This window comes from Microcaecilia unicolor, chromosome 7 (genome assembly GCF_901765095.1).
Source record: "Microcaecilia unicolor chromosome 7, aMicUni1.1, whole genome shotgun sequence".
Lineage (NCBI taxonomy): Eukaryota > Metazoa > Chordata > Amphibia > Gymnophiona > Siphonopidae > Microcaecilia > Microcaecilia unicolor.
Window position 1 is genome coordinate 195,353,677 of NC_044037.1, and position 576,716 is coordinate 195,930,392.

The 576,716-nt window shown below is 42.1% G+C and overlaps 1 protein-coding gene across 1 annotated transcript; it reads left to right on the forward strand.

Annotated features, from left to right (window-relative positions):
• The first annotated feature begins 50,195 nt into the window (after nucleotides 1-50,195).
• On the forward strand, nucleotides 50,196-422,603 carry SATB2 (SATB homeobox 2). Its single transcript, XM_030210508.1, has 12 exons — nucleotides 50,196-50,338; nucleotides 51,340-51,567; nucleotides 120,215-120,391; nucleotides 210,027-210,153; nucleotides 213,475-213,598; nucleotides 238,910-239,011; nucleotides 251,519-251,528; nucleotides 274,964-275,430; nucleotides 313,573-313,785; nucleotides 334,534-334,689; nucleotides 351,047-351,244; nucleotides 422,058-422,603. Exons 2-12 carry the CDS (start codon nucleotides 51,399-51,401, stop codon nucleotides 422,517-422,519), a joined length of 2,205 nt encoding a protein of 734 aa, XP_030066368.1. The 5' UTR covers nucleotides 50,196-50,338; nucleotides 51,340-51,398; the 3' UTR covers nucleotides 422,520-422,603.
• The last annotated feature ends 154,113 nt before the right edge of the window (nucleotides 422,604-576,716 follow it).

The following is a 576,716-nucleotide window of genomic DNA, read 5'->3' on the forward strand; positions in this document are numbered from 1 at the left end:
TGAACCCCCCCCCCCCCCCGAAAATTCTGAGCATCTGTGCTTCCCTATGTTTTGGTACGATTTCTGAGTGTGCTTTTGGCAGGGATTTGCAGTAAAGCCATTCTAATTGGCACCACAACAGTGCATGTTCTGCAAAAGTTACTTCAGAAGACTGTACTTTGAATGCCTTTTTATCTGTGTGCTGTGATTTTAAATATCCAGTTATATCCTCATTTTACATGGAACAGTATAAATTTTCAGTGTGTAGTCCAAACTTATGGAATGCTCTTCCTTTAGAGTTACAACATCTTACTTCTGTATGCACCTTTAGGAAGCGTTTGAAGGTGTACTTGTTTTGCTACGCATTTTTACGCTGATGATATTTGGGCCATCAGAGTTGGAAGGTTTCTAGACTATGAGGCCCTTTTACTATTACTAATATTAATAGTTAACTGTTTGTGGGAGCAGAGGAGAGAGTGTAGAACTGAAGGCTGATCAGAGTGTAAGGAACTCAGACTGTACTCAGTAAGAGAGAAGTGGAAGCATTCATATATTTAGCAGAGTACATGGATCGCTGAGTTAAATTTACGGCTTAGAGTGATCCTTCACTTATCCAAAATAAATTAAAATTAAAACCTGAGAAGACCAAGGTAAATTGGGTACCACCTCTTGATTCTTGTCTGATTTTTAAATCAGAAGTTGAAAGTCTGGGTGTGACCCTTGATTCATCTTTAAGAATAGATGTTCAGATTACTGCTGTGGCTAGAGAGCGTTCCTCCTGTAATGCCTTGTTCAAAAGCTGTGTCTGTTTCTTTCTGCATAGTATTGAATGTCTTTGTAATTTAGCATCTATTGTATCTCTTTATATTCTGGGTCATCCCTTAGGTTATGCCATCAGCTTATCTAGACCTCAGCTACCCATCTCCTCTCAGTGGTGAGTGATCTTAGATCATATTGCTCTAGTCTTATCAAGATTGATTTAGTTACTGGTTTAAATCTCTTAGGGGGCCCTTTTACAAAGCTTTGGTAAAAAGTGGCCTTAATGCACCCTTACAAGAGTCTTTCCCATGCCCTAAGGCCACTTTGTGCCATGGCCAGAAAATGGCTGATTGTCTATTTTTGACATTAATGGCCATATGCTAATATTGCCTCTAGAGCATTTGATTAACACGTGGACCCTTACCATCATCCTTTTTGTAGGCGGTAAGGGCTCATGTGCTAACCAAATGCTAAACGGGGGCTTTTTTTTTACTAAGGCACGCCAAAAAATGGTCTGCACTGGTGTAGGCGCGTGTATTGGATACGCGCAGGTCCATTTTTCAGCACGCCTTCCAAAAAGGCCTTTTTTTTTGTGACCGAAAATGGATGTGCAGCAAAATTAAAACGAGCGTCCATTTTGGGCCTCAGACCTTACTGCCACCCGTTGACTTAGTAAGGTCTCATGCGTTAACTGGGCGGTAATCATCAGCGTGCCTACACTGCCAACTACCGCCCGGTTAGCACCATGTGGTAGAAAATAGAAAATATTTTCTGCCGTGCATTTTGGACACATATCAAAAATAGAATTACCGCCTGGGGCACGCGTCCAAATCAGTATTTTTGAAACCTATTTTTAGACGTATTTTTTTCTGAAGTCCGCCAGAAGTGCGTCCAAATCTCAAGGGGGAGTGCCAGGGGTGTGTGCAGGGCGGAACTTGGGTGTTCCTGGATGGTTTTGTTTTGTTCCATTATGGCTGAAAAACGTCTAAGACATAGACATTTTTCAGCCATAATGGAACAAAACAAAACCGTCCAGGAATAAAACATAGACGTTTTGAGTTAGACCTTTTTTTTAATTACGAATAAGGCACAACAAGGTGCCCTAAATAACCATATTACCACCGGAAGGAATCAGGAATGACATCCCCTTATTCCTCCAGTGGTCACTAACCCCCTCCCATCCCCCCAAAATGTGATGAAAATATTACTTACCAACTTCTAGCCAGCCTCAGATGTTATACTCAGGTCCATTAGAACAGCATGCAGCTCCCTGGAGTAGTCTAATGTTGGGTGCAGTGCACTGCAGACAGGTGGACCCAAGCTTCTAACTCCCCCTATCTGTTACACTTGTGGAGGAAACTGTGAGCCCTCAAACTCACCAGAAACCCACTATGCCCACATATAGGTGCACCCTACACCTGTAAGGGCTATGGTAGTGTTGTACAGTTGGGGCAGTGGGTTTTGGGGGGCTCAGCAGACAAGGTAAGGGAGCAATGGTGAGATGTGTACCTGGGAGCAGTTTATGAAGTCCACTGCAGTGCCCCCTAGGGTGCCCTATTGCTGTCCTGGGATGTCCGGGGGACCAGTCTACTAAAAATGCTGGCTCCTCCTACATCCCAATGGCTTGATTTTGTGTGTTTTGCACTTGGACGTTTTTGTTTTTTGAAAATGGACCAAAAAAAACAAAACATCCAAATCACAAAACGCTCAAAACACAAAACATCCTATGTATTTTTGAAAAAAAAAGATAGACGTTTTTCTTTTTCGAAAATGACCTCCTTCCCTATTTGGATTTTGGACGGTTTTTGAAAATGCTCCTCTATATCTGTTAAGTTTAAAATTAGTCTTACTGCTGTGTTCAGTATCAGCTGCATTTTTTTTAGATTTTTAAAAAGCAAGCTAAAAAACAGGACATTGCAATAATCCAAATGAGGTAGTACAAGCATTTGAACTAACAGAGCATAAGAAAGGCCTAACTAAATGTAACTGCCTCATTTTAAAGACTGTTGTCCTCCAAGGTTGAATAAAGAGGAATCAAGAAAAAAGCCCAACACCCTTGATTCTGTTTCATAAGTACATAAGTATTGCCACACTGGGACAGAACAAAGGTCCATCAAGTCCAGTATTCTGTTTCCACTAGTTACTCCCATCCCTAGAGATGGGAGGAACTAGTGAGGTAATTAAATTTGCTGATGACACAAAGTTATTCAAAGTCATTAAATTGCGGGAGGATTGTGATAAATTACAAGAGGACATTACGAGACTGGGAGACTGGGCATCTAAATGGCATCTAAAGTTTAATATGAGCAAGTACAAAGTGATGCATGTGGGAAAGAGGAACCCGAATTATAGCTACGTCATGCAAGGTTCCATGGTAGGAGTCAGCAAATTTAATTACCTCACTAGTTACTCCCATCTCTAGATCATTTATAAATTTGTTAAAAAGCAGCGGTCCCAGCACAGACCCCTGGGGAACCCCACTATCTACCCTTCTCCATTGAGAATACTGAACATTTAACCCTACTCTCTGTTTTCTATCCTTTAACCAGTTCTTAATCCACAATAGGACATTACCTCCTATCCCATGACTCTCCAATTTCTTCTGGAGTCTTTCATGAGGTACTTTGTCAAATGCCTTTAGAAAATTCAGATACACAATATCAACTGGCTTCAGAACTTTATCAATAGACAAAATCAAAGTGGTAGATATTTCAATACCTTGATTTCAAAACCCCAATACCTTAGTTTTTTGGGGATTCAGCTTCAATTTGTTACTTAAGGCCCAGTCCTGTAATGCATTAATCCCAACCGTGACTGTCGAAGCCCTTTCTAGCATATCCTAAACTGGATTGCTATATATGGGATGCAGACTGTACAAGTCTATCCGGCACCAGCCCTAGTTCATCAAAAGGCAAGAAAGGGTTAAGTGACTTGCCCAGAGTCACAAGGAGCTGCAGTGAGAATTGAACCCACTTCCCCTGGTTCTTAGGTCACTGCAGTAACCATTAGGCTACTCCTCCATGAGAACATTGAAAGATGGTGAGCTCAAGGTGGTCCTCTGTGAGGGCTTTATCATAGCACAATCACAGTATGGAGAGTTTGAACAATATTAATGATTTCTAGTCCTTCAAGTTGCTGTGATTGTGAGGAGCAAATAAAGGGTGGCTCATTAGCTTTAATATTCATTTTATGCAGAAAACGCCTTCTGGAAACAATTTGTATTCTACTATTTTCAGGATAATGGTAATGTTAAGGCTCCCTAGGAGCATTCACTGTAGCAGATTGTTATATTACATTACAGTAATGTTAAACAAACGGGGAAAATATCTTTTCTAATAGCTGTCAAGTTCACTTCAGCATTTCACACTGAAGGAATTTCATATATAATCTCTAGGCATTTTTCTCAGGAGTTGGCCTCCCATTAAATGTTTTTCATTTCTTTAATTCTGAAACAGAACAAAATCATCTTAAGTTGACTAGGCTATGACTATATATAGCCATCTACCTTTTCCTTCAAAGCTGCTTGCTTAAAATACTCCCAAATTGCACTCACATACCCTCTAAGCCAGAAAGATGCAATTGCTAGGGCAAATGTGTGTTGGCAGTACAAATTTTCATCCATTATTGAATAATTTGCAAATTGAAGACCTTGGGGCTCATTTTCGAAAGAGAAAAACGTCCAAAAAGTGTCATAAAGCACAATGTGGACAAAGTTTTGCTCAAAACTCCAAATAGGAATTTTTGAAACCTGTTTTGTAGATGTCTATCCATGCATTTTGTCAGCAGTGTGTTCAAATCACAAAGGGGCATGTGGGGGTGTTTTAAAAAAGACGGGATTAGGGCGGGCATAAGGCATGCCTAACACTTGGATATTTTACAGCCATAATAGAACAAAACGAAAACATCTAGGGCAAAAACTTTAATGTTTTGGTCGAGACCTCACAAAAAGGTGACCTTAATGACCATATGACCACTGGAGGGAATCAGGGATGTCCCCTCCTCACTCCTCCAGTGGTCAATGACCCTCTCCCAACACCAAAAAAATGTGAATAAAAATAATCCTCACCAGCCTCTATGACAACCTCAGATGTTACAGCCAAGTCCTTTAGAGTAGCATGCAGGTCCCCGGAGTAGTGTAATGGTGAGTACAGTGCACTGTAGACAGGTAGACCCAGGCCCATACCTCCTCCACTTGTTACAGTTGTGGTGGGAACTGTGACCCTCCAAAACTCACCAGAAACCCACTGTACCCACATATAGTGCTCCTTCACCTATAAGGGCTATTGTAGTGGTGTACAGTTGGGGGTAGTGGGTTTTAGCAGGCTCAGCAGACAAGATAAGGGTGCAGCGGTGAGATGTGTACCTGGGAGCATTTATGTGAAGTCCACAGCAGTGCCCCCTAAGGTGCTTCAGTACTCTCCTGGGATGTCTAGGGGACCAGTCTGCTAAAAAAACTGGCCCCTCCTATATCTCAATGGCTTGATTTTTACATTTTTAACTTGCATGTTTTTTTTTTCCAAAAATGGCCTGAAAAGATAAATGCAAAGAGCACAATACCTTGTTACAAATGATATTTTTGAAAAAAAAAAAAAAAAAAAGACATTTTGTGTTTTTTAAAATGGTCGTGTTTTCTATTCAGATTTTGTACGAGGCAAGTGTGGCTACCTCTTCTTCTGGAACTTTCCATAAGACCCATAAAACAGGGAAATTCCTCATCACTGATCAAGTAAGCTCAAATGATTCTGTTGTCACTTTAGTGTTGAATTCTTTGCCTGCACAGCTTGGATACTGAGAGAGTAACAATAGCTTCTTTTAACTTTCCTGATAGTGTGTCACAGATGAGGCTTCCAGAACAATAAAAAAATGTTTTGGCTCATTGGAAAGACTACACTCAACTCAACCTCTACTTTTGGTGGCAAACGATTCTTCATCAGCATAAACTGGCAATAGCCTCAGCAGAAATAATGGGCACAGCTGTTAGAAAATGCTTTATTTGGTCTCCTTTAACAAAGTATTTACAATGCTAAGATATGATTATGATTAAGGGACCTGTTTACTAAGATGCGTTGGTGTTTTTAGCGCACCTACACTTAGCGTGCACTCTAACCATGTAGGCACCTATAGGGATATTGTAGGCACGTACATGGTTAACGCTCATACATGGTTAACACGTGTTAAAAACATTAATGTGCCTATAATGCTGCTTAGTAAACAGGGCCCTAAGTATCTCTTGTATTCTTTTATTTTGTATTGTTACTTTTAAGCCATAAAAATGACACACTATAATCCCTTTTATACGTCAAGTGTTCACATTTTAATTGCCTCGGATATATTCATCTCTGTTATCGTCAACTTTATTTTATTGCTACTTTTTTGGGGTTTTGTTTTCATGCTGTATATTTCATACTGTATGTTACCTTTTTGAAAATTAATAAAATTTATTGGAAAAAAAAGAGGCTTCCAAAAGAGATTCCACTAGAAGATCTTACAAATTTAAATGGAGGAAGTTTGCCATGTGGCGTGACAGAAAAGCCCTAGACCCCTTTTCCTTTCCCAAACAAACCAGCTTGGAATACCTTCTACATTTGTCTGAGTCAGGTTTGAAGACCAACTTAGTGCAACTGGTGCTTATCACCAACATATAGAAGGAAAAGCCTTTGTTTGTTTGGTTCATCCAGGGCTTGCTTCGATCGAAGCCTACCGCATCATCATGGGATCTCAAAGTAGTATTAACTCAGCTGATAAAAGCCCACTGTGAGACACTCAGTACTTATGAATTAAAAGTAAACTATCTGATAGGTTTTATTTTTAATGATGGAGACTTTAGCATGCAGAGTAAGTGATCTCCTTCACACTAAATTCTTGAACAACAGGGTGGCACTACACACTCATCCTAAGTTTCTTCCTAACGTAGTGTCTGATTTATCTCTTGATCAGTCTCTTGTCCTGCCAACATTTTTCCCCAACCTCATACCCACAAAGGTAAAAGTGCAGTGCACACATTGAATTGCAAGAGAGCCTTGGTCTTATTTTGGAATGGACTAAAACACTGTGGGGTCCTTTTACTAAGGTGCAGGGCTTTTTTTGAGGGGGTACTTGGGGGTACTGAGTACCGGCACCTTTTTCATTGTCTGCTAAAATTGACCTATGTACCCATAAGTTTTAATGAAAGAGCTCAAGCTCTACACACCAATTCTGCCTTGTCATAGATTCTGTGACTGGTTGCAGGGGGCCTGGCTATTATGGGGTGGGTCCCTCAGTGATCACCCCACTCTTGAAGGGTGGCCAAGCATTTGAGTACCAGCACCTTTTTTGCTTGAAAAAATGCATTGCTAAGGTGCGTCGAAAAGTGGCCTGCGCTGGTGTAGACGCGTGTATTGGACGCGCGCAGGCACATTTTTCTGCGCACCTGCAAAAGAGGCCTTTTTTTGGCTGAAAATGGACGTGCGGCAAAATAAAAATTTGCATGCGTCCATTTTGGACCTGAGACCTTACCACCACTCATTGACTTAGCGGTAAGGTTTCATGCATTATTCGGGGGGGGGGGGGATCATCAGCGCGCATACAATGCTGATTATTGCCTGGATAGCACCACGTGGTACAAAATAAAAAATATTTTTTGCCACTCATATCAGATGTGCGTAAAAAAATGGAATTACCACCCGGGGCTCATGGTAGCTGGGTGGTAGTTCCAAATTGACACATGTTGGACGTGCATAGGCGCCTACGCATGTTAGTAAAAAGGACCCCTTAGAAAGTCCAAACAACTTTTTGTTTCTCTTGACCCATATAGGAAAGGGACTGATGTCAACAAACACTCACTAACTGGCTAGCAGACTGCATTTCCTTTGCTTATGCCCAAGCAGGTTTGAATCTTGAGGGTCATCTCACCGCTCATAATGTTAGAGCTATGTTGGCATCAGTAGTCCATTGCAAAGCTGTGATATAGACATCTGCTCATATATTTGTACTCCAGGCATGATTGGAGATTTGGCCAATTAGTCCTCCAGAATCTCTTTTGGGATTACAATCCAACTCCATCACATAGGTCCATTTTGTTTTCTGTTCCAGTCTGCCTTGTAAAATAAATAAATAAATTACATGCATACAGATATATAGATAGATAACCCTGGTTGTTATTTGTCTGTTGCAGTGCCTTGATATTTTCCCTTCTTTTGTGTTGAAGGCAGCCTAGGCTGTGAAGACTTGCTATCTTGCTTGTCCTCTAATGTGGCAGGTGTTCTCCATGCACAGTAGTATACAAATCCTTACATATCCACCTACTTCCCCAAGGTGTTGTATTCTATTCAGGTTGAATAATAGAGTGAGGTGGTCCCATGTGACTGTAGCAGGAGGGAAGTGGTGTCCGTGTGTAGTGTAACAACTCAAAAACATCTAGCTTTCCCATGCAGGCTCTATTGATGACATCACCCATGTTGTGAGGACTTGTATCCTGGTGACTTTAGGTATATGGGATATTGGGAATTAGAGTGGAGGAGTAGCCTAATGTCTAGAATAGCAGGCTAAGAGCCAGGAAATGCATTGCTGATCCTTGCGACCTTGGGCAAGACACTTAGGTGTTCATTTTTAAAACAGAAAAATGTCCAAAAATGGCACAACGCGGCACGTGGTTGTTTTTCCGCAAACATGTTCAAACATGTTTTGAGACTCATTTTAAAGACGGTTTTCTATGCAGTTCATCTAAATCTCAAGGCGGTATCTTGTGGGCAGGACTAGGGCAGGTTTACAATTTGGACATCTAGATGTGTTTCAATTATGACTAATAAGAGGCTCATTTTCAAAGCACTTAGATTTACAAAGTTTCATAGGTTACTAGGGAACTTTGTAAGTCTAAGTTCTTTGAAAATACTCTAGTAAGTGCCAAAAGGTGCCCAAAATAGCTAGATGATCACTGGAGGATAAAGACATGATCCCTCCTCAATCCCCCAGTTGCCATTGACCCCTTCCCACCCACCCCTAAAAGGTAAAAGTGACAGTACATACCAGGAACTATGACAGCTGCAAATAGAATGGCCATTCCTCTTAGAGCAGCAAGCAGATCCCTGGAGTAGTCTAGTGGTTGGTGCAGTGCACTGTAGAGAAGGAGACCAAGGCCCATATCCCACTCCAACTGGTGGTGGAAAGTGTGAGCACCCCCAAACCACAAAATACTGACTAAACCCACATATAGGTGAAACCGGCAGGCATAAGAGCCATTATAGTGATGTACAATTGGGTATGGTACACTTTTTTTTTTTTTCTATTCCTGGATGACTCACCATACAATATAAGGGGTTTATGATGAGATGTGTACTTGGGACCTGTTATATGAAGTTCACTGCAGTGCCCCTAGGGTGCCCCACTGCTCTTATTGAATGGTGTGTGGCCAGTTTAGTACAACTGCTGGCTTCCATACATCTCAATGGCTTGTTTTTGTGTGTTTTTCCCTTGGATGTTTTGTTGTTTGAAAATGACCTTTAAACAAAGATGCACTGAGCACAAAAACATCCAAAATGGATTTGGATGTCATATTGAAAATCCCCCTCTTAACCTTCTATTGCCTCAGTTAGACACATATGGGTCAATATTCAATGCAATTTAACCGACCAGAAATGGCTTCTGGCTGATTAAATCATCTGTTCAGGACTAACTGCTAATTTTCAGTGGCACTTACCCGGTTAGCGCTGAACTGAAAGCCAACTATTTTGGGGACATTCTGGGGCAGAATCAGCACTTGGCTGGTTAAATACCGATATTCAGCACTTAACTGGCCTGGTTAACCGCAAAACGCTAATTGTCACTGACTGAATATCGGGTTCTTAAATTATAAGCCCTCTGGGAACATGGAAATTTCTGCTGTATCTGAATATAACTCACTTTGCACTGCTCCTGGAAAGGTAAAATTAAGCTTAACCCCCCCACCCCCCAAAAAAATAAAAATAAAAAACCAGAAACCCTCAGCTCATGAAAACCATTGAATGTTTTTCAAATTGAAACTACTTTAGACCTTGGGACACACCTAGCCAATCAGGTTTTCAGGATACCCACAATGAATATGATGTGATAGATTTGCATACAGTGAAGTAAGTGCATGCAAATTTATCTCATACATATTTGTTTTTCCCCCCCCCCCAAGTATTTCAGTCTTTAAATGGTGATATGGGAATGCTGTATTGCAGAACATGGAGCAGACGGTGTTGTGGTTTGTTGTTTTAATTAGGTATGTTTTATTGCAACCCACCTAGGTAATAGGTAGGCTAGAAGTGTGAAAAAGAAAGCAAAAAAGAAAAAAAAAAGAAAGTAAGAATCCTTGCTTTAGACCATTATGGATGCGATTTGAACCAATTACCTAGACATGTCAGCTAACTGAAGCATCCTGTCCCTCTGGCTCATATTGTTGGCAGGATCTAATATTTTCCTTTAATGCTTTCATGGTGCCTTTTTAAATATACTCTATAGTGCTTTATGATAATGAAATTGTCATGCACAAATAAAACTGTGCTGTTTTAACTAGTGATGTTTTTTAAAGTGTCCGGCAGCTATAACTCATTGAGCATTATTCAATAAAGATTTTTTCCATAAGCACAGAGTAGAATAAGACCCATTGTATTTGTCTCTAGAGACAGTAGGAGCTGTAATTATTTATTTATGTAAGGTATCTTTTATAATAATGGATAGGATTATTTTGCAGGATTCTTCATTGAATTAGTCATTGTACTGGGAGATGGGTGGGGATTGTTCAGACACTAAATTCAGTCTTCAATGGTTCATTAGGGATAGCTGAGCGCCAGTAACAGCAGCCATAAAGCAAATCAGAGACACCCCACATTAACCAGTGGAAAATATTAGTAGAACCAAGACAAAAGCGAGACAGAAAACAAGACACTGAACTGCCTAGTGAGTGTTTGCTTCATTTCACACAAACTTTGTGATTCCTTTAACTTATCTGTCAGAGAGCCACACAACAAGAAGGAAAGCTAGGGGAGCGATTGGCAAATTCATCTGTAGAGTAAAAAATGACACCCAGTTAGGAAGTCAGTTGGCATAGTAGCTGGTAGAATAGGGCTGCACTGTTTTGGGATGGGTGCCCTCTCCCACACAGATGACAAACTGAGGCCTGGAGGTCCAACAATGGTACAATTGGTACAATCAATGGTACCAAGCCACCTAGACTACTGCAATGGAATCTAAGCGGGATACAAAGAAGAAATCATAAAGAAACTCCAAAATGCCCAAAACACAGCAGCCAGACTCATATATGGAAAAACAAGATTCGAAAGCGCAAAACCTCTATGAGAAAAAGTACATTGGCTCGCAATCAAAGAACGTATTGCATTCAAAATCCATGCCCTCGTTCACAAAATCATCATTGCTGAAGCCCCGGGATACATGTCAGACCTCATAGACCTCCCAATCAGAAACACAACAAGATCAACACAAACATACCTAAATCTCCACTACCCAAGCTGCAAAGGACTCAAATACAAATCAACCTACGCATCCGGCTTCTCCTATATAAGCACACAATTATGGAACGCACTACCAAATGCCGTGAAAACAACATATGACCACATAAACTTCCAGAAACTACTAAAAACATACTTGTTCAAAAAGGCATACCCTACCGACCCAACTTACATGCCTCAACTCTGCAACACAACAAAACCAAAACTCGATTGGACATAAATTACCTCTCCCACCTTATGATTCCTAAATCTGACTGTCATGCACGAACTTTACTCTATCACAACTTCACTTTGTATTTGTTCATACCGATATTGGCGATCGCCTCTACGGTACTATGTAAGCCACATTGAGCCTGCAAATAGGTGGGAAAATGTGGGGTACAAGTGTTACAAATAAATAAAATAAAATAAATAGACATTTTAGGTCTTAGTCTCTGACTGTAGAATTTATTTGAGGAATTGTGAAACTGTTTTATTAATTATACTTTTAAGTTTTATTATTTTTAATATTCATGCTTTTAGGGGTATGTTTACTAAAGTGAGTTAGTAAATGAGTTTAGCGCATGCTAATGTGGGACTTTCTCACACGCTAAGCCCATTTCTGGTGTGCCCAGGCAATACATGAATTTTCAGTATTTTCCTTTCAGGTTGTGCGCTAATATTCATATTAGCATAGGTAACCTGAAAATACATTTTTTTTTGGGGGGGGGGGGTCACTTAATGCCTCTTATTTAGGAGGCACTAAGGATTCCTATGTTATGGGTGTGCTAATCAGTTAGCACGCACTATTTGTAACAAGCTACCTGGATAGTGCATCCATGCCCATTTACCACCCAGCATGCTCTCATGCCCATTCTATGCCCCTACATTCTCTGTCCAAAAAAAGTAATATAAAAATATGAATACCTCATGCTTAGCATGTGCAAACAGGCCCACTCACTTTGCACTCAGGCCCACCCAGCAGCGGCACAGCAGTGAAGTGGCTGGCGGGGATCCCCAAGCCCCACCAGGTGAAGATTCCCGGTATGTCACCCTCCAGGAGATTGGAGAGTCACTTAACTCCACTCCCCTAACCCCTTCCTGGTACCTTTAAATACTTTAGTTCTTCACTGGAAGTGAGCAGCAACACATTTCCCCTGCTCCAGCCAGCCCAAGCCTTACCACTGATGTAACTTTCTGTTCACAGGACCAGGAAGTTGCTTCAAAGGGTAGGCTCAGAGCTGGCAGGAGCAAGGGGAATGAGTTACAGTTCGCTGTTGGTGAAAGACATGTCAGGGGCATAGAGTTGCCCCCCCCCCCCCCCCCCCGTTGCCTGGGGAGAGGAAGGGGGAGAGGGAGAGATGCCAGATTGGGGGGAATACAGGGTGAATGATTGTCATGCCCACCCACTTTGGGCTTAGGCCTGCCCAAAATTGAGTGCCCATATTTTGTGGTAAGCATTTTTGCACATGCTAAGCATGTGTTAGGGCTTAACACATTTTAGTAGGCATATTCTTAATGTTAGTGTGTAAATATTTTCTGTAATGAGTCCTCTGTGACCATTTATGACTATTTGGAGGGATATGCACTTGTTTAAAAGGGCATGGCAAAATATTAAACCATGTTATTGCATTTTCAGAATTTTTCTCTGAGGGGGGTAGCATGAGCAGATAGTGGGTGTGGAAGCAGAAGTAACAAGTGTGTTATATTTAGCAAGTGCTAACTGGCTAAAGCATAGTTAATGCAGGAGCACTTAGCACCTGCAGGGACCACATGCTAATGGTTACATTAATGCACAACCTATAATAAAAAAAATAAAATAAAGAGAATGCCCCCAAAAGGTGCTGCGTTAAATCTGGGCTTAGCTAAACAATGTGTTAAACCCAGATTGCAGTGCACTTTAGTCAAAAGGCCCCAGAGTTCACTCCTCTGAAGAGAAGGTGACCTGCAGGCTTCCACAATGATTGTGCTAAGCCCAGTCCATTTCAGTGTCTTTATGTTAGAAATAAAAATGTGCCTATGTGGAGAAGGTATAAAAATCTACCAAAAATTTGAAACATGCTGGGGAGGGGAGGGACGGGGCGGGAGGAAAAAAAGGAGATAGATTACTTTAAAAATCTGAAAAAAGTTCTAAATTATGGCAATTACTCTTTCATTAAAAAAAATGCAAAATAATGCATTTTGAATGTGAAAAACAAAAGACCAAATATCTTTCTGAAGGTAAAGAAGTAGGAATTATCAAAGAAGAAAGATATCTGGTAGTCATCATTTCTCAGAACCTCAAAACTACCGAACAGTATAATAAAACTATTGGTGAATCCTATAAGCCCCAGACAGAGAAATGTAGCTTTTAGAGTAACACTTCTCAAGCCATTCTGGTTTCCAGGATATCCACAATGTTTGCCTTTTTTCAGAAGGACCGGTAAATGGCCATGTGGTAAGCAAAATATTGCCACGTGGCCATTTACAGCCATTGAGGAGGCGGTAAGGGCACTGGCACTAACCCGGCACTAGAAAATAAAATTTTATTTTCTAGCACCAGAAGTGGCGCACGGCAAAAGTGGGAACACTATCCCTTCTGCTCTTTAGGAAAGGGCCCCAAAGATAGGATTGACTTTGATTCTAACCCAATTATGTGGTTAACCTGGTCGGTTAAGTGCTGAATATTAGCACCTAACGGGCCAAGTGCCAACCACACCCCCGGAACACCCTCAAAATAGCCGGTTTTCAGTTTGGCAGTAACCAGTGAAATGCCACTTAAAATTAGTGGTTAGCCCTGAACAGGTGATTTAATGGGTCAGGAGCTACTTCTGGCCTGTTAAATTGTTTTGCATATCAACCCTGTTATGTATAATGGGCAGCACCCCTGGAATGCACTTGGAAATGGTAATCGTGCTTGTAATCCACCAACTCCTATCAACAGGATCAAAGTGGATAATATAAAATACAGATTACCAATGAAAAAATATAAAATAAAAAAACCTAAAATCTAAAAAGAGATGAAACATAACAGAAAAAAATGTTAAAACAAATAAGTCTTCTATTGTTTCTGGAATAATAAATAAGAGGCTCTAAGAGAAGAAGACATTTCTCTGGGTAAGTGAACATTTTTTGTACTCTGTGCATTGGTGATTTAAAGGTTGCGGTTTAAAAGAGGTAAGGTAGGTAAAGACAGAATTAAAAAAAACACTTTATTAACTAGTTTCCCTACCCTTTTCCCTATAGTTTTTTAAAACTTGAACCACAGCATACAGCATTAACAGATAACCTTTAGTAGGCACAGCAGGGGAGTTTTCATTAGTTTCAATTACTTTCTGAGAAGCAAACACTAAATAAATCACACAATATACCATATAATCTTAAGGTTCTTTATATTAATCTAATATCCGTAGTACCTTAAGAAGTAATACAAAGATGCAGACAGCAATCCAGCAGCAAGAGGGGTACTATCCAGTCTTTTGCATTGAGTGTCACATGTATGATTATCTCCCAGTTGGCAAAAGTTTATATGTGTGTACTCGATGCAAAGAGCTCCTATCTCTCAAAGAACGAGCCCATCCTCTTGAGGCTAGAATAGCAGACTTGGAGGAGTTGAGGGAGACAGAGAGGTACATAGAGGAGGCCTACAGGGACATTGTAGAGAAGACCCACTTCCAGTCTGGCAGCCCCTGTGTTGCCTTGGAGGAGGGAGGTTTCCCAAAAGGCGAGCATCACCCTGGTGAAGTAGGAAGTAATCATGTAGCCAGGACCTGTCCACCAGGGGAAACAATATCCTTTTGCACTGAGGATGTGTCTCTAGTGGCTTGTGCCCAGGAGGGAAGGGTTAGGACAGCTGTTGTAGTTGGTGATTCAATCATTAGGCATGCAGATAGCTGGATGGCTGGTGGGCATGAGGATTGCAGTGGGCAGCAGGAAAGAGTGAGATTCTTTCCTGCCCTCGCAAAGGCCACAAGACCACTAGGTCCTTCAAGATAGGACCAGGGAGGGCTGAAATATGCTACTGCAGTAGCGGGCAACCAGGAGAGCCTCTGGGCCCCCTAGAGCCTCTGGGCCCTCGGGCACTGCCCAGTTGCCTGAATGATCAGTCCACCCCTGGAACTGTGTGAGCACAGTAGGCAGGCACAAACAGGCATTCTAGCTGGACCAAGTGATATCTTTCTGCCCACATCTTCTGTAATTTTATGTTAATTGTCATAAGGATATCATCATGTTCCTTGAGCTTCCTTGATTTCTCTTTGCCAAACATTCTAAAATGGAATGTGCCCTTATAACAAGGTAAATTCCAGAAAGTCAGCAATATATTCAGATCAACATTTCTGTCTCTGACAAATGAATTTCCAAATATTACTGAGAAATGCTGCTACCATTAGTTATAATGTCTATAGCATTAAATAGGACTGTAACACTGATGCAACTGGGGGAAAAATGAGACAACTACTTATAATTTAAAATGGTGACCAAATAAGGACCTAATGAGAGTTAATTAGGAGTTAAGGAATAATCATTTATTGATTCTTTCAGAGTAACTCCCTGAAAGTCCATTGATTAAAAATAACAGTTTTCCTCTGGTGTGTAAAGTTTGCCTTTCTTCACTAGACGTATCATTTCAGAAAGAGACTTACAACTTTTACCAAGATGTATGCTTTCTCTATACCGTAATCAAGTGTAAACTAAATTGCTGTAATAACTCACAGGTATGAATATAAATCCCTAAATCAGTAGAAAAATATCAATAAATAGCAGCAAAATAAAATAGAAGAATTTATCTACCTGAAATTCACAGTTTCCGTGTTGTCTTTTGTGTAGCTGTTGTCTAGGTGCTGTTCTAGCCACATGAGAGAAAATATCTTTCTCTAGAGTGTATAATTACCCTCTGTCACTCTTAGATCTCCTATGGTTTTCTCAGTTACTTTAATGAGGGTGAGCAGATAAATGGGAGTTAAAAATAAAGACCTTCCAACAATTTAGCGACCTGCACATAATGTACATGTAATGATAGTTTGATTGTGAATGCCCATTATTTCCCATTTCATGCTATTTTCTGCTGCTGTGGCAGAGCCCTTGGTTTTAGAAGGAATGTGCCATCCTGTTAGGCAGCAGCTAAATAATTCAAATGAAACGTAGCCTGAAACTAGTAGCCCCCCCCCCCCCATCCCCAAGAAAAATAAAATTCAAACCACACACACAAAAATAAGGGCCTCTTTTATCAAACTGCACTAGAAGTCCCTAGTGCAGCAATGCTGACAAGGCAAGGCCCATTCACTTTGAATGGGCTTTGTGGGCATTGCCTTGAAGGAATCGATAGCGTGGCTTGATAAAAGAGATCCTAAGTAATTTAGTTTTTCTTTGCAAAGCTGTGTTTTAGTCTATCTATTTATGTTTTAATATCTAGTTTGTGGACTTAATGACCAGGGGTAGGCCACCTTTATACACAAAGGGACGCATGAATGCCAATACTATCTCTAGCAAGATGTACAAAAAAAAATAACAAATGCGCCATATAATTCACTGCCAACAAAACTCAATGTGATGATTGAATGAACATAAAGTATTACTAGAATGGTCTGTTACTGTATAATTCTGTCTTTCCAAACAGTTGCTAACACTGTCAAACAAGTCTTGTTGTATCCTTCAACAGTTCCACTGAATTCTGATTAATGCCATTTATGTGGGACATTTTCTGTATATACTTCCCATGGTCTTCTAGGCTGCATAAAATTCAATAGCAGGTTGTCTACCCCAGTACTATACTAAGTGGTCAGTATTCAAAGCGATTTAACTGGGCAGGAGAGACTAGAGGTTGGTCTTTGTCCCCTAGACCAGTAGGGATTTTAAAGGTAGCCCTAGAGGGGGGGGGGGGACCTTAAAATGGGGGAATCCCTGTTAGGAGGAACTATGCTTTTGTGGAGGAGGGGAGAGGGATCAGAATCATGGGGTCTACTGCTCTTCTGGGGGGGGGGGGGGGGGGGAGGAAGGAGGGGGATTGGAATTGGGGAGAACTTGGCCAGATACCCTTTTCCAGTGCCTGCATATGGCCCGCCATTAACTATCTGGATTTAATTTAGCCAGCAACAGTAAACATTTAAAAAACATGCTCACTGCCACTGGCTGAATATTGACCAGTAAGTTTCAATTTGTACAGTCTGGTTCTCAGCTTCTCAGGTAACACTCCTGCATTCTTCACTCATCATGTGTTCACTTTCTCCCAGATATTCTGTACCTAATTTTGTTGTATTATCCAAAGTGACTGTAAAAAATCATGGAAGATTTTTTCCCAGACCCTGACCTGCCTACTGTTTCCATTACATCTCTGTAAAATTGACCACTGTGGACAGAATGCTCCAAAAATGTATGCATGGTTAAAAACACTTGGTTAGTCTCAGAGCTACATATCTGTACAGATTGGGTGATACATTTCTGGCTTCACACTAATTGCACGCATGAATTTGGAATTTCTGTGTCTTAAGACTTTGAAACCACAAGTGTGTGTGAGCAGTCTCAGTAAATCTAGGACTGATTCAGGCAGTCACTGCAGGCATGGATGTACATGGTCACCCTGCTTCTAGAGAAAAACATCCCCACTCATGCTGATAAGGAGGGTTTGAGACTGGCTACTTAGAGGCCCTTTTACTAAGCCATGTAAGCATCTATGCATGCCCAACGCGTGCCAAAATGGAGTTACCACCCGACTACCGCGTTGCTCTTGAGGTACTTTCATTTTTGGCGCATGTCTGATACGTGCGTCTGAAAAATATTTTTTTATTTTTGGCTGCGCTTAATGGACACGCACCAAGTAGTATTTGACACGCGCAGGTCATTACCGCCCAGATTGTTTACCGCTAGGTCACTGGTTGGCGGTAAGGTCTCAGACTCAAAATGGACGCGCGGCAATTTAGATTTTGCTGCATGCCCATTTTCGGCAAAAAAGGCCTTTTTTACAAGCGTGCTTAAAAATGGATCGGCACGCACCCAAAACCCGCGCCTGCGCTACCGCAAGCCATTTTTCAGCATGCCTTTGTAAAAGGACCACTTAGTGATGTACAGTTCTGCTGCATAGCTGTCTTCACTGCCACACTCTTCATCAGCTCTCTCAGCATTACCATGGATGATTTCTACCCCCCACTTTACTGTTCTTAAAATTAGCACCAGCTATGCCTCTATTCTTCTTGCTCCTTCCAAACAAGATTATTGGTGGTGCTGATCAAAGAGGAAGCTTTATAAAATGTACAACCCCTGAACACTTTCCACCAGAGGCGTAGCCAGACATAGTATTGTGGGTGGGCATGGGCCCAAAGTGGGTGAGCACACAATTCCCCCTCCCCCTGCGCTTTCAGCCCCCACCCCTGCCTCTGCACCATTGACTCCTAACAAATAAAATACCTGAGCTGGCAGGAATCCCCAAGCCCCCCCACCAGCAGGAAGTGTTTCTCCAGCAGCCAGAAGACGTCAATCCCCTAGTTGCTGCAATCAGTGGCACTATCCACATGCTGCTGCTGCTGATGCACATTGGGAAGAATAATTCGAATCATAGTTATGTGATGCTAGGGTCCACCTTAGGAGTGAGCGCTCAAGAAAAAGATCTAGGTGACACTGAAGATAATACGCAGAAATCTTCTGCCCGGTGTGTGGCAGTGACCAAGAAAAGCAAACAGGATGCTAGGGATTATTAGGAAAGGAATGTAAAATAAGACCAAGAATATTATATTGCATCTGTATCGCTCCATGGTACCAGTGTACCTGAATGTAACTCACCTTGAGCTACTACTGAAAATAAATAAATAAATTATATGGTGCAACCTCACCTTGAGTATTGTATTCAGTTCTGTCACCATATCTCAAAAAAGATATAGGAGAATTAGAAAAGGTTCAAACAAGAGTGACCAAAATGATAAAGGGTATGGAACTGGAAAGGATGAAGAGGTTAGGGCTCTTCAGCCTGGAAAAGCGATGGCTGAGGGGGATATGACTGAGGTCTACAAAATCCTGAGTAGTGTAGAACGGGTAGAAGTGAATCAATTTTTCACTCTTTCAAAATGTACGAGCACCAGGGGACACTCAATGAAATTACATGGAAATACTTTTAAAACAAATAGGAGGAATTTTTTTTTCACTCAAAGAATAGTTAAGCTCTGGAACTCGTTGCTGGAGGATGTGGTAACATAGTTTAGTCGGAATCAGAGTGTGACGAGGGTGGAACAAGGGTGGGATGCACACAAAGAAGGGTGTTCCCTATTTCAGAAGGGGAGTGTATGTCCATGGGCCCCGAAATCAACATTGGAAGTTAGACCTGTTCTTGGAGATGTCTATTGTGGCTGGATGTGACAGAGTCAATATCATCCACTAGATGTCATGACTGCCAGTACTGCAGCTGCACTTACTGAGGTGTCAGTACATGCAGCCACATTACCAGCAGTCTACCACCACAGGAACCCCAAAATTTGTACCACTGACATCCCCACCCCTGATGGCAGCAGTACCAACCCCAAACCCTCCCCTAAATGGCAGCAGTACCAACCCCAAACCCCCTCCCCTAAATGGCAACACAATCCCCTCACTTGCACCCTCCAGGCATCCCCAGGGCTCCTCTGGAGTAGTAACGTGGGGATGCATTGCCATTTTGACCCTGGAGCCAGATGGTGCAGGAGTGGAAGGGATTTCTTCCATCCCATCCCACTATGATGCCAGAGGTGGACCCCAGGTGAGTCTTGGCCTTGGCTGGAGGATCCGGAGGGTGGGTCATTCTGTTGCTGCCATTGGAGGGGGGGGGCGGTGGTACCACAGCCATGGGGGGGGGGGGGGGGTTGGGGGTTGGTACTCCTGCCATTGTGGGGTACAAGATTGTGGAGTTGCTGCTGCAGGTATGTAGGGATCGGCACCACAATGCCCATGGTCGAAAATCCCCACATAGACACTGGAATGCTGAACCTGAGTCTTCTATTTTGTGGGGTGGTTGACATTGATGTTATTGACATCTGCAGGTGTAAAATGAGTCCTCCCATGGGACATAGCCACTGCAGGGACATTCATGGTGGCATGTAATTTAGAATGGGGTCTATGTCAATAGCCCCTTTTCTAAAATACTTGTTAAATGGTGAATGTCCTGACCTGAATGCCTCCATTCTGGTTTGTGCATCCTTCCTAAAATGTTTCACACCAATATTAAGGCAGAGAGCAGCCTTAAGCTTGGGAATCACCCACTTCAGTACTACTTGTCGACAGAAAAAGCATTGTTGCTTACCTGTAAGGGGTATTTTCTGTAGATAGCAGGATTAATGAGGCACACAATCCCACCTAGTTCTCTGAGAATTGTTATTTTGCTGCTACAGTTTTGGAGATGAGGAGACAGCTGTGCATGGAAAGGACCAAGCATGCTCAGAACCTTACACTAAGCTCTGAACTCTGGGATAGCAGTTCTGACCTAGTGCTCTTGTATGTGTCACCCACCTGTGTGCCTTATCAATCCTGCTGTCTAAAGAAAACATCCATTACAGGCAAGCAACATTGCTTTCAGTGCTAAAGAAAAAGTGAAAAATCCCCTTCCTCCCCACTAAAACAATGGTATTTGCTCCCTGCCACCTCCCCACTCCCCTCGTTTTCTATTTCTGTTGATGGCTCTCTCATTCTCCCAGTCTCCTCAGCTCGAAACCTTGGGGTTATCTTTGACTCTTCTCTCTCCTTCTCTGCTCATATCCAGCAGACCGCCAAGACCTGTCGTTTCTTTCTTTACAACACCCGTAAAATCCGCCCCTTTCATTCTGAGCACTCTACCAAAACCCTCATCCACACCCTTGTCACCTCTCGTTTAGACTACTGCAATCTGCTTCTTGCTGGCCTTCCACTTAGTCACCTCTCTCCTCTCCAATCGGTTCAAAACTCTGTCTTCTGCCAGGGTCGCTTTACTCGTACTACCCCTCTCCTCAAGTCACTTCACTGGCTCCCTATCCGTTTTCGCATCCTGTTCAAACTTCTTCTACTAACCTATAAATGTACTCACTCTGCTGCTCCCCAGTATCTCTCCACACTCGTTTTTCCCTACACCCCTTCCCGTGCACTCCGCTCCATGGATAAATCCTTCTTATCTGTTCCCTTCTCCACTACTGCCAACTCCAGACTTCGCACCTTCTGTCCCGCTGCACCCTACGCCTGGAATAAACTTCCTGAGCCCCTACGTCTTGCCCCATCCTTGGCCACCTTTAAGTCTAGACTGAAAGCCCACCTATTTAACATTGCTTTTGACTCGTAACCACTCGCCTCCACCTACCTTCCTCTCCTCCTTCCTGTACACATTAATTGATTTGATATGCTTACTTTTTTTTTTTGTCTATTAGATTGTAAGCTCTTTGAGCAGGGACTGTCTTTCTTCTATGTTTGTGCAGCGCTGCGTACGCCTTGCAGCGCTATAGAAATGCTAAATAGTAGTAGTAGTTTTTAGAATGACTAATGAATATTTATGAGATAGAAGGGAGTGGCTAAGATGGTAGTGTGAAGCTTGTTGGCGTTAGAGTTCGCATTTACCTGCTGCTCTTACTTTCTTGTTTTATCTATTTAAGATGCCCCATACTAAACTGAAAGGGGTGTTTAGGGTTGTACCCTCGGCGGCAAAGACCTCATCCCCAATACAGCAGAATATCTCATGCTATACCACTAAGAACTTGCATCCAGGAACAAGAGGGGCTGTCCCAGCATTGTCCCTGAGTGAAGAAGAGCTCGGAACCTTTGAGCTTGATATCACTCTATCACCCTCAGTAACCAACATGCTGCCGCATCCTGCCAACCCCGGGACTGATGTGGGGTTTCCTCATATGGAAGTCGTGGACTTGGAGGTTCCAGTCAGGGATATGCAAATCTTGGAGCCAGGCAGTGAGAAAACTGACAGAGCTCAGATGGCAGTAGAGGTTGAGCTTCAGACTCCTAACAGGGTTGTCACTGGAGAGCATTTGGAGGGCTCGCCAGAAATTGGACTCCACGGTTGTTAAATCAACTAATAAAGTTTCTGTGCTTGTGAGTAAAATTGATGACTTTTCCAAATGTTTATCAAATATGAGAACTGACTTTTCTACTCACATTTTGACCATAAAAGAAGAGTTCAAAGCTTTGTAAGATTTAACAGCAGTGATGGTCACAAATAAAAATTCAATTCATGGAAAGATTGAACAACTAGAGAATTTAAATCAGAGATTAAATCTTCGCCTTCTGAACTTTCCAAGATCTCTGGCAATCTCTCCTGTTGATGCCTTTAAACAGTATTTAATTGAAATTTGTAAATTTCCACAGGAAGTTATTCCACTTTGAATAGAATTTATTTTATTTCTTCAAAGAATCATTCAGATGATCCACCAGAGACTCAGGCTTAGGAGGTTACTGCTACTAATAATCATTTTTATAGCGCTACTAGATGTACACAGTGCTGTACACGTTATATGCAGGTACTTTCTCTGTCCCTAGAGGGCTCACAATCTAAGTTTTTCTACCTGGGGCAATGGAGGGATAAGGCCCCCTTTTTCTAAGGTGCGCTCACATTTTTATCATGCGCTAAAAATGTGGGTGCGCTAAACGTTAGACACGCCCATAGGAATGCATTGTCGTCTATAATGTTTAGTGCACCTACAATTTTAGTGCGCACTAAAAACGTGAGCGCGCCTTAGTAAAAGGGGGCCTAAGTGATTTGCCCAAGGAGCTGCAGTGGGAATCGAGCCCAGGTTGCCAGGATCAAAGCCCGCTGCACTAACCCTTAGGCCACTCTATACTTAAATATAGCTGAAATGTTAGAGATGACCCTGAGAGATCTGAGATTCCTTTTTGAGGAAAGAAGGTTGTGGTATATCCTGATGTGACCAGACAGGCGCAAGATTGAAGAAAAGTCTTCCTAACTATGAGACAAGAAGTTTTGACATTGGGGGAGTCCTTTTTGTTTGCATATCCATGTAAATATATACTAAAATATCTAAGTATAAAGTATGTATGTTTCCAACCTGAACATCTAAGGGCTTTTTTGGAGCTGAAGAAGATATCGGTTGGGGGAGTCTAATTAGTTTTGTGTTGTGTAATTGAAGATTGATGCAGAGATATTTCAGGTTTAGGGCCTTTTCCTGGTTATTTGTATTTTCTCTGGAATCTTCTTATTCTTAGGGTTCCACATCTAATTATAGCAGTCTAAGTAGGCTTTTGATTTACCTTAGGGCCTCTTTTATTTTATCAAACCGCATTAGCAGTTCCCAGTGTGATAATACTGCCAAAGCCCATTCACTTTGAAAGAGCTTTGTCGGCATTGTCACACAGGAACCGCTAGCGTGATAAAAGAGGCTGTTTCTTTATTGTTTTATTTTCCCTGCATTGCTTTAGCGAGTGTTTTTGATTTGTGATGTTATACTTTAAATTAGAAATAAATAATTAAAAAATATTTATGAGATAATGTGTGTGCATACAGTGTCCATTGTATGGCGATCTCCCTCATGCATAGTCATTGGGGATATTCTGAAAATCTGATTTATTGGTGGCCCTCAATGATTATTATAATTATTTGTATATCGCTACCAGACGCACGCAGCGCTGAACAACTGACACAGAGAGACCATCCCTCCTCAATAGAGCTTACAATCTAAACAAATACAGACAGACAAGACAATTAAGGGTGAGGGAAGTACTGGGTGAGAAGGAACAAGGGGAGGGCAATTGAGTAGTGGCTAGGAGCCAAAAGCACTGCATAACAATTTAACAAACTTTGCTATATGGGAAATGCCATGTGCAGGTCATTAGCTTGCATTTACATGCAAAGTACGTTAAAATGTAAATCTTGGGTTACTGCACAAAAAATTGTTCACTTGTACCTTTGCTACATTGGAGGTAATTTTAACACTATGAAATATCAGCTCTATAAATGGCTGCATTACAGAGAGTATAGTTTAGCATTTGGTCATTTTATTATTTTTTCAGATGTAAATGGCTTTTGGTTGAGTTTTTGTTCGAGGAAGGCAGCTTATAAGTATAACATAACATAACATTATAGATAATATAATATGTTCTGTGTTAGCCACAGATTTTTATATGCTGTGTACCCACTTGATCTTTATATGATCCTGCAGTCTATTGTAATCAGTTCCATGGATTACAGTAATACCTAGCTGGGCCTGTGTATGTACTTTGATCCTTACAAGTAATTCAATATTGTGCAGTGAAATTAGTGATTGACTGATTGTGCTTTTCATGTGCATTGTGGATATCACTCCTGTTCTTAAAAACCTGAACTGACTTCCTGTATCACAGTAAAATTTAGTTTAAAGCAGGGGAGGGTAATCTTTTTATAGAGAGGGCCACATGAATGTTAGTACCACCCTTAGTGGGCCGCAACACTACGCAGTCAGAACTGGAAATGCACAGAGCTCCAAAGACCTGTGATAAATAAATAAATAATAAATACAAATGTAACTAACAATGATGGAAACAAGCCACTAGAATAAATATTTGTGAAATACAGTATTTAAAATCACTAAAACTCTGGTTGATGGCATTTTCTGTATATACTTCCCATAATCTCAGTATTCTGTAAGTTATGTACATAAATGGGAGTCCCACCCATCCACACTCCACCCATTATGGAATTTGCTACCTTTAGATTTCTGCCAAATAGACTCTCTTCAGCAATTTAGAAAGCATCTTAAAACCTATTTGTTTCAGAAAGCATACTCAGGACAGTCTATTTAATTTAACCTGGAAGGACCCTGAAGCCTGGATAAAGCTCTCATGTTGTTTTATGTAATATTTTATGGGGTATTTTATGTTGTTACTCTTAATTAATTGTGTATATTTTATTGTAACCCGCCTTGAACAGTGGAATGAGTGGAATATAAATGAAGCTCCAGATTAATGCTGGTGCTGAGTAATATGGGTCTGCTAGGAAGAATACACACCTTGCTTGTTTGTGAGGTGTACAGGAAAGATTGCTGATTGGTCCATTACCAGCCAATTGTAGCTGGGATCAGAGGTGGGCTTTTAGCTACTGCTTCTTTGTACAATGGAAGGGTGGATTTCCCACCCTTGTCCCTGTAAGGGATGTTTTAAGTTATGTAAAGTTGCAGGTTATGTTGCAGCTATTAGTGGGGGATGTGAGCCCTTTAGAGTTCCAGCTGAAAGGTAATGGGTTTTGGAATATGAACTGGGATGACATAGGTTCTCCGGCATTACCGTTGGAAACCAGTATTAGTCATTGAGTTAAAATTCAGGGGCTTGGACCTGAACTACCTGGTATCACTGCAGGAGTTTAGGATGGCCTTGATTCTGATATGAGACTTTCAGATCGACTAGGGCATGACCGTCTAGTCACTGTTCATTGATATATTGTATTGGGCTGGAAAGGACTATTTAATAATTGATTTTTTCAGTTATTTTAAACCTACTGTTATCTTAATATTGTTGGAAATAAAGCCGCAGTCTAATTGGCTGTGAATGCATGATCGTGTGTGAACCACATTCAAATGTTTAAATAAATAAATAAATGTTTATGCCTCCCTTGTATTTACACAATATGTCACTTACGTGTGCCCATCCAGAATAGAACTCTGACACCCTGCTGGCATTTTCATGGGTAAAGTTATATGTACGCGCATAAGTGCTAGTATTCTGTATATTTAACGTGTGCAAGGAGTGTATAAATATGGTTGCCCAGTTACAGAACTGCCCTTTATCCCATGGATTCTATATATGGTGCCCAAATTTGCGTGCCAAGGGTGCACACTTGAGAATCGTTTGCAAATTACAGGCCAACAAATGTGACTAGTTGGGTGCTAACAACCTATTATTGATGTTAATTGGCATTCATTAAGATTTGCATGTGTGTCTAGCTGCATGCTATTCTATAAATCAAACCCACAGTGAATGAGCACCGTCTGGGAAATGGTATCCAGATAAGTTGGCTCGTGTTTGTTTCTTTAGTTTGCAGTGGAGACTTGAGTTAGTGAAGTAACTAAAAGTTTTCTTCCTTTGTTATCAGAAGGTATCAGAACTTTGTTTTGTGCCTCCTTGAGGTTATCCAGGTTGACACCAGAACAGTAGTAGAATTCTTAATTAGGTTATTTTTTGATAGTGTTTTATTTCACACTTGCACTTATTCACTTCATTAAAAAATTGGGGGGGGGGTGATTATTTGGGAGAGTGTTCTATGATGTATAGAACTTCTCATGCAAGCTGCTTTTGTGGCGGTGTGACTCACTGAAGTAGTGCTTGGCTGTATGTACAGCCTATACTGAATTCCCTATTTCACCCCTTATAAAATTATAAAATCTAAATTTAATCATTTATTTATAATTTATTTCCGTTTTGGAAGAATTGAGATTTTCTACTACTGTTTATTTTGAATGTGTCGCCGAGTCATTATATTTTGGGGATTTACTTTTTTTGTTTGATTTATTTGTTTTTTATCTCTCCCTTGGGGGGTTTTGTATTGTTATTGATTGATTTCTGCTATTCTATAAGGCATGGTGCCTAAATCAAATAGCTTGTAACTCTATAGGGGGCGTGGCCATAGGCATGTCAAGGGCGTTCCAAAAGGTTATGTGCATTATTACAGAATGCTGCCTAACTTAGGTTCTCAGGGGAAGCCAGCTGATGGGCCGATTATAAAGATCTGTGAAGGGTGAAGTTTTTCATTGAAGAGTGAAGCCTTTTAATGATATCACCTTTAAAGCTAAGTTCACATTTTGATTTATTTAATGCACAATTAGTACTCACTACATGGGCAACAGCACTTTATATATAAAAAATCTTAAGAGTAGCCCGATGAAAGAAGTGCTATACCACTTGGCATAAACCAGTATTGCCTGAAAAAGTGGATATTTGTCTGAGGGCACTCTTTAAAATCTTTAAAATATTAAAGAACATAGTTAATATTGAATCTCAGAAGACAGTTGGATTATGCGATTGATGCCTATGTTACAGCTGATCATCCTGGTTCTAGTATATGAATTTGATTGATTGTTACCAGAGACTGTGGGATTTAATTTATTGGTTAACTTAGGTATCAGCATTTATACCAGGTTTCAGCAGGCGTAAGTCTGGTGCCTAAAGTTAGGCGTGAGAATCAGTGCAAAGTGTGATTCTATAAAGGGTACGCAGTATAGAATCATGTTTACCCCTGTATTCTATATAACATGCCTAGAGATCCGGCCTGAAATCTACACGGATTCCATAACATCACACCTAACTTAATTGCCTTAACGAGCCAATCAGCATTGTTAACAGCACTTAACAAGCAATAATAAGAACTAATTGGCAATAATTAGAATTTAGGTATGCAACTCACTAAGCATATTCTCTAATGAACTGCACCTAAATTATAAAGTGCGCAGTTCAATAGGAGCATGGTTATGGGTGGAGGATTTATGGGCACTTCCAAATTTATGCACGCTGTTATAGAATATGGCTTAGTCCGTATAAATATATATGCAGGGATTTTTGCCAAGTTTACGTTGGTGTAAATGGATGCACATAGTTTTAGGTGCTGGGGTATCAACTAACCGTATTTTATATACCACGCCTAAATCTTAGAGAATACACTTAGGCGAGAATGAGTTCCGTGCAGATTTTCCAGGTGCCATATATATAGAATCTCCTCCTTAGCGCTGAAACCTGAGCGCCATTTACTGAATCTGGCGCTATGTGGCTAGGTGGTGCCACCCCACGACACTCCCAAACCCCACCCCCTTTTAGGATGGATAATGATCTTTGCATCCCAAATTATCTGTTCAAGTGGCCCAAATTTAAAGAAAAAACAACTGAATGCAGTCAACACTGTGTGTGACTAGGCTAGACTGCACTCTTACACCCACATCCCCCCAAAGGCTGCAGAGCTGCTCATAAAGCCTTTTCAATAGATGGAGAGCAATTCGGTAAAAGTGTGGTGGATTCTCTAAACTCCCAGTACACAACCTTCAATAGATCTAAGTAGATAGGGGAGCCAGGGTAGCAGCTGGATTTCATATACAAAGCATGGCACCACAAGCTATTTGAGTACTTGCTTCTCCACTCTTCCTCCTCTCCCTTCCACATCCTCCCCTCCAACCAGCCTCAATGTTCTTAAAGGAAGTCTAATTAGATGACGATGTGGGGGAATTTTGCCACACAGCCACAGACTGTAGGAATAAATTAGATTTATCAAACTGCAGTCAGAAAATCAAAAGCATGACTTGAACACATTGAATACAGTGCAGATAAAGTTGTTATCAAACTGTAAAATCACAAATCCAGGGACTCTGGAGCAAGTCTTTGCTGAATACTCTGTGTAAATGGATCACTTTACACCTCCAGAATTTCCCTCCATTGCGCTCATGGTTTTATCTGTTGGTTAAATTTCTCTTGGTGCTGCAAATGTGGCAAAATATTGAGGAAACCACAGCACTTATTCCCTTTCTAGAAGTTAATGGGAAAACAGACCACAAAATCCTTTCTAGCTGAAGGATGAAGATGAGAGAAGCTACAGTGGAGAAAACGGAGAGGGATGTGAGTTTTCTCAGATGGCATTAAAGTGGCAGGTCTAGTTAAAATTTCTCAAAAAGGCCTTGGTTCTGTTGTTTCCTGCTAGGGTCTCAGTCCTAGGTCAGTTTTTTAAAAATCCTGTTTGGTATTTTTCCCACATACTTTGCTGTGACTTGACTTTATGAATCTACTTGCTTGGGTTTGCTCTTCAGCAGTCTCTGCTGGATTCCTGTTTAGAACGTAGCACTGTGCTGCATGGCTGGATTTAAAATTATGGTGCCCACAAGCAAAGGACCAGAGGGGAGGAGAGTCCCCCATAATTTGGAGAGTCCCCCATAGTTTTTGGGCATCTTCAGAATTTTGGTACCCTAGGCACCTACCCACATAGCCTATGCCTAGGGCTTTTCTTCTTAGGTGTTTATAAATTGCAAATTTGGGTGTTTATTGTCCAGAAAATTAGCGGTTTCTTGAGAGCATAAAAATTCAGCATTTATCGATGTTTTCATGGGACAGGTGCCATTCTTGGGTACCTTTTTCTACAGTTGGGAAGTCTTCAGCACAGGAAGTGCACAAAAACTGTGTGAAAAATCCAAAGCAAGCCAGTGGCAGGGTAAATGAACAGTAGGGGAAGTGAGTTTTTATTGATTAAAGCTCCCTAGGGTTTCTCAACCCAGTCCTTGAGAAATCCCAAGCCATTCAGGTTTTCAGGATACCCACAATGAATATGCATAAGATAGATTTCAATACAGTGAAGAGAATGCACACAGATTTAGCTCATGCATATTCGTTATGGATATTGTGACAGAGACAGTGGGTTCGCAAAATCCTCCAAATCTATAGAAAATTATGGCCCAACAAACCAGGCCAGGGAATATGATGCCCTAGAGCAAATGGGAAGTATACACAAGCCAGGGGAGGTAGAAAAAGAGTGTGAAATGTTTTCACCTTGGGGGAAGGGCAGGGGGAGAAATCCCTTTCAGGAGAGACCCAAGGAAAGCATATGGGAAGTCCCATGTAACTCAGTAAGGGGAGAGGGTAAGGCAGTTCTGGCCAATGGAAGACCAAGAAAGGGGGACCCAATCAGGGAGAAGTAAGATAGGAGGTAGAACTTTTAAGGGGCCTTTTCCTAGGTTGAAAGAATAAAGGAAGGAGCTTCTAGAAGTCTCTGAGTTGGTTTGGGAGCTGGAGAAGAAGAGGAAGAACTTATGGATATTACTGAATGGGACAACCAGGAAGAAATGGTGGTGGAGCCTTATGAAACCTAAGGTAGTTTTCCTTTTGGCTGTTTGCTGAAACTTTTTTTATAGGAAGGCCAGTTGGGGAGGCAACTGGCTGTGAAAGCAAGAGGGTGGTGGCCTTCCTCCTTTTTTTCTGGCTCATAGTATTTGAGCAGGGAAAAGGGTTTTCAGAAGTGGATTGAAGGAAATTGTGATTTTATTTTTTGTAGTGGACTTTTAAAAATAGCGACTGTTTTGGGAATCAAAGAGAACCCTCTCCCAAAGAAGTTCAAAAGTGGAAGCAAGCAGTTATAATAACAGGCTGGACAGATATTTTTTTTTTTTTTAAGCCTAAGGAACTTGGTTTTGGACTGTTAAGAGAGAAAGGGACATGGTGGTAATTTGTTTATGTGGGGAGTGGGTTTTAATTTGGCATATGCTGAAGCATGGGACCTTGTTTGCATGTATCCTTCTTTCTAATGAAAGTATTCTGCTTAATGAATTATCCATTATTTTTAAAGAGACTCTGAACTGTGCTTTTCTTTTAAAAGAGACTTTGAGTAACTGATTTGAAATTTAGTAGTTATTTCTTTTTCCTCCTCACCCAGAGTGTAAGAGCATAAGAAAAGACTGACTTGAAACCTGGTTGGGCCTGTCTGGGTTGACTAATATGGCTGGAGGAGTTCTTCCTGAATCCTCTATCCCAGGAGGGATTGGAGAGCCTCTCTTTGGGTCAAAAAGACCAGCAACCCTGGACCCTACATTTTTAGTGGAGGCTTGATAATATCCTGAAATCCTGACTGGGAGGGTGGGTGTGTCTTGAGCTTGAGAACCTCTGCTCTAAGATCGGTACAGCAGTGTCCTGACTTATAAAGATTCACTATGTGCTTAAAATAAAATAGGAAGTTTGTGAAGAATAAAGACTTAAAATACTAATATCCACTCAGGATTAAAATAAGTCAGTGATAAATGGGAATCTTAATTAGTTTTGTGTTAACAGTGAACTGATTTTCTTTCTGCTAGTGCTGCTGCTTTACAGATTTTTCTGGCTGTCTAAATACAGAAATCCCATACAGTGTTTTCAGCTCAGGACTTAATATTGTTCTGGTGCTTGTTAACCTGATTTATGTATCTGTCACAATGAGCAGCATATGGTACCACCTGTACTGTGATTGTTTGATCTTTTGGGAGTGAACCTAGTGCAGCTGTAAAGTGTTGATTGCAGTGACTCTTTCAGAGCAGGTCAGTAATAGTGCAAATGGAGTGACACCATTACAAGCCTCTATTTGGGCTAATTGCTTTGAAAACTTGTAAGAAAAAAAATTGCAAGGCATGTAGTGTGTGTAATTTCTCCTTTCAACTATATCAGCAGAGCTGTCAAGTTACTCAGTTCCAGAAGGCAAACCTTTTGGTCAGCTCTTTAATTTACATCCCAAAGCAGTGTGGGATTTGTAATCCCTGATTCTAGGGATCAAAATCAGTGCTGCAGGTCCCATGATGCATCAGGATAAGCTTGTCAGAAATCCAGAACTGGCCTAAATTCTCCATCTTGGAACTTGGTAAGTTGGCAGCTCTGGATCTTTAAGTTCGGTTTTGGGCTGGTTCCATATAGGACTAGATTCTGTGCATCAAGCCTAAGAAATCGGCACCATAATGAAATACGCCTAGGTGTACTTTATAGAATAAGCCTAAATTTCCATGCAGTTTATAGAATACACTGAGCGCCCATCCGCGTGACTAAATTTAGTTGCAGGCAGTTACGCTAAGTAAAACTTGGTGTAAATACCAATGACTAATTTACACGCGGGTGTTTTCTATAACAACGTGCATAGGTTTTAGAACCGTAAATTACTCACTCATTCCACGCCCATGGCTATGCCCCCCTTTCAACTATGCAATTTCGAATTTACGCACATCACGTTACAGAATTTGCTTAGACAGTTCTGTGCATAAATTCTAATTAATGCCAATTAGTGTCAATAATTGCTTAAGTGGCAATTATAGGCGCCAGTTGGCTTGTTAACTAATTGTGTGCACAAATCCAGATTATGACTGGATTTGCGCGTACAACTTAAGTCGCACTATATAGAATCAGGGGGATAATGCACATTTATGCACATAAGTAGGCGCTGTTTTATAACTTATGTGCATAAATCACTTAGGGATCGATATTCAAAGTGATTTAACCGTGTAGGAGAGGCTCCTGGCTAGTTCAATTGCTTGTGCAGGGCTACCCACTGATAGTCAGTGGCACCTAACTGAATGTCAGCATTAACTGCTAAACTGAAAGCTGGCAATTTCATGGGTGATCTAGGGTGGAGTCAGCACATATACAGTTAGTTACTGATATTCAGCACATAGCTACCTAAGGGGGTCTTTTATGAAGCGGCCGTAAGCCCAACATGGGCTTACCACTCTCTAGAACTGTCCCCGGGCTACTGCAGCAGCCCAGCGGTAGTTCCCACCCCCAGCATGCACCACTTCCGGTGTTTACCTGGTAGTAATCTGCCTGGTTAAGACAGGGTTAGCACGGGAGCCCTTACTGCCACCTCAATGGGTGGCAGTAAGTGCTTCCCCCCCCCCCCCCGCAATGGCCACTCGGCAAGTGGTTCATTTGCTGCACGGCCATGTCTTTTTTTAAAAAAAAAAGACAGCTTCTTACCTGCTGCAGTAAAAGGGGTCTCAGCACGCGTCAAAAACACGCGCTGACACCAGCATAGGCCCCCTTTTACTGCAGCTTGGTAAAAGGACCCCTAAGTTAACTGGAGAAATTGGACCACATGAAACAGGGACCGATGTACAAAGGTCTTCCTTGAATACAGCAGCTGGGGGTTAGCTCACCGATTTGCAAACAGTGACCATAAACAAAGGGTATAGCATGACCTTTGTGCATCAGCCCCTGGAAGTGCCTAGCACATTCGCAGAAGAGGATTGTTTCCAGGACATGGGGGGGGGGGGGGGGGGGTAGAGCTCCTGCACTCACGAAATAAGCAGATTCCTGTGGCGGTCAGAGAACCTGCATAGTTTGTAAAGACGACGGTGGGGGCTCAGGTGCGTTTTGAAGCTGAAGCTAGACCAGGAGAAATAAATGTGAACTGAGCACTGGAAGGAGGGGAGGGCTTTCTGCACCAGACCAGAGGGTGATTGGGAGGCAGAGACTGAAGGGAGAACTTGTGGGCTTTGTCAGAGATAACTTGCAGGCAGCCCAGACTAAGCAAAAGACCTGATATGATCAAAAGATCTGAAATAGAGAGTTTTATGAGGGCCAGCAGGTACTTGTTTTAGTCCCAGTTCATCAGAATAAACTTCAAGCTAATGGGAGGGATCTTACAAGGTCAAAAGGCACCTAAATGATACAAACTATGTTAAATTTGTGGACTCTCAAGACAGAAAGCAGCGTACCTTTCATGTAAATATGTTTTAAAGCCTATGCAAATTGCACAGGTATGGTGCTAGCGTGGGGAACGTACCAGAAGAGTGTCAGGATAGTGAGCCAATACCTGACCTCCTGGCAGAAACCTTACCAGAGGGATCCATGCAACAAATTGTAGTGGAAGAGCAATTAACCCCCACCCAGAAGCAGCAGTTAGAAGCCATATTGCAAAAAAGTATGCTAATGTGTTTCTAATAAGGAAAGGGGGAGTAGGAGGAGTAGGCTCTTGAACAACACTAATAGGCGACGTAGGTTAGGAACAATCTCTTTATTTAAATATACACTCGACTCAACACAGCCGTGTTTCGGCGCTACAGACGCCTTCTTCAGGAGTCTTGTGATATATAAATATACGAATATTAAGCTCAAAGAGAATGAATTGAATACGCTGAGCTTTTTTTCCTGCATCGGCAGTGGATTACAATTGTAGCAGAAGCCTTGCTTTCATTCTCTTTGAGCTTAATATTCGTATATTTATATATCACAAGACTCCTGAAGAAGGCATCTGTAGCGCCGAAACACGGCTGTGTTGAGTCGAATGTATATTCAAATAAAGAGATTGTTCCTAACCTACGTCGCCTACTAGTGTTGTTCAAGAGCCTACTCCTCCTACTCCCCCTTTCCTCAGATTCTACTTTTTGTAGAAATTTGTGTACCTCCACCCTTGTGGTGGTTTGGCTTGCGTGTTTTCTACTAAACCAGGACCTACCCATTTGGCTAATCACAATGTAAACACGGGTGGCCATGACCCGCTGAAGCAGGGTGCCTATCAAATGTCTGCTGAGTTGGAGAGGCAAATGAAGCAGGAGATTGATGAGATGCTAGCTCTAGATGTTATAAAGAAGTCTCATAGTCCCTGGGCTTCTCCTGTAGTTCTTGTTCCCAAAAAAGATGACACAACCCGTTTCTGTGTGGATTACAAGAGACTTAATGAATGCACTGTATCTGACACCTATCGATGCCTCGGATGGACGAGTTACTAGACCACTTAGCTGGGGCCCATTACCTGACTACAATGAACCTTAGTCAAGGGTACTGGCATTTATTATCCCATTTGGTCTGTATGAGTTTACTGTAATGCTTTTTGGAATGAAAAATGCCCCTGGTACATTTCAGTCTTTAGTGAATTGTCTGTTAGATGGATAGCCACCATCAGCCAAAAAACACTGACTTCTGCCACCTCTTAGTGTATAAATATGTGGAGTGTATCCATGGATGGATAATGGACAGGGCAGAGTGGGATCTCTTGGTTATGCATGTAAACTACATAAGAACATAAGTGTTGACATACTGGGACAGACCAAAGGTCCATCAAGCCCAGCATCCTGTTTCCAACATGGCCAATCTAGGACCTGGCAAGATCCCAAAACAGTAAAATAGATTTTATGCTGCTTACCCTAGAAATGAGAGGTGGATTTTCCCCAAGTCCATCTTAATAATGGCTTATGGACTTTTAAACCCCGCTAAGCTAACTGCTTTTATTACATTCTCTGGCAAAGAATTCCAGAGTTTAATCACACATTAAGTGAAGAAATATTTTCTCCAATTTGTTTTAAATTTACTACTTTGTAGCTTCAATGCATGTCCCCTAGTCTTAGTAGTTTTGGAAAGAGTAAACAAGCAATTCTCGTCTACCCATTCCACTTTACTCATTATTTTATAGACCTTTATCATATCTCTCCTCAGCCGTCATTTCTCCAAGCTGAAGAGCCCTAGGCACTTTAGCCTTTCCTCATAGGGAAGTCATCCCATCCCCTTTATCATTTTTGTTGCCCTTCTCTGTACCTTTTTAAATTCTACTATATCTTTTTTGAGATGCGATGACCAGAACTGCACACAGTATTTGAGATGCGGTCGCACCATGGAGCGATACAAAGGCATTATCACATCCTCATTTTTGTTTTCCATTCCTTACCCAATAATACCCAACATTCTATTTGCTTTCTTAGCCACCACTGCACACTGAGCAGAATAATGTAATTTACAGATCACTTGTTATACAAGTGCCAACAGTTACACTTGCAATAAACATGGCTTAATTGTTGGCACCTACATTCCAATGCCAACTTACTCTAGTATTCTATAATGGCATCTTGGCACCTAGATGCTGTTATGGAATTTGCACTCAATGCCTGGCACTGGGGAACCTAAAATCAGCTGCCAAATTATGTATGTGTAATTATTTGTAAAATGTGTATGCATTTTTAATATTTTAATATTAAAAATCAGGATGCAGTGAGAGGCAGGCTGAATAAAGACATTTACAAAAAAATGATTGTGCTTGCCTAGCCCTCTTTGCCCATTGCCCCTAAAAAGTGGAAGAAAACATACCTGAAAAAGTTTTCCAAAATATCTTCCAGTTTGAAAAGTTGCTTTTAAAAAAAAAATCATAGTTTAAGATTTACCCTGCAAAACTATCCACTTGAGACAGGTTGTGGGGAAAAAAAACCTCTGGGGTCTTTTACTAAGGCATGCTGACATTTTTAGCATGCGCTAAAAATAGGCATGCGCTAAACATTAGAGACGCCAATGCAACCTCCAGCCCCTGTGTTTGACAGGTTTGGGCTTTTCACAGCCCAGACCTGTCACACAAGTGTGGAAGGATTGTGCTGAGCGCATGCTCAGGCACAATTCTGCCACACTTCTACCCACCTGATCAGAGATAATTGCGTGCTTAAATTTGCATGCAATTATCTCTGATCATAGGTCTAATAACGCCCGCGCTGTTCCAGTGCTATTTTTTTGAGTGCTGTTTGGAACGCGCGGGGTTTTGATCATCTGTTTGAAAGTGCGATGAATTAGTGACAGAACCTTATACTAAATGGCCTTAGCGTGCAGGAAAGACCTGCAAAAGGTCATGCTAAGGTCACGTTTTACTGCTGATTAGTAAAAGGGCCCCTTAGTATCTCAATAGTGCTAAATATTATTAACAAGCAAAACCGTCCATTTTGGAACAAATGAAACGGGCTCTAGGAAGGCTGTTGTCTAAGTGTTTTCTCGTCTCTCTCCTCTGCCCTCCCCTCCATGTCGAGTGATTCTCCCCTGCCCTCTCTTCCCCTCCATGTCCAGCGATTCTTCCCTGCCCTGCCCTCCCCTCCCCTCCATGTCCGGTGATTCTCCCCTGCCCTCCCATCCAATCTCATCCATGTCCAGCGATCCTCCCCTCCACTTCATACCTGAGGTCGCAGCTATGGCAGCAGGCTCAGCTCGGCTCGCATCGCCTCCAGCCTTCCCTTGCCTTCCCTCTCAGTGTCCCACCCTCCTCTGATGTCATTTCGCCTTTCCGCGAGGGCGGGACACTGAGGGGGAAGGGAGTGCTGGAGGTGAGCTGATGTAAGCTCATTAGCATACGGTTACGAACCCAGCTAGCCAGCCATCCAGGGACGCAGATTGACTAATTATTATATAGAGAGATTACTGCCTCATGGGCCAATTGGGCTGGCTCTAAATTCAGGAACTAGAGCGACACAACAAAACTAAATAAATTTGAACTCAGCTGCATTTGCTGCTGAGTTTGTAAGTAAGCCCCAATACGCTTGTAATTGTGTGCAGGCTGGAAAAGTTCAGATAATACATAACAGAAGTGTAATAGAAATATGATGCTGTGCTGTAGCTGTGCCTTGCAGCTTCTCTTGTGCCTGGACACTGTGTGGTTCTTTAGTTGCCTGGTATTTTATTACAGATCATAACAGCAAAGTGTTGTAAAGTGATTCTGAAAGATTGGGTGATATGATGTGTGCCAAGCATGGTGAACTCCATTTCTGAAGTGCCACACACAGGTCTGGTTTTTGAAATAGCCAAACTGAATCAATATCTGTGAAAATCCTGACAATCAGTGCTGTGTGTGGCACCCGAGGAACAGAGTTCAGCACCCCCTGATCTATGACAGAGAGTGTGCCAGGAGGCCAGCTAGAATCATTTTGTTTATAAAGGTTTTCCTTTTCTATTGAACAGGTAAACTCTGGCACATTGCCAGAAATGGAAAGGGGGGGGGGGAGGGGGAGAAAAGAAAGGATAGCATTAGGCTTGATTTTGTCTTGTTAGTGTTACCTGCAGGTTTATTGAGGCTTGAACTCAACAGTGTTGCCCATGATAAACTGTCAGGGACAGAGTTCTGGAGCTGAAAAGAAAAATTGCAAAAAAAAACAAAACAAAACTGTGAAAAGAGGAAGGAGCAGATGTATTGATTAGATTGTAAGCTCCCTGGACCAAGGACTGACTCTTACATGTATCTGCACAGTGCTATGCAAATGAGGAGGCGTGGTATCTCCCATACAGCACCAATGTGAGCATGCACCCAGCCCTGCCAATCAATGCCCACGTGATCAACAGGAAAGGCTGGAATAAGCCTTGAGAGCAAAATACCCTGGCGGTAGGGATTTAAGGTGAGATTAGAAATGCAGTCTCTCCTTCTCTTGGTCTCTCTTGAAGTGACTTGGGGATACTCTGGTGTTCAGATCTGCTCCTAAGAGCAAAGCTCTCTGAGCTGCCCTCCCCGTCTGCCATTGAAAGCCGAGACTGGAGAAAATGAGTCTGGGGGGGTTAATCATCCTGACAGCTGGCCAAAAAAAGGAGCCCTTAATTGACCCCAGATTTCTGTAACCTGCGCTTCCCATTTTACTGATTTAGCAGCAAAATGCAGGTCTGTCTGATCAAATAAAACCTGGCATTTCAACAAGAGCTACATTTCAGTCCTCCTTCCCAAGGACTGGAAAGAAGTTGAAAATCAATCTCACCTGTGTCAAATGCACTAAACTCTACAATGCCAGACCAGCAACCTTCCATTGCAACTCCAGAATTGTTTTTTTTTTTCAGGAAAAAAATGTGAATGGCTTAAACAATTCTGCGTTTTCCAATTTGACCCGTGGCACGCAATCTGTTCAGAAACTGATATAAAGGTGATAACAGCACCAGAGCCAGAGAGAGACTAGGCTAATGTGTTTTTAAATGTAATCCGCTATGATGAGTCCCAAATTGTGGACTATTAGGTTAATCACGGCATATACATCGTATTAGGATGTCTCGGATACTATATCTAGCATAAGCAGAGGATTTTTCTTGCATGGAATAAGTTAAGTGAAAGCGTTACCTGCAGAGTATATGATCATCACCTGTGGGGAAATGGCCCCCAGTTGCCAGTTTTTCCCCGGGAGGAGATTGCAACCGTCTGTTGATTGAATTCTCGGGGTCTGGTCTGTACTTCCTAACCCCTTCATCCTCTCTACACTGTGTAAGAGGAGGTAAACAACTTTGGCCACCCCCCAAAACAGGATTTTTCTCTGTGTTATGGGGTTGATATTGATGGCACTAATGATGTTTTATCCTAAGCAGCTAAATCAATCGTGCCAATTAATGTTTTGTAATCAAAGTCACAAAAATCTGTCACTCTAAGGTTTCAGTGTTTACAGACCCCCTTTGCCCCTTCTTACCCCTAAGTGAAACTTTCCAGATTCCAACCTCTAGGCAAAATAAGTGTTTCATATACAAAAGAAAAAAAAACCCGAACACAAAACCACACAACCCATAGCGTAGTATTTACAGATAATTTTGAATGTCAAATAGTTGAGTGCAATGACGAAGTGCAGATATCCCCCTCCCCCAGCCTCCGAATCAGCCCCCCCCCCCCGTTGGGATCTAGTTCATGTTGCTCCTGGGGAAATTACTGTGGACAGGGGGGGACGGGATTAACAAAAAAATCGGGATTGAGTGAATGAAGTGCTCCCCACCACCCCCTCTGGTTTACAGACACCGCATTGATTTTCTCCCTGCTGTATTATCTCACTCCAGCCACACTGGAGGAAATGCAGCAAGTCCATCACTGTAGAGGAAAACAAACCCCTTTGTGTCGCCCCCCCCCCCCATTATCAAGAAGTGTTTCCCACTCTGTGCCTTCATAAATCAGATCCACCCGGAAACAGACAAACTGGGAGAACCGAACGTTCTTTAGTGCGGCTTCAGCAGGGGAGCAAGTATAGTACTACAAGGTACCACCAGGACATTAAGAGATGGCAGACCAAGGCGATTCCAAATTGCATTCGATGTAGTGGGGCTGTCATGAGTAGGAAGCAGCGCCAGCAAAACATGGACCAAGAAACAGTGCAGGCTCTCGTGTGGGTGGCCCGCTATGATCCTCCACCTTTGCAATAATGTTCCTTTCTATTCCCACTGAGATTAAAACGAATGTCCCATAAACCCTCTGAAAGAGGAAGGCCTCAAAAGTACATGGAAAGCCTTGATGGGATGGATATCTATTTAATATTGACACATTTTTGTAATACCTTAAAAGTTATTTAGTGGTCTATGTTAAAAGATATACCTGTTAAATAACATATTAAAGCCACATTAATCTATCTTTCTAGAATCAAATCTGATCACTTCTTCAAAAGGAAACACGCCAGGGGATAGTCTATAAATGTACAACTGGTCGCTTTCCACTCTTGTCACTGAGCGATTTGTGAACTGACAAGGTTGAGTTCTGTGTCTCTTTAAGACTTCCCTACCGCTTGTCGTATAACACTGTATTCTAGAACTGAAAGAAAGTCTGCTAATTGAAATGAACCTGCAGGATTGTACAGATTGTCCACACCCTGCAGAACACATTGCCACTAGACCTGAATATTTATCAAGACTGCCTTTAAACGGACTCAAAACAAAGTTCATTAGTTAAACAGCTAGGATAATTATTACCCGTCTCGGCTCAGTGACGCACTAATCAAGGTTCAAATGCTTTCAAGGCTCCCTACATTTGTTATAAATTGCAGTGTCTATGTGGTTGTAGCAAAGCGTGTAAAGCCTAATTCTGTTTGACTTTCCAAATCGAAGTGCATTGATTGGGCCCAAAGAGTTCCTTGTAAATAAAGGCTTTAATTGAACCCCTCTCGTAAACAGAGAGATCACATCCCCAGCACCAAAGACAAAGGCTTGTCTAGGGTTTGTCTTATCGGGACACAATTTGCTAGAAACAAGGATGCGGTCAAAATCAAGCCAGAAAAAAAAGTATATTTTATCTTTGAGCAAAAAGCAATCCGAGGCATATCTTGACGATATCCAAGGAAAAAAAAAATATGTATATATATACATCAGTTCTTCCACCGGCTTTTTTGAGTTGTGAGGAGTACTTAGAAAAATGAACACCCAATTTGCTAGAAATATTGAGGCTTTATCTTGCTGCTACACAGTATTACTGGAGATTGTGTTGCAGGTCTCTTGTTTTTGATCGGTGGCCTAATGTTGGTCAGATTTCCCACTACTTTTCACTCCGTGATTGTCACTCTGCAATTAGAATTTCAGCACAGGAGAATTATTTTTATTCATAAAGTAATTTTTTTTATATATTGGTATTGTAAGGATCCTTTCTCCCTGTCACTCTCCTATTTAAGTATTCCTCCAATTACAGAACTGCAGGCGCCACTGACGTTAAAAAATGCGGTTTTCATGCTTGATTACCAAAAAACGCAGAATAAACTTGATGGAAGCCTAGATGAAATAATAATAAAAAAAGTTTCCAGGACAAAATGAAACCCAATAAAATATTCTATGATCTGTTTCATGTTCCCTCCACATCTTTCTTGTTGCAGAACACAATATTAAATAAGGGGATGGGAGAAAAGGTGAGTTAGTTGAGGGAGAAATACACTGTGCATCCTGAGATGTTCTATTTAATATTCAGCAAATATGCAAAAATAGCTGAACGTTTACATAAGGAGTTGGTGATATTTTACAGAAAAGTGGTTAGTTTTAAATAGACGAATTGTTCCTTATGGATCTTTTATGTAGGTAGCAATGCACACCATATATAAAAAGGCTGTGACAGAGGAAATGGAAAAATCTCCTATGCAAGTTGCAAGCAAAAGTAATTTTCAGAAATATTAGTTTTGTTTAAATCTGAGCAGCTCAAATTCCTGGAGAAATTACCTCTAAAATCCAGTGTTCTTATTTTTCCAGGACCTGAACAGATTTCCTAGTCAGTAATGTTTACCTTTCAGCGTCTATTAGCTAAAATGAAATCTTTCGCTCTGAATTTTTTTTATATATACGAAACGTTTAATATGAAACTGGAACTTAAGAAAAGGATCATTAGTCATCAGCTGTTTCGGCCATAGTGTGTATGAATAAGATTTTGGATGTCTGCATGTCATTGGTGTGTATACATGGGTACTATTTTGTATGTGAACATATGTGATGTCTTGACATGCATATCCCTCTGTTTCCCTACTGATACCCTGGTAGGGATCAAAAGGCGGTACTAATAAATAAGTGGTACGTAAATTAATTAAACTGTATCGCAATTCGTTTCACCGCTGATCACGCAGTTCGCTCTGCTGTAATTTTCGTCCAACACAAGGAAAGTAATTTTTCTTTACGACCTGTGTCCTTATACAAAGGAAACAGAAAATTCTACCTGGCGAAAAATATCATATTTCTTAACGTTTTCTGTGCTTTATTTGAAAAACAGAATTTATCCAACAGTGGAAATAATCAAAACGTAACATAATTAAACCTTGAAGAAGGGTACAAAATATATAAATTGTATTCCGCCAGTTCGATTTAATTGTGGAATGCATGTCATTTATGTTCTATTATGACAGGTTCAGTTTGGGTTTTTTTTTTGTTTGCATACTGATTGTACAAAGTCATGGAATGAACCACGCAAATTATTATAGATGTTAAAAATACTTCTAACAATCTAGTTTAATTTTCTATTTTTAGAAAAATATTTGGTGGATATGGGGGGTCATTTTTGAACATTAAAAATGTAGATAGCGTTATCAAATACTTGGAACCCAATGTTAAAAATTTTTTTGCCTTAGATTTTGTTCAGCTTACCCTTAAAATATATTTTCATGGTATATAAAACCAGTCTTCACGCTCATCTCGCTTTACAAATCCCTTTACTGTTTTTTTTTTTTTTTAGCCTGTGTAGACAATCTCTTTAGAAATTCAGTTTTGGTATTAAAAAACTGCATTTTCTTGCAGAAAAGAAAACAGAGCCGTGCACCTTAATTAGCTTGAATTTGTATGTGTAAAAACATCTATTTATTTCAGTCACATCTTTTCTCTTTCTTGCTGGGGTAATGGAGATCATGAAACCAAGCAGAACTGATTGTGAAACAGAAAAAAAAATCGTCTGGTATTAAAGAATATTAGCTGGAACTAACTAACTTGCATTAAACGAAAAATAAGTAGTACAAACCATAATTTAAGTCTGTGGCTGCCCAGCACAGAAGGGACACGTTTTTTTGGTAATAGGACAATACTGGTAAGTAGCCTGTGGCCTTTCGGTTGTTGTATAAATGTAATAGGTCGAATCTGTGAACCTGTCCAAAATCAGTGCCTCAAGAAATGATGAAACCCACTAAATAACGATCTTTTGCTTCTTTTTTTTTTTTTTTTAATGTTATGGCTCTCAGTACTTCTGTGAAAGAAGTGGCGAACGCTGTAATAATGAACGTGTTAACGCATGAAAAAAAAATCACGTTTCATTGAATTGCAATCTTCATCCATTCTGGCAATTTTTGATTGCCACTGAGGGCAAAGACAAATGAAAGCCGTGTCTCGTCCTTTAATTCAATTTAATGACAATTATAAATATCGAAATATGTACAGTTACACATGGTAATTTCAAAGACAATTACCTTGAAGGAAAGCGATCAAGCAAGCTGCAAGCCATCCATTTGCACTAGATTTCATGTTATCACCTACATCTCTAAGGGTGCTCTTGCCCTGGCCTGATTCCTACGACTGGGTTTTTACACTCTGATGGACTGGTATTTTAGTGTATTTAACTGTAGACCAGATCGTAGATTAAGCCTCTTGTAGCGACACTCTGGGAGACCTTGCCCATCCGAGGACATGTCAAGTAGGTATCATGAGGGCAGGTATAGAGACGTACTGTGGCTTTAAATTAACGCCTTCTGGTGCCTCCATAGTTTCCAAACTTTAATTTGCCTGCTCAACACATGCCCAATCCTACTCCTTCAGCTACAGCAAAATTCTCAGGTGAACTTCATTACAAAACTTTTTTTTTTTTTTCAAAATTCGAGTATAAATGGAGTGTTACTCAGAATTCTGTCGCTGTGAGTGTGATGCAGTACTGAGTATATTTTAAACCAATTCACAAGCTTTATCTCGGTATTCACTTGCAGGTTCCAGGAATCCACTGGTGGGGTTCAGGACTATGTATATATATTTTTTGGGGAGGGGGGTGGGACTTGAACAATTGCAAAGCAGCAAAATCTAATAGAAGGGTTCTGCCCGCTTTCTTCCCTCGGTGGTTCTGTGATGTAAACCATGATTCTCTGTTTTCACACCTTTTTCAGTAGTAGCTCAAGGTGAGTTACATTCAGGTACACTGGATATTTCTCTGTCCCAGGAGGGCTCACAATCTAAGTTTGTACTTGAGGCAATGGAGGGTTAAGTGACTTGTCCAAGATCACAACGAACAGCAGCCGGATTTGAACTGGCCACCTCTGGATTGCAAGGCTCTAACCACTAGGCCACTCTTCCACTGAGTTCCTAGAGATACTGGGGTAAATTCTATGTGAGTGGATGAGTGGAAGGATAAAGAAGGGGGTAGGATTCTGTTGCCATCGAGTCCAGTATTCTTCACATATATTAAAGAATTACTAGCTAATTTATCATTAAATATTACAACACTGGTAATATATATATATAGTCGGTGCTTCAGATTTTGTTGGAGGTGACACCCTATCGCCCGAGTGCACCTCTTCCGCTTTCTTAGGTTGCCTAATAGGAAAGTGTTGAAGCTATTTTGAGAGACATCACGCAACTGAAGGATAATATTTTTGATGTAAAGTGACACGGCTTAAGACGCCAAAAGGGATGCAACGTCATGCTGTAAAGAACTGCCAGGTAATTGAAAAAGCAGGGGAAATATACCCACTGAAAAAAAAATCGTTACCCATAACGAACCTATTTATAAAGGCAGTGGATCTGGACCAAGCACGACACACAAAGAGGCAGACACCTCCGCCGGCCCCAGCTCCCCGTTTCCCAGCGTTTAAGGAAATTCCGCCAAGAGCCGGGTTTAGCCGCTTGGGAATGCAGTGCAGTTAGATTCTATGCCACACGGTGGCGCTGCCAGAGCCGCTCTCAGCAGGACAGGGGAGTTACAAGGAAGGGATGGGATCTGGCGGCCCTCGCCCTGGCCACTGGCATCACCTTCGACTGAGCCCAAAGTTGGCAGGGTGTGCAGCTCCCGGTGTTAATCAGCTTTCTCAGCCTCGAAAGCTGGACTTTTGACCAGAGATTTCTCAAAATTACCCTCATCCAGATTTCCTTTTCAATTTTCTTTTAAAATAACAGTTGTAAATAATTCAATTTTCCCTTCATACGACTCCAGATGTTGATAGACTATTAATCTTTCTTTATAAATAAAGAATGAAATTTTCCACACTGTCTGTCCTGGTTCATACAGTATTTCTGTGTGCTTTGGAGGAAGGAGGAGGATGGCGGATGAAGGGGTGAAAGAAAGAGCGCACTCATTCCTTGACAGTACATCTTTTAATGCAATTAATAACATTTTAGTTACACTATATGCAACACACAATAAACTCTCACGCTCAAAGCAGCATCTTTCGGGAACCTCTGCACCCCTTTGGAAAGACAAAGCTGGGGCCCCTATCAGCAGAAAGAAGGACCTATAGGTTATTAATTTGTGTTATTTTCCATTGTTGCTTTTTTTTTTTTTTTGCATTAGCCATTTCCAGGAGTTTATGGGTATGTGTGTGTGGATGTATAAATTAATAAATACATTTCACCCTTGACATTTGAAAGTTTTAAATATTTAAGGATTTGCCACCGCATCCATAATTCAGAGGGTCCAGGACTTCAAACTATTGGTTCTTTGCTTACAGCTTTAGGGTTGGTTATGAGCCTATTTGAATGTGTGGAAATAAGTTACGAAAACATATTACTAGACATGTATTCCCATCGAAAACACTTAAGATAAGCCTCAAACTCTGTTTTAAGTCAGTACCTCTTAATTGAGTAATTTCGTTTTAATTCTTGCCAATGGTCACATTAAATGGCTTGACGTTCTAATAATGATTTTAGTGAAAGGTAAATAGAAATAACCTCAGAGCTACACAAGTTATTTTCGAATGGTCGGGTCGTAGGGAGTGAAAAGTTTCTTAAGCACCTGAAAATATTTCACCTCTCCTATGCTTTTATTGTGCTGTGATAATTCATTATCTAATAAAGGTCAACAAAAAATATTAGACCAATCTTTGGCATAGGTTCTAAAAACAAAAATAAAATACAAACAGATCCAGCCTTCAAAAGCAGTGCCCAGGACCCAGCTCTCTTGCATCGGATCCCGATTCCCCCTGGTTTGATTGGGATTTGAAGGGCTACCCTTGCTTTTCCTTTAGTATCTGATCTCTACAAGCACAGAGCACAAGACTGAGACCCCGGAGGGTCCCAGACTGCAGAAGTTGAAAAACAAATGGCAAAAAACCCCCTAAATTTAAGCTACGTCAACAGGTGGAAGGGACAGGATAATACCTTGAAAAAAGTAGAATTACATTTAAGACTGGGGGGAAATAGCTGTTTTAAAAACCAGAAAGCGCGTTGGACTTCCTGCATACCAAAAAAGAAATAGCAATCACTATCTCTAGTCTGTTTCCTGAATTTACAGACTCCCCCTCCCCCAGAGTGTCATGTTAGGAATCACCGTGTGGAAGTGTCGCCAAAACCCCAAGAATGAAAACAAAAAACTTGTAACAACTGCTTCTGTGCCCAGATGTTTCCAAACCGATCTCACTTAATTATTAATATCTAGGAGGCGAGATGAAATATTTATAATAACTGAACAGCAAGGACCTAAGCGCGTTTTATTTACTGAAACAGTGAGAAGTACGCCTATACATTTTAATTACCAAAATGGAAAAAAATGAATGAATTGGAGTTTGCATTTATGGAGCAAAACGCGCTAAAGTTTGAGAAGTTGTAGTTCAGTTTGTCGAGTGACTGACAGAGAAGAAAACTACAGTTCCGAAAACAAAACAAGATGAAAGGAGTTGAACGACATTTCGCATCCCAGCATTTAACCACAGTTAATTTGTTCTTCGCTTTAGGAAAGTGCAACATTTGGAATTTATGATACACTAAAATACATTTAAGAAAAAAAATTTCAATTAAAAGATTGAAAAAAGTAGATACAATTTCAAAAGGCAGGTGTTAATGGATAATTTAATTGAAATAATACAATTAACATAATAATAATAATAATAATAAATTTGCATTCAGCAAAATAATCCAAAGGTGCTTTATAATTTAGGAACTGTTCTGGAGGAAGAATTTCTTTATTTGGTCTGATTGCTTCTAAAGCAGAGAATAAACCATATTATCAAGTCCAGTCACGTTATTCTCTAATTAGAATTTTAAGAATTAATAGAAGTTCATGAACTGAATATATGACAGTGTCTATATTCTAATACACTCAGTTGAAATAATTTCCCCAATAAGTCTTTTTCTTAATATAATTACAACTGTTTGATTCCTCCACAAAGGTCAAGTGGATTGCCTGATAATGTTTTTTTCTCACGCTCAGCAGTTTTGAAGTTTAAAGGATTTTTCACACATTCTAACGTTTACTGAAGCTAAAACCGTTTACAAATGGCATATTTTAACGTATTGAATTGCATATGTTATTCAAAGAGTCCTCTGACCGGTTTAATAATTTAACAATCAAAATGTTCATCTTAAAACGTAAATTATTTATACTCTATAACCAATTAACAATTCATGTTCTATTCATTATAAGAAAGAGACTAGAATAGGTGCACCATCCAGCTTGATGACCATTGTTTTACGTTTCTGATCTCGGTGGAAAAATCAGCATTCAGTATCAGTCATGAAATACACCTGAAATTTCTATTTCGCACATTACTTACATATTAGATCTATCTATCTATCTATCTATCTATCTATCTATCATCCAATCAGACATAATAATAGTGACGAATCAAGCAGGAAAGATCCAGTCTGAGCCACAGACATTTATTTATTTACATGCACGGAAATCCAATATTACCAATTCTTCTCACTCCCAGGACATTGATCTGGAGATATGCAGACTTCTGCATAAGGTAAGGACATATATATAATTCAGAAGCACATGAGATATTAGACTATGGTTTTCTTTCGGTATCTTTTCAATAAGTTTTGCAGTCACGTTTTCACTTCCTTTATTAAGCAGCCTAGCTTCAGCACTTTCTTTGCGGTTATACGTGCACTCGAAACTACGCTTTAGATTTCATCCTGTACTGGATATCTGCAGCAGAAGGTGAAGAACACCCTACTTTTATGTGAGCATAGCCGCCCCCCCCCCCCCCCCCCCGCACTACTGCATGGTTTTCCTCCTCTTCCTCTCTGTTTCTTCACTTTCAGTTTAATGAGGCACAAGATATGGTCTAGCCGAACTAGGAATGTTATGTCTTTCTGGCCAGGAACAGAGATCATCCAGCCATGCACAGCAACAGTTTGCCTACTTGGGTGACTCTAGCAAAAGAGGCTCGGGATCCAGATGCGGACTGGAAGAAGTCTGCAACTGGGAACAAATCAAAAAGCGTACAGATGATTTTTCCGGGTCTGATCTCTCTCTCCATTCTACCCGAGTCAATCGCAGCGCCCCTCTGATCTCTTTAGCTGGCAACCCTATTTCCTTTTACTATTACACCCTCCATGGGACCTTCACAGAAAAATAAACAAACAAACAAAAGCCTTAAAGAAACGTTTGCTTCCACCCGCTTCTTCATGGTAGAAAACGCTTCTAACTGATCTTTAGCAGCGTCTCGAAGCTGGCAGCCCTCCCCACCCTCCAGCGCGCCGCTTTCCCTCTATGTAAAGGGTTCGCATGTCCGCCGGGCGCCACCGTACCAGCAGCTCCTCTTAAGGAGTACCAGCTCTAATAGCTGGAGGGTTCTCGCTTGCTAACATCCTGCAAATTATCGCCAGGCGCTCAGTCACAGTCCGCCACATTTCCTCCAGATCCTTAGATCTAATTCAGCGCGATCCCTTCCGAGACTGCAGACCTGGGAGAGCAGGGGCTGTGGGTGACTGAGGGCAAAAGGATCAGGAGTGGTGGGTAAAATGACAATAAGCACGTGCGCCGGCGCCCCCGGCCGGGAGGAGCCCTGAAAAGGAACGGCGGACGCAAGTTATCCGATCCACCTTAAGCAGCAGCATTCGATCCCCGCTGGTGGTGACGCAGCGAGGGTTCCGCGGTGAGAGTTGCGTGTCTGGGGCTGGAGCCTCGCGTGCGCCTTGCGGAGGCAGCAGGGTCCGAGTGAGGGTCTGGGGTAGAAGCACGTGGGGCCGGCGCCTGGGCACATTGTCTCTCTGCAACGGCATTGCACGTGATCCTACCTTACACTCCTGTAAAACACTCAAAACAAAAATAATAATGCAAAAATAAAATAAAAATGTCCCCAAGTCCCAAACGAGGGCGACTGCTGCGTTGGCACTTTGCAAATGGTGAAGCATCAGCCTTGGAGGCGGAATCGGAGCCCTTCCAGCCCCGGGCTCCCTCCTGGAACACCGCACACGAGAAGCAAATACATCAACACACACCCACAAATTGTTGTACATCACACAGTCGCCGGGTGCGATGCGCCATCAGAGGCCACTTTCTGACACCCCCCCTCGCCCCCACTCCCGGACGATGTCTGAAAAAAAAAAAAAAAAAAAGCTTGGCAGCTCTCTCTGTCTATGCCTGGGTACCAGCGGCAGATCGCACATCACCGTCCTCGGGGTCCGGTAGGCCCGGAGAGCTGCTCCCTGTCCAACCTGTCGCACAGACACACGGCATTGAACGATAGGCAGCGGGCTCTTCCTGTACCTGACGGTGTAAAGCGCTAGGTCAACTGGGGAAAGAAAGTAATGCGCTGTCACTGCGATTATTCATTAACGAGGAGGGGGAATCAAGCCACAGCAGACAGTTACCCCTTCCCCTTTGCGAAAAAGAAAAAAAAATGCCATTTCGGAAGGGGCGAAGTGTGTTGTCCGTCTCCCGCAGTTGCGTGCAAGCCTTATTAGCGGATCATGTGGTGTTATTTTCTGTAATAAATGCCAAGCTGCCTTACAGTAATCAGCTTGATTAACTGTTCTTTGCGCCCGGGTGAGCAGGGAGAACCCCGTCCTCTGGTGCTGCTGTTCTTCTCCCTATTTCACCCCGATCCTTCTGCTGCAGCTGCTGCCACTTTGTCCCTCCCGAAGATCTTCCTTCCGCGACTCGGCGGCGCACGTTTTCCTCCCCGTCTCAGCAGTGGGACACGCGTTGATTTCTTTATTTATTTTCCTGCTCGCTTTCCTTGACCTGATGCAAGAAATCCCACGACTTTGGAAAAAAAAATAATATTCAAATGAGATCGGGACGGGAAAAGGCAGAATCGGGAATCCAAGGCCAACCCAAAAGGACTTGTTTGATGACTCAACGCAACTAATAATCATCTCTCGCTCTCTCTCTCTCTCTCTTTCTCTCTATCGTGTCAGTTACTCCTGCTGGCAGGGAGGGAGAGAGAGAGAGAGATTGGGAGTGACACATCTGTAAATCGCTTGCCGAGGAGACGAAGTCAGTTCTCTTCCTCCCATCTTCCTATCTGCCCTCCTTTCTTACTGATTTCTTTTGTCAAGGTGTGAAGAGAGTGCCCGCTCCTCCCGATTACCCTCGCCCGGACTGTGCGCGGACCACCAGCGACAGTGGCGAACAGAGAGATCGCTGTTGAGTGCTGACCTCCCACCCTGCGACTAGTCTGGAGAAAGAAGCTCATCACCAGCTTTCCAGGACAAAGACGCTTCACGAGCTGGATGAGCGCAATAATCCCCAGTCCAGTACCAGACATCATAACCATCAGAAGCAGCACTCAACCGGAGGAAGAGCGAAGGCAGGAGAGGCAGGCAGCTAGACAGCAAAGTTACTGGAGGGAACCGAAAACTTCTAACCCTGGATTCTTTACTGTTGATCCATGGACAGAGCCTTATCCCAGCTCAGCCAAGTTACAGACAAACTTTAAGTAGTAAGTACCAAAGCCACTCACTGTACATGATAAGCTTCTCATAAAATGCTGCCTGGCTGCAAAACAATCTCCTTTAGTCATTAGGCATTACTAATTGAGAAACAGCCATGTGTACTAGTTATGTTTCCCTTTCCTTGATGAAATAGAATCTGTAATTGAGATTAAAACAGAACTTGTCTCGAAATATTGAAGCACTGTGCAAAAAGCTTGTAGCTTTCAGGACTTTCCACAAAAAAAGCTTGTAGCTTTCAGGACTTTCCACTAAAACTTTGCCAGGATTGGAGGCAAGTGCATTACCGAAAATACCAAACTGGAAAGCTGGGAAGGTTTGCCATAAATTGTAACTTTTGAAAGCATAGTTAATATTTTTGCAATCATTTCTGTACTAATTAGACACAGTGGAAGGCATGCAATTTACAAATGAGGCAACCAAAAGCAGGAATATTGAAAAGGAAAATTATTCTATCTGCTCACTTGTTTCTAGTCTGTATTTTATGAAATTCTGAAAAGCTTCCAGTGAATGTTGACCTAATATTTCAGGGCACTGCAGGATATATAGATCATTTTGGGATGTCTTTGAAAAATGAGAGTGATAAGTGCTGTGTAGTTTCTCTTCAATCACATATTCATGTGTGCATGAACTGATGGGAGCTGTCAGGAGATGATGACAGGCACCACTGCCCGAGCTGTTTTAAGTTTATCAAGCGCCAGGCTGGCTTTTCTTTCCACAACTAGACCATGTAAAAGAACAAGACATAATGAAGAATTTAGAGACTAGATTTGTGCAACACCTCAAAAGCAGGACTCAGATTTACAGAGGAATGCAGATTGAACTCTGGACAGCTTATGTTAAATCTAAAATTTGTTGGGGAAATTATGTAAATTGTGAATATAGTTTTGAATAACTAAATATTTGCATTATAGGAGCTGTGAATTACTTTGTTTTGATCACTTGTTAAATATGATATTTTTTTCTTGCATTTTTTCCTCTGCTTTTTCAGGTCCTTGCCCGTTTTATTGTGAACTGCCAGGGCGAACGTTGTCTCCAAGTAAGAGCAGCATGGAGCGGAAAAGTGAGAGCCCCTCTCTGCGGGATAGTCCAGAGAGAAGGAGCAGCAGCCCTGATGTCAAGGGCCCTCCCTCAGTGAAAGTGGCCAGACTTGAACAGAATGGCAGTCCGGCAGGAGCCAGAGGGAGGTCCAATGGCTCTTTGACAAAACCAATGGGAGGTAACCATTTAGACATATTCATATATACATAATAGAGTGACAGTAGACTATGAACTGCTTGGGGTGGTGGGGTCCATGTTGATTACGTTTGCTGCTTGGGTGTAGAATTTCAGGAAGTATATTCCAGTTTGTTAACCCCCACCCCCCCACTTGCTCGCCTTCTCCCACCAGTAGCTATCAGCCGCTTTTGCATTTGCACTGTATGGTGGTTTACCCGGACAGTGGCATTTCTTGGGCAGCCTGCCACCTTGAGCTGAGGTGTTGGCAGCTTTCTGTCACAGCTTGCTAACTGGTTTTTAACTTTTCCTGGACAGCCAGGAACTGATTTTTAACAGTTTCCTTGTACTGAAGTTGTGCATCAGGGTTTTGTTTTACTCACGCCTGTATGTTAGAAAATATTCACCCATGTAAAAAGACTGGACTGCAGCCACCAGTGTACGAAGAGCATAATTTCAGTGGAAAGCAGCAACAGTGTATAAATTAGTAAACGTCAAATGATAATCTGCCATTTTTTGAAATGATAATTTAGTAGAGGCACACTGCCACATGTTAAATGCAGCGTATTATGCACAGAGGTATGTTCTTTTTCTCTATATAGCCTTTTAATAAAGTTATCATAAGAGCTGTAGGATGAAACTTTCTTTTAAATCGATTTGACTTCATTGATTGTGAATATATTTTTAAATCCACCTTCATTCTGTTAGAGGAGATCCTTTAGAAAAGAGGGTCTTAGAGCTGAATTGTGTGTGCTATTCAAAACAATTTTGCTGCATCTGTAGAACCAATCTCAGGACTTGCTAGGCCTCTTTATTTCTCCGTTTCCTTGTGTTTTTATATTTGTGTCACCTCAGCACTTGCCGTTTTAAAATCAGTTTTAATGTCATGTGCGGTTATATTTACTATTTTGCGTTCTACCTTTCCATGGAGAAAATGTTTTGTGTGATCATTTAACAAAAGGGAAAATCACACCTGCTTTTCAGACTTTTTTCCCTTTCCAAAACCATTTCTATTCAATAATTAAATCATACGTGTTTAATCCATTTTCTTAAGTGATTTAAAGAGGCCGGAGACTTTAACCTATTTCTGGTGTCTCTTGAATCCTTGCATGTGAGGTGTATGTTTGCCATCAGACTGCTAAAAAGTTCCTTTGCTGAATGTTGTTGTTGTAAGATTTATATTTACTGCCATGGATGCACAAGTTAGCAGTGCCTTTGTGTTTGTGGCAATTTGAAAGTTTACCTAAGGAAGGACAAGAGAGTATATTGTGCCTAAGGAAGGCTGGATGCACGAGGCTTGCGTTCCTGGAAAGTTGAGACCTGAAAAAAACTTCTTGTTGAACCTTGTGAGCAATGTTCAGATATGTTACAGCTTCGTTTGAATCAGGTCCCACCATTTTGCCTAGAAATCTTGGAAAGCCAGTCATAGCACTGAAATTTGTATTGCTGCAGAAAATTCAGATTATTATTACTATTTTTTAACCAGAAAGAACTGACATGGAAACTGTTGTCTCAGAAAGGGCTACTCTGTGTGTGTGGGAAAAGTTAGTTTGAAACATCTTAAAACACCTCTGTTGCTTTCTGGTTGCAGTTGTGCTTTGAACAATTAAGTTTCTAGGGGTCTCGATTTCATATTTCTGGGTCTTTGTTGGCCTGTCAAGAACCAAGAGGGTCATTAATTAATTAATGGTTGCATTGCGTTATCATCACAGGGTCCATTTTATTCCTATGGTAAACTTTAGCCTTAAAGATTTGTGGCTTGAAAATGACAACATTTTGGGAAAGCATAGCTTACTGAACAGAGTGTAACGTAGAAACATTGTGTCATGATAACAATGAATAAGGTGCTGTACAGATGTTTTAAAACTTCTGTTCCCTGTATAATCTTTCTGCTGTGAGGCTCTGAGAGTCTACTCAGTTTTCAGTTCTTGTGTGAGGCGTGTGGTCTTCTGCCCCTCGTTGTCACACACCCATTCACTTTTCACCGTCTTTAATATGGGATACAACAGCAGAGTTCATTTCATGTCACAATGATGCTATTTAAAAGGGATTTTCTTTTTCCTTTTCTTTATTTTTTATACTGTGTAAGATTTTATTGAGGAAATAAGCCTGTCGTGTCTGTGGTTTTTTTTTTTTTCCAGTTCCTAAGATTCCCTGTTTTGCACATGTTAATCCCGGCTGGATAGTTTTCAGTAGACTGAAGGACTCTATGGAGATGAAAAAAAAAATCAACTGTTACAGAACATCGATTTGTAAATTTTATTTTAAAAAGTTTTCAGTGTAGATTTGGTCTGATCAGTTAACAAAAGATTGATTTCCTAATAGGGTTTTCATTTCTTCTGGTGTAGAACAAATAGTTGTGATTTATTGTGACTGGATGTGTGTAACCTGTAATGCTTTTTATATGGAAATTTGTCTTTTGTGCCTGTTGGATAACAAAGCTTCACAGCTTCCGTAGGGAGCCATGACCTGTAGTTTACCTTATGCTATTGCTCAGGAAGGACTGGATAGAATGGAGAAATTCAGATGGTGTTAGATTCCCCCCCAAACCAATGGGACACATCACACTCCAATTTTGATACTGAACTGTGAGAGGGTTTTATACACCTTCACCAGGTGCAGTCGCAGCCGACTAGCTTAAAACCTTTGCGGTGAGCGGATTTTACTACCTACCACTTTGCCGAAGAGGTCCGAGGAGACCTGCATTTTTTTTTTCATTTTGGAACACTGCAGCACCCTGCATGAACTGTAGGGATTCATTCAGTAAATACACGGGGACAAAAGTGGCACCAATGGAATCATTCTGTTGTTTTTAAAGGGGAGAACATTGGCCAGACCTTTAATGCATGTGTCCCAGGGTTTCCTTCAAGTAGATTTTTTTTATTGGCATAAATTGAAAATTAATGTTAGAAAAACAATTTGCCAATATGATTTCTTTTATGAAAGAGTAACTGTAGGGGACATTTAGTGTAGGTATACACATATACTGAGAGTGTTTGGTTTGATAGAATATATTATAGGCATTTTATAAACAGGTGTGTACCGGGAGTGCTGTTTTTCATAGAATAAATATGATGGCAATATATTCAGATCTCTCTCTCTCTCTCTCTCTATATATATATATATATGTGTGTGTGTGTATATATATATATATATATATATATATATATATATATATATATATATATATATATATATACACTGTGTCCTGAAAAGTGAAACCCCCTAACATTTTTCCAAATAACACCAAAAGAAATAGACTACTACAAATTATAACTATTATTGACAGGCGTTACTACAAGTTGCTGTAAAATCTGGATGATACCTGTTTTCAAAATGACATAATTTAGGAAATGACCATTAAGATGTGTTTTAGCAAAATGGCGTTTAGCAAAGAAGATAAAGTTGCAATTAAATATTTGTGACAAATTAAGACATACGGTGCAAAGAGTATGCTAAGCGAGTTTCCTAATAAAGGTTGGACTAATGTATTTTCAAAGGTCATACTAAATGTTTAAACAATTGCAAAGTATTTTGAAACTATGTAAGGGGTCCCGTTTTTTTTTCCAGACACAGTGTATATAGATAGATATAGATATAGAAAAATATTTTGGAGTGTTTTCTTTGGAATAGATATTTATAGTGTTGTTACCTTCTGGCATATGTATGTAATATGAATGGTTCCTTTAGCAGAATAGCTTACTTTGCAATATTGTATTTAGGCATGCACTGGCAATGCTTCCTTTAATTCAGAGTGACTTGACTGTCTAGGTAAAATAATGATTCACGGCAAAAGGTTTTCCATGCTTTGCAGAGATGGATGAACTTGGAGAGCTGCATGAATCTATTTACTAGAGGTTGGCTGCTCTGCATGGCTCACCAACAGAGTCACAAAAGACAGGGGAATGTTGTGGCTCGTAGCTGTTGCTATTTCTCATAGCCCGGTAGAATGTGACACACGGAGATGAAGAATTTTTCAGGAAGCCTCATTCATTGATATGACAGGAGCTTGGGTCTGAGTGTCAAACATATGTGTGTGTGTGTGCGTGTGTGTGTGTGTGTATATATATATATATATATATATAATTGTTGTTTTATTTTGTTTTACTTTTTGTTTTTTCTCTGTGGAGTGCACCCAAGTGGGGTCAACACCACATAGATAAACAGTCTTAACATTCTGTAAGTTGTGTTATTATGTGACAGAAATTGGGGGAGTAATTTATGGATTATTATCTTCAGGAGAGAGCATGAAAGGAGGCAGAAATGAATTATTTTTGTCTGACACAGCTTACTCTGAGATGTTTAGGTAGGGAGTTACCTTAGCAGCCTTTCTAAAAGGACATATGCCATAAAACACATCTGCTGTCAGGTTCACATGGAGCAGGTTTGAGAGAGTGCCTGAGGAGGGGGGGGGGGGGTCGAAAAAAAGACTAATGTTCTCAAACAGCCTTGGAAGCCAGGCAGGGAGGTTAGAGCAAGCACAAGTGCTACACTGCTGACAGCTTTATATTTCTACTGGGTAACATTTACTTACCAGAATTGGCATATCCTTGCACTTTGCAATTCACTCCGTAAGAATTTTAAAAATAAAAGATGATTAACCGTTAGGAAATTCTTGTCAATGAAATCGCTGATTAGGTTGTGGAAATCTTTTCGAGGATCAGTTTCAGGATACTAGAAAGAACAATCCGCTGATGTGGAGCTATTTTTTGTTTCCTGTTCATTCACACAATGTACCTTTGAGCGGAGTCTGAGAGGAGCGAGCTGAAGAATTAGATTTTCAGTCCATGGCACATGGAAGTGGAGAGTTTGGTGGGGAGAGGGGCCACTGCAGACTGCATAGTGCTCTGAGCAGCGCCACGGGGTCCAGCCAGGGCTCTTAAGAAAAGCTCTGATCCTGCCACAAAAGCCGGATTTTTGTTAAAACCAAATTTCTGTCTCTAACAGTTGTTGATAAGAAAGGCAGCCCATACTGAACTGTAATTAACCTACACTGCGATAGTTTCAACCCCATTATTGTTCCAATGTTGCTGGGGATTTTCAGTCATTCCTAATGTTTTTGGTGCATGGCATCGATGTTGTGCATGGGTAGGTTTTACTTCACAACCAATATGGAGAAAATACTTGTGCTTAACTAATAACAAAAAAAACAAACAAAAAAAAATCAATAAAGAGCCAAGTTTATAGCAGATACTTAACTATAACCAATAACAAAAGTAAGATAGGAGGAAAAAAATATAGTGTCAATGATACACCATATTGGTTGGGTTGCAGCACTATATAATAAGTTTTCTGGACATTATTGACATGGACACTGTGAATTTAAAATTGAAAAATGTGAGAAAAGAGGTTTTTGACCCATGAAAGATACGGTTGCCCATAACATTGACAGTATATAATTTCGTGTCAAGGAGGCATCTGAGATCTTTTTCCTCCTATCTTTTTTTTTGTTATTGGTTGTAGTTCACTATCTGCTATAAACTTGGGTGGGGGGGGGGGGGTCTTTTACTAAATCTTAGCTCAAGTTATCTGCAGCAGAGCCCATAGGAATAAAATGGGCCCTGCTGCAGATACCTCAAGCTAAGCTTTAGTAAAAGACCCCCTTGGTTCTTTATAGATTTTTAGATTTCACTTCACACATATCTGTCAGCTTGTCGGAAAATAAAACACAGCCCTGAAGTATAATAAACCCAAACCATGCTTGTTACCATGAAGCATAAATTCAAATCTTCCATAATCCTAAAACGGCTTTCTCTTTTATTGGTAGCTACTTGTACAATATGGTCTAAATGTGGTTGACTGAAATCCTGGCTTTCTCAGTAGCGTTAAGTGGATTCTTTGCAGGATTTGTTGCCTATTTTTGGGCCAATGCAGGAATTCTCTGAGGCTAGTATAGACTGCTAAGGCCACATCATTTTTTTTTCAGATGCCTGTGCACAGTCTTTCCAAAAAAGACTTACCTTTCTGAAATATAAAAATTGCTTCCTAGTGCCATTGACACTGATGTATATCTATGGGCTGGTTTGTGAGCAAGTTTGTTTCCGTAGACAGAAATTGAACAGTACTTGTTCCAGCTGTTGCATGCCCCAGCCCCACTGGTAGGAACAAAAAAGAAATGAGGGCTGATACTAGCTGATTGCAGAGAGAGGCCCTTGGGTGTTCTGCTATTTAAAAGGACAGATCTTACACAGTTAGCTATACTTACAGATCCCATGGTTGAATGTTTGGCTGTTTTGGAGGTAGAGTGGGGAGCTCAATGTGGACATGCTGTCGGTTTAGAGTGTAACCTCAGTCTTTGGTCTGGTTTATCTATCTATCTATCTATCTATCTATCTATCTATCTATCTATCTATCTATCTATCTATCTATCTATCTATCTATCTATCTATCTATCTTCATAATTGTGTAAACAGAATCTTTAAATTCTGAGCTTTCAGTATGGATTAAATTGGAGACCCACGTAAACAGATGCACATTTATAGGACACATTTTCTACATGCCACATCCAGAATACATGCATGCTTTCAGCTATGAAACTTGTTATATTAAAGGAATAACTTTTGTATACCAGAAAATGGAATATTGTGTGTGTAATAATGTAGCTTTTGGTGGATATGGATTTTTTGTGTGGTGGATGATAGACTTAAGAGATTATTTCACTTCTCTCAGGCCTGGAAAATGCATTATTAATGAACGTACGGGACAGGTAATGAAAAACCACTAGTGGACCAATTCACAGTTCTGGGAGTCTGTGTCCTTCATTGCACCCTCAGTGTGCAGTTTCTCTTTGCTTTTTTTAGAGGGATAAGAAAAGGAGTTCAATTTACTGGAGGTCATTCAGGATCTCAGTTGGGTTTTTGCTGAGGTGGAAGAGTAGCCATTTTGAATGTTTTTAGCTACTTGGTCTGTTATTAAAATAAATACATCTTTGGTTAACACAAATATATACAATTGAAGCTCTGTCTTAAACAGAATGCAGTGTATCCACCCATTCAGTGACCCAGGCATAATTTAATGGTACTGTAATTTGGGAATGTTGACTTCCTTCTATAGGAACCCACTGACCAGTATCTATTTCAGACTATAAATGCACACTTTTTTTTTCAGATTGTGAGTTTTTCTTCTCCTCTCCATGCAATAGGCATAGCAACTAAAATTAATACCAGTAGGACCATTCAATGTCAGTTACATAGATGCTTAGTGGTGAAGTGTTGCCCCTTTTCTATGTCTAGAGCTGTTCTCTCCCAGGCTTATTCTGCATTATATGCGAGGAGGATCAATTGTAGTGAGAAGAGCAGCTACTGGTGTGGTGGAAGGACCTGAGTGGCTGCCTTTGTGTGGATTCCAACCATGCATGTAGCGTAAAGAGAAGGCGTCAGTACCTCGGTATTGTTTAAAGAAAGGAAATAATTTTGTCTTCTTGTTATTTCCCAAAAGGTGTTTCCCACTCCAGTTTTTCAGTGTACCATTGAACCAACGATACGTAGCCTCATTAGGTTGTATGTTGTAAAAGTCTGTGACTCGTCCTGGGTAGTTGAGGTTCACATTATTTAACTTTAAAATACTAGGTTGTAATGCTATTTTCTCAATTTTAGGAGCAAAGCATTATTTAGTTTCGGGGATTTTCCATTTGCTGTTTTTAGTGTGTGTGTGTAAAATAATTTATGACATTTGTTTGCCGGCCTATTTTTTCATCTTCTCTCATTCTCTATTGTCTGCAGCAAGTTCGAAGACCTTCCCAAGCCAAGTCCCTGGCCATTCCAACAATAGCAAAACTATGATTAGGTTCCTCATGCAACTCTGTAATTAGTTGTCTGGCCCCCTCAACTTGAGGCTTGAGAACTCATATAAAAACTTCCAGAAGGGTGTTCAAGCCTGGCTCTTTACACAGTTATTTATAGTCTGCCATTTTTATTACCATGGTTAAGAGCCTGGGGCAGCTGGTAGCTTACAGCTGGTATCTAGTGGTTTTCTCCTTGTCTTTTTGTGTCCCCTGGAATGAGCTTGCAGAATCCAGAGATGTGCAAAACTTGTGTACAGGAGTGAATCTATGTGCCAGAGCAGAATGTAGCTGGAGTTGCACAGCCAAAACACATGCCTGGATCCCAATGTCTATGTAGCTCAGTAGTTCCATAGAATTGAGGCCACCATGAATCATTTCTGGGGTGCATGTGCCTTATTTTTATGTGGTTGTACAACATGCCCTAATCACAAATTCTAAACAACAAAATGCATGGGCATGCTCTTGTAAATCTTATAAAACTGTGCATTGAGCAAAGATCAGTGGCAAACCACCTTGATGCAGTGAGGGGCCCTTTTACTAAGCCTCGTAAAGGCCTACGCGCCCCCAACGTGTGCCAGTTCTGAGTTACTGCCTGGCTATCGCGTGTGCCGGGCAGTAATTTCATTTTTGGCGCAGGTCCCCTACGTGTGCCAGAAAATAATTTTATTTGCTGGTGCATGGTGCTGCCGGACGGTAAAAGGCATTTGATGCACGTAGACCCTTACCGCCCGTTTAACGCGTGAGACCTTACCGCTAAGTCAATGGCTGGTGGTAAGGTCTCAGACCCAAAATGGACGTGCGTCAATTTTTATTTTCCCGCACATCCATTTTCGGTCAAAATGTTTAAAAAAGGCAATTTTACAGGTGCGCTAAAAAATGGATCTGCTTGTGTTCAAAACACACACTTACGCTACCGCAGGCCATTTTTCAGCACACCTTAGTAAAAGAACCCCTTGAGTATGTTAAACGTCTGATGCAAAGTTTGTCACGCAGTCACATATGTCTATGTGCCTTACCTCGAATCATGTTGCTGATTGTTTGCAGGTATTGTATATCACCTTGCTGTAACGTTGCAAATGGCGGTCAATAAAATAAATAAATACATACATACATAATTTATGTGTCTTCTGGCAGAAAAGCCATCTGTTGTTTTCACTGGTAAAACTGTGCAAGCTAGCTTAAGTTGTATCACAGCCACTTGTCTGCCATTTACCAGATAGGCAAAGGTGTTAGGAGAGAGAGAGGCAGAGATAGAAAATGCAGGTAGAACATGTCTGAACTTCCGCTTATAGCATGGACTTTAATGATTTTACTGTAGGTATTTTAGATGATCTAATAGCTTTTCAGTGAGAAAAAGAGCTTACCAGATACCCATTATAAAGGAGGCTAAAAAAACCTCACTAAACACACTGATGGATGTTTCACACTTTTGAATGTCCTGATTAATTATTGTCGTCCAAGCTGGATCCTGGATTCTGCTGTGCTTTGGCATATTGGGGTGGGGAGGAGGGCCATTATTAGCCAAATGAGACTCTGCATTTCTCTGCTGCTATTATGCTCACTCAGGGGTATTTTTACTAAACTGTGGTAAAAGGGGGGGGGGGGGGTTGCGCTAACATCAGCGCATATTTTTGATGTGTGCTTAGGCCCCCTTTTGCTGCAGTGGGTAAAAGGCTGTCTTTTTTTCTCGACAAGAAGTGGCCATGTGGTAAGTGAACTACTTACCACGTGGACATTTGGGGGGGAGGAGGAGCACTTAGCGCCACACATTGGCGCTGGCTGATTACCAGCGAGCTCCTGCAGTAGCTTGACCATGGTTCCGGATTGGCGCGTGACAAGCCCATTGCCGTGTGCCAACTTTAGTAAAAGGGCCTCTGAACTAGCAATGTATGGTTTGGGCGACCAGCACTTGGGCCTCTGCCATGTAGTCAAATTAAAAAGGGTAGCCAGCGGCAGGGGCGTAGCCAGACTTCTGCGGGAGGGGGGGGTCCAGAGCCTGAGGTGAGGGGGGCACATTTTAGCCCCCCTGGTGCCGCAGACCCCCCCTGTCACTTTGATCCCACCTCCCTCCACCACCAACCCGCCACCACCAGGTACCTTTGCTGGCAGGGGTCCCCAATCCCCGCCAGCCGAAGTCCCCTTCAGCGCGGATCTCCGAGTCCGGCGCGTTCGCATATCTGGATTCTGTTTCTCTGAGTCCTGACATCCTGCATGTTCACAGAAACAGAATCTAGATCAGCAACGCGCCAGAGACCGGCGCTGAAGAGGACTTCGGCTGGTGGGGGTTGGGGACCCCCACCAGCAAAGGTACCTGTTGGCAGCGGTGGGAGGGGGCGGGTCAAATGTGGTAGGGGAGGGTTGGTATCGGCGGCGGCGGGGGGTGAAAACAGGGGGGCCAGGGCTAAATCTGCGGGGGCCCATGCCCCCACCTAGCTACGCCCCTGGCCAGCAGTGTTAGGCAGAGGAGTTACCAGCATGATGGGGCATGTGGGCAGCGTGAAAAGGGAATGCAGGCCACTCCTGAAACCAGGAAAATGTATGGACCCTCCAGATCAAGGAGATTTTATAAGGCAGTAACAAAATAAATATGTAGGAAAGGTCAGAATGTTTTAACAACCAGGATAACTGGGAAACCACATAGAGAGAAAAAAAATGGAAATTCACAATAAGATTTTTTTTCCCATAACGCTGCTCAAGGTACAACCATAAATGAGATGATCCTACAGGGCGAGACTAAAGAAGTTTTCTTTTTTCAGTACCTTTGCTGCCGATTCCTCTGTATCTAGGTTTGAGATAAACTAAAATTTTCTGCTGGAGTAATACGGATGTTTATGCTTATGTATATTTATGTTTATTTGTCTTGATACACCACCTTTCTAGACATGCTACCAAAGCTGTTTCCAATAATAAATTCAAGAAGAAAGAAAGGGACCAAAATGTTTTCCCTGTGCAAATCACTAAAATCAGCTAGAGAAAGGGTTCTCAGATTAATGATCGTGAACTAACAAAGACAAGGAAGAAGGAAAATAGAAAGTAATATGAGGGTCTTATTTCTCCTTTGTTTCTATAGTGTAATATGTTGTCAACATAAGAAAAAAAATTAATATTTAACAAAGCACAGCCCGAGCCACTGAGAAAAAGGGAACACACAAATTTTTCTCAGTATAGTTTCAACATCTCAGTACGCAAAGAAAACTAATATATATATATTGTGGCAGTGCAGCCATAGCTCTTGTGAAAATGTAATATAGGTGGTGAGATATTCTGTGGCTGACACAGATTCTTGGTCATGCCTGTGACATTATTTTCAGTGATTTGTCGTTGCCTTCTGCAGCCCAGAGCGTTGGCTTTTTCCTGGTGGTCTCTCATCCAGGTATTAACCAGACCAAGATGTGACAAGTTTGGGCTTAATCAGAGTAGCAATGCTGGGGATAACATTGCTATAGAATTTAAAAAGTACGTTCATTCTTTATACATTTAGAGTAGAATGACAGGTGGAGGCGAGCTGATCCTACTTTTACTATATCACTTCCCAGTGTAATTTGGGGTTTCGAAGTCCAGAGCGCTTTGAAACAGGTGCATAAAAACCAAGACCCTGGTTGATGGGTGGTAATGGAATGCACTCTAAAAGAAAAGGCAGCCTGTCATTGGAATCAGCCACCAGCTGATATAAAGATGGGGGTGAATAATTGTAGGTTTGGGGAAAAAACATGGCTATTTTACATTAAATTAAACCTGGAGCTTAGCATGGTTTTATCTTGTACATAGGCACTGGTTCTTATGGTGTATGGTTTACTTAAAATTTTATATACCACCCTTCCTACGAGCATCACAGTGCAGGTTACATCAAAAATAAAATAACAAATATGAGTTTTGAAGAAAAGAATCCCAATTCAATACAGGAAAGTAACCATTCACACAACATAAGAAACATACAGGGGATTAAAGGATAGTGGGTCAGTGGATATGCAGTGCCTCGCCACTGTTAGCCAATACATCTCCAACGAGCTTCTGAAGTAAATATGCAGCTAATAGTCATTCAGGGGCCCTTTTACAAAGGTGTGCCAAAAACTGGCCTGCGGTAGCGTGGGCACATATTTTTGGCGTGTGCCAGACCCATATTATACCACATCTGGAAAAAAGGTATTATTTGAATGGCCAGAAAATGCACGTGCAGCAAAATGAAAACCAGCATGTGTCCATTTTTTGGCCTGAGACCTTACCACCAACCATTGACTTAGCGGTAAGGTCTCGTGCGCTACCCAACTGGTCAGCATGCAGCGCTCGCCAACTGCCATTTACCGCCAGGTAGGCGCCTCACGATAGAAAATCTTTTCTACTGCGTGTTTTTGACGCCTGCCAAATTTGGAATTATCAACCGGGGCATGCGGTAGCCAGGCAGTAATGCCAATTTGGCGCACGCTGATTGCATGTAGGTCCTTATGTGCCTTTGTAAAAGGGACCCTCAGGGAGCAAAGAAATCTAGGTGGGGCATACAGAATGGAATTCATTTATATGACATCACAATACTTTAGTGGTCGTTTTGTAACATTTATTCTACACTTTCTGCCCGATTCTAATATATCACACCTTAATTTCTATGTGGAAATCAAACCGTATTCTATAACAATGTGCATTACTTAATTTGTTAACTAGCCAATCAACACTGTCATTTGGATGTTAGCAAGTAATTATCAGCACTAATTGTCATTAATGAAGATTTACGGACAGAACTGGCTAAGTATATTCTGTAACGTGGTGTACATTTATTTATTTATTTATTTATTGCATTTGTATCCCACATTTTCCCACCTATTTGCAGGCTCAATGTGGCTTACATAGTACCGTAAACGGCGTTAGCCAATTCCAGTATGAACTAATACAATTACAGGGTGATATTGTGGTAGAGAGAGGTACATGCGTGGTAAATACAATTGGGGGAACATTAGAGAGGGAGAGGAAGAGTTAGGATATGTCCATTACGGTCTTTGGTTTCATTATGTCGCAGGTATCCAGGTTTTTTTTTAATGTTGGGTCAGTGGGATATGCTTTTCTGAACAGGTCTGTTTTTAGTGCTTTCCGGAAGTTTAGGTGGTAGACCGTAATTTTTATTACTTTTGGTAGTGCGTTCCATAGTTGTGCGCTTAAGTAGGAAAAGCTGGATGCATAAGTGGACTTGTATTTGAGTCCTTTGCTGCTTGGGTAGTTGAAAAGGGGGCATGACCATGGGCCGGGGCATGGGTGTTTCTAAAATCCATGTGCGTTGTTATAGAATACACCCACTCTGGGGGAGATTCTATATATGGACCCTAAAAAATCAGCGTGGAAATCAATACCGACTAAGCAGCGCCTAGTAGTTGATATCTCAAAACTTTGTGCCTCCATTAACACCAACAAAAACATGGCATAAATTCCGGCACATAAATTTAGACACACTGGACCATGTTCAATAACTACACACATAAATTTCGGAACGCCTATGAAATGCCAATTTCCCCACCCATAACCACACCTCTTTTTGCCTGCATGTGTTAGAAGTTAGGCACACTGCATTACAGAATGTGCTTAGCCAGTTGTGTGCATAGATTCTAAGTGACAATTGGTGCTCATTATTGTTTGTTAAGAGCTGTTATCAACACTGATTAGCTTGTTAAGCCAATTAAGGTACGCGCATTGTTATAGAATACACTTGGATTTTGGCGTGGATTTCTAGGCATGCTATATAGAATCCAGGGGTCTACACCTAATTTAGGCATCGGGATTTACGCCAAGTAAAACATGGCTTAAATGGCCATTACTAAATTTGGTTGCATGGAGAGTTTTTCAGCATATTCTGTATACCATATGGAAATTTAAGACTTTTCTATAAAATTTAGGCATACATTAGAGAATACACCTAGGTGTAGTTTTTTCTTCGTGGAATTTTCAGGCGCCATATATAGAATCTAGCCCTTTACCTGTTACAAGAATGTAACAGACTGGTCCAGGGAGGAGCCTGGAGAATTTGATATATGTGCAGGCCCTGAACTGGACAGTCTAATTAAGTTCAGGGTCAGTGCTTGCACAGTGTCTGGAGGAAAATCAGGGATTCTTAATGTTAGTGTCCAGCAACAGAATGTTGGATGCATTCTTATTTTTTTTTAATTTGTTGCATTTTCAAAATAATTAATATCAAGATTATTCTTGAACAGAAATGAAGTTGTCATTCTACTGTTGTATAATCATAAGGAATAACCAAAAATAAATTTGACAGCTTTATTTACACAAGTACTCAATTGATGGAGAATACAAGAGAACAAACAATATAGGGAAAAAAAAAAGAAAATTAACCCAAGGGAGGACAAATCAATATATTCTGTGAATAGTGTAATACCCAATTTAGGACTAGGATATTTGTGACCATCTCTGGGAAAAAGTGAATAAAATCTCCAGAAACAAAATTGAGTTTTTAATGAATTCTGTTAGGACAAACAATTTGTAATACAATCCAAACCCCATTCTTTTATGTGAAAAAAATTAAAAAGTTACTGAAATTCAAACTTGTAACTTTTTCAGACTGCTTATGGACCCATGACATGAAAAATCAGCCATTCTCAACATTTTGGATTCATTACTTTAGTCACCTTTCCCCAGACACAATCACATTAATCCCACAGAAGGCACAGGGATTCTACACCACGCATCTGTCGATGTTCAATGTAGAGATTTAGACTAATGACTTGATGCTCATGACTGTTTAATTTCAGAAATGTTTATGGAAAGGGTATTGACTTTGATGGTGTAGAATAGTGAAACAGACACTTCCAGAAAGAGGAGTAAAATCTAGCAAAGTGCTTTTAAAATGGAGATAGGAGATTTCTGGCATAGTCCACATGTCTCAGTGCTGTATTTTCTTCTGAGGTGTATTATTGAGGCAAACAATAAATGTTCACTATTAGAAAAATTGAACCACCTGGAATGAGCTTGCAGAATCTAGAGATGTGCAAAACTTGTGCACAGGAGTAATTCTGTGTTCCAGAACAGAATATCTCTGGAGCTGCACAGCAAAAAAAACCTGCCAAGGGCCCAATGTCTGTATGACTCAGTAGTTGTGCAGAACTGAGGCCGCCATGAATCATTTCTGGGGTGCATGTGTCTTATTTTTTTTGTTTCTGCACTATATGCCCCAATCACAAATTCTGAAGAGTGAGGAGAGCTGGGAATGCCTGGCCATGCTCTTTGTTCCACACATTATGTGTTGAGCAAAGATCAGTGGCAAACCACTTGGATGTAGGGAGTATGTTGAAAATAGAAATTCATGTTCCTCCAGGATTTCTCCAGAACATGTGACGGCAACTGGCCTTGCTGAGTTTAAAGGGGGTCTGTATAGATTCCTGAAGGAAAAGTTCATTGATCATTATTAAATTTTGGGTTTTTGCCAGGTTCTTGGGGCCTGGATTGGAGACAGAGTGCTGGGCTTGATGGACCTTTGGTCTTTTCCCAGCGTGGCAGTGCTTATGTGCTTATATACATGCAGATGTACCAGGATTATCAGTACCCACCCTTTACAGCTTAATATCTAATCTCCTGAACAGCATAAAGCACGAGGGGTATTTTAAGTCTAGATTTTGAGCCTTCGTTTTCAAATAAGGGGGGAGACAGCTTCCAGTGTAATTAGTAATTTGGACTAAGCCCCTTCCTTGAAGAGTTTACTATCAAAATGGGTGCGTCAGGCATGAGAGATAAAGTCGTTTGTCCAGTCACAAGGAATGTCAAGTGAGAGCATGAGATTTGAAGCCTGGTTTTCCTGGTTCTCAACTCATTACTGTGACACAGAGGTTGTCAACTCAGTCCTTGGGACACACCAAGCCAGTCGGTTTTTTAAGATATCTACAATTAATATGCATGAGAGAAATTTGCATGCACTTCCTCCATTGTGTGTGAATCTATCTCACGCATGTTCATTGTGGGTCTCCTGAAAACCTGTCTGGCCAGGTGTGTCCCATGGACTGGGTTGAGAACCCCTGCTCTAACCCCATACGGGGCAAGTTTAGAACTGACTGTGCTGACACTAAAAGTTAAATAGCATTTACAGCCCAGACATTATTTGTAAGACATTGTAATCTGCAACTTAATTGCCTGTCTTGTTGCTTTGATATTAAGGTGCATCAGGCAGGCTGGCTGCATAATGTAATTTCTAGAAAGAAATGATCCCTGCTCAGTCCTCTTTCTGTTTTATGTTTACCAGTGCCGAAAATGCAGGGGAAATTTGGTTGCAGAGGCTTAAAAGATTTCCTCTAGTTTCCAAAAACAATAATAGTTTTTCAAAGTCTGAAGTTTGCTGCACAGAACCATTCACTTGGAACATGTTTGCAGGCTTTCTGGAATTTTAGAAATCAGTGCAAACACTGAAAAGGTTTCCCACCAGTTTCTAATCTGCAGGGCTATTTCTAGTGCTTGGCACCAGACCCAGCTCCGTGTAATTACCGCCGCAATAGTGCTGCATACAATTACGGCCTCCTCTCCTGAAAATGTCAGGCACTAAATTTAATGCCTTGGCACACATTGATGTGAAACTGCGCTGCTTTTGCAGTCGAACTAGTAAACGAGCCCCCTGACTCTTATTTGTCAACACAACATTGCTCTGACCTTCCAGAATAATTTAATGTTAGGCATTCACCTCCTAATTCTATAAAATGCTTGCACAGTTTTGCGCTTAGTACATACAGTTGCCTGTGCAAGACTATCATCAGATATGTGCATAGCTTTTTTAAACATAAATTTTATTGGAACAAGCAAGCAAGAACAATAACAACAGCAGCAGCATGAAAGATGTTCAAAAGTTTTTTAAGATACTTACTCATCCCTTCCATCCCCCACCCACACTTCTGAAAGAAAACAAATCCACCAGACTTGGTAAACTCTTATCCAGACCCGGGGAAGAAACAGTGGGATGAACAAGACTCAAACAATTCAACAGTTCAAAAGCCAGCTTCGATGATGTGCATAACTTAATTTAGGGACCCTTTTACAAAGCTGCGGGAAGGCTAACGCACGGGTAGTGCACGCCAAATTGGCACTACTGCTGGGGTAGTGCGTGCACCTGATGGTAATTCTGAGTTTTACGCGTGCCGAATCCCGCGGTAGAAAATATTTTTCTACTTTCTACTGTGGGGGTGTTCCCGGTGGTAATTGGCAACGCACCACATTGGTGTGTGCTGCGTGGTAACCGTGCTGGTAGCACGTGATCCCTTACTGCTAAGTCAACAACTGATGGTAAGGGCTCAGGCCATAAATAGGTGCGTGCTAGTTTTAATTTTTGCACACGCCCATTTCCTGGTCCATTAAAAAATGGCCTTTTTGCCAGCTGCAGTAAAAAATGGCCGAGTGTACGCCCAAAGATGTGCCCACACTACCGCAGGCCACTTTTTACCTCAGCTTTGCAAGAGCGTCCCTTATTAAGTAGCAACCAATAATTGGTCTTAATTAGTGTTATTTGGCACTAATTTGCACTTTTGCACATAACTTCACTTAGTTGGTATTCCAAAAATTGTGCAAACAAACCCCAAGATTCTATATATGGAACTGAGATTTTGGCACTAAAATTTGTGTCCGGATCACAAATGAATTAGCTTATGAGCCAATTAATTGTTAGCTTATGAGCCAATTAATTGCAATTAATTGATTTTAACAATCCATTATTTTAGTTAATTAGTAATATTTGAAATTTGCATGCACACCTCCCTGAGCTCTATTCTATAACCCCGCGTGCCTAAATCCTCTAGCGCCTCAACCTGAAGGTTTACAGAATAACTCTCCATGCTGATTTTTCTGGCACCAAAATCTTGGTGCTTTTTGTAGAATGCCTCCCAATATCCATAACACACAACTGCAAGGGGGCGTGGACCTGATTAATATGCGCATGGGTTCTGGAATGCTAGCAGTTATGCCCTTAACAACCAACGTTTAGGCGTGAACATTTACACCAGCCATTGAGCTGGCGTAAGCATTTGCACCTAAAGTTAGGCGTGAAACAGTGGACTTACTATTCTATAACAACAATTACATATGTAATTACTGATTTAGAATTCATACTTACCCCTGGATTCTTTATAGAGGCCTATCACACTGCAGTGAAATCCAAGCTTATTCTGTAACAACGCGCGTAACTTAATTGGCTTAACAAGCCAATCAGCATTGTTAACAGCACTTAACGAGCAATGAGCACTAATTGGCAATAATTAGAATTTATACACATAACTTGCTAAGCGTATTCGGTAACGCATTGTGCCTAAATTCTAATGCACACAGACAAAAAGGGGCATGGTTGTAGGTGGGGAAATGGGCGTTTAGTGGGCATTCCAAAATTTATGCGTATTGCTATAGAATATAGCCAAATGTGCCTAAATCTACGCACTGGGATTTACATCACATTTTCGCAGGTATAAATGGAGGCGCGTAGTTTTAGGTGTTAGGATAGCAATTAAGCATATTGTATATACAGCGCCTAAATATAAGTACCCCTTATAGAATATAGAATATGTTTAGGTGGAAATTTTTTCCATGCAGATTTTCAATGCTTCATATATAGAATTTTCCCCTTAGTGCAGATCATCATGGTGTCTAACTTTAGGGAACCTTTTGAGAATTACCCTCTGCATGGTTAATTTTGTAATCACTCATATAGCTTTGAGGGACATTACCTACATAATTTTGCATCCTTTTCCAAAATTACTCCCACACAATTATACTCATTAATTTATGGAAAAGTTATGCTTGTATGCTTAAAAATCCAAAAATGTGTGAGGAAATGTACCGTAATTTTATGCATATAACACGCGTGTTAATGCAGTATTCTGCCAAAATTTTTGACCCCTGCATTATATTGTTTTTTTTTATAACTAGTTGCATGCATCACTCAAAGAACAATGGAAGCAGTTGTGTTAATAACCAAAATCCTTTATTCTCCACCTTTTAAGACACTGCCTACCTGCTGGATAGTGATGGCACAAGGAAAGCAAGTTTGGTCCAGTGAAGACTACTATCACAGGAAAAAAAAATATAAGAAACCCAATGGGCTGCATTAGGGCTTATAGCCCATTTATGTTTAAACAAAAGAGAACTGCATGAAACAAAATATTTATTTTTATTTTGACTTCTAAAACCACTTACCCCTGCAACATGTTCAAAACAGAATACAGTGCAATCTGCTTAAGTGCAAGGGTCTGGGACCAAAGAAATACATGCAGTTAACCGAAGTGTGCACTTAACCATTGTGACCCAAAGAAGCTTGACATCTGACAAACGTATGTATAGTACTGTTTATTATACGTACAGTAAACAGTCTCCGTTAACTGACGTTAGGCTTACTTGAAGTAATCAGTTATAGTCCTCTGTACACTCTTGTGTCTGTGAGTTCCATAGACTACGTCTGCCAGATGGTAAAAACTGTCATAGCACTGACATCCAGTGGTCTCCAGTCATCCACGAATTTGCATTAGCCTCGTATGACACAGGAAGTCGCTTAACATTCTTGAAGCAACGGGGCTGTTTGCTCTTTCCAATGACGAGTGGTTCCAACTTCTCACTCCCATCTATATTGCAGCAAAGGAGGATCGTCAGTCGGTCCTTCGACGTTTTACTTCCTGTAGTTTCAGCTTGTTTGAATGCAAGTGTTCCATCAGGAATCGCTCGCCAGTAGAGACCATTTTCATCAGCACTGAAAATGTCACGAGGTGCAAACTCGTTCAAGATGGTAGGGAGAACTGAAACAACCCAATTTTCAGCACCAAAGTCATCAGTGTCTTGTTTTTCACCATGTTGTTCCTCTCCTTCCATCTTTCCAACCACCCAACAGTGGCTTTGAATTCAGTTAGTCCAAGACTTTCAGCTAGCTGATTAGCTTTCTCCATAAGCAGTGGACCACTGACAGGAAACTGTCTGCTCCTGACTTGAGAAAACCACTGAAGAAGAGCATCTTCTGCATCCTCAGCTTTTCCCGCCCATTTACGTTTCCAGTGTGGATTTGTATTGTTTTGCCATTCTTCCAGAAGTTGCTCTTTCTGCTTCAAGATACGTGAAATTTGACTGGGATTGACACCATATTCTTTAGCAATAGATGCTTGACTTTGTTTGTTTTCTAATTTTTTAAGAACTTCTATTCGTTCAGCCAGTGTTAAAGTCTTACAGTTGCGCGCCGCCGCCGCCGCCGATGATGCCAGTGTATACTCTAACAACATTCTTTTGCTTATTTTGCCTGTGGCAGTTAACCAACGAGATTTCAAATTTACCGCTCCTTTATCATGTGCCAATCGTCTTCCATATTCCGTGCGTGCGCTTATGCGGAGTGTTTCCTGCAGAGGAGTGGTCTTAAACCATGCATATAAGCGAATCGTACACTTATCAGTGGTGCGCTAAACCAAGGTTTTTCCCCATAGAAATTGATGGCGCCAAAAACGGGACCGAAGTACGGCATGCAGTTAAACAGAGCATGCACTTATCCGACCTGCACTTAAATGAAGTGCACTGTAATCCATTTGTGTTCTAAAAAGTAAACTTCTACAAAACAGATGAAGATGTGATTCCATGTATCCCAATGAAAGGAGAGTTTAATTTTACTTCCATTTAATTTCAATATATTCCATCATCTTTATAACACCAGGCTTCCAAAGGCATATTACAGCAACAGTTAAGATGAACCCATCAGGAAACTGGATATCCTCACTGAAATTTGGCATCTGTATAGTATATAGTGTATTTATTTATGTAGTTTTTAGTGTAGAAAAATGAGCACAAAATATAGAGTTTAAAATTGATGTTTCTACCAGCTATAATATTTGTAAAGCTGTTTTAGTGATATTCAATTGTTATTTTATGATATCTACATATAGGAAGCTTTCAAATCAATTAAAAAGCTGTCCAATAAGTAAAACAAAAAAAAAATCTTTTGTCCTCCACCTTTTAAGGCACTACCTATCCAATTGAAACAGCTTTAGACTTGTTACAGATGGACCAACAGTAAAGAAGGACAATGTGGGTGCAGCAGCTCATAGGTTTGCTTGCTTTGTTTTGAGTGTACTAGAGATGACGGCTGCGTGGGGGGGGGGGGGGAGTGGAAACAGAGATTAACCAAATTGGCTTCTTTGATTACAGTGGACTAGATAGACTCACTTCCACTCCTGTCTATTAAACCTCCTTGGAGCCGAAGGTGCAGGAGCTAGGAAGTGTAAAAGGTCGGGGCCAGACTGGGGTTAAGGAGGCCCAGGGAAGGAAGAACCAAAGCCCCAATATGTGCCGTTATAACATATGTCTAGTGACCATGACTTGGCTGAGGGAAGCCAGATTTTGATTTGACACTTGCAAGCCTTGCTCTGACGTTTGGCTGGAGCCAGACCTGGAACTCAGAGAGACAGAGAGTGAAAGTGATGAACTTACAGGCTGTGTTTAGGGTGTGGCAGCCAGTAGCCTTAGATTGTGTTTGGGCCCTGTCAGCCACAGGCCCTGGTTAAGACTGTGTTCACTACACCAAAAGGGACTTTTAACCTTGTGTTTCTGGCCCTGTGACTTAACAGACCTCAGGTTTCTGGTTGATAAAGCACTTGTTTCAGTTTTACACCTTTGTCTGGCTGTGTTATTGTGCAGACCCACCCTCAATCCTTGCTTGCGGTACCACAGGCACATTGACAATAATTTTAAAAAATGGATTAGGGCATATGCTGGATGCAAATTACCCAACAAGTTTTTACCTTGGTTGAGCAGGGACCGTCCTTCCCCATGTTTAAACTTGTACAGCGCTGCGTAACCCTGGCAGCACTATAGAAATGCTAAGTAGTAGTAGTAGTAGTAGTAGTAGTAGCTATGAAAATCAGAATGCTGCATCAAGACTAATAGAAGGTTGTAAGCAATGTGACCACATCATACCAGTTTTACAAAAACTTCACTGGCTACCGGTACAACACAAGGCCAAATTTAAAATTCTATGCTTGATCTTCAAGGCCCTTAAAAGAAATGGCCCAGAAAAGCAGAACCTCCCTCTATACTCCTCAAAGGTCACTAAGGTCCTTCCAAGGAGTATTCCTAACCACACCCTCTTCAATGAACATCACACAATGTGACACCTGCCAGCGAGCCTTCTCTAGAGTAGCCCCCACACTCTGGAATACACTCCCCGAAAGGCTTTGCTTGACAAAAGACTCTCTTTTCTCAGGAAGAAGGTGAAAGCTTGGGTCTTCAACCAGGCCTTTAATGGAAGAAGTAACTAACATGCTAGTCACACACACACACACACACACACACACACACACACACACACACACACACACACAATGACACCGGCTGCACATCCTATAGCAGGACATGTTTATCCACTCCTACCCTAGCTAAGGTAATATTCAAGAAACTTTCTTTAAACTAGTCCCTTATTTTCCTACTCCTGTTACTTTATCTTATCTATCTATGGGGTATGTTTACAAAGGTGCATTAGCGTTTTTAATTCGACTTTAAAGTTAAGGCGCGTTAAATGCTAACTCACCTATGCATTTGTACGGGCGCATTAGCGTTTAATGTGCGTAAACCATTAACATTCATTAAAACAGCTAATGCGCCTATACAGCACCTTAGTAAACATAGGCATATATGTCCTATCTTTGCTTACACTCTATACTGTCTATTAAAACAACTTATTGTGCATTGTGTTGACATTGTAATGTAACATACTATGAGACTTATTTTCAAAAGAGAAGGATGCCCATCTTTCGACTCAAATCGGAAGATGGGCGTCCTTCTCATAGGGTCGCCCAAATCGGCATAATTGAAAAATGATTTTGAGCGTCCCCAACGGCTTTCCATTGCGGGGGCGACCAAAGTTCACGGGGGCACGTCGGAGGCATAGCGAAGGCGGGACCTGGGCGTCCTTGACCCATAATGGAAAAAAAAGGGCGTCCCTGACGAGCATTTGGACGACTTTACCTGGTCCTGTTTTTCTTACGACCAAGCCACAAAAAGGTGCCCAAACTGACCAGATGACCACTGGAGAGAATCGGGGATGACCTCCCCTTACTCCCCCAGTGGTCACTAACCCCCTCCCACCCTCAAAAAAACTCTTTAAAAATCTTTTGTGCCAGCCTGTATGCCAGCCTCAAATGTCATACTCAGGTCCATGACAGCAGTATGCAGGTCCCTGGAGCAGTTTTAGTGGGTGCAGTGCACTTCAGGCAGGTGGACCCAGGCCCATCCCCCCTACCTGTTACACTTGTGGTGGTAAATGTGAGCCCTACAAAACCCACCAGAAAACCCACTGTACCCACATCTAGGTGCCCCCCCTTCACTCGTAAGTGCTATGGTAGTGGTGTACAGTGGTGGGGAGTGGGCTTTCTGAAGTCCACTGCAGTGCCCCCTAGGGTGTCTGGTTGGTGTCCTGGCATGTAAGGGGGACCAGTGCACTATGAATGCTGGCTCCTCCCATGACCAAAGGGCTTGCATTTGGTCGTTTCTGAGATGGGCGTCCTTGGTTTCCATTATCACCGAAAATCAGGAACGACCAAGTCTAGGGATGACCATCTCTAAGGACGACCTAAATGTCAAGATTTGGGCGTCCCCAACCGTATTATTGAAATGAAAGATGGCTGTCCATCTTGTTTCGATAATACGGGTTTCCCCGCCCCTCCACCAGGACGTTTTGCGAGGACGTCCTCAGCAAAACTTGGGTGTCCCCTTTGATTATGCCCCTCCACGCCATACTTTGAATTGTTGTTTGAATAATTTTATTGCTGTAATTGTTTATTGCTTATGTTTGACTTATTCTTGCTGTACACCACCTTGACTGAATTTCTTCAAAAATGCAGTAAATAAAACCTAATAAATAAATAAAAACGTGTGCTACTGTCTGTGTAATATCTGTGTGTTTCCTGGAAGGATGTGTCAGTTATGCCCCAGATTCTATATAGTGTGACTTGAGTTGTGTGTGGAATTTGGGTTGTATTCTGTATTGCGCACACAACTTAATTATCTTAACAAGCCAATCAGCACTGATTATTGCCAATTAACAAGCAATTATTGATACTAATTGACTTTAATTAGAAGTTTTGTCCACAACTTGCTAAGTATATTCTATAAAGTGATGCACGCAAATTCTAATGCACGCTGCCGAAAAGTGGGTATGGTCATGGGCATTGAATGGGTGGATCATGGGCATATCTAAAAAGTATGTGCGCTGTTATAGAATGCACCTGCTTTGTGCCTAACCTAGTCACCGGCATTTACACTAACTGTAAATTCCCATGACTAGATTTAGTCGTGCAGATGGGCCCTAGGCATATTTTATAAACCGCATCTAAGTTTAGGTGTAGATTATAGAATATGCCTAGGCATATTTTTTTGACACCAATTTTTTATGGCGCTATATATATATAATGTAGCCCTATATGTATGGGTGTACTAGATCTTTTTTTTTTAACTTGCATATGTCATTTTCTATGTGCTGCCCCCCAGTTTCTATATATGGCGCCCAGAATTGCATGTGATTTAATTGAGCAATGAGCTGATAACTGGCAATAATTGGGCATCTTGCTAAGTGCTATTCTATAAAGATGCAACTGAAAAGGGGGCGTGGCCATGGAAGGGGCATGGGTGGTTCAAGGGCGTTCACTAAAGATGCACGTAGTATTTTAGAATTCAGGGGAGCCATGCCCAATTTACACCAGGTTTCCTTTGGTGTAAATCCTTGGGTCCCGGCACTGTGTGCCAACTCAGAGTGCCATTTTTAGAGTAGCGCTCAATGCGCATTTTTCCACTGCCAAGATTTGGGTGTCATTTACTGAATCTAGTCCTATATGCGTATTTGCATTTTATATGTGGGCAAGTTATTTCTGGGAAAATATGGGAAATCCCTCCTAAGCTTCATTCTCGGGAAAACTTCAGTAAAAGTACATGCAGGTGACCGTTGTGAAAAGCCATGTTCTCACTGTTTTACATTCAGAGGTGGGTTTGAAAATGATCCTCAGATAAAGCACAGTGCCAACAGTGATTGCAACTGATCTTTGGTGGTCAATGGCTAGCAGGACTGGCAATCAATTGCAACCATTCCAAACTTGAACTGTTGACTAAAAGTAACGTTTTCAGCTTAGCTAAGTCATAGTCGCTGGTATCATGTGGGTGCATAAATCATAGAGTAGAAAGTAATTTTTTAAACTTTAAAAGAGGAGATATTAACTGTAACATTTGGCTGCATTCTTGTCCAGTGGCCTTCAGTTACTTGCTGGGGCTAGTAATGGAGCTGTTCAGGTATGGCTGACCTCTTTGTTAGGCCCATAAGAGGTAGAATAAAGTCTTTTACCTATTTGTATGGCCCATTATAGCACCAATAACATGAAATAAATGCATTTGTAGCTCTTGCAGGAGGGTGGCACTGTGTTGCCCCTTTAGACAACTCATTCGAGCATCAGCGACCTGGGGGTGTGAAATGCTGAAATGTTGCATCACTACACGACTGACCAGCCTCCTTTACCTAATGGGCTTATTGTTACAGGGCACATTTTGTGTGATTAATGATTTCAAGGTTTTTGATTTGGGTAGGAAGCCTAGACAGATACTGTGTGCATTCTATTTCACAAGAGTGTTGTACTCTTTTCTCAAAATGGGAGCAAACAAGGTTGAAAGTTGCATTTTCTTGACTCTAGGAGCCAGAGATGAGTACAGTGAAGAGCTACCAACCTCTTTCCCTTATAGAAAGTTTGTGATAGAGTTGTTGGAAGTCCCTGCCTTCCAGTTATCTGGTGCATGATGCAGATATTCCCTTTGCAGCCAAGAGCTGATAAAGCAAATGGATGAAGAAAATCCTTGGTGGATGAAAGTAAAACGCAGGCTTTCAGAGTTCAGAATGATTTCCTTCCCATTTCCATCCACTATATCTAACAGAACAATATTGTGCATATTTATTTATTTAGGCTTGCCTTGTCTCCTTAATACTAATCAATGAAAAATGTGTTTACTAATTAGCGGAAAACAAGTTAAAATTGACAAGAAGATCAGAAGTACAGTAACTGAATTAGCAAATCCATCTTTTTTATCATCGGACTGCATTACATTTAAAAGATTTGCTTTGACAGGGATGGTGGTTCTTTGGAGGGAAGGCTGCCTCTGTTAGCATTAAAATCCCTTCTGTGTTCTGCGTATGCCGCTCCTGTCTTCAGGGTTGACATAACCAGCAGAACAGACTAGGCAGTGGCCTAGGGTGGCAGCTTCCAGCAGTGGCAAAGAGCTGTTACAGTCAAAGCAATAAATAGAACCCGATAACCACACAATCTCAAAGAACCTTGAGTGCATTCCTTTACCTGTGGCGAAGGATGAGCAAGTTTCAAATAGCCCATTTACTTGAGAAAATGACTTTTGGAAATTGCCCTATTTTAAAATAAATACATATATGCATAAACATACAAAACAATGTTTAATATTTAATAGTATGATGCCCACCTGCATATTTTCTACAGGATTGTTGTGGGGTGAACATGATTGTTGAGTTTAATTATCAGAATCTTGGTGGGTGGGGGTGGGGGAGAAGTAAGTTCTGAAACTTAATTGGGGAGGGGGTATAAAGATGAAGGTTTACCTCGGTTGCCCAATACCCTTTCATTGTCCCCAACCATCAGAAGACTTAGATTGGGCCCTGAGCAGTTTCAGCCTTTTTCATAAGGTGGTGCGGTTGCCATGTTGGATGACTTCAATGCATAGAAATAAAGATGAATAAACAAAGCTAGTATAAAGTGATGCTTTGTTTGTACCAACCTACCCCCTCAGGGTAGACTTTGGTGCCTAATATTAGGCATTAAGGGCTAGATTCTATATATATGGCACCTAAAAAATCATTGTAAAAAAGTGCTATTATATAAGCTGCACTTAAAGTTAGGCACAGTTTATAGAATATTGTGTATGCCTGGGGCTCACACCTAACTTTAGGCATGGTCATTTGCACCAACTGAAATATGGTGAAATGTACTTGCCTAAATTAGGCACATATCCCCCTCATTCTATATCATTGTGTGTAAATGTAAGGAATGCCCCTGCTTCGCCCATGACCCTCCCATTTCTGCACCTCTTTCTTTACTGCGTGTAAATTTAGGTGTGGATCCCACGCTTAAATTTACATGCGTAAGTTCCAATTAAATCTAATTAGTGCCAATAATTGCTTGAAAGTAGCCAATTATTGGCACTAATTGGCTTGTTATTCACAGTGTGTTTTTTCTAGCAAAAAAGGTGCCAGTACTCAAATGCCAGGCTACCCTTCAGGGGTGGGGTGATCACTGAGGGACCCACCGCACAATAGCCAGGCCTCCTGCAACCAGTCACAGAATCTATGACAGGGCAGAATTGGTGTGTAGAGCCTGAGCTCTTTCATTAAAACTTGGGGTCAATTTTAGCAGACAATGGAAAAGGTGCCGGTACTCAGTACCCCCAAGTACCCCCTCAAAAAAAGCCCTGGTTATTCAATGAAATTGTGCCCGTAAATTGGGCGCATGTCCAGATGTGCACGCACAATCTTTGGTGACTTTTATAGAATTAGAAAGTAAGAGGAAAATTTTCAAATGGTCACCTAAAGCTGGGTACTGGGATGCTGCATGCTAATTGCAGATTCTATAACAGCGTAAGTTTGCTTTACGCTCCTAATTGTAGGCTCAAGCACTTATGCCAGCCAAATGGCTGGTGTAAATGCTTGTGCCTAACTGTAGCCAAAAAAAGGGGAGGCACAAACCTTCCACAGTAAATGCAAAGAAACAAGGAGGGTGGAAGTGCAGTGTTCCAAGATGAATCATGCAAAAAATGATTGCATTTTACTTATTTTCGGCTCATTAGCTAATTAAGTTATGTGTCTTACTGAGTCTTCTATAAATTGCACACTCAACTTTGACGCTAGTTGGAAAGTTGGATGCACAACTTTGTAGAATTAGGGGGTAAGTGCGCCACTGGCGTAGCGAAGGGTGGGCTCAGGTGGGCCCGGGCCCACCCACTTTGGGCTCAGGCCCACCCAGTAGCAGCACACCTATGATGTAACTGGCAGGGATCCCCAAGCTCCACCAGCTGAAAACTCCCAACAACTGTCCCTCCTGCATACCTTGTAAACAGCAGATCTTCGCCTGCAGTGAGACGCAGCTGATAGATACTGCTTACTCCAGCCCCACAGCCTTCCCTCTGATATATTCCCATCTATGCGGAAACAGGAAGATGCATCAGAGGGAAGGCTTTAGGGTCTACATGAGCAATGTGTATTAGTTGCTGCTCACTGCCGGTGAAAATCTGCTATTTAAAAGGTATGCGGGAGAGGGGGGGTGTTTGATAGACCATATGGCATGCAGGCGAGAGGGGGAGAGACCAAATCACTTGTGGGACAAGGCAGAGTTCTTCTGCCCACCCATCTTAGACCAAGGCCCACCCAAAATTGGGTGTGGCTACACCCCTGAAGTGCGCACACATAGAAGAATAACTCATAGTGCATCAGAGGCACTGATAATTGGCAGTTATGCCGATAAATGCTAGGCAGCATTTTATAATGCACATGTCAAAGTTGCTTAGGAGGGAATTCTAGAAATGGTGCTCAAAGTTTGGAGCTGGAAAAAATCGACGCTAAGGGCCCGATTCTATATATGGCACTTAAAATTAACGCAAGTTAGGCAATTACGCCTGAGTGTATTCTATTTAGAATATGCTTAGGTGTAGTTCATGTGACTAAATCCACATGCATCCATTTACGCCAATGAAAAGTTGTCGTAAGCCCATGTGCATAGATTTACACGCACGGGCACATATTTTATAACAATGCGCATAGATTTTGGAATGCCCATGAAATGCCCATTTCCAAGCCCCTAAGCATGCCCCTTTTTGCCTGTGCACATTAGAATTTAGGCACAGTACATTACAGAATATGCTTAGCAATGTATGTGCGTAAATTCTAATTTTTGCCAGTTAGTGCTTATTATTGCTTGTTAAGAGCTGTTAACAATGCTTAACAGCTTGTTAAAACAATTAATCTACGTACGTAGTTATAGAAGATGCCTAGATTTACATGTAGAACCATGCATAACTCTAGGCATGCTATATGGAATCCAGGGGTAAGTGCAATTCTGTAAAGGGCACATGGCTTTCGTAGAATCATGCTTAATGCTAATTCCTGCGCCTACCTTTAGGCGCTAGACTTACACTTGCTGAAACCTGGTGTAAATGTTGGTACCCAAGTTAGGTGCGCTGAGGTCATATTCTCCAACTACATACGCAACATTTTGGACTGCCCCTGACATGCCCATGGCCACACCCCCTATTGAGTTACATGTTAGTAGAGTTAGGCACCATGCCTTATAGAATAGTGCTTAGCCAGATGCACGTGCAAATTTTAGTGAGTGAAAATTGACTTCAATAATTGGTTGATAGCACTCAATTGATGATAGTTAAGTGATTGTTAAGTGATCAGTTAATTTGTATGCACATTTTGGGTGCATGCACAAAATTTGGGGGGTTAATGCATAACTATGAGAGCGTGTACATGTGGGTGGAGCATGGGTGAGCCAGGGTCTTGTCCACCAAGTGACACGTGCAACTCATAGGATACTATCAGTTGTGCGCATTGGGCCTTATTCTGTAAAGGTTATGCTGCTAAATTTACGCTCTTAAATTTATGAGCATAATTTGTGCTCCTAAGTGTATGCTAAATCTATGAGTGTAATAGGCCCTAAATTAGGAGCATACATTTAGGAGCATAGATTATGCTCGTAATTTAGGAGCATAACTTTTGTAGAATAAGGCCCATTGTGGGGCACACTTAGGCATGCCAACTTTCACCAGCCAGTGATCTGTCATAAGTAGGCAAATTTCGGTGCACCAATGCAGCTTTGTGCTATATTCTATAATGGCTTAGGTGCCTAAGTGCCATTATACAGCTATTGCTAAGCACAACCTATTTGGACACTTAAACTTGGCATCAAGTTGTAGAATTGCCCTGTTAACTGGTATTCAGAAGTTAACGTTCTCTTTAGTATTTTGGTCTGCTTGTTCTGTTTTGACCTGAGGAAAGGACGTTAGATCCCCACAAGCCAGTCAAATAGAAAGAAGATGTCACCTTATATTTTTTGGTTTATCTATCTTTATTTGTACACTCTTTCCTTGAGCCTTTTGAAAAGAGTTTCATGATTTACTTAATATAGTTCTAGTTCCCAGCAAAACATTGATGCAGAGTACGAGAAAATCATTTTTATAAAATAAAAACTAATAACTACAAAAGCATACATTAAATCATATTTTCACATGACAAAATGAGCTATTGGATCTTACCTTGCAATGCGTAATGCCCATTGCTTGCCAGAGCACTGGAACTGCAGTATGCAAGGTCTGTCTTGTAAAGACTGGCGAGAGCTCTTGCAGTATACTGTGCATGCTGCATGTACATTAATGGGCATTTCAGACAGTTTTCATCTGTGATCAGCAAAGGCTCACTAGAGTGCCAGAAGCATAGCCAAATTTTGACATCACAGGGAGCACATCTTTTATAAAATAAATGCTGGTACAAGGCTGAAGGGCTTAGCCACATAGGCACCATTTAATTCAAAATCCATTCTGGGGAGCAGCCACTCCCCTTGTCCCCACCTAACTATTCCTCTACCTAGTACCTCTTACCGTATAAGAGGGCTTGCTGGTTCACACTGGGCAGGAGAGCACTGCAGCAGGGCAGTGAGGCAGCTGTTTGTATGGAACACTGATGCTGTCCTAAAGTAACAGGTGCCGGACCAAGCATGTCTTTAGTGAGAATGAAGCACCATCAACATTTGCACTTATAGGCTTTTAAAAAAGTACCCCAGGGAGCTCCTCTCTGCTCCTGTCAGACACACAGTGCTGCAGACCAGCTCTCATTAAACTACACTGGAAAGAGAAAGTCAGCGGAAAGCTCCAGGGGCTTGTAATCCCTTCAATAATGAGTTTTGTTCATTGAGAACTGCTCAGTTCAGTAGATTCATATCCTATAGGCTGGGATTCAGAGTACTCATTGGCTTTCCTAGAACCGTTTGTGTGTGTGTGTGTGGGGGGGGGGGGGGGGGGTGGAATTAACTATGTGACAGTGACGTAAGGTTGCGTTTCTGAAGAAATTATTGTTTTTCCCACCTAGAGTTTAATTTCTGCTGTAACTGGCATTTTTTTGGTAGTGAAGGAATAGTACAGCTTGCTGTGCTCCTGCCTGTCAGCCATGCTAACATGTCCCCTCTGCCACCCCCAACACTTGTTTCTTGTGGATGTGTATTTGGGGAAGATGTATGGTCAGCATTGCCAAAGCGTGCTTTTCTTTATGGAAGGGTGGTGATGGAGGATGAAAACTCACAATTTTCAGTGAAAAAGATAAAGATCATTCATGTGCCTATTTCAGTGGGGTTGCCTGCAGAGCGTGCCAGGATGTCAACCGGCAGTTAGAGAGAGGCTTGGATGGAGGGAAGTGTACTGTAAATTCATGTGCAAAAATGTTACCTACTCTCCCTGCTCACACCTAGAGGGTAATTTTATAGTTGGGACACCTAGTTTAAGGTGGCAAAAACACACCTATTTTATAAAGGGAAATAGGCTCCTACTTTTCTTTATAAAGTGCTAGCATAAGTGGCCAAAAACGCACCTTGATTTAAAGTGTGATCACTTACAGTAGCCCTAGAGCTGATAGCAAGAACATGCAGAGGGCTAGATTCTATGTATGCCACCTGAAAAATCTGCACAGAAAAAAATTATGCCTAGGTGTATTCTCTAAAGCAGGGGCGTAGTTAGGAGATTTAGCCCGTGCAGGACGTCAGGACTCACAGAAACAGAATCCAGATCAGCGAATGCACCAGACTCAGAGACCGGCGCTGAAGAGGACTTTGGCTGGTGGGGGTTGGGGACTCTCATGAATAATGTAAGTTACACGTATCTCTGCCCCATTTAGACACCTGGATTTACGCTCTATGGTTGATCTAACTGCGGGCACCTAAATGTTAGGCATACTGAAACCGGGTTATGGTAGCATTCGATAAAGGAATGTAAGTGCCTAGGTACCATCATAGACTAGGCTTCTAGTTTGCAGCTTTGGGGCGCCTATCTGGAGACACCCAATTATAGAATGCTGCCGTGTATCGGACGTGCAAAAATTTGAATAAAGCACTTTGGGATCCTGTTTGGTTATAGGGTATTATCCCCCTTATAAAGGATGATTTGAGATGCATGTGCAAATTTGGGTGTGCGCTCAAATTGCGCATACATCTTAATTGAATAATTACCCAATTATCCCCAGATTTTATATATGGTGCGTAGATTCCGCATGGAGATACGTGCGTACCTTAATTGGCAGAACAATGTATTCAGCATTTTTAACAGCACTTAACAAGCAATAACAAGCACTAATTGGCACTAATTACAATTTATGCACAGAAATCGCTAAGTGTATTCTATAAAGAACTGTGCCTAAATTGCAAAGCGCGCAGTTCAAAATAAACGCACGTAGCTTAAAAGGGGAGTGTTTATTGGCATATTTATGGGTGTTTCATGGGCGTTCCAAAATTTCCCCACAGAATACGGGTCAGTGTGCCTAAATCTACGTGCACGGATTTACACCAGGTTTTTATTGGTGTAAATGGGTGCATGTAGATTTAGGCGCTACGGTATTGACTAAGCATATTCTATACACCGCTCCTACATTTTATAGAATATGCTTAGTTTCATGCAGATGTTTTAGGGCGCTATATATAGAATCTGGCCCTTAGTGCCAATAATTGGCTTTTTAACAAGCACTGGTGCTAACGTGCCTACATTTTATGTGTGTCCTGAAAAAAGGGGTGTGGAAATGGGAGGGTCATGGGCAGTTTGTGGGTGTGGTTTTTGGTTATGTGCGCAATTATAGAATGAGAGGACTCGGTGCCTAAATTTATGCACAGGTATTTGCACCACATTATCTTTGGCGTGAATGGATGCGCCTAAATTTAAATGCAACCCCTGGGACTTAAGCACTATTCTATAAACTGCACCTAACTTTAGGCCCGGCTTATGGAGTAGCGCTCAGCATTTTATTTTCGGTGCTGTTTGTTATGCCATTTATAGAATTTACCCCTATATGTGTCCAAATGATTTTTTTTATCTTTCTTCTTTGAAAGTATGAATATGCCCATGTCTTTCCTCTCTTGATCTTATTCGTACTTCTCCTTTCTTTTTGTCCAAAACGCTTACTTTGTTCAGTCAGACCATTCACATGTGTTCTAATGGCCAGGCCACATACTGAGCTCCAGCTGTTTCTAATCATTGATTAGGAGAGTATTGCTTGCTTTGATGAGATGCACGCTGGCCGACACGGCTGAGTATGCAGTGCTTCCTGGAAATAGGAAAGAAGAAAGAATACGTGCGCTTGCTTTAATGCTGATTGATGCATCATAACATTTTGGTAGCACTGATGCCTGGAGTCACTTGGCCAGCCCCAGGCTGAATGGGTGCAGTGCTATGGTTTCTCTCCCTTCCCCTTTCCTCCCCAGTTCCTGTGTCTATTCCACAAACTCGCCTGCAATAGATGTGGACTGCTGTGGTGTTTAGTGTTTGTGGGAACACTAGGGGTTTGCAGGACAAAAATATTCATTCTGTGGAGCAATGATATGTGTTACAATGGGATGGGGGAAGTTTTTCTCTTTGGGATTGTGGGGATTAAGGGTATGGGTTAGTAAATTGTGGAAAAGCACTACATGTGTAAGTACATTTTGTGAATGTTGGGATCTGTTTTTGAGATTTTCCATTATGCATAATTTTCATTTTTTGTATTGTATACTTGATAAAATGATGTGGTAGTCATGTTAGTCCATTTTTTAAAGTAATGAATAGAAATACAACAGAACAAAAAAAGAAGAAAAGAAAATAAGATCATACCTTTTTTTTATTGGACTAAATACATTATTTGATTAGCTTTCAAAGGCAATACCATCTTCTTCATATTAGAAATGAGCAAATGATGACATATACCAGAATATATATAAGCATTCAAGTGACAGTCTCACAGAGAAAGGGTTGGGGGTGAGAAATAGGGGAATGGATGGGTGATCAGCGGGTGACAAGGCAGTGTAATTTTATGGTTTATAATGTGATAGGAAACCCGGATCTTTGTTAAGTCCAGTGTGGTGGGTGTCAAAATATTTCATCATTCTAACTTCCTGGATTGTTTTAAAATGTCCTTTTAATATTCTCACCATAAAGTCATTGGTGCAATGCTCTAATTTTGCAAAGTGCTGTCCTACAGAAGTGTCTACGTGTTTTGAAAATGAGCCTACAAATGAAACAAAAACTCCTACCAACCGCATGAGTAACTAAATAGAATGAATTTTATTTGGTTCAATAAATTATGAACAGATAACCACTGGAGGAATAAAGGAATGACACCTCCTTAGTCCCCCAGTGGTCACTGGTGCCCTCCCACCCCCCAAAGATGAAAAAGAAACAGTAAGTATCAGCCTCTATGACAGCCTCAGATAACATAGTAGATGACGGCAGAAAAAGACCTGCACGGTCCATCCAGTCTGCCCAACAAGATAACTCATATGTGCTACTTTTTGTGTATACCCTACTTTGATTTGTACCTGTGCTCTTCAGGGCACAGACCATATAAGATGTTATAGCCAGTCCTATTAGAGCAGCAAGCAGATCCCTGGAGTAGCCTAGTGGTTGGTGCAGTGCACTGTGGAGAAGGGGGTCCCAGGCTCATAATACATCCTAACTATTACACTTGTGGAGGAAAGTGTCAGCCCCCCAAAACCCACCAAATACCTACTGTACCCACATACAGGTGACACTAGCAGGCATGAGGGCTATTGTAGTGGTGTACAGTTGGATGCAGTAGGTTTTTGGAGCGATCACTATACAATATAAGGGAGCAATCAAGATGGCGGCGCTAACGGCTGTGTGAGTCCTGAGCTCCGCAGTTCCAGCGATCGTAGAGCCAACAGAAGTTCTCTTTCCAATTTTAAAGATGGGAAAGAGAAAGGGGAAAACACTAGCCCCTACCTCCATGGTGCCGACGTCGACTCCAATCTTGCGGCAGACGACGCTGGAGAGCTACGGAGTCGGGACCCTGGGCGAAAAGATGCCTACCTCGACGAGCTCAACCCCTTCGGGAGCCAAGCGCAGTGCTGAGGGAGTGACGCTGAGTCCTCCCGATTTCACCCCCCCCCCCCCCACAACCCGGAAGTGTGTCGACGCCGGTAGGACTGCAGTAGCTGGAGAATGCGGCCTTGCTGTTTGTGGAAGGAGGATCTATCGGTGCACAGACCCTGATGAGGGAAACGAGTCAGGGACAGACGCTGGTCGCTGTCCCTAGAACCCAGCATCTACCTTCTGTGGAAATTGGAGATATGGTAAGACCGACAAGGGTGACAATGGAGACATTGTGGGAAGCAATCCAAGGGGTGAACAAGACATTACTGCAGATGAATGTCTCTATTACTGGCGAAATTAAGGACTTAAAACAGTCTTGTCAAACCTTGACTACAGATGTTCAAGAACATAAGGGGAAAAGAGAGGTGGTTGAGAATGAAGTCAAACAATTAAAGAATTTAACGATAAACTTGATTAAAGACAAAGAAATTCAAGAGAGAAAAATAGAATACTTGGAGAATAATGGGAGGAGGAACAACCTGTGGTTCTTGAATTTTCCCAAGTCACCTCTGATTTCAGCTCTGGATATGCTTAAAAAGTACTTTAGTGAAATATTGGGGATTCCTATGGAGGGATATCCCCCTATAACGAGGACCCAATATATTTCAGGGATAGTGAAACAATCTAACGAACAACCACAGACAACTCCAAATTTAAATTTGACTGAGTTCCTTGAAAACTCTCTGGAGCTGATAACAGAGAGGACTACAATGATTGTTTCTTTTGCTCTTGAACTTGATAGAAATAATATTTTAAGACTCTATTTTCGCCATTTAAATGAAATGTTTTTGGGGCAAAAGATTCAAATTTTTCCAGATATGGCAAGAAGTACGCAGAAAAGAAGGAAAGAATTTCTATCTTATAAATCTAGAGTGGTTAAATTGGGTGCTACTTTCTTGCTAAAGTTTCCCTGTAAATGTTTTGTAACTTTTGAAATGACTAATTATATATTCTTTTCCCCTTTGAAATTGTTAGAATTCATCTCATCCAAAGAAAATGTTAAGTCACCCACTGTTTTGCCTCCCTAATTACAGCGCTGTTAACGTCGGCTGTAGGCATCTAGATAGCCCCTCCCGTTGTAAATAATTTTTGCTTGATTAAATAGCTTGTATATTTCCTAGTATCTTGATCTATATATTGGGGACAAATGTAAATCTTTTATTTTATACTTTAAACCGATTTGGTTATAAGTATATTGAATTGCCTTAATTTGATTACTGATATTTCATGTTTATGTTATTGGATGTAAACAAAACACTTATAAATAAAGAAAAAAAAACAATATAAGGGAGCAATGGTGAGATGTATACCTGGGACCTTTTATGTGACGTCCACTGCAGTGCCCCCTAGGGTGTCCCTCTGCTCTCCTGGGATGTTTGTGTGACCAGTCTACTAAGAATGCTGACTCCTCCTACACCCCAATGGCTTGATTTTATGCATTTTTCACTTGGACTTTTTTTTTTTTAAATGGACCATAAAGATAAACACACAGAGCACAAAAGCATCTAGCAAATAGCCATAAAAACAGACATTTTTCTGTTTCAAAAATGGCTATATTCCCCACTTGAATTTTGGACGTTTTGAGCAAAATATCCAAAGTTGGACTTAGACGTCATATTGAAAATGCCCTTCCACATAACTTTATAAGTCAATGTGCTTTGAAAATGAGCACATTAGTTTTTGTTTAAATTTGTTATTTCAAGGGGAGGGTAATGCTAGTACAATGCACTCATTGTGAAGAGAGCACACTATTTTCAAAAAGTATGAGCTATGTTTCAGTGCTGTGCACATATGTGTCTCGTGTGCACATGCACACATTGAAAAATAGTGCATGTTCTTCACAAATAGTGCACATTCCTCACGACCCCTGAAAACCCCGCAAATATTTGGTTGATCGTTTCAAACGACTGTATATCTCTAGCGAAAACCATCCTTTGCATCTTGTTTTTATCAGTTAGCCTCTGACTTGTTGTAGTGGTCTTTTGGGAGAATTTTGAAAGCTGGTTTTAATTAAAGAATCAATGACAGGATGCTACCCATCTATCAACTGGTCAATTTCTTCTACGCCTGCCAGGAAAGGAGAAACTGAAGTGTCACATGTGGAGGTCAGAGTTTGGAGCGCGGAGGATCACTCTTTTCATGTGCTCGATGAAAGTCTGTTCTTGCACCCTCTCACACGTTTTCAAAGTTTTCTTTTTCAATATGTGCCGTTCATTTTTAAAACAAGTAGGAAACGGAATGAGAAGACAACGTTTCAAACGTGACAGAGGGACAGAGAAGTGATAGTACATGTGTGGCAAAACAGAGGGTAGGTTTAGTTTGGCATGAGTACAATTCAAGTTGCAAAATCATTCTCTGTGTCTCGAGGTGCCTGAGACAGTTCTTGGGGGTCCTGCATATTGTACATTAACGAATCAAAAGCTTTCAGAGTTCAAAATTATCTGCAGAATTTTGGGTTGACTTTCTCATAAAGAAGCAGCAAATCCATATAACTGTAGCAGCTGTTATTGAAATACAAGCTGAAGGGGAACCTTTTTGTTCAGCAGGTTGCACAGATGTTTTTGGAAATCAAGATTGATTGACCGAACCTTTATGTTTCATTTCAGCATTCTTGCAATTGATCAGATAATAACGTTTTGGTATTTTAAGTGAACATTAGACTAGTCCCCCCTACATTTCTTTACATTTCTTGGGTCTGCAAAATTCCTCAGCAGTGTAGATGACCAGATATCTGGAAATATGTAGAACTGGGCATTTTGGCTCAGTTTAAGGGATTTTCAGCTATGTTTCCACTGAACAAAGGTGGTGGTGACTCTTGGGCACACGGAGCAAATCCAGCTTTCTACCCGAAACAGTTGCAGCAGGAAGATGGATATTATCTGCCCACTTCTCCCATTCAAAGCGGTGGTTTTAACTTTGTCTATTTATGAACTGCTTAAAAGGACACTTAAAGGATTTGACTTATAGAAGAATTATTTTGTGTGCTCCAGGGTTGCTTATTTAGACTACTCTGAGGTTCTGACCTGTTAGTGCCTGTATTCCTTGAATAGTATTTAATTGTATTGTTTCTTCCATCTTAGCAAAATAAAATAACCATGTGCACAGCTGGTGTCCCCAACTTGACTGTCTGCCTTATGAAAGTCTTTGCTCCATTCTCTGGCGTTTAGAGTGCTTGAATTTTAAGAGTATTTCACAGCAGTTTTAAAATCCCATATGTCTAGGAATCGTGTGTATCTTCTTTAAGGTTTCTCTGTCTGACAGCCAGAAAGGTGGAAAGATTGAAGAGGGTTCTTGTTGATGGACTGATACTTTCTTTTCACCAAGGTACTAAACTGCATTTATGAATAATATGTTTGTAACCCAAAAAATCTCCAGATTCTATATATTTATTAGGATTTATTTACTGCCTTTTAAAAAGAATTCACTCAAGGCGGTGTACAGTAAGAATAAATCAAACCAAAGCAATAGACAATTACAGCAGTAAAAATATTCAAATAACAATACAAAGTATGGCAATCCAGCTTATTTTCGAAACAGAAAGACACCCATATTTCGACCCAAATCGGGAGATGGGCGCCTTTCTCCCATGGGCGCCCAAATCGGTATAATCAAAAGCCGATTTTGGGCGCCTCCACCTGCAGTCTGTCGCGGGAACAAACAAAGTTGACGGGGGCGTGTTGGAGGCGTGGTGAAGGCGGGACTGGGGCGTTTTTATCGGCCAAGGAGAGATGGGCACGCTGGGCCGATAATGGAAAAAAGAAGGGCGGCAGAAGCGAGAATTTGGGCCGCTTTTTTTGGACCCTTTTTTTTCACGAACAAGTCCCCAAAAAGTGCCCCAACTGCCCAGATGACCACCGGAGGGAATCGGGGATGACCTCCTCTGACTCCCCCAGTGGTCACTAACCCCCCCCCCCCCACCAAAAAAAAAGAACTTTAAAAACTTTTTTTTGCCAGCCTGTATGCCAGCTTCAAATGTCATACCCAGCTGCATCACAGCAGTATGCAGGTCCCTGGAGCAGTTGTTAGTGGGTGCGGTGCACTTCAGGCAGGCGGACCCAGGCCCCCCCCCCCCCCCACCTGTTACACTTGTGCTGGTAAATGGGGAGCCCTCCAAACCGCCCCCAAAATCCACTGCTATGGTAATGGTGTAGAGTTGTGGGCAGTGGGTTTTGGGGTGATTTGGGGGGCTCAGCACTCAAGGTAAGGGAGCTATGGACTTGGGAGGTATTTTAATTTTTTAAAAAACTTTTTACAAGTGCCCCCTAGGGTGCCCGGTTGCTGTCCTGGCATGTGAGGGGGACCAGTGCACTATGAATCCTGGCCCTTCCCATGACCAAATGCCTTGGAGTTGTTCATTTTTGAGCTGGGCGCCTTCGGTTTCCACTATCGCTGAAAACCGATACCGCCCCGCTCAAATCCGCCCAAATCCGATGCATTTGCCTGGCACCAACCGTATTATTGAAACAAAAGATGGACGCCCATCTTTTTTGAAAATACGGTCTGTCCTGCCCCTTCGTTTATCCATCCTTGGAGATAGGCGCCCATGGAGATGGGCGTTCGTGTTCCATTATGCCCCTCATAGTATACTACTTACGTCAATACAATATGTAATAGAACATCTTACTATCTGGTGACTAAAGTTGTACATGCAAATCAGAACACATAGCTGCAATGTAGGAGGAGTGGCCTAGTGGTTAGAGCACTGGTCTTGCAATCCAGAGGTGGCTGGTTCAAATCCCACTGCTGCTCCTTGTTATCTTGGGCAAGTCACTTACCCCTCCATTGCCTCAGGTACAAACTTAGATTGTGAGCCCTCCTGGGACAGGGAAATATCCAGTGTACTTGAATGTAACTCACCTTGAGCTACTACTGAAAAAGGTGTGAGCAAAAAAAAATCTAAATAAATTGATTAATGAGCCAATCAGCATAACTCCTATAGCACATTATTTCAAGGGGCATGTTTAGGGGGCGTTCCTATGAGTTATGTGCATTTTTATGGAATCCGCTCGATCCGTGCCTAATTTAGGCGTTGGCATTTACACCTGGTTACAGCAGGCATAAATGCAGGCACCTTAAGTTAGACACGAATTAGGCACTTAGGCACTATTCTATAAAGTGCGGATCCCCTTTGTAGAATAGCGCTCGATGCATAATGTTTTTCCATGCCGATTTTTTGGCGCAGTTTACTGAATCTAGTCCAATATGCTTGAAACAGATTGAAGAATTATCATCCAGTTACAACATGTACTCAGATGATCCACCTCTGAAGGATGGAAAACTGAATTGCCCATGCCAGGAACACAGATGTTAGACAAATGCCTTAGACTGCAGAATTATCCATCCAGCATCAGTCATCCATCTGTCTGTCTTTATGCGTTTGTCTGTCTGTTTCTTTCCTTCACGGTTCCTTCTTTTTCTGCCCCTTCTGTCTTTCATCCTTCCTTCATTCCTGCCCTTCTTTTATTCTCCTCCCTCTCCCCTCATTATCTATCTTGTAGTATGCATATGTCTTTTTAGGTGGGCTGCAATTTTAAGTAGACAGGTACCCATCTACTTGTCTCTTGTCAAAGGATTCCATCCTTAAAGCTGTTTGTATTTGGGGAAGGTTTGTAGAGTTCTGCTTGGTTGCAGTGCTTCTAGTGCAATATAGAGTATTTCAGGGAGCATTTGGGCACTGTGTCCACACACTTCCAAACTGTGAGAAAAATACAAGCTGCAAAACCATTCTCCTTGTTCCTTGTAAAAAGTTTTTGGCATAGAATTAGAATCCTGTAGCTGGTAAGAGGACGGTGTAGGCTTATGTTGGATAACTAGATACCTGAACTACAACCCAGATACTTAAGCCAAACATTTATTTTAAGAAAGTTCATTTCCACTGGGTTATCTTCTGTCAGTGACCGGTGCGTGTGGTGGGAATGGAAGCCAGGTGACAGTGGACAGATGCAGTTTTGTAAATACAGTCTCCGGATTTGTTTCTTCTCAGTGCGGTGATTTAGCAATAATCCAGTATTTCATGCATGATATGATTCAGCTGCACAAATTGGGAAGAATAATCCAAATCATAGGTACTTGAATCTAGGATTCACATTAGGAGTCATCATGGACAATAGACTGAAATCTGCGGTGGCCAAAAAAGCAAACAGAATGCTAGGAATTATTAGGAAAGGAATAGAAAATAAGACAAAGAATATTATAATAACTCTATATCGCTCCGTGGTGCGACCTTACCTTGAGTATTGTGTGCAGTTCTGATCATGGTATCTCATAAAAGATATAGCGGAATTAGAAAAAGGTCAAAGAAGGGTGACCAAAACGATTAAGGGGGTGGATTTATTTTTTTTCATTTGAGGAATGACTTAAGAGGTTAGGGCTCTTTAACTTGGAGAAGAGATGGTTGAAGGGGGATATGATAGAAGTCTACAAAGTCCTGAGTAGAGTAGAATAGGTAAACGTGAATCAATTGGTTACTCTTTCAAAAAAGTACAAAGACTAGGGGACATTCTTTTAAGTTACATGATAATACTTTTAAAACACATGGTAATACTTTTAAAACAAATGGGAGAAATTATTTTTTCATTCAATGAATAGTTAAGCTCTGGGACTCATTGCTAAAGGATGTAGTAACAGGAGTTACTGTATCTGTGTTTAAAAAAAAGTTTGGACAAGTTCCTGGAGGAAAAGTCCATAATCTGCTATTATGATAGACATGGGGAAAGCCACTACTTATCCCTGGGATCAATTGCATGGAATCTTACTATTTTTTCTGGATTGGCCACTGTTGGAAACAGGATATTTAGCTTAATGGACCATCAGTCTGACTCAGTATGACTATTCGTATGTTCTTATGGGCAGTGCTAGATCTGTACTCCATCAGGATGAATGGATCCTTACTGTAAGCTGCTTGTTGGGCTAGTAATGTTGCCAGAAGGGTGGCCTTGGTTGTCATTTTCTTGATCAGGGTTTTGCTTATCAGAAAGGGACCTCTATGGAGGGCAGCATTCATCTCCTCTGTTAAGAGTGTGTGTGTGTGTGTGTGTGTGTGTGTGTGTGTGGGGGGGGGGGGGGATAGGAAACTCCCAGCTGGGGGGGGGGGGGATAACTCCCAGCTACTTCACTACACCAACTGATATGGGTGATATTTGGGGGTACATGCATTATGATAATAATGATTACACTTTAAATTAATGGAAAGGAACAGTCAAAAATCAACTGACAATTCAACTGACCGTGTTTAAATTTATGAGTGCAAGAGGTGGCGCCTCACGAAGCCCCCGGCTACACAATTTGAAAGCTCACAGGGGCTGGGCTGCTTCATCATTGGCATCCACCTCTACAAATTTTTACAAGTTTTTTCTCTTATTACTTTTCTTAGAAAATTCATTGTACATAGCACTTAGCTTAAATTCATCTGGATTCCCAAGACGCTGTATATGACCATGACCTGGTCATGGTCATATATGGTCATGGTCATATACAGCGTCTTGGGAATCCAGATGAATTTAAGCTAAGTGCTATGTACAATGAATTTTCTAAGAAAAGTAATAAGAGAAAAAACTTGTAAAAATTTGTAGAGGTGGATGCCAATGATGAAGCAGCCCAGCCCCTGTGAGCTTTCAAATTGTGTAGCCGGGGGCTTCGTGAGGCGCCACCTCTTGCACTCATAAATTTAAACACGGTCAGTTGAATTGTCAGTTGATTTTTGACTGTTCCTTTCCATTAATTTATATTGTTGTTTGAACAGAAGTATTTGGAGGGATTTACCTTCATATTTTGTTTTAAATAATGATTACACTGACACGGAGCTATGGTTGGTGACCCTCTATTGAGGACTCTTGCTGTGTCAACTGAGTTCTATGTGGAAGAGAATGGGCTCTCTTTCGGAATGGTGTTGGATTGGTGAGATTTAGAATATCCTCCACTAAACACTGCATTGCACTGTTCAGTGTTACAGTTCCTTGTACAGAGATATATTCATTTATCATTTATTTTTATTTGCTAAACTGCTCTTTATGATCACAAATCAAAGCGGGTTACATAATATAACTAATTAAGGGACTCCAGTATAAAAAAGGAAAAACCAAACATACATTCAAAAAAAATTGGAAGTTAAAAATGCAGGGAAAAATAAGGGGATTCAGGAAATTTTAAGGGAGTTTAGGAAAAACTATGAATGTCAAGAAAAGTTCAGGGAAAAGTTCTGGGGAGTTTGGGGAAGTCTGTTGTTTTTTGGGTTCACCAATGTTCATACATATCATCAGGTGATAGAAAAGGCTGGATAGAACAAGTATGCCTTGAGAGTTGCTCAGAAGTTTGACTATGAGGACTCCAATTGAAGGGTACGTGGTAGAAAAGGAGAGAGGAAAAGGAAAGCTTTGTTTCAAGTTGATTTCCATCTTGCCTGTGATGGGGACGGTAAGACAAGGTGGTGATCGTTTAATGAATGGAGGCAGTGAATTGGGGTATAGGGAATAGTGAGGGAAGCTAAGTAATCTGGTTTACTTTCATGGATAGAATTCACACAAAAGAGTTTTCTATTCACAATGTTTCTTGAAGGCAGTGGGATTGTGTTTGGGCATTTACCATCTGATTTTCAGTGATATTTAACCAGTCAGGAACAAATCCTGGACATTTAGATAGCACTTAACTGATTATCCTCAAATATTCAGCCGGAGATAGCCGATTATCTCCCACTGAATATTCAGTCAGCATGTACCCTCGAATTCTATATAGCATGCCTAGTGTTCTGCGCTGAAATCTAAGAGTATACTATACTGTAACAACGCATGTAACTTAATTGGTTTAACAAGCTAAACAGTGTTGATAACAGCACCTAACAAGCAATAATGAGCACTAATTAGCAATAATTAGAATTTACACGCACAACTGTGGTTGGGAGGCGGGGATAGTGCTGGGCAGACTTATACGGTCTGTGCCGGGGCTGGTGGTTGGGAGGCGGGGATAGTGCTGGGCAGACTTATACGGTCTGTGCCCTGAAGAACACAGGTACAAATCAAAGTAGGGTATACACAAAAATTAGCACATATGAGTTATCTTGTTGGGCAGACTGGATGGACCGTGCAGGTCTTTTTCCTGCCATCATCTACTATGTTACTATGTTAAGCGTATTCTGTAATGAACTGCACTTAAATTCTAATGTGCACAGTTCAAAAGGGGCATGGCTATGGGTAAGGAAATGGGCATTTCATGGGTGTTCCAAAATTTACGCACATAGTTATAGAATATGGCCCAGTGCGTGTAAATCTATGTGCGAAGATTTACACCACGTTTTCATTGATGAAAATTGAGGAGCATAGTTTTAGGCGCTGGGATATCAACTAAGCATATTCTATATACTGTGCCTAAATCTAGGTGCTGCTTGTAGAATACACTTAGCCGGAAATGTTTATTGTGTGGATTTTTTAGGTGCCTTTTATAGAATCTGGCCCTTAGCATCTAACCAGTTTTATCATGTGATATAACTACTACTACTAATACTACTAATAGCATTTATATAGCGCCATCAGACGCACGCAGCTAACTCTAATATTCAGTGCTTCGCAGGCTAAGTTTGGCAGCCAAATCAGACCGCTGAAATAGCAGGCCTGTCTTTGGCTGGTTTAAACTTAACCAGCCAGTGCTGAATGTTGGCTTGGCCAGTTGAGTTTAAACCGGCTAAAAATAAGCTGGACATTCAATGTTGGTCACCGGAAATGGTCAGGCATTAAATATCTGGTCTCACTGCCGACTGCGGGAGTTAGCTGGGCTGCCTCTCGCGTCTGAATAACGGCCCCTTAGAATTTAGTCATATCTTTCTCAACAGTTCAGGGTGAGTAACATTCACGTACAGTATGTATTTCCCTATCCCAGGAGGGCTTTCAGTCTAATGGAGCAATGCCATAACTTGACGTCTCCGGTTAGGCGTGCTGATGCCGTTCACTCAGTGCCAATGCCATTATAGAATACTAATGTAAAGCTGAATTGGTGAGCCTAAATTTAGGCATGATCATTTATGCCAGGTGTGGATGGGTGTTTCTAAGTGTGCCATGCAAAACATTGATGGTGATTTTATTTATTTATTTATTTTATTTATTTGTTGCATTTGTATCCCACATTTTCCCACCTATTTGTAGGCTCAATGTGGCTTACATAATACCGGAGAGGCGATTACCAACTCTGGTTTGAACAAATACAATGTGGTTTGTGGTAAGATAAAGTTCATGTGGCAGAGGCCACATTAGGAATCGTAGAGCGGAAGAGTTGAGTTATGTTCATTACGTGTTTTAATTTTCTTGTGTAGCTGAGATCAGGCATTTAAGTTGGATTTGTTGGGTATGCCTTTTTAAACAGGGTGTTTTTTTAGTATTTTCCGGACGTGAAGGTGGTCGTATGTCGTTTTCAAAGCTTTTGGTAGCGCGTTCCACAGTTGTGTGCTTATGTAGGAAAAGCCACTTCCGCCCCCCCCCCCCGTGCGACCGCCTCCACCCCCCGCCACTGCTCCCCCCCTGGCGGCGGTCCCCAAACCCCGCCAGCTAAAGCATTTGTCCCGCGCTGGTCTCACATTGCCTGGCACCCTGTCCTGTTTTTTCAGTTGTTGTGCACGCTCGTTCAGTAAAATGAGCGTGCACAGTGACTGAAAGCAGAACAGGGTGCCAGAAAATGTGAGACCAGTGTGGGACAAATGCTTTAGCTGGCGGGGTTTGGGGACCGCTGCCAGGGGGGTGGAGCAGTGGCAGGGGGCGGAGGCGGTCACGCAGGGGGGGGCGGAAGTGGCGGTGGGAGGGCGAGCCAAAATGTGCCCCCCCACCTTGGGCTCTGGACCCCCCTCCCAGCGAGGTCTGGCTACTCCCCTGGTTAACGTTATTTTAATTAAACTCATTTATAACTGCACAACTGCCAAACAGTCCAGAATATACAGCACCACCCAGGATTTACATGGCTCACTTCCCCATCATTTTACATTTTCTTCCCTCCTCTTCCCCTTTTTTGCCCACAGACAGGTGGAGTTTACTATCCCTAGCACAGTAGTTCTTATTTGTAATGATTTGCCCAGTGCAGATTATAAAGTATTTGAACTCTCTGCCCAAAGCAATTCCCTCCATTGTGGAAGAGGGAACGTGCTATGGAGCAGATGCCGGTTAGCTCTGGAGCTGAAATGGAAGTACAGTAGGTGGTATGAGGTGTAAAGTAAATGATTAAACATAAAGGGTGTGCAGCTATAATAAAATGCAAAAGCAGAACTTGCTTTGCACCACTGTTTCTAGGAACTGGCACCTGGATTTTGGTGCTTATGAAATACATTGGGTTTTTTTTTAAATCTTCAGGCATGCTGGCTGAAGAGGAGCAATGAAAGGCAGGGTAAATTATAAGGACCCCCCCCCCCCCCCCCCCCCAAGAATATAAAGCCAAGAAAACCTGAATATAAAAGGAAAGCAAACCAGGCATAAGATTGATAGAGGAAAGGAGAAAAGAAACAGGCATATTCATGTTCTGTTAAACAAATGTGGGGGTCTTGCTGGAATTATATAAATAATAAACATTACAGCACATTACTGGCACCCTGATTTTGTGGAAACTCAGGCAGGGAAGATGGAAGGATGGTTTGTGAAGGGTACCTCCTGGCACTCCAGACTCTACTGGGAAAAGTTAGAGACCTGAGACAGGCATGAACAGTGGATTCTGCCAGACCCTGAAAAGTAGCAGTGTAGATTTTTGCTACCTGTAGGCAGTGTCGGTGCCATTGTCCTTGTTCTGCCCTTTCACTGGGATGATTGGCTTGCAGTTTAAACCAGAGTATAGAACATCACTATGAGAAGACAAAGAACTCTTGAACCAAAATCTTCTTTAATGCAGTAATCAAACAAAGAAAAAAACCCTTTTGGTTCAGATGTGCTGGACAAGAGTTTTTGCCTTGCAAACTAGGAGTCTGTTCTCCCCCAGCTCTCTCTAGCAATAGAGGCTGGGAGACTGCAGCAACACCCTGAATAGTAACGTTGTTTACTTTCACACTGGTAAAATCTTGATAGCATCACAATAGCTTGAAGGAGGACATACAGCAAAATACAGCATAGGCAGTTTCCGTTCAGAGAGGAGATATGTTGCATAGTAACTCTACAGACCTGATAGAGAGATAGGAGGGGGGAATAACTTGCCCAGCATGCACAGAGAACAAGGCAAGCCAATAGAAAGAGTCCAGTAAGACACAGAGAACTGGACATGTGCTCTGAAAAAGCCTGTTACAGGGAACTACAGGATTACAGGGATTTGTAGTTCTATTGTATATCCTATCATCTGCCTCCATGCAAATTGAGAGCAGAAGAGTCCTCTCATCCCCCTTCTTTCCAGGAAGCCCATGCTGATTTCTTGGTGGTCCATCCCTTCTGTTGAGAAAGCCAAACCCACAGTCTCAAAACTAGTCCTGCTATACTCGTGTTTAATGTGGTGGTCATGAAGGGTAGTGATGGTGAGCCACTTCTGCTGCGCCATCTGCCTCCTCCTTGCTCTTCTGCTCTGCCATACTCCACAGCTACCTTTTGTTCCAATTCTGTATATAAAAAAAAAAAAAAAAATCCAAAACGCTGTAGTTGGCCATTTCCAGATGGTCATATAAAGTGGAGGGCAAGTCTATCCCTCACTGATGCATTGCAGTCCCCCTTAAGTCTGACTCTTCCAGTCTGTCCTCCCTTCATTCTACCCAATTATTCTCCCCCAGCAGCCAAATCCAGTTTCTTACAGTTCTGCTACTGTTCACTTCCTGCCTGTTCCTCCTGCTGCAAATTCTCTGAACTTTTACTCTCTTCCTCCTCCTCCTATTACTTTACAGTTTAATTCCTTCCCACTCTCTGCTGCTCTCTTATCCTTTCCGCTTTTTCCCTTTCTTCCTCTCTGCTCTTCTCCTTTGCCATCACTTCTTCCTTTTATCCTTTTTGTTGTGTCTCTCCCTTCTCTTTTCTCTCTGTTCCTTCTCTCTGCTGCAGTCTCTCATTTCCTTTCACTTCTTCCCCTTATCTTTTCCCCTTCTCTTTTTTTATTCTCCTCTCTGCTCTCCCTCCCCTCTTCTATCTCTTTGACCGTTGCCTTTTACCTCTTGACTCTGCCAACCTCCCCCTGTTCTTCCACATAGCAGCAGTATAGTTGCATCTTCAGCATGTGACTGCTTCTCTAATAGCTGATTGGTTCTCTGGAACAGAGTAAGCCAGTAAGTCACAGAAGATAGATATGCAGCATGCTCAGATGCCCTCACACTCCTGATCCTCTCTTCTCCTCCAGCTCTTTGATTCATATGACACTGTTTATAGGTGCCAACATTTCCAGGTGATTGGGGGTGCCAAGAACGATAGAGTTCACGCATTCCTGGACACAATGAAGGAACTTGCTCAATATCGACACCCACAGAGCTGGCTCCTATGACAGTGTTGCTGACTCCCAACTGTTCCCACCATGGGTAAAACTTAAAATCAGAGGTTTTATTTTAGTGATTATAATCAGCTGAAGGAGACTGCATATTTTGTGTTCTTGCCATTAGTCCATGAGAAGTGGCATTGTAGAACCTCTCCAGCTACATGTGAACTTCCAGAGCTAGGAAATACAATGTTCCTTTATCAGGACTCAGAGCTGTCTTGTCTAATGGGATTAGAGACAGGGTGATGTAACACAGATCCTCTGCAACATTTGCGACCCCTGAAACTTGGCTTCCCCCAGAATGTTGCCAATGTAGGTTTAGACCTGGTAGGCTTGTGTGGAAATCTAAGCCTGTCAGTACTTTGAGAAACCGCCATCACCTTATTTCCTGTTAGTTGGAAGTCCTGATTCCTGTCTCAGTACTGTAAGTTTTAGAGCTGTGAATGATATTTTTGTGGTACTCGTTACTGTAGGTTTTCAGTCTTTGGTTCTGCTGCTTCATACAGGCTGCATGCTTCTACCCTGGATGGTATTTTCAGCCAGCCTGCTCTAGGCACAGTAATGCGAACACACTCATGTTTGGGAGCTTGATGGCAGTAGGGGTGCTTTCTGGAAAGCTGAAACGCTGAATAGCAGAAAGGAGTTAGGAGCAATTGTAGCTCAGAACATTGTCAAACTGTTGGCAATGATTGCACTCTCATAGATTTTTTTTTTGGGGGGGGGGGGAGAGGGGGGGGGGAATGATAGTGAGGATAATTTGGTTTATATCATTAAACAGCAATTTAGCAATACTCTGGCCTGCCCTGTGGATTTCTTAGTTTTGCAGGTGGGATTATGTAACATTCTCCAAGAGTTGTATCTGAACTCAGGAATGACAGCTCTTCCTACAAGAGTTATACAGTCTGGTCTTTCAGCATGTGATGGCTTTTGGGGATTAGATTGTCTCTATTTTTCAAAGAAGATGCTCAGTGTGTTAAGTCCAGAGCAGCAGATCTCATAGGAGCCGACTCTGCGGGTGCTGTGGGTGCTTGAGCACCCCCAATATTGAGAAAATTCATGGTGTGTGTCCAAGGAAGGGTTATTTCCACTGGGCTTAGCACCCCCAATAATTTTGAAAAGTTGGCTCCTATGGCAGATCTTCTCATGTTCAGTAGCTTGCTAAGTATTTTACGAGGGTCAGGGCTTAAAGGTGCTGCCCTAGGCAACTGCCTGGTCCGCGTAGTGGTTACTGTAGCCTCGACAAGAGATTGTTCCATGTTCTTTGTGTAGTACATGGTAAATGCCCTGGTGTTAAAACTGATACATTGTAAGTGCAGTCCAGTCCCTTTGTGAGCAATATCACTTTCTACATTTTTTCCTGTCAGAACTTCCCTTTTCCACCTGTATTTTCATTTTATTAAAACTATAATCTGTACACCAGGATGATTTCCTGTGGGGGTTTAGCCCAGCATTTGATCCCAACTTTTAATCATTTTAATGGGTTTGTCTCTCAGAAGCAAACACGTTTGTGCTCTGAACTATTTCCCACTAGAAATCTGGGAAATCTTCAAGGTTGGGGTTTCTTGGTGCTGAGAACTTGGTTATTTATTAATTCTGAGCAAGGAAGACGTAGTACAGGCTGCTGAAACTGATCACACTCTTATTTGCAGTCAGTAACACACACAGTAAACAGATCCAGCTGGGACAAGTACATTTTCACCCAGTTATAAAAGAGGTTATAGTAATATGAACGAGGGCGTGCCCAGAGCCCAGGTAAGACAGCGCCACAGAGCTATTGCAGGTGAAAGGAAATACAGTTTATTAGTATAAGTGTGAGGAAGGGGTCCTGTTCCAAGGCAGTTTACAAGCTGCTTACCCCATCAGACCCTCAGTGTAAATGCCAGTATTGCTGGGAGAAGCACCAAAAATCAATCTAAGAAATCAATATAAAAATTGTGTAATAAGGGGACCTTCAGAAATACTTGCACACTCTTACACCCATCAATGGGTAGTCGATTAGGGTAGCTAAATTTCAATCACTAGCCCCTCTGTTTACTAAGCCGCGCTAGCAGATGCCACGTGGCAATGCCAAACAGCCCATTCAAAGCGAATGGGCTGGGTTGGCATTAGCGCATGGCCACCGCTAGGTAGGTCTCTAACACACCAACAGGCTTATTTTCTAAAGGGAAGGGCACCCATCTTCCGACACAAATCGGGAGATGGGCGTCCTTCTCTCAGGGTCGCCCAAATCAGCATAATCGAAAGCCGATTTTGGGCGTCCTCAACTGCTTCCCATCACGGGGATGACCAAAGTTCACAGGGGCGTGTCAGCACCGTAGCGAAGGCGGGACTGGGGCGTGATTAGGAGATGGGCGTCCTCGGTCGATAATGGAAGAAAGAAGGGCATCCCTCACGAGCACTTGGCCGACTTTACTTGGTCCATTTTTTCTTGTGACCAAGCCGTGACCAGATGACCACCGGAGGGAATTGGGGATGACCTCCCCTTACTCCCCCAGTGGTAACCAACCCCCTCCCACCTTAAAAAAAACTTAAATTTTTTATTTGCCAGCCTCTATGCGAGCCTCAAATGTCATACCCAGCTCCATGACAGCAGTATGCAGGTCCCTGGAGCAGTTTTAGTGGGTGCAGTGCACTTCAGCCAGGCGGACCCAGGCCCATCCCCTCCACCTGTTACACTTATGGTGGTAAATGTGAGCCCTCCAAATCCCACCCAAAACCCACTGTACCCACATGTAGGTGCCCCCTTCACCTCTTAGGGCTATGGTAGTTGTGTACAGTTGTGGGTAGTGGGTTTTGGGGGGGACTCAGCACACACATTAAGGGAGCTGTGCACCTGGGAGCAATTTCTGAAATCCACTGCACTGCCCCCTAGGGTGCCCGGTTGGTGTCCTGGCATGTCAAGGGGACCAGTGCACTACGAATTCTGGCTCCTCCCACGACCAAAGGGCTTGGATTTGGTCGTTTCTTAGATGGGTGTCCTCGGTTTCCATTATGCCGAAAACCGGGGACGACCATCTCTAAGGTCGACCATCTCTAAGGTCGACCTAAATGTTGAGATTTGGGCGTCCCTGACCGTATTATCGAAATGAAAGATGGGTTTTCCCGCCCCTTCGCTGGGACGTCCTTAGAGATGGGCGCCCTTAGAGATGGTCGTCCCCGTTCGATTATGCCCCTCCAAGAGGCTGATGCAGAAAGATACTGTGGGCATCAGCAGCACGTGGTTAACAAGAGTTCTGCGCACACATTACTGGCTGCACAATTCAGAAAGGGTTTTACTGCAACAGATAACTCACACAGTAGGCATGGACGCACACTATATTGAAATGAATGGTAACGAGGCCATTAGGTATTCTTTCACAATGTAAAGACATGAACAGGGAATTTTAATTTGCATATAGAATGAGAAAATTATCCCTAGGTCTGGGGCAGCATAGAAGGGTTGGTTAACAGGATTTAATGTCTGTTTTGGGGATTTAAATACCCTATTTTCTTTTTTTACTGCAACCAGATCAATGCCTGCAGCTTTAAAAGACAGGATGGGAGGTAACAGCTCTGTTTGTGTGTGTCTAAACAAAAACAAAAGTACCAACACACTTGTATGTACCAGAATGTTGTTCTGCACATAAATATCAGCCTCACAAAGATTTTGGATTAGATTCTATATATGGTGCCTAAATATTCAGTGCCAAAACATACCCTCATGAACGGTATTCTATAAATGCGCCTAAAATTTGGTGCGGTTTATAGAATACATGCTTAAGCAGAGAGTCACATGTAAATGTAGGCATGGCCATTTGCACCAGTGAAAACGTGGCACAAATTTATGTGTGCTTAACTTTATGTGCGGCGCACCATTCTGTAATTATACGTGAATCTTGAAGCTATGCCCCTGTTCTGCCTCAAAATACCCATGACCTTCCCATTTTTGTGCCCCCTTTTCTGGACTGCGTGTAAATTTTAAGCATGGATCCCGTTTCTGACTTTGCGCACTTTGGTCCCAATTAAATCTAATTAGTGCCAATAATTTTTTTATTTTATTTTATTTTCTGCATTTATATCCCACATTTTCCACTTCTTTGCAGGCTCAATGTGGCTTACAAATACCGTAGTGGCGATCGCCATTTTCGGAATAAGAAATATTGGCACTAATTGGCTTGTTATTCAATTAAATTGCACTTGTAAATTGGGAACAATTTTTGGTGACCTTTATAGAATCGAGGGCTTTATGTGCAAGACATTTTTGTGAGGCTAATATTTATGCACAGAACAGCCTTCCGGTTCTTACATAGATGTGTAGTTGCACTTTTTTTGACTTGTGCAGAGTGAAGATGCCCTTACCACAGAACCTTTGTGCACATGTGTCTGGCAGGTTTCCTCCAATTAGCACATAAGTTCTGTGCACTTGAAATTTCCCTCTTATTAGCTTACAGCTTCGCCACTTTATATTTTATCAATAATTTCAAGGTAGAAGTCACACATTCAGCCAGCAATGCACGACTTTCTGCATCAGCCTCCAAGTGTTTTAAACAACAACAAAAAAAATTATGGTGTCCCAATCCAAAATGTGGCATGAGAAAACCAAAACTAGAAGTAGTCCAAAAAATAGTTTTATTGATAATGCTACAACACTTGAGGGATTAAAAACATGTGCCCGACATAGTCATGTTTTACCTTAACCAGGGTTGCATCAAAGGCAAATGTTACTGTGAGAACCCCCCCCCCCCCCCGCTAATATTAGTAATATAATAACAACATAGAAAAGCACAGTAAAAATACAGAAAATACAATCAAATTTTAAATGAAAATGTGACTACACATTAGTAAGACTAGCATAAAACCAAAGGGTAAATGATGAATAATAAATAGAGACAGAGAAACGTAGCAAAATGAAGGCATATAAAGACCATATGGCTTATCCAGTCTGCCCATCAATGCCATCTACCAGTGGCGTTCCTAGCTTGGATGGCACCCGGGGCGGTTCGCCAATGCGCCCCCCCCCCGGGTGCAGCGTGCCCCCCGCCTGCAAAATGACACCTTCCCCCCTCCCCGGCGAAATGACACCCCCCGGGTACACGCCGCTGGGGGGGGTGCCGTGGCGCACGCCTGTGGGCTCTGACTTCACGAACTTCGCTCGTTCGCTGCAGCTCTCTCTGCCCCGGAACAGGAAGTAACCCCACCGCCCCCCCCCCCTTGGTATGCCACTGCCATCTACTCTCCCTATCACTCCCTTAGAGGTTCTATATGCTTGTCCCAAGTTTTCTTGAATTCACATTTGTCTCCACCACCTCAATAGGGAGGCCGTTCCACAAATTCACCACCCTTTCCATGAAGAAGTATTTTGCTCAGGTTGCTTCTGAGTCTGACTCCTTTCACCTTTATCCTATGCCTCTTCTTTCCAGAGATTCCTTTCAGTTGAAAGAGACTACCTTCCTGTGCATTTATGCCATGTAGATATTTAAATGTCTCTATCATATCTTCTCTCTCCTGCCTTTATTCCAAAGTATACATATTGAGATCTTTAAATCTGTTTCCATACATGGTATGACGAAGACCACTGACCATTTTAGTAGCCTCCCTCTGGACCGACTCCATCCTGTTTATATCTTTTTGAAAGTGCGGTCTCCAGAATTGTACACAATAATCTAAATGAGGTCTTACCAGAGTCTGATACAGGGACATCATCACCTTCTTTTTCCTATTGGCCATTCCTCTCCCTATGCACCCAAGCATCCAGCTTTCACCGTTGCCTTTTCTATCTGTTTGGCCACCTTAAGAGCATCACACCCAAATCCTGCTCCTCTTTAATGCACAAACGTTTTTCACCCCCAAACTGTACTGTTCTCTTGGGTTTTTGCAGCCCAAGTGCATGACCCTGCATTTTTAGCATTAAATCTTAGCTGCCAAATTCTGGACCTTTCTTTAAACTTTGCTAGGCCCTTCCTCATATTATCCACACCATCACACATCTACCCTATTGCAGATTTTGGTATCATCCACAAAGAGGCAAATTTTACCAGTCAGCCCTTCAGCAATATTGCTTACAAAAATGTTAAAGAGAACTGGCCCAAGAACCAACCATGTGGCACACCACTGGTAGCATCCGTTTCCTTAGAGTGAGGAGCTCATCAAATTTTACTAAAGCTTAGTGCACGCTGAATGCTAAGAAGCCCTGTAGCTTCTTAACATTTAGCACACACTAATTCAGTTAGCATACACTAACTTCAGTAAAAGGGCCCCGGTACAAGTAAAGCAAAACTTTTTTTAAAAAACAGCCAAATAATATAGGTGTGTGCAAAGAAATTACTGTATAAAGAGTGCCTAGAATACGCTTAATTGATATCACAGTGCTTAGAATTATGTGCATCCATTTACACCAAGGGAAACATGTCGCGAATATCAGCGCATAGATTTAAGCGCAGAGGGGCATATTCTATAACTGTGCATGTAAATTTTGGAATGCCTATTAAACATCCTTTTCTCTGCCTATAACCATGCCTGTTTTTGGCTCCACGCATTAGAATTTAGGTGCTGTGCGTTACAGAATACATTTACTAAGCTGTGTGTGTAAATTCTAATCATTGCCAATTAGTGCTCATTATTGCTTGTTAGTGCTGTTAAAAATGCTGATTGACTTGTTAAGCCAATTAAGTTACGTGCATTGTTATAGAAAACGCTTGGATTTTGGCACGGAATGCTAGGTGCAATATATAGAATCCAGCGGATAACAAGCCCACATGAATAACGCTTGCAAATTATGTGTCTGTGTAAAAATAAATAGGTATAAAGCAACCACACTTATATCTCCTGATTCTATAATGGTCACCGAGATTTGCATGTGCAAATTTAGGCATGTTCTCGATTTCACGTGATATTTAATTGAATAACAAGCCAATCAGTGCCAGTAATTGGCTTTTTAACAAGCAATTATTGGCAATAAATAGATTTAATTGGGACCAACTTGCGTACAGTTAGGCACAGGATCCGCGTCTAAAATGTATACACGGTCCAAAAAAGGGGTTCAGAAATGGGAGAGTCATGGGCATTTTGGAGCAGAATGGGGGCATGGCTTTGAGTTATGTGCATAATTACAGAATAATGGTGCTTTGCACGTAAATTTAGGCATGGAAATTTGTACCACATTTCTGTTAGTGCAAATGACCATGCCTAAATTTACACGTGACTTTCCGCTTAAATGTGTATTCTATAAACAGTTCTGAACTTTAGGCGCGTCTTATAGAATTCCGTTTATGAGGGTGTTTTGGTGGTGATTTTTTAGGTGCCATATATAGAATCTGACCCATAACATGTGCTATACCAGTTTACTTTTCGAAGACACGCTAATTGCAAAACCAACACATTTGTTTTTAAGGGGTTTTCTTTTTAGGTTCTTAGAGGCATTAATAGTGCACAAAACCTGCAAAAAAACCTAAAAAGAAAAAGCCTTAAAAACTAATACTCTAATTTTGCAATTAGCGTGTCTTAGTAAAAATGCATTCACGAATATAGCATGCAGGAGTTGTGTGCTGTTTATAAAAACATGATGTACGCTATATGATATACCTGTTTGCTGTATTTATACATTTTCTGCTAATTCTGAGGTAGTGATTTTTGATACCATTCTATAGCATTGCTTGGAAATATTTTAGGAACTCTTATACCAAGCTGCAGTAACCACTAACACATGTTAACTGTAGGTTAAAAATTTGTACTGCGGGGCACGCTGAGGCATCCAGCGATAGTTTTGGCATTTGTGAATCCTGGGGGTGTGGGGATGAAGACTGAGCATGTCAGCAGGCGATTAGCGCGTGAACATTTACTGCCTAGAAAATAGGTGTAGTTAAGGGCTCACACGCTAATTGCCGTGCACTAGTGGAAAAATTAGCGTGTGGCCATTATTGCCGATATACAAAAAGTTTCCTTTTAACCCCCGCATTAAAAGGTGGCCTCAGCATGTGGGAAACCCACATGCTAGTAATAGCACAGGCCACCTTTTAGCACAGCTTAGTAAAAGGGCCCCTTAGTGACCCTTTTTTGTAAGGTGCACTGAAATTTGGGCCTAGTGTGTGCTAACGCAGGGCTTTCCCATTCACTAACCCCAGAAAAAGATCTAGGTGTCATTGTAGACAAAACGCTGAAATCTTCTGCCCAAAGTGTGTCAGTGGCCAAACAAGCAAACAGGATGCTAGGAATTATTAGTAAAGGGATGCAAAATAAGACCAAGAATATTATAATGCCTCTGTATCGCTCCATGGTACGACCTCACCTTGAGTATTGCATTCAATTCTGGTTGCCGTATCTCAAAAAAGATTTAGTGGAATTAGAAAGGTTCAAAGAAGAGCAACCAAAATGATAAAGGGAATGGGACTCCTCCCATATGAGGAAAGGCAAAAGAGGTTAGGCTTCTTCAGCTTGGAAAAAAGATGGCTAAGAGGGGATATGATTGAGTTCTACAAAATCTTGTGTCAAGTAGAATCGATTTTTCACTGTTTCAAAAAGTACAAAGACTGGGGGACACTAAATTCAATTATATTGAAATACTTTTAAAACAAATAGAGGAAATATTTTTTCATTCAAAGAATAGTTAAGCTCTGAAAGTCGTTGCCGGAGGATGTGGTAATGACAGTTAGTGTACCTGGGGTTAAAAAAGGTTTGGAGCAACAAAACAGACTCAATACAAGCAGCAACACAATGCAGAGGTAGTTCGGAGAAGCAGCAAGCTCAAGGTTCACTACAAAACAATTTATTGGACATTGCCCAACTTGGCCAAGTTTCGGCACTTATGCCTTCATCGGAGATCTTACCAACGATTATTTCACTTTCATAGAAACACAAGTTGCACAAATGATCATGCAGGAATTGCGGCTATGCTTGAACTGCTAATGTACATGTGTACGTCAGTACTTAGCTTTTGTTTGGACTACCTTTCTAATGCAAATATATATATATATATATATATATATATATATATATATATATATATATATATATATATATATATATATATATATATATATTTTAATTTATAAAGGTCTTTTAAATATATTTTTTAAAATAGCTAACGTGCAGTTTAATGTTCACTAACTGGGAAACTACTGCAAAACACTTTAACATGTAAAAGGGTCCTTTAGTAGGAAATACAATGGGACAGACAGGATAGTGATTGAAACTGTTGCATTGTCATGTAAACTGTCAGTGACTGCTGAGTTACCAATATTTCAGTCATCCCAAGTAAAGACCAATTATACCCAATAAGAATAACAGTAGCTGTGGATGATCCTCTATCAAAAATTAGCTGCCTGACTGAAGACTGAACACAGCTCAGGACAACTATCCATAGGGTCACCGTGAGTCAACTTTGATTTGACAGCACTTAACAACAACATACCCAATACCCAGATACAAACTTTTGTGAGAATTGGGCCACTGATTCTGGAGATACAATATATTTATTTATTAATTTCAGGAGGCATTTATTAATAGAAGGTCAAAAATACCATCCTACGTTTCTGTCACATGCAAAATCCTGAGATAATAGCAGTAACCACATCATAGACCTTCAATGTTTTTCTACAAATCTTAACCCGCATCCTCAATTTTTATCTTTTTATATATGGAAGGGAAGAACTGTTGCATGGTATAAACAAGCATAAGAAAGATCACTTAGATCTGAGAAGTATGAGAGAGCATTTAACACTTATTGTAGGTTATCAACATAGTTGTTAAGTTCCCCTAGATCAGAGCTTCCTCAAATGTGGGATGGGACCATGAATGGTTCACAACACCTGTTTTGGGGGTCAGCTCTCCATAGGTACATCATTATTCTGCACCTCCAGGAGCTCACACAATTGTATTTAGCTGCAATCATGGGGGTCACAGGTACAAAAGGATTGGGACACAATGCGCTAGATCCATATACTCCATAGAATGAATTGTCTCCCACACATTTCCAATTGAAAATTGCCAACTTTCCCTTTCTCTTGTACTTTCCACCTCCAAATTATGTATGATTGAAAAGTATAACAGTTAGATATCACCTCAAGCACCTACAAGTGAAGTTCTATAGCTGGGTGGCTGCATTTACGCACCTCTTGTGAATGTAAATGTATAGAATACCAGTATGTTTGCGGCTAAGTGTATACTTAAGCACACAAATGGTAGCAAAGTGACTGATTCTGTAAGGATGTGTGTAAGTGGAATACTGCCGGATTTTATATAGCGCGCCAAGTGTTCCATGCTGAAATCTAAGCATATTTTATAACAACGCATGTAACTTAATTGACTTAACAAACTAATCATTGTTGATAACAGCACCTAACAAGCAATAATGAGCACTAATTGGCAATAATTAGAATTTATGCGCACAACTCACTAAGTGTTTCTGTAATGAACTGCGCCTAAGTTCTATTGTGTGCAATTCAAAAGGGATGTGGGTGTGGGTGTGGGCAAGGAAATGGGCATTTTGTGGGAGTTCCAAAATTTACACACATTATTTATAGAATATGACCCAGTGCATGTAAATCTATGTGCATGGATTTACACCATGTTTTCGCTGCTATAAATGGAGGCACATAGTTTTAGGCTCTGGGATATTCTATATACCGCGCCTAAATCTAGGTGCCACTTATAGAATATGCTTAGCTGGAAATGTTTACTGCACAAATTTGTAGGTGCCTTATATAGAATCTGACCCGTAGAGTGTAAATACAAGGAGAGGAGTTCAATGGGTGAAGTATACTACAGGTCCCTTGAAAACCTCCGTGTGATTTTTAGGAGTCATTCTCAGCATTTCTCTATCTATTGCACTCCAAATGTCGCTGCTGGTAAGGAAGTCTTTTTATGCTCTATGGAATAGCAACCTCTTTGATCTTTGCTGGACACCAAGGCTATCAAGAGTTTGCTTCATGCCTTGGCCTTGAATTGCCATGACTATTGCAATTCACTGTTAGCAGACATTCCTTCTTACAGTTTGATGCACCTCCAATTTGTCCAAAACACTGACATCAAATTGCTTTGTAAATGCTAACTGTAGTGATCATGTCACTCCACAGCTTTTTGAGTACCACTGGTTCACCCTTTCCTATTGCATAAAGTTTAAAATCTATACTCATATCCGTTGGGCATTCTACTCAGGATTGCCTTTTTACTTTTATTTGTTACTTATTGCATACAGACTCTTTCAATCTTTGCGGTCTTCCCAAGAGCATCTTTTAGCAGTCCTTCCTCATTCTGTAATTTGGCTAGACTCTACCCTTCAGGCTGCTTTCTATTATTTGGCTCCAACATTATGGAATTCTCTTCCCTTGGACTTGTGTATGGAAAGTTCCTTTCCAAATTTCAAAGAAAGATGAAAAATCTGGCTCTTTCACCAGATCCATCTAGATCTGATGTAATGTTTGCTGGTGGGGGGGGGGGGGGGGGGGGAGGCTGAGGGCATGAAAACATTCTAAGCTAGACAGTATCGTCTAATCACTGATGCATAATTTTTTCTTGGTTTCAGTTGTTGTATTATGACATCCCCTCATCTCTTTTTCTTGTTGCTAGCAATGTCATTGTTGACTGTGCTTCAACTGTGCAACTCCTGAAACTGTACTGCACAATGACCAATAAATAAATATGTAGGCCCACCTTTAAACTACTTGCCATGACATTTAAGCACCAGTTTATAGCTGGAATATTAGCATTTATGAATTTATGTGCTCACATATACCTATATATACTGATATTCTGGTCATTTATGTGTGTTCTTGCCGGCCAATATTCTGCAGGCGCCGGGCAGCATGCGGTCCACCCGATGTCAACATTAAACCCCGATATTGAATGCTGGGCCATTTCCGATGGTTGGCATTGAATATCTGGGGATTTTTTCGATGGCTTAAAGTTAACCGGTTATTTAATATTCAGCGCTGGGTGGTTAATATTGAGGGGCATAATCGAATGGCACCGGCCATCTATATGGCTGGCGCCGCAAAGAGCGGTCCCGAACCGTATTATCGAAAAAGATGGCCGGCCATCTTTCGTTTCGATAATACGGTTGGGGCCAGCCAAATGTCAGAGATGGCTGGGTTTGAGATGGCCGGCACGGTTTTCGCCGATAATGGAAACCGATGCTGGCAATCTCAAACCCGGTCAAATCCAAGGCATTTGGTCGTGGGAGGGGCCAGCATTTGTAGTGCACTGGTCCCCCTCACATGCCAGGACACCAACCGGGCACCCTTGGGGACACTTCTAAAAATTAAAAAAAAAATTAAAATAGCTCCCAGGTGCATAGCTCCCTTACCTTGTGTGCTGAGCCCCCCAAATCCCCCCCAAAACCCACTCCCCACAACTCTACACCATTACCATTGCCCTTATGGGTGAAGGGGGGGCACCTACATATGGGTACAGTGGGTTTTAGGGGGGTTGGAGGGCTCAACACTTACCACCACAAGTGTAACAGGTGGGGGGGGGGGGGGGGGGATGGACCTGGATCCACCTGCCTGAAGTGCACTGCATCCACTACAAACTGCTCCAGGGACCTGCATACTGCTGTCAGGGAGCTGGGTATGACATTTCAGGCTGGCATAGAGGCTGGCAAAAAAGTGATTTTTTGGGTGGGAGGGGGTTGGTGACCACTGGGGGAGTAAGGGGAGGTGATCCCTGATTCCCTCCGGTGGCCATCTGGTCAATCGGGGCACTTTTTTGAGACTTGGTCCTAAAAAAAAAATGGACCAAGTGAAGCCGGCGAAATGCTCCTCAGAGCTGGCCTTCTTTTTTCCATTATCGGCTGAAGCCGGGCATGTCTTAACAAAGCCCCCATCCCGCCTTCCATACCCTGTGGAAACACCCCCTTTAACTTTGGCCGGCTCTGCGACGGAAAGCAGTTGGAGCCGGCCAAAATTGGCTTTCGATTATACCGATTCCGCCGGCTTTAGGAGATGTTCGGCCATCTCCCGATTTGTGTCGGAAGATGGCCAGCAATCTCCTTCGAATATAAGCAGGATTGTGACCAAAGATAGGCCTGCTATATGGGCGGACCAGTTTGGCCACCAAACGTAGCTGGTGATATGCTGAATATTCACAGTTTGCTGGTTATATGATGCGATATAACCAGTTAGCTGCTATGCATTGACCATAAATATTCAGCGGGAGATAGTTGGCTATCCCTGCTGAATATTCACGGATAGCTGGTCAGTTAAATAGTGCTGAATATTGGCCTGTTGGCGCCTAAGGGGCCCTTTTACTAAGTTGCACCGAAAAATGGCTTGTGCTGGTGTAGGCACGTGTATTGGACACGTGCAGGTCCATTTTTAGGCACGCCTGCAAAAAAGGCCTCTTTTTTTGGCCAAAAATGGACGTGCGGCAAAATTAAAATTGGTGGTGTGTCCATTTTGGGCCTGACACCTTACCACCATCCATTGACTTAGCAGTAAGGTCTCATGTGTTAACCAGGCAGTAATCATCAGCACACGTACACTGCCGATTACCACCCGGTGAGCGCCATGCGGTAGAAAATAAAAAATATGTTCTGCTGCATGTATCGTATGTGCGTAAAAATTAGAATTACCGCCTGGGGCACATGGTAGCCGGGCAGTAGTTCTAATTTTATGCATGCTGTACATGCATAGGCACCTACACACCGTAGTAAAAGGGCTCCTAAATGTCGATGCCCTTTTCATAGAATTATTCCCTTAGGGCCCTGTTTACAAAGGCAGCTAGCGTTTTTAGCACGTGCTAACTGTGTAGATGCCCATAATATTCCTATGGGTGTCTACACAGTTAGTGCACACTAATTTTTAGTGCATGCTAAAAATGTTAGCACATCTTTGTAAACAGGGCCCTTAGTGTGCAGAAATCTAAAAGATTGAGGAGATATTACTGTACTTCAAAGAGGAGGGTGATTTAAAGGTCATCATTTATTTATTATAATTTCTTATATACTGTGGGCCATCAAATTGGTGTACATTCAGGAACAGTAAATATTTTTCTGTCCTTGGAGGGCTCACAGTCTGAGTTTGTACCTGAGGCAATGGTGGGTTAAAGGGTTCTTTTACAAAGCTGTGCTTACCACAGATGAAAAGGGTTTACATTGGGACGTGCTGAGGCATCTCACGGTAATTTTGCAGTGTGTGCGTGCAAACTGCACGCTAAAAACATTAAAAACTTTTTTTGCAGGGGGCGTGTCTAGGGGGCAGAGAGTGGGCATTTCTATGCTAATTAGTTAATGCATCTGCATTCCCATATAATAAATGATTACTACTAGTACTTATCATTTCTATAGCGCTACTAGACATACGCAGCGCTGTACACTTGAATATAGCATGTGATTAGCACATGAGCACTTTCCGTCTACAAAATAGGTGGTGGTATGGGCTCGCACGCTAATCTTTTTTAATAGCCATATGCTAATGGCAAAATTAGTGCATGGCCATTAATTTGGAAAATCGGCCATTTTCCAGCTGCACTAAAAATGGCTTTAGCAAATGGGAGAGACCCATGCAAGGGTGTGCTTAAGCCACTTTTTAGCGCAGCTTAGTAAAAAGACCCCTAAGTCATTTGCCCAAGATCACAAGGAGCCAATATGGGTTTTGAACCAGGCTCCCTAGGCTCCCAGCCTGCTGCTCTAATCATTAGGCTACTCCTCCATTTATACCTGATGTTCAAAGCTGCAAAACAGTTCGACATGGTTGTGACCAGAGGAATGTAACTTGCATAGGGAGAGGTAGAGTATAACCAGTTCAGAAAAGAAGGTGATAATGGTGAGACCTCATCTGGAGTATTGTCCAGGTCTGCAGGCTGTACTTCCAAGATGAACTAGCTCTGCTGTGAACTGCCTCTAATCTGCACCCAAATCCTTATGAAATAAAACTCAAGGAGCTAAATCTGTACAGTATCCTAATTTCTAAAACTGGGTGCCCTGGGCATTTAAACGCATAAATTATATAGAATAATTACATTTTTGTGGCAGTGTGTAAGTGGCAGCAAATCACCTTAGTGCATTAATGCATTTGTGTGTGGTAATGCAGTAGTGCTTTTTAGTAAATGTACATCTTAAAATTTGTAGTCACATGTGCTGCATTAATGTAGGATTAATTATCTTATTTATTATACAAGAGCTGATATACTGCCATTAGCATTAATAGCATAGCAAAGCAATGTGCAATACTAAAAAGAAAAAGAAAAGAAGAAGAAAATGAAAGACTAAGATATGAGGAGGGACAAGAGAGTATGTGCACTTTTGCTTTATGGTTTATGGTTCATGGTTTATTTCAATTTGCTATATCGCCATTCCTGGAAACATCACATGACGATTTACAATCAAATGCAGTTAATTAAAATACAGTAGGAAACAGCTGCCAAAAAATCATAGGATAGTGAACAATTATTCCAAATGAAAAAAAGGGACCCTTTTACAAAGATGTGCCAAAATGTGGCCTGTGGTAGTGTGGGTACGTGTTTTGGACCCACTCTGGACCATTTCAAAGGGAGGGGGGTTGGGCCGTGAAATGGATATGCGGCAAAATTAAAACCAGCGTGCATCTATTTATAGCTTGAGCCCTTAATGCCACCCATTGACTTAGTGATAAAGGCTCACGCGTTACCCATGCAGTAATCGTCCAGTGCGCGCCAACTTCTGATTACCACCAAGAACGCTTCCATGGTAGAAAATTATTTTCTACCACACATATTGGCACGTGTCAAACTCAGAATTACCACTAGGTGTACATGATAGCTGGGCGGTAATGCCAATTTGACACACGCTGCATGTGTGTAGGCCCTTATGTGCCTGTGTAAAAGGGCCCCAAAGAGAGGTAAAAAAGAAAATAAAAAGGTCAGTGGACTCTCAGTACATTGCTACAAGTTGTTAAAATGCTGCCAAACATTTTCTGAAAAGTTGTGTTTTAAAAGCTGTGCAAAATTTGGTGTAGAATAGTTAGAGTCTCACTTGGAATGGTAAGGCATTCCATATGGATGACGCTATACAAGCAAAGCAGTCCTAGGAGATGGAATGCAGAGACGCTGATCATTCAAAGATTGAAGGCATCAACGTAGAGTATAAAGTGTAATAAGAGTTGCTAGGTAGGATGGAGTACTGTTGTGAAGAGCTTTAAATGTAAGGATCAGAATCTTAAACCAAATATGATAAATTATAGGAAGCCAATGATAATGAATGAAAAGCGGAGTTATACGTTCATAACGCCAAGAATGAGCGAGAACTTGGAGAGCTGTAGTCTATACAGTTTGCAAGTGGCGTAGCAAAGTTGCTGGGAGACCAGAATAAACAGCATTACAGTAGTCCAGTCAAGAAATAATAAAAGCATAAAGCAATGTTTTCTGTGACGTTTTATTTAAGAGTGGTTGCATAATACAAAACTGGTGGAGATAGTAGAAGGCAACCTTTGTCAGTGATGTAGTTTGTTCCTTAAACGATAATTATTGATCTAAGATGATGCTGAGATATTTTTGAGAAGAAACTAGACTAACTGGCTGACCATTATCAGGAGAGAGATCAGAACAATAATCTGCGGCCATGTATGATAATGTGTAGGTGAGCAGAACATGCAATCTTGTGCACTGCCTTGTTTTGGGAGTAGCATATCCAAGTCTAGGGATGAGTGTTATTTAGCAGTCACAGACCAGCAGGAGTAGAGGCTGACCAACAGACAAAGCCAACCCGGTAGATGATGCTGGAAAAATGTATTGATTGCTTTTACAAAGGACCTTTGTACTAGCAATCAATAAAATGTTTCCAGCACCATCTCCCGAGTTGGCTTTGTCTGTTGTTCAGCCTCTACTCCTGTTGGTTTGTTTTGCTTATCATGGAGGTTTCCCCTGTTTGCTGTTCCTGATTTAGCAGTCACAGCCCATGGCGACATTACGGTTGAGGAGCAGCAAGTGTAACCCAGTCAGTGTTGAGTTTGGACTCTTGGAACAAGTGTTGGCTTTAGAACTGTTGTTTTATTGGCTAGAGGCCACAAGGTAGTGATAATGTCCACATACATCACCTCATGCAGCCCTAGTGCCAAGGAGTAAGGTCCTTGTGTAAGAAACAGGGGGTGGAGCTCTGCACTGCAGCCCCTTCTCTCTTACCTGTGAATTGTTCTTCTTGTCATTACATCCCATTTTCACTGTAAGGGGGGAGACAGAGGGGGGTAGAGATGTACAAACAACTCAGGGCTAATGGGGATCTTGGCTTGGAAAAAGCTATTTTTCTTTTTCTTTTCTTGAGCGATCTTGTGGAAAATCTGAGGCAGATATTGATTTGAAGGGGATCCACTAGGATAGTGAAATTCACTTCCAATTTTTATCTTGTTATATGAACTCCTTCTTTTCCCACTCAGACACACCAACAAATTCAAAATCTGTTCAAATGTATGCGGCTAATTCAAATAGCTGAACATTTTCATTTACTTGCATTTTTATGGGAAATCCGAGAATTTTCTTTTAAACCTGTTTTAAAAAATGTGCACACCTATAGTTTTTTTGCTTGGAGGCTACATTGTGTAAAAATCCCTCGGTTAAAAGTACAGCTTTAACCGAAGCAACATATGTACTATATTTCAGCATAGAAAGTGGAGATTGCAGGTTTCATAAGCCATAACACTTGGTATTTTATCAGTCTGATGTATTTTGTACCTTCATTGTTGATTGATATGGAAGAAGCAAATATCAGAATGCACTTGGGATATAAGTCCAAACACCAGGAATACAGAACTTCCAAGTAATCCAGGTCCAGGAGGCAGATTTTTGCCAGCCCTGGTTTGAATCTTGCATCCCAAAACAATGTAGATTTTCTGGTCTCTGATTCTACCCATGGAAATCAGTATTGCAGGTCTCATTATATATCATGATAGGGAAAGTAACATAGAGGGGCATAATCGAACAGGGACACCCATCTATAAGGGTGGCCATCTCCGGGGATGGCGCCAGGAAGGGGCGGAGCCAACCGCATAATCGACCAAGATGGGCACCCATCTTTTGTGTCTATAATGCGGTCTGGGAGCACCCAAATCCCAACATTTAGGCCGACCTTAGAGATGGCCGCCCTCGGTTTTCCCCAATAATGGAAACTGAGGGCGGCCATCTCAAAAACGGCCAAATCCAAGGCATTTTTGTTGTGGGAGGAGCCAGCACTTGTAGTGCACTGGTCCCCCTCACATGCCAGGACACCAACCGGCACCCTAGGGGGCACTGCAATGGACTTCATAAATTGCTCCCTGGTACATAGCTCCCTTACCTTGTGTGCTGAGCCCCCCAAATCCCCCCCAAAACCCACTCCCCACAACTGTACACCACTACCATAACCCTTAGGGATGAAGGGGGGCACCTACATGTGGGTACAGTGGGTTTTGGGGGGGGGGTTGGAGGGCTCCCATTTACCACCACAAGTGTAACAGGTAGGGGGGATGGGCCTGGGTCCGCCTGCCTGAAGTGCACTGCAGTACCCACTAAAACTGCTCCAGGGACCTGCATAATGCTGTCATGGAGCTGGGTATGACATTTGAAGCTGGCAAAAATGTTTTATAATTTTTTTGGGTGGGAGGGGGTTGGTGACCACTGGGGGAGTAAGGGGAGGTCATCCCCAATTCCCTCCTTTGGTCATCTGGTCAGTTGGGGCACCTTTTTGAGGCTTGGTCATGAACAAACATGGACCAAGTGAAGTCGGCCAAATGCTCGTCAGGGATGCCCTTCTTTTTTTCCATTATCGGCCGAGGCTGACCATCTCTTAACCACGCCTCCATCCCACCTTCGATACGCTGCTGACACACCCCCGGGAACTTTGGCCGGCTCCGCGACGGGAAGCAGTTTAATGTGGCCAAAATCGGCTTTCGATTATGCCGATTTGGCCGCCTCTGAGAGAAGGGCGGCCATCTCCCGATTTGTGTCGAAAAATGGCCGCCCTTCTCTTTCGAAAATAAGCCGGATAGTAACACAGTAAGTGACGGCAGTTAAAGACCTGAATGTTCCATCCAGTCTGCCCAACAGTCACATTCATTCAACAATGAATGTGATATTATTTATTTATGAACATTTATACCCCACTTTTTTCCACATAAAGCAGACTGAAAGTGGTTTACAATGTACAGATTAATCAATTGCAATTACATTGGATAGGGGGGAAGGAACAAGGTAAGAAGGAAAAGGGAAAGGGAAGAGAGACTAAGATGGACGGTGGAAATCCAGATATGGAGATGGCCCAGAGTGGTTCATTATATACTTGAACATGGTCTTTCTTTGTTGTCTCTGGGACATAGGCCATAGAAGTCTGCCCAGCTCTGTCCTTATGTTCCAACTACTGAAGTTGCCGTCAACTCCCACTCCAGTCTATCTGAAGCAATTCAGAACTGGCCCAAAATCTCCCTCCTGGATCTGGGTATCTTGGTAGCTCTGGAAATAGCCAAGGGTTTCCTCCCAAAAACTGGGTGAACTTGTGGCCCTGTGTGGGAATAGGATGGCTGAGGCACATTCATTTTAAGAAGAATATGTTTAATGGAATTAACTTGGAATCAAGACACTGGCAATGGAACCATAATCTCCCCCTTCTAGTTTCACTCTGGCCAAATTTTGAGTTCATTTCTCGAAGCATGATGGTTTTGAGGGCTAAAATGGGACCACGTGTTTTAGAAAGAGAACAGGGTGGCTGCTCACTCTGCTGTACTTCATCAGCAGTAGAACGGTTATAAACTTTCTAAGTAAACTTTCGACTCAGTATTTGACCACTGTGGTCATCATTTTCTTCAAACACAGGTTACGTATGCCTGAATGAAATCTGGAAATCCAGTGCTGTGTTTGGATAGCAGCTGGCGCTGAATATCCAGATTCAGTGGTGATTGATGATATTATGACCGCCGTTCTGATAGCAAACCATATAATGTGATGATAGCCTTTTTATTGTCCAAACATTATCCAGATAATTGTCTGGGTTAGCACACTGAATATTACCGCTAACCGGATAACTCCTAACTCTGCCTAAGCCCTAACCCTGGATTGGCCTAGCAGTAAACGGCTGAGGTGGTCTGTAAGGATATTCAGTGATACTATCTGGAAAGTACAGCTAAATCCTGGGCAGATAGGCCTGAGTATGCCATTTATCTGGATAACTTTGAATATTGTCCCATTTGTTTTAAATTCTGCATTCCATGTGTTTTACTGATGGGAAGGATATGATTCACCGATTGACTTGTGTAGATGCTTAAATGTCCTCTCATCTCATGTGGAAGATCTGACATCACTGGGAATCATTTTAATATTTCAGGCACTTGGCTCCAGGTCTGTAGTGACTGTGTCCTCTCTCTCTCTCGCTGTCTTTCTTATGGCATGTGTTTTGTTTTGGATGCAGGGCTGATGATTCCTGTCTTCTGTGTGGTGGAGCAGCTGGAGAGCTCTGTGGACTATGACAGCCGGGAAGAACACGCTGAGTTTGTGCTGGTACGTCGTGATGTGCTCTTCAGTCAGCTGGTGGAGACGGCGCTGTTGGCTCTTGGCTACTCACATAGCTCTGCAGCGCAGGCACAAGGTATGGCAAGCTGCTCTGTGCAAGAGGATAGGGGAAGGGGGCTTTCCTTAATTGATATTTCAGTCCCACGCCTCCTGCACTAACAAGGAAGGAAGAACCACCACAGGCACTGAGATGGAGTGCGTGCTGGTCACTTCAAGCGTTAGGTGTTATGAAAATATCAATGTTTGCACTCTTGGAACAAAAACAGGGATTGTTTCCCAGCACAGCATGGCAGTCACTCAGAAGAGGAAAGAGCAGGAGGTAGACAGCCCCTGCAGACATTACTGAATAGGGCTTGCCCACGGGAGATCTTGTTCATTTTCTGAGGCCATTTCTGGTTCTAGGGAGAGCTTTGGAAAATATTCTCCTCAAACCCCCTAAAATGATAACAATTTTGAGCCTTTGCTTTGTGCCTTATTCACAAAATGAAAATGTTGCTTTTCTGACACGCAAAAAAACTAACATTATCCTATTGATTTCCCATTGTATCACTAACATATACTACTTGTTTCGTGACCATTTGCCACTGTTGCATGCAAAGAAGTAGCACTGAGCCCTGGGAGGACTGTTCTCATGGGATGATAAAGTATGGCATTTCTCTATAAAGTATTTGCTAAACTAAACATGTCTGAGCTGCGGCTGACAGTGTATTTTGTAAAATGCTGGTGCTGAATATATGTGCCGTAGGCTGACCGCCAGTGGCTGTATCGATTGTGGCGATATTCAGCCATTGCTTCTATAGATCTGAGATGGTTACTTTAAATCTGCTGAAAAACTGCCAAGGCTGTACGTGTGGAGGGAGATTTTACAAGGGGGTGCCCAGGGTAAGTGTTTGTAGGTGCCTATTTTAAGTCAGTTTTATAAAGAAAAGTAGGTGCCTGCTTGTCTTTATAAAATACTAATGTAAACGGTAGAATCACACCTAGCTTGCAGAGGCCAACATTTATACCTTCCATGAAGTAGGCGCATATATTCCTTTGTATAAATTCATGCATAGATTAGTGTATTTGATAATCTATGTGCCAGAGGCGTAGCCAGACCTCGATTGTGTGTGTGTGTGTGTGTTGGGGGGGAGGGGCTGAGCCTAAATTGGGGGGGGGGGCATTTTGCCCCACCTCCCCAGTGCTTTCCACCCCCGCTGTAACCCCACATACCTGGGCTGGCAGGGGTTCACAAGCCCCGCCAGCAGAAGTCTTCCTGTGGTGATATTTTGTGCTGCACTATCTGCCCTGATTTCCTGCTCTGGCACGCATGCTGGGTTTTAGTGAAATTCAGCTGACTTAATTTAGGCCAAACTATTTCCTTGCTTTGCCGACATGACAAAATATTCTTACAAGTTTCTGAATTTGTTAAGTAGCTGTTCTTCCAAATCGTTGCACTGACATTTTGGAGGCATTTCAGCTTTAACGCTTCCCATCCCCGCGGTAAAACTGTGATCATTATTTCTGTTACCATGGTAATACCTTGTTCTTGTGGTAATACTGTTCAGATGTCCCCATCCTCGTAGGAATTACCTTGGTTACCACAGTATTATCACTTTCCCCATTAACGTGTCTAGTGCCCAAACTCTGCCCATGTGAATGCTCACTTGCAATCTATGTGCTACTTTACAGAATAGCATATAGCCAAAATATTGATATTTGCATGCATATGTGCACATATAAACCTAATTGCCAGTAGTCAGATTATTTACGTGCCTTCTTGGTGCACTCTTTATAGAATTACCACCTAAATCAGTGTTCTTCAATGCAAGCCAATGGTGGCCCCCAGAGACCTCTGGGAGGGCCCCATTTTCTTTCTGTTTGTTTTTCTTCTACTCTGCCTTTCTACCCAGGCTCAGGACAGAAAGGGGAAAATGGATGTGGCAAGAGCCGCATCCTTGAAGGACATGGTTTTTCTCAATAAACAACAGAGAATGCGTTTGGAAATGCAGACAAACTTGAGAATACCCCTTAATGAAGTTTGAAGGTAGGCTGGTGGGGATGGATGTCATTGACACACACTGGCCAGCAGTGTTGGGGCCCCGCATGGGAAGATATTTGGTGGCTCTCCTTCAGCTCATCAGAATCCAACACGGCCCCAGTTAAAAAAATTAATGAAGACCACTGCCTTATAGGGATAGTACCAGTGGATGGAGTGATTTTTGCGTGCCCTATCCAAATAGTGTTTTGAAAATGGGAGATGTGAGGAGGGCTAAGTTTACTGATCACCAGTAAATGTACAGGGAGTAATTTGTGTGTGTAAAAGGGCTTTTATAAAAATTTTCCAAGGGTTACACACATTAAAGCACATACAGTGCCAGGAAGGTGCTTACCTTTACACTACCTGTGTATAGGCAGTTCAGGGTCAGAGTTAGGCCAGAGCAGGGGCGGAGTTGCAATTTACTTGTGTAGTTTATAAACATATATGTCCTGTTCCACGGAAGCATACATGTCCATGGCCTTACTCAAGCTGTGATTTCTGCTGGCTTATGGCTCACATTTTGTAAAGATAGAGGTGCCTATCAGGCTTATTTTCGAAAGAGAAGGGCGCCCATCTTTCGACACAAATCTGGAGATGGGCATCCTTCTTCCAGGGTCGCCCAAATCGTCATAATCGAAAGCCGATTTTGGGCGTCCTCAACTGCTTTCCGTCGCGGGGACGACCAAAGTTCATGGGGGCGTGCCTAAAACATGGGCGTCCACGACTGATAATGGAAAAAAGAAGGGCATCCCTGACGAGCACTTGGCTGACTTTACTTGGTTCATTTTTTCTTACGACCAAGCCTCAAAAAGGTGCCCGAACTGACCAGATGACCACTGGAAGGAATCGGGGATGACCTCCCCTTACTCCCCCAGTGGTCACTAACCCCCTCCCACCCTAAAAAAACTTTAAAAATATTTTTTGCCAGCCTCTATGCCCTTCAAATCCCACCAGAAACCCACTGTACCCACATGTAGGTGCCCCCCTTCACCCCTTAGGGCTACATTAGTGTTGTACAGTTGTGGGGAGTGGGTTTTTTGGTGGGGTTGGGGGGCTCAGCACCCAAGGTAAGGGAGCTATGCACCTGGGAGCAATTTCAGAAGTCCACTGCAGTGCCCCCTAGGGTGCCTGGTTGGTGTCCTGGCATGTAAGGGGGACCAATGCACTATGAATTCTGGCTTCTCCCATGACCAAATGGCTTGGATTTGGTTGTTTCTGAGATGGGCATCCTCGGTGTCCATTATTGCCGAAAATCGGGGACGACCATCTCTAATGACGACCTAAATTTCACCATTTGGGCATCGCCGACCGTATTATCGAAACGAAAGGTGGCCGCCCATCTTGTTTTGATAATACGCCTTTTGCCGGGACGTCCTGTGAGGACGTCCTCAGGAAAACTTGGGCTCCCCTTTCGATTATGCCCCTCCACGTATCTTTCTAAAATAGGCATTTGTGGCCTTTACCCCTAGGCATCCTGTTATAAATGTACTCTTATAACTCCTTTTGAAAAGTGGCCTGCTCCTTTTTGCACATATTTGTTGGTAGGAATTCCAGGAGTTAGGGAGGCAGAGGAATGTTGCCTCTGTGTTTTCAGGGGTCAGGGTGGGGAGCAATGTCTCTGTAACATTGAAGGGATGTGGGAGTGAAGTGAGAAAGAGAAGTGCCCTTCAGAGCTTCCTAAATGAAAAGTCCATAAACACTTATTAAAATGGACTTGGGAAAATCCACTGTTTAATTCTGGGATAAGCAGCATAAAATGTATTGTACTGTTTTGGGATCTTGCCAGGTACTTGTGACCTGGATTGGCCACTGTTGGAAACAGGATACTGGGCTTCATGGACCTTCGGTCTGTCCCAGTATTGCAACACTTATGTACTTATGGGTAATAGAGGAGTACCTCAACAATGCTGCAGGAGGTAACTCTACTTTGTGGGCTTGATATTCAGACCATGGGAGGTAGCTGGGCTGCCTCCCGCGTTGGCACTGATCCTGGATATTCGATGCTGGACCTTTTCCAGTGACCAGCATTGAATTTTTGGGTGTTATTTTTGGCTGGTTTAAATTTAACTGGCCAAGCTAATACTCAGTGCTGGCCTGTTAAGTTTAAACCAACCAAAGTATATCTGCTATTTTGGTGGCCTAATTTGGCCACCAAACTTAGCCGGTGATGTGCTGAATATTGGTGGATAGTGAATATTGGCGGATAGTGGAGGAGTAGCCTAGTGGTTAGTGCAGTGGACTTTGATCCTGGGGAACTGAGTTCGATTCTCACTGCAGCTCCTTGTGACTCTGGGCAAGTCACTTAACCCTCCATTGCCCCTGGTATAAAATAAGTACCTGAATATATGTAAACCGCTTTGAATGTAGTTGCAAAAACCTCAGAAAGGCGGTATATGAAGTCCCATTTCCCTTATATTGCACGATATAACCAGCTATCTGCTAAGCGCTAGCTGGGAATATTCAGCGGGAGATAGTTGTCTATCTCCTGCTGAATATTGCCGGATATCCGGTTAGGTGCTGTTTAACCGGCCAGGAGCTGTTCCTGACTGGTTAAACGGTTTTAAATATCGGGTGGTGTCTGTTCCAGGCATTTTTCATCTGAGCCTCAGCTCTTCATTAGCTCCCTTTTCCTTCATTATGCCTACAGGGAGTGAGGAAGCTGGGATAATTTGCATCAAGACAAAGGGGTCCTTTTTACTAAGCTGCGGTAGAAAGTGGCCTAAGTGTGTTCTTATGCGGATTTTTCTCTTGTGCTAAGGCTATTTTTACTGCAGCAGTAAAATGGCCAGTTTTCTGTTTTTGTATTAATGGCTATACACTAACTTGCCATTAGCACATGGCTATTAAAAACAATTACCGTGTGAGCCCTACTGCCACCCATTTTATAGGTGGTAAGGGCTCACATGGTAATACTGCACTAATTATTTATAGATGCGCTAACTGATTAGCACAGACACACCCACTCTCCACCTCCCAGACATCCCCCCTCTGCCAAAAGATTTAAAAATATATATGTTTTTTTAGTGTGCGGGTAGCACATACAAATTTGGAACTTACTGCAAGACGCCTGAGGTTTTAAGCAGTGGTACTAGTGCTTACGGCAGCTTAATAAAAAGGGCCCTTAAGTTATCAAGCATTCAGAACAAGAGAAGTGTGTGCCTTGGGAGAAAGAACATGATGAAAAGGGACTCTTTTGAAGTCTTCTTGGTTTAAAAATATTCCCTTGTCAATGTTATGCTATCACGACTGAGTTTATCTTCAAGTTTACAGACTATTGCAGTTTTAGGAGAACATATTGACTGTCCATAATGCAAATTTTTCTTACCAGAGTACCAAACTCTGGAGCTCATTCAGGGCCGCCGAGAGGGGGGAGGGCAGGGGGGCAAAATTCCCCGGGCCCGGGCCTCCAAGGGGGGCCCGGCGCCAGGGTCAGGCGCTGGCGCTGCAGTTCCCGGTCTCACCTGCCTGTCTCCTCGGCTCCGGGCCCCCTGCATTCGAAGTGGCAGTCATAGATCGCCTCCCTTCGGGCCTTCCCTCCCTGTGTCCCGCCCTCACGGAAACCAGAAGTTACATCAGACGAAGGCGGTACACAGGGAGGGAAGGCAGGTGAGACCGGGGACTGCAGCGGAAGGGGTGCAACGGGAGGCGGCAGGGGGAGCGACAGGGAGTGGCAGCGGGGGGGGGGGGGGGGGGCGCGGAGGCGGGGCGGCCTTGCCCCGGGCCCGGCCTAGTCTCTCGGCAGCCCTGAACTCATTACCCAAGTATATCAGGCACTCGGTCGATTATGGGCTCTGTTTACTAAGGTGCATTAGTGTTTTTAGCGCACCTACACTTAGCGCATGCACTAACCATATAGGCGCCTATAGGGATATTGTAGGCATGTACATGGTTAACGCGCATATATAGTTAACACACATTAAAAACGTGAACATGCCTGTAACGCTGCTTAGTAAACTGTGCCCTATATGTTGTTTAGAGATTTACTTAAAGCCTACTTTTGATCTGTGTTCAGCTAATATGAAAATGTATTTTTTTAATAGTTGTATTTTTGTATTAATATTAATTGTCTTGTAATGTTTCTTCTTAATTTGTTATGTAAGCCGCATTGAATGTGAGCTTTCCTGGGAAAATGCGGGGTAGAAATGTCATAATAAATAAATAAGTATTCATTAAAAAGCTTCATTAGAGTTTTCTTTAAAAAATAAATCTCCTGTCATTGGTGTTACATGTAAATCATTAGTTCTGCTTCTGAACCATAGCTTATCAAATTGTTTGACCCCATTTTCGTAGCCACAGACACACAAATGACCCTTGAGCCCTATCTTGCTATCTGTGCCTCTCAGTCTCTGAGGTATCCGCTCACTAGCAGGCAGTCTGTTTGGATCTGGCCTAGACAGTGTCATTACTCACCTAAACTTAATGCTATAGAGTACAGACTTCTCTTGTGAGGTCTAATATACACAGTATCCGGAAAAAACGGGACCCCTTGCAGTTTGAAAACGCTTTGTAATTGTTTAAACATTAGTATAATGGAGTTTTTTCTTAGTTAATTCAACCTTGACACATTCACAAAGTCTTTGACGCCACTGACTCAATGAATTCTGGGGTTTCATGAATTAAGAGCTCAACTGTTTTATGAGCTCGATGCGCTGTTGAAAAATATAGTACTCAGAAATGGCTCATATTCAGGCAGAAGTTTCTGCTGCAGTAGGACATTTTTGGGTTATTTGGAAAAATGTTGGAGGGGGGTGGGGGTCCCATTTTATCCAGAAACTGTGTAGTCATTTCAGTGGTGATCCTAGCCGGCATGACACCCGGGGCAAATCACCGATGCACCCCCCGGGTGCAGCGCGGCCCCCCCCCCCCCGGTGAAATGACACCCCCCTGGGTGCACGCCACTGGGAGGGGGGTGCCGTGGCGCGCGTCTGTCAGCTGAGTTCGCTGACTTCGCAGAGGGAGCTGCAGCGAAGTTAGCGAAGTCAGCGAACTCAGCTGACAGGCGCGCGCCGCGGCACCCCCGCAGCAGCGTGCACCCGGGGCGGACTGCTCCCACAGCCCCCCCTTGGTACGCCACTGAGTCATTTTCTTCCAGTTGTGCTACTTCTGCATATCACATATCTGTTACCAGTGACCAGCTGCATTTGCTGCCTTTCTGTGGGGCTTTCTTTGTTTCCTGCTGTAGGATTCACAGTGACAAGACAGAGTAGCTCACTGACTGCCATGTTCTGCGTGACCACAAGAGAAAAATGAAGTGATTGGGTCACATCTGCATCTTTGCCAGTTTTCAATGGGAAAGTATGCACCTGCAGTTCAATTTTCAGACCAGCTGTTTTTTTTTAAACCTTGTAAAGTAGCATACCTAGTTTTGAAAATGCAGTCTGTATGTGTCACAGCCTCCCCCTAACTTTACCCCCCTAGTAAAGCCTCTTTTAAATGGAAATGAATGCATTTTAGAGCACTGTGTATTCGCTTATTCATGCTGAGGAGGAACAATTTTCAGACTGCTAATATATAGCTATGAAAATTGGCCTTGTATTTATTAAAAGCACTGTAACATTCTGTTTGGATGTTGGGTGCTGCTGGTGCATGATAATAGCATTCCAGGTGATTCTGAGATTATAGACTGGTGAGGGCCAGCTTCTTGTGTCTACAGCCTTCTCTCCCTCCGTTTAAGTGGAATACCTCAAGGCATATCAGACTGAGGGCTAGATGCACTAAAGTCCTCGGAAGCGTTCCCTTACCGATTCTATAGCGAATCGTTAGGGAATGGCCATGCATCATAGAAAGGGAATGCAAATGAGCTGCTTGTTGTAGCTTAGTTGCATTCTCTATTCTCTCGGAAACCAGTCAGCCGGTCAAGCATGCGCAGAGCAGCCAAGCGTTATGTTGGCTGCTCTGCGCATGCCAAGGACCTCCTTTATGGACGTCCTTCACTAAAAAACAAACAAACAAACAAAAAAGGACATCTCTGACGAGCAAAAAAAAAAAGGACGTCGTACTCCTTAATTTTACTCTCGCTCTTCTGTTTTAAATCTTCCTTTGAGAAATTTTTCCCTTCCTCATCGACAGCTGAAGAGAGGGCTAATGGACGATTGTGAGACCCCCCCCCCCCACGGCATTTCAGCCAATCACAGCATGCTTAGCTGACACCAGTGAGAGCTAAACGCGCTGTGATTGGCTGAGAGAGACCTGGAGGAGGGTTTTTTTTTTTACAGGTGAAGGACATCCTAAAAGGACGTCCCTGATGATATTTTTTTTCTTCTGATTCTTTCCTTTGCCCCAACAAGAGGTGTAGACCTCCCGTTAGATTTTCCACGGTTAGGCAATCGGAACACGGTAGTGCATCTCATTACAATACGATTTATACACATTGGGGTACTAATTTGCTCATCTGCATTCCGTTTTTGTTAGCTGCTACCGTGATCGGAAAATGGCTCGGAGAAGCATTTAGTGCATGCCATGGTTTACTACTTGCTTGTTAATGGCACGTTAAGTTTAGTGCATCTGGCCCTCAGATGGGGAAGACATTGCTGCAAGTTGCTAAAATTTGATTCTTGGCCTCTTGCAAAGGTTTTCTTTTTAAAATTAAAAATTCGCAACAGAGAGACCTTGAGGAATTTCTATAACTGTGTGCTACAAGTTAGACATCCATATTATCCCCTGGATTCTATATATGGTGCCTAGATTCTGTGCAGAGATACACACGTAACTTAGTTGGCCTGGTGGGACTAACTAGACATATCCAGTGGCGATTAACCATACAGTGCCGCAGAAAATGCCTGGTTTGCACCTAAGTCAAAACCGGCTATTTTAGTGGTGTTCCCAGGGCAGAATTAACACAGACCTTTTAGTGTTGATATTCAGTAGTTAAATGACTAGGATAATTGCATAAATAGGACCGCATGAAACATAGTCCTGTCTTTATATGGTTCACCATAGCCACTTAAGTGCTGAATATTGCACCTAACCTGCTATGTTTTTGCTGCCTATGCATACCCAAATACTCAATGCCAGAGAGTGGACATGACCCAGCATTGAATTTCAGGGGATAACGCCAGTGATGGTCACAAAATGCCTACTGAATATCTACCCCTTTTTGATTAGATTTCAAAGGCAATACATTCAGATCAGAAATGAGCAAATGATGACAAATATCAGGATATATAAGTGAAACATAAAAGCATTCCAGTGACAGTTTCACAGGGAAAGGTAGGGGCTGGGGAGCTGATAAACAAGGAGAGATGGCTAGGTGATAGGAAACCCAGATCTTTGTTAAGTATTGTCTGTTGGGTATCAAAATATTTCATCATTTTAACGTCAAAGGTTTTATGTTCCTGGATTGTTTTAAATTGTATTTTTAGTATTCCCATCATGTCATTGATGCAGTGCTCTAGTCTTGCAAAATGTTTTCCCATAAAGTATCATCCTGGTTAGTTTTGTAGTGTTTCATATAGTGTCTGTGTAAGTTGATTCTTGTCTTTTAGCATCTGGCCTGTCTCTCCAGTATAGCATGCATCTTCACATTTTCTGTATTGAATGGTATAAGAAGAGCTTGAGTGGAATCCCCTGATGCTGAATGTTTTTTCCCCTGTGAGTGACTTTGGGGTCCTGTGATAGGTGTTGGCACAGTTTGCTGCTTGACAATCTAAAGATACTAGGAGTCACCATAGACCGTAATCTGACTTTCGACATACAAATCTCAAACACTACAAAGAAAATGTTCCACACCACGTGGAAGCTGAAATGCATTCGAATCTGCTTTCCAAGAGATGTATTCCACACTAGTCCAATCCATGTTCCTGAACCATGCTGACTACTACAGCAGAATTTATGCCGGATGCAGGGAACAATCACTAAAGAGACTACAAACAGCACAAAACACAGCAGCAAAATTAATCTCCAGAAAAAAACGATTCGATAGCGCACGGCCACTACTCCAAAACCTACATTGGCTACCAGTTAAAGCACGGATATCGTTCAAGATATGATGTCTAGCCTACTGACAAACCTAATAGAATTACCTATATGCAACGCAATCAGGGGTGCAAGAACATATCTCACCCTTCACTTCCCCAAATGTCAAGGCCTGATATACAAATCTTCATACTCAACCAACTTCACATACATGGCCCCAAGATATGGAATACTATATCGAAAGCCCTCAAATGCATGATCAACTACTTAACATTCTGAAAACATGTTAAGGCTCACTTCTTTAGAGAATTCTTCTCCGACGAACCCACCTAATCAAACGAACCTACAACCAACATACTACAATACCTGATTACTAACTGAAACTGAACTGGACAGGCACCACCTTGCAAAGACTTTGTAACATGGTTAACTGATGTGACTTGTAAGCCACATTGAACTGACTACCTGACTGGAAAATGTGGGGTACAACTGCAGAAATAAAAATAAATAAATAAATAAATATATTACAGGGATGTATGCCATTCTCTTTTTCATTTTCTATTGGAAAGTTACTGTTCACTAATTTTTGTTTCAGATTAGGTGGCTGTCGGAAGGCCAGCATTGATAGAGCTGAGAATATTTTTTTCAGTAATTCATTGTCCTGGAGTAGTGGCTTTTATGATTCTTCTCAGTTTTTCTCCCTCTGAATTGTATATCACTACAAGGGGGATTCTCTCTGTGGTTGTCTTTTCTTTGTACTTCAATAGGTTTTTCTTGGGTTTTTTAAGAGAAGAGGCAGTCGTCTTGGAGATTATTTTAGGGTTGTATCCTTTTTGTTTGAAGGATTCAGTCAGCGCTTTGAGGTGTTTATTTTTGTCCAGTGGTGTTTCTTGGTCGACCACCACCCAGGGTGGATCGCTGCTGCACACCCCCTCGGGTACAGCGTCCCCCATCCCCCCTGAGTGCAGCATGACACCCCTATGGAGCAGCGTTCCCCCCGGTGCATCACCTCCAAACTCCCCCCCCCTGGTGCATTCTTCCTACCTGCAGGGAGCAGCCGCATGGCTGTCAGGTCCGCTGGTTCCCTGCTCCCTCTGCCCCGGAACAGGAAGTAAGAGCTCCTGCCGCGTGCACCTGTGGCGGACCGCACCTACCGCCCCGCCCTCGGTACGCTTACTGTTTCTGTCTCTTGGGTAAGAGCAGATGCAGTGCTATCATGTGGTTTGGCGGTGTACAATGAACTTTTTTGTATGTGAAGGGTGGAAGCTGGAGTTGTGAAGGTAGCTACATCTGTCAGTTGGTTTTCTAGACCGTACAGGTCTTTATCTGTCGTCATTTACTATGTTACTATGTGTATAGATTTTGAATGTAGCCAATGTTGATAGAAACTGTGGAGTAGTCAATTTTGAATCTGATTGAAGGATGGGATGCATTGAAAGAACTGTAAAATACTTTGAGAGTCTCTTCTCCCTCAGTCCAAATCATAAAAATGTCATCAATATACCAGTAGTATTTTAGGGGTTTAGTCTGATATGTACTCAAAAATGTCTTCTAGTTCTGTCATGAAATGTTTTGCATATTGTGGTGCCACCCTGGTGCCCATAGGAGTGCTCATGGTTTGCAGATAGATATCATTGTTGAAGTGGAAATAGTGGTGAGTTAGAATGAATTTTTAATAGCTTTTTGTGTGAATTGGTGGCCCAGGGTAGATGTTTTTAGGAATTTATCTCATGTAGCTATGCCATCTGCATGGGGAATGTTGCTGTATAATGATTATGCTACATCCATTGTGACAAGTTAGTTCAATAAAAGGGTATCATCTCATTTTCTTTTTTTGTTCTGTTGTATTTCTATTTACTACCTTTAAAAGTGGCTCTCATCCCATTTCATCTATTTCAATGTACACACTGAAGAAGAGAGAGAGGAGACTGACCCACCTCAGGGATGGACAATAGGTCTTTGATCTTTGTTCCTGGAAATGGGGTGGGCAAAGCAGACCCATCCATTGTGGACTGGGGTGATTATACCTATTCTGAAACCTGTCCCTGCTTCTTAGGGTATAGCAATAGATTGCACATTAACTCTTCCACTGCTGGATGGAACCAATTCAGAGATTTCTTCAAACTGATTTTTTTTTCAAGTATGTGGACTTTATGGGCCATTTCTGTCCAGCGATAACACCATTGTAAACAGTGGCATTGTCTTTGGTGGCAAGCCATTTAAAATAAATAGGTTGTAAGAGAAGGGAAAACAGCCTTGAAGCCATTGATTGTGAGACAAAGATCAAAGCAGGGCAGAGAACCAAGAGCATGCTCTGAGTAGAAGCTGCAGCTTACCCGTTGCCTCTTGAATGAAGGACTGGACAAAAGACCTGTGCGTCAGGTGACTCACACAGTTCTAAAATAACATAACAAGACCATTATTTTGGGCAGTTTCTGGAAGAATAAAACAATTCTTGTTTGAAAGGCTCAGTGGAACTTTTCTGTCTGAAAAGGATTAAATTTGAGGATCAGATAAAAATTTCTTGATATGCAAGATTTTTTTTGGTTTGGGTTGTTTTAAGTTGCAGGAATACAGAGAGGCCTATGTATGCAAACTTGTGCAATTTTTTTTGTAGGGTGCATTCGCTAAAAATTCTAAGATGCCACACTGTAAATGTCACACTGTAACTTATCACTCGGGGCCCGTTTACTAAAATATGCTAGAATCTGGGATTTTATTGCTCGCTAAGCCCAGATTTAACACAGCACTTCTGGTGTTTTTTAAAGAAATATTTTATTGCAGATCATGTGCTGATATTGTCATTAGAGTGTGATACCTGCATCGAGTTAACATGGGGCCCTTTTACTAAGGTGCATCAGTGCCTACACGCATAAAACATGCGTCAAATTGAAACTACCGTCTGGCTACCGCATGTCCCGGGTGGTAATTCCATTTTTTACGCGTGTCCAAAACACGCAGTAGAAATTTTGTTACATATGGCGCTTACCTGGTGGTAATCAGCAGTGTACGTGCGCTGACGATTACCGCACGGTTAAACGTATGAGACCTTGTCGCTGCCGCACGTCTATTTTCGGCCACAAAAAAGGCCTTTTTTGCAGATGCGCTGAAAAGTGGACCTGCGTGCATCCAAAACACGTGCCTACACCAGTGCAGGCCATTTTTCGGTGCCTTAGTAAATGGGCCCCTTACTGCCTTCTGTTTAGGAGGTGCTAAGTGCTCCCATGTTAACTCGGCATTATCCAGCTAGCACGTGCTAATCATAACACGCTGGCTGGATAACGTGAAATACCCACTCTCCATCCCCTTTGAAAAATATATTTTAAAAATCAGTAATGTGTGGGTTAGTGTGCACAGACAAACAAAATATTGCAAAATGCTTTAATACGTTTCTGTGGTAGTCTGTTTGCAGGCGCTAATCACATATTAAGGGTTTAATGCCTTTTAGTAAAAGGGCCCCTTAATGCACACATTAAAAAATAACCTTCCTACCACATGTATATGTTTATAAACACGCTCACCAGCTCAAAAGACTGCCATTGTTGCCTTTCATTTTCATATCTTTCCTCCGTGAATTTGTTCTTGAATTATCTGGTTCTGACTTGATTGATATGACTAATTACAGCAAAGAAGAGCTTCAGTTTTGATTCTCCATCCTGTTCTTAGGGCTAAGCTTATACTTCTGAACTTTTGTGTGGCCCACTAATATTGCTTCCTTAGCTTTGAGATGCTTCTTGCCAGTGTCCACTGAATGGGAAAACACCCCAGGTTCATGGAAATCAAATTGTTATAAATCCAGCAGTGCTCATAAGTGCACCATAAATGTCAGTTATTCCTTAATATCTGTTCTATACAGTAGTACAGGTTACTGGTAATGAGGAGGGGGGGGGGGGAAGAATTTCAGGAGCGTTGAGGGGATAATACATCTTTAATGCTGTATCTGCATATACAACTTTTAAAGGACTCAAATACAAATCCACCTATGCTTTCAGCTTTTCCTACCTGAGCGCACAATTGTGGAACGCACTACCAAAAGTAGTAAAAACCACACTCGACCACATGAATTTCCGGAAAACACTAAAAACAGAACTGTTCAGAATGGCATACCCCACCGACCCAACATAAAAAAACCTGGACATCTGCGACACAACTTAACCAAAGATCGTAATGGACATATCCTAACTCTTCCTTTCCCTCTCTAAGTTCTCCCCAATTGTCTTTACCATACATGTATCTCATGCTACCATAATATCACCTTGATATTAATCGCAACTTGTATTTGTTCATACTGAAATCAGTTAACGCCAATTATGGTACCATGTAATCCACATTGAGCCTGCAAAAAGGTGGGAAAATGTGGGCTACAAATGTAACAAATAAATACAAATAAATAAATAAAGTAGATTTCAGTACACAGCAGGGGCATAGCTATGTGGGGTCACGGGGGCATGGGCCCCCGTAGATTTGGCCCTGGCCCCTCCGCTGCCAACCCCTTCGACCCCTTCCCACCGCCAACCCTCCCCCACCGCTGCCGCCATCGGGTACCTTTGCTGGCGGGGGTCCCCAACCCCCACCAGCCAAAGTTCTCTTCTCCGATGCGGCCGCGTTGCTGATCTGCAAGGGCAGACTTCTGTTTCTGTGAGTCTGACGTCCTACAGATAAGCAATGTGGCCGCGCAGGCTTCTGTTTCTCTGAGTCTGAAAAGATTATTATTATTATTATTTATTGCATTTGTATCCCACATTATCCCACCTCTTTGCAGGCTCAATGTGGCTTACAATTCTTCAAGGGGGATGGAGGTAGAAGAGAACATACAATTGGTTTAACAGAGGGTTTTTGGTTACATGGTGGTGAAATACATGATGATTTTAAAGCAAAAGACATTAAAGAGCATTTCTGGATATATTAGAGATAATGCAGTTATACGTGTTGATCTTTATGATATATTTTGTCAAAGAGATATGTTTTCAGTAGTTTGCGGAAGTTGGTCAATTCATAGACCGTTTTCAGGTTGCGTGGCAGCGCGTTCCAGAGCTGTGTGCTTGTATACGAAAAGGTTGATGCATGCATTGATTTGTATTTCAAGTCTTTGCACTTGGGAGGATGAAGGTTAAGGAATGTGTGAGAAGATTTTTTTGCGTTTCTGGGTGGTAGTTCTTTTAGGTCTGACATATATGCTGGGGCGTCACCATGGATGATTTTATGGACTAGGGTACAGAGTTTGAATGTGATGCGTTCTTTGAGTGGGAGCCAGTGCAGTTTTTCACGTAGGGGTTTTGCGCTTTCGTATTTTGGTTTGCCAAATATTAGTCTTGGTGCCGTGTTCTAGGCTGTCTGGAGTTTTTTAAGTATTTGCTCTTTGTATGATGGGCTGGGAGCAATTTTTGTGCCCTGGTAAGTCAGCTGTTGGCAGAAAGAAGGGTGCGCACGGTGGGTGAGGAAGGAAGCAGAGCCCCTGCTTCTCGCAGAGCTCTTGTCTGTTCTCCGTAGGCACTGTGCACTGTCCCTTCAGCTGGCAGGAAGAATTAAGCAAGTGGTGTTTCTCACCTGCTGCTTCCATCTCTGCCAGTTTTCCTCCACAGTCATAAGCACATGGGTCCCCATGTGTGAGAGTTTTAAAATTGGGGCCCACCAAAGGATTAATCCTGTCCTGTGCCTACTGCACTTAGCTGCTTGCACTTACACCAGCTCTATGGCTGGCATGAGTGCAAGCGTTTAGGTGCATGAATTCCCATTTTTGCTAATATTTATAAACAGGGGCTTAGACAGACTTTGGCGGGAGGGGGGTCCAGAGCCCGAGGTGAGGGGGAACATTTTAGCCCCCCCCCTGGTGCCACCGACTCCCCCTGCCATTGCCGACCCCCCCTGCCGCCGCCACCACCACCAACAACAACTTTGACCCCCCCTTGCTGATGACCCTCTCAACCCCCCTCCCGCTGCCAACCCTCCCCCGCCGTCACCATCACCTACCTTTGCTGGTGGGGGACCCCAACCCCCACCAGCTGAGGTCCTCTTCTTCCTTTGTTCTGTTTCTGAGTCTGATGTCCTGCATTGGCGGGTTGACGGCAGGTTGGCGGCGGGAGGGGGGTCGAGAGGGTCATTGGCAGGGGAGTCCAGGACCAAATCTACGGGGGCCCAGGCTACGCCCTTGTTTAAAAAGAATGAACGCACCTACGTTCCTGTATAGAATAGGCTCTTACATGGTGGTCTCTGGGCGTTTAATTGTAGGTGGCCTGTTATGGAATTGGCCTCCTAGCTTAAAGGTCTATTTATCAATCCACAATGTACAGTACCATTGGAACAATAGGGCAGTGCCTGAGGGCCATAGCAGTAAGGGGCCCACTCTCCCCAGCTTCCATCTGATTTGATCACTTTGGATAGGTGGTTAGGGGCCCATGGCCATTATAGCCCAAGGGCCTAGAATACAGTCAGTCCACCCCTCAGTAATACACATTATTTACCATGGCTCTCATGATTTTTGATGGAGGCTATGTAGTAATAAAACAAATTAATATGTGGTATAACATTAATAAAACATTATTGTGTATTACTTCATACCATGGGGTGATGGATTCCAATAGTGCTGAAATCTAGGAAGACGAATAGCAGGCCTAAATTCAGGTGTTAAGAACTGAAGCAACTACATGTAGAAAAAAAATATCCCAGCTGAAAACTTTGTTCCCTAAATGAAGGATTGAGCATTTTTTGAAAGCTGACTTCCAAGCAGAGCAGTTGTCCATCGCTTTAAAAGAGACTGTGGGGCTCGTTTTAAAATTACAAAGTTCCATAAGTTACTGTGTAACTGGACCTCCACCCCCCGTGTCATTGGTTTGGGGTGGGGGTTCCTGAGGGTGGGGCCTCTGCGGGGGGGGGGGGGGGTTGTATTGTGGGGAATGGGGGACCTGCTGGCATGCAAATGCATGCTGGACAGGGCTCAACATTACTCCTCAGTGGTCTGCAAACCCTAATGCCAGCTCCAAGCTGGCATAGGGTTTGCCGCGGACCACACAAATGTTTGGCGTGCTCAATGAACATTGAGGGGAGGAGCATGCAAATGCATGCTACTTGCTCTAAGAGCCCTGTTTAGCATGCATTTGTATGCTAGTTGCGTTCAGTTTGCAAGCGCATTGTTTCATTCGCTTGGGGCTCTGATCATGGGGTGGTAGCAAATGCAGACGCTAGTATGACGCTAATAGCCTGTAGCGCCTGCATTTGCTTCTGATCATCGGCTCATAAGTGCTTTGATGTGTCTCCTCCCTGCACCTTTTGAAGCCTCTCTTTCCTCTTCATAGCCCTCAACATTATTACCTAAGATGACTGAGTTGTATTCTCTATTTTGTTTTAATTTGGGCAACATTAATAAAAAGTATAAGTGTTGAGTGATCCACTTTGCTATTGCTTGCATGGTTTCCCAGAAGTTAGGTCTGTCATGCTTTGTAAATGCATAATGCACTGGAAGTCTGGTCTGGTCATTAGACTGATAAGGAAACATCATGTTATAAAAGTCAGAAGCAGGCCCCTTGTAATGTGAGGCCCTGAGCTGTAGCTTGTCTTGCTTATACATAAATCCAGACCTTCCCACTCTGAGGAATGCCTCTATTTAATGCTTTATTGCCTATTTCTGTGGGTAAACCATGGGATTTCACATAAAGCTTTGAGGGCTTGGTATGTTAAAATGAATTATTTATACTTGATTTCTTATATTCAGGGTTTATTTTTGGTCCATCACTTGCCTTCTTTTCTTTTGGGCTTCCAGCTTACTCAGAACCAATCCAGCTGATATTCAATGCTATTTAACCGGTCAGAAACGGCCGCTGACCGGTTAAATAGCGTTTTTGTGGGAAACCATGAATACTCAGTAGAAGATAACTGATTATCTCCTGCTGAATATTTGAGATTAGCGCCTACCCCGAAACTAGCTAAGTTGCGTGACTTAACTGGTTAGGCACCAATATTCAGCGCCTGACCTCTTAAAGTTAACTAGTTAAATTGGACAGCATAAATAGCAGTCCTATCTTTAACCTATCTTTAACTGGTCAACTGCTGAATATTGGCTAAACTGGTTACATAACCAGTCAGCTGCTGAATATTGACTTAATTGGTTACGTTTTTAGCTGCTGAAAACAAACACACACACACACACACACACACACACACACACGTGTGTGTATACATATATATCTCTATATATAGATAAATATATTCAGATTTAGCTCACACCTTTTCTGGTAGTAGCTCATGGTGAGTCAGATTCAAATACAAGAGGTGTCCATGAAGGGTTTACAATCTCAGTTTGTACCGGAGGCAATGGAGGGTTAAGTGACTTGCCCAAGATCACAAGATGCAGCAGTAGGATTTGAACCAGGCTTCCCTTGTCAGCCCAGTGCTCTAATCAATAGGCTACTCTCCTTTCCTACAAACTCATCTTTATTTTTATCCTTCAGTACAGTACTGTACTTGTTTGTGGAGGGGAATTGTTTTTCATGAAGTTCGGAATGATTCCAATTTTTAAAACATTCTCTTTACCTCAGTTATAAAGTGTTTGCGAAAACTCTTTAGGGGTAGAATTTAAAACCAATCATACGTGGAAGTAATAGCATTTGAGGGTTTGCATTGCAATTAGTGGAAGGTGAGTGCACATTGTCTGTCTCCTTCCCTGAAAACTCCGGGAAGAATGGTGATGATCTCAGTCTGAACGGAAGCCTTGAACTGTGTTGCTACATTCGTGGAATGGTTCTATCCTTTTTCCAGTGGCGTATTTATTCAAGGTGCATGTGTTGCGTACGCATCCCCTGTCAGATCTGGCATCCACCCCCCCCCCCCCACATGTACCTTAAAATCATCTCTGCTTCAGTTTTCGCCCGGGCAACGGCAGCAGCACTCATAAGCTGCCTGCAGCCTGCACCGGGACTTCCTCTTGAAGCATCCCGCCCCTTCTGATGCAACTTCCTGTTTTGTGAAGGGCGGTACAGTTCAGAGAAGAAGTCTCAGTGCATGCAGCAGGCAGCCTATGAGTGCCGCTGCCACTGCCTAGGCAAAGACAAGCGCAGAGACAATTTTAAGGTACCAGGGAGGGGGGCATGGGAGATGGGGGTGCACAGAAAACACACCCCCTGTAAAAAACATCCTGGCTATGCCATTGCCTTTTTCTAGCACTGTTGCCCCTAAACACAGGAGGACTCTAATCATGGTGAATACCTCCTAATCAACTGCACTGTCTGGTTGATCAAGCTTATTGTGGGAGCACCCGTAGAAATGGTGCTCTGTTGACTATACACTGGCTGCAGATGATTTATTCATTTATTAGGATTTTTTGAATATATTCCCCTTGCAAATATCTGAAAGAGAAGGGTGAACCTATTTTGACTAATTTTATACATTTCCCCCTCAAATTCTATATATGGCGCCAAAATAAGTTGTGTGTACAAATTAATTGGCTAACAAGCTCTTAATCATCAATAATTGGGTGCCAACAACCAATTATTGGTGTTAATTAGTACTCATTTGTGCACATATCTGGCTGCATGCTATTTTATAAGGCAGGGTGCCTAAATCCCATAGCGCCTATCCCAAAAGGGGGCGTGGCCACAGGAGGGGCATACCAAAAAGTTACATATGTAGTTATAAAATACCAGGTAAGTGTGTCTAAGTTGGGTGCCAGCACTTACACCAGATTTCATCAGGCTTAGTCTGATGCCCAAAGTTACGTGCCTGATCTTTACAGAATAGCGTCAATTTATTTGACACCCATTTTTCAGCGTTATTTATAGAATTCCCTCCTTTATACATTCTCCCCTTGATTCTATAAAGGTCATCAAAAATTGCACATGCAATTTAATAGAATAATGAGCCAATTAGTGCCAATAATTGACTTTTTAACAAGCTATTATTGGTACTAATTAGATTTAATTGTGACTAACATGCATGATTTAAGGCATGGGATCTGCATCTAAAATTAATGAGTGTTCCAAAAATGGGGCACGGAAACGGGAGGGTCGTGGGCATTTGGGGGAGGAACGTGGGTGTGGTTTTGAGTTACCTGCGTAATTACAGAATATGGGTGCTCTTTGCATACATTTAGGTGCGGGCATTTGCACCATGTTTTTGTTGGTGTAAATGGCAGTGCCTAAATTTATGCACAACCTCTCCACTTAAGCGTTTATTCTATAAACCATGCTTCAGCTTATAGAATACCACAAGTGGGGGTTTTTTTGGCGTCAGTTTTTTTAGGCACCATATACAGAATCTAGCTCTCTATGACTGTACTGTATTTATATATTTTTAGTTAGCAACACATGGTGGGAGCATGGGGTGACTTGGTTCAGGATAATCATAAAAGAATGGGCACAGCCCTAAAAGTTGTGCTGTGGTGTGAAGTTATTGGTCATTTTTTTTAAAGCATGCATGCATCTGTTTGGTGGAAATTGTACCATTCACATTTGATGAAATGACTTTCACTGATGAGCTGTGTTGCGGTAAAAATAGGGCCCCAGGTTTGAAATTAATTGTCTCAGGTGCAAAATTTCCTTTTGTGCTGCACTGGAAAAAGAAAGAGAAGCTGCACACTTCTTAACAGTGACGTGGTGATGTCATCGGGGGTCTGTCGGATACACCAGATGGTCGGATCAGTGAAGGTCAGATAATTGAGACTGTACTGTATAAGAGTTTTTGAAAATTGTTAAACTTGGCTATTTCACAAATTTGTAGTATTATGAACTATGTTTAATTATAAAGTGTTAATATTCTGTTTGATCTAGGGTTTGCCCTACTTTTGGTATGTAAGCCGCACCAAACTACATTCTGGTATGTGCAGCCGAAAAATATGAATTGTAATGTAATGTAACTAGCATGCACTGGTAGAATGTTGTATATGGAGAATACAGCCACAGCAGGTGAATTCTGTAGGACCACTTTGCTGAGAATTTGCAAAATCTCCTAGACAGGTAGTATATATAGCTGAATGCTATTAAAATCTAATATTTTAATAGCAATGGCAGATGGAGAGCATGTTGCCCTCCATTCTCACCTCTGCTTCTTAGCCAAAAGGAAATGCCCCTGCTTGAATATTGTGACTAGTGTATGCATTACAAAATAGTTTTTTTGCAATCTTGTACAAGGCCAGCACAAAATCAATCAATTTTGCTACTGCATTCAATCAGAATGAGTGATTTCTTTCTGACTATTTCCAATGCCTCATCTTTAGGGTTATTGAATACAGTAGATTGTTCATTTAGTATATTTGAAAATTTTAATTTGTATTATGTTCTAGTCTGTCTAGCTTTGTGTGACCAGATGGAGACAGAAATAAACAATCTGTCATCTCTTTCCTCTCCTAGTATAGTGCTAATGAAGGGTGTTAGATTTATGTAACCCTTTGCCATGTGCTGGCTTTGGAAGGCCAGAGCAATGCTACCCTGGAAATGTTTTTTCTCTCGAAACTGTTGACCTGGAAAACCAGATTAAACCAAATGCGGTATTTTTGGCTGGGTTGCAGAGGCATAGGGTCACATGGAGTCAGGAGAAGAGGAGAATCTTAAACTTGTGTGGCAAAGTTTGTCCTGAAGTACAGGCAATGTTTTAACCACTAAACCACTCCTCTTCCATTTGTGAAAACAAATGAAATACCATATGGTACTGTCTGGAGCTTTTATTTTGTTTATTTTGCTGTTTAATGTGAAATACAGCAAAAATCTGATGAGTAGGACAGAAATGCATGCTGTACAATGCCATTTTCATTTAGATTTTCCTTTGGGAAGGGGAGACAAGAGAAGCATAGCCACCCACCCCCATCCTTTTAAGGTTAACCACAAATTCTATGGTGATATAGTAATATAGTAAATGAGGGCAGAAAAAGACCAATAAGTCCATCCATTCGGGCATACCTTCCTACCTCTCATCCTCTGTTGTTTCTTTAATGATTGTCGTTTACATGTACATATCCCATTAGTTTATTGCACAAGACTTGACTCAACTAGGAATTGTGCTTTCTACTGTACAGTGCCGCACTCTTGAAACACCCTTCCTCAATCTGCCTAGAATTCTCTGATCAGAATTTTAAAACTGCTTTAAAGACCCATTTATTAAGACATTTGGGGGCCCTTTTACTAAGTTACACTAGTGCAGGCCAAAAATGACCTGCGCCAGTGTAGGCATGTGTTTTGAACGTGCACAGGTCCATTTCTCAGCGTGCCTAGAAAAAAGGTCTTTTCTTTGTGGCCAAAAATGCACATGCGGCAAAATTAAAACCAGCACACGTCCATTTTTGACCTGACTTCGCGGTAAGATCTCATGCGCTAATCGGGCAGTAAGCGTTAGCGCATGTAAACTGGCACTTACCACCGGGTAAGCACCACCTGGTAGAAACATCACATCAGAAATGGAATTACCGCCCAGGGCATGTGGTAGCCAGGCAGTAGTTCCAATTTGACGTGTGTTGGACATGCGTAGGCGCCTAGTAAAAAGGCCCCTTGGTGATTGAGTGGGGAGTAGTATGACACTAGGGGTGTGATCTCTGCCTGTCTAGTATTTTTATTTAGATTTTGCTCACACCTTTTTCAGTAGTAGCTCAAGATGAATTACATTCAGGTACACTGGATATTTCTCTGTCCCAGGATTGCTCACAATCTAAGTTTGTACCTAAGGTGATGGAGGGTTAAGTGACTTGCCCAAGATCACAAGGAGCAGCAGTGGGATTTGAACCAGCCACCTCTGGATTGCAAGACCGGTGCTCTAACCACTAGGCCACTCCTCCACTTCTTGTACAATTGCTATTGACTTGAATGACTGGTTTACTTGATTGTTGTGCTTTTGCGATGAGAGCTTTGTCTCTTTCCTTTTTCCTCTTTCCTGTTTACAACTGCATTCCCTTCTATCTGTGCTAGTCTGTATACCGCATTGCTGTGTACCCAGAAAAGGCGGTATACTAAGGAGGGAGGAGAGGAGTTAAGACGTATTATTTCACTACTAACTCATGCTATTTTAGCAAAGGTGCCGTTTTGTGCCATGAGACCTAGTTACTAATAATCTGGGTTAACAGTAAAATAACTCATCTTAATGGTAGCCTTCTTTGATAACTTCTCCCCTAAGTGTAAAAAACTGTAAACCGCTCTGTCCTGTCCACACTGGGTGGACTATATTCCTGCTGCCAGATATAGAGCATGACAGCTTCTCTTTCTCTTCTTCCTCACTTATATGCAGGGCTTTTTTTGAGGGGGTACTTGGGGGTACTGAGTACTGGCACCTTTTCCATTGTCTGCTAAAATTGACCTATGGTCTCCAAGTTTTAATGAAAGAGCACAGGCTCTATATACCAATTCTGCCTTGTCATAGATTCTGTGACTGGTTGCAGGGGGACTGGCTATTGTGGGGTGTGACCCTCAGTGATAATCCCACCCCTGAAGGGTGGCCTGGCATTTGAGTACTGGCATCTTTTTTGCTAGAAAAAACACACTGCTTATATGTTACCATCTTGGCTACGAGTACAGAATCCTATAACATGCTGTGCTCTTGCCATCCCTCTCTTCCTATGTCTAACTACAAAGAGGTCAATTTTCAAACTGCTTGTAGATGTTTGGCATTGTGCCAGACATCTAGGTGCCCCTTCATTTTCATTAGAGAGACATGTATAAACCTAAGGACCTCTTCTGAGGGGTACAAAGGTGTCCATCTGCAGACCAGACATGATGTCCCGAGAGATGTGCTGTCTGCCAGGTGCCAAAATTCAAGTTGTTACTGAGAGCTTGCTGAGACTCATCAAGCTTATTAACTATTATCCAGTGCTGCTCATCCATGTTGGCACAAATGATACTGCTAGGTACCCCTCCAAACATATCAAAAGTGACTTCATGGCTCTGGGAGAGAGGGTGAAGCAGACAGGTACACAGGTAGTGTTCTCGTCAATCTTCCCTGTTGAGGGTAAACGCCAAGGCAGAGAAGCTCGCATCCTAGAGATAAATATGTGACTGTGCAGATGGTGTTGTCATGATTATTTTGGCAATCTGGATCATGGGATGCTTTTCCAAGGGCTGCTCAGCAGAGATGGTGTCCATCTATCAAAGAAGGGAAGAAGTATTTTCAGTTGATGATTGGCTAACCTATTGAAGAGGGCTTTAAACTAGAATCATTGGGGCAGGGTAATCAAAGCCCCCAGGTAAGTGAAGCATTAATACAAATAGGGAAAAGGAGCAACATCTGGAAAGCATTATATACAAATGCCCGAAGTATGGGAAATAAGATTTTAGATCTTGAAACTGTGATGAAAGAAGCTGATTTGGATTTAGTGGTGATCACGGAGACATGGTTCACAGAGAATCATGACTGGGATATAGTTATACCGGACTATAATCTGTCTGAAAAGACAGGGTAGGAAGAAAGGGAGGGGGAGTGGCATTATATGATAAAGATAATATTAAAGCCACACAATGGCAGGACCTACAGGGAAAGGAAAAGGTACTGTGGGTCAATCTAAAAAGAGGGAATGGAAAATGTATTTACATTGGTGTGACATACAGGCCTCCTTCACAAATTGAAGAAATAGAGAGGGATTTAATTGAAGACATTCAAAATATAGCTGTGAAAGGGGAAGTACTACTAATAAGTGATTTTAATATGCCAGGTGTCGATTGGGGTATCCCTATTGTGGGGTCTTTTAGAAGCAGGGAGAACCTGGATTCTCTACTGGGGAAGGTATTCCAGCAGTTAGTTATGGAACCCATACAGGATAGAACCACACTGGATTTAGTGCTTACGAATGGGAGAACAATTCTGATGTTATAGTAGGTGATCATCTGGTAGGAGTGGTCATGCCTAAATTATAGACACATTTTTTGAGCTATTACACAAGTATTTTATAAACAGAACTGGTGCCCACTTTTCTTTATAGAATAGGCTCCATGTGGGGCCTTCCTGTTATCTAAAAATAGCTGCTCCTTTTTAGACTTGCCTATAACAAGCCTATGGGATTTGATAATCTTTATCTAGTTACCCTTTGGAAAATGTCGAGAGCAGATGATGCATCTTACTGACTTTTTTCTACTTGTTCAGCCAACACCAGAGAGTAACATCTCTTTCAGAGTTAGGTATACAAAGAGCATATTGCAAATTTATCAGCACGTTTTCCTGCAGGACACGTTAAATGCTTGTCACCCTGATATTGAAAATGTCTTTTCATCGACACAACCATTTGCTGTTGTGTGAAAAGATGAAGAGGTCCCTGGGACTAGGCCAATGACATGTATACATTACTCTCATGATTGCCAAATACACCCTCTGCTGATTTCCTCCAAGGCTGGCAATGCTTTGATTTAAATTTTCAAACTTGATGTGCATTTTTCGACAGGAGCAGCTGGTTATGCAGTATTTCAAATCATATTGAGTAAAAAAAAATTGATTAAAACTTGGTGAAAAGGTGTTTAACAAATTGCTTTTGTAATCAAGGTAATTCAGACTGCGTGTTGGGAGTAAGTCAAGTTTTCCATTGGCAGGAATGATTGGTTAGGGCACTGGTTTGTAAAGTGATTGAGTAACTGGTGGTCCTTTGGCACAAGTACAAAAGTCTTATCAAGGAAATGGACTAAGGTTGGGTAACTTGATCTTGTTGTAGAAACAGAGCTGTGAAGCTTGGAGACATAGATTCAGGTCTCACTATTTTCATTCATAGTAGTAACTGTGAAAGAGTACTTCAGTATTCCTGTGACTATATCCCCTTCCTCTTCTCTCTGTTCCTTTCTTATGTTCTTTGCATGAGGTCCTGCTCCAGTGCAACATACTAGTTGATAATTCCAGAAGTTTTTCCACCTCAAAGGTGGGTGTGTTTTTTTCTCAGTCACTTCATAATTTTAAAGTGAAAATACATCTTTACCTATTGTATAGACATTGCTTTTCTTCTGTTGTTTTTTGTCATGAAAGTGCATCACCAGAAGTATTAATATGGTTTTTCCTTTCCATTACAAAAGAAGTTTGCCATGCTTTCTTTAATTCAAAGTTAGTAGTAGAGCTGTTCCGAATATTCGTATTGGATTCGATTCGACCCCGAATAATGCCCCAAATACATTATTCATATTTCGCTGAATAGTGATTTAAATTTGAATACGAGCAATTCAGGGCTCTGCTGTGTTAAATCCTACTGAAATAAACACTGGCTAGCCAATATTTAAAACTATTTAACAGGCCAAAAAAGGCTACTGGCCAGTTAAATAGACTAAAGCTGGCTAAGCGCTAATATTCAGCACAAGATAGCCGGCTATATCAGCTGAATATTATGGCTTAGCAGCTAGCCAAGTCAAGCTATGTTGTGCAACATAGCTGATTAGCACCAATATTCATTGGCTGAACTGCTAAGTTTAGCAGACAGGTAGACACGTGTAAATAGCAGGTCTATCTTTGGCCATTATAACTTAGCTGGTCAGCTGATGAATATCAACTTAACCAGTTATGTTCTAGTGAGCAAAACCCCTCCCCTGAAATTCAGTGCTGGTCACCAGATATGGCCCTGGCATTGAAATTTCAAGTTCGCTGCCAACCACGGAAGTTAGCTGGGCTCCCTCCCACAGTCTCAATATCAGTCCTTCGATCTCTGATTTCACATAGCTTCTTTTATTATTTGTTATGTTAAAGCTCAATTCCCATTATTCACATTTGGTATTCGTATTCGGCAGAATAATATTTTTAATTATTCGTATTCAGCCAAATACGCTGTTTGGTACAACTCTACTTAGTGGTGCCTTAGATATGAAAAACAAGATACTTATCTGTTTCTCTTTTTTAAATTTTTTTCTTAAGCTTTTTCAATTGCAGTTCAAGGTACAGTAGGAATGTCCCTCTCCCCAGAGAGGTTATAATCTAAGTTGTTTGTACCTGAGGCAATAAAGGGTTAACCCTCTCATTCTCATATAAAAGAGCTAATCACTATTCTGGAAACGGTGCTCAAAGTTGGGCACCATTTATAGAATAGCACTTAGCACTGGGATCTGCACCCAATTTTAAGCGTGAGGTTTACACCAACTGAAACCTGGCGTAAATTCTCACGTCTAAATTAGGCACAGATTGGCCTTATTCTATAACACTGCACACAGATTCTAGGAATTCCTGTGACCTGCCCATGCCCCTCCCATGGCCAAACCCCGATCAGCATGTACAGTTTACATGTGCATATTTATAGAATAGCGCCCAATTGTTGCCAATTAACTGCTCATTTGTCAATTAAGTTGCACGCACAATTATGGAATATGCCCGATGTGTGCCAGATTTCAGCATGCAATTTTGGGTGCCATATATAGAATCTGGGGTAACTGTATACATTATGGAATACTAGCACCTATGCCTGCAGCTGTTACTGTTACATGCTTAAGCACAGGCTGCATACTCAGTGGTATTCTATAACTTAGCATGGAAACGCAAAGAGGCACTCATAGGGGGAGGAGCATGGGCAGGCATGGGCGTATCTACATTTACACTCATAACTTACAGAATACTGTAAGCTAAATACTAAAGTGCTGCATTTTGGTGTGTGCATTTATGCCTGCTATCGACATGGTGTAAGTTGGTTCACCTAAACATGAGCATGCTAGTATTTTATAAGAACATTGACGTGTGTAAGCGCTCTTACAGAATAGGCTCACAGCCCGCATAATGTGGACTCCTAACTTGTAGATCCAGTTATAAAATTGCCCCCTATCCCCAAATGGCACCAAATGCATGCCCAACTATAGAATAGGGCCATTTAAGTGTGCAACATAATTAGCTAGTTGGTGATAAATTGGCACTTAATTGGAAATTGGTACCAATAATTGATGTTAGCATGTGATGTGATACCCACCAATAAGCCTTCTCCAGAGTAGCCCCCTGAAAGGTTTCGCTTAACACATTCAGGAAGTAGTGAAAGCTTGGGTCTTCACCAAGGACATTAATGGAAGAAGTAACTAACTTGCAAGTCACACAAACATAAGTAGTGATACCACCTGCACATACTGTAACAGGATGTGTTTATCCACTCCTACCCTAGCTGAGATAACATTTAAGCACCTTTCTGATCTTATGTGCAACTTTCTTTAAATTAGTCCCCTTATTTTCAAACTCCTGTCACTGTATTTTATCTGTCTGTCACATGCTCCATCTTTGCTTACACCCTATGCTGTCCATTAAAATATTTTATTGTGTATTGTGTTGACATTGGAATGTAGCATATTATGGCACTCATTTTCAAAGCTAGTGGATGTCTCAAAATGCCCCTCCAAAAGTCTACCTGCCAAAAATGTTTATACTTTGATTTTCAAAGGGCAGAATTTGGATGTCCTCCAGTGCAGTTCATCCAAATAGTAAGGAGGTGTGTTGTGGACATGTGTAGGGCAAGACTATGGAGGGCCCAAATTTAGAATGTCCAATGGCAATAATTGAACGGGAAGAAACGTCCCAATCAAAAAAGAATGGTGTCCTAAGTTAGACCTATTTCAATCACATTCAGGGTATGAAAGGTGCCCTGATTGAGTAACTGACCATTGGAGGGAGTAAAGCATGACCAGTGGTTACTGTCTCCCTCCCTCACCCCTGAAAGTGACACTGCAAACATCAGGCTTTGTGGGAATTCTGAAGAAAGTAGCAAGGAAATCTGAAGGGTAGCCTAGTGGTCAATGGAGTGGACTGCAAACCAGGGGACTCTCTCCTTTTATTTTATTTTTTTACCTTTAAACTGTGAGCCCTCCAGAAACAGAGATATACACCTACTGTACCTAAATATTAAAGACAACTGCAAGCCTGAGGGCTGTTGAGATGGTGTACATTCAGTTACAGTTGGTATTTCCCTGTCTCTGGAGACCTAACCATTTAAAATAATAGAGTTGCAGTGGGATATGAACGTGGGTACCCTGGATTAAAGTCCACTGCACTGACCACTAGGCTGTCCCTCTGCTCTGCAGGGACGTCTGTGTGGCCATTTTTGATCAAATGCTGCCAGAAAGACGTCCTTGTCCCTGTTTTTTTGGCATTTATAATTTGGATATATATTTTTTTTAAATGGCTGTTCGTTCTGTGCCTTCTCACATATTTTCGAACAGGAAACCCCAACAGTTTTCCTGTTTGAAAATGGCTGTGAGATGGATAATTATTTTGGGACATTATGAATGGGACGTCCCAATTCTGACTTTGATGTTCTTTCAAAAATGCCACTCCATGCCATACCTTGTATTGTTATGTGAATATTTTTATTGTAGGAATTGTCTAGTGCCTATGTTTTGGGTTATTCTTGCTGTACATCGTCTTGAATGAATTTACACCAATGAAAACATGGCACAAATCCAAGCATATAGATTTAGACTCAGCAAGCCATATTCTATAACAGTGCATATAAATTTTGGAACGCTCACAAAACACCCATTTCCCTGCCCATAATCACACCCCTTTTTGCCTGCGCACAATTTAGGCACTTTGCATTACAGAATACACTTAGCGATTTGCACGTGTAAATTTTAATTATTGTCAATTAGTGCTCATTATTGCTTGATAAGTGCTATTAACAACGCTAATTGGCTTGTTAAGCCAATTAAGTTATATATATTGTTATAGCATATGCTTGGATTTTGGCATGGAATGCTAGGCGTGCTATATAGAATCCAGGGGATAATGTGAACGCCTAACTTGTAGGTCCAATTATAAAATTTCCCCTGTCCCCCAATGGCGCCTAATGTTGAGTGTGCAAATACACACCCAGTTATAGAATAAGGCCAGTTACATGTGTAACATGAATAGCTAATTGCAAAGGGGGGTGGCTCTGGGAGGGGTATGGGTGGGTCAGGGGCATTGCCAGAAATTAGGCATGGATCTGCCTGCTTAACTGCCATTAGTTCAGCACAAGCATTTACACCAGCTTTTGACAGGCATAAGTGCTCGTGCCAAAATATAGGTGCGGAAAGTGCACCAAGCTACTGTTCTGTAAAGGGCACTCTGTGCGGATCATACCGGCGCCTAACTTTGGGCACCATTTACTGAATCTATCCCTATGTGACTTGCTCAAGGTCTTGAAGAGCATCAGTGAGATCTGAACCCTGGCAGTCCTAATAATCCACTGGAGGAAAAAGGAAGAACCGAAAGAAATCCTACGTAGAACGTAGTCAGCTGGCAAAAGTGGGAAGTTGGAAAGGCTACAGAAAGACCAGGGACGCAGGATGATCATCAATGATAAAAACACTTCATTACTGATACAGTGTCTACAGTGTATCTTGTCAAAAGATTATTGTGATCATAAAGGTCTTTCTAAAGACCAGTCTTACATTTATTTAAGCGAATCCTCAAGTGCTTGATTCAAACGTTCTTTTGGATACAACATTTTATGGCCCCTGAGGTAGGCAGTACTGAAACACGGTGCTATGTCGGGCCTTACATGTTCTTGCATGTGTCAGCAATGTGGAGGGGCATAATTGAACGGGGACGACCATCTCTAAGGATGCCCATCTCTGAGGACATCCCCGCAAATGGGCGGGGCATCCCGTATTATCAAAACAAGATGGGCGTCCATCTTTCGTTTCGATAATACAGTCGGGGACGCCCAAATCTCAACATTTAGGTTGACCTTAGAGATGGTTGACCTAAATGTTGAGATGGTCGACCTTAGAGATGGGTGACCTCGGTTTTCGCCGATAATGGAAACCAAGGACGCCCATCTCAAAAACAACCAAATCCAAGGCATTTGGTCATGGGAGAAGCCAGCATTCTTAGTGCACTGGTCCCCCTCACATGCCAGGACACCAACCGGGCACCCTAGGGGGCACTGCAGAGGACTTTACAAATTGCTGTCAGGTTCATAGCTCCTTTACCTTCAGTGCTGAGCCCCCCCCCCCAAAACCCACTCCCCACAACTGTACACCGCTACCATAGAACTTAGCAATGAAGGGGGGCACCTACATGTGGGTACAGTGGGTTTCAGGTGGGTTTTGGAGGGCTCACATTTACCACCACAAGTGCAACAGGTGGGCACTGCACCCACTAAAAACTGCTCCAGAGACCTGCATACTGCTGTGATGGAGCTGGGTGTGACATTTGAGGCTGGCATAGAGGCTGGAAAAATGTTTAAAAATGTTTTTTTGGGTGGGAGGGGGTTGGTGACCACTGGGGGAGTAAGGGGAGGTCATCCCCGATTCCCTCTGGTGGTCATCTGGTCAGTTCAGGCACTGTTTTGAGGCAAATCCAAAACTCGTAATGGACAATATGTAACCTTTTCCCCCTTCGATCCCCACTATATCCAAAACACATGTACCTTTATCCAACTACTACATCACCTTGTACTTGTTTCTCTACTGGACTAGGCGAACGACTTCACGGTACTATGTAAGCCACATTGAGCCTGCAAATAGGTGGGAAAATGTGGGATACAAATGTAACAAACAAACAAATAAATAAATAAAAAAGGGACCAAGTAAAGTCGGCCAAATGCTCGTCAGGGACGCCCTTCTTTTTTCCATTTTTGGCCAAGGACGCCCATCTTTTAACCACGCCCTCGTCCCGCCTTCACTACGCTGCCAACATGCCCCCGTGAACTTTGGTCGTCCCCACGAGGGAAAGCAGTTGGGGACGCACAAAATTGGCTTTCGATTATACCGATTTGGGCAACCCTGAGAGAAGGATGCCCATCTCCCGATTTGTGTTGAAAGATGCTGTCCTAATAATCCACTTGATCAATGGCAACAATGATTTTTAATGTGGGATTCTTCAATGGTAAAAACTCCTTTGTCCCACTTTATCCACCTTGATATACAGTTCGATTGTTGATTATCAATACCACTTAATCCACTGTTTACTCAGTGATCTTGTATCTTAGTTTTATAATCCAAACAGCCACTCAATGTTGGAAACATTCAGCCATACTGTGCTACTTGATGCTTGGGTTATAACCATCGCTGTTCTGACGACTTTACCTGGATAACTTTAGGCCTGTTATTTTGATGGCTTGACTTAACTAAATAACATTGTCTAGGACAGCTTAATATGAGCACTGGCCAAAATTTTGATGCAACCTGTGGATGTCCCCAGTGCCGCCTCATTTTAACTCTCCACATTGTTTCCAACCAGTGAGGTTGACAGGCAAAATTTAACCATTTAACAGGGGTGATGGGTGTGTGGGGGGTGGGGCATATTTTAAAACCCAGAGATTTGTCCAGATAGCTTCCAGAGTTACCTGGACAAATCTTTGAATGTCAACGCTGCTGTTTTATGAAACTGGACAGGTAATGACTTGAGTTCTATAAACCACCTATGAGATGACTCCAGCAATTCTGGTTGGGAGAACAAAGATGCATTTTACAATCTGAGTGCATAGCTCAGTATAGTAGCTAATGATTACTTCAAACAGACCATGAAATTGTGAACAGAGAGACAAGATTATGCCTAGACCCATAAAGTGTCTCTTCAGGTCAAAGTTCAAGGAGTATTTACAAAATATTTAAGGATGAAGAGCATGTGGGGTGGAAAATAAGAAGAGAATTTCATGTACTGTGGTTAAACATCATCACTCTTTCTCTGGACTTCTAAACCAAAAGTAAAGTATTAAGGAAATGTTCACAGTCCACTGTATTAGATTACCTGCAAAGGAAATTGGCGTGTGGATGGTGAGAGTGGAAGAGATAAGCTGCAAGGTGGAAACATTGGAGGGAGGATAGTTGTGAAAGGAAGAGAAAGGCAACAAATGAGAGTGTGAAGATTGTGAATAAATACAAAGAACATGAAAGAACGAGAAAGGGAATATTAAAAAGGAAGCGAAAGGAAGAAAGCAAATAGAAAAGTGAGACAATGTATATGTAATATGTTTGCGTGCATGTGTGTGTTAGATGAAAACTGCAGAATATGGAGAATATAGAACACTCATGCACATGTATGTTTGTATGTATGGGTGTAGATTTATCTAGACAAAGATAAAGATACAGCTCATGAGAAATCAAAATACAAGCAGGAAGGAAAGCAAGAGTCACATTTTTTCACTGGCTGTTTGCAGAAATGCAATTAAATGTAGATCCAAATTGCATTTGGACTGGAGAGAGATGAGCTTCATACTCTTTTGATGTTACATTTTCTGAGTACCCCTCCTTCGCTCTGCGTTGGTAGAAGGAGAGGAGGTTCACACTGTGACCATTCTTGAAAAGAAAACAATGCTGCACATGGTTACTGAACAATGTCTTCCTGGAGACTGGGAAATGGTTTGCAGGTGCGTTTCTTCTCTTGCCCTTTCAGTGATCTCTGTAAGGAAGCGCTTGCTTTTTAGTTTAAAGCAGCAGAATCAGCAGACCATGTTTACCCCTTCCTCCCCCCATCGCTGGCTGCTAAAACAGAATCATTAAGATGCCCATTTCCCCTTCTGATTCTTATTGCAATCCTGGGATGTCAGTTCAGTAGGTTTTTGGATTGCTCATCCAAATCCCACCAGTTTGACTATAAGGACCCTTGACATGCTACCTTTCTGTCTATCATCAGAGCCAAGTGCCAATATCCCACTGATGGATGGGAAGCGAGAATACAGCACAAAAGGCCAAAAGATGGACTGCAAAAAAAAAAAAAAGGGCATAGCCATAACAAGAGGTACATGCTCTTTATTCCCTACCAAAATACAAGCATAAATAATAAAATATAATAGGATAAGAACAAGCAGGTTCTTGGAATATAAGACCAATAAAGGAAGACATTTGAGTAATCTGAACAGGACGTTTGTACAATGTCGTGTAGGAATGCATGTGTATTTGCCAGCATGTAGAGTTGTAGCATCTATTTTAACAACTTACATGAGCAGAAAAATAGTGGTATCACTCAGGCTTTACACATTGTAACCAGGTACCTCTAGGAGAGAACAATCTCCTCCAGTCACAGGCTCCTGGTACAGTCAAGGAATAAATGTCCACCTGCAACTTCAATCTTAAAGACTTTATTCCATGCAGGTTTCTAGTAGACCTGATACACAGTTCCAACAGCAGCATTCACCTTCAATCTTAAGCACATATAAGCCACCTGAAAGTGTGTGGCAAATAGTCCCCTTTAAGCAGTAGGCTATCAGCATATATCAGGATTCAATACAGGCTCACAGTCAGCTCCAGTCTGAGCTCTTTATCCAGTGCACAATAAGCAGTAGTTCAATTCCAAATAGAAGCAGTTCATTCAATTCATCATCACAGTTAAATCACAAAGCAGCAGTTTCTACCTTCTACTCTCTTTACCTTCAGGAGAGTTCAATACTTTAGGGACTCCTCATACCCAAGGGATTTCACCCTGCATCAGCTTCACTGGTAAATTCAATACTTTAGGGACCTCCCTTACCCAAGGATTTTCAGCCTGCAAATACTTTTGGGACTTCCTCCCACCCAAGGGATTTCAGCCTGCTTCAGTACTTTAGGGACTTCTCTTACCCAAGGATTTTCAGCTTGCAACTGCTTCTCTCTTTCTGCTTCTCTCCTCCCTTGGGACTTGTATTTCAGACTGAAACTGCCTTAACCCAACTATCCTGGATGTGACTCTATCACAACATGTAAGATGGATCTCTTGCTTATTTTCAGAGATTGTATGGGGGGACCATCACTTGCCAGAGTCCCTTAGATAAATGGCAAAAGCAGTTTGGTGGATCTATCACTTGCCTTAACTATCCAAATGATTGCTAGTCATTGGAAAAATGCCCTATTGGTGGTCTTCTCTGTTGATGGTGGATAAATCTGAATGTAAATATCAGTAGAATGGCAACAGTTGAAAAGATTTGGGCACCTATTTTGTGATCTGATCATGGGTTAAATTCTCCACATGGCATCGTTGTTCTTTGACATGTATGTTATGGAGATGATTTATTCTAATGCATTATCATTAATGTTCTTTTATTTTGGCTCATGGCTCTGTTATTGTAATGTATCTGATATGGCACATATTGGTTTATGGATTGGGAGCCTAATTTCTTGTAGAGTATTTGAAAATTAAATAAAAAAAATTTTTGAACGACTGTATGGTGACCAATCACGTAACTAATTTATTTGGTTGGGACCAGGGCTGGGACCAACAAATGTTAGGAGGCTGTAGGCAGTTATTTCACACACAATGCACTCTTCACTCAGGGCCTCTTTTACAAAGCCGAGCTACCAATACTTCATGAGGCAAATGAGAGAAAGCTGATTCAGTTCCTGTGGGCTTCCTCTCGTTTGCCATGTGGGAATCGCTAGCACAGCTTTGTAAAAGAAGCCCTCAGTTAATAAGTGAGCTCACTCAAAGCTGGTGTTCTGAACCAACTTGTTTACGTTAAAATCTTTTTATTGTTAAAAAAAACTAGGACAGTAACAATAGCAGAGGCAGTTTCTTTGGCAGAGGCAGTAAATAAACTATATTTACAAAGACCCTTATTTTAGAAACTTTATTAGTGTTTTGAACATGGATGACTGAATCCTGATTTAATAAATCTGGGATATGGATGTCTAAAATTGCAGTATGGACATTGTTATTGTGACCTGCTACTTGGCACATCTAAGTTACAGGAAGGTGTTCCGATTGAACAGCTAATCCTGGAGTGATTAAGGCACGACACGTCCTTAATCCCCCAGTGGTTGCTGCTCCCTCCCTCCTTCAAATGTGAAACTAGCAGGGGATTCCGAGAACTGTGACATTCATGGTATTATTTTTTTTTTATTAACTTTTTAATAAACCTCTATGTGGAGTGGAGGAGTAGCCTAATGATTAGAGCAGGGGACTGAGAAGGAAGGCTAAGAGGGACTTCGAATAAAAGATTGCGTTGGAGGCAAAAACACATAGTAAACTCTTTTTTAGGTATATTAAAAGCAGGAAGCCGGCAAAAGAATTGGTTGGACCGCTAGATGACCGAGGAGTAAAAGGGGCGATCAGGGAAGACAAAGCTGTAGCAGAGAGATTAAATGAATTCTTTGCTTCCGTCTTCACCGAGGAAGATTTGGGTGGGATACTGGTGTCAGAAATGGTATTTGAAGCTGACGAATCGGAGAAACTTAATGAATTCTCTGTAAACCTGGAGGATGTAATGGGGCAGTTCTACAAACTGAAGAGTAGCAAATCTCCTGGACCGGATGGTATTCATCCCAGAGTATTGATAGAACTGAAAAATGAACTTGCGGAGCTATTGTTAGTAATATGTAATTTATCCTTAAAATCGAACGTGGTACCGGAAGATTGGAGGGTGGTCAACATAATGCCGATTTTAAAAAAAGGTTCCAGAGGAGATCTGGGAAATTATGGACCAGTGAGTCTGACGTCAATGCCGGACAAAATGGTAGAGACTATTATTAAGAACAAAATTACAGAGCATATTCAAAAGCATGGATTAATGAGACAAAGTCAACGTGGATTTAGTGAAGGGAAATCTTGCCTCACCAATCTACTACATTTCTTTGAAGGGGTGAACAAACATGTGGATAAAGGTGAGCTGGTTGATATTATGAGGCATATTTTCAAAGCACTTTGGGAGGCTAAGTTCCATAGGTTTCTATGGAACTTTGGGAGGCTAAGTGCTTTGAAAATGAGCCTGATTGTGTATCTGGATTTTCAGAAGGCATTTGACAAAGTACCTCATGAAAGACTCCAGAGGAAATTGGAGAGTCATGGGATAGGAGGTAGTGTTTTATTGTGGATTAAAAACTGGTTAAAAGCTAGAAAACAGAGAGTAGGGTTAAATGGTCAGTATTCTCAATGGAGAAGGGTAGTTAGTGGGGTTCCCCAGGGGTCTGTGCTGGGACCGCTGCTTTTTAACATATTTATAAATGACCTAGAGATGGGAGTAACTAGTGAGGTAATTAAATTTGCTGATGACACAAAGTTATTCAAAATTGTTAAATCGCGGGAGGATTGTGAAAAATTACAAGAGGACCTCACGAGACTGGAAGACTGAGCGTCTAAATGGCAGATGACGTTTAATGTGAGCAACTGCAAAGTGATGCATGTGGGAAAGAGGAACCCGAATTATAGCTACATCATGCAAGGTTCCACGTTAGGAGTCACCTCGAATATTGTGTTCAATTCTTGTCGCCGCATCTCAAAAAAGATATAGTGGAATTAGAAAAGGTGCAGAGAAGGGCGATGAAAATGATAAAGGGGATGGGAAGACTTCCCTATGAGGAAAGGCTAAAGCGGCTGTGGCTCTTCAGCTTTGAGAAAAGGTGACTGAGGGGAGATATGATAGAGGTCTATAAAATAATGAGTGGAGTTGAATGGGTAGATGTGAGGCATCTGTTTACACTTTCCAAAAATACTAGGACTAGGGGGCATTTGATGAAGTTACAATGAAGTAAATTTAAAATGAATCGGAGAAAATGTTTCTTCACTCAACATGTAATTAAACTCTGGAATTCATTGCCAGAGAATGTTGTAAAGGCGGTTAGCTTAGCGGAGTTTAAAAAAGGTTTGGACGGCTTCCTAAAGGAAAAGTCCATAGACCATTATTAAATGGACTTGGGGAGAATCCACTATTTCTGGGATAAGCAGTATAAAATGTTTTGTACTTTTTTGGGATCTTGTCAGGTATTTGTGACCTGGATTGGCCACTGTTGGAAACAGGATGCTGGGCTTGATGGACCTTTGGTTTTTCCCAGTATGGCAATACTTATGTACTTATGTACACAGCCATTTCTTTTTTCGGGCTTTTTACCTGCTGTGGTAAAAGGGGCCCTGGCGCACAGCAAAAACGAACACCACTGCTAGCACAGGGCCCCATTTACCACAGCTTAGTAAAAGGGCCACTAAATGATTTCAGAGACTCAGGACAGTGGAAACTAAAATTTTTTTTTTTTTAAAAGGAGGCAAATAAATCTTAATAAATAAACAAAAAAAAAAACAGATAAGCTCTAAAACTTCTCCAGTAGAGAGGTGTGGTAGCCGTGTTAGTCCACTTTTAAAGGTAATCAATAGAAATAAAATAAATAAAACATGGAAAATAAAATAAGATGATACTTTTTTTTATTGGACATAATACATTTCTTGATTAGCTTTCGAAGGTTGCCCTTCTTCGTCAAAACGTCTCCAAAAGCATGCTGGCTCATATGGAAGATCAAGTACTCCAAAAATCCTGATAATAATAAAAAAAAATGTTTCAGGAAATTGCTGCAGCTATTCTTTTGGGTTACTAGAACACATAAAATGTTGCAACTACATGTGCAGCATTCATTCTTATTAAATAAATACTTGTTGTTTTACCAACTGTGCATGATAAATGAGTAATTTCTGGCTGACTTTTCTTTTCTTTTTGGTTGCAACTAAAATTATATAACATTCGCTTTTGAAATTATATCCTTCACCCTTCCTAATGGTATTTTTAAACTTCCTTTTAAATGATGTGCACTGATTTAATTAAAGCAAGTAACAACTTGGAGTTATTGATTATGTCAGTTAGAGGTGCCACTTAAGGACCATCTTCTCAACATTTGGCATAATAATGATAATGGTCTGCAAAGCAGTCAGTAGTGTGACCATCATACAGGCTTAGGGCCAATAAGCTATTCTCATGACTGGATGAAGCTACATTTTAGTGTGGCCTCTCCTTGAATGAGAGAATGATATATTGGCTCGATACATTATCTATGCATAAACTGGATCCAGGGCCTTAGTGATCCTTGAGGAGTGGAGAAGTAGCCTGACGGTTAGAGCAGTGGGATGAGAAGCCAGGGAATCAAATCTTATTGATGCACCTTGTGATCTTGGTTAAATCGCTTAACCCTCCGCTGCTTCAGGTATACATTTAGACTGTAAGCCTTCTGGGCACAGGGAAATCCCTACTGTACCTGAATGTAACTTGCCTTGACCTGCTTCCTAATAAGAATGAACTAACTCCAGCATTATTTTTTATTTTATTTTATTTATTTATTTGTTGCATTTGTATCCCACCTTATCCCACCTCTTTGCAGGCTCAAAGTGGCTTACAATACATCATGAGTAGTGGAAGAATATTGTAAATAAACATTTAGTATTACAAAGTCTTGGTCAGCATGATGATAATTAAACAAAGTTATAATATACAAGCAGATATAGTGAAACAGTTCTAAACATAGATGGGCGAGTTGTGCATATTCACATTGGTTGATCTTTGTGGTATGCTTTATTAAAGAGATGGGTCTTCAGTAATATGCGGAAGTTTGTTCTTTCGTAGATTGATTTTAAGCTGCGCAGCAGTGCGTTCCATAACTGTGTACTCAGGTAGCTAAAGTTTGATGCATGCATTATTTTGTATTTCATTCCTTTGCAGCTGGGGAAGTGCAGATCAAGGAATGTGCGGGATGATCTTTTGGCATTCCTAGGTGGTAAGTCTATCAGGTCTGACATGTAAGCTGGTGCGTCTCCATGGATAATTTTGTGAACTAGTGAGCATACTTTGAACGTGATGCGTTCCATAAGTGGGAGCCAGTGTAATTTTTCTCATAAGGGCTTGGCGCTTTCAAATTTTGGTTTGCCAAATATGAGTCTAGCTGCAGTGTTCTGGGCTGTTTGGAGTTTCTTGATTATTTGTTCTTTGCAGCCGGCATATAGTGCGTTGCAATAGTCTAGATGACTGAGCACCATTGATTGTACCAGGTTGCAGAAAACACTCCTTGGAAAGAAAGGTCTTATTCTTTTTAATTTCCACATTGAGTGGAACATCTTCTTGGTTGTGTTTTTCGCGGGGTTCTCTAGTGTTAGGTGTCGGTCAATGGTGACTCCAAGAATTTTAGGGTTTCTGAAATAGGAAGGTTTAGAGTTGGTGTGTTAATGGCGGTAAATTCTTTCTTGTTGTAATTTCATGTTTCAAAGCATTTTTTTTCTTTATAAAGCTTGTTTTCCAATAGAAAATAACAGTACAGATTCTAAAATACACGGTTAAGATGTATTTCTAAAGAAGGCATGACTTAGAGGGTAGAACGTCCATGACTAATGTAATTGAGGCTAGGAGGGCCATGGTTTACCAAAACTGAAAGTTCTGACTAGACTTGGGCCATTAATCAATGATTGCTAGAAACAGCTGCTTTTAGATGTATCGTACAGTACATGAAGGTATATAGATTTTGGTAGTTTGTCCATACTCATATTTGTGCAGTACTTTGCTTCAATGAATTTGCATAAGGTTTTATAAGAAACTATTAGGGAAGTGAGAAGCCAAAATGAGACTCTACATGTGTGGAAAAAGAATATGTGATTCTGAACAACAATTTAGAGAGCAAGATCACAAATTTAAAAAAAACCAATTTATTGAGCATGGTTATCCACATAAAGTGGTAAAACAAGCATACAAAGGAGCGTTTTAGAATAATAGAGAATTATTGTTACAGCCAGTGATCCATGTGTGATGAAGTACTACTACTACTTATCATTTCTATAGCGCTACTAGACGTACACAGCGCTGTATGAAGTATATTCAGGGCCCTGTTTACTAAGTCTCACTGTAGGCACGCTAGTGTTTTTAGTGTGCACTAAAAATTAGAATGTGCTAATGCTAGAGACACCCATATATTCCCATGGGTGTCTCTAGCATTAACGTGCACTAATTTTTAGCATACGACAAAAACGTTAGTGCACCTTAGTAAACAGGGCCCTAAATCCTCTATGCAGGTGTCAGCTATTATAAAATGACATTGGGGCATTCTTCAGACCCATGAATAATTTAAACATCAACAGTAAATGATAACTTACTTTTGAAATATAGATCTTTGTGATAAATTGAGCAAATCAGATGTTTGGACTGTGAGCTCTCAGGGAGAGAGAGAGGGCACCGAAAATTTGGTAATTGCTCAATTTGTGATGTAACCATAGAAGATTCAGCATTTGTATGGGAACTTGGTCATCAAGAAATTCAGTTGAAATATCATGCAACCTTTGATTCTAAAAATGTGATTTACATAGGGGCCCTTTTACTAAGGTGCGCTGAAAAATGGCTTGCGGTAGTGTAGGCACGGGTTTTGGGCGTGCACCGATTCAATTTTCAGTGAGCCTGTAAAAAAGGCTTTTTTAAAATGTTTGCCAAAAATGGACGTTCAGCAAAATCAAAATTGCCACATGTCCATTTTGAGTCTGTGACCTTACTGCCAGCCATTGACCTAGCAGTAAAGACTCACGTGGTAACCGGGCGGTAATGACCTATGTGCGTCAAATGCTACTTGGCGCGCGTCCGTTAAGCGTGTCTGATTTTTTCAGATGTGCGTATCGGATGCGCGCCACAAATATAATTATTGCAAGAGCCATGTGGTATCCAGGCGATAATTCCATTTTGGTGTGCGTTGGGCACGCGTAGATGCTTACGCAGTTTAGGAAAAGGGCCCCATAATTAGGTGTCCCTGTGATTTAATATTTGTGGGACAAACATTGAGGAAATTTAAAACACGAATCATAGGACATAGATACTGTGTAAACACAAGAAAGTTGGAGGCTCCGTTAGTGAAACATTGCACAAAATATAGTCATGAATTTACCCATTTACAATATATGGTGATTGATCAGATACAATTGTGTTATGTTGCAAGTGTGCATTTCTCCAGTTTATTTAAAAAAGCTTCAACTGGACTTCATAATGATATATTAATATCTCATAGAGTTAGGCCAGTTTTACATAGATTGTCTAAGTGGGAAAGAGGGCGTGTAAATCTGGACTTGCTCAATTTCTGGAATATTTTATAACAAGGCTGCCTGAATGCAGAGCCTTTTGTAAACTTTTTGCAGCATATACAGTGGGAACAGCCATTTTGGAAAGACACATGTTAAAAAAACAAAGAGTTTTGAATGTGAAAGTGACACACTTTAAATGACTAGACGCTCAAAGGGAACCAGTTAAGGAGCCAAGATGGAAAATTCTATAGTTTGGATTTTAGAGATAGTTTTGAACACAAGCGAGGTAAGCATAATTGATTCCATCTCTCCTGCAAACCCAAAGTCCAAATTGAGTAGTTAACAGACAATAGTGTGTGCTTTGGAGTAGGTGTAAATGTGACATCTAGATTTTGTAAAGTGTGCATATACTGCTGTTACAGAATCAGACATGCATGTATACTTTTCAGACTTGTAATAACCCAACACCACAAATCATTTTATCAAGGGGTAACAACACCTCCAGATCTCAGCAGTGACTTCTTTCACACAGGGACCTCACCCTGTATGTGACTCACTGAAATTGTCATTGGTCCACTTCAACTTTATTCTACAGTTATAATTTATAAACATTTTGTAGTGTATAAATATAAAAGTGCTTACTTTATTTCAAGTAGTTAACTGAACCCCCTATGGACCCTTGCCAACATGGTCCATGTTTCGACATGCTTCGTGAGGGCTTGGTCCTGCATAACACCAAATAGAAGGATTTAAAAAAAAAAACCATATCTTTCCTAAACAATAATATAACCTGGGGAACCTCCCCCAAAAAACAACAAAGCTTACCTAACAATTGCCTTGGCATCTATTTTTACTATTCATCCAACATGGCGCCCAACCTCCATCCCTGGGCTTTAAACTCCTCATCCACATCACTAGCCAATCACAAAGGAGCTTTCATTCTAGTGACCACCAATCAATTTCCAAGTTTTACCCTCAAGGGCCTGCCCACAACACATCCCCTTTAAAAACCTTGCTGCTATAGATCTATTCTTGTAATGAGTTGCTTTCTGAAATCACTATTTACCTATGTAAGGCACTTGTAAATGCTTCTGTTTACATATATAAATGCTGCATGAGCCATTTAAATGACCTCAACTGTGTATCTGTCCCTACTAAATCATATGCTCCATTTCAAAGACATTCTAATCAGTGGAGTGATGGAGTAGCCTAGCAGGTAGAGCAGAGTGCTGAGAGCAAGTGAACCCAGAGTTCAAGTCTCACCAATACTGTTCATAACCTTTGGAAAATCACTTCACCCTCCAGTTGCAAACCTAAAGGGAATGCATTAAAAAAATAATATGTGTTATTTGCCAAATAATGCAATTAATTAGCAAAAAATTGTGCTTTTTGCTTTAACTCATAATTATTTTTTAACCTGACACACATTAGCTAATTATGCAAAATTAATAATGCAGTTTGTGTTTAACCTTGTAAGCCAGTGGTTCCCAAACCTCTCCTGGGGGAAGCACCGGCCAGTCAGGTTTTCAGGAAATCCACAATAAATATTCATGATTGACATTTGTATACAGTGGAGGAGGTGTATGCAAATCTCTCTCTCATGAATATTCATATTATTGACTGACTAGGGTTTCTCCCAGCACAGGTTTGGGAACTACTGTTGTAAGCTGTGTTAGTCATAAAAAGATAAGGCTACCCAAGCATGTCATTATCTTTCCTTCCCAGGGATCATCTTTAAGGGACTAATGTTCTAAAAAACTACTCCCCACCTTCATCTACTTTTAAACAAGTATCTTCAGAGCTCATAATCTCCCACCAGCAACAATAACCCCTTTGCTCTTCTCCTCCCCCACCCCAGTAACAAGTACCACTCACCAGCTGATCCATTACCGTGGCACCTACTGATGGATATTGGAGAGGGGAGGGTGGGAATGTTGGCTGATTGCTGAGTAGCAGTTCCCAGCATTAAAATGTTCACTTTAGCCCCCTAGTGGTAGTATCACAGTATTGCTGCACAGGGGCTTAGGTGGCCATTTTGATGCTGAGAGCTACTAAAGCATCCAGGAATCACGCCTGCCCCTAGGGACTGGGGAATCAAGGATATGAGGTCATTGTGCCTGAAGGGGACTGGGGATGGGAGGAGTTATTTAAAAGGGAATTAGGGGAAATTTGTTTAAATCCTCACAGTTTAAAAGATAGTGGGCTCATCTTTGAGTGTGCTAGCTTTGCATTTCTGTGTCTAGGAACATGTGATGTTTCCCAGCTATAGCAGCACAAAGTTGAAGGAGTGATCTAGTGGTTAGAGCCCTGGTCTAGACATCCAGAGGCGGACAGTTCAAATTCCACTTCTGTACCTTTTGATCTTGCACAAGTCACTTAAGCCTCTATCGACTCCTGTGCAAACTTAGATTGTGAGCCCTCCTGGGACAGGGAACTACCTAGTATACCTGATTGTAACTCACCTTGAGCTACTACTGAAAAAGGTGTAAGCAAAATCTAAAAAAATAAATAAAAATTCAGGGATTGACATTCAAAGTGATATAAGTTGGCAGGAGAGGCTCCTGGACGTTTAAATTTTCTGTGTGGGGCTATCTGCTGACATTCAATGGTTAATACTGCTGAATATCAGCACTGACCTTTTAAGTCATAACCAGCTATTTTGTGGGTAGTCCAGGGGCAGCACTGTCATTTATGTGGTTAATTGCTAATATTCAGAACTAACCGCCTAAGTTAACTGGACAAATCAGTTGCTATAAAACTCAGGCCTACCATTATCCAGTTTCACCGAGGGGCCCTTTTACTAAGGTGCACTAAAAAATAGCCTACGCTGGTGTAGGTGCGTGTATTGGACACGCACAGGTTCAGTTTTCAGCATGCCTGCAAAAAAGGCCTTTTTTGCCGAAAATTGACGTGCTGCAAAATAAAAATCAGTGCGCATTCATTTTGGGCCTGAGACCTTAGCACCACCCATTGACTAAGCTTAAAGGTCTCACGCACTAACTGGGCGGTAATCATCAGCGTGTGTACAGTGGCGATTGCTGCCCAGTTAGTGCCACGTGGTAGAAAATAGAAATTAACACCTGGGCACATGGTAGCCGGGCGGTAATTCTAATTTGACACATGGTGTATGCACGTAGGCGCCTACGCATCTTAGTAAAAGGGCCCCTTAGGTGGTTAAGTGCTGAATATTGCACTTAACTTGCATAAGAGATAGCCGGGATAGCCAGCTGCACAAATCTGGATATTCAATACTGGGGTCCAGACCTGGCCCAACATTGAATATTGAGACATAAAGCCACTACCAGCTAAAAAGCTGCTCACTGCCCCCGGCTGAATATTTACCTTCAGTTTATTTATTTATTTATTTATTGCATTTCTACCACACATTTTCCAACCTAGTGGTAGGTTCAATGTGGCTTACAGTTAACTTAATGTAAACTGGTTACATGTTATAGAGCCGTATGGAACGATGTAAACCCTGTTCCGTTATGGAGCGACATAAACTCGGTTCCATTTAGTCCATGATCATGATTATGTAGTGTTGACCAGTTGTCTGCTTGACTGAGTACGTCGAAGAGGAATTTCGGTAGAGAATTCCAGACTTTATTACATGTGTTACTATTCTGCGGTATTGCATATTGCCACAACTCAGTAACTATCCCTCTTAGGGCACACTTTTACAAAATGACATTACCTATACTGCTGCTTTGCTGTGCGCCAGTCTGAAACTATCAGCGGGCTACTGCAGGAGCCTGGTGGTAGTGCCTGCCCCACACCAAGTGCCATTTCCGTATCAAGTTCTGTTAACTGTAGGCCACTATGTTGAAGGGCATGGTGCAGCTGCAACTAATGAAAATATTGGCTTGTGGGGAGGTGGTGCCTCTCCTGCAAGGTTAGAAAAGAAACATACTTACTTTCCTCCATTAAGTGAGATATATACCATATGCCACAAAGTTGTCATGATTACCAGTTAAGCACTTTTTTTATTCACACTGATATACAGATTATGCCATAGTAGATGACTGCAGATAAAGACCTGTATGGTCCATCCAGTCTGCCCAATATGATAAACTCATTGCATATGGTATGAAGTGATACATCATATCTACACCTAATCTTGATTTATCATTCTAATTTTTAGGGCATAGACCGTAGAAGTCTGCCCAGCACTTTGTTACTGAGCAACACTATATCATCCAAACCAAAAGACTGAAGCCACTCCTGAAAAGCCTAAAAAGTTGCCTGTATCATTGCTAAGTCAACTGGTAGGTTGGGACAGACAGAACTCATTGCCTGGCCCATTGGGAAAGGCTTCAGGAGTTGCTGTTCAGTATGCCACCACTTAGGTTTCATCAACATATCCAAGTCCAGTATCCACTAACCTCCCTGTATCAACAGAAAGACAATGTTATGCTATCTCAAACCAGAAAAGTTGACACCCCCTTGAGACTTAGAGAGCTTAAGTGTTTTAAGCACAATCCATGTTGGCTTCCCTTTCCATAAAAGTTGAACCAGTATCCTCTTTAGTGAGCTATAAAAGGTGTGTGGAAATTGTACCAGGAGCATTTGTAGTAAGTAAAGTATCCTTGAGACTACCACCATATGGAGCACAATCAACCTGCCCACAAGAACAGGTATAGAGGCGACTACTGAGAGAGTTGGTCTTTGAGGGAGGAAATCAATTTGTTTGCATTCAAAGAAATGGTGTCATCCAAGTGGGGTGTGAACCAGATCCCAGGTATTTAAGACTGTGAGGGGTCTTGCAGAATTGTTGAAACCTCACATCTATTAGATGAGTGTGCTTATTCAGTAGTAGGATCTATGATTTCTTCCACTTGATGGTATAGTGAGAAAACTCACTAAACTTCTGAATAAGGTGCATCAGTGCTGGGATGGAGTCTTGGACTAAGAATAGCAAGAGACTGTCCACATAAGCTGACAATTCACACTCAACTCCTACACAATCAATGCCCTTAACACTGGAAGAAGATTTAATAACCAACACAGTAGCTCTAGAGTCAGGTCAAAAAGCATTGGAGATGGGGGCAATCCTGTCTAGTCCCACAGGTCAAAGTAGTACTCTCGGAAATAAGACCATTAACATACAGTTGAGTCGTAAGCTTATTATACCGAGTTCGAATGTGTTGGATGAACTGAGGGCCCAGACCAAACCATTCCAGGAGAGTGAATAAAAACTGCCATTCAGCACTGTTGAATGCCTTTTTGGCATCAAGCGACAACATAGTAACATAGTAGATGGCGGCAGATAAAGACCAGTATGGTCCATCCAGTCTACCCAACAAGATAAACTCATTACATATGGTATGAAGTGATACATTATATGTATACCTGATCTTGATTTATCCTTGCATGTAACTCAAAATCACACCCTCAATCTGCCCCAAAACAGCCATGATGCTCCCATTTCCCTGCCCCCTTTTTAGACCACATATAAATTTTAGGCACAGATCCTGTGCCTAAATTTACATGTTAGTCCCAATTAAACGTGATTAGTGCCAAAAATTGCTTGTTAAAAAGCCAATTATTGGCAATAACTTGCTCATTATTTTATTAAATTGCACATGCAAATTGGGAACATGCCTAAATTTGCACGTGTAATTTTTGGTGACCTTTATAGAATCAGGGGCTATGTGGTTAAGTGCTGAATATATCCAGCTGCATATGCCTGGATATTCACTGCCAGTGCCTGGACATGGCCTGACATTGAGTATCCAGGGATAAAGCCAGTGTTGGCCAAGAAAACAATGACTGCCACTGGCTGAATATCGACCGGATTGTTATTTACTAGTAAACTGACCTGTGAAGAAGGTTCTATATTCAAAAGCTTATCAAAAAATGTATTGTCAGTCCAATAAAAAGGGTATCACCTTATTTTTATTTATATTATTTTATTTCTATAATACAGCAATCATATTACTTTATCGAAAGATTTTTCCGACACTTGTGGGTGGTCTCTGTTCCAAACTGTCACCTTTATCTTTTGCCCAGGTCAAAAGGAGTTTTTAAAATTGGTTTTGGACTGAAAGCGTTGCGGGGTCCTTTTACTCTGTAGCCTTCGGTAGACTGATGTGTGAATTTGTTGCACGCTGGGCCATTTTTTACCGTGGCTGGGAAAAAGGGCTTTTTATAAAGGTGCAGTAAATGGCCATGTGCTAAAATTAAAAGTAGCTTGCGGCTATTTACTGCCTGAGCTCTTACCGCCACCCATTGACTTAGCGGTAAGGGCTCACATGCTACTAGTGCGGTAATGTGGCCACACTGCTGATTACTGCCGGGAACACCCCTCCACAGTAGAAATTAGAAAAATATTTTCTACCACGGGAAGTAGCACGTGCTAACTTCAAAATTACTGCCGGGTGCCCGCGCTACCTGAGCGGTAGTGTCGATTTGGCATGAGCTACCCACGCATTAGCTCTATCACAGCTTAGTAAAAGGGCCTCTGTATGCTTAGTCTGACATGGCGATAAGAGATGTGGATGCCATGTATGAAAGAGGCCCTGTAGAATGTGTCAGTCCTACTGCACTTCTGAGTTATGGGCTCAAATCCTCTTCCACGTAAGGCCCCGATTACTGGAATTCCCTTTCTAAGTTTGTTCCAATAGCAAGATCGCTTAGGACAGAATTTATTTCCTAGCTCTGGCATATTTCACTCATGGCATAAACAATAATTATGACTCCTTTGAGGCCCTTAGACATTTTTATCAAGTTTGCATCCATGTGCAAACCGGAAGGTAATTTATTCCCTGAGAATGGTTTTTAGTTTTATTATACTCACTTTTGAACTTCAGCCAGTTTCATTTTGCTTAGTGCTCAGTACAAACAACGTAGTAGTGAGATGTGGTTGGTGCATTAGCAAGGTTGTTTGTGTGACACTCCCCATTTCACAGAAACTGTATCAAGTACTAGGAGCTGACCAGCTTCATTGAAAGGGGTGGAAGAGGAATCAGTATGAGCACAGGCCTAAGTGCTTTCCTCTTCAGAACTGTGCATAGAATAGACCCCAAATTACCTTAAAGGCTCAGCTAATGTGCCGTGCCTTCCCTAAAGCTGGCAGACATGCTGCCATTCCCTTCTCCTTTTCTTTTTCTAAGCTTTCACTGATTATATAACTTTAACTTTTCATGTTTTTTTCATGCTCATGGTATATAATGATAATGAGGGCCAACATTCAGCTGAGTAGCCAACACATAACTTAAAACTGATAAGTTACCCATATTCCCATGGGATTCTATGTAGCATGACTTAAGTTGCACACACAAATCCATCAGTGCCAATAATTGCCACTTAATAAGCAATTATTGCCACTAATTGGCATTAATTAGAATTTACTCTCCTTATTGTTTAACAATATTCTATAACATAATGCGGATACATTCTAAGTCGCATAGTTGAAAAGGAGGTGTGGCCATGGGCAAGGAATGGGTGGGTCGTGGGCATTTCTAAAATCTATGAGCGTGGTTACAGAATACACCTGGTCTGTGCATAATTTAGTCGTCAGAATTTACACCAAGGTATACTCGGTGTAACTGCCCACAACTAAATTTAGTCACGTGAATGGGTGCTTGGCATATTCTATAAACCGCACGGAAATGTAGCTTATTCTATAAAGTACACCTAAATTTAGGCGTACTTTATAGAATACACCTAGGCGTATTTTGTTTCAGCACCAAGGAATCCTGTGCAGAAAGAATGGATCCTCAGGAGCTTAGTCAAGATCGGGAGGCGGGGCTGGTGGTTGGGGGGCGGGGATAGTGCTGGGCAGACTTGTACGGTCTGTGCCAGAGCTGGTGGTGGGAGGCGAGACTGGTGGTTGGGAGGCGGGGATAGTGCTGGGCAGACTTATACGGTCTGTGCCAGAGCCGGTGGTGGGAGGCGGGGCTGATGGTTGGGAGGCGGGGATAGTGCTGGGCAGACTTATACGATCTGTGCCCTGAAGAACACAGATACAAATCAAAGTAGGGTATACACAAAAATTAGCACATATGAGTTATCTTGTTGGGCAGACTGGATGGACCGTGCAGGTCTTTTTCTGCCATCATCTACTATGTTACTATGTATGTTACACCAATTTTGTAGGCATTATATATACAATCTAGACCTTTATGTGGATTTTCAGCAGACCTGTGTGTTTAAGCAGTAATGCTGAAAATGCCAACATAACAAAAGGATAACCTATTTCCGTTTAAAATAATTCCTGCTATTTTTGCATTCAGTCTTGAGTGTACAGCTTGTCTGGTCAGCAGTTGACTTCCTGTTCAATACATAGCAAGGGTCATGCATGTGGGAGGAGCATGAATGAGGAATGGGTAGGGCTACCACTTATATGCATAACTTGCAGAATACTGTAAATTATGCACGACCCTGCTGCATTTATGACTAGTGGAACTGTAGGCATGTAAATGTAAGGTGTGCTAATACTGGGTTACCTTAGCATTCTATAATGGAATCTGGGTGCCCAGATGTTAATGTTTATTCCGCACTTGATATACTGCCTTTATGTGGATACAGTCAAAGCCGTGTACATATACAATTTTTTGCAAGTACTTTTCTGTCCCTAATGGGCTCACAATCTAAGGTTATTTGTACCTGGGCAACAGAGGGTTAAGGACTAGATTCTATATATCATGCCTAAAAAGATCAGTGCTAAAATGAAAAAAGCCTAATTGTATTCTATACAGTACACCTTAATTTAGGCGTACTTTATAGAATAAGCCTAAATTTCTGCGCAGTTTATAGAATACACTGAGCACCCATCAATGCGACTAAATTTAGTCATGGCCATGCACCACGTTTTACTTGGTGTAAATGCTGACGCCTAAATTATGTGCGGACCGGGTGCATTATATAACAATCTCATTGATTTTAGAAACGCCCATGACCCGCCCATTCCACGTCCCTTTTTCAACTATGCGACTTAGAATTTATGTGTATAACATTATAGAATATGCTTAGTCAGTTGTGCGGATAGATTCTAATTATTGCTAATTAGTGCCAGTAATTGCTAATTAATTGGCAATTAGCACTGATTGACTTTTAACTAATTAAGTTGCATGCGCAAATAGGGATTATGATTGGATTTCCACGTGCAACTTAAGTCACACTATATAGAATCTGGGGTTAAGTGACTTGCCAAGGGTCAGAAGGAGCTGCAATGGGAATTGACCCCAGTTCCCCAGGATCTCAACCATTGCACTAACCATTTGACTGCAGTGGGATTTGAGCCCAGTTCCCCAGGTTATCAACCCACTGCACTAACCATAACTCCTCCTGTTGTTATAGAACAGGCTCTCACCTTGGGGTCGATATTCAAAGTGATGAAACTGGCCAGAAATGGCTGCTGGCCAGTTAAATCGTTTGTTCGGTCAAGTCGGCACTCAGCCGGTTAAGTGCTGAATATCGCACTTAACAAGCTATGGTTTAGCCGGCTCCATAAACTCGGAAATTCAGTGCCGGAGCCCGGACATGGCCTGGCATTGAATTTCCGTGTATAATGCAAAACGCTGAGCGTTGCTGGCTGAAAATCGACCACTTATATGTCATCAATGGAGGAGTCCAGTTATAGAACTGATCCCTGAGTTTGGTCAGTGAGAGTTGCTGTTGCTTAATGACAGACTCCCTGACTCTGTGTTAACTAAATAGGGAATTGCTGGAGACACCAAAACATCGAACATAGAGGCTTTGCACTTAGCGTGCATTAATTAATGCTTGGAAACTACAAAATCATGCCATGCTCTTAATAAATAAGGTGCTTATCACTTCTCATGGAGGATATAGTAACAGCGGTTAACGTATCTGGGTTTGGACAAGTTCATAAGTACATAAGTATTGCCATACTGGGAAAGACCAAAGGTCCATCAAGCCCAGCATCCTGTTTCCAACAGTGGCCAATCCAGGTCACAAATACCTGGCAAGATCCCAAAAAAGTACAAAACATTTTATACTGTTTATCCCAGAAATAGTGGATTTTCCCCAAGTCCATTTAATAATGGTCTACAGACTTTTCCTTTAGGAAGCCGTCCAAACCTTTTTTAAACTCTGCTAAACTAACCGCCTTTACCACATTCTCTGGCAATGAATTCCAGAGTTTAATTACACGTTGAGTAAAGAAAAGCTTTCTCTGATTCGTTTTAAATTTACTACATTGTAGCTTCATCGCATGCCCCCTAGTCCTAGTATTTTTGGAAAGCGTAAACAGACGCTTCACATCTACACGTTCAACTCCACTCATTATTTTATAGACCTCTATCATATCTCCCCTCAGCCGCCTTTTCTCCAAGCTGAAGAGCCCTAGCCCCTTTAACCTTTCCTCATAGGGAAGTCATCCCATCTGCTTTATCATTTTTGTCGCCCTTCTCTGCACCTTTTCTAATTCCACTATATCTTTTTTGAGACGCAGCGACCAGAATTGAACACAATATTCGAGGTGCGGTTGCACCATGGAGCGATACAAAGGCATTATAACATCCTCATTTTTGTTTTCCATTCCTTTCCTAATAATACCTAACATTTTATTTGCTTTCTTAGCCGCAGCGGCACACCGAGCAGAAGGTTTCTACGAATCATCAATGACGACAGCTAGATCCCTTTCTTGGTCCGTGACTTGTAACGTGGAACCTTGCATGACGTAGCTTTAATTCAGGTTCCTCTTTCCCACATTCATCACTTTAAACTTGCTCACATTAAACGTCATCTGCCATTTAGATGCCCAGTCTCCCAGTCTTGTAAGGTCCTCTTGTAATTTTTCACAATCCTCCCGCGATTTAATGACTTTGAATAATTTTGTGTCATCAGCAAATTTAATTACCTCACTAGTTACTCCCATCTCTAGGTCATTTATAAATATGTTAAAAAGCAGCGGTCCCAGCACAGAGCCCTGGGGAACCCCACTAACTACCCTTCTCCATTGAGAACACTGACCATTTAACCCTACTCTATATTTTCTATCTTTTAACCAGTTTTTAATCCACAATAGAACACTACCTCCCACCCATGACTCTCCAATTTCCTCTGGAGTCTTTCATGAGGTACTTTGTCAAACACCTTCTGAAAATCCAGATACACAATATCAACCGGCTCCCCTTTATCCACATGTTTGGTCACCCCTTCAAAGAAATGTAGTAGATTGGTGAGGCAAGATTTCCTTTCACTAAATCCATGTTGACTTTGTCTCATTAATCCATGCAAAAAGAGCAGCTGCAATCCAAGCAAAGCAATCGATCCTGACAGCCACACAGAGTGAAAAACCATCAGTACCTCCTTTTACCCTCAGGAAGTGTGGATACTTTTCAAGTAGTTCATTTAAGGGCATAGTTACCAACATAGGCTACTGTTAAGACATTCTATTTTACCACTAACTCGTGCTATTTTAGCACTGATCCCATTTTATGCAATGAGAGCAAGTTACTTATAACTGGGGTTAATTGTAAAATAATACATCTTAGCAGTAACCCATGTTGATAACTTTTCCGCTAAATCCCCCCCCCCCCGTAGAAGAGGTTCCCTGCACAATTTTCCTCCCATGCCCCCCGTAGGCCATTCCAGGGCTACCTTCTTTGATGATCCCCTGCTCATACCAGCTCTGGGTCCAAAATAGCTGTTGCAACCCTAACGGTATTCTCACAGTACTGCTGCTAGAGGTCAAGCTGTTGTGTAAGGGCAAAATGGACATATAAAACTAGATATGCTGATATTCAAAGCCAGTTCTGCATTTAACAGCAGTCGATGGATGCATGATTGACCTGTCTGTAAATTATTTTAAAAATATGCGAATAATGTTAGACTGCTTAAATAGCCAAATGGCCAGATATTATCCATATATTTGTGGAGTGAGAATAGGCCCAAAAATGATCTGCAAAGCAGTGATACTTGTTAATATTTTGTTTAGGCCTGCTGTAAAGTAAACTGATAGTGCCAGAACAGTGACTACACTAGTCATATATTCAGTGCCCCTGCTTATAAATATAGGAACTAATTTTATAAAGGAGGATTACTTGGGGGCCTTTTTACTAAGGCATGGAAGGCCTTATGTGGGCCTGCCGTGCGGTAAAAGGGCACTACTGCGGGATGAGCTGAGGTATCCTTTGGTAGTTTGGGCAGCACACGTGCTACTTCAATGGTAAAAAATATTTTTTGCCACGGGAGGCGGGAGATGTGTCTGGAGGTAGAAAGTAAGTGTGTCTGTTCTAATCAGGTAGCATGGGCACATTACCGATTAGCATAGGAGTAGCATGGGAGCTCTTACCGCCTCCTAAATAGGTGGTGGTAAGGACTGTTGGTGATAATGGTCACACACCAATGTGGAAATTAGTGTGTGGCCAATAAAAACAGGCCAACTGTGGCCATTTTTCTGTCTCGTTAACCACAGCACCATCTACTTTCTAGTGTGCCTTAGTAAAAAGACTCCTTGGTGATTAAAAATAGAATAAAAAGCTGTTATCTTTACAGACAAAAGTGAAAAGACAAAAAAGATTTAGAAACACTTGGAAATATCTTTTTTTATTTTCTGCTCTGTCCTTGTCTGGAGATGCTTTCTTCCAGTTTTCCTGTTTTTTCACTTTCATAGTCAGGAACTTAACTGCAAGATCCCTCACAACTTCTCCTTTTTCCTTCTTATCTCCAACAATTCACCCAGCTGGCCTGTATGACATCTCAAGGTATCTCCTTATTCTAGATCTCCAATTGGTTTCCTTGAACCCAAGAGGATATCCGATGAGGTACTCTATCTCTTCTCTCTCTTCCCTCAGGTTCTTGAGCCTCTTGAGGCAATTGGATTCCTCCACCCCATGGGTTCTTTCATCAAATTCCTTTCATCCTGCAGGCCATTTGACTGCCAATATCATGAACTAGGTAGTACATACACTCTGAATCTTGAGTGCTGACCCTACTCAATCAGCCTTTTAGAAGTAGGAATTCTCTCCTCTCAAATCTAGGGGCTTCTTCCCTTTTGGCCAATCTACCACATATGAAAGAATCCTTCTATTTCTTTCCTTGACTCTTACTGGTTTGGTAATTCTAGGCCTAGTCCTTCAAGACCTGGAAATTATGACTGTCTTAGGAGGCAGAAGAGGTAAAGTACTGATGATGCCTCTGTTTTCTTTTTCCTCAACACGGAATTGGTACTTCTGGGCACACAATACATGAGGCCTGAGACTCAGACTGTTGAGCTAGATGGTAGGAAAGAGGCAAAATATAATTTTATTTCCCAAACTAATGATTCTGTAGTCTTGCCTAACATCTCGGCTGGATCTAGAGTGGGAAGCTTCAGTGGAGCTTCCCCTCTCACCACCTCAGGATCTTGAGTTGTTTTAGTGGGGGAAGAAATGTATATGGGCTTTCTCTGCTCCTCTTCAGATTAGCATGGAAGGAGATTGATTGATTTCCTGTCCCTGGTTTATGTTTGCTCTTGATCTCTCTCTTCTTCCTCTGCAGTGAGTGGTGACTTCAGTGGTGATGCTTATCACATGTTTCCCATGGCAACAACCCAGCTCACCCTACCTAATACTGGCCCTGCCTGACATCATCACATTTCCATGTCTCCTCCCATGACCATTCCTGTGGTGGAAACTATTTACATACACACTCCCACAATACAGCTACAAGGTCTAGTTGTACCCCTGCCACACATAATAACACATTACTACCAGACACAGAATTAATAACTGAGCCATAGAATATTCAGTTACTAGGATGTTTTAGTGATTCAGATCGCAATTATGAAAATAGTCATTTAAAGTTATACTCTAGTACAAGGGTGGACAACCTTGGTCCTCGAGAGCCCCAACCCAGTTGGGTTTTCAGGATTTCCCCAATGAATATGCATGAGATCTATTGCATACAATAGAGGCAGTGCATGCAAATAGATCTCATGCATATTAATTGGGGAAATCCTGAAAATCCAATTGGATTGTGGTCCTCAAGGACCAAGGTTGCATAACCCTGATCTATTAGGATTTAAAGATAAACAGTGCAAATGAAGTGATTAGAGTGCTCAGTTTTTAAATGACTTTTGTGCATTTCTTTCCATTTGCTGGGTTTCCTTGTATTTTTTTTAAAAATTGCACTATTTTCCTTACCCCAGCCAGTATTTTGGCTTCTTTTTTCCAGAAAGAATGTGAGGTTTGAAAACTAAATAGGAATTTCTGAAGATTTAGCCAAAGATTTATTTAATTTTCAGAATGTTTTCTCTGTCTTATTTTTTGTTTCACTGGGTTCTTGATTAATTTAAACTAGCTACTTAATGCGTTTCATTATCTAATCTAATAAAAGTCCTGGATAAGCATAACTTTTTCCAAATGTGCAGCCGGATGCACTCTGATGAGGCAACATTTTCTATTTGGCAAAAGATGACTGAATTGTTATGGAATTATGCAGCATCAAACAGTAAGTATTCTTTCGGTAAACTATTTAATTAGCTGGTGTAATAGGAATCCGGGAATATTTAGCACTCAAAAAATTAAAAAAAAAAACATGTCAGAGCTTGCAGCAATATATCACACTTACTTTTCATCCCGGAAAGTGCTCTGAAAGTCTGCAATTTAGCTTTATTTATAACGGTAACGACCTTTCTTTTGACCACCCCTTGCACAGATCTATAACTTAAGCATTCCTGCTATCAATTAGGAAAACAAACATAGGGAGGGAATGCTCCCTGTTATCAATTAGCAAAATGAACACCCAGATTTACTTAAACAGAACCCTTTCAGAGGCCAAACCAAAGAGATGTGGGCTGTGAAGGTCTCCCCTAGTATAATAGTTTACATTGTCTGTGTATATGGGGAGGATGTTTGTCACTCTGCTGGAGACATAGGTTATCTTGTGATGATGGGTTGATATATATCATATATTCTCCATCTCTGCTCCCCCCCTGAATTATTTATTATTTTCTCAGTGAGGTTGTTTTATTGGCATAAATAGGGGATTAGTTTTGTAGCACTTCCGAAAATTAAACCAGCAATCTGTAGCCTATTCCACTCATTTGTATCCTGTTATTGTATATGAATATAAGTACAGTAAATATACTAATGGTACGCCTCTTTTGTGATTAACGTACATCAGAAAATGGATTAACATCAACTGTAAATCATAAAGGAAGTGTCCGTCAGCCAGATGCCCTTCATATGGTGTAGACCGCTGAGGTCCTGTTTCAAAAAGTTGATGTTGTGGCATAGAGCAGGTTTACATTTTGTAACATCTTTTCTGAGAGTTGTGTCTTAAGTCACATTTCCTTATTGTGGAGCAGGCATTATAGTGCATGATACGTTCCTCTCCAGAACTGTCATCAGAAATTAAGACACAATTCTGGAGTTTTGACTCTTAACAAAAATAAAAAAGAATCCATCCAAAACAGAGCAAGTAATGTGCTGAAATATGACTGATTTTTCCTTGCAAATATGTGGAGAACAGCATAAAGGTTTTCAGTCATGCGTTCCACCTGGATTGGGAACATTTCCTTCAATCATTTTGAACACATCCCTGGGCACAGGAGGACAAGAAATAATAAGTCTGATTTTCAAAAGGGTTTAACTGGGCAGGAGAGGCTAAACCCTGCTGAGTTGGCCACCCGCCAATATTAAGTGACATTTAAGGGGGTAGTGCCACTGAATATTGCCCGTTACTGCCACAGCACTGGCCGGTTAGTGCCTCGGCAGCCCAGGGCTGAAGCTTGGGTGGAGTTGACACTTAACTGGTTAGTTGTGATACTACAGTAAGGCATACTTTTAAAGCACTTAGGCTTACAAAGTTGCATAGGGGTGCTTTTACTAAGCCGTGTAAGTGCTTACTCATGCCCACGCATGTCAATTTTGAGTTACCACCCGGCTACCATGTGGTCCGGGTGGTAATTTCATTTTTGATGTGCGTCCCCTACATGCGTCAGAAAATATTTTGATTTTCTGGTGCACGGGCGGTAATTGGCATTTGAATGCGCGTTGACCATTACTCCCCAGGTAACGCATGAGACCTTACCGCTAAGTCAATGGCTGGCAATAAGGTCTCAGACCCAAAATGGACACATGCCAATTTTTCGCCCAGAAAAGAAAAAGGCATTTTTTTACAGGAGCGCTGAAAAATGATTCTGCGTGCGGCCAAAACATGCGCCTACACTACCGCAGGCCATTTTTCAGTGCATCTTAGTAAAAGGACCCCATAGTAACCTATGGAACTTTGTAAGTCTAAGTGCTTTGAAAATGATAAAGTTAGGACAGAAGCAAGGCTGTTCTAACTTTATGCACCAAGTTAACTGGGCATCAATCTGAATATTGGCCGATGCTCGGTAAATTTCAGGTCCCCCCCCCCCCTCTGTGAACAAAACCTCCCCCCAGTGAACAGACCCTCCCCCTTCTATGATCAGGGCCCTGGGAATGACAGAAGTACTTTTATGGAGTCAATGCCGTTATAACATGTGAAGAGAGTTGCCACATTGGTGCACTGGGTCAAACATTAAAGATGAGAATAAGCCTTCATAGATGTATGATAATGTATCACAGAGAAGAGCATGGTTTCACTCCTGTGGCAGATCAGTTTTGCAGGCCAGACCATCAATGAACATATTACTTTTGAAAATGAGCATAGAAGTCCAGTGTTCAAAAAGCTGTGATTGGAATAGTATCTTACAAGATTGTTTTGATGAGATTGCCCAGTTCAAGACAAAATGTCCTTTGCACCATTCCAGGGTTCCCTTGTTCATTGATGAGCTGGAGTTACAGAAATGCTTTCTGAGAAAATGTGGGAAAGTATGGAGAAAATATCCATCAAGGGTTAATGCAACTTCTGACAAAGTGATAGAATCTGCCCCTTCTGGGTCTAATGAACTTTTTGCACTGGTTAGGAAACTTACAAGTGTGAACAAAATTAATGGTAATAATTATTTTAGTCTGACCTGCCAGGATTTTGCTCTTGGATTCTCATTAAGGGTCTCTAAGATAGCTGACCAATTTGATTCTAATAGTTTTCCTGTAGCATTGGATTGTCCTTTGTCTAGTGATGACTGTTGGTCTAAATTTGAATCGGTGTCTAACCAGCAAGTTAAACAGGTTATGTCTAGGGTAAATAATGCTCATTGTCCTTTAGATATTTGCAGTGTGTTTTTTCTAGCAAAAAAGGTGCCCGTACTCAAAAGCCAGGCTACTCTTCAGGGGTGAGGTGATCACTGAGGGATCCATCCCACAATAGCCAGGCCCCCTGCAACCAGTCACAGAATCTATGACAAGGCAGAATTGGTGTGTAGAGCCTGAGCTCTTTCATTAAAACTTGGGGACCATGGGTCAATTTTAGCAGACAATGGAAAAGGTGCCGGTACTCAGTACCCCCAAGTACCCCCTCAAAAAAAAGCCCTGGATATTTGTCATCTGAGCATTGTGAAAGCATTAAAAAGTCTAACATTGGAGGTATTTACTTGTATAATAAATAAGTCCTTTGAGGAAGGATGTTTACCCATGTCATTGAAAAGGCTGCGATGAGATTGCTGATTAAAAATCAGAATCTTGTTGAAAAATATGGACCAATATCATCCCTTCCATTTTTGGCTAAAGTCATAGAAAAGGTGGTATATGACCAATTGGTAGATTTCATAGAAATCCCCCTGATCTCTGTCTGAGTGTGATTTGAAATTTGGCTTTCCCCCCGTCCTGTTTTTTTTTTTTAATTGTAGTTCCTTTTCCATTGTGTCTTTAACTTTTAATAAGGATTGTAAACCGCTTTGATCTGTATGTCAGGTAATGCAGTATAACGAGTGCCAATAAACCATATACCATAACATACTTGATCCATACTTGATCCTAATCAATTCAGATTCAGAACTAATCACGATACTGAGGCTTTTGTAATTTCTCTGTGTGACATTGTTAGAACCGGTTTTGATTCAGGGAGATGATATGTCATGGTCACCTTAGATATATTGGCTGCTTTTCACACAGTAGATCATTATATATTGATTAACCATTTAAGGTCCATAGGCTTGACTGGGAAAGTCCTTGATTGGTTTTCACCTTTCTTTCAGATAGTTTTCTGTAATGACAGGTTTAGATTGTTCTGCTGATTTTGACAACTTTACCGGGGTTCACCAAGGATCCTGCCTTTCTGCTGTGTAGATTGCTAAACTGTTTTAATTTACAATTTTGAATATATGTTGATGACATCCAGTTTTTTGTATATGTTGAGAAATCAGTGCAGGACACTTTTGAAGTACTCGGATTATGTCTGTCGGCTATTAGCCTTTGGATGTGAGCGAATCACCTGAAGTTAAATGTGGCAAAAACTCAGATCCATTTAATGTCAGGTCATCTTTGTGATGATGTACCTTCTTCTTTTTAATATTTGGAAATGAATCTATACCAATAGTCAAAAAGATTCATAATTTAGGAGTCATTTTAGATTCCTCTTTGTCTTTGAAAATCCATATACAAAAAGTTAATTAAGGATGTGTTTTTAAAATTGAGATTGTTGAGATGTCTAAGGGACCCGTTGAGCTGCAATAATTATTGGATGGTAATCCAAAGCATCATAATGCTATGCTTTCACTGCTGTAACAGTCTACTGGTAGGGTTACCAGGGAATAGGATTTGAGCATTAAAAGTAGCGCAAAATGCTGTTGCAAGAGTGTTGGAGGGTTGTTCTCGATTTACTCATACTTCACCTAAATTCTGAAACAACTGCACCGATTGCCTGTAGAACAAAGGGTGAAGTTTAAAATTATAGCAATGGTCTTTTGAGTAACAAAGTTCCTACAATTGTTGCAAAAGGGTTACTTCTTTAACAGTCATCTAGAAATTTGAGATCTGCAAACAAGAATGTGCTGGAAGTTCCACCTTTCCATGTTGTAGAGGAGAACCATTCCTTAATATTTACTATAGCTGGTTCACAGCTGTGGAACTCTTTACCATTCAGTTTTGAGAGAAATTCAAAATTTAGAACTGTTTAAGAAGGAACTAAAAACATTCCCTTTTACCCAAATATATGGAGAAGTCTGACGCCTATGTTTACTAAGGTGCGCTATAGCCACGTTAGCATTGTTAACATGCGTTAATTGTTAATGAGCATTAAACGCTAATGATCCCATGAAAATGTATAGGCGCATTAGCGTTTAACGCGCCTTAACTTTAATGGCACTTTAAAAATGCTAACGCACCTTAGTAAATATACCCCTGATTTTGTAATATATATGTTAGTTAATATGGCTGCTTGCAGCGTTTTCTTGTGTCTAACCCTAAGAGAGTCATTAAGTGTGAGCCAAGTCTGAGCAAAATTCTTGCTACTATTTTGTTAGAATCAACAGACGTTTTCCTGTATTTATTTCTATCATTCTGTTTTATAATAATTATTTTTGACTTTGCATTGTTCGTCTTAATTTTTATTGTGTATATTGATAGTGTAATCTGCCGACAATTGTTTAGATTGTACGGAATATAAATATTTTTAAATAAATAAATACTTGAGCAATTTTTTTTACAGTTAATTTTATCTGGATGTTATATCTATGCTGCTGGAATATCTTATCTAAAGTTACCTCCACTGACTACATAAGTTGTAAGTTACCTACACTGACTATATAGTTTGTAACCTTTAGATTGTAAGCTCTCTTGAGCAGGGACTATCCTTCCCCATATTAAACTTGTACAGCGCTGCGTAACCCTGGCAGCGCTATAGAAATGCTAAGTAGTAGTAGTAGTAGTAGTAAGTTAACCAGATAAAGTTCTCTAGTTAACTTTAGCCAGAGTTACTTGGGTATCATTGCTAACCAGCCAAAAATAAGTCTTAGGAATGCCCCCAGCACTGCTACTTTTACTTGAGGAAAGTTGATTTAATTTATAGAAACAGTCCGTAATGATATTGGAGATATGTGATTGAAACGTTATATTTTCATCAATGATGACGCCAGCTATTTTTACCAAGGTTGCAAAACCAATCTGTGCACCTGCCAAGAAAATTGGGGCGCAAAGTGTAGGGCTTGGTCGATGTAATTGACATTCTAGAATACCAGCGTACGTTGACATTTCTGCACAAACATTCAGGTGTAAATGCTCGGGCCTAAATTCGGCGGTTGTGCGCATAAATGACATTTTTCTCAAAATTAGTATGAGAGTGTTAGGCACGTCCTGCCCTACCCATGCCCCTCCCACTTACACGCTCATTTTCAATTGCACATGATAGAAATTATACACTAATATTATAGAATAGTGTAAATTAGTGCCAATTAATGCCTATCAACAGCAATTACTACCAATTATTGATTGTTAGGTCTAATTATGGTCTAATAGTGTCACATGTGCAACTGCTAGTATTCTATAACACAAAATCATGCACAAGGCATGTAAATTTGTGCTTGAGATTATAGAATGAGAGGGCTAATGTGTTATCTACATACATATTTCCTCAACACCATATCTAGTTACTTCTGCAGATGGTAGCCAAATTAGGTTAGTCAGTAGAAACTTCAGCTTGCTTGTTAACCTTTTATACCTCTGTGTCCAAGCGGACTAACACAGTAACCACATGATTTTATTCACAAGGAAAGTAGAAAATAGGGCCACCCTGAGTAAGTTTCTATGGAAACACCTGAATGGATGGGCCCTTGGAGATACGCTGCCAGTTAGAGATATGCACAAGGCAACATCTTTTGGTTCATGTTTGGCTTGAGTTTTTTGGTGATAAGTTCCATTTTGAGTCATAGTTGTGCCCTGTGAGACTCGCCTACTGGCACTCTCCTGTCCACCTGCAGCCACTGTAAAACTGTGCTTGGGAATGGGCATTGGGCCACTTATTCCTCTCTTTCCTCAGTTCTTTGGGAATTCAGTAAACAGCCCTCTTTTGCATAACACTAGTTTAGTGTGGATCTTGTGCCTAACTTTGGCCACAAACCCTTACGCTTGCTGAAACCTGGTGTAAATGCTGGCATGTAACTAATGGTGGCTGGGCGCGGAAATTACAGTATTCTATAACATCACACCTAAATTCCTGGAATGTCCTGAATCACCCATGCCCCTCCCATGGCCACACCCCCCTTTGAGTTGCACACCATAAAATTTAGGCACGCATGTTATAGAATAAGGCACAGGGCAGATCCGAAGCAACTATTGATTGGTTAACAGCTCATTAACTAATTAGTTTGAACATAGATCTGAGATCTATGCTCAAAGTTGTGCACCTAATTTTGGGTGATCCATGTAGAATCCAGGGGATTAATGTCTTGTGCTTATGTGATACAGGTACAATTGCAAACACATAAAATCAAGGGAAACAAAAATCCATTCCACAAAATAACACATCAGTCAAAAATAAATAAATAAAAGGAAAAGGTACAAAACTCACATATGTGCATAATATAAAGAATACTTAAATATTGCTTTAATAAGCACGATCAAGAAATATATAAAGAGGCAGGGAGGACATCATATAGATTCAAAATAGATCATCGGACCTCTTACAGTCCAGACCATATTGTAGTTCAAATCACTTGTCACTCCCACCTCATCATACTCGAAAGAAATAATAATACTCATAAAAAACTTTAAAAAAATCTTTTGTAACAAAATAAGCAGTCACTTAGCTGACATAGGAGTACACAGCGTTGGCGTCTCCTTGTACACCCGATGCCCACTGAAACACAATGAGGTTTCGGCATTCCGCCCGCTTCCAGGGTTAGCAACTAAATTTCAAACTGCTTATACCTAAAAAAATATATATGTACTGTTATGTGTACAGCTTATGATGAGGTGGGAGTGACAAGTGATTTGAACTACAATATGGTCTGGACTGTAAGAGGTCTGATGACCTATTTGAATCTATGTGATGTCCTCCCTGCCTCTTTATATATTTCTTGATGGTGCTTATTAAAGCAATATTTAAGGATTCTTTATATTATGCACATATATAAGTTTTTTGGTTTGCCATATTCGTACCTTCTCCTTTTTTTGATTGACAGGTACACTTACACCATAGTGTTCATTATCAACATGAGAATGCTCACAGCACACTTAATCGTCATACATACATATGAGGTTTAGGTTTAAGTCTTGTATGCACTGGACAGGTTTAAAAGCTGCTCATCTACACAGGAAATAAAAGTCTTTATTCTCAGTCTCTTTTTTTTCCTTCTCTGCTTCTATCATGTCAACTGCTGCAATCTGACAAAACTTAGCGGTATATCATAATTTTAACAAACATATTATTGCTTTTGTAAAACTAACAACGTGATAGTCTGCATTTCTGCTGGGCTTATGGCATGGGATAGAATCAAAAGCACTGTTGTTAAATACTGCAGGGTGGCAGGTTTTCTTGACTTGCCCTGTGCGGAGATAGTCTCTCTGATCGGATTGGAAGCTGGAAGGCTGATTGTTTTATTTTGTTTTTTGACAAAGAGAAGCAGAAAATCATGCAGTAGGGACTCCCTTAAGAGGGCAGAATGGTGAATGCATGTCCTGGCGTCCAGTCATTTTATAAGGAGCTTTAGGAGTAATCACTGTATTATAGAAGTTTTCAGCAGCAAATAGAGGGCAAAAGGACTTAATGGCATGTTAATCTTTTGGCTTTGGCAGAGCCTCTTGGTAGCATCATGGAGTTTAGTAGCCATTGGCTCTCAGGGTTTCTGTCTCCCTTTGCTGAATTTATGTCATGCTGTTAAGGATCATTATTATAATTAGGGAAAGGGGAAGGGAAATGGGACTTGATATACCGCCTTTCTGAGGTTTTGGCAACTACATTAAAGTGGTTTACATATATTCAGGTACTTATTTTGTAGGGCTTCTGAATTTAGGTTTTGACTGATAAACACTAAAACACTGGAAAAGCACCATTTCCCTTAATGCTGTCTCATCCCTCCCTGGACCTGTCTTACTTCCTCCACCCAGTTTTCTTGCCTTTTCTGTGCTGATGACTTCTAATTGACGCAAATGTAATATTTGATTCTACTGGAAAAAGTACGTAGCAATAGTATCTTTGGCACAGAAACATCAATAAACACCGAGATTTTGTACCCTCAGAGAACTTCTAAATAGCTGGAAAATAAACATAGCAAGCAAAAGTAGAGGCTGACCAAAGACGAATCACCACTGGGGATGTGGTCCAACAGTCTTTATTGAAACAAATAAGGAAAGGTCAGCCTCTACTTTTGCTTGCTGTGACTCTTTGTCGTAGAGGGATCCCCTGCTTTGTTTTGCAAAATAAACATATGCATTTATAATATATGTACACGTAAAGGTAATTCACATTGAACCACTACTGGGAAGGTGTGAGTTCAATACAGCAAACAGATAAAATAATTTAAGGGAACATGAAAATTCTAGTTTTTTGGGAGGTGAGGAAAGTTATAGCAGAGCAACTGGAGATGCCTTTTTGATTTTCCATCACCTGCAAGGGAGATTAACAAACATAGCTATTTTATGAGCAAAACAAGGAAAAAGGTACATTTAGGTATTAGTAAAATGCAAGATGAAGCTATACATTTAACTAATCCCCTCCCGTCTCACTATCTGCCTGTTCAGCGAGGGACTTGGGTTCGGGCTCGGCTGGATCCCAGCAGTCACTCTGGACCTTTCTCCCTAGTCTCCTACCTCTTGCTGCTCTCTTTTTCTCTGTCCTATTTGATTTGGAGTTCCTTTCTAATTTAATCTTAGTATTGTACACTGCTTTGATTTTGTTTTTGCACCTCAATAAACATAAACGTAGGGGTCAATATATAAACTCCACGATCAGTGTTCATTTCAAGCGATGGCTGCCAGCATTATCCAAATTCTGGCAATATTCAGCACTGTTATCTGGAGAGTTATCCAGATAACTGAAGACAGCCTTTCTACCGCTGCTGAAAATCGCTGTGATTTGGATAAATTCTGGCTTTGCACAGACTCCATTCCTGGACTGGCCTGATGCTATTCGGATATCACTGGGGCAGTCTGCAGGGATTTTAATTAGCATTACCCAGAAAGATCTGCTGAAAATCTGGATATGGACTACTTACCCAGTTTGCATTTGCCGCTACCCCAAAAAACAAAAGAATCGGTAACCAAAAGGCACAATTGTTCAAGTAAATAAATACAAATAAACATTTGTAGGGTATGCACACAGTCTAGTTGGTGGTCACTGTCAGATGATTTTGGTGATTTCAGTTTCCTACACAGTTCCTCGAGTGCTCTAAAGATGGTTAAATCGTTAACTTGGGGTGAGAAACTTTATAAACATGCAGTTTCTACATGCTCTATGCTGGCAAGAACTGTTTCAGAGTCCTGCTTGGCCTGAACCCCTTCCTGGGCTCACATCTCATTCAGTTCACTCCCTCCTCCCAGTCTCTGAGTGCAATTTGTACAGGTTATTAGTAGCATGGATTTTTCCTTTGGAAGTCTAGCTAAGTAGTTTTGAATATTGGGCCTATAATAGTCAAGGGGATTTCTACAAATAAAAGCATCTGACCCGTGTAAATCACCAGTCTGAAAACCAGCCACCCAGTAAGTGGGGAGTGTATGCTATAGTGGAGATGTTGCGTATAGTTTTGGTCTGAAAATGTATTCCTTAGAAAGAGTAGGTGGAAGGCTCTGCTGGCTCTGCCTTTTTCTCAGACTGTTTATACTGTGAAAGCACATGTGAACTTTTACACAAGAGGATTGTGAAAAATTACAAGAGGACCTTATGAGAATGGAAGACCGGGCATCCAAATGGCAGATGACATTTAATATGAGCAAGTACAAAGTGATGCATGTGGGAAAGAGGAACCCGAACTATAGTTATGTGATGCAAGGTTCCACATTAGGAGTCACTGACCAGGAAAGGGATCTAGATGTCATCGTTGATGATACGTTGAAATCCTCAGTGCTCAGTGTCTGGCGGTGACCAAGAAAGCAAATAGAATGTTAGGTATTATTAGGAAAGGAATGGAAAACAAAAATGAGCCCATTATAATGCCTTTGTATCACTTCATGGTGAGACCGCACCTCAAATACTGTATGCAATTCTGATCACCTCATTTCAAACAAGATATAGTGGAATTAGAAAAGGTACAGAGAAGGGTGATAAAAATGATAAAGGGGATGGCATGACTTCCCTATGAGGAAAGGCTAAAGCAGCTATGGCTCTTCATTTTGGAGAAAAGATGGCTGAAGGGAGGTATGATAGAGGTCTATAAAATGTGGAACGGGTGGACATGAATCGTTTGTTTATTCTTTCCAAAAATACTAGGACTAGGGGGCACGCAATGAAGCTACAAAGTAGTGAATTTAAAACAAATTGGAGAAAATGTTCATCACTCAACTTGTAATTAAACTCTGGAATTTAATGCCTGAGAATGTGGTAAAAGCAGTTAGCTTAGTGGGGTTTAAAAAAGGTTTGGATAACTTTAAAAAAAAAGTCCACAAGACTTTATTAAGATGGACTTGGGGAAAATCCACTGCTTATTTCTAGGATAAGCAGTATAAAATGTATTGTACTGTTTTGGGATTTTGCCAGGTACTTTTAACCTGGATTGGTCACTGTTGGAAACAGGATGCTGGACTTGATGGACCTTCGTTCTGTCCCAGTATGGCAACGCTTATGTTCTTATGTACTTGAAAAACTGGATCAAAGACTATGGATGAAACTTTCCACCAGACTTTAAAATACAAGGGGCAGTTTTAAAGACCAAGACCACAAACTGAACATCAGAAAAATGTGTTAAATTTCAACATTCAGTCACAGTCTGATTACCTTAATGATTTAGAAAAATTGGAAGAGACTCTTACTTCCTTCTTTGATTCCTATCATTTCACCTTCAATGTATTATTTCCTACAAATTTGCCTTTTAAAGATGCCACTGATGCCTTTCAGCTTACCTACTGTACTGCTATAGCCTAGCAGCTGGTAAGGTTGAATCTACTCCTTCCATCATGCTATAATATTGTAGAGCTACACACCATTGACACAATACTGAAATGGGAAGTTATTTTATCAGTAATATCAGAGCATGACTTTCTTTGACATGGGCCAGACATGCTCATTTCTTTAGAAGTGATGTTAGCCCACTGCAATATCCCTCTGCTATTGCAGCCAATAAGCAGAGATAATCTCCTGTTTTCTACCTTAATGCTGTTGTACCTTTTCCAGTGGTGAGAGGGACACTTCTTTTGCTGTAGAGAAGTTGCTTTCTGTTGGTTAATTAACCCCTAAATGACCAGGTAATCACCGGAGGGAATCGTGGATGACCTCCCCTTACTCCCCCAGTGGTCACTAACCCCCTCCCACCCTCAAAAAAATTCTTTAAAAATATTTTTTGCCAGCCTTTATGCCAGCCTCAAATGTCATACTCAGGTCCATCACAGCAGTATGCAGGTCCCTGGAGCAGTTTTAGTGGGTGCAGTGCACTTCAGACAGGTGGACCCAGGCCCATCCCCCCTACCTGTTACACTTGTGGTGGTAAATGTGAGCCCTCCAAAACCCACCTGAAACCCACTGTACTCACATCTAGGTGACCCCTTCACCTATAAGGGCTATGGTAGTGGTGTACAGTTGTGGGTAGTGGGTTTTGGGGGGCTCAGCACACACAGTAAGGGAGCTATGCACCTGGGAGCAATTTCTGAAGTCCACTGCAGTGCCCCCTAGGGTGCCCGGTTGGTGTCCTGGCATGTCAGGGGGACCAGTGCACTATGAATGGTGGCTCCTCCCATGACCAAATGACTTGGATTTGGTTGGTTCTGAGATGGTCATCCTCGGTTTCCATTATTGGCAAAAATTAGGGATGACCATCTCTAAGGACGACCATCTCTAAAGTTGACCTAAATTTCATGGCTTGGGCGTTCCGACCGTATTATCGAAACGAAAGATGGGCGTCCATATTGTTTCAATAATACGGGTTTCCCCACCTCTGTCATGGGAAGTCCTGTGAGGATGCCCTCAGAAAAACTTGAGCATCCCTTTCGATTATGCCCCTCCACATGTCTGTGTGTGTAGATCTCTTTAACAACTTTTATGTTTGATGCCCTCTCCATACCAGATATTCAGAATGTGTGACATGAGGATTCTCATAGGGGTGGTTTTATTTTGGATCTGCACATATGTGCGGACCTTGGACATGCCTGCAGTTCTTGGAAAATAGACTCTATTAGGTCTGGATGGAACTTCTTGTTGTTTAAAGCAATTCTTACTTAAACTTTTCCTGAGTAAACTTGGGTGCTCTTGTGTTGAATGTCATATGAAATTGTTACAAGAAATGATTTATCTTGGGGAAAAGAGCTCGAGAGCACTCGCTACTGTTTATAATTTAAGAGCAGGCGCTGTATTTATAAGTTTTAGGATATTAATTTCTCCACCAATCACCAAAGGTGATAATTGCAATAAATTAAATAAATTAAGTATATATAAAAGATACCATATACTCAGAACTCAAAGAGACCGTATTTTTAGCTTCAAAAAGGTTGATTTAATATACAATTGCACACGAGAGATAGGTTTTAAGAGATCTTTACAGATAATCTGTGCTTAAGTAAGGCAAGGTAACATAGTAACATAGTAACATAGTAGATGACGGCAGAAAAAGACCTGCACAGTCCATCTAGTCTGCCCACGATAAACTCATATGTGTATACCTTACCTTGATTTGTACCTGTCTTTTTCAGGGCACAGACCGTATAAGTCTGTGCAGCAGTATTTCCCGCCTCCCAACCACCAGTCCCGCCTCCCATCACCGGCTCCGGCACAGACCCCGTATAAGTCTGCCCTCCCCCATCCTAGCCTCTCAACCACCAACCCCTCTTCCCCCGCCACCCAATTTCAGCTAAGCTTCTGTGGATCCATTCCTTCTGCACAGGATTCCTTTATGCCTGTCCCACGCATGCTTGAATTCCGTTACTGTTTTCATCTCCACCACCTCCCACGGGAGGGCATTCCAAGCGTTCACCACCCTCTCCGTGAAGAAATACTTCCTGACATCTTTCCTGAGTCTGGTAAGGTAGAGTAGCAGGTCTAGATCAAAAGTTATAACTTACAAAGCAGTCTGTTGCAAAAGCATTTTGTGGTCCATTGAAGAGCCATGAGGCAGGTGGACTGCAGATCAGGAGCAAGGCATCTGGATTGGTGCTGAAGAGAGAATCTCCTGGAGGGAGAGTCTTGAAGAGAGAAGAGAGAGCGCTTCTGCAGTGAGTGGATCTGAGTTGCTTGCAGTTGAAGAGAATCTGACTCTTGGGAAACAGCTTGTCCTTTTATACCTTGCAAACTGCAGGAGGATATGCCATGTGGATCTTTGTCCTGGTTTCCTGGTTTCCACACGACCCTTGGGCATTTGCAAAGCATTGTGGTATCTTGGTCTCATGTCTGCACACGACCCCTGAGCCTTGGTCTCATGTCTTATGACATCACCAGACTTGCTGTCTGGATTTTGCTGGCAAATGGTCTTTTGATGTACAGGGCTTCCTGCTCAGTCTCTGGAGCAGATACACATTACAAGTCCTTCCTTTCTACACATGTCTGAAAGCTGATGGGAGGGGCAGGTATACCTTTGACAAGCAAATGTCCTGTTTATGGTTTTCCTCTGAGTTCTTTGTTTTCAATGGGGTATTCAGGTGCCCACCTTAGTCATGCTTTTGTTAGGTGGGAGGGCAGAGGAAGCTCTTTTGTGTTTGTTAAGTGTTTGTAATTAACTATCCCTGCTATTAGAAGTTCCCAGAAAAAGGGATGGGGAGAGAGGGGCTTGAAATGAAACTATTCTCTCTGCTGCAGTGTCAAATATAAATATATTGGTGTATATATATATATATATATATATATGTATCTGATCCAACACAACATCATGCTACACATTTAATTCTGATGATTGGCTTATACCATAACAAAATCTGTGCTTATAACTAGGGGGGTGACTAAAACCTCTTTTTAAAGTTTCAGCTGAAACCAAATCTGTGACTGACACTGTCTTAACAAATGAAAGTAGCCTCCCCAGAGCCCCCTTCCCAAAGTGCCTTCCCTTCACTTGAGCCTACCTTACAATCCCTTGTGGTCCAGGGGGTACTTTGGGCAGGAACAATTCACTGCTGTCCATGCTGGCTCTGCTCTCAAAATAGCTGCTGTAAATGAGCATTTCATGACATGCCAAAGGACTGAAGATGTTCCAAAACAATCTGGTGGTCAATTGTGTTAAAGGCCACCAAAGTATCTAATAACACCAGAAAGAAATTTGGGCAGTGATTGAGGCCCTGACACACCACTTCGAGAGTAGATACCAATAACAACTTCGTCCTGTGGGCCCAACGAATCCAATACTGGAATTGTTTACTACTGAATGGTTGTGCATCAAAGCTTTTTGATCACTGAGGTCTCTTTCTCCATTGGATCAATGTCATTGCTGATTTTAACTTTGCAAGCCATGAGATATTGAACATTGCAGGGTGTCATTGTAACCCGCTCCTCTCATCCAGAAGCGGGTTCACACTCAGGAGGTGAACTCCATGAGTGAATCTTGGGGTTCAGGAGACTGGGTGTGAACCACTCACATCAGGGTCCCTCCAGGTCACATGCAGGAACCACAAAATAGCCAGTAGAGTCAAAGAAAATAACTGAACTTTATTGAGCAAGTGGAACTCTGTAACAGCGGTTATAGGAATCCTTAGCATACGACTATGGTGGTAATCAGCTTTGATCTTATAAAGTCACAAGAACAATTAGTCTTTCCTTATTGAGTTCTGCATTCATACAAAATCCCTTCGCCTGACCTACAACCAGTTGGCACTTCATAATCAACTTCTCCATTGCATCACCATCGCCAATGGAGAATTAGATCCAGCATTCACTGTCCAAGCCTTTCAGGGTTTTACCCTGAAAGGAATCACCAGCTGGGGGCAGACAGCGTCCGACCCTTAAGCCCGGTTTGTGGTGAGACCCCCCAATCTCCAGTCCACAGGTCGTCTTCTCTACACAGCTCAGGAGATTAACAGTAAAATCTTTATGGGTCCTTTTACTAAGCCGTGCTAGACTCTACACACGTGTAGCGTGTCTCCAAATAAGACTACCACCAGGCCAGCACGCCCTCCTGGCGGTAATTTCAGATTTGACATGTGCCCATAACGTGTGGATTTTTTATTTATTTATTTCCTCCTACACATACCTGTTCTGGCAGTAATCATCATTTCGTGCACGCTGACCGCTCACTGGGCGTGTGGCGCGTGAGCCTTTAGCACTAGATCAGTGGGTGGAATTAAGGGCTCAGGCCGGTTATGGGAGCGCGCTGGTTTCATTTTTACCACAGGCCCTTTTCCCGTCACATAAAAAAAGCCATTTTTTGTAGATGCGGTAAAAACTGGCCCGGCACGTGCCTAATACACACGCCTACACTACCGCAGGCCACTTTTTACTGCGACTTAGTAAAAGGGCCTCTTAATCATGCTCCTCTTTCAAGGTTTCTTAGCAGGTACTCCTCTTAGCTCCAACGGGACACTTGGTGGTGGTTAAGAACTTCTTAGATACAGGCTACCAAGGACAAGTTTCACAGCACTGCCCTTTCTTAAATAGTAATTCATCAGCTCCACCCCACACTGAGGCTCCATGAATCAAGATACCCTCCAGTGTGAGATGGACTCATGATTATTTCCATGCTGGGTTCCTCCCACACAGGGCTTCAATATAACAGTGGGTTACAACAGGTTTGTCATCTACTGACATCTCAACCTTTTGAATTCTGATATTTGTGAATTAAAAAAAATCATCTTCATTAACAGAATAATAAATTAAAAATCGTGCATCATTTTAAATCCTGTATCACTTCTGAGTTAGGGGTACATTTGGGTATGAGAACAGAGTACAATTCTGTACAGCTATTAAGACAATTTATTGTTGCATAAAAGCTAGGTTAGATTCCTGTTTGGGAGCTAAAGAAGAAAAAAGGAGAAAGAGGAAAGGAAAACCATAGGTTTATGTTATAGACATCATGAAAAATGCATCTCAAAAATTGTATTTAGATTTGTCCTGTACTGTTTCTTTTGGATTACTTTGAAAGAACCACAGAGGTCTACGGCTGTGCCTGGGAAAAACATTGACTGTTCAACAAATTCACGATTGTTCCCAAACATGGCCTGTATGGCAGGAAGGAAGGCACTGGTGAAGAAAAGCCATATGCCCCCAAATTCTAGAAATGGTGCTTAAAATTGTGCATGCAAATTTAGGCATCCATCCAATTTAATTGAATAACGAGCCAATTAGCACTGATAATTGAATGCTAATAATCAATTATCGGCACTAATTGACCTTAATTGAAATTTGTGCATGCATTTTTAGATACGTGGATCAACACATAAACTTTATGTGTAGTTCCTAAAAGGGGGCACAGCCATGGGTGGATCAAGGGTATTCTGAGAATTTATGCTCGCTATTATAGAATAAGGGGGATCCACTCCATTTATAGAATAGCATTTAGCACATAATTTTTTCGGCAACAATTCTTCTGCAGTGTTTATAGAATTTGGACCATGGTGTGCCTGCATAGTGTTTGAAAAGACACACATGCACATATATGGGAAAGGTTTTGTGTTCTGTTGAGAGCAAAGTAGAACTGTTTAGTCTCCATTTTAAACACATCAAATCACCCAGCCAATACAATTCCTACACTGAGCATGGTGCTGGAAGCATTATTTTGTGGGAATGTTTTGCAGCAGTGGGGACAGTGAGGCTTATGAAGATGGAGGGGAAGATGGATGATGCAAAGTTCAGGCAGATCCTGGAAGAAAACATATTGCAATCTGCCTTAGACGTGTGACTGGAGTCAAAATTCACCTCTCAGTAGGACAATGATCCTGAGCACAAAGCAAAAACAATGGAATGACTCAGCAAGAAGAAAATGCCATCGAGTGACCCAGACCTGCATCCAGTAGAAAATCTTTGGCAAGACTTGAAGACTGCAGTCCATAGACAATCCCCATTATTCTCGAAGGAGCTTGAGCTATTCTATCAAGAAAAATTGGCTAATCCTATATCCTTCCACTGCACAAAGTTGGTAGACATTTATAATACATGACTGCTATGTTGCAGAACGGACTTTCACTAATGGGGCTTATGCAATTACGAAAATTTGGTTTCTTTTCCTTATTTAGATTTGAAATATTTCTGAAATTGTTTATTTAAAAAACTGTAGCCCATACCATCTACAATTCTAGATGGGGTACAATGTGTAAACACATTTTTATGTTGAAAATATGGAGTCTTTTGTGTAGATCAATGAAACAAACTCCTACTTTAATGTGTTTTAAATTGTATTTTTTTAAGATAGGAGAATGTGAGAACTATACAGAAGTACGAAGACTTTTAGAAGACATTTTATTTTGAAATCCTCAACTTAGCTTGTAGCAGTGGAAAAAAAAAGGCAAACTGAATGATTCAGGAAGGAAGAGAGAACAAAACAGGGAATATTGTAATGACCTTGTACCAATCCGAGGTGCAGCCACACTCAGAGTATTGTGTGCAGTTTGGTTGCCATATCTCAAGGTGGAGGAGTAGCTTAGTGCTTAGAGCAGCAGGCCGAAAACCAAGGAAGCCAGAGTTCCTATCTTGCTTTTTCCACTGATGCTGCTTGTCACTTTGGGCAAGTCACTTCACCAGTGCATTTTGTCTAGCAAAAAAGGTGCCGGTACTCAAATGCCAGGCCAACCTTCAGGGGTGGAGTGAACATTGAGGGACCCACCCTACAATAGCCAGGACCCCTGCAACCAGTCATAGAATCTATGACAAGGCAGAATTTGTATGTAGAACCTGAGCTCTTTCATTAAAATATGAGAACCATGGGTCAAGTTTAGCAGACAGTGGAAAAGGTGCCGGTACTCAGTACCCCCAAGTACCCCCTCAAAAAAAGCCCTGCACTTCACCCTCCATTGTCTCAAGACCAGCTTAGATTGTAAGCTCTGTTGATACAAGGAAATAGCTACTGTTCTTCAATCTGTAGCTCACCTTGAGCTCAGATTTAGAAAGGCAAAAAAAAAATCTAAAATCCAAATTGAAAAATATACAGCATAACTCAAAAGGGTCAAGAGAAAGGCAACAGAAATAATGGTGTGGAATGGCTCTCTTATGAATGAAAGCTCAATAGGTTAGGGCTCTTGTACTTGGAGGAGAGGAGAGATGATAGAAGCCTATAATCATGAGGGATATGGAACAGACTGACAGGAAATGGTTATTTACTCTTTCCAATAGGACTAGAGACACTCTGAAACTAGTCAGTAGGAGATCTAAAACAAGTCCTAGAAAGTGAGTGCCATATTAGAAAAGCTGGTGAGTGGATTGCTTATCTAGATAAAATTATTCAGATAGCCTTATCTATGTATTCAGTGAATATCTAGGTTACGTTAAGTCAGTGGACCAACTTGTTTGTCGTTATCCAACTAAATATTTTAGTCTGTCCTTTTCTTCTGGGTAACTTTGAGGGGCATAATCGAACGTGGATGCCCATCTCCATGGGCGACTATCTCCGAGGACGGGTCCGCAAAGGGGCAGGACAGACTGTATGTTCGAAAAAGATGGGCGTCCATCTTTTGTTTCGATAATACGGTTGGTGCCGGGCAAATGCATCGGATTTGGGTGGATTTGAGCTGGACGGTATCGGTTTTCAGCAATAATGGAAACCGAAGCCACCCAGCTCAAAAACGAACAACTCCAAGGCATTTGGTCGTGGGAGGGGCTAGGATTCGTAGTGCAGTGGTCCCCCTCACATGCCAGGACACAAACCGGGCACCCTAGGGGGGACTTGTAAAAAGTTTTTTAAAAAATTAAAATACCTTCCAAGTCCATAGCTCCCTTACCTTGGGTGCTGAGCCCCCCAAATCCTCCCCCAAACCCACTGCCCTCAACTCTACACCATTAACATAGCACTTATGGGTGAAGAGGGGCACCTAGATGTGGGTACAGTGGGTTTTGGGGGTGGTTTGGAGGGCTCCCATTTACCAGCACAAGTGAAACAGGTAGGGGGTGGATGGGCCTGGGTCCACCTGCCTGAAGTCCACTGCACCCACTAACAACTGCTCCAGGGACCTGCATACTGCTGTGATGCAGCTGGGTATGACATTTGAGGCTGGCATACAGGCTGTCAAATAAAAAGTTTTTAAAGTTTTTTTTTTTTTGGTGGGAGGGGGTTAGTGACCACTGGGGGAGTCAGGGGAGGTCATTCCCGATTCCCTCCGGTGGTCATCTGGGCAGTTGGGGCACTTTTTAGGGACTTGTTCGTGAAAAAAAAGGGTCTAAAAAATCGGCCCAAATTCTCGCTACTGCCGCCCTTCTTTTTTCCATTATCAGCCGAGGGCGCCCATCTCTCCTCAGCTGATAAACACGCCCCAGTCCCGCCTTCACCACGCCTCCGACATGCCCCCATCAACTTTGTTCGTTCCTGCGACAGACTGCAGTTGGAGGCGCCCAAAATCGGCTTTCGATTATACCGATTTGGGCTCCCATGAGAGAAAGCGCCCATCTCCTGATTTGGGTCGAAATATGGGCATCTTTCTCTTTCGAAAATAAGCCTGTTTGTGTACACAAATAATTTGGCTAGACAAAGGTACCTGGTTGGGGGCAGGGAATGTTTGAGGGCCCAGTTTTATGTGGAGAAAAACTGATTTCACATGGATAAATCTTTTGAATATAGACCTCTACTTTTTTATTCAATCCATGTGTAACCCGAGGCCCACCCTATGTACCCTGCAGCTGGTTATGCCTTGCAGGAGATAGGCCCCGTATACCTTCAGGCTTCTAGAATTTGTTCTTGGGCTGAGGCAAGTGGCGTAGGAAGGAGGGGTGGGAGGGGCGGTCCGCCCCAGGTGCACGTGCTGGGGGTGTGTCGGCCCCACTGGTTCCCTGCTCCCTCTGCCCCAGAACAGGTTACTTCCTGTTCCGGGGCAGAGAGAGCAGTGAACCAGCGGAGCCGACGCAGCTCCGAGCGACGTGCACTCAGGGCGGATCGGCCCTCCCGCCCGTCCCCCACAAGTAAGAATTCGCTCCGGAGGGGGGGGGGGGGTGTGCCGGGGGGGGGGGGGTGCGCCGTGGAGGGGGGGTGCGTGCCGTGCTGCACCCGGGGGGGGGGGGTGCGCAGCGGCGACTTGTGCCGGGTGTCAGCCGCCCTCGCTACGGCCCTGTCTGAGCTCTCCAGGATCTGGAATCAAGTTTCTGGTACTTGTGCCTACCAAAGTGTGAATGGCTTGTATCAAAAGAGCCAGTTGCTCTCTTGAGTCCTGTGATAATCCTCCTTGCATCTCAGAATTCACAACAGAATAGACAATATTCAACAACAGTCAACTTTACAGGCATATACTTGTTAACTACATGGTACAAGGTAACATGTGATGGTATTTACAAGAAATTAAATTATCAGGATAAGCAATAAACAGACATTAGCATAAAGCATTCAAAGTAGTTTCAAACACAAGGAAACCCTAGCTAGGAAATTATTATTCCTAGGCCAAATTTACCTAAAAAAACAAACAAACAAAAGAATTAGTAGCCAAAAGGTGAAATTGTTGAAAAAAAGAGAAAATAAAACCACTCGCAGGGTATTCTAGAGGTCGTGGCAGCCATTTTCAAGAGGGGCTGTGATGGGCAGGAGTGAGTGGGCATCACTACTGTCCTTTCTCTGCTAGACCACTAGAGATTGAAAAAGTAGGCCCAGATACAGGAGGTGGGGTAATCCATGGGGGGGGGGGGGGGGGGGGGGGGGCGGAAGCTGTTCTGGGGGTGCAAGGGAGGGAGGAAAATAAGAAGGGGGGCCAGATACTGTTTCAGAGGGGAAGGGCAGAGGGGATCAGAGTCATGGGGTCAAATGCTGTTTTGGGGGTGGGTGGGAGGGAGGAGAGATCAGAATCAGGGGATGAGACGCTGTTCTAGGGGTGGGTGGAAGGGAGGGAGAGAGGGGGGATTGGATGGGGCAAGGTCAGATGCTGTTCCGGGGAGGGAGGGGATAGAAGTGATTAAGACGGGATTGGAAGGGGGGATCAAATGCTGTTCGAGGGGAATGGGAGCAAGTAAGAATGGATTGGAAAGGGGGTTCAGATGCTGTTCTGGGGGTTGCAGGGAGGGGTATTAGTTGGGCGGGGAGGGAAGGAGATCAATAGATCATTCTGGAGGGGTTAGATTCTCTTCTGGGGCAGTAGCAGGGGATTGCAATGCTTTTTGGGCAGTGGGTTGGATGGGAGGGGCAATCACTTCAGGCTGGTACCCGGAAGTTATGTGGGTGCCAGCCGATATTCGATGCCGGCACCTGCATAGCTAACTGGGCAAAGTTAGGACTACTATTTATGCAGTTCTAAATGCCTGGTTAGTTATTGGGCACTGGCAGTGAATACTGCTGGCACCCACATAATTCCCGGCTCCTTCCGAAATTCTGCCTCCAGAATGCCCCTCTCCTGTCTGGACTTGATATGGCCAGTTAGTGCCAATTTTCAGTAGCACTGCCTGGTTAAGTGCCACTGAATATCAGTAGATGGTTGTTTGAATGCAATTTAAATAGGAGCCTCTTCTGCCTGTTTAAATTGCTTTGAATATTGGGCCCTCAGTTCTTTATCAGTTTAGAACCTCTTTTTAGTGAAGCTGTCATACATAATTAAATTGTGGATTTGCTGCTAGAAAATGTGGTCAAGGCTAGTGATTTAGCTGAGTTATAAAAATATAAAGAGTTGGCCATGATTGTACAGGACAGGTTCATTTCCCATATCAAATGAATATCAAAAGCAAAGTGTATACGCCGGGAGAAAAGAGGGGGAGTAGGAGGAGCACCTTATTAATCTTTTGATTGATTGCGTACTCCATATCTGTTGATAATAGTTCTTATGTGCTGCACGGGTGCTACTTCATGGTAGCATTGGATATAGAATGTCATAGTGAACATGCAAATGGATTCCCACATTAGGAAGGCCATGGGAGGAGATATGCAATCAAATGATATCATGGATGAGTATAGAACCCAATGAGTGGGAGGAAATTTTGTTTTTCTCTCTATTTTTTCTGGCATGTTCTCAGCACAGAACTCAGGAGAGGGGATTCCTGGCCTAATGAAAGTTGGGTCCTGATGTAACAACCTGGTCTAAAGACAAAGAAAAATGAGTGGAATAGTATCCCTGCTTCCCATCCAGGTAAGGGTTGGAGCTCACAGATGGAACTGCTGGCCTTAGTAGAATGAAATACTATTGACAAGAGGCCTAACATTTGAAAATGTCCACAGAGCATGGAACAGTTGTGGTTGTTTTTGCTATGAAAACCTTCCCAAGTAAGGCCAACACTCAAGGTTTTAGTGGCTGTATATCAGGATGTGGTCCTAAGAATCAGGATGACTGATGGATTGAAGAAAATAAATTTTAAGAGCTTCTGAGATTTTTAAACAAAAGGCATATTTGCTGTCTTTGAGGGCAAATGAGGGGTTGGGGCATGGACAAGGACACAACAACAGCAATAGCAGTAGTGATAAAGACATAAACGAGATAAGAGCGGCAATGGTGAGTGGTTGGCAAGGAGGCTGGTGCTCAGAATGATAAGGCACTGGAGCATGGAGCAGCAGAAGAGGAGACAAAAGTTGTAACTGGGAAAAGCCATGAAAGCATAGAGAGGTGATTGAGGGAGTGCATCAAGATGTCTAAACTTGAAACTGTTAAAGTGGGGCAAGGGCACGGAGAATGCAATCCTCGCCTTCAGACCACTGCTGCTGGCTCATGTCACTTCCTTTTCAGATACTGATCAGTTTTTAAGGTGACTGCTAAGTGTGTGTTTGTGAATGAGTATGGGTAATGGGTGAGTTAGAAGCAGTGAGAGCAGTGACGTTGGCCTGTAGTAAGAGGTGAAACCTTCTTCAGGGGGACATTTCTCCAAATGGTTTAGATTTACGCATATTATGGCAGGAATAAATCTCACTCCTATGCCGGGGCATGTGGAGTATCAATTGTGCTGCCCTTGGTGGCCATCAATGCTGCCTCCATGATAAAACTGGGATTGTTTAACCTATACTTCAGTCTCTCTCATGAATAGTTTAATTCCCTGATAAAATGCTCAGGGCTTGTTTTACAAAGCTGTGGTAAGCTTACCGTGCTGAAAAGGCCTTACTATGGGACGCGCTGAGGCATCCCATGGTAATTTAGCAATCTGCGTGCACAAACCGTGCACTAAAAAATAAATTTTATTTTACCACAGAGGGGATGTGTCTGAGGGCTAACTGATTATTCCACAATAATCAGCACAGCTGCATTGCCACATGCTATTAGTGTGCGGGAAAGATACGTGTAAAGGTGCGCTAATGCTACTTTCTACCGCATCTTTGTAAAAAGAGCCCTCAATGTGGTATTACACGTTAGAAATGTCAAAAAAGAAATTTAGCACTAAAGCCAAAGATTTTCCAAAAAAACAAAACAAACAAAAAAAAAAATCTCTTTTTTTTGTATATTTGAATTAGCTGTGCAAGTTTGAAAAGATTTGAAGCTTGCTATTGAGTTTGATCAGACCTTTCAGACCATATGCTTAATCATTAGAATTTTGTTTTTGATCTTTGGAAGCTCCAAAGTGGATTTACTTGTATTGTGGTTGAGCTTTTGATTTTCCCCAGATCACCTGGGAAACCTCAGATGGGATTTCCTAGTGGATTTAGGGAAATTCACATTTCTTTGACGAACTGAAAAGAGGCTGAAATTAGCACTGTTCGAATTTACCTCATCATTGATTACAGATCTCTAGTTTTACCTGGTATAATAGTTTGATTTAGGATTTGCATGCAGCAGGTTAGAGATGGTCTCTTTCAGGGCCAGTCTTAGCAAGTGTGGGGCCCTGTGCAGACCAATTTGGTAGGGCCCCATCCTAGCCCCGCCCCACCCTAGCTCCACCCCCACCCTAGCTCCACCCCATTGATAAGATTATTCCATTTTTAGAAAATTTTTTTATTTATGACATTTCAAATAAAGACAAATTAAGCTAAACTTGTACAAAAAACTGATTGAAATAATAAGCACAATGTTATCATCATGAAACCTCCCTCCCCAGAAATTATTCAGTTCAAGTCCACTACAATTAGTAGTTCCAATTCTCATAACAAAGGAGAAAATAAGGAAAAATATTAAGAAAAGATCCAGCACAGTGCTACAGTGTACAAGGTATGCCAGGAATGCTTATCTGCCTATGGTTGGAGAGAGGTTGAGTGACTCGATGCGGTCTGGGTCGGAGGTCGGAGCGGAGGCACGAGGCAGAGTTGAGGCACGCTGAGCGGGGCCCCCTTAGGCGCGGGGCCCTATGCGGCCGCCTTGGTCGCCTCTGCCTAAGACCGACCCTGGTCTCTTTCATTTTAATCTGTTTTCCAGTGCATCTCAGAAGAGCAGTAAAAGGACCACCATTAAGTCAAGGAAAAGTCATAATACAAACCACCATGGAGGATATCCTAGGGAGGCTGGCAAACAGGCATTAAAACATTAAGGGTGATTAAAGGTTACCAGTACTAAAGCACTTCTTGCATGGAGGTTGGCTACCTGTAAAGCAATTTGCATGGCAATTTCACTGACTTGTTTTTGTTCTACGAATTTTTGCATTTTATTGCTTTGCTTCAATTATAGCAAAAGTTCTTTGGAAGGACAGGGGCTCTCAATCTTACAGTTTTGCAATGAATTACATTAGTAAGATCTATCCTTACAGCAGCCACACTTAAGGATAACCACCCCTCCCCAATATATCTGTGTTATTTATTTGTTTGGATTTTGCTCACACCTTTTTCAGTAGTAGCTCAAGGTGAGTTATATTCAGGTACACTGTTAAATGCCATTGCCTATAAACTAGTATCTTAGATAGTTTGCAGTTTTCAATGTGACATGTTTCATCCAGTGAGCAAATATAAAAATGAAATGCTGGAAGAAAGTAACAACAATTAATCTCCATTATGCACAGGGTGGGTCATGCTGGAAGGCAGCAATAAGGGCTTGTCTTGAGAGCTGAGGCCTGCCTTTAGAAGTAGGCAGGTGGGGGGTAGTTGAACAAAGTCAAGGATTCACAGGCAAGAGAAAGTTTAATTGCTTGGATTTTCACCTTTAGAGACAGAGACAAAAGGAAGCATTAGAAATTAAAATGTCTGTTCCTTATTTATCTTTTCTGGGGTGAGAAAATTGTATTTGTCAAGATTGTTTTTATAGTAATTGCTGAAATTGTTGGATTTGAAAGGCTCTGGTGGTGTTGTACCCAACTGTGTCATCAGCTTCCAGATTAAAATGCATGATGACACTGGGGATAGGGGATATGTTTATCAGTGCAATGCATAGCTGTGAAAAAAAATCCAAGATGAAGCCAGAAAAATATCTTGAACTTATAATATAATGCCGAATCGTGAAGACAGACATGCATTTTTATTATTACTTAGCATTGATTCTACACTGAGCTTGTGTAACTTTAAAGTATTAGCATTAATAACAATAATGCATACAGTATAAATGTACAATTGCTTTGCAATGTTTTTTTTTTTTTTTGTGTTTGTACACGGCACATTACTTTTTGAAAATAAGCAGAGAGGCAGGAATGTTTCTAATCCCAGTTTATTTATTTATTTCAAGGATTTGATATATTGCTATTTGCACAAAATATTAACATCACAGTGGTTTGCAACACCAAAGCATTATTTGAACATCATCAATCAAACAACAAAATAACAAAACCTTGAGATATATACAACATTTCCAAACAGAACAGAACAAAGCAAAACAAAAATAAGAAGGAATGAATAGAAATGCAATATGATCCCAGTGACAGCAGAACATGGAACATACATAGGGATGGGACGAGGATGGTGGTGGAAGAACCCTGCTCAACAGAACAACCAGGTTTTAATGCCTTTCTTGACTTTACTGAAGCAACTCTTGGCATGAATATGTAAAGGAAGTGAATTCCAAAGAGAGGGAGAGAGACCATTAAAAATAGCGCACAACAGCCAATTCAATTTCAGTTTCCTAGAAGAAGGCCTAAGATGAACAATAGGAATTGAGCATGGGTTGAAATATAAAGGCTGACAAGTGTAAAGGGCCTGATGAGCCAACATTAATATTTTAAACTTTATGCTACTGGTTACTGGTAGGGATCAAAAGTGGGATAACATGATCTGTGCATTTGGCATTATACAATAACTTATGGTAGTATTTTGTAACAATTGGATGCATCTCAAATTATGCGAAGGGAGACCAGCTAAAATAGAATTGCAGTGATCAGTCTGAGTTAAATATTAAGGCATGGATCAGTGTTCTGCCCTCTCACTGGGTGATTGGCATGTAGTTTAAACCAGAGTATAGAGCATCACTATGAGAAGACTCAGAACTCTTGAACCAAAATCTTCTTTAATGCACTAATCAAACAAGAAAAAATAATTTACAGTTCAGATGTACTAGACAAGAGTTTTGCCTTGCAAACTGGGAGTCTGTTCTCCACCAGCTCTCTCTCCATGCAAGAGAGAAGCTGGGAGTTATTCAACAACACGTTGAGTAATGGTGCTGTTTATTCTTTTTCACTGATAAAATCTTGATAACGTCACAGTAGCTTTAAAGGGGTTAGTCAGCAAAACACAGCATAGGCAGTTTCAATTCACAGAGGAGATATGCTGCAGACTAACTCTTACAGACCTGATGGGGGGAGAAAGGGAGGGGGCAACTTACCCAGCAAGCTTAGAGAACAAGGCAAGTCAATAGAAATAGTCCCATAAGACACAGGTAGCTGGGCATGTTCGCTGAAAGAGCCTATTACAGGGAACTACAGGAATACAGGGATCTGTAGTCTTATTATATATCCTATCATCTGCCTCCATGCAGATGGCGAGCAGAACAATCAGGGTCTTAAGATTTAAAGCGAGATACATAGAAGCAGAGTAATCTGCAATGGGAAAGACTAGTTGCCTGTAGCCTTGAATCACAGTCTTGTGCTGTAGAGGCTAGACCCACTTCTGTTACACATTAACATGGCTGTACATGAACCTTTAATTGTATACAAAGGAGGTAGAGGTGCCCCAGCCAACAGAAATGAAGACTCTGAATTGAAACCACATGGCTTTGGTCTGCTATGTAAGGCAGTCCTCATTAAAAATGTATGGGTCCAATATTCAAAGTGATTTAACCAGACAGTGCTGCTGAATGTCACCATACACTGCCCCTTTGGGGGTGGTCCATGGGAGGAACCTTGGTGGAGCATGGGAGGAGCTTTGACTTAACCAGTTAGTGGTTATATTAAGACCACCAACCGGCTAGGCAAGCAGCTAAAGATAGGACAGAAAAAGGTTTTCCTAACTTTAGCCACAGAGCTAACCAGGTATTGGTCTGAATATTGTCTGGTGCTCAGTTAGCTTCTGGGTTTTGGCAGCTAGCTGTGCTGCTGCCTCCTCCTCTGTGACCCTGATCCTCCTCCTTCCCACCTGTACATATCTTAAGGTGGCTCGAGGCACCCTCACCCACTCTCCAGCCTTATAGGCCCTCTCGGGCATACCTGTAGAAATCTGGTGTCATGCCTGTCACGGTAGCCAGTGTAAAATGGCCGCTGTGACCTCTACCGGAAGCCTCGCATTACTAGCAAAGCTCTCCTGTTTCCCCTTCTTGCTCTTCATGCTGCTTCTTTGGGACTGCGCATCTTCATGCTTCTACAAGGCCCAGCATTGCTGCCTTCTGAGAGACATTACAGAAGAAACATAAAAATTTTTTTTTTTTGAACAAGCAGTATTATGCTTTCCTGTGTTCCCCCTCAATTTGTGCCCTGACCACAGCACATCTCAACATTAAAGTTTCCTAAGTGAAGTGATTTTTGCCATTATAACCTGATTTTCTGGTCATTCTAGATACCTTATTCATCCTGGTGACCACAGACCTTGAAGAGAGAGGAGCCTTTCCACATCCACCGTTGACACTGCCTAGCTAATTCACTTCCTCATAGCCACTCTCTCCATTCTCAGCTCATTTCCTCATTTTTCATCTCCTTTGCCAGTCCCTCTGTTAGCATCTCACTCTCAGCCCTTCTCCCAGTGCCTTTCTTAGCTACCTTCGATATTCAAATCCTTTTTTTTGTATCACAGCAATTCTCTCCCCCATAACCTCTCTCTACTCTGTTAGCCCCCTCTCCTCCCCTTTCTCCTTGCAATAGCCACTCTATAGATCCTCAGTGTGCTGTGGTGGCTAAGAAAGCAAATAGAATGTTAGGTATTAGGAAAGGAATGGAAAACAAAAATGAGAACGTTATAATGCCTTTGTATCGCTCCATGGTGTGACCGCACCTCGAATATTGTGTTCAATTCTGGTCACTGCATCTCAAAAAAGATATAGTGGAATTAGAAAAGGTGCAGAGAAGGGTAACAAAAATGTTAAAGGGGATGGGACGATTTCCCTATGAGGAAAGGCTAAAGTGGCTAGGGCTCTTCAGCTTGGAGAAAAGATGGCTGGGGGAGATATGATAGAGGTCTATAAAATAATGAGTGGAGTGGAAAGGGTAGATGTGAAGCGTCTGTTTACTCTTTCCAGAAATACTAGGACTAGGGGGAATTTGATGAAGCTACAAAGTAGAAAATGTTTCTTCACTCAAGGTGTAATTAAACTCTGGAATTTGTTGCCAGAGAATGTGGTAAAGGCAGTTAGCTTAGCGGGGTTTAAAAAAAGATTTGGACAGCTTCCTAAAGGAAAAGTCCATAGACCATTATTAAAATGAACTTTAATTTTGTCTATTAGATTGTAAGCTCTTTGAGCAGGGACTGTCTTTCTTCTATGTGCAGCGCTGCGTACGCCTTGTAGTGCTATAGAAATGCTAAATAGTAGTAGTAGACCCATTCTGGGTCCAGGGCCCTCCGGGCCTGGAGTCACAACATTCCGCAGCATGGTTCCAGCTGTGAATGTGGCTTCTGTGGCAGGAAGAGGCAGGAAAATGGCCACTGGAGCTCTGGCATATGTGTGCTAGCACTCCGGAGCTCCGGGTAGGCCTCAAATGGAGCTGAGGCCTAGATTTTTGGCCTGTCCGGTAGAGTTTCACAATAAAACAAAGCTATATGCTACTGCCGCGTGGGTCATTCCAGACCTCGAAGAAGTCCAGAGACAGCCTGAAGAGGGCATAGGGGACCAGGTAAGAGGCCTCCTGGCCTTGGATGTTTAAGTATTTTAATTTTAAAAGAGGTCTTTTGAGTCTATTGTGCTTCAGGGTTCAGGGATGGATTTAAAAATTTGTTTTTGTCCCTCGTGGGTTCCAGGGGTCTTCCTGAGATGGGTTAGGTGTTGAGAATTTTAAAAAATGTCTTTATTTGGTTTTGTGACTGTTTTACGTGTGGTCAGTTTTGGGGGCTTTTTGGTGTGCGTGTTGGGCTCCCATTGCTTGTGCTCATGGCTGAGGACATGTTTTAATTTTTAAGAGTGACATGGGGGGAGCGGAGGGCTTCAGGTGGATTTTGGTTATTGTTTGTGAAAATATTTGGCAACATCTTGTACAGCATGTTATTTTAAATTTGGAAAAAAGTGTGCAGTTGATTGATGGTAAAATGGGATATTGATATAGTCAGATATGTAATGATTTTTGTGGTATTTCACTTAAAAGTTTATTTTCCCATTCTTTTCAATGGGAGTTTACACTTTCAAAATGGAGATTGCAGAATGGAAAGGTTTGCATGCAAAAATTTTAGAATGTGCAGTCTTCTGTTTGGTGCTCAGGCTCATGTGCAAACGCTCTGATGTCATCAGAGTCACTGTCACGCTGACAATGACTTGGGTGGCAGTTGCTCAGAAGAGTGAGGAAGTGCAGGTGTGTGGCTCCGTGTGATGACAGAGAATTGCCCTCAAAAATTGTATTGTTGTGATAGCCATTGCGTCACTGCTGAGTGAGAGTGACTAGCGTAACAGTTATAGTGTAAATTTTGGGAAGTAATACAGATTTCTCTTTTAAACTGAAACAGTGCTGTAAGTATGGTGTTTGAGGCTGATGATGGAACATGCTTTAGGGCATGAGGTGTTAAAAGACAGCCTACTATGGGAGAATTTTGACACTTTTAGTAGTAGTAGTACTTTAGTGTGTGCTTAGAGAAGTTCTCAACCCCCCCCCCCCCCCCCCCTGTTAAGGCTCCAGGCCTAAGTTTGTTGAGCCTATCTATTAAGACATAAGCTGAGACTTGGAAACATTGACAGCGGTGGTGAATGTGATAGCTTTGTAATTGAAAATCTAGTTTAAGTAACCAGATATCTGTGTGGATGCTGGGATGGTTGTTGCATTTGCACCAAATTAGACAGCTCTGTAGTGTAGGGCCAGTATACAGAATAGGCCTCAATAGATAGGGAATTTCATTAGTCTTTCCTTTAATGTAGTTAGAAAGACCACAAAGTCTAATAATTTAAGTCCCAGCTCAAATAATCCTGAGACCTGAAGTACTCAGGCTCTTGACTTTTTGAGTTTTAAAGTTAGGGAGGTAGCATCTTCCTGAAGGCTGCAGCCCAACAGAGTGGATATTGTGTCACTGAACTCGCTGGAGTCGCTGCAGGACCCCACTGTTCAAACAACACCAAAGTCTAGCCAAGAAAGAAGAAGCTGCCGCTATAGAGCTAAGTGATGTTTGGGCATTAAAAGAGGAGGAGAAAAGTACATTAGATTTGAGGGTTAAACACTTACCTGAGTGTCCAGAAGTTCTCCAGAATCAGAAGTGCCTACAAAACATGAATAACACAAAGAATCAATTCTTTGGAAAGGGAGGTATAAAGGTGTTAAGAAGAAAGAAACAGAGGGAGGGTGAACAAGTACTTATCTGATTTTGTTTCCTTGTTAATAGTTGATGAAATAATTTCCTGTGGCTTTATTCAATAGCTGGTGCTATTAATCTGAAAGTTTGATCAATATTTGAAATAATTCAGTTGAATTACTTAGAAAGTGCTGGGAAAACTGCTCAGAATTAAAAGGTGCTGTGCACAATCAAGTCTGAATTTCCAAATAAAATTGGTATTCTTACGTGTGACTAGTCCTTTAACAAAACATCCTGAAATTTGGCTTTATTTCCTTCACTTAATCCAGGATTATGTGGATGGGGCTAGTGATTCGTTCTGCTCTGCTCAGGCTCATGCTCCTGAGTTGGCCATGACTACAAACACTCTTTCCCAAAGGGTCTAACTTCACCTAAAACAGAGTAGGCTACACTGATCTGCATGCGCAAACCACACACTAAAAATATTTTTAATTTTATTGTGAAGGGTGTGTGTCTGGGAGCAGGGAGTGGGTATTTCTGCGCTAATTAGCGCAACAGCATTATTACACACTAACTGATTAGCACGTGAGCCCTTACCACCTACAAAATGGGTGTTGGTAAGTGCTAGTGCGCTAATATTTTTTAATGGTTGTGTGCTAATGGCAACAGTAGCACATGGCAATTAATAGAAGAAATAGAAAGTCAGCCTTTTTAGTACTGTGGTAAAAATGGCCTCAGCACATGGGAAAAACCTGCATAAGGGCACAGTAAGGCTATTTTATACTGCAGCTTAGTAAAAGGACTCCTAAGTGCCCTAGTTTTAACTGCAAGAGAGACATACACATGGGCAGAGATAAGTGTGTTTCTCAGTTACGTGTGTAGTTTATAGAGTTCTAAAAATTGCTTATCTCACTGAGCATAGTTTGGTGTGCCAGCTTATACCTGTCATTGACATGGTGTAAAAGGAAATGCCTAAACATGGGTGTGCCAATGCCGACATGCACTAATCCTATATAATAATTTGCACCTCCAACGTTCCATGTCTGACTGCCTGGGTTTGTAACATCTCCTGGCTGCCTGGGTTCATAACATCTCCTGATGTTAGCCAGACATCCAGCGTTCCATTCCCCTTCACTGTCCCGCTCTCGCTTCAAAACGTAATGATGTCAGAGGGCGGAATAGTGTGAGGGAAGGGAACGCTGGAGGCGAGCTGACGTCAGGAGGGTTGTTACGAACAGACGGAAGCCAGCGCCAGCCAGCCAGCCAGCCAGCCAGCCAGAGAACGTTCAGGTACAAATCGAGGGGAGGAGAGAATCACGGGACATCGAGGGGAGGGAGGGAGTAAGGGAGTAAGGAAGGGAAGGGAGGGCAGGGCAGGGCAGAGGAGAATTGATGGACATGGATGGGATGGGAGGACAGTAGAGGAGAGAATCGCGGGACACGGATGGGAGGGCAGGGAAGAGGAGAATCGCTGGACATGGAGGGGAGGGCAGGGAAGAATTGCTGGACATAGAGGGTAGGGCAGGGGAGAGAGAAAAAAAAAAGCTTACATGACATCCTTCCTAGGGCCCGTTTCATTGTTGAGAAATGGTTCCACTAGTATTCTATAATGGGCATGTGCCAAGATGCTGTTGTAGAATTGGCACTAACCCCGGATTCTATATAGCATGCCTAGAGTTATGTGCGGTTCCATGCATAAATATAAGTGTATTCTATAACTACACATGCTTATTAATTGTTTTAACAAGCTGTTAAGAATTAACAGTTCTTAACAAGCATAACAAGCACTCATTGGCAAAAATTTGAATTTACGTACTGTATGTATATTTGTAAGCGTATTCTTTAATGTATTGCACCTAAATTCTAATGCATGCAGGGCATGCTTAGGGGCGTGGAAATGGGTGTTTCATGGGCATTCCAAAATCTACGTGCATTGTTATAAAATATGGGCCAGTGCGCGTAAATCTACGCGCAGGGATTTACACCAGTTTTTTGTTGGTGGAAATGGATGTGCATAGATTTAGTCACATTAACTGCGCCTAAGCGTATTCTAAATACCGCACATAGATTTATATGCAGTATTTAGAATACGTTTAAGCGCAATTGCCTAATGCGTGTTAATTTTAGGTGCCATATATAGAATCAAGCCCTAAGTGCATGGCACTGAAGAACCTAAACTGAGGCGCCATTTTATAGAATTGCCTGGATTGCTTTTATTTGTTCTGTTCAATTCATTCTGGTTCTGGAGTTAGTGGACCATACTAGTTTAAAAAAAAATTTTTTTTAGATTGAATCATTAACCTGAAAAATGTTTTGAGGTTCCATTCTAGTTCTGGTTCAGTTCCGTTTGAAAACCAAACAAAGGTTTGGCTCAGGTTTTGGTTCACGTTGTAGTTTGGGTTACCTCCTTAGTACCAGAAAACAGAGGCCACTTTTCTTTTAAGTTGACGAAAATGTACCGTGAATGCTAAATTTGTGTTCTAAAGTAAATGTCCTCTCTTGTTTCTCAGTATCATCATCTTCAACTGTGCCCTTCCTCTTAGAGACCAATTCCACACTGAGAGGAATTTATGAGCATGCAGTCAGAATGTTTAGTCAACAAACAGCAAATAAATCTCTCCTATTGTATGTTCTTTTTCGCAGGCATAATCAAAGTAGGAAAGTGGAACCCCCTCCCCCTCAGTTATGTGACGGATGCTCCAGATGCGACAGTGGCCGACATGCTACAAGATGTGTACCATGTTGTGACATTGAAAATCCAATTACAAAGGTGAGTGTCTCTGAACAGCTGTCCTTCCCTATTCTCTGAGCTGCTCCGTCGATCACAGCATTACTACAGAGACTAGCGCATCCTGTCTTCATTAATTTCTGTGCGTTTGATGAAATGAAAAGGAAAATTAAGGGGAAAGGGGGAGCTATTACAATGCAGTTACCATCAACCTTCTAGCCAGTTTGTTTTCTTTGCTTTCAGAGTAGAGAAGTGGTAATATAGTGAAACTCAATCAATCATTAAAGACCTGCAGCCTTCGCAAAAGCAGCTTTACACAGCCACTAATTTAATGAGCCCTGCAGGCCCGATTCAACTGATAGGCACATTGTCTTTATAAAATAAACAGCTCAGTTTTGTCCAGTGTTTGTCTTGTATGGCTGTGGCCTCTTCGCCTGAGTGGCAAACGCAGAGAGGAAACTTGAGCAATGTAGGGTTTCTTTTGGTACCTCTTCTAGAAGATGGGGAAGCGGTATGACCTTGCAAATGATTATCTGCAGCTCAGAATTTCTTTTAACTACTGAACACTTCAGGAGTTGCTGATGATGAGTTGTTCCCCCTATTTTCTGTGACTGAGTGTATATCCTTGCACCTGTTCGCACTCACTTTATCGTATGCTTTTTCTGTACTGGTGAGATCGTGTGACAGACTACCAGATGAAACCATAACTGGAACTTGTACAGCACTATCAAATGGCTGCAAGTTTCCTGGAACAAAATCATACATTTACCGCTTTAGATATGTAGGGGTAGTTGTAAGGGTTGATGTCTTAAATCACATAGGTTGATGGGACTAAGAGGCCTTTTTATTAAGGTGTGAAGTGTTAGGTTTCTAATGCAGCAAAAATGGCCTAACACAGGATGTGCTAAAGCGTCCTGTGTTACTTTTGACATTTGCATGCGCGATGAGTGTGGTATTAAATTTTTTGTAATTTATTTGAAGGGGGCATGCCATGGATGAACAATGGGTGGACAGAAAGCATCGAAACAGTAATCAGTTAGCACGTGCACAATTAGAACATGCTAACTGGTTACTGCAGGGTTAATGCAGTAGTCTTTAGGAGGCGGTAAGGGCTTCTGCATTTTTAAATGGCTGCACTCTAATAGTATACGAACAACATTAGAAAATGGGAGAGCAAAAATATAAATATCCAGTACTATAAACAATATTTTGCTCTGAAAGATTGAGAAACGCAACTTATTAATTAGCATATATACTTAAATAATTAAGCCTCAACTGCCCCAGGGAGAGTCATGACTTTTACAATATTCAACCCAAACGGGGGCGCTCTCTCATCGGCTTAAGAGAAGACTGCACTATAAATGAAACAAATACAAAAAAGGCTTTTTTTCACAACTCTGCAAGAAACTGGTTTAGTGAGTGGGAAAGACCTTCACAAGGGGGCACTAAGGGCTAGATTCTATATATGGCACCTAAAAAAATTGGTGTCAAATAAAGCTCTATTCTGTAAGCTGCGCTTAAATTTAGGTACGATTTCTAGAACAGTGCTTATGTCTGGGACTTCTGCCTAACTTTAGGCATGGCCATTTGCACCAAATAAAAGATGGCACAAACGTACACACCTAAATTAGGCGCATATCCCTGTTATTCTATGACAACACATGGAAATGCTGGGAATGCCCCGTTCTGCCCATGGCCCTCCAATTTCCGCACCCCTTTTTTTAAAACTGACGTGTATAATATGGGCACGGATCCCACGTGTAAGTTTGCACATATAAGTTTCAAGTAAATCTAATTAGTGCCAATAATTGCTTGTTAAAAAGCAAATTATTAGCATTAATTGGCTCATTATTCAATTAGCTTGCGCATGCAAATAGGACACATGCCCAAATTTGCGCACACTTAGTTATCTATGTCAGAGGAGGGCGGGCCCAGGAAGAACAGAGAGAGACGTCGGAGGAGGCAGCAGTGATCGCTGATCAGCTGTTCCATCCCGTGCAGCGCCTTCACACAGAGGTGAGAGGCGCTGCGCGGGTCGGTAAAGCGGAGGGGGGTCCGGTACAGGGGAGGAGCGGTGGCGACGAGCTCAGGGGGCGGGGCATGGGGGCGGAGGATGCCAGGAGGCGGAGCTATGGGAGAAGGAGTACAGAGAGAGACAGGAAGGGAGGGGGACCGGGGCTGCTAAACTTTTTAGTTTTGTTATAATTTTTTATTTTATACGAGCGGAAGCGGGGAGCAGCGGCGACCTTGGGGGGGGGGGGGGCAAGGCCGTCCATACTGGACGCTTCTGATGAGCGCCTTTGCCCCCTCCCGATCCTTTTTCGATTTTGTGTTCATTTTTTATTTTATGCAGAGGGAAGTGGGGAGCCAAGTGTTTTTTTTTTTAATCTCACTTTTGTTTTTAAACATGCCAGCTTGGATTTTCATGGTGCAGGGGGAATTGGGGAGATGACAGCTCAGGCCTTAACGGAAGGTCTGAGCTGACATTAAATTTCTCACGGAAAATGATTTCTTTGCAATCGTCAGTATGGTTAGTGCATTCCAAATTGTCCACATTTCAATGATAGTTTCTTGTTTGCATTCTGTTTTCGTTAGCTGCTAGCGCCATTGGAAAATGGCCTTGAATGCATGCTATGTTTCAAATTTTCCTCGTTAGAGGGTCGTTAAAGGTCTCGTTAAAGTTTTGTGCATCTGGGCCTCAGTCCTTCGCTGGTTTAGTGGCTAAACTTGACCGCCTAAATAGCAGTTCTATCTTTGGCTGTGATAAACTTAACTGGCCAGCACTGAATATTAACTTGGCCAGTTAAGTTTTTCTCAAATATCCAGGCTCAGTGCCGATCATGGCACTTAGCTGACCTGCATCTCGTGGGATGAATATTGACCGGAATAAAAAGTAAAATGTGTGTCTTTGAATATACCTTCCATGGGAAAGGGAGGAAGTCATGTACTGTACCTGTTTCACAAAACTAATGTAAAGTAGTTTAATATCAATAAATACAGTTTGTGCATGTCTACTGATCCAGTGGAGACATCTCTTTCTTTCTTTCTTCCTCCCTTTTTTTTTTGGCCAGTCTCTGAAAACTGCTTTCTTTAGTTCCCTGAATAGCCTGTTTTAGACTGTGCTTAGCACTTCCCACCGCTCTGGAGGAAATGACTATGTGCATATGTTACATCACTTATGTACGATTAACTACTATTCCTAGCATATGCTGGTTTCCGAACATCAAAGTCCAAAAATAAAAGTTATACCTCGAAGGAAATCCTGGGAGCTGGCTGTAGAAAGATTGATGGCCAGGGAATTGGGAGAGCAGGTATCCAGGTGAACTTTCCTTCTCTTGATATGTCTGCTTTGTGTTTACACAGTTGCTCAAAGTTGGAGGACCTGCCAGCAGAGCAGTGGAACCATGCCACCGTCCGCAATGCCTTAAGGGAGCTGCTCAGAGAGATGAATCAGAGTACCCTAGCCAAAGAATGCCCTCTTTCTCAGGTCAGTCTTCCCAGCATTGACAGAAACGTCCAGGTGCATGAAAGGTTCCGTGCAGCACCAGTTTGTGAACACTTTTGCAGTAATTTCAAAACTTTCTTAAGGCAATTGGTCAGCCAAGAAGAAAAGGAGGGCGGAAGTTCTTTAGTCCATCCATACTGCATCCTGTTTAGTAGTTGATGTCCTTCAGCCCCTTTGACATGGGTATCACAGAGCGGTCAGAAAAATTTATGAAGTTATCCATTGTAGGAAAGCTTTAAAAACCTGGTTAATTCCCCACCTGGAGGCAGCCGGGGGAGGGGGTGGATGTTTAAAGAGAGGATCATATTGTAGTCAGATGGGGGAGGGGGTAAAGGGATGTAGATTTGATATACTGCCTTTCTATGGTACAATCAAAGTGGTTTACTTTGAGTACATGTAGTTATTTTTTTGTTCCTGAGTCAAGGACCTGCAGTAGGAATCAAGCCCAGTTCCCCAGGTTCTTAGCCCACTGCACTAATCATTAGGATACTCCTCCATATATAGGGTACTTTGGGCTCTACTTGTTGCTTTGTATATATAGGAAGGGGGGAGGGGTGGGTTGGGAGATAAATGGTCTATAATATTTTTTGGAAGCGTTTGGAGTGAGTGGCAATGGGAAGGGTGACTATAAATGTACACCACTTTGATAGTGATATATAAAATTATTAAATTGATTTTTTTCTGTTTGAAATCTATTTTGTTAAGACTTTGTAATTACAAAATTACAAACAACTATATATACAGCAGCTGAAAATACTTCTTCTCATTATACAGTAATCATGAGGGGGAGCCAATGCAGTGGAGGGGGGAGGGGATGCCAATAAACAAAAATTGGCTCAGGGCACCACAGTTCCTTGAGTCAGCCTTGTCCAGAACCAGTCTATAAGAAGAAACCCGAGACTGGGGTGGGTGAAGAGTGAAGTGGGAGAGAATCAAAACATTTTCTTCAGAGGCTGAGACAGCAGTGGGTTTTTAAAGCTGTTAAAGTCTAAAATTTGCCTCTTCCACTTGCTATCTCACATTGTGTCACATCCTCTTACGTTCATTGTCAGCCATCAGTGCCTAGACAGGTGCCATGGTTATGACATCAAAGGCAGAAATGAGGCAGCATACAGCAGCATTCACAAATAAAAATATTGGAATCGTGATTAGGTGGGCTCAGGACAGATCCTTGGAAGGGGGCCTCAAAGCCTGCTGTCCCTCTTTCAATGTCAGGCAGGTTTGGGGCCCCCAGTGACATGGAGGCCCAGTACAGTTGCAATGGTTACTCAACCTTAACGCCAGCCCTGACAGATGCAACTTGAATGCTTCTGCTATGGCTCACTGCAACATATGGGGTGATTCTATAAACTAGGTGCACAATTTATTTGTGTGTTGTGAAAATACGTGAATACATACACACATACATACATATATGCTAATATGCCCTCAAAGCACTATTCTGTAACAACACATGTACTGTAACTTGTATAGATCTTACTGTATTTGCAAGGTGTTGTGAGGACTTCCAGAGCAGGACAAATCTTCATTGGTAAGTTATTTGCTGGGAAATTGCTTTTAAACTTGGGAATGATAATTTCTTTATTTTTAAGTTACTCTACTTATTTAGCAATGACAGTTTAAGGAATAGGGTTTTCGTTGTTTAGCATTTAAAGTCTCTATTACAGTTCCATAGGCTAGCAATTAAGGGACCATTCTAGAGTTTACCATAGCATCAGTCTACTTGAGCAAAGCTGATACTCACAGGAAATCCCAGTTTAGAGTTTTAACTTTAGCTTTCAGCACAACTTATTTTTTCATAGTATAAAACCCTTTCCCCTACAGTTTTAAAACTTGAACTTTCTGCCACAGCCTACAACATTAACAACCTCTAGAAGGCACAGCAGGGCCTTCCTTCCCACCCACTCTCCCCAATTCCCACCTACCCTAAGCACAACTCTTCATTTATAGTCTAAATTTATAGTCAGTTATTCTAATTAGGATAATAAGGGAGGAGTCCTCTTACACAGTTTTAATTACATTTCATTACTTTCTAAGAAGCAACACTAGATAAATCACACAATATACCATGTAATCTAAAAGCTGTTTTATATTAGTCTAATATCCTTATTACCTTAGTAAATTATTAAACAACTCAATAATACTAAGATGCAGATAGCAGTGCTATCCAGTCTTTTACACTGAGTGTCACATGTATGATTATCTGCCAGTTGGTGAGAGATTATATGTGTGCGCCCAATGCAAAGAGCTCCTAGCTTGCAGAGAATGAGTCCATTCTCTTGAGGCTAGAGTAACAGACAGAGAGGTACATAGAGGATACCTACAGGGATGTTGTAGAGAAGTCTCATCTCCAGTCTGGCAGCCCCTATGCTGCCTTGGAGGAGGGCGGTCTCCTAAAAGGAGAGCATCACCCTGGTGAAGTAGGAAGTACTCCTGTAGCCAGGACCTGCCCACCAGGGTGCACTGTCCTCTCATACTGAGGATATGTCTCCAAGAACTTATTCCCAGGAAGGAAGGGTTAAGTGATTCAATCATTAGGCATGTAGATAGCTGGGTGGCTGGTGGACGTGAGTATCGCCTGGTCACTTGCCTGTCTGATGCAAAGGTGGCAGACCTCACATGTCACCAAGATATGATTTTAGATAGTGCTGGGGAGGAGCCGGCTGTCTTGGTACATGTGGGTATCAATGACATAGGAAAATATAGGAGGGATGTTCTGGAAACAAAATTTAAGTTCTTAGTTAGACAGCTAAAGTCCAGATCCTTCAGGGTAGCATTTTCAGAAATGTTCCCCATTCCATGCGCAAGACCCAAGAGGCAGGCAGAGCTCCAAGGTCTCAATGCGTGGTTGTCATGATGGTGCAGGGATGAGGGATTTAGATTTGTTATGGCAACATTCTGGGAAAGGGGGAGCCTGCACCAAAAGGATGGACTTCATCTTTAACTGGGATGGAACCAGGCTGATGATATTTACTTTTAAAAAGGAGCTAGACGATCTTTTAAACTAAAATGTTGTGTGTGTGTGTGTGTGTGGGTGTGTGTGTGTGTGTGTGTGGGGGGGGGGGGGTTAGCCAACAGTCACCCAGGAGCGCATGGTTCAGTGTGGATTATTCTTGAAGGATACTTTGAAGCATGATCTTTAGGGAATCCCAATAGAGAGGTTTGAATAATGGTGAGTGTCTAATGGGAGAACAGAGTAAAGGATGCAAATTATCCCCATCAACTTCAAAGCAGTTTGTAGATACAATTTGAAGTGCCTGTATACAAATTAGAGAATGACATGGGGACAAAGTTTGTCCCCATTCTCACCCAGTCCATGTGGGTTCTGTCTCCATCCCCACCCCATCCCCGCAGGTTCTGTCCCTGTCCCCATCCCATCCCCTTCCCCACGGGCTCTGTCCTCATGTGAAGAAGCCTTGAACACTTATGAGTTTATATTTAAATCTTTTATTAAAGTATAAAAAGGAACAATATGGTGTGCATCTGTTGTCTATAAATCACAAATAGAAAACAATAATAACAAGCAACTATAATAGTCCCACCCCCACTCCCACTTTCTACCCTTCCAACACCAACAATAGCTGACTTCTACTACCCCAAAGAACACTAATCCACCCTGTTAATATGTCCAGGAGTACAAAATGCAACCCATTCTGTATGCCCTACTAGGGGAGAAATATACCCTGTGAAGCACTGTTATGAATTTTTAATCTATAGATGAATAATAAGTCATCAACAATCTCAGGATTCAGTCTAGCTCTCCTGTCTTCCACAGTCCTTCCTGCAATAGAAAAGTCTTCTCAGAAGGTATGCTGGTAGCAGAAATGTACAGGATACCCCATTTAAATTTTGCCAGTTGAGGACAGAACTTTGCTTGTTTTTCCAAAAACTGAAAACATCATATCCTGCATCACTTGAACATAAATAACTGTCCAATTCATTAACAGCCTTCAAAGTAGAGAATGACACAGGCACACAGTTTGTCCCCATCCTCACAGGCTCTATCCCCATCCCTGCTCCTTCCGAGCAGGATCTGTCCCCGTCCCTACCCCATCCCCTCAGGCTCTGCCCTACCCCATCCATGCAGGCTCTATCCCTGTTCCTATCCCCATGGTTACCATAGGTCCCTGTCCCACTGTCATTCTCTAATACAAATGCTAGAAGCCTAAAAAATAAGATGGGAGAGTTAGAGTATATAGCACTAAATGATGAGGTAGGTATAGTAGGCATTTCAGAGACTAGGTGGAAGGAGGACAATCAATGGGTTAATATGTTAACAGGGTACATATTATATCACAATGATAGAGGGGATCAAATTGGAGGGGGTTGCTGTAAGCTCTTCTGAGCAGGGACCGTCCTTAGTTATTAATTTGTACAGCGCTGCGTAACCCTAGTAGCACTCTAGAAATGTTAAGGTAGTAGTAGTATATATGTTAAAGCGGGAATTGAGTCAAAAAAAATAAACATTCTTCATGAAACATATAGCAGCGTGGAATCATTATGGATAAAACTTCCATGCGTGAAGGGAAGGAGTTTTCTTGTAGGGCTGTACTACCATCCGCCAGGACAGAATGAATAGACAGATGAAGAAATATTTACAGAAATTAGGAAATGTGGCAAATTGGGCAACAATATAATGGGTGATTTCAGTTACTTCTGATACAAGGAATCTGTAGAATTCAAACTTCACCACAAAAAAATAACTGCTTCTACAGTAATATTCTGTGGAGTTTTTTGTGGTGATTTCAATTACCTCAATATTGACTGGATAAATGTTACATAAAGGAGTGCCAAGGAGATAAAGAATAAAATTACAGAACATATAAATAAATATGGTATAATGGGACACAGTCAGCATAGTTTCAGCCAAGGGAAGTCTTGTCTCAGCAATTTGCTTCATTTATTTGAAGATTTGAATAAACATGTGGATAAAGATGAGCTGGTTGATGTAGTAGTATATCTAGATTTTCAGAAAGCATTTGACAAAGTTCCTCATGAGAGACTCCTGAAAAAATTAAAAACCCATGGGATAGGAGGCAATTTTCTGTTGTGGATTAGTAATTGGTTATTGGACAGAAAGAAGAGGGTAGGTTTAAATGGCCATTTCTTTCAATGGATGAGGGTGAATAGTGGAGTGCCATAGGGATCTGTATTGGGACCAATGCTATATAATCTATTTTTAAATGATCTGGAAATCGGAATGAAGAATGAGGTGAGTAAATTTGAAGATGACACAAAACTATTCATGGTCGTTAAAACACATGTGGACTGTGAAAAATTGCAGGAAAACCTTAGGAAATTGGAAAACTGAGCATCCAAATGGCAGATGAAATTTAATGTGGACAAATGCAAAGTGATGCACGTAGGGAAGAATAATCTGAATCATAGTTACCTGATGTTAGGGTCCTCCTTGGGGCCTGCACCAAAGAAAAAAATCTGAGTGTTGTTATAGACAATACACTGAAATCTTATACCCAGTGTGCGGTGGTGGCCAAAACAGCAAACAGGATGCTAGGAATTATTAGGAAAGAGATGGTAAATAAGACCGAGAATGCTATAATGCCTCTGTATCTCTCCATGGTATGACCTCATCATGAGTCTTGCATTCAGTTCTGGTCGCTGTATCTCAAAAAATATGTAGTGGAATTAGAAAAGGTTCAAACAGCAACCAAAATGATAAAGAGGATGCAACTCCTCTCATATGAGGAAAGGCTAATGAGGTTAGGGCTCTTAAGCTTGGAAAAGAGACGGCTGAGGGGAGAAATGATTGTGGTCAACAAAATCTTGAGTGTTGTAGAACGGGTAGAAGTGAATCGATTTTATTTTACTCTTTCAAAGAGTACAAAGACTAGGGGATACTCAATGAAGTTACATGGAAACATAGGAGCCAGCTCTGTGGGTGCTGTGGGTGCTTCAGCACCCCCAATATTGAGAAAATTCCTTGCATGTATCCAGGGAGGGGTTATTTCTACTGGGCTTAGCACACCCAATAGTTTTGAAAAGTTGGCTCCTATGCATGATGGAAACACTTTAATAACAAATGGTAGGAAATATTTTTCCACTCAATGAACAGTTAAGCTCTGGTGGATGTAGTAACATTGGATAGCATATCTGGGTTTAAAAAGGGTTTGGACAAGTTCCTGGAGGAAAGGTCCATAGTCTGCTATTGAGACACACATGGGGAAGCCATTGCTTGCCATGGGATTGGTAGCATGGAATGTTGCTACTGTTTAGGTTTCTGCCAGGTGCTTGTGACCTGGATTGGCCATTGTTGGAAATAGGATACTGGGCTAGATGTACCACTGATCTGACCCAGTATGGCTGTTCTTATGTTCTTACAGTGGGGGAAATAAGTATTTGATCCCTTGCTGATTTTGTAAGTTTGCCCACTGACAAAGACATGAGCAGCCCATAATTGAAGGGTAGGTTATTGGTAACAGTGAGAGATAGCACATCACAAATTAAATCCGGAAAATCACATTGTGGAAAGTATATGAATTTATTTGCATTCTGCAGAGGGAAATAAGTATTTAATCCCTCTGGCAAACAAGACCTAATACTTGGTGGCAAAACCCTTGTTGGCAAGCAAAGCGGTCAGACGTCTTCTGTAGTTGATGATGAGGTTTGCACACATGTCAGGAGGAATTTTGGTCCACTCCTCTTTGCAGATCATCTCTAAATCATTAAGAGTTCTGGGCTGTCGCTTGGCAACTCGCAGCTTCAGCTCCCTCCATAAGTTTTCAATGGGATTAAGGTCTGGTGACTGGCTAGGCCACTCCATGACCCTAATGTGCTTCTTCCTGAGCCACTCCTTTGTTGCCTTGGCTGTATGTTTTGGGTCATTGTCGTGCTGGAAGACCCAGCCACGACCCATTTTTAAGGCCCTGGCGGAGGGAAGGAGGTTGTCACTCAGAATTGTACGGTACATGGCCCCATCCATTCTCCCATTGATGCGGTGAAGTAGTCCTGTGCCCTTAGCAGAGAAACACCCCCAAAACATAACATTTCCACCTCCATGCTTGACAGTGGGGACGGTGTTCTTTGGGTCATAGGCAGCATTTCTCTTCCTCCAAACACGGCGAGTTGAGTTCATGCCAAAGAGCTCAATTTTTGTCTCATCTGACCACAGCACCTTCTCCCGATCACTCTCGGCATCATCCAGGTGTTCACTGGCAAACTTCAGACGGGCCGTCACATGTGCCTTCCGGAGCAGGGGGACCTTGCGGGCACTGCAGGATTGCAATCCGTTATGTCGTAATGTGTTACCAATGGTTTTCGTGGTGACAGTGGTCCCAGCTGCCTTGAGATCATTGACAAGTTCCCCCCTTGTAGTTGTAGGCTGATTTCTAACCTTCCTCATGATCAAGGATACCCCACGAGGTGAGATTTTGCGTGGAGCCCCAGATCTTTGTCGATTGACAGTCATTTTGTACTTCTTCCATTTTCTTACTATGGCACCAACAGTTGTCTCCTTCTCGCCCAGCGTCTTACTGATGGTTTTGTAGCCCATTCCAGCCTTGTGCAGGTGTATGATCTTGTCCCTGACATCCTTAGACAGCTCCTTGCTCTTGGCCATTTTGTAGAGGTTAGAGTCTGACTGATTCACTGAGTCTGTGGACAGGTGTCTTTCATACAGGTGACCATTGCCGACAGCTGTCTGTCATGCAGGTAACGAGTTGATTTGGAGCATCTACCTGGTCTGTAGGGGCCAGATCTCTTACTGGTTGGTGGGGGATCAAATACTTATTTCCCTCTGCAGAATGCAAATAAATTCATATACTTTCCACAATGTGATTTTCCGGATTTAATTTGTGATGTGCTATCTCTCACTGTTACCAATAACCTACCCTTCAATTATGGGCTGCTCATGTCTTTGTCAGTGGGCAAACTTACAAAATCAGCAAGGGATCAAATACTTATTTCCCCCACTGTATGTACATAGGGGCAGAGCATGGATGGCACCCAAACTTTAAGTTATGGGCTCCTTGTGATCTTGGGCAAGTAACTTGATCCCCATTGCCTTAGGTAGAAAACTAGATTGCAAGCTGTCAGGGGAAAGAAAAATAGCTACTGTGCTACAAATGAAAAAGGCATGAGCAAGAATCCTTCCCTTCCCTTCCCTTTCTAAAATATTTGTGACAATGTATTAATACAGTGGTTCCCAAACTTTCTCGGTTCAAGGCACCCTTAGTGTGTCAGTAATTTTTTCTTGGTGCCCCTAAGTCAATAAAAACAGAAATGCATTTCCTTTTCTACTGAACAGAATACAAAGACATTTGCCATGCATATTTCCCAAAGGTAACATATACCGTTTAAAACATTCAAAATATAATGCTTTTTTCTACCTTTTTGGTCAGGACATTTTATTTTTCTATGATGTTGGTTCCAGTTTCTCTTTTCTGCTTTCCTGTCTGTCGTGTGCTGATTCTTCTTCATGTGGCTGCTGTCCATTTGTCTTTTCTCCTCTCTCCTGTCTGTTCCCTCATTACACCTGCCTCTGACATATTGATCATTCCTTTTCAGCTCTTTCCTATCTTTTTATTTTTTTAGTTTCTGCCTTTCTGTCAACTCTAACCCAGCATCTGCTCCCTTTTCCCCCTCCTCACTCTCGTAGCCTGGCATCTCTCTGTCCCTTCTGTCCTCCCCCATGGCCCAGCATTTCATCCTCCCTCTTCCCACACTCACAGTGTTCAGCATCTCTCCATCACTCCCTTCTACTTCTGGATCCAAGATCTCATTCTTTCTCCCCTCTCCACCTCCTATGTATCTCTCCCTCCCTCTCATCCACCCCAATGTCCAACATTTCTACCTCTATTTCACTAACCACCATCTCTCTTTCTCCCTCCCATGTGCCTGGGGTCCAATGTCTGTCTCTTCTACCCCCCACCCATGCAGCATCTCTCTCTCTTCTTCCCCTCCACCATCATGTCCTACATTTCTCTCTCTCTCCCCTATGCACCATCTATCCTTCCTCTCCACCAACATATCCTATATTTCTTCCTCTCTCCCCCGTGCACCATTTCTCCCTTGCCTCCACCCCTCTATCCAACATATCTCCCTCTCTTACCCCCTACCCTCTCCATGCAGCATCTATCCATCCCCTCCACCCGATATACAAGATTTTTCTCTTTCTCACCTCTCACCACCCCTGTGCTGCACTTCTCTCTTCCTCCACCTCCACCTCCACTCCAACAATTCTGTCCTCTATCTCCTAAGCTGCATCTCTCCTTCCCTCCCCCACAACTCTCCCTCTCACTTCAATGGGTCCCCAGCAGTGGCAGTGATTCCCACACTCTACCTGCTGCTAACCCGGAAGCCTCCTCTCTGCACCAGGTAGGGTGTGGGAATCGCTGCTGCTGCCAGTGACCTTTCTACTGAGACTCATCATCCTTCAGTGTGTGTGTGTGTTTGGGGAGTGGGCAGGATCCACTGCTTCATTTCAGCCTTCTGCCTCTCCTCAACTTCCAACGTTTGTGGGACCCGGGCTTCACTGTGGCGAGCTGTGTGCATTTCCCATCTCCCTCTGCGGCACTCCTGTGAGTTTGCTGCAGTGCACATTTTGGGAAACACTGTATTAATAAAATAGTGTAAGTTACACACATACTTGCAGCTCTTAGATGCTAACAGTAACAGCAGCTCTCCTGCTGGTGTAAGTGACTTTACTTGTAGGCACCCTGTTATAGAATTACCCCACACTGGTGACAGTATTCAAGGGCTCAGTTTTGTATTTACAAGAGAGCATGAAAAAGAGATTGCTAAGGGGTGATATGATAGAGGTCTTAAAAAAGTACAGACTAGGGAACAATCAAGGAAGTTGCATGGTAATACTCTTAAGACGAACAGGAGGAAATATTTTTTTACTCAACGAATAGTTAAGCTCTGGAACTCGTTGCCAGAGGATGTGGTATCAGTGGTTAGTGTATCTGGGTTTAAAAAAGATTTGGACAAATTCCTGGAGGGAAAGTCCATAGTCTGTTACTGAGATGGACATGAGGGAAGCCACTGCTTGCCCTGGGATTGGTAGCATGGAATCTTGCTAATATTTGGGTTTCTTCCAAGTACTTGTGACCTGAATTGGCCACTGCTGGAAGCAGAATGCTGGGCTAGATGGACCATTGGTCTGACCCAGTATGACTATTCTTATGTTCTATATTTCTTGTTGCCCTTTTCTGAGTAACATGGTGAGAATAGGGGGTAGGAGGAGCAAGAGGAAAGCATAGAGCTCTGATCTTCAGCTTAACGGTACCATCCAAAGTCCCATTTTCCAATTCATAAGTGCAAAACTGTAAGCTAGTTTTGAATCTGTGAAAAGTAATTGTGTGAAATGTTAAGACGGGGAAGGTATGAGAAGAAAATACAAGAACCATTGTGGATTGAAAGATACGTGCCACCTGCATGTTCAGTTTGTTAAAGTCCATTTCCCACTATTCCAAAATTTGTAGGGCTGTAGTGAGATGCACACAGTTCAGAAGCATCATTGCATCTGGGCTTCCTTAAGCAGGGAAAGGTGTTGCACATTTACGTTTAAAATACATGTGATAAAAATATCAATAACGCAATGAGGTGTGACAGCCCTAACTACAAAACCTTAACCTGAGTTCCATGGTAAGACAAAAACCTCCTCTTTAGAAACCAAATTTGATAAAACAGAGGAGAAAGACTCTGCCCTGTTCTCTCTCATTCAAGATTACTGCAAGTCTCCTGCACTGTAATTACTGCAGCTCTAAATATTGAACTTGCAAGGCTGGTGCTATCTAATTACTGCTTTTCATCTGCAGTTATATTTTCAATCACTTTTCAAACTTTCTCTTTTGGAATAGTAGTAATGCTTCATCCTCTCTAGTTTCAGGTCAAAGGTTTCCAGTAGGGCTTTTGGCAGTAGAGCTGTTCAAGGTGCTGCACTTTCTAATGAATATAAAGCCCGCATTTGTGTCTTTCACTATAGTTTTAACCTTTGTTATTGTTGCCCAAAAGACATACAAAAGACAGTGGTAATTTTTTTTTTCTTTGAGAGCTGCCTATTAAACAGCCTGCAAATCTATCTAATACAATTCCACCCCGCAAATCCATTTTAAAAACATCATGCCATATGTGAAATGTCATTACGTTCCCCAAGTGGTTAATATATTATTGACAGCAGCAAATTACAAAGCTGTCTCGTAGGAGCCGAACTGCCGAGTGAACGCTTCTGTTTATTAACGTGCTCACGGAGCAGCGAGTTCTTTGCCGTGCAGGGGAGGAAAGGTGCGGTCCAGGGAGCTTCTTTTCCACCATCCTTCATCCTTTATGCTGAGGAGGAGGGAGCTGTTCTCAGCCCAGATGGGAATTCTGATTGTCACTAATGGGAAAAATGCAATCATTTTGTTAGCACTAGAAGTGCTCTGTTGTTTCTGTAACATCGCTGCAGCTTAATATCCCACAGCATAAGGCTTCTCTTCAAATAAATAAACCCCAGAGAACCAAACTGGGATTATATCATTATTTTTGTCCTGGTCCTGAGACATCAGACTTCCAAGCTTCTTATACAGAGGACTCAGAAATTCATGCACGTGTCTTAACTGATTATTTAAATGAGGACTATTTTGTTCCTCCATCCAAATATTAAGTTCATTTATTCCCTGCTTGGTATCATGATTCATTCAATCAACCTGTCCTTGTATGATAATGTGGTAACAGCTAGCTTAAAACATATGCCAAAAATATGCCCAAAAAAGCACAGATTAGAGTCTTCTGTCAGTTTTCCTATGGCAGAGAGCTTGGTAGTGAACATACCTAAATCTGCACTACCCAAGCTGCAAAGGACTCAAATACAGATCAACTTACACATCCAGTCTCTCCTACATAAGCACACAACTGTGGAACGCATTACCAAATCCTTGAAAACTACATACGGCCACCTAAACTTCCGGAAAAATAACTAATCTGTTTAAAAAGGCATACCCTACCAATCCAACATAAATGCCTGATCTCTGCAACACAACAAAACTAAAGTACGTAATGGACATAACACAACTCCTCCGTTATACGATTCCCTAATGTGGCCGTGCCACATGAACTTTATCTTACCACAACATCACTTTGTATTTGTTTACACCAGAGTCTCCAAATGCCTCTCCGGTGCTATGTAAGCCACATTGAACCTACAAATAGGTAGGAAAATGTGGGATACAAATGTAACAAATAAATAAATAAAATAAATAAATAAATAAGTAGTGTGGGTCACTGATCCAGCATAGCTGAGTCCAGTCCAGGCCAAATATGCTTTGTGGAATAACTCCCTTATATTGCCTGGAAATTCGCTGTTACACAGCTGACTTTCCTTTCATTGGCTCACTAGTGCTATACACATGGTAACAGTTGTGGCTCAGGGGGTTGTGGTGCCCTGAACCAGCTGTTGCTCTGCACCTCCCCATCCTGTCCCCCCGTCCGCATCTGTCTGCCCTGCTCTGTTCCCCCCTCCCCCAGAGCAGCATTGACTCTATCTGCTCTTTTAAAGTGGCAGGATTTTATCTTTTTTCTCACAACTGTGCTCTGCTCCACACTTGACTGCCGGCATCACCCCAGGTTTAAAGATGAGAACAGGAAGTACCTGTTCTCGCATTTAAACCTACAGCTAGGTTGGTGGCCGTACAGAGAAGAGAGTTTAGTAATGGGAGCAAAACACGCTTTCACCAATATCAAGGCTGAACTGGTGATGCAGGCTTTGGCGCCTGAGCCATTTTATTTATTTATTTATTTATTTAGATTTTGCTCACACCTTTTTCGGTAGTAGCTCAAGGTGAGTTACATTCAGGTATACTGGATATTTCTCTGTCCCAGGAGGACTCACAATCTAAGTTTATATCTGAGGCAATGGAGGGTTAAGTGACTTGCCCAAGATCACAGGGCGCAGCAGTGGGAATGTCTCACCTGTCTCAGGCCTTGAGCCGCCCTAAGTGATAAGTAGTAGTAACCGTGCTTCCCATCTGTGTCCAAGAGCAGGGGTTCTCAACTCAGTCCTCAGGACACACCAAGCCAGTGACGTTTTCAGGATATCCACAATGAATATGCATGAGATAGATTTGTATACAGTCAAGGTAGTGCATGCAAATTGATCTCATGCATATTCATTGTGGATATCCTGAAAAGCAGACTGGCCTGGTGTGTCCCAAGGACTGGGTTGAGAACCTCGGTCCTAGATGTAACCCTAAGCAGCCTGGTTTTCTAGATAACCCCAATAAAGATGTGTGAAGCTGGTTTGTCTGCACTGGGGTTGCAATGAATGTGCATATATCCCATGCATACTTGTCCTTTCTGAAATTTAAGGCCTTATTAAAAGCTTACTACTTTTCGCTTGCTTGTTCTTACTTCAACTTTTCTTATGCTAACCTATTCACTGGACCTCTCAGCAGTTATCCCACTTGGATTCACTTGTCTCATGTGTCTTCTCTCCACTCCCTCCCCTCCCCTCCCATTGTTTATTACAGGCTACCATAGTTAAAATACCTTCCCCTGCCCTTATAACTATTGATTGTAACTTAGTATTCCTGCTGTGTCCCTCCCTCTTGCCCCCGCCCCCCGAAGTTTATTTATAATTACTTTTTTCTTGTAAACCGCTTAGATGTGCAGACTATTTGTGGTATATTAAGTAAAGGTGAAAAGTGAAATGTAAATCTTGAAAAGCAGACCAATTGGGTGTACCTCTGAAACAGGGCCCTGATCACCACTGTTCCATAGTTTGTAGTTCTGATTCCCTTCTTTCTTGGTGCAGCCAGTACATGATTTGCTTAAACCTGTAGGTGATATGTCAAATAGAAAAATAACATTTAGGGGTCCTTTTACAAAGCTGCGGTAAGCACCAATGCGTGCTTACCACAGCTAAAAATGGCATACCGTAGAGGCGCGCTGAGGCATCCCACAGTAATTTTGCCATATGTACACTCTACCCACACGTCAAAATTAACATTTATTTTTTGGCGGGGGGGGGGAGTATGTCTGGGGGTGGAGAGTGGGTGTGTTCTTTTCTAATCAGTTAGTGCAGCTGTGTTGCTGCACGCTAACCGATTAGCGTGTGCTTAGCATGTGAGCCCTTACCGCCTACATAATGGGTGGCAGTAAGGGCTCACGTACTAATCTGTTCTAATGGCCACACGCTAATGGCAAAAAACACACAGCAAGGCGGAAGTGGGATTGTACCAAGTAACCAAGGCTGACCACGGGTAACAAGTATCCAAAAGTTTATTTGCCAGTGGTAAAACTGACCCAATATAAAGGACCCAATGTGGGCCATGTTTCAGTTGGAGAGCCTTCCTTAATGATCAAGTCCTTCAAAATAATAACTCCGAAACACGGCCCGTGTTGGGTCCTTTTTATTGGGTCAGTTTTACCACTGGCAAATAAACTTTTGGATACTTGTTACCCATGGTCAGCCTTGGTTACTTGGTACAGTCCCGCTTCCACTTTGCTGTGTGGTTTGTTGTTTTTTTTTTTTGCTTTTTCCCTGTGGAAGGTATATGGACCCTCCCTTTTATTGGGGTTATCTTTTACATGCTAATGGCAAATTTAGCACATGTTCATTAATACAATTAGGAAATTTGGCTGATCACCCAGTGGTAAAAATGGTCTTAGAACGAAGGAATGACCTGTGTAAGGGCTTGCTAAGGCCACTTTTTACCGCTGTTTGGTAAAATGGACCCATAATGATGAGCTGTATTTTTATAAAAACAGAAGGTTGCAGGGTAATGGGCTGTGAAGAGGCACTTGCTCTGCTCTTCCCTTGTGTGGCCTGCCTCCATGCTTTCCTACCTGTAGTTCTGGGAATATATTTGGTGGTACAAGCAGTCATTGCAGCGACTTATTAAAATAATTAGCAATTAGTTATGCATCTAAGAGAAGAGCTGTTAAGCTGTTGAGACAGACCGTTCTCAGGATGTTGCTCTATTCTCAACCAAGCAAAACAAAGCATACTTTTCCTAATGCCATCCCTGGAGCTAGTGAAATTCAGACTCCCCTTACGTACTTTATGTTTGTTGAGGTTTTAAAAGTCACTTTGGACATTAAAATTATTGTGTGTTTCAAGTTTTCCTCATGAAGTGGAGGAGCAGCAGCTTTGTGAAGCAGGGAAACCCAGTTCAAATCCCACTGTGGCGCCTTGTGATCTGGGCAAGTAACTTGACCTCCATTGCCTCAGGTAGAAAACTAGATCCCAAGCTGACAGGGGACAGGGAAATAGCTACTATACCTGAATATAACTTGCCCTGATCTGTAAATGAAGAAGGCACCAACTAGATTCCTTCCCTTCCTTTTCTACAATGTTTGTGACCCTGTATTAATTTTTTTAAAAATTAGATTTTTCACTCCCATACATAAAAAGAAAATGTGTTTGGATTTGGAGAGCCCATTGTTGCAACACATCTGCATGCGCTCATGCTCTTGTCACAGGGATCTGCTTAAGACCCCTCTGGGTCAGGAGTAATGATTTGGTGGTGCAGAAGCCGAGAGTGTCTGGGCTGTGGTTGAGAATAACCACTGGAGGCAAAGCAGCCACTATGAATGCTAATCAGGAAGTGGATCTTCAGAAAACACATCATGCTGAGTTATTGTTCTTCGATCATCAATGAGGAGAAAAGGAAGAACTTTGGTTTTTAGAACCTTATTAGAATGTGGCCATGCAAACACACAATACATTAAATATGGTCCTATTTAGGGATCAGTTTTCAAATGGCATCATACCAGGGGTCCTCAGATCCAGTCCTTGAAGTCCACAACCCAGCCTAGGTTTCAGGATTTCAACAAAGAGTATGTATGAGATCTGTTTGCATTCACTGCTTTCATTGCCTGCAAATAGATCTCATACATATTCATTGTGGAAATCTGGAAAACCAGATCTTGAGGACTGGATTTGAGGGCCCCTGCATTTTATGTTCACCAACGGCTGGTGAATGTGTAACTCCTGTATCTGTGTATTTTCAGTTGCTATTTGGATAGTGGTATGCTGAAAAACATCTAACTACTCTGCCACTTTTCATACAGAGGAGGAGAGAAGTGAGGGTGGTACCCAAAAATTATCTGTACATAAGTATTGCCATACTGGGAAAGACCAAAGGTCCATTGAGCCCAGCACCCTGTTTCCAACAGTGTCCAATCCAGGTCACAGATACCTGCAAGATCCCAAAAATGTACAAAACATTTTATACTGCTTATCCCAGAAATAGTGGATTTTCCCCTAGTCCATTTAATAATGGTCTATGGACTTTTCCTTTAGGAAGCTGTCCAAACCTTTTTAAAACTCCGCTAAACTAACTGCCTTTACCACATTCTCTGGCAATGAATTCCAGAGTTTAATTACACGTTGAGTGAAGAAACATTTTCTCCAATTTGTTTTAAATTTTCTACATTGTAGCTTCATCGCATGCCCCCTAGTCGTAGTATTTTTGGAAAGCGTGAACAGACGCTTCACACCTACCCATTCAACTCCACTCATTATTTTATAGACCTCTAACATATCTCCCTTCAGCCGCCTTTTCTCCAAGCTGAAGAGCCGTAGCCGCTTTTCGAGGTGCGGTCGCACCATGGAGCGATACAAAGGCATTATAACATCCTCATTTTTGTTTTCCATTCCTTTCCTAATAATACCTAACATTCTATTTGCTTTCTTAGCCGCAGCAGCACACTGAGCAGAAGGTTTCAACGTATCATCAACGACGACACCTAGATCCCTTTCTTGGTCCGTGACTCCTAACGTGAAACCTTGCATAACATAGCTATAATTCTGGTTCCTCTTTCCCACATGCATCACTTTGCACTTGCTCACATTAAACATCATCTGCCATTTAGACGCCCAGTCTCCCAGTCTCGTAAGGTCCTCTTGTAATTTTTCACAATCCTCCTGCGATTTAACGACTTTGAATAACTTTGTGTCATCAGCAAATTTAATTACCTCACTAGTTACTCCCATCTCTAGGTCATTTATAAATATGTTAAAAAGCAGCGGTCCCAGCACAGACCCCTGGGGAACCCCACTAACTACCCTTCTCCATTGAGAATACTGACCATTTAACCCTACTCTCTCTGTTTTCTATCTTTTAACCAGTTTTGAATCCACAATAGAACACTACCTCCTACCCCATGACTCTCCAATTTCCTCTGGAGTCTTTCATGAGGTACTTTGTCAAACGTCTTTTGAAAATCCAGATACACAATATCAACTGGCTCTCCTTTATCCACATGTTTGTTCACCCCTTCAAAGAAATGTAGTAGATTGGTGAGGCAAGATTTCCCTTCTCTAAATCCATGTTGACTTTCAGTCTCATTAATCCATGCTTTTGTATATGCTCTGTAATTTTGTTCTTAATAATAGTCTGTACCATTTTGCCTGGCACCGATGTCAGACTCACCGGTCTATAATTTCCCGGATCTCCTCTGGAACCTTTTTAAAAAATCGGCGTTACATTGGCCACCCTCCAATCTTCCGGTACCATGCTTGATTTTAAGGATAAATTACATATTTCTAACAATAGCTCCACAAGCTCATTTTCAGTTCTATCAGTACTCTGTGATGAATACCATCCGGTCCAGGAGATTTGCTACTCTTCAGTTTGTAGAACTGCTCCTTTACATCCTCCAGGTTTACAGAGAATTCATTAAGTTTCTCCGACTCGTCAGCTTCAAATACCATTTCCGGCACTGGTATCCCACCCAAATCTTCCTCGGTGAAGACGGAAGCAAAGAATTCATTTAATTTCTCCGCAACGGCTTTGTCTTCCCTGATCGACCCTTTTACTCCTCGGTCATCTAGCGGTCCAACTGATTCTTTTGCTGGCTTCCTGCTTTTAATATACCTAAAAAATTTTTACTATGGGTTTTTGCATCCAACACAATCTTTTTTTTGAAGTCCCTCTTAGCTTTCCTTATCAGCGCTTTGCATTTGACTTGACATTCCTTATGCCGTTTCTTATTATTTTCAGTCGGTTCCTTCTTCCATTTTCTGAAGGATTTTTTTTTAGCTCTAATAGCTTCCTTCACCTCACTATTTAACCACACCTGCTGTCGTTTGGTCTTCCGTCCTCCTTTTTAAATACGCAGAATGTATTTGGCCTGGGCTTCCAGGATGGTGTTTTTGAACAGCATCCCCGCCTGATGTAAATTTTTGCCCTCGCAGTTGCTCCTCTAAGTTTTCTTTTCACCGTTCTTCTCATTTTATCATAGTCTCCTTTTTAAAAGTTAAACGCTAACGTATTTGATTTCCTATATATACTTACTTCAAAGCTAATATCAAATCCGATCATATTATGATCACTGTATAAGGCTAGATTCTGTATATGGTGCTGAAAAATTGGCACAGATAAAGTGCTATTCTGTAAGCCGCGCTTAAAGTTCAGCGCGGTTTATAGAGTAGAACTTACACCCGGGAATTGCACATAAGTTTAGGTGCGGCCATTTGCACCAGCTGAAACGTTGTGCAAATGAACATGTGTAAATTAGGCATGGATTCCCGTTATTCTATAACAATGTGTGTAAATTTTAGAAACACACCTGTTATGTCCATGATTTGCCCATTTCTGCACCCTCTTTTTCAGATTGTGTGTAAATTTACAAGTGTACATCCCAATTAAATCCAATTAGTGCCAATAATTGCTTGTTAAAAAGCCAATTATTGGTGATAATTAGCTTGTTATTCGATCAAATTGTGCATGCAGATTGGGCGTGTAGCCAAATTTGCACACACAATTTTTGGCAACTTTTCAAGAATTAGAGGGATACTGGTGATATGCAACCATTATTTTGATAGTTTATATACGTATATTCTGCATCACCCACTGTGAGGTAATTCTGTAAGGCAGTGTTTCCCAAGTCTGGTCCTGGAGTACTCCTTGCCAGTCAGGTTTTCCGGATATCCACAATGAATATGCATGAAAGAGGTTTGCATATAATAGAGGCACTGTATGCAAATCGAATTCATGCATATTCATTGTGGATATCCGGAAAACCTGACTGTCAAGGGGCACTCCAGGACTGGACTTGGGAAACACTGGTTTCTATTTTAGAAAAGAGGTAAAAAAAGGATCAATATAAAAAAAACTCCAATCTGGAGAAAAATTACTGGTCCCCCCAAATCCCCATCTAAATCCCAACTAACATACACAGTGGGTATATCCTGCACTGTATAAGTGGTTCTGAGGATTTCACAGTCTGCTGCAAATATTCCTCTCTTCAACGGTTCTTAAAAAACCTGTGTTAAAAGGCAGGTTTCAAATCTCTTCAGGACCGCATCACCTGAAGCTGGAACTCATAACATAACAACATAACAGTAGCCATACTGGATCAGACCAATGGTCCATCTAGCCCAGTATCCTATTTTCCAAGCAGTGGCCAAGCCAGGTCACAAGTACCTGGCAGAAACCCAATTAGCAGCAACATTCCATGCTACCAATCTTGGGGCAAGCAGTTGCTTCCCATGTCTGTCTCAATACCAGACTATGGACTTCTCCTCCAGGAATTTGTCCAAACCTTTTTTAAACCCAGATACGCTAACCACTGTTACCACATTCTCTGGCAATGAGTTCCAGAGCTTAACTATTCATTGAGTGAAAAAATATTTCCTCCTCTATTTGTTTTAAAAGTATTTCCATGTAACCCATAGGTAGTGGGTTAGATAATTCTATGAATACCCCTACTGGGAGTCTTTGTGGTTTCATTTGTTGTTTAATATCAGATATCTGACTAGCCACATAGGGTGGTACCTGGTACCAAACAAACTGGTTTACCGTTTTGCTTTATAGAACAGTGTCAGTTGTGCATGTATATTAATTTAATAATTTGGGGACCCTTTACAAAGTGGTGGTAGGGCTTCCATGCATGTAGCGCATGCCAAATCGACACTACTGCCCAGTTAGCATGCCCACCTGGCGGTAATGTTGAAGTTGGCACTTGCTATTTCCCATGGTAGAAAATATTTTTCTATTTTCTACCGCGGGGGGCATTCCTGGCGGTAATCAGCAGCATGACCACATTGGTGTGCACTGCATCAGTACCACGCATGTAGCGTATGAACCCTTACTAGTAGGTCAGTGGGTGGTGGTAAGGACTTAGGCAGTAAATAGCCATGTGCTACTTTTAATTCTAGCACACAGTCATTTACTGCCCCCCATTGAAAAAAGTCTTTTTCGCAGCCGAAGTAAAAAAATGGACCGGTGCATGCCAAAAACACATGCCCACGCTATCGTAGGACACTTTTTACCGCGGCTTAGTAAAAGGATCCCTAGATGCTAATTGGCATTAATGACTAATTGGTCTTAATTGGCACTGATTACCAGTTATGCAGATAACTGCCATTAGTCACTATTTTATAAGTGGCATGCTCGGAATCTATCATGCACAAGGGGAGGGGAGTGGACCTGGGAGGGTCATGGGCGTGTCAGAAGTGTGTCAGGCAGTTATATTATCATTTATGCATCTAACGACTTAAACTTAGGTGCGTGCATTTATACCGGCCATTGAGTTAATATAAGCGCTTGCACCTAAAGTTAGGCGTGCAAATGCAGATTCACGCTCGTATTCTGTAACAGAAATTATGCATGCATTTGCCATGATAGAATCCGCACTTCACGATCTATATAGATTTATCCCCTATGTGGCATCACTGCCTGCAACAGGTTCTGTGTTGTAATTTGCAGGACGGAATCACTGAAATGAAAACAGGGTGGGGAGGAGGCTTTAAAAGGGGGCCTGGGAAGGGAAAACACACACTATGGTTCTGTTTGTCTTCATATCTGCTAAATGGCACGGCTGATATTTTTGTGAATTTTAGGCCAGGTGCTAAGCACCCATTTCTGTAAATTGCATTAATTCCCCTTATTTGCTTAACTGTTGTACTGTAGAGGGTAGCACGAATGTTCCCAGATTCTTGGCGGTGTGGTCTTGCTGCAGTTGGAAGCAGCACAGAAACATCTGAAAAGAATTACTTGGATTAAGCATGCTGGAGCAATCTTACCTTTACAATCTGGTTGCTGAATCAGAATTGTTCTCACTTCTTGTTTCTAGCCTGTGTATCCTCCCATGCAGGACTGTGATTCTGCCTAGCCATTCCCTGGTAAGGAAACTATAGGATAACAATAAGAAATTAATATGGCAATCTACCATGAGGTGAAGAGTTAAGAATTAGGTAGCCTGTGTTTTGCAGCTCGGTTTACTTAACAGGTCCCAAAAAGCACACAGGCAAGCGGTCTGCAAAATCCAGAACAGCAAAAAGAAGGAGCAGACCCACATAGAAAAATGAATGATATTTATTCAATACAGGTACATAAGAACAGCATACAATTGTCCTCTAACCGCCCCACACGGCCATGTTTCGCCCTCACAAGGGCTGCGTCAGGGCCTTAACATAAAACCAGCAGGAACAGTCCGGTGCTTTCCCTGTCTGGTTAATGCAGGGCAGCACACTGAATAAATCTCAGTGAGTTCTCTTTTCCAAGCAGCAGCAGCCTGACATAGACGAAAATTGTATACTATGTTTATGTATCTGCAATGAATAAATATCATTTTATCATGGGTCTACTTCTCTTTTTTTGTGGTTTACTTATCATGCTTACCACCGTGTGGTGTACAGTTGGAACAGTACTGGGTGATCAGTAGATTCAAAAAAGAGCATCAAAATTAGGTGCAAAATATATGGGAGTTAAATACCAGTTCTATAACTTCAGTTTGGACATGAAATTATGGTTACAGATCCATCCATGTGCATTCCCCCTTTGCATGCTATAGCATTTAGGCACTATCCAGCTGATATCAGCTGGCTCCTGGCCGGTTAAACAGTACTAATATTCAGTGAGAGAAAGCCAGTTATGTCTGCTGAATATTCGTGGTTACCACATAGGACTAGATTCTATATATCACCCCTAAAAAGTCTGCACCAAAATGAAATACGCCTAGGCGTAATCTATAAAGTACGCCTAAATTTCCATGCGGTTTATAGAATACACTGAGTGCCCGTCTGCACAACTAAATTTAGTCACAGGCAGCTATGCCAAGTAAAACTTGGTGTAAATGCTGACACCTAAATTGTGCACGGACCGGATGTATTGTATAACAACGTGCATAGATTTTAGATATGCCTATGACCCACCTATTCCACGCCCATGGTTACGCTCCCTCTATGTGACTTAGAATATATGTGCATCACATTACATAATATGCTTAGACAGTTGTGTGTGTAAATTCTAATTAATGCCAATTAGTGTCAATAATTTCTTGTTAATTGCCAATTATTGCTACTGATTGGCTTGTTAACTAATTAAGTTGTGTGCGCAAATCCAGAAATTGACTAGGTTTGAGTGTGCAACTTAGGTTGTGCTATGGAGAGGGAATTCAAAGTACACTCAAACAAGGGTGAAAACCAAAAAGTCTTCAAGGAGCCTTCAAGAATGGGGACGTCAACTCAATATTTTATTGAACAGACCTGACACGTCTTTATGTCTGCCGCCGGCTATATTCCCAGATATTCAATACCAGGCCATATTTGGGCACCAGCATTGAATATTAATTAATTTGTATCCCACATTTTCCCACCTATTTGTAGCCTCAATGTGGCTTACATAGTACCGTGAGGCGATCGCCTTTCCGGTATGACAAATACAGAGTGATATTATGGTACTAGTAATGAAGGCCCGTTTTTGGCAGCAATGAAACGGGCGCCAGCAAGGTCCTCCGATGCCCGACATAGGCCCCGCCCATCCCGTGGACGTGCACGTCGGCCCCCCTTCAAAATCGGCAACCCCCCTCTACTACCCTCCCCTCCTCTTACCGGGGTCCCAGCCGCAGCGACAGAACTGAAGGGCAAGGTAGTTCGGAGATTCTGCTGCCTTCCGTTGTGTTTGCTATGAGCTCTGTGCCCTGACTGTCTGTTCCCACCCTCATTTCCTGTTAGGCGGGACCAGAGAGTCAGAGCACAGAGCTCATAGCGAAGACAACGGAAGGCAGCAGAATTTGAGAGCTACCTTGCCCCTCAGCTCTTGCGCCAGGACCCCAGTAAGAGGACAGGAGGGTAGCAGATGGGGGCTAGCAATTTTGGAGGGGGGTGACCGTGCACGTAAGGGGATGGGCGGGGCCTATGTTGGGGAGGGGAGGGCCGTTGCGCGGGTGGAGGCATGGCTGAGAGACAGATGGGAGTGGTTTGTCATTTTTGGAGGGGGGTGACGTGCAGGGGCATCTCTGAGAGTAAGACGGGAGGTTGGATTTTGGAGGGGGGGGCGACGCGTAGGTAGTGTCGATGTTGCTTCGTTTACACTGTATGGGAATGATGGCTGCGTTGGGGAGTGGAAAGAGAGATGACAGAATGGGCTTCCTACCTTCGTGTACTTGTGTTCATTATGACCCGCCCTCGACGTCATAACGTTGTGACGTGAGGGCGGGGCACAGATGCTTACTAAAAGTGGTTACAGAGCTTCGAACTTACGAACCCTGAAGCCACAAAGTGAGCCTTAGAACGTTCAGGTTGCTTTTTATGTGCAGATGGGGCATGGCTGAGGGTGGGTCTATGAGTGAGGGTGATAGCCTAGCCTACGAACAGTACAGGAGTTCAGTGCTTCACTGCCAGGGAGAGAGCTTCAGAACGTTTGAGGGGGGATTTGAGCTTCAGAACGTTTGAGGGGGGATTTTATTTATATAGATAATAAAGTGCATGTGTGACACACACATAAGGGAATAGAAAGGAGGAAGCGCTAAGTTCAGTCCAGTTCGAGTATTAGTATTGTTGTGTTGCAGGATTCAGGTCTATAGGGTCATTAGGGTATGCCTTGGTCATTAGGAAATATCTTGTTGTATGCTTGCTACATATGAGGTTAAGTGAAATATTAATCTACTTGAATGCATAAGATAAACTACATAAGATAGGACTGCTTTTTATGTGGCCCAATTCATGTGGTTATCTTATGCAGTTAAGGTCTGAATATCAACACTTAACTGTATAAATGCCAGTTCCTCCCCTGGAACATCCACAAGTTAGCTGATTTTGGCTCAAGCACTAACCGCAAATGTTTAGTGGCACGAAGGGCTAGATTCTATATATGGCGCCTGAAAATTCCACATGGAAAAAATACACCTTAGCCTATTGTCTAATTATGACTAAATTTTGTAAAATAGGCTTAAATTTCTGAGTGGTATATAGAATTATGCCAAGTGCTTCTCCACATGAACCAATTTAGTCATGCTCATTTATGCCATGTTTTACTTGGTGTACATCCTGACACCTAAGTTAGATGCAGACCCCTGGATTCTATATAGTGCACCTAAATATCCGCACCAAAATTGGCACAGATTCTATAACAATGCATGCAACTCAATGAGCTTAATAAGCTAATGAGCACTGATAGCAGCATTTAGCAAGCAATAATGAACACTATTCGGCACTGATTAGAATTCAGGCACACAACTCGCTAAGTGTATTCTGTAATGATGTGTGCTGAACTTCTAACGTGGGCAGGCAAAAAGGGGCATGGTTATGAGTGGGGAACGGGCATTTTGTGGGCATTTCTACTTATGGAATTTGGCCCAGTACGCCTAAATCTACGTGCCTGGATTTACACCATGCTTTCGTTGGTATAAATGGATGTGTGTAGATTTAGGTGCTGAAATATCAACTAAGCATATTCTATAATCAGCGTCTAAATCTAGGCACATCCATTTATACCAATGAAAACATGGCGTAAATCCTGGTGCATAGATTTCAGCACTGATGTTTTAGGCACCATATATAGAACCTCCCCCAGAGCAGGTGCATTCTGTAACAGTGCACATAGATTTTAGAAACTCCTACTCCCCACCCATGGCCACGCTCCCTTTTCAGCTATGCAATGTAGAATTTACGCACACCATTTTACAGAATACGCTTAGCAAGTTGTTCACGTAAATCTCAATTATTGCCAATTAGTGCTAATAATTGCTTGTTAACATCTAATTAACAGCGAGGATTAGCTAGTTAAACAATTAAGTTACGTGTATTGTTATACAATATGCTTTGATTTCCATGCGAAATTAAGGTGGGGTAACTGGTTAAGTGCCGCTGAGCATCCACGGTTAGCTATGGACAAGCAATTTAAATGGCCAGGACCTTCTCTGGGCTGTTTAAATGCTTTGAATATCAGGCATCATTTTTTATCTCCTATTACATTCATGTTGCTTGGCACAGTCCTGGATTTTTTCGCTATGGTCGGTCCGAGGCTAAAATTAATTTGGGCGAATGGAATCTTGTGTTTCATTGTTTCTTTTGAAAATAGGTGTAATTGTTTTTTCTTGTTTCTTTTCTCTCTCTGACCGTAGAGTATGATTTCATCTATTGTAAACAGCACATATTATGCCAATGTGTCAGCGACCAAATGTCAGGAGTTTGGGAGATGGTTTAAGAAGTCAAGAAGACTAAAGGTAAATCTGCTTGTGATATTCAAGGATTTTACCCTTTCTCCAGAACTTAATACACATTTCTCAGCTCCTCTGCCACTAGCCTCACCTGTTACTTTCATAGTACTTTTTCCTATATGATAGCTGTTAGTGTGGAGGCATAGGACTCGATAACTTGAAGATTGATTCGATTCTAATCCACTGAAATAAGTCCCAGGGTTAATATCATAAAGCAGATGTATTTGCCTCTGTTTATGAAAAATTGCCTCATAAATATTCATTAGGGGCATCCTGAAAACCCAACTCCTTTGGTGTGTGCCAAGGTCAGGATTGAGAACCATTATCCTAGGGATATGGTAGTTTCTATGTAGCAGAATTGGTCTGGTTTTAGTGGCCTTATATGTAAACAATTGAAACAGGAAGGCAGCCAGTATCCCACCACTTTACAAGATGTAGTTCCTGAAAAACAGTTGGCCAGTGCAAAAATGTTGATAATAATTTGAAATATGTGCCTGGAAAGACATAGATGGCCTCGTACCAATAGGAAAAAATGCACAGTCTTCTATGCAAAAATCTCAGGGGTCCATTTGCTAAGCTGCGGCAAAAAGTGGACGTGCGGTAGTGTGGGCGTGTGCTTTTGACATGCGCCGGGCCAGTTTTTACTGCATCTGTGGAAAAAGAGATTTTTTTCAATGGGCCGGGAAAAGGGCCTGTGGTAAAATTGAAACCAGTGCATGCCTATTTACGGCCTGAGCCCTTAACGCCAACCGATTGATCTAGCGGTAAAGGCTCATGTGCTACACATGCAGTGACCAGTAGGCGCACGCCAACTGCCAATTAAAACCGGAAACATTGCACATGGTAGGAAATTAAAAAAATTATTTGTCCCGGCGGTATGGGTGCGTTCCAAATCCGAAATTACCACCAGAGGGGCACACTAGCCTGGCGGTAGTCTCATTTTGGCATGCACTTCATGTGCGTAGAGCCTACTGCGCCTCTGTGAAAAGAGCCCCTCAGAGATTTAACTTGACAGAATGGCACCTTTTACCAGTGACAGTCGGTCTCAGTTTCTATGGCAGATACATCGGGAAGTTTTATTTATTTTTCCATTGATCGGTAAGTTAGAAAAGTGGCATGCCTGGCAGTGGAGGAAGAATTGACTGAGAGGCTGTGCTGAAAGTGTATGGACCATGATAGATAAATGGTATCGGTAGCACGCAGTGCCCCCGCAGCACCCCACGCAGCTTGCAAATGGTCTTGGCAGATCCATTGCAGTTTATGTACAGTCAGCAGTTTATGATGGCATAAAACTACCCGTTTGTAATCTATAAAGTAGGTGTATTATCCAGAAAAAAGTAATTCATAAAAAAAATTACATATTAAAGTATGGTGGGAAAACATCATGAAAAGACAGGAGAATTCTGCCCAAAATGGAAACAAAAATCAGTTTTTAATATGGCCCATTGTCCCTGAGAATAATGTCTTTCCTAAATTATACACTACCATGCTGGAATCTTTGTAATTTACTTTAAAGTAGAGGTCTCCCAAAATCTTGTAACTTTTTTCATACGTTTCTCTTACTCTGGAATTTTCCTTCCTTTCTTATTATATTTTGAAAAAAATTGCATAAATTTCCTCATGACACTAAAGCAATAATCGTACTCATCCACAAAGAAGCGTTAAAGAAAATCACAGAAGTTTTGAAAAACTAGTTGCCTATGTCCCAGGAGCAACAAAGAGGACAATCAGGAACAAAGCACTTTCCACTAATATCTAGTTTTCATCTTAAAATTTAACCCTCAAAACTCCCTACACACTGCCATTAGGATACTTGAACACATTTCTTGAGCTGACCTGAATCAAAGAAAACAAGAATGATAATCAAGCATTTTCATGGAAAATGTGAAAAAAAAAGAGAGGAAATGCCCCTAGTGCCAACTCCCTGGGCTTTAATAATAAACAATTCTGATGTATTTCAGTGAAAAAGTTGATTATTGCTTTTGAGCTTTTTGGGGAATTTATATAATTTCTCAAACTAATTTTTTAAAATGACTGAAGTAGAATTTACTTCTTAGTAATAGAGCGGTTGCTTACATTTGTAGAAATTAAATTCATGTTTCATCTGTTCCACCTGCCTCCTGCCCAAGGATCTTTGAACACTCTCTCTGTCCAGCCAGACCAGGGAGTGGAAAACCCAGCTGAAAATCAACCTGGTCTGTCTTTCTGGCAGTGTGTAGTACTCGGCAGGAAAACATATTAGGCGTAGCTTGATATCAGCATACATCCAACCAGGGCCGCCGAGAGACTGGGCCAGGCCCGGGACAAGGCCGCCCCCAGGGCCCCCCCACCTGACGTCGCCGGGCCCAGCCCCCCTCCACCTGTCACTGGGCCCTCTCTCCACCCCCGGGCCCTCTGCACTGACCTTAAGTGCCTCACCTTCGAAAGTGCAGCAAGCAGCGGCAGACCACTCCTTCCTTCTGTGTCCCACCCTCGCGGAAGTTACATCAGGCGAGGGCAGGACACGGAAGGAAGGAGTGGTCTGCCGCTGCTTGCTGCACTTTCGAAGGTGAGGCGCTTAAATTCAATGCCAGGGAGCAACGGAGGCTGGGCGGGCCGGACTGCGGCGGCGGTGCCAGCCCCCCCCCCCCCCCCCCCCCCGGAGGCCTGGGCCCAGGGAATTTTGTCCCCCCTGTCCCCCCCTCTCGGCGGCCCTGCATCCAACTAAAGATTCCTGTGGAAGGCTTTTTTAGGCCGAAACATGACTCGTGTCGAGTCTTGGATGTTTCAATAAAGGTGTTATTTTGGAGATCATCTGCTGTCCTTCCCGTTGTCACCCTTGTTGTAACTGTTTTGTCAGTGTGTAGTACTGCCATTTAGCCACTGGGCCAATTCACATGTGATACTATTGGATTAACTAAGTCCTTTTACTAAAGTACACTAACAGATTTAGGGGGAGATACTATATATGGTGCCTGAAAAATCTGCACGGAATAAAATTATTCCTAGGCATATTCTTTAAAGTACGCCTACATTTTTATAGAATAGGCTTAAATTTCCACACGGCATATATAATGTGCCGAATGCCTCTCCATGTCACCACATTTAGTCACGGCTATTTATGCCAAGTAAAACCTGGTGTAAATGCTGGCGTCTAAATTACACGTGGAGCACGTATAATCTATAACCTTAGCGTAGTTTATTGGAATGTCCATGACATGCCCATTTCTCCACCCATAGCCACACCCCTTGTTGGATGTGCACATTAGAATTTAGGCAGTGAGTTACAGAATATGCTTAGCAAGTTATGCACATAAATTCAAATTATTACATAAGTACATAAGTACATAAGTAATGCCACACTGGGAAAAAACCAAGGGTCCATCGAGCCCAGCATCCTGTCCACGACAGCGGCCAATCCAGGCCAAGGGCACCTGGCAAGCTTCCCAAACGTACAAACATTCTATACATGTTATTCCTGGAATTGTGGATTTTTCCCCAGTCCATTTAGTAGCGGTTTATGGACTTGTCCTTTAGGAAACCGTCCAACCCCTTTTTAAACTCTGCTATGCTAACCGCTTTCACCACTTTCTCCGGCAACGAATTCCAGAGTTTAATTATACGTTGGGTGAAGAAAGATTTTCTCCGATTTGTTTTAAATTTACTACACTGTAGTTTCATTGCATGCCCCCTAGTCCTAGTATTTTTGGAAAGCGTGAACAGACGCTTCACATCCACCTGTTCCACTCCACTCATTATTTTATATACCTCTATCATGTCTCCCCTCAACCATCTCTTCTCCAAGCTGAATAGCCCTAGCCTCCTTAATCTTTCTTCATAGGGAAGTCGTCCCATCCCCACTATCATTTTAGTCGCCCTTCGCTGCACCTTTTCCAATTCTACATCATGATTATTTTTTACCAGGCATATTTATCTTCATGTGTAGCTGTTACATCAAGCAGATCAGATTCCAAGGGCAGCTCTTCCATTAGGTGAAGTTGAAATTTTAGGGATGGCAATTAGTGCTCATAATTGCTTGGTAAGCACTGTATCATCGCTGATTGGCTTGTTAAGCCATTTAAGTTGTGCACTGTTGTTATAGAATATTGCTTGGATTTTGGCATGGAATGCTGGGCATTCTACATATAATCCAGGGGTTAGTGTGCCCTAATGATTAGTGCATTGCTAACCCCCTAATTCTGTAAATGTCACCAAAAATTGCTTGCAACAATTTGGGTTCATGCCCAATTTGCGTCACGCAATTTAATTAAATAACAAGCAATTATTGGCACTAATTAAATATAATTAATTTTACGTGTGATCTGAAAAAGTGCAGAATGGGAGGGTCATGGGTGGAATGGGGTTGTTCCTAAAATTAATGTGTGTTGTCGTAGAATAACGGGGATACACGTCCAATGTAGGCACATACATTTGAACCACATTTAGTTGGTGCAAATGGCCATATCTAAAGTTAGGCACAATTCCTGGTATAAGTTTTATTCTATAAACTGCGCCTAACTTTAACCACGGCTTATAAATAGCACTTTTTTTGGTGCTGATTTTTTTGGCACCACATATAGAATTAGCCCTAAATACTGCACAACCTATTGTATACCCATGGGCTGCATGGCACTTAACACACACTAATTCATTAGTGTGTGCTAAATCCATTAGTGCACCTTAGTACAGTGACCCCTTAATATACTTGTGACTAGCTAGAGAGAACTATGCTTGCTTCATTGAAAAGGTTGTAATTCTCGAAAGCTAGGCAAGGTTGTGTTTAATCGGTATCACTTCAGCTTATTTGTCCTTTTTTTTCGTATCTCTCAGAGTACTAATATAGCAAATGCACTGCTTTATTCATGATGTGTGTTCAATTGAAAACCGCTGTGAATTTTATGTTTACTGTGGGTTAAGACGCACGCGCAAATATTAATATTAACATGAGTAATTGGTTGTTAGAACCCAATTATTGTATCATTGAGCTTGATAAGCAATTAATTTGTGTGCACGGTCTTCGGCGCAAATCTGGGCATCGTAAATAGAATCTGGGGGATAGTGTGTAAATGCTAAGGGCTTTCACAGGGGAAGGTGCGTGATTAGGACAAGGGTGGTCCGAATGCTGCCATTTCCATGCTAAAGTGCTACTTTAGGGCATGCATGTATGCCTACTTTTACATGGTATTAGAGGGCACGCCTAAATGTTGGCAATTAAATGCCAACTTACACTAACCTGTATTTAGGAAAAATCACTAGTGAAATACAGTTGATTTTGTTATAAATATGAAAAGAAACCTAAAGAGACATACAGATTTGGGATAAATTAGATACCTATGTAGCTACTTTCATGAGAAAAGTCTGTAGACCATATTAAATTGACTTGGGGAAAATCCACTACTATTTCTGGGATAAGCAGCATAAAATGTATTGAACTTTTTCAGGATCTTGCCAGGTACTGTGACCTGGATTGGCCACTGTTGGACACAGGATGCTGGGCTTGATGGACCTTTGGTCTGTCCCAGAGTGGCAATACTTATGAACTTATGTACACTAGTATTCTATAATAGAATCTGGGTGCCCAAATGCCGGTATAGAATTTGCACTCAGTGCACTGCATTTTGCTACCTAAATTTTGGCGCACTTTATATGTTTGCCCCCTATCTCCCAGATTCTATATATCAAGCTAGCGTTCTGCGCTGAAATCTAAGCGTATTCCATAATAATGTGCATAACTTAATTGGCTTAACAAGCCAATCAGTGCTTTTAACAGCACTTAACAAGCAATGATGAGCATTGATTGACAATAACTGCAGTATTTCTAGGTTAAGGGATTTTTTTTAATTGCTCTCAAGTACCTTGTTGGCTACAAATCACAGGTACCTCTCAGAATCAAGGTTATCACATAGATTATGCTTGTTATCTGTAACAGAAGAGGATATGGGCTTCCTAGCTGTCCTGTGCCAGTTACAAAGAGATACCAAAACCCAGTAATCATCTAAATACTGGTAATACTGTATCAACACACTTATAGCTGCTTTATTGATTATTGTTGGTGTAGTACTGGTTATTGATAGTGTGTAGTTACAAAGACATGGCTAGGGCCCCTGTGCCACTACAGATGCAGTTGCTGCCAGCCTCCATGTACTTCTGCACTTGAAAAGGATTGCATTTTTGACCTGAGGAAATCAATTTGGTAGGCTTTTTTTAAGTGCCTGCTTCAATTGCTCAGCACAATAAAAAGAGTTGAGAGTCCTTGATTTCAAAGATCAGGCCAAAGATTTAAGCTAGAGTTTGCCAGGTACAGTGCACATAGGCTAGTCACAGATCACTGCTGCTGAGGTTTGATTGAGGGGGAGGACGGTTTGTGTATGTGTGAAATAGCTACAAGCTGCTATAAACTGGACAGAGTTGTGTTTATTATAAAGCAAATGGGTGGGAAGGGAAAACCAACAAGTATTGGGTTTAGCAGCATGTGTAGAAAATAATGCCCCCTCAATAGTGCATTTCATTTAAAATTTCTACGTTGAGTTTTTAAAAATTAATTAGGAACCCCAAGTATAATAATGAGAATTCCAAGTTCTTACCATGATACCCTTGCTTAAATGAAGTCAGTATTTTCTATTGCAATAAAAAGGATATAATTGAAACAATTGTGTTTTTCTTTAGACATAATGTACAAAGCAGAAACAAGAAGACTAATTCAGAATCTTTGTGTGAAATAGCAAGTAAACTCCTGGTTTCCTTAGCATAAGTAATTTTACCAATTAGAATCAGGTGCTTAAATAATTGGATAAAAATAACCCACTCTGCAGGATAAATCTGCAGGACTGAGTCTGGGCACCCTGTCCTATATAAAGTGAGTGTGAACTTATGATGTCATAATCAAAATAAATTTTAGAGAACATACAGAAAAGTAGTTAATGCTAATCTGTCTGGCAGGGTTACAAGGCCATTTCTAGAACTTTGGGTGCCATCCATTCACTGTCAGACAGTCTACAGTGGTGGAAATAAGTATTGATCCCTTGCTGATTTTGTAAGTTTGCCCACTGACAAAGACATGAGCAGCCCATAATTGAAGGGTAGGTTATGGTAACAGTGAGAGATAGCACATCACAAATTAAATCCGGAAAATCACATTGTGGAAAGTATATGAATTTATTTGCATTCTGCAGAGGGAAATAAGTATTTAATCCCTCTGGCAAACAAGACCTAATACTTGGTGGCAAAACCCTTGTTGGCAAGCACAGCGGTCAGACGTCTTCTGTAGTTGATGATGAGGTTTGCACACATGTCAGGAGGAATTTTGGTCCACTCCTCTTTGCAGATCATCTCTAAATCATTAAGAGTTCTGGGCTGTCGCTTGGCAACTCGCAGCTTCAGCTCCCTCCATAAGTTTTCAATGGGATTAAGGTCTGGTGACTGGCTAGGCCACTCCATGACCCTAATGTGCTTCTTCCTGAGCCACTCCTTTGTTGCCTTGGCTGTATGTTTTGGGTCATTGTCGTGCTGGAAGACCCAGCCACGACCCATTTTTAAGGCCCTGGCGGAGGGAAGGAGTTGTGTCACTCAGAATTGTACCGGTACATGGCCCCATCCATTCTCCCATTGATGCGGGTGAAAGTAGTCCTGTGCCCTAGCAGAGAAACACCCCCAAAACATAACATTTCCACCTCCATGCTTGACAGTGGGGACGGTGTTCTTTGGTCGAAGGCCAGCCTTCTCTTTCCTCCAAACACGGCGAGTTGAGTCATGCCAAAGAGCTCAATTTTGTCTCATCTGACCACAGCACCTTCTCCCAATCACTCTCGGCATCATCCAGGTGTTCACTGGCAAACTTCAGACGGGCCGTCACATGTGCCTTCCGGAGCAGGGGGACCTGCGGGCACTGCAGGATTGCAATCCGTTATGTCGTAATGTGTTACCAATGGTTTTCGTGGTGACATGGTCCAGCTGCCTTGAGATCATTGACAAGTTCCCCCTTGTAGTTGTAGGCTGATTTCTAACCTTCCTCATGATCAAGGTACCCCACGAGGTGAGATTTTGCGTGGAGCCCCAATCTTTGTCGATTGACAGTCATTTTGTACTTCTTCCATTTCTTACTATGGCACCAACAGTTGTCTCCTTCTCGCCCAGCGTCTTACTGAGGGTTTGTAGCCCATTCCAGCCTTGTGCAGGTGTATGACTTGTCCTGACATCCTTAGACCGCTCCTTGCTCTTGGCCATTTTGTAGAGGTTAGAGTCTGACTGATTCACGAGTCCTGTGGACAGTGTCTTTCTACAGGTACCATTGCCGACAGCTGTCTGTCATGCAGGTAACGAGTTGATTTGGAGCATCTACCTGGTCCTGTAGGGGCCAGATCTCTTACTGGTTGGTGGGGGATCAAATACTTATTTCCCTCTGCAGAATGCAAATAAATTCATATACTTTCCACAATGTGATTTTCCGGATTTAATTTGTGATGTGCTATCTCTCACTGTTACCAATAACCTACCCTTCAATTATGGGCTGCTCATGTCTTTGTCAGTGGGCAAACTTACAAAATCAGCAAGGGATCAAATACTTATTTCCACCACTGTACAAATGGAAAAAGTTGAAGACTACATGAATATACCCAGGATAAGTTATCCTGCGCTGGTCACCACCCTAGCAATCAGAAAATCATTTATGAAGACACAAAGAACCCCATATTAACATCTTTCTTGTTGGGGTGTTTTTTTCTTCAATCTATGTGTAATTAAATTCTGGAATTCATTGCCAGAGAATGTAGTAAATGCAGAAAGCTTAGCGGGGTTTAAAAAAGGTTTGGATTTCTTTCTGAAAGAAAGTCCATATGCCATTAAATGGACTTGGGAAAATCCACTGCTTATTTCTAAGATCAGGCAGCATAAGATTGTATGTACTTTTTGGGATCTCGCCAGTACTTTGTTAGGGGCTGGATTGGCACTGTGGAAAAGCATACTAGGCTTGATGGACCTTCGGTCTATCCCGGTGTGCTTATGTTCCTATGTTCTTATGTTCAAGGGGGGAGGGCTAATAATACTGTTAATTTAAAGTCTTGACACTTCTGAGATGTTAGTTCCCCCCTGTTACCACATCTTCCTACTTTAGTGCATAGACTGATATCTAGTTAAGGGGCTGGATTAGACAGAATTGCTTGTTGGTTGGCAAGCAAGAATAAGGAGGAAGTTTGATAAGTTTACCTTAATAGATCTTGGAAGTAATTCTACAAATGAACCACACTAGATGTAATACTCAGAGAAACATACCCCATAATTCTGTAAAAATCGCCAAACGTTTTATGTGCCAGAAAGATCCGTGCTAAACTCATAGGGCCTGATATTCAGTGGGCAGTGGCAGAGGTTTTACACACTATTGAGAAATAGAGAGCATATTGTTTGCAAATAGTGCACACTACTTTTGAATAGTGTGCACTATTTATGACAGGAAAGAACCTGAAATTTTAGGTTTTTTTTTTTTTGGTTGTTCTCATTTCAATCTAAAAATTACACAAAAGGTTGACGTGCAAAATGTCATTTCAAACAAATATACATCCCCTAAGCATACAGTCATGCAGTGGCGTAGGAAGGGGGGCAGTGGGGCGGTCCGCCCCGGGTGCACGCCGCTGGGGGGGTGTTGGCTCCGCTGGTTCCTGCTCCCTCTGCCCCGGAACAGGTTACTTCCTGTTCCGGGGCAGAGAGAGAGCAAGAAACCAGCGGAGCTGACGCAGCTCCCAGCGACGTGCACTCGGGGGCGGATCGGCCCTGTCGCCCGCCAATGCAAGTAAGAATGCGCTCTGGAGGGGAAAGGGTGCGCGCTGAGGGGGGGGGGGGGGCACCATGATACACCCGAGGGGGGGGGGGGTTCGCAGCGGCGACCCGCCCCGGGTGTCAGCCACCCTCGGTATGGCACTGCAGTCATGTAATGTTAAAGGGCATTATGTTAGTGTCCTAATCTACTACGGATGTTGGGTTTTATGCAGAATACAAATACAGTATTAAATTAATGAAAAACCTTACTATGTGTTAGTTAAGGGGCCCTAATGTTCAAAGTGAGCTATGCATTTGTTGGCAGGAAGTGAATTCATAACTCTTATTCGGATATTTTCAGCCCTTGCCCGGAAATAGTCAGGCCATTTAATTCAATAACTGACAGGTTTTATCTGGATAATAAAAAGGCAAGAGCCTGGGGAGGGGTAGACACAGTCCCACAAATTATCCATTTAGCAGTGATATTCAACGGCCAAACAGTTAGGGGTAAATATCGAGTCAGCGGCGCTCAGCGTTTTTTGGCCACCACCAGCAATATGTCTAGATATTCTTGGACTCCAGTCGAACGTATGTTGTCGTATGCTGATGATATTTTTGTGTTGATTACTATTAGTCATGAAGCAGATCTCATTTCTTTTGTAATCGATGACTGTATTAGGAGAATCAGAGACTGGTCCACCTTTGTACATCTCAAACTAAACGCTGACAAAACCAGAATTTTATGGTCTTAACCTATCAAATATTCCATAGTCCTATTCAAACTAGTGAAGAAATTCAACTAAATATTGAAAGGGTATCAAAGTTTTGAGGATTTTTTGGATTCCTCTTTAACTATGGAACCTCAGATCAATAGTTTGGTTAGAAAAGCCTATTTAAGATGAAGCAGCTTCGCCTACTGTGTTCCTCTTTTTAAGGGATCATTTTAGAATTATTGTGTCTCAATTGTAAGCGTTACTTGATTATGGAAACTCTCTATACTTAGGTGTAACTTCTAGGTTGATTCATAAAATTCAACTGAACTAAAACTCAGCTGCTAGACTTATTTTTTGTAAGTCTCGTGGTGACCATGTGACTCCTCTGTTGAGGGAGTTTCATTGGCTGCTGGTACAGGCTCAGAGCCATTTTAGATAGTATGCCTAGTTTTTAAAATTTTGGAAGGCAACTGCCCGGAGGGTCTGTCCCAGTTATTAAAAATTAAGTTCTACTGTGATTCCCAGGAGTTGTAATCAACTGTGTCTTGTTTTTCCAATATTAGTTCTGTTAGATTCAAAGCTTTATTTTCTCATTCTTTTTTGGTTTTGGCAGTTGTTTATGGAACAATCTTCCTTCAGAATTATGTCTGGTGAAATATTACTATTCTTTCTGTAAGCTCTGAAAATGTATATGTTTGACTTTAGTAAGATATGATTAATTTAATTTATTAGAAATGTTTTCTCATTTAGATTGTTATTTTATTTGAATGTTTTGTAATGTCCTGATGCTTTGCATGAGTTTATTGTATCTCACCTTGAATCTGAAATTGAGGGAGTTGGCGGGTGATAAGTCTGCTATAACATAACATATTCAATGCTAGGCCACCTCTGGGCACTGGTATTAAATATCCAGGTTTATGTGGCAGCTATCTCATATCCAGTTAAATATGATATTCACACATAACCTCCTCAGTAAAACTAGATAAAGATAGGACTGTGCGGTCTGATTTGTCTGATTACTTTAGGCAGTAAGTGCTGAATACTGGCACTTAACTGTATTATGTGCCCATTTCTCCCCTGTGCTGGCCACAAAGGTTTCAGCATAGGCAATAAGAGGGGATATTCAGTGGCTGTGTCCGGTTAAGTTCCGCTGATATCCCGTGATAGCCCTGTACAAGCGATTAAAGGCGAGGAGACTCTTCTGCCTAGTTAAATCATTTTGAATATTGACCCCCTAGACTTTTTCAACAACAGGCCTTAAGTACTGGAGTAGACACCATCTCTAGGTAAATTTACTGGCACTACTTAAACATATTAAAAGCAATTTTATAAGGTGCGCTTAACATAAGGCACCAATTTGTACATTAACCCTCCGATATTCAAACCTAATTAACAAGCCAGATACGGCCGCTGACCGGTTAAATAGCATATCAACACCTAACTGCAGATATTCAGTGGGAGATAACAGGTTATCTGTGGTTAGCAGCTAGCCACTAACCGGCTATATCGTACAACATATTTGGTTAGGCACAAATATTCAGCATTTAACTGGCTATGTTCAGTGGTTAAAATAAGCTGCATAAGTAGTAGGTATACCTTGAACCGCTAAAAAGTTAACCAGTTAGCGATGAATATCAGTTTAACCAGTTAACTTTTTAGCGGTTAAACCCCCCCTCCCCCAGATATTCAACGCCAGTCATCGGAAATGGTCTGCCATTGAATATCCGGGTTTAATGCCAATGGTGGACAGCAAAAGCACCACCTGAAAATCAGGCCCTAAATTTATAGAATAGCTGCACCTACTTGCATGATTTGTGCCATAAATTGGCAGTTGCATGCACAAGTGATAGGCAGTATTCTATAAACTTGGAGCAAAGGTCACTTAGGGCCAGATTCTATATAAGGTGCCTAAAAACTCCACTGGAATAAATTTCTGCCTGAGCGAATTCTGTAAGCAGCACCTATATTTAGGTGTGGTATATAGAATACACTTGTTGATATCACAGCACTTAGAATTATGCGCATCCATTTACACCAAGGGAAATGTGGCATAATCGCTGGTGTGCAGATTTAGGTGCAGAGGGGCATATTCTATAACACTGCACGTAAATTTTGGAATGCCCATTTCCCCTCCCATAACCACGCCCCTTTTTGGCTGCACACATTAGAATTTAAGTGCAGGACGTTACAGAATATGCTTAGTGAGTTGTGCGTTGTAAATTCTAATTATTGCCAATTAGTGCTCATTATTTCTTGTTAAGACCTGTTATCAACACTGATTAGCTTGTTAAGCTAATTAAGTTATGCACATTGTTATAGATCATGCTTGGATTTTGGCACGGAACACTAGGCACGATACATAGAATCCGGGGGTTAGCCTGTAATCGCAAGTGGGCCATACCCATGGGCATATTATGGGCATTCCATCTAGCAATGTGCACAACTTATCGATTACTATCATTTGTGTGCATTACATGACACAATTAGGTACACCAACTTACGTCAGTCATTGACCTGGCATAAGTGGTCGCGCCTAACTTTTGGTATAATATTCTATAACGGATTAAGGGCTAGATTCTATATATGGCACCTGGAAAATCCACGCAGAATACATTTCCAACTAAGCACATTCTATAAGCGGTGCCTAGATTTAGGCACGGTATATAGAACGTACTCAGTTGATATCTCAGCGCCTACTACACGCATCTTTTATACCAAGGGAAATGTGGCGGCGTACATACTGGTGCATAGATTTAGGAGCAGAGGGGCATATTCTACAAATTTTGGAATGCCCATGAAATGCTCATTTTCCCACCCATAACAACGCCCCTTTTTGGCATTAGAATTTAGACGCTATCCATTACAGAATATGCTTAGCAAGTTATGCACGTAAATTCTAATTATTGCCAGTGAGTGCTCATTATTGCTTGTTAGGTACTGTTAAAAACACTGATTGGCTTGTTAAGTCAATTAAGTTACACGCTTGGATTTCGGCGTGGAATGTTAGGCACATTATATAGAATCCAGCGGTAAGTGTGCCCTAATGCCATTATAGAATTGATGCTAAGAACATGCCTTTGTGGCACCTTAATTCAGGCCCCACTTCATGAAACTGCCACTATAGTACTGCTGAATATTTATACCACGTGCTTCATTTTAAATAGTGACCACTGGGGCTGAAAATTAGACTATTGCCATCTGTATGATGTGCACATACTAGGATGAGTCAACATGGCTACATTATGGACTAGATTCAGTAAATGGCGCCCAAATTTAGGCACTAAAAAAAACACAGTGCAGAGCACTATTCTAGAAACAACACTCCGAGTTGCGGGACGTTTATAGAATAGCACTTAGAAATGATTTCCATGCCAAATTTTGGGTGCAAGGATTTACACCTACTGAATCCTGTTGTAAATCCTAATGTGTAAGTTAGGCGAGGATCTCTCGTATTTAGTAATCATGTGAGCATCTTTAGTGAATGCTCCTGAACATCCCATATCCCCTTCTGAGTTGCACGCTATAAGATTTGTGCACAGATCTTTATAGAATAGCACTTAGCAAGGTGAGTGTGCAGATCCAAATTGTTGCCAATTAACCAACACTAATTGGCTGATTAACCAATTTACTTGCAGATGCACATGCATTTATGAATAGCGCACACTTTTGCATGCCATTTATAGAATTTGGGCATATATGCCCATATGAATTTCAATTTTGATTCCTCCTCCTCTTGATTTTCCTTTCCTACTGGAAGTTGTACTAGTAATACAGATTTTCTGCCCAGAAATGAGAGAGATTTTGAATCAATACTGATCATTTAAAAATCCACCTGAACACTGTTAGGTGCTTGCTTGCATTCCGACCTAGCATTTTATCTGACACTGAAAATTAGCAAGTTGTGTCTACAATTTGGTCCTCTCCCTTGTGCTGGATAACCACGTGCTTTAACTGTCTCTACTTATATATGTCTTTTAAAAAATTTTCTGTGTCAAAATTGTCCATTAAACCACCTATCTTCCTGTTAAAACTCTAATTGTTGCACTGCATACATCTAGTAGCGCTATAGAAATGATAAGTAGTAGTAGTAGCACTAATTGTTCTAAATAGGTTTAGGTCTGGGTATTTAAAAGCTTATTGTTTGTGTTCTGATGATCTGAATGATCCAGAAAAGCAGAGCAGTCTCTTGTGAGGCTGAGAATGAGTCCTGAAAGATTTAGCTAATGCCCTGGGAAAACACTCAGAGGAAATGCAACAGATCAAGCTTGGCTAGGTAATAGTTCTTCACATCTTGACTTACAATGAGAAATGCTCCTTTATCACTAAGACTCAGGTTATCTAGCTGTTTAAACACTTGGAACAAGTATTTACAGCTTTATAAGCCTGGACATCAATAGATGGCACTTTTAAAGCAAGAAATTAAGAACTAATGCTCATGGCTGAAGAACAAAAGGGAAAAAGAAGGGATTTCAAAACAACTTTATTGACATTGCAGTCTAAACAGAGTGTGCAGTGTGAAATATGGTTCCTATTATATGCTAATGTCTGTTTTAATAAAACAGTGGGAACTAAATGGTTGCTTCTTAATCAGAACCATGATTTCCTAAACATAAGCTATGGGATTCTGTTACAGACTTCCACATATAGATCTCTTAGGTCAAGCTTTTTCCTTTCTCATAGGAATAAATAAACAGTAAAATAATTATACACTTTGCTAGATCAAAGGAGATGTGACTTAAAAACCATAAGGAATAAAAGTTCACTTGAAGAAAAAGCATCAGGTTGCGGAACATATAGTTAAATGTTTAAATAGTATGAGACTTAACAAATAATAATTTGATATCATTAGCAACAGATGTAAAAACTGTACACAGAATGGGGTTGTATGAAATTTGAAATAAACATTCTCAGACTCTCTTCTCTTGAACTTACAACTAAGAGGTTTACCCTTACAGTTGAAAGGATTTTTGTTATTTTAGGTTGAGTGACCTTTTTTGTCCTTAATAAGGAGAAAGGGAGGAAGGAGTTTTGATGCACTTGTCTTCTTTGAGATCCTAAGACCTTTGGGATCCCAAAGTAGCACAGATTTCATGCCTAACTTAGGGTGCCACTTATGGCTGCCAAAACCTGGTGTAAATGCTGGTGCTCAATTTTGACAGTTGGGCGAGCAGTCAATAGTATTCTGTAACATCGCACCTAACTTCTGTGAATTCCCCCTGATCTGCCTGTGCCCCTCCCATAGCCCTGTCCTTTTGGAGATGCATATAATACATAGAGGGGCATAATTGAACGAAAACGCCTATCTCCATGGGCGTTTATCTCCGAGAACGGGTCAGTGAAGGGGCGGACCGAACCGTATTTTTGAAAAAAATAGACGCCCATGTTTTATTCAACAATGTGTGAGCTGGGCGTTTTTGTTTTTCAGCGATAATAGAAAATGAAAGCGCCCAGCTCAAAACGAATAAATCCAAGACATTTATTCGTGGGAGGGGCCAGGATTCGTAGTGCACTGGTCCCCCTCACATGCCAGGACATCAACCGGGCACCCTAGGGGGCACTTTACAAAACCAAAAAAACAGGTAAAAGAGCTCCCAGGTGCATAGCACCCTTCCCTTGTGTGTTGAGCCCCCCAAATCCCCCTCAAAACCCACTGCCCACAAGTCTACACCATTACTATAGCCCTAAGGGGTGAAGGGGGGCACCTACATGTGGGTACAGTGGGTTTGGGGGGGTTGGACGACTAATAAGCATTAAGCAGCACAATTGTAACAGGTAGGGGGGGATGGGCCTGGGTCCACCTGCCTGAAGTCCACTGCACCCCCTAACAACTCCTCCAGTGACCTGCATACTGCTGCCAGGGAGCTGGGTATGACATTTGAGGGTGAAAATGAAAATGTGTGAAACATCATTTTTTTGTGGTGGGAGGGGGTTAGTGACCACTGGGGGAGTCAGGGGAGGTCATCCCCGATTCCCTCCAGTGGTCATCTGGTCATTTAGGGCACTTTTTGGGGCCTTATTCGTGAAAAAAACAGGGTCCAGGAAAAGTGTCCTAAATTCTAGCTAAAAACGCATACTTTCTTCCCATATCGGTGAAATGCGCCCATCTTTGTTCGGCAGATAACCACGCCCCAGTTCCGCCTTCGCCACACCTCTGACACGCTCCCATAAACTTTGTCCGCATCCGCGACGGAGTGCAGTTGAAAACGCCCAAAAATCGGCTTTCGATTATACCGCTTTATTCGTTTTTGTGAGATAAACGTCCATCTCCCGATTTAGGTCGGAACTTGGGCGTTTTTCCCGTTCGATTATAAGCTGGATAGACTACCACCTAGGGCAGATGCACATGTAACTCCAAATTGCTTCCAATTAACATCAATTATTGATTGTTGACACCTCATTAACTAATGAATTTGCACACGGATCTGTGATCAGTGCCTAAATTTTCATGCCCAACTTTGAGTGGCCTATATAGAATCTAGGGACATATGATATATAACACTACAGGAGTGAACCTTCTGGAACACACTAGTGATCTTTTTCATTTAGCCTTGATTCAATCAAATGTGTCATGTTAGCACACCTGGATACACTGAAACTTAGTCAACATAATTTTTCATTGGACTATCACGTCATTTATGAAGGAGATAGTCCATTTATTTATTTAATTACTTATGACATTTCCTGGGACTGCTGCTTTTTAACATATTTATAAATGATCTAGAGATGGGAGTAACTAATGAGGTAATTAAATTTGCTAACGACACAAAGTTATTAAATTGCAAGAGGATTGTGAAAGATTATGAGAGGACCTTACAAGCCTAGGAGACTGGGCATCCAAATGGCAGATGACGTTTAATGTGAGCAAGTGCAAAGTGATGCATGTGGGAAAGAGGAACCCGAATTATAGCTATGTAATGCAAGGTTCCACATTAGGGGTCACCTCTAGGAACTTATTCAAACCTTTTTTAAAGCCAGATACGGTGGTGCCGATTTGGTGTGTGCAACCCGCACGTTAGCCCTCCCGTGCCTTTGTAAAAGGGCCCCTCAGTGCTCAGACTTGTTAGGCCTCCATTTAGTCAGGTGAAAACAGTTCCATCGTTGAAGCATGTGATTGTTGATCTATTTTCAATAACCATGAGCTTCTCTAAGGAGCTTTCTGAGCGTGTGAAAAGGAAGATAATTCACTCTTACACAGCAGGGAAAAGCTATAAAAATCTTCCAGGTAACAATTTTAACTGCCAGAAACATTACGATATTGAATTTACATGGAATTCTTGAAGCCGAGGAAAGATCTGGAAGCCCAAGAAAAATCTCTGGTAGAACTAGCTGAAAACTGATCAGATTTGTAAAACAGAACCCACAAATCACTGCTGAAATGCTGCCACAGTACAGCTTTCTTTATGCAAAAATATGGATTGGAGAGTTGCAGAAGGAAACCCTTTTTATGACCTCATCAGAAAAGTAGAGAACATTGATAAGCCTGAAACTTTTTAGAACAAAGTGATTTGGACTGATAAATTAATGGCCACAACCACATGATACATTCGAAGACAAAAGGATAAAGCTTTTGAAGAAAAGAACACTATGCCAACTATAGAACTTGGGGGTAGGGCTGGTCTATTATGCTTTGGGGTTATACAGAAGCCAGTGGCACAGGAAATATCATGTGGGTAGAAGAAAGAATGGATTCAACTAAATGTGGAAAATACAGCAGGAGGAGAAAATCCAAAATCTCACAGATGCGTAGATGCGTAGATGACAACCAAGTAGTGAGGTGACGACAACGAGGATTTCCAAAGTTTAAGGACCTGTAGTGTAGTCATAAATTCAACACATATAAGACCCAACACGGCCATGTTTCGGTGTGTGAGCCTGCCTCAGGGGTCAACAAACTTGTAAGCATATGTTGGTGTGAATACGGGTAACATATGTTGAAAAAGTGTGTCCAATATTAAATAGTTGCTGTGCACGTTTAAAGTGGGACACGTGTTCTGCTGGCTAAGACAGCTCCAGAAAGGACCAGTGATGTTCTACATGTACTGCTTACAAGTTTGCTGACCTCTGAGGCAGACTCACACACTGAAACACAGCCATGTCAGGTCTTTTATGTATTGAATTCGTGACTACATTAAACGTCCTTAAACTTGGCGATCTAAGATGGCGGCGTAACAGGACGCATGAAGTAGCAGCTCTGGCCCCGAATCGGGAAAATATTAATTTTATAACAGAATGCCGCATACCAAAAGAAAAGGGGCGACGCGGATAGTCCCCCCACCTACCTCGTCTCCCTCGAAGCCTCAGACGGCGCTCGAGCGCTATTTTCTGCCAGTCTCCCATATAGTAGGAGATACGGATCCTATAGCGAGGTCTTCCGGGGAAGCGGAGACACTGCTAGGAGAAGAAATATCTCTGTCACCACCAGCAATTGTGAGGCCTCCGTGTCCGGCGTCTACAGCGGAGCCCGAGGAGCAGGGACGCCCTACCGGAAGTGTTGCGGGCGAGACTGTTTGTGAGGGGCGGAAAACGCTGGAACAGACGCCGAGAACAGAAAGAAGAACAGCAGGGCCATCGAAGGAGGTAAACCTGGCAATGATATGGACTGTTTTGAATAAAATGGACGCTACACTACAATGAACTTCAGGAGAAATGAGTACTTTGAAAAAAATTCCAAGAATTGAATTTAAAAGTTGACCAGTTAAAAACGAACATTGCTGAAAAGGTAACAGATTTCCAGAATAAAGTAGACTCTTTTCAAGAATTCAAAGTTGGTGTGGTCAAAGATAATATAGAAATACGAAGAAAATTGGAGCAAATTGAGAATTTTAATAGAAGATTAAACCTACGATTACTAAATTTCCCCAAACTCTCTGGGATTAATCCTCATGACCTGTTCAAAAGATATTTGAATGAAGTCTTAAAAATTCCCCAGGAAGCGATGCCGCCAGTTAACAAGATTTATTATATTCCAAATCCCAAGGGAGAGAAAGGGAAAAGACAAGATGAACTACAACCAAACTTAGATTTAGAGAACATCTCAGCAATACTAGAGAGTTCAGTGGATGAAAATACAGAGAGGTCAACTTTGATAGTTTCCTTCATTTTTGAACAGTACTTAAATAATATCATGAGACTTTATTTCAAAAATTTATAAACTTCTTTTGGCCGAGTAAAAGTACAAATCTTCCCTGACGTTACAAAATCTACCCACAGAGAAGGAAAGCTTTTCTAGCATTGAAAGCAAGAACTCTAGACATAGGCGGGATGTTTTTCCTCGCCTATCCGTGTAAATGTTTGGTTAGGTTGGGTCAGGTTAAATACACCTTTTATTCATCAGACAGTCTAAAATCATTCCTGGATGCTAAGCAATTGAAATAATTAAATAAGGGAGGATTTACGCCACCTAATTTCTTTGTTTATTGTATATTGGAACTTCCCTAACTCTGATCGCCCCATATTTATAAACGAGGTCTAAGGAAGTACAAAGAATGTGTTTGTTAAGAAATGGAATGTATCTTATTATTTGCCTTTTCGCTTGTTGATATGAAAAATTATTAATTATTAAGTAAATTACTATGGCTGTATTTCAAACAAGTGAATTCTTGTTAAAAGTGAAAACGAATAAATATATTAAATAAAGGTCCTTAAACTTTGAAAATCGTTGTTGATTTCAACTAAATGTGAACATTATCCTAGAAGCTAATGTCCTTTAGCCAGTAAAGAAACCAAAGCTGAAAAAAGGTTGAATATTTTAGCAAGACAGAGAACCAAGCCACACTTCAACATGACTATGAAACACAGGAAAGAAGAATGAAGATTTTGTTTTTTTTCTGGTTTAATTTCTTTTATTGACTTTGATACAGATAGAATCAAGAGCTCACAACATAACAACAAGTAACATTTTACAAAGTATGGCAATACCGGAGCTCACATGTAAGAAGTAGCTATCCATATCTAGGCTGAAAATTAAGTGAAGAAAAGAGATAGGCAGAAAAGAGAAAAGTAGGGAAGTGGGGGGGGGGGGGGGGGGGGGGGGGGGGGGCTGGAGAGTGCAGATCAAATTATACAACATGCATAGGCCATAAAATACATCTAAGTAAGTGCTTATCGCTGTACAATGCCGAAATATGATACAAGTGGTAGCCATTTCTCCCGATATGCAGCAAAGCGAGAACATGTCTTTGCAAGTTGTGATTCGTATTTGTAGAATTGGAGCACTAAGTTCCACCAATCCTGGTAGGTGACTTGGTGCAGGGATTTCCAATGCGAGAAAATTACCTTCAATGCTAAAGATACCATGGTGCTAACAAGAGACCCTTCACTAGGAGTCATCAAACTTCTATAGCACTGATCCTGAAGAATCACAAATTTATAAGTGATTGAGCCAGGAAAGTGGAAGATGTCTACCAGTTGTGACCATATTTCTAGCCAGTATTTACGAAGGCACAGATAGTCAAATTTAAGATGCTTTATATTACCCACTTGAGAGTGGCAAGACCAGCATACACTAGGATTAGAGGGAGAAATAACATGTAACTTATGTGGCGTCCAAAGACATCTATGCATAAAGAAATACATAGACTGCGTAATAGTAGAAGAGTTAGAGCAGCTGAAAAGGAACGATTTTGAAATGGCCGGACTTTAATATTATTGAAAGTCTGTTGGAATATATTAAATTTAAATGATGCAATTCTATCACTGGGCACTGTCTTTTATTTATTTTATTTATTTATTTATTTGTTACATTTGTATCCTACATTTTTCCACCTATTTGTAGGCTCAACATGGCTTACATAGTACCGGAGAGGCGTTTGCTGACTCCGGTGTGAACAAATACAAAGTGATGTTGTGGTAGGTAAGGTTTGCGTGGCACAGCCACAATAGGGAATCGTACAGCGGAAGAGTTGTGTTATGTCCATTACGTACTTAGTTTTGTTGTGTTGCAGAGATCAGGCATTTAAGTTCGATCGGTAGGGTATGCCTTTTTAAACAGGTTAGTTTTAGTGTTTTCCGGAAGTTTAGGTGGTCGTATGTCGTTTTCAAGGCTTTCGGTAATGCGTACCACAGTTGTGTGCTTATGTAGGAAAAACTGGATGTGTAACTTGATTTGTATTTAAGTCCTTTGCAGCTTTGGTAGTGCAGATTTAGATATGTTCGTTTTGATTCGGACGTGTTTCTAGTTGGTAGGTCGATCAAGTCCGTCATGTATCCTGGGGCTTCACCGTAGATAATTATCCTGCTTATTTTCGAAGGAGAAGGGCGCCCATCTTCCGCCACAAATCAGGAGATGGGCATCCTTCTCCTAAGATCGCACAAATCGGCATAATTGAAAGCCGATTTTGGACATCCTCAACTGCTTTCCTTCGCGGGGACAACCAAAGTTCGCGGGGGCGGGATGGGGGTGTGGTTAAGAGATAGGCATCCTCAGCCAATAATGAAAAAAAGAAGGGCGTCCCTCATGAGCATTTGGCCGACTTTACTTGGTCCATTTTTTTCATGACCAAGCATCAAAAAGGTGCCCGAACTGACCAGATGACCACTGGAGGGAATGGGGGATGACCTCCCCTTACTCCCCCAGTGGTCACCAACCCCCTCCCACCAGCCTCAAATGTCATACCCAGCTCCATCACAGCAGTATGCAGGTCCTTGGAGCAGTTTTTAGTGGGTGCAGTGCACTTCAGGCAGGCGGATCCAGGCCCCCCCCCCACCTGTTACACTTGTGGTGGTAAATGTGAGCCCTTCAAAACCCACCTGAAACCCACTGTACCCACATATAGGTGCCCCCTTCATCCCTTAGGGCTATGGTAGTGGTGTACAGTTGTGGGGAGTGGGTTTTGGGGGGGTGTTGGGGGGCTCAGCACCAAAGGTAAGGGAGCTATGCACCTGGGAGCAATTGGTGAAGCCCACTGCAGTGCCCCCTAGGGTGCCCGGTTGGTGTCCTGGCATGTGAGGGGGACAAGTTCATTACGAATGCTGGCTCCTTCCACAACCAAAGGGCTTGCATTTGGCCATTTTTGATTTGGGCGTCCTCGGTTTCCATTATCGGCAAAAACAGAGGTCGTCCATCTCTAAGGTCAACCATCTCAACATTTAGGTTGACCATCTCTTAGGTCGACCTAATGTTGAGATTTGGGCATCCCGACCGTATTATCGATACGAAAGATGGCCACCCGTCTTGTTTCGATAATACGGGATGCCCCTCCCCTTCACGGGGATGTCCTCAGAGATGGGCGTCCCAGTTCGAAAATGCCCCTCCAAGTGACTTAGTAAAAGGGCCCCTTATTCTGAATCTATGAAAAATTACAAAGAAATAACAATGATGTACTAAAATATGCAGAAAGATTTTGGGGTCAGTAATATTCATCTTGCCGGTGGCCAGCTTGCAGTGCCCAGCATTTTTGAAAGTGAATTAGACCCAGATATTCAGTGCCGGCCCATATCTGGCACTGAATAAATGGCTTTTTGGCGGCTCCTAGAAGTTAGCCAGGTACTACTGATATTCAGTGATGGTACCCAAATAGCTGTATGGGCACGTTAGTACTCCTGTGTATATGGTCCAACTTGCCTCTCTAGTTATCTGGGCACTGGCACTGAATTAGGGTAATGGGATTTTGATATACCACCCTTCTGTGGTACAATCAAAGCCATTTACATTTATTATATGCAGGTACTTTCTTTGTCTCTAATGGGCTTAAAATGTAAGGGGTCCTTTTACTAAGGTAACCATTAGCACACACCAAATGATAAGATGCCCATAGGAATAGACTCCCTGATTCTATATAGAATGCCTAAAGATCTATGCCGAAATCCAAGCGTATTCTATAACAACAAGCATAACTTAATTAGCTTAACAAGCGAATCAGCGTTGATAACAGCTTTTAACAAGCAATAATGAACACCAATTGGCAGTAATTAGAATTTACGTGCACAACTCACTAAGCGCATTCTGTAATGCAGTGCGCCTAAGTTCTAATGCGTGCAGGCAAAAAGAGACGTGGTTATGGGTGGGGAAATGGGTGTTTCGTGGGCATTCTGAAATTTATGCGTATAGTTACAGAATATGGCCCAGTGTGCTTAAATCTAAACGCCGGGATTTATGCCAAGTTTTCATTGGTGTAAATGGAGGCACATAGATTTAGGTGCTGATATATCAACTAAGTGTAAACTATATACCACACCTAAATCTAAACGCTGCTTATAGAATACACTTAGTTAGCATTGATTTCTGCTGCGATTTTTTAGGTACCATATATAGAATCTCCCCCATAATGTGCGTGTTATCATTTAATGCACGCTAATCGTTAGCACTCGCTAAATTGGTTAACACACCTTTGTAAAAGGACCTCTTAATGTTGTACCTCAGACAACAGAGGGTTAAGTGACTGCCCTGAGTCATATGGAGTTGCAGTGGGAATCAAACCTAGTTCTCCAGGTTCTCAACCCAGTGCAGTAACCACTAGGCTAGTTCTACTACTACTACTACTTATCACTTCTATAGCGCTAGAAGGCATACGCAGCGCTGTACACTACATAAAAAGACAGTCCCTCCTCAAAGAGCTCACAATCTAAGTAGGACAGACAAACAGACAGAACAACTAAGAGGTAAGGAAATTAAAGAGGAGAGGATAAAAGGTACAGGAGGGGATAAAAGGGTACAGAGTAGTGATTAGGAGTCAAAAGCAGTGTTAAACAGGTAGGCTTTTAGTCTGGATTTGAAAACGGCCACAGACGGGGCTAGACGTACAAGGTCGGGAAGTCTATTCCAGGCGTGAGGTGCAGCGGATAAAAGGAACATCCTTTTGGCTGTGCCTCTGCTTGGCTCACAGATCACCCCACAATAACCAGATGGTGCCGCAGCAATCACACAGTGGGGCCCTTTTAGGTGAGGTCAAATCTGGGCTTAACATGTTTTAAAGTGAGACTTTCCCGTGTGCTTAGCCCAGATTTATGTGGCACTTTTTTGAGGACATTTTAGTCTGTTTTCTATTTGCAGGTTGTGCATTATGTTCCCATTAGTGTGCGGTACCTGCAAAAAAATGAACATGGGAGCAATTACCGCCTTTATTTAGGAGATGCTAGGTGCTCCCATGTTAACCCTGCACTGTCCAGTTAGCACATGCTAATCCTAAAATGCTAACTTGGATAATGTGGAATGCCTGTATCCCACCCATGATGCGCCCTTTGAAAGATATTTTATAAAATAGGTAATGCATGGGTTAACTCATGCAAACAGGCAAAATACCACAAAATGCTTTATTGGGTTTATGAGGTAGCCTGTTCTCACGTGCTAACCACACATTAAGGGGTTGACACCCTTTAGTAAAAGGGGCCTGATGATATTGGATGGTATTATCTGGTTAAGTACTGCTGAATATTATGTGGGAAGCTACTCTTGCCTGGTTAACTCCTGCTGAATACTGATCCTCTTGTGTTTAACTTCACACGTAGAAGCTGTGTCAGCTTTGGTCCATTTTGGGCATCAATAAAACATGCAGTGTGATCAGGGGTGCCTAAACATTTGCATATAACTGGGAGAGATTACTAGAAAAATGGCCTGGTATGAAAAAAATAAATGTGCTTTCACCAGGGCTGACTCACAAAGTTGTGGCACCCTGAGCCAAGTTTTAAGGAGCAAGGAAACATGCTGCCCCACCATGAATAGTGAATCAGTGAAAGCGGCACCCTTGAGCTTCAGTGCCTGCCTCACCTGGCTCATGCCTTAAGTGGGACCACTGATAATGTGAACTGTTTTACTTGAAAGCGAAGAACTCAAGGTGTCTCAGATTGCATGGTGATTTGAGATGCTTTGGTGAATGACAGGAGTTCAGTTTTTCCTGTGGCCTAAGTGTCAAATCTGATTCTCCATGACCTTAAGCAGATCTTGAGAGAGAGAGAGAGAGAGAGAGCAAAAAAAAAAAAAAGGGCTTATATTCTATTGAACTTTCTATTTAAATATATTCCTTCCTGCAAAGTTTTTTCTTTCCTGTCAGTAGCCTAAATTTGTATTCTTGCTATCAGCAACAGTGAACACCTTAATAAATAGTCAAACTGTAACTTGCCTCTGTCAGGAAAAGACATGCTGTTACTCAGGAGCACTCGTACAAAGAAGGGTTTATATGTTTAAATGAAGTGGAGCAAAGCAAAGTTAGTATATAAAAAAGAGACAGTACCTCAGTTTATTGGTACATTTCAAACAGACATAACGTTCTCTGTTTAGCTCAAGGTGCCGTACAGTGTGCAGGAGCAGGCTGTGCTCCTTGGCAGTCCAGTATTCTCTCCCAGACCAACTGTGAGTTCGGTTGTACTGTAAAATGCCCCTTTTTCAGAGAGTGATTGCCTCATTTTGACCGCTAGCTGTTAAATGTTTTATTTTTACTCACTCCAAGAAACCCCAAATTGTGTGGTAATAAAGTGCTGAGGGTACCCTGCTCCCCCCATGGTGCCATTCCTTAGTTTGCACCTTCTGTGCTCTTGATATTGTCCCTTGATATTGTGGACATTCCTGTACCCACCAGTTCCTTTCTGTGCATTTCAGCAGAGATAAACCCCAGTGAAGTAAACAGCAGCAGAAGCCTCAGTTATCATAGCAGCTAACTTTTCAAAATGGTAAGGGTGCTACACACTGTGAATGTTTTTACTCAATATGGTGGAGGTTCAAGTACCAACAGAACAGACACCTACATCAAGGATAGCCAACAACAGTACTAGGAATACAAGTCAATGGGGCTGAAACTGGAGGTGGAAGGATGACAACAGTATCCACCACTGCTGATGTTTATTGGTGATGGCTCTGGGGCCAGTTTTGGTGGTGAGTGGGGAGCAGTAGGTGCTCCTAAGGCCAGCTGCATCACCTATAGCTAAAAATGCACCAGGATCTGCTGGGATGGACTGGGCTAGGGTAGTGGAATAAGAGCAACCCCAGATTGGTGCTGCAGGGACAGGGAGCAACAAGGGGGGAGGCATTTGCCTTGATGCTGTGATCAGTGGCAAATGTCATAGCAGTGGCTGCAGAAGCAGAAAAGGGTAGAAGGGTAGTCGAAGGAAAAAGAAGTCCAGTGCTTAAAAAAAAACTTTATTCCCCAAACAGTGTGCCAAATGCATACGCACCCGTCAAATCTTGACCGTACATGGAGTTTGTTTCAGCATAAAGCCTTCCTTAGGGGTCTACCAACAACATCAGAACAAAGACATCAGAACAAAATGCCATACGTGAGAGCAGAAAAAGAAACTGAATAAAAATAATAATAGTAAAGATAATAAATGAACAAAAAAATAATAATAAATGAACAGAAAAATATAAGAGAGACAAGGAATGAAGAAATGTGCAGCAGTGACTAGGAATCTGAAGTGTAATGGTGCACAGAAATAAAGAAATGAAATTAAAAAAAAAAACCAGTACTAGTACCTGTCAATAAACACATAGGGGGAACAGTTAAACAGAAGAATAATGCTTCAAACACCTGATCTCAAACTGTCATAAAAAAGAAATGAGAATAAAAATGAAACTGTGAAAATGCACACTTATATTTACACTTGCTTTTTAGAATGTAGACATTTATAGACATACAGTAGCCCAGTGGTAGGGTCGATTTGATGCACACCATTGCCGCGGTGGCCCTACTGCGGCTTTGTAAAAGGCCCATTAAATTTATCCTGGCTTCAATTGGTAACTGGTGTAAACAAATATACTAATAAGAGATGCTATCATATTTTTTAAAATGAGAAGATCAAACAAATTGCAGTATTTTGAATCGATTGTGATTTCTTCATTTACTGCTTTGAACAACCCAAATAAACAAAGTTACGTGGTCTTAACTGCAACAGTACAAGTACCTGAACCAATAATCTAAATTGATCTGTTGTAAAAAATATTTACATATTTGTCTAAGTTTTCTCAATACACAGAAAGATTTCCTAATCAGTCTATTAATCTGGGAAACAAGTGTTAAAAACCTGATCAATAAGTATTCCCAGAATTTCAGATGATAGCTTATACCTATGATGGCCGATTGTAAAAGTTGTCAAATTAGGGTAAGGGCTAGCATCAAATAAAAGAAATTTTGCTTTTTAAGGGGCCCTTTCACTAAGGTGCGTAAGCGCCTATGTGTGTACAATGCACATCAAATTAGAACTACCACCTGGCTACCACGTGCCCCAGGCAGTAATTCTAATTTTTACGCGTATCCGATAGACAGGGCAGAAAAATATTTTTTATTTTCTACCTCGTGGCGCTAACCAATGTATGCGCGCTGATGATTACCACTCGATTAATGTGCGAGACCTTACTGCTAAGCCAATGGGTGGCGATAAGGTCTCAAGCCCAAATTGGATGCGAGCCAATTTTTATTTTGCTGCACGTCTATTTTCAGCCCCCAAAAAAGGCCTTTTCTGTAGGTGTGCTGAAAAATGGACCTGCGAGCGACCAATACTTGCGCCTATACCAGCGCAGGCCATTTTTCGGCGCATGTTAGTAAAAGGACCCTTAATATTTAATTTTAGCTTAAAATGTACATCCACTAGGCCACTGTTCTATAAGGCAGTGTCTTAGTGTATAACTGCAGGGGGGGGGGATAGTGTATACATGGGCAGAGTATGAGTGGGCCATGGGTGTGTCTCCAAGTAGCGTGCATAACTTGTAGGAAAAGTACATGAATAGATGGCATTTCCCAATCAATGTACCTACCTTTCCAGCAGATCCTACCCCCCACAAAATCAGGTGCAAGTAACTGTACATAGGGGTCCTTTTACTAAGATGTGCTGAAAAATGGCCTGTGGTAGTGTAGACGCGTGTTCTGGGTGCGCGCAGAATAATTTTTTAGCGCACCTACAAAAAAATGCCTTTAAAAATTTTTGCCGAAAATGGACGTGCAGCAAAATGAAAATTGCCACGCGTCCATTTTGGGTCTGAGACCTTAACACAAGCCATTGACCTAGCGATAAGGTCTCACCTGGTAACCGGGCGATAATGGTCTACGCGTGTCAAATGCCACTTGATGCGCGTAGCTGCCACTCATCAGAAAAAGAAAATATTTTTCAGGCGTGCGTAGCAAACATGCACCAAAATTTAAATTACCACAAGGACCACATGGTAACCAGGTGGTAAGTCTAATTTGGCGTGTGTTGGGCGTACGTAGGCACCTACGCGGCTTAGTAAAAGAGCCCCATAGTTTGTACCCAGGGTAATTTCAAGAATAAAAGTAGCTGGGGAGTTTGCCTTGAATATTGTTTCAATGATTGTGTGTAAAGACACCATGAACTCTGCAGAAATGTGAGCAGTTCATTTATTTAAATGAATTAAATAGCATACAATCACAGAAGTTCTAAGTAGTTCTCATCACCAACACCCTTTGAGGATAATTTTCAAAATGATCTACGTAAATTAGGTTAAATAAATGCTTACCCAGGTTAATAGGCTTTCTGGAAACACCCTTCCTCTGTGCAGCTAAAAGTTTGTGTACTAGCTGCATTGAGCGGAAGTGTTTAAGGGGGGCACATTTAACCGAGAGAAGGAAAATATACACACAGATGGAATTCTTTTTTAGTTTTTAGTTTCTTCCAGTTTTTAGTTTTTTTCAGTAGAATTCTACTTGCACAAAAAGACGTTCCAGTGACTTCATGGAGTTAGTTACTCCTGGCAAGCTTCAAAGTGAGCTACAAAAGTGCTTTTGCTTTGAGAATTGCTGCAAAGGTTGTGCCTTTTTGAGTGTTTACCCTCCTGAGGTAGACATGTCCAGATCCCTTTGGATGTAGACACAGATGGTAATAAGAGGCTGTTCTATTCTACCTAGAAACACACTGCTCACCTGATGACATTTTGTGGCAAACAGGAACCATCACAGGTGGTGTCATTTCACTGGCTTTATGAAGGGCTTTTAGGGTCCTGTCCATTTACTTACTTAAATATTTATTATGTGCTGCTATAAAGAGATTCACCCAAGGTGGTGTACAACAGGTGTAGCTTGACATAGGCAACTTATACTGTAGTAACAGCATGAGAATAGTGAAATGACCAAATGTCACATTGAGGTAAACTTGGAATTAGGGGAAATGAAATGATAATAATAGCAATAATATGATATGGTGTCAGTATTGTGCACATTAACACAACACAACAGAATATTCCCGTAAGAGAAATACGAAACAATGTTAGCTGAATACAAATGAAACACCTTAACAGGCATCACAGTAGGTTCATTTTCAAAAGAGAAAAAATGTACAAAAAGTGTCATAAAGAACCATTTGCACGTTTTTCATCTCAAAATGTACAAATCGGTATTTTCAAAGCCTGTTTTGCAGATGTTTATCTAAGCAATTTGCAGTGCATCCAAATCATAAGGGGAGGGGGTGTTGGAGTCGTTTTGAAGGCGGGATTAGGGTTTGCCTAACACTTGGACGTTTGACAGCCATAATGAAACAAAAATGTCCAGGACTAAAACTAAGATGTTTTAGTCTAGACCTGTTTTCAGAATGAATAAGCACAAAAAGGTGCCCTCAATGACCACTAGAGAGAATCAGGGGTGGCCCCCCTAATACCCCCCTAGTGGTCATTGACCTCCTCCCACTCCCCCAAAAATTGTGAATAAAAATATGACTTACCAGCCTCTGTTGACAGCCTCAGATGTTATAGCCAGGTCCTTTAGAGCAGCATTCAGGTCCCTGGAATAGTCTAGTAGTGGGTGCAGTACACTATGGCGTGAGGGACTCAGGTCCCTATCTCCCTTTACCTGTCACACTTGTGGTGGAAACTGTGACCCCCCTCCAGACACCCACTGTGCCCCCTTCACCCATAAGGGCTTTTGTAGTAGTGTACAGTTGGGGGTAGTGGGTTTTTGGTGGGTTGTGAAAGGCTCAGCAGACAAGATAAGGGAGCAACAGTGAGGTGTATACCTGAGAGCATTTTTTTGAAGTCCACTGCAATACCCCCTGTGGGACCACATTGCTCTCCTGGGATGTCTGGGGACCAGTCTGCTAAAACAAATGCTGGCCCCTCCTACAACCCAATGGCTTGATTTTGTGCGTTTTTAACTTGTACATTTTTTTTTTTTCGAAAATGGCCTAAAAGATAAATGCAGAAACCACAAAACCTTGTTTGAAATGGTATTTTCGAAAAAAAAACGTTTTTTTTTTTTTCGAAAATGGGTATATTTTCTATTTGGATTTTGGACATTTAGCACAAAACATCTAAAATCCGACTTAGATGCACTATCAAAAATGCCTCTCCATGTCAGCACAAGACAGTGAAAACATCTTAATAGGCAGCATAGAAGCCAAAACTACTGAGACATGAAAAAAACATCATGTGCACAGCTTGGTTTACAAAATTTTGCACACACTATTCACTGTTTTTCCATTTGTAGTTTAGCTATTGCAAAGTGCCTCCCACCCCAACCCCTTTTACAACCCAGACAAAGAAGTGACAAGACATGTCTGAGCCAGTCAGGAACAATTATGTTCAACTATATGTGAAGGGGAACCATATTTTTTCCCATTTCACAAAGGAATTCTTGGTCTTCACCCTAAGTTTTTCCATTTCACAACTATAATGCAACTTAGAAATCCATTTTACTATAGACAGAACATGTGCAGTCTTCTGTGTGCTAGTTAGAGTTAGACATGCCACGTTAGGAGCTCGTATTACTAATGGGCTCCTTTTCGAAAGAGAAGGACACCCATCTTTCGACTTAAATCGGAAGATGGGCGTCCTTCTCACAGGGTCGTCCAAATCGGTATAATCGAAAGCTGATTTTGGGACGTCCCCAACTGCTTTCCGTCGCAGGGACGGCCAAAGTTCAAGGGGGCGTATTGGAGGCATATCAGAGAACATAGTGAAGGCGGGACTTGGGCGTGCCTAACACTAGGACGTCCTCGACCCATAATCGAAAGAAACAAGGACGTCCCTGATGAACACTTGGATTACTTTATCTGGTCGTGCTTTTCTTACGAGCAAGGCACAAAAAGGTACCCAAAATGACCAGATGACCACCGGAGAGAATCGGGGATGACCTCCCCTTACTCCCCAGTAGTCACTAACCCCCTCCCATCCTCAAAAAACATCTTTCAAAATATTGATTGCCAGCCTCTATGCCAGCCTCAGATGTCATACTCAGGTCCATCACAGCAGTATGCAGGTACCTGGAGCAGTTTTAATGGGTGCAGTGCACTTCACAGGCAGGCGGACCCAAGCCCATCCCCCCTACCTGTTATGTTTGTGGAGGAAACAGCGAGCCCTCCAAAACCCACCAGAAACCCACTGTACCCACATCTAGGTGTCCCCTTCACCCGTAAGGGCTATGGTAGTGGTGTAACAGTTGGGGGTAGTGGGTTTTGGGTGGGTTTTGGGAGGACTCAGCAGACAAGATAAGGGAGCAATGGTAAGATGTGTACCTGGGAGCATTTTGTGAAGTCCCTGCAGTGACTTCTAGGGTGCTCTATTGCTATCCTGGGTTTGTTTGGGGGACCAGTCCTACTAAAATTGCTTGGCTCCTCCTGTGTTCCAATGGCTTGATTTTGCGCATTTTCTACTTGGATGTTTTTTTTTTTCAAAAATGGACCAAAAACAAATCGTCCAAATCACAAAACCTTGTTCAAACAGTATTTTGAGAAAAAAAAAGATAAACGGTTTTCTTTTTTGAAAATGACCTTCTTTCCTATTCAGATTTTGGACGTTTTGGTTGAAACGTTCCAAAGTCGGACATAGATGTCATATTGAAAATGCCCCTCCATGGAACTTTGTAAGTCTAAGTGCTTTGAAAACTTGCCTCCATGTCTACCAATCAGGGATCTAGGGTTTCTAAAAAAAATCTAACCTTGCTTGTCAGTTTAGTTTTCCAAGTTTCAAACATCCTGTCCAGCACAACAGCAAATGAAGCCCAAGAAGGGTTTTGATAACATGAAGATTGGACACTGCATGAAGCGGGGATCCTTGAACTAGCTTTTTGTACTGAATTAGTTGTTGCTTGTGATTTAAAAGAAATATGCAATAATTCAGATTGTTGCTTAGATGATAAGGGACTATATTTAGTGAACCTCTTGCTTCGGTCTGATGCAGTGATGAGAGATACATGAGATTAATTGAGTCCTCTCGGATGGTACTGTACTACTGGAAAGCGTATTACTACTACTACTTGCATTTCTGTAGTGTTACTACACATACAAGTGCTGTACACCAAATACTAAGAGTCAGTTCCTGCTTCCAGAGCTTACAATCTATTCAAGACAGACCAACAAGACAAATAAGAGATTAGGGAGTTATTTATTGTGGGAATGAATAAAACAAACATTGGTACTGAATAAGTGAATAGGGGGTTAAAAGATAAAATCAGCTTTAAAAAGGCAGGCTTGTAGCCTGGATTGAATAGGGCCAGCGACTAGCATGAGGTATGGACTCAGGAAGTGTATTCCAGACATAACGGCACAGAACAGAGTCTGGAGTTGGCAGTGGAGGAGAAGGGTACAGATAAGAGTCTTCTGATAGTTCTTTTAGACATGGGGAAAAACCCTCCCCCATTTATCAGCCACTGTGGTCAGCGTTTTTTTTAACAACATGGCTACTACTATTACTCTTAACATTTCTATAGCGCTACTAGACGTATGCAGCACTGTATACTGGACATGAAGAGAAGGTTCCTGCTCGACAGAGCTTACAATCTAATTAGGACAGAAAAACAGGACAAATAATGGATAGGGGAATTACTAAGATGGGAATGATAAAACATGGGTACTGAAGAAGTGAGTAAGGGTTAGGAGTTAAAAGCAGCATAAAAAAGATGGGCTTTTAGCCTAAATTTGAAGATGGCCAGAGATGGAGCTTGACGTATTGGCTCAGGAAGTCTATTCCAGGCATATGGTGCAGCAAGATGGTGACCCTCAGGGGGAGGAATGCTGGCTTTGGCCTAACGCCTGGTAAGGGTTTTTTTGGCTGGGAGGTGTGTGGTGGAGGTGCCCAGCACTCACCTCAACTGCCTTCCAGGTGCTGTGGAGGACTTGCAGCCCATCTGCATATCCTCACAGCCTTTTTCAGGGTGGCTATTGTGGAGGGGGTTTTTTTTTTTGTCTTGGGTATTCACCACCTGGCTGTACCTAGATCCAGGTGTAAAGCAGCTTCTGGCACTTATCCGGGTATTGACAATGACCAGACTGGTTAGCGGACTAATATAACGTGATAGTTACCTGGTTAGCAGACTGAATATAACCATTAACTAGGTAACCTGGTTCCACCTTAGCTGCACCTCTGGACTATCTGAATAGTGCTGGGGTGTCAGTTAAGATTTTCAGTAGCATTAGCCAAAAAAGGGGTTGTTTAGTGCCAGGTGTACAACAGTACTTAGGCGCTACTTAAGATCCTTACATAAGTACATAAGTAATGCCACACTGGGCAAGACCAAGAGTCCATCAAGCCCAGCATCCTGTCCATGACAGCGGCCAATCCAGGCCAAGGGCACCTGGCAAGCTTCCCAAACGTACAAACATTCTATACGTGTTATTCCTGGAATTGTGGATTTTTCCCAAGTCCATTTAGTAGTGGTTTATGGACTTGTCCTTTAGATCACCCAAAATGCTGTTGCATGTGTCATTATAGGACTGTCTAGATGTAATCATATAAATCCAACTCTAGTAATATTGCACTGGTTGCCTATTGATTATTGGATCTGCAACAAAATCTTAATACTGGTATTTAAAGTATTGATCAACAAGATACCTCCTTAAAAGCAAGGTGTATGAAGGGCTGAGAAATGCCGGCGCTGTCTAAATCAGGGGGTGTTCCTTGAAACAGCTCCAAGGCGAAACATAGTTTATGTTGGATTAAGAAATCCCCTGACTGATCGTTATTGACTTCTTCTTGAGATAAGTATTCTAATTAATTCAATTTTAGTATGGTTGAAGTGTTAAAGTAAAATTTGAAAAAGTTTGGAAAAATTGAACATAAAAAAGATACAAAACTCTTATACCTATAGACCGATGAGGAGGTGAGTGCATAAACCTTACAGGGTTAAAAGGTCTAAGGTATATTTGAAATGTATTGGAGGTAATTTAGATATTGGAGTTTTATAAGGTGATACATCTTGAGGAATACAGGTCCTCAATATTTTATGTTTCAGGCCTTACACTTTGGAGTGTGTTGCCTCCCAACATGTGATCATTAAAAGACCTGAAAGATTTTAAGACTGCCTTAAAGACTTTCTTATTTCAACAAGCTTGCCAGCTGGCTTAAATATTCTCTGCTATGGTACACAGTAACAGTAGTATCAGTCTATGTACTGGCAGCTTAAGTCATTTGTTTTATGGACGTATTGTAGGGTTTGGTTTTTAAAGTTTTATTGTTTTAAAGTGTCATAATTTAGTTTAGTTTTGTCTAGTATAGTCATTTGATATTGGAATTATGTATGTTGGATTGTTCTCTGCCTAGAATGATAGAGACAATGCGGAATACAAGTCTTGTGAAATAAAATAAAATAAGCCATTATAGAATACTAGTGTAAAGCCGCTTTGGCATTCCAATATTTTGGCATGATCACTTATGTCATGTCAGTGGCTGGGGTATGCTGGTGCACCTAAGAGTGCCATGCCACACATGCAACTGAGAGTATTCTGTAAGTTGCACACATTGCTTGGTGACAGATGCATGTTCCGCCCACATGTATACTCCCTTCCAGTTACATCATATAGTACTTAATCTAGTTTATACCTTTTTGTTGGACTAACTGAATTGTCAGATATATTAAGTGGCCCTTTTACTAAACCAAGTTAAAATTTGCAGTTACTATGGCACAAACGTGAGACTTACTCTGTTTAGCTGAATAGGGCAACTTTTTTTTAGGGGAGGATATATAATAAACAGTTGGATACCACTGATATTTAAAAACTATAAGAACATAACCATTGCTATACTGGGACAAACCGAAGGTCCATCAAACCCAGTATTTTGATACCAAATAGCACTGAAGATGGTATACCTGGTGCTATACCCAGCCATTTGGAGCTAAGTATAACATCTAAAGTAAATTAAATTTTATCATAGTTAAGGTAGGAAGGGAGGGCTGATGGTGCAATGATGTTGAGAGTGGTGGTGATTTAGCTGCCTGTCAGCTTTATTCACGAGCCCAGTTCTGAGCACTGTTCATATTAATTTTACATATAATTTTTTACTTGGGTTCAGAGCCCTCTATTATGTATTATTGACTATTTAGTGGAGCGGTTTCAATGATACAGGTTTCTGTATATGTTTGGACTACATAGATGGTGCCAGAATGGTCAGTGAAAATTTTTAGCAGCATTATCTGGCTAATGCCACTGAAAATCTGGTTATATGCCTGGTGACTTGCACTTATCTGAGTATGAGTTACAGATTGAAGATACTTTTCTTTCTGCCTCCTCCTCTCCACATTGTGTTTTTAGCCATATTGTACTGTTGCTTTAATTGAACAGGAAGGTTATTTTCAAATTGGGCTATTAGTTTCTTCATTAGGTTTGCAGTCATATTGATTGTCATTATGGTAATGAAATTAATTTTATCTTTTAATAGTGGAAAGAGAAAACCTGACAGATTATTGTGTCCTGGGTCAACGTCCATCACACTTACCAAATATCAATCAGCTGGCAGCCCTTGGAAAAACTAATGAACAGTCTGCTCACAACCAGCTGCACCACAGTCCTCCAATCAGAAGTCAAGTGCCAACATTACAGCCAATCATGAGCCCTGGTCTCCTCTCTCCTCAGCTTAACCCTCAGCTCGTAAGGCAACAGATAGCTATGGCCCATCTGATCAATCAGCAGATCGCTGTAAGCCGACTCTTAGCTCACCAGCACCCGCAGGCTATCAATCAACAGTTCTTGAATCATCCACCTATCCCCAGAGCCGTCAAGCCAGTAGAGCCAACAAATTCGTCAGTGGAAGTGTCCCCAGATATCTACCAGCAAGTCAGGGATGAATTGAAAAGAGCCAGTGTATCCCAAGCTGTCTTTGCAAGAGTAGCATTCAACCGCACCCAGGTAACCATTTTTTTTCACTGTATCTGTAAGAGCCAGGGGAGGAAGGCTAAGGGTTGTAAGTTTCTCACATTTTAGATTAGGAGAAGATATTGCCAACAAGGGCTTTCCTTTGCTATTATCACCATTTGCAGGTGATATAACTCTCAAGATTGTGTCAGCCAAGTCAGGTAACAAAATTCTAAGAACTGCTACTGTACTTTCATATTTCTTTTATTACAAATGAAAATATATGACATGACTCTCTTTCCTCAAAAATGCAAATTCAAATGAAGCTAAAGGTTGCAGCTTAGTTATCAAGGCATGAGAGGATAAATTTCAAAGGTAAAAATCATTCTTTACCTGCAGAAAAAGGCCTGGCAGACAAGTGTCTTCTTCTGTCCAGCTAAATGCAGACTTTTATCCAATCTAAAAAGGCATGACCAGTGATATATTTAGGTCAGAGAAGGAGCATAGTATGTGCACATTTGATTTGCAAAAATATGCATGTTTTTGGGTGCTTGTTTGGTCACCTCCAAAAATAGGAGGTGCAAAGCACTGGTAATTTTACCACCTGCATTCTGTTAACTTTGAGAAGGAAATCATTTGATTGCAATATATGTGGGCTAAAAGGTTGGGATTATTCAAAACTGCTCCCCTATCAGTCATGCAATTGTTAGATTTTAACACTTGTTCATGTGAACGTATTTAATCTTTGGAGTTACATGTTGTATGAATGTAAGAAGTACAATGTGGGGTCAGCCCAATTGTCTGTCATGGCCTAAGGTGCTTCTGTGCATCCGTAGCGGAGACCCGTTTCATGCTGCTCACTTTTAGAAGCAAGAGGTAGTGATACCCAAGTCTACCTGGCTAATCATTTTGAATGATCTTGTCCTGCAAAAACTTGTCCAAACTTGTTTTAAACCCAGCTATATTGCTAGCCTCAACCACCTCCTTCTGCAACAAAACCCCCAGTTTAAAAGCATTTTGAATGAAAAAAGCTTTTTTTTAAAGCTTGTTTAAAGCCTTCAAATGCTTCATTTCATAAAATATCATCTGCTCCACATACTATTTGAAATGATTCCTTTTTATCTGTCCCACACCATTCATGATTTTATAAACGCTATCATATCCCCTTTCAGTTATCTCTTCCCCAAGCTGAAGATGTCTAGCCTGTAAAGTCTTTATTCTTAAGGGAGCCATTTCATTTCACCCCCTTTGCCATTTTTGTTGCCCTTCTCTATATATTTACTAGGTCCGTTATATCTTTTCTTAGATGGGGGTGAACAGAACTATGCCCAAGTTGCAGTAACATCATGAATCTGTAGAGACGATTTGATGATCACAAATTTGTTTTCCTTTCCTTTCCAAATAATTCCTAACCTTTTATTTGCTACATACTCATCTGAAGGTTTCAATGTATTATCCCACAATGATTCCAAGGCCTTCTTCATAAGTGTTAACTCCATGTGGGACCATCTCATGGAGAAGGTGACTAAAAGCAACAGAAACAAAAAATGAGGTTTTAATGAACCTAATTTTTAGAACGTCATTATAATGAACCTCATAATAGAACAAAAAATTTGTTATACAAAAGTCCAAACCCCATCCTTTTATGTGTAACTTTTTCAGACTGCTTATGGACCCATGACTTGAAAAATCTGCCATTCTCAATATTTTGGATCTGAAACTTTAGTCACTTTTCCCCAGAGAGATTCACATATAGTTGGGATTATTTTTCTCTAGCTGCACTACTGTGTGCTTTTTCACATTGAAATTGCAATTATATATAGCAAGGCACCTATAATAAGGTCCCTGGAAGGCATGGAGACACCTTCTTTTCTTTATAACAGTGCTTCTCACCCAGTCTTTGGGGCACAGCTAGCCAATCAAGTTTTCAGGATACCCACAATACTTATGCATGAGCTAGATTTGCATGCACTGCCTCCTTAGTATGCAAATCTATCTCAGGCATATGCATTGTGAATATTCTGAAAAGCAGACTTGCTGTGTGTGCCCCGAGGATTGGGTTGAGAATCATTGCTTTATGGAATACTAGCATAACCAGGTATATAGATACACCTAGAACAGAGGTTCTCAACTCAGTGCTTGAGGCACACTCAGTTAGTCAGGTTTTCAGAATATCCACGCATATTCATGAGATAGATTTGCATACCAAGGAGCCAGTGTATTGTGGGTCTAACTTAGCCAGCAGCTGTCAGCATTAAAAAAAAAAAAAAAAGCTGACCACTGCTGGCTGAATGTTGACCAGTTAGTTTTTCTATTATGTCCTTGTCATCCTGAGCACCCTTTTAATCCATTGATCACCTGATGTCCGAGCTGTCTGCCTCACAGACTTCTTGCTTTTGATGTATCTGAAAATGTTTGTTATTATTTTTTGCATCTTTGGAAAGTTCCTTCTCAAATTATCTCTTGGCCTTACTGATCTTGTACTTGTAATGTGCCACTGCTTATGCCCCTTTGTTTTTAATTCACAGGGGCTTGTTTTCCATTCTTAAAGATTACTTTCTGGCTTTAACAACCTCCTTCACAGCACCATTTAACAATACTTGCAGTTTGGTCTTCTTTTGACTCTTAATAATTTGTGACATGTATTGTATCTGGGTTTCCAAGATGTTATTTTTAAACAATTGCTTCACCTCATGCAGACCTTCAACCTTTGCAAATATTCTATTTAGGTTCCTTCTAATTTCCTTCTTTTATTTCCACAGAAAACAAATCCAGAGTCTTGCCATTAAGCAGAGTAATCTTGAAAATCTCTCTTACTTTAAACTGAAGAATCTAGTTGGCAATGTGACACACTCCTTGTCACATTGAAACACTAACAAGTTGTATGAAAGTTTATAATACCAATACAAATATTCAGTTACAGCAACACAGCTCCTCACTCATTCACCTGGGCTGGTCTACGGATATCTGACATCCTACGCAAACCTTCATTTGTGTGCTCCCCACCCCACCAAGGGGTGGCTCAAGACCCTCTCCCACCATATCCAGCATCTCCCCTTCCTTTCAATACCTCCCTCCCCCTCCCCAAGGTGTCCAGCATTTCTTTCCTTTTCTCCCATCCCTGCTCTAACATGTCCAGTACCTCTCTCCCCTTCCCCCTGAGATGTTAGGCATGTTTTAAGCATTTCATGTTCTCTCATTCCTCCATCGCTTCTCCACCTCTTGTCCCAAGGTGTTTAGCTTCTTGTATTCCTTCCTCCCTCCCCTGAGGTATTCACTGGCTTCCCTTCCCTAACCCCTCCATGGTGGCACCATGTGAGGTAGCATGCGCAAAAAAGGCTGCTGGCAGTGGAGCGCTCAAGCCTGCAGGGTCCTGCTCCCTCCAAAACAGGAAGTTCACAAGTGGTGGGACCTGGCAGGCCTTGAACATGCATGGATGCTGAAGGCCCTATGCTGGAATTGATGAGTCTTTTGCAGACTCTTTGATTGCTGCCCCTAAATTGTGTCACCTTAAGCAGATGCCTAGTCCACCTAGTGGTTGGGCTGGTCTGTCGATTAACATTGAACCCTCTAAAAAGAAACCCAGCACCCATGTAGCAGCCCTGCTATTCTAGAACTCTCTGTAAGAATTCAACCTGTGAAAAGTAGTAAATATGTGTTATGGAATGAAATGCTGAGATGCACGTACCAGGAGAGGGCCCTTGGGTGTTAGTGTCTGAGGATCACAAGGTGGTGAACCAGTTTGACAAGGTGGTGGCCTTAGGGAAAGGTATAACCAGCAGAAGAAAGGATGTGTTAATGCCCCTGTACAGGTCATTGGTGAGGCCTCACTTTGAATATTGTTTTATCTTGCTAAGGACATAAAAAGACTTTAAGGGATTCAGAGGAAGGTGGCAAAATGGGAATGGAGGTTTGTGCCACAAGACATATGAGAAGAGACTTGAAGATTTGAATAGGTATGGGGGGGGGGGGGGTATAATATAGATGTTTAAATACTTGAAAGTATTAGTATACAAATCTTTTTCAGAGAGAGGGAAGCAGTTAAACTAGAGGACATGAATTGAGGTTGCAAGATGGTAGACTTAGGAGTAACATCAGGAAGTACTTGTTCATAGGGCAGTGGATGCCTGGAATAGCTTCACAGAGGAGGCGGTGGAGACAAAAACAGTGATGGAGTTCAAAAATGTGTGGGATAAACATAGAGAATCTTTGTATAGAAAGAGGTTAGATTCAAAACAAAACTGAAATGAGCTCATGGCTGTTGATGTGTTATGATGGGCAGGAGTGGTGCTTAGATGGCTATTCCAATAGATGGGAAGTGAGGCCAGTGCCGGCAGATCAGGATGGGCTAGAGTGGGCTTCAACAGCAACTTCCGCTGTACGTTTCCCTAAATGTGACTGTGCCACATGAACTTTATCTTACCACAACATCACTTTGTATTTGTTCTCACTGGAGCCGGCAAATGCCTTCTGGTTCTATGTAAGCCACATTGAGCCTACAAATAGGTGGGAAAATGTGGGATACAAATGTAACAAATAAATAAACTCCAGTAGTTGGCTATTTGGGAAGGCCAGTGCCAGGCAGATTTCTATGGTCTATTCCAAAAACAGCAAAAACATGCCAAGATTAAGTATACATAATTTTATTTTACATTCATATCACATACTATGAGTGCGGGTGCTGTGTATCCCTGTGGGAGAGGGGAAGACATCGTAAGGTTGAATTTAGAGAATAACATGTTGTTAATTAGCAATATGGTTAGATTGTTGGTTTAATCATATATATTGATAATGAACGTGATTACACTGTGGCCATACTAATAAAATCACTCTTTGGACTATTGGCATAGAGTTATAATTGTGGCGTTTATAAAAACTGCCTGTATGTGATAGGCATGGTAACAAATTGCTGAATCCCCTGGTTCTGATACCAGTGCTCAATCATGAAGGAGTGTAAGCTGCACAGAGTGGCAGTTGTGGCACTGGCTGGCTTGTTGGGCAGATTGGATGGACCATACAGGTCTTTATCTACTCTCATTTACCCCCAGATTCTATACAGGTCGCCCAGAGTTGGATGGGCCCAGGTCAAATGCATGTGCAAATGAATTAGTTGGCAGCGCACCAGCAATCAATAATTGGAGTTAATTGCCAACCATTTGGATTTGTGAGCACATCTGCCCTAGTCTATACCCTCCGTGCCTTAAATTTCACGGCACACTACTCAAATAGGGGTGGATCAGGGGATGTTCCCAGAGGTTAGGCACAATGTTATAGAATAGTGTCATATTTGCACCTAAGTTGTGCACCAGCATTACACCAGGTTTCAGCAGACATAAATCCAGTGCTCAAAGTTAGTCGCAAGATCTGTTTTAAACTAGCATTCTGCAAAGGGCTCTTGTCCTTTGCAGAATACTAGTTTAGCATGGATCTCTCTAGTGCCCAACTTTGGGTGCCATTTACTGAATCTTACTGTTACTATGTTACTGTAGTACTGAGTATAAATATTACACCGGGCCATAGCAGTCAACTTTTCATAATTATTGGGGATATTAAGCCCAATGGAAATAACCCCTCCCTGGACACATACAAGGAATGCTGTCAATTGTGGGGGGTGCTCAAGCACCCACAGCCCCGGCTCCTATGTACCAGGCCCTGGAACACCAATGTACCCACTGGGAAGAGAGGATAAGTTGGACTGCTACACACAAACTACCTACTATCAGAATATAATGCACCTGTAACGGCAATTTTTAGTTTGTCTTCTTGGGCTTTGCACCTAGTTTTAAAGGGAAAGTGTGTGTTAGCTTTGCCTTTGAAACTTTCCACAGGTACAAAATGGACTTTGGCATTTGTTGTGTGTATATAAATTGTATTTATTTAGATTTAGTGCATGCATTAGCATTACTAGCTCAAAGAAAGCTATATTCAAGTTCAGTAGGTATTTCCTTGTCCCCAGAGAGTTTACAATCTATGGACCTGATTTACTTACATGATTCAGTTTGAGTTAAGTACTGAAGTAGTAAATAAGCCCCATTGGCAATAATGGGACTTCTATTAAATAACATACCCTAATTTGCAATAATGTGCATTAGTGCATGTTAACATAAGTAACTAAATTAAGTATTAAATCTGTACCTAAGGAAATGAAGCAGGAAGTGATATTCCAAAGTCACAAGGAGCAAGACCTTCTTGGGTGACTTTCTTCAGAAAGGCAGTAAATAAACCCTTATAAATAATACAATAAATCAGCAGGATTCGAACCCAGGTTCCCTGGTACTTAACCTGCTGTTCTGATCACTATTTTACTCTTTCAGTCCGTTGTAGGAAAAAGAATAATGCACATATACTTGAAACTACAAAATCTGTGTATTAATTTCCGATCCTGCTCAAAATCGTCCCAGGGAATGCCTTCTTAAATATGGCTAAAAATATTACACTTTTAGTTGCATTGAATAAGAGAAATTTTCCCATAGTGAATTTGTGTAGGTAATTTGCAATTTAGTTGAGTAAATGGCTTTTAAATTTGTCTTCATGAAGCTGGGTGCTATCTCTTCCCACATAGAAAGGAAAGAAGAAAGACAGCTTATGTCCTTATTTCTACTGCCCTTGGAACCCACCACCCCTTCCTCTTCTGAAAGTTCTGTGGCATTTCCTTCTTGCCAATTACAAATTACAAATGAGCTAATTAAATTTCAGGGATGTGCGCCGGCAAGAAAAATTAGGTACATTTTCATTTGTTTCATGAATTTTTCCTGATGGTTATTTTCATGCATTCATTTTAATAGAGATTTTTTATTGCACAGTAAGGGGCCCTTTTACCAAACTGTGATAAAAGATAGCCCATGGTGACAGTGGCACATGGGATTGCGCCGAGGCCACCTGTTACCGCTGCTGGTAAAAAGGCCTTTTTTAAAAAAAAACAGGGCCAGTAAACGGCTGTGTCATAATTAAAAAATTGCCGTGAGGCCATGTACTGCCAGAGTCCTTAAAACCTCCTGTTTAGAAGGTGGTGAAGGTCCTGGCGGTAACCCGGTGCAACCCGGTGCTGGAAATGGCAAGCGGGAGACCTGGAACCACTGCTGGGCTCCTGGACGAGCCCTGCAGTAGGGCCGATTCACCACACATCAAGCCGGTGGTAGTCCTACCATCCTTTAGTAAAAGGGCCCCTAAATTGATTTGACACATTAACTAAAGAATTAAAATGTGCTAAGTCAATTATTGTTGAAGCAATTTAGCCTGTACTAAGGTGAATGTTTATACAATGAGGGGCATTTTCGAAAGGGGCGTCCAAGTTTCGATTTGGATGTCCTTGCAAAACGTCCCTATCCAGGGGCGAGGAAACCCGTATTTTCGAAACAAGATAGACATCCATCTTTCATTTCAAAAATACCGTCAGGGACGTCCTTATCCTTAAATATGGACGTCCCTAGACATGGACATTTCTGATTTTCAGCGATTTTCGAAACCAAAGACGTCCATGTCAGAAACGACCAAATGCAAGCCATTTGGTTGTGGTAGGAGCCAGCATTTGTAGTGCACTGGTCCCCCTGACATGCCAGGACACCAACCGGGCACCCTAGGGGGCACTGCAGTGGCCTTCATAAATTTCTCCCAGGTACATAGCTCCCTTACCTTGTGTGCTGAGCCTCCCAAAACACACTACCCCCAACTGTACACCACTACCATAGCCCTTATGGGTGAAGGGGGCACCTAGATGTGGGTACAGTGGGTTTGTGGTGGGTTTTGGAGGGCTCACTGTTTCCTCCACAAACGTAACAGGTAGGGGGGGGGGGGGTATGGTGCTGGGTCTGCCTGACTGAAGTGCACTCACCCACTAAAACTGCTCCAGGGACCTGCATACTGCTTTCATGGCCCTGAGTATGACATCTGAGGATGGCATAGAGGTTGGCATGACATATTTTGAAACATGTTTTTTGTGGGTGGGAGGGGGTTAGTGACCACTGGGGGAGTAATGGGAGGTCATCCCCGATTCTCTCTGGTGGTCATTTCAGGCACCTTTTTGTGCCTTAGTCATAAGAAAAACAGGTGCGGGTGAAAACGTCCAAGTGCTCATCAGGGACGTCCTTCTTTTTTTCGATTATGAGTCAAGGACGTCCAAGTGTTAGACACACCCAAGTCCCACCTTCGCTATGCTTCTGACACGCCCCTTGAACTTTGGCCGTCCCTGCGAAGGAGTGCAGTTGGGGACGTCCAAAATCGGCTTTCGATTATACCGATTTGGACATTTCTGTGAGAAGGACGTCCGTCTTCAGATTTATGTCGAAAGTTGGGCGTCCTTCTCTTTCGAAAATGAACCCAAATGTCTGCCTGGTATTTATCGTACAGGGCAGACAGGTACTGTACAGGTCCTTTGTTACATATATTAGCAGATAGTGTGAGTGTATGAATGCTGTCTTCCAATGCATGTAACAGGACATTAAAAAAACCCCACTCAAAGCCTTTTCAGAGAAAAGCGTTCAAAATGGGATGGGGTCTGCGCCAGAAGACGCATGAGAAGATATTATTGAACAAATGAGTGAATATTTTACTTTGGGACTATTGAGACTACTTGGATCTGTGTTTTGTGAACATGTGTACCTGTAGCCATAGGCGCCGACTCTGTGGGTGCTGTGGGTGCTCGATCACCCCCAATATTTCACCTACCGGAAGTTCCCTTCCAGCCCAGAATTTTAAAAGTCCCTCCCTCCCTCCGAGTTCCAGGGCCCTCCCTCCATCCCTCCCTCCGTCCTTCCAAATTTTAAAAGCCATTCTTCTTACCTTGTCGGGGTTATGGCGGCAGTGGCACGCAGTGAAAAGCGTGCAGGCTTGGCGCTTCAGCCTTCCCTTCTCTGTCTCTCAGCTCTGGTCCCGCCCTTGCAGAAACAGGAAATGAGTGCGGGGCCAGAGCCGAGAGACAGAGAAGGGAAGGCTGAAGTGCCGAGCCTGCATTCTTTTCACTGCGTGCCGCTGCCGCCGTAACCCCGACGAGGTAAGAAGATGGCTTTTAAAATTCGGAGAGAGGGACCCTGGAACTGGGAGGGAGGGAGACCCTGGAACTCGGAGGGAGACAGGGAGACCCTGGAACTCGGAGGGAGGGGGGATGAGAGAGAGAGGGAGGGGGAGGGGGGAGAGGAGGGGGGAATGCACCACCTGTAAAAAAAAAAATTTCAGCACCCCCAATCATTTTGAAAAGTTGGCTCCTATGCCTGTAGCAGGATATACTTCTAAAAGAAATTGCTTCTCCTGAAGGACTTACAGTACTGACTGTGTCTGTGCTTTAACTGCAGTTGATTGGAACAGTGTATATGACAAGCAATTCATTTGGAGTCAGAGTAGCAACTTTGCCATCGGAGTCAACGCATTCGTTTGTTTCAGATAAATGATTACTCCTATTTTATATGATAGGGAGTTATGACATTTACCTCCCTGTTTACTAAAGCTTAGCTCAATTATCTGCTGCAGGGCCATTTATTCCTATGGGCCCTGCTGCAGATAACATTGAGCTAAGCTGTAGTAAACAACCCCCTTAGTAGTATTAAGGACATTTACTATTTTGAGAGATGAACAGTTTGTCTGAATGATAATCCAGTTTTATTTCATATGGATCTAAGTTTTGTCACAATGATTTTTTAATTAGTGCAGTTGCTTAATAAAGGATGTTATCATGCGATGAATATTTAGCCTTAGAATATTTTTGGATTGAACAAACAAACCTTTTTCTAAAAGCAGGGGAGGCTAACAGCAGAACCAAAAGAACATGAAATAAAGCCACAAGGAGGGAAACTTAAAAGCAGCATTAGGAATACTTTTCTGTGGAAAGGGCAGTGGATGTTTGGAGTGCTCAACCTCAGAAGCTGATAAGGATAAACACAATGACAGAATTCAAAATTGCATCAGATAAATACTGATGATTCCTTAATGGCAGGAGGGCAGAATAAAAGTATAGAGCATTTCCAGTCAAAGTCAAACTTAAATGGATTTTACACTTTAAAAAAGGCATAGAGAGGTTAGCCATCTTTCTGGGGCAGACTAGGTGGGGCCATGATGACGTTCATTTACCGTCTCTGAATGTTCTTCTCTGTAGCTTCATATGATGACTCCTTATCCTCGAATTTCTTGATCTGTGGAAAATGTCACCTTTCCAGCCTGATGTTGCTTCTAAAAGCACATTTTGAGGCTCTGCATATGTTGAATCTACAGTGAAATTCATATTTTAGGGATCAGCACAGTGGCAGTTCTGCATGTTGCCATGTACTGGGTCCCTATTTTGATTTCCCACTTTGTAACCTGCCTCAGGTCAGGACAGTAAAGGAAGTCAATGCCATGGTAGTACTCGCTGTAAATAGCAGCTTTTAAGAGCTTTGCTGAAAAGAAGTGCTTTCACTTCTGAATTTGAAAAATCATGATATGAACCATATGTGACAGGCTCTTAACCATCAAATTAAGGGTCGACCAGGGCCGACAAGAGCTGGGGAGGCTGTGGTGGCAGAATTCACAACACTGAAGGGAGGGAATTACAGTCATCATTTAGAGCAATACCTGGTGGCCAGATGTAGAACTTATGATGTGGCATTTCTGGTATATGGCTTCTGCCCTCAATACTGTGCTGCGGTGACCAGACTGGGAACTATGGAAAGTTAGTTCTTTTAAAATAGGGGAAATGGCATTGGTCTCCGGGTCTGGTTTTGATTTAGTTGAAAAGAAAAAAGGAGTAAACTTAGTGGATAATACTGACTAAAACAGTGGAATAGTAACTAAAGACATACCGGTAAATATTCAAAGCGATTTAAGCGGGCTGGAGGAAGGCTGACCTCTAGTGCTGAATATTTGGATAAGGCTGGAATTTCTCTGGACGGTGGCAATATTCAGTATATTATCTAGATAACTTAGGACAGTATTCTATCTTGACTTGTTTGTTCCTATAATAATGAAACATAGCCAGATAGCTTCTTTAATCATAGTAGTCAGCTCTGTGGATGCCAGTGGGTGCTGGGAACCCCCAAAATTGAGCAGGCTCCTTCATTGTACCCAGGAAGGGGTAACTTGTATTGTGTTTGGCACCCCCAATCATTTTGAAATGCTGGCATCTATGGGTTCGATATTCACAAAGGTTTAATCAGGCCAGTTAAACCCCACTGAGATAGCCTGTCCTGGATATTCAGTGGCATGTATCCGGGTAGTGCTACTGAATAGCCCCGTTCACCTGCTAGGGGTGGGGTGGGTCAGGGATGGAGCTCCAGCTTAGCTGGTTTGTGGTGATATATAGTCCGCTAACCAGCTAAGTAACCACATAAAGTAAAAATGGATGGGATGTGGTTCGCTTTTCTGTGGTTACAATCAAAGCAGTTTACAGATTATATACAGGTACTTATTTTGTACCTGGGGCAATGAAGGGTTAAGTGGCTTGCCCAGAGTCACAAGGAGCTGCAGTGGGAATTGAACCCGGTTCCCCTGGTTCTCAGATTGCTCCTGGACTAACCATTAGGCTACTCTTAACAATCCAGATGCCCTCACTTTATGCAGCGAGTTAACCAGGCATAGGTCTGAATATTGGCTGGTGCTTGGTTAACTTTTGTGTCAGTGGACATACCAAGCATTGAATATCTGAACATTCAACTTGGTGCTAGCATACAAAAAATTGAGGCTGGAATTTGCTTGCAAGCTGCTTACTACTGGAAGTTGAAAATTACTGCTTACTACTGGAGGTTGCACTGGCAAGCTTCTTCCGGGTCTGTCTCTCTCTCCTGCTCCTGCGTACCGGCTGGGACCTGGATGACTGCATTAACGTGATAACCCGGTGTTAATGCAATCATTCAGGTCCTGGCATACAGGAGCAGGACCAGTCAGACACAGAAGGTAAGGGAGCAGGTGGCTCGAATATGTGTGTGTGGGGGGGGGGGGGGGGGTCTTGCCCTGGGACCAGCTGTGTGTCTCTCAACGGCCCTGGGTTATATATTTCAGTTCAAACACATTGGCTCTCTCTGCAGTGGTGTGGTGTGTGTGAATTGACAGTGTCACCTGGTTTTACATAGCACATGCCCCTGAATTGTGTCCCTTCTTCTTCCTTGTTGTGTTAACTGCTTGCTGATACAGAGCCTGGTTTCTGGTGGTATTCTGTATGACTTAGGAAAAAACAGGGCTCTGTGTAGTCACAGGGGTTCAACAAGTCAAAGGCATTAAAGTTCTAATTGTGCACGACACGCTTACAAGTAGTAAAATAGTTTGTTTATTTGGTGGGGGAGAACGGAATCAATAAAAATGGTACTACACCCAAGATTAATTATATACTTAGCATGATTCCTACATATCTCCCTCAACACTTTTATAAAAAATTAGATATCCTTCTAAACAAGTTATTTGGAAACAAAAAGTTCCCCGACTAGCTTTACATAAATTAAAGCTTCTAAAATGTAACGGTGGTTTAAATTTCCCTGATTTTAAATTGTACCGTTTAGCTTTTCAGTCCTCCCAAATGATCAAATGGTTTGATCCAACAAATACAACGAAGCAACCCAGATGGCTCATCTTTGAAAAAGCATTGATTAATCCCTTTCAATTATATCTCCAAACAATGAACAAATTTCCCTTTTTATATCTTCTTCTTACATTGTAAAATCTTCTACAAAAATATTAAAATATTTTTTTCTAAGATTGAAATGGAAAGATAAACACCCACTTATTTATTTATTTATTTATTTGCTGCATTTGTATCCCACATTTTCCCACCTATTTGCAGGACACAGGGTACATCCTTCCTTAACTGGTGCAATTGGAAGCAAGCAGGAATGAGGTCTCTTTCTCAACTCATCTCTAAGGGGCCCTTTTGCAAAGGCACATGAGGGCTAATGCGCAGGTGGCGTATGCCCAGTCGGCACTACCTCTGGGGTAGCGTGTATGAATGGCAGTAATTCTGAGTTTGGTACGCTCCTAATCCCGCAGTAGAAAATAATTTTCTATTCTCTATCGTGGGGCAGTTCCCGGTGGTAACCGGCAGTATGCCCACATTGGAACGTGCTGCATGGTTGCCGTGTGGGTAGCAAGTGAGCTCTACCGCTAGGTCAATGAGTAAGGACTCAGGCCGTAATAGGTGTGCACTAGTTTAATATTAACGCAGGCCCATTAAAAATAGCCTTTTCCCAGCCACGGTAAAAAAATGGCCCAGCACATGCCTAGAAGACTTGCCATCACTATTGCAGGCCACTTTTTACCATGGCTTTGTAAAAGGACCCCTTAGGGCACTCGTATCCTATTTACAATACTTCAAGAAATTTACAAATTACCTCATTCTGAACATTCAAATAGGAGCTTGCTTACAAAAAATTGAGGGGTCCTTTTCCTATACCTCGTTTTATTACTGCTAACAAAGGAAAATACAAAAGCAATGGTGGTGACTACGAGGAGGAGCGGGAGTGGTGAGCTGGAGGCCTGCAACAATTCCATTTGATGCTGGTGGCAGAAGTAAGGACTGGTTATGGAGATTTCAAGCACCTGACTTCTAGGCTATCAACTCTTCTCAAACTGCCACACACACAATTGTGAAAGAAAGCACAAGCTTGGCATCAAATGTTTGGTGACACACCTCCCAGCTCTTGGTAAAACACCAATGTGTCCTGACACACAATGGTTGAGAACCACTGCTATAGATGAAAGTAGGCAGCTATGCTCCTTAATAGAATAGGCTCCTATCTCACGCCTTCTGGATAATTAATTCTAAGTGCCCTGTTATAAAATTGCTCCTTTATGTCTGTCTTCTATGGTTAAATCAAGGGAATGTTTCTAAAGTGTCACTGCAGCCATATTTATCAACATTTGGTTTCTTTTGAAGTACCAGTCAGATGTACTTAATAGAAAACCTCTGGGTCACAGTCTGAGCAGATTGCTGACTGCGATAAGATGTTCCAGATAACTTCAGTCCAGACATGAATGTGCGATGGAGCTGAGAGCTCCCTGTTGTCTGTTCTCACATTTGCCCACAGGTTAACAAAACCCATTGCTTATTGTAACTAATGTAATTTTTGTGCCACCTGAAGCGTCCCATGCACTTGGTGGAACATTGCATTGGTTGTGGGTTCATAGAGCTTGGAAAGGAGATGGGTTGTGAAAAAACAGCTGGTAGGATTTCCTGAGGAAATTTCAGAATGAACTCTGGTACAGTGCAGAAGAGAAAAAGGGTGTGTGCATTCTCATGCAGTGCAGTTCAGAACCCGCCTCAGCTCGGGATGATGATGAGACTTAGCACCATGACATTACCCTCAGAGTAAATAACAGCTGTTAAGAGCTTTGCAGAAAAGAAGGGCTTTCTCTTTGGATTTTGACAATCAGGGGGGGTTGCGTGAACTGTGTGTGACAAGCCCTTAACCATCAGTCTAAACTGAACTCTTTTCCGCTTTAGTGGCATTATAAGGGCCACGTTTTCATACAGATGAATTTTATTAGGTACAAACAAGCTTTTGTTCTGTGCCCCTCATGCATGCCTCTTTCCATCTGTTTTCTTTAAAAACCTACAGAGATATAAACATGAGAAATAAAGAACTGTGCATACTATCCAAACTGTAGCTTAAAATGCTGTTAGCCATTTTTGAGGGGCTCCCGCTGCTTGCTTTTGGTGTGCCCTTGGTTAGGTCTCAGAAACGAACCAAGTCTGCATACAGTGGACCCCAGTGCCAGCCCAGAGGGTGGCCACATCAGACTGTAGCAGTGCTGGTTTTCTCTTGTTGCATGGATGGAGATTCAGTGCTGCTTTCCAGTGCTGCTTTTCTTAGGAAAAGCAGAACTGCAAATCAATAAGGCAATGGGTATAAGACTAGCAGTGAATTAGCCTGTCCCTTATGGCAGCTCCATCTATAGACTCCATGATATTGAGTAGGTCTTTGTTGGCTGTGCTGAAAAGTTTATTTAGCAGTGCACTGTGCCATGTACATCTTGGGAGGAAACTAAGACCTAAGAGACTAGGGGGTCCTTTTACCAAGCCAAGCAAGGGCCTACGCACGCCCAACACGCACCGATTCTGAGTTACCACCCAGCTACCATGTTTGGTGAGTGGTAATTTCATTTTTGGTGCGCATCCCCTACGTGCACCAGAAAATAATTTTTATTTTCTGGCATGCGACGCTACTGGGCGGTAAAAGGCATTTGACGCGCATTGACCCTTACTGTCCGGTTAACGCTTGAGACCTTACCTCTAAGTCAATGGCTGGTGGTAAGGTCTCAGACCCAAAATGGATGCGCATCAATTTTCATTTTGCCGCACGTCCATTTTTGGGTCAAAATAAAAAAAAACCTTTATATTTTTACAGGTGCGCTAAAAAATGGATCTGCACACGTCCAAAACACGCACTTACACTACCGTAGCCCATTTTTCAGAGCTCCGTAGCAAAAGGACCCCTAGCTGTTAAAGCTGGAATTTTGAGCCTGTATCCTGCCTCTGTGGAAGAAATTGCCATGCACAACACACTACACTACTTTGGGTGACTCTTATCATAAAAGCGGTTAATAAATCTTAACAAATAAATAAATAAATATTCTGGATAGAACGTTCAGCAATACTCCTGTCTCACTTGACCCCTGTGTATTTAGGCTGCTGTGCTGACATACTATTTCAATGTATATCAGTAACAGTGAGAAAGTGAAACTACAGAAGCAGAAAGCGAAAAGTGTAATACACTGATGGATGTCAGACCTCAGTGACCTTCCTCAGAAACCATGAGCTGAATCCTCAGCCTGAGAAAACTGTGTCCAAGTGATCCTTACTGCTCTTCCTTAGATATTTTATTTATATTTCTTTTTACTACTCTGCAAATTGCCTCCATGTTCACCAAGGTGCTACTTTTAAAACAGAAAAATGTCTGAAAAACATCATAAATGGCAGAAGGATGTTTTCCTCACATAGGGGCCCTTTACTAAGCCCAGTAAGTGTCTACGTGCGCCCAAATGGATTTACACCCGGCTACCGCGTGGCTCTTGTGGTAATTTCATTTTTGGCACATGTCCGATAATGCATGTCCAAAAAATAATTTTTATTTTCGGACATGCATATTGGGCACACACTAAGTGGCATTTGAAACGCATAGGTCATTACCGCCTGGTTACCGTGCGAGACTTTACCACTAGGTCAATAACTGGTGATAAGGTCTCAGACCCAAAATGGATGCACGACAATTTTCATTTTGCCGCATGTTCATTTTTAGAAATTTTTTTTTAAAAGGCATTTTTTACAGGTGCGCTGAAAAATGATTCTGCGCATACTCAAAACACGCGACTACACTACCGCAGGCCATTTTTCAGTGCGTCTTTGTAAAAGGGCCCCAGAAACATCTAAGTTGTGACATTCAAAACTCTAATTTGAGTCATTTTTCTATGCAGTTCGTCCAAATTTCAAGGGGGTGAGTTTTGGTCAGGACTTGGGCATTCCCAAAAGTTAGACATTTCTGTGTCATAATGGAAGAAAATCAAAACGTCTGGGGCAAAAATTGAGATGGTTTTGGCTAGTCTTGTTTCAAGCATGACTAACCCCCCCCCCCCCTTTTTTTTTTTTTACAAAGTTGTGTTAGCGGCTACCGGTGCAATAATGCTGACACAGCCCATTCAAAGTGCTAGCATTGCTGAACGACAGTCACTAGCACAGCTTTGTAAAAGGGGAAGAGGGGAGTTACAAAAAGGTGTCCTAAATGACCATTTAACCACTGGAGAGATTAAGGCATGACCCTCCTTAATCCTTCAGTGGTCACTTATCCCCTCCCCCCCCCCCCCCCCAAAAAAAAAGATGTGACAGTGATAGTACATGCCAGGCTGTATGACAGCTTCAGATATGATGCCCCTTCCTACTAGAGCAGCAGGCTGGTCCCAGGAGTAGGCTAGTGGTCAGTTCAATGGACTGTAGAGATGGCCATAACCCATTCTATCTAGTACACTTGTGGTGGAAAGTGTGAGCCCTCCAAAAACCACTGAATATCTGAAGTGCCAACATACAGGTGACGGCTGCAGACTTGAGGGCTATTGTAGTAGTGCACAGTGAGGTACAGTTGTTTTTTTTTCTGTTCCTGGAGGGCTCACAATACATGGTGAAAGCTGTACTTGGGGCCTTTTATGTGAAGTGCACTGCAGTACCCCCTAGGCTGCCCTACTGCTCCCTTGGGATGTCTGTGTAGCCAGTTTAGTTAAGACTTTTAGTCCCCTGACACCCAATGACTTGTTTTTATGCATTTTTCCCTAGGATGATTTCTTTTTTTCAAAAATGTTACGTAAAGAAAGACACACCGAGCACAAAAATATCTAGAAAATGGTGATTTTTGAAACAAAAATAATAGATACTTTTCTGGTCTGAAAATCACTATATTCATCACTCAGGTTTTGGACGTTTTTCATAAAATGTCCCAAATCGAACTTAGATGTTATATCAAAAATGCCCTTTAAACTTCTTTATTGTTTAATTTGACTCCCACAGCCTTGTATATTTTCACAGGAAAAAAATAGTTCCAATGAGGGCTCAGTATGAAAACATTGGTGATATAAAGGGACAGCCTGGCTTTTCTCCTAATTTTGCCCTGTTTTAAACCTGGCGCTCTGGACTTTTAACTACTTTTTGAAGAACAGTATTTAGCCAGCCTTCTACATGTTAGCCAAATGTTCTGAAAGTTTAGGGGATATTTTAGAAGCATCACCACTTGTAAATAAGAACATACTGCCATACTGGGTCAGACCCAAGGTCCACCTCCAGAAGTGGCCAGTCCAGTGGCTACCAACCCCAGACAAAAAGCAGTGGCTTTCCGTAGATCTACCTTAATAATGGTTTATGGACTTTTTCAGGAAAAACAGGACAGTGGAGACAAAAACACCAAAAGGTGAAGCAATACAAACAATGTGGCGTGTAATCAAACAAGTAAAACAGTCCTTTATTAAAACAATGGACGACATGGTAGCCAGGCGGTAAGTCGGAATTGATGCACATTGGGTGCACGTAAGCGCGTACGCGGCTTAGTAAAAGGATCCCAGAGTTCTTAAACAGGTATGATGTGAGTAGGAGGTACTTCATTTCAATGTGATAGTAATATATGGGGAATTGAAGGAATAAGGAAGGATTAACCTAAAAATTTGGATTAGATGAGAAACGGTTGTGTAATTAGATAGGTAAGGGTCTTTGATAAGTGAAGCTTTAGTAGGGACTTAGTTAGCCGAGAAGGGTAGTAATTATAAGGGATAAGAAAAAGGAATAATAAGGTGTGAAGTTATTTTGATTCGGAATCAGTTTCAACCTAGTGTCCATGAAGACACATAGATCTTTTTCCTGGGCAGTGACTCATAATGTGGAGCCCAGCATCATGTAGCAATAATTTGGGTTATTCTCCCCAATCTGCATAACTTTGCACTTGTCCACATTAAATCTCACCTACCTTGTGGATGCCCAGTCTTCCACTTTTTCAGGCCCTCCTGAAATTTCTGACAGTCTGCATGCCATTTAATAACTTTGCATAACAATTTTATGTCATCTGCAAATTTGATTACTTCACTTGTTCCTATTTTGAGATCATTTATAAATATGTTAGCACTGATCTCAGTACAGATCCCTGAAGTACTCCACTAATTACCCTCCTCCGTAGAGAGAATCCTCCATTCAGTTGTACTCTCTGTTTCCTGTATTTTAACCAGATCCAAATCCATAACAGAACATTGCCTCCTATTCCATGGCTTTTAATTTTCAAATGAGTCTCTCATGAAGGACTTTGTCAAAAGCTTTCTGAAAATCCAAATGTATTACATCAACCTGCTTACCTTTATCTACAGGTTTATTCATACCTTCAAAAAAAAAGTAGCAAATTGGTGAGGCAGGACTTCCCTTCTCATTAAGGCTCCTCATCCATAGCCAAAAATCAACTGCACAGGCAGTTTCTAAATTCCGAATTGCTGCTCCAATTTCAACCACCACATTATTGAATTGTAATGATGTGGTGGTTGAAGTTGGAGTAAGGGTTCAGATTTTGGAAACTACCTGTGCAGTTCATTTTTGGCCATGGATGAGGAGCCTTGATGATATCCAGCTTCTCTACAGCCCCATTTATTTAGCAAGGACCCCTGGCCCAGGCATTTAGCTGAAACACGGCCATGTGAAAGCTATCTAATAAAACATTTTAACCACATATGATTCCTGTGGCAATTTCTCCACTTTTGGCCATCTCTACTCCTTTGTTCTCTAGCTTTGGGAAATGTGCATTGTGGATGTCTTCGTATTATGCTCAGAACAAAAGGAAATGTAGTGTTAGAATACATGTTGAGTTTGACTTCTTGGGATTCCCAGTTCAGTTTTTATCGTGATGTGATCCCTTGTTCTCTATTTGGTGAAGGTTTGTCTGTGATTTGAATGTGAATGAGGTGCAATATTCTGTTTGTATGTAGTTTCTGTGCAGAGATCTGTAGCAGTCCCGCTTGCTTTGTTTTTCCTGCGTTAGGTGTATGTCTTAGGGCCCAGTGTAATATTTGTAGCGCCGTTTAAATCATAGGATTTGGGTGGTAGTGGAGAGATTTATGTTGCTATTGCTCAAATGACATGAGAACTTCAATGGAGAAATGTCCTAGTTCTGATCTGCACCTATTGTTGAGGGGAGGTTGGAATTTCTGGATGCAGAGCATGTTTACATTTAACTCATATGAACTTCTATACTATGGCAGACCAAAGGTCTGTGAGGGTCATGTATGCAGTGTGTCACATATATGAGCATCATCCATCTGATACGCTTAATTGAAGAAAGGTTGAGAATCACTGCCCTAGAACCTCAGCAGTATTTAGAAAGCAAAACAACATGCATATCTTTCCATATTTATACCCAGATACTTTGCTAGAAAACCTCATTGGCTTTCAGGGGAATCTTTCTCTTTGGGATGGGCCATCCTTGGCATCTCTGGAAAACCTCTGGGGCATCTGATATGATTGGTATGGAAGGATATTGCTGCTTTTCACATTAGACTAGGGGTTCTCAGGACACATCCATCCAGTCAGGCTTTCAGGATATCCACAATGAATAAGCATGAGGTAGATTTGCATACAGAGTAAGTACTGCATACAAATTTATCACATATATATTCATTGTGGATATCCTGAAAGCCTGACTAGTTTGATGTGTCCCAGGGACTGGGGTAAGGACCCCTGCTCTAGACCTGGGGTCCTTGAGAGCCGCAATCTAGTCAGGTTTTCAGGATTTTCCCAATGAATATGCATGAGATCTATTTACATACAATGGAGGCAATTTATGCAGATGGATGTCATGGATAATCATTGTGGAAATCCTGAAAACCTGACTGGGTTGTGGCCCTTGTGGACTGAGGTTTCCCACCCCTGCTCTAGACTGATACATACTTGCTTCTTGTAGAGAAGTTAGAAATTCCTATGGTGTTTTTCTTTATTTCAAGAAATTCCTTTTTAGAGTGAAATCTTTTTATTGTTGAATGCTTGTTTCTTTGTTGTGTATAATGCATCATGAGTGAAGACCTAAGGGTACAGGAAAGGAAAGCTACAGGGCATTCTTTATTTAATAAATTGCAGATTTTCTGTACATGGAAGATGTTGTTCTGATGCAAGGGTATGCACTACACATATTTTCAGTTTCAATTTACTTAATGGTATTCAACACACTGAAAGAAAAGACCTTAAGTGCTAGGCTTTGGGAATGTTTGTATGCATCCGGGCTTGGATATTTGCTAGTTGTGTACATGGAAAAAAAATGCTTTGTATCATTTCATTTACCATTTATGACATATCACCTTGTTTCTTTATTTGTATTGTTCCTTTCATTTGTTTCACTTTACTGAGTGCTGTATATTTACAACATGTGCAATTTTGCAAGTAGCCTGCGCTAAAACTACATAAAAGGCAGAAATGATATTTCACTATTTTTGATGCTGTTCTTGATGGGAAAGGATACAAAACGATGTGGCAAATGTGGTTAACATTTTCATGTCAGCTTAATTTAGACTCCATAGAGCTTATGGTGGTGAAAACTGGGGTTGATATTCAAAGTGATTGAAACAGTCAGAAATGCCTCCTGGCTCTTTAAGTCACTTGACTGAGGCTAACCGGGCATATTCAGCGGCGCTTAATCAGACAGTTCTGCTGACAATGCTCAGTTAGCGCCTAAACCGAAACTAGCTTTTTTGTGAGTATTCTGGGGTGGATTTGGCACTTAACTGGTTAAGTAACTGACTTCCTGCTTTGAGTTTGTTAAGGATGGGCATTCATTATTGCCCATTCAGTTTATGAAGGCACCTTAAAAGACTAGTGCATGAAAATTCAATTTAATGTGCGTTAGCGTAAGAATTAACATGCATACAATCAATTTCCACATATTAATAAGGAATAGCCTAATGGGATAGGGCTTTGATCTGTGCAACCTGGGTTCAATTCCCTCTGCAGCTCCTTGTGACATTTGGCAAGTCTTTTAACACTCCATCTCCCCAGGTTAAAAAAAAAACCAAACAAACCTTAGATTGTGAGCCCTCTAGGGACAGAGAAAATACCTGCATATAATGTGTACAGTGCTGTGTATGTCTAGTAGCGCTATAGACGTGAACTGAAATAAATGAGTAAAAAGTCAAATTTTTGAAAAACAAACCAAATTTTTTAGCCTATGTACATCTATAGATCATGTTATTTTCCAGATCTTGTTTCCCTAACACACGCTTGCTGCAGTCTGCTCCTTTCTCTGAAGTTGCTCTACTGTTGTGAGCGTTTTCAGCTGTACTTGTCGTCATAGTCTCTCCCATCAACAAGAAGGATCACATATTTAATGCAATGGAAGAAGCAAAATTTGAATCCTGGCTTCCCTGATTCTCAGCCTGCTGCTCTAACCACTAAGCTACTCCACTAGGCTGGGTTATTATAACAATACACATGCCCTATCCCATAACATGCTTACTTCAATTTCATAGCATGCAACTCCAAAGGGGTGTGGCCAATAGAGGAGCATGGGTGGGCCAGGGGTATACACATGGTGTTATAGAGTACCTGCATTTGCATACCTAAATGCCATTAGTTGGATTCCATTATTTACACGGGATCCACGAGGTTCACCCTTGTGGTGGGGCAGTCTGGAGTCTAACCGGAGGCACATTGAGCTGCATCGGTGGAAGGACATCAACCCTCTCACCGAGACCCGTCCACCTGGTTGACGCCACATGGAGGAGTGAGTCGCACCAGTCAGTGGGTGCACGGAAGACACGCGCAAGACACCAAACACCAAAGGAGCAAGAGACAAATCGGGAAAGCTGATGCCGTTGCCAGTGAGGACCAAGCGCTCACGACCAGCACTTGAGGCAGAGCAGGCCAGGAAGCTGAGACCCAAAAACAGGTAAGGTGCCGACACCCCAGCCCATCGACACCGATGCCGGCAAGGACCCCCGGATTCAGAGTGTCCACTACCTCCCTGGATCAGAAGAGACCACTCTCTTCCCTATCGTTCAAGTTAGCCTTGATCTATCTATTAGAGCCAAGAGCCTCTACTCTCACCTGGTCTCGGATATGGTCCAGAACCCGACCATTAACTGTGCGCCCCACAAGAGCTCCCACGAGCCCCGGCAGGAACATGAGGTCATGCCAGCACAGAACCCGACCACTTCCCAGAATGCCTCACAAGAGGCCCAGCGAGCGCTGTGGGTAATCTGTGAGAGGTGTGCGCCCTTACACCTCAAATCTCTAACAACTCACATAGCAGCAACAATTTCATAAGTACGAGAGGGTCCCTACATAGGTGTCCATTAAAAATATTGTGGCACCTAACAGTGGTTGTTTTTACTAGCAAAGTAAAGTGAAAGTGGGACTATCTCTACTTAGTGGGATAGTTCCACTAAGAGTCCCACTTAGTGGGACTCTCTCTTCACTGTTTTACTTTGCTACTTGAGGAAGCAGGTGAAGGCTTGGCTCTTCAACCAGGCCTTTAATGGAAGAAGTAACTAACTTGTTAGTCTCACTAACACACACAAGGAGTGACATGGGCTGCACATTCTACAGCAGGACATGTTTATCCACTTCAACCCTAGCTGAGATAATATTTAACCATCTCTCTGACCTCATGTGCAACTTTCTTTAAATCAATCACCTTACTTTATAACTCTTCCTACTTTCTTACCTATCTATATGTTACATCTTTGCTTTACCCTTCATTATCAATTACAATGTTCTATTACATATTGTGTTGACATTGTAAGTAGTATACCATGCCATACTTTGTATTGTTTTTGAATATTTTTACTGCTGTAATTGCCTATTGCTCATGTTTGATCTATTCTTACTGTACACCACATTGAGTGAATTCCTTTAAAAAGGTGGTAAACAAATCCTACTAAATAAATTATAACACGGTGTAAAACTCATCACAAAAAATACTGAGAGGGTTTTTTTAATGACCGATGATAGTGGTACCTTGTGAGGTTCTTTCATATTATGAGGTTCTTCTATATTCTCTATACAGGAGATATGAGAGCCACTGAGGTCTTTTCCCTCTTGATAAACTATAATTAATTATGCTACATACCTTGTAGTGGTTATTCTGTCTAATTATAGCTCTTTTTAAAAGTACTGGTTACATTCAAAAAAGTTTGAGTCTATAATTCCATCATTTGAATATATAAGTGAACCTAACTTTGGATGCCATTTATTGAACCTTGTCCACTATGACCTGATTAAAGCAAACTATTGGCTAATAATGTGAGTCAACATCAGGGAATGTGCAAGCTCTGCCCCCTGTTAAACAATACCCCCACCCCCAATTTCAAACTTTCCCACTTCACTGCTGCTTCACCAGTGTAGGATAAAGTAGTATAAGAGGTCAGCCAGTACATCACCACTTGCATTCCTTCTTTCTCCCACTGCACATTCACATATACACATAGGATTGGATTCTACAGATGGCATTCAAAAACGGGCACCGTGAAAGGTCAGCATTAAATGCCCTTTATGGAATCTTGCTTAGCACCGATTCCTGTGAACTAACTTTAGGCAGCAGATTTACACCTGCTGAAACCTGGTGTAAATGCTAGTGCCCAAGTTAGATACCCTGACCCTTTTATTCACTAACAATGTGCACAACATTTTGGAATACACACCCATTCCCCCTTTTGAGAGACATATACTATGGGATGTAGGTGCCCAGGATTATAGAATAGCACACATTCATTCATTCATTTATTCATTCATTCACGTATTTATATACCACTTAGACCTAAGCAGTGTGCAGTTTCATTTTACAGATACAGGGTCTGTCCCTAGTGGGCTCACAATCTAATTAGTACATTGTACTACTGTTGTACCTGGGGCAGCAGAGGGTTAAGTGATTTGCCCAGGGTCACACAGAGCTGCAGAAGGAATTGAACCTGGTTCCCCAGGATCTCAACCCATCAGGTAACTGCACATGCAAGTCCTAATCGGTTCCAATTAATGTCAATAATTGGTTGTTAGAACCCATTTATTGATGGTTAAGAGCTCATTAGCCAATCAAGTTGCATGTCCATCTCGGGAGCGTATCCAAATTTGGGTGCCCAAATCTGAGCACCATATATAGAATCCGGTGAATATGGTGCAAATGCATTCTCCATTTGTATTACGATACTGCCTGCTACAGAGTTAGTAGAAGTTAATTTCCTGATGCATGTCATGAAATCTAATGTAACCTCAGATAAATTATTAGATCTAGCAGCACACAGAAAAAAATCAAATGGTACCACTGATCTTCCCTTCAGTAACATTTCCACACTAGAACAACCATGACAACTCCTGTAAATGCAATGTAAGGGGAGATCAAATTTGTTTTTTTTCACGTTGGTTGCCTAATTTATTACCTACACACTCATGAAAACTTTCTTCAAAAGTCTACCAGCCTAATGTTCTCAGCTTCAGAAATACCCCCTCCCCCCAAACTGTTTAGTCTAATCTAAACAGAGCAGATGCGTCAGCAACACTGGCAATCTGATTTTCATTATTAGTCATGCAATGATGCAATCATAAAGAAAATATTATTACATCAGTTTTTATAATCCTTCTCTTTAATATTTGTTACTGGCATTGCTCAGGAATCTAAACAAAAATCCTGAACTGCTGAAATGGTAGTTATTCTTAGTTTTCCTTTAAAGCCTTCAGAAAAGGTTGGATGACAAGTTCCAAGGCCATATAGTAGTCAAGTTTTATAATATAGCAGTCAAGTAGTAGGATGAAGAGGGTTTGGGGAGTTGGTCTGCAATTGTGGGATGCACTGTCCACTACAATTCAGTCTGGCCTGAACTTCTTGATGTTTAGAAAAAGAGCAGACTTTTATTAATGTGTGGATTTATAGTAAGTTGCTTGACTTGACTTATTTTTAGCAGAGTGATGTTTTATTAAGGTCTGTTGTTTCTATTACAGTCTGTTTTATTATAGTCTGTTTTGCTGTGACCTGCTTAAGATTTTTTTGTAAGATAGTTAGAACATAGACGTTGTAAAATCAAGAAATAAAAATAAATAACCTATACTTTTTAAGTTCCATGTTCTCCACATGGCTAAATATTGCCTTCATGGGGGTAACTTCATAAAGCTTTTTCTGTGTATAGAGCCTTTCCAAAATTGCATGAATAGGTAGGTGTGTAAAGTATGCACCTGTTTCTAAGCACCTGCATACAGATGATTCCAGGGGTGACATTTGGGTGGAATGGAAGCAGGGTTGTGATGGGTGCACGTGCTTTTTAAAGTACATGAGTACATGTACAGAATACACATGCACTTTTACATCTTTTTCAGAAAAGGTGTAAATTTGTGTGTAAGTAGCTGTGCACTGTCGGGGGATGGGAGTCTATTCTATAAAGGCACACAGGGGCCCTGTCACTAAATCTTTAGCATGCACTAATGGATTTACCATGCACTAAATGCTAAGAAGCTCATTGTATACCAAAATCTGCAGTAGGTCCTGGTGGGCATCTTGGGATTAGAAACAGCATAAGCAGGAGCAATCTCCAGTCACTCCTGCCTTTGCTGCTTCCAATCCCAAAATGGTCACACAGAGGCTGTCATGAGAAGTCCTGACAGCCATTTTGGCTGAGGAACCTGTGGGGACAAGGGAGACTGAGGACAGGGCCGTGCCAAGGGTCTCTGGCGCCCCCCCCTGCAGACTACCAGTTGGCGCCGCCGCCCCCCCCCCCCCGCACCTGCCTGGCTCCAAGGCAGCGATTCCCCTCTCTCCCTGAGCCCTACCCTCCCACCCATCCATGCCCATCTGTCCCCTGCCCCCGCCATTCATCCCGATCAAGCAATTCCCCTCTCTCCCTTCCATGAACCCTGCCCTCCCATCTATGCTCCTCTCTCCCCTGCCCTCCCGCTCCCATGTAGGAACTGCCCGCCCTCTTCTCCCCCCCAAGATCCCTTTCCTTTTTTTTTCTTTTAAATTTACCTTCCTCCGGCAGCGCAGCGTCAGTGAAGGAGGCGGCGCTCCCAGTCCCGACGTCTCTAGCCTTCCATTGGTTCGCTCAGTGTCCCGCCTTCTTCTGACGTCATCCCTGACGTCAGAAGAAGGCGGGACACTGAGCGAACCAATGGAAGGCTAGAGACGTCGGGACTGGGAGCGCCGCCTCCTTCACTGACGCTGCGCTGCCGGAGGAAGGTAAATTTAAAAGAAAAAAAAAAGGAAAGGGATCTTGGGGGGGAGAAGAGTGCGGGCAGTTCCTACATGGGAGTGGGAGGGGCAAGGTAAGCACGCAGCGGCGGTGCCCCCCAGAAGATGGCACCCCCCTGCGGCGCTTACCCCGCTTACCGCATCGGCACGGCCCTGACTGAGGATCACTCTTACCCAGAAGAAACCACTAGATCACCAGGCTGTTTAAAGCAAAGGTAGGCCTGGGGAGGGCCTCTGGGTAGTGGGAGGGCAAAGGGGTCAGGGTTGGGTCATCGGCTGGCCCTCTTCCAGTGGGAAGTGTGGCTGCGGCAGCAGTAGCAGTGGTGGTAGCTAGGCCGGGAGGACCCAAGAGGTGCTGTTTTTGGTTTTGGTTCCAGTTCCAGCCAAAACCGAGTGGTGAATTTTGGACTCGGATATATTTTTGGCCAAAACCAAAAACCACTGGTTTCGGTCGGCCTCTAGATGAGAACACAGGTAACCAGTGCAGAGTAAAGTGCACAGGATTAATATGAATGTTTCAACAGGTTCCAGTTAATTGCCAGGCTGCCATATTGTGAACTATTTGAAGGCTATATAAGTAAGATGTGGAAGACCTATATACAAACCATTACAGTAATCTAATTGTGATATTACCATAGTTTGGATGATTGTGCAAAAGTTATCAACAAATAAATAAGGCTTCAGGTGCTGTTGCATTCAGAATTTAAAGAAATATTTTTTAACTGTAGCAAGACTCCCAATTTTTTTTCCATCTGAAATCTGATAGCAATAGGTCTGTCATCAACCATAAAAAGTATACATGGAGGGGCATAATCGAACGGAAACGCCTATCTCCATGGGCGTTTATCTCCGAGAACGGGTCCGTGAAGGGGCGGGCCGAACCGTATTTTCGAAAAAATTGACATTTTTGAGCTGGGCGTTTGGTTTTTTTTAGCGATAATGGAAACTAAAAACGCCCAGCTCAAAAACTTCCTAATCCGAGCCATTTGGTCGTGGGAGGGGCCAGGATTGGTAGTACACTCGCCCCCCTGATATGTCAGGACACCAACTGGGCACCCTAGGTCAGTGCGGTGGACTTCAGAAAAAGCTCCCACATGCATAGCTCCCTTACCACGGGTGCTGAGCTCCCAACCCCCTCCCCCAAAACCCACTACCCACAAATATACAACACTACCATAGCTCTTAGGGGTGAAGGGGGCACCTACATGTGGGTACAGTGGGTTTTGGAGGCCTCCCATTTACCAGCACAAGTGTTACAGGTGGGGGGGATGGGCCTGGGTCCACCTGGCTGAAGTGCACTGCGGTACCCACTAAAAGTGCTCCAGGGACCTGCATACATGCAGGCCTCTAGGACTTGTTACTGCTGTATAACATTGGCACACCAGTTTACACCTGAAGACTAATCTCTCTGAAAACGTCCTTTATTGGAATAAGCACGCTTACTCACAGTTAACTGCAGATCAGAGGTTGTGCCCCACCACTGGCAACGAGTCTCCCTGTTGTGAGATTAGCAGTAGGTCAGAGCTGGCAGAATGCTGTACAATGCCCTCTTTTAGCCACATTCAAGGTAAGAACTAAGTTCTCTAACGTGGCTAACACATGGAACATGGAAGGGATCTAAAACTGGCTTACAAAAATGGCCACTACCTCATGGACTACCGGAAACACAACAGGGCACACTCTGACCCAGTAGGCAGGGGGAAAAGCACCATGGGAGAAGAGCCTACCAACTACCAACATCGTGAGACTGTAACACAAGCTAATGAAATCACGAAGCCCAATACCCTACACCCACCACAATGCAATGTTGATGTGACCCTGTAGTGCACCCGAGAGCCACATCTGACCCAGGGAAAGGCTGTGACAGGATCGAACATATTCTGCTGTCATGGAGGTGGGTACAGCATTTGAGGCTGGCATAGAGGCTGGAAAAAAAGTTTTTAAAGTGGGTTTTTTTTGGTGGGAGGGGGTTAGTGACCATTGGGGGAGTCCGGGGAGGTCATCCTCGATTCCCTCCAGTGGTCATCTGGGCAGTTGGGGCACTTTTTTGGGACTTGTTCGTGAAAAAAACGGGTCCAAAAAAAGTGACCCAAAATCGCGGTAAAAATGCCTTTTTTTTCGATTATCAGGTAAAGACGCCCATCTCTCCTCGGCTGATAACCACGCCCCAGTCCCACCTCCGACATGCCCCCGTCAACTTTATTCGTTTCTGCGACGGAGTGCAGTTGGAAACGTCCAAAATCAGCTTTCGATTATACCGATTTGGGCGCCTTTGCGAGAAAAACGCCCATCTCCCGATTTGGGTTGAAATATAGGCGTTTTTCTCTTTTGAAAATAAGCAGGATAATAACCCCACTTTTGTTTTGCTCACATTTAGTGCCAACCTATTAGTTGTCATCAGCTACTTAACTGTCTTGATATATAAGGAGATCAATGTCAAAGTAGTTTCTATTGAATTTGATATAGAAGCAAAAAACTGCAAATCTGCAGTATACAGGTAAAAATAGACCTCCCCCTCATGCCATCCAGTAGATGTCAGACTGGGGCAATACAGATATTAAATAATACTGCTGGTTGAGCTGATCCTTGTTCAGTGTCGCGCCTTGAGGTCTGCTACCCAGTTGGGTTTTCAGGATTTCAACAATGAATATGCATGAGATCTAGTTGCATACAATGGAGGTAGTGCATGCAAGTAGATCTCAAGCATATTCATTGGGGAAATTCTGAAAACCTGACTGGGTTGCAGACCTCAAGGATCAACATTGAGCACCCCTGATCTATATACAATGAAGCCCAGTCAGAATCATTGTTGCCTAACCTTTCTTCTTATCAGCAAGAAAGGAAATGGACCAATTCAATGCAGAGGTTGCAGTAGAGTTGGACTCAGGAATAATATCAGAAAGTACTTTTTCATGGAGAGAGTGGTAGATATCTGGAATGCCCTCCCACAGGCGGTGGTGGAGATGAAAACAGTAACAGAATTCAAAAATGTGTGGGATAAACACAAAGGAATCCAGTATAGAAGGCATGGAACCAAGCAAGCTTAGTGGTGATTAGATGGCAAACAACAAGCTCACAGAAAATGAACTGTCTCAACCTCTTTGTTCATACCTAGTGGAGCAACGCTATTCAGCTTGCAAGCAGCTGCAGTGGGAATTGAACCCAGTTTGCCAGGATCTTAACCCACTGCTTTAACCATTAGGCTGCTCCTCCATCCCTGCATGCTTGTGGGTGAGGGTACACCTATGTGCAAGTGAGAGCAAAACAGCTACACACTATTGTGGAAAAATGCATGTAAATGGCATAGCGGATAAATTCAGGGGGGTATTCACATGGGAGCAGCTGCCAGTTATGCGCCACTTACAGAATCCTGTAAGTTACACACACCTTTGCTGCATCTGGGCATCCACAGTTACACTAGATCTGTGGTTGGTGTAACTTTGAGCACCCAGATGCCATTATAGAAAGGAGGTGCCCATTTATAGAAAAATTGCCGACACCAGCATTTAAATGAATATGTTTTACTGCCTGCTAAGTATTGGGCTCAATCATTGTACTCTTCCATTTCCAAAAACAAATTATTTTACTAATGAAATCCAATAACGAATGTAGTACTGGTACCCTAAAGTAAGATTTTATTTAGAAGTTAATTGAGCAGCTTTGTTTATCTCAGTTTAGTACCTATGGTAACAAAACAGACTGGTCGCATAACTTCAAGCCACCAGAATTGCAGCAAGCTTTTGAAATCCCATATGTAAATGATCTTGGGGTTGGAATCCTGCTTTCGTGAAAACAAAACACAAAACTGCAAATGAGAGTTAAGAAATCAACAGTGGCTCCAAAGGTTGCTGGTATCTTACCCTCCCCCCCCCCCCTTTTACAAAACTGCGCTAGCGCTGCTGGTGCTGTAGTGCCATCACAGCCCATTCACTTTGAATGGGCTGTGTTGGCATTGCTGCGCAACAGCCGCTAGCACGGCTTTGTAAAGGGGGGGGGGGGGGGGGGCAGGTCTGCAAACATCTTTCTGATTCAGTTGGCTTCTGCAGGGCACTTTCGACATGTTTAAGCTCTACTTTTGGCAAGTGGGGGATGCAGAGTAATACACATGTTTGCTTGTGTGCAGCTGTACATCCATGCAAGGCACCCTGCACTGCCTATGCTATATTATTATTTTATAAGCCCAGCATATACCTAATTTGCTAAAGATGACACCAGCTTCCTACTCCCTCTGGGCTCTCTCAGAGGTGGAAGCACTGGAGGATGTCTGACTCGGCCAGTTTCAAGCATCTCACACCTGCTGTATATTGCTTTAAAATATAAATTATGCCTCATTAAATTACAATTAAATGGAATCTTGATCATTTGTTTTTCTGGGAGGAAGATGTTTTGCACATTGAAGGTTTAATTTGCTGCAGGTGACAAAAAGGCTAAATAGATTATTTACCATCTCTTCATTTTTTTAAATACAACATTGGACATGTGCACATGTTAGAAAAGCTCATGACAGTAATTTACCTAATTCTATCATAGCTATATTTATTCTATCTTGTATTGCTCTAATAAAGGTGAGGGATAATTGTATAAGAGGGTACTTAAGTGCAGCTTCCAAAAAAGCTCTATTTGTGAGGGATAGGTGAGGATAGGTTATGTCTCGTGTGTTTGTGTACTATGACGTTATATGTTGTGTTGGCCACTTTTCAGGTTAGGGTCTGTCAGATGTGCAGACAACAAATGCACGCCAAATAAAAAACGGGTTTCTAGAACTATCCTCAAATGCTCTTGCACAAATTTATGCATGCTGCAAAGATGGTGCAAATGTGTGTGTACACTCTGTGTGGGTGGACATGGATTGGAATGTTAGGAATTATTGGACACATCTCCATTAGTGAGCAAAAGATCTAGCGTTGCCCCTCCCCTCATGGGTTCCATCGCCATTTGTCTCAGCAGTGCACTTTGAAAAGCATCTACAATCTTTCTACTTCTCCAGTTTCGCAGACAAGACCTTCCAATCTGCTTCCGGCAGGTTGAAATCACCCAGCAACAGCACCTCCCCCTTCATTCCCAACTTTTGGATATCTATCACCACATCATTGTCCAACTTCTCTGTTTGTATTGAAGACAACACCCATGTGGATGGATGTTCTATCTTCTCTTTCTAAGACAATCCATATCGCTGCATCTCAGCCGCTTTAATATTGTTTTTCACATATAAAACTACCCCTCCACCTTTCTGACCATCTCTATCTTTCCTAAATAGGGTATAGCCCAGTATGTTTGCAGCCCATACATAAGAGTAATTGAACCAAATCTGCCTGTAACAGCTGAGCAATCAGATCATGAACTTTGTTGCATAGACTGTGAGCATTTGTGCATATACCTTTCCAGTTACTTATTGTCTCTCTCACCCTCTGTTTATCCTTCTACCTAGTTGCTGATTGGTGAGTTGCTAAGACGGCTTATTTTAATTCTTTGTCCATTTCTGTCACTCTTTTGCTATTGGTTTTGGTGGGGGTGACTTCTGGAGTTCATCTGCTTCTGTTTAGCAGGTGCACCTAATCCGTTATAGAATACTATTGTAAGTCAGTCAATTTAGGCACAACCACTTACGCATTATTTATGGCAGGTGTAAATGGGCACACCTAAATACAGCACTTAGGCATCTAGCTGACAGTGCTTAAATAGAATGCCCATGCACCTTTCATGCCCCTACCATGCGAACACCCACCTTTGTAGTTATGCACTAGAACACTTGGGAGCCAAGTTATAGAATAGTGCCTAAGCGGATTTAGACATCTAACTGTCATTTCACCTCTGTTTTGGCCCTTAACTTCCATTTGACAGCCTAACTTTTGGCAAACATGTGCATTACTGTACATAGAATTAGGGGGATAGTGCTTCTGCTTCTCTGGACACCCCTGGTATTGCTGTGGGTTATGTCTCCTGAAGAAGTAGACCTGTTATGCTAAAAGGGCCTGGCAAACGTTCTAGTTCACATTATTACTTTTCCATCTGTACAGAGCATCTCAAGGCCTACAAGGTGGCCATGTGGTTAGTTAACAGAACTTTGTTTTATGAATTTATATAGGATCTCATGAAAATTACCAAAACAACTTTTTAGTGCAGTCAACAAGCTCTCTGATTCTAATTTAAACCCATGCACCCATAATGTTCTCCCTCATTCCTCCAATACTTTTGTTATCTTTTTACAAATAAGGTAGCTTCCTTTCTCCTGAGTCTCTTTCAACTTAGGCTCCTTCATCTCATTCTCTTTCTTTGATAAGCACAAGGCTGTTGCTTGGCCTTCCTTCTCTGCCTTCCCTAGAGATAGTTTTCTACATTGCATCTTGACCTCTTGCTTGGTAAGTTTCTGAAGGACCCTAGTGTGGGTCTGTCTTCATCTTTCAAGTTAATGATTAACTTGAATCGCCTTCATTGCCAAAAGTCTGCAGTTATTTGCCCTCTCATGCTTGACCTCGTGGACCTTCCACCCAGAAATGCTAAAAGATCTTCCTGTACATTTCTTAATATACATTTCCCTAACTGCAAAGGATTGAAATACAGACTTACACATGCATCCAGCTTTTCCTACATGAGCATGCAGTTGTGGAATGCACTGCCAAATCACTTGACAACGATTAACGTAATAACTAACTTTAGCAAATCGTTGAAAACCTATCTCTTCAACAAAACCTACCATGAGAACCCGTAACTAATCCACAACACATCACCACATCCTCTCTTATTCTGATTGCCTTATCTCCATAATTGCTTGATTAGATCGACTTGTTAGCCTTGCTATCTTTGTAACACCAATTGTATTATTTGTACCCTGAAATGGTGATGCCATAACAGGTCTTTGTAAGCCACATTGAGCCTGCAAATAGGTGGGAAAATGTGGGATACAAGTGCAATAAATAATAACTCAGGCTTGGTACCTCCCTCATTTTCAAGCTCCCATTCATTTGTAGAATTCTTGAAAAGGTTGTTCTTTCTGAGAGCTCACTAACTTTCTGGATAAGAACCAAGTCCTCCATCCCAGGCAGAATGGCTTTGATCAGGGCTTTAGCTGTCAATCTGCCCATTTTAGCCCTGAGCAATGTGATTTGAACCTCTTGAAACTTGTAGTAGGTACCAATTTCAAGTGTGGTGCTGTTGGATCTCAGCACAGCCTTTGATCAAGTGGCTCACTCACTGTTCATTACTCTGATCTTGACAATTGGTACGTCTTCTTTTAGGAGATCATTCCATGTCAGTTGTGAAATTCTTCTCTTTCTTCCTTGCAGCCACTCTGCTGTGACTTGGGTTCCACAAGGTTCTGTCTTGGCCCCGGTGCTATTTAATATATTTGCTCTTTGATGGTGCAGCCAGTGTGCATCTGAGTCAAGACAGTGATTAAAAGGACATAAGTTTAGAGCACAGAGATCAACATAAGCAACAGTCTGTAAAATATCAGCCTCTGGTGGTGGCTTACAGTTTGTGCCACATCAGACTTTTCCCAATCTATAATCAGCTCATGGTGGTCAGTGGTTCTTAAGCTGCGGGCTGAATTAAGCCCAGATACTCAGTGCTGGGCCATGTTCAGACATCAGCATTGAATATTCAGGTCGGTGCCGAAACCTGGAAGTTACCTGGCATTACCCAGTATTCAGACAGGCGAATAACGTTTCAAGAGCCTTTTTTGCTGCCCAAACTTTTCCTGCGTACTTAACTGGCTATCAGACTGAATATTGCCACTATCCAGTTAAGGGCTGGCTCTGCCCAAGCTCCGCCCAAGCTCCGCCCATGGACCTCCTATCACTAGCCAGAAAGTGCTGCAGCAGTAAGAGGAGATATTCAGCAGCACCTCCTGGTGGCTTAAAAGGGTAGGAGCCTGTCCTTATCATTATTACAAGTGAAAGCTGGTTAAATAAACTATATCACAAAGACAGCGCTAATATATATGTATCAGTTGCATGCGTAAATGTTTGGAATACTAGCATATACACACCATGCTAGATCTACCTGTTTTTCTGTTATTGCTCTCACTCATTGGAACTCCATTCCTCTTGATATTTATGTTGAACAGTTAATTAAAAACTTTAAGGCTGCTCTTAAAACATATTATTTTACTGAAGTGTTTGGGATCTCTAACTGAGAGTCTTGTTTCTGTCATTGAAATTTGCCCTGCCCGTGGACAACGTTTCACCTTTATGTGTCCTTTTCTGTCACTCCTCATGTGGCTGCTTAGAGTTTAGTGATTCTCTGCTCCCCCCCCCCCCCCCCCCCAATAATACAAACATTTGTAACCTAGCTTCCCTTTCTGGTACTCCCGTATTCCTTTTGTTTTATTCTTCCTCTCCTTTTATTTTAATATTGTAAACCACTTAGATGCCTGCGGTATATTAAATAAAGTTGAACACGTATATGTATGCATATGCGTGCAAATGCCAATAATTAACCTAAGTGCTATTCTGTAAATACACACATATCATTCATAATGAATATTTTACAGGTAGGCAAACATATAGACGGAGTCTGGGCAAAGCATGGATGGAACTCAAACTTCTGCATGTAACATAGCATACTATGGGGCTCATTTTCAAAGCACGTAGACTTACAAAGTTCCATAGGTTACTATAGGGCTCATTTTCAAAAGAGAAAAATGTCCAAAAAGTGGCATAAATCTGCATTTGGACATTTTTCTCACAAAAACATCCAAATTGGTATTTTTGAAACCAATTTTTAGATGGTTTTTCTATGAAGTTCTTCAGAAGTGCGTTCAAATCACAAGGGGGCATGTCAGGGGCATGTTAAGGGCGAGATCTGGACGTTCCTAACACTTGAACATTTTTCTGTCATAATAGAACAAAACAAAAACATCCAGTACTATAACTTGGACATTTTGGTCTAGACCTGTTTTATTAACAAATAAGCCACAAAAAAGTGCCCTAAATGACCAGATGAGATGACCTTCAGGGATGGCCTCCCCTTACTCCCCCAGTAGTCACTGACCTTCTCCCACCCCCAAAAAATTTGATTAAAACATTACTTACCAGTATCTATGCCAGCCTCAGATGTTGTATTCAGGTCCATTCGGGCAGCATGCAAGTCCCCAGCGTAGTCTAGTGGTGGGTGCAGTGCACTGCAAACAGGTGGACCCAGGCCCATACCTCCCCCTACCTGTTACACTTGTGATGGAAACTATAAGCCATCCAAAACTCACCAGAAACTGACTGTACCCACATATAGGTGTCCCCTTCATCCATAAAGACTATTATAGTGGTGTACAGTTGGGGGTAGTGGGTTTTGGGGAGGGCTCAGCAGGCAAGATAAGGGAGCAATAGTGAGATGTGTGCCTGGGAGCATTCATTTTACGTCCACTGCAATGCTCCATAGGGTGCCCTAATGCTCTCTGGGGATGTTTGTGTGGCCAGTCTACTAGGAATATCAGCCCAATATCTTAATTTTGTTCATTTTTCACTTGGATGTTTTTTTTTTTCCAAAAATAGACCAAAAAGAGAAATGCACAGAGCGCAGAAACATCTAGCAAATAGCCATAAAAAAGATAGATGTTTTTCTGTGTTGAAAATAGCTATATTCCCAACTTGAATATTGGATGGTTTTAGCAAAACATCCAAAGTTAGACTTAGATGTCATATTGAAAATGCCCCACTATGTAACTTTGTAAGTCTAAGTGCTTTGAAAATATACTTTCACAAGTTCTTTGTGCACCTTTGGCATTGAGATTCAAGCGTTTTCCAGGTCTATGGCTGGTGTTAAATGCTCACACCTAATGATATACATATATATATATGTATGTATTTATATATGTATGTATGTATATGCTGGCATTCCTCAAATCCAATCCTCAAGGTCCACAATCCAGCTTGGTTTTCAGGATTTCCACAATGAATATGTAGGAGATGTATTTGCATTCGCTGCTTCCATTGCATGCAAAAAAATTTCATATATATTCATTGTGGAAATCTTGCAAACCAGGCTGGGTTGAGGACCTCGAGTGCTGGATTTGAGGACCCCTGCCTTAATAGAAAATAGGCACCTGGTTATAGTTTAAGTGCCATATAGGGGCACTTATAGGATTACCCTCTAAGAGATAATTCTATGAAGTGTGACCTATTTTAAGGAGGCAAGAAGATGCATATTTGAGGCCTACATTTCTTTATAGAACGCTAGTGTAACAAATCAAATACATGCCTATATTTTAGGTGTGATTGCTTACACCATCAATAACGCTGTGCTTAGACTTCCAAAGAATGCCATAAACTATAGTATTCTATATATTATATTGTACTATATACTACTGTGTTCTGTAATTTATGTGTGGAATTGTGTTGTCTTCCCCCCCCCCCCCCTACACTCCACCCAAACCCTGCCCATGTGAACTCCCACTTGTAAAATACTATAACATCTGGGCACATGCTTATGGAATAGCATTTAGTCTGAATTCTGGCACCCTTGTTATGGTTGGCAGGGATCCCTAAGTTGCATCATCTGATGCAGTCCGGCGGCCAGAACAGATCACTCCCCTACTTGCTGCAGCTGGCAGCTTTGTCCATGCATTGCTGTTGCGCTGCCCCCCCCCCCTCCAATGCTTGGTTTTCACGCATGCACAAAAACTGAGCATGTACGGGAGAGGTCAGTAGCACATGGACAGTGCCGCTGACTGCAGCACTACGGAGAATGAACTGTTCTGGCCGCTGGATGACCTCTTCAACTGGCGGGGTCTTTGGGATCCCCGCCAGCTCAGGTATTTATTATTTGTTGGAGATCCCTTGTGCAGGTGCAGGGGTGGGGGCAGAGAGCATGGGGGAGGGGTGTGGAACTGTGTGCCCACCCATTTTTGGGGTCAGGTCCATTCATGTCGGACCAGGATCTTGTCATCTATGCTTGTGTCCATATACACACATAAATGACTAGAATACCAACATTCATGCACATACTTCCTGCCTAAATTCTATCTAGACAGCTCATTATACAATTACCACCAAAGAGCTCAAGTAACTTGCATGGGGATGACATGATGATATAGCAGGAATCAGAATGAATGATTTCCTGGAGCTCTCCTCATTCATATCTGTACTTAATATATTACACCACACTAGGCTTCTCAGTTTACTGAAAATGTGCTTAAAATAACGGCTTCTGATCAGCACCATAGCAAGATCGGTGTGAGCGGTGCAGCCGCACACAGCACAAACTTTGATCCCAGCCCCCACCTCCTCTCATTGGGTGAAGTGGGTGGGGCGGGGAGAGGTGTCAGTAGGCAAGTTTCACAGGGTGAAACTATAGCTCGATAGAGTCCTGCATCCAATTTTAGCTCCAACAAAGAATTTCAAATTTAGATAAAGAAATTTTTTTCCCAATTATTTGAAAAAGAGAAAATAATAAAGTGCATTTACTCTAATGCTTGATTCACTATGTAAGAATCTGTGCCTGTAAAGGAAGGTCCATGACACTTTCCCCTATAATTTTCCCTGACACCACATCTCAAGTGTCACCAAATTGCAGCCCAGCTGGTTCCACCAAACAAATTAAAAAAAAAACATGACTTGGTTTTTTTTTTAATTTCTTGAACCAGGGATTGCTGTCAGAGATCCTCCGAAAAGAAGAAGACCCTCGAACAGCGTCCCAGTCCCTCCTGGTAAACCTAAGAGCAATGCAGAATTTCCTTAACCTGCCTGAGGTGGAGCGGGACCGCATATATCAGGATGAAAGAGAAAGGAGCATGAACCCCAATGTCAGCATGGTGTCCTCAGCAGCCAGCAGCCCCAGCTCTTCTAGAATCCCCCAGGTAGGTGCCTGCCATTTTATTTGCTGCAATGTACTTCAATTACCTTTTTCAATTTGGTCTTGAGCCATGGCATGGACCTGGGTGAGCACGGGCTCATTCATTTTGGACTCGGGCCCACCCAACAGCGCCACACTGTTGCGCTAGCTGGCGGGAATCCCCAAGCCCTGCCATCTGAAGATCTCATCGAAGGTGTCCAGAAACCCCTGTGCCCAGTTCAGCAGTCAGTGTCTGCTTCCTGAGCCGCTGACACCGGTACTCTGTGCATGCTCAGTTTTCCTGCAGATGCGGAAGCTGAGTATGCACTGGGATGCTAGGTTGGCGGCTCAGGAAGGAGCCACTGACTGCCGAGCTGAGCATAGGTGTTTTTGGACACCTTCGGTGAGATCTTCAGCTGTGGCGCTTAGGGATCCCGCCAGCTTAGGTATTTATAGTTTTTTTTTTAATTAGTTGGGGAGGGGGGTGGAGAGTAGAGGGCAGTTAGTATCGACCCATTTTCCCCTTAGACCTACCCAAACATGGCTGTCTGGCTACGCTACTGGTCTTCAGGTGCTTCTGTAATAGTTTGGGATTAAAATGTGTTTGTTTTGTAAGATACATTAGAGTAACCTTTTGTGCAATGTCTTTCCTAGATTTGATTGGTTGAAAATAGATGATATAGAATATTTTCCAGTTCGGGTGTCATCACGTTCTAACATGTGGAATATGATGGGTAGGAGGATGGAGAGGGAGGGATGTCCGTTCTTCCCTGCAACCTCTACTGCCATGGGGATCCTCAACAAATTTTTGCTTTGTGCCCCTCAGTTGAGAGCCCTGTTTACTAAGCTGCATAAAGTCATTATCATAGTAATTACCACTTGCTAACAATTAACACAGCAATTAGCATTTGGTAGTTTCGCCTCTTCCATTTGGGGTGCAATTCTGTAACAAGGTGCCTGATATGAGCCTGTTCTGTAAAGGAAACTAGGCACCTAATTTCCTTTATAGAATACTAGTGTAACAGGTCAGATTTATGTGTGTAATTTAGGCACAAGGCATTTACACCAGAAGTAGAACTGGTGTAAGTGAGCAAACCTAAATGCAGGAGTTATATGAGTAAGTTATACATGTAAGTGTGAATCCCACCTATGCTGTGTCCATGTGAATGCCCAATACACACTATGTAAACGAGCTATTTATGCACATTTATTTATGCACATTTATGTGCATAATTTGCATATAAATACTGGTGCCTGTTTTATAGTTTTGTGGAAATGTAGATGGAATTAATGGGGATTACAGAAGCACCTGTTAACTGTAAACACGGCAGATAATGTGGCGCAGTTCAAACCACCTCAAGAGTTACCATTCAGTTAATGTATGGTAAAGATCCTCCCCCCAATATTCAAAACCATTTAACCAGCCAGGACTGGCACCTGATCGGTTAAATGGTACTTTGCCGGCTAATATTCCATATAGGATTCTATATAGCGCGCCTATAGATCCACGCCAAAATCCAGGGCATTCTATTACAATGCATATAACTTAATTGGCTTAACAAGCAAATTAGCGTTGATAGCTCTTAACAAGTAACAATGAGCACTAATTGTTAATACTGTACGAGTGATATATGTAATTGGTTTGTCCTTTTTGGTATGGAAGTTTTTATTAGAGCTGTCCTATTACAAATGGATTTCTTTTGTTAGATTACTATTGTATGCTATTTGTATTTTAAAGATATTATTATATGTCATTTGTATTTTTAAAAATGTAAACCGTTCTGATTTGCTATGTAAGAAGTAATGGTATAGTAAATAAACGATAAACAAATAATTAGAATTTATGCGCACAACTCACTAAGCGTATTCTGTAACACAGTGCACCTAAATTCTGGCATGCGCAGACAAAAAGGGGCATGGTTATGGGTGGGGAAATGGGCATTTTGTGGGTGTTCTGAAATATACATGCATAGTTATAGAATATGGCCCTCTGCGCCTAAATCTATGTGCCGGGATTTACGCCACATTTTTGTTGGTGTAAATAGAGGCGCTTAGTTTTAGGTGCTGGGATATCAACAAAGCGTATCTTATATAGCGCACCTAAATCTAGGCGCTGCTTATAGAATACGCTTAGTTGGAAATGTTTTCTGCGCGTATTTTTTAGGTGCCATCTATAGAACATCCCCCTTAGCGGCTAGCCAGATGACCGTCTATATACATCTCAAAGTATATATGGTTTAATGAAGAACTCAAAAACCAAAAAACCAAGACTCCTAAACCTCTCAAAATCCTGGCTAATACAGATTAATACTTTTTTTGTTTACTTTTTACTCTTAGTATACATGTGATAAAGAGAGCCCTCAGCAAAAACCACTTTTTTTTTAAGGCAATATGTTTTGTTGCCCAGTGGTATAGCACTTCTTTCATCGGGTCTCTCTTAATTTTCTGTATGTGCTATTGCCTCACACCTTAGTGTAACAGAGACTCGATGAAAGAAATGCTATACCACTGGGCAACGAAACATATTGCCTTCAAAAAAAGTGGTTTTTGCTGAGGGCTCTCTTTATCACATGTATACTAAGAGGAAAAAGAAAAAAAAGTATTAATCTGTATTGCATTAGCCAGGATTTTGAGCGGTTTAGGAGTCTTGGTTTTTTCGTCTATGTATGTGACGTGGAGGGGCATAATTGAACGAAAACGTCTATCTCCATGGGCATTTATCTCCGAGAACGGGTCCGTGAAGGGGCGGACCGAACCGTATTTTCGAAAAAAATAGACGTCCATGTTTTATTCGACAATTTGTGAGCTGGGCGTTTTTGTTTTTCAGTGATAATGGAAAATGAAAGCACCCAGCTCAAAAACGAATAAATCCAAGGCATTTGTTCGTGGGAGGGGCCAGGATTCGTAGTGCACTGGTCCCCCTCACATGCCAGGAAACCAACCGGGCACCCTAGGGGGCACTTTTACAAAAAAAAAAAAAAGGTAAAAGAGCTCCCAGGTGCATAGCACCCTTCCCTTGTGTGTTGAGCCCCCCAAATCCCACTCAAAACCCACTGCCCACAAGTCTACACCATTACTATAGCCCTAAGGGGTTAAGGGGGGCACCTACATGTGGGTACAGTGGGTTTGGGGGGGTTGGACGACTAAGCATTAAGCAGCAGAATTGTAACAGGTGGGGGGGATGGGCCTGGGTCCACCTGCCTGAAGTCCACTGCACCCCCTAACAACTGCTCCAGGGACCTGCATACTGCTGCCAGGGAGGTGGGTATGACATTGGAGGGTGAAAATAAAAAGTTGTGAAACATCATGTTTTGTGGTGGGAGGGGGTTAGTGACCACTGGGGGAGTCAGGGGAGGTCATCCCCGATTCCCTCTGGTGGTAATCTGGTCATTTAGGGCACTTTTTGGGGCCTTATTCGTGAAAAAACAGGGTCCAGGAAAAGTGCCCTAAATTCTTGCTACAAACGCATACTTTTTTTCCATTATCAGCGAAAGGCGCCCATCTCTCCTTGGCCGATAACCACGCCCCAGTTCCACCTTTGCCACGCCTCCGACACGCCCCCGTCAACTTTGTACGCTTCCGCGATGGAGTGCAGTTGAAAACGTCCAAAATCGGCTTTCCATTATACCGATTTATTCATTTTTGTGAGATAAACGTCTATCTCCCGATTTTGGGTCGAAATCTAGGCGTTTTTCTCTTTCAATTATAAGGTGGATAGCTAGTCAGCGTAAATATTCAGCATCCGGCTGGTTATATTTGGCGGCCAAATATTGCTGTGCCAAGAGGAGGAATATCTTTGGACAGTTCCAACATAACTGGCCAGTGCTGAATATCGGCTTGGTCGGTTACATTCAAATTGGCTAAAAATATACCAGATATTCAATGTCGGTCACCCAAAACAGCCTGGCATTGAATATCTGGGCTCAGTGCTGACCACAGGAGGCAGACCAGCTACCTCCCGTGGTCTGAATAAGAAGCCCCTTGTTTTTGTGTTAACTGAATGGCAAAATGTTGGAAATGCCCCAAACAATTAATACAGAGGTTTTGCAGGTACCAAGCATTAACATTGGCTATGAACAAACTGCAAAGCTTTTGCATCCTGAGTTAGGTAAAAGGTATTTTCTGTAGGCTGGCCCAGTATCTTCAAATGCACTTCCATGTCACATCTGCCTTTAGTAAATCCCAAACCTTCTTCTGCTGTTCTAAGCATATTCCATGTGCCTCCCTTTCACCCTTTCCCCTGGACTCCACTTAGAAAGAAGACTTACTGCTTAATGTCGCTTTCCCAGCCAAGAAATCTGAAATAAATAATTGGCACAATATTTAAAATATTGACTTATCCATACAATGACAGCCGCTATTGGAGTGACTAATATTCATGAGTGTGTTACGTGTGTAAATATTTACAGTACTAGTATATATGCATATATGTGTGCGTGGATGCCAATATTCTGTCCTCGGGGTGGAGCCAGGGCAAGGTATGGGCGGGACTCCCACTTACACATTTAACTTATAGAATACAAAATTTATGTGTGTATCTCCGGCACTTAGATGTGAACAGCTCAATGGCTGGCATAAGTGCTCACATCTAATGCTACATGTGTATGTAGTAGGGATGGGCAGCCAGAAAAGTTTTGTTTTGTGTTCTTTCCCATGGAGTTTCTGGGAATATTTGTTGTATTTGTTTGCCTTTGGCCATTTTTTTCCTCATGGGAGCAAAGTTGTTGAGTGTGCACACTTTTGAAAGAGGGCTCATTATATGTTTCCGAAAGAGTGTGCACTAGGCTCTCATGTGCAGTGGTGATAGTTTGCGTGTGCACAATGGGCACCATGTTTGCAAATAGTGCACACTCTCTCAAAAGAGTGCGCTGTTATCGGCAAAAAATTAAGCACACATTTTTTTCTGCTTGTTTTTGTGTGATGATAACATGGACAATGTCGTTGACATTTCTCATATCGTTGCAAATGAATGCCCATCATTAGAATATGCTCAGTTATACTAGTATTTTGTAACGACAGGTAGGCACCAACAGAATAGGCTGCTATCAGTTGCCCTGTTATAGAATTGTCCTGCACATGGGTAAGTGCCCTGTCCGTGAATTTTCAGCAGTGGGATCTGGATTCTTCCATTTAAAATTTATACAGACTTTCATTGTGGATAATTCCGGGAGTGTGGGTTTTCTGCTGAACTCTGTGGATAGCTGATCATATACATCTGTTGTCTTTATTGCTGTGCATGTTATATTAGGACAGCAATGAGGTTGATAGGGCTGGATTTTATAAACGGCGCTCAAAATTAGGTGCTGGGAAAAATTGGTGCTAAACACCCTGCTGAAACCTGGTGTAAATGCTGGCACCCAAATTAGGTGCACTAGCCCAGTATTCTAGAACTAGGCACACAAATTTTCAGAACTCCCCTGACATGCTCACGCTTCTCCCGTGGCCACACCCCCTTTTTGAGATACGCACTATGGGAGTTAGGCGCCTTGCCTTATAGAATAGTGCACATCCAGATGCACTTGCAAATATTAATGAATGCGAATTAACATCAATAATTGGTTGCTGGCATCCAATGCCAGCAACCAATTATTGATGTTACATTATTGATGTCATTGAGCTTGATAAGCAATTAATTTGTGCATGCATCTTGGGTGCACACAAATTTGGTACGCAAATCTGGGCACCATGTATAGAATCTGTGGTTGCACATCACTGCAAATGATGGAGCCGGCGGCAGTCATTGCGTTCCACGCATATTCAGCGCTGCTCACCATCTGGATAGCAGTGCTGAATGTTCAAATTATATTTCAATGTTGCAGTTGGCATTTAAAGAAATGCTGACTGCGATGTTTGAGTATTAATCCAAATACTAATTAAAAAACCCAAAGTTTTATGTTGAAATGAGTTAGCTTAAAACTTTCTGCATGTGAACTGATGTTAAAAGCAGAGGATCTAGCAAGCTCAGCAGTTTTGTTTAAGCTGCTCAAACTAACTTAAAAACATAAGAACATAAGCATTGCCATACTGGGACAGACCGAAAGTCCATCGTGCCCAGTATCCTGTTTCCATCAGTGGCCAAGTTCTTGGCAAGACCCCAGAACAGCAAAACTAAGCTGCTTATCCTAGATTATGCAGTGGATTTTCCCCAAGTCCATCTTAATAATGGCTTCTGGGCTTTTCTTTTAGGAAATTATCCAAACCTTTTGTAAACCCTGCTAAGCTAACTGCTTTTACCACATTCTCTCACAACAAATTCCAGAGTTTAATTACTCATTGAGTGAAGAAATATTTTCTCTGATTTGTTTTAAATTTACTACTTAGTAGCTTCTTTTATTATTTGTGAATTACTATCTTACTTTAATGAGTCAGAGATGTAGTTTGGGGAATGGTCATGTCCATTAGTTGTCCCTCCATGAACCCCAAGTTCCTTCCTCTATTAATGGTATATGTTTCAGAGCTCACCATTTCAGTTTGGAAGTATTTGCATGGGATTCACTCATGTGTGAAAATATATGGGGTGATTTTTTTTCTGGAGGCATTTTTAGTCAGCTTTCTGCATCTTTTTTGTTTTCAAATAGTTTCCTTTATGGTTTATATCGGGGTTCATTTTCAAAAGCCAACAGAGTGAATCACATAACCATGTCAAATTAACTGGTTATCTGTGAACAGATATTTAACTGCATTTATTTTATTATTTCATTTTTTTATTTATAAAATTCGATATACTGTTATTCACAATACAGCAAGGAGGTTAACAATCATTAAAACATAGAGGTAAATTAAAGGAAAAGAAATGTTAAAAAAAGGAGAAGAAAGAAAGCACCATAGAGAATTAAGAAAAGAGTGTTTGTTTAGTTGTATGACCGAATATCTGGCTAAAGGGGTAGGTACTAATGTGTTAAAGAAATAACACAAGCGATGTTGCTCTTTTTTGTAATGTGTAGATTTGTGAAATTGAAGCTCCAGCTAAGTTTGCCAGCAAATAAGCACTAATTCTCTGGCACCCTTATACGCATTTTACAAAAGGCTCCAAGTGCAGCACAGCTATTTGCAAAATACTTAGGGAGTTGTAAATGTTCCTGACTGGACATCCTTTTCAAAATAGGGTTTCACGTACTCAGTGCTTGGGTATTTTCTGAATACATTTTAAGATAAGAGTACACTAGACTATGAGGTTCATATGCCTCTGGGATGCCTCGTGATCCATGGCAAAATGGTTTTTGAAGGTTAAAATTTTCCTGTTTAAGTATAGGAATATTATCCTGTTTTTGGATGTTAAAATCAATACCCTAGTATTTAAAGAAAGAAACACAATTTTAAAAATCAGTGCTGGTAACAAGTTTAATACTTGTAAAAGTTTAAAAATTTCTAAAAAAAAAAAAAAAAATCAGTGATTACTAGTGTAGCTGTGGACATTTTCTGAAGTAAAATGTTCCAGACTGATATCAACCAAAGGCAGTAGCATAGCCATAGGGGTGGGGGGGCCTTGGCCCCTCCCCAAATTGCAGCATCATCTGTTTCTATGGCTGGTGAAGATCCTCAAGCCCCGCCAATGGAAGGGTTCCTCCTCCGGTGGCCAGAAGCTCTCCAGCACTGCCATATGCCCCTCCCCCCTCAAATGCATGCTCGGTTTTGGAAAGTTTGGGGACTTGCCAGAGGAGAACTTCTGTTAGTAGGGCTTTGAGATCCATGCCAGCTCAGGTATTTGGGGTATGGAGAGCAGGGGAGAGTGGAGGAGCGAAGGGCAGGGCAAAATTTTGTGCGCCCCCCCCCCCCCCCTACTTTTGCTCAGCTCCCCATCCTCAAATTCTAGGTCTGGTTATGCGACTGACTAAAGACCTCTCAGTCAACCTAAGGATTCTGCACCTCTTCTATGTTGCCGTGTTAGGATCACAATGCATCCTTATCCCCATCCTGTGGTGTGTGACACTTTCTCAGATCAGGATTTCTATCAGCCTTTCTTTTATCCCTTTGGCAGGCAGCAAGCCTCATGATCTAAGCATAGTAGACAGATCCCTTTATCTCAAAAAAGGATTGCCCTCATTTGTAATAACTTGTTTGCATTTCTATAATTAGCCATTAATTCATCCCGTCAATGTCAGCAAGTAGTTCGCATTTCTGCCTGAGTGCCTGGAAAAGGAGGTTAATAAACAGAAAGGAATTAATGTGATACCTTATTTATTTTTTTTTTTTTACAATAATATACTATCCCCCTTTTTAATAAACCACAATAGTGAGTGCCGTGTGTTAATGCCGACACAGCCCATTCACTTTGAATGGGCTGTGTCGGCACTGCTGCGTGGCAGCCACTAGCAAGGCTTATTAAATGGGGGGGGGGGGGGGGGGGGAGGGGTATATTTGTTGACCTGCATTCAAAAGTTAAAACTCCTTTCCTCAGGTTCAAACAGAACGAGCAGGTCAGAGGATAGACAGCATTGCCAGAAAACACAAGTGAAGCATAGATTGTCATCCAGATTCAGGACAGGTTGCTCAAAGCTGGGTGCGCAATTTTGGACCATGCATAAACTAATTAGCTAATTAGGGTATAACAATCAATTATTGGCATTAACAAACAATTCGGAGTTATGTGTGGATCTCCCTATGCCCTATTCTATAACATGCACGTCTAAATTTCATAGCGCGCAACTCCAAAGGGGGCGTGGCCATAGGAGGGGCATGGGCAGCTCAGGAGCATTCCCAGAAATTAGGCGTGATGTTTTTAGAATGCTGGCATTTGCGCATCTAACTGCCATCAGTAGGGCATGAGCATTTACACCAGACTTTGGCAGACATTCATGCTGACAACCAAAGTTAGGCATGAAATGCGTGCTAAACTAGTACTCTGTAAAAGTAATTCTACGCAGAGTGCTCTTTACAGAATACTAGCTTAGCATGCATCATTTTGCTGCCTAACTTAGTTTACAGAATCTAGCTTTATATGTGGAGGCTAATATTATATTAGGTCACCTACATGTGAAGGCCTTCTAGGTGCCTATTTTTAGCTTGTTATGAAAAGACACATAGGTGCCTGTGGGGCTAATTTTTGAAAGAGAAAAACATCCAAAAAGTGTCATAAAGCACCATTTGGACAGATTTTTTCTCAAAACGTCCAAATCAGTATTTTCAAAACCTGTTTTGCAGACGTATATCTATGCATTTTGTATGCAGTGTGTCCATATCACAAGGGGCAGCTTGCAGGTCCTGGAGTAGTGCAGTGGTGAGTGCAGTGCATTGTAGACAGGTGGACCAAGGTCCGTACCTCCCCTTACCTGTTAAACTTGTGGTAGAAACTGTGAGCCCACCAAAAATCACCAGAAACCCACTGTACCCACATATATGTATCCTCTTCACCCATAAGGGCTATTGTAGGGAGCAATGGTAAGATGTGTACTTGGGAGCATTTATATGACGTCCACAGTAGTTCTCCCTAGGGTGCCTCATTGTTCTCCTGGGATGTTTGTGGAACCAGTCTGCTAAAAAGTCTGGCCCCTCCTATATCCCATTGGCTTGATTTTCTACGTTTTTCACTTGTACTTTTTTTTTTTCAAAAATGGCCTGAAAAAATAAATGCACAAAACACAAAACCTTGTTACAAAAGGTATTGCAGTTTTGAAAATGGTCATGTTTTCTATTCGGATTTGGGATGTTTAGTGCAAAACATCCAAAGTTCAACTTAGACATCATATAGAAAATGCCCCTCTGTGTGTCTTTATAAAATACTAAGAGCAAAGCAACAAAAATAGCTCCTAGATTGGCGTTGTGGAAATTTACTTGCTGTGGCAGGAGTGGAGTCCTGATAGGAGTGCAGGGGGGTACCTAGGAGAAGGGAATCCCAGCCTGGAACCACACCAACTCTGTAGGGCTTGTGACAAAGCTTGGGCAGCCTAATATCCCTGGGCCTATTATAAGTGGCCCTCTATATATCAGAGAAAGGTGAACCAGGAATTGGGTTAGATAATTTGTTATGCTCCCTAGCTGAAGGCCTGGCTCCTCCCTAGATTGGAAAGCTAGGAATCAATAGGTGCCTCACAGCCTCATCCAATACATATTTTAATGAACGTAGCTGCCTTAACATATAAACTCCCGTTCGTATTGCTATAGAGTTGTTCCTTAAACAACAAATGGTAGTCAACAAAGACTCCCAAATAGTTAAGAGTCAGCAACTTTCACTGGGCATCCTAACAGCACTAGTGCTAATGATGGCTGTTCTAAGTTCCCAGGAAGCCAACATACTGGTCTTATCAATCCATTGGCTGTGATTCATTCTGCAATTTTACCTAAACATTGATGCAATTGAGATAAATCCACGGAGGAAGTTGAAACCTTCGCCAGTAATAGGATATCATCTGCATAACAATGCACACTAATACCAAGATCATGAATAAGTGCAATTTAGAGACTCGGGAAGATGTTGACTAAAATAGAAGATAAGTGAGCCTTGGGGAACCCCACATTACAGGGGGAACATTTTTTAAATCGTGGAACACGCCTGAATGGTGAAGGAATGACCATCAAAAATGACTGAAACCATTGCAGTACTAGACCCGTAACCCCCAGCAATGACAATTGCTTCACAAGCAACCCATGGCCCACCAAATGGATGGCAGATGCCAAATCCAATCACACTGCCAAGACCACAAAGAGGGCCATAATCGAAAGGGGCGTCCAAGTTTTCTTGAGGATGTCCTCACAGGACGTCCAGCAAAGGGTCGGGGAAACCCGTATTATCGAAACAAGATGGGCGTCCATCTTTCGTTTCGATAATATGGTTGGGGATGCCCAAATCTTAACATTTCGGTCGATCTTAGAGATGGTCATCCTAAGAGATGGTGATCCCTGATTTTCGGCAATAACGGAAACCGAGGATGACCATCTCAGAAACGACCAAATCCAAGCCATTTGGTCATGGGAGGAACTAGCATTCGTAGTGCACTGGTCCCCCTGACATGCCAGGACACCAACCGGGCACCCTAGGGGGGCACTGCAGTGGATTTCAGAAATTGCTCCCAGGTGCATAGCTCCCTTACCTTGTGTGCTGAGCCCCCTAACCCCCACCCCCTAAAACCCACTCTCCACAACTGTACACCACTACCATAGCCCTTAGGGGTGAAGGAGGGCACCTACATGCGGGTACAGTGGGTTTCTGGTGGGTTTTGGAGGGCTCACATTTACCACCAAAAGTGTAACAGGTAGGAGGGGATGGGCCTGGGTCCGCCTGCCTGAAGTGCACTGCTCCCACTAAAACTGCTCCAGGGACCTGCATACTGTTGTCAGGGAGCTGGGTATGATATTTGAGGCTGGCATAGAGGCTGGAAAAATATTTTAAAAAACATTTTTTAGGGTGGGAGGGGGTTAGTGACCACTGGGGGAGTAAGGGGAGGTGATCTCCGATTCCCTACGGTGGTCATCTGGTCATTTATGGCTCATTTTTGTGGCTTGGTCGTAAAAAAAAAAGGAACAAGTAAAGTCGTCCAACTGTTTGTCAGGGACGCCCTTCTTTTTCCATATGTTAAGCACGCCCCAGTCCCGCCTTCGCTATGCTTCCGACACGCCCCCGTGAATTTTGGTCATCCCAGCAATGGAAAGCAGTTGAGAACGTCCAAAATCGGCTTTTGATTATGCAGATTTGGGCGACCCTGTGAGAAAGATGCCCATCTGGCGATTTGTGTCAAAAGATGGGCGTCCTTCTCTTTCGAAAATAAGCCTGTTAGTGACCTTTCAGAGCGCTATGCACATAGCAAAGAGGCTAATAATATGTCTATACTATGAGCCATTAAACAACCCAATTGATGCTGGATGAGCACTGAATCGTGATTGATAAAATCCACCAATTGCTGAGTTACAACTTTTTCCACCACCTTGTAAACAAAACACAAATTTGAGATTGGTCTGTAGTCAATAAGAGGGTCCTGGGTCATAGATTTCCTATTTGGATGAATCTTCTCATGCTTCCAGCAAGTCGGCACTAATCCACTAGTAAGACTTTGGTTAAGCATATTCAAAAACCTAGGCATCAATCTATGCTGAGATACTGTGATCCACTGTGATGGTATGGGATCAACAGAACAACACTTAAGGGCCCTTTTACTAAAGGGTTGCCACATGGCAATCCAGAACCGCCAGCCCAACGTGGGTGCCAGTGGTAGTTCTACCTTGAGCGTGCATCATTTCTGGTGTTACGGAAAATAATTCATAATTTTTAATGCAGTGCTAACCTGGTGGTAATTGGGCAGTGATTTGCGCTGCCCAGTAACCAACAGGTTACTGTGGGACTCTTACTGCCATCTCAGTGTGTGGTGGTAAGTGTTTCCCCCTGCATGGCCATGTGGTAAGAATAATCTTACTACATGGCCATGTCTTTTTTAGGGGCTTTTTACCCACCGCGGTAAAAAGGGTCATGGTGCTCGGCAAAAACATCCCCTGCCACTACCGCAGGGCCCTTTTTACCACAGCTTGGTCAAAGGACCCCATCATGTTCATTGATGCCACAGGATGAATATCCGCCTGTTAGTAAAAAAATCCACAATACATATTCTGGCCACTTTCACACTGAACCAATCGTAAGCCCCCACTGCCTACCCCCCAATGATGTTCAATTATCTACCTTCCATTTAATGCGCTTATGGAAAAAGCCATGTTGTTTTCCCAATAATTTTATTTTCAATTGAAAATTACAAAGAAAACAAGAAATATTGTAGTCCGCATCACTGGTGAAGTAGAAAGGAATACAATTATAGGAAATCAGGATAATCTCAATCCATTTACTGATCTAATAATTATTTTGGCCTAAATTCCACCCTTTCTTTTTTTTTTTTTTTTTTTTTTTTCTTTCTAATAAAAAACTTTCTAAATACATATTTTGTATTGTTATATGTAATTAAACATCTACAGGGAATCTAGGAAAGAAAGAATGATGCTCCTAGAGTAGATTTTAAACCCAAAAATTGCTTTCTCATCAGTTATGTAGTTCTAGCAACACTGGGGAAATTCAAATAGTTTGCCCACAAAAATTCTAACTTTTCTTTTCAAAATACGATTTTAATATTCCTATTTTATCCCGTTCAGCTAGAAGAAGAAAAAAAAGATAAAAAGGAAACCTTTGTGATTCTCCAAAGAAGTGGCTGAAAAAATAAAGGCAAAAGAGGCAGCATTCAAGAAATACAGAAGAACGGTGATGGAATTCTGCCCATGAATTGAACTCTTGAATCTAGGTCATTCAGTTTAGTAACAGTTTGTTGAGAGAACTGAGGAATAGATCGTAGTCAGTTATCTGTTCAGGTCACAAACTTCCATATATCGACCAGGGAAACCTCTTTAGATTGTTCAGTCTCCGTTTGTGGAATAACAGGACAAAGTATCATGGTGCATAAAGCCACCATGGATTCCTGAAAGGTAATTATAGATAGCACATCCTGAGAAAAATCCAATTTGGACTAGGGCAAATCATCAGGAGAAAGGTCCTTACTCCGAGTTGCCAAGGAGTTTGTAGATGGAGTGGGGGGGGGGGGGGGGGGTGGCCCTACCCCTTAAACTTAAGGAAGCACCTGAATCCAAAGGGCTGTTGATGGAGGAGGGTAACTCAACTGTTTTAAGTTGTCTGTCCATTGGGCCTGTAACTCGTGGAGTATAAGCCAAGTTGGATTTCAATTTGGGCTTAACCTTGGCTTTGTGCTTTACTACCTTCAGCCAGAAAAAAATATATATATTAAACAGTACCTTTTTGTAGATCAAAGGTCCAAAGTCCCTGGCTCCTGTGCCTCCTCTGGTACCCATTTGGGCACATGCCTGTGGCCGCGTGCCACAGAGGCAGCTGCAGTTTATCCGGGAAGGGTAGTGCAGAAGATGACATCAAATGCTGCCCTTCACAGCTTATGATTCAAGCAGGTTACCACTTCTCTTTGCAGCACAGAACACATGCCCACTCTGCTCCCAGCTGACCCAGCAGAGGGGGCTAAAGCGATCTATCTTGGAAGCAGTGGCGTAGCCACAGGTGGGCCTGCGTGGGGTAGGGCCCACCCACTTTGGACTCAGGCCCACCCAAACTTGTGACACTCTTGCTGTGGCTAGTGGGGATCCCCAAACTTTGCCAGCTGAAGATTTTCTCTCTTTGGTCAGCCAGCGCTCTTCCAAATGTCAGCCAGCAGCACTTGCCTTGAGCTGACAGTGAGACCAGCCCTTCTGCACATGTTCAGTTTTCACACATGCAAAAAGCACTGAGCATGCATGGCCTGCTGACAGAAGCATCAGTTTGAGGCAAGTGCTGCCGGCTACCATTTGGAAGAGTGCTGGCTGCTCAAGGAGGAAATCTTCAGCTGGCAGGGTTTGTGGATCCCTGCCAGCTCAAGTATTTAATATTTGGGGTTTGTGGGAAGGGAGGGGTGGAGAGAGGAGCAAACCAGAGGGGGACAAATTCCATGCCCACCCACCTTGGGCTGAGGCCCACCTAAAATTGGCCATCTGGCTACGCCCCTGCTGGGAAGGGTGGCACAGAAAGATAACGTCAAATGCCACCCTTCATGGCTCACAGTAGGTTACCAGTCCTCTTTGCAGCACAGATCAGATGTCCACTCTGCACCCCAAAAGAGCCATGTTTTAACCATCTTCCTAAAGCATAAATAACATATTTCATTTTTGTGTCTTGTGTAGGTGAAATCCAAAGGTTAGGTCCAGAATGCCTAAAAGCTGCTCACTTTGTAATCTCTAATTCCAACTCTTACCCCCCCCCCCCCAACACACACACCCCCGGCAAAGTGCTATGGTTGGTTCAATTTTTAACTATGTAATAGCTGTACCAAATTGGCCATTCTGTATATATTCCCTTAAGAGCTAACCTCAAGATTAGTTTTATTCATTTATTCATTCAATTTATTATTTACCTTCAAGCTGAGGAATGTTTCCTAGTACATTGGGAGTAATTTTATACAGAGCCACCTAGAGTGGTATTTTAGTAATTTATGAGCGGATGTGAACACATCTGCATGTAAATGAGCGGTTTCTATGTACTATTCTGTATATAAAGTGCCAGTATTCGATGTTGTCTACTTTGCAGATGAGCATTCATGTGGATGAAGTTGGGTAGAGCCTGGGTAGGGCTCACAGTTATGCATGTGAAGAAATTTTCTATAACAGGTCACTTACATTTACACGCCAACTGTGCTCATAAGTGGTATTCTACAAATACAAATACATTGCTTGTATTTGTAAGGGGTCGGAGCATGGGCAGGCCGTTGGTGAGGCAAACATTTATGAGGGCAACTTACAGAGTACTGTAAGTTGTCTGCTTGCCTGCTCCAATAGGCATCCCCATTTATGCCAGGTCTACGACAGGTCTATGTACATTAATATTGGGTATCCAAATGTACACTAGTATTCAATAAAGACACTTGGGTGTCCAAGTATCTGTACAGAATAGCCTCTTTTCTTGCGTTACCTGGGCACCTAAATGGAGGTGCCATGTGTAGAATTGCCCCTATAGATTTTAAAATACTATAATCTAGGCACAAACATTTACACCAGCTCTGTGCCAGGCGTAAGTCCTTATACCTAAAATATAGGCACATATTTGACCTGTTACATTAGTATTCTATAAAAAAAAGTAAGCACATACTTTTCTTCATAGAATAATCTCCAAATAGATGCATTCTTTATGACTAAAAATGGGTGCACTGTTGTAGAATTACCCTCCTTAAGTCCAATTGTAATATTTACATCAAAATATTATTGAGGTACTTGGTGAAAGTTTTATACAGTGAGTTTTATTACACAGACTCCTTGCGGTTCTAAATATGTCAACCCTGGAAGAAAGGAGAGAGAGTGGGGTTATGACAGAGATATTGAAATTTTGTAAAGGTTATAATGCATAACCAGAAAACCATTCTTCAAAACAAAAGAATAAGAGGCCATGACATGATATTCAAAGTGGACTCTTGAGTTGTATATAAATGTCTTTCTTCTCAGAAAGGGTAGAGGGGTAGATATTACTATAATGCTGTTTACTCAGGCCTAAAAGTCTCTCTTATCAAAAAACTTCAAACAGCTCAGAATACTGCAGCTCATCTCATATGTAAAGCCCATTGATTTGATTCACCAGGTCAGCTCCTCTTTTAATCAATCTCCATTGGCTTCCAATAAAGAGTTACCTTTAAACTATGTGTACTTGTTTATCAAATTTACCTGACCATGGGGTTCTTTTACTAAGCCACAGTAAAACGTGGCTTGCGGTAGTGTAGGCACGGGTTTTGGGCGAATGCAGAAATATTTTTCAGCGCACATACCAGGGGCATAGCTACGGGGGGCCATGGGGGCCTGGGCCACTACAAATTTCATCCGGGCCCCTGGTTTGGCTGGTGGGGGTCCCCAACCCCTGCCAGCCATAGCCTTCTTCAGCGCCGGTCTCTGAGAAGGAGCATCAGTGTGCACAGGAGAAGCAAGAAGAAAGAAGAGCAAGGCAGCGAACACGGCTGCACCGGAGACCGGTGCTGAAGAAGGCTTCGGCTAGCGGGGGTTGGGGACCCCCGCCAGCAAAGGTATTTGTTTTTGCGGTTGGCAAGTAGGTGAGGTGGTGGTGGTGGGAGGCGAGGCAGTGGGGGTGGGGGTGGGGCGGCACTCAAAATGTGCCCCCAACCTTGGGGTCTGGCCCCCTCTCAACGTGAGGTCTGGCTATGCCCCTGGCACGTACAAAAAATGCCTTTTTAAAATTTTTGCCGAAAATGGACGTGCGGCAAAATCAAAATTGCTGCACGTCCATTTTGGGCCTGCGACCTTACCGCCAGCCATAGACCTAGTGGTAAACATTTTGGGTGGTAATAACCTATGCGCGTCAGATGTCACGGTGCGAGTCCGCTATGCACGTCCGAAAATAAAAATTATTTTTCAGACGTGCGTAGTGGACACGTTCCAGAAATGAAATTACCGCAAAAGACATGTGGTAGTTCGGCGGTAAGTCCGTTTTGGCATGTGTTGGGCATGCATAGAGCCTACCGCAGCTTAGTAAAAGGGGCCCTATATTCAATACCTTTTACAATTACCTTTAAGTAATGCTCATCCGATGTCAAGAGACTATCTTCTCCTCCATTTTCTGTGTTGTAAAAGTCTTTGTTACAGATCTATTCATGATGCAAGCTTCACATACCAAGTTACCAGGAAATGTTTCCGTACCAAAGTCACTCAGTTATTTTACTGACTACTTGAAATTTCATAAATTGTTGAAAACATTCTTATTTAGTGAATTCCTCACCTTTGCTGGTAATTATTATTCTCTTAGGGTCCTGTTTACTAAGCTGCGCTTTGGTGCACTAACTTTTTAGTGCACGATAAAAATTAGTGCACGCTAACAATAGAGACACCTACTATGGGTGTCTCTAGTGTTAGCACATTCAAATTTTTAGCGTGCACTGAAAGGTTTGCGTGCCTACAGCGCGGCTTAGTAAACAGGGCCCTTAGTTAATTTGTTATTTCAAAATGAGTCATGCTACTGCTTGAATGTTTTTATCTATTATTGCTTATTATTTTTGTTATAGTTCTTATTCTAATTTGCTTTAAAAGTTTGATGTAAGCGACATTCAACCTGAACTTGTTTGGGATAATAAATGTAAAAAACCAGAGTCTAGAAGAGGCTGTACCAATTCATTGATTGAAATTCTCTTCTTATAAGCCTGCATCAACAGTATCTCTCTTACTTGATTACTACATACCTAGCCACAGAGTGTGCCAAAAGTAGAAGGAAAAAGCCTCAGAACTGTCTCATCCTCTTGAAGTGATTGAGACTTAGGGGGTGAGTTGCTGGCATAAAAAAAACCCTTCTAATATAGCACTGAAGCTCCGTGCAATGTTTCATTTTACTGGTAAACCCCAAGTATTGCAGTTTAAACTTAAATTCAAACAAGACTTACCTCCCTGTTTACTAAAGCTTAGCTTGAGTTTTCTGTAGCAGGGCCCTTTCTGTTCCTATGGACCCTGCTGCAGATAACTCGAGCAGTGCGGAAATGCTGGCAAATTGATCTGACACCTTGAAACAGCTTTTTGGCAAAACTTTGGCCACAGTCGGTGGGGGTCCACAGAGCGTTATTCCTTCAGCACATTGTTTGAAATCTAAGTTTGAATTTAATTTTAAACTGCAAGAATTGGGGTTTACCAGTAAAATGAAATATCACATGGAGTTTTAGTGCTATATGAGGAGGTTTTTTTATGCCAGTGACTCACCCCATAAGTCTCAATTACTTCAACAGAATGAGACAGGGTTTTGAGGCTTTTTCCTTCTATTTGTGGCACACACCGTGGCAAGTTATGTACTATTCAAATAAGAGAGATCTTGTTGATGCTGTCTTATAGGGAGAGAATTTGAATGAATGAATGAATGAATGAATGAATGGGATAATGCAGGGTACAAATGCCATAAATAAAATAAATAAATATTAAAAGTGATTTAAATGCCTAGAAGTGACTTCTGGCTGTTTAAATTGCTTGACTGGGGTTAACTGGGCTTTTCAGTAGCACTTAACTAGACGGTGCCACTGAAAATGCCAGCCCCTAAGCCAATACCAGCTATTTTGTGGGCATTCCAAGGGTGGAGTTGGCACTTAGCTGGTTAAGTGCAGATATTCGGCCCTAGGATACCGCATAAATAAGACTGCATAAAACACAGTCCTGTCTTCATGCATTTCACCATAGTCCCTTAAGTACTGAATATCGCACTGAGGGGTCCTTTTACAAAGCTGTGGTAAAATGTGGCCTGCGGTAGTATAGATACCTCTTTTTGGCTCGCACTGGGCCAATTTTTACCACGGCTGGGAAAAAGGCCATTTTTAATGGCCCAGGAAATGGGAGTGTGCAAAATTTAAAACTAGCGTACCTATTGATGGCCTGAGCCCTTACCGGCAGCCATTGACCTAGTGGTAAGGGCTCATGCGCTATCCGTGCGGTAACCATGCAGCATGTGCTAACGTGGCCGTGCTGCCAGTTACCACCAGAAATGCCCCCCGTGGTAGAAAATAGAAAAATATTTTCTACCGTGGGATTCGGCATGCACCAAACTCAGAATTACCACCAGGTGCACATGCTACCCGGCAGTAGTGCTGATTTGGCATACGCTACCCACGTTAACCCTTCCGCAGCTTTGTAAAAGGGCCTCCTAACTGTTTACGTTTTCGCTGTCTACTCTGCATATACCCGGAAATTCACTGCTGAAGCCTGGATATGACCTGACATTGAATTTCTGGAGATAATGCCCGTAGCGGTCAGGAAAATACTGACTGCTCTCAGCTGAATATCTACCCCAGAAGATTTATGGTACAGCTTTACTGCTAAGGGTAGGAGATGTGGTCAAAACAGTAACAGCAGCCAAAAAAATAAAAAAGCGAGAAATAAGCACAGAGGGTATAAGGGTAAAGCCTGAGAATGGCTATGCTGGGCAGGGTAGCATGAGGTAGGGGAAGATTGCCCTTGTTTCAGTGAAATTCCATGTAATACTGAATAGGACAGAAAATGAATTACTGAAATCATCTTGCCTAGAATTTTGTAGTGGTTCACATAACAGTGTTGATTTGCTAGTTCGTTAGTAGAATACCTAGTATGGAGCTCAAAAATGACAGACTCAAACACCAGGAACCCTGGCTGAAAAAACAAATTGCACCAAAATGGGTTACCACAACAGAGTTTCTGACTGGTAGAATCCTGAGTTCAGCCCTGAATGGAAGAGAGCAAGAGCAAAATTGGGAAAACTGTTTCCCTCCTAAGCAGGAAGGAACTAGAAACGGATCTCGCACATGTTCTACTTATTTAGACCAAAGCTAAAACTTACGGAGCTTTAGTTAATTAGCTGCTTGATTGACTAAGCTTTCTCCCCATGTATACGGAATTGAATCCAAGAGTAAGAAAAATCAGGTCTTAGGTTTTTCTGGCTGAAACATAGTTCCTTTGTGAGATCAGATAGAGTTTGAGCATACAAGAGCCAAACAAATCTAGCACTTTGCCAGCCTGTGAATCAAGTTTTTACAGAGCTTTGAGAAACGATCGACAGCATCTTGCTGTTGTCCTTCATTTGTCAAAGAAGCTGATGGGGAATCATTCAATTAAAAGGAAGGTGACGGAATACATACAATAACAATTTGAGTTTAAGAGAATTAAAGCACCAGATCAGAGCAATTTGGAAAGGCTGTTTTATGAAATTCAATTTTTTTTCATTTCCACTGATTTCCTAGGTGAAATAAGGTGGCTGTCTGGTTAGCATACTGATGGTAATGAGGAGAGGCCATACATACTCAAATGACATATGTATAGCTGTAATAAAGGATGAGAGTGACTTTGGGGAGTGCATTAAATTCAGTAATAATTTATTATTTAGAGACCTCTACCCATTTACTCATTTTTGTTTTCTGTGAGAATCAGATCGTCCTCTGAGGTATGTCATTTTGAGAACAAAATAAAAATGCATCTCATCTAGCTGCTCTACTGTTGTTCACTTGGTCCCTAGTAGAATCTCACAAACTGCTTGCAGGCTTCTGTACTGGCTACCTCTTGTGCAATTTCAGTAAACACGCTGGAAAGGAAAAAAAATGTTTGACAGGGCTGCTGCCTGTCCTGTAGGAATGCAGTGTTCCCGAACACCAATTATTTCCAATCACAATTAACCTGATTAGAATAATGGACAGGAAGTGTCCCTCTGTAGCTAATGTGGTTTGGCATCAGCTGACTGAAGTCCTTTGATAATTTCTGCACAGATGGCAGGGCTGAAAGCAGCACTTTTTTAATTATTATTTTCATGGTCTCTCGGTAGGCCAAAACCTCGACACCGACAACAGACCTCCCCATTAAGACGGAAGGCGCCAACGTCAACATCACAGCTGCCATTTACGATGAGATCCAGCAGGAGATGAAAAGGGCCAAGGTGTCTCAAGCCCTGTTTGCCAAAGTGGCTGCCAACAAAAGTCAGGTGAGTGGTTTCAAAAAAGTAATTCTGAGTCCACATGTGGACCCCTTTGCCTCACCACCAATAAAAATACATTGGTTTCTGTAAAAATTATCTCCAGGAAGTGTCATATTAGGCATGGATCATGCAGATTTGTATTTTTAATATGGGGTGAGAAAAAGTGATTCATAATTCTTTATTGAACCATTTTAAGAGAAAAATTGCAACTTGTTTTATAGGCAGTGAAGTGCTTTCTTGGAGTTTCTTGTTAAATTTTCTGGCAGCACATCACTGAGGACGGATAGCCTATCAATGTCCTGCCCATGGAGGGCAATTGCAGGACAAGAGAAGGGGAGAAAATACATTTCTGAGGTTAATAAAGAAAGGGAGAAAATTAATTTATGGGAGAAAGAGGGAAGGGCCAGATTAGAAGTTATTTAGGAAGTCTCTGAAGTATGTGATATTTGTGAGATCTAGGCTTATTGTAATTTTGTATTATACTATTCCTTGCCTTGAGCATCCCTGTATGGAAAGGCATGTGGTGAATAACAATAAATAAGTCACACTTTTGTGTACATATTGGTTTTATATATGTAACCCTGATTTGGCCTGGAAGCAAAAGGACAGGTTAGAGTACATTTTAGAATGTATGTTTGGTATCAGAGCCAGGACCACCCGAAGACACAAAAATGCGCTCACTCAATGCCCTCTTTCTTTGCACCCAAGAATATCAGTCCAGGCCAAAGTTGTAAATGTGAACCAAACTTTTCTTTAACATGGATGTATCAAGGCAACTAGGTAGGACAACTCTTCAGCTTTAACTATTTGCAGACTTTATGAGAGATAAAATATAAGTCACTAAACTTATAGTCTTAGGATCTATATTGTCTGGCTCTCTTGAGACTCCAAAGCAGGGCTTCTCAACTCAGTCCTCAAGACACTCACAGCTAGTCGGGCTTTCAGGATATCCACAATAAATAAGCATGAGATAAATTTGCATGCACTACTTCCATTGTATGCAAATTTATCTCATGCATATTTATCGTGGATATCCTGAAAACCTGACTAGCTAGGTGATCCCCAAGGACTGCATTGAGAAGCACTGCTCAAAAGGTAACAGTCCAGTCTAGTAGATCCTGTCACATTCTCCCAAGAGAATGAGATTTGTATCCCTCCTTCTTACGCCTTGTTGTGTTGGGTGCACTACCTAATCCTTCCTTCTTCCTTATGGTGCAATGGCTGGGTGCCATAGATCTTTCTCCTCTTCTTCTCCAATAGTGCAGTGGCCCGGGGGTAGGAATCAAAGACAGAAAAAAAACCCCATGGGCTGGGTATCTTATAACCCCAGATTTCCCATCCCAAAAGGACTCTTCCCACCACTGTCCTTCAAGACATTAAAAAAGTCCCTGCTACCAGAATGATGGTGGTGGTGGTGGGGAGGGGGCAAGAAAACCCTAAGTCTCAGTAATCTCAGTTGGGCCTCTAAAGGTCTCTGAACTCCTAAGCTAGCAGAACCTCAGGGTCTCTCTATATAAGTATAGCTTATTCCAAAATGTATGCTTTGAGGTTACTTTTCTTTCACCATTGTTAGGGTTGTGCTTGTGAGGAAGTGTTGCAGGGACAGAGGAGGAGGTGCTCCTTTGAGCATGGTGTCTAGTCGGGGGAATATACACCATTTTCAGCCTGCTAATTTATGTAGGCAACTTGTTAGTTTCCAGCATAAATGCCTTTCATAATTTTTCATTCCCCATTGTGCAATGTTGCGCCAAAACATTTGTGAGGACATGGAACAGGTTTAAGGGATGTAGTTATCAATGTGGGCTACTGTTAAGAAATGTGGTTTTACCACTAACTCACGCTGTTTTAACCCAGACCCCATTTTGTGCAATGAGACCTAGTTACTAATAAATGGGGTTAATAATAGTAAAATAACACATCTTAACTGTAGTTCATGTTGAAGACGTCCCCCCTTTATGACCAATTGCTGCAAGCAAGTCTCAATTGACAAGTATAATTTTAAATACCAATAAAAGCTCATATAAGAGCTGTGAGAAAATATTTTATAAACTGTGACTATTATGCTAGGTAAAGACATTAGATGACAGTTTAGGACAGTTTTGCAGGCACTGGTTTTATCCACTGTGGATTACAGCAATATTTACCTCATTTAGGGCCCCTTTTACAAAGCGGCAGTAAGCCCAACGTGGGCTTACTGTTCGCTTAAAAAGGAAGTTCCACCGGGCTACCACATCAGCCCGGTGGTAATTCTTACCCCCAGCACTCCGTCATATCCGATGCTACAAAAATGTTTTTATTTTTGTAGAGCCAGTGTGTACCTGGCGGTAATTGGGCAGTGCCACATGCTGCCCGGTTACCGCCGGGTTATTGCGGGAGCTCTTACCGCCACCCATGGGACCCCCCTTCGAAATGGTCATGTGGCAAAAGAAAGACCTACCTTTTACCCACTGCAGTAAAATAGGGCCTCGGCGCATGTCCAAAACACGCGCTGACACCAGCGCAGGCCCCCTTTTGATGCAGCTTGGTAAATGGGGCCCTTAGGGACTTCGTTTTCAATGTGGGTTACCATTAAGATATATTATTTTAGCACTAACTCCTGTTGTTTTAGCACAGGTCCAATTTTATGCAATGAGACCTAGTTACAAATAACTGGAGTTAACAGTAAAATAATGGACTACATTCTATATGTGACGCTTGAAAATTGTTGCAAAAAATATTTCTGCCTAGGTGTATTCTGAAAACTGTGCCTATAATATACCTAGCTGGTTTATAGAATATACCTAACGGCCATGCCTGCACCTAACTCTAATATAATCACAATCCTCCCAAACACTTCCAATTCAAAATATCCATATAGTAATATCCCAGTGCTTCAAGTCAAAAGAATTTTTTCATTTTTTCTTTCAAAACGGGGATCTTCAGATTTATAACTTCCCGCCACCCGGAACTACTGTTTCCGTACATTGGCGTTACTTACATCCTCATTGATCAACCCGTGTTGAAGTTTTTTTTCTTCTATTATTTAATTCCTTTTTTATATATATACTAGTAAAAAAGGCCCGTTTCGTACAGAAATGAAACGGGCGCTAGCAAAGTTTTCCTCGGAGTGTGTATGTTTGAGAGAGTGAGTGTGTGAGAGAGAGTGAATGTGCGCACGTGTGTGTGTGTGTGACAGAGGGAGAGTGAGACTGGGTGCGAGTGTGTGTGTGAGAATGAGAGTATGTGCCAGGGTCTCCCCCCGGTCTGTCTCCCAGTTGCAGTTGCAGGGGGGATTCCCCTCTCCCTCCCAGTTCCAGGGGGGTTCCCCTCGTCCCTTTCTCCCAGTTGCAGGGTCCCCCCTCCCAGTTGTCTGTGTCCCCTCTCCTTTTGTCCTCAATTTAAAAACGACAATGTGAAGCAGGAGCTCCTAGGTTTGCTTGTTTGTGAGTGTATAGCAATGACGGCTGCGTGGGGGAGTTGAAACAGAGATTAACCAATGGGCTTCCTTGCTTACCGTACACTTGCTTGGGTCACTTCCACTCCTGTGTATTAAACGTCCTGAAGCATTTCATAGGTTTGCTTCTTTTGTTTTCAGTGAATGGGATGAGGGCTGCACTGGAGTCGTAGCCAGTGGTGTTTCCTCCCCCCCCCCCCCCGGTCGGCCGCCCGGCCGCTTCCGAGTTGCCAGTGGTCCTCGACCCCGAGCCCTCACCCACCTCCTCCACATTGGACACTCGCCGCAGCCATTTCCTCGCCGTGTTGCCGCCCTCCCTCTTCGTCCTGTGCGAGAGTGTGAACCTGGCCTCTCTCCTGCTTTCGGCTACTGATTGGCTCCTTCAATGTGCTCCACCCTCAACGTCATTACGTTTGACGCGAGGGCGGGGCCCACATCTGCTGCTACAGAGCTTCGAACAAACGAACTGGCTTCATTGACGTCAGTGGTCAATGGAACGTTGAGAGTGCTTTTTATGTCCAGATGGGGCGTGGCCTAGGGCGCAGATGGGCGTGGCTGAGTGCGGGAGTACGAATAGCCTAGGTCAGGAGCCACAGTTGGAGAGAGGTGAGCTTCAGAACGTCTGAGGGGGATTCAGAATGTCTGAGGGGGATTTTATTTATATAGATATGCTTCTGAATGTTATAGTCAATGTTTCCTTATAGTCAAAATTTAAAACTTAGCTTTATAATTGCAGTTCAGCAGCATTTTTCCTCCCAGAGCAAACCTCTGCCAATGAGGATGTAAGTAACGCCAATGTACGGAAACAGTAGTTCCGGGTGGCGGGAAGTTATAAATCTGAAGATCCCCGTTTTGAAAGAAAAAATGAAAAAATTCTTTTGACTTGAAGCACTGGGATATTACTATATGGATATTTTGAATTGGAAGTGTTTGGGAGGATTGTGATTATATTTGATTTAAGTCCCCACACTTGGAAGATATAGGTCTACTTAATTTGATAGTGCACCTAACTCTAGGCATGTCCATTTACGCCAAGTAAAACTTGGTGTAGACACCAGCGCCTACGTTAGGCATAGAGCAGATGCATTCCATAAACATGCGCCTATGGCCATACCTCCTTTTGGCAGTATGCATTAGAATTTACGTGCACTACTGTACAGAATACACTTAGCAAGTTGTGTGCGTAAATTATAATTAATGCCAATTAGTGCCAGTAATTGCTTGTTGTGGCAATTATCAGCACTGATTGGCTTGTTAAGTAATTAAATTGCACAAGGAAATCCAGAATGTGACCGGATTTGCACATACAATTTTGGTCGCGTTATATAGAATCCAGGGGAATATGTCTTAAGGGTAACCCACATTGATACTTTCCCCCTAAATCTATGGTCAAAGCAGAATAAAGAGCAGAGTTCGTATTACTGCGATACCAAGTTTTTTCTCTCGTCTACAAAAATATAAGAATTTTATGATATTACTTTTTTCTTTCTGAATATATATCTCTCTTGCTGTGTCTCTTTTATCTATGAAATCTATGGGTGCAAGAGTACTTGAATAAAGCTAGATTCCAGTCTTAATATGAAATGCACAGAAGTAGAATCTCATATAACTTCCTTCAACTATTAAACACACACATAAAAAACTTGCATATACCACATGACAAAATATAATGGGATTTGGAATGATTGAGGGCCCCTTTTACCAAGCTGCAGTAAATTATTTAAAATTTAAAGTCTCTACTTATCTTTAGGGATTAGTTTTTCACATTTTATTTAGTTTATTTATTATTTTTATTATTATTACATTTGTATCCCACATTTCCCACCTATTTGCAGGCTCAATGTGGCTTACATAATATCGTGAAGGTGTTCGCCCAGTCCGGTAGGGAGACAGGTACAAAGTGATGTTGTGGTAGAATAAGGTACTTGTGTTTCGGTACTATGGGGGTTGTAGAGAGGAAGGTTATATGGAGGGGCATAATCGAACAGGGCCGGACATCTATAAGGGCGGCCATCTCTAATGACGGCCCCGTTAAGCGGCGTACCCGACTGTATTATTGAAACAAGATGGCCGGCCATCTTTCGTTTCGATAATACGGTCAGGGCTGGCCAAATCTCAACATTTGGGCTGCCCTTAGAGATCGCCGGCATTAGAGATGACCGCCATTGGTTTTCACCGATAATGGAAACTAATGGCGGCCATCTCAAACCCTGCCAAATCCAAGCCATTTGGTCATGGGAGGAGCCAGCATTTGTAGTGCACTGGTCCCCCTCACATGCCAGGACACCAACTGGACACCCTAGGGGGCACTGCAGTGGGCTTCACAAAATGATCCCAGGTGCATAGCTCCCTTACCTTGGGTGCTGAGCCCTCCAAAACCCCTCCCCAAAACCCAATCCCCACAACTGTACAACACTACTATAGCCCTTAGGGAGGAAGGGGGGCACCTAGATGTGGGTACAGTGGGTTTCGGGTGCGTTTTGGAGGGCTCCCATTTACCACCACAAGTGTAACAGGTAGGGGGGGATGGGCCTGGGTCCGCACTGCAGTACCCACTAAAAAGTGCTCCAGGGACCTGCATAGTGCTGTAATGAAGCTGGGTATGACATTTGAGGCTGGCATAGAGGCTGGCAAAAAAATGTTTTTTAATCTTTTTTTTTTGGGTGGGACCACTGGGGGAGTAAGGGGAGGTGATCCCTGATTCACTCCGGTGGTCATCTGGTCAGTTTCGGCACCTTTTCAAGGCTTGTTCATGAACAAAAAGGGACCAAGTAAAGCTGGCCTTCTTTTTTCCATTATCGGCCGAGGACAACCATCTCTTAACCATGCCCCCGACCCGCCTTCGGTACACTGCTGACATGCCCCCTTGAACTTTGGCCGGCCCTGTGACGGAAAGCAGTTGAAGCCGGCCAAAATTGGCTTTCGATTATACCGATTTGGCTGGCTTTAGGAGAGGGCCGGCCATCTCCCGATTTGTGTTGGAAGATGGCCACCCTTCTCCTTCGAAAATAAGCAGGATAGTGTCCAGTACGATCTTTGGTTTTGCTGTGTTGTAGAGATTAGGCATTTAAGTTGGGTCGATAGGGTATGCCTTTATGAACAGGTTGGTTTTTAGTGATTTCCTGAAATTTAGGTTTATTTTGATTGAATTATTTCTTTATAAAATACGCACAAAATAGGTGCCTTTCTCCTTAGTGTAAGTGTGTGTTCAGGCACTTATTTTAGAGTAAGCAGCAGATATTGTGCCTACATTGCAGGCATAGATCTTACATGTGCCAGAAGAGGCAGAGCCAGAAAGGCTTTCAAAACATGCAGGAGACTCATAGGCCTCACACATTGTTTATTTTATTGCCACTGCAGTCACATACCTCAAGAGACATGTGGCAGTCAACAGAAGGAGCAGAGATTGTAGGGAAACATGGTCATTTTTGAACCAGAAAAATATCCATTTTTTGTTTTGAAAATGGCCATTTGCTAGATATCCTTGTGCTCAATGCATCTTTTTTGGACCATTTTCAAAAACAAAAAAAAGTCCAAGGGAAAAACACACAAAAACAAGTCATTGGGATGTATAGTGGGGGGGAGGGGGGGCAGCATTCTTAGTAGATTGGCCAAACAGGCTTCTCAGCAGAGCAGTGGGACACCCTAGGAGGCACTGCAGTGGATGTCACATAAAAGGTCCCAGGTTCACATCTCACTGTTACTCCTTTATATTATACGGGGTGCTCTCCAAAACCCACAAAAAACCTACTGTACCCAACTGTACACCACTACAATAGCCCTTATGCCTGCAGGTGTCACCTATATATAGGTATAGTTTATAGGTTATTAAAACTTGCTATACTGCCTAAGCTAACTAGCAGATCTAAGTGGTTTTACATACTAAAATAATAGAAATCATAAAGGAACTACAGCAAAATATAGGAAAGAGTCTTGCAAACATACCAAGATCACCACACACATTTAAAAATAGCAAAGTAGGAGAATAGAGGGGAAAATGGGAGAAGGAGGAAGGGAATAGAATAGTTGGAAAGCAGTGAGTCTTGTGTAGGCTTTGGCAGGTGCTCACGTAGGGTTGGATGCTTTGTGGAAAAGCCAGGTTTTAATAGCAGATTTAAAATTTGTAAAAGATAATTCAGTATGAATAGCAAGGGGAAGAGAATTCCAAAAGAAAAGTGCAGTAAAATAGGAGGCACGATGTCTATTGAATTCAAGCTGAGATGATTTGGGATTTGGAAGAACCAGATGCTGATCGTTGATAGTATAGTAGGTTTTTAGTGGGTTTCAGAGGGCTCATATGTTCCACCACAAGTGTACCAGTTAGAGTGGGATACAGGCCTGGGTCCCCTTCTCTAGAGTTTACTGCGCCGACCACTAGGCTACTCAAGGGACCTGCTTGCTGCTCTAATTGGACTGGCCATTATATTTGAAACTATCATAGAGGCTGGTATATACTGTTTCTTTCACATCTGAGGGGGGGGGGGGGGGTGGATGGGGTCAGTGACCACTGGGCGAGTAAGGAAGTCATGCCTTAATCCTTCCAGTGGTCATCTGGTCATTTAGAGCACCTTTTTATGACTTAGTTGTGATTGATATCTATTCAATTATCATGACAATGGTGTAATGTGTTTTAAGGGAGGAAAAGCCTCAAATAATGATAGGATACTCCTTTGTTGATCACTTATTTAACTTAAGGAGCACCATCCATTCGTCACCGACTTAAAAACCTCCTTAATTCTAAACATAAGGTCCCCAAAAAACACTTGATTCTGCTTTCTGCTAGTGTTGTGAGGTTCACTTATCTCTCCAGCTGTTCAGTCTCTTATCACCATCCACAGCCCAACTTCGGCCCGAGTTTCGATTCCTGCATCAGGGTCCGTGGTGCCCATGGACTGTTGTCTGCAAGAGAGTGATCGTATTACACCACACAATTCTCAAAATCTGACCTCTCCCTTATTTTTGAGTGATTCTATGGCTAGTCTCTCCTCCTTCATGTAGTTAGATTGTCTCTTTTGTGCATTCCCTTCTAGCTGTTCCAACTCTTTCAGCACTGAAATAACACTGAAATTGTAATAAGAAGAGCAGACAAGGGTGGATCAGTAGTTATACAGGACAGATCAAATTATGAAAAAGAGGTTTTAAGACAACTATTTAACCCATTAGATTATGAAGAAATAAAGACAGATCCCACAGACAAGCTCTAAGAAAAATTTTAAGCAAGAAGCTATATAACACAGAAGGAATTTGCATTTCTCAATAAAAAGGCTCCAAGAATCCCTGTGTTTTATACCCTCCCTAAAATACACAAAAGAGTATATGATCCGCTGGGACGCCTGATTGTTTCTAGCAGAGGCTCCTTGTTAGCAGAATCGAGTGTTTTTTTGGGGACCTTATGTTTAGAATTAAGGAGGTTTTTGAGCCAGTAATGAATCATTATTTGAGGCTTTTCCTCCCTTAAAACACATTACACCATTGTCATGATAATTAAATAGATATCTTTTTTGGTTGATGAGTCCATAGTGGCGATATTCTGTTAGCTCTGGGTTGGTGTTTAGTTGTGATTGAAAAGGGTCTAGACCACACTGTCTAACTTTTAGCCCAGGATGTTTTTGCTTTGTTCCATTATGGCAGAAAAATGTCCAAGTTTTGAGAATGCCTTTATTTGTGAAGGACGCCACTCTGATTCTCACTAACACATTCGGCTTTGAGAAGTTTTAGGACCCTTTATGAAAGCAAACTTTTGCCACAACATGGTCTATGTTGGGTATTAGTGTCATGTACATTCTGTATACTAAACTTGAAGATTTTTCATCTGTTCACATTGTTTGGATTTTATAAATAAATTGATTTGTTTCACCTATCGAACTTCAGGTCTTCCTGGTTCTTTTGTTCAGACCCTTCCACTCTTCCTGTTTGACTTTCCGTTCTCTGTGGAAGGAGTTTTATCCTTTCTTTCCTTTTTTTTTTGTCCCAATAAAATAGCATTCAGTTTCTCGTTCTTTCATATCGTACAAAGTATTGTGTACTTCTGAAAAGACAATGATATGTTAGCTATGCTAGTGACAGCATCTGTACAGTACTAGAACAATATTGTCAGTGTTGTTTCAAAGTACCCAGAATATGTAAATTTTAAGTGGCAAATCTATGTATAATTGCCAATTGTGGTAATCCTGAATGATAGCTTCTCCCACAGGGTACACCCAATTTCATTCTGAATGTATTATTGGCTGCTGTTTCACATTACTGTGGTTGATAAGTCATGTTAGACTTTGAGGCATATTTTCAAAGCACTTTGGGAGGCTAAGTTCCATAGGTTTCTATGGAACTTTGGGAGGCTAAGTGCTTTGAAAATGAGCCTCAATGTGGTGCAATTTTTAATTGGAATTTCTTTTCATGTCTAATGAATTTGTTAATAGTGCACCTTCTTTGCACATAGGGGGGATTCTATATAAGGTGCCTAAAAAACATTTTCACCGAAGCGTATTCTATAAGTGGCGCCTAGATTTAGGTGCGGTATATAGAATATGCTTAGTTGATATCCCAGTGCTTAAAACTACATGCATCCATTTACACCAACGAAAACATGGCAAAAATCATGGCACATAGATTTAGGTGTACTGGGCCTTATTTTATAACTATGTGTGTAAATTTCAGAATGCCCATAAAATGCCCATTTCCCTGCCCATAACCACACTCCTTTTAGGCTGCACGCATTGGAAGTTAGGTGCTCTGTGTTATAGAATATGCTTAGCGAGTTGTGCGTGTAAATTCTAATTGCCAATTAGTGCTCATTATTTGTTAAGTGCTGTTATCAATGCTAATTAGCTTGTTAAGCCAATTAAGTTACGCATGTTGTTACAGAGTACGCTTGGATTTCAGCACAGATCTCTAGGCATGCTATCTAGAATCCAGGGGATAGTGCACATTCTTTTTTGATAGGGTGCATATGTGCAGTGGTTCACACATTTGCAATAATTTTCACGTGTACCCTAAGGGGAAGAGTGCACACTATGGGTTAAATTGTATATATGGTGCTTAAAAAATCAGCATAGAAAAACAGTGGTATTCTATAAGCCATGCTTAAAGATAGGCACTTACGCCTGGTATTCGCACCTAACTTTAGGCACAGCCATTTGCACCAACTGAAACATGATGCAGATGTACGCACCTAAATTAGACATTTATCCCTGTTATTCTATAACAACACGCGTAAATGCTAGGAATGCCCCCGTTCTGCCCATGATCCTCCCATTTCCACGCCCCTTTTTTTACTCATGTGTAAAATTTAGGCGTGGATCCCACACATCTCATCTGATTACATTCTTTCTCTTTTAAAAAACCAGAAGTTATTTAACAATACATATACTTAAGTCTCTAATTCAAATCCCACTGATTAAAGTAATCCCAGTTTTCACAGGCTTCACTCATAGTAACATAGTAACGTAGTAGATGACGGCAGAAAAAGACCTGCACGGTCCATCCAGTCTGCCCAAGAAGATAAATTCATATGTGCTACTTTTTTTATTTGTACTGTCCTCTTCAGTGCACAGACCGTATAAGTCTGGCCAGCCCTATCCCCGCCTCCCAACCACCAACCCCGCCTCCCAACCACCAGCTCTGGCACAGACCGTATAAGTCTGCCCAGCACTATCCCTGCCGCCCAACCACCAGCCCTGGCACAGACCGTATAAATCTGCCCAGCACTAGTCCCGCCTCCCAACCACCAGCCCCAGCACAGACCGTATATGTCTGCCCAGCACTAGCCCCGCCTCCCAACCATCAGCTCTGCCACCCATTCTAGGCTAAGATCCTGAGGAGCCCTTCCTTCTGCACAGGATTCCTTTATGTTTATCCCACGCATGTTTGAATTCCGTTACCGTTTTCATCTCCACCACCTCCCTCGGGAGGGCATTCCAAGCATCCACCACCCTCTCCGTGAAAAAATACTTCCTGACATTCTTCTTGAGTTTGCCCCCCTTCAATCTCATTTCATGCCCTCTCGTTCTACTGCCTTCCCATCTCCGTTTTATTACTCCTTTTAAAGTAATAATTTGAGGAAATATTTCTGAGGAAAACTTTAGGAGTCATACCCGGAACTCTGGGAAAAACAATAATCTCGATATTAATCATCTATAATAATATTCATTTTATTATTCAAAATTTCTGGTCTATTATCATAACCACTTCTATCAATTTTTTACTCTCAAAGGGTTCAGTTGAATTGTCCATGTAACTCTATAATAAAATTATATCTGAAACAAAATTATTTACTGCCACCATTAGGTCCCGAAGCGCCTTCCAGATGGTATTCAATGTAACCTCCACGGGAGCCAAAAACTCCAAGTTGATTTCTCATAGGTGTTTAGGAGTGGTTCCGCCGATTCGGGTTCTGCTGTAAACATCCTCCGTTTCAGCATATACCTCTAACTCACTCCTCCACTCCTTTGGACACGGTGGTTGAATAATTCGGGAGCGATGGAGTTGTTTTTTCCAGGTCCAAGAGTGTCGACGCTCCTTCACCGGTGCTAATCAAAGGACTCGCCAACCCTTTCATCTGTGGGCAGTTTGTCACGTAGCGGTCCCACACTTGCTGCTCAGGGGATAAAACGCTGGCCATCGGCGGCTGACCGCCGGTTTATTTATTTATTGCATTTGTATCCCACATTTTCCCACCTTTTTGCGGGCTCAGTGTGGCTTACAATATGATATGAATAATGGAAATACAATATGTTACAACTTGGTTATGGATTACATTGTGCAGAGTTATGCGAGACAATCGAAGTATCGTTAAGAATGTAACAATGGGACATAGACATTGAAACATTGGAAGGAGACAATGGGAAGCTTAAAGGGCAGAATTAAGACACAAAGACATATGGTGTCCCCTTCCTCTCAGTTAAGGTAACTGCAATCGCAGAGAGGAAATTTACGTAAAGAAGACGAAACTTCAGAGGGCAGCTGGGCCGTTGGGCATACGAACTTCAGGTCACCATCTTACCACTCTCCCAGTTTGGGGCACTCTTTGTCTGGTTTCTCCTCAGAGGCCTGTCTGATATGGGTAACCCTTCAGCATAGCCCTCTAAGTCATTGAAACACACAAGTCCCTCCACCGTTACAAGGTGGTGTCCCTTCAGAGGGGCCTAAATTGTTTTGTGCGCAACTCAAAGGGGTGTAGCCAGGGAAGGGGCATGGACAGGTCATGGGTATTCCCAAAATTTAGGCACAGTGTGAGAACACAGGAAACTCTGTCTCAATATTTCTATTGTTAACCCCTCTCCCACAATTGATGATATTCCCTTGGCTCCACGAGACTCCATTAGTCGCATCATGAGTGTCACTTTCGACTCCTCTCTCTTTTTCATACCCAGCTGGCTTCTGTTCTATGCTGCTTTGTTACTTCATGTGCCATATCCGGTAAGTAAAAACGTTTCTCCCTTTTGACCAATTTACAATCCTAATCATGACCATGATAATTTCTCTTATTGACTACTGCAATGTTTCTATAACGGTCTTCCACTATCTTATTTCAAATTCAGTCCACTGCTGTAAAACGTCTCTTAGGGACCCACCACTATGATCATGCTTCGCCCCTTCTTGAATCTCAGCACTGGCTTCCTGCTGTTTGCTTGCATCAAGTTTAAGAATTTAATTCTGGTTCAACAAGCCCTGTTTTTGGATACATTTTAACTGCCTTACATCCCTTCTCACTTTCTCCGCTCATCCCAATCATCTTTTTTCCCCTTCTTCCCCCATATTGTTTTGGTTTAGATATCTCCTGCACTTTGGCTTTCTCCTGTTTGAGACCCACTCTTTGGAACTCCTTCCCATTCTATATCCATCAGGAAACATGTTTCCCTAAGTTTAAGAAAATTGTTAATTCTGGCTATATGAGTTTGCTTTTGCCAGGGCTCCTGGCACAGAGGTGTGATGCCTGCCTGCCTTCCCACTCTTTCCTGTGTTCTTATCCCCCTTACTTGTGCTTAGCCCCTCCTTCCCATTCCTTGAATACTACTTGTACCCCTGTGCTGTAACACCAGCTTTTACTTATTTTATTGCTGTTTTCGAATGTAAACCGCTTTGCCTGAAGAACCAATCAAATTCCAACAGCCAAAAGTTCAAATGGTGAGGGGCACCTGTATAATTCAAACAAAAGTCCAACATCTCCTGCATGGATCCTTTAGAAAGTCAAGTCAAGCTTAAAGTCAAGTTGTTTTTTAAGATATAAAAAGTGATAAAAAAAAATTTTTTAAGCTTTTTGTATGAAGAATTTAAGTTGCATCTTTGATCAAGGGTTGTCATAGAGAGAGTACTGGGAACTGGTCCCTATTTCTACAGTGCTGGAGGTGTTAGGGCTTTTGTTTGAATTATGCCTGAAGGGACAGCATAACAATTGCATATAAGTAAAGAAGGAAACAAATAGTTTTCCTTTGAGGTAATTGCTTGTAGCATTTTCTCATAGGGTTGCCAAATGAATCCAGATTCACTTGACAGGGTTGATCCAGTCCTGGGTTTACTCCATTGCATGCAAGGGCTTGTAATTTTGATTTCCCCATTGCATTCCCTCTGAAAAGGTAGTAAACCTAGGACTGGATCAACCCTATCAGGCAAATCTGGATCCAGTTGGCAACCTTATATGGTATAGGCACAAAAGATAGGCAGATCTTGGAAAGCTTGGTTGTGAAATGACCTGGATAACAGAATAAGGCCAGTACTGGGAGAAGGATTCCCAAGAAATCAAATGAAATGATTCTCCTGATGAAAACCATCACCAATATAGAGGCAAAATATACAAATAGATTTTGATCCAGCCATCCAGCACTCTGTTTCCAAAAACAAAATATAAGGGCACTAAGTAATTTTATCACCGTCTCCAATTACCTTGCAAATTCTTGCTAATATTAGACGCATGAAAATGTTTCTGCTCTGTAGGGTTGGTTATTATTTATAAAAATCACAGAACCAGCTGATACATTCATAAGCTAATTATTGTAGCAGCTGGGCTCACATGGTGCAGGATGACTGAGGCTGTGAAGTATCACAGATTTCTTGGGGCCTGCTGTGGTGGAGGCGGTGTACTGCTGAAGTCTAGAGTCCATAATCTGATCAGCCAAGCAAATACTGCTCAGATTAATAGTTCTATGAATCGCACGAAAGGGCTTCTCTTTGAAAGCCCCCGTGTTGCCCTCCTTTGCTGAAAATTAATTGAATTTAACTTCGTGGGCTCAGTAGTGCCCACATGGGCATGAACATGGTCGAATCATTCACTGATGACTCCTAGATCAGGACCTTTTACACACAGGACCTCACCTGATAGCTGAATACAGTAAGATAGCGATTGTACAAAGCTGGATGTAGTAGTTATACACCTAAGCCTGCACTGTTCTGTTAGACCTAGATATTCCGAGTGTTTTGGAAGTACAGATAGTGTTCAGCTGTCACCTGCCTCATTTGTAGCTGAGGCTTCCCACAATGCAGTTCAGCCCTCAATCAGAACAGCAGGTGCCGGCTTCTGAAAGGTCTGGATCACTCAGAACTTCATCTCTCACCAGATGCAAATTCTTGCGTTTATTTTCTGTTCAAATGATTGGCCTCCATGCTGCAGCCTCCCTTGGGAGATGTTCAACATACCTGCTTGAAACGTTTGAAAGCATTCAGTCAGAGACTTATTCAGCTCCTTGAAAAGATATAAATCAGAGCTTATTTTCCTCCACAGATGGTTTATTTTCCATTTCAGAAATGATTTCTTTTGTACAAGGGAAACCCTCGAGAAAACACTTTGGGGGCCTGGAGAATATTTCAGAAGTTTTGAGGGGAGAGCATAATAAATGTTCTTAAAGGAAGCCATCCCTTGCCTGTGATGAGGCCAGTTCAATAATGTACCAAGTAAAAACAAATATATGTCTCCACTTATATACATACATTTTTTTTAACTTCTAAGAAAACAAGCAATTACGTACCTTGTATTCTACCTTTTTTCTCCCAGTATATTTCAAGAAAAGAGCAGGTCTGTGCAAATGTGGCCTCTCACTTGTAAAAACAAGGCAGTGTTGTGTTCCAGATTAGTTCATCAATCCCCAGAGGCTTCACAGTTCAGTGCCTACAGCTGCTGCAGATGGGCCTGGGTTTTTGTCTCTTTGCTGTGCTGCAGCCCACAGTTGAAGGGGAAAATGCTATGATCAGGTTATTAACATGTAGGCCGTGAGGAAGAGACTGTACAATGACAACAGCTGGTGTTGCTGTCTTGGCTGATGCAGCGGAGATAATCAAATCTTGCCTTTTGGGGAGGGGGTAGTAAAGGCAGAAGACACGCTAGACTATTACACTAACAGTGGCTTTTGGTGGCATGGAATTTTTTTTTTTTAATATTTATGTACTGCAGTCTCTTTTCAGGTGTCACACGGCTGAATCTTATGTTTTCTATGATGTCTTTTTTTAATGAAAATGTCCCAAATATTATGCTTTAGAAGTTTCCAGAATATTCTTGTACATTCCACACAATTTGTTTGGATTGTACACACGGTATTAATCTGGTAGAAATCTCTGCACAATGTTGTATACCTGTCTTTTAAGTCTGAAAGAACCCTTTGAATATTTTTTAATCAAACTAATTTTAGTATCACATAGCAATAATCCCCTCTGGACAGGATATTAAATCAATTCTTTGCTGAATTAAAGGACTTTGGGACTTTGGCTTCTCCAGACAAGTCATTAACTGCCATAAAATGCCCTGTCCATTAGAAATGCATGCTTAAGTACAAAATAGTAACTTGCTTGTAATGTCAAGCACTAACAGATCCATAGACAAAGGGTTTCTGATTTGACAGTTGTTAGTGAATCTGTCTGTATTTTGTTTTTTTATTTGTTTGCTGTTATTATTACTATTTTTTAAAGTATTTGGTTACTTAACTCCCCTGACCCTTTTGGTTTCAGGGCTGGTTATGTGAGCTGCTGCGTTGGAAGGAGAACCCAAGTCCAGAAAACCGCACCCTTTGGGAAAACCTGTGCACCATCCGCCGCTTCTTGAACCTTACCCAGCACGAACGGGATGTTGTCTACGAAGAGGAATCCAGACACCACCACAGTGAGCGTATGCAGCACGTTGTTCAGCTCACACCCGAGCCAGTGCAGGTCAGAACCCTTTAACAATGATATTTGGAAGCAGGCATAAGAAAGGAAAACTCTGGGGTAGATGTGGAGGTTCCAGCTACTCTGTGAATGGTTTTGTATGTGTTGGGGAGGGTGGGAGGAGGAGCAAAGCTTCTACCAGGGTGTCTGTTGATATGAGCATGGAGAAAAGACTGTAAAGAAAACACTAGTTCAGTGAAGCATTCTGTGGTCAAATTCTTCTGACTTGGTAGAATTTGTTGCCAGAGCCCAAGGTAGGGGGGCACATTTTAGTTGCCCCCCCCCACCACCACCACCTCGCCGCCCACTGCTGCCCTCTGTATGCTGTACACCTTGGCTGGCAGGGGTCCCCATCTCCCGCCAGCTGAAGACTTCGTCCAGTGCTGGTGTCCGGCGCCACCGCATTGCCTGCTCTGCTCTCTCTTACCCTCACGTCCGGCACTAAAAGGAGCGTGCCCGAAGTGAGAGGAAGAGAGAGCAGGGCAGTCAATGTGGCAGTGCTGCTGCAAATCAGCACTAGGCAAAGTCTTCAGCTGGCGGGGGTTGGGGACCCCCACCAGCCAACCAGGGGCCCAGAGCAAATTTGGGGGGGAGCCAGGCCCCCGTGGCCCCACCTAGCTACGCCACTGTTTGATGCTGAACTGTTTTGCTGTCAAACGAGCCAAGAGTCTAAAGCATTATAATATTTAGAGAAGTTCACCAAAATTGATTGATAGTTGGAGAGGAGTTAGAGTTAATAAAATGGATTACAGAAGGGAGCATAGAGTTTTTGGTTGCCCATACTCCCACTGAAACCATTTGAGGACAGCATGGTCCTGGAGTGGCAGAATAAACTGAGGCTGAATTAAGGAATGGTTGCTGCCCCTAAAAGTGGCAACTGAGAAGGAGTGGGGAACTCTGGGTGGGTAAAGGGAACCCAGCCCGAGAGTAAGACACAGAACAGGGAAGCCTGTTCAAGACAAAGGATGCAGCTCTGAGAAGAAGGACAGCCAAAAGGGTCTGTGCCTGAAGGAGATCCGGATTGTGATCTGGATTATCAGGAGCAGCCTTGGATTATTGTTAGTCCAAAGGGATGGGTAAAGGACAGATGGCACTCTAAATATGTAAATATTGGGGGGGTCATTAAGTGAAACAAGTTGGAGAAGCGATTGAGGCTGTAATCTACAATCTTGAATGGAAAAGAGGAATTCTGAGACAAACTGATGACTGTACAGATGGAGTTATAAATGGTTTACCTGCCTGTTGCAGAAAAAAAAAGTTCAGCAAAGATGAATTTGCATAAAATAAGATCCTCAGAGTACACTGTGGTCTTTGGCGTGGGAGTGAGGATGCTTTATCCCCGGACTGGTAAAGTACCCTTGAGAAACCCAACTTAATTTTTTATTTTATTTATTTATTTATTTCATTTGTATCCCACATTTTCCCACCTATTTGCGGGCTCAATGTGGCTTACATAATATCGTAAAGGCATTCGCCTAGTCTGGTAGAAAAACAAATACAAGGTGATAGAGTCGATTATAGATACATGTGGATAGGTACAATGGGGTTAGAGGAGAGGAAGGCTAAATAGTGTTCATTATTATGGGGATCGAGGAGAGGAGATTGTGTAGTGTCCAATACGATCTTTGGTTCTGCTGTGTTGCAGTGTGTAGATGGTTATGTTGGGTCAGTGGGGAATGCCTTTTTGAACAGGTTGGTTTTTAATGCTTTCCTGAAGTTTAGGTGGTCATATGTGGTTTTTACAGCTTTTGGTAGTGAGTTCCATAGCTGTGTGCTTAAGTAGGAGAAGCTGGATGCATAGACTGCTTTGTATTTAAGTCCTTTGCAGTTTGGGTAGTGAAGGTTTATGTTCGGGATGATCTGGTTATGTTTCTGAGTGGAAGGTCTATAAGGTCTGTCATGTAACCTGGGACTTGGCCATAGATGATTTTGTGGACCAGGGTGCAGATTTTGAAAGTGATGCGCTCTTTGATTGGAAGCCAGTGCAGTTTTTCTCAGAGGGGTTTGGCACTGTTGAATCGTGATTTGCCAAATATCAGTCTGGCTACTGTGTTCTGGGCGGTCTGAAGTTTCTTTCTGAATTGTTCTTTGCATCCCGCATAGATTCCGTTGCAGTAGTCTGCGTGGCTTAGTACCATTGATTGTATTAGGTTACGGAATGAGACCCTCGGGAGGAAAGGTTTTACTCGTTTAAGTTTCCACATTGAATGGAACATTTTCTTTATTACGGAGTTCACTTGGCTTTCGAGCGTAAGATTGCCGTCGATTATGACGCCGAGTATTTTCAAGTTGTCTGATATAGGGAGAGTATGTTCTGGAGTGGTTAAGGTCGTGGGTTTGTAAGTATTATGTTGAGATGAGAGGATGAGGCAGTGTGTTTTTTCTGTGTTCAGTTTCAGTTGGAAGGAGTTTGCCCATGAGTCCATGATGTTCAATCCAAGTTTGATTTTATTGGTGATTTCTGTTAGATCGTGTCTGAAGGGAATGTATATAGTAACGTCGTTTGCGTATATGAATGGATTGAGGCCTTGGTTAGATAAGGATTTGGCCAGTGGGATCATCATCATGTTGAATAGTGTTGGTGATAGTGGTGATCCTTGAGGTACTCCACAATCTGCTTTCCAAGGTGGTGATATGTTTAGGTTTGATTTCATTTGGTATGTTCTGGTAGTTTCGGTACTGTGGAGGGGGCAAAATCCCGATTGTGATACGTGTAGTATCGAGAACTTGTCCATATAGTCAGTGATTTGTTTGGTCCCCATGCTCTCCATCAGTTTGACTACTAGTGAAATAGATGCAACTGGACGATAATTAGCAAGTTTGGTAGGTTTTTTTTGTGTCTTTTGGATTGGGGTGAGTAGGATGTTGCCATGCTCCGCTGGGAAAAGACCTTGTTGGAGCATGTAGTTTAAGTGGGAAGTGAGGTCCGTTAGGAAGCAGTCCGGGGCGGATTTTAGTAGGTGGCTGGGGCAGGTATCCAGTTTGCAGTGGGTGCTGGAGAATCTTTTGATCGCCTGGGTGATGGTGAGGAGTGTGAAATTTGACCAAGTTTGGTCGACTGGATGTTCTCAAGGGTTTGGGTCCAAGCTGTCGATGAAGTTATTGGTGTCAGTATTGACCTGGGGTAGCATTTTGCGTAAATTTATGATTTTTTTCTTTGAAGTAATTAGCGAGTTTGTCTGCGGATGGGATGTCTATATTGGTAGCAGTGACCACTGTGGTGTCAAGAAGTTTGTTCACAAGTTGGTAAAGTTTCTTCGTGTCTTTGTAGTCTGGCCGTATTTTGGTTTTATAGTATATTACCCATTGCATTCCAGATTTCTATTACGGCCCTAACCTATACCCAAGCTTAAATGGTGAGACCTGTGACTGTGCGAATTGGAGGAAAACTGAGAAAGAATTGGTTTGGTTTGTGGCCTGGGTCTGTGGGGTGTTATGTGCGAACCCCAGGGAATGAGCTGGTGGTGGTGAGACCCAGGTTACATAAGCATCCTGATATTGTTTATATAAAGAAAGAGTGGCAGGAGGGTGGAGCAAGGGTGAGGCGAGAAATGATCTAGATAATAGTGATATTTGGTCATTATTCAAATAAGTTATCTGTGTAGCAGATAGTACCAGTTCTTGTACACTGAATATATGTATTTATTAAATGCTCATTCCAGCATTTAAATTATTATGGCCAATATCAGATCCTAGTTTACTAATTATCATACTGTTATTTATGAGTTTTAAGAGTTGATCCAAAAGACACTGATGTGCCCTATTAGATTTGCATGAAATTCCAGGGAACAACAATAGAAAGATGTGCTTCTGAAATCAGGCCCTTTAGTTTTAAGGATACCCATGATGAATGTTTGTGAGACATATATATATATACACATTTGGTCTGAGAACCAGGCTTGTGTTCTTATTTAGGAATCCTTAAAAATTAGGTTGATTTGGGAGCCTCGAAGACTAAATATAAGAAGTACTGATGTAAAGCATCAGAGAGCTAAATGTACCATCAAAATAGCTCTATGACAGTGCTGCGCATGGAAGTCCAAATTCTATAAACGGTGCTGAAAATTCGACATCAATAAAATTCGGTGCTCAGTGCTATTCTATAAAGGAAGCTTCGGGATGAGCACTCTGTATAGAATAGTTTTGAACACCAAATTCGGCATTCAGCTTTGGACGCGAGGACTTACGTTAACTGAAACCCAGTGTAAATCCTGGCATGCAAACTGGGTGCAGATCCCCGCTATTCTGAACACTGTGTACATTTTTTATCAGTGCCCCTGGCCTGCCCATGCCTTTCCCATGGCCACACCCCTTTTAAGTTGCGTGCAATCCAATTTAGGTGCCCATTGTTACAGAATAGGGCATAGCCCAGGGGTGTAGCCTAGGCCCCTGCAAATTTCATCTGGGCCCTAGGTTTGGCTGGCGGGGGTCCCCAACCCCCACCAGTTGAAGCCATCTTCAGCGCCGGTCTTCGGCGCAGCAACGTTCGCTGTCTGCCCCCTGCTCTTCTTTCTTCTTGCTCCTCCTGTGCACGCTGATGCTGAGCATCAGCTTGCACAGGAGGAGCAGGAAGAAAGAAGAGCAGGGAGCAGACAGCGAACGCGGCTGCGCCGGAGTCTGGTGCTGAAGAAGGCTTCAGCTAGCTGGGGTTGGGGACCCCCACCAGCAAAGGTATTTGTTTGTGAGGTGGTAGGTGGGCGAGGAGGCGAGGTGAGGCGGTGGGGGGGGGGGGTGAGGAAGCAAGGGGGGGCGAGGTGGCACTCAAAATGTGCCCCCAACCTTGGACTCTGGCCCCCTCCCACCGTGAGGTCTGGCAACGCCCCTGGCGTAGCCAGATCAATTGTGCCAATTAAGTGCTTGTTAGCTCCAATAATTGAATCATTGGTGCCCATTAATTAATTATTTGGGTGCCAGTCTGGGATCTGTGCCCAATTTTGTGCATCCTGTATAGATTCTAGGGGTGGGGGGGGGGGGGGAGTGTAAACTTTTTTATTGTATCACTTTTGGGCAGTATCTGTACATGAATATATGTGTCACTACAGTATTATATAAGTGCATCAATTTATTTATTTATTTTTATTATTGATTAGACTTTATTTACCGCCTTTATGATGGAATTCACTCAAGGCGGGATACAGTAAGAATAAATCAAACATGAGCAATAGGCAATTACAGCAGTAAAAATATTCAAATAACAATACAAAGTATGACGTGGAGGGGCATAACCGAACGGGGCGCCCAAGTTTTCCTGAAGGCGTCCTTGCAGGACATCCTCGCGAAGGGGCAGGGAAACCTGCATTATCAAAACAAGATGGGCGGCTATCTTTCGTTTCGATAATACGGTCGTGGACGCCCAAATCTCAACATTTAGGTCGACCTTAGGGATGGTCAACATAAATGTTGAGATGGTTGACCTTAGAGATGATTGTCCCCAGTTTTCGGCGATAATGGAAACCGAGGACGCCCATCTCCCCGCTTTATTTATTTATTTGGATTTTGGATCACAAGTAGCAGCACTGGGATTTGAACTGGCCACCTCTGGATTGCAAGACCAGTGCTCTAACCACTAAATCGTCTTTCGATTATGCTGATTTGGGCGACCCTGAGAGGAGGACGCCCATCTCCCGATTTGTGTCGAAAGATGGGCGCCCTTCTCTTTCAAAAATAAGCCTGATAGTATACTACTTACAATAATTAATGCAATTTAACAATGGAAAAATGAACACACCTCGACTTAGAAAATGTGAGGGTTACCACTGCAGTAATTTCAGTACTTCCAACTGGATTATTTCTCTAATTGCAAGAATTGTAAAGCCCAGTATGGTAATTTATTGTATCCTATAGAATGATTATCATATTCCTCTTTTATAGGACCTTTTACTAAGCTGCATTAAGAAATGAGCTTAGATCATCCTTATGCATGCCTTTCCTTGAGCTTAGATCATCCTTATAAATTGATTTGATTACTTTATTTTTTGTCTATTAGATTGTAAGCTCTTTGAGCAGGGACTTTCTTTCTTCTATGTTTGTGCAGTGCTGCGTATGCCTTGTAGCGCTATAGAAATGCTAAATAGTAGTAGTAGTAGTAGTACTTATGAATGCCTTTTCTGTGTGCCAAGCCCATTAGAATTTGATGTGGCCATCAAAAAGGGCTTTTTTTTGCATTTGTTTCATTAGTTGCTGTGTTCTGAGTGGAGGAGTAGGCTAGTGGTTAGTTCAGTGGACTTTGATCCTGGGCAACTGGGTTTGATTCCCACTGCAGCTCCTTGTGACTCTGGGCAAATCACTTAGCACTCTATTGCCCCAGATACAAATAAGTACCTGTATATACTGCGTAAACTGCATTGAATGTAGTTGCTAAAACCACAGCAAGGCAGTATATCAAGTCCCATTTCCCTTCCCTAATAATAGCCATTTAAAAGGAGGTATTAAGGACTCCTGTGTTATAGACACACTAATCAGTTAGTGCAGCGGTAATGTGCACATACTAGCTGATTAATGCGTCCACACCCATTCTCCGCCCCTGACACACCCCCTCTAAAAAATACAAAAAATAAATACCGCGCACTTAGGTGTGAATTCTATATATGGCGCTGTAAAAAGCGCCATTATATAAGCCACGCTTTATAGAGTAGCGCTTATACCTGGGAATTGCGCCTAACTCTAGGCACGCCCATTTGTAACAACTAACGTGCTGCAAATATGTGGTGGAGATGAAAATGGTAACCAAATTCAAAAATGCGTGGGATAAACATAAAGGAATTCTGTTCAGAAGGAATGGATCCTCAGAAGCTTAGCGGAGATTGGGTGGCAGAGCCGGTGGTGGGAGGCGGGGCTAGTGCTGGGCAGACTTCTTCGGTCTGTGCCCTGAAAATGGCAGATACAAATCAGTCAGGTACACACATAAAGTAGCACATATAAGTTTATCTTGTTGGGCAGACTGGATGGACCGTACAGGTCTTTCTCTGCCGTCATCTACTATGTTACTATCCTGCTTATTTTTGAAGGAGAAGACCGGCCATCTTCCGACACAAATCGGCAGATGGCTGGCCTTCTCCTAAACCCGGCCAAATCGGTATAATCGAAAGCCGATTTTAGCCGGTTTCAACTGCTTTCCGTCGCAGGGCCGACCAAAGTTAAAGGGGGCGTGTCGGCAGGGTACCAAAGGCGGGACGGGGGCGTGGTTACGAGATGGCCGGCTGCGGCCGATAATGGAAAAAAAGAAGGACGGCCCTGACGAGCATTTGGCTGGCTTTACTTGGTCTCTTTTTGGTCACGACCAAGCCTTGAAAAGGTGCCCAAACTGACCAGATGACCACCGGAGGGAATTGAGAATCATCTCCCCTTACTCCCCCAGTGGTCACCAACCCCCTCCCATCCCCCCTCAAAAATGTAAAAGCATTTTTTACCAGCCTCTATGCCAGCCTCAAATGTCATACCCAGCTCCACAGCACTATGCAGGTCCCTGGAGCAGTTTTTAGTGGATACTGCAGTGCACTTCAGGCAGGCGGATCCAGGCCCATCCCCCCACTACCTGTTACACTTGTGGTGGTAAATGGGAGCCCTCCAAAACCCACCCAAAACCCAATGGGTACCCACATGTAGGTGCCCCCCTTCATCCCTAAGGACTATGGTAGTGTTGTACAGTTGTGGGGAGTGGGTTTTGGGGGGGGGGGGTTGGGGGCTCAGCACCCAAGGTAAGGGAGTTATGCACCTGGGATCATTTTGTGAAGTCCACAGCAGTGCCCCTTAGGGTGCCCGGTTGGTGTCCTGGCATGTGAGGGGGACCAGTGCACTACAAATGCTGGCTCCTCCCACGACCACATGCCTTGGATTTGGCTGGGTTTGAGATGGCCGCCATTAGTTTCCATTATCATTGAAAACCAATGCCGGCCATCTCTAAAGCCGCCCCAAATGTTGAGATTTGGCCAACTCCGACCGTATTATCGAAACGAAAGATGGCCAGCCATCTTGTTTCGATAATACGGTCAGGGCGCCGCTTTACGGGGCTGGCCTTGAAGATGGCCGCCCTTATAGATTGCCTGCCCCGTTCGATTATGCCCCTCTATGTTACATGTATCCCCCCTCATTCTTTAATAACGCATATAAATGTTAGGAACACCCCCGTTCTGCCCATGACCCTTACATTTCAGCGCACCCTTTTTTAATGAGTAAAATGTAGTTGCGGATTCGGTGCCTAAATATATGCATGTATAATTAGTGCTGATAATGGCTTGTTAAAAAGCCATTGATTGGTACTAATTAGCTCATTATTTAATTAAATTGCATACGCAGATTGGAAGCGTGCCCACATTTGTGCATGCAATTTTTGGCAACTTTTGAAGAATTAGGAAGTTAGCAGACATAGATGTAAAAACTAACATAGAACACTAGCGCATCCTGTGACAGGCTATTTTTTAACTGCATTAAGCACACTGAATCGCTTAACAAAGCTTTGAAAAAAGACCCCTTATTAAGTTCATTTCCTCACCTTGGCTTTTAACTCTTATCTCTTTACAATATTTAGATATATATGCTGTCCTAAACTAACCCAGTAGTTCCATATCAGTCAGACAGGTTGAAGCAGTCCAGACTATGCTCTCTTGCATCCTGGGAGATGTAGTCTTGATTTTCACAAGGATTTCAATAGAGAAATAACTACACCTTCCTGTGTATAGTGGCATAAACCAGGACTGATTCATCCTATTTCCCTGACCTGGCAGTTGCTTGTTCACTCTATTCTCAAATATTTCTAAAACATATCAATTCAGCAATACTGTATTAAGCATCCCATTCAAACCATTGCTTCTAGAGAAAATGTTTGATTTCCGATTTCAGGCTTTTTTTTTGTGTGTATATTTTTCCCAAAGCCTCTAAAGCTTTGAAGTTTTATTAGTACAAGGGAAAAAATGGACAAAGAGCAAATTTCCTGAACAATGGAGTACCCACCGCTACCAGCAGGCTTCAGTTTATGAAAGAGATAGGTGAAGATAATTGCCCACAGGCTGTAAGTCTCTGGGGATAAGGAAAACAAATTACAGTAGGTGACTACAATGATATATTTAGAAATTATAGAAATGGCTGCATAAGTTTTAATGCATCTGGTATATATCTGAAAAGCAGTGATTGTAGAAAATCATTGCCCATAAATGCAGCGGTGATGACAAGCACAGCCATAGATTTATGTTTGCTCCAAAACAGACTTCTATGTATATGTTCAAGGCTTTAGGGAATGGAGGAGTAGCCTAGTTGTTAGAGCACCAGTCTTGACATTCAGAGGTGGCTGGTTCAAATACTCCTGGTGATCTTGGGCAAGTCACTTAATCCTCCATTGCCTTAAGTATAAAATTAGATTGTGAGCAAGCCAGCCAGGGAAATACTCAGTGTACCTGAATGCAACTCACCTTGAGCTACTACTGAAAAAGGTGAGAGCAAAATATAAATAAATATGCTTTGGATTTTGTAGAGTGTATATGCAAACTCCAAACTCTACCTATTCCTGTCCCACAGGAATGCCTACTTTATACACGTATAAAAAGTGTACATGAGATTGCTCATCTAATATAATAAAACGCACCGTGAACGTTCTAATGAGGACAACGTTCTCTGAAGCCCTGAAGCCCTGAAGCCATCTGACGTCACTGAGGCTGTAGGGTTCGTGGATTCGTGGTGTGAAGCCTTCAAGCCAGCCAGCCGTCTCTGCCCCGCCCTCGCGACAAAACAAACAAATCGGGAAGCGAAACGTCAGGGAAGGAGGCGGTGCTCCCGACGTCTAGCCTTCCCTTCGCTGTGTTCCGCCTTCTTTTTAAGGCGGAACACAGCGAAGGGAAAGCTAGACGTCGGGGAGCGCCGCCTCCTTCCCTGATGCTTCGTTGCCGGAAACGCCACGGAGGTAAATTGAAAAAGAAGAAAAAAAAAACAAAACGATGCATGGATGCGAGGGGGGGGGGGGGAAGAAGAGGGCGGGCCAGGCTGGGGACATGGGAGAGAGAGGAGCATGGATGCGAGGGAGGGTCATGGAAGGGAGAGAGGGGACTTGCTGGAAAAGGATGAATGGAGGCGGCAGGGGACAGAGGAGCATGGATGGGCATGGATTGGAAGGGCAGGACTCAGGGAGAGGGGAAATGCTGGATAGGGATGAATGGAGGGGACAGATGGGCATGGATGGATATGGATTGCAGGGCAGGGCTCAGGGAGAGAGGGGAATTGCTGGATAGGATGAATAGAGGGGACAGATGGGCATGGATGGATATGGATTGCAGGGCAGGCCTCAGGCAGAGAGGGGAAATGCTGGATAGGGATGAATGGAGGGGGCAGGTAACAGAGAAACATGGATGGCCATGGATTGGAAGGGCAGGACTCGGGGAGAGGGGAAATGCTGAATAGGGATGAATGGAGGGGACAGATGGCCATGGATGGATATGGATTGCAGGGCAGGCCTCAGGCAGAGAGGGGAAATGCTGCATAGGGATGAATGGAGGGGCCAGGTGACAGAGGAGCATGGATGGGCATGGATTGGAAGGGCAGGACTCAGGAGAGGGGAAATGCTGGATAGGAAAAAATGGAGGGGCCAGGTGACAGATGGGCATGGATGGATATGGATTGCAGGGCAGGCCTCAGGCAGAGAGGGAAAATGCTGGATAGGGATGAATGGAGGGGGCAGGTGACAGAGAAACATGGATGGCATGGATTGGGAGGGCAGGGCTCAGGGACAGAGGGGAATTGCTGGAAAGGGATGAATGGAGGGGGCAGGGGACAGAGGAGCATGGATGGGCATTGATTGGGAGGGCAGGGCTCAGAGAGAGAGGGGAATTGCTGGAAAAGGATGAATGGAGGGAGCAGGGGACAGATGGCCATGGATTGGGAGGGCACGGCTCACACTCTCTCTCTGATATGCAATGTCGTTCTAACTCTCACTCTCACACACTCTGTCTCACACTGTATCACATTCACTCTCTATGTGCCACACAGTCACTCACACACTCGCTTGGTCTCATACACTCACTCAAACAGAGAATCTGTGTCTCACACACACTCTCTCTCTCGCCCACACACACACACTCTCTCTCACACTGTGTCTCACATACACACTTGCACACACTCTCATTCTCACAAACACACTCACACCCAGACTCACTCTCTCTCTCACACACTCACACTTTCACTCTGACTCTCAAACAGTCACTCTCACATACACTCTCCCAAACATACACACTCCGAGGAAAACCTTGCTAGCGCCCGTTTCATTTGTGTCAGAAACGGGCCTTTTTTACTAGTTACATATAATTATAAATGTGTGTGAGGAGGTGAATTATGAATAGCACGCTTTATAACATTATCCTCTCAAGGGGCAATTTTATATCTTGTTACCTCATGTAGGCCAAAGTGCAAAAAACAAAAAAAAGAAAAAGCAAAGAAACCCCCACGCAAAGAATCACAAAAAGAAAAAAGTAGGGGGCAGACAATTTATTGTAGAAACAATTGCTGTAAAGGTACCACAAACATAGAAACCTGACACAGGACTGTGTTTCAGCTGAACAAAGAGCTGCTTGCCTCAGGGGTCACACAGTCTGTATAGTGTTATCAGAAAGTTCACCTTAAAGCAATGGTGCACAAGGGAAACCAAAGCTCGGCTTTTTCAGTATTACCACGCTCAGATACATCAAATAGTCCTGTGTTGGTTCTCTACGTATGTGGAGCTTTTACAGCAATTGTTTCTACAATAAAATTTCTTCTTTGTGTGGAAGAGCATTGTCCACCCCTACTTTTTTCTTTTTGTACCTTGATGTAGGCGTCAAAATGGAGTGCGATTAGTGCCAATTCTGTAGCGGAATTAGGCGCACCTAAGCTGTTACAGAATACTAGTATAAGGCCATCGTGGCATTCAGGAATTTAGGCGTACTCTCATATGCCATAGGGAGTTCAGTAGTGCAATGCGTGTAATTAATAGTATTCTATAAGTTGTGTGCATTGTTTGGTGATACACCCATAGCCTACTCATGCTCTGCCAAGGTGTATACCCCCCCTTATAGTTATACACTATCCCCCTAATTCTATAATCTTGCATGCACAGGTTATAAATAAGGGTAGTTATGCTGTAGCTAATTGGTGTTGACAGCTAATAATAGGCAATAATTATTTTATTACATTTGTACCCTGTGCTTTCCCACTCATGGCAGGCTCAATGCGGCAGGCAATGGAGGGTTAAGTGACTTGCCCAGAGTCACAAGGAGCTGCCTGTGCCAGGAATCAAACTCAGTTCCCCAGGACCAAAGTCCACCACCCTAACCACTAGGCCACATCCTCCACTAATTTGTATTTGCCACTAATTTGTATTTGCTTTTACTTGGTATTCTATAACTTTAGTACACAATTCATTAGTGTTCAACTGCTAGTTCGGTATGGCTGCAAGAGGGGCATGGGCAGGTCAGGGGTGTGCCAGGCACTTATGCACTAAGGTTGTAGAATTCTATGGATAAACGTGAGCCGGTTGATATTGTGTATCTTCATTTTCAAAAGGCATTTGACAAAGTACCTCATGAAAAACTCCTGAGGGATTGCTTTAAAACATCCTACAGGTTCAGGAATAGTGGAAAACTACGTAATGGAAGGAGGAATTAGGTCTTACCTGATCATTTTATTTTTTATTAGTCCTTCCCACTATTCCAGAGGCCCACCCAAGGTTTCTGAGTCATTTAGTCAGTGTGAAGTAATAGGTCAAATAACTACTGTCTGCTTGCATGGGGCTTCCTGCATATCTCTTGTTCTGTTGTCCAGAGATGAGAGGTCTGCATATGTTTGCTCGTCTGGTTAGTGTTAGGATAGCGAGTTGTTAAGGTTGTTGTGCTTATTCTGAGTTTCCCCTTACTGCTTGTCTATGTAAGTACTGAGGAGCTAGACTATATGCCAAAAGAAATATGTTTCAGCTCAGGTTGCAGTTCTCTATCTTCACCTGCTGGTTGATGGGCACAACTATCCCACAGGTTCTGGAATAGTGGGAAGAACTAATGGAAAGAAAATGATCAGTTAAGATCTAATCTCTCCTTGTAGTGGAGTACAGTTGGGTACACTAGGTTTTTGGTGGGTTTTGGAGGGTTCAATATACAATATAAGGGGGTAACAGTGAGTTGTGTACCTGGGACCTTTATGTGATGTCTACTGCAATGTCCTCTAGGATGCCCCACTGTTCTGCTGGGATGTTTGTGTGGCCAGTCTACTAAGAATGCTGCCCCCCCCCCCCCCCCCCCCCCCAACATACATCTCAATGGCTTGTTTTTGTGTGTTTTTCTCTTGGATTTTTTTTTTTTTTTCAAAAAATGATCCTAAAAGATGGACACACTGAGTACACAAAAACGTCTAGCAAATGGCCATTTTTGAAACAAAAAGTTGGACGTTTTTCTGGTTTGAAAATGACCATGTTCACTACTGGATTTTTGGACTTTTGTACAAAATGTCTGATATCGGATTTAGATGTCATATCAAAAATGTCCCTCTTATGCTCTTACATTTGGCTGAAAATAAGAGCATAACTTAGGAACATTAAGTAAGGAGCTTAGCTTTTTTAAATAATGGGCCTATGAGGCTCATCAGCTTGGAAAGAGATGACTAAGAGGGGATATGATAGAGGTTTTTTATATTATGAATCGGGTGGAATGGTTAAATAGAGAATGGTTGTTTAACCTTTTAAACAAGACTAAAACAAAAGAACACTCCATGAAACTAATAACTAGTGGACTGAAAATAAATCAATGAAAGCTTTTTTTCACTCATCACATAATAGTAACATAGTAACATAGAAGATGACGGCAGAAAAAGACCTGCACGGTCCCATCCAGTCTGCCCAACAAGATAAACTCACATGTGCTACTTTTTGTGTATACCTTACCTTGATTTGTACCTGTCCTTTTCAGGGCACAGACCGTATAAGTGTGCCCAGCACTATCCCCACCTCCCAACCACCAGCCCCGCCTCCCACCACCGGTTCTGGCACAGACCGTATAAGTCTGCCCAGCACTATCCCCGCCTCCAAACCACCAGTCCCGCCTCCCACCACCGGCTCTGGCACAGACCATATAAGTCTGCCCAGCACTATTCCCGCCTCCAAGCCACCAGTCCCGCCTCCCACCATCAGCTCTGGCACAGGACCGTATAAGTCTGCCCAGCACCATCTCCGTCTCCCGCCACCGGCTTTGCCACCCAATCTCGTCTAAGCTCTTTAGGATCCATTCCTTCTGAGCAGGATTCCATTATGTTTATCCCACGCATAATATAGTGAGGTTTGGACAGATTTCTGGGGGGGAACTCCATAAAAATTACTAGCCAGGTAGACCTGGAAAGCCATTGTGTATCTCTTTAAATGAGCTATGAGAAGCTGGATCTACTTTTTGGGATCATAGAAATACCTTTGACCCAAAATAGTTATTGCCATAGACAAGATGTTAGACTTGATGGATCTTCATGCAACTCAGCATGGTTCTTCTTATGCTCTGAATATTTATTTATTTATTTAGATTTTGCTCACACCTTTTTCAGTAGTAGCTCAAGGTGAGTTACATTCAGGTACTCTAGATATTTCTCTGTCCCAGGAGGGCTCACAATCTAAGTTTGTACCTGAGGTGCCTCCTTTTACTAAAACCATTTTGGCTCATCCCCATTAAGCTGTGTCTATTAATATACCCAGTGATTCTGTTAATGTAGCTTCTACTATTTTACTTGGTACTAATGTCAGTCTCTCCGATCTGTAGGTTCTTGGATTGCCCCAAGAGCAAAAATTGATGTTACATTAGCTTCATGTCCTCTGGCTTATCGCTTTCAGAACACTTCAGTGTTGATATCTTGCCAGTATCCTCTTCATTAAAAGCTAAAGCAAAGAATTTTTCAACCATTCCTTCATTTTCCCTGAGCATTCCTTCTTACTGTCTGCTCATACAGAATCTGAATGACTTCCTTCACAGACTTCTTAATGTGTTGTATTTGAAAAAGGTTTTATTACTAGATTTGCTTCTTTGGCAATTTTCTTTTCAAATTCTCTCTTGGCCCGAGTTACTACTTTATATAGCTTGCAAGTGCTTGTCCTCTTTCCAGTTCTCCTTAATGGAACCTGCTTTCCATTTTTTCAAAAGACGCCTTTTGGCTTTCATAGCATATTTACCTCACTATTTAACCACACTGGCCGTCTTCTTCAGCATTCTTTATTGCATCGAATGCATTTTATTTGGGATTCTGAGATGGTATTTTTTAAACAATCACTGTGCCTCATACAATACACAGCTTATAATTATATTTTCTTACTAAATTTTTTATCATAGTCTTTATCATTAAGTTGAATGATACCTCAGTAGACTTAACATTCTCACACCACAATTACACAACTTACAATTATATTTTCTTACTAAGTTTTATCATAGTCTTTATCTTTAAAGTTGAAAGCTACCTCAATAGACTTAACATTCCCTGCAAATCTGATTGCGTTGTAATCGCTTTTTGCCATTCCACTGCCAATTTAGTAGAACATATTCAGCTGGTTGGATGAGATATCTTGCATGCAGTTTCGTCACGTGCTGTCCATCAGATGGTGTCCACCCATCTGTGAGGGCTTGCTATCCTGCTTGCCCATGGAGGACAAAAAATTAGAAACCAGTAGATACTAATATCAGAGTGACTTAAGTCTTATCCCACTACTCCTACGATACTCTTATTTGCTACTTTCATTTGTTTTGTTTCCCTGGAAAATGTTTGCAGTTACATGTATGTACCATAAATAATGCACAATTATATGAAAGCAAAGTAAGGTCAGTAGAACTTGCTGCCTAATTCTGTCATCTTGCAGTACTAGCTCTGGTTTAACCTACCAGGAGGAGAATTTCCAAATCAGTTGTCTGCTGAACATTAGTCCGACCGGGTCGAGGGTCAAAGCAGGAACTAAAGCAGAGAACTGTCTCTTCAGCACATAATCATCAGCCCATGTTCTCCGACGGCTCCTTTAGTTTCATATTCTTCTTCTTCCTGTTAAATAACAAAGTTCTTTTCTGTGAGTGATTTGACAGCAAACTTCACATTCAACTTATTCTCAATGTTCCTTTTCTCAGAATTGGAGATTTCTGAATACCAGAGAATTACAAACCTTTCTTTGCACGCTAGAAGGAAAACAGCATTCTACATTTGTATTAAATCAAGTATCCAAATACAGATTTTTGAAAGACACTATTGCTAAAGTATGCCAAATTCATGGTACTTAAAATAGAGATTTTGCAGGCAGAAGCATTTCCATCTCTGTCTTGCAAAATGCTTTACCCTATTCAAGGCACAATGTTGTCAATTTCTGACTTTATTGTAGATTGCAAACAAGGACTATGATTTTAATGACCCAGAAGCCCATATATTAAGAACTGAAATCAAGCTGTGAACTCCCTATATTAGTCTATGTTTTAGTATAATTTATATTAAAAATATGATTACATGTCCCTCTTACCAGGGTTTAGATTTGGACCTAATCTCACCGAATAAGTAAAATAACAAAGGATATAATTTTATTATTCAATAGGGAGATTCAACAGTAAATATCCTTGTGTGCAAAACATATTAGCTGACTGCACCTTCTTCAGCAGCAATAACTTCAACTAAACATTTGACTGGTTTCTTACATAGCCTTTGAGAAATTGGTCTATTCTTCCATACAGAACTGTTTCCTATGACATTTGAAAAAGAGGTAATATGATGTGAAGGTTAGTGTAAATGTATAAAAAAATGCATATGTAATAGAATGGGGGTGGGGTGGGGGTTCTATGCAAACAGAGGATGTGTGTTTATGTAAATAATGTGGAGGGGCATAATCGAACGTCGCCGGCCAAATAGATCGCCGGCGATCTATGTTGGCGGCGGCGCTACAGCTGGCCGGAACCGTATTATCAAAGAAAATGGCCGGCCATCTTTTTTGTCGATAATATGGTTTAGCCCGGCCAAATGCCGTGGAGTTCGCTGGATTTGAGACGGCCGGGTTTGTTTTTCAGCGATAATGGAAAGTTATGTTGACCATCTCAAACCCTGGCCAAATTCAAGGCATTTGGACGTGGGAGGAGCCAGCATTTTTAGTGCACTGGCCCCCCTGACATGCCAGGACACCAACCAGCCACCCTAGGGGTCACTGCGGTGGACTTCAGAAAAGCTCCCAAGTGCATAGCTCCCTTACTTTGGGAGCTGAGCCCCCCAACCCCCCCAACCCACTACCCACAAATGTACTGCACCCACTAAAATTGCTCAGGGACCTGCATACAGCCTCTAGGACTTATTGCTACTGTATAACTTTGGCACACCAGTTCACACCTGAAGACTAATCTCTCTGAAAAAGTCCTTTCTTGAAATAACCACGTTTACTCACAGTTAACTGCAGATCAGAGGTTGTGCCCCACTGGCAAAGAGTCCCCTGGTACTAAGATTAGCAGTAGGTCAGAGCTGGCACAATGGTGTACAATGCCCTCTTTCAGCACCATTCAGGTAAGAACTAAGTTCTTTAACGTGGGTAACACAGAAAGGGAACTAAAACTGGCTTACAAAAATGGCCACTACCGCATGGACTACAACAGGAAACAAAACAGGGCACACTCTGACCCAGTTAGCAGGGGGGAAAAGCACCATGGGAGTAGAGCCCAGTACCCTACACCCACCACAATGCATTGCTAATGTGACCTAAGAGAAAAGGTGTCACACTCACCCGAGAGCCACATCGCAACCAGGGAAAGACTGTCGGAGGATACAACACATTCTGCTGTCATGGAGGTGGGTATGGCATTTGAGGCTGGCATACAGGCTGGCAAAAAAGGTTTTTAGTTTTATTTTTTTAGTATGGAAGGGGGTTGGTGACCACTGGGGGAGTATGGGGAGGTCATCCCCCATTCCCTCCAGTGGTCATCTGGTCAGTTGGGGCACCTTTTTGAGGCTTGGTCGTGAAAATAAAAGGACCAAGTAAACCCGGCGAAATACTGCTTAACGCCGCTTTTTTTTTTTTCCATTATCGGCGAAAGCCGGCCATCTGGTAGCCACGCCCATACCTGCCCATGTCCTGCCTTCGCTAATCTACCGACACGCCCCCTTGAACTTTCACCGGCGAAGCGACGGGGAAAGCGGCGATGCTGTCAAAAATGCTGCTTTCGATTATACCAATTTCGCCGCTTTTAAGAAATCGCCAGCCATCTCCCGATTTGTGTCGGAAGATGGCCGGCGATCACTTTCGATATAAGCTGGATAGTGATCAAAATTGAGCTTGGTAAACTGACCAAACTACTGGCAGTTGGAATACAGAATTTTCTGCCTGAAGAGTAGCTCTGTAATGAACTTTTTGCAAACTAAAGGTGCACTTGCCATGTCATTTTTCTTTCTTATAGGTTGAATCAGGCATGAAAGTGTTAATCATGCATGTGAAAAGTGATCAAGTGACTGATTATGTAGAAATACTATACTATGCAGATGAGACAAATAAAGCCTACTGGTTGGTATATAGTTCTTTTTTTTTTTGTACATCCCAAACTACTCAAAAAAAGAGAAATCTAACAAGCCACAATATTTCCTAATGTTTGCATCCTGTTACCCCACCACCAGCAGCCTCACAAAGGACTAAACCATACATCATTTCAATAAACAGGCCATGAAGGGTGCCTAGAGGCCTAGTTAATAACTGAGTTTAAAGGCCTCAGCTACTAATAATGCCCTCTTAAATGGCCCCATTGGAACAAACAGCTTCCAATCCTTCTCCCTCGCCCACTACCACCATTTTGCATTCAAAATGAGAGTTACCCATTAATTTTGCAACTCAGATTGGATTTTGTTAAATATTATAAATAAACAGAAATGAATACATATTAAATTAGAACAAAGAATACTAGCGTTTTTTTTGCAGTATGACTCAAGGTAAATGCTTTTCTTTAAGCTACAAATCAGGGAGTAATTAGCTTTCAAGTATAGGTATCCACTGATACTTTACTTTCCAATAGATTTTGCAAGAAAACAAACATAAATATAGCAGAAAGGAAAGACCTTGAGAAATATGGGCACCCTAATATCAGGAGACGTTGATATTTTCATTCTGTTGGATTTATTCCAAGGGCTCCTTTTACAAAGCTGCGTTACCAATTAGTGGGGCACTGAATACGAAGAAGCACATGGGAATAAAATTCAACATGCCACTAATCGGTAGCACAGCTTTGTAAAAGGAGCCCCAGTAGTTTGATCGTTGATTTTCGAATGTGACTCCAGAGTTTTGAAACTTCACTTCAGTCCAGTGCACCAATGGAAATGAGCACTTATTATTTGAAAAGGATTATTGTGCCAGCTAGGTACAGATGTTGTGTTTCACGAGAGGACTTCTCTTCATTCTCGACTGTGAAGGACCTAGTCCTAGCACTTCCTTTCTGCATATTAGAAATATATAATCTTGTGTTTTTCAAACTAAGCAAATCCATCTACATTCTCTTGGATCTCTCTAGACTTGGGGTCTCCAAAACGCTTTATAAATTGCTTCAAACAGGCCCAGTTCTTGAAAACTGGTTGCACAGCAGTGCTACATGAATGCACGATATTAATAAGGATGTTGACACTGAAGCTGATTTTTACTTGCAGATATGAGTCTTGTCAGCTGTCAGGTCAGTCCCCAGTTTATTTGTACATAAGTACATAAGTACATAAGTATTGCCATACTGGGAAAGACCAAAGGTCCATCAAGCCCAGTATCCTGTTTCCAACAGTGGCCAATCCAGGTCCCAAATACCTGGCAAGATCCCAAAAAAGTACAAAACATTGTATACTGCTTATCCCAGAAATAGTGGATTTTCCCCAAGTCCATTTAATAATGGTCTATGGACTTTTCCTTTAGGAAGCCGTCCAAACCTTTTTCAAACTCTGCTAAGCTTTACCACATTCTCTGGCAATGAATTCCAGAGTTTAATTACACGTTGAGTGAAGAAAGATTTTCTCTGATTCGTTTTAAATTTACTACATTGTAGCTTCATCGCATGCCCCCTAGTCCTAGTATTTTTGGAAAGCGTAAACAGACGCTTCACATCTACCCGTTCAACTCCACCCATTATTTTATAGACCTCTATCATATCTTCCCTCAGCCACCTTTTCTCCAAGCTGAAGAGCCCTAGCCGCTTTAGCCTTTCCTCATAGGGAAGTCGTCCCATCCCCTTTATCATTTTCGTCGCCCTTCTCTGTACCTTTTCTAATTGCACTATATCTTTTTGAGATGGGGTGACCAGAATTGAACACAATATTCGAGGTGCGGTCGCACCATGGAGCGATACAAAGGCATTATAACATCCTCATTTTTGTTTTCCATTCCTTTCCTAATAATACCTAACATTCTATTTGCTTTCTTAGCTGCAGCAGCACACTGAGCAGAAGGTTTCAACGTATCATCAACAATGACACCTAGCTCCCTTTCTTGGTCTGTGACTCCTGACGTGGAACCTTGCATGACATAGCTATAATTTGGGTTCCTCTTTCCCACATGCATCACTTTGCACTTGCTCACTTAAACGTCATCTGCCATTTAGATGCCCAGTCTCCCAGTCTCGTAAGGTCCTCTTGTAAATTTTCACAATCCTCCCACGATTTAACGACTTTGAATAACTTTGTGTCATCAGCAAATTTAATTACCTCACTAATTACTCCCATCTCTAGGTCATTTATAAATATCCATTTTCCTGAAGAGAAGAGTACAATTGGGATTGGGATTGGGATTGGACTCATATTAATTACAGCCCTTGCCTAGTGCCAGAATTTTAAGGAAAATGCTTTAATTATTTTTTTCACAGTTTCTATTCCACACTATCTACAGTACTACATAATTTACTGAATTACATCAAACATATAAACGGCAAGTGACCAACTCACCTGCAAATGTGCAGTAGAGTCGGAATGCTGAGAGTGTAGAAGTCCAAGCCCCACCTCCACCAGCAGTACAGCCGAATAGGGAGGAGGGCTTGGACATGGGCATGGAAATCAGAGGAGGAGGGAGCAGGGAGGGAAGGAGGGGGCGGAACTGAGGGAACAGACACAGTGATGGAGAACTGACGACACGACGACGGCGGAAAGAGGGGGGGTGACGGCGAAATGGCAGCGGCGGGGACGGCAGGGCACAGGAGGTCACAATCGCAGTGGATGGAAGCCTGAGGATGGAGGGTAGGGGAGAGAACAGTTGATGGAGACGGGTGGATGGAGCGGATGGGAGGGGGGAGAGGAGGGTTGCTGGACGGGGGGTGGCCATAGGAAAACAAAAAACTAGCTCGTTGTTACAAGCTTAACGGCTAGTTTATAATAAAATCAGAACAATACAAAACAAAAACTTATAAAAACATAATAAGAAATTCCACAAAACAAAATAAAAGCCTCAGTTTATCATAACGTATCAAACACCTGCTTTAAAAATACTGATGCCAATAATCTAGAAAGCTTCATGAACAAATGTGCCTTTAATAGTTTATGAAACTGTAAGTAGTTCTTCACTTTATGCAAGCCTTTTAGAAGAACTTTCCATAGTCTCACCCCTTCCTCATAAACCCCCCTGTTTACTAAGCTATGCTAGCAACTGCTGTGTGCTAATGCCGACATCCCGTTCACTTTGAATGGGCTGTGACGGCATTTCCGCACGGCTTAGTAAATGGGGGGGGGGGGAGAAATATCTTAGATATAGAATCATCAGAGACCCAATTCAGGATATCATTATGTAAGATGGCCGCTGCTGCTAAGACTTAAGATCCGCAGGCTCCTGTCCCCGCCTTGGAGCTCGTTCGTTAATAGGCAGTGAGCCTGTCTGTTCCTGCTACTTTTCTTACCGCGGAGGCCAGGGGTTCATTTTATTTTATTTTATTATCGTCTTCGGGGAGCAGTAAGCAGTGCCCGTCCATCACCGTTTATTGGAGCAGGTTGCTGGCCTGCTTGCATCGCGGTAACGGGAGTGATTTATAGCAACTGCCGTCGGCTTCCCACTGCTTTCCCTCCTCCTCGGGCCGCACTAATTTGCGCTCCTCTGCTCTGCATCAATTACACCTTGAAGATTACTCCTCTGCACACACGCGTGACTGTCTGGACTTCCTCAGCTCTTGGGACTTTACCTACTGGAATACCCAGGCCACCCACACCAAAGGACATGCTCTGGACCTCTTCTCTTTTAAGTCAGCCAGCCGCAGCAACCAGTGCATAGCTAAAGCTCTGTGGTCAGCTGTCCCTTGGTCTGACCACTTTAAGCTCACCTGTTCTATTCTGTGGTAGTTAAATAGATCATGGCGCACGCTTTCCCCAACGTTGTACACAACGAGAGGGTATGTTGACCCTGCGACATTCTGGCAGTTCTATATATGAGTCCGACTGGTCCAACCCTGCAGACTCTGACAGCTTCCTATCCAATAGGAACGACCATTGTAGAGCTACCTTAGATGCTATTGCGCTGCTCAAGGTGTGTTCCACGAAAAGGAAAGTAGCCGCCCCATGGTTCAATGAACACCTCAGAGTGCTCAAAGTAGGTACCAGAAGGCTTGAAAGGGCCTGGCGTAAGCACCAGGACGCTCAGCACCTATCTGCATGGAAGCAGTCTCACAGGAAATACAATTATGCAATCAGACAGGCAAAACAACATTACTTCAAGAAAAAAATTGGCCCGGATTTCAATGATGCCAAGAAACTCTTTTTCTTTGTAAATAAGCTAATGGATACCACAGCACTTACCACCACGGGAGTAGGCATCTCACCCGCAGCTGATTTAGCACAGTTCTTTCAGGACAAACTCAAGAACCTACAGCGCACCCTTCCGCAAAACCATTCCAGTCTTAGTGATTTTATTGATGGCTTGGACCCGGGGCCTGACGAGCAACCCACAGACCGTTTACTCTCCAGTTTTTCCATTCTCTCTGTTGCTTCAGTCAAGTTAGAGCTCCGCAGATTTGTTAGGAAGTATTGCAGGCTGGATATATGCCCCAACTACTTGCTCCAAAGTGCCCCTGCCTGTTTTCCTAGATGACTTGACGCTGCACTTCAACTAAATGCTAGGTACTGGCAAGTTCCCCACAAGCCATGGTAACATCTTACTAATCCCGGTACCTAAAGATGCTAAGAAAAACAGTAGTGATCTGACCAACTACCGGCCAATAGCCTCCATCCCCCTATTTGTAAAGCTAATGGAGAGCTTGGTGAATAAACAACTCAGTGAGCACCTGAATAAATTTAATGTTCTGCATGCCTCGCAATCGGGATTTCGACGCTCCACAGTACTGAGACTGTACTTGTCACTCTCCTATCCAACTTCAAGAAGGAAATAGTTGAAGGGAAGAGTATTTTACTATTGCAGTTCGACACGTCCAGCACCTTTGACATGGTGCACCACGGTATACTTCTACGGCTCCTTGACTACTTCGGTGCAAGTGGTAATGTACTTGCCTGGCTTAGAGGTTTTCTTACAACAAGATCCTACCAAGTACAAGCCAACTCCACCTTCTCGTCCCACTGGAAAGCAGGCTGCGGTGTGCCACAGGGCTCCCCACTATTGCCTACCCTCTTCAATGTGATGTTGATCCCCCTGGCAATGGCTCTCTCCAAACTGGGATTGAACCCGTTTATCTATGCAGATGACATCACGATCTTCCTCCCTTTTGAGAAAGACCTCACTGAAATTACCAATCGGATATGTCAAGGCTTTAACACCATGCTCGACTGGGCCAAGTCCTTCAGATTCAAACTCAACGCTGAGAAAACGCACTTCTTGATCCTCTCCTCTCCCTATAACAAACTCTGGCCCCCTACATTGATTACTCCTGAGCTTGTCCTGCCTATCTCGTCATCCCTAAAAATCTTGGGAGTACTGCTTGACAGATCTTTGACATTAGAGCAGCATGTGAACTCTACAGTCAAGCAAATGTTCTACTCTCTCTGGAGGCTTAAGCGTATCAAGCCATACTTCCCTCGAGATGTATTCCGTGGTCTTGTCCAGTCCCTGGTGATTAGCCGTCTCGATTACTGCAATAGCATCTATGGGGGATGTACAAGTATGCTCCTGAAAAAATTGCAAACAGCTGCCCGACTTATCTTCGGCAAGTCTAGATTTGACAGTTCGAGGCTGTTGCGCGAGCGGCTGCATTGGCTTCCTGTAAAGGACCGCATCTTCTTCAAAACCTGCGCATTGGTGCACAAAATCATCTATGGCGATGCCCCTTCCTACATAGACACTCTCATTAATCTGCCGCTCAGGAATTCCCTTAGGTCAGCCCGCTCGTACCTCAACCTCCACTACCCTGCCCCTCATGGCCTCAAATATAAGACCACCTATGGCTCCTCTTTTCCTTACCTCAGCACTCAATTGTGGAACGGGTTGCCTCGAGAGGTCAAATTCACTTCTGATCACCCGACCTTCAAGAAGCGACTCAAGACCTTCCTCTTTGGCAGTGCATACGCTAAGAGCCCTACAGGTGCCGTACCTTTTTAGCCCACGACTCCTTCCTTGCTGATTTATCTCCTCCCCTCTCTTCCTCTTCCTCCTTCATTGTTTCTCTTCTCTCCTGTGACCTTGTCTACTGTACTTTGTACTATTGTTGCTTATTAATTATTGTACGCCACATTGAGCCTGCCTATGGGTGGGAATACTGTGGGATATAAATGTCATAAATAAAATAAAATAAATCAAGCCTAATCTGTTTGATGAGAGGAAATATCTTAGATCTCCATCACCCTCTTCTTGGGAGTTCCACTGCATGTGCAAATATCTCATTCATATTAATTGTGGATATCCTAAAACTCAGACTGGCAGGGTGGTATTCCAAGACCAGTTTAAGGAATAAGGCTCTAGAATACTAAATTAGTAACTCCTAGGATGCAGGTTGTTTACTGACTTTAACTAAATTGCACTGACTGACAAAAGAACAGATATCCAGTGGCACTATCCAATAGTGCCAGTGTGGACCTGGAAGTTACTTCCAATATTCAGTGCTGACGCCTGTCTAACTATCTGGGAAGTAGGGCCACAGAAATAGCTGTCCTGAATATCAGCTAACACCCAGTAACTTCCAGTGGTAGGGCAAGACACAGATATTCATGCCACTGTCCAGATTAGGTTCGGATTGAATATCCAGATCAAATTCAGCCCATGGCAGTCAACGTCTTAAAAATTGCTGACTGCTGCTGGCTGAGTATCAGGTCCTAAGAAAACAAAGGAAATGGCCATGTTTGCTTCTAGATTTGAGTGTTTTTCCTAAAAAGTTCAAATTTGGATTTAGATGTCATATCAAAAACGTCCCTCCACATAACTTATTCCACATGAACCTTTCTGTACAAAAACATCCAAATTTACTTTAATGCTCACATTTACCAATAAAATCTGGCAAAAATGTATAGTAAATAAAAGTCTATTGTGGTCTCCCAAATGCAAAAACCTCTCAGCGGCATGAAACAAAATAATTTAACACTCACATGTGTAATCTTATTAAAATAAGTTCATGATTAATATTTTGAGCAGATTTTGCAAATTCTACACTAAGTTTCTGTTACTGTTATTGTTGAACTTTATTTCATTTCTGCAATAACCTATCAAGTTCAGTGCGGATTTCAATTTTAAGAAGTTGAACACAATCCCCAGGATTCTATATATGGTGCCTTAATTTCTTTGCCGAAATTGAAGCATATTCTATAACAATGCGTGTAACTTAATTGGTTAACTAGCTAATCAGCCCTGTTAATTGGATGTTAACAAGCAATTAACAGCACTAATTGACATTAATTAAGATTTACATGCACAACTCGCTAAGCATATTCTGTAACATGGTGCGCCTAAATTCTAAGTTACATAGTTGAAAAGGGGGCATGGCCATCAATGGGGCGTGGGCATTTCTAAAATCTATGCACATTGTTATAGAATACATTCACTCTGCACCTAATTTAGGCATCGGGATTTATGCCAAGAAAAATATAGCATAAATGGCCACGACTACATTTGGTCACGTGGAGAGGCACTCGGTGTTATTCTATATAAAATTTAGGCATACTTTACAGAATATGCCTAGCTGTTTTTTTTCCCGTGTAGAATTTTCAGGCACCATATATAGAATATAACCCAATACATCCAAGAATTACAAAGTAGAAAACAGTTATCAGGTAACAATAAACAATAACATTAAACAGCCAAGTCTTAAGATGATTGCAAAAAATTGTATTGTATTGAAAGCAAGATTAGCAATTCCTGAAACGCTTATCATTCTCAAAATTACCAATCCCTACTGACCGATGAGCAAGAAGAAAGCTAGCCACTTCATGACCTTCGCTGTGCTCTTCTCTTCAATCCCTACTGACAACATAAAAAAAAACATTAAATTCAAAAGAACTCTCACATGGTCTAAAGTTATATTAAATAGGAAATCCAACATTCATTTCTGTACCTGTAAAATCTCCTGTTTCAGCAAGCATACTCCAAAGCCACCATCAATTAGGCATCTCTCCACACAAGCTATTTATGGCTTATTTTTCTGCCACTAAGCCCTCGTGCTCAAATGATATCACTAAAAATGTGACAAAGAGTCTGTCAGTCAACAAAGCCACCAAAAAAAATGTCGCCAACAAAATGCCTCTGCAATCTTTTTAACAGAGACCATGTGTTCATTGTATATCCTTAACATGTGTGCATATCCATACCATATGTTCACCCAAAGGATTATTAAATTATTAGAAATTATGACAACATTAGAATCCCACCAAAAAGTGTGGCAGTCAATAATATTGTCAACTCTACTCTGCAGCCACATTCATCTAACTTTTGAATGTTTACACACAATCTCAAATTTGAATTCACCTCCATGTTGGTACAATTTCATATTCTTATTTGTGCCAAACCAATAATTAAATATATGAATCTTAAAATACAAGCAAGTCAATCCTTAATGACATAAACTCTGCCATACTATACTATATGAAATTGATTTGTTGATAAAGGAAGGAGTGATTATCAGACTATGACAATATAGTAAATGTAATAGTGTAAGCTCATCAGACAGGTCTTGTTGTATCTGAATACTTATCACCACTGTACAGCACTGAATGCATCTAGTACCACTTCCTTGCCAGGATAAGGTTTGCCCTCCTTCTGACAGCAAGTTTTAAGTCTTCTGCAACTTAAACAGGCTTCTGCATTAATTTAGCTTTTTTATTCTTTCTAATGGAAGATTGACTAGTCCATCTTTCATTTTTCTGACATTCACCAGTAGCACAAACTCATTATCCTGCAAAGGCTTTTATGTGCTCTGATGAGTCCAACAAGTAACCCGTCACAGACAATGGGCTTCTTACATTAGATTCCAAGATATCAGATAGAATTTCTTTTGATTGATAGTTACTCCAATTGCAGTGGAAAGCCACTGAGTGTTTATGGGTTTAGCCAACTCTACCTACTGTGCCTCCTCAGCTGTTTTTGTTTAGTGTGGTCAAACTCGCATAACTGGAAAACTGCTCCATCTCAGTGAGCCAAAAGCTGGATCATCCCTTATAAAGATTAAAAATGTACTTATAACAAAAGAAGGATTGCGTTCCTATTGATGCCAGTTAATTGCCTTGCTCCTTTAACTCTAGATTTATGAAATTAGGTCCACATATTTGTCAAGACCAAACTGATGGTTTCACAGAGCTCAAGATATTACACCTAGGACTTATTCCTGAGTGGGAATCTTGTGGTCTCATTCCTGTCTGCATCCAGCTCTTTCTAAAATGATATTCCATGTAGGATAAGGATACCAGATGGCTGCAGGTCATCACAGACTGTATTCATAAAATATTTTCCAGAGCCCCTTTTTTGTAATCATGGTAGACTAATTCAACCTCTGCTTTCATGAGCTCCAGTTTTGTGGAGTTTGGGAATTGTCCCATTTTTTTACAGATAGAAGTCCAAAAATGCATTAATGAGGATTACTTTAGCCTGAGAACGCTGAGCTGGGTCAGATGGTAGTGTTACTTTCTTTCTGTAGACCAAAATATTTCAATCAGGACTTAGATCAAGAAAAGTTTAGATGTATGCTCTGGAAGAGGAGGGCCCTGGAGTAAATCAGTCCTGGCATTTTACAGCAGGAGCCATTTGTGTTGTTTGCTTTAACAAAAAAAAAAGAAAAATTCTAAAGTGGACATATTTGTCACCTCACAATAAAAACAATAGGGAACATTAGACAACAACATATTAGTGTGAATAGTCCAATTATGGCATTTATAGTTTATAATAAATGCATTTCAAACTTTTAAAAAATTCCTAGCTAACATCAGATCCTCACAGTCCCAGCAGTATGATCTTCCTACTAACATTTTTAATATGATGTCTTAGTCTGATTTAGAATGTTTTTCAGAAAACATCCAAAAATAGAGTGGTGAACATAGCAATTTTCAAACCAGAAAAACTTCTTTTTTTTTTTTTTTTTTCGAAAATGGCCACTTGCTAGATGTTTTTGTGCTCTGTGCATTTATCTTTTTGGTCCATTTTTGAAAAAAAAAAAAAGTCTAAGTGAAAAACACACAATATCAAGCCATTGGGATGTAGGAGGAGCCAGCATTCTTAGTAGACTGACTATACAGACATCCCACTAGAGGAGTGGGGCACCCTAGGGTTCACTGCAGTGGACTTCACATAAAAGGTCCCAGGTAGACATTTCACCATAACCCCCTTATATTGTATGGTGAGCCCACCAGGAATAGCAAAAATGTACTGTACCAACTGTACCCCACTACAATAGCCCTTAAGCCTGTAGATGTCACCTATACATAGGTACAGTAGGTATGTTGTGGTTTTTGGATGGCTCACACTTTCTACCACAAGTGCACCATTTAGAGTGGGATATGGGCCTGGGTCCCCTTCTCTACAGTCCACTGCACCAACTACTCCAGGGACCTGCTTGCAACTCTGAGGAATGCCCACTATATCTGCTGCTGTCAAAGAGCCTGATATGTACTGTCACTTTCACCTCTAAGGGGGTTGCGAGGGGGTCAGTGACCATTGGGAGATTAAGGAGGGATCATGTCTTCATCCCTCCAATGGTCATTTGGTCAGTTTGGACACCTTTTTAGCACTTAGTCATAAAAAAACATTCAAATCATAAACTTGCCCTATTCTCGCCCAAAACAGGCCTCCAACATGCCCCCTTGTGATTTAGACATACTGTGGAGAAAGACCTCCCAAATATGAGTTTGGAAAATCACGATTTGGACATATTTCCGAGAAAAAGTCCAACTGCTACTATATGCTGTCTTGTATATGCTTTCCTTTTTCAAACATGAGCCCCTTTGTATCTTTGGATTTGTCTTTATCTCTCTTGTTCTTTGAATTTAGTGCTCACATGTATACATGTGTGTGTATATGTATTCTCTTCCTTATCCTACCATTTTTACTGTATAGTATTTACATGTTGTGATACATTTTTATGTTGCATGCATCTATGTTGGTCTCACAGCAGATTTGAAAATAATTTAGCACAGTCAAGAAAACTGCTTGCTATAGCCAAACAACAGTAACTACTTTCAAAGCACAAATCAAACACATGGCTTTAATATAAAGGCTTAAACTCTTTGAAAAGTACATAATCTATTTGGCTGTTGGAACATATTGCAGTATTTGTAACCATTTCTATAAGTCCTAAAAGCAAAATAGGTGGCCAGCTGTAGTTATTTTTCCACCCATGTTTTAAACAATAAGCACATGAGAAAGACAAAAAGTATATATATATAACTGAGAAAAAGATATGGTAAACATGTGTCTTTGACTACATATTTATTTAACTTTACAGACATAGCTGTGTTGTGGACCAAAGATCCAGAAGCTGTCATAGCTTCAAAAATCATTTTTGCAATCTTCCCACTTTGTCTTTTTGACCAAAATATTAGCCTAGTGGTTAGTGCAGTGGACTTTAATCCTGGGAAACTGAGTTTGATTCCCACTGCAGCTCCTTGTGACTCTGGGCAAGTCACTTAACCCTCGATTGCCCCTGGTACAAAATAAGTACCTGAATATATGTAAACTTCTTTGAATGTAGTTACAAAAACCTCAGGAAGGTGGTATATTAAGACCCATTTCCCTTTCCCTTTCCCTTAATGTGTGCCCCTTGGTACTTGGATCCTCCTTTCAGTGATCCCCACCTGTACAATCCAAGAATATAGGCTGTATTTATTAACCCCATATTTAGACCTATTTCTGGTATTTAGTTCCAGCAGCAGTCCTGTACTGGCATGGAATATCCAAGTGTTTGGTGGTGTCTGTAAGCTACTCAGGTACGTCTGGTATTCAGGGCCATACCCAGATAGCTAACTGGGCATAGTTAGGACTGCCTTATCCCCAGATTCTATAAAGGGCATCCAAATCGGGCGTGGATCCCAGATTGGCACCCAAAATAATTAGTTAACAGGGTCCACTGATTTAATTATTGGAGCTAAGAAGCACTTAATTGGTACTAATTATGATTTGGATGCCAATCTGGCTGCATGTTTATTTATTTTAGATTTTTGCTCACACCTTTTTCAGTAGTAGCTCAAGGTGAGTTACATTCAGGTACGCTGGATATTTCTGTGTCTCAGGAGGGCTGAGGAAATGGAGGGTTAAGTTTCTTGCCCAAGACCACAAGGAGCAGCGGTGGGATTTGACCCGGCCACCTCTGGATTGCAAGACTGGTGCTTTAACTGCTAGGCCACTCCTCCATGTCTCTATGTTATTCTGTAACAATGGGCATCTAACCTGGATAGTGCACAGTTCAAAAGAGGGTGTGGCCATGGAACGGGTAAGGGCAGAGAGAACCAAAAAGTGGGAAACGGAAGATAACTCAGCAAACAATGGGACTTTAAAAGTATAAAACAGTACTTTTATTCATATAACATATAAAACAGACTGCAGAGGAGCGCTTTTCTTTTCTCTGTGATCTTTTCAGAGATTTGCTGGAAAGTATATCACTTTCTGATCACTGTTTTTTTAAAGACCATCTGACAATATATGTATCTGTTTAATTCTACTTACTGGACAAACAACTGCAAGACTCCTGAGACAACCACTCTAAGCTGAAACACGGTGCCGTGTCAAGTCTTCCATGTAAAAGCAACAAAAAGTCTTTCATACAGTAGCAACAAAGGAACTGTTTTGCATGTTCTATAAATAAAAGTAATGTTTTACACTTTTTAGGTCCCATTGTTTGCTGACCCGTCTTCTGCTTCCCGCTTTTTCATTCTTTGTTGCTTTCCATGTGGGATTCTTGTGTTCAACCACCACATGGTGGAAGTATGGGCGGGTCAGGTGTTCACAAAAGATGCGTTCAGTGTTACAGAATAACGGGCATCTGCGCCCAATTTGCACACCAGAATTTACACCAGGTTTCAGTTAGCATAAGTCTCATGCCCAAAGTTGAGCACCAAATTCAACATCCAACATTATTCCATAAAGAGTGCTGATCCTGAAGTGCCCTTTATAGAATGGTGTTGAATTTTATCACTGCCAAATTTCCGGAACCATTTATAGAATCTGGCTCTATATGTGTTCCTGCCAATATAAACAGAAGAACAGGAACCCTCACAGTCTCACAGACATCCAAACACAGCAAAGGTGACAAAAGGGGTTAGATGATGTCTTATAGTAAACAGTTTTATTAAAACATCCAAGACAATAAAACATCCAACTGACTCTGTGCCACATATCTTGTTCCCATCATATATCTGTTCTTGGTCCCTCAGCTGTATGGTAAAGCCATATTATAGCAAATCTTTAGCATCATATCTATGTTAGTTGAATGTTCTAATGCATGCTTATTAGGTGTATCATTAGTATTATGCTAACATTGTATTATACCTCTGGTATTTGAATTCCAGTGCTGTTAAATGTGTATTTTTGATAGTGTTTCATGGTAGTTCTGTTATTAGGTTTCAATTTACTGTTTTCAAGTTTACCTAATTTATTGTATTTATGTTTATTCTTGGTCATTTTACTATTGTTATGCTGTTAACATAATTGTAAGTTTTATGTTAAACTGTACCTCCTGAACATTGCCTTGGGTGAATCTCTTCATAAAGGAAATTAATAAATCCCAATAAATCAATAAGACTTAACATGAGTCGTGTTTCAGCCCGAACGAGCTGCTTCAGGAGTCTTCTTGCGGATGTCTCAACTGCTAGCTAACCTTGTGACAGTGATTAAGCATTAGCCTTTGGCCGCAAGGGATTCGCAACAAGTTTCTTTAGGTGTTTTTGTCAATGCAGTTTGTTTATTTGCCTTGGTAGTACTATATAGTATCATAATCACTATCACAAGGTTAGCTAATAGTTTAGACATCTGCTGGAAGACTCCTAAAGCAGGCCATTTTTGCTGAAACATGCCTTATGTCAAGTCTTGGATGTTTTAATAAAACTGTTTACTATAAGACATCATCTAGCCCCTTTTGTCACCTTCACTGTGTTTGGTTTGCCTATATGTGGTCTAGCATGCCAGGTTAGCTATTTGGGCACCAGCACTGAATAAATATCTTCTTTGCACAGGTAACTCCTCTGCACTAACTGGATGAATCTGTGGCAATCAGTGTTAATATTCAGAGGCCCTTTCCAGTTAAATACTGTTGAATATTAGTGTTTAGGAGGGCCAGCATGATTTAACTGGGCAGGAGCCTTTTATGCCAGGGTAAGTTTTTTCAATATCAGGCTCTTAGCATTGGTCTTCTAGAGAGAAAGTGAGAGAAAACCTTTAGTAAACAGGCCTCTAAATTTGCTAGTGTGCTGAGTGACTACTACTACTACTTAACATTTCTAAAGCGCTACTAGGGTTACGCAGCGCTGTACAATTTAACATGGAAGGACAGTCCCTGCTCAAGGAGCTTACAATCTAAAAGACAGGTGTACAATCTAGAGAGAAGTGTACAATCTAAAAGACAAGTGTAGAGTCAATCTGATAGGGCATATTATATTACTCGAAAGGTTAGGTGCCGAAAGCAGCATTGAAGAGGTGAGTTTTAAGCAGAGATTTGAAGATGGGTAGGGAGGGGGCTTGGCGTAGGGGTTGAGAAAGATTGTTCCAGGCATAGGGTGAGGCAAGGCAGAATGAGCGGAGCCTGGAGTTGGCAGTGGTGGAGAAGGGTACTGAAAGGAGGGATTTATCCTGTGAGCGGAGGTTACGGGCGGGAACATAGGGGGAGATGAGGGTAGAGAGAACCTCGGAGATCTTGCAGAATGCTTGGGTTGGTAGCAACTTCATGGCTGCTCAATGGAAAGGAATGGGACTGGTGACCTTCCTCAGCTTTCCAAGATCTTTCATTATTCAGCACTGGACCTTTCCAATTTAACCTAATGCAGATATTTTGCTCACATTCTTTTTAATGGCCTCAGCTGCCTTTAGTGCCATAGCATACTTGTTTCTTGTTTAGATTATTTTGGCAATCAGCAAACAAACCCCGTTCCTGTAATATAGAAGCACAGGGAGACCGATCACCTGATTCATCTCAGGTCACACAGAAACTCAATGGCACAATCAAGACTAGAAACCTAGGGCTCCTTTTACAAAACTGTTCTAGTGATTCCAGTGTGGTAAATGTGACAAAGGCCATAGGATTTGAATGGGCTTCGTCACATTTGCCATGCCGGAATCGTTAGAGCGGCTTTATAAAAGGAGCCCCTAGACTTTCACTACTCCATATCGCCCCCAAAGATAAATTACTTCTTTAAATATATAGGGCCTCTTTTACCAAACCACTCTAGTGATTCCCGTGCAGCAATGCTGACGAAGCCCATTCAAAGTGAATGGGCTTTATCAGCATTGCCGCACCGGAATCACTAGCATGGTTTGGTAAAGTAGGCCCATAGTCCTCAAACTAGGTACTCCAGAAAATCTTTTGGCCTCATGAATGCCTGAATCTTCTATGGATCTTATTACCATACATCCAAGCAGTAGACTACCTCTATAAATTTAGTATGGTATCTTACTTAAAGATTTTAAATAAAAGCCTTTTACTCTTCTCAATATTTTGTTGATGAAAATTTAAAAGTTAAAAATTAGGAGTATATATAAAAAATGCAGTTGACAATCATTTGAAGCCATTTAGAAGCTAAGTAACGCTTTACTATACAGTTGTTGAATGAAAGTTATTGTCAATTAAAAATATACACTTTTGGTTTATTCAACAACGGTGAAAAGGAGGTTTTTCAGAGCAATGATGACTTATTTTTATTTTCTTACATTTGTACCCTGTGCTTTCCCACTCATAGCAGGTTCAATGTGGTTTACATATTATATACAGGTACTTATTTGTACCTGGGTCAATGGAGGTTTAAGAGGCAGATGCACTAAAGCTAAATGAGCCTTTAATGACCCTCCAACGAGGAAAATTTGATCCATTGCATGCATCAAAGGGCTTTTACCGAGGAAGCCAGCAGCTAACGAAAACGGAATGGAGATGAGCAATTAGTGTGAAAACCCCATTGAAACGACATGCACTAACCTTTTCCGATTGCCTTTAAGCAGGAAAAAGGCAGGAAATCTAACGAGAGGTCTGGACCTCTCGTTAGGACAGCTCTGTGCCAGGAAAAATCATTAAGTGAAAAAATAAACAAACTTTGAGCCAATCCCAGCGCATTAGCAGAGCTAAAAGCGCTGTGATTGGTCCAAAGGACGTCAGAAAACACATAAAAAATAAAAATAAAAAAAGGATCGGGAGGGGGTAAGGGCGCTCATCAGGAGCGTCCTGTACGGACGGCCTTGCCCCCCCCCCCCCCGCTGCTCCCCACCTTCCGCCGCTCCCCCCCCCCCCCGAAAAAGCAAAATGCTAGCTGCCCCCGGTCCCCCTCCCTTCCTGTTCCTGTGTTCTGCAGAGCTAACTCCGCCTCCCGTCATTCTTCTGCCCCGTGCCCCGCCCCCGCTGCCCCCCTGAGGTCGACTACGCTGCTCCCCCCCTCCACCGAGACCCCCCTCCCTATTAACGACCCGAGCAGTGCCTCTCACCTCTTTCAGAAGTGCTGCACGGGCAGGAAGATCTATTGTGTTGGTTGTAGAGTCTCCATGACGTCTCTTCTTCCCTGGCCTAGGCCCCGCCTCCTTCTGACGTCAGAAGGAGGCGGGGCCTGGGCCAGGGAAGAAGAGACGTCATGGAGACTCTACAACCAACACAATAGATCTTCCTGCCCGTGCAGTGCTTCTGAAAGAGGTGAGAGGCGCTGCTCGGGTCGTTAATAGGGAGGGGGGTCTCGGTGGAGGGGGGGAGCGGCGTAGTCGACCTCAGGGGGGGGCAGCGGGGGTGGGGCACGGGGCGAAAGAATGACGGGAGGCGGAGTTAGCTCTGCAGAACACAGGAACAGGAAGGGAGGGGGACCGGGGCAGCTAGCATTTTGCTTTTTCGGGGGGGGGGGAGCAGCGGAAAGTGGGGAGCAGCGGGGGGGGGGGGGGCAAGGCCGTCCATACAGGACGCTCCTGATGAGCGCCCTTGCCCCCTCCCGATCCTTTGTTTTTGGATTTTGCTGACCGGGTAGCCACATGTATGTGTTGTGGCTTTTTTTTTTGTTTGTTTTTATGTTTGCAGCATGCGCAGAGCAGCCAGCAAAACGCTTGGCTGCTCTGCGCATGATTTAGGGGCCGATTACCGATGTGTATTGTGATTCTTTGATACATTGTACGTTTGAATACCGATCTGAGCATGTGTGACTTTTTTTTTTGGTGCATTCTTCGTTTTTTAAAAATCGTTAGGGACTTTAACGATTTTGATTTTTTTACGTTTGGTTGCTGCATCTGCCTCTAAGTGACTTGCCCAGAGCCTGTGCCTGCAGTGGGAATTGAACCCAGTTCCCCAGGACCAAAGTCCACCACTCTAACCACTCCTCCACTCCAAGTGTTTGATCAATCACACACATAGGAAATAATCAGTTCCAACAGTGTGGTTTAAGGTCTAAATGAGGTCTTTTCCTCCTAATTTTTAACTTTTAAATTTTCATCAACAAAATATTGAGAAGAGTAAAAGGCTTTTATTTAAAATCGTTAAGTAAGATACCATACTAAATTTATAGAGGTACTCTACTGCTTGGACTCATGAATGCCTGAACATCTCCAGATGCATGGTTTGCTTTAGTTTTTTCTTTTGCTGCACAAGAAATCTCTGAGCCCGTTCAAATATATATGCCAGATATTGATGATGGTGTGGCTTCTGTTGGAACAATGTGGACTCTGGGGAAGAGCGTGGTGACCAGTGCACCATTACATTTTCCACAGCCGTAGGCCGAGTCTCTGGAGGTCATTATGCTCACTCGGAGTGGGGCTAAATTCTGTAGTTCCCTGCTTATAAAGCACTGATCAGTAAATAGACCTTAAAAAGAGGGATGGGAGGTCATTGATGATTTTATCACATACATTGCAGCTTGTTCTTAAAGGAGAGTTAAGTTGCACTTTCTCATTGCTAGCCTGTGGAGGATTTACGCTGGAATTGGGCTTATTGTGGGAATGAAGAAAATGTGGATAAATATATATTCAAAAGGAGCGAACAGCCCCAGTCCATCCTATTCCTTGAAATCTGAAGGTTACATTTATTATTACCTGAACCTTCTTCCTACCTCAAACACATGCACTTTTCCCTGTGGCATTGGGAATGTTAATCCTCAATAAATAAAATCACATCTAATAATGTAACTGCTTCTCCTTGGCACTGTGATCTTCTAGATGCATTGCATCGGAGGAAACATAAACAGTTCCCGAAAGCTCGACCTGCTATTTGCTAAATAAACTTGGCTTGCTTGAAATTCCTTTGTGTGCAGCCATTAATACAATCCTTCCTGCCAGCATTTAATTAAAGAGCCTTTTTCTATTAAGTTCATTAAAACTATTTTTTGTTGTTGTTGCAAGTTTAGACTCAGTGTGACAGGTCCTCCCTGGCTCTTTTTCCATCGCTGGTCTTGTCCTGTTGCAAAGTGCATTAGGCTGAACTGAGACTTTCTTCTGTGTGGCTTGCAAGGAAATGTCTGCTTTCATGATCCGTTCCTCACCAGTGCTCTTTTTCTGTGATTTTTTGATGGAATGTTCCATTCCACCGACCTCAGCCAGATGAAGGAGCATTTGCATGTTTTATATCATTAGCTGGCATGTTAAGTTTAAGCTGGGACACAGAATTTGCTTTCTTTCTTTTTTTTTTTTTTTTTTGTCTTGGTCCTTAACCTGAGTCTGTGTGTATTGGTGAAGGGGTGGTAGAGGGAGAACAATCAGTATTAATAGATTATTGACAGTTTAATATCCTGGCACCTCATCAGCTCATGAATATAATGAACAGGAAGCTGTCTGATGTGAGAACCCTCAGTTACATTTTCAATCAAACCCTTTCTCTTGCTGCATGACCTCAGAGATTTCCTTTAGGAAGTAATGCCTTGACTTCAGACCCAAACAGCCAAAATGGTCATTGCAGTTCTTTACAAAAACAGACACACGCCGGCCGATATTTAGTGCTATTTAATCAGCCAGAAACGGCTCCTGGCTAGTTAAATAGCACTTAACTGGCTATCCATGAATATTTAGCAGGCGATAGCCAGTTATCTCCCGCTGAATATTCGTGGTCAGCGCATAGCAGCTAACTGGTTTTCAGGTTTATTTTCGAAAGAGATGGGTGTCCATCTTTCGACACAAATCGGGGGATGGGCGTCCTTCTCCCAGGGTCACCCAAATTGGCATAATCAAAAGCCGATTTTGGGCGTCCTCAACTGCTTTCCGTCATGGGGACAACCAAAGTTCACGGGGGCATGTCGGAAGAGTAGCGAAGGCGGGACTGGGGCGTGCTTAACACATGGGTGTGCTCGGCCGATAATGGAAAAAAGAAGGGCGTCCCTGACGAGCACTTGGGCGACTTTACTTGGTCCATTATTTTCTTCTTACCAAGCCTCAAAAAGGTGCCCAAATTGACCAGATGACCACCGGAGGGAATCGGGGATGACCTCCCCTTACTCCCCCAGTGGTCACTAACCCCCTCCCACCCTTAAAAAAAACTTTAAAAATATTTTTTGCCAGCCTCTATGCAAGCCTCAAATGTCATACCCAGCTCCCTGACAGCAGTATGCAGGTCCCTGGAGCAGTTTTAGTTTGTACTGCAGAGCACTTCAGACAGGCAGACCCAGGCCCATCCCCCCCCCCCCCCCCACCTGTTACACTTGTGGTGGTAAATGTGAGCCCTTCAAAACCCACCAGACACCCACTGTACCCACATGTAGATGCCCCCTTCACCTGTAAGGGCTATGGTAGTGTTGTACAGTTGTGGGGAGTGGGGTTTGGGGGGTTCAGCACCCAACATAAGGGAGCTATGCACCTGGGAGCAATTTGTGAAGTCCACTGCAGTGCCCCCTAAGGTGCTCGGTTGGTGTCCTGGCATGTGAGGGGGACCAGTGCACTACGAATGCTGGCTCCTTCCATGACCAAATGGCTTGGATTTGGTCGTTTCTGAGATGGGCGTCCTCGGTTTCTATTATCGCTGAAAACCGGGGGCGACCATCTCTAAGGACGACCATCGCTAAGATCGACCTGAATGTTAAGATTTGGGCGTCCCTGACGGTATTATCAAAACTAAAGATGGACGCCCATCTTGTTTCCATATTGCGGGTTTCCCCGCCCCTTCCCAAGGACGTCCTGCGAGGACGCCCTCAGGAAAACTTGGGCGCCACGTTCGATTATGCCCCTCTATATCACACGATATAACTAGCTATCTGTGAATATACAGCACTTTGCCGGCCAAATTAAGCAGCCAAATTGGGCCGCCGAAATAGCAGGCCTATCTTTGGCTCTACAATCTTAACCAGCCATTGCTGAATATTAACTTAGCCAGTTAAGTTTATAGCAGCCAAAAAAACCCCCGATATTCAGTGCTGGTCACCGGAAGTGACCCAGCATTGAGTGTCTGGGCTCAGCATCAACCGCAAGACTTAGCCAGTCTGCCTCCCGTGGGCTGAATATCGGCCCCATGGAGTTTTAAAAAAATGTTCTGTTGTGAATTACAAGGGAACTGGATCTAGACTTGGGGATACCTTCTACATCTTGGTGTGATCTGTATGATACATCAGAGAAAAAAAAGCCAAAACAGAAACATTTTGAGAAGAATGTTAAACAAATATGAAAATGAAATATGCTCTGCTTCATAACAATGTTTTTTTTTTTTTTTTGTTACATTTGTACCCCGCGCTTTCCCACTCATGGCAGGCTCAATGCGGCTTAACAAACAACATTAGTTTTGTGTTGTGACGTTGTTCCTAGTTCTTGTTTTCACAGATATTTGAAGTATTTGGTACCTCAGCTAATGTAACTTATGCTTAGATCAAACAAGACTATGCCTCTCAGTGTTCCTGTCTGCTATTAACTCATAAGGCAAAATATTTGTTTCATATTTTTAAAACCCTTCCCAGAATGCAATTTCTATGACTGTGAATCATTACCATGTTGTTCCTTGTCAGAATGCATATCAGTGCCACTCCAATCAAGCCAAAATGTGAACATACATAGATGCACTTAGCTCACGAGAGACTTGAAGTCATACAATTTTTTTTTTATATATGGTGATGTGGCCCTAGAAAAAAAGCAGGGTGGAGAAGTAGTCTAGTGGTTCAAATCCCACAGCTGCTCCCTTTGTGATCTTGGGGAAATCAACCCCCTGTTGCCTCAGGTGCAAACTTACCCCCCTGTTTACATAGCTCTGCTAGCAGCTGCCAGTAAGGTAATGCCAACACAGACCATTCATCATTAATGAGTGGCTTTGTAAACAGGGGGGTTAAATTGTAAGTCCTCTAGGGAAATATCTGTTGTAACTCACCTTGAGCTACTACTGAAAAAAGGCATGCGCTAAATACAAAATGCATACTTTTATTTATTAAAGTTTAAAAAAATTGTAAGAGACTGTATTCAAGGGCATGGGTGCTCATAAAGATAAGCAGCTGAATGGTGAATAAGACCAAAAATACTGCTTAAGTTTACAAACAGAAATATCAGGAAGCCCAGCATAAATGATATTACAATAATCCAATTTTGTAGCAACCAAAGCATAAAGTAATGTAGCGCAGCTTTCATCAGTGAGAAATGGTCTTAGGGAGCGAATCAGATGAAGGGAACAGAAACACTTCCTAACAGTGGCGGAGATGTGAGGGGATAAAATTAGGGCACTATTAAAGTGCACTCCAAGGTATTTCAAAGAGTTTACCAGTTGAATGGGAACCCTATCAATGGTAGGAGTGAAAGAGGGATAGGAACGATGGCCAGTGAGCCAGATTGCTGAAGTTTTCTGCTGGTTGAGGTGAAGGCAATGAGAAGAAGGCCAGAAAGTAACTTTGTCAAGGCACCTTTGCAAAGACCGGAGGTCAGGATGTTAAGGGTCCTGTGAGGCGACTAAGAGGATGTCCATGAAAGAGACCCAGCAGGGTTATACACAAGTGTAAAAGCCAACGCATGGTTAGATTATTTTAAAAATACAATATAGAACTAAAAAACTTACATAAAAAGTCCCAAATCATACCAGTCTGTGCCACTTCTCAAGCTGCTATGCAAAGGTATGCGCCAGGGAGTGTGCCTTTGGCTTGCACCATAGGCAGTACACCAAGAGGGGGCACGCCATTAGACACCGTGGCAAAATCTCTGCAGCGTACTCCCACTCCTATTGCAAGACTAGATGGTGAAGCAGTAGGCGGAGCTTGTTCCCACGCCCACAGTGCTGATGGTAGCAGTAACAGAAAAAGCTGCCGCCAAGATAAAATATTAATATAAAATCTGGCTCAGTTCTAACGAGCAGTGTGCAGCCCTCAGATGATTCTGGCAGCACAGGGATTTAAATCTCCTTGGTGTCTGATGTGGCACCGATGGGCAGAATGTGTTCCCATGCCTACTGTAAGAGTAGATGGTGAAGTAGTAGGTAGAGCTTACTTCCATGCCTGGAGTGCCCCGGGAACACAAAAACTTAGATTGTGAGCCCTATAGAGCAGAGAAAGTACTTTTATGTAATATGTAGCTCATGTTGGTTGTACCACAGAAAGGTGGTATATCAAAATGCATTACCCATACCTATCTATATACATAATTTTCAGTGGCTCTATGCATTTGGGTAGGACCTCTGAATATGTGACCCTACATTTCAATAGATAACTTATAGTTAGGATTGCTATTTATGTGCTAACACTAATTGGATAAATCAGTCAGATGACAGCTGAATGTCATTGCTCTCCAACTGAGTTTTGGCCATGCCCCAAACACCCTTGACTCTTCTTCTCCTAGGCAGATAGAGGGCAGTTCTAGAACTGGGCACCTTCAATTTGGCACTCAAAGGGAAAGTAATCACCTAGTTTCCTTTATAAAGTACTAGCATAATAGGTAATGGATGCATGAGGTATGTAGGCCCAACCACTGAGTAGAGCTGGTGTAAATGCTCATGCCTAGATTGCCAGAACACTCATGTAAATTACAGTATTCATCTATTATTATTTATTTATTATATTTATAACCCACTTATCACCTAAGCGGGATGCAAGAAAACATACATAAAAATATACAGAACATTCATGATACCTGTTGACATTCTGTCTTTAACATCACTACATCATTATATCACCAATAAGCTTGAACAAATAATTGAGTTTAAAATGCTTTCCCTAAGATGTGGATGATGCTAAACAAATCAGTCCTGTCAACCTATTCCACAAGTATGGACCAGCTATGGAAAAAGTTATTTCAGATGTTACAACATAGAGGTATATTTTCAAAGCACTTAGACTTACAAAGTTACATGGAGGGGCATTTTCAATATGATGTCTAAGTCCAACTTTGGTCATTTTGCTAAAAACTTCCAAAATTCAAGTGGGCAATATAGCCATTTTCAAAACAGAAAAAAGTCTATTTTTTTTTTTTAAATAGCTATTTGTTAGATGTTTTTGTGCTCTGTGCATTTATCTTTTTGATTCGTTAAAAAAGATATATGTCCAAGTGAAAAATGTACAAACGTTTTGGGGGTGGGAGGTGTTAGTGCCCCTCCAAATCTCTCCCCAGCCCAGCATCCTGTTTTGAGGTTTCAAGTACAAGGCAGGATCCTAAAAAGTAGATAGATTCTATGCTTCTTATCCCCAAGCACAAGAAGTGGCTTTCCCCAAGTCCACCGTAGTAATGGTTTATGGACTTTTCCTCCAGGAACTTGTCCAATCCTTTTTAAACCGATCTATAACAACTTTACCACATCCTTCGGCAATAAATTGCAGAGTTCAATTATGTGGAAAAATATTTTCTCTATTTTGTTTTAAATGTACTACTTAGAGCAACTTCATAGTTTGTCCTCTAGTCTGTGTACTTTTTGAAACAGTAACAAGTATTTCACGTTTACCCATTCAACTCCACTCATGATTTATAGACCTTTTATAACTCCCCTGAGATGTCCCTTGTACAGAATAAAATTGTACTTGATTAGCCCTCTTTGTATTGTGAATTTACACCATTGAAAACAAGGATTAAATAAAGTCTAAAAGACTGAAATTTTTCTCCACCTAGAAACGGTTTTTTTTTCTTTCAAAGTTTGAAGTTGGCTGAACCAAACTATTCACTTGAGATAGTTCTGTAGATATCCTGTATTTTTTACAAACTGGTGGTGGGAAACCAATTTTCTCACCAATCTCTAACTAACAGGACTGAGGCCTTTACTCTGATTATGTCCAATGCTAAAATTAGAATTAGATTTACCAAGCTGTTTTTCCTCCCCCCCACCCCCCTCCATATACAAAATAGAAATCAAGTCTTAGTAAACCTGGTCACTAGTGTTCACATGCCAGTGCAAAATTGAACCACACTCAGCAGCTTATGTGGCCAATTTCATAAATGAGCCCCTTTGACTTTAAGAGGAACATCATTGGTACTGTGGGTTGCTAATATGGGAATGGTTGGCAGTTGCCTACAGCCAGTGGTGTACTAAGAAATACAAGTAAGTTGATTTTATAGCAACTGAGCTGCAGTGAATCAGGAACCGATGGTGCATTATGTAGGGTGACTCCATGCCACCTGATCAGGTTGAGCTGATCCTGCTTTCCTCCCTGCATCCATGGGCCTGCAAAAATAAAACCAGAAATATTATAATGCCTCTGTATCGATCTATGATGCAACCTCACCTTAAGAATTAGAAAAGGTTCAAAGAAGAGCAACCAAAATGATAGAAGGGATGGAACTGCTTCCATATGAGGAAAGGCTAATGAGGTTAGGGCTCTTCAGCTTGGAAAAGAGGCGGCTGAGGGGGGATAAGATTGAGGTTTACAAAATCCTGAGTGGTGTGGAATGGGTGGAGGTGAATTGATTTTTCACTCATTCAAAAAGTACAAAGACCAGGTGACACTGAATGAAATTGCATGGAAATACTTTTAAAACAAATAGGTAGAAATATTTTTTCACTCAAAGAATAGTTAAGCTTTAGAACTTGTTGCCAGAAGATGTGGAAATGGCAGTTAGCGTATCTGGGTTTTAAAAAGGTTTGGACAAATTCCTTGAGGAAAGGTCCACAGTCTGTTATTGAGATGGACATGGGGGAAGCCACTGCTTGCCCTGGGATTGATAGCATAGAATGGTGCTACTAATTGGGTTTCTGCCAGGTACTTGTGATCTGCATTGGCCACTGCTGGAAGCAGGATACTGGGCTAGATGGACCGTTGGTCTGACCCAATATGGCTGTTCTTATGTTCTTATTCAAGTCCTTTATTTTGTTAGAGACAAGGGAGAACTGACCATTGGGACAATAGGGCAATGCCTGAGGGCCCACACCTATAGGGGACCTACTCTCCTCTAGGGTCCATCTAGTTTAATCTCTTTTGATAGGTGGTTAGGGGCCCATGACCTTTATTGTCTGGTCACTCAGATTGCTGTCAGTCCTCCCCTGCTTAGAAACAGGGCTGCCAAGAGGAGGGGGGGGGGGGGAATTCCCAGGGCCCAGCCTCCAACGGGGGTCCAGCACCGGGGTCTCTCTCTCTCTCTCTCTCCTGCTCCTGACGTGCCCCGAGTGATTGCGTCCCAACAGGAGCAGGAGAGAAAACTCCGGCGCCAGGCCCCTCTCCAGTGCTGCTCTATACTCGCCTCTACTGCAGTGCCGAGTGGCTGCTTTTCCCCTCAGGCACATGTTCAGTTTTGAAACTGGGCATGCACGACAAAACTGACCGGTAGCTTAGATAACAACGGGCAACAATCTAAAGAAAAGCACTCACTCTTTACCCGCCATCTTCGCTAGCAGATCAGTTTCAGTGCAGCTAGGAATGATTCGGGAAAATCTTATGCCTTGATTTTGTCTTGCATAACTCTTCACAATGTAATCCATAACCGAGTTGTAACAAATTGTATACCCATCATTCATAATGTATTGTAAGCCACACTGAGCCCGCAAAAAGGTGGGAAAATGTGGGATACAAATGCAATTAAATAAATAAATAAATAAAAAGAAAAAAGCAGCCGCAGGGGTAGGGCAGACATGGAGTGAAGAGCAGCGCTGAACTCTTCTGCTGGCGGAGCCTCAGGATCCCCGCCAGCCCCAAGGTATCTCAGTTGTGGCAGCGGGGGGAGGGGGCAGCAGTGGCCACAATATATGGGGTTGTGATGATCCGGGAGGCAGTAGCTGCCCGGGCCCGGCTCAGTCTCTCAGCGGCCCTGCTTAGAGATATTAGAATTAATAGTAATCTATAGAAAAAAATAGGGTGAAATATGGACTGACATCTGTCAAGATGACAAGGAATTTGTGGATAGCCCTAGCAAGATTTGTCATGCTGTTGGCTCCATTTGCACAATCCTTCCTGTAATAGCAAGCTCATTTAAGTTGATCAGTCTTTATGCAGGCAGAAATAATCCGTAAATGGACGATTGACCTGTTAAGTTGATCATTAACACATTATAAAAATAAACGAGTGCTGGCTACTGCAGTTTGTACACTTTTCTGATGCAAGGTAATAAGTCTTGCCAAAGATATACAAAAAATTGAATAAACCTACAAAAAGCTGAAATGTATTGGAATGCTTAGATTTTCATCTAAAAATTATCTTTCCCATCACACCAAAATTACACCATTTTGAATCTGTTTTATTAAATCCATCAAATGATACTGAAGTTAAACTAATTGCTTTTCATAAATCAAAGGAAGCATTAATAACAAATAAAGGTGCCCAGCCAAAATAAGTTGCTCAGTCTTCATTTTAAATTTAGTGACTGTTTTGTGAGGGTTGGGATTTTTAAATTGTTTTGAAAACATTTGTGGTTTTTGTGCATACAAATTGATTATATACAGGTTAGTTCGTAGGCACAAGTGATTTGCAGATGCTTTTTTTTATTTGCACCCATATGAACAGTTTGAATAATCACAAAAAACCCTATTTTCTAGTTTCTTTTGTTTGAAATGCTCCCTCCCCCCCTCTCTCTCAATGTTTATTTGCTGCTTGCTTCTTAGCAAATAAAAACAAGGCTTGGTCTGTACTTGGTTTCCCTAATTTCTGTATTTAGTTTCTCTAATTTCTGACCTGTGTATCTTGATAAGATCTAGAAAAGCTACAGCGGCAGCCAGGAAGCCACGAGGGCAGTTTCTAAACCCAGATTAACTTTAAAACATATGGTCCATTGGTGAAGGCGGTATGGAATAATTCCTTCAAAAGTTTACAATTTTTTCCATGTTAGATTGCACATAGGTCAACCACAGGTCTTGTCGAGGCTGTGACTCAGGTTTACATTTCCTGGAGTCCTGTTCACTTACGGATTTCTCTTGTGAGCAAGCAGAACTTGTGCAGATATATTATTGTTCTTTGAGAGAACAGTTACATTTACAAGGATGAAACTCTAGTTGATGGCTGTGAGAAATTAGAATTTGCTGTGGTTACGATTTTTTAGCATCTCATTTGGGAGTCCTTTTGCTAAGCTGTGGTCAGTGCAAGCACATGCTCACCCCAGCTTAAAAGGGTTTACTGCAGGATACACTCAGGCATCCTGCGTTAAGTTCCCAATCAGTGTGCACAACCCCCACTAAAATCATTTAGAATTTATACACAGAAGGTGTATGTATGGTGGCAGAGTCTGGGCATTCCAGTTCAGTTAGTACATCCACACTAGATTTGGATTTGCTCACACCTTTTTAAGTAGTAGCTCAAGGTGAGTTACATTCAGGTACACTATCCTGCTTATTTTCGAAAGGAGAAAAACGCCCATGTTCGGGAGATGGGCGTCCGTTTCCCATGGGCGGCCAAATCGGTATAATCGAAAGCCGATTTTGGTCGTCTTCAACTGCACTCCATCGTGGGAACGAATAAAGTTGATGGGGGTGTGTTGGAGGCGTGGTGAAGGCGGGAGAGGGGTGTGGTTATCGGCCGAGCAGAGATGGGCGCGCTCGGCCGATAATGGAAAAAAGAAAGGCGTTTTTAGCAAGAATGTAGGACACTTTTTTTTTACCCTTTTTTTTCATGAACAGGTCCCAAAAAAGTGCCCTAAATGACCAGATGACCACCGGAGGGAATCGGGAATCACCTCCCCTGACTCCCCCAGTGGTCACTACCCCCCTCCCACCAAAAAAAACCCACTTGCAAAAACTTTATTTCCCAGCCTCTATGCCACCCTCAAATTTACCCACCTCCATGACAGCAGAATGTGTTCGATCCTCTCACAGCCTTTCCCTGGGTCAGATGTGGCTCTCGGGTGCACTGCAGGGTCACATCAGCATTGCATTGTGGTGGGTGTAAGGTATTGGGCTCCGTGATTTCACTAGCTTGTGTTACAGTCTCACAATGTTGGTAGTTGGTAGGCGCTTCTCCCATGGTGCTTTTCCCTCTGCTTACTGGGTCAGAGTGTGCCCTGTTTTGTTTCCGGTAGTCCACGAGGTAGTGGCCATTTTTGTAAGTCCATTTTAGATCCCTTTCATGTGTTAGCCACGTTACAGAACTTAGTTCTTACCTTGAATGTTGCTGAAAGAGGGCATTGTACACCATTCTGCCAGCTCTGAGCTACTGCTAATCTTAGTACCAGGGAGACTCGTTGCCAGTGGGGCACAACCTCTGATCTGCAGTTAACTGTGAGTAAACACGGTTATTGAAATAAAGGACGTTTTCAGCGAGATTAGTCTTATGGTGTGAACTGCTGTGCCAAGGTTATACAGCAGCAACAAGTCCTGTCCCTGGAGCAGTTTTAGTGGGTAATGCAGTGCACTTCAGGCAGGTGGACCCAGGCCCATCCCCCCCTACCTGTACCACTTGTGGTGGTAAATGGGAGCCCTCTAACCCCCCCCCCAAAACCCACTGTACCCACATGTAGGTGCCCCCTTCACCATTAAGTTCTATGGTAATGGTGTTGAGTTGTAGGGAGTGAGTTTTTTTTTGGGGGGGGTTGGGGGTCTCAGCACCTAAGGTAAAGGAGCTATGCACCTGGGAGATAATTTAATGTTTTTTCCTATTTATTTAAAGTGCCCCCTAGGGTGCCCGGTTGGTGTTCTGGCATGTGAGGGGGACCAGTGCACTACGAATCCTGGCCCCTCCCATGACCCAATGCCTTGGATTTGGTCGTTTTTGAGCTGGGACACTTCGGTTTCGATTATCGCTGAAAAACGAAAACGCCCAGCTCAAACAAACGCCCACATCTCAAAAACGCCCACATCCAATGCATTTGCCTGGCACAAACCGTATTTTCGAAACTAAAGATAAACGTCCATCTTTTTTGAAAATACGATTCGGCCCACCCCTTCATGGACCCGTTCTCAGAGATGGACGTTCTTACACATGGGCATTTGCGTTCGATTATGCCCCTCCATGTATTTCCCTGTTCCTGGAGGATTCACAATCTTATTTTTTACCTGAGGCAATGGAGGGTTAAGTGACTTGCCTAAGATCACAAAGAGCAGCAGTGGGATTTGAACTGGGCACACAGGGATGTCAGGCCTGGTGCTGTAACCACTGGGCTACTCCTCCACTAGCAAAAGGTGTAAATATCTTCTTTCTGTTCATCAATCCAAGCAGGCTCAACCCAAGCATTCTCGTTCACTGCAGAACAGGACCCCCAAGGCTGTCCCGGTAGCCTAGTCAAAACCAGGTACTGGTTTTTGACTGGCTCTAGCATAGCCGCAGAACCAGTGGCTGTTCCAGACGATCTGCTGGTTGGGGAGAGGCTCGTTTTTTCAAGGAAAGGTGGACCCTTCAAATTGTTTGTATTGGTTACGCCTTGCATTGGCATCAATGACCTCCAAAATGACCTCCAAGGGCGCACACCTACAGTTTTCAGCATTGCCACTTTCTAACTGAATAGCACAGGATTACCTCATGAGCCCTTACTGCCTACAAAATAGGTGTTAGTAAGTGCTCCTGGGTAATTTGTTTTAATGGCTGCGTGCTAATGGTGACATTAGTGCATGGCCATTAGTATAAAAAAGGGAAAATTGGCCATTTTACTGATGCAGCAAAAATGACCTTAGTATGAGGAAAAGACCCACAAAAGGGCGAGCTAAGGCCACTTTCTACTGCATCTTAGAAAAAGGATCCCTTGGTCACTGGTTGGAACTTATCATACTACTTTTACCATCAAAAGCGCTTGCATAGTCATACGTGACTCTTCTTATTACCTCTCCTCATTTCACGCTCCCAGACAAGGTCATACTTGGGCAAATACATACTTTAGAAGTAAATTTATAAAACATTTTTTTGCATACATTCCAAAATAAGTGCGTAAAAAGCCTCTTATAAAATTATCGAATCTGTAAAAATATGTGTAATGCAATTAGGTGCATACTTGTATGTGATTTTAAACTAGGTCCCACAAATTCTGTTTATGGCCAAATTGCATGCACAACTTAATTGATTAACAAACCAATCAGTGTTGATAATTGGTACTTAACAACCAATTAGCGGCACTAATTGGCTTTAATTAGAATTTATGCTCACAAATTTCTAGGCAAATTCTATAACATGGTGCAAATAAATTCTCATGCGCACAGTCAAAAAGGGGGAATGGGCGTGGAATGTCAGGTTGTGGGCATTTCAAAAACTATTATGGAATACACCTGATCTGTGCCTAACTTAGGCACAGGTATTTAGGCCTGGTTTTATTTAGTTAGTTAGTTACTTATGCATTCTTTTATCCCACAATTATCCAAAACAAGTTTTGGTTCAATGTGACTTACAATTGGTAATTAAGAACAGTTACATTATTGTCACACAGTTGCAATTATAGTAGCAGATATTTTGTGCCATGAATAGTATGGCTTATAATTGGTAGGTACGAGATATTTCAGTGCTGTTTGTGGATGTAGAAAAGAAATAAAGAACTAATTGAGTGTGCATTGGGATCCTTGAGCTTTAGTCCCAGGTCTAACAGAGACTTTGGCAGACCCAGTCAGTGCCATTGCGAGGGCAGCTGACACCCGGGGCGGGTCGCTGCTGCGTACCCCCCCCCCAACGGGTGCAGCATGATGCACCCTCCCCCCTCTGAAGCGACCCCCCCAGAGCACGTACTTACATAGGAAAGCGGCGAGGGACAGGCGCGAGGGCCGAACCGCCCCAAGTGCATGTCGCTGGGAGCTGTGTCGGCTCCGCTGGTTCCCTGCTGTCTCTGCCCTCAAACAGGAAGTAACCTGTTCCGGGGCAGAGGTAGCAGGGAACCAGCGGAGCCGACACCCCCCCCAGCGGCGTGCACCCGGGGCTGTCCGCCCCACCACCCCCCTTCCTACGCCACTGGACCCAGGGAAGACAGTTTTGCTTTTTCTGCTTCACTTCACTCATCAGTCTTGCAATCCAGAGGTGGCCGGTTCAAATCCCGCTGCTGCTCCTTGTGATCTTGGTGAAGTCACTTAACCCTCCATTGCCTCAGGTACAAACTTAGATTGTGAGCCCTCCTGGGACACAGAAATATCCAGAGTACCTGAATGAAACTCACCTTGAGCTACTACTGAAAAAGGTGTGAGCAAAATCTAAATAAATAAAGAATGAGGATGGAAAAATTAAAACTTGCTGCCCCCCGCCCCGCCCATCCTGATCAGAAACATTCATACACTAGGTTAGTAAACATGTCTATCCATGACCACCTACCATTCAGAAAAGCTCTAAAAAGCCATCTATTCAAACAAGCCTACCCAAAAGACCCAGATTAATCTCATGAACCCATCTACCTTACTGAAGAGAAAATGACATTGACCCAGAATCTCCCACCTTACCCTCCTCTCTCTATTACCTGTCTCTACCTACCTACCCATCCATTTACTATCCATCCATCCTTCTATTATGTTATACTTAATTTCCTACTTTACATAACAAAATTCTGTGTTACCTATTACTATGTAAGCCGCATTGAGCCTGCTTTTAATGGGAAAGTGCGGGATACAAATATAATAAATAAATAAATATCCCTGCCCCCTCCATGCACCAGAGTGTTTGCTTGTGGATTTCATAAGGCTGATTGGTGACCTGTTCAGATGAAAGGCACAGTGGGGTGGGGGGGGTGGGGAAGCAGGATTCTATAATAGAGTGCTTACGTTTGAATGCGCAGATGCAGCAACTGGTCCAAGAACCGACAAGAAGGGGAGCTATTTTAGATCTAGTTCTTAGTGGAATGCAGGGCAGGTACAAGAGGTAATGGTGTTGGATCCACTGGGAAACGGTGATCATAACCTGATCAAATTTGAGCTGATATCTGGAGTGAAGTTACTAAAGAAAACTACTGTAGCAGCATTTAATTTTTGAAAGGGTGACTATGACAAAATACAGAAAATGATTTTTAATAGAGCTAAAAGGGTCAGCTGCAAAGGTTAGGATTTTAAATCAGGCATGGATGTTGTTTAAAAATAAACTAACAACACAATTTGCTGTCAGCACTCGATATGAGGCTCACACCTCTAAGGACAATTTTTCACTATTTCAGTTGTAACAATTTTAAACAACTGAAGCCTCATAAGCCCAGGGTACCTTGCATTTGGACAACCCCTTAATGGGTTCTCATCATCGGCTCCAACCCCCTACGAAAACCACTGTATTCTTTGTTTTGGAAGAGAACAACTTGGTTAATTTTTATTTCTCCTGATGAAGTAGCGAAACAGAAGGATTCTTTTGTCTAGAAAATATATCTAACATGTTCGAGCAGAGTTGAGGGGCACTCCCCCCTGGATGTGGGATAGAGTGTCATTACCACCCGGGTGGAGAAGTTAAGTAACCCTTGATTTCTTGCTGTGCACACGCTTAAAATTTTGTATGATTTCTTCCATTTTTGTAAGTTTGGATTTAGTAACAGCTGATAAACTCCCTCTATTTTTTTGCTGCAGATCTTTTTTCTTCGAGGGGAGTTGTTTTGCTCTGCAGTGGTTTTCTGAAGGGGTTGGAGCCGATGATGAGAGCTCATTAAGGGGTTGTCCAAATGCAAGGTACCCTGGGCTTATGAGGCTTCAGTTGTTTAAAATTGTTACAACTGAAATAGTGAAAAATTGTCCTTAGAGGTGTGAGGCTAAGGAAAGTTTCGCCTCACCGATTTGCTACATTTTTTGAAGGCATAAATAAACACGTGGATAAAGGTGAGACAGTTGATGTAGTGTATCTAGATTTTCAGAAAGCTTTTGACAAAGTTCCTCATGAGAGACTCCTGAGAAAATTAAAGTCATGAGATAGGAGGCAATGTCCTTCTGTGGATTAGGAATTGGTTATTGGTCAGAAAACAGAGGGTAGGGTTAAATGGCCATTTTTCTCAATAGAAGAGGGTGAATAGTGGAATGTACTGGGACCGGTGCTATGTAACATATTTATACATGATCTGGAAAATGGAACAAGTGAGGTGATTAAATTTGCAAATTACACAAATCTATTCAAAGTTTTCAAAATTCATGCGGATTGTGAAAAATTGCAGGAAGACTATAGGAATTTGACAGGCTGGGCATCCAAATGGCAGATAAAATTTAATGTGGACAATTGCAAAGTGATGCACATTGGGAGGAATAATCCAAATCATAGATACCTGAAGCTAGGGTCTACCTTAGGAGTCAGCACTCAAGAAAAAAGATCTAGGTGCCATTATATACACTGAAATCTTCTGTGCAATGTGCAGCAGCAACCAAAAACAAACAAACAAACAGGATGCTAGGAATTATTAGGAAGGGGATGCAAAATAAGACCAAGAATATTATTATGCCTCTGAATCACTCCATGGTGCAATCTCACCTTGAGTATTGTATTCAATTGTGGTCGCCATAGCTCAAAAAATATATAGCGAAATTAGAAAAGCTTCAAAGAAGAGCAACCAAAATGATTAAGCGGATGGAACTCCTCCCAAATGAGGAAAGGCTAAAGAGGTTAGGGCTGTTCAACTTGGAAAAGAGACGGCTGAGGGGGAGGATAAGATTGAGGTTTATAAAATCCTGAGTGGTGTAGAACGCATAGAAGTGAATCAATTTTTCACTCTTTCTAAAATTACAAAGACCAGGGGACACTCAACAAAATTACATGGAAATACTTTTAAAACAAATAGGAGGAAACACTTTTTCACTCAAAGAATAGTTAAGCTCTAGAACTTGCTGCCAGAGGATGTGGTAACAGTGGTTAGCATACCTGGGTTTAAAAATGGTTTGGACAAGTTCCTGGAGGAACAGTCCATAGTCTATTATTGAGATGGGGAAGCTACTGCTTGCCCTGTGATTGGTAATTGGGTTTCTGCCAGGTATTTGTGGCCTGGATTGGCCATTGTTGGAAGCAGGATTCTGGGCTAGATGGACCATTGGTCTGACCCAGTATGGCTATTCTTATGTTCTTATATTCACTCACAAATTAATCACATCACACAATTTATCATGGTAAAAATAACATGGCCGCAGCTTTATTCAAATCAATAAACCAAGTATAACGTAACATAATGTCACATTTTAACACTTCAACTACTTACCGAGCAACCTTCACTTGTATTATTAAACCTTTGTTTGGTAACGTCCTTTCCGCCCATTCTTATGTCTCAGTATACTAATATTCAAACACGTCTATTCCAGTGAGACCTGTGGTGTCATCAAGGCCTCACCTTCACTTGTAGTGGTCTCGCACACTAACCTATCATACCCCATCAAATTATACTGATTATATATCCTTTCATGAAGGCAGCTTTTAATTTCCCCATGCTTTTCCCACAGGTTTGGCCCCCCCTCACCCCCCCCCCCCTTCAAATCAAAACAACCAGAAAACCACATAACATCAACAAAGTAACCAACCCTTAATGTCTTGTGCCACCCAAGGAACTCCCAGGGAGGGCTGGGTGGGAATTAAAATTTACCCAAATTTGCACACCTTCCACATCCCTTAACCCACCCACTGCCACTGACTTTTCCTCACAACAATAAAGCCTGCCAACTCCCGAACTGTTTTCTCCTTACCTGCCCATCTGCTCACAATTATGCTCCGCCAATCAGTGCCCCTCACTCATTCCCAATCATAACATAGCTCCAATTCTACTTCCTCTGTCGTCCCCTCAGCAACAAGGTGCCTCCGTTCTCCTGCCCATATCGTCCCCTTAACCATCCAGTCCCCATTTTTTTCACTGTTTCACACTACTGTCACTTTTCTATCCCATCACTGGCCCCTTCTCGTTTACTTCCTTGTCGATTCCTATTCTCTGTTATCTATTCCAAATCCACTTCTTAGCATTTTTATTTAAAATTCCATCCCTTTCCCCCCACCCCAAACCATGACCAATCCTCCAGCAGTGATGTCAATGTTATCTAGTCCTCAGTTAATTCCTCAGGCCCTCTTTATAGAATACTGCTGTCACACTTCCACACATATGTAGACATGTATGTGCTACTATTCTATAACAAACTCATACAAGTGGTGCCTAACTTTATATGCTCTGTTATAAAATGAGGGGAAATAGGAATGTAAAATATTATTAATGATTAATTAACTTTCAAATAAATGCAGTGGCCCACAGGGAAGAAAATGAGGAGCCATATTTCACTGTGCCACCACACTTTTCAAAAGTTGAACACAGACAAAAGCCCTTTTGTCATAAGCATCACTATTGACTGACTTATAAAATGCTTCCCTCCATCATTTGACTATTTATCCACTTTCAAGTGAAGGGTGTAATAGAGTATGTTATCCAAGTTGTGTGTTTGGTAATGTTAGATATTCCGTCTTTTACCATGACAGCTAATTATAATGCTCCATTTTAGTTCTTGTTTCTGTAAAAAGGAATATTTGTACTTTTATGTGTCCTATTCACACAGCAGAATCTTCCACATCCTATTATTAGGGGCAGTAGCGGTTAAGCCTTGAAAGCAGAAATCTTGCTGAGTACCGTTTTATCAGCGTAGTGCTACTATTTTTTTCCTAACCAGAGCTGCAAGGTTCTTTTGATGTCTGTGACCCTATTGTAGGACTAAAAATAACAACTGGGTTTCTCAGTACTCCAAATAGCCAGACTTTAAACTGCTGCCCCAAAGGATAAGTGGTTACCAGTGGGGGAGGGGAAACAGAGTTTAACCCTTGCATCTCTTCTTTCAAATAATACAAATCCTTATGAAAAGAGTTCAGTCCCCTTGCATTTTCTGTGGAGGAACCTGGTTTCCAAAACCTCCAGGGGGATAGGGCAGAGTCAGGGCTACCATGGCATTGTAAATAGGTGACCACACTGTAAAAATTTGCCTAGAGCAATGTTTTTTCCTCCTTGCACCCTGGTAAGAAGAAGACTTATACATAGAATAGCATGTCTTGTTCACACTGTGTTTCTGATTCAGACATGTATTGTGCTAAACAGTTATTAAGCTCTATTAAAACAATATAGCAGATGTGCCAGTGGCATTCGAGTTACAGTATTAAAGGCTGCACTGACTCAGACTCTTTGAAATTGAACATATATTTCTGTGTCAGACTTTCTACCATTTTGCACACTTGTATTGATTTTTATTTTTGACAAGGTTTTCTTTTATTGAGCATGGTTTATTTCCTCCCCACCTCTAGCAATACCTGCTTGAGAAACTGGTGGGGGGAGGAAACTAAAGTATATTAAACCTGCCTAGAGTGAAAAATATAATCTACGACCTGTAGTCTGCAATTTGTCATGACTTCAAACAAAAAAATGTGTGTTTTCTTTAATAACAACTGGCTTTTCTTGAGCTTTTGACCGCAGGATACTGTCTAATCCAAAAAAGGGAGAGAGCAAAAGTAGAATTTTTAATATGGCCCAGGACTCCAGGGTGTGAAATCACAGCCCAGAAATGAGAGAGAGAGAGAGAGAGAAAAAAAAGATGTATGTTCTGCTAGAACTGACATGCCAATATCTCTTGAAAGTAAAACATTTATTGCAGGAAAATCAAAACCCCTAACAAAGGTGGACTTCCAAGCTGCGATGTTCTGTGAAAGGGGTGAATGGATGTGTGAGATCATTTCTTACTTTTAGACTGCTTTGTTTCCCCCCCCCCCCCCCAAATATCCTGCAAGACACCTGAACCTTTTCCTGGAAACTGGTTTGTCCTCCAAATGCCATTTGCCATAGTTACAATCATTTTCTTTGTTACCTTTCCCATTACAAGTGATAAGCCAGGGTTTCAGGTTTTTTTTTTTTTCCAAATCCAGTGTTTAGAAGGGATGTGCATTTTTTTTAAATGTCACGTGTCATTTCCCCCCCCCTGAAAAGGCAAGAAAAAAATTGTTTTTTTTCCTGTGCCATACTCTCAAATTCTATAAATGGCATCTGAAGTTATGTGCACAATTGCGTGTGCACTTATTGAATAAGGTCAGATATGTACATAATTACCTAATTGGTAATAATTTGTAGTTATGTACATAACTGATGTACAGCCCTATTCTACAAACCTAGGGGTCCTTTTACAAAGCCGCGGTAAAAATTGGCCGAGGTAGTGTGAGCACGTCTTTTAGGCGCGCGCTGGGCCATTTTTTTTTTTACTACGACTGGGCATCGCCTCCTAAGTAAGTGACGATTAGGAGAATATCATGAGTTAGTTCTAGAGTTTTGGGAGCGAGAGAAAATCTTTGGAACGATCGATTCAAGCCCTGACTGCAGGATAGAATGCCAAAATGGAGTCTGGTCGTTATGTGGTTTTGAGGAGAAATCGTCTGGTACTGACAACAGAGATGGGAAAAGGGTAGACAGGTCAACATGAGATAGCCACCTATACCAATAACTAGTGTTAGGTCCAGAGGGCGAAGAGGAGGGCCGGGGAAGGTTCAATTTGAAATAAACAAGTAAGTGGTCAGTCCATGATAATGGCTTAGATGAAAAAGAAAAAGGAGAAATAGATGAATTCTAGATGGTGAGCACTAAGTCAAGAGTATGCCCTGCAGAGTGGGTTGGAAAAGAAACTCATTGATGGAGGCTAAGATCATTGACCAAATTCATAAATGTTTGCCCTATAAGAACAAAGATCGTCGACATGTATATTAAAGTCTCCCAGGATCAACAGATTTGGATATTGAATTGTAGCATCTGCAAGGGTCTGGAAAAAGGCATCCCAGAGATCCATACAGAGAGAGAAGGAAGACAGTAGAAAAGGAGAATGTGCAAGGAGAGTGGGGAATTCAGACAGGCAAGTAAAGTTCAGAGTAAGGAAATGGAGAGAATATCTCTGAGACTTTGAGGTCCGAAGGAAACAGAAGTGCTAGACCACCACCTTGTCTAGAAGCTCAAGAACATGAAGTAAAGTCAAAACCTTCAGAGAGATAAGCACAAAGGAGAGATTCTTCCCCTTGCTTCAGCCAAGTTTCAGTGGGAAAGGATAAGAAGTAACCAGAGCTCAGAATTTGGTCGCTGATAAGAAATGACTTCGCTCACAGTGATCGTCAGTTCAGAAGCCCGATGGAAAGATTTGTGGTAGTGTGCATGCAAGAAGAGGTTGCTATTAATGGAATAGGGCACAGGTGGGAATGGGAACACTGTCTGTTGATCGGAAGAGCATATCAACATCCTCATACCACAGAGATTATAGAACAAAGAAGAGGCACTTCAGATTCCAGTGCTAAGCAAGACTGAAAAATCAATGACCACAGCAGGGAATTTACGATGATGAGTTTCCAAGGGCTATCCCGTAAGAAGAAGAATATCAAGAATATTTATCAAGATGGCTGCCGCATAGAGGGACGGGAACCGTTAGCTCCTGGTGCCCACGGGCTCACCACTGGACTTTAGTCGTGGATCGGCTCAAAATCACTGATCCTATGCCTCCCTTGGCCCGGGGTGTCGTCGGGAGCTGTTAGGCTGCGTCCGGACATTTGTAGCGGCCAGATTATGCCGTTTCTGAGTGCTGCCGCTTGGGTCGTTCGTACCATCCGCGTCTGGCAGTGCGAGCGATCTGCTGTTCGGTCGAGCGATGACTCCCTCCGGCTGCTGCCGTCTGCCTCTGATGTCCTCCTCTATTCTTCGAGCCGCTTACTGCTGCTGCTGCCGCATTTTGACTGCCACTACGGGCACTCCGCCTGCCGCCCGTTGGCCCTGGGCATGTTCTTCATCCGTTGGCTGCTGTGGCTGGGCCGTTGGGCCTCGTGGAACTGCGTCACCTGGTTGCTGCATCCATCGTCTAGGGAGCAGGAGAAGACGGTTGAAAAGCTGCTTTTCACTTCTTCTGCAGCCGGCTTCCTCGATCTGGCCTGTCCGAGCGCTCATCTCATCCTGCCACGGTTTGAGTTCAGTCAACTGAAGTCCTTCCTACCATCGTATCTATGGACCATCCTGGACTTTAATTTCACCATTCCTGTTGTTTATTTTTCTCTGGTTCCTTGCTTCTCTCTGCTCAAATTCAGATCAATTTGTAATTGAATTCTCAGCTCTGGCCAACACTTTGCAATGCATTTCCCCTCCCCTTCCATTGTCATTGTAATTATTCATCAGTTCATTGTAAGCCGCTTTGAGGCTGCTTTAAGTGGTATAAAGCGGGGTATAAATGTTCTGAATAAATAAATAAATAAAATATATCGGTGCGTGCCTGGACCTGAAAAGCAGAGAGAAAACAGGAGGTCTTAAAATAGTGAGGCACTGCCGGATTTGGGAGCTTATAAGATGTCATGTGACCCAGTGATTCGCAGGACTGGGGCAGGCACAGATGGGATATTGGCAGTCAAACGCACCAGCAAGGCAGGACTCGGGATGCCACATGACCCAGTGATTTGCGGGACTGGGGCAGGCACAGACTTGATAAGTAGCAATTATTGGTGATGATTGGCTTGTTAAGTAATTAAATTGTACATGCAAATCCAGAATATGACCAGATTTGCGTGTGCAATTTCAGTCACGCTATATAGAATCCGTGGAAAAATGCTTAAGCATGCAGGAAATTATGAAGGCAGATAGCCTAACTGAGCTTAATAGGGGATTAGAGAAATTGATGTGAGCTATTTTGATGATAGGCTATTTAGCATAACAGGGATATTACCAATGATGGCTAGAAACTGGTAGGGTATGTCACCAGATGACTGGATCTACATATATAGAGGTCAGTATTCAAAAGCACATGGGGTCAGCAATGACACTGACTGCACAACTGCTTTTTCTTAAAATTACTTTTCTCTATGTGAATGAGAGATTATATTTTGTGTGTGAAGATTTAATAAGCATGCTTGTCGGGTAAAGAAATGTAAATTTCTTTTATGGTTCTTTATGGGTCCCTTTTACCAAGCGGCGGTAAAAGAAGCCCTGCAGTGGCTTTGGCATTTGGGTTTGCCGCGTGCCGAGGTGCCCCTTGTACCATCACCCGAAAGGAAATTCCAGACAAGGGGATGGAAATGGCTGTGCAGTAAGTGGTAAGGGCACCTGCGTTTCTCTGGTAGTAACCTGGCAGTGTGAGGCATGTCTAGTTATTGCCGGGTAAGCCTCTGGTGCAAAACAAAATCCGACACACCGGAAATGGTGCACGTTGGGGGCAGTAGTGCCAGATTGGCGCATGGCAAAGGATATTGTTTTGTTTATGACCCCTGAAAAAGCCCAAGGTCAAAACTTAGAACTCTGTTGGGTATTCTTTTCTGACTTCAAGTAAGAGATTTAATTTATGATGCATCTTGCTATTGCCTTTTCTGGATGCATCTGTGAGTTGATCACACCTCTCTTTCTGTCTATGTGTAACTTCTATGTCCAAGTGCCAAGGGAAACATAATAGGTCTATCTTTAAATATTTAGCCTAAACATCTAAAGTTTTACATAGAATTGCAAACCTGACATTTATAGGAATAGTGCTACTGTAAAGAATATATAACTTCAAACATTTAAGCCAGATATTTAAATGGTGACTGTGCTATCCAGTTTCTCAGACACTTTATTTAAATATCTAGTGTACCTGAATGTAACACCTTGAGCTACTACAAAAAAAGGTGTGAGGAAAATCTAAATAAATAAATTAGAATGCAAGCAGCTTGCCACTGACAGAGGCGGAATATTGGGCCAGATGGACCTTTGGTCTGACCAAGTTTGGTAACTCCCATGTGCTTATTTCAAAATGATATGAATACTTGGCATGGTAATTTGCCAAAGTGCTATTTCTGTGCTCTCAGAATAAATACAAATTCTCCGTGTTACTAGTGCTGGGAGTGCTCGGATATAAAAATAGAAAATGCTGAAAAGAAAGGATGTGTTTTTTTTGGCTGTACAGCCTAGCAGAATCTTTGTTTGTAGAACAAATCATAGATGACTTTTAATGGCTCAGCTCCCCTGCTTCCCACCCCTGAAATTGTACATACACATCTCCACTAAGGGGCCCTTGTACAAAGCGGCGGTACCTGCCCTCCACCATGTGCCATTTCTGGCGCTGAAATAATACTTTTATTATTTTAGTGCCAGGGGCTTATCTGGTGGTAATCGGGCAGCTCTGTGCACTGCCTGGTTACCACCGGGTTAGTTCATGAGCCCTTACCGTCTCCTAAATAGGTGGCGGTAAGGGCTTCCCTGGGAAATAGCCATGCAGCAAGAGTTCACCTTACCACACGGCCATTTTTGTTTTACTTTTACCAGGTGGCAGAAGAAGGGGCCTCAGTGAGTGGCAAACCTGCATGCTGATGCCACTACAATTTACCACTGCTTCTTAAAAGGGGCCCTAAATCCATTACATCCTGAATGGAATTCCTGCTGAATGTACAAAAAACTGAATGCATTATAAAGTCTTGTATTTATCAATATGGCTATAGCAGAGAAGACACGTGAGAAGTCATTCTGTGATGAGTTACCACGGTGTAGGTAGTGAGAATGCATGTAAATACCGGTATTCTGGTCACTTAAGCATGTAAGTGGAGCATATGCGCAGAAATGACTATATTCTAGCTATTTGTTGTTCTGTTAGCATTCCCCAGTCTTCGATGGAGTTGACTTTGTAGGTGGGCATTCACATGGGCCAAGAGTGGACACAGCACTCACTTATGCATATGGATTTTCCCATACTAAAATGTACATGCGTTCTTTTACAATCCTTAGGGCCCTGTTTAAGAAGGCGCGTTAGCATTGTTAACGTGCCTACAATTAGCGCATGCGTTTGTGCCTATAGGGATATTGTAGGCGCGTACATGGTTAACATGCGTTAAAGATGCTAACGCGTCTATAACGCTGCTTAGTAAACAGGGCCCTAAGTGAGAGAAGTTACACCAGCTTTATGACTGGATTGCTTGTGCCTTAAACAAAGGCGTATTGTTGGCCACTTGCTTATAATATAAAGAAAAGTAAGCACCTACTTCTCTTTCTAGAATAGGTTTCAAATAGGTGCTTTTCTACAGCCTAAATCTAGATGCTTTGTTATAGAATTATCATTTTAGGACTAGATTCTATAAATGCGCCGAAAAATCAGCGCCAAAAAATTTAAGAACTGGGGGTTATTCTATAAAGGATCTGATCCCTTTATAGAATAGTGGCTAAGCATATAAATGGCGCCTAAGTTAGGCATTGATTGGGTCTATTCTGGGAACAAAATACCTCTGAAACGCCCCCAGCCATGCCCCCTTGCATTTACACACTATCCCCCAGATTCTATATAACGTGCCTATTATTCCACGCCCAAATCCAAGAGTATTCTGTAACAACGCGCATAACTTAACTGACTTCACAAGCTAATCAGTGTTGATAACAGGGATTAACGAGCAATAAGCACTAATTGGCAATAATTAGAATTTACATGCACAACACGTTAAACGTATTCTGCAATAAACTGCACCTAAATTCCAATGCTCGCAACCAGAACGGGACGGTTATGGGTGGGGAAATGGGCATTTTGTGGGCATTCCAGAATTTATATGTACTGTTATAGAATATGCCCCTGTATGCCTAAATCTATGCGCCAGTATTTATGCCATGTTTCCCTCGGTGTAAATGGATGCACTTAGTTTTAAGCGCTATGATATCAACTACGTGTATTTTATATACTACACCTAAATATAGCCACCACTTACAGAATACCCTCAGGCAGAAATGTATTCCACGTGCCATATATAGAATCTGACCCTGTAGGAGTTTCGCACACATTTTTTTGAATACGATGCAGGCATAAATCCAAATTAATGCCAATAATTGGTTGTTAGTAGCCAATTATTGGTGCTGATTGGCTCATTAATCAATTAATTTGCACACTCAAATCGGCAATGGACACTGATCTGCGCATGCAAATATAGTCATTATATATAGAATTCGGGGGCCAATGCTTGGCATCTTCTCTACGCTAGTGATCACATTAGTAAATAAAGAGCTTTTGAAGGAATCCCTTGGATTCTATATAGTGCAACTTAAGTTGTACATGCAAATCCATCATATTCTGGATTTGTGCATGCAACTTAATTATCTTAATAAGCAAATCAGCACCAATAATTGAACTTAACAAGAAATTATTGTTATTATGCACACAAATATCTAAGCATATTCCATAACATGATGCATGTAAATTATAAGATGCGGATCTGAAAAGGGGTTGTGGTCATGGGAGGGGCATGGGTGGGTCATGGGTATGTAGAGAATATGCCCTTTATTATGGTGAGTACATTTTCTGACACCCCCCCCCCCCCCCCCCCGAATAGCTTCAGCCATCCTTCCTCTCTGTTCTTACATTACTAAACCCATTTTACTTTTTTCCCCTTTTAGTGGATAGTATCCCCTAAAGTGTGTAAATGTGGCTCCATCTGCCTGTCGCTCCTTCAGTGTATAATTAACATAAGATGATGCCCACTTCCCTCTCTGCTTAGCTTAGCCATGTAACATTTCAGCAAATTGATACAATTCTACTACAGTGCTGCTGCTCAGGCAAGATGCCAGTTAGAAACCTCTCTTAATTTCTCAATGCAATACAGACAGAGAAAACCTAAAACTCACTGTGAGCAAAGATCTCCTCTCTCTCCAATTTCTTATCAAACTTTCCCTTTGGGGGAGGGTTTCATATGTATTTTATTAAAAGTGACTATTTTATTTGATGAGAGGAGGTTAGCACAAATGACCAACAATTGTGTCATATTTTGTCATAACAGGAACAAGTCAGTGGAAAACTAAGGGGCAATTCTATAATTTGGCACTTCCAGTTAGCTTATAGTATTCTGTAAATTATGTATGAAGGTTGGAGACATGCCCAACCCCTCCCATGCTCCACTCATGTGTATACTCCCTTGTGGCTACCTGCTAAGGGAAGAAGTTATCAAAGTGGGTTATTTTACTACTAACTCATGCAATTTTAACACAGGTCCCATTTTATGCAGTGAGACCTAGTTACCGATAACCTGGGTTAACAGGAAAATAATCCATCTCAATTGTAGCCCCCCCATGTTGATAACATCCCCCTATCCTATGGAAAATTGGTAAGTGCCAATTTTCTTGCAAGGCATGAATACTGTAGGCACCCAGGTATAGAATTGCCCTTCACGTTCTTAATGTCTAGCAAAAAACTAACTTCATGGCAGTTCCAGGTTTGTCGGAGATGGGCATTCATTTTGTTCACATCTTCATCTTCCTAACTGAAACTTCCCTTGTTTGTCTGTGCTGAGTTTACTCTGTTCACCCACAGTCATCCTACAGAAATCCTTAGTTGTAAATCCTTTACTCCCTAATAATTTCTTGCTGTATATAAAAAAGACCACAAAATCCTACTTCTTATAAGCAATCCAGATGACTCTTATAGTGATACAGTACATTATATATTTTCCTAAACATAATCGTTCACTATCTTACTTCCTTCCCTGCAGGCATGTACCATTCTATTTTACACATGGCTTCCAGCTGGTTCTCATTATGGCCTTCAAAACATATTTCAACACTGAGAGATTTAAGGCAAGACATATTATCTATTTCATAGAAACAGAGAAACATAGAAAAACATGGGCAGATAAAGATCATATGGCCTATCCAGTCTGCCCATCCGTGCCATCTATTCTCCCTATCATTGTCCCAAGCTCTCTTGAATTCAGATACTGTTTTCATCTCCACCACTTCACCAGGAGGCCATTCCACGAATTCACTACCTTTTCCGTAAAGAAGTATTTCCTCAGGTTAGTTCTGAATCTATCCCCTTTCACCTTCATCCTATACCCCCTCATTCCAGAGCTTCCTTTCAACTAAGAGAGACTTGTCTCCTGTGCATTGATGCTACATAGGCAATTTAAATGTCTCTATCATATCTCCCTCTTTCTCACCTTTCTTCCAAAGTAACCCCGTACGCTTTATGACAAAGACCACTGACCATTTTAGTAGCCTCCCTCTGGACTGGCTCGATCCTGTTTATATTTTTTTGAAGGTCCGGTCTCCAGAATCGTACATAATATTTTAAATGAGGTCTCACCAGATTCTTATACAGGGGCATCATCACCTCCTTTTTCTTATGGAGCCCTATGCACCCAAGCATCCTTCTAGCTTTCGTTGTTGCTTTTTCTACCTGTTTGGCCACCTTAAGATCATCACATATGATTACACTCAAGTCCTGTTCCTCTATTGTACACAAAAGTTCTTTGCCCCACAAACTGTACCATTCCCTTGTGGTTTTGCAGCCCAAATGCATGACCCTGTATGTTTTAGCGTTAAATCTTAGCTTGCAAATTCCAGACCATTCCTTTAGGTTCACTAAGAGGGGCATAATCGAACGGGGCACCCAAGTTTTCCTGAGGACGTCCTCGCAGGATATCCCGGCGAAGGGGCGGGGAATCCCATATTATTGAAACAAGATGGGCATCCATCTTTCGTTTCGATAATACGGTCCGGGACGCCCAAATCTCAACATTTAGGTCAGCCTTAGAGATAGTTGTCCTTAGAGATGGTCGTCCCCGGTTTTCGGCGATAATGGAAACCGAGGACGCCCATCTCAGAAATGACCAAATCCAAGCCCTTTGGTCATGGGAGGAGCCAGCATTCGTAGTGCACTGGTCCCCCTGACATGCCAGGACACCAACCGGGCACCCTAGGGGGCACTGCAGTGGACTTCACAAATTGCTCCCAGGTTCATAGCTCCCTTACCTTGGGTGCTGATCCCCCCCAAAGCCCCCCAAACCCACTCCCCACAACTGTACAACACTACCATAGCCCTAAGGGGTGAAGGGGGGCACCTACATGTGGGTACAGTGGGTTTTTGGTGGGTTTTGAAGGGCTCACATTTACCACCACAAGTGTAACAGGTAGGGGGGAATGGGCCTGGGTCTGCCTGCCTGAAGTGCACTGCACCCACTAAAACTGCTCCAGGGACCTGCATACTGCTGCGATGGACCTGAGTATGACATTTGAGGCTAGCATAGAGGCTGGCAAAAAATATTTTTAAAGATATTTTTTTGGGGTGGGAGGGAGAGTAAGGGGAGGTCATTCCCGATTCCCTCCGGTGGTCATCTGGTCATTTAGGGCACATTTTTGAGGCTTGGATGTAAAAAAAAAAAAAAGGACCAAGTAAAGTTGTTCAAGTGTTCGTCAGGGATGCCCTTGTTTTTTCCATTATCGGTCGTGGGCGCCCACATGTTAAGCACGTCCCAGTCCCGCCTTCGCTATGCTTCCAACACGCCCCCATGAACTTTGGTCGTCCCCGCAATGGAAAGCGGTTGAGGACGCCCAAAATCGGCTTTCAATTATGCCGATTTGGGCGACCCTGGGAGAAGGACGCCCATCTCCCGATTTGTGTCGAAAGATGGGCGTCCTTCTCTTTCGAAAATAAGCCTGTAGGTCCTTCCTCATGTTATCCACACTTTCAGGGGTGTCTACTCTACTACAATATCGCTTACAAAAATGTTAAAAAGAACTGACCCAAGATCTAAACCTTGCGGCACACCGCTGATAATATCCTTTTCCTCAGAATGAGCTCCATTTACCACTACCCTCTGTTGCCTTCCACTCAACTTCTATCGTATTAGCTTCTTATTCGATATGTAGTATTTGATGTTATTATCAGTAACAATTGCATGTGTAATATGACTACTCAACTCTAAGTTTACTGTAAGAAATGCATGACATTTATATCCCTTTCATTTTTTTCTTGGTCCTTCACTTGTTTTCCTCAGTACATGTTTTTCCTCTCTGATGCTCATAAACTATAATGTTTAACTTTTAAATTGTTCCCACACACAGATACAGCTCTGGAGCAAGGGATCAGTAAGATATTTATTATTTTTATGATATAAAATATAAATTAACTGAACACAGATCCCAAATAGCATAATCAGCACTTTTAAAACAGAAGCTGGTGATATAATTTTCTTTTTTTGCAAAACAGGATTGTTTATGAAATACTTGGGGCCCTTTTTACTAAGCTGCGTAAGAGCCCATGCGCATACAGCGCACGCCAAATTGGCACTACCACCCGGCTAGCACATAAGCAGAGCAGTAATTCCGAATTTGGCACGCGTCAAATCCCTCAGTAGAAAATAATTTTCGACCATGGGCTGCTTACCCGGCGGTAAACAGTAGTTGGCGCGTGCTGCATGTTTACCGCGTGGGTAGCACGTGAGGCCTTTCTGCTAGGTCAGTGGGTGGTGGCAAGGTCTCAGGCTGAAAATGGATGCATGCTGGTTTCAATTCTAGCGCACGTCCATTTTCTGTCCCCTTAAAAAAGACCTTTTTTCCTAGACGCGGTAAAATATGGCCCAGCGCTCACCCAAAAGACGCGCTCGCACTACCGCAGGTCACTTTTGACCATGGCTTAGTGGAAGGACCCCTTAATTATTTGGCAACTTTAACAGTAGAAACTTTACTTTTTAGAATATTATCAACTAAAAATTTGACTTTTGTTTATGGTCCCTTTCAGTTTGAGGGATTTTACATCTTTTTTGTCTAACATAAGTGTTTAAGAATATATTGCTTGAGGAGCCATTTATTGTAACATATCAGGTCCTAGTCACTGACTTCCTGAAGTGTGTCCAGTCGGGTGCTTCAGTTCTGAACGGGTTAAACAAATTTACTCCGTATTTTTCTCAGCCCTGTCTTTGGTTTTTCTTTGATTGCTTGAAGATGCTTTAGGCGTCCCTTTGTCTCCTTCAAATTAAACGGTTTACTGCTGGCTGATCCTGGTTTGAAAAAAAAATCATTATATTTGATTGGAAATCTTCCAACATTTTTCTGGATGGATCATTTCCACTGCTGTTTGTCAACGGGGAAAAAAGCCACTTGCAGCCATAACCAAAGTAAGCTGAGTACCGGCCACTGTTTCTGAATCCTGCTTTAGCCAGACTTGCCTGTTCTTAATGCTACCATTTACTATGAAAGGACTCTCTAGAGCCCCTATTACAACAGTCCTACTGGTTTTACTTGTCTTTGAGGAGTACTACACAGTGTTATCACCGATATGAAGTAAGAAAGAAAGACATATACGTATTCCGGACAATATTCAAAGCAATTTAAGTGGGCAGGAGCATCTCCTGCCTATGTAATTGCTTAGCACCGCCTAACCTCCAATATTCAGTGGCACTAAAATGGGCAGTTCCGCTGAATATCACCTCTGATTGGCCCCAGAAAAAGTGGGCAGATCAGGGGCTGTACAGGGGGCGGTGTTAGGGAGGAGCTAGAAGTTATGCAGGTCCCGGCAATATTCAATGCAGGGACCCGCAGAGCTAAGCCAGTTCCATAGCTCACTAAGGGGCCCTTTTACTAAAACTTAGCATACCTATGGGCTTCTTAACGTTTAGCGCATGCTAATTCCATTAGTGTGTACTAAGCTTTAGTAAAAGGGCCCCTAAGTTCTCTTGGAAAGAAAGGATTTGAACCATTGCCATACTGTATTGATTAATGCCTATGTCACGTGGAGGGGCATTTTCGATGTGACGTCTGACTTTAGACGTTTTGCAAAAAACGTCTAAAGAAGGTCATTTTCCAAAAAGAAAAATGTCTGTCTTTTGTTTTCGAAAATACTGTTTCTAACAAGGTTTTGTGCTTTGGACGTTTTGTTTTTTGGTCCATTAAAAAAAAAAAAAAAAAAGACGTCCAAGTGAAAAACGTAGAAAATCAAGCCATTGGGATGTAGGAGGGGCCAGCATTTTTAGTAGACTGATCTCCCAGACATCCCAGGAGATAAATGAGGCACACTAGTGGACTTCAAAAACATGCTCCCAGGTACACATCTCACTGTTGCTCCCTTGTCTTCTGAGCCCCCCAAAACCCACTGCCCACAGCTGTACAAAATAGCCCTTATGGTTGAAGGGGGTACCTATATGTAGGTACAGTGGGTTTCTGGTGAGTTTTTGAGGGCTCACAGTTTCCACCACAAATGTGACAGGTAGAGGGAGATAGGAACCAGAGTCCCCCTCACCATGGTGCACTTCACTGCATTGACCACTACACTACTCCAGAGACCTGCATGCTGCTCTAATAGACCTGGCTCTAACATCTGAGGCTGTCATAGAGGTTGCTAAATCATACTTGTATTCACATTTGTGGGGGGTGGGAGGGGGCCAGTGACCACTGGGGGTGTATTGGGGGGGTCACTCCTGATTCCCTCCAGTGGGCATCTGGTCATTTGGGGCACCCTTTTGTGCCTTATTCATTATAAAAGCAGGTCTAGCTGAAACATCTTAGTTTTAGTCCTAGACGGTTTTGTTTTGTTCCACTATGGCTGAAAAATGTCCAAGTGAAAGGAACGCCCAGATCCCGCCTTTAACACACCCCTGACACACCCCCTTGTAATTTGAATGCACTTTTGACGGACTTCATAGAAAAACGTCTAAAATTTTTTTTTTTGTTACATTTGTACCCCGCGCTTTCCCACTCATGGCAGGCTCAATGCGGTAGGCAATGAAGGGTTAAGTGACTTGCCCAGAGTCACAAGGAGCTGCCTGTGCCGGGAATCGAACTCAGTTCCTCAGGACCAAGGTCCACCACCCTAACCACTAGGCCACTCCTCTCCTTTGGTTTTGAAAATACCAATGTGGACGTTTTTGTGAGAAAAACATCCAAATGCAGATTTATGCCACTTTTCGGACATTTTTCTCTTTTGAAAATGAGCTCCATAGACTCCTAATTAGGATGTGGTGGTCTGTTAGATCCAAAGTCGCATGGCCATGTGGTGGATGAGTACATTTACCACCATCCATAGAGATGGTGGTAAGGGCTCCCACAGTAGCCTGACATTAACCAGGCAGTTCATGTCAGGTTAGCGCCGTGCTAGAGAAAAATACATTTCCAGAGCGCTGGAAATTGGGTGTGTTCCAGTCAGAACTACTTCTGGTGGTCACGTTGGGCCAGCGTTAGTTCAGATTTAGCATGCTGTAAGACCACGTTGGGCTTGCCATGTGACCAAATTTGGTCTTATCCATTTAGGTCATGTTGTACTTGGCGTAAATCCTAATGCCTGAGGACTCCTTTTACTAAGTGGCGGTAAGCCCAATGTGGGCTTACTACTCGCTATACAGGAAGTACCGACAGGCTACCGTAGCAGCCCGGCAGTACTGCCCACTCCTAGCGCGTCATCATTTCTAGCGCTACAAAAATTTATCTGAATGTACCTGGTAGTAATCGGGCAGTGCTGTGCACTGACCGGTTACTGCCAGGTTAACGCAGGAGCTCTTACCGCCACTCAATGTGTGCTGGTAAGGGCTTACCCCAAAATGGCCGCGTGGCAAGTGCGTTACTTGCCACATGGCCATTTCTTGTAGGAAAGCGAGACTTCTCTTTTACCAGTTTCGGTAAAAGGGGGCCTTGGCGCGCATGTAAAACACTTGCTGATGCTAGCGCCAGCCTCCTTTTGCTGCAGCTTGGTAAAAGGGGCCCTAAATTAGGCACAGATCGTGTGCATTGTATGATAATGCACATAGATTTTAGAAATGCCCATGTCCCGCCCATGGCCACGCCCACCTTTCAACTACGCAACTTAGAATTTAGGTGCACCACGTTATAGAATACACTTAGCGAGTTGTGCGTGCAAATCTCAATTAATGCCATATAGTGCTAATTGCTTGCTAACATCCAATTAACAGCGCTGATTAGCTAGTTAACCAATTAAGTTACGCATACTGTTATAGAATATGCTTCGGTTTCTGTGTGGATTTTCAGGCGCCATATGTAGAATCCGAGGGTTAGTGGCCAGTGATTGCATTGTTTGTATAGCAAATGTCATAAATAAATAAATTATGGATTCGAAGGGTGGATACCAAACCTGTCCTGGAGGAACCCCAGCCAGTCAGGTTTTTAGGATTTCTACAATGAATGCAGGCAATGCATGCAAATATAACTCATGAATATTCATTGTGCAAATCCTGAAAACCTGATTGACTAGGGCTTCCCCAGGGCAGGTTTGGGAACCACTGGGTTAGAATATACATATGGACTTTACAGCAACGTCGATAGTTCAAAAAATTCTCTTAGGTTAGAAAATGTTTTAATGAAAAAGAATGACATTTTCATTAATATACCTCACCCTATCTTGACACATATATATGTGACTAAGTACATATTAGTTACAGATATGAATATTTTGATATTTTATTCCATTAGCTGCTACAGTGAACAATTATTTATGTTGTAACTACATCACAAAATATTGGTATGTAATGCAAAACATCAAGAAGTACAGTGCTGATAAATGTTATAATATAATTTTCTGTGTTACACTGAAACTTTCTTAAGACACACACACGTGCACAAAGACATACACACACATACACGAAGACACACACAGATACAAAGTCCTACACATATACACACACAAAGACAGACAAAGATAAACGCTAATGCAAAGACACACACAAAGACGTACACAAAAATATACACATAAAGACACATGCACACATAAATACACTCTTGTACACACGCACACACAAAGACGCACAGGCACACACAATGAAATGTACACATACACACAAATACACATGCAACAAATGTTCACAGAGACACAGACACAGAAAAAGATATACATACTCCCATACAAACGCATGTTCCACACACAATGACCCAGAGACATACACAAAGACATACACACATACCCAAGGACACAAACATACACACAAAAACAAATGCACATACACACACATGCACTCACACAGAAAGACACACACAAGGAAACATACATACACACAAAACATGCACAGACACATGTACACAAAGACACAGAAAAACACACATCCCCCCACATACATACAGTGGCGTATACACATACCCACAGACACAAAGATATACACACATACCTCATACAGCCCCTGCCATCCTAACGAGACACACCTTTCCATGTCGTTTCACATAAACAGACGTGCATGAATTTGCAAATGGAAGAAGAGAAACACACCATTTTGTCACACTATAAATATGCACTTTTCTACTTGCTTATTGTTCGTAAATTTTAAGCTGTACTTGTTCACTAACAACTACGATTCGCAAGTAATTGTGTGGCTTTGTTAGTATTGCTTTGGGCAGTCTTAATTTCTAAGACTGGGAAGGTAATTTTTAGGAACAAGAAATGATATGAAGATGAAGTTAGAAATACTGTTGATTGTGTACTTGATAAAATAATACTTACATATGTTTTAACAGGTACTTCACAGACAGCAGTCGCAGCCAGCAAAAGAGAGTTCACCTCCAAGAGAAGAGGCTCCTCCTCCACAAGCACCCACCGAAGACAGCTGTGCCAAGAAGCCAAGATCTCGCACCAAGATCTCCTTGGAAGCTTTGGGCATTCTTCAGAGCTTTATTCATGATGTTGGTCTCTATCCCGACCAGGAAGCCATCCATACCCTGTCTGCCCAATTAGATCTGCCAAAGCACACCATTATCAAGTTCTTCCAGAACCAACGCTATCATGTTAAACATCATGGGAAACTCAAAGAGCACTTAGGAACAGTGGTGGATGTGGCGGAATACAAGGATGATGAGCTGTTGACTGAATCAGAGGAGAATGACAGTGAGGAGGGCTCAGAAGAAATGTACTCCGTGGAGCATGGAGAAGAGAATCCTGAGAAAAGCAAGTCAAAACCTTCAGAGATTGACCAGAGATAATGTGAAATCATGATACAAGCAATACGTTGGTTTATGGACGTTTTTTAAAAAAATGTTTCTTATTTTTTTTTGGGGGGGGGGGGGTAGGGGTTGAGAGGATCATTTTCCATTACACATGAAACACGTGGAGCTGAATTCGTTCAGCATTGCTGAATCAGATAACACCTTGATATGGACATTTAAATGTTACACTTACAATGACAGGTATAATTATTAGTTTGATGATATAGGATAATGCCATCATCCATCTTGCACTTATAAAAGGGACATCAAGCAAGTTACAGAATATAAATGGAATCAATGAAGGGAACTATACAGTGTGGAGATATATGTATATATATATATATATATATATATATATATATATATATATATATATATATATATATATATTCACACACACACACATAAATATATATATATATAAATTGCATGGGACAGAGAACTTTACAATTTTAAAGTATAGACTGTGAAATGAGTTCTTTAAAATAAGACTTGTTTATGTATTAAAACCACTTCACAATGAGTTGCGTTGGCTTTTTGATAAACTGCCTGCTCTCAGGGTGTGGTGAGTATTTTCAAATTTCTATTTATTTTCTATGTTTATCCCGATTTTTTTTTCTATATGGCTTCCTGTCAGGCAGCTTGATGGATAATTTTTGTGAGGTATGTATTTAAAGATATAAATCAACACTGCCAAAAAAAAAAGACATGAAACGACAAACAAAACAAAATCAGGGCACCTTAAAAAGACAGTCTAAGATGTTTTAAGACACAATATTCATTAACAAATGTAGCATGTTTTACGCTACAAACTGTCATTCATGTCATGAATGGAAACATTCCCATGGAAATAAAATTGAAATCCAGTGCATAGAAGATTCATATCTGCTTTTGAGGTCTTCGGCAAGAGAGCACTGCAAGATATAATGTATCTAACTTATACTATGGACCATGGTTTTGACCATGGTTTTATTAGGACATTTATTTCCTTCATCATGCTTTCAGATCATACCATTTATTAGCTTGCTTTTTTTTCTATTTGTTCTGCTATAAGTTAAATATTTTAAAAGCTACACTAGGAAGGGAAAGTGTGGAAGTCTGCAGGGCAAAAATAACGCCTGTTCGTAAATAGCTACCATTATTATCCCAGCTCTTTTCAGTTTTGCAGTCTGAACCCAGGTCCCTGTCACATCATCTTCTAAACAGCAGCAGGTGTCTTCTCTCACTTGTGTCACACCGGTGGTTATCTTAGAAGCTCTATTCGTGTTTTGGATGTCTGAGAACTAGCCTTTAGAAGTCCATATTGCATGGATATCCAAATCCGATTTATAAAGCCAGGATATGGACATCTAAAAGTGTATTATGTCCATATCCTGGCTTTATAAATCTCATTTGTAACATAAATGTTCATGCTGGACATAGCCAGCACTTGGACATCCATCTCTCATGTGTTTTAGAACAGGCTGTTTGTAGGCAGCTTCTTTTCTACAATTCATGAGAAATGAAGTCCATATCTGACGTAGAGATGGATGTCCATATTCTGAGCTGGAAGTTCTTTCTAAAATTCTGCTCACAGTGTGCACTCTTTGTTCAGCAGTTGACGTCCCTGAAAAGGGCATGTGGCCGTGGGTGCTGCTGTGTAGAAAACAGCATAAAACCTGGTTTGATTGAATAGTGTCAGCAGATACAGCGAAAGACCAGCACGTTTTATAGACCAAAAGTAAAAGCCCTCAGTTGTAAAACATTCATGAATTTGTCATTTCTAGGTGCTTTGTCATAAGATTCTGGGGCCTGATATTCAAAGAATGTAAGCTCCTGAGAGTTATGCTCATACATTGGCCTCTTCGTAAATTTATTAGGGCTGACTGCACAACTTTATACTAAAATTTCTCCAAACTCATACATTTTGGAGCAGATAAAGTGGGTGGCAAGAAGGGTGGATTTAGGGCAGAGAAATTAGGAGCTTAACACTGATATTCAGCACTAGGGGGGTTATTTACTAAAGCTTATTTAGAGTTATCTGCAGCAGGGCCCATAGGAATAAACCGGGCCCTGCTGCAGATAAGTCAAGCTAAGCTTTAGTAAACAACTCCCTAGGCTATTAACGACAGGCCTAAATTTAAGCATAACTTTTAAGCTCCTAAATGAAGGCAAATTTTCAGCTGAAAATGAGGCTCCTAAGCTTGGCTGAAAATAGGGCACACATTTAGGCATTCAATTGTTTTTGAATATCAGGACCATTATTTTCTGTGCGGGATAATTGTTACAGCATTAAGAATGCTTCTGCTGCATGCTTAGCCCTCACAACCACTCTTCTCCTGTTACTTGCTTCTTGTGCTCTAGATCAATACTTTATCAATCTTTGTGGGCCCCTGCCCCCGTTTGCAAGGTCACAGAAAGTGCACCATGAACCAATAACATTTATGGAGGGCCCACCCAGGTTGCAACCCCAAATGCCACAGTTTGGGAAGCCCTGCTCTAGATAAGAACGGAAATGAGAACACTTTTACATAGTTAGAGGTACCCTACACTGGACATATTAACTTATGGTTGAAGCAATGCTTTTCAGTAACTAACTGGAATAAATGGAAACACTTTTTCCAGTGACCTAGCATAGCATATATGTACCCTAAATCTGACTAGAACATGAAGCAGTAAGGCTGCAGTCTACAACATGCACCCAGCCATCCTGGAGACCATCGCTATAGGGAACAAATTTAGTAGCATTATTCTTAATCACGCCTCTTTTTTAAAAAGCTGTTTCCTAGAGGAAGCGTCTTACTCAGTGACATTTAGAGTCTGTTTCAGTGCTTTCAAAAATCAAATATCAATGAATATTGTTTGCAATTTCTATTTGAGTTGTGCTCGTACTTAACCTGTTCTCAAAGACCTCATGCAGTATCAATTGAAAAGTTATTTCCTGTTCACGGACATTGTAATGTAACTGTCTCAAGACTATTTATATATCGAAAGGTATAAAGGATTAAAAAGACACCATGGGGCCCTTTTATTAAAGTGTGTTAGGCACTTAATGCACAGTTAATGCGCAAAAACAGGTTTTTGTACAAGCACATTAAAGCGCTTTGCAATACTATCCCTGTTTACGCACGCTAAACTATGCGTTACTGAATTATTGAGAATATTTCTATCTGGGGGTATGGCATGGGTAGAAAGTGGGCATGGAAGTATTAGCCCGGGTAGTGTGTTATAATTATTATACTATTATTTACACTGCAGTAAAAAGGGCCTCAATGTGCGGCAAAAACAGCTCCCGCTGCTGGCGTATGGACCTTTTTGCCGCAGCTTGGTAAAAGAATCCCTTAGAGATCCTAACGGATGGGCAATAGACGGGGCTTCCACTTATGCATGTAATGTACAGAATACTGTATGTTATGAATGTCCCTGCTGCATTTAGATGCTCACAATTATGCCAGGTCTGTGGCTGGTGTAACTGCAGGCACCTAAATGGAAGGCTCGCTGGCCCCAGGAATGTGGGTGTCCAGATGTCATTATAGAATACGCTGTCAACATGTGGCGTCAGGGCATTTAATGGAGGTGTCCACTTATACAATTGTTCCCTATGTACAGATATGTTTGTTCTCAGAATTTGCAATATACAGGTAGAAGAAGTGTTGCAGTAGAAGCTGCTCTTAGCTGCTCGGTAACATCTGAAGTTTTTAAAGTGATCTGTTTTTGTACATTTTGAAATAGTAATAGAAATTTACAAGCTTTATAGGGAGATGTTCATTTGGTTTTACAGTGCTATAGTGTGTATTTCTACTGCACTACACAACAGCTTGATTCAGAGTTTGGATGGTGGCTGCTTACAACCAACATTTGGAGATGGAATACTTTGATCAACTCAATGGGATTACATGACCAAGCGGCAACGTTCAACCTAGTGCAGTGCCATTCAGTTCGCTCGCTCGCTCAGTCACTTATCAAGCAGGTCCATTCTTCTCCCTCTAATTCCCTATCCCCCAAATCAGCAGTGAAATAAGGCAACTTCAGGATAGTTCAACTGTTGCTCACATTTGGTGGGTGCAATCCTGGCTCTTTTTTAATCTTTATTCAAAGCTGCCCTGTGACTTTTTCCTTAGGAAACGTTTTATATGACACTGTTTTTGAAATGATAACACATGTAAAGAAACTGATCTGCCTATCTGCCTCTTGCAGGCCACTCAACTGATCTTGGCAAAGCATTTGGTATCTTTTACATTTCAACCAAAAATTTACTAGGAATTTTTCAATGCTAGCTCATGCCTTTTTTTTTTTTTACGTTCACTGCCAAGTCTGCAGTGGTCCAGAGTGAATCTTTGGGCATTTTAGCCTGTGGTCTTGCCAGAACTTTGCGAAATACAATGCATATATGTCTATTTATTCTGTATACATCATTATTATATCTCGAAAAGGAAAAAAAAAAGACCTTTCTCTTGTAGTGCCTCTTGACAAAGCACAATTTTTGCCCTTTTTTTTGTGAAATAAAAAAATGTGTTTTATTGCAGTATCAACAATGTGAATATGGATTAACATATTGTAAATGTTCTTTTTTTTCCATGTAAATCAACTATATATCTATGTTATCACTGAGTGATAATTAATTTTTAACTTATGTGAGTTGTTAGGTTGTTAAGGGTTTTTTGTTGTTGTTGAAATAAAACACATTGAATAAGTACTGTATGACTTTAATTTATAAGGTAATTAATTTATAGCTTTCTAATAACCTAGCAAGGATAGAAGTCTTAGTAAGTTGTGAGAAATTGGAAGCAGTGTATTTCCCAAGGCTATGCTGGAAGCACACCTAGGCAGCAGGGTTTCCTGGATTGCTACAATAAATATGAATGAGATAGATATGCATATACCCTCTAATTCTATAAAACTTTGTATCCAACATTGTGCTTAGCACACAAAGAGGGGCATAATTGAAAGGGACGCCCAAGTTTTTCTGAAGACGTCCTCATAGGACGTCCCGGCAAAGGGGCGGGGAAACCTGTATTATGGAAGCAAGATGGACGCCCATCTTTCGTTTCGATAATACGGTCGAGGACGCCCAAATCATGAAATTTAGGTCGACCTTAGAGATGGTCGTCCCCGATTTTCGGCGATAATGGAAACCGAGGACGACCAACTCAGAAACGACCAAATCCAAGCAATTTGGTTGTGGGAGGAGCCAGCATTCGTACTGCACTGGTCCTGCTGACATGCCAGTACAGCAACCGGGCACCCTAGGGGAAACTGCAGTGGACTTCAGAAAAAGCTCCCAGGTGCATAGCTTCCTTACCGTGTGTGCTGAGCCCCCCAAAACCCACTACCCACAACTGTACACCACTACCATAGCCCTTATGAGTGAAGGGGGCACCTAGATGTGGGTAGAGTGGGTTTCTGGTGGGTTTTGGGGGACTCACATTTACCACCACAAGTGTAACAGGTAGGGGGGGATGGGCATGGGTCCACCTGTCTGAAGTGCACTGCACCCACTAAAACTGCTCCAGGGACCTGCATACTACTGCGGTGGACCTGAGTATGACATTTGAGGCTGGCAAAAAATATTTTTAAATAATTCTTTTTTAGGGTGAGAGGGGGTTAGTGACCACTGGGGGAGTAAGGGGAGGTCATCCTCGATTCCCTCAGGTGGTCATCTGGTCATTTAGGGCACATTTTTGTGGCTTGGTCATTAAAAAAAAAGGACCAAGTAAAGTCGTCCAAGTGATTGTCAGGGACACCCTTCTTTTTTCCATTATCGGTCGTGGACACCCATGTGTTAAGCACGCCCCAGTCCTGCCTTCGTTATGCTTCTGACACGTCCCCATGAACTTTGCTCATCCCCGCGACGGAAAGCAGTTCAGGATGCCCAAAATTGGCTTTCGATTATTTGGGCAACCCTGTGAGAAGGACGCCCATCTTGCAATTTGTGTCGAAAGATGGGCATCCTTCTCATTCTAAAATAAGCCTGAAAGGGGCCCTTTTACTAAGTGTGAACCATTTCCGGTGCTACAAAAATATTTTCTATTTTTGTAGTAACAATCAGAGAGATGGACATTTTGATCGTATCAAACCGACCCCACCAGCTGAGGTACAATGGAAGCCATTGGGCACATAGGACTCAGACCTTCTGAAGTACACGCTTCTCAGTGGTCTGTAGTGTATCCTGTATATCAGAGAGTAATATAATACCTAAGTACTTAATATCTGTGAATTTCCATACAAAAGAAAATGAGTGAATAGATCCTTGGTGGCATGAACGTTCATAGGCATCAATTCAGATTTAGTCCAATTAGCTTTATAGCCTGAAAAGGCGCCATAGGTATTGGTAAGAGACAGCAAAGGTAGAATGCAAGAGGAAGGTTTAGTAAGGTATACGAGGACATCATCCACATAAGCAGATACTTTATATTCAGTGCCACAAAAGGAGACACAGGATATATTGGGTGATCATCTGCTGGCACACAACAGAGGCTCTAGAGCAAGGTTAAACAGGAGAGGAGAAAGGGGACATCCTAGCCTGGTGCCACGATATAGTCTATAAGAAACTGAAATGAAATTATTCATATACAATCTCACCACAGGGTTTGAGTATAACAGTTGAACCATAGCAAGAACATAGGCCCAAACCCAAACCAAAATAGAACAACTGAAAACATATATGCTCACTCTACGCGATCGAATGCCTTCTCAACATGAAGTGCAACAGAGAAGACTGGCTTGGGGATAGATTTACTCAACTGTATTAAATGCAAAGTCGTGTGTTATTAGAAGAGTGGCATTTAGGAATAAAACCAGATTGATCCGGAGATACCACTGAGCCAATTACGGCTGCAAGAACTCTAGTGGCATCAAATTCCACTGCGATACCTTGGTCTTATTTGCTTTAAAAAGACACAAGGTACTTTGTATCTCCTAGCAAGAAATGGGAGCCTCTAGAGATGCCTTCTGTTGCTCATCAAGAGAGGGGCAGTCAGACTTCCCATAAAGTGTTCAAAATCCTCTGAGGAATCTGCTGCCTCAGAAGAATATAATTTAGCACAATACTCATGAAAACGCTGTAGAATTAAGTCTTAAGAAGATAGAATAACACTCCTACCATCCTTGATGGCATGTATCATGCCCCTATTTTTCCTACCTTTAAGATAAGATGCAAGCAATTTGCCCACCTTAATTCCAGCAATGCACTTTCGCACTCCTTGCAGACAGAGCTCACTGTGTGCCCTTTCACTGAGAATGCCATTATAGTTGAACTTGAGCCTCAGCAAACGCTGAAGGACAGAGTTGTCACATGAGGATACAAGCTGAGACTCAAGCAAGGCTATGGAGGCCTCTAATGATTGAAGATGCTGTCTTCAGTCTTTATGCATCTTTGCGGATTACTCCTCGAAGGGTGGCTTTAAGGACATCCCGTTTAATATCAGATGTAAGAGGCGCTAGATCATTAAATTCATAATAATCAGTAATTGCCTTCGTAATCTGGATTACAAAAACAGGATCCTGTAATAAGGCATTGTTGAATCTCCACAATAGAGAAGCAATCACAGGAGCGAGATCTTGGAAGGTGATATCAATACCAACATGATCTGAGATAAGGATATTGCCAATGGAGGCAATTTTGGAGGAAGGGTAGTGAACCTAGGAAATATACGTGAAATGTTGTCCAGTGGGATTAAGTAACCTCCAAAGGTCCACAAGAGCCAAAGTGGAGCAAAAGGAAAGCATCTCTAGTGGACAATCGAGATTGAGATCTCGGCAAAGCATCTAACAATGGGTCTATGACCTGATTAAAATCACCAGCAATAACAAGGTCCACTGGAGAGAGGGGCAGGACCAGTGGGGGCATATATGTTTACCAGTGTCAATATTTTATCACCTGTTTTAATAGTAAGAGTCTGCCATTTATCACTCATATCACAGGAAGAGTCTACAACTTCTGTTGCAGAGGCTTTGTTAAGTAAAATGGCAACCCACATCTTCTGCCAACAGCAGGTGTTGCATAGCAGGCTTTCACCTATCCACCAGCAAGTTTCCTGGAAGCAACAAACCAACTTTTTTTCAGAAACATCAGGACACATTTTCATTTGATGGGATGCATGAGACCATTAACATTCAGAGAAAAAATCTTCAGGCCTCCCGATTACTGCCGGGTTAGTGCTACGCTACAGAAAACGTTTTTACAGAGCACTGGAAATGGCACACGCTCCAGTCAGATCTACCACCGGCAGCCACATTGGGCCGGCAGTAGTTCTGGATTAGCAAGCAGTAAGCCCTCGTTGGGTTACCACCACTTTGTTAAAGACCCCCTAAAGGAATTATAGTAAACCATGATAATTTCCATTAACACTGTCGCCTGTGTAGGGGCAATAAGATCTATTAATCAACATTTTTAATCAGAAGTGTCCAGAAGCACTGTCACAAAAGCACAAAGTTCGGTCAGCATTCAATGGGCTAAGGAGGAGAAATTCGCCCTCTCATCCATTGAGCTAGAAATTCTAATAAAGATCAAAGAGGAAGTATGCAACAGCACATGGCTCGGCTTGATCTGTGTAGCCGAAATAGTTCAAACACAATAATCAAAAAAGAAACTGTAATAGTCAAGAAACCATCTGGCCATGTTCCACTAGAAATTTCTTCAGCTCTTCAGGGCAGAGGAGTAGCTAGGTGGGGCGCCAAGGTAGTGATCGCTCCACCAAATGGACTATTTTTCAGCAGTCCATCATGCCTACATAGTGGGTGTGCGCACCTACACAGTCTGCTCTCTGCTCCCCTTGTTGTCACAACCTGGCTACATTTCTGCTTCAGGGCACTCAAAATTGTAGGTGCGATTTGCCAGGGTCACACATAGATGAGCAGGGTCAAACATTCTACACTGCACTCCAAGCAAATGGAGCTGAGGTGGTATCAGGAGCCAGATCCGGCAAGATGCTGAGCTTCACACCATTACAAGATATGTTCTGCATTTCCTTGGCTTTTGTCAATATGGCCAGCGCCTGTGGATATTGCTGCAGTTTGAGCAGAAAAGGAGGTGCTCCTTGGAAAGAGGTAGGCCTTCGCATCGGCCAAGGAGCAGAGGGTGGCTGCCTTTTAGAACAAGAGTTTTTGGCTGTTTAGTTTCTACCTCTAGAAAAGGTTTCAGTTTAAAACTACGGGAAAAATGCCTATTTCTGGGGAGAACTTCAGTTTAGGGCTGTGGGAAAAGGGTTTGTACACTGTGGCAGCTGGTTGGTGATGCTTGCTTCTCTCTCTCTCTCTCTCTTCCCCCCTTAATACTAAACTAGGTCCTGCTTGCTTCCCCCACCCCCCTCTCTCTCTCTTTTAATTCCCCCTTAGTGTTGGGCTGGATCCTGCAGTGCCTGTTGGATTCTATCTGTTGATGCTGTGGTACAAAGTTTTTAAAACTAAGTGGAAAAGACTATGGAGATTAGTTGATAAAATTTGCTTTTTATATTTTTATTTTGCCTAACACTAACCTACAATTCCTCCTTTAAACCCCAATCTTTAAGTTCCCAAAGCACAAAGCAAAATAGCGTTCACTTACCAGAGAAATGTCCTCTTCTCTCGGAACTTCTCGGCTTCCTAAAGGAAAAGTCCATAGACCGTTATTAAATGGACTTGGGGAAAATCCACTATTTGTGGGATAAGCAGTATAAAATGTTTTGTACATTTTTGGAATCTTGCCAGGTATTTGTGATCTGGATTGGCCACTGTTGGAAACAGGATGCTGGGCTTGATGGACCTTTGGTCTTTCCCAGTATGGCAATACTTATGTACTTATGTACTTAACTGTGTGCACATGTTCAACTTTGAAATGATGCTGGAAAGTTAGGCCCAACAGCGTGGTGAGTAGTTTTTCAATAAACGGTACTGGGTCCGTACCTTCTGCTCCCTCTGGAAGACTCAGAATGCACACATTACTTCTGCAGCTCCAATTGTTGGCATCTTCCAGGTCTCTTTTCAGCGACCTCTGAAGAGTTTGACTTGTAGCTGCAGGTTCAGGATATCAGCTTCATTGTACCGTACCCTGCTGTCGAGCATATCTTGCTGCTCAGCAATGATTCTCTTTAACGTTTGCCACATCTTCTTTCAAATCAGTAGTGGCCAGGTAACATATTTTTAATTTGCGTTAACTCAGCCGTAATAGGATCAAGGAGTTCAGAAATCTCTCGAGGTGTCACCATTTTTATAGGATCTTGTTTAGGGTGTTTGTGACTCGCTGTAGGTGGGAATAGAGTAGCAATCTTTCCTGCCTTCAGTAAACGTGAAAAAAATCAATAAAATGCTCAGAATATAGAAAAATAAGAGGAAGATACTGAAACCGCACTGGAGCAACTGTCCTAGGCGGCCATCGTGGATCTGAGGCAGACTGGAAGATATGGCCAACATTTTTAAATATTCTAAAATATTCTAAAATTATGTTTGTTTTCTATGGTTAGACAATATCATGAAAAGGTCCAAACATATAATAGGGATGAGCATTCATTATTGTGCATTTGAAAGTCCTTCATATTAAACCATGCTAGAATCCAGCCTTAGAGTGTTTTAATGTGGGGTTCTACTGTGCCTAGAGCGATATTCAGCGTGGCATAATTAAAGGTTTTTTTGAATATTGTTTTTCTGGTCCTTTGCTAATGTTTACATTAGTGTGCATTACTTGTAAAATGTTACGCCGCATTAACCCGTTAGCATGTTCTAATGCAAATACGCTAGCTGGATAACACTTCCCCGCCCATGACAAGCCCCCCTCCTGAAAAAATTCAGAAAAAAACAAATGATTAGTGGGCGCTGACAGGCAATTTACCACAAAATGCATGAAAATGTTTTTTGGTAAGCCTTTTCCCCCATGTGAAGCATGCATTAGCGTTTAACGTGATTCCTGCTTAAAAATCATACCTCCCTATATTCAGCCAGCAGTGGTTGTAGAATGATATGTGCCCAAATATTCTGTGCCGGCCCTATGCAGGTACTGTTGTTGAATGCAGGTACTGTTGTTGAATATTCAGGCACTCACTAGCTCCCAGTCCCCTACCCTGGAATAGGAAGTTGACATCAGAGGAGGTAAGGAACAGGCAGAGCCGACAGCCGCACGACTGCTCTGCACACCCCCTTGCTGCCTGCACTGGGATGGACCACCCCCACCACCCCGCCCTTGGTATGCCACTCTTACTTTCTCAGATAACTCTGTGTTAGCCAGTTAGAACCATATTCTTTAAATGGTGCTCAAAAATGGGCACTGGGATAGATTAGAGCTAAGTACAATTCTATAAAGGGTGTGCCCCCTTTGTAGAATTGTGTTTAGCGCTGAATCCTGTGCCCTAACTCTGGGTTACGCCTGCTGAAACCTGGTGTCAATGCTGGTGCTCAAGTTGGGTGCGCTGACCCACTATCCAGTAACAATGCACAAACTTTTCAGGAATGTCCCAACACACACATGCCCCTAGTATGGCCACACCCCCTTTTCAGTTGTGTGCCCTTAGTGTCCATGTAATTTTTCAAGGTGCCCCCACCTGGCCACACATTTCTTCAGCCCCCCCCCCCCACCACACATTTCCTCTCAGGCTCTCAGGTCTCTCCACTCCCTGACAGACATCTCCACTCACGTCAACCCCCCCCCCAACCAACTCCCCCAGACACACATTTCCTTGCCATGATAAATCTCATGCAGCATCTCTCCCTCTCACACCTCTTCTCCCTCTCCACGCAGCATATCTCCCTCTCCCTCTCCCGCCACCCCATGTCGAACAATTCTGCCCTTCTCTTCTCCTTCCCACCCCTCACAGCCTGGTTTATATCCAGAGAAAAGCATATCAAATGTTAATACCATGCTAGAGGAAAGCTTTCTGTTTCAAAGAGTCTGCGGGAGCGATTCACACACGCTGTCTGCCTACCCCAGGGGCAGGAAGCAGCAGGCAGCATGTTGGGATTGCTGGCGCTGTTGTGCTGCAGTTACCTGAAAACCCCCAGAGTATGATGGGTCTGCCTAACAGGCAATTTACCACAAAAAATGCTTGAACGCAAGATATCCAAACACTAACAATATTTGGTACTGGTACGTAGTGCCATATTATCTGGAATTCGTTGCCAGAGAATGTGGTAAACACAGTTAGCTTAGCAGGGTTTAAAAGGTTTGGATGGCTTTCTAAAGGAAAAGTCCATAGACCATTATTAAAATGGACTTGGGGAAACTCCACTGCTTATTTCTGAGATAAGCAGCATAAAATGTTTTGTACTTTTTTGGGATCTTGCCAGGTATTTGTGACCTGTATTGGCCACTGTTGGAAACAGGATGCTGGGTTTGATGGACCTTTGGTCTGTTCCAGTATGGCAATACTTATGTACTTATGGAGAAGCATAAATTAGTAAAGACAAATTTTAGACTTTTTTTGTCTCTAGTACCAAAGCAAATTATTTAAAGCAACATGAATCCAGCAGCATCATTATCCAATAGACCCTGTCTTTTGGACCAGTACAGTTCTGGATCAAGAGAGGTATGCAGTGTTGTTTACCATATTTTTTTAAAATGTCTTTCTCTTTACTCAAAAGCACTGAACAACTATTCCCTAAGTCTTTTTTCCATTTGACTTGAATGAAAAGTTTGCTTTTGCTTTGACTAATACCATATTCTATGAGAACAACTGAGCATTGTTAGCAAAGTGTAAAACAATCAAGAAAAGGTAAATTTTTATTCCAGTAATAAACTATGAGAGAGAGAGAAATTGTGTAGATTTCTTTCACCTTATCCCCTCTTCAGCCTCCTTCTGATTTAAGAAATCTGAAAAAAAATCGCAATCGATATGCGTTAAAAGAAATGTACAATGTGAGTGATATAATTGATCAACTAGGGCCTCTTTTATTAAGCCATGCAGCGATGCCAAGGAAGACCGTTCATAATGAATGGGCTTTGTCAGCATTACTGTACCGAGGACCACTAGCGTGGTTTGATAAAAGAGGCCCCTAATGAGTGTGCAGTTCAGAGTAAACTGGTAATCCTATTTATTTAACCATCTTAAAAAACTGGGTACATTCCCACTAGCTTAAGGTTCACTTAAGGCCCTTTTTAATAAAATGTGTTAACATTTTGCAGTTACTGTGCATTAAGGGACCAGCAGCTTCCCATACTGTTAGCACAGAGACAATACATTTACCCTCAGATTTACTTCAAAGAAATACTCACAACTTCAAGGATTGTATTTTATGCAACTGCAAACTTTGCTAACTTCTGCAAAAGGTCGTGTGGCAAGTAAAAATTTTGTAGTGCCGGAAATGACGGCGTGCTAGGGGTAGGAAGTACCGCTGGGCTGCTGCAGTAGCCCGGCGGTACTTCCTGTATAGTGAGCGGTAAGCCCACATTTATTTATTTGTTGCGTTTGTATCCCACATTTCCCCACCTATTTGCAGGCTCAATGTGGCTTACATAATGCCGTAGTGACAGTCGCCACTTCCGGATCTGAGAAATACAAAGTGGTATAGCATGTACAAGATAGGGTATCTTACTAAGTGGTATTGCATTAATGTTCATAGATGAAAGAATAAATCATGGGGTAATTAAACAGTCAAATATAAAAAGTTCATTTCCGGTATGGGAAATGAGATGGTGGTACATAACGCGTTGCGCGTGTCCGAATAAGTGAGGTAGTCCGGTGTTGTTTAGTTTTGTTAATATTTCGTAGGCTTACTGCCACTTAGTAAACGGAGCCCTCAACTTGTAATCCAGCTTGATATCAGATGCAAACTATAAATCCAAAGCACAATTTAGGGATATGGTGTATCTTCTCAAATGCAAGTTATAATCCTACAGTATGTGCATGTTTACAGCTCCTCCTGTCCATATCCATCCCTTCTGGGTGTAACAACCTTACACTGTGCCTGCAGCACTCATACAACAAGCAGATCTTCCTCTGAATCAGACCTCCCTGTTTGTCCACCCTCTCCTGCAAAGGAGTACCTCATGGGCTTACCACCTTTGGCTATGAACAGATCTTTCCTGTTCCTGCTCCCAGGCAGGGATCCCCTATTTCCCACCTGGAGCACTCCTCATTCTCACGGTTAATGAAAGAACTCAGATATGAAATTGCTGATCTGCTGTTAGTGATCTGTAACCTGTTGTTAAAATCGTGCATAGTACCTGAAGATTGGAGGGTGGCCAATGCAACGCCAATTTTTAAAAAGGGTTCCAGGGGTGATCCTGGAAATTACAGACAAGTAAGCCTAAAAATTACAGACAAGCAAGCCTAATTTCAGTGCCGTGGAAAATAGTGGAAACTATTATAAAGAATAAAATTACAGAACACATTTGTCAAACATGGTTTAATGGGACAGAGTCAGTTTGGGTTCAGTCAAGGGAAGTCTTAATAAACATGTGGATAAAGGTGAGCCGGTTGATGTAGTGTATCTAGATTTTCAGAAAGCTTTTTGATAAAGAACCTCATGAGAGGCTCCTGAGAAATTGAAAGTCATGGAATAGGAGGAAATGTCCTTCTATGGATTAAGAATTGGCCATTGGACAGAAAAAAGAGGGTAGGGTTAAATGGCCATTTTTCTCATGGAGGAAGGTGAATAGTGGAATGCCGCAGGGATCTGTATTGGGACTGGTGCTATGTAATATATTTATAAATGAGCTGGAAAACTGAACAAGGGCTCCTTTTTCTAAATGGCAGTAAGCCCAACACGGGCTTACTGCTCGCTGTAATGGAAGTACCGCTAGGCTATCGCAGCAACCCGGCAGTACTTCCTACCCCTACCACACCATCATTTTTGGCACTAGAAAAATTTATTTATTTTTGTAGCACCGGACAGTACCCGGTGGTAATCGGGCAGTGCCACATGCTGCCCAGTTACCGCCAGGTTAGCGTGGGAGCTCTTACCGCCACCTCACTGGGTGATGGTAAGGGCTGTCCCCCAAAATGGCCGCACGGCATGTGCTTTACTTGCCACCAGGCCATTTCCTGCAGGAAAGCAAGATCTTCCCTTGTATCAGCTGCGATAAAAGGGGGCCTCGGCACAGCGCTGGCTCCCTTTTACCGCAGCTTGGTAAAAGGGGCCCCAAGTGAGGTAATTATATTTGCAAATTACACAAAACTATTCAAAGTTGTCAAAACTCATGCGGATTGTGAAAAATTGCAGGAAGACTATAGGAATCTGGAAGGCTGGGTATCCAAATGGCAGATGAAATGTAATGTTAACAAATGCAAAGTGAAGCACATTGGGAGGAATAATCCGAATCATGGTTACCTGTTGCTAGGGACCACCTTAGAAATCAGCACTCGAGAAAAAGATCTAGGTGTCATTGTAGACAATATGCTGAAATCTTCTGTGCAGTGTGCGGCAGCAGCCAATAAACCCCAAACAAACAGGATGCTAGGAATTATTAGGAAGGGGATGTAAAATAAGACCAAGAATATTATAATGCCTATGTATTGCTCCATGGTTTGACCTCACCTCGAGTATTGCATTCAGTTCTGGTCGCCGTATTTAAAAACAGATATTGCAGAATTAGAAAAGGTTCAAAGAAGAGCGACCAAAATGATAAAGGGAATGGAACACCTCCTGTATGAAGAAAGGCTCAAGAGGTTAGAGCTCTTCAGTTTGAAAAAGAGACAGCTGAGGGGAGATACGACTGAGCTCTATAAAGTCCCGAGTGGTGTAGAACGGGTAAAAGTGAAACAATTTCTTACTCTTTCAAAAAGTACAAAGACTAGGGGACGCTCAATGAAATTACATGAAAATATTTTTAAAACAAGAGGAAACATTTTTTCATGCAAACAATAGTTAAACTCTGGAACTCGCTTCTGGAGGATGTGGTAACAGCTGTTAACGTATCTGGGTTTAAAAAAAGGTTTGGACAAGTTCCTGGTGGGAAAAGTCCATAGTCCGCTATTGAGATAGACATAGGGGAAGCCACTGCTGGTCCTGGCTTGGGTTTGGTAGCATGGAATGTTGCTGCTATTTGGGTTTCTGCCAGGTACTTGTGATCTGGATTAGCCACTGCTGGAAGCAGGATAGTGGGCTGACCCAATATGCCAGAAACCTTCCTCTTTGGTCAGCTTTAGATTCTTGAACCCATCCAAGACACCCCCCCTCTCCTCAAGGGTCCCAGCAGGCGTAGAGGCAACCAAAGACCTCATGTTTTCCCCAACATTAACATTTATTAACTCCTAAACTCCTCTCCTACTGTTATTTTTTTTTTTTTTGTTACATTTGTACCCCACACTTTCCCACTCATGGCAGGCTCAATGCGGCTTACATGGGGCAATGGAGGGTTAAGTGACTTGCCCAGAGTCACAAGGAGCTGCCTGTGCCTGTAGTGGGAATCGAACTCAGTTCCTCAGTTCCTCAGGACCAAAGTCCACCACCCTAACCACTAGGCCACTTCTCCACTCAACAACCAGGAACATTTCCCTCTGCATCTTACCTAGGACCCCACCCCCTTGGGATCTTTTACCACCCACAACCTCAGAGCCCTCCCCTCAGTAACTCTGGAGAGTTCTCTCATGATCTTTAGTAATTCCCATTATAATGGGGGATTACACTAACACAACTACTTTATAGAATTTATTTATACATTTATTTGTTTTTATTGTGGTCCAGAAGTTTCTTCATTTTCTTTTAGTGTTTCAGTTCCATTGGGACCAGAACTGGGAAATGATTGTGATTCACAATAGGAGATTCCCCCCCCCCCCTTTTTTTTTTAATCTGATATTTGTTTTACTTTATGTACTGTTTTTTTGTATGTGTTTGTGAGGAAGTCTATAGGAAATTTCCGTTCCACCTTAAATGCACTGTCTCACAGTTACAGGCCCACCTTAAAAAACAGGCCATAGAACAGGGAAAAGACTACTCATCAGGTGCAGCGCAGAGAGGATGTGGTCAAGGTAGGATAAAATCCCTCAGCACAGATCAGTTAGGGAGGCCCAGAGGAGAGAAGAGAAGCTCTCCATCCTATGCCTCCAATTCAGAAATGTAAACTGAACCTTTGAACTGAGGGCCAAGCCTGGTCAATTGTGCTGCGGTGGAAAGACAGAACTGTAGCTGTGGGATGCTATGGCAAAAGCAAGCTGTTTGTGTTACCTTTTGAGAGATAGATCAGTGCAAGCCATGGTCCTGTAGGAGTTGGCCACAGGAGAGAACGTTTTGAACAAAAGAACAAATTTTTTGGTGTGTTTATTTTCTCCTGACCTTTGAGAGGAAAAGGTCTTCCAATGTCTGTTTTCAAATAAATTGGTTTATTTTCATTTTTAAACCTCTCTGTGGTTGTGTTATTCAAGGCCCCAAGCTTGCCCTCACTCACGTTACTACAGTGATATTATATATGTTTTACTGCTATCCACCTAGAATTGTATATAGGTGGGCTATAAATTGTTTTAAATAAAGAAATCCCCTCGCAACTTACTGTAGTCCAATCATGGTAGCAATCATGCTCCTTTCTGGAACCCTACAGCCATGGACTCTAAATCTGGCCTTTAGTGTCACCATTGAGCAATGATTGACTTTCTACCCACCAGGGACAGTTAATGCCTCTTTAGCATCCATAGACCCAGCCAACAAGGGGTGCAGAAAATCTGAACCAAAACGTCAAACCTAGGTCCTCTCACATGGAAATACCTACTACTACTACCAGTGAACTACCAGACCTGACAACAATTTTATTTCTATGTGTAGTCATATTTCTCTTAAGATGGAGTCAAGGCCTAACATGCTGGCAGAAATGTGTGCTTTGTTTCAGAGATTATACCAAAAGGATCCCCAGTAAAAGAGCAGGTTTAACTAATGTAATTAACTGAACTTGCACATATTAGTTGGCTGTTTCCTAGTGCTTGCTTTATTGAAGATCAAACAAAACACAGTGTCTACAGTAACCAGATATCCAGGAACCAGCCTTTTAAATGCAAGCGCAGTATGCATAAAAAATGTCACCCTCACAAGCATTCTAATAATCTGCAACAGTTACCTGCAGGTTGCCAAAAACACCATATGTTAATTATGAGTCACTAAACTACAGAAAACTAAGAATTCTAAGAAGAATAGAATAATATGATATTTATTTTACAATGATATGATGCAATATTTCTCTTGATTGATCAAGTGAATTAGAGGCCTGGGCTTTCTCGCTTTTAACCCTTGCTACAGTACTCCAGAGCTGTCCTCTTTCATTGAGGTAATATTATTTAAAAACTGTTCCAATAACAGCCATGATATTTATACCAGCCACTCTAGAAGCACTGTTGAATACATTAGTACAAAAATACACATTCAGCAATCAATATTCACAATAAAACATCCAGACTATGTCCAAACTCCTATGATTAATGTCTGTCAAAATAAGGAGGCAATTCATCAGTTTCAAAATGCTTTACTGTGGTTCTATATTAAAGCCAATCTATGGATTTAAATATAATTGTTTCTATACAAAGTTTGTCCATAAAGGTTTTGAGAATTAATTTTAATAATGCAGGAATTAAATACAAGAAGGCATTTGCAGAGTGAAATTATTCAGTTCACAGTACAGCTCATGCTTTTTCACACATTTCAACCTACAGAATGATGCAAAGGATTATGTAAAAGAGATTAATGTCTATTTTGTCAGTTCACCTGTCTGTAAGTACAACAACTGTCTGAAGGGGTTGTAAATTCACCAAATTTGATGTGCATGACGAAAATGTATCTCATACAAGTTTGAAAACCAGAAATATTAGATCAGTATTTTCACAAAACTGGGCCATCCAAACAAAATTCCTATTAATTTCTATGGAAAATTATTAGAAGCTGTTAAAACTGTTTGGAAAAGCGTACCGACCAGGATTCTAACAAGCATTCACACACCCCAACCCCCAACCATCGATTTGGCACAGAGCAATACAGGCAGACAGGGACAAGGGAAAACCTCTAAAGCAGCAACTAGTGAAATATAGAATCAACAGGCACCTTCAAATTCACCTCACCCAAACTCCAAAGTCATATACACCCTCATAGCCCCATATACAATTACTCTTTCCTACCCGCACACATCTCCCTGACACACACACCTGCCCCCCTCACATACACACACAATCCTGCACATATGCTTACCTGCATATCTCATCCCAACAAATCCCACATTCACAGCCCTCACCTACACAACTCTTATATACATCCTACATCCATATATCTCCATATATAAGCACTCCATACACAAATACTTCCTACACACACCTTACCACACATAAATAAGCATACTACACACACTCTAGACCTGTGGTTCTTAACTCAGTCCTTTTGGGAACAGCCAGCCATTCTAATGTTTACATTGTCCACAATAAATATGCATGAGAGAGATTTGCATGCCATGGAGGCCTGGCATGTACCTTTTTCAGTAGTAGCTCAAGGTGAATTACATTCAGGTACACTCAGTGGTATGCTGGTAAATTTTTAACAATGATGTACAAAAAGTGGGAGTACGACCAAGGATACCAGAAACTGGAGGATATTCTTAAATAAAAAACTTTATTGAAGGTTTGAAGACTCGACACAATGTCGTGTTTTGGCCGTCAGGCCTGCATCAGGAGTCTGCTGTGCAGAGTGCTGCAGAGCAATGATGATGGAAATCCTCTGAAGATCTTACAGCAGTCTCTTGCACGGAGAATTGCTAAATAGCAATGAGGTTGGTTCTTCAAAAATGATGTAGTAGTCTTTAAAAAGACTATTTAAAAAAAGTCCGTCAAAAGCGCTGCACGCACTATTGGTAATGCAGATGGTAAACTTTTAACAACAGGCTCTCTCCCCGGTCCACCTCGGCGCCCCCCCCCCCCCCGTCCACCTCGGCGCCCCCCCATCCACCTCTGCACCCCCTCATCCACCACTGCGCCCCCCACCCACCTCTGCGCCCCCCCCCAAAAAAAAATTGCAGAGCTGGCTATACCCGGGGGGGGGGGGGGGGGGGGGCGTTGGCGGCCAACACATTACTCTCTCCAGGAAAAAAAAAATTAAATGATCCCAGGTTCCAATCTAATTCATGTTTAATATGGGATAAAATGCCATAAATAAGTAAATAAACATAAACTTTTAATGTTCAGCACCTGATTCTCAAAGTGGACATATTCCAAACACTATAATGAAAATAAAATTATTTTTTTTCTACCTTTGTTGTCTGGTGACTTTGTTTCTCTGATCATGCTGGTCCAGTATCTGATTCTGCTGCTCTTTATCTGTTCCCTTCACTCCGTTTCCAGGGCTTCCTTTCCATTTATTTCTTTTCTTTCCTCCTTTCGTCATCATTTCTGGTCCTCCGCATACTTGACTGTACAATGGATCCAGCTTCTGCCTATTTTCTCCATCCATGTGCAGTTTCTCTCCTCACTTCCTTTTCCCTCATCTAATCTCCTTCCTCTATCTTCCCTCCATGTCCAGCATTTCTTCTCTCTCCCTTCTCTCCCCTCCATCCATGTCCAGAATTTCTCTTGCTTTCCCCTCCATCCATGTCCTGAAACTCTCCTCTCTCCCCTGCCCCTCTCTATCCATCCATACCCAGCAATTCTCTTCTCTCCCCTGCCCCCCTCTACCTATCCATGCCCAGCAAGTCTCTCCCCTGCCTCCCTCTGCCCATCCATGCCCAGCAGTTCTCTCCCCTGCCTCCCTCTGCCCATCCATGCCCAGCAATTCTCTCCCATGCCCCCCTCTGCCCATCCATGCCCAGCAATTCTCTCCCCTGCCCCCCTCTGCCCATCCATGCCCAGCAATTCTCTCCCCTGCTTCCCTCTGCCCATCCATGCCCAGCAGTTCTCTCCCCTGCCCCCCTCTGCCCATCCAGGTCTAGCGATGTCCTTTGCCCCCACCCTCCCCAGCAATTCTCCTCTCTCCCCTGCCCTCCTGCTCCCATCCATGTCTAGAGGCACCCTTAGTCCCGCTGCGGGAAAAGGAAATGACGTCAGAATGAAGTCAGAAGGCAGGACTAAGGGCGCGAACCGAACTCCTGAGAAGCAAGCAGGGAAGGCAGCTGGAGATGGGCAGCAGGCAGGCCTTAGATAATGCGGCGCTTCGAGGCAGGTAATTGAAACTGACCGATGGGAGCGGCAGGGGAGGATGGGGGGGCGAAGGACATCACTAGACATGGATGGGAGTGGAAGGGGAGGTAAGCATGGCGCCCTCCTGCCATGCTTACCTCGTGCAATGGAGACGGCTCGCCCCGTACAACAACTGGCTCGCAAGAGCTGTCAAAATTTAACAAGCGGCTCTTGCGAGCCGGTGCGAGCCGGCTCCAGCACACCACTGGGTACACTGGATATTTCCTGGAGGGGATCTAATACTAATTTCTTTAAAATTTGGTGAATAATCACCTCCCTTCTAGTGATCTATTTATTACATTTGTAAGTCATGGGCAACAAACATCCCAACACCTTTGGAGTCTTGCATGATTGTGTTACTGTTGAGGAAGTGTCAGCAATGCTAAAGCACATACAATTATGCCATATTAATATGGTTAATATGTACATGGATGCTGGTTAAACTCAAACAGAGAGGGTGAACAGCATTAAAAAGAGTAAGACCTTTCTTCCCAAGAACCGTCTTCCGCAACCTGGTACAATCAAGGGTACTCAGTCATCTAGATTACTGCAATGCACTCTACGCCGGCTGCAAAGAGCAAATAATCGAGAAACTTCAGACAGCTCAGAATACTGCCGCCAGACTCATATTCGGTAAAACAAAATATGAAAGCGCTAAACCCCTACGAGAAAAACTACACTGGCTCCCACTCAAAGAACGTATCACGTTCAAAATATGCACCCTTGTTCACAAAATCATTCACGAAGACGCACCAGCCTACATGTCAGACCTAATAGACTTACCACCCAGGAATGCTAAAAAATCATCCTGTACATTCCTTAATCTTCACTTCCCAAACTGTAAAGGTCTTAAATACAAACTATGCGTCAACCTTTTCCTACCTGAGCACACAATTCTGGAATGCGTTGCCGCGAAACCTAAAAACGACCTATGAACAAGCCAACTTCCGAAGACTACGGAAGACCCATCTCTTCAACAAGGCATACAACAAGGATCAACAAATATGAAATCCTGTACACATACCCAGAACTGCCCTTACAATAATTGCTTGCCAAACAACTATCACGTTTCTTCACTATTACTAAATGCAAATTTTCTATATAATTTTTATACAATTCTTAATTATTTCTTACTATGATTGCTTGCTAAAATACTATTATGTTTTACCATTATCATGTTACCCAAAATCCTTCTGTTATACTAAATGCATACCTTCACATGTATTCTCACTATTCATGATGTATTTTAAGCCACATTGAGCCTGCAAAGAGGTGGGAAAATGTGGGATACAAATGCAACAAATAAATAAATACATAGAAAGTATAGAAACAAAAAAAAAGCAAAACTGGGCCTTCAAGAATGAGACAACAGGAGTATTTAATTGATGAATGACTCAACAGGGGCCGTGTTTCAGCGTTAAAAAACGCCTGCCTCAGGGGTCAGAGTTTGATTGTGAATTTGTAAATGGTGTATATATCCAATGCCTCCGAAATTTGATAGGAAAAATTTTTGTAACTAAGCGTGACTGCCAGAAAAGACAGCCGCGATGTAGGTAGAAAAACTGTGTTTGCAGAAGAAAGAATGGAGATCTTGCTGAGCAGTAGGGGGATGGAACTCTTGGAGATTCTATTGGTCAGGAATCTTGAGGATGCTACTGGGAAGGGGGAATTGGAATTTTAGGGATGTACTAGGTAGGAAAGAGGATAGGATTTCACCTGCTACTGGGCTTTAGGGACATTGCCTGGGGGGAACAAAGATCTTGGGCATACTACTGGGCAGTAGAAGAAAGAAGAATTTTGGGATTCTATAGGATAGGAAAATAAAGATCTTATGGCAGGAAGGGAATAGAGATTTTGGGGATAGTAGACTAGGGGAAATGGAGATCTTGGGTATAGGAGAAAAAGTACTTTTGTTACTATTTCTTTAGTATTGCACTGCTTTGTAAAGTCTAACTTTCTAGAATTTCCACTTTTGTCAGCACGTTAATATTGTCATGGTTGTGGCTGTGCCCTTATGTTCAGACCTACTGTTTCTCTGTATCTAACTCTGTGACTTCTCTAGTCTGCCGTTTTTCCTGTTGTTGTTCTTCCTGTTAGCCAACAGGGTTGCCAGATTTCAATAATTTTTCCGACCCAAACCAGCCTCTAAACCCGCCCAAAAACCGCACACATCGCCCCCGCCGTCACCAACCCCACCCCTGCCGTCATCAGCTCCACCCCGACGTTCACAGCTCCGCCCCAACATCAACAGCTCCACCCCCGATGTCACCAGCTCCGCCCCTGATGTCATTAACCACGCCCCCACGAGGCAAAAAAACCGCAGCTGGCGAGGAAAAAAAACCCCGCCCAACGGAAAAGAAAGCCGCCCAAAAAACCGCGACCCGCAGCGGGCAAAAATTTCCCGCAGTGGGTCACGGAAAGCCGCCCAACTGGGTGGGAAAACTGCCCATCTGGCATCTTTGTTAGCCAAGCCTCCCTTTGGTGTCCCTGAAACCAAGCCTCGCTTTGGTCCCCCTGCTTCTGCTTCATTTCCTACTTGTGACATCATCAGCCTATTCCTTTATAAGGACCCAGGGAGCTTTCCTGTGTTCCCTTGGCAACAGGTCTATTTTCCTTTTTCTTGTTGTTCTGTTTGATTCTGAGGGAACTGGTCTTCTTGTTATGCTATGCCTTTGGGCACAGCCCTGAGCCCTGTGTGAGTGATTTTGGTTTGAATCTTATGGATTACTTCCCTGTTAGGTTTGCTCTCATGCAAAGCCATCTTCTGTTTCTCTGTGTGTGTTGTTCTGGTTTAAACCTGTATGGATTACTTGCCTTTTAACTTTGCTCCCAAGCAAGCCCTGTTCTGTTTTTCTGTTTGTGTGTGGTTCTGGTTTGAAACTGAATAGATTCTTTTCTTGTTGTCTAGGCTCTCCCGCTTAAGCTTGTTCTGTTTCCATGTGTGGTTTCTCTTGTTACCTTCCACTGTTCAGAGAGCCGGACTGAGTTCTGGTAAGAACATTGGTTGTTTTCCCCTTTGTTTGCTTTTAACTTTTGACTGCAGTGTAAGCCCTGCTTCTTCCTGACTTGTGTATTAAAAGCAGCCCTTCCCTTTAGCATGCTTTAACACTTTGTCTGCTGTGTTTGTCTCCTGATTCTTGTGAGCATTGCTCCTTATCTGATTTGTGTATGTAAAGGCAGCTTTCCCTGTTCGCTTACTTTTCCCTTTGTCTCTAGTGTCTGTTTTTTGACTCTGTGGCACAGCCTTGTGTATTTCTATAAGCAGCTTCCCTTTACCCTTGTGTGTTGTGTGGCCAGCCTTGTGTATCCTTATGAGTGGTTTCCCTTTACTTTTGAGTCCTGTGTGGCCAGCCTTGTGTATCCTTATGAGTGCATTCCCTTTTCCATGAGTGCTGTATGGTACAGCCTAGAGTGTATTCCTATAGCTGGCTCCCCTTTACCCTTCAGTGCTGTGTGGCCAGCCTTGTGTATTTCTATGAGTGGCTTCCCTTTTCCATGAGTGCTGTATGGTACAGCCTAGAGTGTATTCCTATAGTTGGCTCCCCTTTACCCTTGAATGCTGCGTGGCACAGCATAGAGTATTCCTATGAGTGGCTTCCCTTTTTCCTTGAGTGCCTAGTGGCACACCCTTGAGTATTCCTTGGAATGACTTCCCTTTTCCCTGAGGGCTGTATGGTACAGCTTAGCGTGTTCCCTCATGAGTGGCTTCCCTTATCCATGAGTTCTGTATGGCATAGCCATGAGTGTTCCTCTGCGTGGCCTTGTCTTGAGTTTTTCCTGGGTGTTTTCTGTTTGAGTTCTCTCTGTGAGGTTTCTGGTTGTGTTTGAGTGGATTGCTTTTTCGTTTAGCTGTGACTACTAGCACAGCCTTGAGCGGTCTCTCTGTGTGGCATGAGTGGGCCATTCTTCCATTTAACTGTGTCTGCTAGCACAGTCCTGTGTATCCTCTGATTCATTCTGTTTGAGTGGGTGGTTCTTCTGTTTGCTATGACTACTAGCTCAGCCTTGAGCTGCCTCTCTGTGTGGCATGATTGGACAGCTCTTCTGTTTAGCTGGGACTGCTATCTCAGCCTTGAGCTACCTCTCTGCAGGGCCGCTGAGTTGGGGGGCAGGGGGGACAAAATTTCCCGGGCCTCCAAGGGGGGCCCGGCGCCACAGTCCCCTCCACCCGCCCCCCTCATCCACCACCGGGCCGGGCCCCCCCCTGAATTCAAATCATAGCGCCTCATCTTGACCTCGCTCTGTGTGAAAGAAGCGCAGCAGCGGCAGTCTGCAGATCGCCTCCCTTTCGGGCCTTCCCTTCCTGTGTCCCACCCTCGTCTGACGTAACTTGCATGAGGGTGGGACACAGGGAGGGAAGGTCCGAAGGGAGGCAATCTGCAGACTGCCGCTGCTGCGCTTCTTTCACATGAAGCAAGGTTGAGGTGAGGCGCTATGATTTGAATTCAGGGGGCCCGGCCCGGTGGTGGAAAGAGAGGGGGGGCGGCGATTACTGCGACCTCGGGGGTTGGCGGCGGGGGCGGGGCCCCGGGGGCGGCCTTGCCCCAGGTGCGGCCCAGTCTCTCAGCGTCCCTGCCTGTCCATGTGATTTCTGTTTGACTTGGTTAGGATTATTCATTTATGGCTGTGGATCTAGCACAGCCCTGAGTGTCCTCTCTGTTTGGTTCTGTTTGTGCTTGAGTGGGTGGTTCTTCTGTTTAGCTGAGACTACTAGGCCAGCCCTGTGCTACCTCTCTGTGTGATGTCTGTTTGACTTGGTTAGGACTATTCATTTATAGCTAGGGTTCTAAGCCCAGTCCTGTGCTGCCTTCCTGTGTGGTTTTCTTATCTTTTACTTGTGGTTTCTACCATGTGAGTCTAAGTGGGGTTGGCTTTTCCCCTTTTGTTTCTGTGTGCCTGTGTGTAGGGTCTTTTGACCCCTTGTTCGTGGCTCTGTTTAGTGCAGTGTGTGTACACTGCTTGAGTAGTACTTGCTCAAGAGATTCCTTTCTGTTTCTTTTCCCTTCCCTCTAGTATGATTCGGTTCCAGTTTGGCTGTGAGGCCCGTTCGCTTGGACTCTGTACGAGTGGGTTCCGGATTGGCCGTGAGGCCTGCCTGAGTGGTCTATCTCCCTTTTCTGGTGGTGCTTGTTGCTTGTCTTGAGTGTGCTCTGTCTATTTGCCATGTCTGATATCCTGTTTGTATTCAGTGTCTGGTTCGCCTCTGCTCTGTGCCTCCCCAGAGGGCTTGTCTGCTGCAGCCCAAGGGCTCACCATCCCGGGTTCTGTGACAAATATTTTTTATTTGTGGTTGTTCATTTTGTACTTGATGATACTTCACTCATATGTTACCTGTGTGACTAGGTATGTAGAGATCTATAGCAGGTCTGCTTCTTCTAGTTTCTCAGTAGAAGTTGTGTTACTGTTCTAGAACTAGAAACTACCTAATTGTAGTCAAAAGGCAAAACATGGGTGGAGATATTTGCAGTGGCACCTTTGCATAGGCTCTGTAGTTAGTTGCAGCAGGCATGGCTACTGTATGGGCTCTAAATAAACTGCCTTTCCCCCCTAATGACATTATGGAGCTCATTTTCAAAAGAGAAAAATGTCCAAAAAGTGTTATAAAGCCCAACTTGAACGTTTTTCTTCTCAAAACGTCCAAATCAGTATTTTCAAAACCTATTTTGCAGGCATTATCTAAGCAATTCATCTGCAGTGCATCCAAATCACAAAGGGACATGTCAGGGGTGTTTCAAAGGCAGGATTAGGGCATCCCTAACTCAGCCATAATGGAACAAAACCAAAACGTCCAGGACTAAAACTGACGTTTTAGTCTAGACCTGTTTTCAAAACGAATAAGGCACAAAAAGGTGCCCTAAATGACCATCCAGCTTATTTTCAAAAGTGATCGCCGGCCATTTCCCAACATAAATCGGGAGATGGCCGACGATTTCGGAAAAGCGGCGAAATCGGTATAATGGAAAGCTGCTTTTTTGACAGCATCGCCGCTTTCCCGTCGCTTCGCTGGCGAAAGTTCAAGGGGGCGTTCGGAAGATTAGCGAAGGCGGGACATGGGCGGGCATGGGCGTGGCTACCAGATGGCCGGCTTTCGCCGATAATGGGAAAAAAAGGCGGCATTAAGCAGTATTTCACCTGCTTTACTTGGTCCTTTTATTTTCACGACCAAGCCTCAAAAAGGTGCCCCAACTGACCAGATGAACACTGGAGGGAATGGGGGATGACCTCCCCATACTCCCCCAGTGGTCACCAACCCCCTTCCAAACTAAAAAAATAAAACTAAAAACCTTTTTTGCCAGCCTGTATGCCAGCCTCAAACGCCGTACCCACCTCCATGACAGCAGAATGTGTTGTATCCTCCGACAGCCTTTCCCTGGTTGTGATGTGGCACTCAGGTGAGTGTGACACCTTTTCTGTTAGGTGCCCTGCAGAGTCACATTAGCAATGCATTGTGGTGGGTGTAGGGTACTGGGCTCTACTCCCATGGTGCTTTTCCCCCCTGCTAACTGGGTCAGAGTGTGCCCTGTTTTGTTTCCTGTTGTAGTCCATGCGGTAGTGGCCATTTTTGTAAGCCAGTTTTAGTTCCCTTTCCTGTGTTATCCACGTTAAAGAACTTAGTTCTTATCTTGAATGGTGCTGAAAGAGGGCATTGTACACCATTGTGCCAGCTCTGACCTACTGCTAATCTTAGTACCAGGGGACTCTTTGCCAGTGGGGCACAACCTCTGATCTGCAGTTAACTGTGAGTAAACGTGGTTATTTCAAGAAAGGACTTTTTCAGAGAGATTAGTCTTCAGGTGTGAACTGGTGTTCCAAAGTTATACAGTAGCAATAAGTCCTAGAGGCTCTATGCAGGTCCCTGGAGCAATTTTAGTGGGTGCAGTACATTTGTGGGTAGTGGGTTTGGGGGGAGGGGGGTTGGGGGGCTCAGCTCCCAAAGTAAGGGAGCTATGCACGAGGGAGCTTTTCTGAAGTCCACCGCAGTGACCCCTAGGGTGGCTGGTTGGTGTCCTGGCATGTCGGGGGCCAGTGCACTAAAAATGCTGGCTCCTCGCACGGCCAAATGCCTTGGATTTGGCCGGGGTTTGAGATGGCCGACATAACTTTCCATTATCGCTAAAAACCGAAGCCGGCCTTGCATTTGGCCGGCTGGAACCGTATTGTTGAAACAAAAGATGGCCGGCCATCTTTTTTGAAAATACGGGTCTGGCCAGCTGTTTGCGGCGCCGCCAAAATACATCGCCGGCACCGTTCGATTATGCCCCTCCATATGACCACTAGAGAGAATCAGGGGTGAAACCCAATACCACTCCCCAGTGGTAACTGACCTCCTCCTACCCCCCCCAAAAAAAAATGTGAATAAAATGTTGACTTACTAGCCTCTATGACAGCCTCATAACGTTTTGGAGTATTGTGTTCAGTTTTGGAGACCGTATCTTGGACAAGGGAGGAGTGGCCTAGTGGTTAGGGTGGTGGACTTTGGTCCTGGGGAACTGAGGAACTGAGTTCGATTCCCACTTCAGGCCCAGGCAGCTCCTTGTGACTCTGGGCAAATCACTTAACCCTCCATTGCCCAGGTACAAATAAGTACCTGTATACAATATGTAAGCCGCATTGAGCCTGCCATGAGTGGGAAAGCGCGGGGTACAAATGTAACAAAAAAAATAAATAAATAAAAGACTGAAAGCGGTGCAAAGAAAAGCTACAAAAATGGTATGGGATTTATGTTGCAAACCGTATAAGGAGAGACTTGCTGACCTGAACATGTATACCTTGGAGGAAAGGAGAAACAGGGGTGACATGATACAAACATTCAAATGTTTGAAAGGTATTAATTCTCTAAGAAACCTTTTCCGGAGACGGGAAGGCGGTAGAACTAGAGGACATAAACTGAGGTTGAAGAGGGGCAAACTCAGGAGTAATATTAGGAAGTATTTTTTCACGAAAAGGGTGGTGGATACATGAAATGCCCTCCTGCTGGAGGCGGTGGAGATGAAAACGGTAATGGAATTCAAACATGAGTGAAATAAACACAAATAAATCCTGTTTAGAAGGAATGGATCCATGGAATCTTAGCAGAGATTAGGTGGCAACACTGGCAATTGGGAAGCAAAACCAGTGCTGGGTAGTCTTCTAGGGCCTGTGCCCTGATCGTGACTGAATAAATAGTGATGGGCTGGAGTGTAATTTTAAGGAGTTTGATGTTAGCTTCAGAACTTTTAGTACAAGAACAGTGCTGAGCAGACTTCTACAGTCTGTGCCCTGAGAATGGCAAGGACAAATCAAACTTGGGTTTACATATAAAGTATCACATACCACGTAAGACAAGTTTATCTTGTTGGGCAGACTGGATGGATCATATAGGTCTTTATCTGCTGTCATTTACTATGTTACTATGATCTATTAGAGCAACATGCAGGTCCCTGTAGTAGTGTAGTAGTCGGTGCAGTCCACTATGGAGTGGGGGACTCAGGTCCCTATCTACCTCTATCTTTCACACTTGTGGTGGAAACCGTGACCCCTCCCAAAGTCACAAAAACCCTACTGTACCCACATATAGGTGCCCATAAGGGTTATTGTAGTGGAGGAGAGTGGGGGACAAAGTGTTTTGGGTGGGTTTTGGAGGGCTCATGGGACAAGATAAGGGAGGGAAGGTGAGATGGGCACTTGGCAGCATTTTTATGAAGTGCACAGAAGTGCCCTCTAGTTTGCCCCATTGCTCTTCTGGGATGTCTGGGGGAACCAGTCTACTAAAAATGCTGGCTTCTCCTACATCCCAATGGCATGAATCTCTACATTTTGCACTTACTCATTTTGTTTTTGAAAATAGACCAAAAAACAAAATGTCCAAAGCACAAAACCTTGTTCAAAACAATATATTTTTTAAAAAAGATAGGTCATTTTTGAAAAACAACTTTCTTATTCGGATTTTGGATGTTTTATGCAAAACGTCTAAAATCAAATTTAGACGTCATATTGAAAATGCCCCTCCATGTGAGTACCAGCACCTTCCTTCTCTAGGAAAAAAGGCAGTGGTACTGGAAGATGAGAGGAAATGTTGCTTTTGCTACTGTCTGCCACAACCACAGCTTTCTCCTGGTCAGGCACTGATTTTTGAAGGTGGTTTAGAGCTGAGTGCAAAAGTACCTGCTTCTGGACCTGTTGAGTTTCATTTGTGATGAGACCTGTAGAGAGGAAATAGTGGAAACAAAGTACTGATGGCATTCAAGAAAGCCTGGGATAAACACTGAAGATCCTGAGATGTGAAAAAGGCAGAAATTAAGTGGAGACTATCACATTGTAACAAGACGTAAATTGAGCACAATAAATGTGCTCTATTAGTCATTATCACTAGTCATAGGTATAGCTCTCTTTATTCAGGCAAGTTCAACTTTTTTTTATTTTATATTTATGAATTATTACACTATAACTCAATAAACTCTTGATTCTGAAGCAACATTTTAGGTTACAGATAAATAATTTTCAAGGTAACAAACAATACAACTCCTCGTAACTAACAAGAACCTAAGATTTCTATAGCCACAATAATAAGGTAATAAAGGAAGGAAATACGGAGGAAAAAGAAAAAATGTTTCTCAACAGCGGTCAAGAAGCACCATTCCATAATTGCAAAAATTAACTAGCTAATGAGGTTTGTGTGGAAACCAAATACAGGTATAAGAGGTCTCCTAGCTTCCATAAAGTTATTTAAATGGTCAGATTCAAGAAATACATATGATTTTGTGCAGAATCTCCTCCCAAGTGCTCTCCAGCCTAATTGTCAGGGCTAGCTTGCGGAATAACAAAGCCTTCCAACATCCTCTGGGTCAAGGTCAAAAGAGTTCTGGATCCAGGCGAGTATTGCTGGGCTTTACCTTTGTGTTTAACTATGTTGAAATGCCCACAGGACCAAAACCTCCAGACCACTCAGAGAGCTCAGCATCCAGTGTCAGCATTAGGCGCCATCTTGGCTCCTCCCCAATTCAATTTTTATATGATCTTTCTTTCCCCAAAGGATACCTATTTTACAGCATCCTACATTTTCCACCTAAGTTCAATACACTTCTAGATACATTTTGTGGATGACATTAAAAAATAAATTTATCTTTATAAAAAGACATATGGTAATAATGCAGATTCTAAGTTCTGCACTTTATGTGACCTCTGAGCATGGATTCAACATTTCCCAGGCAATAGAGGATTCAGAAGAAAGACTCAATACAACAGAAACAACGCTCTAGCATACCTCTTTTAGAAATTTAATGAAGTAAACTAGGACATATTTATGCTCCTATCATAAATATATATCTCTGGTTTTGGAATTTAACCACAGATTTACTATACCATCTATTATTGTTCTGTGTTCTTTCATAAGCCCACGTGTGTGGTCAGATATTCAACCACTAATAAGTTAGTTTCCTTGACTTCTAATATATTGTCTACTATAATCTTGGAAACCCACTTCTTTTTTTGGCATCATGCGTTTTCAAACATTTATTTTTTTTTGTGAAGAGGCACCCAGAAATCTTTAATATTTATAAAGGAAGTCTGGTTTTCGTTTACTGTGGTTTAAGGAGGAGAGAGAACTTGGCCTTGAAAGCAGTAGAAGAGGAAATTATATTACAAGACCAGAAAGGCTTTTACTTGGTTTTCTAAAACATGTTTCATGTGCAGTACCTTAGTGGCTCAGTGACTATGGCCATAGCCTTAACCAACCCAGGCAGCTTTTTACACGTCTGGTATGCTAACACAGCAGTATTAGCAATGACCACAGAAAACATCTGTGGAAGAAAATTGAAGTGAATACATACACAATGCAAATAAAATTACATTTTATAAATATTGCATTACTTTGGGGTTTCAGCTTGCCCCGGAGATATCTTCAGATGTCCCAGTTCTTGATTATTCTCATTTTACACTGACATGGGAGGGGAGAAACTGAATGTTTCATTTTGCCTCATCAGACTGGAAATCAAAATGGAACAAGCAGGGCTAGATTTGGGCATCAGGAACATGGACATATAGCTGAGGGTGTAAAAGTTTGAAGGTGCCCAAACACTGGGCCTCAGGTCTCCCTGGTGAAGGCGGTTAGCTTAGCAGAGTTTAAAAAGGGGTTAGATGGTTTCCTAAAGGACAAGTCCATAAACCACTACTAAATGGACTTGGGAAAAATCCACAATTCCAGGAATAACATGTATAGAATGTTTGTACATTTGGGAAGCTTGCCAGGTGCCCTTGGCCTGGATTGGCCGCTGTCGTGGACAGGATGCTGGGCTCGATGGACCTTTGGTCTTTTCCCAGTGTGGCATTACTTATGTTCTTATGTACTCTGCAATCTCTTGGAGAACTCCCTTTGCCACTGGGCCTCTACCTATGGGTATCATAATCTAGGCAGTTATCAGCTCTGCTTGGCAAGGGGTGGGCAACCACGGTCATCAAGGGCTACCATCCTGTTGTTTTTTTAAGAACTACAAGATGAATATGGATGAGATTAATTTGCATGTACTGCTTTCATTGTATGCAAATAGATCTCATGCATATTCATTGTGGGAATCTTGAAAACCTGAGTTGTGGTATTTGAAGACCCTGGTTGCCCACACCTGACTTAGCATTTCCTGCCAGGGCTTTTAAATGGATACCATGGTATCCAACTTTAGATAAGATTTCAGCCCTATTAGGAAATGAAGAAAAAAATCTTAACATTGATTAAAAAATATATATATATTTAAATCAACAAAGAAGGTAGCTTGGATCTTTCTATAATATTATCTATCTGCTTTCACAGAAAAAAAAATCAAGCTAGCACTGTTCCTTCAAGGTAGGAGGAGTAGCTTAATGGTTAGAGCTATAGTTTGAGAGTCAGAGAAGCCATTTTTAAATCCCACTGTCACTCCTCAATACATCTACTGACCTTACCCTACTTAACTGCAAAATACTGGAATAGCTTACTGGCACAGATAAGAACCATAACCTACCTTGGCATATTCCGCAAGCTTACCTATTTGAAAAACATGTACCTACAAAATGCCCAAATAATCATCGACTAAAATGCATAGTTTATTAATGTATCTGTACCTTCTCCCCCTTTACCATAACCGCAATTTGTAATCTCTCTTATTTGCTACTTCTTTCTCATTTGGATGTAAGTCATATTGAACTTGTAATGGGAATATTGGCGACTAATAAGAAAGTAAAGTAAAGTAAAGAAAAGAAAAGATAGTATTCTATAATGACAAATTTGTGCACCTAAAGTGTTATAGAATACTAGCGTAGGTTAGCAATTAATCGCCACCGATTACACCAGCTCTATGGCAAGTGCAAATGTGAGTGCCTAAATGCAGCAGTTAGACACCTAACAGAGTATTCAATAAATGCTCATGACCCTCCTATGTGAACACTCCATTTGCAGTTGCTAGAGCACTTAAGGGTCATTTTACTAAGGTGTGCTAACAAATTTAGTGTATGTGCTAAATGGTAAGATGCTCATAGGACTATAACGGGAGTCTTATCATTTAGTACACGCTAAGGGCCAGATTCTATATATGGTGCCTAAAACCTCTGTGTGGAATAAATTTCCGCCTAAGCGTATTCTGCAAGCGGTGCCTATATTTAGAAGTGGTATATAGAATATGCTTAGCTGATATCCTAGCACTTATAACTATTTGCATCCATTTACACCGAGGAAAACGTGGCATAAATTCCAGCATGTAGATTTAGGCACACAGGGACATATTCTATAACACTGCGTGTGAATTTTGGAATGCCCACGAAATGTCCATAACACCCCTTTTTGGATATACACATTAGAATATAGGCACAGTGCGTTACAGAATATGCTTAGCGAGTTGTGTGTATAAATTCTAATTATTGTCAATTAGTGCTCTTTAAGACCTGTTATCAACGCTGATTAGCTTGTTAAACCAATTAAGTTATGAGTGTTGTTACAGGATACACTTGGATTTCAGTGAGGAACACTAGGTGCACTATATAGAACCCGTGGGTAAATCCATTAGCACACCTTAATAAAAAGGACCCCTTAGGCGCCAAGTTACAAAATAGGCACCTAATTGCACCTAAACACCTATTTATTTATTTATTTATTTATTTGGTGCATTTTTACCCCACATAAGCAGGCGCAATGTGGCTTACATTAAGTCAAGAGGATACAATTCAATACAGAGATGGCACAGAAACAGAATGTGACAGGAAGGGAAGGTACATGGGATGACACGGGTGAATGACAGGGGTGAAGAGCCAACAAGAGATAGAGGTTAAACAGAGGAGTAGCCAGGGGGATAAGCCTTGGCGAATAAGAAGGTTTTTAAGGTCTTCTTGAACTGATGATGGTCGACGAGCTCCTTAAGCTGTCGTGGCAGAACATTCCAGGATTGCGGACTGATGTAGGGGAAGGACGAAGCATAAAGAGGCTTGTATTTTACATGCCTACAGGTGGGGTAATGAAGATTGAGGTAGGTCCTTGCAGATCTCAGGGCATTTCTAGAGGGCAGATCGATTAGAGTAAGCATGTATTCAGGGGCTTCACCATAAATTAATTGCTGTTTCACCACAGTTTTGTTGTAACACTGCAGAAGTTTTTAGTGCCAAATGAGGGCAATTCTTTAAAGGGTGCCTACATTTAGGTGCAATGAAGGTGCCTATTTGGAGCCTAGTCTATAGGGGAAAGCAGACACCTACTTTCCTTTATAGAATACTAGTGCAGCTGGGTATATACGTGCACATGTGTTTAGCATGTACATCACTTCCGAAAGAATGCTTGAAGAATGTTTTAAGAAGACTAGCAAATGGCGAGACAGCATTCGTAATGGCTTGTTGCTGCATAGTTTCCCTTGAAAAAGCTGGTGGACGAAACGGGATCTCATTGGAAGCTAAAAGATAAGTGCCATTTGGAGATTATAGTATAAAAAGCTTATTTGATCAATGTGGAATAATGAATTAGATGAGTAATATCTGTGGATAATCAGGTTGATACCACTTTTTTTTTTCTGTTTACTGTTTAATTGATCTCCTTATCTTGTTTCACTCTCCCTATTTAGTGGTCTAAGGAAGAGAATAGAATTACCTGACTGAAATAATTCCTATATATTACTTTCTCTGTATTTCCGGCAAGTTTTATCACTTGTAAAAATTTAAATGGTTATAAATAAAAAATGTTTAAAAAAAAAAGCTTAATTGAGACATAGCATTGTGGAGAATGATACATATGTTTGAATGTTAAAATACTAGCAAGGTGAATGCACTATAGCAATAAATAGATTTTGAGATAATAATCGATGTATAATACACTATTCTTATTATTTAAATGAAAAATTGCAAGCATTGCTGGAGGTTTTTGACCAATGATGAAGTGAGTGTCTGTTGAGTACTGCAAATGTTTCTCTGAGTCTTCATTGAGTACCACAGATTTTTGAGGTCTTTTCCTCCATGCTAATTTTAAATGATAATAATGAAAAATGCTATAATAAGCACTTGACATTTATATCCACAGTATTTTGGTTAGAAGGTATTAGCATGTACTGCTGTGCCAAAAGTTAGGTGTGCCTATTAGAACAGGTTGAGTGCACCATTCAATTTACGCAGCTGACAGTTGTGCATGTTGCTTGGTGATATGCCCAGGACATGTCAATGTGCTGCCTATGTGAACATCCTCCTGACAGTGGTGTGCTAAGGACCAATTAGTGTGATTCCATAAACTATGCCTAAAGTTAAGTGTAGTTTATAGAATATGCCTATGCGCAGTTCTTGTGACTAAACTTTAGGCACACCCATTTAGGCCACTTAAAACCAGACCTAAATACCTGTGCCTGAGTTAGGTACAGATCAGGTGAATTCCATAATAGCGTGCATAGTTTTTTGAAATGCCCACAATCTGCCCATTCCATGCCCCTGACCATGCCCCATTTTTGACTGCACGCATTAGAATTTATGTACGCCGTATTATAGAATATACCTAGAAAGTAGTGTATGTAAATTCTAATTAAAGCCAAGTACCAGCTATCGGTGTTGAATGGCTTGTTAATTAAGTTGTGCGTGCTAATTTGGCGCCATATGTAGAATTTTGGGGTAAGCAATTTAGGTGCACTGTGTGCCCCACCCTTATACATGTAACTGCCCAATTATTGGAGCCCATCATGCATGGTAAGTGCTACTATTCAATAAATTAGGTGCACCATTGGCATCTAAGTTTCATCACCAGGTTATAGAATTGCCTTTCAATACTGGCCTCTATTTCTTTTATGAAGCACAATTGCAGACTGCCAAGGGTTCATTGTAACTTTCCTAGAAACTTATCACTTGGGGTCCCTTTTATCAAGGCAAGTAGGCACCTATGCGTGTCCAGCACACATCAAATTGGAACTACTGCCTGGCTACCGTGTGCCCCGGGCGGTAATTCTATTTTTGACGCACGTCCAAAACAAGTGGTAGAAAATATTTTCTATTTTCTACCACGTGGCGCTTAATGGTTTTAATTTTGCCGCATGTCCATTTTCGGCCACAAAAAAGGCCTTTTCTCCAGGCGCACTGAAAAATGGGCCTGTGAGCGTCCAAAACACGCACCTACACCCGCGCAGGACATTTTCAGTGCACCTTAATAAAAGGACCCTTAGTGCTTGTAACTCAACCAGTAACAGTTTAAAAAAAACATATTTTTGCATCCTAAGTAACTGCAAGGTCACCTCTATTTGTTGTTTTCTTGCATACCTACAGCAAACAACTTTAGTTCCAATTTGTATCTCACACATTGATCTCAGCGGCCCTCTGTGATGGATCAACTTACATTCCAAGATCAGTGCTTGAGTAGTACTATTCTCATTATATTTAGTTACATACTAACACAATTTTTGCATAGCTGTACTGAAATCAACAGTCCAACCCATGACTGTCTGCCAACAATTAGGGCATTCTCGCTGAAAAAACAGTACATGAAATAATAATTCCTTCCTCCGAGAAAAATGATAATTACAGACTTTGGTTACTTCTTAAAGATCCCCCGTGCAATGTTTTACTTTCTCTGTGGACTGGCAGAAACACTTTCTACTTAAAGACATATGAAGGAAATAAACACAATCACAATGCCTCTGATGTGGACGGATGCTTTCTGGTCCCCTAAGAGTTGTGTTTTCAAGACATGTCCTTTCACAAGAAGCATAACTGATAAACAAACGGATGAAAAAGTATATAGATTTCGCAATGTACCTTTCTATGGATGATTTTGTAAACTCAGAGTGGTCCCAATTTCAGATTTCCCATTTCATAACTATTATGTGCTGGATTTTCTCAATGTCATATGGTAAAATGCTGCAAGGAAGGAGACTAGAGAAAAGGAATGTCCAATTAAAACAAATGTCCCTATATTCAAATCTAGTTGTTGACATGTTTGCTGTGATGCATGCATTTTACCATCTAACTTTGCTGCTTGTAGCTCATATTTTTGTGTTTTACACACTGTATTTCACCAGAAGTGAATATTCAGCATATTAGTATTTTACAGTTCCAGAGAATCAATGGGAGGAGGGGGGTAATTCTCAAAAGGTCACCTAAAGTTAGGTAGAGAGACGATGCACACTAACCACAAATTCTATAATGGCAGTTGCACGCATAAATCATAAGAATAGCCTTACTGGTTGAGCCCAATGGCCCATCTAGCCCAGTATCCTGCTTCCAGTATTGGCCAAGCCAGGTCACAGAAACCCAATTAGTAGCACCATTCCCTGCTACCAATCCCAAGGCAAGCAGTGGCTTCCCCCATGCCTGTCTCAATAACAGAATTGAGTTGGCATCAAAATGATGTTTATTGGCAGATCTGACACGGTCCACGTTTTGGCAAAACGCCTGGATTGGGGGTCTGAATAAGAAACATTGAAACACATAAACATGAGTATCATGAGCATTAATAAATAAATAAGAGTAAATATTTTGAAATTAATTAAAATATACTTCATAAAAATTAAAAGAAACCCATTAGCCATTATCGTGTGGCCATTAACAAAAATTAGCACATAAGCCCATAACAGCAAATATTGTAGGCGGGAAGGGCTCACGTACTAATCTTGTGCTATTCAGTTAGCTTGCGGTGCTGCAGACGCATAATTGACTAGCACAGAAATGCCCAATCTCCACCTCCAGACATGCCCCCTCTGGAAAAAATAAATTTATTTTTAAGTGTTGTCACCTTGCCCGCAGCTTATCCAGTCCCGGAGCACAACTCCACACCAGGTTTTCTAGGGAACTTCCAATTACTCAGTAACTCAAACAACTGCAGAAGTAAACACAAAGTTTCTCATTGTTTTTGGGGGGAATGGTCTCCTTCAAGGCTATAGGCTTTCAATTAGCTCAGTTCATAGCCTTAGCCCATTTACAGTCTTATCTTATCAACGGGGATTTAAACACAGAGGAAGAATCTTCCTGTACTGGTGGCAGCAAAGTCCTCAGCTCCCATGCTCCTCCCCCAAACTCAAGGCAATTTCAGCAGCTCATTCTGAAAAAATCAACTCCCTCAAAGTTCATGAGCCCTCAAAGTTCATGAGGCAAAGTGCCCCAATACCTCCCCCAACTCCAAGGCAATCCCAAAAGGTTCAGTTATCAAAGTCAAAATCAAAGTAGTCCTCCAAAGTTCATTCAGTTCAGTCAAACTCAAAGCCCTCTGTATCCTTCCCTCAGATAAGGTCCTGAGGAAAGGTGACCCCCTCCCTTTCACACCAGCAATTAACTCTCCTGGTATCCTCCCCATGGGTCAAACTGGAGCCAAGTGACAGATTCTTGTTACACTTCCAGGGCACCTGCTCCAGATGCCTTTTATTAAACTTTCTCTCCATGTATTGCATCAAACTAATCACCAAACTTGCTAACAAACCCCTAGTTTGCCCCCTCTTTACCTGGGCTAGGGCAGAAGTATCCATGGGCTCTATTTCAGCCCCCACATTTACCTCTTAAGCTTCTGAAATCTGATCTGCAAGCAACCACTCCATGGGCTTTATTTGTCCTCCCTTCCCCCACAGCTGTTCATAAATTTTATCATTAGCTTGCTCAAAAAGGTCATGGGGCTCTCCCCTGGGAACCTGGGATTTGTAGTCTGGTTCACCCTCTCTGAGAGAGTCTTGCACCCCTCTCCGGGAATTCTGTGTATTGAAGTGTAGGTTAACCTTTCTAGAGGAGTCAGGTGGTCCTCCCCGGGGAAACTGGGAGTTGTAGTCCCTCAATGGTTCCCTCAAATGTCTGCCTTTCCAGCATCTCATTCCGGAGTCCCAGTTTTTAGACCTGACTGGCCCCTCACATTTGTCACAGTGTGCAGTTTGCGCATGCAGATTGCAAAATTAGCGTGGGATGCCTCATCTTCTCCCACAGTAAGCCCTTTTAAGCTGGTATAAGCACACACCAGTGCTTACTCCAGCTTATTAATAGGACCCCATAATGAACCAATTTCAAGGGGGCGTTCATATGGGGGCTTTGCAGGGCTTGGCCATGTTCAACATCTGCATGTGCTGAAGTGTTACATCTGGTCAGGGCTGCTGAGAGACAGAGCCAGGCCTGGGATGGGGCAGGGCTGCAGCAGCTACCGCCACCCCCTATATTCCTGAAACAGTGCGTTGGCTCCTCCCCAGCCTCCAAGGGGGACCCAGCACCGGGGTCTGTTTTTCTCCTGTTAACGCATTCACCCAGATCCCAACAGGAGCAGGAGAGAGACAGACCCCAGTGCCGGGCCCCTCTTGGAGTCCGGGCCCAGGGAATTTTGCCCCCCTGCTGCCCTCCTTCTCAGCGGCCCTGCATCTAGGTCTGCCAATGGCATAAGTGGGTGTACCTATATGTTGGTACATAAAGACTGACTTATGCTAGTATTCTAAATAGAATCTGTGTGCCCAGATGCCACTGAAGAATTAGGGCTTAGTGGCTGGCATCTTGGCACCTAACGTTTGGCATCCATTATAGAACTGCCTCTTAACTCCTTAGTGCACATTCATGAAAGGGCCCCATAGAAATATAAAAAAATGATGGCAGATAAAGATCATATGGCCTATCCAGTCTGCCCATCCATACCATCTACTAAGTTCTGCAATCCTTTCCTCTCCCTCAGAGATCCTTTATGCTTGTTCCATCTGCTGGTTCAATGGAAGCACTCCAGCACCAACAAAGTTTTTCATTTCCGAGCAAATGTGCAGACATCAATGTTCACATCATTCTGTATTTTCCTTATGTGATCATTTGCACAGTACAGGAACTTTTTAGTTTTAATTCTTGATTTTATTTTTGTTTTACCCAATTTTTCATCCAACATCCAGCAATCAATCATATGCATTTCTGTCTCTCTCATAGTGCAACAAGTTTTAATCTTAATAATACATTGCACTAATGTATTCCATGCTATTTTACACAAATAGTACTCGGGGCTCCTTTTACTATGTGGCGGTAAGCCCAATGCAGGCTTACTGCTCGCTATACAGAAAGTACCGCTGGGCTACCGCAACAGCCTGGCGGTACTTCCCACCTCTAGCGCACCGTCATTTCCGATGCTACAAAAATTAATTTATTTTTGCAGCGCCAGAGTGTGCCCGGCGGTAATCGAACAGTGCCATGAGCTGCCCAGTTACAGCCAGGTTAATGCGGGAGCTCATACCACCACCTCAATGGGTGGCTGTAAGAGCTTCCCCCCTGAAATGGCCACGCGGCAATTGCTTTACTTGCCACATGGCCATTTCCTGCAGGAAGCCGAGACTTCCCTTTTACAAGCTGCAGTAAAAGGGGGCCTTGGCATGCGTGTAAAACATGCACCGATGCCGGAGGCAAGCCAGCAGTGCCTTCTTCCTCACTGACGTTGCTGCCACGGAAAGTAAAACACACACACACGCAGGGGGGGAGGGGGGAGGAATGGAGAGGAGGAGGGCAGCCGATCGGGGAGCTGAGTCGGGAGGGAAGGAGCCCTGCACTTGTGGGAGCAGCAGGGAAAGGTCATGGTTGGGCTGGGGAGGCTTACCAGCTTATTTTCAAAAGAGAAAGATGCCCATATTACGACCCAAATTGGGAGATGGGCGTCTTTCTCCCGTGTGCAACCAAATCGGTATAATTGAAAGCTGATTTTGGTCGTCTTCAACTGCACTCTGTCGCAGGAACGAACAAAGTTGATGGGGGCATGTCGGATGCGTGGTGAAGGCGGGACTGGGGCGTGGTTATCGGCCGAGGAGAGATGGGCATCTTTAGCTGATAATCGAAACAAGAAGGGCATTTTGGATGAGAATTTGGTCCGCTTTATTTGGACCCTTTTTTTTCAGGTCCAAGTCCAAAAAAAGTGCCCCAACTGACCAGATGACCACCGGAGGGAATCGGGAATCACCCCCCCCTCCGACTCCCCCAGTGGTCACTAACCCCCTCCCACCAAAAAAAACCCGCTTTACAAACTTTTTTTCCAGCCTCTATGCCAGCCTCAAATGCCGTACCCACCTCCATGACAGCAGAATGTGTTCTATCCTGTGACAGCCTTTCTCTGGTTCTGATGTGGCTCTCGGGTGAGTGTGACATCTGTTCTGTTATGCGCACTGCAGAGTCACATCAGCAATGCATTGTGGTAGGTGTAGGGTATTGGGCTCTGTGATTCCAGTAGCTTGTGTTAAATGCTCATGATGTTGGTAGTTGGTAGGCTCTACTCCCATGGTACTTTTCCCCCTGCTTACTGGGTCAGAGTGTGCCCTGTTTTGTTTCCGGTAGTCCATGAGGTAGTGGCCATTTTTGTAACACAGTTTTAGATCCCTTTCATGTGTTCTTCCCTTGAATGTTGCTGAAAGAAGGAATTGTACACCATTCTGCCAGCTCTGACCTACTGCTAATCTCAGTACCAGGAAGACTCTTTGCCAGTGGGGCACAACCTCTGATCTGCAGTTAACTGTGAGTAAACGTGCTTATTCAAATAAAGGACTTTTTCAAAGAGATTAGTCTTCAGGTGTCAACTGGTGTGCCAAGGTTATACAGCAGCAACAAGTCCTAGAGGCCTGCGTGTATGCAGGTCCCTGGAGCACTTTTAGTGGGTACTGCAGTGCACTTCAGGCAGGCGGACCCAGTGGCGTAGCCAGACTGCCAATTTTGGATGGGCCTGAACCCAAAGTGGGTGGGCACAAAATTTTCTCTCTACCCCCTCTCCCCCAGCAAAATTTAGTCACGCTAATCAGATGCATTTGTCACACAGGGTAAAGTGCTGCTTTTCAGTGCATCAGATTTCAGAAAATTTATTTAATAGCCTAACACCCTTTTCAATGACCTTTCAGAGGCCAAAACCTCCTGCCTCAGGTCAGTATAATGCTGTTACGGTATCCTCGCCTGACCTAAGGAAGGAAGTATTGGTCTCTGAAACTTCATTAACACAGGTACCATATTACTTTATCCTAAATTAAAAATAAAATTATTTTCTTTACCTTTGTTGTATGGCCATTTACTTTTTCTCATTGTGTCGCTCCCAGTCTCTAGATTCTGCTTTCCTTCGTTTTCGCTTAACTCTTCTGCCAGGGTTTCCTAGCCATTTCTCATTTTTCTCTCCTTTTTCTTTGCTTTCTTCAATATTTTTCTGCCTCTCTCTCTCTGTCCTGATTTAATTAATTCTTACTATCCATTCTTTAATTTCCTTCATGTACTTATGGCTTTTCATCTTTTTCTCACCCTTGTTCTCCACATGCCCCTTCCTCTTATTCTCCAGTCTTTCACTACTCTCCTTTTCCATCCAGCAGCTTTCTTCTTTCTCTCCCCATCCTTCCAGTCTCCCCTCTCTCTCCCCATCCTTCCAGTAGTCTCCCCTCTTTCTTTCTGCATCCTTCCGTCCAGTGTCACCTCTTTCTCCCTACCCTTCCATCCAGCGTCTTCCCTCTTTCTCTCCCCATCCATCCTTCCATCCATCTATCCTCTCTCCTGATCCTTCCATCTAATGTCTCTCTCCCTCTTTCTAACCAGTGTCTCTGTATCACTCTACCCTTTTCTGTTCAGTGTCCCTTCTCTCTCCACATCCTTCCAGTCTCTCACCTTTCTCTCTGCATCCTTCCAGTCTCTTCCCTTTCTCTCCCCATCCTTCCATCCAGTCTCTCTCCCCATCCATCTGTTTTCCCTCTTTTCTCCCCATCCTTCCATGTTTTCCCTCTTTCTCCCCATCCTTCCATGTTTTCCCTCATTCTCTGCCATCCTTCCATCTGTTTTCCCTCTTTCTCCCCATCCTTCCATGTTTCCCCTCATTCTCCCCATCCTTCCATGTTTCCCTCTTTCTCCCCATCCTTCCATGTTTTCCCTCATTCTCTGCCATCCTTCCATCTGTTTTCCCTCTTTTCTCCCCATCCTTCCATGTTTTCCCTCTTTCTCCCCATCCTTCCATCTGTTTTCCCTCTTTTTCTCCCCATCCTTCCATGTTTTCCCTCTTTTCTTCGACGAGGCCCGCCCTGCATGCCAGCGCCAGCCCCAGCTCCCATTGCCGGCCACTGCTGCTTTTCCTGTTGAGCAGCAGGGCTAGCGCTACAAAAAGAAGAAGCGCTAACGGCGCTAAGGACGAGAAATGTTAAAAAAAAAAAAAAAAAGTGCGGCACCGGCAGGCACTGTCTCGGCAGCCTTGAGGCATTGGCTGCTGAGGCATTGGCTGCTGGCTCGTAGGCTCCTCCCGCAGATGGGAGGAGCCTGCGAGCCAGCAGCCAATGCCTCAGCAGCCAATGCCTCAAGGCTGCCGAGACAGTGCCTGCCGGTGCCGCGCTTTTTTTTTTTTTAACATTTCTCGTCCTTAGCGCCGTTAGCGCGTCTTCTTTTTGTAGCGCCGGCCCTGCTGCTCAACAGGAAAAGCAGCAGTGGCCGGCAATGGGTGCTGGGGCTGGCGCTGGGCGGGCCTGGGCTGAAATTGGGTGGGCCTGGGCCCAGCCAGGCCCACCCGTAGCTACGCCCCTGGGTGGACCCAGGCCCATCCCCCCTACCTGTAACACTTGTGCTGGTAAATGCGAGCCCTCCAAAACCCACTGTACCCACATGTAGGTGCCCCATTCACCCCTAAGCGCTATGGTAGTGTTGTACATTTGTGGATAGTGGGTTTTGGGGGAGGGGGTTACATGCTCAGCACCCGTGGTAAGGGAGCTATGCATGTGGGAGCGTTTTCTGAAGTCCACCGCACTGACCTCTAGGGTGTCCAGTTGGTGTCCTGGCATATCAGGGGGGCGAGTGTATTACGAATCCTGGCCCCTTCCATGACCAAATGGCTTGGATTAGGACGTTTCTGAGCTGGGCATTTTTATTTTCCATTATTGCTAAAAACAAACAAACGCCTAGCTCACAAATGACTAAATCCATGGCATTTTGGTCCGTACAAACTGTATTTTCGAAACGAAAGATGGATGCCCATTTTTTTCGAAAATACGGTCTGTCCCACCCCTTCACGTACCCGTTCTCAGACATAGACGCCCATGGAGATGGGCGTTCGCATTCGATTATGCCCCTCCACGCCTCCCCAAGCCTCTTATATGGGGCGCCTATGACTGACGCCAGTGCTGCCCCCCCTTTTCTCACAGCTAGGTAAAAGGGACCCTCAATTCTGTAAGTGGCAATCAAATTTGGGCATCAATAAAAATTAGCGCTAAGGGCCAGATTGTATATATGGCACTTAAAAAATCAGCGTGGAAAGCATTTCCGCCTAAGTGTGTTATATAAGTGGCAGCTAGATTTAGGCACAGTACAGAATACGCTTAGTCAATATCCTAATGCTTAAACTATGTGCGTCCATCTACACCAATGAAAACATGGCGTAAATCCTGGTGCATAGATTTAGGTACAAAGGGACATATTCTATAACAACATGTGTAAAATTTGGAATGCCCACAAAATGCCCATTTCCCACCCATAACTATGCCCCTTTTTGCCTGCATGCATTACAGAATATGCTTAGGGAGTCGTGCATGTATATTCTTATTATTGCCAATTAGTACTCATTATAGATTGTTAAGTGCTATTAGCCATGCTTATTGGCTTGTTAAGTCAATTAAGTTACGTGCGTTGTTATAGAATACGCTTGGATTTTGGTACAGAATGCTAGGTGCACTATATAGAATCCGAGGAGTAAGCGATATTCTATAAATGGTGTTCTGAGTTGGGCGCTGTTTATAGAACAGCATTTAGAGCTGGGTCCATGTCCAATTTGGGGCATGAGAATTTACACCAGCTGAAACCTGCTGTAAATTATTGTGCTTCAATTAGTTGCAGATTCCCTGAATTCTATAACAGTGCACGCAAAATCCAGGAATGCACTTGATATACCCATGCCCCTCCCATACCCCTCCCTTTTTCGATCCACACATAAAATGTACAGGTGGATCCCAGCACCAAAAGATGTGCATGCAAATTTTAATTAATGCCAATTAGTGCCAATAATTATTAGCATCCAATTATCAATGCTAATTGACTCATTTATCAATTAAATTGCACATGGACATTGGATGCATGCCCAAATTTGAACTCTCAATTTTGAGCATCATGTATAGAATTAAGGCCATAATGTTTCTTCTTAAATCCAATTTCCCATTTCATTCCCACAAATGCAGTCATTTGCTTCATTCTCTGAGGCTTATGATCCATTGGTGGCACTCATGGTTCACTCCAGGGTCTAAAAATTACCTGATCTGGCAGCAGCAGAGCATGGGTATCAAATGATTTTTTACCTTTCAAAGTATTACCTAGTTTGGTTGCATCTCCCATTTGACGTAATTCATATGACCATTATAGTTCAATGCAATTGCTATTTTAACAAATATTATCTTGAATTTTCAATAAGAAGTCATCATAGAGCACTCCAAAAAGGAATGCAACCAACCTGATAGTGAGGTTGCAAAAGAGATTGTAGTAGATCGGGTATCTTTAAATAACAATAAAAATCAGACAAAAGATTGCCAATTAATACTGTCAAGTACTAAGCATGATGTACTTAGGAACAACAAACATAGTTTGAAATGTCTATATGCGAATGCCAGGAGCCTAAGAAATAAGATGGGGGAGTTAGAATATATTGCACTAAATGAAAAATTAGATATAATAGGCATCTCTGAGACCTGGTGGAAGGAGGATAACCAGTGGGACACTGTCATACCGGGGTACAAATTATATCGTAGTGATAGGGTGAATCGGATTGGTGGAGGGGTAGCATTGTATATTAACGAGAGCCTTGAATCAAATAGATTGAAAATTCTGCAGGAAGCAAAACACTCCTTGGAATCACTGTGGATTGAAATTCCATGTGCAAAGGGGAAAAGGATAGTGATAGGAGTGTACTACCGTCCGCCTGGCCAGGACGAACAGACGGATGCGGAAATGTTAAAGGAAATCAGGGACGCAAACAAACTGGGCAACACAATAATAATGGGGGATTTCAATTACCCGCATATAGACTGGGGTAATGTAACATCTGTACACGCAAGGGACATAAGATTTCTTGATGAAATCAAGGACAGCTTCATGGAACAGCTAGTTCAGGAGCCGACAAGAGAAGGAAAAATACTAGACTTAGTCCTTAGTGGTGCTCATGATCTAGTGCAGGGGGGTAACGATACGAGGGCCGCTTGATAACAGTGATCATAATATGATCGGTTTTGATATTGGCATTGAAGGAAGTGAAACTAGGAAATCAAGTACGCTAGCGTTTAACTATAGAAAAGGTGATTACGACAAAATGAGAAAAATGGTGAAAAAAAGACTGAAAGGAGCAGCTCGCAGAGTAAAAAACTTGCATCAGGCGTGGATGCTGTTTAAAAACGCCATCCTGGAGGTTCAGGACAAATATATTCCACGTATTAGAAAAAAGGGAAAAAAGACTAAACGTCAGCCGGCGTGGCTAAACAGTAAGATAAAGGAAATCATTAGAGCCAAAAAACAATCCTTCAGAAAGTGGAGAAGAGAACCAACTGAAAGTAACAGGATAGATCATAAGGAATGCCAAGCCAAATGCAAAGCGGAGATAAGGAGGGCAAAAAAGGACTTTGAGAAGAAATTAGCGTTGGAAGCAAAAATACATAGTAAAAACTTTTTTAGATACATTAAAAGCAGGAAACCGGCCAAAGAGTCGGTTGGGCCGCTGGACGAAAATGGTGTTAAAGGGGCGATCAAGGAGGACAAAGCCGTAGCGGAGAAATTAAACGAATTCTTTGCTTCGGTCTTCACCGAGGAGGATTTGGGGGGGACACCGGTGCCGGAAAGAATATTTGAAGCGGGGGAATCGGAGAAACTAAACAAATTCTCTGTAACCTTGGAGGATGTAATGGGTCAGTTCAGCAAGCTGAAGAGTAGTAAATCACCGGGACCTGATGGTATTCATCCCAGAGTATTAATAGAACTAAAAAATGAACTTGCGGAGCTACTGTTAGAAATATGCAATCTGTCCCTAAAATCGAGTGTAATACCGGAAGACTGGAGGGTAGCCAATATTACTCCGATTTTTAAGAAGGGTTCCAGAGGAGATCCGGGAAATTATAGACCGGTGAGTCTGACGTCGGTGCCGGGCAAGATGGTGGAGGCTATTATTAAGAATAAAATTGCAGAGCATATACAAAAACATGGACTGATGAGACAAAGTCAGCACGGATTTAGTGAAGGGAAGTCTTGCCTCACCAATCTAATGCATTTTTTTGAGGGGGTAAGCAAACATGTGGACAATGGGGAGCCGGTTGATATTGTATATCTGGATTTTCAGAAGGCGTTTGACAAAGTGCCGCACGAAAGACTCCTGAAGAAATTGCAGAGTCATGGAATCGGAGGTAGGGTATTATTATGGATTAAGAACTGGTTGAAAGATAGGAAGCAGAGAGTAGGATTGCGTGGCCAGTATTCTCAGTGGAGGAGGGTAGTTAGTGGGGTCCCGCAGGGGTCTGTGCTGGGTCCGTTGCTTTTTAATGTATTTATAAATGACCTAGAGATGGGAATAACTAGTGAGGTAATTAAATTCGCCGATGACACAAAATTATTCAGGGTCGTCAAGTCGCAGGAGGAATGTGAACGATTACAGGAGGACCTTGCGAGACTGGGAGAATGGGCGTGCAAGTGGCAGATGAAGTTCAATGTTGACAAGTGCAAAGTGATGCATGTGGGTAAGAGGAACCCGAATTATAGCTACGTCTTGCAAGGTTCCGCGTTAGGAGTTACGGATCAAGAAAGGGATCTGGGTGTCGTCGTCGATGATACGCTGAAACCTTCTGCTCAGTGTGCTGCTGCGGCTAGGAAAGCGAATAGAATGTTGGGTGTTATTAAGAAGGGTATGGAGTCCAGGTGTGCGGATGTTATAATGCCGTTGTATCGCTCCATGGTGCGACCGCACCTGGAGTATTGTGTTCAGTACTGGTCTCCGTATCTCAAAAAAGATATAGTAGAATTGGAAAAGGTACAGCGAAGGGCGACGAAAATGATAGTGGGGATGGGACGACTTTCCTATGAAGAGAGGCTGAGAAGGCTAGGGCTTTTCAGCTTGGAGAAGAGACGGCTGAGGGGAGATATGATAGAAGTGTATAAAATAATGAGTGGAATGGATCGGGTGGATGTGAAGCGACTGTTCACGCTATCCAAAAATACTAGGACTAGAGGGCATGAGTTGAAGCTACAGTGTGGTAAATTTAAAACGAATCGGAGAAAATTTTTCTTCACCCAACGTGTAATTAGACTCTGGAATTCATTGCCGGAGAACGTGGTACGGGCGGTTAGCTTGACGGAGTTTAAAAAGGGGTTAGATAGATTCCTAAAGGACAAGTCCATAGACCGCTATTAAATGGACTGGAAAAATTCCTCATTTTTAGGTACAACTTGTCTGGAATGTTTTTACGTTTGGGGAGCGTGCCAGGTGCCCTTGACCTGGATTGGCCACTGTCGGTGACAGGATGCTGGGCTAGATGGACCTTTGGTCTTTCCCAGTATGGCACTACTTATGTACTTATGTACTTATGTACTTATAAAGTTCCCTACAACTCTGCATTTTTGACACTTATCACTAGTCCAACGTTTCATCTGAACTCTCTTGCTTCAGACTAAATTCACTCTATGTAGACTCATGGAGGGTAACTTTACAACAGGTGATCTAGGTTGCAGTGCCAAATAGATGCCTATTTTGATGCCCTTTTATAAAGGCACTTAAGGCAGGGGCGTAGCCACAGGCGGGCCTGGAGAGGCCCAGGCCCAGCCACTTTCACTCCAGGCCCACCCACCCAACACTGACCTGCCAAGTCTCCCATGAAACACGCGGCGCCAGCTCCCATTTCAGGCCACTGTTGCTTCTTCTGTTGGGCCGGAATTGGGAGCTGGTGCCGCGTATTTCGCGGGAGACTTGGCAGGTCTGTGTTGGGTGGGCGGGCCTGGATGGAAAGAAGGGGATAGAGAGAGAATTGGGATGGAAGAATCGGGAGAGGGGGGTAGACGGATGGAAGGATAGGGAGAGAAAGACACGATGGAAGGATGGGGAGAGAAAGGGGGAGACGGATGCAGAGAGAAAGGGGAGAGACTGGAAGGATGTGGAGAGAGAAGGGACACTGAACAGAAAAGGGTAGAGAGATAGAGAGACACTGGATAGAAGGAGGGGAGAGAGACATTAGATGGAAGGATCAGGAGAGAGGGTAGATGGGTGGAAGGATGGGGAGAGAAAGAGGGAAGACGCTGGATGGAAGGGTAGGGAGAAAGAGGAGACACTGGATGGAAGGATACCGAAAGAAAGAGGGGAGACATTGGAAGGATGGGGAGAGAAAGAGGAGAGCTGCTGGATGGAAAAGGAGAGTAGAGAAAGACTGGAGAATAAGAGGAAGGGGCATGGGGAGAACAAGGATGAGAAAAAGATGAAAAGCCATAGGTAGATGAAGCAAAAAAAGAAGGAAATTAAAGAATGGATAGTAAGAATGAATTATATCTGGACAGAGAGAAAGGCTGAAAAATATTGAAGTAAGCAAAGAAAAAGGAGAGAAAAATGACAAATTGCGCAGAAGAGTTAAGCGAAAATGAAGGAAAGCAGAATCTAGAGACTGAGAGCAACACAATGAGAAAAAATAAATGGCCATACAACAAAGGAAAAGAAAATAATTTTATTTTTAATTTAGGATCAAGTAATATGGTACCTGTGTTAATAACGTTTCAGAGACCAATACTTCCTTAGGTCAGGAGAGGATACCATAAGCATTATACTTACCCAAGGCAGGAGGTTTTGGCCTCTGAAAGCTCATTGAAAAGGGTGTTAGGATATTAAAAAAATTATTTTCTGAAACTTGATGCACTGAAAAGCAGCACTTTACCCATGTGTGACAAATGCATCTGATTAGTGTGACTAACGTTTTCTGGGGGAGGGGGGTAGAGAGAAAATTTTGTGCCCACCCACTTTGGGTTCAGGCCTACCCAAAATTTGCAGTCTGGCTACGCCACTGACTTAAGCGTCTATATGTCATCATAAAATTGCTTCACAAAAGCTGCCAAAATCACAGCTAAAATGCAGGTTTATGCATTTACACCTGCTTGGGAACAGCCATAACTGAACTGGAAAAACATCTAAATATCTGGTTTCATTATGGCTTTGAGCTAGATGAATTTATGCTAAAAGAGTCCACCTGTAAGTACAATTTCAAATAAACAAACCAACCAACCAACCAACCAACTATTCAACCAGGGAAAAACAGAGAAAAACAAGCCATAGGTACTTCTGTGGCAGAATTTCTAGTAAACTGGCCACAGAGACATCTCAGCAGTGCAGAGGGGCAGCCTAGTGGTCAATGCAGTGGACTTCACATAAAGAGACCCAGGTACAAATCCCAGCTACAATGACACCCTTGTGCGGTATACATGCTGACGGTAGTGGCCTGAAGACCTGCTGGCGGTCAACCCCCGCCCTCGCTGGTGGGTCTCCCTCTTGCACTCCTACCTGCACTTCTGCAAGAATGCGATAGTGTTGGATTATTTGTAGTAAATAATTAGCAGATTTTATACACACAGCTTCAGCTTTAGAAATGTTAATTTCTTTCTTCATCTCTCTCATACACCCCTGAATAATTCACTGCTGAGTCACTTTAAAGTTGAAGTAACAAAACATCTGTTTACTCACAGTTTGTAGTTAGATTATAATCAGACAGGCTTATATATACATAATACTATACATTTGTATTATCAGCTCCTTCCATGTGCTTAGATGGTAATGGATGCTCACACCACCATAGATCCTCTCAGGTTAGGAGAGATCATGAGCTCCATGTGCTGTGTCTAACCCCCACAGGAAGTTGCATAGCTGTGACCTCTCTAAGTAATTCACATCAGAGGTCACAGAGTAATCACAGAGAAATAATAGGTGACAGGCAATGCATGTAAAATACAATACATTCCAACAAACCCCTTCTCATGCATAACTGTCATGCAATTATTTATTCATACAAAGTCCAAGCTTTATACGCAGATTTTCAAAATGTTCTCTGGGTAACGGTTTGGTCATGATGTCAGCTGTCATTTCACTGGTGTGACAATAGTGTAGACTGATGACCCCTTCTTTCGCCAACTCTCGCACGTTGTGGTATTTCGTTGCGATGTGCTTGGTGCGTGACTGAACCTTGTCATTCTGTGACAGTCGGATGCAGCTCTGATTATCTTCCATTATCTGGATTGGTCTCTGTTCAGCTATTCCAAAATCCAGCAAAAGTTTTTCAATCCACATCAGTTCTCTGCATGCTTCTGATACAGCCACGTATTCAGCTTCTGTAGAAGACAGACTCACAATACTTTGTTTATGACTGGCCCATGAAATTTGTACATTTCCATACATAAACACATATCCACTTGTGGATTTATAATCAGAATGATCCCCTGCCCAATCTGAATCACAGTAACATATTAGTTTTGGATTACTATTGGCTGAAATCTTTAATTTACAATCAATGGTACCTTTTAAATACCTTACCATCCTTTTAACTGCAGTCCAATCTGATTTGGTAGGTGAGCTGACCCTTCTGCTCAAAATTCCTACTGCATTTGCTATATCAGCCCTGTATGTGGTAGTTAGATATAAAAGCTTACCTATGGCTGATCTATATTGGATGTTATCTGGTAAAGGTTCTCTTACTGTTTCATCCTTCAGAAAATCAGTGATCATGGGAGTGCTTACAACTTGGGCATCTTGCATACCTAAACTTTCAATAAGCTCATTTATTTTCTGCTTCTGGCTTAGAAGATAAGAACCATCATTTTGTTTCTCAATTTCTATACCAAGATAGTATGACACATTACCAAGTTCTTTTATCTCAACATTCAGGTTTAAATATTTTACAATGTCCTTGTACTCTTGCTCACTTTCGCTTGCAATGAGCAGATCATCAACAAAAGCTAAAATGTATGCATATTGTCCATTTGTGCACCTAGTGTACAAGCATTTATCTGCTTCACCTTGCTTAAATCCTAAATTTGTCAATATTTCATGCAATTTGTCATTCCAACATTTTGCACTTTGCTTTAATCCATAAAGACCTTTGTTTAATTTACACACTAGCTGTCTTTGTTTTGTATTTATGAAACCTGTTGGCTGTTCCATGTACAAGTCTTCAGTTATATCTCCATGAAGAAACGCTGTTTTCACATCAATGTGGTTGACTTGCATGCCTTTTGAGACTGCAATGCTCAGAAGTGTTCTAATTGTCGTGTGTTTCACTACAGGTGCAAACACTTCATCAAAATCTTCTCCATATTTTTGAAGATATCCCTTTGCCACTAATCTGGCTTTATACCTTTCCACTTTTCCTTGTGCATTCCTTTTTAACTTGAATACCCATTTGCATCCTATAGCTTTCTTGCCAGGAGGTAATTTTGTAAGAATCCAAGTATTATTTTTATCCAATGCATCAATTTCTTCTTGTGCAGCTTTACGCCATTCAGCAGCTTCTTCTGCTGGCATTTTCTCAATCTCATCCCATGTTAAGGGCTCTTGAGCTTCTGCTGACTTTGTTAGGTAAGACAGTCTTGGGGGTGGAACACCTTTGTTTTCCCTGGATGAGCGTCTGACAACAGGTTGGTCTGACCTTTCTGCATCCTCTAAATCTGAGAGTCTTTCTCCAATTGATTCCCCTTCTCCAACTGTACTGTCTCCTGCGATGATCCTTTCTGTGTCTGCTTCCTCTGCCTGTTCCTCGTTAGATACAGATGAGTTGCTTTCAGACATCTGCCTTGGTATGGCATTTATATGCACTGGCATGTCTATTATGGTTCTAGTTTCATATTCTGGATGATAAGGCTCATCTGGGATAATCCAGCCTTTATCAACCCTTTTGTTTTCATCAAAATATGTAACATGTCTTATGCCAACAATGCCAGTTTTCAGATTCAAAATTCTATATCCTTTGTGTCCTGGAGCATAGCCAACTAAAATGCCCCTTTCTGTTGTGGAATCCAGCTTATGCCTTCTTTGCTTTGGTACATGAGCATATGCTGTACTTCCAAATGTTCTTATGTGTGACAGGTTTGGCTTCCTACCATGCCATGTCTCATGTGGTGTGCGCTCAGCGCCTTTAGTTGGCATTCTGTTTTGTAGGTACACTGCTGTGAGAATGGCTTCCCCCCATAGTCTTTTAGGGAGATTGCTATCTGACAGCATACATCTGGTCATTTCCACAAGTGACCTAAATTTTCTCTCTGCAACAGAATTTTGCTCTGGTGTATAAGCTACTGTTGTGATATGCTGAATGCCTTCTTGTTCTAGAAATGTGCGCATGCTTTGTGAAGTGAACTCACCACCATTGTCGGTCTGAAGAACCTTTGGTTTTCTTTCAAATTTATTGCTCACCATGGCTACGTATTTCTTCAGCATGTCTGTGACTTGACTTTTTTCTTTCAGCAAATAGGCCACACAGTATCTAGAGAAATCATCCAAGAATATTAGCACAAATCTGTTATTTCCCAATGATGGGATATTAAACGGTCCACATAAGTCACTGTGTATTAAGTCCAGCACTTTATTACTCCTATTTCCTGTGTATGCAGGAAATGAGGGTCTCACACCTTTTTGAGTAACACAGTCTATGCATTTCTCCATTTTACCAGCATCTGCACTTATCTGAATGCCAGTGGCTAGTTGCCCACTGCGAAGATCCTGGATCACCTTAGAATCACGATGTCCCAGGCGGCGGTGCCAGATTTCCAGACTACATTTACCATCATTCTTCCTTACTTGCGCCATATGTGAGGCTTCACCTGAAATGCTCAGTTTATAAACATCATTATGCATAAAAGCTTCAGCATACACTTCATCATTTTTAGAGATTGTGCACTTACTGTTTTCAAAATGAATCACAAATCCCTTCTTATCTAATGTAGATACACTAAGCATATTGCAAACTGCTTGGGGAATATACAAGACATCACTTACAGGAATTTCTTTAACTTCATTAGACACTTTGCATTTTAAGAATCCAATGCCTCTTGCTTGGATCTTAGCAGTCCCTGCGTTTGCAGTTTTAAGAATACCTTCTTCTTGACACATTTCCTGAAAGAAATCCTTAGAATTGGTTAAATGGCATGTGCTCCCCGAATCCAAAATCCAAGTACTTTCATTTGAATTATTATTTACCATAGTCAAAGATTTTTCTGCCATTAGAAAGCCCTTATGTTTATCATTGTCTTTCATACATTTCCTGGTTTGAAAATTCTTTAGTTCCATTGGCTTAGGTGAGCTAGAGGGAGTGTTTTGTGTTTCCTTACACCATTTAGATACATGTCCCTCCTTTCCACATGAGTAGCAAATCAGCTTGCCCTTGGGTGGAGTTTTCCCATAGCTCCGCCTTCCTCTGTTCTTTGCCAAGAAATTTGTTTCATTTCTCTCTGACTTGCTTTGAGAACACATCTCCTCAGAATCATTTATTATGCATTCCTGCCTTAGTTTAGATGTTGCCTGTTCAAAAGATTGCCCTTCAATGGCTTCATTTACAGACCTAAAAACATCAAACTTCTTTGATAGTGAGGTAAAAAGAAATGCTCTTTTCAATGCATCACACATGGGAATTCCAGAAAGTTCTAACTTTTGAAATGAAGACATAAGATGCATAATGTGATCATTACATTTACTTTTATCCCTTAATTTGGTTTCATTCAACTCTGCTAACCAAATTGGTTGCTGCTTTGCATATGTAGTTGCATACATAGTTCTCAGTTTATATAAAATGTCCTTTGGTGTATCTTTTCCCTCCACTAATATGGCTTGTTTTTCTGAGAGAGCTTCTAGAAACATGCACTTCACATAATAGTTTGCATTGTCCCATTCAGCCATATTTTCAGCTGTTCTGTCTTGGTCTAAGCATATATTCAATCCTTTTGCTCGAAGGAGACATATGAATCTTAGTTCCCACTGCTGATAATTAAATTCAGTTAACTTAGGCACCTTGAGAGAGTAGAAAAATGGTGAATTTCTTCCCTCAGCCATTTTCTTAGCCTTGCCTGCTGTTTGGTGTGTGGGGGGAGAGAGAGACAGACTGAATCTTTCTTTTAAAACTTAAGAGAAAAATGTGGCTTTTTTACTGCCTGGTAATATTTCTCTTCTTTTTCAATTCCTGAGCCCTGGGCCCATAACCCTTTTGTTGGATTATTTGTAGTAAATAATTAGCAGATTTTATACACACAGCTTCAGCTTTAGAAATGTTAATTTCTTTCTTCATCTCTCTCATACACCCCTGAATAATTCACTGCTGAGTCACTTTAAAGTTGAAGTAACAAAACATCTGTTTACTCACAGTTTGTAGTTAGATTATAATCAGACAGGCTTATATATACATAATACTATACATTTGTATTATCAGCTCCTTCCATGTGCTTAGATGGTAATGGATGCTCACACCACCATAGATCCTCTCAGGTTAGGAGAGATCATGAGCTCCATGTGCTGTGTCTAACCCCCACAGGAAGTTGCATAGCTGTGACCTCTCTAAGTAATTCACATCAGAGGTCACAGAGTAATCACAGAGAAATAATAGGTGACAGGCAATGCATGTAAAATACAATACATTCCAACAGATAGCAGGCAAGCACTACTGATATACGACCATCACACATCACAAAAAGAGAAGTATAAAAAGCAGTACAAAAAAATTACTCCACCACTTGGAACAACGCGTGCTCTAATTTGTCTTCCAGCTTTGCACTTCCGACTCACGTGAACAGGAACAGGAAATTAACTTTTTTTTATATAGTATTGCCAGTTGGGTGGTTTCCCACGGTTTTTTCGCCAGCCGTGGGTTGGTTGGTTTTCCCATGGCCGCGGCCAATAGAAGCCCCACGGAGGCGGGCTTTTGGTCATTTGTATGCAATGATCTCATTTATATTTATTTATTAATATTATATTTATTTATTAATGATATCATTCGTATGCAAATGACTTTTGTGCGGTTTTTGGGCTGGTTTGGGGCGTGGAAATTTTTTTTCCATCTGGCAACACTAACCTCTGATGGGACCTGCGCCACAAGAACGCCAGCTAGGGCCTGGCGTTATTCTGCGGTGCTGTTTTTCGGCATAGCGCGGTTCAACAACTCTGTTCATGAGGCGCTAGTTTCAATCATCTGGGAGGAACGCAAAATGACCTCATTTACATGAAATTGACTACATTTAAATGTCTTTTGCGCAACTGCTTTGCGCACTTGCAGTTTATGGCGGTAACCACGTTGATCATCCCACATTGTTAAAAGTGTGTGCAAAAACGGCGTTAATGGGCTTGCGGCTTGCATTGACTTTTGATCATCCGTGCCTAAAAGCCTGTATTTAAAGGCCACCACTACAATAGCCCTCAGGCTTGCAGATCACTTACATATTTAGGTAGAGAAGATATTTCTATGTTTCAGGAGGGCTCACATATTTGAACTGAAATGAAAGAGTTAAAGTGGGAATTGAACCTGGGTCCTGTTTTTCACTGTCCACTGCACTGACCATGGCACATTTTAGCACAGACTCATTTTGGCACTGGGACACTTCGAAACAGGCACATTTTGGCACAGGCACATTTCGGTACTGGGACACTTTGGCACAGGCACATTTCAGCACAGGCACGTTTCGGCACAGGCATATTTAGGCACTGGGCCACTACGGCACAGGTACATTTCGGCACTGGGACACCGGCACAGGCACATTTCAGCACTAGGACACTTCGGCACAGCCACATTTTGGCACTGGGACATTTCGGCTCTGGGACACTTTGGGCCAGGCTCATATCAGCATAGGCACATTTTGGCAATGGGACACTTCGACACAGGCACATTTCGGCACCGGAACACTTCAACACAGGCACATGTCGGCACATGCACATTTCGGCACAGGCACATTTCGGTACTGGGACACTTTTGCACAGGCACATTTTGGCAATGGGACACTTCGACACAGGCATGTTTGAGCACCGGGACACTTCGGCACAAGACTACACTTAACTACACATAATTTAACTACACTTAACTACACTTAACTTCACTTAACTTAACTTAACTACACTTAACCACACTTAACTACACTTCCCTTAACTGCAGAACTACCACCAGCGGTCACATTGGGCCGCTTGGTAAAAACCTCCTCTATTTCTTGAAAAGTCAGCTGACTATATGACGTGACACTTCTTGATCCCAAATTTGTGGACTAACTTAAGAGCACTCAAACCTTAGAGCACTTAACCTAAGAGCTCTTAACTTAAGAGCACTTAAACCTAAGAGGTCTTAACTTAATAGCGCTTAATTTAAAAGCACTTAACTTAAGAGCTCTTAACTTAAGAGTACTTAACTTGAAAGCACTTATCCTAAGAGCACTTAACCTAAGAGATCTTACCTTGAAGAACTTAACTTAAGTGACTTAACTACACTTAACTACACTTATTCACTTAACTTGTCTTCTCTTAACTTAACTACACTTAACTTAACTACACTTAACTTGACTACACTTAACTACACTTCAGCAATAGTAATTTAATTGTAGTTAAGTGTACTTAAGTGTTGATAGTTAAGTGTAGATAAGTGTAGTTAAATTAAATGTAGTTAAGTGTAGTTAAGTTAATTGAAATTAAGAGTAGTTAACTGTACTACGTTAAGTGTAGTTAAGTGTTGTAAAGTGCAGTTAAGTGCAGTTAAGTTAATTGAAGTTGAGAAGTTGTGTAATTAAATTAAGTATAGTTAAGTGTAGTTAAGTTAAGTGAAGTCTACAATTAACTTATCTACACTTAACTTCACTTAAATTCACTTAACTTCACTTAACTTAACTACACTTCAGCACAGGGATATTTTGGCACTGGGACACTTCAGCACAGGCATATTTCGGCACTGGGACACCGGCACATTTTGACATTGGGACATTTCGACACAGGGACACTTCGGCACAGGCACATTTTGACACAGGCACATTTCGGCACTGGGACACTTCAGCAGAGGCACATTTCCGCACTGGGACACTTCGGCACAAGCACAGTTCGGCACTGGGACATTTTGTTACTTGGACACTTTGGCAGAGGCACATTTCGGCACAGGCACATTTTGGCACAAGCACATTTCGGCACAGGCACATTTTGGCACCGGCATATTTCGACACTGGGACACGTTGGCACAGGCACATTTCAGCACAGGCACACTTCGGCACTGGGACACTACAGCACTGGGACTCTTCAGCACTGGCACATTTCGGTACAGGCACATTTTGGCATTGGGACACTTCGGCAAGGGAAAATTTTGGCACAGACACATTTCTGCACCAGGACACTTCCTCACAGGCACATTTCGGCAGAGGCACATTTTGGCAATGGAACACGTCAGCACAGCCACATTTCGTCACAGGTACATTACGGCACTGGCACACCGGCACAGATACATTTCAGCACTGGGATACTTCGGCACAGCCACATTTTTTGCTGCTTTCTTAGGAATGGCCATAATATCTGAAGCCGTCATAGATCCTGGTATCTAGTGTCACACTGTCACATCTTTAGGGGGTGGGAGGGGGTCAGTGACCACTGGGGATTAAGGGAGGGTCATGCCTTAATCCCTCCAGTGGTCAGCTGGCCAGTTAGGGCACCTTTTTGTGACTTAGGTGTAACTGAAACAGGTCTAGATAAAGATGGACTTCTTTTTTGCCCTCAATGCTTTTTTCTGTCCCATTATATCAGAAAAATGTCCAGATTTTTGGAGAAAAAAAAACCCACCAAAAGCCTGTTCCCTACACCTCCCCTTGCGATTTAGACAGACCACAGAGGAAAACATCCCAATTCTGAGTTTTGAAAATTGTGACTTAGATGTCTTTGCAAGAAAAATGTCCGTCTGCTGCTTTGTGCCACTTTTGAGATATTTTTCTCTTTTGAAAATGAGCACCATAGGAATGTATTTTATAATCAATGCATTTATATAAAGAAAAAGTAAAGAAGAATAACCTAAGCATATACTAAGGGGGGAAGTTGTCAAGATGTGGTAAAAGGTGAGCTTTTACCACACCTCGATTTATCACAGAATTCAGCAACCTGCGGTATTTCAGCATCGCAGGTTGCTGAATCCCACTCGAGCAACCTTTCAAGCTACATTTTTCTATGTGTCCAGAAGCATCAAGCTTCAAAACCATGATTTTAAAGGGGCCATAGTGCTCCTCATGAAGGCCACTCCTTTGAAGACCCTCTCAATCAAGATCTCCCTTGAAAACTCCACCGTCAGCGGTGCCTTATGGCCTTTTATGTGGTGGTCTAGGGCAGGAGCGAGCCCCCTTTGTTCTTGCCTGATTGGTGACACCTCCAATGGTCCATCTAGTGGTAGTCTCGTGCTACTGCTGCTAAGGATCATATTTCTGTGGCCTCTAACTCAGGGACCCTTTTACTAAGGCGCATACAACGCATGTCAAATTGGAACTACCGCCCGGCTACTGCATGCCCTGGGCGTTAATTCCATTTTTGATGCATGTCCAAAACACATGGTAGAAATTTTCTACTGCATGGTTCTTACCCAACGGTAATTGGCAATGTACACATGCTGACGATTTCCGCCTGGTTAACATGTGAGACCTTACTGCTAAGTCAATGGGTGGCGGTAAGGTCTCATGCCAAAAATAGACACGTGCTGGTTATAATTTTGCCACACGTCCATTTTCGGCCACAAAAAGGCCTTTTTTGCAGGCGCTGAAAAATGGACCTGCGCATGTCTAAAACACGTGCCTACACAAGTGCAGGTCATTTTTTGGTGCGGCTTAGTAAAAGGGCCCCTTGTGATTTTTCTTAATTAGATCTTTAGAATTTACATTTATGGCTCTTCAACATGACACTTTGCCACTCTTTCTCTTGATTTAATTTTGCTTCCTGCTTTTTTTCATTAAACCATTTCATTAATTAACCCTCCTGTACTTTGTTTTTTTGTTCCCCAAATAGATTGCATAGTTTATTTTAGAGTTTTTATGTTTTCAGGGATGCCCTTGGCAATAATTTTGTAGAAAGAAATTCAAGCATGCCCAATTAAGATGGTAGTAAAAATTAGAATGCCTTAAACAGCTATGCAGTGGGAGTCTTAAAACATTCCCAGCTTTAAAATAAAAAGCAAAATGAAAATTCAATTGCTGATGACATGGGAAGTCTAAGAAATGACCAATTTGAACCGTGTGACAAAATTTTAAAGCCTTACAAATGACTATTAAGATGCAGGGTCCATTGACCTTATTAATTACCTATATCAATTTTTACCATGAGTTGTATGTTCTAGAAATTCTTTAGGTGTTTTTAGAATGCTTATTAAAACGCTATCTCACTTTGGGGAGTTTATAATATGTATTATTAGGCAAATTTGCACACGTATCTTTAGGGGCCAGGATCTGCATATAAATTTTATGGCTGGATCCAAAAAGGGGACGTGACAATGGGAGGATCAGGAGCTTTCCTGGACAGTGGCGTTCCTAGGGTGGCTGACACCCGGGGCGGATCACCGATGCTCCCTCCCCCCCCCCCCCCCGGTGAAACGACAGACACCCCCCGGGTGCATCTTTACCTGCTGGGGGGGTGCCGCGCGTCTGTCGGCAACGCTCGTTCCCTGCTCCCTCTGCCCCGGAACAGGAAGTAACCCGTTCCGGGGCAGAGGGAGCAGGGAATGAGCATTGCCGACAGATGCGTGGCACCCCCCCAGCAGCGTGCACCTGGGGCGGACCGCCCCCACTGCCCCCCCTTGGTACGCCACTGTTCCTGGAATTTGTACACACTGTTATAGAATTTGGGGGATCCACGCCTAATTTAGGCATGAGGATCTACACCAGGTTTCAACTGATGTAAATTCTCATGCCCAAAACTGGGCACGGATCCTGGTGCTAAGCAGTATAGAATAGCAATTAGTGCTAATTTATATTGGTGTACAAATTGTGGGCACCATTGACAGAATTGAGTCCCATCTGAACATAAGAAAATAAGAGTAGCCATACTGGGTCAGGCCAATGGTCCATCTAGCCCAGTATCCTGTTTTTCAAACAGTGGCCAAGCCAGGTCACAAGTACCTGGCAGAAACCCAAATCGTGGCAACACTCCATACTTCAAATCCCAGGGCAAGCAGTTGCTTCCCATGTCTGTCTGAATTGCAGACTATGGACTTTTCCTCCAGGAATTTGTCCAAACCTTTTTTAAACCCAGATACACTAACCGCTGTTACCACATCCTCTGGCAATGAATTCCAATCCAGAGCTTAACTATTCATTGAGTGAAAAAATATTTCCATGTAACTTCCTCAATTGTCCCCTAGTCTTTGTACTTTTTGAATGAGTAAAGAAACAATTTACTTCTACTCATTTTACACTACTCAGGATTTTGTAGACCTCAATCATATCTCCCCTCATCAATCTCTTTTCCAAGCTGAAGAGCCCTAACCTCTTTAGCCTTTCCTTATATGAAAGGAGTTCTATCCCCTTTATCATTTTGATCATTCTTCTTTGACCGTTTTCTAATTCCACTATATCTCACAGTCCTCCCAGAATACAGTTGTGTGTACACACACCTTCAAACTATGTACCTTCATATTTAGGCATCTTTTTATATGGCAACCAGAACTGAATGCAATACTCAAGGTGGTCTCACCATGGAGCGATACAAAGGCATTAAAGTATTTTTGGTCTTATTCACTATCCCTTTCCTAATTATTCCTAGCATCCTGTTTGCTTTTTTGGCCATTGCCGCACATTGAACAGAAGATTTCAGTGTATTATCTACAACGACACCTAGATCTTTTTCTTGAGTGCTGACCCCCAAAGTGGACCCTAGCATCAGGTAACTATGGTTCAGATTATTCTTTCCAATGTGCATCACCTTGCATTTATTCACATTAAATTTAATCTGTCATTTGGATGCCCAGTCTTCCAATTTTCTAAGGTCTTCCTGCAATATTTCGCAGTCCACATGTGTTTTAACAACCTTGAATAGTTTTGTAGCATCTGCAAATTTAATCATCTCACTTGTCATTCTGCTTTCCATATCATTTATAAATATGTTAAATATCAGCGGTCCCAATACAGATCCCTGCGGCACTCCACTGTTCATCCTCCTCCATTGAGAGGAATTACCATTTAACTCTACCCTCTGTTTTCTGTCCAATAACCAGTTCCCAAGCCACACCAGAACCTTACCTCCTATCCCGTGACTCTTTAATTTTCTCAGGAGTCTCTCATGAGGAACTTTATCAAAAGCTTTCTGAAAATCTAGGTACACTACATCAACTGGCTCACCTTTATCCACATGTTTATTCACTCCTTCAAAGAAATGAAGCAAATTGGTGAGCAAGACTTCCCTTGGCTGAACCCATGCTAACTCTGTCCCATTAAACCATGTTTGTCTATGTGTTCTGTAATTTTATTCTTTATAATAGTTTCCACTATTTTCCTGGTACCAACATCAGGCTTACCCGTCTGTAATTTCCCAGATCACACTACTTGCTAAGCATATTCTGTAATGTGGTGTGTGTAACTATAAGTCATATAGTTGAAAAATGGGCATGGTTATGGGTGTGGAATGGGAGGGTTGTGGACATTTCTAAAACCTATGCGTGTTGTTATAAAATACACCTGCTCCATGTCTAATTTAGACACTGTCTGCAACTTACACCAGGTTTTACTTGGCGTAATTGACGTGACTAAATTTAGTCATGCGGACTGGCGCTTGGCATATTCTATATACCACATGGAAATTTAGGCTTATTCTATCAAGTATTAAAGTGTACTTTAAAGAATGCACCGAAGTGAATTTCATTTCAGTGCCAAATATTTAGGTGTGATATATAGAATCTAGTCCCATACATAGAATCCAGGGGCAAGTACACATACAAATTACTGTAAATGCCGATATGCTGGCTATGATCTATTCTAAAAAAACATGCCTAAATATGAAGGCACATAGTTTGAAGGTGTATGTACACAGTGGTGTATTCAGGGAGGAATGTGGACGGGGCACACATTTATAAAATTTCCTTCTATGGGGTGAAATCTACAAATGGCATGTATAAAAATCAGCGCTGAAACACCCTCGCTTAAGCAGTATTCTATAAGGCGCACCTAAAGTTCATTGTGGTTTATAGAATAACATCTAAGTGGAAAGGTCACACATAAACTTAGGCACCACCATTTACACCAATGAAAATGTGGTGTGATTGCCTGCACATAAATTTACGCGTAGAGCATCGTTATTCTACAAATATGCATGTAACTCAAAACCATGCCCCAATTCACCCTACTACTACTACTATTTAGCATTTCTATAGCGCTACAAGGCATACGCAGCACTGCACAAACATAGAAGAAAGACAGTCCCTGCTCAAAGAGCTTACAATCTAACCCTGAAACGCCCATGACCCTCCCATTTCTGCATCTCCCTTTTCAGGCCACACATACATTTTAGTCACATAAGTCTCAATTAAATATAATTAGTATCAATAATTGCTTGTTAAAAAGCCAATTATTGATATTAATTGGCTCATTATTCTATTAAATTGTGTACACAAATCAGGGCTGTACCTAAATTTGCATACCTGAATTTTAGTGACTTTTACTGAATCAGGGGTATGTGTCACCATTGTGGAATTCCTGAGTGTCCCTTCCTCCAGGCTCTGTGAACTCTGCCTCGGCAGTAACTTTAGCCTTTTCACCCTTCTGTTCTCAACTGTGACCGACTCAAACAGCAGAAGCATCAAGTTTGGAAATCTAGATGTCCTGTGCAGCAATGAGCCATTGAGCCATTGAGCCATCCTCCAAACTCTATCTTATGCTTCGTATAAACAAGAAAAACATTCTGTTTCCACAAGTCTCAGAAAAAGGCCACTATAAACCTTTGAATCAAGCATCTACAGTAAAAAAAAAAAAAAAATCAATAATATGTAACTTGTAGTGCCTTTGTTGATGAGGGCATCCCTAGATGTAACATTTCATTTCATATGCAGCCACATTATGTCAAGTAGCAGTACAAATCTACTAACCAGTCAATAATAAATTACAACAAATGGTGGAATTATTTATGCAGAAAAAGATTTAATCAGTGAAGAATGTGGCTTACTGCTCTTCTTTGACAGAATGCTGAATTTTATCAAGCCTATATTCTTTTGAAGGGTGAACTTCTGGTACAAAAGACTGCTACATTATGTGTGCCTTTAATCAACCAAGGCCATAGCTTCTGTAAGTTAAGTTGCTACATGTTAGCAGTCTGTTGCTTGTTTGTAACAGCACTGGGAATTCATTTCACATATTTCTTCTGAAATGAAAAGCGGAAATTAATAGGTTTCAAAGAAAATGTCATGTAAGCTCAGATACCTCACAGTTTAAAAGCAAATATATGTATTTTTTTTCACTTGAAACTAAGTTTCCCTGACAACAATTATGGCAAAGCTACCCCAGGAAAAGGCATTGATGGCTTTATGTTTTAAGGGCCTCATTTATTTATTTAGAATCTTTTATATATCACCAATCCTCACATCCTCACGTCCTCAGTGTGTGCTAAGATTTTGCAGTTCTAACATAGTAATTAGCAAAATTAATGCATGAGAACTGATAAACCCCTGTTTTAACTGTTGGGGGCATTCTCAGTATTTTCCTCCGCAGTTCATACAAAGAAAAAGTTGTTACTGTGTTATTAACTCTATGGCAGATAACACACGATGAAGATAGTTACATTTCTTGAGATGAAATTAACTGCTTTGCAATACTTGTAGTTTTAATAGTGAATGCTCAGTAATGACCTTAGTAATGAGCAGTACCCGCCCTTTCCAGATCCATTCTCCACTGTGGACCAGATTCAGTAAATGGTGTCCAAAGTTAGATGTCGAAAAGATGCACACTAAATACTGTTCCTTCTAAGCTGAGTGGGAGTTCTTCAACTGCATTGCTGCAGGGTGTTGGTGGAGGTCAATAAGACTAGTTGGGTGATCTTTCTATTTAGGGCCCCTTTTACCAAGCTACGACAAAAGGGGACCAGTGCTGGAATTAGCACATGCTTTACATGCATGCCAAGGCCCCCTTTTACCACAGATGACCACCAGAGGGAATGGGGGATGATCTCCCCTTACTGTTACACTTGTGGTGGTAAATGGGAGCCCTCCACCCCCCAAACCCACTGTACCCACATATAGGTGCCCCTTCATCCCTAAGGGCTATGGTAGTGGTGTACAGTTGTGGGTAGTGGGTTTGGGGGGATTTGGGGGGCTCAGCACACAAGGTAAGGGAGCTATGTACCTTGAAGCAATTTGTGAAGTCCACTGCAGTACCCCCTAGGGTGCCCGGTTGGTGTCCTGGCATGTGAGGGGGACCAGTGCACTACAAATGCTGGCTCCTCCCAAGACCAAATGCCTTGGATTTGGCCAGGTTTGAGATGGCCGCCATTAGTTTCCATTATCAGCGAAAACCAATGGCGCCATCTTTAACGCCGGCAATCTCTTAGGGCAGGCCAAATGTTGAGATTTGGCCAGCCCCGACCGTATTATCGACCATCTTGTTTCGATAATACAGTTGGGTACGCCGCTTGACGGGGCCGGTGTTATAGATGGCCAGCCCCATTCGATTATGGCCCTCTATGTTACCCAGTAACCTCAAGGTCCATAACGCTTTCCATGTGTCCTTGCTCAAGCCATTTTTGTCCTCGAAGTGGTATCCGGAACCAAAGAAGATCACCGTTCCTGATACTGAACCAGAGCCTGAATTCAAGGTAGAGGAGGTCCTGGACTCCAGAAGCCAAAGGAGACGGCTCCCCTATTTATTCTCGTGGAAACATTTTGGTCCCAAGGACAACTCCTGGGCCTGCTACCAATGTCCATGCACCTGACCAGATCTGAGAATTTCATGCATGCTACCCGTCCAAACCTGGACCAAGACGGAGAGGGGATCTTCCAGGGAGGGTACTGTCACATCCCTCACCTCTTCATCGGTGGGGCTCTTCGGCGGCGCTGGGACGCTCGCTGCGATAGTGGATTTGGCACTCCGGGGTAGGGCTGTGCTTTCCGCTGTCTCCTCTGGTTCTGCACATGTGCCCGGGGACGCCCACATCACCATGCGTTCCTGCCGGCTCATGCATCTCCGAAGAACTCTCGAGGCTGCTCCCCATCCAGCAACATGCCTCCCTGCTGTGTGGGGATTGGTCCGTCCCGCGGGCGGACGCCGGCTCCTCCACTCACTGCCTTCATGACCTATGACCAGCCCTCTCCTCCAGCTGGTTCCGGCTGACTTCAGATGCCAGCACTATTTCAGAAGAGCTTTCCTCCTGTCTCATTGCTTCGGCTTCAATTTGGTAAGCTTCTCTCTTTACCGTGTTCCTGCTTATCATGCTGTTCTGGTTTGTGACGTTGCCCGTACCTGGACCATTCTCTCGCTTGCTGCCTGCCTATAGATGCTGCCTGTACCTGGACCATTCTCTCACTTGCTGCCTGCCTATAGATACTGCCTGAAAAATAGCCTGTAGTAGTGTAGGCACGGGTTTTTCAGCACGCCTGTAAAAAAGGCCTTTTAAAATTTTTTGCCAAACATGGACATGTGGCAAAATCAAATTTGGCGCATGTCCATTTTGGGTCTTGCTTCCACTGTCTTTACAGTGCTACAGTTTTTTATAGCACTGGTTCTGCAGTACCAGGTAAGTGGTTGCTCTATATTCTATTGTGGATATTTAATTCAATTGTTTTGATTTCTTACCTTATATTTCATTGAAAAAATATTTTGAATAAAGTTAAATTAGTAACTGCAGTTAACATAAGTGGTAAGGTAAAGACCATGGAAGGAAGTGATTGACTACATGACACACGGCTGGGATTTGAAACAGCTGGGGCTGTTAGAGATCCAATGACCTGTTACATATAAATGTCTGATGCCTCCCTACTCCAAAATATAAATCACTCAAGAAAAAGGAGAAAAGGGCAGAGTGACAAAAAATATAGGGTGTCTTTTACTAAGGCGCACTCACGTTTTCAGCGCGTGCGAAAATTGGGCATGCGCTAAATGTTAGAGGTGCCAATGCATTCCTATGGGCATCTCTAACGTTTAGCGCGTGCCCAATTTTAACACACGTTAAAAATGTGAGTGCGCCTTAGTAAAAGACACCCTATATTTTTTGTCACTCTGCCCTTTTCTCCTTTTTCTTGAGTGATTTATATTTTGGAGTAGGTAGTTCTTCTCCCTTTGCTATTTCTACTATTTGGGTTTCTGCCAGGTACTTGTGACCTGGATTGGCCATTGTTGGAAGCAGGACACTGGGCTAGATGGACCGTCGGTCTGACCCAGTGTGGCTATTCTTATGTTCTCATGGCTTATTTATTGGACATTGTTAATCACATTAAATATCCCTACTTGTCTGGTAGTTTTTAGGCTACAGCAAAACATTACTAGGATCAGGCAACAAAGAGTGAGATACAAATGATTTAAAATTGAAGTTGCTATTCACTATTTCAAGTTAAAGTTTCTTCTTAACTCATGTCCTATTAACTTTAATAGACTTTACATTATAACAAGTGAATTGCTCAACTTTGCATCCTGTGACAGGATTCTAATATTATAATTAACCATCTTCTGGTTTATAAAGGCACTGTAAATCTCTCTATAGATTGAGCACAGGAACAGGGAGGGTCATCCTCAAGCTATTTTTAAGGGTAAAAAAGTGCTCTTTCATTTTTACCTGTAGTGAGTACAAGTATTCTCAGAGACAGGGGTGGGGGCTGGATTGCACACACACACTTATTTTTTACAAATTCAGACATATGACCCAGGAAAACGGTTCACCCAGAAGAGCAAGTGTAAATGTAAACACATGGTATTCCAGTAGTAATTTTCAAAGTAAAAGTATTTGTATACTTTCTCTTTGAAAATACGGTTCACCCGGAAGAGCAAGAGGGGCATAATTGAACGGGGACAACCATCTCTAAGGGCGTCCATCTCTAAGGGCGTTCCGCCAAAGGGGCGGGAAAACCCGTATTATCGAAACAAGATGGACGTCCATCTTTCATTTCGATAATACGGTCGGGGACACCCAAATCTCAACATTTAGGTCAACCTTAGAGATGGTCGACCTAAATGTTGAGATGGTTGACCTTAGAGATGGTCGTTCCCGGTTTTCGGCCATAATGGAAACCGAGGACACTCATCTCAAAAGCGACCAAATCCAAGGCATTTGGTCATGGGAGAAGCCAGCATTCTTAGTGCACTGGTCCCCCTCACATGCCAGGACACCAACCGGGCACCCTAGGGGGCACTGCAGTGAACTTCACAAATTGCTTCCAGGTGCATAGCTGTTCCTTGTCTTTTTTTTTTGGAGGGGGGATTGAGGAAAGGGTGCCCTGTAGCTTCTTCTCGCTTCTTTGGGCTTCCAGCTCAATCATAGGACCCAGGTTTTATTTCTTCTATATTGTGTCCCTTTTCAACTCACCTAGCCCAGTCATCACAGTGATACTGGATAATCATCATCTGAAGGTTATTCATTGGTTCTGAGAAGTATGTTCTCATTAGATATTACTATGTTCCTACCTTGCTCTTTGTGTCAAATGAGAAGTCACATGCACAAATGGATGTCTGCTTTTTTTGCCCACTGGAACAGTGTTCATTATTGCCTTCCCTTTAAGTACGACTACTGGAGTTACCCAGGCACTTCGGTAAGAAGTTATAATAAATGGGAAAATGGGGAATAAATTAACCATTAGCGGCAGCAAGATTCATATTTGCCATGAATAAGAATATAGCCCTTGCCATAATCAGGATGAAAAGCCTGCATGGAATTTTATTTTTTTTCTATAACATTCCTATTCTTGAAAACAAATTGTGGTTCCTGTGGAATTAACCAGGAGCCAAGAAAATGAGCCACAAACACCACTAACTAGGTGCCACTTCAAAGCCAGTAAGGGAGAACAGAAGAAAGTAGAGTAAGAAGGCAAGAAAGACAAAAGCCCTGCCCATCCATTTCATTGGTTCATAGATAATTCCACAGGAACAGCAATTCCTTTCCTAAAATGGAATTGGGTTAAGAAGCTAGACCACTGCAGAACTTCAATCATTCTCAGGAGAGTTATCTTCCTACTTACGGCAAATTAGAGTTTCTCTTTGAGTAGGAAGTGTAGGAAGTGTGGTTGCTTTCATATTTATTATGTGAAGAATAATTCCAAATGGATAGTCAACAGGATTACCACTTAATAAGCGCAAATACATTTATTTTCCTGATGCATAAAGGGACACCTACGCATGTCAAATGCACGTCAAATTGGAACTACAGCCTGGCTACCATGAGCCCCAGGCGGTAATTCTATTTTTTCCATGCATGTGATACGTGCATCCAAAAATATTTTTTATTTTCTACTGTGTGGTGCTAACTGGATGGTTATCGGCAGTGTACGCGCGATGACAATTACTGCCCGGTTAATGCGTGAGACCTTACCGCTAAATCAGGCACAAAATGGATGCGCGCCAATTTTTATTTTGCTGCACATCCATTTTTGACCAAAAAAGGCCTTTTTTGCAGGTGCACTGAAAATGGACTTGTGTGCATCCAATACACGTGTCTACAACAGTGCAGGCCATTTTTCGGCGCACCATCAGTAAAAGGACCCCTAATTGTTGATTCAATCTAGAATTGAGAATGAATGAGACTGTTGGGCAGACTGAATGGACTGTTCAAATCTTTATCTGCCATCACTTACTGTGTAGCCATTTCAGGGGGAGCACTTACTACGCTAAATGGCAGTAACTGGGCAGCGCATGGCACTGCCCTATCATTGCTGGATAAGCACCAGCACTACAAAAATAGAAAATATTTTTGTAGTGCCAGAAATGGTGCATGCTGGGAGGTGGGAACTATCACTGGGCTTCTGCCATAGCCTGGTGGTAGTTCAGACTGGCACACAGTTAGCCCATTGCTGCATGCCAACCCTTTAGTAAAAGGGTCCCTTATACTCTTTGGTAAACATGCCCACTCCTCTCTCCTCAAGTGTTTCATTTTTCAGGATCTACCTATAGAAGATAAACATTGTACATTAGGGTAAGTTTATTAATTTTTTTTGTTAAATTATTTTAACTAAAGGTAGAAGGTGAAAGTAGTGGATATCACACAATTATTATATAGGTATTCATCCCGTGCCGGTGAACATTTTTATTAGCCTCCACTGGTGTTATGCCCCTATATTCGATGCCAGGCCATATCCAGGCAACAACATTGAATAACTGGGTTTATGTGGCTGGCTATCTCTTTTCTGATAATAAACAGAACTGCTTTCCCATGCACATCTCTACTATCAAAGTCCTAAGCAGGGAATAACAAACAGATGAATATCAAAGAGAACACAATTCAACAAAAAACAAGCAAAAAAACTGAAAACCAAAACATAAAAATTGAAAATTAAGCAAGAGCCCAGAACACCTGTGTGAACAGTCAAACCTTCAGATGTTTTCTAAAACTATGAATTATCACTTAAAGACCTCAGGTCAGTTGGTAATACATTCCATATGGCTGGTGCAGCAACAGAAATGACTAGAGCATACCGTGGCTCTCCTAATTGATTTAACAGTAGGTAAATCAAGCATGTTCTGTTATAAGAAACAATGAGGCTGAGTCGCTTGTTTAATTAAATGAAAGGGTTGAACTGAACTCAAGATATAACCTTAAGTACTTTGAATACAAGTAAGATCAGTTTAACTTAGAATGAAAACAGTATAGGTACCAATGTAACGCAACCAACTTTGGGGAAATATGTTCCCTTCTCCTGCAAATTAGCACCACTTGAAAAGCTACATTTTTGTATACATTGGAGGCTCCTGAAGGAAAATGCTGGTGAACATCTGTTGCTGGCAGTTTTTGTGACCAGCCAATTAAGCAATAATGAGATCTACATGGACGACTGAGATTTGTCTAACCATCTATTGTTGTCAAGGAGCACTGTGATTTTATTCTAATTATCTGATTGATGTTTGCCAGTGTCAATGTACAGGGAGCACTTCTGTATACAAGACGGCTATATGACTTTTGATGCAGGCATTCTGCCGAAACATGGGCCGTGTTGGGCCTGAAATAAATATTTTTTCCTCTAGAATCTCCATCATTTTTATCCCATCTGCGGCCCACTGAATTTTGCATCTGCAAACAAACAAATATGGCATTTTACAATAAGCCAAGTCCAACAAAGAAAGCAGTTTGCTTTAATATGGGCAGTTTTGATTGTTGATCCCAAAGGGGCAATTCTATAACTGGGCGCTTCCTTTGAGGTGCCCCAAAGTCACATGGTGAGAGTCTATTCTATAATGGCATCTAGGCATCTAGATTGCTTTATAGAATACTATCATAAACCAGTATAGGCACATTTAATATGTAGGCACCCGCTGTAACAGCAGCACTAGACCTGGAGTAACTGCAGCTACCTAAGGGGGTCTTTTACTAAGTAGCGGTAAGCCCAACGCTGGCTTTCTGCTCGCTATTCTGGAACTCCCAGCAGTAGTTCCCACAGTGAGCACCATTTCTGGCACTACGAAAATATTTACTATTTTTGTAGTGCTGTGTATACCCAGTGGTAATTGGGCAGTGCCATTTGCTGCCCGGTTACTGCCGGGTTAATGCAGGAGCCCTTACCATCACCTCAATGAAGGGATGAAGTTCTGTGCAGAAAAGGAGAGCGGGATCGAGGAGTGATTTTATCTGATGATCCTAAGGTGGTCAAACAGCTAAAGCAATTTAAAAAGTCAGAAGGGTTCTTGAGTGCATTGAAAAGATAATGGCCAGCAGGAATAAGGAATGATTGTGCCTCTTTATAAGTCTCTGGTCAGACCTTATTTGGAGTACTAGATCAATTCTGAAGACCACATCTTCAAAAACATATGAAGCAGAATGAGTTAGTTCAGAGAGTGGCTACTAAAATGGTTGATGGTCTTCATCATAATGCATATGGGACAGACTTAAAGATCTAAATATCTATAGCCGGGAAGAAAGACGGAATAGAGGAGATAATGATAGAGACATTTACAGTAAATACATCTAATGCATAAAAGCACAGAATGTGAGCTTTTGTCATTAGAAAGGAAGATCTAGAATAAGGGGTAATAGAATAAAGGTGAAAGGTCTTAGACTTAAGAGACAAAAGTAACCTAAGGAAATATTTTTTTACAGAAAGAATATGTTCTGTGTGCAACAGCCTCCTAGTGGAGATGGTGGAGACAAGGACAGCGTCTGTATCCAAGAAGTTAAGGGACAACAACAGAGGATCTCTGAAGGAGGGAAAGGAGGTATAGATCTGAACAGTTGGTGTGGATGTGCAGATTGGAGAGGCTATATTGAGGCAACTCTATAACTTGGTGCCAAGTCTGTAACAGCATCTTAGCTCCAAGATTCCATTATAGAATACTAGTGTAAGTTGATATCAACACGCCTACATTTAGGCACAACCACTTATGTTAAGTTTATGGCTGGCCTATGTTGGCACACTTAAATATGCCATGCAGTGTGTGTAACTTATAGTATTATATAAGTTACATGTGCATAAGTTGGTGCCATGTCCATGCTCCATCCTTGCTCCACTCATGCATATGCCCCCTTACATTTATACTCAATAGCACTTACATGCTACCTTATAGAATTGTACATGATGGATCTGGGCATGCAAGTCTTGCTAATTGGAAGATGAAGAAGCAGACACGGTGGAAGATGAACTTACAAGTCTTTATTGTAGAGAGCAGGTAAAAGGATGCCTGACACTGCCGTGTTTCGCCCAGCAGGGCTGCTTCAGGAGCAATATAATACTAATAAACATAAAAAAAAACATAAGTTAAACCAAATTGCAAACCATATATATCAATAAGTGGTTTTAATTATTTGTTTATAATTATTGATATATGTGGAGGGGCATAATCGAATGCAAACGCCCATCTCCATGGGCGTCTATCTCCGAGAACGGGTACATGAAGGGGCGGGACAAACCGTATTTTCGAAAAAAATGGGCGTCCATCTTTATTCCGCTAATACGGTTTATGCCCGGCAAATGCATCAGATTTGTGCGGATTTGAGCTGGGCGGTTTTGTTTTTCAGCGCTAATGGAAACTGAAGGCGCCCAGCTCAAAAATGACCAAATCCAAGGCATTGGTTCATGGGAGGGGTCAGGATTCGTAGTGCACTGGTCCCCTTCACATGCCAGGACACAACCGGGCACCCTAGGGGGCACTTGTAACAATTTAAAATAAACAGTTAACTACCTCTGAAGTCCATAGCTCCCTTCCTTTGGTTGCCGAGCCCCCCAAATCCCCCCCCAAAACCCACTGTCCACAACTCTACACCATTACCATAGCCCTTATGGCTGAAGGGGGGCACCTTGATGTGGGTACAGTGGGTTTTGGGGGCGGTTTGGAGCGTTCCCATTTACCACCACAAGTGTGACAGGTGGGGGGGGGGGGGGAATGGGCCTGGGTCCACCTGGCTGAAGTCCACTACACCCACTAACAACTGCTCCAGGGACCTGCATACTGCTGTGATGGAGCTAGGTATGACATTTGAGGCTGGCATACAGGCTGGAAAAAAGTTTTTAAAGTTGTTTTTTTTTGGTGGGAGGGGGTTAGTGTCCACTGGGGGAGTTAAGAGTGGTGATCCCCGATTCCCTCCAGTGGTCATCTTGTCATTTAGGGCACTTTTTGGGGACTTGTTCGTGAAAAAAAAGGGTCAAAAAAAGTGACCCAAATTTGCGCTAAAAACGCCTTTCTTTTTTTGATTATCGCCCGAGAAACCCATCTCTCCTCGGCCGATAAACACGCCTCAGTCCCGCCTTCACCGCACCTCCAACACGCTCCCATCAACTTTGGCCGTTTCCGCGACAGATTGCAGTTGAAGACGCCCAAAATCGGCTTTCGATTATACCGATTTGGACGTCCACGGGAGAAAGACACCCATCTCCCGATTTGGGTCAAAATATGGGCGTCTTTCTCTTTCGAAAATAAGCTGGATAGTTAGCAATTTGGTTTAACATGTTTTTATATGTTTATTATTATTATATCGTCCCTGAAGCAGCCCTGCTGGGTGAAACACGGCTGTGTTGGGCATCCTTTTACTACTACTACTACTAACTACTAACTAGCATTTCTAAAGCACTACTAGGGTTACGCAGCGCTGTACAATTTAAACATAGAAGGACGGTCCCTGCTCAAAGAGCTTACAATCTAAAAGACAAGAGAACAATCTAAAGACAAGTGAACAATCTAGAGGACGAGTGAACAGTTAATCTGATAGGGTGGATAGATTGGGGCATTCTAAATATCTCGAGCGGTTAGGCGCCGAAGGCAGCATTGAAGAGGTAAGTTTTAAGCAGAGATTTGAAGATGGGTAGGGAGGGGGCATGGCATATGGGTAAAGGAAGATTGTTCCAGGCTTAGGGTGAGGCAAGGCAGAATGAGCGGAGCCTGGAGTTGGCAGTGGTGGAGAAGGGTACTGAGAGAAGGGCTTTGTCCTGTGAGCGGAGGTTACGGGCGGGAACATAGGGGGAGATGAGGGTGGAGAGGTAGTGAGGAGCCGCAGACTGAGTGCATTTGTAGGTAAGGAGGAGGAGCTTGAATTGTATGCGATATCTGATCGGAAGCCAATGAAGTGATTTGAGGAGAGGGGTGATATGAGTATATCGGTTTTGGCGGAATATAAGACGTGCCGCAGCGTTCTGAACTGATTGAAGGGGGGATAGATGGCTGAGTGGGAGGCCGGTGAGGAGTAAGTTGCAGTAATCAAGGCGAGAGGTAATGAGAGCGTGGACGAGAGTTCTGGTGGTGTGCTCAGAGAGGAAAGGGTGAATTTTGCTGATGTTGAAGAGGAAGAAGCGACAGGTCTTGGCAGTCTGTTGGATATGCGCAGAGAAGGAGAGGGGGAGTCGAAGATGACTCCGAGGTTGCGGGCAGATGGGACGGGGAGGATGAGGGTGTTATCAACAGAGATAGAGAGTGGAGGAAGAGGAGAAGTGGGTTTAAGAGGAAAGATGAGGAGCTCGGTCTTGGACATGTTCAGCTTCAGGTGGCGGTTGGACATCCATGCCGCAATGTCGGATAAACAGGCCGATACCTTGGCCTGGATCACCGCAGTGATGTCAGGTGTGGAGAGGTATAGCTGGGTGTCATCAGCATAAAGATGATACTGAAAACCATGAGACGAGATCAGCGAACCCAGGGAAGAGGTGTAGATTGAGAAGAGAAGGGGTCCAAGGACAGATCCTTGGGGAACTCCAACAGATAGTGGGATGGGAGTGGAGGAAGATCCATGGGAGTGTACCCTGAAGGTGCGGTGGGAGAGATAAGAGGAGAACCAGGAGAGGACAGGGCCTTGGAACCCAAAAGAGGATACCATGGCAAGAAGTAAATCATGGTTGACAGTGTCAAACGCGGCGGAAAGATCGAGGAGGATGAGGATGGAGTAATTACCTCTGGATTTGGCCAGGAGCAGGTCATTGCAAACTTTAGAGAGTGCTGTTTCTGTTGAATGCAGAGGGCGAAAACCGGATTGAAGTGGATCGAGGATGGTATGAGAGGAGAGAAAATCAAGGCAACGGCTGTGAACGGTGCACTCAAGTATTTTGGAAAGGAAGGGTAAAAGAGAGATGGGGCGGTAGTTGGAGGGGCAGGTAGGGTCAAGTGAAGGTTTTTTGAGGAGAGGTGTGACAATGGTGTGCTTGAAGGTGTCAGGGACAGTTGCAGTGGAGAGAGAGAGGTTGAGGATGCGACAGATGGCGGGGGTGACAGTATGGGAGATGGTGTTGAGTAGGTTGGTGGGGATGGGATCAGAGGAACAGGTGGTGCATTTCGAGGAGGAAAGAAGGCGGGAAGTTTCATCCTCGGTGATCTCAGGAAAAGAGGAGAGGGAGACCTGGGTAGGTTGGTTGAGGGAGAGGGTTAAAGGGTGAATAGGAGGTGGTGGCTTGGTCGTGAACTCAAGGTTGATCTTTTGCACTTTGTCGCGGAAATAGTCGGCCAGTGATTGAGGAGAGAGAGAAGGGGGAGTAGGAGCGGGGGGCACTTTTAGGAGGGAGTTAAGGGTGGTGAAGAGACGACGAGGGTTGGAGCTGAGAGAATTGGTCAATTGGGTGTAATAGTCCTGTTTTGCACAGAATAGGGAGGAGTGGAGGGAGGATAGCATGAATTTGTAGTGGAGGAAGTCTGAAAGGGTACGAGATTTCCTCCAGAGGCGCTCAGCGGATCGGGTGCAGGAGCGAAGGTAATGGATGCAAGGAGTCAGCCAGGGCTGGGGATTGGTGCGCTTTGTGGGACGGGAGATGGATGGCGCGAGGGTGTCCAAAGCAGAGGAGAGAGTGATATTGTAAGCGGAGACCACTTTGTCGACAGTTTCGAAGGACGTGATGGAGGGGAGGAGATTAGAGATAGTAGATGATAGGGTGGAGGGGTCAATAGCCTGGAGGTTCCTGGAGGTGGTGGTTAAAGTTGGACGGGGTGGGGGGGGGGTGAAGAAGTGTGAATGTGATCAGGTGATGGTCGGAGAGAGGAAGAGCTGAGACGTGGAAATTGGAGGGTGAGCCGGAAGAGGAGAGGACGAGGTCAAGACAATGGCCGTCACGGTGAGTAGGGGTGGTGGAGCACAGCTGGAGGTTGAAGGAGGATGTTAGGGTGAAGAACTTAGAAGCATGGGGGTCAGATAGGTCATCAGCATGTACGTTAAAGTCTCCGAGAATGAGGGACAGAGATGAGGGGTCAAGAAAGACAGAGAGGCAAGCATCAAAGTCCCACAATGAAGACTTGTAAATTCATCTTATACTGTGTCTGCTTCTTCATCTTCCATTATACTGGAACTAGCAGACCACTAGCCCATCTGTTTTTTAGGACCAGTGGTGCTAATTGGTGCATTTACATGTGCAAGGCATGCGTAACTGGATGCATCCAGTGCCTTTTCTGTGCTTTTTCTGCGATCATGTTCTATGTTACTATTGCATGCAATAAAACACAGATTCAAACATGATGTATAAATATTCTCAGATTGCAAAACTTTCTGATTGAAATGAACATGATATTTATTAACATGAATGCACTAATGTGTCAACAGAGGGAGATGTAAATGAATTTGAATAGCTTCTTGTGTCCCTAAAATACAGCATTCTGTCCTAGACATCTTTCTTTTAAGTATTAAGCATTACATCTGTTTAGAATCCCAAATAGTACCTTCTTATTGGACATATTTCTGTAACATTAATTGTGTATCTGATTGAAGCAGAGGTTGCAATTATTAACACCACCAGGAATTTCAGATGTTTAAGCACAGTTTTTATTTCTACACAGAAAACCACATCATGGTACAATTACTCCTCGTTCAAAATGCCTCCAAACTAGATTTAAAACCAGATCTGACATTCTGTAGTTGGTGGTCCCTTCATGAAGCAGCTCTCTAAAAGCCACATCCTTGATCCTTCTTTCTATATTCTATTTACAAGCTAAGCAGGCCCCCAGGAAACTCACTGCCTCCTCTAAAAAAGCTGAGGATTAAATTTGCCCTTAAACTGCAAAGTCAACCTATGAAATTCAGTGTGAATGAATGGATGAAAGGTGCTACGGTATGTGTCATCTCTGCAAATACTGGATTTAAAAGGGCCATCTTATGGTCCACTCTAATTATCTCTCATCTTGACTATTGTAACTCCCTCTTTTCTGGTCTTCCTCTTTATCAAATTCGTCGTTCATAAGGTATTCAAAATATAGCAGTTAAACACATTCATGGTGCTAAAGAAATATGACAGTGTTACTTCCTTGTTGAAAATTGAAATTTGGCTCCCTGTTCACTGTAGAGTTTCATTAAAAATTCTGACAATAGCACATCAGATTCCATTTTCCGATCTACCCCAATTTTTATTTAGGTCATTTCTCCCTTATGTTTCTAAGCATGCTCTATGCTCTGTTAATCAACGTTTGCTTTTTATTCTATTGCATTTACAAATTCATTCTCACCATGCTTTTCTATCATTTTACCCCATTCTCTGGAACTCCTTTCCTCTTAATATTCATTCTGAACAGTCTATTAAAAATGTCAAAGCTGCTTTAAAAATGTGTTAGTTTGTAAAGGTGTTTGGTTCTGTTATATGATTTTTAGCCCTAATGGGCTAGATTCTATATATGGCGCCTGAAAAATTCTCACGGAATTAATTTCCACCTAAGCGTATCCTATAAGTGGTACCCAGATTTAGGTGCAGTATATAGAACATGCTTAGCTGATATCCCAGTGCCTAGAACTATGCGCATTCATTTACACCAAGGGAAATGTGACATAAATACCGGCACATAGATTTAGGCACAGAGGGTTATATTCTATAACAGTGCATGTAAAATTTTGGAACACCCACAAAATGCCCATTTCCCCACCCCTAACCATGCCCCTCTTTGGCTCTGTGCATTGGAATTTAGGTTCTGTGCCAATATAAAATACGCTTAGCTAGTTATGTAAGTAAATTCTATTTATTGCTAATTAGTGCTCATTATTGCTTGTTAAGAGTGCTGTTAAAAATGTTGATTGGCATTGTTGTAGAACATGCTTGGAATTTAGCACAGACCGCTAGGTGGAGAAGTGGCCTAGTGGTTAGGGTGGTGGACTTTAGTCCTGGGGAACTGAGGAGCTGAGTTTGATTCCCACCTCAGGCACAGGCAGCTCCTTGTGACTCTGGGCAAATCACTTAACCCTCCATTGCCCCATGTTAGCCACATTGAGCCTCCCATGAGTGGGGAAGCACAGGGTACAAATGTAACAAAAATAAATATAGAATCCAGCAGTATATGTGTTTCTGGTCAGCAATTCACTTTTGTGTGTCTGTCTTCTTTTTGTCACTTCCTCCCCCCTCTTATGTTTTTATGTAGGGTTTTAAAGCTCCCCTCTTTCCTTTTCCTTATATTATGAATGTTTGTAACCTAGCTTTCCTATTGTGTTATTGCCCTTTGATTTTTTATTTGTTTTACTCCACTTTCCATATTTAATATAAGTAAACCACTTAGATATGCATTGGCTTTGTAGTATATTAAATAAATTGAACTGCAACTGTAAACTATATCAGTGTTGAAGGCATACAGTGCTGTCCTATAGCTTCAATGCTGTGTGTTGCATGTACTGCATCGGGCTGTTCAGCCTGCAGCCAAGCCTACAGTTATGCTGTCAACCTTCTTTAGGTCTAATGCCTTATGACACGTGTCTACTTGTGGTATGATAATGGGTTGAAATCTTCTGCAAAATGAATAGGCTTCAGAAAAGGTGCTGTATGTGCCGGTAGTCTTGTGAATGAAAACAAAATGTTTTAGGTTTCCTGGTGGGTCTGATAGAGTTATGGCCAGCACATGCACATATATACAGTATGGGCTAGACTCCATCATTACGCCTTGATTTCCGCATGGAAATCAAACGTATTCTATAAAGTGCGCTTAAAAATAGGTGTATGTTATAGAATACACCGAATGCTGCTCCGTGTGACTAAATTTAGTCATGGTCAATTATGCCAACTAAAACCTGGTATAAATCCTGAAGCCTAAATTAGGTGCAGAGTGGGTGTATTCTATAACAATGCACATAGATTTTAGAAATGCCCATGACCTGCCCATTCTACTCTCATAACCACGCCTACTTTTCAACTATGTGACTTAGAATTTATGTGCACAATGTTACAGAATATGCTTAGCAAATAGTGGGCATAAATTCTAATTGATGCCAATTAATGCTGATAATTGTTAACACCCAATTATAAGTGCTGATTAGCTTGTTAACTAATTCAGGGGCCCTCTTACTAAAGGGTTGATGCATGGCAATGGGCTTGCCCCATGCCAATCCAAAAACACTTCTGGGCTACCGCAGGAGCCTGATGCTAGTTCCCATACCCAGAGTGCATCATTTCCAGCGCTACAAAAATATTTTCTATTTTTGTAACACTGATGCTTACCTGGCAGTAATTATTTATGAATCAACTAAATGTATTCAATGGGGAGTGGGAGAACAATATCGCAAGATAACATAAAACAAACTCTAACCCACTATCGGTTTCAGACCCACTAAGGCTTTTCAATGACTTTACAGTTCTGGAAGGAAAAAGGCCTCAAAGAGCTCTCTAATGTGCCATTCTTGGCAGAGCTTAGCGGATCCATTTAATCCTCTCTTCATCATTGGCCTAAGAAAACCTTCCAGGTATTTTAGTGTTCAAAAATTGAATCTTTATATTATTTTTGTAATTTTCTTTTTTTTCTTTTCTAATTTGTTTTACTCCACCGATAGTGGGTTAGAGTTTGTTTTGAGTAATTATTTTTGCACACAAATATTGTTATGAGATAATTACGTTTGTATGTATGTATGTATGTATATATGTTCTAATTTAATTTTTTGCCTTTCTTAATGTGTGTGTGTATATATATGTGTCAAATAAACGTTTGCTTTTAGAAGAATTCATCTCTCCAGCTTATGGTTTCCGTGGTCAAACATCACACTTCTCTCCAGTAATTAGGCAGCCCACACACTGCCTGATTATTGCCAGCTTAGCGTGGGAGCCCTTACTGCCACCTCAATGGGTGGCGGTAAGTGATCCCCCCCCCCCCCCCCCCACAATGGCCATGCGGTAAGTGGTTCACGTACTGCACAGCCATTTCTTGTCGAGAGAAAGACAGCATTTTACCCCTGCAGTAAAAGGGGGCCTCAGTGCACATCAAAAACATGCACTGGTGCTAGTGCAGACCCCCTTTTATCGCAGCTTAGTAAAAGGACTCCTCAGTTATGTGCATTGTTATGGAATACACTTTGATTTCCACGTAGAAATCAAGGGACAATATATAGAATCCTGGGTGCTTTCCATATAGTCTTTGCCATGGGGTCCTAACACATCAATTTGATTTGTTATTTACTATGTAATGCTTTTACGATTATGCCTGGTTATCCACAAGGAGCAATCAATTTTCAGACATGTGGTTTATAAATCTGTGTTCAATAAACAAATAAAGAAATCCTGCACTCCCAGTGAAGCATAGAAACTTGGGTGAATTGCTCATCCTTCCTGTGTTTCAATTTATCATTGTGTAATTGAAAATTAATAGAGACAGCATTATCCCTACTTTTTGCAAGTTTTCAGATCAGGTTCCAACATGGAAACCAAAATTAAAACCAGGGGTGGCTATATGCATATTTCTAGAGCATTAGAATCATTATCAGAATGGTGATGTCTTCTTCAGGTTAAATTTTGTTCTAGGGAGACCATTATTTATTATGATAATATTTTACTCACTGTCATCTTTGGAGTCTAATCTATTCAAAAACTTTAGTACCAGTGTATTTACCTTGGAATATTTACTGGTAAATAAATTGATATGAAACCTAAAAGAAAGCTGTCAAAATGAGCAGATAAGAGCAGGGAAGCACAAATCGTTTTGGCTCCATTGTTTGAAAGCCAGTCACCATTCTGAAACAGACCTCCAAATCTTTCAGAGTGTCTTCACATTCAGAATTGTTTTGTTGGGGGGGGGGAGGGGGGAGCTAGTAGTGTCATATAATCAGTCAACAGAATGTCTCTGCACCCAATTGTTTAAAACGTGTGAAAAATTTGTCATCTGAACTGAGCAAGGTATTTATTTTCCTGTAATGTGGAATAGCTGGAGTCTGGTGAGTTATATGAAACTCTAACCCAGATGTCAGTAAATTTCTCATAGAAATATTGTTTCTCTTGTAAGCTACAATTTTTTTCATGGTAACATAGGAAATTATGAAAATATTTGTAGCACTTTTCACAATATATGGATTGAGTTTTGAAGACAAGCACACTTTTTAATTTTATTGATATACAGCTATAACTATCTAGCAGGTCTAAGAAGGGTACAGTAAAATTTAAATAAATCATAAAAAGGAATTCCACTTCTGATAGGAAAGGTCATACTTATAAGAATAATCATATCCATAAATAGTGTCTCATCAGTCAGACATTCACCTTGACAGCTGAACCCCAAATGCTTTTGAAAAATGTTGGTTTTTAATAAAACCTTAAATTGTGGAAAGAATTGTTCTGCACGCAAAGCAAAGGGCAGCTCTTTCCATAGTTTTGGAGCCAAAAAAATAAGATGGCATATCTTGTAGATTCATAACATGCTTTTTTTAAGGTTAATTTAATTTAATTTAAGTATTAATTGATGGGAGTCAATAGATCTCAGGGTCCTTGATGGTGTATAGGGAATAGTAAGAGTTGAAAGAAAAGCTGGAACACCTAGATAGTAGGCTTTATGAGTCAGACATAATAATTTAAAGGAAACCCTAAACGGAACAAGGAGCCAGTGAAGCTGAATGAATGAAGGTATAACATGATCATATTTGTTGGATCCACAAAAAAAGTCTGGCTGCGGTGTTGTGTAATGTATGAAGGCATCTGAGAAGATGATCGGCTATACCCATGTGTACTACATTACAGTAGTTTAGGCACAATGTCAAAAGTTGTGAAAAAATCAAGAAAGCTGCACAGAACCAGTTTTATCCATAGCTGAAACTTGATGTTGAAAGAATAAAGATGAATCAAGAATAACTCCCTTGGTAATGGAAAACAAAAAGAATGGAGGTAATAGAATTACAATTTATGCACACAACTCGTTAAGCATATCCTGTAACGCACTGCGCCTAACTTCTAACATGTGCAGACAAAAAGGGGTGTGGTTATAGGTGAGGAAATGGGCATTTCATGGACACTTTCAAATTTATGCACATAGTTATAGAATTTGGCCTTCTGTGCCTAAATTTACACAATGGGATTTACGCCATGTTTTTGTTGGTGTAAATGGATGTTTGTAGATTAGGCGCTATGATTGCCACCTACTAAGCATATTCTATACACTGTGTCTATACCTAGGTGCAACTTATAGAATACGCTTAAGTGGAAATGTTTTCTGCGTGGATATTTTAGGTGCCATATATATAATCCCCCCTCTATGCCCAATATTATTTAACAATTATTGTCAATTAGGGCTCATTATTAAGTGCAGTTATCAACACTAATTAGCTTGTTAAGCCAATTAAGTTACGTGTGCTATTATAGAATCCATTTGGATTTCAGCGCAGGTGTCTAGGCGCTATATAGAATCCAGGGGAGAGTGGGTTGTGGTCAGGGCTTTTTTTGAGGGGGTACTTGGGGGTACTGAGTACCGGCACCTTTTCCATTGTCTGTTAAAATTGACCCATGGCCCCCAAGTTTTAATGGAAGAGCTCAGGCTCTACACACCAATTCTGCCTTGTCATAGATTCTGTGACTGGTTGCAGGGGGCCTGGCTATTGTGGGGTGGGTCCATCAGTGATCACCCCACCCCCGAAGGGTGGCATAGCATTTGAGTACCGGCACCTTTTTTGCTAGAAATAGCACACTGGTTGTGGGAAAGATCCTTTGATCCATCAAGCAGTAGTTTTCTGGGGATTCAGAACTAATTTGTATTGAGATAACCAGTTATCCATTGCATGCAAGCACATCTGTAGGGGACCCAGGTCAATGTGCAGTGGTGAAATGGGGTAGACGAGCAGAATATCATCAGCATAAAAATAAAAGTAAACATTGAAAGACTGAAGGAGAGTAGCTAATCAGCTTATAAAAATCTGGAAGACTAGGGGCGACAGAATTGAACCCCATAGGATACCTGATATAGAGAACAATTAGAAGTAGATTTTCCAAAAAAAGGACTGAAAAAGTCCATTCATGTAGAAAAAAAGATGAATACCGATCCTGAGAGTCCAATATCAGCTTAATAACTAATAAGTAAAGAATGGTCAATGAGGTCAAAGGCTGCTGACAGGTTTAATGAAACAACAAGTGCAATATTTCCTTTATCAAGTATTGTATGAAGATCACTAAGGAAAGCAGTAATTATGATTTCTGTACTGTGGTGGTGCTGCTAGAGTGGCAAGGATGAAGCATGAATGAATGTTCAGTGTGAGAAAGAAGTTGTTCAAAGACTACCTTTTCAGTGAGTTAAAAAAGAAAGATAAATTAAAAAGCAGCCGGTAGTTGGATGGATGAATTGGGTCAAGACAGGGCTTCTGAAGGATGGTGTGTATAGTAACATGTTTCCAAATTTAAGGAACAGAACCTGTGGAGAGACTTTATTCACCAAAGCAAGACCAAGTGGGAGTAGACCCTGTGCTGGAGTTCCTAACTAGTCTGGGGGAATAGGATCTAATGGACAAGCAGTCTTTCACATGGTTGATAGGATATTAGTGAGAGAAGACGATGTTGACAGAGAGAAAGATGTCCAAAAAAGAGGAGGGAGAAGGACTCAGAGGAAATTCCAAAGATCTTTCATGAGAGGAGTTCTGGTTTTCGGATTGAGAGAAAGGATTTGCCTGTTGTTGAAGAAGAACCACCACCTTGTCAACAAAATACTGGGTTAGAGAATCTGCAGCAGGAAGTTCTGGAGAAGAATGGGTTGCTTCATTTGAGTATAAAATGAGAGAAATAAAGTTCTGGTAGGGTTGGTAGAAGAAGTTATCAGTTGACTAAAATAATTTTTCTTCCCCTGTTGAACATGAAAATTAAAACAGCAAAGCTCTCTCTTACAGACAGCACATAGTTCCTTGGTCCTGTGCTTGTGCCAGAGGCATTTAGCTCTATGGAGCTGATGTTTCTGCAGACAGAGGCCTGAGTAGAACCAGTTAGCACATTGGTGATGAAAACTAAGAAACGTTCTATTAGGTGCAAATGAATCGAGTCCTTTTTGAATGTTAGTGTTCCATTGCTGCGCTTTCTTTTCAAAATGTAAAAGGACAAAATCCACAAGAAAAAATTTGAGAGAGAGAGGAGCATAGTGTTGGATTGAAATGATGTAATTGATGGGTGTTGATGGTAGCTGCAGATTGAGGTAAAGAGGGTGGAGACTAAGAAGGAATCTGAAGTTGGCACGAGAGAAACAAATAATCTGACCAGGATACAGAGGGGGCTGAAAACATATTAAGAGAAACAAGAGAGGTAAACAAGAGACAATAAGATCCAATGTGTGGCCCACAGATTGTGTGGGTATATGAACATGTTTGGTCAGACCCACATTATCAAGGAATGATAGGAAAGGTACTTGGTCTATTGCCATTTTTACCACAGCTGCACTACTGTGAGCTATGAATGAGAAAACAGCTTCCAACATATTGAAGATCATCTTTTGTGAGCACACACCTGACTTACCTACATCCTTGAATAAACTGATTACCTGGCTAACATCAATTCAAGAATGGGCTAACCACAACAAACTTTGCCTGAACCCAAGTAAAACTGAGCTTCTTTGTGTCCCTAACACAAGTGGATACATACCTGACATCAACTCCCCCTCAAATCACAAGTTAGGAACCTTGGAATACAGTTAGATTAAACACTTACTTTGATTCCTCAAATCCAGGCAACCTTCAAGAGCTGCTTCTACTATAACAATGCACGTAACTTTGGGAATGCCCATAATCATGCCCCTTTTTGGATGTGTGCATTAGAATTTATGCGCAGTGAGTTACAGAATACACTTAGCGAGTTATACGCGTAAGTTCTAATTATTGCCAATTAGTGCTCATTATTGCTTAAGTGCTGTTAACAATGCTGATTGGCTTGTTAAGCCAATTAGGTTACGCGCATTGTTGCAGAATACACTTGGATTTCAGCGCAGATCTCTAGGCTCGTTATATTGAATCCGGGGTATAGACTGATTTACACTTGTAAACATTGCCCAAGTGTTAAAATTTTGTCCTAATCATTTGTTTCAAGCTGTAACAAGTCTTATTTCAGAAGAAATAAATCTCTATTCACTGTGCTCCATTTGCTATACTCATAATTTGGTTGCCATATGGTGTATCTATAGTGGCCAAAACCTATAACAAATCAAACCGATTGCTACACTCAGGTCAGTGGATGTCCTCTTAGTAAGACAAATGCCTGCTGAGATACATTTATTATTTTTAAGAATTCTCTGGGCACTCTGATAATAGATGATGGATATTTTCTTTCTGCATCTATATGACAGGGTATATCAATAATATTTAAACAACCACTGGGAGATCGTGCCGCTCAAGATATACTGGTAAAAGCTGAGTAGGTCAATCAGATTGGCTGATTTGGAGGTATTAGAGAGCTCATTGCCAGATGGAAGTTTGAGAGGTCTCTGTAGAATTAACCTAAAACCCTGTGAGTAAAATTGCTGTCTATTCAAATTGCTTATCCTAAGTGATAACTGTCATTTGTCAGTGGTAAATCAGGCAAAAACAGAAGCTGCTTGTGATGCATCACAATTAAAAATTCCGAAAAGGACTTCCCATGTTCATATGGATCTGGCAAGGGAACTGAAGTCAAAGGACCCAATATTCAAATGACTTATGCTCCTAAATTTGGGGTCCTTTTATTAAGCTGTGGTAAAAAGTGGCATTAGTGTGCTCTTTAAGGTTCTTTCCTGTATGCTAAGGCCATTTTTACCATAACCAGAAAATGGGCGATTTTCTATTTTTTTTGTATTAATTGTCATGTACTAATTTTGCCATTTGTTAGTAGCCATTAAAAAATATTACTGCAGGAGCACTTATCAACACCTATTTTGTAGCTGGTAAGGGCTCATAAACTAATCCTGCACTCCCAGTCATGCCCTCAGATACATCCCTTCTGTGTTAAAAAATAAAATATTTTTTTAGCTCATAGTTTGTGGGCACAGAGCTGATGCAAGAGCATCAAGGGGTCCTTTTACTAAGGTGCACCAAAAAATGGCCTGCGCTGGTGTAGACACGTAAATTGGACGCTTGCAGGTCCATTTTTCAGTAAACCTACAAAAAAGGCATTTTTTTGGGCATGCATCCATTTTTATCCTGAGACTTGTGAAGCCTCTGTTTATGCTTTCCAAAAATACTAGGACTAGGGGGCATGCGATGAAGCTACAATGTAGTAAATTTAAAACGAATTGGAGAAACTTTTTCTTCACTCAACGTGTAATTAAACTCTGGAATTCGTTACCAGAGAATGTGGTAAAGGCGGTTAGCTTAACGGAGTTTTAAAAAGGTTTGGACGGCTTCCTAAAGGAAATATTCTAAATGAAAAAGATCCTGAAAAAAATATCTATTGTTTCCATAGTGAATCAGGAATTTACAGGGAAATTTCAGAAAAAACAGTTGCTCCAACAGTCAAAACCTTAGGCTTCAGCTGTAAGAATAGTTTTCTGTGAAGCTGTGTCTGCCACATCTGGGAACATACAGGTTTGTTGACCGCAGTAAAGGCACAGATTTGTTTAGAAAAATAAAGCTTAAGAACAGTGGATTTTTCAATTTCAGAAGTAAATTTGACCAAAGGAATGGCACTTTTTGATATCAAATCTTGTGCTGACTCCAAAAACTAAGAAAGATCTAGACTTTCCACCAGAGTTGACACAACCTGGTTTGTTTCACCCTCTTCTCTTATCTGGACAGAACTCTTTTCAATGTAATATATACTCTCAGCGGCTAAAGTCTCTGCATGAGGGTACTAAAGAATATTTTTTAAGTACATCTTTAATAATTCCAAAGTCACTGGGAAATTGAGTATCCAAAGATTTTTAGTTTGCAACTTATTTTCCAATACTTCCAGATATGAATGTATCAAACAGCAGAAATAGCAATGGTCTGTACAGTAACCACTGATTGATCACTCTTTTGAACAGCATTCTACTTTCATAAGTCTCTGATCCAACTTAGTCATTTTAAATGAACAATCTTGAGAAAACTTGCACAAAGAAGGAATAGTCCCCTGAACTGATTGTTCAATTCTTTTAACCACTTGCCAAATATCTTGAAGTGAAACCACTTTATTTGTGCCTTTAACGCCTTCCTGAGGTAAATCAGAGGAAATTTGATCCACCGTTGGCAGAGAAGCATAGGCTTTCTGCACAACGGAAGTTTCAAATGATACATTAGAAATTGTTAAAGGTTGATTAGAATCCACATCCAACAGAGAGGGTTCATTCTTAACTAAAGATGTCATATCTGGTTGAGGAGGCGGAGTACATTCCATGGAGGAAAAGGTAGCTTCAGTAGGAGAGGAAGTGCACAGAACTCCTGGTGTTACCAGTATTGAAATAGGAGCTATATGTTGGTCCATTGGATCCCAAACCACTGAATGACCAGTATGCACTCCACGAAAACTCTGGGCTTTTCTCTTCCTACCCACACATTGAATTTTTCTCGTGGAGGGGCATAATCAAAAGGGGCACCCAAGTTTTCCTGGGGACGTCCTCGCAGGACATCCCGGCGAAGGGGCGGGGAAACCCGTATTATCAAAACAAGATAGGCGGCCATCTTTCATTTCGATAATACGGTCAGGGACGCCCAAATTGCAAAATTTAGGTCGACCTTAGAGATGGTCGTCCTTTGAGATGGTCATCCCCGATTTTCGGTGATAATGGAAACCGAGGACACCCACCTCACAAACGACCAAATCCAAGCCATTTGGTTGTGGGAGGAGCCAGCATTTGTAGTGCACTGGTCCCCCTGAAATGCCAAGACACCAACCGGGCACCCTAGGGGTCATGACAGTGGACTTCAGAAATTGCTCCCAGGTGCATAGCTCCCTTACCTTGTGTGCTTAGCCCCCCCCAAACCTCCCCCAAACCCACTACTCACAACTGTACACCACTACCATAGCCCTTACAGGTGAAGGGGTGCACCTAGATGTGGGTACAGTGGGTTTCTGGTGGGTTTTGAAGGGCTCACATTTACCACCACAAGTGTAATAGGTAGGGGGGGATTGGCCTGGGTCCGCCTGTCTGAAGTTCACTGCACCCACTAAAACTGCTCCAGGGACCTGCATACTGCTGTGATGGAGCTGGGTATGACATTTGAGGCTGGAATAGAGGCTGGGGGGGGGTGGTTGGTGACCACTGGGGGAGTAAGGGGAGGTCATCCCCAATTCCCTCCGGTGGTCATCTGGTCAGTTCAGGCACCTTTTTGAGGCTTGGTCGTAACAAAAAATGGACCAAGTAAAGTCGCCCAAGTGCTCGTCAGGGACGCCCTTCTTTTTTTCCATTATTGGTCGAGGATGCCCATGTGTTAGGCACGCCTCAGTCCCGCCTTCACTATGCTTCCAACACGCCCCCATGAACTTTGGTCATCCCCGCGACGGAAAGCAGTTGGGGACGCCCAAAATCGGCTTTCGATTATGACGATTTGGGCAATCCTGGGAGAAGGATGCCCATCTCCCGATTTGTGTCGAAAGATGGGCACCCTTCTCTTTTGAAAATACTACTACTACTAAGCTTGATAGCATTTCTGAAATTTATCTAGGAGTTCATTCAGCAGTTTCATGGTTGGATCATTTAGACCTTTGCTTCATATTCACCCCAAACAGCTTGAGTCTTCATCCAAGAGTATTCAAATCAGTTCAGCTACTCTAACTGGATACAGTTGGGCTCTATTTAACTATCATGGGCCTTGTTAAGATAATTGTTGGAAACTGAGCTAATTTTTGTTTGCATGAAGTCTGTGCTATGAAGGTGTGAAGACTTATGCAATCAATTTTTTTTTGCTAATTATGCGCTAATTGTTCTTTTTAAAAGTGCAGACATGTTGTATAGCTCAGTGAAACAAACTCCTACTTTAATGCATTCTAAACTGTATTTTTTAGGAAACAGAATGTGAAAAATGTACAAGGGAGTAAATAGTTTTACCAGACACTATATATATCTGGTCTTATTTTAGCATTATGGCACGAAGGCCTAATGATTCTTTTACTACAGTAGCCCTTCTTCCACATGCTGCATGCTGTCACATCTCTGAACTTATTTCAGTTCTTAAGGAGTGCATAAACCTATTAAGTATGGTGAAAAAATCCCTGGGCTGTCTTTAAAGTAATTAAAACCTAATGGAGAGTAGGTCTCCTGTACTATCAGCAGTAAATCAGCAAAACTTATGTCTGGAAATGTGCATTCAATTTCTAATATATAAAAAGAACACAATTAGAACCACATGTACAACATTATCACGCATCTTTGTGACATTAGCAGAAGAATTATGTGAATGTGCATGACATGTAGATCTGACTTGAGTATTTTGCAATGCTTCAGTTTTTTAGGATATATGTTGAAAGAGGAATAAGGCTTCATCATCTCAAATAAAAGTGGGCAAGGGCCAAGACACCCAAGATGCCACAGAAAAATCTTACAGATTGCCCCAGCACTATCTGGATTGTGTCTGGGTGGAGCCAGGGTGGGGCTCCACCCAGACACAATTCTACCTAAATTTATGGATACCTGGTGATATTCAAATGCTATCCATATAGCTCTATGGAAAACTTAGGATAACAAAAAAAGCAGTTCTGTATGAATCTATATAGCTATATGGATAGTGATTGAATATTGCCAGCTATCTGTATAGCAATGATGTTTGTTGCTGTATGCAAACATTTAGCACTTCTGCTTCTTTGAATAGTGACACTGAATATACATAAACTGGCCAATATTTAAAAACATTAAATCAGCCAGCAACGGCTCTTGGCCAGCTAAATGGCACTTAACTGGCAATTTTCAGCAGGAGATCACCTGTTATCTGCTGCTGAATATCGTCCATTAATGCTTAGCGGATAACAGGTTATATTGCATGATATCATTACAGCTTTTAAAATTCTGAGTCTCAGCTTTCCCAAGCCATTGATCTAAGTTATTAATTCTAGAGACTTAAGGTCTGAAAACTTTACAACTGCTTTCTCTGTAAATTTTCCAAAAATGTCCTGCAAGGATTTCTCCACTCTTTTGATAGTTACCAACACATTCTTGAAGGAAACTTCTTGCACATTACTTAAAATGAGGAAGCAGTAGCTTAAAATGAGTGAGAGACGGGAGATGGCATCTTGACAATATCTTTAGACTCCACACTAGGAACAAGAAGATTTGGAGATGAGAAATCTTCAGGGATAACTCCCTTAGGGGTCCTTTTACTAAGCCATGGCAAAAAGTGGCCTGCAGTAGTAGTATGGGAGCATGTTTTTTCCACATGCCAGACCAGTTTTTACTGCATATGGGCAAAGGGCTTTTTTTCAATGGACTGGGAAAAAGGCCTGCAATAAAATTGAAACCAGCATATGCCTGTTTACAGTCTGAGCCCTTAATGCCACCCATTGATCTAGCAATAAGGGCTCATGCGCTACAAGTTCGGTGACTGTTCGGCATGTGCCAACTGCCGACTAATGCCAGAAATGCTGCACATGGTAGGAAATAAAAAAATTATTTGTCCCAGCAGTATGGGCATGCACCAAATCCAAAGGCATGCTAGCCTAGTGGTAGTCTCATTTTGGCGTGTTCTGAATGTGCATAGAGCCTACTGCACCTTGGTAAAAAGGGCCCCTTAGGTTCCAAAGTTCAGTTTTTGTGTCTTCAATTGGAATCTTTTGAGAATACATCGAGAACTTGGAACCTGCGTATTTAAAATTTTGCTGTGACACATAATCTTGCACCATTAGATTTTTTTTAAATGGATGTGAAGGATGTGCTCCAGCTGGTTTATGAAGATTTGATGGTCACTAATTTCATTATTTGCCTACAGGATCCAAAGCTCAGTGTTAAAGAAAAGGCTTGCGATGTTATAGATTCACCAGATAGTTTGAACATATCTAGGTTTTTAGAATCTTCACAAGAACCTATTGTTAATCTGTTCGTGAGCCTTTGAGCCCAGGCCAAGGCTCAGGAAGGATCTTGGCCAAGGCCTAGGGTAGACCGAACAGGCGCTACGCACAACCCCAGTCACCGTGCCCCGCACACACAGGACAAGCAACTAGCACCACCAGAAAAAGGGAGATAGACCACCCAGGTGGACCTCACGGCTGAACGGGAACCCACTCGTACAGAGTCCAAGCGTGCGGGCCTCACGGATGAACAGCAACTGAGTCATACACTGGGAAGGGAGAAAGAACAACAAGGGTTCCCACAAGGGACTGGCGCACAAGCAATGCACACTGCGCAAGCTAGAGACACAGGGAAACGGTGACAGACAGAAGCTACTATAGGAATACACAAGACTGAGCCACACGGCAGTCAAGGCTAAGGAAAGCCACTCAAAGGAATACTCTAGGCTGTACCATACAGCATTCAAAGGTAAGGGGATGCCACCTATAGGAATACACTAAGCTGTGCCACACAGCGCACAAGGGTAAAGGGAATCCACACACAAGAATGCACAAGGCTGGCCCCACAACACACAAGGGTAAAGGGAAGCAAACAGAGGAAGTTGCCTTAACATACACAGATCAGATAAGGAGCAATGTTCACCATAATCAGGAGACAGACCCAGCAAACAAAGGGAAAAAAACTTGCTAAAGGGAAGGCTGCTTCCGAGACACCAAACTGCAGGAAGCAGGGCAAACATGGCAGACAAAGGTAAGGCAAACAAAGGAAAACTTAAACAAACGAACAGGAGCAATACAAGGGCAGGGAGGCTGCCAACAGAGACAGGACTACAGAAGGCAAATACTAAACTCAGCACATAAAGGGTTACACTAAGGAAAGGGAAATTAAAACAAACAAACTGGAACCATACAAGGGACAAGTTTACCACAGACAACACTTCACCAGCAAGCAGGGGAGTGAAACAATCAAGCTCATGCTGGGAACACCCAGCAAACACAGAACCTACAAGCTATGAAGAGAGTAGGCAAAATCTAACAAACACACACAGTGTGCTACAGCACAAACTGAGAGAAAGGGGAACAGGCTTCAGATTACAGGAATCAAACGCTAAAGCATGGCCTGTAGGGAGAGGTAAGCTTAAATAGATCAGGCTTCTGACGTCTGCTGCTTCAGACATCAGCTCAACCCCTGACAGGCCAATCAGAAGTGAGTCCCAAACATTTCCCTGCCTGTCCAGCAGAATCATAACACCTATTTCTAAGAGAGTGACTTTATTGGTGTCTTTTTATAAGAAAGAACATAATCCCCCTAATTCTGTAAAAGTCACCCAAAACTGTGTACACAAATATGGGCATGTGCCCAAATTCTATGCACAATTTAATTAAATAAGCTAATTAGCACCAATAATTGGCTTTTTTAATAAGCAATTATTGGTACTAATTAAATTGAATTGAATTTTACATGTATACAATTAGACGTGGGATCTGTGCCTAAATTTTACACGCAGTTTGAAAAGGGGGGCATGGAAATGCAAGGAGCATGGGTGGAATGGGGATGTTCCTAAAATTAATGTGTAGTGTATAGAATAATGGGTGTATAGAATAATGGGGATATGTGCCTAACGTAGGCACGTAAATTTGGCCATACCTAAATTTAGGCATGATTCCTATGCATAAATGCTATTCTTTAAACCATGCCTAACTTTAAGCAGAACTTCTAGAATAACACTTTTTTCAGCACAGATTTTTGTGGTGCCATATATAGAATCTAGTCCAAGATGTCAATTTTGAAAGCTTTTTTTCCTAAAAAAAAAAAAAAAGTGTTTCTTTCTTTGAGCAGAAAATTGTGATTTTCCCCAATGTGGCCAGATCAACTCAGTTGAGTTCAAAGGCTTTTCTGCAGCTTGGAGCTCATGTCTTGGCTGCAGGAGCCTCTTTTTTCTTGAACTTTCTGTGTAAATGTCTGTCACATTGGGGAATAACTCTTATACCATTTTGGATCTCATTCATTTGGAAAATTTCTGGTTGGAAAGAGAGAAAACATGAGGTCTATTGTCTAACTGAAGACTGTTTGTTGCAGGTTAAATAGAGTTATTTGATTTTCTCAAGCCTGCTACTTATTACGTGCGCCCAACGTGCGTCAATTCAGAGTTACCGCCTACCGTGGCTACCGTGTGGCCTGGGCAGTAATTTTGATTTTTACGTGCGTTCGCTATGTGCACCGGAAAATAATTTTATTTTCTATCGTGTGGCGGAAACCTAGCGGTTATCGTCATTCTACTCACGTAAATCATTACCACCTAGTTAACGCGTGAGACCTTACTAAGTCAATGGGTGGCAGTAAGGTCTCAGGCCCAAAATGGATGCACACCAATTTTTATTTTGCAGCACGTCCATTTTCGGCCCAAAAACAAAAGACCTTTTTTGCAGGTGCGCTGAAAAATGGACCTGCCGCGTCCAATACACGCATCTATACCAGCGTAGGCCATTTTTCAGCGTACCTTAGTAAAAGGACTCCTAAGTGATTTGGATTTATTTATATGTAGCCTTTGGTTCTCCATAAAGTGGACTTGTATGCCATATTTTTCTTTGCTAATGACAAGTATTTTTCTGTATGCATATTTCTGGTTATGTTTTCATTGTAGTGTAATGAAAAATTCTCAATTAAAAAAAAAAGGTTTAAAAATTCCTGCAGAGAAGACTGGCATGCAGGATGGATGGTATGGGGGTTGGCCAGAAAGTTGTAAACTGGATGAGGCAGACAACAGAAAATGATAGTAAGTGAAGTCTACTCTGATGAAGGCAGAGTGATCATTAGAGTTTCTTCTATAGCTCTGCACTTAGGCAAGTTCTTCTCAATTTCTTTATTAGTAGCAATGTGAAGGAACTTGAGAGAAAAATATACTTGTGGGCAGATGATGCAAAAATCTTTAAAAAATTGGAATAGAGGTTACAATACTAGTATCAATGGTATAGCTACATCTGATTCCCAAGAAGGCTGGGTTAACCTCCATGGAATAGCTATGGTTATAAACTATTATAGATATCTGTCTATATAAGTTTTCTTGGAAGTTTGAAGTAACCAGCATGGAGTGACCTGGGTTATAACTCTATCACCAATAAGCACTGGATGTCTGGATTATTTAGACCACAGACTCACTAGTTGACTCTGTGGATTCTTACAAAACTTTTGTAGGGGGTGGGTCTAAGTCTTAAGTCCCCGCTCCCCCCCGTTTTCTATTTCTGTTGATGGCTCTCTCATTCTCCCTGTCTCCTCAGCTCGAAACCTTGGGGTCATCTTTGACTCTTCTCTCTCCTTCTCTGCTCATATCCAGCAGATCGCCAAGACCTGACGTTTCTTTCTTTACAACATCCGTAAAATCCGCCCCTTTCTTTCTGAGCACTCTACTAAAACCCTCGTCCACACCCTTGTCACCTCTCGTTTAGACTACTGCAATCTGCTTCTTGCTGGCCTCCCACTTAGTCACCTCTCCCCTCTCCAATTGGTTCAAAACTCTGCTGCCCGTCTCGTCTTCCGCCAGGGTCGCTTTACTCATACTACCCCTCTCCTCAAGTCGCTTCACTGGCTCCCTATCCGTTTTCACATCCTGTTCAAGCTTCTTCTACTAACCTATAAATGTACTCACTCTGCTGCTCCCCAGTATCTCTCCACACTCGTCCTTCCCTACACCCCTTCCCGTGCACCCCGCTCCATGGATAAATCCTTCTTATCTGTTCCCTTCTCCACTACTGCCAACTCTAGACTTCGCGCCTTCTGTCTCGCTGCACCCTATGCCTGGAATAAACTTCCTGAGCCCCTACGTCTTGCCCCATCCTTGGCCACCTTTAAATCTAGACTGAAAGCCCACCTCTTTAACATTGCTTTTGACTCGTAACCACTTGTAACCACTCGCCTCCACCTACCCTCCTCTCCTCCTTCCTGTACACATTAATTGATTTGATTTGCTTACTTTATTTCTTGTCTATTAGATTGTAAGCTCTTTGAGCAGGAACTTTCTTCTATGTTTGTGCAGCGCTGCATACGCCTTGTAGCGCTATAGAAATGCTAAATAGTAGTAGTAAATAGTAGTAGTAGTAGTAGTCTTATAAAAGCCAGACAACAAGGGAGGAGAGGTGGCCTAATGGTTAGTGGGTCTTGATCCAGATAACCTGGGTTTGATTCCCACTGCAGCTCCTTGTGACCTTGGGCAAGTCACTTAACCCTCCATTGCCCAGGTATAGAAACTTAGATTATGTGCCCTCTAGAGACAGAGAAAGTACCCGCATATAATGTGTACAGTGTTGCACATGTACTGTATAGTAGCACTATGGATTAGTAAATCCAAGGATAATCTACCACTGGAGAAGGTGGAGTCTAAAACTGTAGCAGAATTGATAAGTATATTTAGGACAGAGATAAAGGGCAGTGGTACGCTTAGGACTGAGAGGTTGATAAAAAGAATTGGAGAAATTAGATTAGGTATATGTAGCCTGGGTTTCACCCGCTTCTAGATCTGGTCCCAGGCCCCTAAAATAGTCACTGCTCGTTCAGGCCACGTTTACCACACTCGAGCCTTTAGTCAAACTCCAGGTGAGCTGGGAGTGGGTCAATCATTCAGAATAGCAATCTGAGGGTTTGGGAGACACTCTACCAGGCAGGATTCCATTCCGCTCTTCAGTCTAGGAACCATTCAGCAAGCTGGGAGATTGTGTAAACAAACTTAACTTTTATTGAACTTGGCTGCAACAAGCAGTTAGTAACTTGAACTTTCCTTCAATACAAACCAAATGCTTCCACTTTCAAACAGCTTTAGTGTCGACACTATTGATGACTGGAGGACCCCATGGGTCCTGATCCGTTCTCATGGGTATATTTACAAGGAACTCTTAAATTGGGACTATTTACATATAGACAAGTTCTCCTGTCCATGCCTACCCTGATAGCCAGATATTGATTTAAAAGGGCTATATTTCTCATGCTCCTGATCTCTTCTCTACCATTGGGCACAGACCCCTTTAGGGTTGTCCTCCTTCCACGAGTGCACCTTGCTGGGTCACGCCCCGGCCTTGAGCAGATGCTTTCCTTCTCTAAGTCCCGCTCCTGGATAGTACTCCCCAATCCCAACAGAGCTCTCACACCTTCTCCAGTTATTGTAAGAACAGCAATAACAGTCCTTACTTTCTGCCCAATTGTAAATGGCTTTCCAGGATTCCCCTTCTCCTTCTTGGTCACTTGGCAGGGTCTTGCAGGCAACCAGAAATCACTAGATACCCTTAGTCCGAGGTAAAACCAAGGACATCTCCCCACTCGAAATCTCCTCTTTTATTATCCTTTAACTCCATCCTCCCACCCAGGACCTCCCAGGCACTTTCCTCAGTGACTTTACACAGGGATTTACTCTCTTCAGTAATCCCAATCTAACAGGGGATTACATATAGAAATGTCTATGTTCTCCAAGAGAAAGATAGTAGGGCAGACTGGATAGACTAGTTGGCCTATATCTGCAGTTATTTACTTTTGATACTATTTCCTATAACATGATTTAATGTGAATATTCAAAAGACAAAATCGTTAATAGCTGTTTGCCAAGAAAAAAATAGGTCACAGAGATTTCAGCAATCTTTTCCAAAAATGATTTATCTTAAAGCTTGCTGTTATAGTTATTTCATATTATATTGTGCCAAGATAGCACATTACAAAACCTGACTGTCACATTTCTCACACTGTTGTGTCTACGTGCAAATATAAGAAGTGAAGTGTGGAAAAACAAGCAAACTAAAACAAAATCTCCACTATTGCATGCTGTTCTTTCAAACCAAACAAATTATATATAGTTTTCAGAAAATTCTTAATCATAGAAGAAAAAAGCCTCAGACTTCCAGTCAGCAATGTTTGATCCACAACCCTAGGATTAGTTATGTCATTTGCTGAAAAAAAAACCTGAAAATTTTTCTTAAGTTCTTTAAACAAATGTAAATATTCAAATTTAAAAAAATGTATTTCATAAACTTATATAGACTTTGATTATACAAGCACATCCTGCTTTAGTGAATTGGAGTACTTTTTATTTGTAAATATAGCCATGCAGAAATAGATGAAACTTTATTATAATTTACTTTTGATTCTTAATTCAATAAGTTAATAATTGCACCCCTTGAATTTAATATCATTATCAGGGGTGTCCAATTCCAGTTCCCAAACTCCGCAAGCATTTGGTTTCCAAATGAATATGTATAAGATTATGTAGGTTATTTTAAAAGCATTTCCACATATACGTGGTGACATTTACATGTATAGATTGTATATATGTATAAGTGGTGATTTCACAAAGCCACTATTCTCACATTGAGATTCACACCACTCAGAGATTTTCAGGGAATATAGTGGTTTGGATATGCCCTGGATAGGCCAAAAAACCTACATGTGAATTCCTTATTTTAGAAAAGGAACACATTTACGGGAAAAATGTCACCATTGGATTGTATACCACCTTAAAGAGATGCACAGATTTATAAAAAGTATTTATGTGAGGGATTAAGGGAGAAATTCTTCTTACTCCCTTGTTGTCTATCTATCTCCATCTTAAAAATCAAGAAAAATAATAATTGCAGCCTTGCTACCTAATTGGCAGCAGTGTTGTATAGTAACTAAGTAAATGTAACTAGTTACTGTACTTAAGTAAAAAAAAAAGTACAGGATAACATTTGTTACTTCACTTTTATTGAAGTAATAATTTTGTCAATTTTTACCACTTTTACTCAATTACATCTGGTACTGGCAGTTAAAAGTAAAAAATAAAAGTGGAAGTGATATGTAAATGACGATTCTTCAGTAAACGAAATGAAAAAGCAAAACCTCATCACGCAAATAGTGGATCATCTCATCTTAAATTCTGTTGTTCAGTGAATGTAGTCTATAAGAGCACAAGCCTTACTTCACTGGGACGGACCAAAGGTCCATCAAGCCCAGAATCCTGTTTCCAACAGTGACTAATCCAGGTCACAAGTACCTAGCAATATACCAAAAGAGTAAAACATTTTATGCTGCTTACCCTAGAAAAAAAGCAGTGGATTTTCCCAAGCCCATCTTAATAATAGCTTATGAACTTTTCTTTTAGGAAATTATCCAAACAAACCTTTTTTAAACTCTGTAAAGCTAATTGCTTTTACCACATTCTCTGGCAATGAATTCCAGAGTTTCATTACTTATTGAGTGAAGAAATATTTGTTATGATTTGTTCTAAATTTACTACATAGTAGCTGCATTGCGTGCCTTCTAGTCCTTGTATTTTTGGAAAGAATAAATGAGTGATTCACGTCTACTATTTCCACTCCACTCAGTGTTTTATAGACTTCTATCATATCTTCCCTCAGCTATCTCTTCTTCAAGTTGAAGAGCCCTAGTCTCTTTAACTTTTCCTCATAGAGAAGTCATCCTATCCCTTTTATTATTTTTAAATGGAGTTCCCTGTGTTTGTTGAATTGGTTACTGGTCTCTAGCTAAACAGAACAGTGATGAGTTGGGTCAATTTAAAGCAGAGATGAAGCTGAAGCTGGTTGCAATTCTTGGTGAACAGACACATATCTGTATTATAACAGACTGCTGGCCATTCCATGGAGTATTTTACATTGGGTGACTATCCACTGGATTGACAGTCTTTAGAGAGGAAGGCTGCTTTTCTGGCCTTAAGACTGAAGGGTTCCCAGACATTTCACATTCTTGCATCAGCTCTTGAAGATATTCAAATGGAGTTTGCCATCAGCTGAAAAATTGTTAGAATAACACAAGTAAGATAGAGCACTCTGAGTGTTATCTATAAGGAGGAAAAGACTTCAGAAACTCTGTATTCACTATATCAATAATGTGAATTACAGACTGTCATAGATCTCATAAATATTTGATATTAGAGACTATGATAAAGGTTCCTCATTAGTCAAAAACCTCCCTTTTTTATCAAAATCAAAATTTATCTTATAGTAGATTATATTATATTCTATTATCTACAATCTATATAGGCAATAAATACACCTATCTGGGCTGTAGCATTGTCTAGAGAGCATACCCTCCAGACAACGCTACAGAGTACTCTATCTTGCCATTGTATTTTTAGTGGTTTACCTCAGGGGCAAGTATCAGCAGTTAGGTGAAATTTTGTATTTAGAATAACAAAAGACAATGATTCCAAATTTAAGAAAGTCTTCATTGTAATTGGATAGCTTAATGATGATAGCGAAGATAAAGATGAAGATACAAGTGATGAATTAGACAGCACTACTTCTAATGCAGATGATAATGATAATAATAACAATAAAGTATTCTTTGCTATATGAAATTCAAGTGTTTCAGAGATTCCCTTGATCAAAACCTGCAAACTCAGTCAGAGGACATCAGTAATACTGCAGCTTGGCCTGATTTGAAGGAATTTTTTTTATAAAACTAAACAATCCACTTTCTGCTAGTGCAGTTGAATACGTTTTTAGCTGTGCTGGCTTAATGACTTGCAAGTGCACTCGCATGAGTAACATTTTCTAAAATTTAGTTTTACTTAAAGCAAAATGGGTTGAATTATGGAGCAATACAGTTGATGGGATAAAAATTTTAACAATAGTTGTATTCATTGTAGTCATGGGTGCATGTACTTTTACTCAAAAAGTATTATATTAGGCAATAACTTTTTTTTAAAATTTTATATTTATTGATTTTAAATTCTTTTAACAAGAGTACACTTGTCAACTGAAATGCAGCAAGGTAATATTAAGATACAAAAAACGTAAAATGAAGATGAGTACAAAAGAAAAAAAATCAAAGAATATTAGTTCACTTTTAAACCACAATTATTCCGCTTTCTTAGACCACACTCTGAGTGAGGGCATTAATGAATTAGAGAAGATTACAAACAAAAATAATTATAACTTAATTAAGGCTACGTGCAATCCTCCAACACAATTTAAACAGATGTTAGTTTAGTTGTTTTAAGTCTAGAAAGGATTTCAGTTGATCAGGAGAAAAGAAAACATATTTCATCTGACCCAACCTAACAATACATTTACAAGGGTAGGCGAGAAAAAAGGATCCCCCCCATTTCCACCATCCTCGGTTTCATAGCCAAAAAGGCTTTCCTCTTCTGCTGGGTCACCTTTGTTACGTCAGGGTATATCCATATTTTCCCACCTCCAAAATGAGAATTAGTGTTCTTAAAGTAAAGTCTCAAGACAGAATTAAGATCCTGTTTAAAAATAAAGGAAACTAAGAGTGTAGCCCTCTCCTGTTACATTTTCCAAAGACTGTTCCAGTATGGCAGATATATTATTCACATCAAAGTTCACATTTTCTGCGCCCCTTATTTCTCCTTCTTCCCCCCTGGGGCTACTAGGTAAATAGAAAATCTTATTTATTGGAGGTATAGTTTCCAGTGGTATCTTTAAATTTTCTGTTAAATATATTCTGAATAGTTCCAGTGGACTAGTCCCAGGGAGCTTGGGAAAATTCAGAAGGCGCAGATTAAAACGTCTGTTGAAATTCTCTATCTGCTCAATTTTTCTATGAATATCCAAATTATCCTTAGCTACAGTAGCTTTAAATTCTTGGAAACTGTTCTACATCTTTTTGCAGCTGTGTATCTCACATGGCTAATTCCTCTTTAACTGAGTCCACTGTATTTTTTAAATCTTCAAATTTAGTATAAAGAGCATTTACTTCACCTGAAGATTTCTGCAGGGTTGAGTCCATTTTGATTAACTTCAGCCAAATCCTTTCTAGATTAACCTCCGGAATTTTCTCTGAAGCTCCAAGCAATTCTTGGGCCTCAGACCTCAGCGACTTCTGTAGCAACGCTAGTCCCCCACTGGGTTCCACCTCCGTCACACTTCTGGTGGCGTTCCGGGTTCCCTCTAGCAAAGCTGCTAACGCTGGGCATGGAGGGATCAGTGATGTCGAAGGAGGGGAGAGGGATGTCTCATCTCCCCGTAAGGGCTCCACTTCTCCAGATTCCCTTACTATGGTATCCTCTCCCCTCAATACCTGGGAGGTCCCGGGGAAGAAGCGCTCCAAACTCGGCTGGATCGGGGATGAGGTTGAGGAAGGCGGGGGCACTAACCTCACTGTCCCTTTCCGTTTGGTATGAGGCATATTTTAAGAGGTAAAAGATTATTCTTTAATTCCAGCTGAGTAGCAGCGTATCACAAACCGTCCGGTCACATCGCCACCTTGACACGCCCCCAGGCAATAATTTTTTTTTACTTTCACTTAAGTACATTTTTTAGTGTATTTTCACTGTACTTTTACTTAATTATTAAAATATGTATTTATTTTACTTTTACTTAAGTACTTTGACCTAATACTTTGAACAACACTGATTGGCAGCACTTACACATTTAGGTTTGTCAAATGGGATAGCTTGGTTGCAAAATCACCACTTCCACATGGAAGTGCTGACACTTCTATGTGGAAGCTGCTGGGTTTGTGCCATTTATTTTTCCTACATATATCTTTATAAAATGGCTGCTGCTATTTCACATGTAGGCCAATAAAAATGTACTTCTGCAGGACGTTATGGTATTTTACAAAAGGCTTTAAGTTTGGCAGAGACTTTTGTAAAATAAACTGGAATTGAACACATCCCGACCTGAACCTCTGAATTTTGATATGAACTTCCTTTGTAAAATGGGCTTTCACAGATCTGCGCGCCCTGCCTCTGTTGCATGCAAATATGTCTCATACATATTTATTGTGGATATTCTGAAAACCAGACCTATTTGTAACTCTTGAGGACCAGAACTGGTCACTCCTGCTCTATATCCTCTTAGATGGGTAGTAGATGGTGCAAGCATAACTCTCAAAATAAGTTTGTGTTTCACGTTATCACTATCAAAATAGGAACAAGGTAAATGACTAGTGAAAGAGTAAGAAAGGATGTTAACAATGCACCCTGCAAAGAGATTTAAGGGGGAAGGAAGTACCATGAGCTTCCGCAAGAGGCCACGGCAGTCATGTTCTGCAGGCAGCTGCAAGGGGCAGGAATGGGTTTCCTTCTCTCCTGCTCCTATCGCCCCCTCCCCCGGCCACCAAGGATAGAAGGTAGGCCCAGGGAGGCCTATCTAGATCAGGGGTAATGGGAGTTTGGAGGGCCTTCTGGGCAGGTTAGGGGGTTCTGATTGTCACAGGCTGGAGGGAGGGGAAGAAAGCAGGGGCTATTTTGGGGGGGCAGGAGGGAGTTCCCAGGGATCCAGACTGCTTTTCCATGATTATGTGGGTTCTGGCCGATATTCAGCCAGGGCCAACATAACTGTCTTATGGGTCCCCAGCTAAATATGGCCGGGACTCGCATACGCTCTTGTGCCTAGCATTGGGCAAATTAGCCCCATTTATTCAGTGTCAGGGCCCATTTATGGCCTGGCACTGAATATCCTAGGCTACTTTAGCTGGTCACAATCAGCATTTTAAAATATGCTGACCACCGCCAGCTGAGCATTGGGTGGAGTGATTCCAGAATCCTAAATCAGTAAAGTACTGTCAGGTAGCTGTTCAGTTGTGTAGGGGAAGCTGATTTATGCTGAAGTAAACACAAAAAATATTTTTTAAAAGAAGAGTACTAAAAACGAACAGCAAATGTTTTCTAACCAGTTACTAGTGAACACAAAGTAAGCTATGTATAATTTGAAGTTTCACTGAGATGAAAGAATAAACATAAAATTAGCAGATTACCTTTCAAATGCAATGAAACAACATCAAAATCACCAACCAAAAATCCCCTTTATTGTCTGTGCTAAATCAGCAGAGAAACTCAAAAATGGTGGGCCCTATATTTACATCCCACTTGAGGTTTTCACACTGACAGACTAGTCACTAAATATAAATGAACCTCCCACTTATGGTTTGTAAGATTTTAAATGTGTCTTGGCTTTCAGTCTGGCTCTTGGCATATTTGCAGGGTTATTTATGGCTAATTCTGTTGTTGTTTAATTCTAGACTTTGCAAATCAGGTGTTAATTTAAAGAAATATTTTGTGACAGTGAAGCATTTCTACAGTTTTAGGTGGCAATAAATTAGTTCCCCATTTCAGAAGCCACAAAGGGGCGTGCTTAGCGTCAATTCTATAACTGCTTAAAGGCATGTTGAAGACATTCTAGAATACCAGCACAAAGCCATATTGCTGCACCCACCTATGACTGGTGAATCACTGGTGTAAGTGGGCATGCCTAAGTCTGCCAAGCTATTTGTGCAGCTGACAGTATTCTTAAATAACATGAATTGTTACGTGACACATCCATGACATGCCCATACTCTGCGCACTTGTATGCCCCCTGACAGTTGTGCGCTAAGCAATTTGGGTTCACTGTTTATAGAATAATAGTGATTAGTGACTAGGAACTTTAGCTACCGGTAGTCTGTGATTTGTTAGATTGACCGTAGTCAACTTTGCATGTATACAATGTAGTAGGGAAAAAGGATTTCGACTCAGCTCATGCTTTTTCAGTAATACTACTACTACTACTAGCATTTATATAGCGCTACCAGATGCACGCAGTGCTGAACACCTGACATAGAGAGACAATAATGCTAATTATTAGTAAATAGGCCCCTCTGACCATAAAAAAAAGCTTGCATTAAATCACATGTTAGAAGATATAGCCCAAATCTTCCACCTGAAGCAATGAAAGGTAAAGTGTATTGTCCAAGCAACACCAGGCTTCCCTTGTTCATAACAGGCTGCTCTAAAAACTGGGCTACTCCTCCATGCCTCTGCTAGTGTTAGCTGGAGATTTAAATTTGCATTTATTTATTTTGACATTTTTACCCTGCGTTATCCTGAACATGCTCGAGTTCAACGTGGCTTAGAATAAGTAAAACAACAGGCAAGGTTTACAATACTATAAACAAAATATTAAGTGAGAGCAGAGTAGTACAAATATGATATAAATAAGAACTAAATTAGTGGTTCCCAAACCTGGTCCTGGAGGCACTCCATTCAGTCAGGTTTTCAGGATATTCACAATGAATATTCATGAGAGCGATTTGCATGCACTGCCTCCACTGCATGCAAATCTATTTCATGAATATACGTTGTGGATATCCAGAAAATGTGACTGGCTGGATTACCTCCAGGACCAGGTTTAGGAACCACTGAACTAAATAATAAACCATTGATGGCCAGTTACAATCTAACACACTCCATCAATGGGTAGAAACCTCTCAAAGAGGAAAGTTTTCAGTCTTTTGCGAAATATCAAGTAATCAGGCTGACCCTTGACTGCCATTGGCAGTGAGTTCCACCACTTAGCACCTTGGTATCTAAAGTCTGTGGAGTGAACCAATGAATAGGAGGAGATTCTATATATGGCACCTAAAAAACTGGCACTGAAATTGGTGCTGACTAAGCGTATTCTATAATCAGCACATCTAGAATACGCTTAGTTGATATCTCAGTGCCTAAAACTATGTGCATCCATTTATACCAACAAAAATGTGGCATAAATTCCGGCATGTAGATTTACGTGCTGTAAGGAGGTTGGAGGGTCTAGGCAGCTCAGGAGGAGGTATGGGGCCAGATTACATTCCCCACAAGGCCCTGAGAGAAGGGAGCGGGGTGGTAGGTCCCAAAACCCGGTATGGTCCCCACGTGGAAGGGAGGGGGAAAAAGACTGGAGAGAGCAGCTGCGATGGCAGGCGAGGGCCAGAAGGGGGAGCAGGGATGACAAAGCTCAATACCCTTGGGTTAGAAATCAGTACAAGATTCCTTCCACCTGGGAGGGGGAGGAGGTCTCCAACCAACAGCCTAGCAGAGAGGCAGAGTTAATGGAGTGCTTGGAGGAAGGGAGCAGCACCCCAGGTTTGGAGGAGCCAGTTGACATGGACTGTAATTGTACTTTGGGGCAGAGTTGCAGGGACTGAAGGCAGTGGGTGGTCACAGGAGTCAATTAGCTGTGTTATGGGTGGTGTACTGCCATTCTGCAACCACCCAAGCGGAAAGACTTTTAAAACTAAAACCCAGGCTGTTGAACTGGGGGAGAACTTGGATTTAAAGGGAAGTTTTTTCTTGTTGCTTTATTTTGGAAACTGAATGGGACTTTAACCCCTTGAACTGAGATTTTTGTGGAGGAGGGGAAATAAACTGTTTGGAACTAAAAGCTGTGTTGTTTGGAAGGACTTTGTTTGTGGACTGCTAAAGGGAGCCTACCACCCCTGAAGGTTTGCTACCAGGATTACAGTTATTACAGTGGCACCGCAGATGGGACTCGATTGAAGCTACCACAGAGCAGCCGGAGTGAAGCTGACAAGGCCACCCTTAGCAAAGCGAAGACCAGCGGTTACCCCAGGTAAGAGGTACCTGAAGGGGGATCAATGCTGGATTGAAGTGTGAAGCTAAGGGGGGAACACAGGTCATGCAAAGGAACCCAGGCGGGGTCGTGTAAAAGGGGAGTCGTAGGAGAAGAGCAGTACAAATTAGTAATTAGGAAAAAAAAAAAGTGGTATTGCACTTGGTGTTTTTGGTTTTCTTTTCAGGGTATTCCAGACTGGCAGGATGGAGCAGAAAGAAATGCTTCACTGGATGGCTGCACAGTTTCAGAAGCAGCAGGAGGGGGCTCAACAGGTCTTGCAGCAAGTGGTGGAAGGCGCCAAGGAACAGCATGTACCTCTGCTCCAGGCAGTGCAAGGTCAGATGCAAGCCATAGGGAGCCTGTTGGATAAAGTTGCAGCCCCGGGTACAGTGGTCGGTTTACCCATGGGGGTATGAACCCCTCTGTTTAGACCCTTTTCTTTGGGACGAATGGGGTAGGGTGATGATGTGGATGACTTTATTGCTACATTTGAGAGGATCGCAAGGGCAGTGCAATGGCCAAAAGAACAGTGGGCTGTTCGACTGGCAGGAAGCCTAGCTGGGGAAGCTCTGGCTGCATACCGGGCCATGCCTGCGGACAGCTCCATGGATTATGAGCAGGTAGTGGCGGCCATTAAAAATAGATTAGGTCTTACTAGAGACCATTATAGAAGACTTTTTAGGGAGACTACTACGGGGAGGGAAGTGCGGCCCCGGGCTTTTGCCCAGAGATTGAAAGACTTAGCTTATAAATGGCTGGAGCCGCAACAGAAGACTGCAGAACAGGTGATGGAGGAGATTATAGTGGAACAGTTTTTGTTTGCCATACCCACCCCAGTGCGCGAGTGGCTCATTAAGCAAGGGGTGCGCTCATTGGAAGGGGTGATTCATGGAGCTGAACTGTATTTTGAGGCGGGGAGACATCCTACTAACCCCTTCCTCCCGAGTAGCCAAGTGGGTATGGGTCAAGGGGGAAGTACTCATGCCAATACGGGGACTGAGGGGAAGAGGGAGGAGGGTCATAGGGACCCGGGTCCCAGTCCAGGGGGAAGAAGGTGTTTTAGATGTGGGAAGCCCGGCCACATGCTGAAGGAGTGTAGGGAAAGATTAGGTTTTGCGGGACATATGGGAACAGACCCCGAGGATTTCTTCTTCCTGGAGGTTCAGGTGGGAGGGGTGACAGTTAAGGCCCTGTTAGACTCGGGGGCCAATCAGTCGATGATGTCCCGGGTCTTGTGGAATAAGATCCAGAGCACCACCATGGGGGAAGAGGGCGGACAGTATGTAGGAATGATTCAGATTAGGTGCATACATGGGTCTTCAACCGCCTACCCTGTGTTCAGGATCCAACTAGGGAGCCCTCTGGGGAGAGGGTGGCTTAATGTGGCGATCCTGCCAAAACTGCCTTTTGACCTCATTTTGGGGAGGGAGTGGGAGCTGTTTGTACGGGGGTTGAAAGGGGTCACAGGGTGGGTGACTACTCGGGCTCAGAAGGCTCGGGGTGGGTCGCAGGATAGGGGGGCGGATTCGGTAGGGCAGCTCTTCCCTTTCCATGAGGAGATAATGGGAGAACCGAGTAAAGGGAGGAAGGCTAGAGAAACCCGGCAGGCGGAGAGGCATAGCCGGGCTAGGGCCCTAAGGAGGTTGGGGGAAGGAGAGGCTATGCCATGGAGGCCACAAGAGGTGGTGGAGAGATTTCCCGCTTTTGGCCAGGAGCAGAGAGATGACCCGGTATTAAAAAGGGCCTGGGAACAAGTGGAAGGGGGGCCTTCAGGCGAGTTTCCTCGGTTTTGGGTGGTGTTGTACCGGGAAATACAGGATCCGGTGGGGGGACCGGTGCGAGGCCAGCTGGTAATTCCCAGGGTATTTAGGAGCCTTATTCTAAGAGGGGCCCATGATCATCCCTTGGCAGGGCATAAGGGCTCCCAGAGTACGTTGAAACAGGTGCTGGAGTGTTTTTATTGGCCTGGCGTACATAGGGAAGTCCAGAATTATTGCCAAAGTTGCCCCTCCTGTCAGCAGTTGGTGGACCGATACCCTCCCAGGGCCCCTATGGTACCATTGCCTATTATTGGGGAACCTATGAGAAGTATGGCTATGGACATTGTGGGATCCCTCATCAGAACACCTAGGGGTTTTGTATACATTTTAGTAGTCATGGATAGGGCCACTAGGTTTCCCTGGGCCTTCCCAATGAGAAATATACGAGCTACGGGTATAGCCACCGAATTGGTCAAGCTTTTCTGTGAAGTGGGATTCCCTCGAGAAATGCTTACGGATCAGGGGTCCAATTTCAAATCTAGACAGTTAAGAGAACTGTGGGAAGCTTTTAACATATGCCACATTACCACAGCTGCCTACCATCCCCAGACAAACGGGATGGTAGAGCGATTTAATAAAACCCTTAAGCAGATGTTGAGGAAAGGCTTGAAAGGGAAATATGAGGATTGGGACCAGTTGTTACCCTATGCTTTATATGCATGTAGGGAGAATATTCAAGCATCCCTAGGGGTATCCCCCTTTGAATTGGTCTTTGGCCGATTGCCACGGGGCATTCTGGACATAATTCAGGAGGCATGGGTAGAGAGAGAGGAAGAGCCCAGGGAGGTTAGTACATACCTGAGGGAGTTAAAAGCAAAGATTCAGAGGGTCACGGTGTTTGCGCAGGACACCCTGGGGCAGAGCCAAGAGAGCCAGAAAGGGTATTATGACCGGGGCACAAAAGTAAGGAAATTTCAGGTGGGAGATAAAGTGCTCGTCATGGTGGCCTCAGACCCCCATAAGTTTACTTCTCAGTGGAAGAGACCCTGCGTGGTAACAGCCAGAGTAGGCCCATGGACATATCGGGTAAGGCATGCGAAAGGTAGGATTCAGACCTACCATGTAAATATATTGAAACCGTGGATAGAGAGAGAAGGGTTGGTGGCAGTCTCTGAAGAGGAGTTGGGTCCTCAACTAAGTGATGTACAGGAGGGGGGGAAACCTGTTATTGGTGAGTCTCTATCCCATGGGCAGAGGCAACGGGTAAGGGAAATGATAGAGGAGTTTCAGGATGTTATCAATCCCCTACCTGGGGAAACCCATTTGGTGGCCCATGATATCGTCACCGAGCCTGGTAGGATTGTAAGGCAGAGGCCCCATAGAACACCAGAATTTAAAAGGAAGGAAATTATAAGGCAGGTACAGGAAATGATGGACTTAGGTATCATAGAGGAATCAGTTAGTCCCTGGTCCAGTCCAGTGGTGTTGGTACCAAAGAGTGATGGGTCTCAGAGGTTTTGTATAGATTTCCGAAGGGTGAATGCCATATCCCGGTTTGATGCTTATCCCATGCGCCGGATAGACGACTTACTGGACAAACTGGGGTGTGCTCAGTATTTAACTACCTTAGATCTTACAAAAGGGTATTGGCAAGTGCCGCTGACAGAGGAGGCTAAGCCCAAAACAGCCTTTGGCACCCCTATAGGGTTATTCCAATTTAGACGAATGCCATTTGGGTTAAATGGGGCGGCAGCGTGCTGCCAACGATTGGCTGATCAGTTGCTGAGGTGGCATTCGGACTACGCTGCCGCGTATATGGATGATATTGTCATTTTTAGCTCAGATTGGGAGTCCCATTTGCCCAAAGTCAAAGCTGTGCTAGAATCCCTCAGGCGGGCGGGCCTAACAGTGAACAATCAAAGATATTGGCACAGCAAACAGGGATAAGGCATGAGGAATCTGGCCTCCAAAGGGGAAAGGAAGCAGGCAGTAAAACACACCCTTTGAAAACACCTATACACATATTTGGAAATACAGTACTTGGGGTGTGTTGTCAGTTACAATCAAAAAAAATGGACTATCTCCAGGATTTATTTTAAGGAGGGTTACTCACTTGTCTAGGCCATGGTTTGCCATCCTAGGAGCCAACCTTCCTAGATTATTTAGGTGTGCTATTCCAGTCCATGATCATTTCAAAAGTGGAGCTAGTTAGGCAATCACAGAGCTGTCTTTTAAGTTCCCCATAGTCAGATATGGCAGAACTCCACATTTCCTAAGATATGTTACTTGCTTACTTTTGCTGGTGGAGACCAGAGGTGAGTGTAATGCTTGACAGGAGAGTGGGTACATGTGAGGGTTGGGAAAGGGCATACTTGAAGAGCAATGCATACAGCTGTCACTAAATAGAGAGGGACATGGTTTAAAAGAGAACCAAAGGATGGGAGCCTAGTGCAAGAGTGGGTGTGGGACACAGTTTATTTTCAAACATTATGTGCCGAGACTCAAGCGGAGCAAATAGTTTCTTCAATCTCCCTATCTTCATCTCTTCCTCCCCTACATCTCTGACTTTGAATCCTCTGTTTCATTCTTTACCTCCATTTCTCTCATTTGTCTTTTTATCTACCTATAGCTAGATGCTATTTCCCCTCCTCCTTCCAGTCTTCAAGTTCCCTTTCTTAACGTTTAGCTACATACCATTTTTTCCAGCTCCCCAGCTTTGTCTCATACCTTCCACGGCTTCCTATTCCCCCTCATCTTTCACACATTTCCACCATCTTTGCTCATCCTCTTTCCAGATTCATCTACTTTCTTCTCACTCTCATCTCCTAATTTGCCCCAGTTACTTCCCTAGCACTTATATCCTCACTACCTCCAGTCTTTTTCTTATGTCTTACCCCCTATTTAGGCTCTCGATCCCCCTTTTACATCTTCCAATTCTACCCTTTCCAATCACCTCCAAAGACCTGCCCCTTTCCTTTGGGGCTTAAGTACTAACTCACAAAAATGTTCTAAGGTTTGTACTTTTTCAGTGAAATTTAGCTAGGAGATGCAAATAAGCTTGGCACATTTACATCAATAGCTAAATTTGAATGAAAAATTTTCACACTCTGCCACAGATAGGAACGCAGTCCAGTCTACCTTCAGACTTTGACCAGAGCTAGAGCTTGTTTTGTCATAGCACCTGTGGAGTGGAATAAGCTACCTGTGCATCTGAAGTCTGAGCCCAATCGTGTGAGCTTTTTGGGGGCCTTGAGACACTACTTAGTCTGTTTGGCATTTTTTGTGCCTTCTGGATTATGAACTCGCTCTAAGCAGATAGATTGCAGCCACATGTAGTTTTTTGCTGTTTTTGAATTTGTCTTTGTTTATCTTTTTTTTTCTTAATTATTTGTGATTTTTTTAATTATAAACCTGCTTTGGATAAAGACGGTGTATATCTAAAAATTCTAAATTCTAATTCTAGAGGGATAGATGCCAGACTGGGATTTAACACCCTTTATCATCAGCCCCTTGTGCCAGTTACTCAGCAGGTCCAGCAGAAGGGGGACATTTAAGAGAGAGGGGGAGATACCAGATCATAGGTGGGGAGGGGGGGAGGAGAGAGATAGCAGATTGCTGGGGGGGGGGGAGGGGGAGCGTCAATGCAAAAGTTGGCTTAGGGAGCCACAGTACCTTGAGCCGGCTCTGTATCCAGTTAAGTGCCACTGACTATTTGCTCTGGGACTAGCTAGTGAGATTAAATCAGGTAGAAATCAGTTAAATCCCACTGAAAATCTACCTCTTAGAGTTAAGATTTCCCTAAGAGAGAAAGGGCTATAATTTAATTCACACAGTGGGGAGTAAAATCCAGGAGTGAACCAACCATCTAGAGAAAATGAAGGCATATATGTAACACTGAATGCCTGGCAATGCAGCATAACGTCAGACATTTAACATGCCTTAGTGTTCTGTGTGTATGGTAATGTGACAAAGCATAATGTAATATGATCATTTTCACAGTTTGACTTGGCACTTGGCTAAATACAATATGAAACACTAAACAATACAGAAAAGAAAAATAAGACTAAATTAACATGCCTTTATCTCAAAAGTTAAAAACATGTGAGAGCTCACACTGCTTTATTGCAGTGTAACTAACAAAAATGAATTTTAATAATAATTCAACTGTAATAATAACTATAATTTAAAATTAGGAATATGCAACTAATAGTCATACTTAAGAAGCAGAAAAACTATGGGGAAAGATTCCAGCTGAGTTCATTAGCAAATTATGTATTAATTCACACCTAATTTCAATTGAATTGCTATCATTTATTACATTATTCCATAAGCTGGTAAAATGTCTTTAACATACAAATAAGGTCAAAATATACAATTTCAGAATCTGACAAGAATAAAACCCTACAGTTTGTGAATAGTTTTTAAAGCAAACATGGGTGTTCATTTTTGAAACAGAAAAATGTCCAAAAAATGGCAGATGGACTTTTGTTTTTGCAAAAATGTCCAAATCGCTATTTTCAAAACTCATTTTAAGACATTTTTCTATACAGTTCATGTAAATCTCAAAGGGGTGGCATGCTTTGGGTGGGACCAGGGCAGGCTTATGAATTGGACATTTTTCTGAGGTAACGGAACATTGTAAAAATGTCCAGGGGCGTTTTTAGCTAGACCTGTTTCAACAACAACGACTAAGTCTGGAAAGACTGCTAGCCCCCCAGACATCCCAACGGCTTGCTTTGGTGCATTTTTCCCTTGGACATTTTTTCTTAGAAAATGGCCCTTATAGTAAGATACTATCAAACACACCACTCAAATATAGTGTCACAGTGGGGATTCAGATCTGAAAAATAAAGTATATCCAAATAAAAAAAAAATAGCCTCAATATATCAGGGAGCCTAACTTTTATGCTCCACTATAAATATTGCCATCACAGGCTTCCACCACCTTCCGAAAAAAACACAGAGAAAAACTCCCAAAATATTTCAAAATTTATAAAGAAATGGGAGAAAAATCTGTGTTTAAAAAACTGAAGGGAGGATAACAATATTTAACAAGATACAGATCTAAATATCCACCACACTAAATCACACTATGAATATAAATCACCCAGCCAAACACTAATTAGTAGTCACACACTGGATTAAAATCTTCATTCAAAAGAAAAAGCCTTCCTTGGAGTAAAGCCACCTCAGTATAGAACAAAAAGTCTCATAACATTCTCAAAATTGCTCAAACTTCCATCCTTACTAATGAATGGATTCCTATTTCTAACAGGAAGTGAACTTTACTTAGCTCAAAACAAATTTGTTCCAACGAAGGTACACTCTCTTGAAATTTTCACAGTCTGTGAGATTTCTCCAAAATTATTAGTGTCCAATTTATATTGTCATTCTGGCAAAATATCCAATTTCCTTGTTTCTCGACAGTAGGAACTCCTTCTGTTTCGCTATCTTCATCAGGAGAAATACATAGCAGTGCATAAAAAACTGCTTTACAAGTTATCCATAGCAAGAGATTGTACCTTCGTTGGAACAAATTTGGATGTTTTGAGCTAAGTAAAGCTCACAGCAACAAGGTATAACAGAAAACATGGCTTCTTTTCTCCATGAAGTTTTGATAGATATATAATTTTTGAATTTCCTATTTTAGTGTTTTTTTGACTCTGCTTTTTTGAAGAAAAAAACCACAACTATTTTTGGTATATGCCAAAAGCCTATGATTGATAACTTCCCTTGATATGTTGAAGCTTTTGTATTACAAAGTTTGGGATTCTGAGGAGTTTTTGCTATGTCCTTTGCTTTTTTTTGTTGTTGAAATTTGTAACACTTTAAATTTGTTTAATAACAGAATTATTTTTTTCTATATTTGTGGTATTTTGTCTGTTGTTCCCTTTTTTATATTTGATCTGTGATTAGGTAATTGAAATCACCCATCTTTATTGTTTCCTAATGTGTTAGCCTCCTTAATTTCTGCTAACATTTCTACACCTATCTGTTCATTCTGTCTAGATAGGTCATAGTATATTCCATCACTATTATTTTCCCCTGTACATATGGAATTTCCATAAGAATTCCAAGGTGTCTTTTGTGTCATGCAGAACTTTTATTATACTTGATTCAAGGCCCTTTTTAACATATAGTGCCATCCCCCACCAATTTGATCCACCCTATCACTGCCATATAATTTGTATCCTGGTATGACAGTGTCCAATTGGCTATCCTTCTGTGGGAAGAAAGGGGAAGGCAGGAAAGGATAGTATGAGGTGAAAGGGTGGATTTGGAAAGACAGGAAATGGAGAGATGGTTATGGGAAAGTGCAGCATGAGAAGGAGCTGAGGTGAGAAAGCAAGGAGTTGAGGCAGGAGAAGAGAGTAAGAAAGGAATGGCTAGGAACAGGGGGAGTACGAGTTGAGAGGTGGCATATTGGTCTTCTGGGAGACACTATCCCTGGAATTCTATCACGCCTTAATTTCTGTGCAGAAGTCAAAGTGTATTCTATAACAGTGCATGTAACTTAATTGGTTAGCTAGCTAATCAGCGCTGTCAATTGAATGTTAGCAAGCAATTATCAGCACTAATTGGCATTAAGATTTAAGGGCACAACTCGATAAGTATATTCTGTAACATGGTGCACTTATATTCTAAGTCACATAGCTGAAAAGGGGGTATGACCATGGCTGGGGCATGGGTATTTCTAAAATCTATACACTATGTTATAGAATACACCTGCTCTGCGCGTAATGTAGACATCAGGATTTATGGCAAGTAAAACATGGTGTAAATGGCCGCAACCAAATTTGGTCACATGGAGAGGCTGTTGGCATATTTTATATATTGTGCAGAAATTTAAGCCTATTTGATAAAATATAGGCGTGCATTAGAGAATACGTCTAGGCGTATTATTTTACCCCATGCAGAATTTTCAGGTGCCATATATAGAATCTAGCCCCATGAGTGGAAGAGACTCCAGTCTGCTGGGCAAGGCTGGGAGCCGCAATTTTGCGGCATCGCAGGAAGAGGAGGGAGGCAGGCTACCCTCCCTCCTCCAACATACAAGGTAGGGGGGTAGGAGGGACTGGACCACCAGGGTCCCCTTGCTGGGGGACTAGGGGGGGGCTGGAGACCCACCAAATCTCCAGCCCTCCCTGAACCTGGGGGGATCATCGGGGGGGGGGACCGGAGGGGAGGACTAGGGGGGGGCTGGAGACCCACCAAATCTCCAGCCCTCTCTGAACCTGGGGGGATCATCGGGGGGGGGGACCGGAGGTCCAGCGGACCTTCCAGCCCCCCTGTCGCTTGGGGGGGGGTTGGTTGGTCGCCAACTAGGCCACCAGGGACCCTTTGCTGGGAGAGGTAGGGGGCTGGAGACCCACCGGGAGTGGGATTGTCGGGGGGATCGGAGGTCCGCCGGACCTCCAGCCCCCATTGCTTGGGGCAGGGGTAGTTGGGGCCTGGTGGTCCCATGGACCTCTAGCCTCTGTGTTTGACAGTTTTGGGCTTTTCACAGCCCAGACCTATCAAACAAGTGCGAGAGGATTGTGCTGAGCACATGCTCAGGCACAATTATCTCGCACTTCTACCCCATGTTCAGAGATAATTGTGTGCTTAAATTTGCATGCAATTATCTCTGATCATAGGTCTAATAACACCCCGCGCTGTCCCAATGCTATTTTTGGAGTGCTGTTTGGAACAGCACGGGGTTTTGATCATCTGTCTGTTAGTATACAGAAGATATTGCCTATAGCACTTTAACACACACATTGATCAACTGCACAGATACGATCCAGTTCTACTAGGGTTCCATTTCCTTTCTAGCACACCTAGCTAGTCGGGTTTTCATGATATCCACAATGAATATGCAGGAGATAGATTTGCATGCATTGCCTTCTTAGTATGCAAATCTATGTCATGCATGTTCGTTGTGAGTATTTTGAAAACCTGACTGGTTGGGTGCACCCTGAAGACCACTATTCTTGCACATCCCAAGATTAGGTGGTCTTCCTTTGGTCTATGGACCACACACTGGATGCTCCATCCTAAAGTATTGTGAAGAAAAGGCAAGAAGAAGATGGCATGAATTTTGGAAAACATGTCCGTTAAAAATATTGCAGTATTACTTACAGGGGAAGCAAGAAGTCCAGTTTAATATCTGTGTGCAAAAGATGCATTTTTATTTCCCTTCTCCACTGTCTGTCATCAGCAGATTTATTTCTCTTTATCAGTTCAGCACTATACAAACAACTGCTTCTCAGAAATAAGCTTTATTTATTAGCAGATATTGCTTCCCATTTATTTGGCAATTTTTTTTTCATTTCCTTATATTTCTCAATCAGGGTATCAGTAATAAAAAAAGACATATGCAAATATTTGGCATGACTAATATTTGTTATGCCTTCTTTTGAAATCAGTTGGATTAAACTAAGCAATTTACACATTGTACAAAAGCCGTGTTTTAAATTCGTTGTACTTTAGACATTCACATTTATAAAATGAACTTTTGGCCTTTAAGAAAGCCTTCTGAAAGAAGACCAGAAGTTAATAGACATTGCTAAAGAAAGCAAAGGAGTCTGTAATTTAACACTTCATTGTTATTTATTAATCTGCATTTATTAAGTGTTAACTTGTAAAATTAACAATGTCGTGTAGATAAGGCTGAAGAGTGCTGGGAATGTTTGAATTCAAAACATGTCCATGACTAATGGAATTTTTTTTATTAGAATCATTGACTTGTTTATAGGTCAAGTTAAAACTTTTAACATGCTGTGGGTGTTTAAGAACTATTTCCAAATACTTTTTTCTCACCATGAACAGCCTGTACAGCAAGCTGTACACTGGACAATAAATATGAAAACATATATTACTATAGGGCTGAGTCACAATGCTATAGTTAAGTCTATTTTAGTATTATACACCTCTGCTTTTATAACTCTATTGTAAATATTCCATCTGGGTTTAAACCTGTTGTAAAATGTTTTAACACAGGAAGTGCTTCTTTTCTTTTAAAACATCTGAATTGATTTTAAGGATCAAGAAGAAAAAAATATCTGTGAGGTCATGCAGTTTAACACATTCCCAGATTGCACCTTTTCACATAATATTTAATTTTGAGTACATAACAGTTTATTATGTTCTCCACACCCCATCTATAACTAGCCACAATTATATATTTTTTGAAATCTTTTAATACACAGGTTTGATTGAAAACAAGGTGCGTGAGAGACAAGTGTGACTGACTTGTGATATGTAGCTTTCTAACTCTTGAGAAGGATTCTCTATAATGTCTGCTTATAGAATTGTGTATCCACTTGCCCCCCTCCACCACCCATTAGTTTAACTGCTCCTTGAAAATTGGTTTATTTTATTTCAGCATTTATATGGCATTCTAAACTAGAATACAAGAAACAATAGAGATGACCAAAAAAGTCAATAGTGTATAGCTGGCTTTTACTGAACATCTCCAAAATATGACTCAACACGGGCCGTGTTTCGGCTGTTAGGCCTGCATCAGGACTCTGTCAAGTACATAACAAACAATAAATATAAATATGGATAAAAGGAACCCATGAAGGCCTTAACAAAAAAATGAAGATAGAATATGAACACAAACTCATAAACAAATAATCAATGTTTATGTTCGATCCTAAACTAGAACACAGTACATATGGAGAAAACACAGTCCATATGGAGAAAACTCTTGCCTCCAAAGAGTTTAAAGTCAAAATGCATACTTTATGCAATATGATTTCTATGTATTGACTTGCACATGATCATTGTTTCTCAGCCTTTTGGACAAGATTCAGGTGTAAGGTCTGAGCTGATGATCCTTTCTTGAGCTTTTGGCTAAGATCTACATATAGAATCTAAGGTATGAGCCGAGAATGGTTCTTTCGTGGACTTTTGGCTAAGATTGAGAACCTGCACAATGAGAGGTGTCAACAACTTTCAATTTAACCCCACTGAGGAGACTATGGAGAAAAGGGGCTTTTTTTTTAATTGTGTGGTTATATATGCATGTAAAAGTATGCATGCTAACAATAACTCATGTATTTATCAGCATGCTGAATGTAGGAGTTCCCAAGACAACGTTCTAGCACTAGTAGGATGGTCCCTTAGTTGGTAGGGCAGTTCCACAGGTGCTGTGGCAGCCAATGCAGTAAAATCATCCATGCAGAATTTGAGCTGTTTTGCTTCAGCCTCAATTTGCCTGTGCCAGGTCTTTCTTGGAGCACTTTTTCCAACCTTCCATCCAGGTGGTTGACAACATTGGAGTAAGCATCTTGGTTGTCATGATGCCTCTATTCTGCAGATGTGGCCAAATCAGTGGAGGTGTGATTGTCTTATTAAGAATCAGTTGGACTGCTAGATGACCAATGGGTAAAAGGGGCACACAGAGAAGACAAAGCCATAGCGGAGAGGTTAAATGAATTTTTTGCTTTGGTCTTTACTGAGGAAGATTTGGGAGAGATATCGGTGCCAGAAAACATATTCAAAGCTGACGAGTCAGAGAAACTGAATGAAATCTCTATAAACCTGGAAGATGTAATGGCACAATTTAACAAATTGAAGAGTAGCAAATCACCTGGACTGGATGGTATTCATCCCAGAGTACTGACAGAATTGAAAAATGAACTTGCAGAACTATTGTTAGTAATATTATCTGTATTGGAAGATTGGAGGGTGGCCAATGTAATGCCAATTTTTTTAAAAGGTTCCAGAGGTGATCTGGGAAATTATAGACTGGTGAGCCTGACATCGGTGCCGGGCAAAATAGTAGAGACCAGGGGTGTAGCCAGACACCCAATTTTGGGTGGGCCTGGGTCCAAGATGGGTGGGCAGAAGAACTCCATTTGTCCCACAGGTGATTTGGTCTCTCCCTCTCTTGCCTGCATGCCATATGGTCTCTCAAACACCCCCCCACCTAAATACCTTTTAAATAGCAGATTTTCACCAGCAGTGAGCAGCAACTAATACACACTGCTCATGTTGGCCCCAGAGCCTTCCCTCTGATGCAACTTCCTGTTTCCACATAGGCGGGAATACATCAGAGGGAAGGGAGTGGGGCTGGTGCGAGCAGTATGTATCAGTCGCTGCTTGCTGCAGGCGAAGATCTGCTATTTACAAGGTATGCAGGAGGGACAGTCGTTGGGAGTTTTCAGCTGGTGGGGCTTGGGGATCCCTGCCAGCCACATCATAGGTGTGCTGCTACTGGGTGGGCCTGAGCTCAAAGTGGGTGGGCCTGGCTATGCCACTGGTAGAGACTATTATAAAGAACAAAATTACAGAGCATATCACAAGCATTGATTAATGAGGCCAAGCCAACATGGATTTAGTGAAGGAAAATCTTGCCTCACCAATCCATTACATTTCTTTGAAGGGGTGAACAAACATGTGGATACAATTACAGAGCATATCACAAGCATTGATTAATGAGGCCAAGCCAACATGGATTTAGTGAAGGAAAATCTTGCCTCACCAATCCATTACATTTCTTTGAAGGGGTGAACAAACATGTGGATAAAGGTGAGCCAGTCAATATTGTGTATCTGGATTTTCAAAAGGCATTTAACAAAGTACCTCATGAAAGACTCCAGAGGAAATTGGAGAGTCATGGGATAGGAGGTAGTGTACTACTGTGGATTAAACACTGGTTAAAAGACAGAAAACAGAGAGTAGGGTTAAAAGGATAGATAGTGGGGCTCCACAGGGGTCTGTGCTGGGACCATTGCTTTTTTAACATATTTATAAATGATCTAGAGATGGGAGTAACTAGTGAGGTAATTAAATTTGCTGACGACACAAAGTTATTCAAAGTTGTTAAATCACGAGAGGATTGTGAAAAGTTGCAAGAGGACCTTATGAGACTGGGCATCCAAATGGCAGATGACATTTAATGTGAGCAAGTGCAAAGTGATGCATGTGAGAAAGAGGAACCCAAACTATGGCCACGTAATGCAAGGTTCCACATTAGGAGTCACTGACCAGGAAAGGGATCTAGGTGTCATCATTGATGATACATTGAAACCCTCTGCTCAGTGTGCGGCAGCGGCTAAGAATGCAAATACAATGTTAGGAAAGGAATGGAAAACAAAAATTAAGTTATAATGTCTTTGTATCGCTCCATGGTGTGACCACACCTCGAATATTGTGTTCAATTCTGGTTGCTGCATGTCAAAAAAGATGTGAGTGGAATTAGAAAAGATACACAAAATGACAATGAAAATGATAAAGGGGATGGGACGACTTCCCTATGAGGAAAGGCTAAAGCGACTAGGGCTCTTTGGCTTGGAGAAGAGATGGCTAAGGGGAGATATGATAAAGGTCTATAAAATAATGAGTGGAATGGAACGGGTAGATGTGAATTGCTTGTTTACTCTTTCAAAAAATACTAGGACTAGGAGACACGCAATGAAGATACAAAGTAGTAAATTTAAAACTAATCAGAGATTTCTTCACTCAGAGTGATATTAAACTCTGGAATTCGTTGCCAGAGACTGTTGTAAAAGCAGTTAGCATAGCAGGGTTTTAAAATGTTTGACTAGCTTCCTAAAAGAAAAGTCCATAAGCCATTATTAAAATGACTTGGGGAAAATCCACTGCTTATTTCTAAGATAAGCAGCATAACATGTATTGCACTATTTTGGGATCTTGCCAGGTACTTTTAACCTGGATTGGCCACTGTTGGAAACAGGATGCTGGGCTTCATGGACCTTTGGTCTGTCCCAGTATGGCAATACTTATGTACTTATTATTTCTTCCACTGTAGATTGTTGCAGATTTCTCAAATGGTTTTATTGTACCAGTAGTTTAGCAGTGAAATGCTGAGAATCGTGTGCATGCATTAAAAACTCTCATCTTGGTCTTTAGTGTAACAGTATGCTTCTTCCACAAGCACTATTTTAGAGTAATGAAGGCCTCTTGGGCGCTACCAAGTCTGGCTACAAGATCAGCAGTTGCAGCAACTTTTAATGCTGAGACCATTAATTCTACATGTTTACATTCCTTTACTTGGTCTATGGGCTTGCCACAGACTAGCAGGCCCACTTTTGAATTGTCATATACTTGGTTTTCCATGCATTGATCTGTAACCCCAGCTTTCCTGTTCCTTTCATGATTAAATTTAGCAGCTCTTGGGCCTTGGATTCTTCCATAAAAATAACATCATCACCAGATGATTACTTATACGGTCTGTGCCCTGAGCATGGCAAGGACAAACCAAACTTGGGTATATATATATAAAGTATCGCATATCAAGTAAAATGAGTTTATCTTGTTGGGCAGACTGGATGGACCGTACAGGTCTTTATCTGCCGTCACTTACTGTTACTATATTCTGTACCACATTCCATACCCACATGCCCAGCCAAACTTTGCTTCATGACCTAATCGATGACCACATTGAATAGCAATATTGACAATACACATAGGAGCAAGTTCTGTGGGTGCTTGTGCACCCCTGATATTGAGCAAACACTTTCACGTGTCCAGAGCACATTGTAAAAATTGGTTTGTCATTCTGTTATCCTTTGCAGTCCTCTAAGTGTCATTTGTGGACTCATTTCAACATTGTGCACTTATTTCTTGTGCATGGTCTTTTTAAAGATCATCTGAAATCCGTTTTTTTTGGAGTTGTTTAGTTTAGTATTTGACAATATTTACAAAAGACTCCTGAGGCAGGCACTCAGTGCTGAAACACAGTGCCATGTCGAGTCTTTTATGTAACGGCAATACAAGTACCATTGTGTCTTTTATGTAACAGCAATACAAGTAGCTTTTCATGCAATTTCTATATAATATATGTATTAAAGTAAAACATAGTATTTTCAAAGTGCCCTCATTTGTTGAGCATTCTTCTGTTTTCCACTTTTTTGGTGTTTTGAATATCAGCCCAAACATGTCTTAAGGATCTGTCCCAAATAGGAAGTAGTGAGAATCATGACACCATATTGTAGGGCAGAGGTTCTCAACCCAGTCCTCAGGACACACCTAGTCAGTCAGGTTTCCAGGATACCCACAAAAAATGTGCATGAGACAGATTTGCATGTGCTACCTCTATTGTATGTAAATCTATCTTATGCATATTCATTGTGGGTATCTTGAATATCTAAGCCTGTACTTGAAGCAATGGAGAGTTAAGCAACACACCCACAATCACAAGGAACCATGGTGGGAATTGAACCAGACTTCCTGATTCTCAGCCTGCTACTTTGACCTCTAGGTTACAAAGCAAACACCTGATGCCACAATTCTATAGCCTTGGGGGCAAGTCCATATCATATAAGCAGTGCTTTTTTTGTAGAAAAAAAGGTGCCGGTACTCATTGTGGGCGGGGTCACCACATATGGCTCCACCCCTATGATAGCCACACCCACATTAACCACACCCCCTATACCAGCCATGGCGCATATAAACAGACATCATTGAAAATATTATAGTACTGTAGGAGAAAAAAATAACGTGATTTTTTTTCATGATAAATAATCTCTGTAAGCTCTTACAGCTCCAGTATACCCAGTGCAAAATAAGACAGCCAATGTAAATTCTCAAATTGGACATATTACAAACACTAAAATGAAAATAAAATGATTTTTTTCTACCTTTGTTGTCTGGTGACTGTTTTTCTTTCCATATTGGTCCTAGTCTGTGATTCTGCTTTCCTTTGTTTTCGCTTAACTCTTCTGTGCCATTTGTCATTTTTGTCTCCTTTTTCTTTGCTTTCTTCAATATTTTTCAGGCTCTCTCTCTGTCCAGATTTAATTCATTCTTACTATCCATTCTTTAATTTCCTTCATCTACCTGTGTCTTTTCATCTTTTCCTCACCCTTGTTCTCCCCATGCCCCTTTCTCTTATTCTCCAGTCTTTCTCTATTCCCCTTTTCCATCCAGCAGCTCTGCTTTCTCTCCCCATCCTTCCAGTGTCTCCCCTATTTCTTTCTGCATTCTTCCATCCAGCGTCTTCCCTCTTTCTCTCCCCATCCTTCCGTTTTCCCTCTCGCTCTCTCCCCATCCTTCCATCTGTTTTCCCCCTCTCTCTCCCCATCCTTCCATCTGTTTTTCCCCCTCTCTCCCCATCCTTCCATCTGTTTTTCCCTCTCTCCCCCAATCCTTCCATCTGTGTTTTCCCTCTTTCCCTCTCTCCCCAATCCTTCCCTCTGTTGGTTTCCCTCTTTCCCCAATCCTTCCCTCTGTTGGTTTCCCTCTTTCCCTCTCTCCCCAATCCTTCCCTCTGTTGGTTTCCCTCTTTCCCTCTCTCCCCAATCCTTCCCTCTGTTGGTTTCCCTCTTTCCCCAATCCTTCCCTCTGTTGGTTTCCCTCTTTCCCTCTCTCCCCAATCCTTCCCTCTGTTGGTTTCCCTCTTTCCCCAATCCTTCCCTCTGTTGGTTTCCCTCTTTCCCTCTCTCCCCAATCCTTCCCTCTGTTGGTTTCCCTCTTTCCCTCTCTCCCCAATCCTTCCCTCTGTTGGTTTCCCTCTTTCCCCAATCCTTTCCTCTGTTGGTTTCCCTCTTTCCCTCTCTCCCCAATCCTTCCCTCTGTTGGTTTCCCTCTTTCCCTCTCTCCCCAATCCTTCCCTCTGTTGGTTTCCCTCTTTCCCCAATCCTTCCCTCTGTTGGTTTCCCTCTTTCCCTCTCTCCGCAATCCTTGCCTCTGTTGGATTCCCTCTTTCTCTCTCTCCCCAATCCTTCCCTCTGTTGGTTTCCCTCTTTCCCTCTCTCCCCAATCCTTCCCTCTGTTGGTTTCCCTCTTTCCCTCTCTCCCCAATCCTTCCCTCTGTTGGTTTCCCTCTTTCTCTCTCCAATCCTTCCCCCCCCCCCCCCCCCGCGACACTCCGGGCAAGTCCTGCACTTAGATTTTTTTTTTAAGACTCAGAACGTGCGAACGATGCAGCCGGCAGCGATTGAAAGAGGCTGTCTGGGCTGGCGTCTGCGTCGGAGCTTCCCTCACCCTCTGCGAGTCCCGCGAAACAGGAAGTTGTAACAACGAAGGCGGGACTCGCAGAGGGTGAGGGAAGCTCCGACGCAGACGCCAGCCCAGACAGCCTCTTTCAATCGCTGCCGGCTGCATCGTTCGCACGTTCTGAGTCTTAAAAAAAAAAAACTAAGTGCAGGACTCACCCGGAGTGTCGCGGGGGGGGGGGGGGCGGGCAAAAAAAGGTGCCGGTACGCCGTACCATTGCGTACCGGCACAAAAAAAGCACTGCATATAAGAAATATTTCCCACAGCATATCAAGCATTCCTGAAAGAGATTTTATTTTATTAAGCTAATATGAACATTAATATAAGAATATAAGCATTGCTATACTAGGACAGACCAAAGGTCCATCTAGTCAGTGGCGTACCAAGGGGGGGGGGGCGGTGGGGGCGGTCCGCCCTGGGTGTACGCCGCTGGGGGTGCTGCGGCGTGCGCCTGTTGGCTCTGAGTTCGCTAACTTCGCTCGTTCGCTGCAGCTCCCTCTGCCCCAGAATATACTTGGATTTCAGAGTGGATGTCTTGGTGCGCTATATAGAATCCAGGAGTTAGTGCATATTCCAGATCCAAATTCGGGTATGTGGAAGCCTATAACAGTGTGTGTAATTCTTTGGACCATCCCTGACCCGCACATGCCCCCTCCCATAGCCATAGTCACATAACCTTTTGAGTTGCACACAACAGAATTTGGATGCTGATCTTTAGAGAATCACATCACATGCAGCTAGAGCCACACACAAATCCACATTGGATGCAATTAATGTCAATAATTGATTGCTGTCAGCCAATTATTTTTTTTATTTTTGTTACATTTGTACCCCGCGTTTTCCTACTCATGGCAGGCTCAATGCAGCTTACATATACAGGTACTTATTTTTACCTGGGGCAATGGAGGGTTGCCCAGAGTCACAAGGAGCTGCCTGTGCCTGAAGTGGGAATCGAACTCAGTTCCCCAGGACCAGAGTCCACCACCCTAACCACTAGGCCACTCCTCCTGTCAGATCACAAGGAGCAGCAGTGAGAATTGAACCGGCAACCTTGTGATTACAAGGCTGGTGCTCTAACCACTAGGCCACTAGTGGCTCAGTAACTAATTTCTTTGCACACAGATCTCAGGATCGCATGCAATTTGGGGTGCCAAATTTGGGCACCATGTATAGAATTTGGGGAGCACTTGCTCACATTAAAAGTCATCTGCTATTTGGATGCTCATTCTCCCAGTCTTGTGAAATCCTCTTGTAATTTTTCACAATCATCTTGTGATTTAACAACGTTGAATAACTTTGTGTCATCAGCAAATTTAATCACCTCATTCATTACTGCCATTTCTAAATTATTGATTTATAAACATGTTAAAAAGCAGCAGTCTCAACACAAACTCCTGGGGAACACCACAATTTACCCATAACAAAGTCTATATGATTATTTGGGTATGGGCATTCCTCAAATATTCCTTCCAAACTGTATGAGGACTATTCTTAAAGTTCTAATTCTTGCTGCACATGAATGAAATATCCATTTTCCTGTTTTTGACTTGATCAGTTTGATTCCTAGATGTCTTTTCTTTTTGGGATTGCAGTGTTTCTCAAATACTATATTGGCCTGGTTTTAAAATGAGCCTCAATGATCTTCTTACATTAATTGTTGTTATATAGAAAATTCTTGTTCACTATCTCTTCCTACTGATTTAGCGAAGCGGGACTCGACTGTATTTTCCACTCATGACCATTGGGACACTGCTGTCTGAATCTTCACTGGGCCCTACAGGAAGCTGTTTCTGCTTCTTCCATCTAGGCCCATGGAAAATTTACTATTTCCTCTCCCTCCACCCCCCCCCCCCCCACCCCAGGTGTTTTTGACTTCAGTGTGCTGTACTCTATTCATTCAACAGGATAGGATCCATTGGTGCCCTCATGTAGCAGGTTTTGGCCTTTGTAGGATGGGCTTTGCCGTGGCTTTCATACCATAGTCTTCAGCTTCAGCAGAATGGTAGTCATAAGAACATAAGAAAAGCCATGCTGAGTGAAACTAAGGTTCATCGAGCTAGTATCTTCTCTTTGATAGTAGCCAAAATAATAGCCTGACAGATCCCAAAATGTAGATCTAATTCTCATAGCTCATTTCCAGGGATGGGTAATGGCTCTCCCAAGTCTACTTGATTTTATACCAGGATACCTATGACAGAAGTTCACATAGGTATCTATTTTATACCTATTTTATAAATGTAACATAGGCATCTACACGTAGCATGCAAATGCTGATGCACATTGACATCTGTTCTAGCAAGTCAATATGTTGGGGTATACTCTATGGGACCAATATCCGATAATTCAATGGGCCAGGAACACCTTTTAGCCAGTTAAATAGCGTATGGCTGGCTAAGCGCTAATATTTGGTGCGAGAGAGCTAGTTAAATAGCGCATAGTGACTAACCGGCTATATTACGAATATTCAAGTGCTGGCCAGCTATATTTAGCGGGCAAATCAGACTTCATAAATAGAAGTCCTTTCTTTGTCCACTATTAACTTAACCAGCCAGTGCTGAATATTCACATAGCTGGTTATATTTCAGCTGTCCAACCCCCCCCCCCCCCCCCCCGAATATTCAATACTGGTCACCAGAAGTGACCCGACAAACCACACTGCTGGCCACTGGCTGAATATTGGGGGGGGGGGGGGGGTATGAGATTAATTGTGCATTTTACATAAAATATGCACATCGATGTATTCATATTATGGAAGGATACTGTAGATTATTTACACTCTTTTTTTTCAATATATAAAGTGATGTTAACATCAGATTTACTTTCCAATATTCTGAGACAGAGATTAACTTTCTGGATGTAAATGTACAACGAGGGCTAAATGGATTTACAACAAGGGTCTGTAGGACATCAAAAGATAGAAATGATATGTTACAATTTGAAAGTTGCAACCTGTATAGTTTAAAATCCAGTCTCCCATTTTCTGAGAAGTTAAGGTTCAGATGAATATGTTCTAATGCTAATGATTTTAAGACACAATCTAACATATTGATGAATGAGTTGGAAAGCCAAAGTTATCCTTGTACAGTATTGACAAAGGCTTACAAATGAGCAAAATATAATGATTGTGATTTACTTTTACACCATAATAGAAGAGCAGATGATTCTGAACTCCAAACATGTGTTTTGAAATATAACCAAGAGAGCAGACAGATAACACAAATCTTACAAGATCATTGGAGAATAGATCAGAATCGTCCTGTCTTTCAAAATTTCAACCTTCATTTAGCCTTTTCTTGAGGCCGTAATTTAAAAGAAATAAGTTCATCTCATTTGAGACAAAATAATATAATTCATCTACAATGTAGACTTACACCATGTAGTCAATGTTCCATTTGCAAGATTACCATTGAGTTATAGGAATTTAAAAATCCAGTTGATTCAAAGGTTTATACTCTGAAAAGTGTAACAAATTGAGTGGTTTTGTCATTTATATAATATGTCCAAGTAAGAAAATCTATGTGGGGAAAACAATCCGTACATTTAAGTTGCGGATGATTGAACACAAATGCATGAAGATAGAGGCAACGACAGTAGCATAATGTTGATCATTTGGTCATATTTTTTGAGTCTTTGAGATGTTTTGTATTAGAAAGAATAGAGGGTAACTTCGGGGGGGGGGGGGGCAAGGGGAGAAAATATTACAGAAAGAACAACAATGGATCAATAGATTACATTCACTGGAACCAGTGGAGCTGAATGTTGCTATCTAGTGGAAGGCATTTTTATGATTTAAAGTGCTCTGATTGATCTGGGAACCTGCATGATGTCATTTCTGGGTTTTTTGCATTTGACAGTGTCATGTATTTAACAGGCACCATTTTGCTCTGTGTCTTTGCTAGAGAAGCAAGGCTTAGCAAGAATGATCCCACAGTAAGGTACATTTTCATTATTATTTACTTATTACAGCGCAGAACTGTATGCTCGGAGAAATTCACTAATTCTAATCTTAATTGATTGCAGGGTATTTGTCACCTATTGAATTTAAAATTTTAATGGCTTGGATCCTGAAGAAGCAGATAGTGGCGAAATGGATGGCTCTGTAGAGCCTGTTTTAAGTTAAGTACTGCTGCCTTGCTCTTTGTGGTTTAGATTAAAAAGTTAAAAAGAAAATAGTGAAAAAGTAAAAGAGATATTGAATTTATCAAAAGTTTATTGAATATTGCGAATAGTATGGGGGTTGTTTCAGACCAGTGATAGTGGTTATATTGTATGCCTACAATTTACGGCTGCAAAGCCACAGAGGTATTAAAAACCACCTATCCTTCAGAAACAGTCACTTCAATGAAACAGGACAGAAAAATGTTTATTTTATTGCTGATTGGGTTTCTCAAAGGAAAGAATGTCAGCAATGAGTAGAATGACTGTGTTACAGCAACTGACAATCCAAAAGTAGTCACAAATTACATAAAGGTAACCAATCATTGTGTCCAAAAATAAAAGTTCCTTATGAAAAGAGACTTAAATGCTTTGTGGACCATCGGAATAGCAGGTGACGTCTATATCACAAGTGTAAAATAATGCTCAAGCATCTGTCACATAGATTTAGGTGCACTGGGCCATATAACTACGCACATAAATTTTGGAATGTCCAGGAAACTCCCATTTCCTCACCTATAAACATGCCCCTTTTTGCCTGTACATGTTAGAAGTTAGACGCACTGTATTACAGAATGCACTTAGCGAGTTGTGCGTGTAAATTCTAATCAGTGCCAACTGGTGCTTATTATTACTTGTTGAGAGCTTTTATCAATGCTGATTACCTTGTCAAGTCAATTAAGTCATATGCATTGGTATAGAATGCACATGGATTTCAGCACAGATCTCTAGAATCCGGGGGAAAATGTACAAACCTATGTTGGGTTTTATCTGTTACCACTGATTATGTTATTGTGTTACATTGGATTAGCATTCTCTAGAGTTTACAGCTAGCTGTTTGTTGTAATGCTGTATCTTCTAATTCATAATAGTTTCCAAATCAGGTTCTTGTTAGTGAAATGTTATTCACAAATAATCAATTACAGTTGCTGTACCTTGAACCAAATAAAAAATGTTGGATATTATCTTTTACATTGTTTGGGTTTTAAGTATCTGGACATCAGAATTCTACATTACCGTACATGGGTAAAATTGAATCTAGTTCCTCGTTTTAGTAGTTGTGCTTTAGGTCTATTCCTTACTACATAGAAAGAAAAGTGTACAGCATTTATTAGACACTCTGCAGAACACAAAAACAAATACGCTTTCAATCTTTACTTGTAGAGCAAAGCTCTTCACCTTGAATAGCTCTTACCTTTGCTTAGTTGCCCTCGTTCCATTCCCAAGACCCTTTCATGATTGTCAAATGCAGAGATGTACAGAATTCCATTTTTACAAAAGGGTATGTGAATGTAGAAATTGTTATGTATGTTGAGTGAATGCACATGAAAGTTACTGCAAATACTTTTCAAAACCTTCCAATTAGCTTTTTGTGCTACTACTAATAATTTGCATGCATTATTCATTTTTTTATATTAATTTACTTTTTATATTATCCTTATATGATGAATACAGTTTTCATAATATAATTCACTTGATTTACTGTCATTTTTATGTATGTATTAATATGCATTTTACATGATTTTTGTTGTACTTGCATTTTCATTCATTTAATTGTTTACTTTGAAGTTTATTTTACAGAACTTTTTAATGTAACTGTTTTTAAAGTTTCCTGAAAGTATTCATTCATCTACATTTCATACCTATGTGTATTCAAGCTCCTCCCATTCCAATTGCATAATTGGAATTCATTAACCATGACCGCTGAAACACATTGCACTTCAGTTTTATTTTATTGAGGTTTTTTTTTTTCAATATTTTATCAAGAAAACTAAAATAAACAAGTATCAATAGCATCATTTGAGCAACCTCCAAGTATATAAACAATATTAAGCATTGATCTAGAGTAACCTCCCCCGCCAACCTAATGTCCCGTATCATAAAACCAAAAGGAAAGAAATGCAATAAAAATGCCTAAGCAGTGAGCAAAGAAGAGTCTGGGTGTGAGGTCTACTGTATATAGTGGATCCCAAGCACTATGATAAGGCAATATTCGGCCTGTGCACAAGGCCGTTAGTTTTGACATCAAGTGGATATAATCCAATTTATGAAAAATCACATGAAGATCAGCTAGCTTATTTTCAAAAGGGAAGGACACCCATCTTCTGACACAAATTGGGAGATGGGCGTCCTTCTCCCGAGGTCGCCCAAATCGGCATAATTGAAAGGCAATTTTTTTGCGTCCTCAACTGCTTTCCGTCGCAGGGATGACCAAAGTTAACGGGGGCGTGTCGGCAGTGTACCGAAGGTGGGATGGGGCGTGGTTAAGAGATGGGTGTCCTTGGCTGATAATGGAAAAAAGAAGGGTGTCCCTCATGAGCATTTGATCGACTTTATTTGGTCCCTTTTTTTTACGACCAAGCCTCAAAAAGGTGCCCGAACTGACCAGATGACCACCGGAAGGAATCGGGGATGACCTCTATCCTTACTCCCCCCGTGGTCACCAACCCCCTCCCACCCAAAAGAAAAAATTAAAAAACATTTTTCCAGCCTCTATGCCACCCTCAAATGTCATACCCATCCCGACCCCCGACAGCAGTATGCAGTTCCCTGGAGCAGTTTTTAGTGGGTGCAGTGCACTTCAGGCAGGCAGACCCAGGCCCATCCCCCCTACCTGTTACACTTGTGGTGGTAAATGTGAGCCCTCCAAAACCCACCCGAAACCCACTGTACCCACATGTAGGTGCCCCCTTCATTCCTAAGGGCTTTGGTAGTGGTGTACAGTTGTGGGGAGTGGGTTGTAGGGGGGGGGTTTGGGGGGCTCAGCACCCAAGGTAAGGGAGCTATGCACCTGGGAGCAATTTGTGAAGTCCACTGCTGTCCCCTCTAGGGTGCCCTGTTGGTGTCCTGGCATTTGAGGAGGACTAGTGCACTACAAACGCTGGCTCCTCCCACGACCAAATGGCTTGGATTTGGTCATTTTTGAGATGGTCGTCCTCAGTTTCCATTATGGCTGAAAACCGGGGACGACCATCTCAAAGGACGACCTAAATGTTGAGATTTGGGCGTCCCCGACCGTATTATCGAAATGAAAGATGGACGACCATCTTGTTTCGATAATACAGGTTTCCCCGCCCCTTCACCAGAATGTCCTTAAAGAAGGACGCCCTTAGAGATGGTCGTCCCCATTTGATTATGCCCCTCCAGGTAGGGTAGGTTGTTTCCATGCCGCTGTCAGTACCAGCTTGCTAGCCACAAAAACTTGTTACCAGATGATGGGTTGTTGGTTTCACTCCATGAGGTTTAAAATGCAAGAGGCAGTGGTTCATATTTATGGGATAGGAAACCTGGGTAAGGCTTAAGACAAAGTTGAAGACAATAGTCCAATAAGTTTGGGCATGAGGGCAGGCCCACCAGATGTGAGACATATCCTCCACCTGCCCACAGTGCCGCCAAAACAGAGCTGACTCCAAATGGAATATTTTTGCCAAATGTTGAGGGGTGTAGTACCAGCAATACACCATTTTGTAGGCGCGAAGTCTGGAGTTGGCAGTAGTGGATAAGGGAACAGATAAGAAGGATTTATCCATGGAGCGGAATGCATGGGAAGGGGTGTAGGGAAGGACGAGTGTGGAGAGATACTGGGGAGCAGAGGATAGTCTGGATAATCAGCATTTTACTGTAGTTTACAATCTAAAAACAACATTCTGCAGGAGAAAAGGAGAAAAAGATTATCACACTCATGTAAGAAATGATCAAACTCAGCCAAAAGAAAAAAGAGAAGGAAAAATGAGAGAGTCAGAAAGATCAGTGGGGACATGAGGGAGGCAAGGAAAAGCAGTGGACCCAGCTGCCATGTATCTCTGAAATCTTTTGTAAGGTTGAAAGCTTGATGGAAAAGCCATGTTTTAATGGCGAACTTAAAGTTCTTAAAAGATAATTCCACATGGATGTTCAGGAGGAGGGAATTCTAAAAGAAGGGGGCAGCAAAGAAAAAAGCATGAATGCTGGTAGATTCCAGCTGGCAGGATTTGGGGTTAGGAAGTAACAGACGATGATCATTGATAGAGCAAAGAAAACAAGGAGGAGTGGTCTAGTGCTTAGAGCACTGGTCTTGCAATCCAGAGGTGGCCAGTTCAAATCCCACTGCTGCTCCTTGTGATCCTGGGCAAGTCACCTAACCCTCCATTGCCTCAGGTACAAATTTAGATTGTGAGCCCTCCTGGGACAGAGAAATATCCAGAGTACCTGAATGTAACTCACCTTGAGCTACTACTGAAAAAGGTGTGAGCAAAATCTAAATAAATAAATATGGAATGGTAAGGGTTGCCAGATAGTTGGGAAGCCCAATCCTGTGGGCCTTAACAGTGACAGTTAATAGTTTGAACACTATGCACTGCTCAATAGGGAGACAGTGATACTTCTGAAGCCTAGAACCCAGGCAAAGATTGCAGCCTGCCTACTAAACAATGGTTCCATAAATTATTATTAACAATCAAAGAAAGAAAGACAATTTCAAGATTACCTGTGCTGTAGTTTGTGCTCAAACAAACCATTTTCTTCAGGTTAAAAGCAAATATGAATATTACCTATCTTTTCTCCTATTAATTATTGTTGCGAGGATTTAAAGGGTCATAGATTTTGAAGTTAATGCTCCATTCAGTGTGGGAAAGGTAACACGGTACACCTCAGTTGCTGTTATTCTTTCTGCCTGACTGGGTGATTGCAAGCAAATTATTAGTGTGCCTTCTGAATATCCAAATGCCAATGCTGATTTGCATAAAGCCAACAAAGTGTTTGGAACAATTGGGGCTTTGTGCGGATATAGCTGTGGGGAAAGGTATACTACTGGTAGGTATAATAGCGATGAATTCAATTACTGTGCTAACTCCACCATCCTGCTCTTCTTCTTTCTATAGGTTTAATGATCAGCGAATAAAGTTTCCTGTTTTCTGCTCAGTCTGAGCCTACCACAGTCCCCCTTCTCTCTGTTTCACAGAGGTCATCTCTGAATTGTTTTTGAGAGATTTAGCAATGGTGAATGTCAAATGGTTTTCATTTTTTTTCTATGAGTTTTTACAATTATTATTTGGAATGGGGATGGGAGAGAAATTAGTTAAACAACTGGGGAAGAGTGGGAGGCATTGAAAAAGTTCTGGATGAAAAGAAAATTGATTTCTCCTGAAGGAAGTACTATCACTTCCAGTGATTCTAATTTCAGCTTTTATACTGGTTCCTGTTGAAGATTTCCTCCTTCTGCACATCCTTCTCATCACTAACTTTTCTTTTTAGTTTAATTATTCTGTCTTGGGTTCTATTTCTTTATTAAATGTACTGAAGAAGTTTTTATTTCAATAGCCCCCCATCCCCTCTTGAAAACCCCCTGCCCCCAACCCCCTAGCCATTCAGGTAGGCCCCCAGACCTATCTTTATCCCTGGTGGTCCAATGGGGGTGATTGGAGGCAGAAGCGCAGCCCCCTCACTCCTGCCCCTTATGGCTGCCTGCCAAAATAGCTGCTGTGACCTCCCACGACCTGATTTTGAAGTAAACCTCCAACACAGCGAAACAAGGGACTTTTTGTCAGGTTTTTTGGTGTAGACAGTATTTTTTGGTATCTTTGCAATCATAATAGCCTTCGTGTTACTGGCAGGTTTAATGAACATTTGAATTGGACAGATGCATAACCATGGCTTAATGGGGAAGAACCAGAATGGATTTAGCAGAGGCAAGTCATGGTTTATGAATGCTAGAATTCTGGAATGGTGTAATTAATGGTCGATGTGATAGTATATAACTAGATTTTCAGAAGGCATTTGATAAAGCCCCTTTTTGTTCTTCCAAAATAGTGATTTAGTATTGTTAGATTATTATTTTTTTCAAACTTTATATTTTGCCAGCTTTCATTATTTGGCAGCTAGAATGCTGGCCCCTGCCTTCTAGAGAGGATATAAGGCATCCAATATAGAACACTAGTGGGCAAAAGCTTGCAATTTTAACCCTGTTATCAAGAAGTTAATTGACTATCTTGAATTGCACCAAAAGGGGAAATTAGTCAGATGAATAAAAGCAAAACAGGAAAATAGGCATCATGCTATAAATGGATATTTTTGCCATTGCTGGTTAACAGCATAAAAAACGAATTGTAGTGTTCTTTTTGGTAAATAAATTATATCAAACTCTCTTCTGAGAGATTAAAAAAAAGAACTCTGAGGTTCAAATTTTGTGGCATTATTAGGGTGCATGGATGAAGATCCAGGGTGGGCACTGGAGACCTCAATGCCTCTCTCTGTGCGTGTACTTGTATATTTCTGAAATTACATTGCTTTTCTCTCTTAAGTCTGAGAACTGGCATCATCAGGGCACGGGGTGGATACTGGAAGTGCTATGCACTGGAAGCACTGAGGGCTTGAATGTCTGCATGCTTCATTGTGTGCATGGAGTGCAAAAGAGGAGCTTGGGTAGGATTTTTCATCTGTGGGTTTTAAAGTCTTGGGCAATCATGTGTACTGTAGGTTCCCAGGTAGGCAGAAATCAATGCATTTCTGTACTGACAGAGCAAGGAAGACATATCTCTCATGATATAATTATCAGTCCTTTAGATTAGAGAAATATTCAATGAAGGTGGAGTAGCTGAAAGCTATTGAATATTCTGAGAATCCAGGAAGGAGAGAATAGCAGTGACAGTGGGACCTGATTGGATAGCTTTTCAAATTCTGTGTGATCTCCCTGTTGCCTGCAAATATCTGATTTTACAATATCCTGTTTCTGTAAATATTGAGACGGCTTTTGTCAAAACTTATTACTTTTCTCTCTCTTAAGTCTGATTATCTCAGGGTATCTAGTGTCAGGGAGTCTTTCCCAGGGTAGTTTGTGGGTACTACTGTAATCATTGTAAGCTACCTTTTAGATGTTGGATGTAGTACAGTTCTATTTTTGGTAATCTTCCACAGACTAAAAATAAAAGATATACTCTATGGTCAAAAAGAAAACCCACAGTTTGTGGTCTTCAGTTTCTTGTTGACTGGTGATGACTACTGAGAACAGGTACAGATTTGCTACAAAAGGACAACTGTGCCTCTGTGAAATGAATTTGAAGAGAAAAAAAGAGCACTATTTGATTAATACAGAAGTTAGTGGATAAAATTCATTGCCAAATTCTTATAACTACATTTGACCAATACAGGCAAAACATATTTTTACTTGAAAAATAACATATTTTTAAATTAACATTACTAACAGACACATTAGTAATACATTTATTTGCAGTGTTGGTGCGGTTGAAAGAAGATCAAATTTTCATTACATGTAATCTTTTTTGTGATTACCACCACCAAAGCAAAAACTAAAAAACAAAATAAAACAAACACAAAAAACACCCCCTCCCCATATTATGTACTTGTAGCCAATTCTGCTTTAATGAAAAATATGTATATATATATATATATATATATATATATATATATATATATATATATATATATATATATATATATATATATATATTTTGTGACTCCTTTATTATTAGTGAGGCAGTAATGTTTGGGATATATTATGGTGCTCATTTTCAAAGCAGATGGATGTCTCAAAATGTACTGAAAACATCCAAATCGCAATTTTCAAAAGGCAGAATTTGGATGTTTTACACTGCAGTTTGTCCAAGTAGCAATTGGGTGTGTTGGAGGTGTGTTTAGAGTGGGCCCAAACTTAGGATGTATTTCATTGATAATAGAATGGGAAGAAGCATCCAAGGCAAAAAAGAAGGATGTTTTTATCCAGACCTGTTTCAGTCACTTCCAGGGTACAAAAAGGTGCCCTGATTGAGCAGTTGACTACTGGAGGGATTATGGCATAATCCCTCCTTAATCTCACAGTGGTTACTGACCCCCTTCCCACTCCTCTAAGAAGTGAAAGTGACAGTGGATATCAGGCTGTATGACAGCTTAAGGTCCATTCTTAATAGAGCAGCAAGCATGTGTAAGGAGTAGCCTAGTGGAAAATACAGTGGACCTTGAACAATGGGACCAGGTGTATCTCCCTTCTGGAACATAGAAGTATCTACTGTACCTGAATTTAAAAGACACCTGCAAGTGTGATGGCTATTATAGTGGTGTACCTTTAGGTATAATAGGTTTTTATTTGTTCTTGAGAGCTCATAATAACAATTAAAGGAATTAAGGTGGGATTTGTACCTGGGTACCATTGTTTAAAGTATAATGTGTTACCATTGTACAGTGTTGTATAGTAACTAAGTAAATGTAACAGAAGTCTTGCGAGGCTTGTGCTAGAAGTCTCAGCGGCCATTTTGAAGAGCGATTCGGCAGCAGGGGAGGGTCAGCACTAGCAGCAGGCAGGCAAAACGGGCCTTTTTTACTAGTTAGTAATATTGCAATCTGGCCTGATTTGGAGAAACTTTTTATCAGACTGAACAATCCACTTTCTGCTGGTGTAGTTGTTGAACATCTTTTCAGTTGTGCTGGATTAATGACTCACAAGTACCCTTTTATGAGTAACAATCATTTTCAAAACGTTTAATTTACTCAAAGCAGTTGATTGAATTGTAGAGAAATAAAATCATTAATTGGCAGTTGGCACACATTGATCACCCAGGGTCGGCCCTAAGGTTTCTTGCGCCCTCCTGCAGTCTATTAGTCGGCGCCCCTACCCATCCAGAGGCGGGATCACTATGGCTCCACCCCCACAGTAGACACACCCCTTTTACCAGCCATGGCATCATTGAAAATATGTATAGAAGAAAAATAACTTAGCACACAGACCAGGAATTAGGAAAACAGACAGTCTTGCCAACTCTGAAAAACAATGTGTTATCAAAATCTCAGAATCTAACAAACAGATCCCTATTCAGACACTTGGCCTTGCAGTCACACATGTAGAACAGAGATAGCCCCTCTTCAAATTCTTCAAAAATTAACCTGAAATCCTAAGAAGTTAGACTCTGCATGCAGCACAATAGCCTTCCCATCGAGCACAGTTTAGGATCTAGCTAGGACAGACTTAATCAGCATAAACTAACATATTCTACAATCTGAGTTGGACAGACTAACAGGAGTTACTGAAGTGGGAATGTGAGATAGGTGATGGTTAGGAATTGAAAGCAGGCATCTAGCCCTCCTGTCCTGTGAGTTGCTGTGTTGGGGGTGGGGGGGGGTGGGGGTGGAAAAGAGTGGGTCAGGTACAGCACTAAACAGCAGTCTCTGACAAAACAAGGGTCCAGGCTCTGCTGTGCTATCTCTGTCTGAGCCCTCTCTGGGCAGAGGACAGAGGTTAGCTGAGCTCCCACAAGTTATTTCAGAGCCAGATTCAGTTGGAGCAGTGACGTCCTCTGACAAACACAAGGAGAATATTTCTCTGCTTGGGAGGGGGGAGGGGACGGGACAGAGAGCTGACAGCTTTGGAGCCAGACTGAGATGAGCAGCAGAGATTAGATACTCAGCAGAGCTTGATTGCTTGCAAAGTGGTGCCCTTGAAGGCATGCGCCCCCCTGCAGTGCTTACCCTGCTTACCGGGTTTGACCGGCCCTGCGCTCACCGCATGGGTGGAATTAAGGACTCAGGCCGTGAATAGGTGTGTGCTAGTTTTATTTTACCACAGGCCCCTTTCTAGGCCCATTGAAAAAAAGCCCTTTTTCCCAGATGTGGTAAAAACTGGCCCAGTGTGCACCAAAAACATGTGCCCACATTACCACAGGCCACTTTTTCCCACGGCTTAGTAAAAGGACCCCTATATTAGCCAAAAAAAGTTTACTCTCACTTAAGTCATGTGTTTTCACTGTGCGTTTACTTAAGTATTACAGTATACATTTATTTTTACTTTTACTTAAGTATTTTGACCTAGTACTTTGAACAACACTGCCATTGTAAAACAGTATCAGTACAAGAGAGGAAAATGGATCCAGAATCAAACAGCAACAAAAGAAAAAAGTTGATCACAAGGATGGAAACTTGAAAACATTTTATACATATAAGGACATGCAAGAGTGCACATGTATTTGCTGGCACAGCCAGATCATTCATTTTTCAAATCTACATGGGCAGTAAAAAGTGGTATCACTCAGGTATTTACATGTGCAAACACTACTATGTAAATGGGTACGTGATGCATCTTACAAACCTGCACTTACAATAGGAGTCAATTAAGCAGCCACCAGAAATAACTCTGTAATGCTTTATTGAGCTGTGGTTAGATGCAACCGAGGTGATCACAATTGCTCCTGATTCACTGGAGGATTTCCCATACCCAAACACTCTGCTATGTGGCACTTGTGCATACCTTGGAGCAGGTGTTAAAGCTGGCACATACGCTTAAATTCTCTGTTCCCTAGAGCATCTACATGTAGAAAAAGTGACTTTCTGAAATCACCATAGTACATATGTGGCATCTACACATTTAATTGCCACTGCTTTCAGGTGTAGATGCTTCTAAAATGAAATCTGTTCTACTTTTAAAACAACTACAACTCATGAAATGTATAGTTACTAAGTCCTAGTAAGATACTGAATTTTACTCAGTGATGCAGGTTAGTAACTCCAATGGTAAATGAATAACTCAACTTGCAATCAATATCACAAACTTTCTATTTTTTCTCCCCTGGAGCATTGGACCACTAGCACACAGCCTGATGCTCCCAGGGACCATCTGAAAGGAGACAGAGGTAATGTAAATGCCACACCCACCCTCCCCCTTAGAAAAGACCCACCCTGATCAGAGCTTCTTTCCAAAGACAACCTCCCCTCTTTGCTGTTATTTGACAGCTTGACCCCTAGGAGTAGTTATCAGAAGATTGTCTCTAGGGGTCAACTGGCACCATTTTGATGTCTGTAGCCTAAGGGTTAGGAGTGATGTGGAATCATACATCCCCCCCCCCCCCACTGTTAGATCCTAGGGTCAGCTCCAGTAGGTCAAGGGATGTATTTGGAGGTAGCAATGTCTTCTAGAGAGAGATGGGTATGGAGTGGAGATTTTTGGGGAGTTTTATCTGGAGAGTCTTTGTTGGGGTGATTTTGGGGTGAGCATAGTGTTTATATTACCTCTGGCCCCTTCATTATGGCCTGTGGGAGCATCAGGCCAAATACTGGTGTCCCGATGCTCCCAGGAAGGAAATATAATGCACTGAAAGCTGGTATTTTCTCTCAAATAATGCAGCTTTCAACCTTAAATGCAAGCCATGCTAACTGATTTGCATAATAATGAGGTGGGTGAAGGAATTTCTATGCTTTGCATCTCATTATTAGTTACCTTTTGTTGCCTTAAGGTAATAAAACAATACAAGATTTTTCCATTTAATGCACATTATTTGGCAAAAATTGAACATTATTCCCTTAATGCACATTAGTAACTATCCCCTTTAAAACTCCTCCATCACACCATAGACATAAGAGTTAAGCCAAAGAACTACGCTTTACATATTTTTGATTTTACACACAAGGTAAGCAGATTTTATTCCTGCCTCAAATCTATCAAAGTAGAATTCCACAGGTGAGGCTCAAAAAATGTAAATGCCCAAAAGCGTGTGCATTGCAATCTCACTATTCCTGAGAGCACCAAAAGCTACTGATTGGCAGAACGCACATAACGATCAGGGACATATGAGCGTAACAGTGCAGCCATGTTCTGTGGCCCTCTTTGGAATATAGCCTGAGTAATCAAACATAAAGTTTTGAAATGAATTCTAAACTCTGTTGGGAGCCAACAGAGAAAAAAAAGCAACAGTGAAACATGATCTCACCCCTCTCTTTTCCAGCACAAACTGCAACTACATTTTGAATTGACTGTAATCTCCTCAAATGATACTTCAGTAACCCTGCATAGAACACATTACAATGATTATTGTAATAAATACATGAAGCAGTGTAAGTGGAACCTCAGGTTTCAACAAACTGTGAATTTGACACAACAAATAAAGACTAACATAACATGCTTGAAACACAGAGGAGATTAGTCATGCATAGATAACTCCTCATCTGACCATATCTCTAAGATTTTGTCGCTGCAGTACCCTGATCATGGCTGAATAGATTTGGATGGGCTGGAGTGGAGCTTTTCAGGAACTTCAACGTTAACTTCAGAAATTTTAGAACAAGGACAGTGCTGGGCAGACTTCTACTGTCTATGCCCTTAAAATGGCAAGGAAAAATCAAGACCAGGTATACATATGAAGTATCATATACCATATGTAATGAGTTTATCTTGTTGGGCAGACTGGATGGACCACACAGGTCTTTATCTGCCATCTTCTACTATGTTACTATCAGGCTTATTTTTGAAAGTGATCGCCGGGCATCTTCCGATATCAATCGGGAGATGGCCGGCGATCTCACAAAAGCGGCGAAATCCGTATAATCGAAAGCTGCTTTTTTGACACCATCGCTGCTTTCCCGTCGCCGAGCCGTCGAAAAGTTCGAGGGGGCGTGTCAGCGGCATAGTGAAGGCGGGACATGGGCGGGCATGGGCGTGACTACCAGATGGCCAGCTTTCGCGGATAATGGAAAAAAAACGACGTTAATCAGTATTTCGCCGGGTTTACTTGGTCCTTTTATTTTCACGACCAAGCCTCAAAAAGGTGCCTCAACTGACCAGATGACCACCGGAGGGAATGGGGGATGACCTCCCTGTACTCCCCCTGTGGTCACCAACCCCTCCCACACTAAAAAAATAAAAACCTTTTTTGCCAGCCTGTATGCCAGCCTCAAATGTCATACCCAGCTCCCTGACAGCAGTATGCAGTTCCCTGGAGCAGTTTTTAATGGGTGCAGTGCACTTCAGGCAGGCAGACCCAGGTCCATCCCCCCCTACCTGTTACACTTGTGGTGCTAAGTGTTGAGCCCTCCAACCCCCCCACCAAAACCCACTGTACCCACATGTAGGTGCCCCCTTCACCCATAAGGGCTATGGTAATGGTGTAGAGTTGTGGAGAGTGGGTTTTGGGGGGATTTGGGGGACTCAGCACCCAAGGTAAGGGCGCTATGCACCTGGGAGCTATTTGTATATATTTTTTTAATTTGTAGAAGTACCCCCTAGGCACTACAAATGCTGGCTCCTCCAACGAGCAAATGCCTTGGATTTAGCCAGGATTGAGATGGCCGCTTTTAGTTTCCATTATCGCTGAAAAATAAAACCGGCCATCTCAAACCCGGTGAACTCTGGCATTTGGCCGGGTCAAACCGTATGATCGAAAGAAAAGATGGCCGGCCATCTTTTTCGATAATACAGTTCAGCCAGCTGTTTGCTGCGCCGCCAAAATAGATTGCCTGCAATCTATTTTGCCGGCACCGTTCGATTATTCCCCTCCACATATATATAATCCATGACCTATAAGTTTGCAAAATGTATGTTTTACTTAGAACTTCTGAACAAGGCTGCAATAACACACCCCAATGGGGAATTTGGTTTTTCCAATTCTAACCAATCAATGATGTCATTTGTCTGCTGTGGTTATGGCCAGATGATATCATCAGTCAGACCTGTTGGAAGAGCTGAGGGGCTGCAGAGGTGGCAGTGGCATGTAGTTCATCTTCAGAAAAAATAGGACCAGGAGGGGCTGGTGGCAGTAGTAGCAGCAGAAACAGTGGCAGTGGCTGCACTGTTTGGCCAATACCAATGAAGCAGTTATGGATCTGGCCAAAGGTGTTTTGTTTTAAATTTTCCAATCTCTAAAACACTTCTTGCTCCCATCATGGCCCATCACTGCCAGAGCCAATGCATTAGGAGAGCAGAGAAAGAATTTTTTGGTTAAGGAATAGCAGGGGGAGTATATGCCACTATTAGTGGACGTGGGTCAAGGAGAAGAAGGAGAGAGTGTGTATGGAGCTTAAAATGTGTGCAGTGGTTTGGGATGAGAGGGGTCTTGAGTCCTGCTCTGAGGGGAGCAATGAAAGTGTTCTAGAGTCAGGGAGGAGAGGGACATTGAGAGAGAGGGATAGTGTGGCTGGTAGGGATAGTGATGGAGATTGTGACAGAAGGCATATGTGACTGTTGGGGATGAGCGGCATGTGCATAGTTTTGGAGGGCATATAGAGGCAATGTTCCAACAAATGCTGTACGGGTCCATATTTAAAATGGTTGTCTTTCTATCATCCTGTAGGAGTAAGAAAGCATCAAGACCGACAGTCCCCTAGATCCAATGTGGAAAACACGAAAGAGAAGCAGACCTTGTGAAGGACAAACTGTCTTTATTAATACATAAATGCTCCCAGGAATTCAAACACAGGTGCCTGACAAAATAACTGAAAAATGAAACATAAAACTATTCAGATATATTTAAAATAATAGGTTGCAAATGTACAAATAACATTAAAACTCTAAGGTGTCTTAAAACACACATTTTTGAAGTTGAAGGCTTAATCATATGATAGCACACATATATAAATAAATGAATGCATGAATAAATAAATACAATAAATATCATAAGAATAAATAATACAAAATTAGATAAGAAGCAAATTTTGCCAAATTAAGGGGCCCTTTTACAAAACGGCAGTAAGCCCAACATGGGCTTACCACTCGCTAAAAAGGAAGTACCGCTGGGCTACCACAGCAGCCTGGTGCTAGTTCCCATCCCCAGCGCACCGTCATATCCGGCGCTACAAAAATATTTTTATTTTTGTAGTGCCAGTATGTACCCAGCGGTAATCAGGCAGTGCCACTTGATGCCCGGTTACCGCCGGGCTAGCACGGGGGCCCTTACCGCCACCTCAATGGATGGCAGTAAGGGCCCCCCCCAAAAAAATGGCCACATGCCATTTCCTAAAGAAAAGAAAGACCTACCTTTTACCCGCTGTGGTAAAAGGGGAACTCGGGGTGTGTCAAAAGCATGCATTGATGCCAGCGCAGGCCCCCTTTTGCCACAGCTTGGTAAAAGGGGCCCTAAATGAAAAAGGTGGAGGAAAATGGCTTACCCAGCTGGTGTGAAACCTCAAACTTCACCACAACTGGTCCAACTGACAAAAAGTATTAAATAATATTGGATTACAAAGATGAAAATATAAAACATCAAAGATAAAACCATAAGAAATTCCCACTTACATGTTCCTTTTCCTGGGTCTGTTTGTAAAAGTGATCAAACAAGCTTGCTGTGGCAGCCTAACTTATATGTACTAGTCATGTCATACATGCATAATTAGCCACAGGAAGTTAAAAACAAATTAAACCCTTCTTTTCAAAAAATACACCTTAAAACATGATGGCAACAAGCTAAAATTATTAATATCCCAGCTTTTGAGAGTTTTTTTTTTTAAATCAAACAATATTTTAATGGATTGTTTCATTCAATCTGACACATCTGTTCACAGAGCTTCAGCAAAGAGATCTGTCTCTCCTTCTCCAGGGCTGAAACTGAAGCAACAGCCAGCATCTGCTGGGTAATTTCAAAACTCCAGGCCAATCAGAGCCCAGAACAGTCAATTTTCAAATAAAACTGGTTACATCACTGCAAAGCACTTCCTATTATTTGTATGTCATCTAAAAGAAAGAGAAATCAGTCCACTGTATCAGCTTTAAGTAAAACATGCACCATCTGCTGGCCAAAAAGGAGAAATACACTTCAGACATATTTAAGACAGGAAAATATTTAATACATTTTTCAGGCTTAAAATACATTATTTCTTCACAGGCATATAAAATCCTGGGTGGTGTAGAACGGGTAAAAGTGAATCAATATTTCACTCTTTCCAAAAGTACAGTCAGGGGACACTTGATGAAATTACATGGAAATACTTTTAAAACAAATAGGAGGAAATATTGTTTCACTCAAAGAATAGTTAAGCTCTGGAACTTGCTGCCAGAGGATATGGAAACAGTGGTTAGCGTATCTGGGTTTTAAAAAGGTTTGGACCAGTTCCTGGAGGAAATGCCCATAGTCTGTTATTGAGATGGACATGGGAGAAGCATGGAATGGAATGTTGCTACTAATTGGGTTGTTGTCAGGGACTTATGACCTGGATTTGACACTGTTGGAAGCAGGATACTGGACTAGATGGACCATTGGTCTGACCCAGTATGGCTAAATCTTATGTTCTTACTTTAACTGTTTTAACCACTTGCTTAGGCAGTGAGTTCCAGAGTTTAACTATACATTGAGGGGGGAATTCTGTATACAGTGCCAAAAGTTAAGCATTGAAAAGATCAGCGCTGAGCTTCCATTCTATAAAGATTGTCTGACCGTTATAGAATACAGGCATAGTGTGCAGGCTGCATCTAACTTTGGGTGCTGAACTTATGCCTGATAGAAACAGGTATAAATCCAGTGACCGAAGTTAGGCACAGATCGGCACTATTCTATAACTTGGTACTTAACTTTTGTGAATTCCCATGACCTATTTGTGCCCCTCCCTTGGGCATATCCTATTTTGGGTTCTGCATGGGAAAAGTTAGGTGCCATATTTTAAACTCACACCCAAGGGAAATCAATGCACAACTTTAATCAAGCACCAATTAAGTGGCCAATTGGTGTCCATTACCTCATTAAGTTGTGCACAGATCTTGGATCCATGTGCAAATTCTGGTACCCAGTTTTGGGTGACCTATATAGAATCCGAAGGTGAGTGAAAAAATATGTTCTATTTGTTTTAAAATTAATATCATGCAACTTCATGAAAGGTGTTCTAGTCTTTGTACTTTTTGATAGTGCAAGCAATTAATATGTGTTTACCTGTTCCACTCCATTCAGACCTTATCATATAATCCCCTTAGAGGAGGCAGCCACTTATCAAATTACCCCTAAACCCCCTCATTCTATAACAGGTTTATTGTTTATTTCATACTTGATATACTGCCTTTCAGGATAAAGTCAAAACACTTTACAATTTCAATAGAATGATAGTTTATAAAGGAAGAAAAGAACTACAATGTAATGATAGGAAAGAAAATAAAAAAGAGAGAAACAAACAAACAAACAAACAAAAACCCAACACACAGTAGAAGCAGTACTGCCACTTGGCTGAATTAGATATTTCTAGGGAAATAAATGTTCCTTTAATGAGGCCCAAAACTGGAGATAGGAAAGCTCCACTTTAAGATCTGCAGGGAGAGAATTCCAAATTGATGGTGTGGTGAAAAAGAAAGCTGAGTGTCTGGTAGATCCTAGATGTAAGAAATGGACAGAGAGGATGGATAATTGGCTATTTATAGAGGAGTGGAGTGTGCGAGCAGGGACAACCAGAGATGAAAGATAAGGTGGGACTCTGGAATGTAAGATCTTATGTGTGGAAGTATCTTATGCTGGATCCTGAAAGGAACTGGAAGCCAGTGGTGTTGCTTCAGGAGAGAAGTAACATGGTCAAAACAGTGTGTGTGTGTGTGTGTGTATGTGTGTGTGTGTGTGAGTAAAAAGATGAGTAGAGGCGTTCTGAACAGACTGGAAGTTTTTCAGAAGGGAAGATGGAATAAGTGATGTTACAATAATATAGTTTGAAAGATACAAGGGCATAAAGAAGTGTGGCACAAGATTTATCATCAAGGTATGAACACACTGAACAGATGTAGTGATACAGGCGCTAACTGCATACATAAGTTACAGAATGCTAGCTCTTACATGCATAACTGTTATAGTTACACATTCCAAAGTACAGCAAAAAAGCACCAAGAGCCTTCAGAAACGGGACACAGTTCTATTTAATGAGAAAATAGATATTCAAGCAGGGGCATAGCCAGACCTCGACGGGAGGGGGGTCCAGATCCCAAGATAGGGTGGGGGGCACATTTTAGCCTGCCTCCCCCAGCCGCCAACCCTCCCCCGCCATTTTCGACCCCCCCCCCGCCACTGACCCTTTGCTGCCACCGCTGGGTACCTTTGCTGGGGGGGTCCCCAACCCTCGCCAGCTGAAGTCTTCTTCAGCATCAGTGTCCGGCGCGTTCGCTGATCTGTTTCTGTGAGTCCTGACTTCTGACATTCTGCATGCTCGTCCTGTACGCGCAGGATGTTCATGCAGGACCGGCACTGAAGAAGACTTTGACTGGTTGGTGTTGGGGACCCCCGCCAGCAAAGGTACCTGGCGGCGGCAGCAGAGGAGGGGCGGCGGTGGCGGCGGTGCCGGGAGGGGGGTTGAAAGTGGCGGGGGAGGGTTGACGGCAGGGGGAAGAAAGTAGAGGGGGCCAGGGCTAAATCTGTGGGGGCCCAATGCCCCTGTGGCTCACCTAGCTACGCCCCTGTTTTCAAGTGTAGACCCGACATGGGCCGTGTTTCAGTGCACAGCGCCTGCATCAGGGTTCAATTTAGTTCTAACAGGAAATGAATGATATATGCAGTAATCAAATTTTCCTAATCAAATAGGAAGATATCATGTCTTTTATAAAATAGTGACTCGATGCGTTAAGGTTTGATCTTTTATTTATAGACAGAGGTACTTTATGACCTTAACGCATCGAGTCACTATTGACCCCTGATGCAGGCGCTGTGCGCCGAAACAGAGCCCATGTCTGGTCTACACTTGAATATCTATTTTCTCATTAAATAGAACTGTGTCCCATTTCTGATGGCTCTTCATGCTTTTTTGCTGTACTTTGGAGTGTGTTTTGTACTTTGGTCCCTCTCTGCATTGTTATAGCTACACATGTAAGTGCTAGCTGAGTGGTAAGGGCCTGATTCTATATATGGCGCCTACAATTAACATATGTTAGGCAATTACACATAAGCATATTCTAAATACTGCGCGGTATTCAAAATACACTTAGGTGTAGTTCATGCAACTAAATCTACATGCGTCCATTTATGCCAATGAAAAGCTGGCATAAATCCCTGTGCATAGATTTATGTGCACTGGCCCATATTTTATATCGACGCGCGTAGATTTTGGAATGCCCACAAAACACCCATTTCTGTGCCCCCTAAGCATGCCCTTTTTTGTCTGTGTGAATTAGAATTTAGGCACAGTACATTACAAAATACACTTAGCAATGTATGTGCACAAATTCTAATTTTTGCCAATTAGTGCTCATTATTGCTTGTTAAGAGCTGTTAACAACGCTTAATAGCTTGTTAAAACAATTAATCTATGCGCATAGTTATAGAATACTCCTAGATTTACCACATAACCATGTGTAACTCTAGGTGCACTATATAGAATCTGGGGGTAAGAGGTATACTATCACTTTAGTGTACAACTCACTTAGCATGTAAATATAAGACAGTGCATATAAGGGGAGGCATGGAAGGATCCCATATTTATATGTGTAACTTACAGAATACTGTAGGTTATACACTAAAGTGACACATTTAGGCATGCATATATATGCCTGTGATTGACATTGCCTAAGTGGGCAATTGGCAATTGGTGTGTAAATGCCAGTTTTTCTATAAAGGAATCTGCATCTTGGAGCCTAACTTTTGGCAAACTTTATAGAGTTGTCCCCACAGGGTTTTAAATGACTATAGTCAAGTTGTCATACAATGCAGAAACAACCATATCCTCTTCATCAAGGACACAATATATCTGTTGATATATTAGTCTTCTCCTGCATAGTTATCATCCCCTTGTTTTCTCAAAATAGCCCCATCCTTTGTGCGTTTGGATAAGTGTTATGTGTTCGTAAGTCTGTACTAGTTGTAAAGGTGGAACCATTTTTCCTAATACAGGGTGATTTTATGTGGAGTCTTTTTTCCCTCAAACTACATATACTGCAAAGTAAAAAACAAAAAAAAGAAAAGAAAAAAGGGAAAAAAAGGAGTTTGTATATACAGGGATCTATATGGGACTTCAATAAAGTTTACTTAGAAGCACTTAACTTCAAAAGAAAAGTGCTGGAACATTCAAAAACCAGAACATGTTCTTTTGCTTTACAAATGTGGGACAATGCTATTATTTTGAGTTTGCAAAACAAGAGCACATTTTTATGGTTTGTACTTTCAGAAACAAATCACTTTGTATGTGTAATTATTTCTGACCCAGTCTACTTACATTCTAAGAGTGTAAGGCTCTTAAGGTTGGGGTGATGAAAGTCTCCAAGGTGAACTGTAATTAACACTTCATTGTGACAGTGAGGGAAGGAAATCCTACCTGGAAATAGTACCACTAAAATAAAACAAGATTACTGTCAATAAACAGATACAGTAAAATGTTTGGCAATATTGGAAAGCAGAGCTGCAATCAAGCAAACCAGTGCAATCAGCATACTTTATAAAAGGTGGACATTTCATCCAAATGGATGGTGTTTCACTTTTGACATATCATAACCAACAGAAAGTTTGAAAAATTGAATATGGCAAAGTTCAAAGGTTTATCCAAAGATTATCAGGTTTCTGATGCCAGATTATAAATATTTCTTTTGGAGTGAATGCTAGATATGAGGGAATACTCACTGTAACCAATCTTAATTTTTCCGAGTGGGATGTGTTTTCTCAGCTGTGGATCTGTCTTTATTCCCCTAGACCAACTCTTGTAATTAAAAGGATGTGACAAGTGTGTACATTCCTAAACTCTGACCCAATTAATATGAAAGGTTATATTTAACTTACATTCTCAGTATGCCAGGACCTACCTGTACTCCTTACGACTTCATTGGGTCTAGCAAAGTTGATTTTCTCCTACTGATAATACTTACAAACTGCCTCTTGTCATTTCACATTACATGTGCAATGTGTTGGTTTTGGATTGTCTTGATCTCTAGAAATCACCAGTAATATAGTTGACAACCTGGGTTCATGAACTGCCACAGAAATTTTCTGAGGTGTGTTGTGCAGTATGTCTGACATGTAGTATTGCTCAGAACCAGGGTCTTTTTGGCCATGTATCACAAAAACACATTGTTGAAAGGTTGATAGCAAGCTCTGTCAACATTTTCTCTGGGAGAGAGCTATAGAAAAAAGATGAAATGTGCCAGATCCTAAATCACAACACACTAATACTACATGAGGCATTCATAAGATCTTGCCCAGTATCAGAACAGGAAATGATCTCAAGCAAAATGGCTCCTGAAAAGAACTGAGAACCATAAAGCACGTGGAAGTGAACAAACTGTCCAGAAGAAACCCACTGGTGGGTAGATGAAGGTTCAGTATCATCATGAAGTCCTCTTAGAAACAGAATTGCTTGTATTTAAAATCAAAAAGTTCAAGATACCTGCTTGTCTGTAGCAATTGACTTCAGGCTTGTCTCTATTATGACACCAAAGGCTGTGCTTGATGCCACATTTTATATGACATCATAAAGACACTGTTAAAATTTGGATTGGCTCCAGAGGCATTGCACATTAGCATTGCATTAGAAGGCCATGCTAAATGGACAAACGTTTTTATACACTACTTGCATCAGTTGGTGTTGATGTTTGTATGGAGGTTAGTATTTAATTTTTTTTTTTACTTTAAATGAGCCCTACTGTTATAAGTTGCATGGCTGTGAGTCTGCTCTTACTGAAACTATTTTGATCCCTATGATTACTGGGTGGAGTCAGCATAGTGAGCATAGATCATTAATGGGCTCATTTTCAAAACAAAACAAATCATCATAAGGTGGCAGAAGAATTATTTTTTTCTCAAGAACATCCAAGTTGCAATTTTCGACACTCCAATTCACAGTTCATCCATATTTAAAGGGGCGTGTTGGGGCATGTTTTGGACAGGACACAGGCAGCACCAAAAGATAGATGTTTTTCTGCAATAATGGAACAAAATGAAAACATCTAGGGCCAAAATTAAGATATTTTTGGCTAGATTTGTTTCAATCATGACTAAGTAACTAAAAGGTGCCTTAAATGACGAAATGACCCTCAGTGGTCACTGACCCCCTCCCACTCCCCAAAGATGTGATTGAAACAGTATATATATCAGCCTCTATGACAGTTTCAGATGTTATGGCCAGTCCTATTAGAGCAGCAAGCCAGTCCCTGGAGTAGCCTAATGGTCAGTGCAGTGGACTGTAGAGAAGGGGACTCAGGCCCATAAATCACTCTAACTGCTACTCGTGGTGGAAAGTGTGAGCTCTCCAAAGCCCACCAAAAACCTACTGTACCTACATATACAGTGGGGGAAATAAGTATTTGATCCCTTGCTGATTTTGTAAGTTTGCCCACTGACAAAGACATGAGCAGCCCATAATTGAAGGGTAGGTTATTGGTAACAGTGAGAGATAGCACATCACAAATTAAATCCGGAAAATCACATTGTGGAAAGTATATGAATTTATTTGCATTCTGCAGAGGGAAATAAGTATTTAATCCCTCTGGCAAACAAGACCTAATACTTGGTGGCAAAACCCTTGTTGGCAAGCACAGCGGTCAGACGTCTTCTGTAGTTGATGATGAGGTTTGCACACATGTCAGGAGGAATTTTGGTCCACTCCTCTTTGCAGATCATCTCTAAATCATTAAGAGTTCTGGGCTGTCGCTTGGCAACTCGCAGCTTCAGCTCCCTCCATAAGTTTTCAATGGGATTAAGGTCTGGTGACTGGCTAGGCCACTCCATGACCCTAATGTGCTTCTTCCTGAGCCACTCCTTTGTTGCCTTGGCTGTATGTTTTGGGTCATTGTCGTGCTGGAAGACCCAGCCACGACCCATTTTTAAGGCCCTGGCGGAGGGAAGGAGGTTGTCACTCAGAATTGTACGGTACATGGCCCCATCCATTCTCCCATTGATGCGGTGAAGTAGTCCTGTGCCCTTAGCAGAGAAACACCCCCAAAACATAACATTTCCACCTCCATGCTTGACAGTGGGGACGGTGTTCTTTGGGTCATAGGCAGCATTTCTCTTCCTCCAAACACGGCGAGTTGAGTTCATGCCAAAGAGCTCAATTTTTGTCTCATCTGACCACAGCACCTTCTCCCAATCACTCTCGGCATCATCCAGGTGTTCACTGGCAAACTTCAGACGGGCCATCACATGTGCCTTCCGGAGCAGGGGGACCTTGCGGGCACTGCAGGATTGCAATCCGTTATGTCGTAATGTGTTACCAATGGTTTTCGTGGTGACAGTGGTCCCAGCTGCCTTGAGATCATTGACAAGTTCCCCCCTTGTAGTTGTAGGCTGATTTCTAACCTTCCTCATGATCAAGGATACCCCACGAGGTGAGATTTTGCGTGGAGCCCCAGATCTTTGTCGATTGACAGTCATTTTGTACTTCTTCCATTTTCTTACTATGGCACCAACAGTTGTCTCCTTCTCGCCCAGCGTCTTACTGATGGTTTGTAGCCCATTCCGGCCTTGTGCAGGTGTATGATCTTGTCCCTGACATCCTTAGACAGCTCCTTGCTCTTGGCCATTTTGTAGAGGTTAGAGTCTGACTGATTCACTGAGTCTGTGGACAGGTGTCTTTCATACAGGTGACCATTGCCGACAGCTGTCTGTCATGCAGGTAACGAGTTGATTTGGAGCATCTACCTGGTCTGTAGGGGCCAGATCTCTTACTGGTTGGTGGGGGATCAAATACTTATTTCCCTCTGCAGAATGCAAATAAATTCATATACTTTCCACAATGTGATTTTCCGGATTTAATTTGTGATGTGCTATCTCTCACTGTTACCAATAACCTACCCTTCAATTATGGGCTGCTCATGTCTTTGTCAGTGGGCAAACTTACAAAATCAGCAAGGGATCAAATACTTATTTCCCCCACTGTAGGTGACACCTGCAGGCATAAGGTCAATTGTGGTGGTGTACTGTTGGGTACAGTAGGTTTTTGGTGGGCTTTGGAGAGCTCACCTTACAATATAAGGGGGTAATGGTGATATGTGTACCTGGGACCTTTTATGTGAAGTCCACTGCATTTTCTCTTAGGGTGCCCCACTGCTCTGCTGATATGTCTGTGTGGCCAGTCTACTATGAATGCTGGCCCCCCGTTTTTTGCTTGGGCATTTTTTTTCCGAAAATGTTCCTAAAAGATAGATGCACTGAGCACAGAAATGTCTAGCAAATTGCCATTTTCAAAACAAAAAGTTGGACATTTTTCTGATTTGAAAATGGTCATGTTCGCTACTGGATTTTTGGATGTTTTTCGCAAAATGTCCAAAATTGGATTTAGACGTCTTATTGAAACTGCCCCTCTAAGTGTGAGATGGATACTTATACATCCCTCTGTTTTGCCTTAACCTTATATGCTAGATACTGTTGGTGAATCAAACATTCATTTAAGAAGACAGCTAAGTTCCTTTTGATAAATGCTCAATCTATATGTAATGAGTTTGAGGTAATCAGAAATCTTATTTGGGATGTCAATGCTGATCTACTATGCATTCTGAAACCTGGTTGCTGTTACATGGTTTTGTTAATCAATTGTATCCCCACTCTTATGGTGCTGAACACCAACTGTGTATTGATGGATACAAGGAACCCGGGGGGGGGGGGGGGGGGGGGGGGGGAGAGGGGGTATGCTGCCAGGGATGAGTTATGCTGCCAGAGTGGGTTATGTGTTGGGGGCTTATGCTGTCTGGGGTGGGGTATGTGCTGGGAGGTTTATGCTTCCTGGGAGAGAAGGGCTGCTGCCTGGAGAGGGTTGGGGGAAGCTTTTATAATAGTATCAGATGCACTCAACGCAAGCACTTTTTAGGCCTGCTATCTTATGACTGCCATTGACCTGGCATAAGCTGTTATACCTAACATTTGGAATGCCAAGACAGCTTTGAGCTACTAATCTATAATGGGTTAGGAGCACCTTAATGTCATTATAGAATTGGTGATAAGTGGGCTTCATTGTTGCACCTACATTTAGGCACCAGTTTATAGAAATGCCCCCTTAGACTTTAATAATATTTACCTGAAAGACACTTGGCGTGAAGTATCACTGAGAAAGGGAAACCATAGAAAATGAAAAGGAAGAACTTCTAAAGTTTCTTGCTGTATTTATCAGATTTAAAAAAACTGATTCAGAGAAAGTAATAATAAAATACTTCTCTGATGTGCTTCTTCATAGTCAAAGGGTTGTAAGATCTAGGAACACGAGGCAACATAATTTGACTTCTGTTGGTGAGAGTTTTATAAACAAAACTATAAAACAAAGTAAATGAAGAAAAATGTGAAAATTGAAATGAAAATTTAAGAAAACTTACGTAGTTTTTAACGTTATTGAATTTAACTTTTAAATACATGAACAAATATTAAAATATTTTCTACTGTTTTCTTTACCATTTTAAGAAAACAAAACTTGTTCAATCTATTAACAAAGTTGTCATATGTTTAAAGAGCTGAATACATTTAATTGTTATCACTCATATATTGAATTATTTGAGTTTTAAAAACCTGAACACTCATTATGGGGCATATTTTTGAAAAAGAAAAATGTTTAAAAAGTGGAATAAATCGGAATTTCGACATTTTGCTTGTGAAAACATTTAAATCGCTACTTTCAAAACCCATTTTTAAACATTTTACTATGTAGTTCATCAGCAGTATGTTCAAATCACAAAGAGGTATGTTGGGAGTGTATTGGGGGCATGTCAAACAGCAGTTCCAACCTTTCACATTAGTATCCAATGATGACTGAAAAAGCTATGCTAGTGTGCTTTAAGTTACATTAAGGGGCAAATAACGTGAATTAAGGCCTTACTGCAACTTGATAACTTGCTCCTAAATCTCCTTAATCCTCCATTGTTTATTTCTTTTTGTATCATATTTTATTAAGGTTTTCAAAATACAACAGAAAAGTATACACAAAAGCAAACAACACATAATAAAAAGAATGGAAAAAAAAAACCACCATGGCTTCCAAGTGCAAATATATATACGTTCCAGGACAATACCTAGAGGCCAAGATCAAGTAGTGCTACGAGATGCCTGACAAAATAAGTCTAGGCGAGCCCAGGTCTTCAAGACAGACTGCACTCTGTGATGCTTATGGGCAAGAAGTGCTTCATATTTTCGGATCACACATACGTAACTCCACCATTCGTTATAATTACTACTACTACTACTACTTAGCATTTCTATAGCGCTGCCAGGGTTACGCAGCGCTGTACAAGTTTAGACAAGGGGAAGGACAGTCCCCGCTCAAGAGAGCTTACAATCTAAAGGTAATAAGCTATGTAGTCAGTGTAGGTATCTGGAATGGGGAAGGTGGTTAGGCGCCAAAAGCAAGGGAGAAGAGATGGGCCTTGAGTAATTCAGATGTGCATTATTTTTCCAATGTGTAACAATTAAATGCAAAGCA

Excerpts from the sequence above, each read along its gene's own strand:
- SATB2 (XM_030210508.1), top strand. The coding sequence starts at position 51,399 with ATGGAGCGGAAAAGTGAGAGCCCCTCTCTGCGGGATAGTCCAGAGAGA. Across the intron at positions 51,568-120,214 it reads TTTGACAAAACCAATGGGAG|GGCTGATGATTCCTGTCTTC; the intron begins GTAACCATTTAG and ends TTTTGGATGCAG. Across the intron at positions 120,392-210,026 it reads CTCTGCAGCGCAGGCACAAG|GCATAATCAAAGTAGGAAAG; the intron begins GTATGGCAAGCT and ends TCTTTTTCGCAG.